Source organism: Phoxinus phoxinus (assembly GCF_949152265.1).
Source record: "Phoxinus phoxinus genome assembly, chromosome: 23".
In the NCBI taxonomy this organism is placed as follows: Eukaryota; Metazoa; Chordata; class Actinopteri; order Cypriniformes; family Leuciscidae; genus Phoxinus; species Phoxinus phoxinus.
Window position 1 is genome coordinate 19,213,902 of NC_136898.1, and position 560,099 is coordinate 19,774,000.

At 39.0% G+C, this 560,099-nt stretch overlaps 29 protein-coding genes and 2 long non-coding RNA genes across 54 annotated transcripts; 17 read left to right on the forward strand and 14 right to left on the reverse strand.

Moving 5' to 3' along the window:
• Positions 1 to 1,055: 1,055 nt before the first annotated feature.
• sftpba (surfactant protein Ba) lies at positions 1,056 to 9,401 on the forward strand. 5 transcript variants are annotated; one of them, XM_079600690.1, is made up of 11 exons: positions 1,056 to 1,209; positions 1,563 to 1,627; positions 2,138 to 2,212; positions 4,943 to 5,065; positions 5,226 to 5,339; positions 5,418 to 5,498; positions 6,812 to 6,995; positions 7,331 to 7,473; positions 7,566 to 7,646; positions 8,959 to 9,069; positions 9,192 to 9,401. In XM_079600690.1, exons 1-11 carry the CDS (start codon positions 1,158 to 1,160, stop codon positions 9,225 to 9,227), a joined length of 1,065 nt encoding a protein of 354 aa, XP_079456816.1. In that variant the 5' UTR covers positions 1,056 to 1,157; the 3' UTR covers positions 9,228 to 9,401. The 5 variants fall into 5 exon arrangements, with proteins under 5 accessions (XP_079456816.1, XP_079456818.1, XP_079456815.1 ...); XM_079600692.1 differs by having other exon boundaries at positions 5,226 to 5,327; XM_079600689.1 differs by lacking the exon at positions 1,056 to 1,209 and having other exon boundaries at positions 1,420 to 1,627.
• Positions 9,402 to 15,932: 6,531 nt separating this feature from the next.
• mat2aa (methionine adenosyltransferase 2Aa) lies at positions 15,933 to 26,676 on the reverse strand (the record flags this gene model as incomplete). Of its 2 annotated transcripts, XM_079600687.1 has the most annotated exons (9): positions 26,329 to 26,676; positions 20,744 to 20,821; positions 20,525 to 20,647; positions 20,236 to 20,348; positions 20,010 to 20,153; positions 18,913 to 19,131; positions 18,394 to 18,576; positions 18,176 to 18,309; positions 15,933 to 17,981 (listed from the first exon to the last, which is right to left on the reverse strand). In XM_079600687.1, exons 1-9 carry the CDS (start codon positions 26,417 to 26,419, stop codon positions 17,879 to 17,881), a joined length of 1,188 nt encoding a protein of 395 aa, XP_079456813.1. In that variant the 5' UTR covers positions 26,420 to 26,676. The 2 variants fall into 2 exon arrangements, with proteins under 2 accessions (XP_079456813.1, XP_079456814.1); XM_079600688.1 differs by lacking the exon at positions 15,933 to 17,981 and having other exon boundaries at positions 18,172 to 18,309; positions 26,329 to 26,584.
• Positions 26,677 to 33,252: 6,576 nt separating this feature from the next.
• On the reverse strand, positions 33,253 to 54,132 carry inpp5ja (inositol polyphosphate-5-phosphatase Ja). 2 transcript variants are annotated; one of them, XM_079600680.1, is made up of 13 exons: positions 53,998 to 54,132; positions 49,111 to 49,773; positions 47,234 to 47,341; positions 46,920 to 47,028; positions 46,112 to 46,228; positions 43,684 to 43,859; positions 42,837 to 42,948; positions 40,795 to 40,904; positions 40,504 to 40,714; positions 40,074 to 40,211; positions 38,873 to 38,938; positions 38,509 to 38,613; positions 33,253 to 34,537 (listed from the first exon to the last, which is right to left on the reverse strand). In XM_079600680.1, the coding sequence occupies exons 2-13, from the start codon at positions 49,767 to 49,769 to the stop codon at positions 34,070 to 34,072; spliced, it is 2,379 nt and encodes a 792-aa protein (XP_079456806.1). In that variant the 5' UTR covers positions 49,770 to 49,773; positions 53,998 to 54,132; the 3' UTR covers positions 33,253 to 34,069. The 2 variants fall into 2 exon arrangements, with proteins under 2 accessions (XP_079456806.1, XP_079456807.1); XM_079600681.1 differs by lacking the exon at positions 33,253 to 34,537 and adding an exon at positions 37,590 to 37,794.
• Positions 54,133 to 55,786: 1,654 nt separating this feature from the next.
• On the reverse strand, positions 55,787 to 64,654 carry smtna (smoothelin a). Its single transcript, XM_079600694.1, has 8 exons — positions 64,513 to 64,654; positions 62,005 to 62,139; positions 61,823 to 61,898; positions 59,780 to 59,914; positions 59,614 to 59,677; positions 59,410 to 59,536; positions 57,434 to 57,585; positions 55,787 to 56,913 (listed from the first exon to the last, which is right to left on the reverse strand). The coding sequence occupies exons 1-8, from the start codon at positions 64,633 to 64,635 to the stop codon at positions 56,763 to 56,765; spliced, it is 963 nt and encodes a 320-aa protein (XP_079456820.1). The 5' UTR covers positions 64,636 to 64,654; the 3' UTR covers positions 55,787 to 56,762.
• A 1,779-nt stretch (positions 64,655 to 66,433) lies between these two features.
• Positions 66,434 to 78,559, reverse strand: slc35e4 (solute carrier family 35 member E4). 2 transcript variants are annotated; one of them, XM_079600685.1, is made up of 3 exons: positions 78,365 to 78,559; positions 73,500 to 74,113; positions 66,434 to 70,837 (listed from the first exon to the last, which is right to left on the reverse strand). In XM_079600685.1, exons 1-3 carry the CDS (start codon positions 78,421 to 78,423, stop codon positions 70,287 to 70,289), a joined length of 1,224 nt encoding a protein of 407 aa, XP_079456811.1. In that variant the 5' UTR covers positions 78,424 to 78,559; the 3' UTR covers positions 66,434 to 70,286. The 2 variants fall into 2 exon arrangements, with proteins under 2 accessions (XP_079456811.1, XP_079456812.1); XM_079600686.1 differs by lacking the exon at positions 78,365 to 78,559 and adding an exon at positions 74,213 to 74,387 and having other exon boundaries at positions 69,815 to 70,837.
• A 2-nt stretch (positions 78,560 to 78,561) lies between these two features.
• Positions 78,562 to 99,697, reverse strand: osbp2a (oxysterol binding protein 2a). The gene is made up of 14 exons (XM_079600682.1): positions 99,132 to 99,697; positions 97,044 to 97,249; positions 89,683 to 89,933; positions 89,439 to 89,607; positions 88,975 to 89,098; positions 88,428 to 88,494; positions 87,336 to 87,464; positions 87,000 to 87,245; positions 84,165 to 84,285; positions 83,599 to 83,702; positions 82,570 to 82,665; positions 82,303 to 82,487; positions 81,264 to 81,484; positions 78,562 to 81,178 (listed from the first exon to the last, which is right to left on the reverse strand). The coding sequence occupies exons 1-14, from the start codon at positions 99,287 to 99,289 to the stop codon at positions 81,036 to 81,038; spliced, it is 2,220 nt and encodes a 739-aa protein (XP_079456808.1). The 5' UTR covers positions 99,290 to 99,697; the 3' UTR covers positions 78,562 to 81,035.
• A 227-nt stretch (positions 99,698 to 99,924) lies between these two features.
• Positions 99,925 to 108,604, reverse strand: ewsr1a (EWS RNA-binding protein 1a). Of its 4 annotated transcripts, none has more exons than XM_079600807.1 (16): positions 108,526 to 108,604; positions 107,637 to 107,673; positions 107,037 to 107,091; positions 106,819 to 106,957; positions 106,495 to 106,717; positions 106,095 to 106,405; positions 105,827 to 106,019; positions 102,635 to 102,672; positions 101,987 to 101,998; positions 101,786 to 101,901; positions 101,551 to 101,680; positions 101,339 to 101,458; positions 101,112 to 101,250; positions 100,931 to 101,028; positions 100,587 to 100,824; positions 99,925 to 100,499 (listed from the first exon to the last, which is right to left on the reverse strand). In XM_079600807.1, the coding sequence occupies exons 1-16, from the start codon at positions 108,539 to 108,541 to the stop codon at positions 100,460 to 100,462; spliced, it is 1,905 nt and encodes a 634-aa protein (XP_079456933.1). In that variant the 5' UTR covers positions 108,542 to 108,604; the 3' UTR covers positions 99,925 to 100,459. The 4 variants fall into 4 exon arrangements, with proteins under 4 accessions (XP_079456933.1, XP_079456931.1, XP_079456934.1 ...); XM_079600805.1 differs by having other exon boundaries at positions 108,520 to 108,603; XM_079600808.1 differs by having other exon boundaries at positions 106,095 to 106,402; positions 108,526 to 108,601.
• Positions 108,605 to 108,920: 316 nt separating this feature from the next.
• On the reverse strand, positions 108,921 to 125,835 carry atp6v0a2a (ATPase H+ transporting V0 subunit a2a). 2 transcript variants are annotated; one of them, XM_079598709.1, is made up of 20 exons: positions 125,120 to 125,828; positions 123,223 to 123,301; positions 122,717 to 122,814; positions 121,332 to 121,469; positions 119,903 to 120,000; positions 119,654 to 119,780; positions 119,342 to 119,424; positions 117,760 to 117,853; positions 117,358 to 117,570; positions 117,072 to 117,222; positions 115,256 to 115,395; positions 114,970 to 115,127; positions 114,545 to 114,635; positions 114,289 to 114,407; positions 112,298 to 112,508; positions 112,082 to 112,201; positions 111,647 to 111,745; positions 110,312 to 110,429; positions 110,019 to 110,190; positions 108,921 to 109,810 (listed from the first exon to the last, which is right to left on the reverse strand). In XM_079598709.1, exons 1-20 carry the CDS (start codon positions 125,234 to 125,236, stop codon positions 109,708 to 109,710), a joined length of 2,529 nt encoding a protein of 842 aa, XP_079454835.1. In that variant the 5' UTR covers positions 125,237 to 125,828; the 3' UTR covers positions 108,921 to 109,707. The 2 variants fall into 2 exon arrangements, with proteins under 2 accessions (XP_079454835.1, XP_079454834.1); XM_079598708.1 differs by having other exon boundaries at positions 108,922 to 109,810; positions 112,064 to 112,201; positions 125,120 to 125,835.
• A 1,780-nt stretch (positions 125,836 to 127,615) lies between these two features.
• Positions 127,616 to 130,331, reverse strand: nfkbil1 (nuclear factor of kappa light polypeptide gene enhancer in B-cells inhibitor-like 1). Its single transcript, XM_079600065.1, has 4 exons — positions 129,828 to 130,331; positions 129,625 to 129,737; positions 129,380 to 129,488; positions 127,616 to 128,316 (listed from the first exon to the last, which is right to left on the reverse strand). The coding sequence occupies exons 1-4, from the start codon at positions 130,099 to 130,101 to the stop codon at positions 127,727 to 127,729; spliced, it is 1,086 nt and encodes a 361-aa protein (XP_079456191.1). The 5' UTR covers positions 130,102 to 130,331; the 3' UTR covers positions 127,616 to 127,726.
• A 12,540-nt stretch (positions 130,332 to 142,871) lies between these two features.
• Positions 142,872 to 153,509, forward strand: LOC306991199 (fish-egg lectin-like). Of its 2 annotated transcripts, none has more exons than XM_079598835.1 (8): positions 142,872 to 143,120; positions 150,317 to 150,396; positions 151,789 to 151,915; positions 152,013 to 152,072; positions 152,239 to 152,469; positions 152,592 to 152,803; positions 152,981 to 153,105; positions 153,211 to 153,509. In XM_079598835.1, exons 4-8 carry the CDS (start codon positions 152,015 to 152,017, stop codon positions 153,353 to 153,355), a joined length of 771 nt encoding a protein of 256 aa, XP_079454961.1. In that variant the 5' UTR covers positions 142,872 to 143,120; positions 150,317 to 150,396; positions 151,789 to 151,915; positions 152,013 to 152,014; the 3' UTR covers positions 153,356 to 153,509. The 2 variants fall into 2 exon arrangements, with proteins under 2 accessions (XP_079454961.1, XP_079454962.1); XM_079598836.1 differs by lacking the exon at positions 142,872 to 143,120 and adding an exon at positions 150,059 to 150,121.
• A 22,870-nt stretch (positions 153,510 to 176,379) lies between these two features.
• Positions 176,380 to 178,035, forward strand: LOC306991679 (fish-egg lectin-like). The gene is made up of 6 exons (XM_079599766.1): positions 176,380 to 176,512; positions 176,612 to 176,671; positions 176,793 to 177,020; positions 177,139 to 177,350; positions 177,537 to 177,661; positions 177,761 to 178,035. The coding sequence occupies exons 2-6, from the start codon at positions 176,614 to 176,616 to the stop codon at positions 177,903 to 177,905; spliced, it is 768 nt and encodes a 255-aa protein (XP_079455892.1). The 5' UTR covers positions 176,380 to 176,512; positions 176,612 to 176,613; the 3' UTR covers positions 177,906 to 178,035.
• A 9,062-nt stretch (positions 178,036 to 187,097) lies between these two features.
• sub1a (SUB1 regulator of transcription a) lies at positions 187,098 to 189,735 on the forward strand. The gene is made up of 5 exons (XM_079598710.1): positions 187,098 to 187,316; positions 187,794 to 187,863; positions 188,633 to 188,752; positions 188,849 to 188,957; positions 189,248 to 189,735. The coding sequence occupies exons 2-5, from the start codon at positions 187,795 to 187,797 to the stop codon at positions 189,325 to 189,327; spliced, it is 378 nt and encodes a 125-aa protein (XP_079454836.1). The 5' UTR covers positions 187,098 to 187,316; position 187,794; the 3' UTR covers positions 189,328 to 189,735.
• Positions 189,736 to 190,732: 997 nt separating this feature from the next.
• pstpip2 (proline-serine-threonine phosphatase interacting protein 2) lies at positions 190,733 to 206,683 on the forward strand. The gene is made up of 15 exons (XM_079598832.1): positions 190,733 to 191,014; positions 191,680 to 191,780; positions 192,755 to 192,829; positions 193,502 to 193,536; positions 193,618 to 193,724; positions 196,641 to 196,703; positions 197,689 to 197,787; positions 200,352 to 200,397; positions 202,424 to 202,503; positions 202,819 to 202,917; positions 202,995 to 203,091; positions 205,422 to 205,494; positions 205,618 to 205,652; positions 205,747 to 205,817; positions 205,975 to 206,683. Exons 1-14 carry the CDS (start codon positions 190,982 to 190,984, stop codon positions 205,800 to 205,802), a joined length of 999 nt encoding a protein of 332 aa, XP_079454958.1. The 5' UTR covers positions 190,733 to 190,981; the 3' UTR covers positions 205,803 to 205,817; positions 205,975 to 206,683.
• mcidas (multiciliate differentiation and DNA synthesis associated cell cycle protein) lies at positions 206,567 to 212,123 on the reverse strand. 2 transcript variants are annotated; one of them, XM_079598833.1, is made up of 5 exons: positions 211,878 to 212,123; positions 211,735 to 211,801; positions 211,491 to 211,561; positions 209,238 to 209,348; positions 206,567 to 208,130 (listed from the first exon to the last, which is right to left on the reverse strand). In XM_079598833.1, the coding sequence occupies exons 1-5, from the start codon at positions 211,914 to 211,916 to the stop codon at positions 207,474 to 207,476; spliced, it is 945 nt and encodes a 314-aa protein (XP_079454959.1). In that variant the 5' UTR covers positions 211,917 to 212,123; the 3' UTR covers positions 206,567 to 207,473. The 2 variants fall into 2 exon arrangements, with proteins under 2 accessions (XP_079454959.1, XP_079454960.1); XM_079598834.1 differs by having other exon boundaries at positions 206,771 to 208,130; positions 211,735 to 211,798; positions 211,878 to 211,995.
• A 3,086-nt stretch (positions 212,124 to 215,209) lies between these two features.
• dhx29 (DEAH (Asp-Glu-Ala-His) box polypeptide 29) lies at positions 215,210 to 292,376 on the reverse strand. The gene is made up of 27 exons (XM_079598908.1): positions 292,035 to 292,376; positions 291,676 to 291,743; positions 290,909 to 291,022; positions 290,678 to 290,807; positions 290,444 to 290,583; positions 286,902 to 287,042; positions 286,693 to 286,819; positions 286,429 to 286,584; positions 285,589 to 285,760; positions 285,383 to 285,503; positions 284,700 to 285,302; positions 283,327 to 283,470; positions 283,069 to 283,245; positions 282,846 to 282,986; positions 279,713 to 279,857; positions 279,404 to 279,524; positions 223,096 to 223,180; positions 222,881 to 222,969; positions 222,670 to 222,798; positions 221,871 to 221,946; positions 220,886 to 221,110; positions 220,548 to 220,684; positions 220,374 to 220,464; positions 217,145 to 217,462; positions 215,753 to 215,884; positions 215,503 to 215,599; positions 215,210 to 215,376 (listed from the first exon to the last, which is right to left on the reverse strand). The coding sequence occupies exons 1-27, from the start codon at positions 292,192 to 292,194 to the stop codon at positions 215,321 to 215,323; spliced, it is 4,095 nt and encodes a 1,364-aa protein (XP_079455034.1). The 5' UTR covers positions 292,195 to 292,376; the 3' UTR covers positions 215,210 to 215,320.
• On the forward strand, positions 220,386 to 223,311 carry LOC306991243. Its single transcript, XR_013796060.1, has 4 exons — positions 220,386 to 220,552; positions 220,856 to 221,252; positions 222,917 to 222,989; positions 223,110 to 223,311. It is a non-coding gene; the product is annotated as an uncharacterized lncRNA (long non-coding RNA).
• LOC306991244 lies at positions 279,381 to 279,995 on the forward strand. Its single transcript, XR_013796061.1, has 2 exons — positions 279,381 to 279,515; positions 279,777 to 279,995. It is a non-coding gene; the product is annotated as an uncharacterized lncRNA (long non-coding RNA).
• A 56-nt stretch (positions 292,377 to 292,432) lies between the features above and the next one.
• On the forward strand, positions 292,433 to 363,701 carry mtrex (Mtr4 exosome RNA helicase). Of its 2 annotated transcripts, XM_079598910.1 has the most exons (28): positions 292,671 to 292,886; positions 293,234 to 293,371; positions 294,573 to 294,639; positions 294,716 to 294,778; positions 294,861 to 294,973; positions 296,667 to 296,841; positions 296,918 to 297,008; positions 297,137 to 297,261; positions 302,046 to 302,144; positions 302,486 to 302,603; positions 304,220 to 304,351; positions 306,764 to 306,843; positions 310,014 to 310,124; positions 311,398 to 311,499; positions 312,521 to 312,646; positions 315,735 to 315,885; positions 316,152 to 316,324; positions 316,492 to 316,560; positions 317,243 to 317,371; positions 319,072 to 319,182; positions 320,182 to 320,370; positions 327,018 to 327,181; positions 327,351 to 327,456; positions 328,892 to 328,948; positions 329,476 to 329,638; positions 330,800 to 330,904; positions 333,592 to 333,650; positions 363,684 to 363,701. In XM_079598910.1, exons 1-27 carry the CDS (start codon positions 292,789 to 292,791, stop codon positions 333,642 to 333,644), a joined length of 3,108 nt encoding a protein of 1,035 aa, XP_079455036.1. In that variant the 5' UTR covers positions 292,671 to 292,788; the 3' UTR covers positions 333,645 to 333,650; positions 363,684 to 363,701. The 2 variants fall into 2 exon arrangements, with proteins under 2 accessions (XP_079455035.1, XP_079455036.1); XM_079598909.1 differs by lacking the exon at positions 363,684 to 363,701 and having other exon boundaries at positions 292,433 to 292,886; positions 333,592 to 333,873.
• plpp1a (phospholipid phosphatase 1a) lies at positions 333,754 to 350,243 on the reverse strand. 2 transcript variants are annotated; one of them, XM_079598914.1, is made up of 6 exons: positions 349,828 to 350,243; positions 347,272 to 347,426; positions 341,411 to 341,691; positions 338,987 to 339,044; positions 337,330 to 337,506; positions 333,754 to 334,254 (listed from the first exon to the last, which is right to left on the reverse strand). In XM_079598914.1, the coding sequence occupies exons 1-6, from the start codon at positions 349,883 to 349,885 to the stop codon at positions 334,135 to 334,137; spliced, it is 849 nt and encodes a 282-aa protein (XP_079455040.1). In that variant the 5' UTR covers positions 349,886 to 350,243; the 3' UTR covers positions 333,754 to 334,134. The 2 variants fall into 2 exon arrangements, with proteins under 2 accessions (XP_079455040.1, XP_079455041.1); XM_079598915.1 differs by lacking the exon at positions 347,272 to 347,426 and adding an exon at positions 343,942 to 344,093 and having other exon boundaries at positions 349,828 to 350,224.
• Positions 351,966 to 393,401, reverse strand: csgalnact1a (chondroitin sulfate N-acetylgalactosaminyltransferase 1a). 3 transcript variants are annotated; one of them, XM_079598913.1, is made up of 8 exons: positions 393,102 to 393,401; positions 380,525 to 381,984; positions 376,257 to 376,473; positions 371,692 to 371,793; positions 361,828 to 362,006; positions 361,472 to 361,566; positions 358,439 to 358,520; positions 351,966 to 355,226 (listed from the first exon to the last, which is right to left on the reverse strand). In XM_079598913.1, exons 2-8 carry the CDS (start codon positions 381,300 to 381,302, stop codon positions 354,937 to 354,939), a joined length of 1,743 nt encoding a protein of 580 aa, XP_079455039.1. In that variant the 5' UTR covers positions 381,303 to 381,984; positions 393,102 to 393,401; the 3' UTR covers positions 351,966 to 354,936. The 3 variants fall into 3 exon arrangements, with proteins under 3 accessions (XP_079455039.1, XP_079455038.1, XP_079455037.1); XM_079598912.1 differs by having other exon boundaries at positions 393,078 to 393,396; XM_079598911.1 differs by having other exon boundaries at positions 393,070 to 393,296.
• hvcn1 (hydrogen voltage-gated channel 1) lies at positions 393,307 to 400,536 on the forward strand. Of its 7 annotated transcripts, none has more exons than XM_079598921.1 (6): positions 393,307 to 393,591; positions 398,363 to 398,570; positions 398,674 to 398,778; positions 398,912 to 399,143; positions 399,689 to 399,801; positions 399,878 to 400,536. In XM_079598921.1, the coding sequence occupies exons 2-6, from the start codon at positions 398,391 to 398,393 to the stop codon at positions 399,932 to 399,934; spliced, it is 687 nt and encodes a 228-aa protein (XP_079455047.1). In that variant the 5' UTR covers positions 393,307 to 393,591; positions 398,363 to 398,390; the 3' UTR covers positions 399,935 to 400,536. The 7 variants fall into 7 exon arrangements, with proteins under 7 accessions (XP_079455047.1, XP_079455048.1, XP_079455049.1 ...); XM_079598922.1 differs by having other exon boundaries at positions 393,334 to 393,591; positions 398,343 to 398,570; XM_079598923.1 differs by lacking the exon at positions 393,307 to 393,591 and adding an exon at positions 395,324 to 395,353.
• A 113-nt stretch (positions 400,537 to 400,649) lies between these two features.
• tctn1 (tectonic family member 1) lies at positions 400,650 to 406,801 on the reverse strand. The gene is made up of 14 exons (XM_079600014.1): positions 406,352 to 406,801; positions 406,161 to 406,278; positions 405,370 to 405,503; positions 405,035 to 405,186; positions 404,546 to 404,648; positions 403,127 to 403,239; positions 403,022 to 403,042; positions 402,799 to 402,936; positions 402,588 to 402,713; positions 402,405 to 402,493; positions 401,688 to 401,825; positions 401,392 to 401,545; positions 401,055 to 401,186; positions 400,650 to 400,957 (listed from the first exon to the last, which is right to left on the reverse strand). The coding sequence occupies exons 1-14, from the start codon at positions 406,692 to 406,694 to the stop codon at positions 400,811 to 400,813; spliced, it is 1,908 nt and encodes a 635-aa protein (XP_079456140.1). The 5' UTR covers positions 406,695 to 406,801; the 3' UTR covers positions 400,650 to 400,810.
• Positions 406,802 to 407,218: 417 nt separating this feature from the next.
• On the forward strand, positions 407,219 to 424,887 carry pptc7b (protein phosphatase targeting COQ7 b). Its single transcript, XM_079600015.1, has 6 exons — positions 407,219 to 407,817; positions 412,438 to 412,617; positions 416,221 to 416,419; positions 419,318 to 419,441; positions 421,479 to 421,608; positions 421,721 to 424,887. The coding sequence occupies exons 1-6, from the start codon at positions 407,616 to 407,618 to the stop codon at positions 421,777 to 421,779; spliced, it is 894 nt and encodes a 297-aa protein (XP_079456141.1). The 5' UTR covers positions 407,219 to 407,615; the 3' UTR covers positions 421,780 to 424,887.
• Positions 424,888 to 428,586: 3,699 nt separating this feature from the next.
• On the forward strand, positions 428,587 to 457,783 carry tbc1d10ab (TBC1 domain family, member 10Ab). The gene is made up of 10 exons (XM_079600016.1): positions 428,587 to 428,748; positions 429,136 to 429,496; positions 439,171 to 439,267; positions 440,008 to 440,115; positions 441,037 to 441,143; positions 441,224 to 441,338; positions 441,963 to 442,028; positions 452,954 to 453,143; positions 454,284 to 454,438; positions 455,222 to 457,783. The coding sequence occupies exons 2-10, from the start codon at positions 429,303 to 429,305 to the stop codon at positions 455,636 to 455,638; spliced, it is 1,449 nt and encodes a 482-aa protein (XP_079456142.1). The 5' UTR covers positions 428,587 to 428,748; positions 429,136 to 429,302; the 3' UTR covers positions 455,639 to 457,783.
• Positions 457,784 to 478,417: 20,634 nt separating this feature from the next.
• On the forward strand, positions 478,418 to 480,518 carry aplnrb (apelin receptor b). Its single transcript, XM_079600809.1, has one exon. The coding sequence runs from the start codon at positions 478,482 to 478,484 to the stop codon at positions 479,559 to 479,561; it is 1,080 nt and encodes a 359-aa protein (XP_079456935.1). The 5' UTR covers positions 478,418 to 478,481; the 3' UTR covers positions 479,562 to 480,518.
• Positions 480,519 to 486,369: 5,851 nt separating this feature from the next.
• LOC306991839 (uncharacterized protein) lies at positions 486,370 to 488,751 on the forward strand. Its single transcript, XM_079600053.1, has 5 exons — positions 486,370 to 486,696; positions 487,307 to 487,579; positions 487,747 to 487,892; positions 488,039 to 488,139; positions 488,239 to 488,751. The coding sequence occupies exons 1-5, from the start codon at positions 486,510 to 486,512 to the stop codon at positions 488,375 to 488,377; spliced, it is 846 nt and encodes a 281-aa protein (XP_079456179.1). The 5' UTR covers positions 486,370 to 486,509; the 3' UTR covers positions 488,378 to 488,751.
• A 6,286-nt stretch (positions 488,752 to 495,037) lies between these two features.
• LOC306991958 (CD209 antigen-like protein A) lies at positions 495,038 to 497,680 on the forward strand. Its single transcript, XM_079600298.1, has 5 exons — positions 495,038 to 495,348; positions 495,968 to 496,177; positions 496,357 to 496,502; positions 496,649 to 496,749; positions 496,849 to 497,680. Exons 1-5 carry the CDS (start codon positions 495,159 to 495,161, stop codon positions 496,976 to 496,978), a joined length of 777 nt encoding a protein of 258 aa, XP_079456424.1. The 5' UTR covers positions 495,038 to 495,158; the 3' UTR covers positions 496,979 to 497,680.
• Positions 497,681 to 504,026: 6,346 nt separating this feature from the next.
• On the forward strand, positions 504,027 to 506,861 carry LOC306991966 (uncharacterized protein). The gene is made up of 5 exons (XM_079600306.1): positions 504,027 to 504,302; positions 504,921 to 505,277; positions 505,447 to 505,592; positions 505,743 to 505,843; positions 505,961 to 506,861. The coding sequence occupies exons 1-5, from the start codon at positions 504,113 to 504,115 to the stop codon at positions 506,097 to 506,099; spliced, it is 933 nt and encodes a 310-aa protein (XP_079456432.1). The 5' UTR covers positions 504,027 to 504,112; the 3' UTR covers positions 506,100 to 506,861.
• Positions 506,862 to 528,823: 21,962 nt separating this feature from the next.
• pmaip1 (phorbol-12-myristate-13-acetate-induced protein 1) lies at positions 528,824 to 530,183 on the forward strand. Its single transcript, XM_079600464.1, has 2 exons — positions 528,824 to 528,965; positions 529,047 to 530,183. Exons 1-2 carry the CDS (start codon positions 528,953 to 528,955, stop codon positions 529,178 to 529,180), a joined length of 147 nt encoding a protein of 48 aa, XP_079456590.1. The 5' UTR covers positions 528,824 to 528,952; the 3' UTR covers positions 529,181 to 530,183.
• A 1,005-nt stretch (positions 530,184 to 531,188) lies between these two features.
• golph3b (golgi phosphoprotein 3b) lies at positions 531,189 to 536,361 on the reverse strand. Its single transcript, XM_079599860.1, has 4 exons — positions 535,883 to 536,361; positions 535,365 to 535,496; positions 535,165 to 535,279; positions 531,189 to 533,336 (listed from the first exon to the last, which is right to left on the reverse strand). The coding sequence occupies exons 1-4, from the start codon at positions 536,093 to 536,095 to the stop codon at positions 532,912 to 532,914; spliced, it is 885 nt and encodes a 294-aa protein (XP_079455986.1). The 5' UTR covers positions 536,096 to 536,361; the 3' UTR covers positions 531,189 to 532,911.
• Positions 536,362 to 538,020: 1,659 nt separating this feature from the next.
• isl1b (ISL LIM homeobox 1b) lies at positions 538,021 to 542,699 on the forward strand. The gene is made up of 6 exons (XM_079600845.1): positions 538,021 to 538,141; positions 538,274 to 538,457; positions 539,273 to 539,517; positions 540,237 to 540,514; positions 542,260 to 542,400; positions 542,497 to 542,699. Exons 1-6 carry the CDS (start codon positions 538,120 to 538,122, stop codon positions 542,614 to 542,616), a joined length of 990 nt encoding a protein of 329 aa, XP_079456971.1. The 5' UTR covers positions 538,021 to 538,119; the 3' UTR covers positions 542,617 to 542,699.
• Positions 542,700 to 560,099: the final 17,400 nt, after the last annotated feature.

Sequence of the window (560,099 nt, forward strand, 5' to 3'; positions counted from 1 at the left end):
GGGGATATAAGGAGCGAAGGCCTCAGCAGGAAGACTCTAAAAGAAGAGGAGGCCTGCCACACTCACATGTGGTCTTTTTTCTACGAATCCACACGAAAAAACAGCTAAGTTTAGATATATATCCCGTTTAGAGCTCAGAGAGCGAAGAGCCTAGAACAGCTTTCTTTTTTCAAGAAAAGAGGCCTCTTCTCAACTCTAAAGGACGGAAGCCTCAGCATGATGACTCAAATGAGAGGAGGCCTGCAACACCACTATGGGACTGCTAAACGTATGGTCACTCTGTCAAAGCTCTAGAGAGCGGAGGCCTCAGAAGACAACTCTCTGGGATGCGAGGAAGCCTCGCCACGTCTCTAAACCCACAGGGAAGCTCAGCCTACTGCTACTTTAATATCCCTTAAACAAATATTAAAAATATAAAGTAGATAAAGTAGTTTATAAAGGATAAAGAAGTGACTGAGTCCCTATAGCAACTTCGCAAAAAAGGTTTTGAGTCCTTTAAACAAAATCTATAAAGATAACTAAACAATGACAAAATAATAAATGAATGACGGACCCCAAATGATAGAATATATGCATATAAAAGACAAAATGACTATCTTTCTTGGTCAACTTATTTACTGAATAGACTTATGCCTGCATTTCTAAACGTTCTGTAGAAATTAATAGAATTAAACAAAAAATGTAAACTGTAGAAAATGTACAAATATTAATAAGAACAATAAATCCATCCTTCAGTTCTGTAGGTCTTCCTAGTCTTAAACTATGTGGCTTCTCTGTCTTCCTCATACTGTAGATCTGAAACAAGTCAGGTCCCTCCATCAGTGTAAGTCTACTTGATTTTTTCACCCATCTTTTAGAATTAATCTCTAACCTCACTATGAGCCATTGTGCTGCTTGACTTAGCAAGAATCACTAATAACTAATGGTCTAGAAACATGACAAATATTGACTTTCCTGGCTGTCAAATAGTGTGATTAAGAAACATTATTTGTCGACGCACAGCTTTCTCGTTTGCACATGTTATCACGTCTGGGTTGTGCTTTTGGGGCGTCACGTATAAAAGGTAGTTCCTCTTTGAGCTGAACCTTCCCATCGCTATATACAGGGCCAAATTTGAGAATTATTCATTAGTTCTTCTAGCCGAGGTGACTGAAGACATGACTGCCTTCAAACTGGAGCTCCTCTTTTTCACTGCCCTTCTGGGTTCAGGTAAATGAACTGCTATGATGACGGTAATGTTCTGTGTGAATGTCTATATACATTTGTAGTGCTTTTTTACTGTTTGATACTGAATTAAAATTATGGAATAATATAGTGTGACAAGAAAGATAATCATTATTGTTATATTAAAAAGTTTGCCTGATTTCAATCAAATAGGGGAAAAAAAATAATAATAATCTCCAAATATCTCCCCAAACCTTGTGTAAATTTATTTGAATTTTAAATCCATGCACATTTCTTAGTGATATTCTTATACTGTTATTTATTTTCCAAATGCATGCAATTCGTTTTCATCTTCAGTTCAGTGAAGGTTCATAAAAAAGTGATTGTGTTTTTAACAGTCAGAACCAGATCTGTTAATACAACAGACATGAATAAAGTCCCGATGGGTGCGGATGACACTGTGGTGAGTTTTAGGAATCTTAAAGGCTTCGCTTTTTTTCTCTTGCTTTTTTTGTTACATAGGTACTGACTTCTTAAACAAAAGGTGACGACCCTATCAGTCTGCATTTCAAACACTGGTTGGACTATTATTTCCTCAGGAAGTAATTATTTTTTTTAAGAAACAAAACCAATAGCCCTACAACTACAAGGCAGAGTGAAATTATAAAATGCTAAAATGTCATTAACACATAAATTTCATAAATCAAATTTTTTTTCATATTAAATCCTTAGTTCCTTATAGTTTGCTTTTAAAGAAGTAATTGACTGATTAGAGAAAATAGAAGTTGTAATTTTCATATCCTCAAACTCTTTCACACAGCACCTGAAATACACAAACCACAAACTTTTAAGAGTACTAGAGCTCTCACTTCTCTTTATTTCTCCACCCTTAAGATTAAACATTTGATAAGATAAAAAAAAATACACATAAAGCTAGGCCTATGAATACTCTCTAATATCTTATATTCTGTAGATGGGCGACATGTGTAAGGACTGCACTCAGATTTTTGAGCTCCTGAAGGACCTCGTTTCCAATCAAGACTTTCAGGTATGAACATACACACACACACACACACACACACACACACACACACACACACACACACACACACACACACACACACACACACACACACACACACACACACACACACACACACACACACACACACACACACACACACTGGGTTTTCATGTTTAATGGGGACATTCAATTAAACATAATGATATTTACATACAAACTGTATATTCTACTCCCTAACCCTACCAATCACAGAAAACTTTCAGCATTTTTTACATTTTCAAAAAACATTATTATTATGATTTAGAAGTTGTTTTCCCCACTTGGACCAAAAATGTCCGCACAAAAGTACTGGTATTACTGTCCTTGTGGGGACATTTTGGCCTCACAATGTAGGGTTTACCAGGTGAACACACAGACACGCACGCTCACACATACACACGCACACACACACACACACACGCGCGCACACATGCACATCCAGACAGATATAATAGTGAATAAAAAATATTCATGGTCTTGACTGATGTCTGAGATACAGTGTTTTACTTTTATCTAGGAGAAACAGATTGAGGTGAGAGTGCTGCTGTTTAAAACTGAAAATCATGAATTTACAATCAATGTCAAAGCTTTTGAGAAAGTCTTAACATGACTGCAGCTTAATTTATCTCAAATTTGCATGACTTTCAGCATGTTTTTAGTATTTCAAATAAGGAAGTTGGATTGAAAAGCAGAAGTGAATTGCTTCGGTTCTTTTCATGGTGTCACTTTTTGAACTTCTCACTCACAAATCTGGTGAATTTGGTGTTTCTCACCTATCCACTTATCGGTCAGATGGTCCTTCAAAGACCCTGTATTATATCTGTACTAACACATCCAATGAGCCTTACATACAATTTACAATGACATGCCATTTTGTTATAATTCACTTACAGGAATATTCTGTTTTAGGCTCTGGAGCACACTTGTTGAATATTGTAGATTATCACAAAACATTTTTATTTATCCCTTTTCTTTTGTAAAAAAAATGGAGGTTCACAGAGAGGCACTTCTAATTAAAGTAATGGGGCAATATTTTGGAGTGTTTTACAGCAGAAAAGTGACACTTAGAATTTTATAAAAGCCTTCCATTAATTAATCTGTTAATTTGTGTTTCTTAAACTGTAAAGTTGTTCTCATAATTTTTATGGTTGTTGTGTTATGACTTGAAGTTGTAAAATTATATATAACTTTACACAGAAAAAAATTTCTAAGCTATTTTGTGTTCTTTTATCTTTTTTTACTTGATCTCATGAAAAGTAAATGTTGACAAGTTTTTTTATTTTATTTTTTACCCTAAACCCGTCAGTGGGCCAAAAATAGAAATTCGCTGCCATTTCGCCAAATTGTAAAAATAGTTATCAATAGAGTGTGCTGGATTTTTCTTCACACTAAAATCATTTACATCGTGTGGTTGTACTGTTAAAAAGGTATGTAATTTTCAAAGTTTATGAATTTGCCTCATTCACTTCCATTGTACGTACCCCACTTGTAACCAATATATTTGCTTTTTTCAAGAAAAGGAGGGACAATTTGAAGGAAAAAATTGTTGTAAACAACATCATATAGGCTATCGCAAATAAAAAAAAGTTTGACTTGTCCTGAACCTGGAATATTCCTTTAAGACACCACAGGCTTTACATTAGACTGAAAAGTGTCAAACCAATCTGTAAACAAATGCTGCAAAAGCTTTTCTGACGTCTAACCAATGTCGCAATGACTTTCAAATGACTTTCAGTACATCACTTTAACTGTGAACATGATCCGCTAATGTTCAACTATACTAGAATGTGTCCAAATATTTTTGTTTTATGGGTTTGGTGAAAGGTTTTATTTGAAAATTGTTCTTGTACTGTCTTTATTTAAAATAAATGCCACTTGGTTTGATATATGTATATCTAATGCAATGGCATTCGTACAGTTTTTACCCTACTCCTCTCCTTGGGTCATTTTGACCCGAAATTAGTTTTTTTTTTTTTTTAAGCATCTGAGTGGTCTAAGAGCTTGCTTCAAACTTTTACACTTGAAATGGGAAAAAACACGCAAAAAAACATTTGTCTGGATTCAAGGTGTTTTTCTAGTTGTAATAAAAAGGTAACAAATCCTTCACTTGCAGGTCAATTTTATCCTCATAAGGAATGAATGGGAAATGGGAAATGGGGAAAATGGGAGGGTATTTGTAAAAAAAAAAAAAAAAAAAAAAAAAAAAATATGACACAATCCAGAACATACACACTTATATTAAGTTTTGTTCCCATATTCCAGTTTATTTGCTTTATATAGAATATCAATATAGAAATTATAGGCCTCTCTAGTGGCAATAATCACAAAATGCAGATTAATGTCTCTCTTTTTTTTTACACTAGAGGTCAGCAGAGCTCAGTTAAATTGGACTGGAACGAGGTCTTTTTTCTGGTCTCTTCTTTTGTGTGAAATAATGTAAAAAGATGCTTATTTTCAATTAAAATAATACAATTTAAGAATTTAAAGGTAAATAAAATAAAAATCATAAAAAAAACCTGCATTTATTTAAAGATTATTATTTTATCATAATATAAAGACATTTCTAGACAAAAAAAGAGAGGTAGTTTATAGGAGAGGTAAGGAGAGGTAAATAATATCCTTTGTCCAAGCAATTTTTAATTTTTAAATCAGATGTGTATGTGGGATTCTCTTTTCTTACGTAACTTCAATGCAATAATTTATCTTAATTTTTAGGCAAAATTAACTGCCACTCTTGAGCAAGTGTGTGATAAGTTGCCTCCCAAGGTCACTCAAATCTGCCACACTGAGGTGGAAAAGATGCTTCCTCTGGCCATCACATTCATAAGCAGCATAATGGTGAGTAGCTCACAGCTTTATAGTTAGATTAGACTATGCGTTTGACCGATAGCATATTGTATTGTGCATATTCAGTGGTAAAATGAATGCACATGGGTTTGAAAACATACCAAAAAGATGCAACAGTCAAAATCATAAGTCTTTCAATCTCTCTCTACAGAATCCAAATGACATCTGTACTTTGCTTGGACTGTGTGGAGGCCGTGACAGTGGGAAGATGAAAGATATGTGGCTTAATCACATGGCAAAAACTGTGCCAATGGTAACTATGAAGGTAACATTAAGAGGACTTTTTTTTGTGTGTGTGTATGTTCTGCAAAGCTGACTTAAGTTCCTCTGCTCTCTAACACAGATGGAGGGATCCATTCAGTGCTCTGTTTGCACATACGTTGTGAGCACACTTGGGTTTCTGTTTCCCAGAGAGAGGACTCAGGTGAAATTCACAATCACATTACACATGGAGTTCAGATCCGGCCCACATCTGGTACTGAGGAATCCATGTGTGCCAGATGTGGGCCGGATCTGGGCCGACACCATGTCACTGTCTGGGATGTTTCAATAGAAATGACTTTAAAAGTATATTTTAGTTCACCATAAATGCCTGTGAGTACATTCAGCAGTACTTTAAACATATTTTAAAGACGACAGGTGTAATTCTGAAATTACAGATAAAGATGTACCTGAGTGGGTCAAAAAAAAATTTAAAGTTCAGATAACTGCATTTAATAGAAGTTTAAACTATAATACATTTCCTTTCATTGCCATACATGCATTTAAGTGTTCGAAAACATTACATTCCGTTTGCTTTTAAGTATATTCTTATATAGCATATTATCTCAGCAATAAGTACTCAAAGTACTTAAAAGTATGCGTGTACTTCTTTTTCACCAGGGATTTATTCTATCTAGTAAGCGAACGTTTTAATAAATGTTCTAATATGTATGCTACATTGTAGATCTAATCGTCTTCAAAATCGTACGTTTTGTCTGATCAAATAATGAGTCAAAATACACTGTGTTCCAAATTATTATGCAAGTGACATATCAGTGGGATTTTTCAGTACAATAAACATTCGGATTTTAGTTTTTGGTTTATTTCTCCATATCTTTTTAGATAACTGTTATCAATCTCAGTATCAAACGATTCTCTTTGTGAGCTTGAAATGCACCACAATGAAATGCAACTTTACGCACACTGCCAGCCAGCCTGGAGAAGTCCTTGAGCAAGTTTCTTTTTTGACAGAAACTTTCCTTAGACCTTTATCTGACGAGGTCTCTTGTGCAAATCTTACGATAGTTCGATAATCTCTATTCAGTTTTAACACAATATTAGTTGTTTTCATGACTTTAGTATAATATTGCGCCATTTTATGCTTTTGGATTCCAGATGTGGACCGGATCTGGGCCGACACAATGTTGCTGTCTGGGAAAGATCTTTCTTCCTTCCCATATTGTATGAAAACTGTGACTTGCTTAATAATGTGGGTCAACCTCTTTAAGTTGGGATACCAGTTATCTAAAAAGATATTGAGAAATAAAACAAACAAACACTTTCTTTGAAAAACTAAATTCTGAAAGTTTAAGGACTGAAATTCTACTTATTTGTCACTTCTTGCATAGTAATTTGGAACACTGTGTAGATGCGTAAAAAATGCAGCTGTAATTTATTTTTTTCACAATGGAAAAGAAAGGTCACATCAAGCGAAAGCCCTGAACCCCAGTGTTTTGTGTTGTTCGTCCCCTACAGAGCATCATAACTATCCTGCTTGAGAGTTTGTGCAGCGAGTTTCCTCCACTGATTCAGCCACAGTGCAATAAGTTGGTTGAAAAATACGTCCAACTCCTGGTTGACATGCTCCTGAACAACACCTCTCCAAACTTCATATGCACTCTCCTTCGTCTTTGTGAAATACGGGAGCGTCCCATCAACGGTTAGAGTTCAGACTTTGGCTTGTACTGATTTTTGTCTTTAACACTTCTGAACATCAATAAAGGAATAATTCACAAAAATGCTAATTATAGACCAGGGAAGTCCAATCCTGTTCCGGGAGGGCCAACGTCCTGCACAGTTTTGCTCCAACCAGCTCAAACAAGACGTTTCTAGTGAGTCTGAAGACCTTGGTTAGCTGGTTGAGGTGTTTAATTGGGGTTAGAGCTAAACTCTGTAGGACAGTGGCCCTCCAGGAGCCGGTTTGGACAACCCTGGTTTAGATACATTTCTCTGCCTCCCATTCTGTTTCTTCATCCCTCTCTCTTTTTTGAACAGCGCCTCCGGCACTTTCTGATTGTGATTCTTGTCTGACGTTGGCGGTTCTGACTCGAATGCGTCTAGGCTCCAATGCCACCGAGCGCCAGGCTGCGTCATTCCTGGACACCGTCTGCCAGCTGCATCCCGGGGCCATGCCGAAGGTTAGACATAAAGCTGCTCTGAATTACTGACTTTTGAGTGCCCTGAATTTGTAATATTTAAAAATGTATAATAATTTCTATATCCCGTCTAGTGTGATGCGTACATGCAGCATCATGGGAGGCAGCTACGTGCGCTTCTGAGCAAACCACAGGGGCCGCTGGATATGTGTAAGGTAACTACCTGATTTTTTTTTACTTTCTGAAAAAAAGAAATGGTGCAATTTTAAGGGAGCAAAAAGGTCTATTGTCAATAGTGTAGTAATGTATGAAGCACAGCTCACACAGAAGTCACTGTCAAGGTTTTCAGGCTTCCTGTTGGTCAATGGATTCTTTCTGTGGGTGAACTTGCTTGACCAACTTGAATCCGATGTGAAATCTGTGTGGGGAAATCTTTCGCCCTTACATGAAATTCCCGATCGCAAGGATTCCTATTAAATTGATAGGATTTCGCCGGTAAAACCACAAAACCGCGGTAATTGTGACTGCAAATTTTAACGTTGCCATGAAACTGAAGTTCTGACATATATCCAAGTAAAACGGCTTATCCAACAAGAAAAAATGTGGGGCGGGACTTGATTGGATGGTTGTTTGCTATTGGTGGATCTCATGTGAGTGACAGGTTGCCCCGCCCTAGAGCCAGTAAACACATCACCAGAGAATAGAAGTTGTTGCAGAAGGAGGGGAGCGGGGATATTTTTTATATAACAGATTAAGAGGGCATTCATTTAGAAATAAATAATTTATAATAAACGCTGCAATATTCCGTGAAAAAAAAAAATGTATTGTACATTTTTACTTCATGGTGACTTTAATGTTTATCTGAACATGAAGCCAGGGTGTTGCTATGCAGTTGCTAATGTTTTCAAAGTGGTGTTTGGCATGGTGCTATGAGATTGCTAGGTGGTTGAGGTATCATTTATGCCCAGAGAAAACATTGTGGCAAAAACCAAAACTGAACACTTAAGGTTTGTGCAAGTTGTTTTGTTTACAAAATTGTGACCTTTTTGTCTAATTAATGTAGCTTACCATATTCTGCCTTCCAGCCGAGGGATTTCCAATTATGTTGCATTGTTAAAGGAGCATTCATTAATCGCTTAGCTAGCATTAGCATCGCTGTTCTTCGTGTAGTTTAAGTACCGAAATACTAACACGATGGTGTTAGATGCTGCATTGAGATGTACTGACGTGGATCTGCATGATCATCTCTTGAGTGTTATTTAAATTACTATTGTGTTTTAGAGAGCAGTCAACACAATGTTTAGCCTGATTATCTTACCTGTTCAACAAAATTAGGCATCACAACTCCGTAGTTTCAAATCTTGCATATATGACGTAGGCTACAGATGTCTCCGCTGGTCTCTGCACAAAAACACCATCTAATAATGCTAGCATAAATCTTTTTTAAATTGGCACCAAACTAAATGCATCTTTAATAAAACGCAACATTATCTCAGTTGATGGTCGTCTCTTTTCTGGACCCTTTAGAGGGCAAATTTGTGTGTTTCTGGTGAGGAGCAGCCTGTGATTGCTGCCGACCCCTGTACTCTGGGACTGGACTACATCTGCAGAGACCTCCAGACCGCTGTTGACTGTGGGGTAAGTGCACTGAAAAGCCTTTTAAATGAATAAATCTGCCAATGTGCATGTTCTAGCTTTCTACTATATCTCATGTTCTGCAAGTTAAATTTTTGTTTTTAACATTTATAACTCCTCTACAGGCAGTGTCCTTCTGTCAGAAGAACGTTTGGGGATAAATCTGTTTCAGCCGCCCATGCTCATGGTAAATGTTAACACATAGTTTGCCAAATGTCAATCAATGCCTAATAAACTGATACATCTTTTATGTACTGAACAAGATTCTGAACCATTGGATATCTTACTGTTCCTTTGCATTACACCCAGTTTATTAAAGTTTTACAAACCTTATCCACACAGACTGGGGCGTCTTTCATAATCATAAATCATATGTTTGGTGTTCCTTATATCAAATATAGGTGGACTTTAGAGGTCAATATTAACATTTGAACACAAAAACCCAGTATGTTTTATTGATTGATTTTTGAGTGTTGAAAGTATGTTGTTGTGTTGTATGTTTTCCAGCATGTGTGTGAGTTTTAATAGCATCTCAGCATCTGTGCATCAACAATATAGCCTGTATGAAATGCTGATGGACCGACTGGACCAATGCCTCATTCTTCATCCTTACCTTGATCTTCATGGTTCTATTTGCTTTTCAAGGGTCACAGAGTCATAGGCTTGGAAGATATCTTCAGCAAACAAGATAAAATACAACCGACTTGATTAAGGGGCAGTTGTTATTTTAACAAAAAGGGATACTGTTGCTTAGGCAACATCATTAATCTTACAATACTTTATTAATCTTTTCAGTGATTGCACAAGCCTTCAGAGAGGTCAACTCAAAGGACATTAACAGTATTATCTTAGATATGATACATTTAGGAGTGCATAAACATTTGATCAGCGATAATGTACATTTTTTGACTAAAACTGCACACTTACTAAGTTACGGAAATATTTCGGGTGGAGGTGGGGGAGGGGGGGTTCTCATTTATCCTGAATTAGCCTTATAGCTGAAACTATTACCATGGCAAATTATTGCAAGTAATATTACATGTTGAATGACAGAACAGCTACAGTAAATGGCTATATAGCTCTAGATTTAGATTTAATATTTATTTCTTGACCTTTAATGTAGAATTAGTTTGAAAGATTTACATCAGGGCATTCCATTTTTTTATAATGGCGGCACATATGAAAATTAATGTGGCATTCATGTGAAAAAGAAAAGACGCCTTCTTTGAAGTCTATGGTTTTACGTATCAGAACATAGTAAAAATCATCTGGTCCTTGGAAGGTCTTAAAATTAGGCAGTACAACCTCACGAACAACAACACATGACATATTACACCGTGTCATTATTTATTTAGCAAAATAACCAAAGTGGAGAAGCCACCTGTGAAAAACTAAGGTTGCATCTCAATCAGCTTCCTGTAGTTCAGTAGTCAGGGAACTGATCAGGGACATGGCCATTTTTAGTGTTGTCTCGAGTGCAAAATCCTGCCAGTGCACGGAAACATTTGCTCCCTAAAAAGACCCACAATACACAATGTAAACCAGGGAGCATCGATGCTCACTGTTCCCTTAATGGAAGCTCTGAAGCGCGAAACATAAGTCATGTGACTCACTACACAATTACACAATGTATTTTTAAAATACTTACTGCTTACGCTTACTGTACCCTTCGTACACGCTTACTGCTTCCATAGGAATTAAGAGGGTAAGTAGCAGTCAGGCACTGCTAATTAAATACCGTGAATAATTGATCATCAGCAAGTGTGACCAACTCTATAAAAACAGAAGTTTTAGCAGTTTGCTGGTCTAGAGCATTCAGGTGTTTGTTAACACAATGCCAATGAGGAAAAACATCAGCGATGATCTTCGAGAAGCAATTACTGGGAAGTCAATCTGGGAAGGGTTACAATGCCATTTCCGAACCATTTGAATCCATCATTAAACAGTGAGGAAGATTAGTCATTGAAGTGGAAAACATTCAAGACAGCTGCCAATCTTTCCAGAAATGGACATCCCAGCAAGTTCACCCTCTAAGATTAGACCGTGCAATGCTCAGTGAAACTGCAAAACACCCAAGAACTACACCTGACTCTACTGGCCTCAATTAACATGTTAAAGTCCATGACAGTACAATTAGAAAAAGACGGGACAAGTATGGTATGTTTGGAAGGGCTGGCAGGAGAAAGCCTCTTCATTCTCTTTAAAAAGAACATGTGAGTATAGCTTAGGTTTGCAAAGTTGCATCTGAACAAACCTCAAGACTTGACTTCTGGAACAATGTCCTTTGGACAGATGAGACCAAAGCGAAGATGTTTGGCAATAATGCACAGCGCTACGTTTGGTGAAAACCAAACACAGCACATCAACACAAACACATACCAACCGTCAAGCACAGTGGTGGAGGGCTGATGATCTGGGCTTGCTTTAGTTTGCAGCCACAGGACCCGGGCACCTTGTAGTCATTAAGTCGACCATGAACTCCTCTGTAGACCAAAGTATTTAGAGTAAAATGTGAGGCCATCTGACCGACGGCTAAAGCTTGGCTGAAATGGGTCATGCAACAGGACAATGGTCCCAAGCGCACCAGCAAATCTACACCAAAATGGCTGAAAAAGTGTTTCAATGGCCCAGTCAAAGTCCAGACCTTAACCCGATTGAAATGCTGTAGAAAACTGTGATGTCCACAAACCTCAATGAACAGAAGCACATTGTAAAGAAGAGCGGGCCAAAATTCCTCCACAACAATGCGAGACTGTTAAAATCATAAAGAAATGATCACCTTAAGTTATTGCTGCTAAAGGTGGTTCTGCAAACAATTGAATCATGGGATGCACCCACACAAGGCTTCTCCATTATGGCATTATTTTTGTTAAATAAGTAATGGCACAGTGTCATATGCCATGTGTTGTTCATCTGAGGTTGAATTTACCTAATTGTAAGACCTGCTAAGGACCAGATGATTTTTTGTTATGTTCGGATACAAAATAACCTATCGTACTAGATTACGTTTTAGTTTTGCCTTTGGTGTTTTAAAATGGCTTTTCAAATCTTGTGTAAAAGATCTGTAGATTAAATAAGTCTTATTGTGTCAGCACATACTTCCCTTTTATAAATTTCATATCTGTTACATATCTATTTTTGAATTAATAAACAAACAGCTTTAGTCGTAGGGTGCACAGGGAACCTGTTTATTGACTGAGTATTTCACCCTTAGATCAAATGATGGTTCACCTTACTGTCAAAAGCCAGTGCATAGAATGATGGGATAACTAATGGCAGCCGTTGAAAATTACAGAGGCATTTCTGAGGTAAAAAGTGATTTTTACGCCCTCAAGTGCGACTGCTTGATATTTGATGCAGAATGATTTCAGCTTTGCAGTTTTACACTGCAACTATGAATGACAGATTTGCCTACGGTTTAGGTGGCAACAAATCCACTTATTTGATATCTGTGTGAAGTTAAGAATTTTTACATTTCTTCCCCATAAAGCTGTGTTACTGCAATCACTCTATTACTTTGCTATGGTTTGAACATTTCAAGTATCCACACTCATTTGAACCTGTTTTAGGGGGGACGTTTACATCTAAAAATGGAAAACGTATGAGTTTTGGCTGTTCGTTTACTTGACAACAGCGTTTTGGCGGCCTGAAAACAGGTAAAGTGCACGTTTCTGAAAACTATTGTTATCTCTGTGTAAACTACAAAAACATGACTTTGTGAAAAAGGTGATGTCATGAGCATGCATGTTCAGTCTATAGGTGCACGATGTTTCTTTACAAAGTGACATCGCCATCTACTGGCCTGAATACAGCGTTTTTCGCCATGTTCGCAGAACCATGTGACTTCTAAAGTTCTGCATGGTAGTTTGACCGTATGGCAATATATAAGGTGTGTTCGACTTCATACAGCGCTGTGCAGACCGACCAGCGAGAGTTGCCGCTTGCAGTCAGGGGAGGTGAAAACAGCCGTCAAGTCGGACACTTAGCCGCGTTTCCATTACCCTTCAAATTGCGCAAATTGAAATTGCGAATTGAAAATACGCTCAATGGAAACACGTCAATTTCGCAAAAACTCTCGTTTATCGCAAACAAGTTTTTACGCTCGCATGAGGTTTTTCAGCCAATTCGAAAAAGGAATATTTCGCAAAACTGCAATGGAAACAGTTTTTGCGCATTTACAGTCACCTGACTTAGAAGACGCGGTGTGTTTGGGGTCCGTGTACGCAAATAATAATAATTGTCATCATTATAACATTTACTAGGCTACATATTTAGATGACGCTTTTATCCAAAAAAGGAACAAAGCAATTCGTCAAATGTCATTCATAATACGGGTTAGACAATAATAATACAGAGCTGAGATTATCACAAATAAACACAATATTTTGACGCATATGTGTGGAGTGTGGAGCGCGCACTACATGGCACGGAGGCGCGGGCGTGAACACTTGCATTTTCCTATTAACAGTGAAACAACTTAATATAGCCTACTCTACAATTTCTGGTCATACAGAAAATAATAATACATTATTTGTAACTACTTTTATTTGTGTAAACAATAACAAGAAAACGTTGTGCTTTTGTAAAATAAAATAAAACAATCAGGCGCGTTTTCATGATCTCCCTGAACTGGAGCGCGAGAACTGAAACTAAATATAGCCTATGTAGGCTAAAGCTTGAAATGTCCACTTTAAAACGAACAAATTAGAATCGAAAGCTAATACATTTTGTTCTGATTAAGTAATCCGTATGAAAGGTGCATTTCTCTCTAAAAGAGCATCTGCTTAACAGCGGAGATGGAGATGTTTTTAGCCGAGTTAGAAAACAATAGTTTAATAATATTAAATGGCTCTATTCAGCACTGCGGGAAAATGTCAATTCCAGGTTCTAATTTGGCCTTAGAAAACCAGTAAAATCGACAAGTTTTCCATATTAATTTGTGAATATTTTACATGTTTAATAAAGGGGAAAAAAGTCATTAAACAAACATCTGAAAATTCGTCGATATTTACTTTTTTGCGCAGCAGTTGGTGTAGCCAGTTTAAATTAAAATTGTGGTGTTCAACTTTGCGTTTTAAAAAGACAACCGTTTATTTTTCGTTTTTCAATTACGGGTTTAAAAAGGAAAAAACGAATGGACACAAAAGTAGCCTACATGGATCGTTTGGAATAGGAGACAGAGTTCTTTATTAAATTCATAAAAGAAACAATAATTAGCCTATAGGAATACTGGATTCTAAACTTCAAAGAAATGCCACAATCAAAACCTCAGCGCAGAAATGAGGGTGAAACACCCAGAAACTCCTTATATTTCGTTTGGAATATAAGGGTCTTTCCCTGCCATTAATGCTTGGATAACACGTCTCCCTCCATTAATAATAATAATGTCTAATGCGGTGGCTGTGAGATTATATAAACCAACGTCCGCTGCCGTGATTTTTAGAATGACTTTATCGCGAGAGAAAAAAGGACGTTTTAGTCGCATAACATCGGTTAATGGAAACGCCGTCATTTCGCAATAGTTTTGTATCGATATTTAGATAAAAGCGCAAAACATTTGCGCAAATCTGTAATGGAAACGCGGCTACTGTCAGCTTCCCATTACGCTTGCGCTGTTTGCTTATTTTCATAAAGCAACTGAAACACTTAATGTACTGCTTAACACAGCACCATCTGTACAATAATGAAGTTCAACATAAGCCTTCACTATTTAAATACCAATAAAGTGAATCTATATTGTTATTTTGATAAATATGACAATAACATTTTATGGGTTCATACGTTTTTATGGTTATAAAAACACTGATTTTGTGATTATTAGCGGAATAAACAATGCACATTATCGTCATCACCAATTCTGCCAATTATGTAACAGCCGTGTCGTCAGAGTTGAGAAGTCACTCTCGCGGTGCTTTGATGCCATTAGTTCACAGTGACGTGGCGTCTGCGCGGTCTCAAGTCGGACAGTTTCTAACTGGCACTGCTTTCGGAAATACCGAAAGACGCTGATCGGTCTGCACAGCGTTGCATGAAGTCGAACACACCTATTTTCAATTTCTTACCTTAAAGGATTAGTTCACTTTTAAAATGAAAATTCTGTCATCATATACTCACCCTTAAGTTGTTTCAAACCTGTATGAATTTCTTTCCTCTGCTGAACACAAAGGAAGATATTTAGAAGAATGTCGGTAACCAGGCAGTTTTTGGTTCCCAATGACTGCCATAGTATATTTTTTTCCTACTATGGCAGTCATTGGGAACCAAAAACTGTCTGGTTACTGACATTCTTCTTAATATCTTCCTTTGTGTTCAGCAGAGGAAAGAAATTCATACAGGTTTGAAACAACTTAAGGGTGAGTATATGATGACAGAATTTTCACTTTAAAAGTGAACTAATCCTTTAAACAAAACCAAAACTTCAGATCATTGATGGAAATTAGCAGCACTTTGTATCCAATGCTGTACTTAAGCCATGTGACATGAGTTCCCCTTCAAGACAACACTTAAAGCGGACCCTGCTGATGTGCTCCACAATGCGTTTCTTCTGCATTATATTTGTTTCAAAGTTTGAGGTCATTAATATTATATTATTCCGCTAGGATGTATTAAATTGATCAAGTGACAGTAATGTTACAAAGTAGTTATAAATTGTAATATTTTACAATGCCTTTACTACATTTTTGATCAAATAACATTAAAAACTTAAATTACCCAAAAGTTGAAAGGTATAGCACTAATGGAATCAATAAGATTTATATGGAAATTACCATGACAAATTTAATACGCAACTATATGTATCCTTTCACACAAAAATAAAAATTGTTTTATGGAGAAGTCAGAAGAGTCACCAATCCAAACAACAGTGAGAGAGTTCAGAGTTATATTCCGATGTTCTTGGGAACAATATTGTAGAACACATTCACTCAATTTTAGTTTGTAGGAGTTCCAAGAGTATAGACAATCGAGAAATTAAACACTTGATTCAAAAGATTTAAAAACATGGTACAGCCATGTGGTGGCTTTTGCATAACCTTTTTCCCCATTATTGTTGGAGACATTTTATGTGATGGTCAAGATTTTCAGGTCCTATATTGTACCCCAACCATGAAAGGTGCTGTAAGTGTTTAAAATGAGGGAAAACCCACCAAATGAATCCGTCAGAAATGTGAAATATCATAAAAACAACAGTCTTAAGGGTCAGAATTTTTATTCAGTTCACTGATATAAGGGACAGAACCATCATGGAGCATTGAAAGGATGGAAATTCAGGAGTTTGCTGTGGATTCACACTTATCACGAGAGGAAAATCGAAGGGAAAGAGAGCAGGAGAACAAAGGGGGAAAAGGGAAGGGGAGTGACAAAGGAAAAGAAACAATAGAAAAAGGCACTTCTACTCTTTCAGTAACCAGTCTGATGCACCAATCTCTGGAATTAAAAAAAAAAGATAGTGCGAAATAAAAACAGAAGATGAGCTATATATAAAAGACTGCAACCCAAGCGCACCCAACAGAGAGAGCATGTAAACGAAGCCGGTTTCTCTGTACAACACCGGCCAGACTCGCTTCTGTCTGTGGGAGCACCGGGAGTCCTGAACGTAAAGCGTGTGCGTGAGTGCGTATGGACAGTCTTCATCTATCTGCCTTTACTCTCATAAAAAAATAAATAAAAAAAAGTAACAAAAGGTCACAGCTACCAGTGCCAGCCTGTGGCAAGAGCCCAAAGCTTTCTGTAGGACACCAAGGGAAGACCACAGGGCTGGCACATGGGACATACACCATGACTACGGTGTTCAATAAATGAAAAAAATTATTCATTGTCTTTAAAAACGATTCCTTTCATGTACAAAAAGTAATAAAGGCAATTACACCTTGAGATCCTGGGCTTTTCTGTACCGACGCCAAGGCTCAAGAGGATCACCGAGCAAATATTAGGTTGTTTTTTCAAGTATGGAGCGATTAAAGAGGCGGAGGCAGCCCCTCTGGGACGGCGAGGGAGCAGGGCTTCTCTGTAGCTACGCCCGCTGTCGCCGATCACAGAGAGGGAGTGCTTTGCCTCCGCCGTGGTCTAGTAGAATATCACATAACAGCTACCAGGAAGGTTAATCTGGAATCACCATTGAGACCACGGAGAAGGGGGTTTCGGGGGAACGGTTGCGTCGCCAGTCCCGCAGACGCACAGGGGTTGGTAGCAGCTTCTGACTTCTCTGTAACACGTCAGAAATAAAACAACACGGCCTGCGGCGACCAGGACGAAACCATCGCGACAGTACACATATGTTCATGTAAAAAGTCTCTTAAAATTTCTCAATCCAATCCCTGCACTATGTAACTTAAACACATTCGTGTTGATTCTGACCAAAGATGTTTTGATCCCATTTGTGATGGTACACAAAGTGGTGGAACTGGAAAATGGTAAGCATTGGTTCTCTTAGTTGGTAAAACAAAAAAGTCGAGGGGTTAGTGCTTCAGCCAGCGATGCATAGCATCACAGAACAACCTTTGACCCCCATTTGTGCCATCACTTGATCTTTTAAGCAAGTAGGTAAGGAAGGAAGGGCCGAAGAGAGATGGGTGGAGAAGAGGGCGCATAAGTCAAACAGAACAAAAACCTAACAGCCACCACAGATCTTTCGAAAACAACACAGCAAAGAACAGGGTTGAAGGGAGAGTCGTATGGGGAAGGGAGTTACCTTTGGGAATGGGTGTGAGGCTAGCAGTGAGGGGTTTTGGTACATCTCCCCCCTCCGCTGGGTTGAGTAGGTTTCTCTGTAATGTACACCTACCGCCCAAGGAAAGGAGGGGGGGTTACAGATTTAGTATTTAAGCTTTTTGGGAACTTCCCAGGGGAAGGACTCTCGGCCAAAGTGGCCATAGGCCGCGGTGCGCTGGTAGATGGGCTTCTTCAGGTCCAGCTCTCTGGAATTGTACAGGAGACAGAGTGAGAATCGCCACGCAGACAGAAGGACGTTCAGTCAAACTCAATTAACTTCTCTAACGTTAACTGTGCAAGACCAAACTCTGGAAACACGGGAGCAAACACCACAAAGTTGACTGGGGAACCGTCAAACCGAGAGGCAGCGGTTGGGCCGCCCCTGAGGAGCACACTTTACCTGACGATCACACCCGGGCGGAGGTCGAAGTTCTTCTTCACGATCTCCAGCAGGTCCTTCTCGCTCCTCTGGGACGTTCCATAGTGGAAGATGGAGATGGACAAGGGGTGAGCCACTCCAATGGCATAAGACACCTGAGGAAACAGGTAAATGACTAAGACGGTCTTAATCCTTCACTGTTAAACGAATACATAAACGAAAACCTAGCAAATAATCACCTGGACAAGAACACGCTTGCACAGATCAGCCTTGACTAGAGACTTGGCCACCCAGCGGGCCGCATAGGCAGCTGAACGGTCAACTTTAGTGTAATCCTTCCCAGAGAAAGCACCGCCTCCATGAGCACCCCAGCCTCCGTAAGTGTCCACAATGATCTTACGGCCAGTCAAACCAGCATCTCCCTGTAAAACAGTATGAAGCATAAAATCTTACCATTTAAACTAACCACAACTGGGGAAATAAAAAGTGGTAAAAAACATACATGTATACACTTCGAAATACTCCCAGGGTTCCCACATCTATTGTCAAAGGAATGACTATGACTGGGTTATTGTTAAACTAAAGAACAACTGGACAAAACAAATGGGAAAAAAAACTGAACAAAAAATTAAATCCAAATAGTAAATGACAAAAGAACACTGCTAAATTTGCATATATGAAACATATTTCCAGCTTTTAATTTCCACGACCGTGGGAACCCCGTTTGAAAGAACTGCATGATTAGATGTAGTTTCAACCTGTGGGCCTCCGATGACAAAGCGTCCACTGGGCTGCAGGTGATAGATGGTGTCATCGTCCAGGTAGACGCTGGGCACCACCGCTTTCACCACCTTCTCCTTCAGAGCATCACGCATCTCATCCAGACACACCACATCATCGTGCTGAACAGACACTACAATGGTGTGCACACGCACTGGAAGCATGGCGCCACGGTCCTGCCTGTACTGGACGGTCACCTAGAGCAAAACGTGACATCAAAAGATGAGCTGAAAGGTTCAAATCTCTTTAAGATGCAGGAACACAGCATCAGTCCTACAGTAGTAATACACTACGGTTCAGCAGTGTGTGGTCAGTAACATAAGAATTTAATGTTGCTGAAAAAAGTCAAAGCTGCATTTATTTGATCATTTTTTTATAAATAAGTTGTGAATTTTTAAGAGTTGCGATTTGAAAAGTATTGGGATTCGATATCACAATTATTGGGATTTTTTAAAAACCCTAGACCATGGGGAAAAGCTAAATCAAGACAAACTGTACATGTAGAAGAGGAGTCATATTTACAAAAATAATTTTTTCACATCTTTGAGTTTTATTTCAGAAGCATCATACAGTACTACATTCTCTTGAATAAATGATTCAATAAATGCAATTAACAGTCACTTGTCGCCACCTAGTGGCGAAACAATGTAATCGATACATGCGTTATTTTAAGCGCCAAGTTTGTATCAAAAGTTATTTACTCTATTTTGATCACTACTGTAGACAGTTTATATTTGAACTTTAAACTTTTCAAAGATTAATCGCGCTGCTCTATTGTCTTCTCTCTCTCAGCATTTGAGTAGCGCGAGGGCTTTTCAGTGCATTTAGTTTTTGTGTAAATTGCTACATTTTCATCATGATTCCTTTATGAATGGAAAGTATAAAAAAAGTTTTATTTTTATTTTTTAACAAAATATATTTAACGATCACTTTAAATTTATTGCATTGTTGCTGAAAAGTACCAATTTTTTTTTTTCCTGAATAAAAAAATAAAAAACTTGACCACAAACTTTTGACCTGTAGTGTATTTTCACACCCAATGTATTTCTAACAACATTTTTAGGTCTCATCTCACCTGGGTCTTGGAATCAGGTCGCAGCCAAGGCAGGGTGCCATTGCGCCGCAGCTCGGCCATTTTGGCATTCAGCTTGTGGGCCAGGACAATAGTGAGAGGCATACACTCCTCAGTCTCATCAGTGGCATAACCAAACATCAGGCCCTAAGAAGCAAAGTCATTCCAGTAAAGATCTCGTTTCTCTGTTCATATGCAAAGATAAAGTTGTTCTTGAAAAAGTCCTTACCTGGTCTCCAGCTCCTACATCCTCCTCACTGCGGTCAAGGTGAACCCCTTGAGCAATATCAGGTGACTGCTGCTCAAGAGCCACAAGCACGTTGCAGGTCTTGTAGTCAAACCCTAAAAAGTACAATAAAATGCTGATTAAATTATTCTACCCCAGATCTGACAGTTAATACAAAATAGTAAACCAGCACATTATGCATTGTAGTAAGTTATGCAAATATTATGCACAGGAAACGGCACCGAGAGTAGCATGATAGCACTCTCTCCCTTGACATTTAACGCCGCAATACCTTTGGAAGAGTCATCATAGCCAATGTGCCTGATGGTGTCCCTGACAACCTTCTGATAGTCCACTACAGCACGAGAGGTGATCTCACCGGCCAACAAGATCATTCCGGTCTTGGCGACAGTCTCTGCAAAGACCGATTGATAGGGGTTAGGACTCCCAGTAAAGACTCCAGTAGCAAGCATGAGGAAAAGTGTGCAGGAAAGCAGAATTCGACACTCACCACATGCTACTTTGGCATCAGGATCTTGTTTGAGGTGGGCGTCCAACACAGCGTCACTGATCTGGTCACAAATCTTATCTGGAAAAGAGAAACAAGTGCTCCAACATTTAAATCAGCCATTTATAGTATTCAGGGTGACCTAGACTCAATTAGGGCTGTGCGATATCACGATTTTAGATCATGGACGATTAAAATGTCTCCACCATCTGCTTTTGAAGAAATGTCGTAGTATCGTGCTTCAGTGCTCCTATCAATTGCAGTTCTGGCGCCTACTATACAACATGACGTACATTCACATCACATGCTAACACAGAGGTAGAGTTACACTCACGGGACACCGCAATTCACAAAAGTTCATTATTTGCCTGCTCTTTAAAGCCTTGCTGGTTAACCATTTCACTCGCATGCTCTCTTCTAATATGCACTTTTCTGAGCGCACACACCCGAAGTGCACAGGCACTAAAAGCCTGTCAAACAGCGCCTGGTTACTGGACTAAGTTATTTCAAGTCTTATTGCGCTAATACTGTCAAATACACACATGGTTTACATAAAAACAGTTGGTTATGTCTAAAGTGAAAGTAAATATTTTAGTTTATATGAGTGTATATTAAATGCGTGTCAGTATTAAAGTAACAGTAAACATGCTGCCGCTTGTCCTTAAAGGGATCGTTACCCAAAAATTAAAATTTGGTAATTTAGTCACTCTGAAGTAATTTCAAACCTGTATTAATTCCCTTGTGCTGAACACAGAATATTATATTTTGAAGAATCCGGCTAACCAAACAGTTGCTGGTCCCCATTGACTACCATACTATATTTTTTCCTACTATGGAAGTCACTGGGGACCAGCATTACCCACATTCTTCAAAATAACTTATTTATATATACACACAACAGAAGAAAGAAACTTATTCAAGTTTAAAACAACAAGAGAGTAAATTACAATTTTCATTTTAGGGGGAACTATCCCTTCAAAATGTTAATAAAACAAAACACAGAAAAAAAAAAAAAATCAACTCAGTGCTCTTGACTGAGAACTTTAATAGTTGCTTTAATCAATGCATAATTTATACAGCAAAGTCTATGTGGGTTTTTATGTTAATATATGTTAATTTAATTACTTTCTTGAATGCGACTGTTAAAAACCTAATTTAGCTGAAAAAATAAAGCACCGTTTATTTCATTTGCATATTATGTAGTGCATCTTTGTTCTTATATTTTGACAAAGAAAATGACAAAGATTTTTATCTTTGCCCTAATTGTTTCCCATTCTTTTTTTATATACATTTTGTTTGCTTAAAAGGCTGTTTTTAAAATAGGGAAATGAGTTTGGCTGTAACGCGCAGTCACTTGCAAATATAGTAAAACCAACATAGATAAAATAAAATGCAATTAGATAAAATCGTGATATGATATTTTTCCCATACGGCCCACCCCTACCCTCAACGTAAACCACAATCGCCTCCAGTGATGGGCACAACTGGATTCCTGGATTGACTTATTGTAAAATAGCAGGAATTTGAGTGTGACAAGGACGTGACGGGAGGTAAATTAAATGTATCAGGGCTCGAATTTCGGTGCGGTATAGCGCATTTTACTAATTTCCGTAGGATTCATGCTTACAAGGCGGGAAATTCCTGCAAACATTTATTCAATTAGCTTGTTGGTTGAATGAGCAAATTAATCCACACAGTTTATCAGATCAAATCAGCAAAACTTTGAGAAAATGTCACAAACAGCGAGAGTGATTCAGTGCTAGTGTCTTCCCTCTCGCTTGCAAAATGCGCTTCACATCACCACACCGTCTGTACAGGCAAGATACACACTGCGATACAAGACTTTCGGGAGAGTGCTGCATTCAGTAGTACTCGCGCTCTGAGACAGGTTTCCGTGTGCTTTTTCTCAGGCTTATTGCCCTTAAATAGACAGAAACGCACAAAATTGTCAAAATGCGTGTATTCACATAAACAGTCATTGATATCTTAAGTTTGTTTAACGCCGTTAGCATCAAGGCTATTTACAATGCAAATAATTGGTGTCTTAAGTGAACGTAAACAGTTGAGAAAAACCTGCTGCTCTCCATGTCATCTATGTTAATCAAACAGCATTAATTAATTACTCTGCATTAAAGTTATTCAATTTCTGTAGTATTCCTGTACCTGAATACAGTTAGAACTGAAAACCTTAAAGCACTTTATTTCATTTTCATTTAATTTAATTGGTATTCAATAAATTCAATTCAAGGTTTAAATCCAGCTTCCTTGTGCTGTTAAACTCATGAGCAACACAATTACCTAGTTGTAATACATACATTTATATAGGATACATTTAGCTGAGATAAAGGGAACTTTAAAAAGCCCCTCCCCCCCTCAAAATAAGGCCATGTGTATAAATGTTTAAAACTGAAATCATTGCCAATACATGATTGGCTTACCAGTCTCCTGAAGTGATCGTTTAACAAGGATATAGACCAGGAAGCTGCTATTGCCGCAGTCATCCAACAAGTGGATCACGTTAGTTTACTGCAGTACGGCCTCTCTAGTCGAGGCACTGGCAGGAATGCCCTCGCTGCCACTACACTGCAGCCCCTGGAGTAATGATCTATATTTAGGGCAGAGGTAAGCCAAGCTAATCAGCCCTCCCCCACAGCATCAGTGCTGAACTTAGACCTGCGCTGATCTCATTAGAAAGCACTGTGACGCAGTAGCCAGGGGCAGTGGAGCGAGGGGAAAGTTCACACCACGTGTACAGGTGTCAGTCAATGACACAGTAGGCAAGACATGACCTGCCCACAAGTATACTTTACGAGAGTACACAAATGCGTGGCCAAGTACGTGATCATTGAACGAGGTAAACTCTTTCTTTACTGTGGCAGTAACTACCCTCAGTTACCCAAATATTTAGTGTCATTAAACTAGGGCTTGCTTGACAAGACTCCTTTGACAGTCACTTCAAGACGGTAGTTGTAATGATAGAGATCACCGGCCATGTGTTTTACAGACCTAAAGAAATGCTGCTTTTGGTTCATTTACATTAGCTTTGAGACCATCAATATGTTAATGTACTGCCAAATATAAATATGACAACATGCAGACTAACAGATCTGTCCAATTAAATTAGAAAACAAGAAAGCCCCTCCCCCCCTAACACCACCTGCAAACGACTCAGAAACCCACTGGCATTTACGCAAAAAACAATCAAAAATCCTTTTACAATAATTAAAATAATCATAATTACAAGCATCAGACTTGACTATGAATTAAACAAGGACACGAGAACAACTCAAGAACAGAAGCACCAAGGATTGTCATCCTGTAATTGTTTGTTTTTAACGGCATGCCAGCATCTGTGGCTATTTTCATGCAGAGAAAGAAATTACGGTAAAACTATCAGGGGTTTAAAATAAATTTTTGCTAAAAACTCAAACTATATTTGGGTTAACTGTCAAAAACTTATAGAGGTGACAGAATAAAAAAAAAGGTTTCTCACAGGGTTAAAACCAGCACAATCTAATAAATCAAACCTCAGTGATAAAACATTTTGACGGAAAGAACATTTTGGATGATCTTGTATTAAAAACTTGTCATCCTGGAATGGCCTATTCTGCAATGGGTTGTCATCCTGTAGTGCGCAAGTGTAACACTCAGATTACAGAAGTAAAAACTCATTCATTTTCTCCATAGGGGAATAGATCAACATTAACATCAACTTATAAACCATTAAATACAAAATTATAATCTACCTACACTCTCAAACTACTTAAATATTTGTGTACACCCAAGGCTTACAATAACCATTTCTTATTTATACAGATATAATATACACTGTATACATATTCAAAAAGTTGTATATTTCTCATTGATTTATTTCCATTACATCATTTGCAATGCTTCATGGGATTCAAAGTTCTTTCCCTCATTAAAGTTAATTACAGTCTTGCACCTTCGTCTTTTTGTCTGAATTTAAAATAGTTTGCAATATTGTGAAGTCACCTTGTAGTTGGTTTGGTTCATGGTTTAGAAGTCTTAAATACTTTTTAAAGATAGCTATGGGGGAAATACTTCTGTGAAAGTGGACGGGCACCGTTTCCCTCCATTATGGTAATTCTGACTGGATGTGAACGCAACATATGATGTTCAGGAGAGAGAACGGCGCTGCATCTGAAATCACACACTTGCAGAACACGTACTGGATCAGACTGAGCCGAAGTAGGTGTGCAGCTTAAACATTCATGGAAATACACATTATTGTGAGCAATAACCAGTTTGGTCTTTGAAATTATGTAATAACTATTGACTCTGGGGTTGTTAAACAAGTAGTTTAATCCCAACTTTTTAGGGGTTCTCATCGTTCTTGGTACATACAGCACTCACACATGAAAACTGCTGCCTCACAGTTCTTTATCATAACCATTCATAAACTCATTGTGTGGTCTTAAGGAAATGAAAGGCGTCAATAGGACTCACTGCATCCCGTGTGGATAATGTTCGCAGTCGCACACAGTTTTATGAATACTGCGTACTCATTTGACGTACTGCGTTAAATGCAGAGCGAAAGGCGCGAGAAGCGTCGCAGCGATGGACGACGTCCGTCAAGCACATTATGTAGTAGAATAACAAAACACAACACCAACATGCAAACCGAGAAAAAGCACGCGTGCTGCGTGAACGACAAACTTTATGAACGCAGCGAGACGCGATCGGCTTCATGCAGGTTTCGGGCCTAAAAGATGCGCTGACGCAATAGTCGCGGGCAGTTGAGCGAGAAGGAAACTTTACACCACGTGCAGGGGTGTCAAAGACCAAGGACGCCAAAAATATCATACAAAGAGGCTTATAGTAGGTGAATAAAACATCGATAATAAACATTTAACGACGATTTCACCAGCTCACGGTGACGCGCTTAACGGGTAAGTTAACGTTACTAGTCGCTGATCTCATAGGCCATTTAATAAGGATTATCAAGACATGTATTAAGCGGAAATGTTGATCAATCATTCTTGGAATGGAACAAGTTCAAGGCTCGTCTTGACCGGTGAAAAACGCAACAGGGCAAACCGGCAGAACAACAACACGCGCAGTCCGCATTGCACATGAACGCGTGTTCCGCGAGCCCGCCGATTACATGGCCACTACGCGCGCGCAGCGGTCAAACGGAAACAATTGTTACGACCCAATATATATACAGTGCATACTATGGTTTATTCATTTTCTATATAACACCGAGAATAAAACGATGAGTACGCCGTTTAAAGCGCTCGTGGCCTGTATTCGCAAGATTAGCTTTGGGCCGAAGATCTGGTGACTCCGCCGCGCGTGGCCAAGGAGACAAATACATCCCACATTAACGAAATCAGCGCACATTAACGAATTATGTCTTTTACTGATCACATAATGCGAGTATAATAAAATAGTCATGATGGCAAATGTTTTATGTATAGAGAAGCTAAATATGTTGCAGAAGCTATTAGCACGTGCTAGCTGTGTGGTAACGTTAACGTTATAGCGCTAGATCGTGTTTACCTTCTGCACGACCTTATGGGACTAGAATCCTATTAAAAACACAAGGATGTTGTGATACATACCAGGGTGTCCTTCACCGACAGATTCCGACGTGAACAAAAAGCAGTCTTCATCAATCAGGGAGTTATGAAAACCGTTCATTTGCCCGTTCATGTTGGATGTACTGTTGCGCTTTTCTAAATCGGTGTATGTTTCTCGCGCTGGCTTTAGCGTGTTAGATTCAGATTCTCTCTGCTTTCCAAACGTCGGCCTTAAAGGGATGTTTCTGGTGATGCTCTGCCGTGGACACGCTGTGTAGACTTGACCTCAAATGATCACGCGAGCCGCCGGTCTTCAAGTTTATATCCCTCCCACTTCTCTCCAAACTCAAGCGTCACTCGGGCGCGCCCCCGTCCGTCTGGCTGTCAGCCAATCAGAAACGACGTAAGGGCCTAAAACGGTGAGCAGACAAAAGAAGGCCCTGCTTTGTATACAACATTTTACAGAAATAGAAAGCATACTGAATGGGATTATTATTATTGTGTACCATATAATGATACATAATAAAACAAACAAAGAGAAAGAACATATTCCCATTCTTTGTTATCAACATTAAATGTATTAAGCATTACATTATAGTTTCTCAAAATGGGGTTAGTGAAAGAACTGCAGGGGATTGTGAGTTGATGAAAGCTAATGACTAAAAATTAAATCATAAAAATATACAATAATTTTTTTATGAAATTATTTGAGAATACAAAAAAATACAAAAACAAAAAAGATTGAACAGCACCAATGCTACAATTCTGTATAATAATTTGTTAACAGACAATATTCATTACTTCAATGAGCTCATTGTTTCTGCCTTAAATTATGACATTGTTTAAATACATTTTTAGCTAACTGTGATTTGTATATGTACATTTCTGAAATGCATAACTTAGACAGTTACCTCTGATAACAGATCACTCTAAATTGTAATGAGGACTCTGCTTTAAAACGATGTGTTTTATGAAAAGCGCTATACAAATAAATGTGAATTGAACACTAAAAATATGAATATTTTATTTATTTACCTGCATGTCAGTGTGTCATGACATCAGAGAACTGTGAACATTAACTTAAAAACTCAGGGGTAAAGTAAATATTTGTTTTTCTAACAAAAACAGTAAAGGCAACGGTAATTGGGAATCGCTGCATTACATGAACAAAAAATAATTGACATGAAAACAGCAATGACATTGCACATTCAAAGTATTCCAGGCTTGAAATATATTTGTCCGGACTTTTGTTCAGATCAATAGTGAAGGCACTGTATGATGAAGAGATATAGTGTTCAAGAGCTATATATCAGTATTTGCTAACTTGCATGATTATTCTTCTCAGACACGGTGTTACCAAAAGGTGCTTTTGTCCCCAAATTTAGAAGCAACACAAATTTATTGGACATTTGCATGGACATTTTGAATTTAGTCAAAGCTATATGGTATATGACACACAATATATATATATATATATATATATATATATATATATATATATATATATATATATATATATATATATATATATATATATTAGAAAGGAACTTTAAAACAGTAAAGAGAATCAATATATTTTAAATCATTTACTGCCATTGTGTGAATAATATGTAATGTAATCCATAAAAAGTAACTGTAATCTGATTATGAGCATTTTAAAATGTAATCTAATCTAATTACAAGTACCGCATTTTTGGAATATGATTGTGTAATCTAGATTACATGTAATCAGTCACAACCCTGGTTGCACATCAAAAACAGGCAAAGCAACAAAATATTAATATTCAACATAACCCAGCTTTTTTACAGAAAATATTCAGATAACCCCCTTTGTAATCGTTAACATTTTCATAAGTAACTAATTTAATTACTAATTATTTTCTCAGGAACAGTAACGGATTACAGTTATATTTATTTTTGTATTTAAATTGCGTAACGCCATTACATGTAACTCCCAAACTCTGATTTTGAATTCAGTCAAAGCTATAGGCCACGGTTTGACACACAATAGGGTTTTTTAGAAAGGAAAATATAAATGTAAAAAACATGTAATTTACATGTAATCTGTTACTATCAGCACTGTATATATACTGTATTTGAGCCAATGTGATAAATCACAAGTTTTTATGCACAGAATATAGACAGATAGACGAACGAACGGACGGACGGACGGATAGATGTCACACTTTTTACCCCAGTGAACTCAGGGTTGTTTTTTAAACAGATTTTATGACTAAAGTTTTAGGCTAAATTTTCACAATGCATCATGTGATTGTGTCTATTGTAAAATTGTATTGTGAATTGTAATTGTGTAAGAGGATTATGTAATATAGTTTTACAGGTGAGAATTTATGTAAAATGTCCTTTGTATAATCTACATCAGGAATGTTTGTCGGTAGGTGACCTTTGGACTTGTTGAGCAAAGCATTAATTATTGTAGTGCAACTAGGCTATTAAATGTGAGTAAATGAAAGCTTGGGCAGAGTTGCTAAGCCTGTCTTACCACTCTGCTAATTACTGTGTGTGGGGTGTTGTGAAGTTGCTAGGTACAAGTATAAAGGAATGAATAAATATATAAAAATGCTGGGTTGTTTCAACCCATGTTTGGGTCAAATATGGACAAAACCCCAACTGTTGGGTTTAAACATTTTATTTAGAAAATTTAAACATGGTTGGGTTTGTCCATATTTGACTCAAACAGTGAAACAACCCAGCATTTATATATATATATACATATATTCTGCGCATAGCCGTTCAGCGTGATTGCAAGCATGAAAGCTTCAGTTCAGTTGCACTATCACAGATTTTCACTGTGAACTCACATGGGGCCTCATTTATCCCGTCTAATCTGGCAGTAATTTCTTCGAGGGCCAGGAGGTTCAGGGGCCGTGGGCTTTAGACTGTAACTCAGAGGTCATTGAGTTTGTCAATCCATAACCTCAGATGTGCTCATGGGGTCCAAAAGTTTAAGACAACTTGCAAAATGCTCCTCTTTGCATTTTTAAATTTTTGTTTTTCATTTCGAGAACTCGAGTTGAAAGACTGAATAAAAAATAAAAAAACGTACGTTTTGGAATGTCTTTTGTCCCGGTTTGCTTTAGTAAGAGCAACACTCAAGCTGTGTGAACAAAACCTGGTGATCATATCTCAAAGGAAAATGTAACTATTTTACGAGGTGGCGTTTTCGTATGAATTCATACGACGTAAATCGAAATAGGCCTATATTTAGAGGAAGAAAAAATAGCATGAAGGTTCTGACCCCACCCCCAAATCTGCCACTGGGCCATAACCAGATTGCACAAAAAATGTATTAATGAGATTATACGAATTCATACGAATTAGTCACCAATTTGCAAAAATGTTAAATAGTTACGAAATTGCCATGGATTGCATTGGCCGAACATCTGACTCTGTGTACAAAAGATTTCACATGATAATTGTCTCAAAATATATATTTTTTAAATGTAAGCAGGTTTAAATTAACTAAATAACCAGCCAGATTTTCAGTGTGATCTCAGATTTTTTTCTTGTCTTCCTCCCAATTAATTATAATTATCAAGTGTAGCGTTAGTTCTGGCAGGTCACGTTAGTCAAGCTCGCATCAGCTGACTCTCAGCTGATCCACGTCTACCTAATGCGAGGCCTACCACCGTATACAGTACATATAGCTCCTTCAGTATTATCAGCAGCTATCGCGTTTCTCAGGAGCAAATTACCCTCCTCCTTCCCCAGCTCCTCCTCTCATCCAGTCAGGATTTAGCATTCTGATTCCCCTTGAATCAGAATAAATTCTGGAGTTATGTTGTACTTTAAAATCTTAAATCAATGATTTCTGCAATACATTGATGTTTGTTCTGTTCTGTTTACCCTAAGGGGGGTTATTGCTGCCCTCCCTGCTCTTATCCATGCTAGACTACATGGATGCAGGGAGTTCTCGCCCAGAACAGAACCATACCGCCTCCAAACTATATGCTAATTGTCAATCGACTTTGACGATAGTGGTCCTGACAGAAATATATAATTCTGTAAGGAATAATTGACGACTGACTAGTATTAGTAATGCTAACCCCCCTATGTGGTCGCGTCCTGTTGTGTATTATTTTCCAATAATTCAACAGCCCGAAGTCGACTGTTTCGCCTATAGCCTACTACGGTTACCACACCTCAAAACACTGTTCACATGATTTATTTCAAGACATTTAACAGGTTTTTGTCCTTAAAACCCCTAAAAGAGCTAGTAATGGAGATTTGAGCCACAGATAATGCCATAATGAAGTTATTAATGCAGTTATGAGAGAGAGAGAGAAAGAGAGAGATCAAGCGTGTATGAGTCATCACCGCGTCTCTCAACAGTGTGCGTCTCTACTTCTAGTGAAACTGTAAGTTTAACTGCTCCAGGAACAGCGCTGTTATTACTTCGTTTGTGAGAAATGTCTTGTAGCTTTTAAGTTGTGAAACTATTTATCTATCATATTTATCAGTGCTGACAACACGTTTCTGTGCGAGTGTATCCATGTGCTTTCCTTACATAATAATTAAACAGAATTTTGTTGCAAAAAAAACATGGAAATGATTTGTCGTTTTTATCCTATTGTTTACTATATTTATTTGCTTGTTCAGTGTCGTTGTGGATTTTGGTTCTTTTGTTGTTGTAGTCTGTGAGGACCTTTGAAATAACTGAAATAATTTGGCGAAGTGATATGGACTGTAATGCGGTCGAGACCTGGAACTACTTCAGCCGTGAGTTTCCCTGAAAATAACTGCACACCTTGAGAATGTTCATCAACTAATCAGATTCAAGCATTCAACAGCCTCATAGGGACATGCAATGTGATGTAAGAGAGTTAGACACAAGCCCATTTGGTATTTGATTCCAGGAAGTAGTGCTTACAACACCTGGTTGTTATGTGTGTTGTAATCTGGTTCGTTATGATGTAAAGAGTGAACAACGTTCCTTGATATAAGCATTCATTTGCAAGTGTATCTGAACAAAACCAGCTCTGGGATTTAAATCAGCCAGCAATGCTACTTTTCTAAACATTGGCCTCTCTTGTAAGCTGGGTATAATATCACAGTCTGTTTTATTAGCCTAATCTCATGACTAGTGTCAAGACATGCCCTGAAAGCAGTTTTATATTTGTTGGTACGTTTTTATTTTATTCGCTTTTTACTGCTGAGGTTTTAAGTTATCGTGATTTACTGCAATTCCCATTATCCTCTGTGCATTTACTGGATTGCAATACTATATAACTTTTCTGCAGGAATGTTAGAAATGCTGCCAGACAAAAAAAACAATTTTGTATTTCTTTAAGTGAATGCAGGATGTTTGAATCCATCACACTGTTTCTTTACAGGAATGTGTAACTTGCACCTAGCAAGGTTTGGGGCTGTAGGGAGACATAACTCTCATGTATGATCACGTTGCACTCAGGTGATGGTTTTTGCTTGAGGGAGAAGCTTTCGAAACAAAACTTCAATTGCGCAACGTTTGCTGTCAATTATGAATGAGTCAATCACCTTGCAAAACATTACCAAACTCTTTTGCTCTTTTTAACTTTCATAACGATCACACTGCTTTCATAATTTGTGTAATCGCCTCCAGGTCTGGAAGAGTTTCCAAAGTCTTATAAAAGCTCGGAGCTCATAAAAGACTAAAAGTCAAGACTAGGAGAGTTCAGAGAAACATTAAACCTATAAGCATGATAATAATGTTCCTGATTATTAACAACATTAAAAATTGACTGAGTCACTCCACAGGACTCAATAATTGTTGACAAAGCTGCATAGTTTTTTCTTGAATTTTTAGGGTAATATTGTGTCCTTATTGTTGACACTCTTCTGTATTTCACAGTTCACGAGGACAAACACCACAGGACAACATTTGACTTTAAATGTATTTAAAAAATAAATAAATAAATAAAATACATAGATAATATAATTAATATTATACAATTTCAGTGTTCTTTGCTTTTTAGCTAAATGGCCAAAAAATATGACACACAAAAAAAAGTTATTTGACATTTCTGCCCATTTACAACTGATCTGTACAACTGACGGCATGAGTGAATGTAGAATGAACTATGCAAAAGTGCAGTTTTTGTTTTGTTATATTTGCAATGGAGTGCTGATGAAACCTTTATACTGTCAGCCTTTATCGTCTCCTGATATATAAAGGGTAATCAATCATAAAATTCATGGTTCCACTTTTGCTACATGTCCTTGAAGTGTGTATTTCTGCGCCGTCAGTATGCGTTCACGCACACACCACGCACGTTTCACTCAGCTCAAACTGATCAAATAAAGCCACTCATGTTATAGATGAGCAGAGCTGATGTGATTGGTTGTGTTTAATCAGCCGCTCATGTCAAAGGTTTGCTCTGTTTCAAGAGAGGCTGTTGGCTTGAAAGATACCTCGGCGGAGCATGATGGGTGTTAATGAGTAACTTATTCTAAAATCAGGGAAGGTGGTAAACCTCTGACATGTGTGTACTCATACTGGACTTATTTATTATGAAATTGGACTGGTATTAATAGACTGATACATTGGAAACACTACTTGGATGACATTTGGCCTTTTTAAGATTGCCTGTTAATTGTGCAAATTGTGTCGACTGGAGACAGAAATGGCCTTTTCACTAAATGTCAGTTCTTGTCAATTTTTATACACACTATCATGAAAAAGTTTGTGGTCAGTAATATTCTTTAAATGTTTTTGAAATAAGCCTCTTATGTTCACCAAGGCTGCATTTACTTGATAAAAAATACAGTAAAAAAATTAAATATTGTGAAATATTATTACAATTTTAAACAACTGTTTTCTAGTTTCAAATGTAATTTATGTGATGTAAAGCTGAATTTTCAGGATCATTACTCCAGTCTTTAGTGTCACATGACCCTACAGAAATTATTATAATATGCTGATTTGATGCGCATTTCTTATTATTATCAATGCTACTTAATATTTTTGCGGAAACTGTGATACTTTTATTTTCAGGATTCTTAACAGAAAGTACAAAATAACAGCATTTCTTTGAAATTGAAATATATATTTTTAACATTATAATGTCTTTACTGTCACTTTTGATCACTTTAATGCACCGTTGCTGAATAAGTAGTATTTCTTTTTGAAAAAATCTCACTGACCCCAAACAAGTTATACACACACACGCACGCGCGCACGCACGCACGCACACACACACACACACGTTTTGGACCCTACATTATATTGACTCTAGATCAATGGCTTGCAAACTAGTTGAAACAATACAATAAATTGGATTATACTTAAAAAGGGGAAGACAAAACACATCCCATATTTTTCTTGTTGATGTCAATCAAACTAAAATACTTTAACAAAGGACAGTCATGTTCATTTTCAACAATCTCTAGACATTGGGGATTAAAACCCGGCCAACTACTAGAGTAAAGGCTGAGATGAATGCTGACATCACTGTTTGCTTTGATTCTACAGTAACAGCAGTAACAGTTTGGCTTGGGTCAGGTTATCCTGCACTATAAGACGGATGTGCACTGTTGCACTGTCACCATTTACAATCTATCATTAATAAATAATGCAAGACCAGTTGAATCTCTATTGGCAAAGCCACTGAGAACTGATGAAGAGTTTGTGAAACAATTAAGCACGACAAGGCATGAGATCACAAACAGCTGCAGGTCTGAAAAGCGGCAGAGGACGACCTGAAACAGGCCATTTCTCTAAAGTTGCATTACGATATCTGCTAAAGTCTAGAAATGAATCGAAAGGAAGAGGCGGGGGGATTGGTCAGAGGATCACATCCCCTGCTTTGTCTATCTGAGCGGGCCTGGGCTCTCCTAAAATGGCCGCTATCAGAGCTTCCGGAGCGCTGATTCCGTTCCTAGGAGACGCAGGACTCCGTGGACTGAGAGGACTGAGGGAGGGCGAGGTTAAAGTGTCTGGAGAAACCAGACGCTCTTTCTTGGCATTGGTGGATGGGTGCGGGGAGGAGCTCCGTGCGGGGCCGTCGCGGGGCCGTGGGCACAGGCTGAGAGACTGCAGGGAGGGAAGGGGCGATGAGGAGAGCGCAGGTACGGCGGGGCTGCGGCTGCGCTGCCGCTTCTGGTGCTGATGCCGTTTGCCGCTGTGGTTTCCAGGGCTGGGGCTACGAGAGCAGGGAGCCAACAGGACCAGCGTACTGTCGTCTTCAGAGCTGACATCTGAACTGTCAGAGCGCGAACGACACCCTGGTGGTGTCGACATGGGAAGCTGCACCTGTGAGGAAAATATACACAGAGAATGAAAAAAAATATATATACAATGATGATTTATATGTTACATAGAAGTTAAAGGAAGAGTTAAAAAAAGGAAAAAGGAAAAGAGTTTTTAAACCCACATGACCTTCCTACCACAGAACACAAAAGGAGACTTTTCGAAGTCTGTTTTCATGCTCCTTTTAATGCAATTGACCGTTCGCAAAGACCCGCCCCCTTTAGTTACTGTTGCTATGTCCGACAAGCTACGCCGCTCTCACGCCTCACCATGTTCTCACGCAGTGAAAAATACATTGCGGAGTAGAGAGTAGACTGACAACACGCCGACAGACAGGACAGACCAGGTTACTTTTGATATTAAACAAAGTCTCACCTTTCAAATTTGGTCTTTTTTTAAAGAAATGTAAACAATAAATACCGTTTGGTGGCTCTTTAATGTGTCTGACAGATTTCTGTAGAGCATCAGTTAAAGCTGCTCGTGAACCGATCATCTCTTCCTTCTAGTTAATTTATAGCATCAAATAAACATGAATGAACATAAGAAGGAATGTTGTTTTAACCGCGGAAAGGCGTCAGTACATGCCGTTTTTTCAAGTTAAAATCTGCCCGTGTTAATCTACTAACTCGCCTGACTGCTTTGTCGGACAAAATGGCGGATGGCGAAGTATGGTGGGTCAGATCGCCTGTCAATCAAACTCCCTGCGAAGGGTCAATTACAATGAAAAGACCCAAATTTATGTTGTTATTCACTAAAAGTATTGACATCTGCCCAAGCTTGATGTGTTCATGAGAGTACATGAGAGTACATGAGAGAAGTTTTTCAGTTAATCACTTGATCGATCAGTTTACAAAACTGATGTGAATGGTTCATTCACGGTTCATGGCACTGATCTGGTTTAGTTCAAGTTCAACTGGATTGTTGTTTTACTGGATGATTCAGTCGCAGTGGTTTTGCTTTACTTTTGGTCTGTTTCTCATACAAAGAGTTCATATCAGTATTGTAATTGAGACCAGCCTATTCAAGTCCAAGTCAAGACCGAGACCAGAAGAGAGTCGAGTCTGAGTCAAGACAGAGTCCACATGTTTCCGAGTCCATTACAAAACCAAGACCATATTTTCATGATCTTGGTTTTGGTCTGGATCTTGACTCGAACTCAACCTTCTTCTGGTCTCAGTCTTGACTCGTACTTAAGCCTCTTTTGGTCTCAGTTTGCTCAACCCTTTTCTGGTCTTGGTCTAGATTTGGACTCAACCGTGTTCAGGGGCCTCATTTATAAAACTTTGCGTAGGATTTGCGTCAGAAGTGGCGTACGGATGAAACATAGGACGTGCGTACGCACAGAAATATTCGGATTTATAAAACCGTGCGCACGCACATCCTACGCAGTTTTCCCTTAATAAATCACAATCAATTCTAAATGTAGCGCAGCTTTTGCGGCTTCATGTCACGCCCATAGTTGCCCCTAAATAGTCCGTGAAACGCCCACAAGTTAATATTCATCGATTGCGAAATCATGGCAAACACAGAGAGGAAATAAAAAAAAAAGTAATTTCACTCAATGTGAAGTGGAAGTTATCGTTGGCGAGGTGGAAAAGAGGAGAAAAATGTTGTTTGGAGGGCACAGTGTGGGCGTTACTAATGCCAAAAAGCACTTGAGTGGCAAAAGGTTGCAGACGCCGTAAATGCTGTAGCACAACCTTGGACCGTGGCCGAAATAAAAAAAGAAATGGTCGGACAAGATCAGCCATTGTGCGTCATTACGCATTGTGATGGGGTATTTTATTTCCATCCATTTAATTGCATCTGACAAGCTATACAGATGTCGGTTATAATCTACGTGGAAATGGGAAATAGTTCAGTGCAAATGTATATATATATATTTTTTTTTTGAATGGTTGAGACATACGTCATACGTTAGCTATTTTATCAAAAAATAAAACAAACTAAAGGCATATGCATGAATCCGTAGCTGATGAAGAAATGTTTACTATGAAAACAACTTTCCCCAGTGGACAATTACATCCATCTATCTATCTATCTATCTATCTATCTATCTATCTATCTATCTATCTATCTATCTATCTATCTATCTATCAATCTATCTATCTATCTATCTATCTATCTATCTATCTATCTATCTATCTATCTATCTATCTATCTATCTATCTATCTATCTATCTATATATATAGCCTATATATCTAATTATCTGTCTATCTAATTGCATCTATCTGCTCCGCCAGACGGACACATTGACGAGAATATCAGTTTTGAACATTATTTCGTTCTATTTACCATATTATTTATTAGGATGAATTGAATAACATGCCAATATTATTGCAGAACATATTTCACTTTTCTTTTTGCAAATATGTGTTAATTTGCATTTCTGTTGTAATTTTCGTTTGATTTTGTTTGTTTTACACTGCAGATCGATCGAACGGGTGTTCGTGTAGGCTGTTAATTGTAAGACTTGCTTTGTGAAGTCTTCATGTTATTTATGAGAGGCAGTTGCCATTTCTTTTACACAACGGTCTGTTTCACACACTTTCACGTGTTTCTTCCATCTGCCGGCGGTGTCGCCATTTCTCATTTCACCCGTTTTTGTGCGTACGCCTGGGTCAGAGCTTGCGTGAAGGACCGCACATTTTCCCGTGAAGTTTGCTTTTTATAAATACCAATTATTGCGTAGAGAGCGGTGTACGCCTTCTTTTGTGCGTACGCAACGTTTATAAATGAGGCCCCTGGTCTTGACTCAGACTTAGCCTTCTTATGGTCTGGGTCTTGATTATGACTTGACTTTCTTTTGGTCTAAGTCTTGACTCAGACTCAAGCCTCTCCTTGGTCATGGTTTTACCTCTTATTCGGCCCTTTTCTGGTCCCTAGACTCTGACTTGACTTTCTTCTGGTCTGGGTCTTCACTCTGACTTGACTTTCTTCTGGTCTGTGTCTTGACTCAAACTCAGCCCTCTTCTTGTCTCAGTCTTGACTCTGACTTGACTTTCTTCTGGTCTGGTTCTTGACTCAAACTTAACCTAATTCTTGTCTCAGTCTTGATTCGTACTCAAGGCTCTCCTGGTCTGGGTCTAGACTTGGACACGCATGTGCTGGTCTCGACTACAACACTGATTCATATGACTTCAGAAGACTTGAATAAGAACTGGTCCATGAACATTTAAAGTTTTTTTTGTCTCCTTGAAAGGTTCAGTCTGTATTCATTGAAATTAATGACGAAATCAGCACCACCTTCAAAACTTCCCTGGAGTTCCATGGAATAAAGAAATGTGTGAGGATTATGTCATCAAATCTGGGATATTCAGAGTTTAGTTTGAGGCACTTAGTAGCAAGTAAACTCTTGTCTTGAGTTTCCTGTCTGTGAAATAATGAATGCTTACTACATTTGGAAAGTCTACACATGCTTCAGTTAATTTCTATTCAGCCAGTCTATTATTGTGGTGTTTTGATTTCAGATTTAACTGCCCTTAATCAGCATGTAAAGCAAATTATGATCACTCACTTTATATGTCAGTCTAAGTGGGCATTTTTTTGACCAGAAGAAGCTTTGAAAGACATATCTTACATTGTGAATGTTTGTGAATATTTTTTTACCACAGTGGTTTTGGTTTCGTTGCTACTAATACCAATTTTACTGATAGAACCTCTTTGAAACTGTGGAACATTGTGTTTCACACTGACACTGTGGCACAATGTGTCTTATTTCTATTGTGTGTGCTTTCATTATGTGGTGTCTAACATGTAGTTGGAAATTCAAATGACACAACTGAGTCTGTGTTTGTTATTTGTGAATATCCAGCCTCAAATACAAATCAAGGCTGCAATCAATGTTGACAATGGCGATGTCAGACTGCAATGACCTTGTCATCATGCCCTTGGAATAACACACCCATTCAAACCAAACTAATATTTGCATTTGTGAGGAATCAGAATGTAGCCGTGTGAGAGAAGTGTGGACCTGAAATGGTTCTGTCACTCCCACAATGCTGTTCGTGTTGTTGCTGTAATATCCCAGAATATATTCCCCCGGGTCTCTAGGCAAATCTTCCTCAGAAAATGTCACCTGAAGGACATGAAAAAACAACAAGTTACAGATAATGCTAGTCAGCACTGGCTATACTATCAATCTACTTTGTTAGTATTAATGCTGGTCAGTGATCTTAAAGCTTTCAATCCAAGATTATCCAGGAATGATTTGATTTGGGGATTAAAGCATTGTCCTGTGAACACCGAAAGACGTAAAGGTCAGGGTCAGGTTGCTAATATCTTTCAGATCTCCAGAAAACATCTTACACACACGACTAACAATTTTCATGTCCTACCTGCGTCGAATGCTCAGATTTGGCCCAAACATAAGCAATGTAATCCTTGTGGTGCTTAAATCCCACCTAAAAAGGCAATAGACAAGTAAGTATATAAACAATTAATTTTATTTAATATAGAGGTGCAGATTTGACGGGGGATGGGCGTGTGCATCTGTTTTTTATTGTCATCAACATTTAAAATAATTAAGTAAGATTTAGTAATTTTTTTATAATTGATAAATAAATCCTTAATAGTGGACAATTAAAATATATTTAAAAAAATTAATAAATAATACAAATGAAATCAAAAAGGGTCAAATATCTGGAGTGTATCACAGCACAGCAGGTGAATAAACACTAGATTCAATATTTCTGTATAGACAACAAGTACATCATGATCAGGTTGCAAGCTGAGCAACTTATCTTATATTCTAGCAATGGTTTAAAGAAAAGTGACAGTTAAGTGAAGTAAAAGTGCATTTGTACTCATATACTGTGCAGATGAAAACTATGAAAATAAGTATCTGGTGTATTAAATAAAAGTAAAAAAGAAAAAAGCATGACAGATAACATAGTTAACAGATAAAATAGTAAAGTTTATAAATCAAACAACAACTTTATTATCTATTATCTATTATAAAATGTTCTCAAATTCTTGTGTCTGTTGCTTGATGTGGTGCTTTTGTATAAGAGTTGGGTAAAATGAGATTGAATAAGCCAATTAGGCTAGAAAACTTTTATCAAAATAATTTGTCATTTGTTTTGTTAATGTTTTTTGCTGTTAAATGTGTACATTTTTTCTATAATAAAAGTATTAAAAAATTACTAAGCAATGTAGGCTATAGGTTAATTTCCTTGAAAAGTTGAAAGACTGGAAAGCTCTGTTTGTTTGATTTTCCTGACCAGCCCAACATAGCAACACTGGCTAAACCAATGGCGTGAGTTTGGGGGAAGGTCTATCAATTTATTGACCAATAGTAGGCAGGAAGAATGCTTGGGAAAGATATCTGAGAAACAGTCATTGTTTTAGCAATTATTTTTAGTGATAGCGGATCATAAATTACACACTATGATTTAAATGAGGTTAACAGAGTTAATGACACCTATTAGAACACTATTGTGATAACAATGTGTTAATAACATAATGTGTGTAATTGTTCCAAGTAAAAAAAAAATGGATTAAACGTTGTTTTATGTGAAAATGCTATTCATGTATTACCTTGTACAGTCCCACCCAGTCCCATGAACTCCTCTGAAAGCCATGTGCCATTGTGAGTTTTGCTGTAGCATCAGAGAACTTGGTCCACTCTTTCTCCACTTCCAGTGTCACTAATGGTTGGTTCACCTTAAAGGGAAACTAATGGGACAGAAGTGTACTTGTGTAACAAATCTTATACATTTTTTTTGGTATTACTACTATAAAACAAAAAAAATCCCTTTACAGAGGCCTTCAGTAAACAAAAACAAAACAAAAAACGGTGAGAAAATCAATTTAAATTTATTAGTAGTGTGTCTGTGGCCATAAGCAACTTTTTTTAACTCGTAAATGTCGAAGTGTCAGGATAATAAATATCTCACATGACACTCTGTACGCCTAAAATACAGGCTCACAGACTATCCAGTATCTTTCCCGCCAATTTTAGACTTACATGCAAAGTAAAGAGGGAGGACACTGGCTTGTGATCGCTAATAGTGAAGCCCATGTGACTGCGATAGAAGTGCTGAGAAACTCTGGTGGCGCCGCCCAGCCATGAGGTCAGACCTCTCTGCAGGGCAGAATAATGGGACGGTACGGGGGAGCCCGTCCTGCGCAGACGCCACAGGATGCGATCTGTCCATGCAGGTTTCCTCTTTTTTGCACTAGGAAAGAAAGCCAGGTTTGAACGAGAGGCCAGGGAAACAGAAAGACTCATGAAGAAAAGCATAACTCAATCCCACACCTTGTGTCATAAGTGTGTGTTCCCACATCAAACTTGTAAGATGGCGGGAATTTCAGGGGGCCTTCTATAAATCCCTCCAGAACGGACTCGCTTTTTTTTGCCATGTTGAGCTGTGACAGACAAAACAAAAAGACAAAATGTTCTTTCACTTTATCTTTTTAACAACAACAACCCAATCTAGCAGACAACACAACACAATCCAGTATTTTTGTGTTGTATCTCAGTGCTCATGCACTTTCTGAAGAGTCAAGCCGCTTTGTTTATAGATGTAGTACACTGACCTCTAGTGGTAACAGATTGACAAGTCAGTATTGCCAAGATCTGTACAGAGACACCTGGTGTTTTGTGACTGATAAGGACAATTTCCCATGATGTGGACTTGAGGCCTCGTTCTAAATTAATTTAATTTAGATTCAAAAGGGTGTGCTTGAGTACTGATTCATTTGAGACAGGGCCTCCATTGTTAAAAAAAAGTACACTTCAGCTTACTATCCAAAAGGGTCACTGTGATTTTGCCAAGACATGTTCAACATTCCTGTCCGAATATTGAGTCCTAACCCTCTCTCAAACCTAACCCTACCCATATCCCTAAAATCAGAGGGAAACGATGAGGGTGAATAACACTGATGTAGAAGCACCTAACCCTGGGTTTGAGCCCAAGCTGATATAAGCGGTAAACTCCCTCAAATCTAATTGGTTGATTGGAATGCTGTTGACAAAGATGTTGATCTAGGAACATTATGTACTTGGTAAAATCACGTTCACCAAGAATAAAGTCAGTACTTACTATGAAAATATTGTACTTTTAAATTATATACTTGAGTGTAAACTGAATGTAAATTTTTACAAGACCTTTTGCATGTTATTTACAATGAAATGAAAATGTTTTATAGTTTACATTTAATACAATTAGCTGACCTTTAAAGTGCTTTTTGACCCAGTTAAAGGGATACTCCACTTTTTTTGGAAATAGGCTCATTTTACAACTCCCCCAGAGTTAAACAGTTGAGTTTTACCGTTTTCGAATCCATTCAGCCGAACTCCGGTTCTGACGGTACCAGTTTTAGCATAGCTTAGCATAGATCATTGATTCTGATGGGTCCAGTAGCATTTCTTTCAAAATGACCAACGAGTTTCAATATTTTTCCTATTTAAAACTTGACTCTTCTGTAGTTAAACCGTGTACTAAGATCGACGGAAAATGAAAAGTTGCGATTTTCCAAGCCTATATGGCTAGGAACTACTATCATTTCGGCGTAAGAATAAAGGAACTGTGCGGCCGTACCATGGGTGCAGCAGGCGTAATGATATGACGAAGCACTTGCCGTCAACAAATCAACGTGACAACCTGCTTGCACAGGGAGCGTGCCTTGTAGCATGGAGACATTTGTGAGAGACGATTTAGATGACATTACTATCACAGCCCTTTACTACACACAGAACCACGGCTAATCGCACAGGAAACCTAATTTGCCGCCTAAAAACTACACAAACTTAGTCCCGGTCGTGTTGGAAGTTACCGAGCTGGGGACTATTTTCAGGTGCTTCGTCATATCATTACGCCTGCTGCACCCATGGTACGGCCGCACAGTTCCTTGATACTTACGCCGAAATGATAGTAGTTCCTAGCCATATAGGCTTGAAAAATCGCAACTTTTAATTTTCCGTCGATCTTAGTACACGGTTTAACTACAGAACAGTCAAGTTTTAAATAGGAAAAATATTGAAACTTGTTGGTCATTTTGAAAGAAATGCTACTGGACCCATCAGAATCAATGATCTATGCTAAGCTATGCTAAAACTGGTACCGTCAGAACCGGAGTTCGGCTGAATGGATTCGAAAACGGTAAAACTCAACTGTTTAACTCTGGGGGAGTTGTAAAATGAGCCTATTTCCCAAAAAAGTGGAGTATCCCTTTAAATAGGACTTATCATCTTTATATGTAATTTCATAATTACTTTAATTGTCTCCTTAACTACAAGTGTGCATTCAATACAATACAATTAAACGCATTTCTTTTTGACATTTTTTTCTCTCTTACCTGATCTTTTTCCCACAGTAGAGGCAGTTTGTCATTCTCAATTGCACTTTTCACCACGTGAATATCATAACCTTCGATTCGGAAGTTCAGATCACCAAACCAGAACACCACACTGTGAAAGAATGCAATAATTTCCAGTGAACCCAACAGGTCAAAGTTCATCTGTATAAAGCCACTCAGATTAATGCTCGAATAAAGATAAAAATTCCAGTTTGTAAGTATAAACCAACAAAATGTGCAAAAGTTATGCAATGGTTTAATAAAAAGGTATCACATAATAAAATATTTTTAAATTATTATTTCATATCCAATTATTTATTTATATGGTAATTAGCTTTGTGGCAGTGTTTCAGTGATGATTTTGTGATGATAACTGGCAAACTGCACGTTATATGAAAGATTATTTAAAGCAGTACTATGTAACTTTTTTTATTTAAAAAAGCTATTAATGAGAGAGTGCAAAAAGGCATCCTCCAAACCATGTCTTTACCGAAATACACTTTTATAATACAGATTTATATTTTAGAGTTGTCGGGACATATTTAGCAGAGAAACTGTACACATGCATAATTTGCATATTTTGCATACACATGGAAAAGTAGCCCCAAACAAGAAAAATTAAACATGGAAACCTCATGAATCACTGGTTGTAAAAACAAAAACAATATTATTATTTAATTTGTCCATATCCATGTGTACACTAGTGCCTCAAACCTCACTCAGAGTTGAAGCACAACCAAAACAATATTCATCAGCAAGACAGGGCCAAAAAAGTTACATAGTGTAGCTTTAAATGTACATAAGTAAGGCTAGGCATCAAGCATCTGCTTTTTTCCCAGGTACCCACTCATGATCCAGCACGCCCACGGCGGTGCCGCCCTCAAACTGCTGCTGCTGAAGGATGCTTTCAAAGTCCTCCATCCGCTGCTCGAGGTTTCGCATGTGAGCCGGCAGGTGGCAGTTGAGAAAGCAAACAGGATGTCCGAAAACCATCATGCGTGTACTCACGCCCCCTTTATTCCCCTGAGACGAACACATAGAGGTGGAGGATAATGGGAAGACATTAATAATACAGTAGCTCTGCACTCCATAGTAAAGTGTCTGTCCTATAATTGTTAAAGAAAAAACAACATTATTACAGATATTATTCACTCACACTCATGTTGATCCAAACTATTATGCTTTTGTTATTTTTTTTCCATGGAACCCAAAAGGAAAAAAAAAGTATTTTTTATCTTCACGCAGCTCTTTTCTAAACAATAACACTTCATAGTGAACTGCTGTCAAACTGTAATATAGAACAAAGACCATCAAATTTTTGTTGGTTTATCACAAAAAGTATTCTATGGCTTCTGAAGTCTCATTTGTGAACATACAGGGAATAATCTTGATTGTTAACTTAGACTTTAAAATAATTTTTCATTTTGGTAAATTTGGTAATAATTTGCTAAAATAGATTAAAATATTGATATTAGAAGAAAAACAAACTGAATGAAAAAACTTAGAAATGAAGTAAAATTAGTTTGAGTAAAAGTACAAAAATTACTAAAGCTATCCAGAAATATATATAAAAAAAAATATACAAAATTACAAACGCACACAACGAAATTATTAAAACTCAACTGAAAACCGTTCATTCAATTTGGCATGATTCAGTCTCACATTTAATCTAAGATATGCTCTGTGGGTCTGTTGTAAGATTTTACATTGTACCTGTTTTGTTTGTATTTGCTTCGTTAATAAAAAAATAAAAATAAAAGTCTCACATTTAAAAAAATATTAACGACTTTATTTTTTTAATACTTTATGTTTTTATTTAGCTATTATTGTTGTCTTTTTTATGGCTTGATAAAAAGTTATGCCATGCAGTTTGCAAAATGGAGCAAAACGTATAGATCAGCTTTGTTGTATCTGTTGTAACTTGGAAAATGCTGATGATGCTCAAACACACTTTCTGGGGGCTTTTAGTAGATTTGTAGACATGTACATTTACTTTAGTTTATTTATGTATAAAGCACATTTTAAAACAACAGTTTGTTGAAACCAAAGTGCTGTACAACAAATATAAAACATACTTTAAAAACATACAAAATCAAGAACACCAAAAAGACACATGAAAAATGTGACATCCTCGACCAATATTAAAGCGTAAAGAATAAAAATGGGTCTCCAAAGAGGATTTAAACATAAATAGAAAGGTAAGATCTTACACGGAGGGGAAGACTGTTCATGAGCCAAGGACCAATCACAGCAAAAGCCCCGTCGCCTTTAGTTTTAAAATGTGAACGAGAGACTAAGAGGAGAAATTGACTAGAATGATCGAAGAGGTCTAGAGAGATATTATGGTTTTATAATAGGTATTACTTTGACTTCATCTTTGTCAGTCTTTCATTCGTGAAAGATTCTGTTACTTAACTGTTGAGTAAATGATTCAACGACTCACTCATAACACTCGCTTGTCGTCATCTACTGGATAACAATTGAACCTGCTGCAAGGAGTTACTGAACGAATAGCTGAGCAAATCTTTTTGGTGAACAGATTCAAAAGATTCAAGTCACTAAAATGAATCAAAATCCCCACCACTGCATTTTTATCTGCCTATTCGTCTGTTTTGGAGCTTGACAGACGTGATCACTCTGAGTCTGAACTGTTGTTGGAATAACATGAGGATGAGTAAATAAGCAAATTTTCATTTGTGAGTGAACTATCTCTTAAACACTGTGCTGTAAAGGGCAGGTGTGTTGGTCAGTCAAGGGTGAAATGGGCTGTGCAGAGACATGCAGTTTATTATCAGCGCTGGTGCTGCAGTTCCCATGGGCTGTGCTCTCTCTTTCTGGGTAACGCCCTGGGGAGAACTGAGAGCTGCTGTGTGTGTGTTCAGCCTGTATTTGATCAAGCAGAGATGAACCTGATGTGTGTGTTTGTGCGCTGCAAGACATATCAGAAAGAGAGCTGCTGCGTGTCCTACTGTGCCCTACTCAAGGGAGACTGCAGAATGAGCCTGAAGCCATGCTGACGACAACAACACACAGCAGGGTCACACGCACACACACACACACTGCCACATACACAAAAACACACTCGCAGACTAATTTCCACGGTCTCTCTTTGACTCTGCTTTTCCTGTAATCATCAAAGACATCGCACGGCTGGGGGTCGCGACATTATTCAGATGTTTGATGTTCGACATTAAAGTATTAATGCGTCACAACAATCACTGATCACATACACGTTTATAAATGATTTCCCAGAGGTCTTTGCTCACTTGACTCACCCAGTAGCCGCCCAGGCCAGTGCGTGTGCTTTGGGTTTGTACTCCCCTAAGGAAGGGAAGGTGGCAGAATTTGGAGAACACCAGTAAGAAAACCCCTTGCATCCTCTGAGACGCCACCTAGAGGAATGTAAAGACATTTCATGTCAAACCTCTCATTGTGGTGTTTACCACGGCAAACATCACTATTTCAATTTGAATAAACCTCTAAAGCCCAAAGTATACATCAGTTTTATGCATGCGCTTGGGTATGCCTACAGTCAAAGACTTTAGATATATCAAGATGGTGCACTTATATTACTATGAATGTCAGCACAAACACGCTAGAAAGTTTCATCTATGTCCAGTGTCTCCTCTATTTCTCTCCAGAAGTTATCACTGATATCTTGCTTGTTTAAACCAGAGTTGCGTATATCTTTTAACACCTCACCCGAGAGCTCGTCAATGCGGGTGCCTGTGGTTGTTATTCCATCTCGTCCATGCATCTGCTGCTGCTACTACTGTATGGACTTGCTACAGCCATTAGATACACAGACATGCTGCTGTGAGCATGAAAGATGTGCTGCTTCTGCATGATTAAGCATTCATAAATCCTGGTGCAGATCTAGGCAGGTGGAGCTGGGGGAGGTGGAGGGTTTCAGAGGAACTGCAGGACTAGACTACTGCAAACATGACTCTTTAAATGTTGAGCAAGCAATCTCATTAACTGCGGAAGCAGACCAATCAACTTGCCAGGTGGTAATGCTGAGATGCCTTGTAAATTGCATGTAAGAGTTTCATGACTGAACTAGATATTTGATTTTATACTGACCAACACATATCCAAAACGACTGAGTGTGTCCATGCAGAGGTCACTCCACTGGTCTGTGAAGAGAGCGTCTTTAAGCCGCTTGTTTATCATGGAGTTTACTTCCTGTAGTCTAAAGAGAGAGAAAAGGACAGAGACAGAGGAGAATAAGACAGGTAGAAGAATACCTTTAAAACAAGGACAAACAGGGCGAGATGACAAAATGGACAAGGAATGAGAAAACCCACAAAGAATGCAGAGGAAGGTTAATTAATTCATCAACAACAATGGAGGGTTTGTAAGAAAACGGCACTATGCAGCACTTCAGATATTCTCACCCAACAACAAACATGTCAGTGCTCCCATTTTCAACGCCGGGCCCAAACAGGGATGTGATGTCATCAGGTGGTATACTGGAGCCAACATTCCACGTGACAATATGCACTCTAAAGGGAATAAAGCACACTGTACCTTTAATGTACATTTAATTCAATTACATTAACTACTACATTGGCAGTATTCTTCTAAGGCAATGCTCTTCAAAGGCAGCACACACACACACACACACACACACACACACACACAATATGCTAATTGTAATAAATAAAGTAAATAATATTCCAGTAACCATATTGTAAAAAAAAAAAAAAAAAAAATGATAAAAAAAATATATAACACATAAATATTAGATATACTGTATATACATATACATTTATATATATGTAAATGTTTTTGTTGCTACACTAGGTTTTGGATCGGAGCTATAATTTATAATCAATGGTCTCCTTTACATTACATCATGGTATTATGAGTCATCATAATTACTCAAATCAAAAAGCCTGTGATAAATGTCACCTGCTGTATTTAATAGCTTCCAAAACATGCCGAACGCTTTTAACTAATTAGAGCACATGCACGATGAGTAAACAGCATTTCGCATTATAAGGGCTCTGTCAAAGACGACAGGCTAAAGGATCCAGGAACACATTTGTGTGTCTAGGAATGCTGCCAGCTCAACGCTCCTGTGTCCATTCTGTCACCCGGCTCTGAGAGAAATATTATGCTGATTTAAGAGATGAGGAAATCGTAGCTCTGCTAGCATGCGTTCTTTAGGTCCATTATGCTGCCATTCCATTAGCCGATTTCTCAGCATTTAAGTTAATGGTTAATCTCTCTGACCACATGACATGTAGGACGTTTTAAATCTGAGGCTGTTAATGGGATGGACTTTCATGGGATTGCCAGTGACCAATGAGCTTCTCCATGAGCTGAAGAAATGATTGTCCCATTCTGATCTAGACTTTTCCCTCAGCAAACAAAACGGTCAGATTCTCTCCCATCAGGCCAGAGGATATAAGCAAACACAGATGAAACCCAATCACAGAGACTGCAGTCAAATCATAACACCAGATCTGAGAGATATTAAAGCAATATCACACTTGCAAGAGTGAATAAATTAATGAATCAATCAACATTTTTGAACAAATTAGTTGAATGACAGATTCAATGGCTCACTCATAAAGATGGCCACTTTTGTATTCCTGAATGATCCGTGTTTTAGAGCAAATTGGTTTAATGAAGGATTCAACGACGCATGAAGACTGCCACTTTTTTCTTTCCTAAATTAATCAAAATTTTTAAATGAATAAATTTAATGAATAATTTAACGACTCACTCATAAAGACTGGAAATTGTTTAGTTCCTGAATGAATCAACATTTTTCAACGAATCAGTTGAATTCATAATTCAATGACGCACTCATAAAGACAGTCCCTTATTCGTTTCTGAATGAATTATTCAGTGACTAATAAAGATAGAAACTTGTTACATTCCTGAATGATTCAGTTACTGAATTTGGAACCATCTACTAGCGTACTAGTCATGCTTTTTGTTTTTTACCAAATCGTTATATGGCAGAAATAGTAAGAGTAGTATGCTGTTCCAAATTCAGCAAGTGTTTTTGAACAAATCTGTTGAATTAATTATTTATGTTGAATTCGAACCATGCACGACACGTACTAGCACTCATATTATTTTTGTTACATAAAGGCAGATTTCAGCGACAGTCATTTGTTTAATTACAGGCGAGTAGTGAAAATGCTCACTGCTGTTGAACTGTTGCATCGCTCATGGAATGAATGCTGCTTGACCAATCAGATTCAAGGAACAAGAACTAACTGTTGCATAAATATGGACAAGGTACGTAACGTCTCACCTGAAATCACCCTCTTCGCCGATGGTCTTGCTCAACTTCTTGTCCGTAGTGTCTCCTGCGTTGGATACATGTGTTTCTGGACTCAGGACTGGTTGAGGAATGTGGTTAGACAGGGGATTGGGGTTTGAGTTGGGGACTGGTCTGGCGATTAGATTATTGTGTGTGTTTGCACGGATGGGCTGTGATGGAGGGCTTGGAAGTGTTGGGGGAATGGATGGGGGGTTGAAACCGAGTTGAGAAGAGGGACTCAGTGGGTTTGGGGGGTTGCAATAAGGCAATGGTGATTCAGTTGGGCTGAGCGACAAGAAGTTGGGCGTTCCCGTAGCTTTAACCTGCAAAGAAGGCTCGGTGGGTTTGGAGACTTTGATTGTTGCCTTGGTCCCCAGTGCTGTAGGCCTGGGTCGACTGATGCTGATACAATTTGTGGATTGTGCGGTAGAGTCTAGTCTGACTCTCTCCTGAATGGCTGGATTTGTCCGCAGTGCTGGGGTCTGTCCCAACACTGGTGGGTTTCCAGTCATGACCATCTGGCAGTGTGAGGATGCAGGCAGTTTGCAGGGGTTTCCAAGCAGGGCTGGGACTGGTGGTTTGTGGAGTCCTAAAACTCCAGTAGGTCCTTCTGGTATTGGGCAGCTCTGAATGGGCTGCATTGGATCCATTTACCTGGAGAGACGATACAGAGAGCCATTGAGCTTTTAAATTGAGGAGGTTCAATGCGAGTCTTTAGCTGTTAATCAACATTAAACATATTATAATTTATACTATACAATTATAATATATATATATATATATTCTATTTTTTAATTCATTAAGGGGTTCTGCATTTTTTCTGTAATGTTTCCTGAGGTTCACTTATAATGTTAGTATGATTTTTTCCATAATTTTTTTCCCATAAATTAGTAATATAGGCTAAGGGCATTTTCTACCCTGATTTTAGCCCTCTGATTTGAACGCTCTGTTTTAAGGGCGTGTCTGCTGTGACTTAAGTGTAAATGCCCACTGCTGTGATTGGCTGACACCTTTGCAAATTAAATAAGTATTACATGTGGAACACTCTCGAAAACTTTTACTACATTTTTACTATTAAAGCTGTCGAGATTAACTAATCGTTGAAAAGTGTTGATTATAGTATTATATTTGGATATTTAGATCTAAATATATTTAGATATATATAGATCGCATTAAAGGTTGCAGCTATGAGCATTGTAGCCGATGACTGACATGAATGCAGTGATCTTGTCATTGCAACTCGATTTCTGCACTCTCACAAATACTTTCGTCATAACTAACAATTTCAACACATGTAAATAAACGCCTCATTCATTCATTCATTCATTCATAAATAAGAGATTCATGGTATAGATTGATTCACATTGTAGACAGCATTATTAATTATAACAGAAGTTCTAGCGAGAGTCCAGAAGTCCAGAGTTCACGCGTAACTTATAAACTCACAATTTAATCACAATTTTGTAAATGGTAAAACTGTAATTTTAAAAGTTATTTTTATGCTACTAAGAGAAACAATGTGAAGTTGACCGTTTAGTCACTGGCTTGATGTAGTCAGTGACATACAAACAGCAATAAATGGTATTGAGACAAGAACGTCTGACTGTACATGAATCATATCAGAAATCACTGATCACAGATTAGGCATTTACATTAACCAGGTAACATGTTGTGGCATTAGTGTCGGGTCCACATCTAACAGTAAAAGTATGTTTGCAAAGCCTGCGCCGAAATTGCAACTGATTTACCAAAGAATCCACAGTGAAATGTGCCGGACAAACAAATAATGCTCTGCTCTACTGAGTCATTCACATAGTTGAAAATAAATAACCACATTCCTAGCATTAGGATCCTTTGGAAGGTAATGTTATTTTTAGTCCAGTGATCCTGTATCGCTCTTCTCTCCTCATCGCCTCACTAACACGCCAGTGGGAGGGGCCAAAGACGCAATGATGTATAAGTAGGCGATGATCTGATTCTGCAGAGGCGTTATTTTTGGTTATATGTGACAAAATCCGAAACTAGTCATTTTATGAGCATGGTTTATATAAAAGCTGTTTTCGAACTAACAAGGAAGTTTTGAGCTCTGAAACTTACAGGATGTTTTAATAGTACAATGACCTCATCTAATTCACAACCCCTTTAATATCAGTGCGTTTTTGGAGAATTGCACCACATGACATTTTACCACCTAAAATACCTTATCTGATATTTTAAGTGACTTATTGACCTTGACACACAGTAACGAGGGTCTGTCCTCTCTGTGATATCATTTTTGAATCATTTACATTGTTATGTTGTTGGTCACGCCACATGACTTTGACACGTTTACACCAAACTACTAAGGTTTGCTTTTTAAGAATTTCATTCTTTTAATGAGACTTTTTTTCTTTGTTATCAAGACTGTATCACTTTGACTTTTAAATTAATATATTTGGTCCAAATAAACCACTGACTCAAACCACAAATGCTGTTCAAAGAGCTTAACTCCTACTGAACCCGGAACATGCCTTTAATAACGGGGGTGACCAAACCAGAAAATAGATGCTGTGAATGCAGAGTAAGATGAGAGTCCTGGGTTTGTGTGTCCTTCACAATCCTCTGCTTTCTCCCATGGTCAAAGACAGAGACCGTTGCTGTCTGCAGTGGCTGGATGAGTGTGTGAAGAGCTTTGGACAGTAGCCAGGGCTGAACGTCCCCACTACCTGTCCCCTCTCGCTCTCTGTTTTTCCTGGGACGTCACTGCTGACATCAATGAACTACAATCAGCTAAGATCAATCCTTTTCCTCAAATGACAACTATATACCCTCCCCGCTGTCCTGATCTACTTTCCTGTTGCTTGGCAACAACTTTCTGTCCCAACCTCTAAACATTTCCATTCTTACCTTTTAACATTCCATTATATTTCCTTTAATAAACAGGATTCTGATCGATAAGGCAATGTTTGAAGAAAGTGCTGGGGATAATGGCCATCACATAGCATTAGCAATGATGCCTCTGTCTCCATCTGTTGCAGACTAATAGCTCAGAGCTTTTACACATTGGTGTCTTGGGACAGATCTTTGTTGAAAAAGACAGAATGCTATCTCAAGTAAGATTTCAATCTTAAATGCTAATCTTAAATAGTTTAGCAAAGATGTCCCATTCTAAAAATGCAGATATACAATAAAACACAGACCAATTCATATCAAAATTACAAACTGGGCAAAGCAGGAGCTGGAATGTTTATGGCTGATTTATTCTATGGAAATCATAATTCTAATGTTTGAAATGCAACACAATGCTATGCAACACAAATGTGATGAGTGAAAGGTCACATGTAGATTAGGAAAACATATGAATGATATGGGGGGGGGGGGGTATGTATTTTCATGGTAAGTATTCAAATGCGCATTAATGTACTCTACAACAATCAAGTGTTATATAGTACTAGTACAGGTTATTAATTAATACAAAAATCCCACAGTTCAGTGCAGTAAGGTAATAATATAAAAGCTAACCTGGTCACAATATTTAGTGCACAATATAAGGCTTTAAGAAAATAGGTCATCGTTAAAAATGTATATAGTGACAATAATAGCAATGGCTCATCGGACTTCAGTGGAAAGATACATTCACAAAAATGTGAATACCATAGGAACCATAAGCAACAACAACATGACACATTTGTCCAAGTATGATACACAAGGTGTCAGCTCATTTTATAAAGGAGGCCGGGGATAGTTCGTTGTCACACTGACACATCTTCAAAAAATTTAATTGCAAATTCTGTTGGTTGGTGGTATATTTATATGTTAACTTTGACACTTTTGCTGTTGTTTTGTGGTTCCTTATTATTTGTATTTTTCAGAAAAGCCTATGTGACAACATGCTCTGCTCTTGAGGTAACAAAGGGTCATTGAAAAGCTTATAAAAATTCACATCTGGCCATTTTTCACCTTATGAGCTGAACAAGGTCATGTGCTCTGATGGGTTTTAAAGATCTATACATATACTACTGTTTATATAATTTTAGTAATTGTATTTGAACCCCAAAGCAATTTAAATAGAGTTTTAAATAGTGTCCCTCATTTTAAGTACGTCGTATACAGAACTTAAATGCAAAATGCATATATGCAAAATTAGTTCAAAATGTTTGTCTGATGGTAGTCACAATTTAGTCAGAAACCATCCAGTAGGCATACTCTCCATTCATTAATTTTGGTGAATGTCAAATATTTTTCATTATAATAGTGTGCTCATTATTTTTGTATCAGCCAGAAAAAAAGCAACAAAAAAAAAGCAGGGAATTTAACCCAAACTGGATATACCTACTGAACAGACACTAAATAATTATTATATGCTAATTATATATAAACTTTTTTTTTTTTAATTTGGTTTTGTCACAAGAACCAGTGAGTAGCCTAGGCTACTCATTGGTCGCAAGAATAGTAATATTTATAAATATCATAGCTGGACATCAAATAGGCTACAATCTTATATTGAGTAGCCTATAATATTAATAATCGTAATTTTTGCCAGCCACGCGCCTAAAGAACCGATATTATGAAGGTCATATGTCCTCTCGTGACAATTAAGAGTCAGCAGCACGCGCTGCGTTCGAGATAATTCATCGTTTGACACGCTGTTGGGATGGAGACTTTATGTTATGGAAATGACGAGAAATGAACGCGAGTCTATTTGACAGACGAGCTGGTTAGATATTATCAAAGTTGTTTTTCTGACGACACTTGTTTTTACGCTGCAGTGTCTCGAGGTGAAGGATGTCACGCGCATCTCTCGCGCTTTAAACAGATGAGCGTCACGGTAAGACACTATCTCCAATCATTTAAAATCACAATTAAGTTGTCTGTTTTTGAAATCGAAAGAAATCTTACCTGTCCTGTTTCTCTGCACCGGCGCAAATGTGTGTGTCCTGTAGAGACGCTCACATCTCTCACACTCACACACACACACACACACACTTCCACTGGTGTGATAATGAATGACGGGGAGCGGACGTCAGTACCAAGAGGACACGAGGAAAGGTAGCGAAAACTGTGAGTGAAACATCTCCAGCACACACTTGACTAGTAGGCTAGTGACTAACATTGGACCTAAAATGACGTAAGGCGACGTAAAATCAGCCGCATCGCCGTGCGCGGAATAGAAATGTCCAGCTGGCACGCGCGGGCTCTCACACGTGGGGTCAGGACTGGATCTATCAGCCACACAACTCACCAGAACTTCCCTCACACTCCAATCAATAATGATTGTGATGTTGAAGGTCGGGTAATTTCTAGGCTACTATTGGGGCCCTAATATATATCTAATATAGGCCTAATATTGGATAAAATATTAAACTCACAGATAAATGTCACCACGAAATCAAAATTCTTGTTTTTTATGGAATATTGCCGTAATTATTATATATATATATTTATCTATGTGCATGCAGAACAACCTGTCACTCACATCTATCAATATCGATCAATATCACATATCGACCAATAGCAAACCACTATCCAACCATTAAATCAATCCCCATGGACAAAATCAAATCCCGCCCTAAATTTCGCTTGTCAGAGAAGCAGAGAAGTAGGCCTAAATTGCAAATATAATTTGCAAAACTTTGCTATCTTTAAATATGTTAAAAGTATATTTTTACCTATTTTCACAATACAACTTTTAACACACTTTAAAATAATTGTACTTTAGTATGTTTTCTAAAAATATATTTTAGAAAAATGTAGCCTACTTGAAGTCAAAATTCTGTTGTTGTTGTTATATTTCTTATCTATATACTTGTGGTTGCGGCCGATAGCCTCGTGGGCAAGTGCGCCGACATGTGCTTCAGGGGGACCCGAGTCTTAGCTCGCGATCCCGTCCCCCCTCCCCTCTCTCTCTCACCTCACTTCCTGTCTACTGTCCTATCAAAAGACAAAAACGACAAACCAAAAAATATATATACATATACATATACATACACACTTATGGAATATTGCTTGGATGTTTCGAAGACACTCGTAATGGATTTTTTATGTACTTTGTTGTAACACAAATAAAGTACACTTTAATATCACTAATCAAGCATGTAATTAGGCAAGTATACTTGAAGTTGTTCCAATTTAGTACACAAAAGTACACTAAATACACTTAAAGTTATGCTTTACTACAATTTAATTACAAATAAAATATACTTAGTACAAAATTAGTTGTTTCAAAATAGCACACTTCAAGTTAACTAATCATTAACACACTTAAAGTATACTGATAATTAGTCTGGCTGCAAGTTTTTTTTTTTTTCACCAGGGATTAGTTTTCTTTTACCACAACAGTATTATTTTCTGAACATAGAAATGGATTTTGAAATAATTTCACGACTTTTATTTGAGTGGATATTGCCATTTTTATCATGTCATGGGTGCTGCACTGAATTCGCAACTCAAAAAATGGACAATTTATTAAGAAATATTTCATATTTTTTGTAAACAGAACACATTTTCCTGAGAATAGTGTTTTATTAGTAATCAGTTTATAGTTTTATTTGACTGTGTCCTCATTGTATTAGCTAGTGATTTAATGAATTTTGTGCTGTTTTGTGGTATTATTTTAATCACTAAAATCCAATAATATAATAAATTGTGTGTGTGTGTGTACGTGTTAGTAAAGAGAGAGAAAAAGACACAGGGAAGAATATCACATTTAATACTTGGCAAACATGTGGTGATGCACTGTGGGAGGAAAATAACACCCATCGTTTAATCAAACCAGAACAGTGATACAGATTGACATCAACTGTACTTGTGACAAAAAATACTAATAATAGCCTACTTAAATAATTTTTTATTATTTGAATGTCATATTTTAACGGTGAACTTAAGTCATTAAGCCATGCAGCAAATAAAGTGTCGAGGACATTTTAAAAGCACTTCTGAAACAAGACTTACATGCATGTTACAGGCCTTGAGTGCCTGTCTATCCCTGAGTGAGAGGTTTTATTGGACCTAATCTCTCTTAGTGCAGTTCTAGGGTCATTTTCTAGTACCAAGCAAGTGCTCAGTACGACGCACTTTTGATCCTGAACAAGATGAGAGAAACTGAAAACCATGCAAGCTGTCATATTTCACCCTATAAGCAAAATCAGGTGACGCTTCTATTCTGAAGGAGACGAAAGAGACATTTCTGAGGCTTCAGACTGTGTCCTTTCTGAACTCGTTTATATAATAGCAAAAGTTCCCTGTCTATATTTTTAAACAAACGATTAATCTGAGTTAAGAATAATTGTGCATTAGATCTCATGCCCTTATAAGCCTGATGTCTCTGTGCTGGAGTGCGTTCAAATCAGGGAGTAGCAGTACCATAAAAAGCCTTCTGCGTATACACACACACACACAACCTTTCACACAATCTCTAAGCATAGACTGAGATTAATGCATGTGTAATCTCACTGGAATGCGCTGTTTCAGAGCCCCAGCTGTACCCTAGTGCCAAACACGCAGGTTATAATCCTCGTCCACTGCATGTGCTTTTATGAGGCAGAGAAGAGCATGAGAACATAATAGACTATCTGTCAAAGCTGCTGGTCAGGTCACATGTGCGCTATGTTGTGTGCCTGTTGTGGCCCTTTGGTCATTTACAGTGAAAACGCTCGAAAAAGTTTCTACGGCATCTTGTTTTTAGTCTTGACGAGGCCTTTCTCTACTAGGCAGCGGTAGAACTCCTGGATATACGTGTACACACACTTCCAGTCGGGCTCTCGCATCCGCATCAAGTCGTCAACGTCCAGCAGGGGAGGACAGTCAGCTAGTCTCCTACACACACACATAAAGAAAATGAAGCCTATTTTAGGAACATTATGATTTTTTTTTTAAAAATATTATTTTCATGATTTGAGCACATTTTCCCTACAAAAAACCTTAACAAAAGCACATTTTCCTCCCACCATAGATTTTTCTTTACCATAAATACTGACATTTATTGAAATTAAATTATAAAATTGTTTTGCTGTCTTTAATTTAGTCAGATTTTTTTTAAATGCCTGGATGAGAAAATGATTAAAAGTAATTAAAAAAGTGTTTAAATGCATTAGAATTTAAGTATAATATCATTATTAAGTATAATTATAAATTAATTATATTAAATAATGAAATATATTAATATTATTAATATTAGGAAATTGTTATAAATTATGTAATATTATAATATTTATTTTGTATTATATGATTTTATATGATGATTCAAATTTAGTTCTTTTTCGGGTGATATATAACTTCTAGATATAATTTCTTCATGAGATGCAGATGAGGATGCAATATTAGTGTCGTGTCTTACTCTGCAGTCTTGAACGCCTTCTCAAAGTTGGCCCTGCGATCATAGGGGTCGAGACTGCAATATTCAAAGCCCTCAGGGAAGAACCTGTGCACCAGGGCACAAAACGCCAGACCGTCTGCCCAGCTAGAGGAGAAATTTTTGATTTTCACACCCTAAACATAGAAACAAGTATAAGAGTGTGAATAAAAAAGAAAAAAAGAAACTGTCAAGAACACTTTTTTTTTGTTAAATCATATTTTGTTTAAAGAAAATGAAGCTTATCTTTAAGACCATTAAGGCCCTGATATACTCAGAGCAAAGTTATTTTTCATTCTTCATGTTGGGGAAAAAAGACGTTTGAAATACGGGACAGGTGGTATACTGGTTTTGAACACATTGAGGGCGCACACATTTAGATGAATGATTATGTAAGTGTTGCACGCTTTTCTCTCTATAACAAAGTAAACGCACAACTAAAATGACAGTGGTGAGAAAACAACAGTTAAGAAAGCATCTGATCATAGTGATGTGGACGTTTGTCTGATCTCTGCAATTCAGTTCTCAAGTCATGTCACCACAATTTGTTTTATATACAATAGATAGCTTTAAAGTCCCCCTGTGGTGAAAATGCAGCTTTTAATGTTGTTTGAATGTCTATGTGGTGTTTTTAATATGCTTTAAGACAAACCATGTGCTAATTCATAAGCCAACACCATTGCTGAGTATTTTCTCCTTAAAACTGCAGTGAACAAAAGACAGTCTCAAAATCGTGGTTTGAAATCGCTTATTTCTAACGTCACAAACTACATTGTAACCAATCACAACAATGTGCCGGCGGGCTTTAGCATATCATTATCTATTCTCTAAAGCAGTGGAGTCTCGAGAGAAGCCAGGTTATGAACGGGAACATAGTTTGTGTAACATTAGCAACACATTTTTAGCTGTTTGATAAAGTAGTCAAGCAAAAGGCTAATCGTATTAATTACCGTTATATGTCCGACGTTGTAAAGAGCGATACCGTTGTGCAGCGTTTACTACAGTTAAGTTGGCAGAGTGAATCTGTGAGCTGGTGTGAGTGAGCGAAGGCGGGGCTAATTAGCATATTCATGGGTCTGCGTATATTTAATTAAACAAGGGTGTATATTCACATTCAAGGTATTTTAAAGGCATGAAGATTTTTTTTTAAATTAGTCATTTTGGTGATAAAAGATGAGTTTTAAGGGATTCAATTATTAACTACAGGGGGACTTTAAAGAAAGCAGCTTTAAACATAAAAACTGTGTCAGTGTCTCTTTCATTTACTTTTTTTTGTTTAGAATTACAACTTCAGTTTCTACTATAAATCAGCTCTCCTATTACATAATCACCACAGACCAATGGTGGTTCAAAGGTGTTTACCAGCCAGATCGAACTTTTCTGGAAAGTTTGCTTTGGCAAGCTGTTAACTCCTGTGATGAATTCCAAACTCACTTAGTTTTGGCCCAACTTTGTTCGAAATGACATCACCACTTTGTTCTTCGATTACGCTTGAAGTATATCAGGACCTTTCAGGTTATTTTGGGGTTTTCCCACCACCTTCCTAATTTGCAGTGTATTAAGTCAAATAAAAAAGATATAAAGTATTTATACATAAAGCGTTTATTGTAAAACAATTTATGCTGAGTTAGATTAAAAAAAAACTGAATAAAAAAAATGATACTGTAAAAAAGGGAATGATCATTAAGCATAATCGGTCTTACAAATATGGTATTTAAAAAATAGTAAGCATTACAGTAATGAGAATGAGAGGGAAAACGTGCTTAATTGTCATAAAAATATAAAAATGCAAAAGAAACCCTTCAAAATAGGTTTGATTTTCTTTGTTAAATACAATTCTTTTATATTTTGGGGTGAAATGTGATCTGGACATGTTTCCATGAGATTCACACAGGGAGGCTTGCAGAGCCAGAGACATGTGTGTAAACAGAAACGGTTTGATTTGATCTTATTTGGATCACCTCATATGGTTCAGTCTTGACACGACACCAGTCCAGCAGCATCTGTTTGACATCTTTAGTGTTTGGCCCCCCGACTGCCGAGCCGCCCGGCACTTTTTTATCCCTGGCCGCATGGGACTGAGCAGGGCTTTAGGAGAAAAAATAAAACCATCAGACGATGGGATTCATCCCTGTCATCCTGTCAGGCCTCTAGGAATGACTCACCTGCTCACAGTTTTTGAAGAGACACTAGAGGTTGGTGTTGAAAATGTTTTTGCCTGAGCCGTCTCTGTACCGAATTGAAGTAGAAAGAGGTTATTAAAGCCTTGCAGTTAGAAGAACTGTAGTTATCATACATAGTGTTCAGATCCTCAAGAGTAATGTTACTCACTGTGTGCGTTGAACTGAGCGCCGCTCGGGTTATTAGTGGCTTTCTGGTCCTTATTCAGTCCAGCAGCTGTCTTGCCTCCGCCACCCGGCTGACGCAGGTTCTCCATCCGGGCCGCCCGCTCCCTATCACGCCGCTCTGAGAGAGAGAGACGAGAGGATTTTTCACTCACAAAAAAGAATAAACAAACTATTGAGTTATTCAGTCTGAATAGACAAGTTAAACAAGTACTAGTGGTTTATTCTGTTGAGTTTACTTCCTGTGGCTGTTTGTTTAATAGTAATGACTCTTAAAGGTGGAATCTCATGAAACCTGTCAAGAACATATATTTATCACAATACTGTTCAAAGAGTTTGAGGTCAGTAAATGTTTTATTTTAAAAAAAATGAATACTTTTATTGAGCATGGATGCATTAATCAAAAGTGACATTTATGTTACAAAAGACTTCTAGTGCAAATAAATCCTGTTTTAAACTTTCTATTCATCAAAGAATCCTGAAAAAAAAAAAAGTATCACGTTTCCACAAAAATATAAAGCAGCACAACTGTTTTCAACATTAATAATAATGAATGTTTCTTAGGGACGCACAATATGATTATTTATAATGTTATAGTTATCGGCCCAATAGGAACATTTGTCCAATATCTTAAAGCCGATAAATAATGGATTATTTCCTTCAGCTGAGACACTTCAAATGCGCACTTTTCGTCATTATGGGTTTGAATTGCTTGAAATATGATTGAAATCACTTTAAAAAAGGAAAATAGAGTTAAGTGCAACATGTGCAGCACAAGTCTGTCAAAAATTATAATGAGAACATTATAATTGTGTGCTTGGGACATGGCTTTTAATGGTGAGATTTTTGTTTTTGTGGCTCTCAAAGTTTTTATACAAATTTGGATTTAGATTTATCAGCCAATATATCGATCATCAGCTTTCAAAGAATTATCGGTTATCGGTAATATCGGCCACAACTTTCATATCGGTGCATCCCTAATGTTTCTTGAGCATCAGATCAGCATATTAGAATGATTTCTGAAGGATCATGTGACACTGAAGACTGGAGGAATGATGCTGAAAATTCAGCTTTGATCACAGGAATAAATTAAATGTTTAAATATATTAAAATAGAAAACAGTTATTTACATTTTTTAACAGTTTTAAATTGTAATAATATTTCACAATATTACAGTTTTTACTGTATATTTAATCAAACAAAAGCAGCCTTGGTGAACATAAGAGACTCCTTTCAAAAATATTAAAAATAATTTACGGACTTTTGTAAGGTTATAATATGAATTTACATATAAATAGGCCTATGTAAATCTATTGTCTATTAACACAAAGACAGCCTATTTTTAGAGTAGACGTTTTGCATTGTTACATTAATTTCGTGGTATTTGACCTCTGTCCACTTTTGAAATTACTGTAATAAAAAATATAATTCTTATACTTGTACAGAATATTTTTTTATGAATCATAAAATATTATTAAAATAGTTTTTTATTTTACATATTTGTTACTCATTTTAACATGTTTCTTAATGCTGAAAATGATATTGATAATGAGACTAAGATAACGAGACTCAATTGGGAAATAACACTGAGAATGAGGAGAATTGTCCAGATTTATTACGATATGTATATTGAATATTGTATAATACAACAATATATAATCCTTAAAATCCCCCAAAATAATTATTTTTCATGACATATCACATTTCCACCCAAAACTGTCATTATTATAATGCAAAAATCGCAATGAGAATAACCCTGTCCAGATGCTTTATATCCAGATGCTGCCCACTTATAATTAGCATAAATACTACAGACAGCAGCACAAACCATGAATTATGCTTACAATAATTTTACATGAAAAATTAATAATTTTCTTTATGCAGCACATTTATTTTCCTTTTGATTGTGATCCAGATTCTTGACAGGTTTTGAGACTCACCTAAAAGCATGTCGGGAATCAAGTTAGACTTAACAAAATGTTTGAGTCATATTGAATATTTGGCATTAGGGACATGACCCGATCCTCACCCCTCTTTCTCTTGAGCAGTTCTCTCATGGCTGCCCGGATCATTTTCCTCTCCTCGAAATCCACAGCCTTGTCTAGCTATTACATGCAATAAACAAAAGGGAAACGCACTTTCCTAAATATGGTCAAGACAAACCACGAAAACAAGCCCGCTCCACTTGTAGCGCCTATTGTTGCCTCTTACCATATTATTGAGGATCTCTTCATCCTCTATAGCTGCCAGCTGTTCGACTGTCAGTGGACCCGTCATATCAGGTTCAGGTTGCTCTTTGATACCGGCCTCTAATGTTCCCTTCTCACCCTCCATCTTTAGTGACAGCTGGGACAGAAGGAGGAACAGGAGGTGTTGATGGAGCCAGGTTACGAGATGTGTAAATCTCCATGTGTGCGTGGGAATGAGGGAGTACGTTTATGGAAAGGAAAAATGAGGGAGAGATGTTCTAACTGAAAGCTTTGTGTGAGAGCTTCTAGTACAGGGATATTTTAAGACACCCCAGGATGCTAGTAAGATAGTCTGTAGCTACTAAACGCTGATGTAACTAGTCACAGCCAAAGGGTTTGAGCGGCTTCTGAACAAACCGGTTTCATTAATAAAAAATATTTAGCGTGATTGTATTCTCACAGATTAAATGTCACGCTGCTTCCAGCCACACATAATGATGACTGTGTGCATTCAAATAAACGGGAAAGGACATTTAAACGGCAAAAATCCAAACATTCATCTCAACATAAACAAAAAACATGTTGGTTGGCGCTGACATTAACCATGCAGTAGCTTAGGATATCTCCCGCACCTTCTTCCTGTAGTCCTGTAAACCAACTGACACCCAAACAGAGATTTATGAGTGGATAAACATTCTGTCATAATTTTCATGTCGTTCCAAACTTTTATGACTTTCTTTCTTCTGTGGAAAGAAGATATTTTGAAGAGTGAAAACTATTTCTTATCCATTTCCTGTGGTCCAAAAAACAACACCATTTGAATTTCACTGAAAAAAAGTTTTAAAAATATATTTGTGTGTGTGTGTGTGTGTGTGTGTGTGTGTGTGTGTGTGTGTGTGTGTGTGTGTGTGTGTATGTGTGTGTGTGTGTGTGTGTGTTTGTTCAACAGAAGAAAGTCAGTCATACAGGTTTGGAACAACCTGAGGGTGAGTGAATGATGACTGAATCTTCATTTTTGCCTGAACTGTCTCTTTAAGTAGATGCATGATATATCGGCCACCATATCGGCTGATATATGTTCAGTTTTAATGTTAACATTATCGGGCCAATAAGAAGTTACTGTACACGTGAAACGTGTGCACCGTCCGCAAGTCTGTCATATAGGCTACATAAGATTAAAATTAGAACATTATAATTGTGTGTTTTGGACATGGCTTTTAATGGTGAGACTTTTGTTTTTGTAATCAGGGTCTCAAAAATCATATAAAAATTTGGATTTTAGATTTATCAGAAAAAAATATTGGCGATCAGCTTTCAAATATAAAGAATTATCGAGTATCGGTATCGTCCAGAATTTTCATATGGGTGCATCCCTATCTTTAAGACTAAGATTAGATAGAAAATATCAAACCAAGTGTCATTTATTTTAAAGAAAGATAGTACAAGTGCACTTTTTAAGCAAAAAATATAAATTATTAGGTTTTAATGATAAAACAATACATATACTGTTTAAAATTAAGGAGAAAATATGGTTATTGAAAAAAAAATATGAGATGGGAGGAGCATAATATTTCAATGCTTTTCAAACTCTGCGTTCCCACTAGTTATTCTCTAAAATTGAGTTCCCCCAAGAAACTTTGCATTCACTCACAAAAGCATTAAACATATATTTTCCTTCAATCTCATATTATTTCCAGCAGCAGTTTTGTGTTTGGTCACAAAGGTTTTGCGTTCCCCTGAGATACTTTGCATGCCACAAAAATTATATGTTCACTAGCAAAAGCATTGAACTACAGTTTTTCATTACAGTTTTGCATTATTTTGTGAGCGATTGCAAAGTTTCTTGGGGGAACACAAATTTGGTTCAACTTTGATGGTCCACTTTCGACAAACTAATAAGTAACTTGTCAACTACGTCTTATTATAGTATTAGTAGACTGTTAGGTTAGGGTTAGGTATTCAAGGAGTTCAAGTAGAATAATTTGCCATGTAATTGCAAAGTTACGTATAGTCAGATATCTAAAGCAGACCATCAAAATAAAGTGTTACCTAAAAGTTTTACTAGCAAACACAAAGGCATTGAAATATAATCTCATATTTCCCCCCATCACCATGTCCCTTAAGGGGCTCCATAGTTGTCAAACATTAGTGGATCATCCTCACATGTCATAAACTAAATAGTTAATCTAATAGGACACCTGTGTTGACCAGGTAATTAAAAGTCAACGAGTCAGATGCCTCAAGTGTCCAGATGCTCTTTGCTGCTGCATGTGTTGGGAATAATGTGTGGGCTGAAGCAGAATGGGTATTATTGTTTCTGGATGCCATAATACAGTTTTACCCTAATAACACATAATAATGTTGGTGGAATTTATATAACCGCTCAATAACAATTTGCTCTCACGCTGGTGTAATAGCTGTTATGTAATCACACAATCATTGAACTGAAAGATAAATGGAAATTCATCAGAAAAGCAACAAAATCTGACCTAAAATCGGGCAAAATAAGAAGCATAAAGATGAAGCTCACCAATCTCGCTGCGGCTGTCCAGAGGAAAGGTCTTGCGGTCTGATTTAGAAAGGTCACACTGATGCTGGAGTGAGTGAGTGAGTTTTTCAGAGCCACCGTGAGCCACTCCCACCCGACCCTCATCACCCTCTCCTGAAGGGACCAGGGAAAACGAGGAATCAGTAGAACGGGACATTACGTGTTAGTGACATATTTTGGCACTGCTTGTTCTGATCTTTCCCTACTGTCAGCTTTGGCGTATCTAGATAACAATGCGTCGTTTTTCTAAACACTGTCACTTAAAAAGTGGAATCAGGGTTTTTATATGTTTGAAAACCAGAGGAAAGGAAAGGTTGAGATATATGCTGCTCACTCAGCATGCTTTGTGATGACAGTGACTGCAGAAGCATGTGGCCTGGCTCTACGCAGAACTAAACCGTGAATGAGTGGACGGACGGAGAACACTGCCTTATTAAGGCATAACAAGAATGATGTTGCCTTGCAGCGGCTCCATGTTTACACGGGTCGGACACATCCGTTTCTCCTCTGCAGACGTAAACATGCTTGTCGCAGTGTTGATCTGCAAAAGCTGAGACCAGAAATGTCACTGGCACATAAACATTTTCACACTCACACCATTACAGTATGACTATGATGGAGGCGTTCTGTGTGTTTAATGAAGGAGTGTTTGGCTCCACCTAGTGGTGGCCGATGGGTATCGTAATCATTTGCTGGCAGAAGTGAGCTAGCATGACATATGGAAACAGTGAAGGGTGAAGGAAACCTTGGCTTAGACTGGATGTCCAGTGAGTCATTCACTAATGTGGCATATTAAATACAAAAGTGGTCCAGTTATAGTGAGAAAGTCATACAAAGACACTTATAATGTTATGTTTCATAACATTCAACATGGAGAAAATGCTAGTTTTGCTAAACTGCAAAACGGAGAGCCATGTTGTGGGTGGTTACCTTACCGGGTCATTGTTATGCGTTTGTAATGGTGCTCTGAATGGTAGTTAGTTAGCATGTTGCTTTGTGATTTCTAAGGTATTCTGTGCTTGTTTACGGACTTAACTCTCTAAGATATTTTGGTCTTTTAGACGTCCTCCGTCAACATACATCTAAGACATTTGAACTGTTTTATCATCATCTAGGTGAAAAAAACGAGGTAGCCTACAATAGAAGTTAAACTCAATCTTCAGCATTTGTGGCATTGATCATTTTACCTCAAAAAAGAATTAAGACTCATCGCTTCTTTCTTTAAAAATACAATGGCACTTACAATGGTAAGTAAATAGAGCCAATTTAAATAGAGACGTGAAGCTTATTATTTTATAAAAGCACTTTTATTAATTCTTCTGTTAAAACGTGTGTTTTGGGGGTTAACACTGTTGTTGTCACATCAACAAAGTTGTACATTTAGAAAGAACTTTACACAAAGGGGGTTTTCCTCACTAAATCATGGTAACATGCATATTGTTGACATCTTGTGGCTATATTGAAACAGACAGTGATGATTTTAATGTTTCCAAATCGGCCCCATTCACTTCCATTGTAAGTTTCTCACAGTAACGTTGATTTTGAAAGGAACAAATGAAAGTTAGATAAAGTTTGTTTATGTTGACTTTACAAACCCTGGCCTGAAAGCATGAAATAGCTTTAAAAGTTTGAGACTTTAATGTTTTATTGTCAGATTGTCAGGAAAACAAATCTCAGAGCATGTTTTAACACGTTGCTAGCATGTATTAACAGGTTGTTAGCATGCTGCTAGCATGTTTTAAGACAATTAGCATGTATTAACTGTTGTTAGCATGCCGCTTGCATCTTTTTTATATGTTTAAAAACACTGCTAGTTTTAACAAGTATATTGATATGAACAATAATTACATACTAAAATGTAGCATGAGACATAAGAAAAAGAGACATCAGACAATGTGTTTTTGAACCGGTGTATTTGTCCAGCTTTCCATGATTGTAAAATACATAAATATAATAAAATAAGCATTTACATCTGATATTTTGCTGACATCAGAAACCATATATACACAGGAGCCACAGAGTTATGCAAACCGTCAGCGCAATTTTGCATTGCAACCAATAAAAGACACATCAAAACCGTCAGTACACACTATGTTAAGAGATCTCAGCATTGAAAACATCATCCAGTACACGAGTGACCCAGTAAAACGTCATCACAGGAACAAACAGTAACATCTGAGGTATTTATCTGACAACCTTCACCTCACGGTGAAGAGTAAAATGTATCAGAAACTTTGCTATTGTTCTGTTGATCATTTTTTTAGTCTAATTGTGGTTAGTTAACCACTGTGCTTGTGGTACAGAGAGACTGGATGAACATTATGTGAATGAATACGCTGTCGCTTTCATTAATAAGGCGCGGTCATATTAGTGAAATTTCAGCTAAATTTTGCAGACAAAGAAGGTCCATTGCCCATTATCAATAATGTAGCGATATATGAAGCATCGCTCACATAGAAGTACATTTTTCAAAACAAGCAGCTTTCTTTTGGTCAACTGAGTAAATTAGCATGAAATTCCCAGTTGCAAAATCGCAAAAATTTTCAGAACAGGAAATATGAGGGCAACTATAGACTGATGTATCATTTTGAAATGATCGACATAGGTAACCGTTAACCGTGCAAGCATAGACGAATAATAGTGTTAGCGCCCCCTTGTGCCACCCTTAGTAACATATAACATCCTAAAAAAAAGTGTACAATTTGTCAAAACGAATGCCGATAGACACTCTTTTAGTCTCTTAGTACCATGCTTATCCTATGATGCTGTTCACAAGAAATAAAGTAATGAGTGAAAACACTCAAGAATGGATGGACAGTTGAGACGTTAATAAATAAAGCTTGAAAGGCTGGTGTTTCCTTCTGAAAACAGCCCTCAGGTAGGCACACTTGAGTTAGTGTAGGTTTTGTCATGGATTTGATCATCTCCATAAGACTGCCTACACCTCAACATCCGCCAGGATACATTCACTTCCTTGTACATTTCCAGTTACCCAATTCTAAGAACCCAAAATGGGTTGAGTCAGTTTTTATGAGAATATATTAAACCCCAACTATGAATTCCCGTCATGTTGGGAAACAGGCAAACTGCCTGATATTTGCATTTAATGCACTTCAATTCAGTTATAAAAAATAAAGTAATAATAATAATAAATGCTAATCCGCTTTCTATCCAGCAGATGGCAACAAAACCTCTTCGAGGGAATGACCTTGCTATGTACCATGGTCTATTACATCAGTTAGTGTCAATTTCTTATGACAGCTTCAAAACACACAAAGGGGAAATAATACTGTCCAGCAGGTGTCACAAAAACAATAAAACAAATCAAAGAAACTAGTGAAAAAAGATGAGCACCTACTCAGAGGAGACGAGCAAGAGCAAGGAAGCCTTTTGAGGAGGACAACGAGGGTGAACGTATCATTTTGATTTCTCCTGAGAGATCATAATGTGCTAAAGATGAATGAGACTCCTTAGAGAGACATATTAATAATTATCTGCACTGGGAATTACATAAGAGGCACTACTTTATACCTGCCTGTCTATGATGGGACAGAGTCACATTTATATTATTACATAAAAAAACAGCCAATTGCCTTAACTGATACTTCGGGTGAATCTCACCCAAGCCTGTCAGGAACACGTCCATTTATGCAAAATATAATGTTATATGTTTTGATTTGTGACAACATTTTCATGACAATTAAGCACATTTCCTTAGTAAAATTCTTAGTAGCGTAATGCTGAAGTTCCTAATGAGGTTACACACGTTACTACATGTACTTATTATAGTAATAACAGTAAATGAAGCATAAATATAAGTAACTAACCCTAAACCAAACCCTAAATCTTTAGTAAGTACATGTAGTTAATATTACTCAGTACTTATTTAAGTACAATGTAACTACATCATCTTAAAATAAGGTGTAACCAACCAATTTCCTGAAAAGAGAAGCGCACCAGGCTAAATAAAAGTGACCCCAGATGAGGATCCAGTGGTCTTGCTCGTCTCCATTATGTAAACGTAACCTAGATGAACATAGGATACTCGTTCAAACATGGCATCCTACAGAAAGCTGCCTTAAATGCACCGTCCATATCACCAGAATCTAGACGGCGGAGTTACAGTATCTAAAAATACATTATTCCTGTGTATTTTTTTTTGTGCCCATCTCTAATATTTAAAAAGTGCGAACAAGTCCAAAAACAGCTGTGCTGACCAATAAAGAGGGTCAGAGCAAATTGAGTAGTTGTGTTTCACAGTGCATTAGATAGACACAGTCACAGAATGAATATGGCAGGATTTTGGAGATCTTCCTGATGCTCATGCAGAAGTTTTTACGAATGTACGAACGTGTCGGCAGAACGGAGGTAATAAAATCCAAACAAATGGTTGGCATCTGCTAAAAAATACATGTGCTAAAGTCTGTCTCCATTGGAAGAATGACTGAAATAAAAGTATTGGCACAGTGAGGAGGTACTGGGGAAAACTACACCTCCAATATCATCTTCATCATCGCCGAACAGGATACCTCGTATCTTATCAGACTCCATATTCAACCAGATAACGCTGGATGATGCTCAGTCTTCGGTTCCAAAACCTAGTGAATTGTCGATATTCAAACAAAAGTTTTATAGAAATATACTCCTAATTCCTTCAGTAGTGAAAAGTCTCATTAAAATAGACTATTTTATCCAATATTTGTGTGCTATGTATTTTTATGCTTATTAGCGATTCGCTGTTAGCTTAGCAACATGCTAACATCAAATTCTTTTTCTAAACCTAAGTATACTTGGGTTTTTTTGAGGCGAGTTTTCTGTAAGTGAGGAGCACTCTTTATGACACGCAGAGTTTTTGCCTTTGTAAAGAGATCCAAATTGGTCACTTATGAGGGCCAATTTCCGTTTAAAAGACTACTACTTTCATTATTTTCTGTATGACAATCTTTCTTCTGTAGAACACAAAGAGATTTTTAATAGAACATCCAAGCCAGTGTTATTTTAATATCAGAAAACATGTCAATAACACGAACCAAACTCTTCCAGTTCTCCGCTACAACTACAGTGTTTGAGGGTCAAGGAGACGTTGTTGACGTTGTTAGGTATGTAACAGGAAGTGAGACTGGAATTGCTGACGACTCATTTTGGCAGTTCAGAATAGGTTCTTTCTTTTAGGGGACAATAACTATATTTGTTGTGCACTTTGATATTTAAAACTTTGCAGAACTTTTACTTTCACTAACAGCTTACACACTGCATGAAAGGTAATATCCACACAAAAAGCATAATAGGGGCACTTTAATTTTATTAAAAGTTTTAGCTAAATGTTAAAGTTTAGATACATTTTTAATAGTGTCAAAAATATATATTTTAAAGTGTCTATGTAGTTTTTATTCATTTTATTTCCGTACATCAAATAAAATTAAAATGAGAAATGTGAAATAAAATAAAAAGTTTAGTTTTTTTTAATATTTTTATTTTATTCCAGGAAACGTTTTTTTTCTTCTTCTAATAACGATGACTTTTTTTTTTTAGGATTTTATTTTTAGTTTCTCCTTTAGCTACCTATTATAACTCTGGTCCAAGCTGCTCTTTTCCATCTAATGTAATGAAAGTGGTTGGGAACCAGAGAAATCTGTGGTCACCTTTCCCTTTCATTGTACTCCTTTTGTGCTCTATGCACAACAGAAGTCCAGAGTTTGACTACAGACAGCACTGCAACTCACTAGGTTTTGGAACACAGCCGTTGTTGAGTCTCTTCAGTCTGTTTTCTCATGAATCTGATCCTCTGTCCTCTCGTTAGGTTCTTGAGCTGGTTCTGGAGATGATTCTTCTTCTGAACAAGGCTGTGGAGCTGGTTCTGCAGTCGAGTCATTCTCCTCCCCACTGTCACTGGTTGGTGTCCTGGCCTTACGTGCGTCGAAGAAAGCTACAATGATCTCCGAGTTCTGGTAGATGACCATGCCCGAGAGGGTGAGGGCCGCTCCAGCACAGCTAAGAGCCGTCAGCTGGTGGCCAAACAGCACCTGGGAGAGCAGCAGGTTCCCCACCACATTCAGGTTTCCCAGGATGTGCAGCGTGACAGCGGAGGTCAGGGTGATGACACAGCAGCTGGCCAGGTTGTAGAGCACTGAACCCAGACAGCTGAGCAAGATGAAACCCCAGAGGTGACGGTCATACTGGAGAGGGGACTGCATCGCTGCCCAGTTCTCCAGAACCAGAGCGGCTATGGCCAGGATGCAGAAGCTGGGGATGGACATCAGATACAGTAGGAAGATAGAGTTGATCTTCTCCTCCTGGAGCAAGATGCCTGACAATTACAAATATACAAAAGAAAAAGTGGTGCAATTTAGCCATCAGAGAGTGCAACAGTTCAACACTTTTTCAGCAGCTTTGGTTCCGGAAGTACGGATTTTTTCCATTAATTTCTCCCAAAAAAGTTGTTATAGGCCATGAATGAGGCAGCCACCTATGAGGTGAATTACAATATAACAAACTTTGATTTGTAAAAAAAAAAAAAAAAGGTACAAGACTGTACTTATTGGCTTCAGTGATAAAAATAACTACAATCCCATGAAGCTTTGCGAACAGCATAATCAAATTAAAAATGATAGACTTATTTAAAAATATAGATTTTTAAATAAGTAAATTCACGTTGCATTTCATTTTCCTCAGGCAGTGTCGACAGTTCGCTAGAGAAATGAATTCTAGAGAAATAAAATTAACTCATTTCGTATATGCACTATATTAGCCAATTCGTTATATTTACTTAACCTGTAAGAATAATGTCTTGATTATTTAATGTATGTTTAGATACATTTGTCATGAAAACAAGTTATGACAGCCACTGTGTAAATTATTATATTTAAGAGTGGAAAATTTACTTTATAATTAGATTAAGAAGTTAATGCAAAACCTGCCTTATGTGTGATTTACAGTACGTGTTTTGTACTTGTGTTGATTATTATATCTAAAAAATAAATAGCAACTGAATTTAATAATTTGGGCTCTCTTGTTAATTGTAAACTTGAATATTATAGTATTGTGTAATTAAGGGCTCCCCATATATTGTTTACAGCATTAGCTAAGATAGTTTTTTTTATCCTTTAGAAAATTGTAAATATGATAGAATTTATTTAAACACAAACACATTTGTTAAAAAAAACGGTTAAACATTTTTTTTAAAGAAAGAAACAAACAATTTTGTGTTTAGTTTACTCAATACCGAACCGTCATGTTTGTGTACCGTTAAACCCCTAATAGTATAGGGATATTTATAAGTATAGGGTTATACTATAAGGTTTATAAGCCCATAGGCCTATAGGGAAATTGAATGGATATTTACTTCCGTAACCCAACTGTTGCACTCTATACTTACTGACACATATTTTTGGCCATCTGGATTGTCATTTACGAAAGCGCGTGTTGAGCTATGGTGTAATGCATATAGTAAACAACTTTAACCTCTGTGATGAAACTAAAATAGTGCACCGAAACATAACACCAACAGATGAGCAAGATAAGTCTACATGGAGTGTCTCCCCTGGACCAAGAAAGCACAGTCGCTGATTCAACTAATTACAACCTAAAAACATTTACTTCCCTAAAATTTCCCAGTTTTCTATTAGATATTAATCATTACAATATATTAAACCAGATTTTTCAATTAGGCAAATACTTAGCCTCTGTTAATTATTGGTTTTATATTGCCTAATATTGACATTTTTACAACAATATCATAGTTGTTCTTGTATACAAAGTTTGTTAAAAACAAGGCACTGTCCATTTAGCTTGTATGCAAACTGTAGGTTATGTTATGCAACAGTACAATATAACTAAAACTTTTTCTTTGACAGACATTGCATTGAATATCACCAGTGTGTATGGTTGCAGCTGTTTGTGAAAAGATATGAAGTCATAAAAAGACTAAACCCAAAACCGGTTCTCCCAGTAAACTAAAGCGCAGACCTCAGTCCGCTCTCTCACTTCTTGATGTTCTCAGAGCCAGACGCCTACATAGTTATTCTAGGGAGGTTACTTAGTGTAATGGAGCTCAACTGACACTCATTTTAAGAAATCAAAAACAGTCAGGTAGATAATGCCCATCTGTTGCTGTGAGTTCATTTGCTACTTGGGAGATCGGGTTAGAACAACAGCAGCATGTAGTCACTCGTGGGTCTCTGGAACAGGACGTCCTGCGCTCTGACTCAGACACTAGGAAGCTACAGCCAGTGTGGAACATACTGACCAAGAACTAGCCTTATTGAGACAAAAATAGGCTCTGCTGTCAGGAGCATTTGGTTGGGACTATTTTCATATGTCAATAAAATAGCCAGTGACCTTTTCAGTTATGATAATGAATTTAGATACAGCATCAAATACCTTTCTAAAATTTTGAACACACGTTGTATTGTCAAACTGATCAAGAAAAAGCTCTGCAGTGCAGAAGAGGGTTATGAGAAAGACCACTAGTCTTCAGACTCGCGAACGAATCGTTCGTGTGAGCCGATTCTTTTGAATGATTCGGTCGAAACGATTCGAAAGGCGTTATGAATCATTTGACTTGTCTAGGAATAACATAATCTTCTACTTGCCTTAATTTGACCTATTAATTTCTCTGACTCTACATTGACCTTTACATATCAGTATATGGATTTTTTTTTTTTTTATCATAGGCATTGCTCTTACAAAAACTTGTTTGTAATGAAGTATCAAAGCTTAAAGGGTTATTAGTTCACCAAAAAAATAAAAATGATCCCACAATTTACTCACTCTCAGGCCATCCTAGGTGTATATGACTTTCCTTTTTTTCCGCTAAACAAGATGGGAGTTATATTTTAAAATATCCTGGATCTTCCCAGCTTTATAATGGGAGCGAATGATACAGATTTGAGTGATAATCAGTTTACTAAAATTAATCGAAAGAGTCGTTCCGCTTAAAAGAATCGAATTCCCAACGCAACATTACTTACTTTGTTGAATGGATTTTACGCCTCTCAACATGGTGGCGGCGAACACGAACAGGCAGCCGATCTGGTCGAACTGGACCTCGCCCATGATGCTGAACGACGCCCCGAGACAGATGGGCATCATCGCGGTGTACTTCAGGATGTGGTGCTGCTTTCCGAGAATCAGCGTGGAGATCGCCAGAGTGAACAGCGGCGTTGTTGTGTAGATCATCTGTGCGAACGAAAGCTGCACATAATTCAGTCCCACGTTTCCAAACGCGATGCTGGCACAGAATGTCAAACTCAACAGGAACACTTTGAATTTGGCGTTGGCGGTTAAATCCTGCTCGCCGATGCCCCTGTGCTGGATAACCCTGCATTTGATCAGCCCGTAGTCCACCACTATCGCGGTCAGCATGTGGAGGGCTGACAGAAGCAGCGGGTATCTGAAATTGTACACGGTGAATATCCATTTGTTGAGGCTGGATATGGTGGTGCCCGTCACCAGCCACACGGAGACCGCGAACATGAGGTGCAGCATTTCAGGCGGTGTCCTCTCTCTCTTCCCGGTGTCCCGGGTCTCCGCGCACTTGGTGGAGGGGCCATCGGTACTGATCATGTTCGTTTCATCTTCGCACCTGCAGGGTAAACACATAATAAGTTTGCAACGTAAATTAATAATTAATCTCGTCAAATCAAAAAAGCAGGTAGTAGCAATACGAGTCAGTTGTATTTACTCTCTGTTGAAGGACTGAGTGTGTGTGTGATGTCCTCCTGTGTCTTAACCCGCTATAGCAACCGTGTGTTTTGGAAGCGGACAGAAACAACATTCCGTCTTGTCTACACACGTGTTACGTGGGTCTGGTTTATGACGTAAGGTACGGGCGTTTGTTTGTTAGGCACGAGAGTGGGGTTTCATTCGGGAACCAATCGGTTCTTTTGAATGAATCTCGACTCGTATGACTCGAAATAGCATACTATTCCTAGGGCCTGTCCCAGACTACACTTGCGGTCTTTTCACTTCATCACTTGTCTACTAAGATGAAAATCGACAATCCTTTTTTTTTTAATGGAATATTGTAGCATTTATTATAAAAGATTTAACCATGCACATAATTATCATGTGCCCTCTTAAAGGGACAGTTCACCCAGAAATGAAAATTCTGTAATTAACTAACCCTCAAGTAAGTTGTTCCAAAACTGTCAAGTCACCTTAATTTATATAGAGTTTTTAACAATATAGATTGTTTCTATAAAGCTGCAATAAAGCAGCTTTACAGTGATATTAGGAAATTACAGTAACAGAGATTGTTTTGGCTTTACACCAGGAGAAAAAAAATTATTGTCCAGCTAAAGTTAGTTTTGATTGATTTACTTCCGTCGATCATTAGTTATTAACTTTTACTGTATGAGTAGAAGTTCATGAGAAACTCAAACTCATGAGAAACTGTGTAGCCTATATTTTGGATTATTGTAAGATATTTTGGAGAATATGGGTAACCAAACAGTTTTCCAGTATGGGGGAAAAAATACTATGGAAGTCAATGCAAAATACTCTCTATAGCTCTTTTTTTCTGGCCAAAATAACGTGCTATATATCATGGTCATTAAATGAGGTAAATGTTATGTGACAATTGTTCTCCAGCTGTTATATTGACCTCTTTGCGCGGTTGAAAAACACTGATTGGTCGATATTATGTATGAGGAATATAGATTTCGGTAAGTTGCGTGAGAAAATGGATGTGTGGCGTGAGAGCGTGTGAAAAGTGACAATTGCGTGAGTCTCCCGGTCAATGCGTGAGAGTTGGCAGCCCTCTTTTACTTCAGGCAGTGACTGGCAATGAGTCTGATCTTCAAAAGAGACAAGTTTACTAATATTAGTCTCGAATTTCCCCGGCTGAAGATGAATGCTCTGCTATGATTTTGTAGATGGACCGTTTTGAGAATACACGAAGCAGAGTTGAAGGGCAAGCAGGGTTGGCAGCAGAAAGGTAAACGTTGGATGAATCATATCATTTAGGGGATCATTAAGATTTCCTAATTTTAGCACTACTTTTGACGACACAACATCCACTCGATAACCTCCTCACCCACAGGAAATTGATAAAACCCTGGCCTACACCTTCTGCTGTATATCTGGCAGCGCAACACGTTTTCATCATCGTTTCAACTTTGATCAACAACAATATTTTTAAATGAAGTTTTATAAACAAAGTTCGGGAGGAGCACGTTCAAATAATTGATCCAATTATCACATCATTCCAACCAGCTGTCAACAATCAGTAATCAACATTTCTATCCAATCAGCATGAGTGGAGACCTATACATACTCATTCGACTCACCAACGTTCCTCGACAGTTTTCAGCATCCCTCCACCACCCCGTCTCCTCACACTCGCCTGGTTACTTCCCAAACCAGCAATACGGGGGGGAGTACTCTGGGTTCGGGCCGAATACCGAGCCCGGAGCCCTCTCCTGGGACAGCACGCCAAATATGCATACCATTTATTCCATCTGACTTATTTGTAAGTGTGAACTCGTGAACTATGTAACTGTTCCAGTCGCCGGCTAGATCTCTTCAGTTAGTCAGTAGAAGCCGCTCGCGTTCTGCCACCCGAAAGTATCTTGGTGCCTATTGTTTACAAACATTCTGAAATGCCATATAGAATGCGAAAAACCGTATGCCAACAGAGAAGTATGTCCGAATACATAGGCCTATTTGAAAAACAGTATGCTAAAAGTACCCGGATGACCTATTACTTCCCGGAGAGATTCTGAAGTGTGCATACAATGAGCACTTTACTTATCCCATGAGCCCACGGGAGAGGATATATGAATGGCAGTGAAGCACGCAACCTGACACTGTAGGTCACATAATAATGACAACATGGCAAATGCAGTATGTCCGGTTAACATTCATTCATACTACACACTCTCATACTACACAGAATGTACTTTTTTAACAGTCGTGAAGTAAGTTCAGATTCAAATGAACTACTCAGACAGAATGTGATACACTGGCCAGTGTCAAATCAGGTCACCAAGCGATCCCATTGGCTCAAAGAACTTGTAATAGTTACTCTTTAGTGCCTGATTACAATTCCCACAAAATCACATTATGACATTGTTTGTTGTTATTTTATAATGGCCATGTCTGTTTTATGAATGTACTAGTCTAGCATAGCATACAAACCTGATTAGCCTGATTGCTTATCTTGCATTTGCATTTACCCCTAGGTGTATTCACAACAATCTTTAAAGTAGGCTAATTATCATGGAAAATACCCAAATATTTCAGTTACTAAAAGAATGATAATCATTTTAAATTGTGTTTATTAGTATTAGGCTATTTATTAACAGTTTATCAAGTGAAATATATTAGCCTACATTATGTCTGCTTAGTAAGTTTTCTTGTGCTCTATATAGTACGCAGTTATAAACATTAATGTTGTTAGTGTGTAGCCTACTTAGTAGAGATAGATTTTGGCCGTTTTTTCCATAGACAGTATATAAACTGGACACAGCGAACCCATAGGTTTCAACGGAGAGAAATGAAGTCAATTAGAAGCACTCACTTCCTGATCGCAAGGCGAACTGCGCAGGCTCAAACTGAGCTTGACGACGTAGATGTGACGTGAGCAACCTGTAGGTCTTCTAGTAGCGGTGCCGAGAGAAATCTGAATCATTCCCTTCCGAATCTCGCAGAGACGGAGAGCGTGAGTATTAGCTGTCCATGAGCTAGCAGCGGGAGCAACTTTATCACTCTCTATGAGCTTCTCCCTCGACTTTATGCCTCCACGTCCTCCCGATTGCTTGCGAGCTTCTCTGCCTGTCCATACGGTAATTTTTCGACTTGTGCGACAGAGTCGCGCGGGTATGACGCAATCGTTAGCCTATTTTTACAAAAACTGCTTCTACGGGGCCATAACGTAAGATACAAGGTAATGGAGCCTTTTATACATTTTCGTGTTTCTTTAGAAATAAACAATGGACAAACGGTGTCTTTAAACGCCTCAGATGTAAAGTTATTCGCTGTCAAAGTGACGCCAAAATGAATGGGAGTCAATGGAATGCTAACAGCAGGTGGGGGTCCGCTAGCCAATGGCGGCGCCCAGGTCGGCTTCAATGTTTTTCGGAACACTGCCCCCCTGGTTTTTTCACGACACCGGGGGCGCGCAGGGAAATTAATCCACTAGTAACGTTACCAATCAGAAATCGGCTCGTGTTGCGCTGCCTGTTTTGGATTGGTGGGCCCTGTTTATTCAAAATACTCTATGAAAATGGTTCAGTATAAGCAAATCCTAAACAAATTAGTGGCTATGTTAATTAAACAGCCGAGATAGTGCGTCGCTGGATGTGTTTGTCGCTGACTTCACGGCTGTCGGTGGCTTTTAGATTGACAGCGCAGCAAATGGTCGCACTGTGTGGTCCAGCAGAGGCTTATTTCATCCGGGATCCCGTGATGGGGTGCCTGATACTGCGACGACTAACGTTATACAGCCTAGCCACATATACCTACAATTACATAGTTTTGAGTTTAAACAATAACATGAGACGTTCAATGCGCTGCATAATAAAACAAGGCCGTCTATTCACCGCAGCATCGGTGTATTTAATGCCCCGTATAGTTTCCATGGAGGTTGTTCAAGCCTAAACGTGTCATATATTTCTTAGTATGTATTAATATTCTTTGGTAATGCGACTGTCGGATTATCAAGAATGTACTTGTCTTGATCGCCACATCGTACACTAGTTCACGTCCAGTGAAGCGTGGGAGCTTAAATGACACTAGAAATAAACAACTAACCAGTCCGCATCAACAGAGTGTAATACCACCACAACTCGCTCGATTGAACAGTATGATCAAATGCATTTGCGTCGTCACTTACCTTTCCCCCGCACTGCTGAAGTTAGATGTGTTAATAATACCCTGCGCGGAGAGACACATTCAGCTCTTTCTGTGAGCTCAGCTCCAGTTGTTGCCAGATCAGCTGTGCCATACGTCACTCGGCTATTGATTCCCTGCGCCTGCTGCTGAGGTGACCGACCCGACAACCCGTGTCATAAAAAAAGCCCTGAGCATCTCAAAAAATGCGTGTTTGTTTATTTATGCATTTCGTTTACAGACATTTTGATTGACAGTTTTATCTTTTTCTATTTACAGGCTATATTTTGGTTATTATGTCCCTTTTATTTTCACAGTATTTAAATTTTATAATCACACGTTATGTACGGCTATTGCTTTCAATGTTTAAACACTTCAACTCAAATTGAAAAAAGGTTAACAATACTTCCAATAAAGCCTTTAGATTTTCATGACTATGTTAAAAATGTCACTCGCATAGTTCACCTAAAAATGAAAACTCTTGTCATTATTTTCTCACCCTCAACTTGTTCCAAGTGAGTTTCTTTATTCTGTTGAACACAAAATAACTTTTGAAGAAAGTGTGTAACCAAAAAGTTGTGGGCAACATTGACTTCCATAGGATTTTTTTCTCCCATACTTTGGAAGTCAACAGTTTGGTACCAATATCCTTCAAAATATGATCTTCACTTGTGTTCAGTAGGAGAAAGAAATACAGGTTTGGTACAACATGAGGGCGAGTAAAGGATAAGTAAATGAGTATGTTCCTGTTCTGAACCAGTGGATCAGGATCTTCCATTATTAACGGGAGTGGTCAGAGATGTGCTACAAGTACTGTGAATAAAGGTGATTAACTGAGCAATGTTGCCACCCATCATATTCACTTCACAGTATCAATGTGGAATAAAACATTCAGACATTGTATCAATGTTAAATGCATCTACAGCAGAACATTCTGTCTTGCCTGTTCATGAGATACATTTACTTTTATATTCACCCTGTAGATTTCAGGATATATTATTATGCTCCAGCGCTATTACTAGTACGTTGGCGCCAACTACTGGCCGTGATGAGAACTGAAATACTACAAACCAAACCAAACCAAAGCCAACCATTGATAACCTTTGAAATATGAATACAATAATCATTGTTCTTATCATTCATTTGAATCTATTACATATATATTCAGATTATTTTGACAACCAAGACAAATTCACATAATTTTCTACAGTGAACATTTTAGAGAGACACACTTTTCCTTAGTCCTTGGAATGTCCAACATCACCATATCATATCAGCATCATATTTAATCAATTCATATTGTTATAAACATCTTAAGGTTATTTATATATCTGGAAAGTGTCGATTTTGCTGTGGTTATGGTGCTGATGATCTCATGAAATTCTTTGAAGACACTTGCTATTGGTTGAAAAACTCAAACACAGACAGTAAATATGAAGTTCAATCAGTCCTTTACATTTTTCACAATGTACTAAACACAGTTCCTGACATGATATACTCTCATTTAAAGTGTACATACAACACTCTGCTCATATTCTGACATTTTTGAATGCCTAAATATGAGTTTCCTTCATCTTCGTTTTGGTTACAGTTTACGGTCAGTATTCCAGACCCCGTTTCCTTGCAGCATGAAGGGTGTACTTAGTGTTAGTGTGCTTCAGCTGCTAATACTGAAACCTAGAAAGTATTGCCACCACAAAATGTTAGTTATTGACAATATAGTCAAGGCCAAATGTTTGCAAACACCCTAAAGTGTGATCTGATACTGTGTACTTTCCTGCGAGTGTTAGACAAATAAATATGAACAAATCTGTTGAAGTGCATGCTTAATTTTGCATAATTATTTCCAAAAATCTGCACTGCATGCAGATGAGTAATACTTCACGATGTGCAATGTATTATTAATTCATCTACTTAACTAAATAAATGCGCAGTGGAGTTGTAGCTGGCGGTTTTAGCATGTTTGCACACATCTAACCATGACTCTAAATGGAGAATCTCAATTAAGCCGTAATGCATCACCTACACAACGACATTTACATTACCCTTGTGCTAAATAACTAAACAGGCGGCGAAAAAGAAATTCTCGCATCTAATAAATTAGCTTTGATCATTGTAATTTTGTAAAAGCAACATCAATGCACTGATCTGGATTGTATCTAGATTGCTAATGGAGCATGTTTGCACTGTTGAAACTACACAGCTCTTCATCTATACTACGGCTCAATGGAGGAACACAGTCTTGAGGGCATTCGGTCTCCATACTTCACGAGTAGCATGTGCTCCGAGTGTCTTTTATCACACACCGGTGGATTATTCATCATGGCTATCATACAGTTAACCTGAAGCAATCAGCAAAAGCTCTGAGGAAGAATCTTATCCCTGGTGAAGTGTTACATTCCCCAGATCATTAATGTTATTAGTGTCTTTCACTGTGACGTTTATAAAGTGCCTCTGTCTCTTGTGCTTAAAATGTTCTTTTTTCCCCCATGCAATGTGAATTTTCCCTGCTACGATACAGGTGTCCCAATGCCCCCATGAATACACTCCAAATTAAGATATACATGTATATACATGTGGGTGCCTTCTGAATCAGTATATTCCACATCTTTGAAACTCCTTGGAACGGGAAAGATGATTCGGATTGGCAAGCTGGTCCTGGTGGAAGAGAGGCCTCAAAAGATGGCAGAGCACTGGTTCCAGTCTTGTCTGTCTTTGGCTTCCCAGTAGCCTCCTCTGTACACGTAGCTGCTCTCACCTGTCTCTGTGTCAGTCCTTTTCTCAAACCACATTGGCTGGTACCTCTCCGCTTCTTTACCTGTCAAATCCAGGACAAGACATAATGAGATAAGAGAATACTACAGCTTTACTGCACGGTATGAGTGTTTGTGGTTCTGTCTTGCCTTCCTCTAGTGCGAGGTTGGCCTGCGCCTCTCTCTTCCTCCTCTCCAGTCTCTGACGCTCCTCCAGACGCTGTTTCTCAGCGTTAGCTTCGTCCCACAAGCCCGCCTCCATCAGCCGCTGGTCGGGCCGCAGACGGCTGTCAGTGGGAGCCACTCCATCCTCAGGCTCATTCAGAGTCAAGGCCAGAGAAGAGAAGAAATGCATGTTCTCGGCATTATCGCTGGAATTACAGCAGACAAAACGAGGGTATAGACCGAGCCATATATACTAAACAACATTAAAAAGAAATATATCATTTACACATTATAAATAATAAAAAGATAGATAGATAGATAGATAGATAGATAGATAGAAAAACATGAAAAATAGATAGATAGAAAAACAGACAATAGATGGATAGATAGAAAGAAAAACATATCCAGAAAGATAGAAAGAAAAACAGCTAGATAGATAGAAAGAAAAAACAGGTAGATAGATAGGAAAACAGATATAGATAGATAGATAGATAGATAGATAGATAGATAGATAGATAGATAGATAGATAGATAGATAGATAGAAAGAAAAACAGATATACTGTAGATAGATAGAAAAACAGATAGATAGAAATAAAGAAAAACAGATAGATAGATAGAAAGAAAGAAACAGGTAGATAGATATATAGATAGATAGGAAAACAGATATAGATAGATAGAAAGAAAAACAGATAGATAGACAGACAGATAGATAGATAGATAGATAGATAGATAGATAGATAGATAGAAAGAAAGAAACAGGTAGATAGATATATAGATAGATAGGAAAACAGATATAGATAGATAGAAAGAAAAACAGATAGATAGACAGATAGATAGATAGATAGATAGATAGATAGATAGATAGATAGATAGATAGATAGATAGATAGATAGATAGAAAAACAGATAGACAGACAGACAGACAGACAGATAGAGATAGATAGATAGATAGATAGATAGATAGATAGATAGATAGATAGATAGATAGATAGATAGATAGATGGATAGATGGATAGATTCTTACGGGAGAGAGTATTTCTTCCACAGTAGTTGTGGCGGTCGAGTCTGATAGACAGTTTTCTGCTTTCCCTCAGATCCTCCACAGCCGTGGCTGCTCTCGATGATCTTCGCACTCTCCATTTTATCATCCCACGTTCCAGAGAGAATGTAGTGTGCGCTGCCTTCCCCGTCCGTCACGACGCCTGTTACCTGGAGACGGGACACACAGACACACTCAGTACCCAGCAGAGGGCAGTGGCACACAGACTGAACAGAGGATGCACACACTGACCTTGCGGGGAACATCCCTGGAAAAATAGCTGTAAGGGGAGAATTTGAGGTGGCACGTGTCCTTGCTCCTGTGGTTCACTATTATAATGTCCCCAGACTGCATCGGGACAAAGAGTGTACATTAATAATGACGGAGCTGCAGTGATGAGAGCAGTTGTTTGCATTAGAATTAAGTGATATATATATATATATATATATATATATATATATATATATTAGAGTCTATTTTTAATGCATGCCTTGATGGAAAATTAATTTTAACTGCATTCCCCACTGATACAATCTATAACTGTAATAATAGCTTCCTGTTTCCTCTGAAGTGGGAATGATGGCGTGAAGACAGATGGAGGAGAACAGTGTCTACAGTGTCAACAGATAGTGTTGAAGATGAGTAATGCCACACCACGTGGGAGGACTCAAACCATAAATATTACTCAAAAATTAAAAAAATAAATAAATCATAATTTAATCACCCTCATGTTGCTGCAAACCAATGACTTTTTTCTTCCACTAAACCTGATATAACATAAAATGGTGCCATGTTGGATTTGAGAGCAACAATAAAGATTTTTATTGAATTTAAATCTGATTCTGAAATAAATAAATTGTACAGCTTCAGAAGACTTTTGACTATTGAATATTGAATTATGACTTATGAATATGGCATTGATATTGTTAACTAAAACTATTAAAATGTCTTCTTTAATTGAAATAAAGCTAAAGTTTTATTTATATATATATTATATAAACAAACAAAAATGACAAAAGCACAATAAAATATTGAAACTTACAGTAAAAAAGAAAAGAAACGATATAATAAAAAAGAATTCTAAATATTCATAAGTACTATCAATGCATATTAATAATACTGATACATATACAGTATATGGATTACTTTAATGATACTTTCATGGTGATTTTGGATTTGGAAACACAATTAAAGTGAGCGTAATACATAGAAGAGTAACACAGAAGAGTAATACGTACACATAACAAATTCAGAAAAAATACGAGAAAACCGATCACGTACTTGGTCAATCCACAGTTTGCCCACGATGATGTTGTGCACAGTGGAGGTCACCTTGCTCCACACATAGTGATTCCCACTGGCGTGGAACTTCAGGTGAATGTTGCCTGCAGAGAGCAGACAGAGGCAGAATGAGCAAATAATAGCATGAGGAGGAGAAATGTACCTGGAGATGAAAGCCAGCGAGGTTGACCCGCTCTAGAAACAGCTCGGAGCTGCAATAAACATTAATATAAAAGGCTCTGTAAAAATAGAAACCATTCCACAAATGACATTTTCCTTTGAAGTAACGTTTACCGGGAAGCAGCACATCTATATATACATTTGCATGTGTACAAAGTGAATCTAGGTAACAAGTATTTTAATTTAAAAATGTAATGTGATCACTTTTAAAACATTTATAGAGTTAACATATTATTACTGTTTTGTTCTGCTTTATATTCCCTCAAGGTTTTAAGGTAACTCTGGATTGTGTGCATAATAAAGTAGAAAAGTTGAAACTATTCAATAGTTTTGTGTGTGTGATGATGTGAATGTCCTTGAGAGGCGACTCATAGCTCATGGATCACCTAGTGGCATGATGGAGATGTATTTGCCACGAAATTTGCTGTCGATGGTGATCTCCTGCCACAGGGTCCAGCCTCGCTGCGAGACCACATGATGGGCAGCCGCCGGTGGGTGATGATTTATCTGAGAGAGAGAGAGAGAGAGAGAGAGAGAGAGAGAGAGAGAGAGAGAGAGTCAATATTGGGAAATATTACAATTTAAAATAACTTTTCTGTGATCAAAGCTGAATTTTCAGCATCATTACTCCATTCTTCAGTGTCACATGATCCTTCATAAATCATTCTAATATGATGACTTGATGATCAAGAAACATTTACTATTATTATCAATGTTGAAAACATTTGTGCTGCTTCATATTTTTGTGGAAATTTTGATCAAATAGAAAGTTCAAAAGAACAGCGTTTATTTGAAATAGACATCTTTTGTAAAATTATAAATATCTTTACTGTCTTTACAGTTATCAATTGAATGCATCCTCGCTGAATAAAAGTATTAATTTCTTTAAAAATCTCTACTGATCTACTGAACTAAGGTGCATAATAAGGATTTATTTATAACGTATTATCAATAATAATATTATTATTATCCTCATTTCTGATTTATTAAATTATTATGTAATGGATAATGTATAGCGAGGCGGTTGTTATATATAGCGAACACAACCCCGACAGGACGGAGGGGTCTTGAATAAGCCTGAAGGGGTTGTATTCGCTATAACAACCGCCTTGCTATACATTATCCCGCTTATTACACGGCTACCTACCAAAAAATCAATAATTTGACACAAAATATTGATTTAAAAAGGAGTTAATTGATTTAAAAACGAATGTATTGCTTCCGTTAAAGAACACTGTGTCCATGGCAACGCTCTGTTTTTCATGGCAACGGTGTGTTATACTTAGCAGCGGTGTGTTATCAAGAAATAACAGCCCGCATTCTACATTAGAATTTAACCAAGCCATGTAATAATATATTATAGTATACAGTGCTTAGCATAAGTAAACACACCCATGCTAAAGTTGACTAAAAAGAGGAATAAAAAATCATCTTTTGGAAATTTATCTTAACCCTCTGACGGTCTTCGTTTCGGAGTCACCTCCTGGGCCTTGGACCTATAAATTCAATTTCCTCCATCCCAGTAAAACCAATGCAATTTATTTTTGTTCTATAATATTTTTTCTTTTTAATTTTGTATTTTGAGAGAATTTGATTGAATTTATTCATATTTATGCAATATTTATGGTCTATTTTTGCCATTGAAAAAAATACAATTTTTTTATTATTATTATTATTATTTTTAATATAGAGTCTAGGCCTCCAAAAAAAAATGGTTGAAGCAGATTAGCGCCATCTGGTGAGAGTATGGAGAGAAAGCGTAGAACCATGTTGTAACCACTAGATGGCATAAACAGCACTCTATGAAGAGGCATGTGACTTCCCCAGCTGTTTAATGGACACATTTACTTTTTTTTTTTTTTTTTTTTTTGGATTTGAATATATATTTAAACAATCTCAAAAACTATTTCTTATCAAGTTTTAGATATATATTTTTTTAGAAATAGTGATTTAAAGTGTTAGTTTTTGCATTATGATTAGTCAAACCTAAACATTGTGTTAGAAAGCCTAGAAAAATTATCCTAGAGTGGAAATCACACAATCCACATAATATGTCATCATGGCTTAGTGATATAATGATGTTTAATATAAATATAAATATCTATTTTTTTTAATATATATATATATAAAAAATAAAAAAATAAATAAAAAATTCTCTCTAGATGTTTTAGAGTGTCACACCAAAAAAAGTAAAAAAAAATGTTTGGGTGAATTTTTGTGTTTTTGTCAATTTCCCATTAATTTCCTATGGGGGTAATTTTTGACCAAAGACCACAAGTGTGACTATTTTTTTTATGACCACTTAGCATGCTCGGATCATGACCTCAATTTTTTTGTGTGTTCACATATATAATGCCATAAAAGTCACCAAGTTTCGTAACATTCAGATGAAGCTGTGATTTTTAAAAATTCAAAACATATTTTTTGTAATCTGAATTTATTGGTGTGTATGTGTATAAAAGTGTGTTTGTATGTGTGTGTGTGTGGGTGGGTGTGTCTGTTTTGCACTCTTGATGTTATAGAGTTTCCCCCCTTTCCTGCGGTGTACTTTTTTTTAGGATTGTGTCCGATTTGTAGATTGTACACACAAAAATTAGCCACTTAGCATGCTCAGATCATGACCTCAATTTTTTTTTTGTATTCACATACCTAATGCCATAAAAGTCACCAAGTTTCATAACATTCAGATGAAGCGTGATTTTTAAAAAATCAAAACAGAAAATATTTCGGTCAGAACCGACCGAGAACCGTCTGAGGGTTGCCTTCATTTAAAAAAAATTAGGAAAACTCCAACCTTTAAGAACACCAATTTTCTTTGTGAATGAATAATGTATTGTAAATAAATAAATGTTGTTCCTTAAAATACAGGGTGCATAAGTCAGGACACTGCTATGTTAAATTCCCATAGAGGCACGCAGATTTTTATTTTTAAAGGCCAGTTATTTCATGGATCCAGGATACTATGCATCCTGATAAAGTTCCCTTGGCCTTTGGAATTAAAATATCCCCACATCATCACACACCCTTCACCATACCTAGAGACTGGCATTGGGTACTTTCCATAAGATCATCTCTCAATGCAAATCAAACCAGATATTAGGCTAACTGAAATCAAGCCATGCCAATCTCTAGGTTTTAGTCAACTTTAGCATGGGTGTTCACTTATGCTAAGCACTGTATAATCAAATGAATATTTGTGTATTATGAGTGTGGTTTGGGACCTGTTCACAAATGGAGCGGTATCCGTACTCCTCCATGCGGTCCAGCTCATAGGTCTCTCCCAGCAGAGGGTTGAAGGGTTTCCCTGTGCGGTGGATGGTGGTTGAATAGGACGAGACGGAGAATGCGGACACCAGACACATCTGCTCCAGAGAGGAGTCGCAGCGTGCCGCCCGGTCCAGGAGCTCGCTGTACTCAAGATCCTCCGTCAAACGCTGCAGCATCGACAGCGGCTCGTTGAAGTTCACCTGGAAGTGAGGATTCAGACGCACGCAAATCCCTGTGAAGATTCAGATATCAACAGCTACACAACACACCAGATCTGAGACTCCTCTTACAGGCATGGGGATCTTGGAGAGCTCCTTGCCAATGCAGTTCTTCATGATGCTCCACAGGTTCAGGGAGTAGTTGGGCTTATCTGGGATGCGACAGCGTCTGCCCCTGCGCAAGTAGCTACCAGAACTGTCCTGTAAACACAGAGAAAACACTCTAGTGAACAAACACAAGGGACAGTTCACCCAAAAATTCAAATCATGTCATCATTTACATCATCATCGTTTTTGCCGTTCCAAACCCATAAGACTTTTTCATCTTAAGAACACAAATGAAGATATTTTTTAATAAAATCTGAGATATCTGTCCCTCCGTTGAAACCATATTCACCCGTTTTGACGCTTCAAAACATTCATAAAGAGATTGTGATATAAAATCCAGTGTCGCATGAAGGTAGAATAATTTTGAGACTGCAGAAGTCAATAAAAGTTGCATTTTCAGTTGAATGTGGGGAAACCACTTGAAACATTTGTTGTGTTGAGCTATTTCAATTACTTTTGTTTGATTTGTTCATTGCAAACAGTTGAGAGTCTGTACATTTTGCCAATAAACCTGATTTGCAATGGGGGTTGAATAATTTTGAATAAATATATAAAACTCTGTAAATATATTTACTGTTGCTTTTGCTTTTGATAAATGCAATAAAAGTATTAATTTCTTACAAACTAAGGAGTTAAGTATAAAGTATTATTATTAATATTATTATATTTAATATAATCTTATGAACTGTCCCTCCACTTTGACGCTTCAAACCGTTCATAAACAGATCATAAAAAAAATCCATCAATCACTTTATATGATGAGCAGATTGAATTTAGGCTCTTATTCTTTATAAAGTTTTTAGAGCATCAAAGTGGTAGTTGTGTAGACTGTCAATGGAGGGACAGAAAGATATCTGATTTCATTAATAATATCTTCTTTTGTGTTTCGATTCGAAGATGAACAAAAGGCTTATGGTTCTGGAATGACATGAGGGTAAGTAAATAACCGAATTTTAATTTTTGGGTAAACTAACCCTTTAATTAAGGTAGTTAACATTATTTGTCATGTGTGGTTTAGTTTGGATATGTTGTGATTAAACAAAAGCCCAATCCTACATTGTCGCCCTGGCTCCAATTACTGGATAAACTTCCACTGGTCACGCTCTGGTTACTGCTCAAGTGTCTGAGAGACACACAGAGAAACACAAGAGAAGGATGAAACGGGAGATCATTATTCAGGCACAGAGTAGTTCCAAATAGATAGCATTACTTTATTTTGGCAAAGAACTGCCATTTATACAGGGAAAGGCCATCTAACTGACATGAAAACCCATAATTCATTTTGTTTTACACGCCACTTAGGGGCAGGTACATCTGAAATCGATGACACCTAAACATTTTTTTTGAATAATAGTGCACCAGTTTCAGTGCACAAATGATAATTAACTGAAAAAGCTAAAACAATTGTGTAGATTATCCTGAGCTAGTAAAACCTGGGCACTCTGATTTCCAGAAATTGCGAACAGTCGGCCAATCAAATCTGATCTTGTTATGTTATCAAGCTCTTTTCCTTTTATATGCATCAGATGGTCTGTGATTTGATTGTGGGTGTGTGTCTAGTTCAGTGAGTAAAAGCCATCAACTATATGATCTATATATGAACCTGTGCTGTGAGTGATCCTCTGCAGGCACTGTGATGAAGGCTGGAGAATCTTCCATGGCATCAAAGAACTCTATGTCTTCATTCTCTTCACTGGATTCCCCCTCCGGTGTTCGCTCCGCCACTTCTGAAGGGCAACACATGCAAAATCTCACAGCGTTATTACAAATGCAGTTTAATAATAAACATAGAAATATTTACACTACCATTCAAAAGTTTGGGGTCATTAAGTTTTTGAAAAAAGTCTATTATGTTCACCGAGACTGCAGTTATTTGATCAAAAATACAGTAAAAATAGTAATATTGTGAAATAATATTCCAATTTAAAATAACTGTTTTCTATTCTATTTGTTCTTTTTGGAGCATGACGGCCAAAGTTTACTCTTCACGCTCATTGTAGAGAAAAAGTAGCTTGGACATTCTGCAAAACAATTTCTTTTGCGCTCGACGGAAGAAAAAAGTCTCACTATTGTGTGTACTGGGCGCTTCCCTCCAGGCTCTCTCCAGATTGTTGTGCTGTTTGGCTAGCTGCTCGATGGTCTCCTCCAGGTGGTGGCGCTGTTCCCTTTCATACTGCAGCACACGCTGCCACCGCCGGCTGTGAGTCTCCGCTAGATCCACAAAGTCCTGGCAGGCCTGATCCGAAAACCAATCATTTAGATTCATCATTCATTTAATTTCGTTTAGTATGCAGTCAACTGTAAGACTCACATTGATCATAGCATTGGAAGTGATGCGGAAGAGAGTGGCTCGCTCGTTCACGGTCTTCAGCTTATCGGCGCCGTCGCTGGGGGTTCGCAGGTCCTCTAGTTCGCTGAGGGAGCGCTGGAGGGCGGCACCGTGCTTCCCTATGAGCTCATTGCAGGTGCTGAGGTCTTCAAGCTTGCTGGCCAGAGTCTTGAGCGCCCCCTGGATCAGAGCACGGTCCGGCTGGGCTAGTGGACCCTCGTCACCAGAGTCATCTGCAGAAAAGACATAAATGGAGAGATAGACGGAAAATTGATGAGAAGATTTCACAGGCTAATTTTTTTGCTTCAAATTTGATGTGATGATATGGCCAAAATCTATATATCATGAGTAATTTTATTTCACGATACTGATATACAGTATATCACAATATAGTTGTTTTTGCTTTAAATAAGGTTTTTATGACATCTACATTTTTTATAACAACCATGTTATATTATTTATTTCAACCATGATTATTGTCACCATTTTCAATATCGTAAAAAAACTACTAGCCTAAGTATAAAAAATAACTTTCAAGCTTACTAAAGACAAGTAAACAGTGATAAAAAAGAACAAAGAAACAAATTAAATTAATATAGACGTTCCTGAAAAACTATAAGCTCTAGAAACATATTGTATAAAGTAATCATATTTATAATAAAAAACATACTCCTCACTGTATGAATCAAACATACATTTATTCTTAAATGTCTTATTTATTATTTAAGTTACAAAAGTGATTCAGTCAAGAGCAGTGAGACATGTTCTCTCTTTTGTTCTTTGATTAACATTAATGACAGACGCCAGCAGGGTTATTAGGCCGCTGTCACTTTAAGACTGAATCCACAGATCCAATCAGAAACCATCTCTCTGACAGCGCAAGCATAATGAAAGAAATTCTCTTTGCTTACTGTGCTTAAACACTTTAAAATCACTTGTTTTTAAACTGCAATGCTTAAAAAAAATACATGCATATAAGCAACCTCACGAGAGTGTAACCGTGATAGAGATGATAGACCGAAATCTCTACCGGTTAACCGTGTCTATCCGTATATCGCCCACCCCTACTGCCCGAAGCATGGCAACGCACTGAAGGGTCTCGTTCCCTTCTCAGGGAACTGGGGTTACATGCGCAACCCTAAGATGTTCCCTTTTGAGGGAACTCCACACTGTATCAGTTTCTGGACATGAGAGTAATGGGTCTAATAAATCTCCATTTTGTGGAGGATTGGAGTTATTTGCAAAGCAAGCTTCCAAATCCAAAAATTGTACTTGAGTGCAATGGTGCTATCAGGAGAATCCCAAAAAAGAGAATACCCTTATCAGACAGCTCCCAACCCTCCACCTACAATCCCCTCTATTGACTTGACTTGAGGGATGGGTCCCACGGCACAATTTTGAATAATACTTACAAAAATAATAAGGTTTTTATTTTATTTTATTTTTTATGTTGTCTTTATCATATGGTTTTCCTCACAGAGTTAAAATATATAGCTGCATTTAAATTTTAGAAATGGGTTTCTTGCAAGGGGATCATCATATGTTGGTGTCCTTGGCATTTAAATTATGAGAATTTCTGTATCCACTTTTTGTTTGTTTTTTGCAAATGAAGGGATGGTTCAAAATTTCTTCCTGTGGTAATCGAAAGTACGGCACATTCCTTTAAATAAATGAAGTTATTGTGTCTTATGATGTTCTGCAGCCAACAGAGATGATCAAATTTACTGCAGTCCTACAGGCTGAACTAAAATACGTTTATAAATAGCACAGACGTGGCGCTGGAGGGCTCTGACGTGACAGCTGAGAATTTACACAGTCCTTTTGTGGAGGTCTTTTCAATTACAAGCGTATTTTCCAGCTAAGCTTTAAATGGATGCTGAGAAATGACCACAGAGATGGACCGAGGAGATGGCCGTCGGAGACAGCGAGAAAGAGAGAAAGATAACAAGTTCTAGCAGAAAAAAAGGAGAAATATCCAGATTTAGATGTCATTGGAGAGTTGAAGGACATCACAATTGAATGTGGGCAGTAGGTGATGGAATGAGCGAGTGTGAAAGAGAGGCGTCATAATAACCAACAGCCCATTCAAACACCATTTCTGTGAATGAACATGGTTACCATGGAAACTAGGTCCCACGCAATTGGAAGGACGGCTATTTTTAGAAGCTATAGAGATGAAAAACCCAAAGGGGCTAATGCGTCTCGCTTTGCCTACTCTCTCACACAACATGGCCATCATCACTCACTGGCAAACAGACGAGCACAGGCTGTAAATCACCTCTTGTGTGACGCAAGACATTTTTTGAAGCACTTGCTTGTAGGAGCCTGAGGCAGATACACAGAGACGAGCAGTCGACATGCTGGCACACTGTTCACTGAAACTTAGTCTATCTGTACATCAGTTGCGTAGAAGTGTGACCTTTAAATGACCTGCTGCTCCCTGATCAGATCATCAGGTGATGTATATGTGCTTATGATTATATGCGTCTATACATAATATACTCACTACTGTTCAAAAGTTTGGGCTCAGTAATGTAAAAAAAAAGTATACTTATTCAGCCGCACATTAAAACAAATCTGACAGTAAAGACATTTATAATGTTTTTTTTTATTCAAATAAATGCTGTTCTTGAGAATTTTCAATTCATCAAAGAATCCGGAGACAAATGTATCACGGTTTCCACAAAAATATTAAGCAGCACAACTGTTTTCACATTAATAATAATGTATTATTAATAATGTATTAATAATATGAATAGTATTAGTAATAATAATGTATTATTTGTAAGTGTAACGGCTCTAAAATAAACAAAAAAATTGATTTCCAAACATTTAAATAGTAACTTTTCACATTATTGCATTATCAATTGTTCATTGTAGTATTATTATATAGTATTAGTATTAATTTGTTTTATGTAGTATTATGATTATGTATTGTGTCAAAAAGCAAAAAACATAATAAAACAATAATTACTATGGTTCTGAACACAATCTGTATCTTATTGGCCATATCTTGTGTCACATCAAAAAATGATGTCCATTCATTATAATTGTAACGGTCACCAGCTGGAGTGCCCTTGAGAGCCACCGGATCATTCCCTCTCAAACTACATTTCCCATAACTCACTGCCCGACTCTTCATCCATTGTCGCATTCACCTGTGTCTCATTATCTTGTGTAGCTCACCCCATATAAGCCTGGTTTTCTCATTCATTATCTGCAAAGTCTTAGTGTTACACTGCAATCCCTGGTTTCATGTCTCTTGGTTTCGGATTTCTTCCCTGTCCCGTGGATTACTCTTTTGCCCGTGTTCCCGGCCTTGTTGTGTTTGTCTGTATGGACTGCCTGCCTGTGTTTGACCCTGCCTGTACTTTGGATTACGTCTTTGGATTACCCTGTTCAATAAATGCTGCATTTGGATGACAATAATAAAATAATGCATGTCGTTGCAACATACAACGGAAAAACTTTACTTTATTTTTATTTCATTAAACACTTTTCACTCAGGAATTGCTAGTACATTTCACAAACAGTAACGAAGAAACGGCAAGTATTGAATTGACCGTTCGCAAAGACCCGCCCCCCTTAGTTACTGTCGCTATGTCCGACAAGATACGCCGCTCTCACGCCACACCATGTTCTCACGCAGTGAAAAATACATCGCGGAGCAGAGAGGAGACTGACAACACACTGACAAACTTTTTGGTTACTTTTGTATTAAACATATTAAACAAGTTTCAAATTTGGTAATTTTTTTAAAGAAATGTAAACAATAAATACCGTTTTGTGGCTCTTTAATGTGTCGTGACAGATCACTGTAGAGCATCAGTTAAAGCTGCTCGTGAACCGATCATCTCTTCCTTCTAGTTCATTTATAGCATCAAATAAACATGAATGAACATAAGTAGGAATGTTGTTTTAACCGCGGAAAGGCGTCAGTACACTCCGCTTTTCAAGTTCAAATTCTCCCATGTTAAACTACTAACTCTCCTGACTGCTTTGTCCGACAAAATGGCGGATGGTGAAGTATGATTGGTCAGTCAATCAAGCTCCCTGCGAAGGGTCAATTAAACATGTCATTTTTTAGTAAGGCTGAAACAGTATTTTCTTGTAAAACGTACTCCAATAAACTTTGTTTCATTTCCAATTTCGTAAACTATAGATCTACAAATAGATGAATGTCTAAGTAAGATCAAAATTATATAATTTTAAAAACCATATACTTTTTTCAAAAATATTTGTATTTATTAGTATTGTTGTTGTTCAAACTAAATAATTAGCTGACTTTCTTTGTTCATGCTACTTTTTATTACATTTGTTAGAAGAACTGCAAGTTGAATGTTTTTTTTACAGTGCCGAACCACAGCTGCAAAGATTACATGATTCAATCTTTCCATCCAAACTGCATCTAAGCCAAAGCATTTTAAACCCAATCCAAGCAAAATATCGCAATTTTATGCCTGCCAAGAAAACAATGGGGAAAAGTGGATTAGCGTGGCTCTCCAGAGAGCGAGAACTCCTCCAGTCTGTTGAGACACACATGACTCCTGCCTGCCCGCGGTGCTCATCTTCCATCAGAGCGAGTCCTGAAGGAGGGATTCGGGCGAATTAAAATCGAGCGAGTGAGAGAGGCTCGCTCAGCCTCAGTGGGCGTAAGAGGAAAAGCACCAGCGCTGGAGAATAATCAGAGATCACCTTCCCCTGACCCGCTGGAGAGAGACGAGTGACTCATCCCTGACTAACCACACCTAACAGGGAACATTCAAAGTGTGGAGACCAACATCAATGGAGGCGCAGCGAAGAAAAGCCTACAACGATCTTCGAAAAGTTCACTGGCAGTCTGACTACAGTTTGGCCCATCAGCCTGCTTACTTCATATCACAGATAATCTGAGTTGTGTTGTAAGTTTCTCACAGTACTGTACAGTAGAGTGAGGTCCTGACAAACCAGACTTAAAGAAACTTAGGAGTTTTGACACCAAGAACATGCTAGCAACGCCCTGAGAAACACAACACCGCACATTTCTTTCAGAAAATGTAGTTATAAACCCTGGCTATACCGCATATCATGCTGTTGTGAAGTCAAACATGGGCTCAATTGGTTCCCAATGCAAATCCTGAGATTTAGCTGTAAGCTCTAAATGTATTTGGTCCATTAAAGAGCAAGCGACCACATGCGAACATCAAGTTACCTGATAGGAATCGACTGATACAGTAGCCACAATGTGCTTAGAGCATCTATAAAAATAGACTCATTCCCGTAACTGATCATAAAAAGCATATTTAACTTAACTGAAATTAGGATGTAAAACAAACTATTCCACTAAACTCAAGTAGTACTCAAATAAAACACTGGCTAAAAAAACATCTATGAACTAAACACTAAACAAAAGACATGTTTTTGCATAAATGCCACTCCAGCATATATGTATTCATAATTTGTCCTACCTTTTCTCGACAGGATGGAAACACTGATAAATACGGAGCAAATGCTTATGCTGTGAAGATGATGTTCAAATCTTTTTGCATGAAAGCGTGAAGCAGCGTTCCCTCTCGGTCACCTTCCAAGCTTCCCTCCCATCGCTCGCGCTCCTGTTTTCCTTCTCTCCCTCCCTCTTTCCCTTCACATTCTCCATCCTGCACAGTGGGCGGAGCTAACGTGCTCGTCACTTCATTCAGTAGCAGATGAAATGGTCCAAGCGGGAAGGTGTTGCAGCATGCATATTAATCACATTCGGGGATAAAAGAGTCGTGTAAATGCAATAACGTAGAAGTCGTCGAAAACACAATCAAAATGATCAGTGCTTTTAAAATATCAAAGATATGTTACTTACTGTTCTTTATGTTTTCATAAGCTTTGTTAAGAAAAAAGACGGAATTCTGAGGATAGAAATAAAAAGTAAGACGTGCACTGCCTTATTTATTTAAAATGAAACCTAATTAAATGTAACACAAACATAACACATTTAAAACATAATATTTATGAGTAAATAATAATTACTTAGTATATAATTGTGGATTTATGAATACTTTAAATATGAAAGGAAAAATAAGCTTAAAAAACCATGAACAATGCTACCCCCTAGTGGCGTTTGGCTAAAAAAGAAAAGGCACAAAGTTTTGCCTTAAATGGTAAAGGGGGATAAACAAGTTGTTTATTATATAAGATATTTTTTAGGGATATACGAGAGTCAGACATAATTTAAATTATTATGTTTTCTGTAGGACATAATTGTGTTCATGTTCACAGCCTTTACATATGAGATTAATATTTTCTACATAACTTGCACTGCAAAAAAATGTAATTCTTGTTTGGTTCTATTATATACAACAATATTGCGTTTATCATAAGCAGTTTTGCCTTCTGCTCGAGCTCTTTAAAGCAGGATGGATTCTGATTGGCTGTCAATGTTTTTAAAGGAAACAATCTTTTTCTGAAGTGATTCCAAGGTCATCGTTTCTCTGTGCCTTTATGGTCATAGTTGTGGTGTGAACTCTGTTATTCTTTTACATATATAACGATTTTTAGAACTATATCGTTATCATTATAAATATCTTTCTTGGTCTGAACGGGCCTTAAAGGTTATTATGAGAAGTTAGGAATGCAGACCCGTTTAAAAATAATGTATATGGCTGAGATTGCTGTATTATTAAAGCCTGAACAACAAGAAAGATTATTGAGACAATAACAATCGAATACGTGCACACTTCTCATTCTTTATTATGACTATTTGACACATTTTTTAATATAAGAAATGTAAGAAAAAATATCCATATTTATAACTTTATAAACTGTATTCATTGGGCTTCCGGTAACCGCCGTACACGAGTCTAGTTCTGTCGGAAGAGTGACCTCTGACCCGAAACATACACCTAGGATGGCTTGAGGGTGAGTAAATTATGGGATCATTTACATTTTTGGGTGAACTATCCCTTTAAATGCTCGAGCTCTTTAAAGCAGGATGGATTCTGATTGGCTCTAAAATGTTTTTATCATCAGCTGGAAAGAAATAGTTCTGAAAGTGATTCCAGTGACTTTGTTTCTCTGTACCGTTATCTTGTGGTGTGAGTGAACTCTGCTTTCTTTTATATACAGAACGATTTTTAGAACTATATCTTTACCGTTAACGTTAGTTATCGTCCTTGGTGTGAATCCGCCTTTATAGGCTTGGAACGTCTGAGAAGTGACGTGCTGTAATCTGGTGACTGTCGGCATCGGTCAGTGTGATCAATAATATTGTTGAATATTAAATGTCTCCAACCAAGCAAGCCAAAGCCAAGGCAACGTTGCACTTATGAAGTGCATCCTGGGATGCTTTCCGTTGGCACTGTGACAGGACTCACCTGAATGGGGCATCATTTGAGTGGCGTTTGCTTTGGCCTGTTGCAGAGCAGAAACCCAGCGCTGGCACTCGCCCTCTGTATAGGCCTTCAGGTGGTAGCTCCGCCCCCCACTTGTCAACACGAAGTGATAGGTGTCGCCCATCTCTATGTGCACCGTCGCCAAGGTAATCGTGCCTCGGCAGGTGTGCGCCATTTCTGCTTGAGTCCTAAAGACAAATCCACACAACGGCATGGGTTAAAGGAGCAACTAGCTGAAAGTCATTTGACAGAGTCACACTATCACAAACACACACACATATACTAGTGCAGTGATATATCCGCCAGACTGAATACACTTATTAACATAACAGTGTCAGTTCCAACATCTACCAGCAGCCTTGTCAATCATTCATGCGTATTTTCTGTGCAAATACTTATGAATTAATTTATACTTGAGTAATTATTGTGTAAAATAATTTTCAATTGTGTTATTTTGGGTGAATTTATTATTGTAAGTAATTATTGTGTAAAAATTTGAATTTAGTTTTATTATTTTATTATTATGAGTGAATTTATTATTGTGAGTAGCATATGCTGTAAAACATAATTTACTTTTGTTATTTCATTATTATGAGTGAATTTATTATTGTGAGTAATTATTGTGTAAACATTATCATTTACTTGTATTATTATTGGTGAATTTATTATTATGATTAATTATGCTATAAAACATAATTTTGTTTTATTACTTTATTATTATGAATGAATTTATTATTTTTAGTCATTTTTTAGTAAAATAATAATTATTATTTTATTATTATTAGTGAATTTATTATTGTGAGTAATTACTGAATAACACAATTATTTATTTGTATGATTTTATTATTATGAGTGAATTTATTATTGTGAGTAATTATGTTATAAAATATTTTTTATTTTTATTATTTTATTATTATTGGTGAATTTAATATTGTGAGTAATTATTGTGTAAACATAAGCATTTACTTTTATTATAGGGGAATGTATTATTGTGGGTAATTATTATGTAAAAAAACAAGAATGTAGTTTTATTATTTTGTTATTATGAGTGAATATATTATTATTCACTGAATATTATTCAGTGTAAAATCATACTACATTTTATTTTACTTTATTTACTTATTGAATTGCAGTAATTTGCTATTACATTGTATTTTATCTTATTTATGTTCGATTATTGGTACCCTGCTCATATCAGCGTTGCCGTTAGACACTGAAAGTTCCAGACTGACAGACAAATATGACATGCTGGCTGCAATAAATAACTGCAGGATTTCTGAGTCCATAAATGCAGAATCAGAGCCTCGTTAATATCAAATCCATACTAAATCCAGATACACTGCAATAGCAAGACATCATTTACTGCAGCATTACAGTCACACTTCAGTACAAGCTGAAGGGTATACAAAAGCATAATGTAATGAGAATAATAATGTTAATAGCGTTAAAAATACAATAAAACACCAAGCATTTTTAATTCAGGAAAACAGAATGTCCCAAAGGTCTGTAATGAAATGAAGGCAAATGTACTTGAATTGAGCATTTAAACTGCTGTATAGAGATGGACAGATGTCCCACTGAAGCACAATTTGATCTTTGACACATTCAGATCATGCTGGAGAACACGATCATCAACTTGAAGAGTTCATGCCAATTTTGTAAATGAGAAAACAGAGGTAGCCTATCACTAGTGTTCTAAGACCCCAGTTCATATAAATACACTGCATAATGTATATTAAATAGTGTTTTTCTGTCAGGCCCTTGCAGAAGCGTGGAAACTTGATCTAGGCTAGTTGCTTCAGATGTCCCCATTACTAATTATAAACAGGAGAGGCATTGTTGTAGCATGGATGGACAGCTGAGAAATGACTTGTGCTGTAACCTGCGGTGCCCACAGGTGCCAACACAGGCAAGAGGCCTTTTAATGCAAACTTCTGCGCAACTCTACCTCAGTTAAAAGTCAGATAATGTACGTACCGTGGCCGGTGAAAGGGGTGACACAGCAAAGTCACGCGCGCCGAGAGTCTCGAGCGCTCCTCGTGCGCATCAACTGAAACGCAGTGCACGTACCTGTAATAAGACAGGAGGCCGTTACTCAGGACGAACCACCGGCGCTGGTAGCCCTTCAGGTAGTTTGTCCATTTAAAGAGCCATCCTTTATAAGTGTCCGGGCCGGGACCCTGCACACCTGAAGGAGACGGAAGGGTCCGCACCACCAGTTCGGTCATATTGAGGGTTGTCCGCGGGGATAAGCGCGCGCGCGCTGCTGCTGTCTCTCTCACCGCTGCGGATCGCGCGCCAGACACCTCACCTGCCTTCGCATGTATGCAACACGTTTAGGGCATGAGCGAGGAGTCAAATTTGCGGTCACTGCGAGGAGAGGCGGCGCTTCTGAGAGATATGATGGAAAACTGATGCTACTGGGGGAACCAACACAGTGGATGACGTAGATGCCTCGCGGACGCACAGACCGCTCAGAATCTGCCATATGACGTAAAGACATTAGTGAGGAGAGCGGATGCGAGGATGCACAGGCTTTTAAAAGCTCAAGGATAGGCTATACATCCCGAGATAAGCTTGACAGAATGCAGGGCTGCATCCGATATCGATTAGATTCTTGATCCTTGCATTAAGGCATTTGGTGTTGCAGTCATGCGGTGTTTTTCTGTTTAAAATCGTCTTACTGACCAGATCTTGGACGCAGTTATCTGTACTATCCGCAAGGTGGCGCTACATCGAATATGTTACAGCTTACTTGCATTCATGCTCCAAAACTTTATCCCTGGAGCATAAAACTACATTTTTTTCAACACAAGGAAAAAAATATCACATTGTTTAAGAAAAAAGACATTGACTTTTTTTTCAGAATTTTATTTTTTTGAGGTGAACTCTTAAACACTGTTTGAAATTACATAAGAGGCTGAAAAGCATCAGTTATTTACATTATTCAGTTACACAGAAGATGCCACACTGTTTAGGTGAAGTAATGACAATAAATGCAGAAAACAAGTACATGGCCTAGATTTTTTTTAGCCATGCATTAAAAAAAAAGGTTTAAATGTTTTTTATACAACATTTCCACATATGAGAGCGAAAAATGTGGGGTATTGAGAATGGAAAAAAAAAACCTCACAAAGTACCACAATTACATTTCTGACATATCCAAAATGGCACACTGAACACCTTGCATTTACAAGTGCATCTGGTTTCAATGACAGGTCTTGACCAGAAAAGCGAGCACAAAACAAAAAAGAAAGTTTAAAAAAATAAAACTTCACTGGGGACTAACAGCAATGCAGTAATAAATTCCATACTAACCATTTATAAATATGGAAATGCAACTTTAAAAACATTTGAAAACGAACAGGGTTGAAGATGTTGACCAGCGAGGTATGGTCTCAATATGGTCTCTCTCTCCGGTCCTGGCGATGGTCTCCCCTGCAAAAAACAACAACAAAATTACTGTTCTGTTTTGTGGCTACAAAACCTTCACAGCTCCACAGAGACAAGTTTCTTCATACTCACTTCATATCCATTTTGCCAGGTGGTCCCATTCCTCGCCCCCTTCTTCCCATGTCATCCATAGGGGGCCCACCACGACCTCTTCCTCCAAAACCACCTCTGTCCATACCACGCCCTCCTCTGAAGCCCCCGCGGTCCACACCTCTGCCCCCACGGAAGCCGCCGGGTCCCCCCGGCCCTCCACGGTCCATTCCACGGCCACCACGCATCCCACCTGGTCCACCACGACCCCGGTCACCACCTGAAACCCAAAAGACAGCTAGTGAATATTAACAATGCAAACATCTGAAGCCACAATGCCAGCGGTTCTGAAAGCTACACAGGACGTGAATATGAAAGTCAGTAACCTGGAGGAGGGAAGGGAGGAGGGCCAAAGCCTTCAGGTTTGGGTGCCTTGCACTGGTTACACTCCATTCTCCAGGCAAAGTTTTGGTTTCCACATCCCCTAGAAAATCAAAGGCTCAAATCAGAGGCTGAATGGAATACATGGATCATTAAGCATCACTGCACCACTACTGAAATACATACGCGTTTGGACACTGCCAGTCTCCTGCCCTCTGCTGCATGTTTCCTCCAGTAGGTCCTCCACGGCCCATTCCTCTGGGACCCCCACGTGGCATGAACCCTCCTCGATCCCCACCTCTGCCCATTCCACGACCCATCATTCCTACCGGGGAAAATAAATACAATTTCAACTTAAAAGGCATAGAAATGCAGTTTTCTATTGCTTCTAAAACAGCAATTAAACGACGTACCTCCTCGTCCCATCATGCCACCTCGGTCTCCTCTCATTGGCATGCCTCCGCGCATCATTCCCATCATGGGCTTGCGTCGGGCCATGGACACCTTCAGTTTCTTCCCCTGGAAATCTTTTCCTAATGAGGAAAAACAATCATTTCAGTTTATCTAGCAGACTCATGTTGCATGGAAAGACATTCAGGACCGATTTCACTAAAGATCAACATACCATCAAACCACTCAACAGCTGCTTTAGCAGATGGAGGCTCCTCGTAGGATAAGGTGGCATCGCCTTTAGGCTTCCCGCTGTCTTTATCAGTGTATATGTTGACAGCAGGCAGGCCCGTCCGTTTGTTTATCTTAGAAAGATGAATGAAACAATATTTAATCATAAGCTTCAAGAAATCAAATAAAATGCATGATGTAAGACATTTCATCATATTGAAAAAAAAAATCTCAAGTACCCTAATGATTCCACTGTGCTTGAAAAATTCAGCAACTTCATCCAATGTAGCGTTCTCAGTGAGCCCAGTGATATAGATAGTGCTGTTTTCAGAGTCATCTTGCTCCTCTGGCCGTCCTGCAGAACACACGGTGTTAAAAGCAGAAGAAATTGATAAAAATTGACAGAAAAGGACAAATAAAAACCTCAAATCCAAACCTACCCATGTCACCATCTGTTCCGGAGGTTCATTAAGCAGGACACCAAGAGAAAAAGACAGCGAGAAACAAGTTAGTTTACAAGCTGAGCTTCAAGCACCTGACATTATCCTACCATTTTCTGGTCAAGACTGCCCCGGCACACTTGCTCTGACCATTCAAAGACATAAAAAGACAAAATACCATGGTGCTGTTGACCTAAGAATGGTCTGATTATTGTCAAAAAAAGTGTTAAGAGGAAACTAGTCAAAAGCTACCTAGTTTTTATTCCAGTGTGCCTTAAATAAAAAAAATGTAGATTTGCAAAACCCTTGAAAAACCAAGGACCCAAATTGGACTCCATACCTGATATCATATAAAATTGAAAAAGTAGTAAACACTGAAATGGTGATACTCTACATGGCTGGGTCGGCCATTTACCATTAACTCCTAAATATGAGAGCAAAAATAACCTTTCATTGGAGTCCACACTCAGGATTTTTAACCAATAAAAATAGGACTGAACCATTCCTATATGACCAATGGCAAAAGCTGAGCTCTTAATTTTAGCCGGCAGTATAGTTTTGCAAGGCATTAATTATTTCCCTTCTGAAAAACACCCATAAAAGGTGGAGAATTCTAGTGTATGGTCTTGTGATTCTCATTAAACTTACCACCAGGCTTAATGAAGCCACCTCTGTCTCCAGCGATGCTGGGGGGAATAAGCGAAGATATGAAGGCGATATCCCTTAAAACAGCCACTTCGGTACCACAAAAGGGGTAATGGGGGTATTTGCACAGTTCTAACTGACACTAAACCCTCATAAAAACTCTTAAGCCCCCCTTATAAAAACACAGTATTTCTGAGAGGAACACTCAGTTAGGATGCTGTAGCATTACAATGTCTCTGGCCTTAGTCTGACTTGCTCGATTTACAGTTTAATGACATTAGTGGCTGAACAGTATTGGGGTTGTATTAAGCAGAAGTAAGGGTTGATCTTTATTACTATTGTAAGTGGAAAAACCCAGAAATTTGTACACTGAAATTGGGATGTAATTGTTTCAGATGCAGCCTTGCTACGAACTTTAAGTGAAAATGAATGAGGTCATGCTATATTTAAAACTACACCAAAATCAACTCTTGAAAATATTATACGACAATTGATCCTCACGAAGGAGCTAAAAGCTTGGAGCGTGCACCAAAAAAAGCGGGAGTAGCCAGTTTGTGGCTGCATCTGAAACAATCTGCTTACATAAAGCTGGTACATGCATTTTAGTCAAAGAAAAAAGAAAAAGCAGATAAACCATAACACCATTTTTCATCTTTACATAAAAGTTTCTAATATTATTACACAACAAAAAAAAGTTTTTAAAAAAAGAAAAAAAGAAAGTAAACTTGTATGTTCAGATAATTCCTTTGGTTGCAAAACATGATTTTCTCATTCCTGTTGGAAATACACATTTGGAACACCTCTCGACACCACCAACTTTAAGTCCCCATTTCAAAAGGCTGCCGGCCCAGACTCAGAACTGAGTAGTGGTACTGTAAAAGTATTGATGTGTTTACATGGCTCTCACTTTGTTACCTGTAGCATATAAATGCGACAAAGCATGTTAAAGAAAACTTTTCATAATGCACAAGACAATTGCAATCCAAATGTGTGACAGATAAAGAAAACATACCTTTTAATAAGGAAAATGAATGCAGTGTATTTTCACCTTCATAACCAAAATATAGCTTACTTTAAAAGTAGTATTGAACAAGCTCGATGTAAAATAAATTATGAATAGATCAAATATATATTTCTTAAAAACACCTAGCAGGGGACACGCTCAAGATAATGGAGAAGGGACAAAGACATTCTGAAGTAACAGTTTTGTTTTGAGCATCACTGCATTCACTTTCATATTTGTTTTGTGCTAGCTTCTTGCTTTTGGCAGCATTCTAAGAAGTCTTTGGGAACCAATATTCTTAATTATAAAACACACTGTTCATTTTATGAAAACCAGACCTATTAAAATAATTTTCAAACTCTGCAGAGTAAACTGGAATTGATCCTGGATGCTAGTAAATGTCACCCATTTTAACACCATCGTCTTTCCAAAAATACCCCTAAATTTCACTTACCGTGAAGAGTAAGTTGAGAGTAAGATTAAATAAAGTTTATTTAATTTAATAACTAATTTAATTAGTTTGAAGCGCATGTACCTGCAAGCCTGTGATTTGCAGGTAGATCTCCAGAATACCATTTAGAGTAACTAATACACCTTATTTATCCAAAAGGATCACACTCTGCATTGACGATCTTATTACAACCACTTGGAGCACAGATCTTTTGTATTGTGCTTTCTTGATGTTTAAACATCTTGTTCCCTTTTCTAACATTAAGTTCTTCTAGTAAATTAAGATCCCACAAATGCAATTATGTATTGTAAATGAGACTGAAATTATTATATTTTTTCCCAAAGCACATTCTCTATCATCTTACCTTAGGCAATAATGTAGGGTTGTAGTGTATACCGGTATGACGGAATATCACGGTATGAACGCATAGGATTATCAAATCACACACCTTTCCTTATCTACGGGGGAGGGGGATACCAATTTGCACACAAAAAAAAATTGACGCAAAGTGCCTGCAAAAATGGAGGAAAAACGGTTTTGAGAGGAGACCGAAAAACATGTTCGCCTATATTCGAGAACACCATCGTGCAGATAAAGGCATGCCCCACTTATAAATTAAGGCGTATGATTTCCGTGATGCAGAATGAATCCCGGAATCCAGACATGAAAATGGAATTTACAGTATCGCGCAGACGTCACGTAAATATATTTTTATGTATCCATATTTATATATGGATAAATCGAAAAGTAGAGCAGTACAATAAATGAAATCGTGATAAGGTTAAGTGACTGTGAATATTCAAGCGTAAAAAGTATAATTAAATAATCATCTTGATTACCTCGTCTACTACATACACAAGTACACCGGCCGTCATGCTATTTTAGGACACGAATATCAGTAGCACTGCTCTGAGAGAAAGCTTAATGAGCATTTCAGCATTTTATTTTAGAAAACCCATTGTCAAATACACAACCTCAAAGGTCTTCACTACAACCCATCAAAATAAAAGTTTGGGTTAATTAAAATGATCACAGTACCACTGTATATAATAGAATGTACTTCAATTATAATAATTTCAGCAAAAATAATAAAGTATTATCATTTAAAACATTAAATTAAAAGCTTTAAAGGTTTATGCATTCATCTGCTTACCACCCTTTTGATCATCTATATGCATTCAAATGTAAAACACAGAATCCAGAAAAATTAAACAGACAAACCAGAGTTTCTGAATAACACATTTCATAGGACTCTATTACAGCCTACTTAATAGTAATAAATTAGAAATAAGTTTTTAATCTAATCAAATGTACTTGATTTTATGTGCTTATCATTAAACAAAACTAACAAATGGTTTCACGTTTTTTATTTAAGGGTCATTGTAACTGGTGATAATTGTAATTGATTAACTGTATACCGTGACATTTTATGTGATGTTATCATACCGTGAAAATCTCATACCGTTACAACCCTACCCTAATGAGGCAGAGCTGAGAGCAGCAGCACTTAAACCAGACCAGTTTGGCATCTTGTCAAAACAAACTGTGTGACTATCAAATTAACTTTAAAAAAGCTTTAATAATTACAGCATATAATTCAAGCTTTGGCTCCAAAAAACAAATGGTTACATTTCTGCCAATTCATGAATCTAGCACGGCTCTCAGCCCTGTATTGCCTCTTTCAGCTCCTGTCTGAGGGAAAGAGAAGTAGTGAGGTGAGACTGCACAAACGCACACTTACCCCATGCCTCCACGGCCCCCTCGCATGCCACCACCTCCTCGCATCATGCCCCGGTCAAACCCACCCCGGCCACGCCCGCGGCTTTCCCCCCCTCCCATGCCACGGCCCTCTCCAGGGCCCCCATATCCTCCGGATTCAGGGCCCGAGTAGCCACCTCCGCCCATGCCGTTCTGATGGTCTTGTCTGTAACTGCCTGTGAAGGAAAACTGTTAATCAACAGGAAAAACTCCAGTGACAGTCTCTACCAAGCTACTATCAGAAGACTTACCATACTGGTTGGGTGTTTTGTAGTCGGACTGGCCATAGCTTCCTCCAGTACTGCCCTGCTGTCCGTACTGACTAGCAGGGGGCTGTCCATAGGACCCAGAAGCTGCAGTGTAGCTGGAAGGCGGAGCCTGTTGCTGCTGGGCAGGAGTTTGTTGATATCCTCCCTGCTGGCTGTAGGAGCTCTGCTGTCCATAGCCTCCTTGTTGGCCCTGGTATCCTCCCTGCTGCTGCGAATAGGAACTTTGCTGAGGCTGCTGGGAATATGAGCTCTGCTCATATCCAGAGGGCTGCTGGCTGCTAGAACTGTAACTGCTGAGGAGATTTTTAAATTTACAATCAGTGACCATCACAAACACATTGACAAACTTTGGGGACTATGCAGAACAGAATAAACCCAATACCTTGGTGGTGCAGCAGAAGCAGGCTGTTGCCCATATCCCGGATATGTAGACTGGGCACCGTAGCTGGTCTGCCCAGCATAAGAGGTCTGGTTACTGCTGGTGGTTGAAGAAGCAGCGGCGGCGGCAGCAGCAGCAGTGGAGGAATCGTAGCTGCTGCTGCTTCCATAACCCTGCACAGGCTGACTGTAGCCCTGCGGAGCAGCTGTAGCAGCATTATAACCAGCTACAAAAGGTAAAAATCAACAAATCATTGAATAAACGCACATCGCTTGCAGATGTTGGAGAAATTATTCAGTGCTGTTCGAATAAACAAAAATAACACACCGCTGGCTGGTGGTTGCTGTCCGTAGGATGATCCATACGGCTGCTGACTGTAACTGCTGGAGGAGCCACTGGTCTGAGAGTAGGTCGAGTCAGCCGGTTGGCTGTATGAACCGTAGCCTTGCTGTTGACTATAGGATTGCTAGACGAAAAGAGCACAGACAGTAAGTCACTTATCCAGAATAAAGCATACAGAAAAAAAATGTCAAGTGACGGTTTACCTGAGTGCCCTGAGCATAACCCTGTTGTGAGGGCTGGGCCGCATAGGAGCTGTACCTGAAAACAGATGATGAATTATTTCCACATTTTATTACTGATGATAAATGGCAAAACTATTATATACAGGAATGTGTATATCTGAGTAACACACTTTCATGATTATACATTTTCAGTTGTTCATGATTAGTTAAAGGGACAGTTCACCCAAAAACGCTGTCATTTACTCAGCCTCAAGTTATTCCAAACTTGTATGACTTTCTTCTGCTGAACACAAAATATGATATTTTGAAGAATATGGGAAGCCAACCAGTTGATGGACCACATCAACATGGGAGAAAAAAAAATACTATATGGAAGTCAATGGGGTCCCATCAACTGTTTGGTTACTGACATATCGAAATATCATATTTTGTGCTCAGCACAAGAAAGAAATTGAGTCAATGGTGACAGAACTTTCATTTTTGGGTTAAAGATAAAAACAAACTTTATAGAGACTGCAATCACAGTTTAACTGGAAAAATGTAGATGGTATAGAACTGATATGGAAATTCCCTAAAATACACAGCTATTTTGACCTTGGGAACCCTAAATGTTATACATACCCCTGTTGGCCTCCAGCCTGTCCGTAACTGTTGTAATCTGCGAGAAAACAACATTAACATTAATTTAGAATATAAAATAAGTTATATCAAAGCAAGAACAAAGCTGTGGAAATGGGTCACATATTCAAAGAAAAGTACGGTCATTTACACTTTGCTTATCGTGGTTAATTAATAACACAGATTATTCATGTAAGGGAAAAACGGTCAAATGGGTATTTAAAAATCGTCCAAAAAAGTTTATCCAGTAACGTTAGATATTTCATAGAATGGGACTAACGTTAGGATTTCGATGAGCGAGCAAGCACCGCCACATTCACATGAACACGAGGAAAATAGAGTGAAATGAATGATTCTCTTCATTCACATTGTGTAACAGATGTTGAAACAGATGCATTTTGTGATGAATATTTAAAGGATTAAGAATAGCAGCGGATTATTTAGATAAGACACACCTGAGCACCACTCATCACAGACATACGAGCTCGCGAGCTAATAACAATTAGCCCGCTTCTCAGCTCAAGCGTTGCCAAGCAACAGACCGGCACGTGTAAATTGGTGTTAAAAAAAATAAGCTGCATATAATAAATAAGGTAAATTTGAATGGCATCACTTAAATAAATTGTGTGGATGTGTTTAAGCAAAGCAAAATGTAAAATGCCGCAATTTTCCCATCCCCTCCCCCATTTTCAACGCAGACAGAGCAAACCGGCTCGAACCACACCGGCAAACATGATACAATGAATATTTTATGGATTCAATGCGTTTTATGAAACGCATAACATGCTTAGCGATAACTATAACCCCAGACAAAAAGACATATCCACACTGGTATTTTCTAAAATATCTAACATTCTATGAAAGAGTACAAAAGGTTTCACATTACCCTTACCTGCAGCAGACGCCATTTCGTGTGCCTTCTGTCGCGACGCGAACTGCGCATGCGTGGATGACACTCTTCAGGCGCTACCAATTAATGAAGCGGGGGTGGACATATATTACAAACTTTATAATTTCGCGATTAGTTGGTATGCAATGCTATATTGATATGTCTTAAAGTTAACTTTGATGCAGTTTGTTTGTTTAAGCACAACATGAAGGAAATAATCTAAATATAGCGAAATTAAATGTCGCTGTCAATGGATTCGTCCTAAAGGTCTACGGAATGACCTACTTAAAAGATTTAATTTAAATAAATCCTGCATAACGGAGACGTCATATATGACGTATCAATGTATGAAATGCTCTTAAACTGCATCACTATAAGTACAACTCTGAACTATTCGTATAATAAAAGTTTGTTTATAATTGACTGAAACAAATGTAAATTTACAGGAGTCCTGATGAAAAACATGGCAAATAAAACTGTATTCCCATGTACAGCTTGGTTTGTCGATTCCTAAAACAAACTCATATAAAAAAAACATTTCATTTGAAATATGAATAAAGCATTATCTTATAATTAATTGTTTATAAAGTTTTATAATTATAATGATACAACTTATAATATAATTAAAAAAACCCAAATGCTACTTTGGAAAACGCCAAATGCTGTAAATTATGCTTTAATATCACATTGGAAATTATAACTGTTATTTGGCATTGTTCATTGCACAGCATAGCATTACCTACACCATGATTTACCTGCAAAGTGTAAAGACCTAGCTATTTGCAAGCAAAAGTACCGGTACAATTTAGTGTAGCATACAAAACTGTACATTGAAAAATAGTTATGGCACTTTGAAAAGCGATATGACAGCAAATGCTTATGAGGGGTGCAATACCAAATACAAGTCATATCTCTTAAGATAAATATAACAACAGGACTTTGTTGACACTCTTTGAATGACAGTACATGACAGAACCACAGCTGATCATCCCGCACCAGAAACATCTGATATCAACTGGTGCAAATGGGGCTGTCAGGTTAGCCTGCTGATCCGACTGTGACCACGTTTTGCAAGAAAGCATGTTTTTTTTCTTTTACAACTGCTGAATCACTGTCTGGTGCCCAAAGTTCAGTATGTCATGATGATAAGCTACAGTGTCCTGTTCAAAGAGTTGTAGGTTACAGTCAGAGTAACCCATCTTGCTCAAAAGCAGAAGGTAACAGAGAGAAGTCAAAGGGGGCAAATTTGACTCCTGTTCCACTGTAGAATTTGTTCTGAAATTCCACCCTGCAAAACAAAAAAAGTAAAAAATAAAATGATAATGTCATATTTTCAAATATTTAGTTTGACTTTTAAACACAAAAAAAATATTTAATTTTAAAATATTTACAATAGTTATGGATTGAAAACAATATGTAAAACCCTAAAATATTTTTTAACCCCACAAACCATTTCTGATAATTAAACCTGCCCATATCTGAGGCCGTGCGCTCACCAGTGAAGACGCAGAGCATGGAGGAAAGCGGACAGACCCTCCATGATCAGGAGAATGGAGACCGTGAGCAGAGCGAAGACACTGAACACAGGCACAAGGAAAAGCACGCCCAGTCTGGAGCTCATCCTCAGGCCCAGACGCATCACCATCGCCCACAGTACCTCTGACAGCTCTAATATATAGACAAACGCAATATATGCACAAACAGTCTAGAAATTATAATCATGTGCCCATGATGCAATGAAACATGCAGGTTTTGCATGTGTTTTCTGAATGAACAACCAGACACTCACGGGCGTGGGCGAGACTCAGGGCCCAGAGACGCAAGTAGGAGGCTGTGTTGGAAATGCAGCCCAAACAGTACTCTATGGTGTGAATTGCTTGATGCAGGAATACATCTCCGAAATCAAACTGCCAGTGAACAAACAAGCTGTTAGCGACAATTATACAATGAATAAGCAAAATCATTGGGTCTGATTCAGAGTGTGTGTATGCACACATTTTTGTGCATGAAATCTGTGTGAACATTTTCACAAACAAGTTTCATATGAAAATGTATTCTAAATTTACAAAAAAAAAGTTAACGCTAATCCGAAATCACACATAGATACACAAAATCACACTCTGGGTGGCCTTAAATTGGTGCCAAGATCATTTTTTAAATAAATGTATATACAGTACCGGTCAAAAGTTTGGAAACATTAAGGTTTTTTTATTTTTTTGTAAGTACCGGTAATCTCTTTATCTCACCAAGGCTGCATTTATTTGATAAAAAATACAGTAAAAACAGTAATACTTTGAAATATGATTACAATTAAAATGAATTGGTTTCTGTTCTAATACATTTCAAAATGTAATTTATTCCTGTGATCAAAGCTGAATTTTCAGCATCATTAGTCCAGTCTTCAGTGTCACATGATCTTTCAGAAATCATTCTAAAATAATTTCTTATTATATACACAACTGCGTCTAACATTAATAATAAGAAGAAATGTTTCTTGAGCATCAAATCAGCATATTAGAATGATTTCTGAAGAGACTGGAGTAATGATGCTGAACAGAAACCAGTTAAATTGTGAGAATATTTCAAAGTTGTACTGTTTTTACTGTATTTTTGATCAAATAAATGCAGCCTTGGTGAGATTAAGAGACTGTATACTTTAAAAAACATAAAAAAACATCAATGATTCCAAACTTTTGACAGGTACTGTGTATTGTATACACTGTATATAAATATATATATATATATATATATATATATAAAAGCTTGAGTTGCGACGTTCCGCTGCATAAAAACACAATTATATGTAGCTAAAGCTGAGTTTGTATTAACAGTGTTTGAACTGGTTTTGAGGATGCCACACTTTTTATAACTCGATTTTTTTGCGTCATGTATTCTAAGAGTGACAAAAGCTTGTGCGGAAAGCCCTTATATGGAGATGGTTTGGGACTGTTTTATGCAAACGACTAACCTCAGCCACGTAGTCACTCAATGTTGTGAATTAAGTGACATTTTTTTGTAAGAAGCTCTACTGTGTGTACAAATACAAAATAATCCACGCAATTATTAGTCGATGAGACCCACTGCGTTTTAATTGTGATTTTATGTGAGATAGGTCAACTTTAACCTCCTGAGGCTTTCCTGAGTCACTTAGTCCATCCTCTTCATCATGGACTACAGATGGTGACAGATCTTCTTCACTCACACGCCGAACTCTCTCGTAGCCCTACACACAAAGTGATAGCCTCTTTAATCAGATCATCATTCATCAGTATATCAGGATACATATTCTATTACACACATAAGAACATACATCTGAAGACCACATTTGGGTCAAATCTTACAAAAAAATGTGGGTGACAAAATTTGAATAAAGAAAATAAAGCCTATTTCAGGATTAAGTTGAATTTTTCATTGTGACTTTCTATATTCACAATATACTAAAGTTGTGAGATTAATTAGGTTTTTTAGAGCGATCCACAGCCCTAATAATTTATGAATGTACCATGTGATATCTTGACATCAGATACGAACACATACATACACAAGAACACAGACAAACCCTGTGGACCCCCAGTCTCTTCCCGCCATGATGCAGCCAGTTGAGGTAAAGAGGTTTCCCGAGCAGCAACACTGGCACAGACAGCAGAGCAACCACGACTAGAAACACCTGCAGCCCCATCTGTTACAAGAGGATTAACACAAATGCAGATATCAAGCAGACTGACTAGTCCTCCCACACATGTGCACAGACACAAACACACACACACACACACACCTGCCCGGGGTAAAGCGGTGTAGAGGCATTCCCCTGCATTAGGAACATGTCGATAAAGTGGATGAGAATGCTTGGAGCCAGCCGCGAGTCTTGCACTGAGAATGCCAGCCATTTGTAAAAGATCATGAAGACCAAGTACCCAAAGAGACAAAGTAGAAAGAGCAGCTCAGGAAGAAAGACAAGATAGATCTTAAACTTCTGTCGGAAGTGCCTGTGAATACACAGAGAGGAAAAGAGCAAAGACAGAATTTATAGAGTATAAGAGCATAGAGAGCTTAATGCAGAAAGAATTTGATTAACAACTGATCTGTATGTGCTTCTCAGCATTTTTTATATGATGTCACACATAACCTTTTGATTAGGTCCTTTTCCGAAAATATGTAAGCAAGTATATTTTCATGTATAAATTTAAATTGTGGAAGAAAAATATAAATATGAAATCATAAAATTGTTTGCAACATGAAATACTTGGCAAAATTAATAAATTTTCATGCTGTACTGACACCAAAAAAAGCAAATAATTTAAAAACAATTACCTGAAAAATTTTTGCCGGCAAAAGGTTCATTGTCTATTGCCAATAGTGTAGCAATGTATAAAGTACAGATCACACAGAAGTCACTTTCAAAACTAGCAGATTAAATCTGCATGAAGTACGCGCACACTTTTTGAAGTGAAGTACACTTTTTAGTCAAGTACTCGCACACTTTTTAGTCAAGTACTCACACACTTTTTAGTCAAGTACTCGCACACTTTTTAGTCTTTAGTCAAGTACTCGCACACTTTTTAGTCTTTAGTCAAGTACTCGCACACTTTTTAGTTTTTAGTCAAGTACTCGCACACTTTTTAGTTTTTAGTCAAGTACTCGCACACTTTATAGTTTTTAGTCAAGTACTCGCACACTTTTTAGTTTTTAGTCAAGTACTCGCACACTTTTTAGTTTTTAGTCAAGTACTCGCACACTTTTTAGTTTTTAGTCAAGTACTCGCACACTTTTTAGTTTTTAGTCAAGTACTCGCACACTTTTTAGTTTTTAGTCAAGTACTCGCACACTTTTTAGTTTTTAGTCAAGTACTCGCACACTTTTTAGTTTTTAGTCAAGTACTCGCACACTTTTTAGTTTTTAGTCAAGTACTCGCACACTTTTTAGTCTTTAGTCAAGTACTCGCACACTTTTTAGTCAAGTACTCGCACACTTTTTAGTCAAGTACTCGCACACTTTTTAGTCAAGTACTCGCACACTTTTTAGTCAAGTACTCGCACACTTTTTAGTCAAGTACTCGCACACTTTTTAGTCAAGTACTCGCACACTTTTTAGTCAAGTACTCGCACACTTTTTAGTCAAGTACTCGCACACTTTTTAGTCAAGTACTCGCACACTTTTTAGTCAAGTACTCGCACACTTTTTAGTCAAGTATTCGCACACTTTTTAGTCAAGTACTCGCACACTTTTTTTAGTCAAGTACTCGCACACTTTTTAGTCAAGTACTCGCACACTTTTTAGTCAAGTACTCGCACACTTTTTAGTCAAGTACTCGCACACTTTTTAGTCAAGTACTCGCACACTTTTTAGTCAAGTACTCGCACACTTTTTAGTCAAGTACTCGCACACTTTTTAGTCAAGTACTCGCACACTTTTTAGTCAAGTACTCGCACACTTTTTAGTCAAGTACTCGCACACTTTTTAGTCAAGTACTCGCACACTTTTTAGTCAAGTACTCGCACACTTATTAAAGTCAAGTACTCGCACACTTATTAAAGTCAGGTACTTGCACACTTTTTGAAATGAAGTACTCGCACACTTATTAAAGTGAAATACTTGCAGTGAAGTACTTAACAAACAATAAGAGTATCTTTATGATAATAAAACACTGCCTTGGAGTCCCCAGACCCCAGTTTGTAAACCCCTGCGCTAAATGACTTATTTGTATAATAATTAGTAACAGAACCTTTACCATTACAAACACATTTATAAAATAAATTGTTCACTCACAAGTGGTTAAAGACACTGAGCACCACCCCAAAGCTCATGTGGATGACTCCAATGATCACAGACATCTTCATCTTATAAGAGTTGAGAAAGGACAGGCGATTCACGGCCATGTTCCAAATCTACAGGTCAATAGAACATGATAAATCAGAGCTCTACAAACAATATTAGCGAATTACTCGGAGCTGTAATGTACTATTTCAGGATGTGGCTGCCACCCACAGAAGAGTGCTTCATAAATAAGAGTGTGTGTACTCACTGGATCAATGCCCAGTGGATATGGCCCGGAGAAAACACCGGAAACGTTGGGATTCAAGGCGAGTAAAGTATTCATTTGTAGAGTTTCATTTCTATTCCAGAGGAAAAAGAGGAAAACAATAGCATTCAATGTTATGTATGATTATTTTGGAACCTTAAATAAAATAGAAATGCAAATTTAGCTGCAAGCAGCAATGACAGGGCTATGGTGCCACTGCACATGGAGGCTCTAGGAAACCTATGCACATGCATTTAAGCAAGTAAATAATATAAGAGGATTATTCCAAAGTCTGTTGTAATTGCCACACTTCCTGTTGACTTTCAGTGCTTGGATCCTAAAAAGTCAGCAGAATTACATTAAAGTCATGCTTTGCAAACAAACAAACAAAACGGTTTCTTATAAGATTTGTGTATTTTGTGTCTTACGACCACTCCTGTTCTGTGAACATGGCCTTGACGCTCCAGGCTGAGCCAAAGATGTTGAGGGATTTGGAGAAACAGTCATTATAAATGAGTCCAGTGTATAAGGAGAATAATCCCATCATCAGTATGATGTACCGCCCATCAAAAAAAGTCGTCCAAATCTGAATAAAGACAACATGTATTCAAAAACACATTTGTACTGTAATCACAACAGCTCAATGCATGTTGAGCTACACCAGGGCTAATTGCAATTACCGGTAGTTTAATTCAATTTAGTTACAACTCTGACCTCATTTCCTGGTCGTCTCCGTGTGTGGTCCTTCTCAGTCAACACCATCCACAAAGCACAGAGTGTCATGACTGCACCATGACCAACATCTCCGAACATCACCGCAAACAGAAAAGGAAAGGTGATAATGGTATAAGGAGCTGTGAAAAAAAGAGAAGAAATAAACTGAACTATAACACTAGACCTTTAACACCCATGGAACCTTTCCATTACAGAGAGGGTTCTTTATAATGGAAAAAGTTATTTCAGATTATTAAAATATTCTTCACACAAAGAAATAAGTGGGTATTTTAAAAACTGCTCATTGAAAGGTTTTTTGGGAAACTACATCACTGCGAAAACCCCCTTTTGGAACATTTATTTTTAAGAGTGTATGAAAAAGTTCGGTCTGTCGCGGACACAAAGACAATACACACTAGTTTTGTTTTTGTTTTTTTAAAATAAAATAAAATTAACACTTTTATTCAGCAAGGATGCATTAAAGGGGACCTATTACTGTATGTCCCTTTTCACAAGATTTAAAAGTCTGATGTCTCCGGAATTTGTCTGTGAACTTTCAGCTCAAAATACCCACAGATCATTTATTATAGTTTGTCAAATTTGCCCCTATGTGGGTGTGAGCAAAAACACGCCATTTTTGTGTGTGTCCCTTAAAATGCAAATGAGCGGCTGCTCCAAGCCCCCTTTCTAGAAGAGGACGGAGCATTTACAGCTCGTGCTTCGGATACTCCACAACAAAAACTGGAGAATGTCACGCAGCCAAAATGTCAGAAACTCATCGATTAGCATGTACCATCATGTTAATCTAAAACTCGTTCAGAAAGAACTTTTGTGCAAATCCAATGTTGAACTGACCCTCATAGGTGAAGCAGTCTGGGGTAAAATGATTTGCGCAAATATATAACACTTTAACAACTTTCTTCGGCACATTTCTTTCATAAATGAAATTCAACTAGGGTGTCCTCAGTGGCTCAGATGCTGGAAGTCTATGGAGACTCTTATGTTTGTTGGTACATCCAATAACAGAACATTAGTAATGAGTTTTGTTTTGGCGCAGACATAGTAAATCTGCTGCTGGACTGCTGTGGATCTATGCTAAAAGGACAGATCGTCACCATTCAGGGACGTAAGAGTGGGGGAAATCTGGAACCGCTCGTTTGGAGAGACTGTTTATGATTTATGGGATTATAAAAAAGGAGTGGGTGGATTTTTACCATTATAAGCTGGTTGTTTACACACACTGCGCAGACACACTAAATTGAATTTTAAAGTCCCCTTTAAATTGATTAAATAGACAGTAAAGACATTTATAATGTTACAAAAGATCTCTATCTCAAATAAATGTTCTTTTGAACTTTCTATTAATCAAATAGGCCTAATCCAGAAAAAAATAATCACAGTTTCCACAAAAATATTGCACAGCACAACTGTTTTCAACATTGATAATATTCAGAAATGTTTCTTGAGCATCAAATCAGCATATTATAATGATTTCTGAAGGATCATGTGACACTGAAGACTGGAGTAATGATGCTGAAAATTCAGCTTTGATCAAAGGAATAAATTACCGGTACATTTTAAAATATTACCGTATACAATATAACTGGTAGTACGGCTAATGACAGGCAATATGGACCCTTTTTATGGATCCTGACAGCCACTAGTCACAACATGCTTTCATGAACATTCTTAAAAAAATATCTTCAACATGAGGGTAAGTAAATACATTTTTATTTTATGGTGACGTATTTCTTTAATTCCTGGTGTAAGCCTTCTCAATCAAGCTGATGAATAACAGTTGGTGGGCTGCACTCACCCGGGCTTGCCTCCATGTAGTCGCCCACTCCATAAGCTTCCACTATACTCTGGAAGCCCGAGGTAAACTTGTTGCTCCTCAAAAGTGTCGGCGGAGTGTCGCTGCTTGGGATACGGTTCACGAAAGATGGCACAGTGGCATCACCTTTTCTCTATTAAGAAAGTCAAAAGAGGCTGCCGTTATGCCACTTATCAGTAGAATTGTCTAGAAGCCACATTAACACTTCTCGCACGTCAAAAGGTTGGATAAAATCAGACTACCGTCACATGAGAGCGATTGTACTCACTGAGCCCTCCTCCAGCGCCCGCCTCAGGTTCGCCAGGTCACTGACCGGACACCACACTTCAGCGATGAGACACTTGTTGGTGACGTCAAAGCTGCAGAGGTTGAGGATGTGATAGATTGCTTTCATCTTCTTCACTTGCAGCACCCATGAGTGCGCTGACTCGGACGCCTTATGCAAGACCTGCTTCAAGTAATCCTCGGTGCGGTGCAAAACCTAATGAGCAAAGATCGCTTCATTAATGTTTCATTTATGAAAGCCCAGGTTGATATAATTACGCTAATCCTCTGGTGGAAGAGATAACGTCAGCATTATTTTGCAGAGGACAAAACCAATAACAGCATTCAATAATCAACCCTCCCCCCAAGGAGACGCTGAAGGCACTCGGTAATGCAGAAGACGTACGTTTTGTAAGTCTTGGATGCGTGTCCTCAAGCTGTCCATCACATCGGCTCTCTCCTCGTCCGTTTCAGGGTGGGGGTAGAGATGGCAGTGGTAACTGGTGTACACAAGCAAAATCATATAGCCGAATCTAACAGGACCGAGGCAGGCTTAAGAGCAGAACATGCTCTCTTATACCATCTGCAAAAATACTTTAATTTTTTCACTAATGGTCAGACACATACTTCAAATGGATGTCTTTAACTATTGTGTAGTGTCTCACTGTTTTCAGGGTTTCGCACCACAAGCGCCACGTTTAAAGATGGTAGGTCAAGTTAAAAAGAGTTTAATTTTTAGGTCAGAGACAAATTGGGTCAGTGTTCATGACGCAGAAACGATCTTGGACAAATCTTTGAAAAATCTAACAAGTTCTTAGAAATGTACTACTTGTATTCATGATGGTTTTGTGTTTTTTCCCCATGAAAAAATAACCCTAAAAATGTCAAATAAAAAGTACATATTTCCTTACATATATATATATATTTACAGGAATGTAGAGCTGCACGATTAATCGTTAAAAGATCGCAATCTCAATTCAAACAATTATGCAATCTTATTCCTAAAAGACAACAATTCGGCTCTGTCTATTCTATTCTTCAAAAACACAGATTCATCCAGTAACGAAACAAGTGAAATCTTTATGGGCGAGTCATTGAATCATTCATTCAAACTGAATTTTCCCCAATTTATCCAGAATATTTCAAGGTAAAACTTTTTCCTTATTTTTCTTCCTTTTTTTTTTTTTTTTTTTTTTTTTTTTTACAAATACCATGATTGATTTATTTATTCCTAATAATTACAATTAAAAATTTTTGGGCGTGATAGGCTATTTTATAACCTGAACTAATCTTGCCTTGTCATAAAAATGATCTTATATTTTAAGCGACTTATTGACTTATTTTTTTCTGCATGTTAGTCGCACCACATGACGATGATTTGGCAGACAAAAAAAATGTCAAATATAAATAAACAAAGCACATTTGGTAAAATATTTTTTTACAAAGAAATAATCATAAAAGATGATGCCAAACTACTTAAGGTTTTCTTTAAGAATTTCATCCTTTTAATGAGGTATTATCATTTCAGCATGGTTGTATCACCCTGAAATGTGAGGCTTTATGCCACAAAAAAAAATATCGAAATGGGTTTTAATTCAGAAATTAAAACATGCTCACCACAGAAAATATGTATTCAAGTCACAGTATGTATGAGTTTAATTTTTAGTATAATTTAGAAGAAAAAGAGTTCAGAAGACAATGCTTTATTTATAATGCATTTTTTTGTTGTTGAAATAATTACTTGATTAACTTTAATTTATTTGAAGTAATTTGTTTAATTGACAGCCCTAACATTAATAATAAATTAAATATAAAGGTGAATAAAAAAACTACCTAAAAAGTCACATTTAAACTTACATACTGTCTGGCGTATGTGTCCAAAGACCAGCAACTAACAGATAGTGCAGATGATATGCAAGAACGTGAGTGAATGACCCCTAAAAAGGTGAACTAAGAAGAATGAAGTCTCCATCTAGGCCTTTACTTACCAGTCGCAAATTTTTTGAACCTTCTGCCCAATCTGGTCGCCCCAAAAGGAGATGAGGAACACTACATTCTTATTGATCTCCCCCTGCAACACGTAAACACAAGACAGAGCCTCCGTAAACAAACTGGTTTATCACTCTGAATACATTAGCACGCTTCGGCTGTGGCAGACGGGTATGATCTAAAACTGTGGAACAAACACAGAGGCATGTTTGCACCATGCAGCATATTCTGTTAAACCAAATCATTTGGATATAACTACAGCCATTCAGAAGCACTTTGTTGGTGGACCGCAGCGTTCTTAGTTTGCATACCGTGTCAAGATCGACCAGGCTCTCGTCCACCTCTGCGTAGCTGAGGATGGTGTAACCTTTACAGACCCGCCAGAGCATGCGCTCAAACGCCTCCACCTTCACCCGCTGAATCAGTCCTGAGATAAACCTGCAGCACACACACACACATGTAAAACACAGGCAGCTGTGTGGATCTAAACTGAGACACAATGATCTGTGAAAGATTTAAGAGTGTGTACTATGACGAGTGAGACGCTTTTTGTGACTCACCCGAGTTTGGCGCCCAGTCTCTGCATACCGGTGGAGCCTGTCACTGATTCAGTGTCCAGAGACGGGAACTCTTCATACTGCGGGCCCAGGGCTTCGTGCTGAACACACACATGCACACATTCAATTCAAATCCGACAGCTTCTGATAATAATCATCTTCCTCAAATAAAATGTTTATTGTAATATTACTTCAGTTGTGAACAATATATATTAGTTAAACCAAGTAATCTGCCAAAATTTGGCCATTTTAAAATTATTAGTATTGCTTGATAAATGTGTCCACTTGACTTATGAACATTTTTTTCATAAGTCTTTATGAAATTGTGTTTTATCTCAAAATGTAACAACAGCCACGCAAATGGTTTTAAATGTTAATATTTATTTATACTAGTGCTGTCAAATCTATTAATCAAAGTTTGTAAAAAATAATAATATAATAACCACTAATAAAATATAAAAACAAAATCAACTTTTTTGTTCAACTCAAAAACTCATGCTTTTAAGTTGTACTATCATTATATCATATTTTATTTTATTTCTGTAAAATATTACAGAAAATATTGTGTAAAAACAAGTAATTTTAATTGCTTAATCAAATGCACCAAGTAATTTCTGTTGATCTCATTTGCTTTTAATAAACTGTATCATACATTAAAATAATGAAAGATGATGAAAAAATATTTTATTTTACAACTTATTTGCTATTAATTTGTATTGTATCACATTTGAGTGAATTCTGTCAAATATAAAAGAAAATATGGTGTAAAATAATATTACAAAATAATTTTTACATTTCTTTAAATTTTTGTTCAACTTATTAGCTTTTAAATTGTATTATATTCACATTATGTAAACTATAAAATAAAATATTTTGTAAAATAATATGAAAATAATAGAAAATACAATTATTTGTACATTTCAGCAGTTTTTTTTGTTCAACTTTAGTTTTTCAAATTTTAGAGAATTCTGCTAAATATAAAAATTGTGTAAAATAATGTTATTCAAATAATATATATATATATTTTTTAGCAGCTTTTTTGCTTTTAAATTGTATTATCAATTATATATATATATATTATATATTATATATATATTAAGCACCTCATTTGCTATATATATACACCTCATATATATATATATAGAACATCTGGCACGCTACTTTATAGATAATGAAACCATCGCTGGTCAACCATAGAACGTTTACATAAAGGAAAGCTAACATTTCCAAGGCAAATATCACACAGATAGGATTTGATCCAAGCTGATCTTCTCACAGAAAATTGGGCTTGTATTATGTTTTTCCGACATAAACATCACGTGACTCTCAGGCTGTCTCTGCTCACCGTATACTCACAACAACAGGACTTTAAGTCACTGAACATGTCGAATGGGCCACATTAGTGAGTGTTAAACGAGTGAACGGGACGCACCCTGGAGCGGCTGTGCATGAACGTGTGTGTGATCCTCAGCATGTGTGTGTACTCCGTCAGCTCCAGCAGGTTCCTCTGGAGCTTCTCTTTGTTCTTGGCCACCTCGCTGAGCTCCACCTCCAGCCGCTGCAGTTGCTCCTGACAACAGCCAATGACTTTCCATCAGTCATGTTAAAACACATCATACTTACACAATCAATACTTATAAAGGTCTCCGAAACAAGACACACCAATCAATAAAACTCGGCACATAATACTACCCAAAACAATACTTAGCGCACTAAACAGGCCATTATAAAAAGTCATGCGTGTATTACTATAAATAAACACTGATGAGTCTGCCATGTATAATCAATTCCCTCCATTCACCGGAAGCTTTCTCTCACCACATCGCACACAATCAATCACTCTTGGCAACTTGACACGGTCAATTACCAGCACTGGGTCTTGATGCTCTCATATACAATCAATTACTACAAACCACTGACCTCATGGTCATTTAACCAAAATTATACGCTCTATAATTCAACAAAACTGTCCTTCCTTTTTAGGGGTCTCTAACCTTAAATGCCTTAAACATTGTGTTATATGATGCAATATATATATGATTTTTCAAGCAGCATCACAATAGCGAAATTTACACTCACGTCAGATGCTGGAATTCATTCGGCGCGACCATCAAAGTGCATTATGGGTATTCTCTAACCGTTATTGCGGTTCATTATGGGATTGAATGAGTGCACTCAATGACGTCCACTATGGTTTTGGACACCATTTTAAATGGCTGTCCCCTATAGGGGACATTTCGGGGGCCATTTCAGACACAGCCCGCTTGTTTCATCACTGGATGAATCTGTGTTTGAACGAATCTCTTGAATGAATGATTCAATGACAAATACATTTTTTAACAGTCACTTGTCGCCACCTACTGGTGTAACGATGTAATCCATACAATCATTATTAGAAGCACCAAGTTACTTTCAAAAGGTGATTTTGCACTATTTTGAACTATAAACTTTTATCCCAGTTCAGATTTAAATGTTTCGGTGTGATTATTTTCAAAGGTTTAATAGAATTGTTGTCATTTAGGAATAAGATCGTTTGAATCTTTGAAACATGATGTTTGAATCGAGATCACAATCCTTTATCGGTCTACTGTCAGTCGTGTATTGATGTATGAAGCACTGCTCACACAGAAGTCACTTTCAAACCAAGCAGCTTTCTGTTGGTGAACGTGACGAAATCTGGCCGTTGCGAAATCTGCATGGGGAAACGGTACTAACTGAACTCAGACCCAAGATAATATCTATGAAATAGAAAAGGCCTGTTTGGGACATTCACCTTGTCTACTAAAACGGTCAATATCTGTATATCTCAGCACCTACCATGATCTCTAAGACATTTTTGGGTGCAGGAGCAACAGGAGGGACTTCAGCCTCTGGCACCGCAATATTAGCCTTCCTAATCTCTCTCAGCAGATACCCTATAGGCGACGGAAACAAAGAAATGGTGTTTTATACACACATCGCATACTGTTACAACAACAACAAGCACACCAAAACATTGAGCATTTTTATAGGATCACAATTCAGATCAAAAAAGCTAAATTCAGAACAAAGTCTGTTCTAATGTACAAAAATAGTCTGTTCTGTGTCTGTGTCTTGTGTTACTCCAGCAGAACTGCCGTGTAATTATACTATTTTTAATCTTCTTCATATTAACTTTATGGGTTTGAGCAACATACTGTTAAGTCTAAAATGGAAGGAAATGTATCGCAGAATAAAAGGAAAGTAACTGTAGACTATTTGTTAGCACTCTAACAGATATATTTTGAAGTTCAAATTGAGAGCTTGATCTAAAATGTACAGAGTGCTCAATAAAGATCCCTTACCCAGAATCCTCTCCATCTCCTCACATCTCTTGATCTCACTGACGAAGCGGCGCTGGAAGGAGCTGACGCTGGGGTTGAGCTGGAACAGGTCAGATTATGACTTATGCGTTTGACATTACAAAATATTACAATCTAGAGGCAACAAGACAAGGCTGTGAGCATTACATTAATCAAATGATATTTGGTCATTTAGAGATTGCAGCATTGGGTGATAATCAGGACCCATATGCGGATTAACAGGAGTTAAATTGACTGACAGCTCAATGGAGCTTTTCAAAAAGGACAAAAATCAACATAAAATCATCATGAATGTGGTTTATGCAACTCATGAACTATATTTCAAGTCTTCACACACTTTAGATTAAAATTCATACAACTGCATACGAGAATGGTATGTCTCAGAACTAGTGATATTTTAGTATTATTTATAATATTACATTATATAGGTTTCATTTTTAGATTTTAATTTGGATTATAGTTTAAGTTTAGTAAAAGCCTGTTCATCATATAAAGCGATCGTGTCTCTTCAGAAAATTTGGACTAAGCCTCTCAATTCGTAGTGATTAGTTTTACGATCTCTTTATGAACTTTTTGAAGCGTCAAAGTGGTAGTTGTGTAGCTGTCAATGGAGGGACAGAAATCTCTCATTTGTGTTCCGAAGATGAGCGAAAGCCAATGGACTTTATGCACAGCTGCACTACTTCCTGAACTTTAGCCAGCTCCTTTGTTTCCTGTCTGCCATTATTGGACAAACTGATTAATCCAGGTGTGTCTGATTATTGTTGTTGGTCAGGCACACCTGGATTAATCACTTTGTCCAATAATGGCAGACAGGAAACAAAGGAGCTGGCTAAAGTTCAGGAAGTAGTGCAGCTGTGCATAAAGTCCATTAACTTCAATTATTGTTATGTGCCTTTAATATTCCTAATTAGATTTGGTTTAACTATATTTCAGTTTTAGTTCAGGCAATTTTAGTACTTTAACTTATCTTATTTGAGTTTTAGTTTATATTAATATTTTATTTTAGCTTTATTTAAATTATTGAAAATTATTTTTAATAGTTTTAGTTAACAGCAACAACACGCTTAATTTTAAATGTAACAAATATATAAGCTGCACGCATAATTAAAGGAAAAAAAAATCTCACAATTATTTTATGCGGACTACCCTGACAAAACAGTAGGTCACACACATACATACATACATGACCAAAACACAGCCTACATGAAGTTGTTAATGAGTGTCAAACACCCTCGGGCTGAATAGAAAACAGAGGCTTTTATAACCAGACTTGCTCTGTTTTTTAGAAAGTAATTGATCCAGCTCATCAGCTGTAACCAGGACATTAAAGGGATAGTTCACCCAAAAATGAAAATCCTGTCATACTCAGCCTCGTAATGTTCCAAACCTGTATGAGTTTCTTTCTTTTGTTGAACACAAAATAAAATATTTTGAAGAATGTTGGTAACCAGACAGATAGTAGCCATTGACTTACATAGTATGAAAACAAAACAAAACAAAAAACTCAATGGCTACCTGTTCATTCAAAATGAATGGCTACATTCTTCAAAATATATTTTGTGTTCAGCAGACGAAATTCATACAGGTTTGGAACAACATGGTGAGGGTGAGTAAATGATTACATTTTTGGGTGAACTAACCATTTAACCTGGCTGACACACATCGGCCTCTGTCTGACCAGGCCAAAAGGTGCACAAACAGGCAGCAAACAAATAAGGCTAGCCAGGTAACGCTGATCATTTAAGGTCAGTTAACTCACTCAAATGAATCTGTCTGCTCTGGGGAGGAATGAAGGTTGTAGCTCAGAGTCTACCTAGAACCCAGAAGGTAGGCAGCTCACTAGGTTTTGACACACAGGCGCTGAGTCCAAACTTACATCTCGAAATTCGACCAGTCCCATTTCTCCCAGTTCGCTGATGCAGTCGTACGCCGAGCCGGACTGCAGGAACAGCTGCGCCAAGCACATCTCCTCACTGCGAAAGCCCGAGCCCATCTTCTCTCTCCTCTCTCGGCCACCTTGAGCACCCAATCCGCCTCTGGCCTTTGCGATTCACTTTGCGACCGTCAAGTGTTCAACTCAAATCGCATTCAATCCCGATAAATTTGACTAAATTGACTTAAGCACGCATTCTGAATAACTGAAGATTTTATGTCTGACCGAGCCGGGTTGGGATTAAATTGAACCTAAAATGATTAACCTATAAATACTATTTTTAGCAACCTAGTGAATATGCCTAGCATTCTCCTGAAAGTGTGCATATACTACAAATTAAACTGCAGATGTAAATAATATTCAAAAACTGTCTTACCTAGCTGGCTGGACAATAATAATCGATAGGCGTCTGTACCTTTAATTGTCGTCTTGCCATTGAAACGACAGAAATAGCGTGAGAGATTTAAGGCTACTGAAGGAGTGTCGACATACAAACAACTAAACACTATCTAGATTTAAAATGTACGAATGCAAGGAAGCCTTGATGTTGAAATAAATCGCATTATAAAAAGATCACTCCGGTAAAGCACAAACCCTGCCGGTGTTACAGATTGCGCCCATGGGTTGCCAGATACTTCGTTAACAAATCCCCCTTCTTCGATTTACGAACACATCTTAAACTTTGAAAACGAATTATTTGTCGTTTTGAAGAATAGAAACATAGCATAAATATATAGTACTATATTACTATATGATTTAGAAAACTGTTCTCTTACAAAAAACAGTCTTTAAAATGTACGGCCTTCAATAGCTGCCTAAGAATCCTGGTGTGATTTAACGGACTGAATTAAATTAATTAATATAAATTAAATACATATATTAAAATACCTGAATGTCAAACTTTATTTATGCTTATTTGATTGTACTTTTATTTATTGCATCCATAATGCGTCTAATAATTTCATTAAATATGTATTTTTAGTAGCCTATTTTAAATCACTCCATCCATGCTTTCATCAAGTGTAACTATATTTAATAAAATGATAATGACTTAATTATTAAATACCATTGTAGGCTATTGATTATTTTAAAACGTGAACAGTTATTCAATGTATTCTCCTAGTGATCCCATGGCTTGATTTTAGCTGTTTAAAGAGGCACTCAGTTATTTTTCGTTACTTTATTTTTTAATGATTATAAATAAATAAAAAGAGTTATAAAAAAATGTATGTGACATATCTATCAATAATATATCCTAAATTGTGTACTTTACATCTTCTAATATCTTGATTGTTTGGCAAGCGGGTTTGGATCTGGGTCTGCAATCTGGCAACCACATTATCATTTAATATATTCTGTGGCGTATTCTTGACCAAAGGCACGCCATCTGCCAGTCCTTTGTTTAAATGCCTAAAAATGAGAAGATTTATAGGGCAAAACAAACCCTTGTCTAAAGTTCTCAAGTAATAAACACCAACAGACAGTGCAATATGAGTTAAAGATGCTTTGAGATTGTAAAGGTCCTGTGACAGTAACGTCCTTCAGTACACTGTACTCCACCTCTTTGTAAATACTTGCACTATGTAGTACACCACACATTTACTTACTCTTTTATGTTCCACTAATTGTGCTGATATTTATCACAGGAAAATGTTGCAATATCTGATAAATGTAGAGTTTCGTTATACTGCATGCAACTTGTACTGACATTATCAGTTTGAAATATGGTGCAACCCTCATTACTTTCCATCATACAATAACTATATACATTTTTCTTTTCAAAAGAGCATAAAGTATCAGCATCTATTTAGGTCAAAATTGTTCATATTACAAACCAGGTAAAGAACCTCTCAAGTGTAGATTAATAGATTAATGTTATCATGGACATTAAAATTGATATTAGAATTTATACTCAGATTTTTAAACTATGGATCAGTGTAAATTTAGTTATTAATATATTAATATTTAGAATTGGCTTTTTATATTTTTTGTAGCTTAATTTTTTAGTAATTTCATTATGTGTTTTTGTCATTTTATTTTTTATATATATATTTTTACATAGATTGTTGCCTAGGCAACATTTCAGTTTTTCTGCTAATATTTAGATTTATTTGGGCTTTATTTCAATTAACATAGGTTTTTAAATGGTTAAAAAAAAACTTGAATTTATACCAATCCCGAGATGAACCATGATCAGTAAATATTTTGAAAAAATTCCTTTGTATTTGCTTCTATAAAAAAAACTAAAATAATGAAAATGAATAAGTTTAATATTGAAATTTCAAGATTTTTTTGTGAGACTTTAAACCATGATGAATTTAGTTTACCGATCTTGCATGATATTCTCACAATATCTGTTTGCAATATTACTTTTCAAGTAATGAATTACAGAAGAAAACATCCCTCCTCGCTCGGCCACCCTTACTTCAATAAAGCAACTATTACAGAACTGAATTAGATTGAGATAAAATTTATTTTTCATTGGTTGAAAAGGTGTCTTAAGCACACGCAAGCTCGAAAATGAAACTGATTGGAAGCAGTGAATCGACGTCATCTGAGGCTTTGTGCGAGTCTGTTGAGCTCCTGTGAGAGGCCAGTGACTGTGTCCAGGATCTTTTTCCTATCAGAGTCCACCAGACGGCTCCCACAGCGCTGGAAGAACTTATCCGGGTGCCAGAGGGCCTGCTGCCGACGGAGCACCTTCCGGAAAGTGGATAAATCGGACCGGTCAGCACCGTGCAACATAACGCCCACCATGTCCTCCAGCGACCCGCGAGGAGCGGGCCACGGGATGTCCTCATATCCCAGCAGGCCCTCAGGTGCCTTGCTGGAGGAGCTGCTGAACGTGGCGGCACAGCGCTCCTCATAGCGCCTCTTCCTCCCCAGCCGCGTCTCCTCCTCCTTGCGAGCGGCCCGCTGCAGGTACTCCTCGTGCTCACGCTCCAGACGGGCTTGCAGATCCTTACGGCTCTTCTCATCTTCCTCCGTCTCCTTACGCCCCTTTGACCTCTTGCTCTTGTGTCCTACGGAAGACGCTTCTCTCTGTTCTCTGGCCCGCTGCTTAGTAAAATACTCTCGCCTGATCCGATCCGCCCAGCCCCCGAAGTCTTCATCATCTTTCTCATCCCATACGAAATCACCTGGAAAAAACAGGGAGATATTCATACAATGTTTTATCAGCCCAATTCGTTCACTGACTGTCTGATGCATATTGCTCACTTTATGTACATGAGACTACTTACTGTAAGGCAGAGTTGCCAGGTTTGGGTAACAAAACTAGCCCAATTACCATATCCCGTAATCCCATAATCTCGAAATATGCCATTCCCACACCTAAAATACCTATTTTAGTCACTTTTATGCAAATGGAAAACCACTATTTCATAGTGATCTTAAAGACAGCTCAAAGGCTCCATACCAGTGGCCGTCCTTCACAAAACTTTAAAGTAAAAAATATCAAAGTGAAGAGGCATAATGAAGACAAAAAAAGTCTCACTAATTAATAGAATACAAATTTTAACAAGAAAATGTAAAGTAGTTTGGCATAATTGTTAAGAACCATTTCTTAGAAAAAAAACAACTTGCTAATTAATATTTTAAAATATGTCCACAATATGAAAGTCATATGGTGCACACAAACTGTCTAAAAATAGGAAATGATGTCATAGAGAAAACACATGTAGACCTTCATGACTGTGTGTCAAGATCAATAAGTTCAGATCAGATCATTTCAGCAGGCGGTGAAGTGTCAAGCTGTGCGACTCCACAGAAATATTTATGAATTAATAATAATAATAAATTATAATATTTTATAAACACTTTTCTAAATTCTTTTATCATATCCTAAATTGAATGTATTGTATCTAACGATTACGACGTGTACACTAACGATTAGCCTATACATGTATTGAAGGTATAAGGAGAATGTGTTATTATTTTATAGATTGATGGTAATACCAAATTACATTTTTCATCATTAAACTTAAACTTCTTTTCTTCTTCAAAAATAAATAAAATAAAAACCATTTTAAACCAACATGAATTGACTCATGTTTCAAAATAAATTGTATATTATTTGTAATTTTCTTTAAGTGAAACATCAGTGTATTATTTCATAAGTAACTGTGATATTAAGGATAACCAGCCACTTAAAAAAAATATAATTTATTAATAGTGCAGAATGTACAAGAACAAACAGCTTACCATCATACTGTCCATATGTCTCAAAAAACTCTTCCTGGCATTCGCCTAACAGCTTCTCTCTCCATTGTTGCTCTGGATCAACATTTGAGGATTCATTTTTGACATTCTCCTGTTTCAATAAAAGTAATATGGAACATATTATGAACTTACATGAAGATGCATAACTCAAAATGACAGCACAGTCTGTTCTAAATATAAGTAAACCGTTCGTTCATTAGTTTAGAGAGTCTGTATTTTCACAGAACCTGCTCGGGCTTCATCCACTGGAGCAGGTCCTGAGGAGTCACTCCGGCTTTATTGGGAATATCCATGGCTTCTGGACAGTTTTTTCGTAATGGCACCACCAGGTCATCATAAGCTGCGATTGATAATGTGAACAGCATTAAACACGGATAAGAAAATTTGTTTCTTGATCTGTAATATCAGTCGAGACTTAGCAGTCTCATACCTCTTTTGCCATGTTTGAGGGCTCTTTTTGCGGCCAGATGTAGCGGTGTTTCTCCATTCCGGTCGGTTTGCAGGGGATCTGCTCCATGTTTCAGCAGCAGTCTGAGAATTGCATCATCCCCGTGAGAACAGACAATGTGTAAAGGACCTCTGTGCTTCTTCCCCTGGGTGAAGTTTAGCTCCAGATCTTTGTGTTTACGAAGGAAAGACTTTAACTTCATCAAACTCCCCTCTTCCACATAGCGCAAAACTCTTCTCTGCTTTCTTTTCAACATCGGGACTACATGCAGATATTAAAATCTGGATACAATTATCTCTATGAACTGTGGATATATGTATACATGTAATAACACATTTGATAATGAGAACTCCTGTCTTATTACGGACATCAACAAACGTTACACGACACCACTGCAGTACGTCTGCGAAATCATTCCGGAGGAACCCAACAGTTCCAATAGTTCCGTGTTTGACACGCATGTTTGCATGGTGACCAGCAGATGTCACTGTTTCACAACACATCTCAGTATTTCACTGCTAAATGATCGGGATTGGGAATATAAACTAAAATTATTTTTTTCAGTACATTAGGATAGTTCATTCATAACTTGCTTGGATATCCTACGGAGCCATGTTAGATCCAAATGCAGGCTTTAATGAAGGATGATCCAGATAACACAATGAGTACACAGGCAGAGGGTCAGAGTCCAGGTAAGCAGTCCAATATAGCAGAAGTACAATACAGGGGCAAGGCAAACGGGTAAACTAGATACAGGCGAGGCGTCCAGGAAACAGGGAAACTCAGACTAGAACTGGATATAAGACTAAAACAGGAATACAAGGAATGTAGCTCAGATTTGCAGCGTGACAGTCTAACAACACTTAGCAAAGAGACAAAGGAAAACCAAGGCTTAAATCAGGCTACGTTTACACGTGGACGGCTATTTTCATAAACGGACATTTCACCCCTCTTCGTTTTCAAAAATAACCCTGTGCACACGAACCCGTGTATATGCCGTCAAGAGCATGCCAAACCTGTAGGTGGCAGTGTAACGAGAAGCTCAAGCCCATGTTAGCCAACCAGAATCTCGAAAATAGTCACATACTGTGACGTCGCTGCCTAAAACTCCATGTTTTTCAGTTTACATGCAAACGTGCAAACTGAGTTTTCCAAAATCTCCACTCTGGCCGGAGTTTTTAGAAAGAATCGTTTTCAGAGGAGAATTCTCCGTTTGCGTGTAAACGAGGGGCACAACCGAAGGGAAATGTCTCCGTTTTTCAAAATAACCATGTACGTGTAAACGGGGCCTCAGAGAAGCTAACAAGCATAATCAAAAACAGGTGAAAGACATAAAGCATAATCAGTCCAAATAAAACCATAAGAAGGAATGAAAAATAGAGAAGGAGTGCCCCCCAGTGGCTCACGCGGGCACTCCAGCCGCTGATTGTCACATACTGCATCGTGAACTTATTAATATACTAGTAGTTTACTATTTGAATACTAGCAGTACATTTAATTTTTTTTAGTTTATTAATGTACACTTTGAACTACTCGTTTAGTGATGGTTTTATACTGCAAACTTGTAAATGTCCTTTAAGTGAACATAACATCATACTTATAGTTTACTATTTATATATTATTTTTCCACTTTCAGTAACGTTCCTATTTAGGTATGATTTTTTTTTTATACTTGAAATATACCTTTAGCTGTACTTTAACTAATTAAAACAAAATATATTCTATCTTCATGCATCCTTTTTAATCAACACTTGAATGTGGCTTTCGACACCAGGTTTCAGTGAGAATGATAATATCAGCATTTTTATATATATTTGAAAAATTCTGGGTCTGTGCTTTAAGATCCAAATGTCGAAGAATGAAGACCCTGAATATTCCAACAACATATATGAAATGAACACATTAGTGTTATTAAAGATAAACCTATTTGGTAAGACAGAGAGAAAATAACAAGCAACATATGGCAAACAATTCACAATGATCTGGTGGCCCGTTGTGCTGCATCGCTTTGCAGTGACTTTTTGATGTGGGATTTACCTGTTTATAGTTTACCTGTTATATTTGTACTACATTGTTACACTGCAGGTCCTGTTATAAGAGAGTGTGTGTGTGTGTGTGTGTGTGTGTGTGTGTGTGTGTGTGTGTGTGTGTGTGTGTGTGTGTGTGTGTGTGTGTGTGTGTGTGTGTGTGTGTGTGTGTGAGAGAGTGTGTGTGCATGCGTGTGTGTGTAAATAAATGCATGAATATATCAATTAATAAATAATTATTCCTTAATCATTAATCAGTAAACATATATCCCCACAGTGTACCTTTCAAAAACATAGTTATTAGATCTCATGGCCAGGGAAGAAAAGGTTAGAAGCCCAACCCCTTTATAATCCAGTCAGCTTTTATAAAGATAACTAATATGACTAATAGTGCATCAGGTCTCTTCTCTCGACTGCATGTCTGTCTCTTCAGTGCAAATGTAAATGGCACCAAGTCATGAGTGTTCAAACAAAAACTAAGCAAATATTAGCTGTTAAGAAACACCAAACAAATAATTACTGAAAATAGATGCTATCTTGACACTATACTGACAGCAAACAAGATAAGAGAAACACTCACGTGTTTATATTATATATTTTATATAAATTTAAAGGAGTTTAGCTCCTCTGTTGCTGCAGTGACTCATGGCAGACTATAAAGTACATCTACGGATGGAGCTGTCAACACAGATGACCCTAAATTTTTTGAAGAATGTCGGTAACCGTTGATGTACCCCATTAACTTCCATATGTAACCGTGGCGTTGGGCCACACTTAGTCCCAACTACACCACCGGGGTTGTATACCCACGGAAATAACACCAACACAAGTTCAAATAGGCAATACTTGATAGAAGAGCGAAGACGTGACTTTCAAGCGTAATACCTTTATTGACAATGAGTTATAGACCTCTGAATCAACAATCAACGTGAATTGTGAATATTATAAAAGGAGAAATAAGAATTTAATAAACATAGACAAATCACAACCCACCAGTCTTACGATAAGAGTGACCTAGCCTGTGTGAAGAAGAGAAAGAGTCACTGGGCCACGGACCCGCCGCCCTAAGAGCACACACCACACGTGCATGCTTCTCAAGATGATTAAAAAAAAAAAACACTTTTAAAGAAAAGTGTAGTGAATAATATAAACCACTCTACACTCCCAAATCAATACACATGCAGTGCAGGAAATCTCACGCCACATGCAGTTAAGGAAAGGCCCAGATGACACCGGAGGAAAATACTCCCACACAGGCTGGCTCCTAAGACACAAAAGATATGAATTAAAACTCCCCTTTACACATCACATACACCTCAGCGGTTGGTCTAAACCAAACTCAAATAATAAAATCAGTTACAAAAATAATAAACAAGAAGTCAAGTCAAAACAGAAAATCAGTACGACCATAAGCTTAAGATTTATATAACAAAAATAAATAATAAACAAAACAGCAGGGCCTAGAAGTCAGAGGTCCATATGCATAGGACTCCACAAAGAAAGATCTCTGCCGTAATCCAAGAGTGAAATATAGACTGAGTGATACAGCTCGTTGCTATAGGTTAAACACGGCATCCAGCACTCGACACTAACCCCATTAAATCACCCACACACTCACACTCATGCATCAAGGATTTCCTCACTCGCTATGGCGCTTCGGGTCACAACACCGGAAGGAAACGGAAAAGGTCAAAGCGTCAGGAAGTTATGCCGGCTACTAACTTTGCGCTATTTATAGAGCAAAATAAATACACGCCCCACCCCGTACAAAATCCTTATTCACTCGGTCACACATAGTAGGAAAAAAATACAATGGAAGTCAGTGGGGTACATCAACTGTTTGGTTACGACATTCTTCAAAATATCTTCTTTAGTAGTGTAATTACAGAGCTCTACGATAGAGAATGGGCAACTACGTCATGAGGCAGTGCATTATGGGTAGCGGCGGCCATCTTTTAGGACATGGCTGTTGTAACACCAAGAGGCAGTTGGTGGCAGTAATTATTTGTTTGCCAAACGAGGTTGTATAGAGAAGAAGAAAAAAGGTAAACAAACATACATGGACTGCAAAGATCAAGCTCAAGGTTATCTACCGAGAGAAGCTGAACAAGGAAGCAAAGGAGCGCTACTTGGAGAAAATAAAGGCAATTAACGGGCTCGATCCGTACGTACACAAAGAGTGGTCGACTGATCTGAACAAGCTACCGCAAACAACATTTCCTGACGTTTTTCCTTACCTTGTTTGTGGTGTGAGCGCATACACATTTGAGCAGTTCCAAAATTACAAATCTCCTGAGGCCCATCACCACTTTACTAATGGTTGGGTTGAGGACCTGGAGATTTACAATGACCAGAAAATTGTCGTTCGCACAAAGGTAGATAATCACCATGCGCTAGACACACCTCTCTGTCACCATGCTAAACTCAACTACAACACTGCAAGTTAAACTCTGCGTCGTATATATTTTCTTTTTTACTTAGGAAACATTTTGGTTAAGTTGTTTATTTTAATTAAATGTAATTTCCAGGCCCCTCCTTGAACTGCCACCTTAACGTGGTGGAGGGGTTTGAGTACCCGAATGACCCTAGGAGCTATGTTGTCCGGGGCTATATGCCCCTGGTAGGGTCTCCCAAGGCAAACAGGTCCTAGGTGACGGGTCAGACTAAGAGCGGTTCAAAAACCCCTTATGATGGACACCAAATCAAGGACCGTGACGTCGCCTGGCATGGCGCAGCCAGGGCCCCACCCTGGAGCCAGGCCCAGGGTTGGGGCTCGTATGCGAGCGCCTGCTGGCCAGGCCTCCCCCCACGGGGTCCGGCTGGGCTCAGCCCGAAGGAGCGACGTGGGGCCACCTTCCCGTGGGCTCACCACCTACAGGAGGGACCATAAGGGGCCGGTGCTGAGAGGATCGGGCAGCAGTCGAAGGCGGGGGCCTCGACAACCCGATCCCTGGACACGGAAACTAGCTATAGGGACGTGGAACGTCACCTCGCTGGCGGGGAAGGAGCCTGAGATTGTGCGTGAGATTGAGAGGTTCCAACTAGAGATAGTTGGAATCACCTCTACGCACGGCTTGGGCTCTGGAACCACACTCCTTGAGAGAGGATGGACTCTTCACCACTCTGGAGTTGTCCATGGTGAGAGGCGGCGGGCTGGTGTGGGTTTGTTAATAGCCCCCCAGCTCAGCCGCCATGTGTTGGAGTTTACTCCAGTGAACGAGAGGGTCGTTTCCCTGCGCCTACGGGTCGGGGATAGGTCTCTCACTGTCGTGTGTGCCTACGGGCCAAACGGCAGTGTAGAGTACCCGGCCTTCTTGGGGTCTCTGGGAGGGGTGCTGGAAAGTGCTCTGACTGGAGACTCTGTCGTTCTACTGGGGGACTTCAACGCCCACGTGGGCAACGACAGTGTTACCTGGAGGGGCGTGATTGGGAGGAACAGCCCCCTTGATCTGAACCCGAGCGGTGTTCAGTTATTGGACTTCTGTGCTAGTTACAGTTTGTCCATAACGAACACCATGTTCAAACATAAGGGTGTCCATCAGTACACGTGGCACCAGGACACCCTAGGCCGTAGGTCGATGATCGACTTTGTGGTCGTTTCATCTGACATACGGCCGTATGTCTTGGACACTCGGGTAAAGAGAGGGGCGGAGCTGTCAACTGATCACCACCTGGTGGTGAGTTGGATCCGATGGCAGAGGAGGAAGCTGGACAGACTCGGCAGACCCAAGCGTACTGTAAGGGTCTGCTGGGAACGTTTGGCCGAGTCTCCTGTCAGAGAGATCTTCAACTCCCACCTCCGGCGGAGCTTCGACCGGATCCCGAGGGAGGCTGGAGATATTGAGTCCGAGTGGACCATGTTCTCCACCTCCATTGTCGAAGCAGCCGCTCGGAGCTGTGGCCGTAAGGTCTCCGGTGCCTGTCGAGGCGGCAATCCCCGAACCCGGTGGTGGACACCGGAGGTTAAGGATGCCGTCAAGCTGAAGAAGGAGTCCTATCGAGCCTGGTTGGCTTGTGGGACTCCTAAGGCAGCTGACAGGTACCGGCAGGCCAAGCGAACTGCAGCCCGGGTGGTTGTGGAGGCAAAAACTCGGGCCTGGGAGGAGTTCGGTGAGGCCATGGAAAAGGACTATCGGCTGGCCTCGAAGAGATTCTGGCAAACCGTCCGGCGCCTCAGGAGAGGGAAGCAGTGCCCTACCACCGCTGTCTACAGTGGAGGTGGGCAGCTGTTGACCTCAACTGTGGATGTCGTCGGACGGTGGAAGGAATACTTCGAGGATCTCCTCAATCCCGCCGTCACGTCTTCCATTGAGGAAGCAGAGACTAAGGGCTCGGGGTTGGACTCGTCCATCACCCAAGCTGAAGTCACCGAGGTAGTCAAGAAACTCCTCGGTGGCAAGGCACCGGGGTGGATGAGATCCGCCCCGAGTACCTTAAGTCTCTGGATGTTGTGGGGCTGTCTTGGCTGACACGCCTCTGCAGCATTGCGTGGCAGTCGGGGACAGTGCCTCTGGGATGGCAGACCGGGGTGGTGGTCCCTCTTTTTAAGAAGGGGGACCGGAGGGTGTGTTCCAACTACAGGGGGATCACACTTCTCAGCCTCCCTGGGAAAGTCTATGCCAGGGTACTGGAGAGGAGAATACGGCCAATAGTAGAACCTCGGATTCAGGAGGAACAGTGCGGTTTTCGTCCAGGCCGTGGAACACTGGACCAGCTCTATACCCTCTACAGGGTGCTGGAGGGTTCATGGGAGTTTGCCCAACCAATCCACATGTGCTTTGTGGATTTGGAGAAGGCATTCGACTGTGTCCCTCCTGGCGGCCTGTGGAGGATGCTCTGGGAGTATGGGGTCCGGGGTCCTTTGCTAAGGGCTGTCCGGTCCCTGTACGACCGAAGCAGGAGCTTGGTTCGCATTGCCGGCAGTAAGTCAGACTTGTTCCCGGTGCATGTTGGACTCCGGCAGGGCTGCCCTTTGTTCTGTTCATAATTTTTATGGACAGAATTTTTAGGCGCAGCCAGGGGCCGGAGGGTGTCGGGTTTGGGAACAACACGATATCATCTCTGCTCTTTGCAGATGATGTTGTCGTGTTGGCCCCTTCAGACCAGGACCTTCAGCATGCACTAGGATGGTTTGCAGCCGAGTGTGAAGCGGCTGGGATGAGAATCAGCACCTCCAAATCCGAGACCTAGGACACGCTGGAGAGACTATGTCCCCCCGGAAGAGCTAGAGGAAGTGGCTAGGGAGAGGGAAGTCTGGGCATCTCTGCTTAGACTGCTGCCCCCGCGACCCGGCCCCGGATAAGCGGAAGAAGATGGATGGATGGTAATTTCCAGGCGAAACGCTGTTGTTGTTGTTGTTTCTGCACTGTTCTAGACTAGTTTCTGTACTAAATCAGAATCAGGTTTATTTCCAGGTACATTTTCACAAGCGAGGAATTTACCTTGGTATATTGGTGCTTAACCGTACACATAAACATAAATAAAGAACTAGTAAAGAGATCAAAAGTACATGTCTACAAAAAATATACTGGAGATTTGACTATGAATTTACAACTATTCACTGTTGTGTAAATGTGAAGTGAAGGCTATTTGAATATATATACATATAATTCATTTTATGCTTATCAGTGTTATTTATGTCTTAGGTTTTGCACCCTCAACGCCTCAATGAACCACCACTCAAGCCATGGGTGATCCTCAATACCAGTAAATACCAAAACCTGCTTGCTCCACTGTTTCAGTTCTGTGTGCATGAGGCACAGAGCCACGGCTCACTAGCTGAAGGGGCCTGACTGAGTCCGACAGAGCTGAGGTGGAACCACTTTATAGCACAGTTTTCCTTGTCACAAGCCACCATGTCGTCCTGGTCTTCAGGGCCTCTGCAAAAGCACCACAGTTGGGTTGTCTTCTGCAGTGTGTGTGTTCTTGGCCTTTTTGTGTGAGCTTGCTGTAACACGATTAAAGGATGCGGAGTTGTGGAGGTGTGTGTGTGTGTGTGTGTGTGTGTGTGTGTGTGTGTGTGTGTGTTTGTGTGTATAAATAAATGCATGAATATATCAATTAATAAATAATTATTCCTTAATCATTAATCAGTAAACATATATCCACATAGTGTACCTTTCAAAAACATTGTTATTAGATCTCATGGCCAGGGAAGAAAAGGTTAGAAGCCCAACCCCTTTATAATCCAGTCAGCTTTTATAGAGATAACTAATATGAGCAAGTGCATCAGGTCTCTTCTCTCGACTGCATGTCTGTCTCTTCAGTGCAAATGTAAATGGCACCAAGTGTTCAAACAAAAACTAAGCAAATATTAGCTGTTAAGAAACACCAAACAAATAATTACTGAAAATAGATGCTATCTTGACACTATACTGACAGCAAACAAGATAAGAGAAAGTACACTCACGTGTTAATAATATATTTTATTATAAATTTAAAGGAGATTAGCTCCTCTGTTGCTGCAGTGACTCATGGCAGACTATAAAGTACATCTACGGATGGAGCTGTCAACACAGATAACCCTAAATATTTTGAAGAATGTCGGTAACCGTTGATGTACCCCATTAACTTCCATATGTAACCGTGGCGTTAGGCCACACTTAGTCCCAACTACACCACCGGGGTTGTATACCCACGGAAATAACACCAACACAAGTTCAAATAGGCAATACTTGATAGAAGAACGAAGATGCGACTTTCAAGCTTAATACCTTTATTGACAATGAGTTATAGACCTCTGAATCAACAATCAACGTGAATTGTGAATATTATAAAAGGAGAAATAAGAATTTAATAAACATAGACAAATCACAACCCACCAGTCTTACGATAAGAGTGACCTAGCCTGTGTGAAGAAGAGAAAGAGTCACTGGGCCACGGACCCGCCGCCCTAAGAGCACACACCACACGTGCATGGTTCTCACCCATACGGAAATGTAATATATGACATATGTCCCTATATAACACGTGACGCCGTCATATATGCTAAATATAAGACAATATATTGCTATCACATATATACATATCTCTAGATATAGGTTGATATAAGTGTATAACATATATAAATTGTCCATATTAAATTATATTGGCATTGTATGAGCCATATTCATTTTGTATTATTTGATGTAAATTTGTCCTGTGCCACTAGGGGGCTGTATGTGCTTTGTGGCTCAGCTGATCTCGGGTCAGCCCGGGTAGATCATTTAACTTGGAGGAAACCAAGACACAGGTGTTGCTGATTAAGGAAGCAAACAGTTTTCGACTGTGCTGTGTGTCTTACCTCTGTAGTGAGCAATAGGGTTTGTTGTTTTGGTTATGTATTATGAGTTAAGATATTGCCACTGTATGATTTATGGAGGAAAATAAACTGACTAGATAATAATAACATTACTGAACTCCGTTTTGTTTTATGTGAGGCAGCACGGGCACACGTCCAAACTTAATCCGCTGTAGGCTATTAGCAACCAGTACTAGACTTCGTTTAGGACTTAGTCAGTACAGGCATATTTTTTAATTTTTTATTTAACCTTTATTTAACCAGGAAGTCCCTTGAGACAGAATCTCTTTTCCGAGGGAGACCTGGCCAAGACGGCACACCAGTTACAATTTAAATACAAATACTACATATAATCAAAACATCCAAACAAGCATCACATAAAAAGATTTTACATTTTTGAGTTATATGGCATTTTAACATGGTCTTAAATTCTCTTAATGGGACTAAATAATTTAGATGTAGCAAGTTTTGCAAATTATTCCAAGACCATGGCGCAAAGTAAAAGAAGGCTTTCTTCCCCAGCTCAGTAAAAACCCTTGGAACCTGGTAAGAGAGCCACCTGGAGGAACGGAGATGAAAACTGCTGGAATTCTTCTTAAGAAGATCACATAAATATGCCGGCAGTTTACCCGACATGGCCTTGTATAGAAAAATATACAAATGAAATTGTCTACGTAGACTTAGTGACGTCCAACCAATCAGTTCATACAACGTACAATGATGAGTACGGGAACCAGAGTTAGTGAGAAAGCGCAGAGCACTGTGATACACAGAATCTAAAAAGTGAAGAGTACTAGAGGCAGCATGCATGTAAACAATATCACCATAGTCCAAAACACTTAAAAAAGTAGTCTGCACAAGTTTTTTTCTATCTAACAAATTGAAACAAGCCTTATTCCTAAAAAAAAAAACCCAGTCTTAGTTTCAGTTTTTTTTACAAGCTTTTCCACATGAACTTGAAAGTTTGTTGTCCAGCCAAAAACCTAAATACTTGTATGATGAAACATTTTCAATTAAGTCCCCATTTAGTGTATTAATAATTATATTATCTGGGGATTGGGAACGAGCCCTTGAAAACGTCATAAATTTGGTTTTCTTAGTATTTAGCACTAACTTAAGGCCATGTAGTGAGACTTGAAGGTGTTGAAAGGCTAATTGAAGGTAATTTATGGCTTGGTTCAATGAAGGGGCAACTGAGTATATCACAGTATCATCTGCATAAAGATGCAAGATGTTATAATTTATATAAACTTATAAAGATGTTATAAGTTTATAACATATATAAATTGTCCATATTAAATTAGTATATTGGCATATATTAATACGATGTATATGATTATTGTTTATATAATATTGTATGTTATTGACCATATATGTCACCAATATCATTTCTATATGCCAATTTATTTAAACAACATAGGCTACATGCATTTTACATGCTTATGGTTTCCTTCATTCATTGTTTTTTCTATTTGAACAGCTTGAACTTTTAACAAGTCTACACAATCCACATTTCATTTCAATTTCTATCCCATTTTAGAATTAGCACAATTTTGTATACATTTTTTTAATGATTATTTTACTCAAAAAACAAAACAAATACTACACAAATTCTATTTTCAAACGTATTTTTTTTCATATCATACCATATCAATATCATCATTCTATGTAAGAAATCATAGATACACAACATGCATAGACGCAGTAGCCTATAATACACAGTTCATATGTCTCCAAACACAAAAATACCAAAAAAAATCTAGGGACCCCAAATATACTTTAACCCTCTGGGGTTCTTCGGACCAAATGGTCCGAAGCTTTTGAATAAACATTTTTCAAAAATCATAGCTTCATCGGAATGGTCCGAAATTTGGTAACTTTGTTGGTACTTGGTATATGAACACCCAAAAAAAATTGGCGACAGGATTTGAATTGTCTAAGTGGTTGTAAAAAAAATAGTCACACTCAAGACCTTCGGGTCCAAATGGTCCCCCATAGGAAATGAATGGGAAATTGGCAAAAATGTGAAAATACAGAGTTTTTTTGCGCGTAAAATCTACAAATCAGCCACGATCCAGAAAAAAAGCACACAACAGTGAAGGGGTGAATCTATAAAACATCAAGAGTGCAAAACAGACACATCCACACACACACACACACACACAAACACACTTTTATACACATACACACTAATAAATTCAGATTACATAAATCTATTTTGAATTTTAAAAATCACAGCTTCTTCGGAATGTTACGAAACTAGGTGACTTTTATGGTATTAGGTATGTGAACACACAAAAAATATTGAAGTCATGATCCAAGCATGCTAAGTGGTCATCACACTTCTGCTCTTTGGTCAAAAATGACCCCCATAGGAAATGAATGGGAAATTGTCAAAAATATGAAAACACAAGAGTTTTTTTGTGCATACAATCTACAAATCAGCCAGGATCCAGAAAAAAAGGACTCAACAGTGAAGGGACGAATCTCTAAAACATCAAGAGTGCAAAACAGACACACACACACACACACACACACACAATGAAAGCTAATTTGACTGTATTATAAAGTAAAAACTGGCACTTCAAATTACCATTTAAACCAACCAAACTAACAAAAAAAGACAAAAATAGTCTTTGAGAATCTGTTATTATATTTTAAAATCAATAACCTGAAAAAAAATTGGCAAATATGTGCAAAAATCACTAGAATTTGCAAGCCTTTCTACAGAAATCTGTAATCTATCTAGTGGTAAAAATGTGCTATTGCGTGATAAAAATGCTCAGTGTATCCACCAGATGGCACCATCTAATTAAAAAAAATTTTTTCATGAGGCCTAGGCTTGACTCTAAAATGAAATACAGCTTTAATAAAAAAAAAAAAAAAAATTACATATATATAAAAAATTTATATATATATTCAATGGGGAAAAATTGGGTCATAATTATTGCATAAATATTAAACCAACCAAACAAACAAACAAAAAAGACAAAAAATAGTCTTTGAGAAACTGTTATTATATTTTAAAATCAACAACCTGAAAAAAAATTGGCAAATATGTGCAAAAATCACTAGAATTCGCAAGCCTTTCTACAGAAAGCTGTAAATCCATCTAGTGGTAAAAATGTGCTATTGCGTGAAAAAAAAGCTCAGTGTATCCACCAGATGGCACCAATATAATTTAAAAAATTGTTTTCATGAGGCCAAGGCTTGACTCTAAAATGAAATACAGCTTAAAAAAAAAAAAAAAAAAAAATTACATATAAATAATTTTTTTATATTATATTCAATGGGAAAAAATGGGTCATAATTATTGCATAAATATTAATTACAAATCATAAAATTATCTCAAAACACCAAAAAAGAAAAGAAAAAATATTATAAAAAACAAGTAAAAAAAATTTTTTTTACATTTTTTTTAATAAATATTATTCCCACCCTCCCGGACCATTTGGTCCCGAAGGTCCTAAGTGTGACTCTGAAACGAAGGACACCAGAGGGTTAAATGCATTTCTCTAGACTGCATTGATGCAGCAAAGTCACAATATAATCACATCTGTGCTGTTCCAAAGGCATGTAGAAACACGTTCTGTCTGCATTTCAGGCCATGTATTTAGCATGCGTTCCACCCCAATACGTTACGTCATTGCCTAACGCCTATCTTTATTAGGCGCGCCAAAATTCAAACGCAATAAAAAGACCGCGCCAAATATTACGCGCATTCAGGGACACCAACCAACGGATGGAGAATGTTCGCCCTTGTCGAGTGGAAACAAAGAAGAAACGGATAATGAAAGTTGGAGCATTGTTCCAACATCACACATAAAAAACTTCAATATTAATGATTTCTTACGGACTTGATGACAGATCTGTATATTGGATTGAAGAAAAAGGTGGATGGCCTTTGTACGAGGCAACCTATTTTTTTTTACAATCAATGGAGGCAACCAACGGTGCATAAAGTAGCAGGTAAGTTCATTTCTGAACTTGTATTATAATTCAAACATTGATTTTGCACAGAAAATAAATAATTTAAATAATCGCTGAACTGCGTGAGTTTTTATCAGATCGGAACTAGTGCAGATCGGATTGAGCAGATATTCGCTGTGTTCTGTTACGTTTTTTTTTTCATTGAACTTGTTATTAATACTGCTTTATTGTATAACACTGTCCCTCATCATGACATCAATACTTATTGTGGCCCGTGCATAAGTGCTTACATGTGGTCAGCCTATGTTGTTGTTATTGTCATAGCCCTAAGCCATGTATTTTGTTAGATTCTAAATTTGGACAACTTCTGAGCAAAAGATTGCAGGCCAAACCTAAGTTGTCTAGCCCCAAAAAGGTGACAAGATTTTTTTTTTTTTTTTACTGAAACCCAAAACTAGCATCTGCATTGCAAATGTATAAAATTGGCTGTCCACTATAAAGTTGTTGCTTCAGGATAAAATACAACAAAATCATTATTACATATAACTTTGCAAATTAATTACTACATTTAGAAAGGAAATACTTTAAATACTTAAAATGAATCATCCAAAATTAGGAGTGCCTAATAATCTACAATTTCGCCTAGATCTTGACAGGATTAGTCATTTTTCATAGCCAAGTACAAGCAGTCTGTCAGAGTTGTTTATGTTCTCTTACTGCGTTGTCGTAGCAACGCATTGGGGAAAATCCTTTTCCACGAGAATACTGAAGCAAAAAATTATCCTTAATTTTGTATCTATGTAAAACGCTTTGCCACAGCATACAGACCTAGGCGAGACAGCTCGCGCGCCTATTGGCTGCTGTGCGGCAAAAGCTTAAGCCAATCGAGCGAGCCCTTGAGTGACGTCACACCCAATGAGGGCGCTTCGCGCCCTCCCGCGTCACGTCCCGCCGAAACGGGCGTGGCTTAGGGCTATATATTTCGCTCACAGGCTTATGAACTCTGATTTTTTATCCTTCAGCGAGGACAACTCATCGCTGATCCGAGTGAAGAAGCTGCGCCGTCGAGAGAGCACCTCAGCGGGAGAAGTCACGACAAGCTGCTGGCACCGCCGCCTTCGTCGCCTTCCAGCTGCGCGTTCCGGCGCCTATATATCCTTTCACGTATTGAGTGTGTGTGAGGTCGCCGGCGCGACTCACACTTGTTTTACTCTGTTGTATCTCAAGCGGCGTCTTTCTCAAGATACCTCTTTGCGGTTCGTGCAAACGGACCACGCTCAGCGACGGGGACCGCCACGTGATTTGCGCTTCCTGCCTGGGCGAGGAACACGCGGCTATCGCTCTTGCGGATGGCGGCTGCCATCACTGTGAACTTCTGCCTCTGGCGACTCTGCGGACTCGCCTGGCCTCGTTCCAGGAGCCCGTGTTCTCCGCTGTTGTGCCGCGCCGTAAAAAGCGCCGTGCACAGCGGAACCCGGAACCTCCGGCAAGCCACCCAAGTTCGCCGGCGCGCCCGCGAACTCTGTCTCCGGCTTCCTCAGCGTCGATACCCGACGGACAGCGACCGCAGATTGCCGCCGCTTCCGTCGACGACATCGATGACATCGACATCGACGCCATGCTGAGGGACGAGGACTCGTGCTCGGTTTTGGCTTCCGGCAGCGAGGATTGGGCGAGCTCTGCGGATCTCGCGCCCCCTGCCCCCACGCCAAAAGGAAAGAGAGCGAGCATCGAGGCGGAGCTCATGCGCGTTCTCACTCAAGCCACGGCGAGCCTTGGCCTTGAGTGGGTTTCGCCCGAGCAGCCCGCTAAAAACCGGCTGGATGGCTATTTTCTGCCCGGGGAGAAGTCGACGCCTGTCTCAAAGCCCGCCCCCTTCCTTCCTGAGCTTCACGAGGAGGTCGCGAGAGCTTGGACTTCCCCGTATTCTACGAGGAAGAGGTCATCTGTTTCTCTAGCGTTCTCCGAGGTCGACGACGCTAAGAACAGAGGTTACCTTTCCCTCCCGCCGGTCGAAGAGCCTATCGCGGCCCACTTATGCCCACCCTCCGCTGGACGGCGGGCTAAGATGGCGCTGCCTTCAAAGGCTTGCCGCACGACGTCATCCCTGCTCCGTCGCGCTTATGCCGCCAACGGACAGGCCGCGTCAGCGCTGCACTCCATGGCGACGCTGCAGATCTTCCAGGCCGATCTCCTCCGCAAGCTGGACGAGAACGGACCCGAGGCGATCTGCGTGGCGGACCTGAGAAGCGCTACAGACCTGGCTCTTCGCGCTTCGAAGTCTGCAGCCCAAGCCATCGGACGCAGTATGGCGGCGATCACCGTGTCTGAGAGGCACCTCTGGTTAACGCTCTCAGACATGCCAGAAGCAGAGCGGACCGCGTTCCTCGACGCCCCGCTCTCCCCTGCTGGCCTCTTCGGGACTTCGGTGAAGGACTTCACCGACAGGTATGCGGAGGTGCAGAAGGCGACCCAGGCTATGAAGCACTTCCTGCCGAAGCGCTCCAGCTCTGCAGCAGGCCGTGCGAAACCGCCCGCTCAGAGCTCACAGCCGAGACCGCCGCCCAGCTCCTCATCTCAACGCCGCCAGAACCAGAGCTCGAGACCGCGCTCTCGCTCTGCTGGTCGCCGCCCCGCGCCGTGTGGCCCGCGACAGAAGGTAGCGTTGAAGCCAGAGCCCCCGAAGACATCCTAGCACTGCTAGGGAAGCGTCGGTGTTCAAGTCCCGCTGCAGCCGGACCCTCACCGAAGCTCACCGCTCGTGCAGTCCCAAGCGAAGCGACTGTACCTGCGATCATTGCAGCCAACAGGCGTGTCTCACTGGCCGCTTGCCTGCACACAACAGCCGTTTTCACGGCTACCCAGATAAATCCATTAAAGAGTGCATTTTCTGGTGTCCCGGCCACGGCCGACGGTGTTTCTTGTGTAGTAAATCTGCCCGCTGTAATGTGCACATCCCTACACACAAACACGGCCCCACTCACAGGGCCCGCGCACATAAAATCGACTCAGTTCGATTGCGCGTTAAAAGTAGCACACGTGCCCACTACCCAGTGCCCACTAATGCTACCTCCTGCTCATCGCACGGTTTCTGTAAAAACGAAACCTGCGTGCAGGCGCTCCGCTCCGGCGAGCGATGCTATAAAGGTGGCAAACGTGCCTGCGTTCCCACACAAGCATCACGGTTCCTACGGAGCCCGTCCAGCCCTCCCTCTCCCGCCTGAAGGCTGTCGAGGGGTCGAGCGCGGACATTCTGCCCACTTTCATAAGCGCGGCCCCGGCCTCAGATGTTGCGAGCGAGACATTACAAATGTCGCAGCTCACGAAAGCCGCTGTATCGCGAGTCGATCAGAGCGCGCTTTTCACTCAGCCCCTAGCTACACGTGCAGATGCATGGGAAAAGCTTCCCGGGGTTTCAAAATGGGTGATAAACATCATAAAAGAAGGCTATTCGCTACAGTTTCGCAGACGCCCTCGCCGCCACGCGGCGCGCGTCGAGACTTCGGTAGATTCGAATGTAGCACATCTACTTCGAGCCGAAATTCAGAAACTTCTGAGGAAAAGGGCTATCGAACCTTTATCTCAGGCTCAGAGCGAAGGGGGGCTTTACAGCAGATACTTCCTGGTACCCAAGAAAGACGGGGGTCTCAGACCCATACTAGATCTGAGGCAACTGAACAGAGCGCTTGTGAAACGCCAGTTCAGAATGCTAACGACCAGAAAAATCCTCGCGCACGTTCGCCAAGGAGACTGGTTCGTGTCAGTAGATCTAAAAGACGCGTATTTTCAAATACAGATTGCGTCACGTCACAGGCGATTTTTGAGATTCGCCTTCGAGGGCCAGGCATACCAGTACAAAGTCCTGCCGTTCGGCTTGTCTCTAGCACCCCGTACATTTACGAAGTGCATGGACGCAGCACTCGCTCCCCTCAAACTGCAGGGTGTTCGAGTGCTGAACTATTTGGACGATTGGCTCGTTCTAGCCCAATCTCATTCAGAGATAGTGGCGCACAGGGCCCTGCTGCTGAGTCACCTCGAGAGTCTCGGTCTCACAGTAAACTGGGAAAAGAGTTCGCTGTCCCCCAGTCAAAATATTTCTTTTCTGGGACTGGAACTGAACTCGCTGTCGATGACAGCGCAGCTGTCACAACAGCGCGCGCTGCGCATCCAGCGCACAGTCAGCTCATTTCGCTGCGGCGCTGTTCTCCCTCTGAAGAGCTTTCAGAAAATGCTAGGTCTGATGGCCTCAGCATCTGCGGTACTGCAGCTGGGTCTGCTGCGCATGCGCCCGCTGCAGATATGGCTCAAAGGGAGGGTGCCATGCAAAGCATGGGCCTCCGGTCGGCTTCGCCTCAAGGTCAATCAAGCTTGCGTTGCAGCTTTGAAACCATGGAGGTCAGAAGACTGGTACCTGTCAGGTGTAAGCCTAGGGACTTCCTCGAGTCTGAGGGTGGTGTCTACGGACGCATCCAACGCAGGATGGGGAGCGCTGCTCGAGGGCAGACCGCTGTTTGGCCTTTGGTCAGAGCGAGAGAAGCTCTTCCACATAAACTGCCTCGAGATGTTACCAGTGTGCAATGCGCTCACTCGCTTTCGTCCCCTGATTATGGGCTGCCATGTACTGATACGTTCAGACAACATGTCAGTGGTGTCATACATAAATCGCCAGGGCGGCCTCAGGTCCCTGTCATTATACAGGCTGACCAAACGCCTCCTGATATGGGCGCGCTGCAACCTCCTTTCACTAAGGGCGGCGCACGTGCCGGGGCACCTGAACGTTGGACCAGACGTACTGTCCAGGAACCGCGTTCCGGCAGGAGAGTGGTCATTACACCCACACACAGTACAACTGTTGTGGAGGAAATTCGGCAGAGCAGAAGTGGACCTCTTTGCGTCCCCAGAGAACGCTCACTGTCTAGAATTTTTCTCGAAAAGCAAGGACGCGCTGGCTCATCAGTGGCCACGCCGCCCCCTATATGCTTTTCCCCCTGTCTCCCTCCTGACCCAGGTGGTGGAGAGGATCAGGGAGGAAGGATGCTCAGTGCTGCTAGTAGCGCCGCTCTGGTCGAATCAACCCTGGTTCCCAGCTGTGATGCAGTTAGCCAGCACCGCCCCGTGGCCAGTGCCTCTGAGGAGAGATCTACTCTCTCAAGCGAGTGGCTCGATTTGGCATCCTCGCCCGGAGCTATGGTCCCTTCATGTGTGGGCCATCAACGGGTATCCGCTGACCTCCCTCAGGGAGTGTTAAACACGATCACACAAGCTAGAGCTCCGTCTACACGACGGCTCTATGCGTCTAAATGGTCTGTTTTTTCTGGCTGGTGCACGTCTCGCGGCGTGTCACCCCCAGACTGCGGAGTGACAGAGGTTTTGTCCTTCTTACAAGAGATGTTGAATAGCGGGAGATCCCCTTCCACACTCAAGGTATATGTGGCGGCTATAGCGGCTTTTTCTGAAACCCCACACGGCCAGTCCATAGGAAGGAACGATTTAGTCATTCGGTTCCTTAAAGGAGCTAGGAGACTTAATCCACCCAGACCTCCCACAGTTCCCATTTGGGACCTTTCCACGGTGCTGGACGCCATGAAGGGTCCTCCTTTCAAGCCTCTTCAGGAGATCGATATGAAACACTTGTCGCTCAAGACGGTGTTTCTCCTGGCTCTTGCTTCAGTGAAGCGCGTTGGGGACTTAAACGCGCTCTCAGTGAGCGCGTCGTGCATGTAATTTGGGCTTAATGACTCCAGAGTCGTGCTCAAACCTAAGCATGGTTATGTTCCAAAATCCCTGAACACACCCTTTAGGGCGCAGGTTATTACCCTGTCTGCCCTTCCGGTCATCGGGGATAATATGGACGAAAACTTAATCTGCCCGGTGAGGGCATTGAGAGCTTACGTGTCGCGCTCGTCTGCTTTCAGGCAGACAGAGCAGCTTTTCGTTTCGTTTAGTGGGCGTCTCAAGGGACTGGCCACTTCGAAACAGAGCCTATCCAGATGGATAGTGGACGCTATAGCTCTAGCGTACGCATCCAAAGGCATTCAGTGCCCTTTGGGTGTTAGGGCGCACTCCACGAGAAGTATGGCTTCTTCGTGGGCTTGGTCGAGTGGGATTGCCTTACAGGATATTTGTATGGCGGCAGGCTGGGCCTCACCGTCTACATTTATCAGGTTTTATAACCTCGAGGTACCCGCCTTACAGGCCAAGATATTATCGGTTTAAATAACCGTATTTGTTAGACTGACATTTCAGTCGTCTATTATGCCATTTTTATGCTGAAACTGCTAAGCGCAGTTAATTCCGTACTGATCTGCTATGCGCAGTGTATTCTGTACTGATCTGCTAAGCGCAGTCAATTCTATACTGATCTGCTAAGGCAGTCATTTTTGTGAGAGATGGTGGTTAGAGCCCACCTCTTTCAGGATTCTCTGTGAGTCCTACAGGTGATTATGTACTATATGAACCCCAGCTCAGTGCTCTGGGTCTATGGTGTCGGATCACTGCACACACGGCGTCTTACAGGGTGTTCCCCAATGCGTTGCTACGACAACGCAGTACGAGAGTATCTCTCGTAAGAGAACGTACTCGGTTACTAACGTAACCTCGGTTCTCTCTAGAGAGAGGAACGAGTACTGCGTTTCCTGCCGTGTATGCGCTCTGGTTGTTTCGCTGTTAAAAATCAGAGTTCATAAGCCTGTGAGCGAAATATATAGCCCTAAGCCACGCCCGTTTCGGCGGGACGTGACGCGGGAGGGCGCGAAGCGCCCTCATTGGGTGTGACGTCACTCAAGGGCTCGCTCGATTGGCTTAAGCTTTTGCCGCACAGCAGCCAATAGGCGCGCGAGCTGTCTCGCCTAGGTCTGTATGCTGTGGCAAAGCGTTTTACATAGATACAAAATTAAGGATAATTTTTTGCTTCAGTATTCTCGTGGAAAAGGATTTTCCCCAATGCGTTGCTACGACAACGCAGTACTCGTTCCTCTCTCTAGAGAGAACCGAGGTTACGTTAGTAACCGAGTACGTTTCTCTGCCTGTTTTTACTTATGGTAAAGCTTATATACAAGTCTAGCTGTTTACCCGGTTTAATGCCATTAGCTATTATCCACTCTGCTATTATTTCCGAGCTTACTGTTTTGGGCAAGCTGATGTTCATTTTCTGCTAAAGAAATGGAAAATACTGATATACTGACAATACTGATACTGCTGGTAATCTAATTTTTTTTTACTCCTTTGCTTCCTAGAAATGCCAAAACTCGTAGTAAAATGGGACTAAGTCCACAGGAACGAACAACTGGCATCACCTTCCAGCATACAGGAAACTGTGAGTATGCTGTTTTCCAAACCACTACTGTAACATGATCAGTCCTTAAGGATTTAATTTAACCCTTTCCTCTCTGATGTACTGATTGCAAAAACAAGTTCAGAACATGATTCTTGGGCCGGTTTCACAAAGATAGACTTAGATAGAGATAGATATAGTAGATAGTCAGACTTCAGATAGACATCTAAATCATACCGTTTCACAAAGCACTTAAGACTTTGACTATCTTAAGTAGGACTACACTGCAATGCATGCATTCTGGGTAAACTAAGACTTTTCAAAACAAAAAACATGGCGGATCGAGTAAGCGCATTCAGCCGCTTAGTGCAGTTTATCCCAGCAGAAAATATGTGTTTGTTGGAGGAGTATAACAGTTACAAGGACATTTTACTTGGGAAATTTAGCGGAGAATGTAGGAACAAGAAGAAATGTTTGGAAAATGATTGCTATGACAGTTAACAGCGTTAATTCCGACCATTGAGCGTTAAAGACGTACAGAAAAGATACAAAAACGAAACCGACGATGGAGTCCTTATTATTATATATATACATCTAAGGGCCCCTGGGCACCGTCAAATATTATGTTAGATTAGGGCTGTGCCTGTGCGATATCACGATTTTTGATCGTGGACGATTAAAATGTCTCCACGATCTGCTTTTGAAGAAATATCGGATTGTGCATTCTATCAGTTTGCAGTTCTGGCGCCTCCGTCTCAACATACTGTACAGCGCGACGTATTTTCACATGAAATGCAGAGGAACGGGACACAAGGCTACAAGTCATTGTGCCCAGGGGCCTCTGAACTCTTAATCCGGCCCTGACTGCGGTCCCTAAAAACCCTTTCCCTTCTCAGCGCTCTCCACGTTGTCTGCAAACCACAAATTATGAGCCATTTTCCCTTTTCTTTTGGCTGTTTGTGATGTAAGTGATTGTTACTGCTGGTTGCCAAGGTAACATAGAGTCTTAGACCGAAGTTAGCCTGGGGGTAAGGTGTCTAATTTTTTTGGTCTAAATTAAGTCAGTCTTTATTTTTGTGAAACAGTCTAACTTGCATTAGACTAGTCTATGAGCAAATTTTAGACTTGTCTAACACTAGACCGGTCTAAAATAGCTTTGTGAAACCGGCCCAAGTGTTTTAGCGTTCAAATGATGCATAGTTTATGATAGTCAGTTGAATATTTGTTATAAAACAAAGGTAAATAAAAGTAATAAAAGTATAGACACGCCCCCACGGCCCGCCCAAGGGCCGATGCTAGCTAAGGAGTTTTAACTGGTTGAAATGTCTATATTGACTTTCCTTGTCTCTAAAATATCACAAACAAGTTGAGTGTTTGATGTATAGATAGAGTATTTGCCTGTATCTACAATTCAAATTCCCCCTGTCTAATCAGGAAACATATTTCGGCTATTTAAATGACCCCTCAACAACATTTGCCAACATTGGATGCCGATTTAGTACGTGTACTGCAGAAGAGGAGAATCCACACTGATTACTGAATTCTGATCTATCAAGAGAAGGTTGTCTTCATTTAATTAATGTTATTTTAATATTCATTATATTTTATCTTTACTCATATTGAACTAACTTATATAAATGACTTCTGGTTATGAACAGCAATGAAGGTTTATCAGAGCATCCTGCTACTCGTCAGCTGCCAGTTCCTTCCCACTCTGGGTAAGCTACTAATGTGATTTGGTAACATAAATATATACATTATATTAAAAATCCATTTAAAAAAAATATTTTTTGCTATATAAATATTTTTTGTTTTTTATATAACAGTATGTAATTCATTTGTGAACGTGTCTATTTGTACTCATTTTGCACCATGTTTTCACAGCTTTAAACTGTGAATCAGTGATCAGTGGCAGACTGAAGCAGATAGACGCTGGGTCTGGTTCAGTGGTTGGAGTGAACGACCAAAATGAAGCGTTTGTCCTAAATGATAATGTCTTCACAAAGATTGGCACGTCTCTAAAGCACTTCAGTGTTGGTCCTGCTGGTCAGCTCGGGGTGAATGCAGCTGACCAGATCTTCAAGTTGCTGGGTGGTAGCTTTGTGCAGATTCAAGGTGAAAAGAGAAATTACAGAAATCAATACATGCCTAATCATTCATTAAAATTAGTTTTAAGACATTATCTTATTGTTATTCTTAAATTAATCTTTCATCCAACCTGTTGATTGTACTGTTAGGCTTTCTCAAACAGGTGGATGCTGGAGGTGATGAGATCATTGCAGGTGTCAATGCGAATGATGACATATTCTGCTTAAATACGGATGCTAACAACAAAATATCATCCAGCTCTATTCCTTGGGTTTCAATTAATGGAAAGCTGAAGTATTACAGCTGTGGACCGTACAGCTGTTGGGGAGTGAACAGCGCTGACCAAATCTACATCTTGAAGGTGATGTCACAATCTTAAATGTTTAAATACAACAGGTTTTTTACAATAAAGTAGACATCACGCACACGTTTGATTTTCTGACATAACTAAAGAAATAAAAAACTGGTGTAGAAGCAGCAAGCTATTTTACGTGACTTTATTTGTTGACTGGTTTGTGTTTCTTTGGGTCTCGTGCAGGGTGTGTCTAGTAATGCCTGTTCCGGGTCCGGCTTTGTGAATATTGGTGGACTTCTCTCCATGATTGAAGTAGCAACTGATGGCAGTGTCTTTGGTGTCAACCGTCAAGGGAACTTATACCAAAGGTGAATAAAACTTAATCATATTAAACATTGTATATGAACAAAAGTGATTATTAATTTTCTGTTATTTAAAACAAATGCTACATTAAAGAAACGATAATTTTGCAGAACTGGCGTCACATCATCCAACCCCGCTGGCACAGACTGGATCTCGATGGTTGCCTGTCCCTATGGCCACAAGCATGTGAGCTTTGACCTGGGATTTCTGTGGGTCGTCTGTGTTGACGGCTCCATCCGTAAATGTACTTTATAGTCTGTCATGAGTCTGTCAGCAACAGAGGAGCTCAATAATGAACAGAAACCTAAAAGCAATCAGTCTATATTAACAGAAATCTAAAAGTTTGATTAATCTCTCTTCTCTTCTTTTCTCTTCTCTTGAATCAATAAAGCATTATGATAGCATCTTATTAGTGTTGTTTCTGTGTATCATTTTGTTCAGTGGTTCTCCAACTGGAAAAAAAACTTTTCATGTTTTATTTAAAATGTCTGATTAGAAAACATGTTTTTGTCTAATTTCTATAATAGTTGTCGTCACACTTTTTAAAGTTGTAGGAAGTTATTAGTGAAGGATCTGATGTTTCAAACTAGTGTAAGGCTGGAGAAACTGGTTGGAGAGATAGACTGGTCTATGAAACAAAGGACCTTGCTGGAAATTAACATCTGACCTCCCCCATACAGTCTCACTCCCTCTCACGCCTAAACACTCACACAAGAATATATGTGTGGTTTAATGTGAATGATTATTATGTTTAGTATAATTTTTAATGTCTCAGAGTGAGTGGTACAAATGTCTAATTTCCAATAGTTTAAACAAAAAGAAATTAGGTTTTGAGAAGTTTAGAGAAACTGGCACACAAAGGAAGGTTGTCTCTAGGCAAATGGTCTCCTACCCCTAAAAGGTGTCAACTCTGAATGTAAATTCCCATTGTTAACCATATGAAAGAGGTTTTGGCTATTTAATGGAATGCGGCAAGAGAATCGAGGCGCTTTCTGTATCTAGACTGGCCTGTGATGGCTGGGAGTGACCGAGACTTCCAGCCTCATGTATTTATTCAGGTTGGGTTCGCATCTCTTCTTTTTATTCATGTTTTATATTGATTATCTTTGAATTGATTATACAATTGACCTGATACCTGATTTAATAAATTGTTACATTTGATTATTCAAACTGATTTTGACCTTGTTCATTTAATAGTCTAAAAGTAATAATCAAACGATCGCTCACTTTTAGTGATGCATAGATATTATCAAAACCTTTCATTTATGGAGTCAGATGAAATAACGAGTAAATACATATGAGAAATGGATTGCATTTAACCCAAATTACTTTGAGATGCTGGAAAGACGGAACCCCGTGCTATTGGAAACCCCCATTGGACCAATATAGCGCGGCTTACACTAGCAACTTGTGTTTGTGCAGCTTCAAGAGAGAAAACATTCATCTGTTTAACTTCATTTATGTTGTTTCTTTATCTGTCATACTATTTTCTATATACACTAATGTAGCAATTTATATATTAATGACTGTAACTCAGTTCTTTGTTGTGGGAAGGAGGAGGTGGGAACCGGCGAACATTTAAAGACTTTTAGTAATAAAATAAACATACAAAACTAAAGGCAGCAGCACTTCACGGACGACTGCTGCCACATTATAAAACAGAAACATAGCATAAAAGTCCAGGCCTGGCCTCTCTCGTCGCTCCTCCTTTTATGCTTCTGCTCCTCCGTGAGAGAGACCGGTGCGTTGCTCATCAGTAATCCCGCCACCGGCCTCGTGTCGTTCTCTCACGGTCCTCGTCCTCGTCCTGCAGGACGCTCGTGGAAGATTACGGCTTCACAACATCATTCTGTGGTGTTAAAAACCTTTTATGTCACATAGGCTACATATCCTACAGAGTTACCAAATCAACATTTTAACAAAAATGTTAACAAATTACAACATTTTTAACAAATTTGTTTAAAATGTTTAATAAATTAACTAAATACCAAAGAATTAACATTTGCAAAATTCAGAAATTTAAAATAAGTTTAAAAAAGCTGTTTAATTACAACTTTCAAAATGACTGACCTTAACTAAACAAATGCAGCTGTTTAAAAGCTTGATAATTTGAAGATTGATTTGAAATGGTTCCCTCACAGATCCATCTGCAGACTGAATCACAGAGATGACATTGTCAGTCGGACACACCAATTTTTAAACGGTCACGGGGTGCTCTGTAGTTGATTCTGAAGACGTGTAGCATAGAATGAACGATTTACAAGAGACTTTACTGGAACAGGGAATACAGGAATAACTCTACACATATAATGTTGACAAACCCCAAATTGAGAAAACGTTCTTATTAGAAAACAAATAATTTACACAATTTAATGATGCTGACATGGAAGCAGACAAAAACAATGATGTAGGGGATCCAAGTTTATTAAATGGTAAATGGACTGCATTTATATAGCGCTTTCACAGACCCAATGGCCACCAAAGCGCTTTACAATATTGCTTCACATTCACCCATTCTCTCACTCATTCAGCTCGTCGGGAGCAGCTGGGGTTAGGTGTCTTGCTCAAGGACACCTCGACATTTGGTCAGGTGGAACCGGGGATTGAACCACCAACCTTCCGGTTTGTAGACAACCTACATGAACCACTGAACCCCTGCCGCCCATTTATTATAATGGTGATGGTGCAATAGTATTATAAATAGTAGATGGTGCAATGATGTGACAATGATTCAGTATTGTTCTCCTGATCTTGAATCATTTTCCATAAACTGTTTTTTCGCTTCATTCATACTGATCGTTGTTTGCATTTCACCGCAAGCCAACGTGCAGGAGGCACAACGTATTCGCCTTATTCACCTGGCGGCCATTTTGAAAACTCGAACGCCGTTGAGGGGTACACAAACCCGGAAGTTTGACTCCGACGCATACGATTCAGCAGCACCAGCAATGGAAACTCCAGTGTGGACCACCAATCTTTCATGTCTGCCCGAATTAACAATACAAAATGTGGAGCAGTGGGCCAGTACCGACTGCAACATCCCCCGGGCAGTGTTAATTAAGGGATGCAGTCACTGGATTGAAGGTTTTATCCTTCAGTCAAGTCCGAAGCAAGACAGTCACACGCAAGTGACGCAACCCATAGCAACGCGTTATGGCAACGACACCTCAGACTGACAAAAACTTAAAAATAAACGTTAATTTAGGCTACTTTAGTAATAAATATTTATTATAAATATATTTTCGAATAATGGGTCTGTTTCCGCCTGGTCATTCATGCGTTTTAAATGATCAGATAGGCTATCCGTTTTGTTAAAACTGTTCCATTTACACTGGGCAACGTAACTGTCTCTGCAAAACGAATATAAATCTAATCTTTAATTCCTGCACTATATGCAAATTTAACAGCGTTCACGTCAAAGAAATCAAGATCAAAATCAAAGCGAGTCGGCTTGCTGAAGAGATGTTCAGCTACTTCTCTGCTGTGCTGCGGTAGCTCTGTCATATCTGGGTACCGGGAGCCGTTATAAAACGCTCTAGCATGTTTCGTTTCTTAACATTTTAGGAGGAGTAAAATATACAATTTGTGGCTTCAACAACCAGATGCAAAAAGTGCATTGGGGAACACATTGAGGCGCCATTGCACAGAGAAATCGCGTTGTAAGAACTCCCGGAAGTGGAAAGTGTACCCCTCAGGCTCGGTGGAACGTTCGAGGTGAATAAGGCGAATAGGCCTACTTGCGGATCAGATATTGTGTGTGGAGCGCACATACTCTGACCCCTTTATAATTGTGCTTGATACAAACAATCTATTAAATGCGACAATTGCATCAGAATAACTACTGAACGCTTAGCACAGCTGATCAAACAGCGACACGGCGGTTAACGTAATGTCTCGTTCCCGCTTCTCAGGAAACCGAGGTTACCATAGTAACCGGATAAGTTCCCTTTCAAGGCGGTAACTTCAACATTACGTCAACTGAGACGTATATGGGAACTGTATAAAATCACGCCGTGAGAGCAGAGAAGATAAGCCCAGAACGGGGTCAACTACACTCACACATAAGCGACAGACAGATCCTAGCCAATAGCCGCGCCGCTAGGAATACTCGCATCTGATAGGCAGAACTAAGCCAATGAAGCGTCAGCTCCAACCTTATCAAAATTTGCATATCCCAACAAAATGAACGTGAAGGCTGCACTGATCAGGGCAGGCACAACAACAATACGCACTCAAGCATGAGAGCTAACACAGAGTCGACAGCGTTTGCGGTGACAGCTGCATCAACCTAATAGCTAAAAACACAGCGTTAGCAGCTAATGGTAACTACTGCATAGTTGGTTATCTACAATTTCATAATACATGAGTAAACTCAACTCACCGAAAGCACTTGGGACGCTACGGACGGTACATCCAGCTTGTAAAACCTGGCGAATGTGTTCTGAGAAGACCAGCCAGCAGCAAGACATAAATCCTGAATAGACATACCTTTAGACCAGGCCCATGAGGAGGCAACTCCTCTCTGATTTTGCACAAAACCATAGGCAGAATCTTCACCGGAGGAAACGCGTAAAGCCTGGCTTCCGGCCAACGCGATGTCAGAGCATCTCCCAACAGCGGGGAGTGAGATAGCGAGAAGAACGTCTGACAGTGCGTGTTCTCGCTTGTGGCAAACAGGTCCACGTCCGCCCTCCCGAATCGATCCCAAATCATTTGGGCTGATCCAGGGTGAAGCCTCCACTCCCCTTGAGGAATCCCGTTCCTCGACAGCATATCCGCTCCACGGTTCAGGAGACCGGGGATGTGTGCCGCTCTTATGGAGAGAAGGTGACGCAAGGTCGATGAGATTGTCTCTATGCGCTCTTGAGAGAGGTGGGCTCGCATCGCCACTGAGTCCAAACATACTCCTAGATAGGTTATAGTCCGATTCGGAATAAACACGCTCTTCTGCATGTTCACACGCAGTCCCAGCGTATCCAGGTGGCGAAGCAGTGTTTCCACATGACTGATTAGCACATCTCTCGAGTGGGCCAAAATCAGCCAATCGTCCAGATAATTCAGGATGCGCATCCCGCTCGATCTGAGGGGGGAAAGCGCTGCGTCCACACACTTTGAAAATGTTCGGGGAGCCAGGGCTAGTCCGAACGGTAGCACCGAATACTGATAAGCCGTGCCTTCGAAAGCAAACCTCAGGAAGCGCCTGTGGCGCGTCGCTATTTGAATATGGAAGTACGCGTCCTTTAAATCCACTGAAGCAAACCAGTCCCCGGGACGGATCTGTGCCCGGATCTGTTTCAGTGTTGTCATTCTGAACGCGCGCTTGTGAAGCGCTCGGTTGATGGGTCTTAGGTCCAGTATCGGACGGAGTCCTCCATCCTTCTTTGGCACCACGAAATAGCGGCTGTAGAATCCGCTCTCCTGTTCGCTCGGAGGGACACGCTCTATCGCGCCCTTCTCGAGCAGACCGAGAACGGGAACGTTTTGGGGCAAAGTCAGTGACGGGACCACGCCATTGAAGCGGGGTGGCCTGCGTTTGAACTGGAGAGAATATCCATGCTGAATTACTCCCAGTACCCACGGCGAAACGCCCGGAATAGCCTCCCACGCGTCCATGAAGTGATACAGCGGACGCGTTTGCTCTACGGCCGCCGTAGCCATTGACGATATGTTTTGACTGGAGCCCCGCCCCCGCGAGTCTACAAACACTGGCGGGAGGGCGGCTCGCGGCAGGCTTTGTGTAATGTTGGCACTCCCGCGCCCTCGAGAGGCCATTATAGTTATGGGCTGTGACTCTGCGCTGCTCTGGGGCAGGGCGAGTGACACAGTGTTGGGTGTAAGAGGAAGAAAGAGCTCTTTTTGTGAAGGGATACATGTTTTTATTGTGGAACTCACACAAGCAGAAACAGCATTCACACACACATTGAACTTGTCGCCCAGGGGAACATGGGGGACATGAGTTAGAACATGGCGCTTGGGGGCGGGGCCCTCAGCGCGTTCTCTCTTCCTCTTGACCGCTCCGTCAGGAAGATGGCTTGGTAGCTGAGGACGGCGCGCTGGTTCTCTCGCGGGCTCCTCTCCTGACCCTGGCGTTTCCTTCCAAGCCCCGTCCACTGCTTGTTCCGGCCGAAACGAGCGTCTGGTTCGGGGCAGCCGTGTAGGCTGTCCTTGAGCCTGGCGAGGTGCCGAAGAAAGCTCGCGTCCGCGAAGCTCATAGCGTCGTAAACCTAGCGCGAAGAAAGAGATTCTGACGCAATTGTCGCGCCCATGCATTTTATACTGCCCGCGAACCTGTCAGTATTTGCATGCTTTGTGTCAATTGGCCAGCTGTCCCACAGCTGGCGTTAGCTTATAAGATTTCAGCAAAAATGGAGAAGGGAGGAGTTCCCATATACGTCTCAGTTGACGTAATGTTGAAGTTACCGCCTTGAAAGGGAACGTGAAGGGAAGGAGACAGAGGTCACACAGGGTTAAATAAAACAATGTTTTTAATAGGCAAAAGTCAAACAGAGGACTGTTATGACTGTGGGTCCAAAGAAGATGTTGAACATGTACTACTACACTGTAAGAAATATAGGGAGGAGAGAAGGAGTCTAAAATTAAAAATGAGACAGGCAGGAAGAGAATGGAATATTGAAGGTTTGATAGGAACTGTTACGATGCAGGGTTGAATCAACGGAAGCAGAATCCACATGCAGCGGTAATTTATTTAAACAAACTCAAAACTAGGACTGGAGAACAGAACAACCAACATACAACATCGAAATCAAAATCAAACAAGAACTCACAAAGACAGGGCTGAAACACAAGGCTTAAATACAAGGGATAAACGAGCTAGACAAGATAACAAGGGGGCGTGGTAATCAGAAACACCTGTGAACAATGATCAGACAATTAACAAGACACATGGCAAACAGTGAATCACATAACAGACAAGAACAAGACACAAAACCCACACCGTGACAGGAACAATAGGAGATGGGGTTAATGATACTCAGGAAGCAGTGGTACAATATCTTAAAAATATAAGGTTATATAGTAGGATTTAGTTTTTTTTTTTTTTTTTTTTTTATATAGTCACAATATAGCTCATGTTACATACTCCTGTACAGGTGGCGGTATGCACCTTATAGTCATGGTTGCAATCTGCCATTAATCGAAAAGAAGAAGAAGAAGAAGGAGACAGAGGTGTTGAGCCAGCGCAGGAGAGACTTGTGGCTTGATTTAATATTGACTCATTTGGATAAATATTAGGTAGGCTACACAAGATAGGCATTCATTTTTCTCAAGAAAAAAACAACTAACCTAATGCTGTAAACATACAGAGAGAGATATGCGTTTTTATTATTATTAATAACTTTAATGATATAAGTAAAAATATAATATGTAATAAAGTAGCCTACACATATTTAGCTAAATACTCACTATAGCTCTTTTTTTCTAGCCAAATTATGGTCATCAAATGGCTTTCCTGAGGTAGGCTAAATGTTATGTGACATAATTGTTCTCCAGCTGTTTTATTGACCCTTTTGTTTGTTTGATTGATTGGTCGATATTATGTATGAGGAATATACATTTCGGTAAGTTGTACTGTATCTTTCAACATTGTTCATTTGTGTTTATTTACTAGCTAACGTTAGAGATGATCGGTTCACGTGCCGCTAGGGATCTGTCGCGTCACATTTACAAGCGCCAAAGCGGTATTTATTGTTTGAATTTCGTAATAAAAGTGACAGAACCTGAGAGCTGAGTTTTTTTTTTAGATAAGTAACTGCTCTGTCTAGTCTGTCCGTTTCCGTGTCCTCTTTGCGTCGCGATTTTTCTGTGCGTGAGAAAATGGATGTGTGGCGTGAGAGCGTGTGAAAAGTGTGCTTCATGGTGAATGCGTGAGAGTTGGCAGCTCTGAATAAATATCCGGATAAGTTACGGATGGCAATAAGGACAAATCTTTACTTAAGGCTATTGGGTCTATTTGATATGGGTCCATGCCAATCAAGCTGATCTTCTCTTGATACCAACGAGATGAAGCCATTAGGCTACGGCTCCCCTCAACTAAAATCTGCGTGCGGCTACGGGCAGGGCAGATGAGATGTCATGTCATATGGCCGCGGTTAGCTTGCGAATAAGGCCTATTGTGTGACTGGAGCGCACATACTCGGACTCCTTTATAATTGTGCTTGATACAAACAATCTATTAAATGCCCGACCAGAGAGGAAAACATTCTGGATCACTGTTATTCTACAGTAAGTAGAGCTTATCACGCTGTGCCACGAGCTGCATTAGGACGGTCTGATCACGTCATGGTCCATTTGATCCCTGCATACAGACAGAAATTAAAACTCTCCTAACCGCTTGTGAAGACAGCGGACATCAAAGCAGTGGACCAGAGAGCATGCTTGGACTGTACTGACTGGGATGTATTCAGAATTCCTACCAACAATCTGGATGAATAGCCACCCTTTAGAGAAGAGAAGATGAGTAGCCTATCCTTAACTGAACAGAGCTGCTCAGTGCTCACACTTACATGTTCAGTTAAACTAAAGAGAGAAAAAGACATGATTGGTAGGAACCCAGTTACAACTTTTAAAAGTTATAATTTATAGACATTTTAAGAAAAACTAATAATTTACCTGTTGATAGTATGTTGACAGTAGCCTGTGTGTAGTTGTAACTGAGCTCCAGAACATCAGTAATGAAGAACACAAAGAACCATTTCAGCATATAAGGGTTCTTCATGATGATACAGTTCTAAAATGAACTGTTAACTATGTGTAAATAACCTTTAAAGAACAGTCTTTTTTTAGAGTTCACTTAGCATCAGTGTACATTTTTCATTTTGTGTTGCAGCCGCGAAAACCTTTGGCAAAGACTCATGTTAGTTGATGGGTGCAAAGGAGCAGATAGTAAAATTGACAGCTTGAGCTTTGTGTGCATTTGCCATTGAGGCACTTTTAGTTGCAGCATGAGTGGCATAGTACCAAGTCGGCCGGGCCCATATGCAAACAAATTTATATGGGCCACCCTAACCCCGCCCTCCAAGTACATCGTAGAGACATAGACGTTCACTGTAGCATTTAAAAAAATACCATACCCGACAATACCATAAAAAACACACTACCCAACTTTCCACAACCAGAACGGAACAGCAAATCTGTTTCACACACTCCATGTGCAGTGTGTATGCGGTGTGTCTGTTGTGGTGCGAATGCGGCGCAGGAGCAGCACACGCTATTGTGCTTTCACATAGCCTATGCTGCGTTTGCAGTGCACAACTGATCTACGGCTGTAGGCTACCAACATTTATTATCTATTTTTTTTATACCTCAGATCACTTTTTATTATTGTCAAATAAGTCTCACTTACAACGACTTTGTTGCTAAGAACTTATTGATCAGATGCAGCACAGACCGAGTCTCACTCCCTAAGTATCTGGCTTCTGGATTTATAAGTCCCGCCCACTCTTACTCTCAGCTATCTATTCTCTGGATAGGTTGTCAATCAACATGAAATTACCTAATCTCTATGACAATTATTAGCGTCTTTTATAAAATAATATTAAAAAAAAGTTTCAACATTGTGATTCTATTTGTACACGGTCTACACTCTTTCACAGACGTATTCACATTTGAACTTAATAGTACACTTAAAAAATGAATTATTCAATGAATTATTCAATGCATTACTTCTATATAGATTCATAGGTAACACTTTACAATAACAGTACATGAATAAGCATGTACTAATACCTGAATTAATATTTATTTTACTAATTATGAGGAACTAACCTTAACCACGACATGAGTCATATGAATTCCTGCATGAATATACCATCTTAACTACACGTTAGTACATGCTTGTTAATTCATGTATTAATTAACATTTCGTGGTAAACTAAATCAAACAGGCTCTAAATTAGAAGAAAGATGTATTAAAAGGGCACAATGATTTTTTTTTTCATAAATTTGACACCAGCAACTGTCACAAACATCATTGAATGACACTAGATGTCTTGCAATATTTACATTTAACCTTACTCATTAAACACACAATGATGCATTCATCATTAAAAACAATTTAATCTCATTCCGTTTTAAGTGTTAGCACAGATGATGGTTATTTCTTTGGTTATTTTGTTGATTGGTTTACTGTCTTTATATCATAATGCAGTCGGATGTTAGTCTTGTGTTCTTGCTCTTCTTTTGGGCCACTATTGCCCCTTCAAAATGTGTCTACTTTCCTCCTACCGTTCAGTTCCTTCTCTATCCAAATGTGGGCACAACACCTCTGCTCTTCCACTTCTTTACAAACCTTTACAACCTGATTTAGAAGAGCTGAATATGTATAGAACATGTGTAATTGATAACTTTTTAAATATGTACTCTTGGAGGGCCAAGACAAGAAATTACATAATGATACATTAACAAGTCATGAATTCATGTTACTTTATAAGTAATTAATGTTGAGTTAGAAATAATGTGTAGAATCAAGCAGTCATAAGTTATTATCTACAATACAAATAACATCAAGGAAGGTGATTCTTAGTTTGCACCAGTATATCCAAGATAATGATAACTTTAACATGAATATGAATATGTATTCACCAGCATAAAAAAAGAAAAAAAAGAATTAACTTTAACTAAAAGCTTTAATTACTCCGGGCTTAAAAGTTAAAAAGAAAATGACTGTGAAAAATAGCAGTATAATTTAATTAAATGCATTTATAGTGACATTACTAATTTCGTGTCAACTCCGCATCCTTGTGCAGTGTGAAAACTCAGAACTCGGTACAGGAAAAAAATACGCACCGCAAACGGAGTAGCCTATAGTGTGAAACAGTATCCAAGGCTTAGCCAGTATCAATAATAAACTACTGCATGCATACAAACGATCTTGACACAGCAGCCCAAAATGTAAAAGCACAAACCTACTCACTAATTTTAGTTGGATTCCCCAGGTCTTTCTTTCACACAAAAAAAATCCATGATGTTCTTGGTGTTTAATTCACGGCTTTGTGCATTCTCAATGAAAAAGATAGTCTGTTCTGTGACATGGTGCTCTGAAATTTTTGTATTTTATTAGCTTGAGTTTTGAAAAAATGAGCGCTCCGCTGAAGCAAAAATAATCTCTCACACACGTTTTTCTTTTTTTAATTTGTCGCTACAATGCAGCATTTGCACGTAGTGCAGCATCATTAAAAAAATTACGGCATAGTTCCAGGGAAGCCGCGGGGTGCGCGATATTAAAAAATAACAGAGAAATAAGAAATTACTGCACATAACATGCATACAAAAAATATATTTACTGTGGCCACGAATTAATTAATACATTTCATCGTTCTATTGGGTGGTGGGCCGGGCCCCCAACTGGCCCGGGCCCATTTGCACATGCATACCCTGTATGCCCAGACGCTACGGCACTGCATGCAAGAAGTCCGTTACCACACACATTTCCATGGCTTATGTTGCTGGATGGCCATTTGGACAGTGTGTTTGAGAACATGGCTGAACCTCTCTACAGCACCATTAGCTGCCGGGTAGTAGAGAGATGAACAATGTTGACGAATATTCAGCCTAAAGGTTAGAGAGTCAGACTTGTAACTCGAAGGTCACAGGTTCGATTCTCAATGACGGAAACGACTGAGGTGCCCTTGAGCAAGGCATCTAACTCCCAATTGCTTCCCCGGAGCCACAGTGAATGGTTGCCCACTTCTCCTGGTGTGTGTTCACGATTTGCGGTGTGAGTTCACTACTCGCCACTCACTCTAATGTGAGTGCACTGTAATAAACCTCATAAACAGCCCTACGGTGGTCAAAGAACAGCCAGCCAGTTTTCAAAGAGAATTTCCACTTTATTTCAAATCAGGGAGACTAAAACTCATCATACGGGTACAGGTAAGATATGGAGCCAGGGAAAAGGAACACGGGAAACTCCGCACGGCACACCAATTCAAATGCCTACACACAGTGAGTTTTCACGCTCAATACGTCACACAGTGTTTAATACTCAGCACCCCAGCCTGCACAGCACACAGTGAACACACGTAAGGCGTGTTTCCTCCGTTCTCAATTTCCCCCGCCTCCCTCTCCAACCCGCTTACCGTTACGCCATACACAGTCAAACAATTCATATAGAAATAGTTAAAAACACTTCCCTCTCGCGAACCGAGAAGACCCATCCATCGGGGGTGAGCAGTGCGAGCCGCAATCCGTCTTCCCACCGAAGACGTCACTCTACTCTCCAGGGGCGGAACTTAAAGTTCATTCATAAAATCCATCCGTCGTCTGTGTCATGGCATTCATAGTATCGGTAGCACGTGGGCGTCAGCCGAGCAATATTCTGAGGTAATCGGTGAAACTAATTCCCCCCCTCTACAACTCAACTATCTCATTCCAAGGCAGCTAGCTAACTAATTATCTTCATCTCCGGAGGACCTATTGTCCCCGAGAGACAGCCAAAACGTTCTCACCCGTTCACCACCCCAGCTCCCTCGGTTGTCCCACACCTCCTTTCTTTAAAGTCCCTTTGTCCTCCCTTCCCAGGTGCATGTCATCAAAGCCATCATGTCATCGGCCAATGACGACACACTACACTACTCCCCCACTAATCCAGAAGACTCGTCCTCGAGTCAAGATGATAATCCTTAGTCCAAACCGGCAACTTCCTCTGTCGTGGAGGTCGCCCCCTCTCCGCAGAAGTTGTAATTTTCTGCGCAAACCCTCCTTCATCATGTAGAGGCTTAACTTTAGATCCCGGGCTACACTCCAACCTTGACCCCGCTAAAGGCACTGGCGAGCCGCGTTGAAGGTTTCCTTCCCTTGTTCCCACCGGGCCAGACTGTCCCTCTGCAGATGGCGGTCCATCGGCCATGACCGGGGGCACTTGTTGAAAGGTCGATGGGTCAACCGATTGCCGCGGTAATTGTGCCGACTCATCATTCCCCTCCAGCCTCTCTGAAACAGATTGAGAAACATATGGTTTTAACCGATTGTAATGAACAACCGTAGAAGCCCCTCCCTCAACTGACTGTAACTGATACAGAACATCAGACAACCGCTCGATTATCTTAAAGGGGCCCTTATAACATCTCTGCAATTTAAAGCAAACCCCTTTTTTTCGAGCCTTATTTCGAACCCAGACTAGTTCTCCCACTGCATAATACTGTACTTGAGCCCGAAAATCAAAATACTTTTTCTGCTGGGAAGAAGCCTGTAACTGATGTTGCTGTACTGCCCCAACAACAGTGGACAAGATCCCTGCCATATGTTGCACATATTCACTTGGAGACTCAAAAGCCTTTTCCAAGTTCACATTCAACATTATATCCACTGGTAATACCATTTCCCGCCCAAACACCACTTTATGAGGGGTAAAACCCGTAGTGGCATGGACGCTACTACGATACGCCATCATAACATAAGGTAATAACGAATCCCAATTCTGTTGATTCTTATCCACGAACATTGACAGCATCGAAAGCAAAGTCCTGTTAAAACGCTCAATAAGCCCATCTGACTGAGGATGATAGGGGGACGTACGTGTCTTATTGATCTCCAATAATCTGCAAAGCTCCTGAAAAAGAGTAGACTCAAAATTTCTGCCTTGATCAGAATGAAGGCTGCGAGGGACACCATAGCGACAAACCCACTCCTCAACTAACACCTTAGCAACTGATCGTGCTTCCTGATTTGGTAAAGCAAAAGCTTCCGTCCACTTAGAAAAATAGTCTCCCACCACCAAAACATACCGATTTTTTTCAATGGTTTCGGGAAGTGGGCCCAAAATATCCAAAGCCACACGTTCATAAGGGCGAGAAATGACTGAAGGACACATCGGGGCCTGTGGAGTTTGAACTGGAAGCTTCCGTGAGCCACACTCAGAACACTCCCTACACCACCTCCTCACATCGGCAAACCACCCCGGCCAATAAAACCGGTCTTTAACTTTTCCTTGAAGTTTTTGCACCCCCAGATGGCCACCTGTAACCACATTATGCAACATGGCTAACACTTTTGGAACCAAACTCTTTGGAAGCACCACCTGTACTTTATTAGCGGCATCAGAATTTTGTGGAGGGACTCGCACCAATACCTGGTCCTGTATCTGAAGCTGATCCCACACCCTTCCAAATTTCTGCAGCTCAGGATAGTTTCTTACCTCCCCACACTCCTTTAATGGCTTAGTTAGCAGCTGAAATAATTGCCCCAACTCCTTATCCTCCCTCTGCAACCTAACCATATCGTCTTCCAATCTTTCTCCAGGTGGTAGCCCTACATTCGTTTTAGCCACTTGCACTACTCTCACAGGGCAACTTTCCTCAATCGCCACACCCCCAATCTGGTCTGACACATTACCCGAAGTTACACTCAGGCCCGGCAATCTCGATAAAGCATCTGCATTAGCATGTTGTTTCCCTGGCCTATGAACGATCCTATACTGAAAACTTGCTAGCTGTTCTAGCCAACGGCCAGCTGTCCTTCAATTCCTTGAAAATTATGTAACCACCGCAAGGAATTGTGATCTGTACGCAGCACAAACTCTGCCCCCAAAAGGTAATGCTTAAAGTGTTTCATAAACGTCACCATACCCAACAATTCCTTTTTTGTGGTGGCATACTTGCGTTCTTGTTATGTCAGGGCTCGACTAGCATAGGCCACTACGCGTTCCATCCCCCCCTCTACCTGGGATAGTACAGCACCTATCCCAACATCTGAAGCATCAGTATCCAAAATAAATTGTTTCAAGGGATCGGGGTAAGCCAAAACTGGGGCTGATATCAGACATGACTTGAGTGTAAAAAACGCTCTTTGGCAATCTTCTCCCCAGTGAAATTTCCTTCCCTTTTCTGTCAATTGATGTAAGGGCCTAGCAATCTCCGCAAAACTCCTCATAAAGCGACGGTAGTAAGAGGCCAGTCCCAGAAAACTACGAACCTCTGTCTGATTTCTAGGGACCGGCCACCCCCTCACCGCCTCCACCTTAGAGGGATCAGCCTTAACGCCCTCCGCTGAAATTACGTGACCCAAATAGGATACCTGTTTTGCAAACAAATTGCATTTGGAGGGTTTCACCTTCAAGTTGGCCTTATTCAAGCTCCCAAAAACTTGTTCCAAGCGCCCCAGGTGTTCCTGAAATGTTTTACCAAAAACAATTATATCATCAAGATATACTAAGCACGTAGTCCACTGAAGATCTGCCAGAACCAAATCCATCAACCTTTGGAAAGTGGAAGGAGAGTTACACAGGCCAAAGCTAAGAACATTAAATTCAAAAAGACCTTGACGTGTAGTGAAAGCCGTTTTGGATTTATCTTTCGAGTCAACCTCAACCTGCCAGTAACCACTGGCTAGGTCGAGGGTTGAAAACCAACACGCGTTTGCCAAGCTATCCAACGCATCGTCTATCCTTGGCAGCGGATAGGCATCTTTCTGTGTCACCTCATTTAGTTTCCTATAATCGATACAGAAACGCAGAGTGCCATCTCTTTTCCTAACTGGTACCACTGGGGCTGCCCAAGGACTACATGAAGGCTGAATAATGCCATTATCTAACATTTGTTTTATGTGATCAGTCACTTCCTGTTGTAAATGAAGCGGAACCCGACGAGGGGCCATTTTAATAGGTTTAGCCACTCCTGTATCAATCTGATGACGAATAAGATGCGTCCTACCCAAATCAGTATCCCCTGTACTAAAAAGTTGGTTATAACGCTCTAATACTTGACGAATGGCCTGCATTTGCTCTACATTAAACCCTCTAGAGTCTAACCCAAAGTGGGAAATCAAAGCATCCGCCGACCACCCAATCTTACCGTCACACCCTTCATCTACTTCCTCTGCACCTTCCCCCACCTCTACATTTGTAGCCAATACCCCAATTTTCATTCCATTGCGTAAAGTATGAGCTTCCTTGGTTACATTAATAACGCGAACTGGCATAACGCCCGCGGTGACTACACACACCACACGTGCCACTAATACATCACAGTAGCGGGACAAAGAAGAGCCAGGCTCCAGCATACCTACTATTTTTCCTGATGGCGCTCCCTCCACCGACCCCAAAATTATCACTTCGCTACGTGGTGGTATCCTGGTATCCCCACAAACTACCACTGGCATGGAAGGGGCTAAAAAGTCAGTTTGCAATTGTACAGAAATTTTTTTTCCCATCAAATAGCAGCATAATTCTTTCAAATCCAGTTTTGCACCGAATTTGACTAAAAAATCACTGCCCAGTAACACTTCACCAGGGCTAATATCTGCCACTACAAAATCAACCACTACTGTCAGAGAATCAAATTGACAAGTGGTTTCCCACCGGCCTATAACTTCCATTTGGTCTCCATTAGCAACCTTCAATCTACCCCTATACTCTACTAAATCACTCCCTCCCCCGGTTGCCTCCAGCCAAAATGTTTTGGGTACGATTGATACTTGTGCCCCTGTGTCCACCAATAAGCGGGTCTCCACCCCCCCGACTTTACCAAACACATAAACTCCCCCTGTTTCTGGTTGGGACTGACCTACTCCCCAAAGCATAGACGCAACAGAAAGAGGGGCGGGCTCCTGGTCTACCGGGCCCGCCCCCTCCCGTTTCCCGACACATATGGGCAATCTTTCTTAAAATGACGAGTGCACCCACATTCCCAACAAGCTTCAGCCTTATCTCTATTTTGTGAGTCTGTTCGTGCACTATCAGTTTTAAAAGTCCGTGCCTCTCGTCTATTTGTAGCATAATCAGTCTGATGACTAGGCGGAGCAACCGAGTTCCCTGTTACTTGATCTTGTAATATTTTAACAGTACTCTGCAAAGTTTTTACTTCTTGACGAAGCCCTTCTACCATGCCCATTAAAGACTGCATTTGCACATCTCTAACTGGCCCGACATTATCATTTATCACACCACAAACTTTTGCATTTGGAAGAGCACTATTTCGTTCCAAACTCCGAATTAATTCAAGTTCGGACGCCAGATTAATAGCCCCCTCTAACGTGGCTGGTTTCACACTACGCAGATGTATACGCGTATCAGCACACCCTATGTGGGCCACAAAATGATCTCGAGCCAGTAAATCTCTCGTAGCATTATCCACAGACGGGTATGCTTTTGAAATTAAACGCCTCAAAGCATTTCCAAACTCGCGCACGGTTTCATTTGGCTGCCTCTTGCGCGAGGAAAAACTCACGCGATTCCAATCAGTACTTTCACAGGGCTCTAAACATCTACCCATTGCTACCTTCAGTTGACTGAAATTTTGCCGCGCCTCATCTGGCAAGCCACAATAAATATCCCGCGCACGACCTGACAATAGCAAAGACATAAATTTGAGTTTTAATACATCATCCCAGCCGTTAATCTCCGCAGCCATTTCGAACTGTTCTGCCCAATCAGACCACTCACGCCCTGTACACGTAAATGTTTCGGGCATAAAAATAGGACGAGGCGCAACATTTCTTTCCCCCACTAAACCACCTGCCACGGCATTACTACCGCTGGCCGCCTCTTGCGGTTCTGACATGTTGACCAACCGTAGGCTAAGAAAAGTTCAATGAAGTTTATAAGATCCGCAATCAGCGCTGATCCAACCGCTGCCACCAGTGTAATAAACCTCATAAACAGCCCTACGGTGGTCAAAGAACAGCCAGCCAGTTTTCAAAGAGAATTTCCACTTTATTTCAAATCAGGGAGACTAAAACTCATCATACGGGTACAGGTAAGATATGGAGCCAGGGAAAAGGAACACGGGAAACTCCGCACGGCACACCAATTCAAATGCCTACACACAGTGAGTTTTCACGCTCAATACGTCACACAGTGTTTAATACTCAGCACCCCAGCCTGCACAGCACACAGTGAACACACGTAAGGCGTGTTTCCTCCGTTCTCAATTTCCCCCGCCTCCCTCTCCAACCCGCTTACCGTTACGCCATACACAGTCAAACAATTCATATAGAAATAGTTAAAAACACTTCCCTCTCGCGAACCGAGAAGACCCATCCATCGGGGGTGAGCAGTGCGAGCCGCAATCCGTCTTCCCACCGAAGACGTCACTCTACTCTCCAGGGGCGGAACTTAAAGTTCATTCATAAAATCCATCCGTCGTCTGTGTCATGGCATTCATAGTATCGGTAGCACGTGGGCGTCAGCCGAGCAATATTCTGAGGTAATCGGTGAAACTAATTCCCCCCCTCTACAACTCAACTATCTCATTCCAAGGCAGCTAGCTAACTAATTATCTTCATCTCCGGAGGACCTATTGTCCCCGAGAGACAGCCAAAACGTTCTCACCCGTTCACCACCCCAGCTCCCTCGGTTGTCCCACACCTCCTTTCTTTAAAGTCCCTTTGTCCTCCCTTCCCAGGTGCATGTCATCAAAGCCATCATGTCATCGGCCAATGACGACACACTACAGCACTAACATGGATGGCTTAAATGAAGAGGACAAATTCTGAGTATGGGTTGCCATACTTGGCCTTCACTTCACTTTACATCTAAAAAAGCAGCGAAAGTAGACAAATGAACACCATTATCAGTTACTATACTCAATGGATTTCTATGGCATTATCTGCAGGGGAAGCAGGGGAAGCAGGTAAGGGCAAACATGACAGATAATCATGTCGCGAATTAGCTAAAATAAAAGGGAATATATAATTAATCATTAATCATGGTTATGACCAATATTGCATACATATTTTAAATCGCCCAAAAAGGAATAGCCCATGTATTTGTATCTCTATTAATTACAACGAATTATAATGAATTATGAATATATAGGCTATAGATAGGCCTACCGGTGCATTTTCAGAATAACCTTCAGAATTAATTTCACATCGAATAATCTGTTCGTCCACCGAACCGACCGTACGATCTTATCAACTCTCAAGAATGTATTTATTGGCGGAAAAAAGACGTTAGATTAATTAGCTGTGCAATGGTAGCCTAGCTTGTCTGCCTAAATGAATTCTAAATAAACATAAAAAACTAGTAGGCTATTTGCAGTATATTAAATCGTTAAGCGCGCGCACTTCCTGGTGTGTGACGTATGCGCGCGTTCTGGCTTAGTCTGCGCAAGCGCCGGAAAGAGAACATACGTAATTGTTTTCTTTTACGTCGGTTTAAACATCCCGGATAAGCGCAAATTAGTACCATTTCTATTAGCCGTCTTACCCAAGGGGGTAATCTATCCGCCGGAAACTGAAGCCTCCCCGGGAGCCGCCATTGTAGCAGAACTTTGACTCCCATTAATTTTGGCGTCACTTTGACAGCGAATAACGTTACATCTGAGGCGTCCAAAGACTCCATTTGACCATTATTTATTTCTAAAGAAACACGACAATGTATAAAAGGCTCCATTACCTTGTACCTTAAGTTATGGCCCCGTAGAAGCCGTTTTTGTAAAAACGTCCCGAATGGAAATAAGTAGCTGTGTTTATTGCAGCCCTGAGAGGACTACAGACACTCAATTTTTATACTCTCTTTTTCAGAGTGCTTACATTTTAATTATGTATTGGTATATAAAGACAGTTTAAACAAATTTGGGGGAAAGTTTTTTAGACAAATCCTGCCTTTATGTAGTCCTTTCAAAATAAAAGTCATATGTCACAGGCTATCTGTGACAAAGGGTTCTTGTGAAATCTTAACATTAATGCATTTTTAACACTGCAAAATATGACAGATGAGGACATGCATTCAAAATATTTCAAAAATCATATTTCTGGATACTCAAATTGGGTTAAAACCTTTGTAGATATAGCTTGCATGACAGCACTACAAAAACACCTTATAATACACAAGTGAGACCGACTAGTGCAAATATTACAATAAAATGTTATTTATTTAGTTTATTATTTAATTGCAATTTAATAAATTTAGCTGTCTGCTCCTTGCTCCCTGAAATAATTATTAAACTAATATTAGGCCTCAAATCACCTGACAAATGAAGCCACGCAATGGTGACGAAGGAGTGAAGATGAAGTTTATGAGAAAGAAAAACTTGTGGCTTTTAACTCAGGTTTTGCTAGCTATTTGAGTAAATGAAAACATACTTACATTTAAATGTGATTTTGCCGTCCACCACCTAACTCTCGGCCGTCATTTTTTAAAATAAAAATGCTGTCGTCACCAGCGCGCGATGACTTATGGGGTAGAATCAGGCCGCAAGGATTCGTTTATGCATCCTTTCTTTCACGGGGAAATGAAGGGTGCATTTGGCATCGCTTTTGAATCAGGGTAGCCTTCGTTGCGCCGTGATGACGCAACCAGCTTTCGAACACGGCCTTCAGAGGATGCAGAATTGAATTGGGACAGCCTTCATCGCGCCGCGGTGACGCAACCGGCCTTCGAACACGTCCTTTAGAGGATGCAGAATTTAATTGGGACAGCCTTAATCGCGCCGCAGTGACGCAATCGGCCTTCAAATGCGACCGCCGAAGTGTGCAGCCTTTGAATTGGGACATCCTTCGTCGCGCGGCTGTGACGCAATCGGCCTTCAAATACGGCCTTCGGAGGATGCAGCCTTCACATTGGGACACAGCTACAGGGTTGCTCTGAAAACACCCCCATCAGCAATTAGTGCTTTCCACCTGATGAAATTAACACGGTAAAAAATCGACCAATCAGAATTTTGGTCGAGCCAGACCGTATCGACCAATGAATCGACTAGTCGACTGGGAGATTACAGCCCAAGAAAGCTTAGTCCACACGTTTTTTGGGTGAACAAACCAATTACACTCCAATAACAACAGTTTCTTTGTCTCCCTCTGACAGCCTAATTGGCATATGATTGTGTCAGAATTCGTACTCCAAAGGATGGTAAACATAGTATAATACTTTTTATAGTAACCTACTAAATTATTAGCTAAGGCAAACCTAGAGGTTTAATTCGGTATCAAGAAAGATATGCCTGGAAGATACAAAAGTATAGATACATTCTTATGCTTGAATATAAGCACTTAAGAGTTCAACTAACACAAATAGAAAGTCATAACTCTAATATGAGGTGGGAAACATACATACACACAGGAATCATATACATTTGGAATGACTAATATTCTGAGTTAAATGCAAACGATGTTTGTGTACAGGTATGTGCTTTGGGGTGTCTCTGAGAGGTCCATCCATGCCACCTGGACTGCTTGCTTGCCGTGAGAGAGGAGTTGAGGTGATTACGATATTTTTGAAGCTCACGAAGGAGTCTGGAGCGGTTTCTGTATAATCTCTACCATGCCACAAACGTGTCAATGGAGCAATTTGATCCAGACTCATTGGCGCTAGGACTGTCATTTACATTAATGAGTCCAATAGGTTAAAAGCTTTCTGAAGAAGCTCAGAAAGAATAAGTCATCGTGAATTTGTCAAGAGACGCACAATCAGCTGGAGCATTTTGAAATGCCTGTACATGTGATTCATCAGGAAGAAGACCCTCCTCTGAAACGGTATGACCTAAGAACATCAGGCTGCAGCAGTTTCTAGTCTTTGTAAGACTGGTTGGAGTGCTTTGTCATGCATAGACATGTCACGTCCTTAGTGTTAGTATTAAGTCAAGTGTTGACAAAAAAGATGCATATTCAGCCGTTTCTTGAAATTGGCTAAAAACTGGTTAAGTTAGGCCGGTCATTCCACCAGCAGGAAACAGTCCAGGTAAAGGTCCATTAAAATTATTTTGTGCCTCTTTGGGGTGGTACTACAAGGCACTGTTCACTTGCAGAATGCAAACTTCTGGAGATCAGTTAGTAAACAGAGAAACACACGAGAGTAACAAACTTCATCCATCTTGTTTACCCATCACTTCCGTTCTCACACGTTTTGTTGTGCTTTACATTACTTCAAAATAGAAGTCACAATATAATTAATGCATGAACACAACAACCTGCACATAGAGATAAACACAACAGCCCTGAATGTCAGGGGAGCCATGGAGACAGATCCCCTGTGAAGACCTCGCCAACACAACAGTCATCAGCACAGATCCTCAGCAAAAAACATAAGAAAAAGACAAGTCAATACTCTGAATGACCAATCCACAATCGGACTTGTAATGCAGCCTGGAATCATAACCACACCATGTTGGTTTGTTTGGCCAGAAGAGAACTGGCCTCCAAACTGAGCCTGGTTTCTCCCAAGGTTTTTTTCTCCATTTCTGTCACAGATGGAGTCTAGGTTCCTAGCTACTGTCGCCTCTGGCTTGCTTAGTTGGGGGTTTGATTGTACTGACACTATCCGGTTAGAAATTAAGTTGGACGATGCCATTACTGTGTTCTCCATAGCTGCTTAATATAACTCATTTCATATTTAATTATCTTTACACAGTTATTGAACAGAACTGAATCAACACTGAACTGACCTTTCTTTTTAGAGCTTCTTTAAAGCAGAATTGAACTCTGTTTGCATCATTGAATCATTATTTTTGTGTTTATCCCTGTAACGCTTCTTTGAAACATCTGTATTGTATGAAGCACAATATAAATAAAGGTGACTTAGTGGAGAAGCCCGAGAACTGCAGAGCTTGGCGAGATCATTGGAGGAGGAAGGACTCTGGGCGAAACCGGATAGTCAACATAGTCGGACAGGACCGGTGAAGAAAAGGGTGAGACATGGATCTGCCAACTACAAATCAATCCGACAGTAATCCGTTCCTGGCTCTGGGATGGACTGGGCCACAAGCACGACATGACATGGTGACTGGCTCTGGCTCCATCCCAGCTAACAGGGAACGTTCCAATAACTTTCACTAACGTTATGTAAAAGTTATGTAAATGTTAGTAAAACACGTTCCTATAATAATGTTTCTGGAACAGTATTATAATGTTTATAGAGTTAAAATACATTCACGTAACGTTGAGAGAAAAACTTTCTTAGAACAAAGTTTTTAGAACAACCTCTTGATGTTATTTGTTCTTTGTCTAGAAGTGTGGAGAAGGGGTGGTGGCGGGATGCTGCTAAACTGTCAATGGATTGAGGTGAAACAGCTGAGTAAATATACACCTCTTATCATTGATTGCTGAGTGCTCTCCACTGGTGTTAATGATCTGAACAACCTCCTCCCGAACTTTGTTAATAAAAGTGTAAAACGTTCTTAGAACAATGTTCATGGAACGTCCTTGTGATGTTATTTGAAGTGAAGGATGATGTCCAAACAAGAACCTACAAGAGATTGAACTAAGCTGGGGGTATAAATACACTGGGCAAACAAATAAACTACTGTAAACTAGGTGCAGGTGACAGCAATATGTAACTATAGAAACAAACGAGGGCATAATCAGTCACCATGGAATCCCATGTGTCTAATCAGGAAGCATATTTCGGCTATTTAAATGACCCCTCAACTACATTTGCTAACATTGGATGCCAATTTAGTACGTGTACTGCAGAAGAGGAGAATCCACACTGATTACTGAATTCTGATCTATCAAGAGAAGGTTGTCTTCATTTAATTAATGTTATTTTAATATTCATTATATTTTATCCTTCCTCATATTGAACTCACTTATATAAATGATTTATGGTTATGAACAGAACAATGAAGGTTTATCAGAGCATCCTGCTACTCGTCAGCTGCCAGTTCCTTCACACTCTGGGTAAGCTACTAATGTGATTTGGTAACATAAATATATACATTATATTAAAAATCCATTTAAAAAAAATGTTTTTTTTATATAGCGTGTCTATTTGTTCTCATTTTACACCGTGTGTTCACAGCTTTAAACTGTGAAGTGAAGAGTGGCATCCTGAAGCAGATAGACGCTGGGTCTGGTTCAGTGGTTGGAGTGAACGATCAAAATGAAGCGTTTGTCCTAAAGGATGATGTCTTCGAAAAGATTTGCATGTCTCTAAAGCACTTCAGTGTTGGTCCTGCTGGTCAGCTCGGGGTGAATGCAGCGGACAATATCTTTAAGTTGCAGGGTGGCAGCTTTGTGCAGATTCAAGGTGAAAAGAGAAATTACAGAAATCAATACATGCTCAATGAGTCATTTAGAATTTAAGACATTATCTTATTGTTATTCTTAAATTAATATTTCATCCAACCTGTTGATTGTACTGTTAGGCCTTCTCAAACAGGTGGATGCTGGAGGTGATCAGATCACTGCAGGTGTCAATGTGAATGATGACATATTCTGCTTAAATATGGATGCGAACAACAAAAGGCCATCCAGCACTATTCCTTGGGTTTCAATTAATGGAAAGCTGAAGTATTACAGCTGTGGACCGTACAGCTGTTGGGGAGTGAACAGTGCTGACCAAATCTACATTTTGAAGGTGATGTCAATCTTAAATACAAGGGCATGAGTTCAAGTTTAAATACAACAGGTTTTTAACAATAAAATAGAAATCACGCACACGTTTGATTTTCTGACATAAGTAAAGAAATAAAGAAACTGGTGTTGGATGGTATTTACTAACATGTATGGTTGACTGGTTTGTGTTTCTTTGGGTCTCGTGTAGGATGTGTCTAGTAATGCATGTTCCGGGTCCGGCTTTGTCAATATTGGTGGCCTTCTCTCCATGATTGAAGTAGCAACTGATGGCAGTGTCTTTGGTGTCAACCGTCAAGGGAACTTATACCAAAGGTGAATAGAACCTTCATCATATTAAACATTGTGTGAACAAAAGTGATTAATTTTCTGATATAAATCAAATGCTACATTAAAGAAATGATAATTTTGCAGAACTGGCGTCACATCATCCAACCCCGCTGGCAAAGACTGGATCTCGATGGTTGCCTGTCCCTATGGCCACAAGCATGTGAGCTTTGACCTGGGATTTCTGTGGGTCGTCTGTGTTGACGGCTCCATCCGTAAATGTACTTTATAGTCTGTCATGAGTCACTGAAGCAACAAAGCTAAATCATTTACAGAAACCTCAAAGCAATCAGTCTATATTAACAGAAATCTAAAAGTTTGATTTAATCTCTTCTCTTGAATCAATAAAGCATTGTGATAGCATCTTATCAATGTTTCGTGTATCATTTTGTTCCGTGGTTCTCCAACTGGAAATATTTTTTTCTAATGTCTGATTAGAAAACATGTTTTTGTCTAATTTTTACACTGTTAAAAAAAAACAGTGAAAACATGTTAAACCAGCAGCTGTGATAAAAATAAATAAGGTGGCAACCTTTGTTTTATGGGACTTACATTTACAGGCAAAACCAGTGTAAAAATAAACTTGTACAATTTACGGTTAACTGGCAGCTTGGTTGCCAGTATTCTACTGTAAAAAATATATAGCAACCTTACTTGGAACAAAAAAAACAGTAGTAACCTTGGTTATAGGACAACCCTTATTTTTCATTAACTTATAAAATGTTATCCCATTCTACTTAAGCATTAAAATCTGACTTAACTTTGCAATATATTAATATCCACCATAATAGGTGGTTTAACATTTAAACCACATGATGATTCAAAATTCACCCTCATTGCGTTTTCCACAAGCTGAGGCACATAATGTAATGAAGCCAAGGTGCACCGTGTCATACACCCAAATATAAAACACCATGGTGACACCGATGACTGATAAATAATGCTATAAACATTAATTAAACTATACGATGTAACATAAACCCCAAATGTGCATAACTGATAACAAAAACTAAGAAACATAATTCTTTAAATGAAATGACATCAAATGTGAAGTATCATGCAGGAAATTCTGGCAATGCCAATTTAGAGAAACAATAAGAGAGAGCAGAAACACAAGAACTACAACTGACTTCAGCAACAGCCACAACCAAACTGAAGATAAAAAAAACATTAAATCTCTGAAGATCTCAGCAGAGGAGGATTAAACCATGCCCACAGCAAAATGATGACTATAGACCAGTGGCGCTGACTTCTATAGTGATGAAGTCATTAGAACGTATAATGGTTGGTAAATTAAGGAGTGAGGTACAGCATCTCTTGGATCCGTACCAATTTGCCTATAATAATGGCAGGGGTACTGATGATGCTTTAATTACAACTATACACTCCATTTTAAAACACTTGGAAAAACCATCAGGTTATGTTCGTTTATTATTTATGGATTTTAGTTCTGCATTTAATTGTATTCTTCCGCAGACAATGTTAAGTAAACTATATCAGATGGAAGTGAACCCCTTCATTATTAAATGGTATTGTTCTTTCCTGACAGAAAGGAAGCAGCAGGTGAGAGTTAACTCCACTTTTTCTGAAATGATTAACATAAGTACAGGTGCCCCTCAGGGCTGTGTAAGCTCGCCCTTACTTTTTATATTATACACAAATGAATGCAGAAATATCGATAGGAATAATTCTATTATTACATTTTCAGATGATACGGTCATACTCAGTTTACTCTACAACAATTTAGACATTGGTATTTACACACATGAGATAGAGGAGATGGTGAAGTGGTGCAATAAGCATAACTTGCTCCTTAATGTTAATAAAACCAAAGAAATGATTTTTGACCCTCGGTCTATAGGCGATCAAAGCCCTATTCTAATTGAAGGAGTACCAATTGAACAAGTAACAACATATAAATACTTAGGAATTCAATTAGATAAACATTTAAAGTGGTCACATCAAGTAGAGTATGTTTCCTCAAAAATATGTCAGCGTCTATATTTTTTAAGAAGACTAAGAGTTCATGGTGTTGACAAAGATATTATGCTATTGTTTTATAAGGCAGCTATTGAGTCTATTGTCCGATATAGTATTGTAGCTTGGTTTGGTAACCTGTCAGTTAAACTAAAAACACAGCTCTTAATACTGATTAAAAGGGTGGGAAAAGAGTGCCACCGACTACTCTTAATGAGCTTTTTGAGGAGGCGGTGAGGAAACAGAGTTTAAAAACGCACTTTGTTCCGTATTTTTGAGAATCAATTCAGTGCAAATTCATGACAGACACACACATAGCTTCTAATATAGCTATGTCCACTATGAACGAAGACATTTGTAGGCTATGATAAGAAAGAAAAAAAACAGACGGTGCGCGTGCGGTAGATAATCATTTCTCCCCGTTTGTCTATGATCAGCGTAGCATTTGGAACATCTTGGAACATCACCAGTTCAGATAGGCTATGCGAGCCAGCTCCCGACGTTCACCTACAAGAGCCGGCTCTTAGATCCAGCTCATTCGCGAACGACCCATCACTACATGAGATCCATCAGTGTTGAGATAATCGGAAGAATTTTTTAAACATTGCGTAAAAAAGGTTTGAACTACTGTATCTTTCAGATACTCACAGACTTTAAGAATCAGCATATGAATCTCAACAATGGTGATGATAAAAGTGTAGTGCATGATGGGAGCGATCAATCAAAACTCATCAATATCTCCCAGCATGCATTGCAGCATGAATAAATTATGCTGAATTGGCGTAATATTTTATTTTATTATTACTATCTGCTTTTATTTTTTGCTGTTTTTTTTTTTAGACTTTTTAGTAGCTTGTTTTGTGCAATGTTCAGAGTCTTATCTGATTATTTTGTTGATTGTCAAAATGGTTGAGATTCATATGCTGAATCTTGATGTCTTTGTAGGTCTAAATCATACTAAAGTTCAAAATTATTTTTGTACACTATGTGTTTTAAAGAATCTTCAGATTATCTGTTTGTCGCATACTGTAGTGTCACAGAGCTATTGTACTCATAAACATGTAATGTATTAAACATTCCTTATAGCCTACAATGAAAGATAAGACTCTTTATGAGAGTGAATCAGGTCAGTATGATGATTATGTCAACATCACATTTTCTCTCAGATTTTCGTGCTATAACGAATGTGTTTTATAAACACACAGTTAAAGCAGCCAGCGAAAATCTATGTTATAAAGTCAAGGGTCAAGAGCCCAACTACACTAATCTCCATAATGGTGACTTCAAACTTTGTTATTGTTATGTCTTTGTGATAACACTATGATACTATGAGACGAATGCTGTGTTAACTAATTTCTGTTTACTGGGAAGCCAGTCTTCTTATATGCATCAACACAACATACAATGGAGTGAACTAGAGCGCCCTCTAGTGCATAGACATATTAAGTGCTTGTATCACATATTCCACATAGTATAACATTGTTACATACACTTAACAAGAATATGAACAGTGTATTTTTTTTTTTTTTCATCTCTCTCTCTATATATCTATATAGTATGCTTGGCACATTTATACTCCTGTCTAATACAGTACTTCTAGTAATGCCAGAAATATTGAACATCTGTGATTAAACACTATAATAATTCAGTGAACTGTGTTGTTTATTCTTTTAAACTAAACTCATACAAAAGAATCAATTTATACCACCAAGGTAAACCTTAAGGGCTAAACTGTATTTGGGGGCTTAATGGTACGTTCCGGGTATCTCTTAATAACACCTCCCCTGTTTCATTTGGGAATGAATCCACAGGTTGTGCTGACCCAGTCTGGATTGGATCGAGACTAGGAAGTGATGTTTCTTATGACCTGGGATGTTCACAAAGATCTGTCAGATTCCCCTCAGGAACCTCAATAACCTCTGGTCCAATCTCAACTCCATTGTCACAGTCCGTTAGACGTGCCAACATCTGATCAACGTGATGTCTCCAGTGAACTTAAAGTCCCACATTGACAGTGTATGATACGGGCCTGTCTTTGCTGAAACAACACCAGGCATCCACTTCTTTCCCCTCCGATAATCACAAACCAATACTTTGTCACCCACAGCAAATGTTCTGTCTTTAGCACGCACTAGATATTGCTGGCAGAGTTTGATTTGTGTTTTTTCAACCACAGAGGCAACATTAGGCTTTAACATAAAGCGAGATCGCAACCTGCGGTGCAGAAACAACATGGCAGGCGATTCCTTTGTGGTGGTGTGCGGGGTGTTTCGATACGCAAGTAGAAAGGTGTCCAGCCTTTGTTGAATTGGAGTTGACCCTCTTAGAACAACGTAGTGTCCGCTTAAATGTCTGAACCAAGCGTTCAGCCAAGCCGTTTGTAGCTGGGTGAAAAGGTGCAGAGCGTGTGTGTGTGTCACTCCATTAGTCTGAAATGTAGAAATGTCTGGAAATGTCTTAGAAATGTCTGGAGAAATGTCTGGAACTCACCCGAGGTGAACTGAGGCCCGTTATCACTAACCAGCACTTCTGGGAGTCCATAACGACTAAATAATCCCCTCAGCTCCTGAATGGTAGACGCAGTTATAAATCTCAAGTGTAGATTTAGCATCCACCACTACCAAACATGTGTCCTTCAATTGGACCTGCAAAGTCCACATGTATGCGTTGCCAAGGTGATTTTGGCCATTTCCAAGGGAAAATTGTTGTCAGCGGGCGGTGGTCCATAAGCAATGTAAACTTCGGCCCGTACAGATATTGGTAGAATTTCCGTACTCCAAAGACAATTTCAAATGCCTCCCTTTCAATTTGAGCGAGTTTTGCTCTGCTTTGCTCATTGTTCTTGAGGCAAAGGCTATTGGTTTTTCCAGCCCGTCTGGTACGATGTGTGAGATGACGGCGCCCACACCGTATGGCGATGCATCACAGGCCAGCCTGATTGGTAACTACAGATTATAATGTGTCAATACGCTCTGCGACAGCAACAATTTTTTCACCTTGTCGAACGCATCCTCACACTCAAGAGACCACAGCCACTGCTTTCCCTTACACAGAAGAGCATTGAGGGGTGCTAACACTGATGCAAGATTAGGGATAAATCGACTGTAATAGTTTATAAGTCCTAGAAACGAACGAAGTTGACTGACGTCCTTCGGTGCAGGCGCATCCATGATTGCCCTGACCTTTTCTGGTGACTTATGAAGACCCTTAGCATCTATGATGTGCCGCAAATACTCAAATGCATTTCTCGCGTTAGACACATAGCCCAAACTCATCCAGACGACTGAGGACTGCGTCTACATTTTTTAGATGCTGCACGTCATCTGATGCAGTCACTAATATATCGTCTAGAATAGATAGCAATGAACATTGGGAATGCCTTGTAAGATCTGATCCATCGTCCTTGGAAAAATTTCAGGAGCTGAAGCAATACCAAATGGTAAACGATTGTAACAGAACAGCCCCTTTGATGTGGAGATAGTGAGACATTTGCATGAGCTTTCTGCCAAGGGCACTTGTACGCATTTGAGAGGTCCAGTTTGGTGAAGCATTGGCCCCTTGCCAATGATGAGAATAAGTCCTCTATTCGTGCAATCGGGTAACATTCAACACAAAGGGCCGGATTTACTGTTACCTTAAAATCTCCACAAATCCTCACATCCCCATCCCTTTTAACAACTGGCACAATAGGGGTAGCCCATTCGCTGCATGTCACAGGGGAGATGACCCCCAGCTCCAGTAGTCGATTTTCTGCCTCCACTTCAGCTTCAGTGCATAGGGGACATTGCGTGCTTGACAAAATCGTGGCTGAAACTGGTTTGAGTGACACTGTAGCCTCAATACCTTTTAGCAAGCCCAGTCCTTTCCTGAAGACATTTTTGTGCATTGCTAGCACCGTTTCAATTTACTCACACTCTTAATTTCACGCCAGTTCGGCTTAATTTTCTTGAGCCACTCTCTCCCGAATAGTGGTGGGGCGTCTCCTTCCATGACATAGAGTGGTAATTTTGCCTTCTATGTTCATTTTCACTTTGACTATGATGACCCCTACTGGAGACACCACCTTGCCTGTACAGGTTTGCAGAATCACATCTGTCGTGCACTGTGCTTTATGGGCTAGTCGTGTGTTGTAAAGTTCTCTTGAAATCAAAGAAATAGCAGCTCCAGTGTCTAATTCCTTTTCCAAGATTTCTCCCTCTACGTTTGGCTTTAGACAGATGTGTGACAATTCCTCCTGTCTAGACATAACATGCAGTGCCAGTTCCGTATCAGTAATGTCATCACTTGACGAGTCTTTCACATTCATATGATGCACTCTCTTTTTCTGTTGGGCACTTTTCATCCTCACTGACTTTAACTTTTTACATTCAGTCCTGTGTTTTGCTTTAATTTTACAAACTCTGGAAATGTGGCATTCCTTTTTTACCACAGTTGTGGCACTACTGCTCTTTAAAATAAAAATCTTTCTCATTGTGGTTCGTTCTTCCACAACGGTAGCACTTGCTGGCCCCTTTCTCCTACAAGGACAGTGTATTCACTTTCAAAGAGCCACTTAACTGTTGAGATTCCCGCGCGGCTGTTTCTATAGACATTGCAATCTCCACCGCCTTTTGGAATGAGAGCTGATTCCGTCAGTACCCGTTTCTGTATAGACTCTGTTTTCAACCCGCACACAAAGCGATCTCTTAATGCATCTTGCAAATGTGTCACAAATTTGCAGTGTTCACTCAGCTTTTTCAAATCTGCGACAAACTCTGCTACTGTTTCTGTGCTGACTGCGGTTATGAAACCTAAATCTTTCTGCAATCACGATCTGTTTCGGCGAGAAATGTTCTTTCAAAACACGCACAATATCTTCGTATGACTTCACACCTGGTTTATCCGGAGCAAATAAACTTTGCAGCAGTCCGTATGTAGATGCACCCATTACACTCAGTAAGGCATCCATATGACCGGTAAACACAGCCATTTTGTTGGGTGTTGTTCGACAAGTCCAGTACATTCATCAGATCTGCAGTATTCAGTAGCTAGCTCTCCACGTCGCACTAAACATGGGTTCAACAAAGATTATCCTCGTCGCCAATATGTTATGTCTTTCACGAGTTCACACTTACAAATAAGTCAGATGGAATAAATGGTATGCATATTTGGCGTGCTGTCCGAGGAGAGGGCTCCGGGCTCGGTGTTCGGCCTGAACCCAGAGTACACTCCACCCGTATTCCTGGCTGTAAAAGAGGAGCCAAGGGTGAGGAGTCGGGGTGGTGGAGGGATGCTGGAAACTGTCAAGGAATGTTAGGTGAGTTGACAGAATGGATATATATGCTTCTTGTCATGCTGATTAGGGTAGACGTAATTGTTTGATGACAAGTAATTTGGATTGGTTATCTGATCGTGCTCCTCCCGAACTTTGTTTATAAAACATCATTTGTCTTTTGTATAACACAATGATACGCTGAGACGATTGCTGTGTTAACTCATTTCTGTTTACTGGGAACTGCCCCAACACAATATAAAAGGGAGTGAGCTAGAGTGCCCTCTGGTGCACATACATATTAAGTGCATATATCACAATTATTTTCAATAAAAAAATCAACATCTAAACCTCTGGTAATTCTCAATAACAACTTTTGTGACATTGGTTTGTAATACAATATTTTTTTGGTAAATTCCTGGCAACCACAGCTGCCAGTGTTTTTTGTTTTTGTTTACCATAAATTGAAGTTCAATGCCATAAAACTTAAAATATTACTACCTTATTGTTACGGTAAAGTACTGGCAACCACAGCTGCTGTTTTTTAACGTAAACTTTAGCTCAGTACCGTAAAACCTAAAATATTACTACCATATTTTTTATGGTAAAGCGCTTGAAACCAGCTGCTAGTTTTTTAACGTAAACTTTAGTTCAATGCCATAAAACATAAATATTTATACCGTATTTTTTACAGTAAAGTACTGGCAACCACGGCTGCCAGGTTTTTAGCGTAAATTTAAATTCAATGACGTAAAACATAAACATTTCTACTGTATTTTTTATGGTAAGGTACGGAAAATGTAACGGTATGTTTTTTTTTTTTATCCTTACATTTAACAGTATTTTACTGTAAAATTACACTAAATGTCCCGTGAGAGCTATTAAAGTTTTTCACTGTATATAGTAAGGGTACATACTATTAACCAATTAACATGTCTTTTCCGTTGCATTTTACAAATTTGTACCATTAAACTTACAATTTTTTTTTACAGTGTACAATAGTTGTCGTCACAGTTTTAAAAGTTGCAGGAAGTTATTAGTGAGGATCTGAGGATTCAAACTAGCAACTTGTGTTTGTGCAGCTTCAAGAGAGCAAACATTCATTACCTTCTTTTATGTTGTTTCTTTATCTGTCCCATTATTTTCTATATAAATACACTAATGTAGCAATTTATATATTAATGGCTGTAACAGTTCGTTGTTGTGGGAAGGAGGAGGTGACCGTGGGAACCAGCGAACATTTAAAGACTTTTAATAATAAAATACTGTAAACAAATACAAAACAAAAGTAAAGGCAGCAGCACCTCACGGACGACTGCTGCCACATAGTAAAACAGAAACATAACATAAGTCCAGGCCTGGCCTCTCTCGTCGGCCACTGTCGTCGCTACTTTTATGCTTCCACTTCTCTGTGAGAAATATGAGACCGGTACGTTGCTCATCATCAGTAATCCCGCCACCGGACCCACGCCGTTCTCTCACGGCCCTCGGCCTGCTCGCCACAATGGCTTACAACTTACAAACAAATCAAATTAAACAAAGAACAAACTTGCAGGCAACTAATACTGAAGAAACTAGGTCAGCCGGAACCGGAACATTTGATGTACACCTGATGTACTTGTTACATCATAAGAAGAATGGTGTGATAATATGATAATATTAGTCTCTCTGTTTATCCTGAGGTTTACCACAATCCGCCGGATCCAGGCCCTATCCAGACCTGATGAAGGACCTGCGCCTAGACATGACAACAACGCAGTCCTAAGTGTCAACTAATCTCTCCCCTGTGAAGGCCTCCTTCCCTTCACCTCTGTACAGATAAAACGTTATAAAAATTATTCCAGTTCGCATGGACACGCAGAAGCGACTAAAAATTCTGTATTATGCAGACCAGACAAGTAATTTGGTGAGGTCAATTTGTAAAAAAACAAAAACAAAAAGGCTACGCGTCTACTCACATATTCAAACGTGCATACGTCGTCGCCATTTTCACAGATTCATGTTTTTGAAGTTTACACAGAGATACAGTAACATTATTTATTTATTTATTCAAAACTTGCACCTTGTTCCTTATCAAAAATAGCATATATAAAAAATAACATGCCATTTTGGCACTCTCGGCTCTCTGAAGACTTTGTCACAAGGCAGAAAAGATTTCACAAAGCCCATTTCAAGCCGTAAGTCAATTTTGACCAAATGTGTAGTTACTGCACTTTGGCTTCGGACGGCAGTATAGCGCTGGTAATGGATCCTCAAAACTACACTTCCCACAATCCAGTTCTTCAAGGGCGCTTCCTGGTACAGCTTGCAAGCGCGCGCTCAGCAGCACAGGTTTCGCAGAACGATCGCGCGCATCGAATTGAGCCTGTGTCTTTTTTTAACTCAGTTTACCCTACATTTACCTTACAACATCACGTAAGTATTTTGATACGTGCAGCTTATTATAATTTTCGGGCAAGACTATAATATTAGCCGACATGTTGCAATAACAGATTCTTTCATTGAAAGGAAACTATTGGCAAATGGCCATTTTGCTGCGCGTTCATATGTTCGGCCTTGTTTGTTCTTATAATAGTTGTAGACGACTCACGTCCTTGAATCAGGTTCTCTTCCGCTCATTTAATATCTGCAAAACACAACATGCGAAAATGCATGCATTACTTCTTCGGAAAATACATTTATTTTTTATAGACTTAGAAAACATCATTGCAAAGCACGAGGATGCAACCGTGATAAAATTGTTATTTGTCTGCACCTTATGATTATTTTTATCCCAAAATTAGTTTCAAGCAATATAGCCCTGAATGTATGTGCATTATTGTGCAATATATGCTTTTCACAATTGTGTTTTTTTATTTTTATTTATTTAAATTGTGTTGTTGTCCTTTTCAGAATGCCTAAGTCAAAGGAAGTGTTGTCTTCTTCCTCAGACAGTGACTCTGACAGTGAAGTTGACACAAAGGTATGGACACGAATATCCCCACATTACACTTTCAACACACTGAAGGAAATGTAAATTGCATCCAAAAGTATTTGCATCTGCAAAATTGAATATTTCTTGAGAATAACCACCAGTTTCATGTTATCGAGAATATTTAGAAGCATGACCGTACACATGGTTTTAGAATTATCGAGGCCAGAAACCGCTTGTGCTGGGGATCAGTTTGATTCCCTTGATCTATTCTACATATGTGCATTTTAATTCTAGAAGGCAATGATTGGATAACAATAGCTTTAATACCATGTCGCTCTTTTGTTATATTCATTTGAAAAATAATGAAAAATAGCGTTTGGTTGACAGGATGAGTATTTTTTGGTCCTGAGACTTCCACAGAAGATGTATCTACATTCTTTTTTTTAAATATTATTTAGACCACTTCTATTATTTTAGAATTAAGTGAATTACCATGACTATCAGGAAAGTTTAACTGAGTTCATTAAATTAATTCACAATATTCACACATTCATTCTCAATTATATGCCTAATATGCTGAAAAACGGATCCGGTTGAGATGTTTGCGTCCCTTGATCATTTCTATATAACTATATAACATTCTATATTGTCAAATATGAAACGTTTAGCTATACTACTTGCATCTTAATTTTTGACTGTTAAAACCGAAGCGCCACTCTGAAATTCACGCTCGGCCGTGATCAGAAGTACGTTCTTCACGTGAAATCCTAAGTTCCTGTTAATGGCTTTCAATACAATGTAAAATTCTGTATTTCAGGCCAAGAGAAAGAAGCAGGCAACACCAGAGAAGCCATCAAAGAAACACAAAAGTGGAGAAACTTCAAAAGTGTCATCTGCCTCCAAAAGCAGCAGCAGTGAAAAAGATAACATGTTCCAGGTGAATGATCTAACAGAGATGTGATGACATAAATGTTTGGCTTTACTTGATACAGCATTACCACACTGCATATATTGCATTGTTTTTGTTTTTAAGATAGGAAAGATGAGGTTTGTGAGTGTTCGGGATTTCAAGGGGAAAGTGCTGATTGATATCCGGGAATACTGGATGGACCAGGAAGGTGAAATGAAACCAGGCAGGAAAGGTAGGTGTCTATTCTTCACGGATTCAAATGTGACAGTAGAAATCCCAGTTGGTAGAGATTCAGCAATGTGTTTTGTAATCAGTGGGACATGGCCGCTTTACTGGGGTTTGGATTTGAAAGTCGCCATGAAATCAAAAGGAATTATTTTATTTTTTACAGAAGTTATCCGTGCGCACTTTTTTTAAATTCATGTGCTCAAAAAACAAAACAATATGTATTCAGATGCATTTTGTGTATAAGTGATCCGAGTTGTTTATTTCCCAGAGTTCTGTTTGATGTGTTTATTGCAGGTATTTCCCTGAACCCAGAGCAGTGGAACCAACTGAAAGAGCAGATAAGTGAGATTGACGACGCCGTGAAGAAAATATAAGACCTGCCTGCAGTTCACTGTCAACATGGATGCTTTTTTAAACACTGATTCTCACTCTACAATTCTGTATCTGCTGCCCTCCAAAGCCCAGTATCTAAACCTTCCTGAATCCGTCAAGGGACAGGTCATAGTCTAGAGACCTGATTTTAGTCATGAATTTGAAGTAACTCTTAATGTGTAATTGCTATGTTTTTGCCCTTTGTAGAGTGACATGTTTCACAAGGCAAGTGTGGGGACCAGGACACTTTGTATGTATATTTTAGATTAGGTGTTTTTGAAGTAGTTGTTCCTTGTATTTTTTTTTTTTTTTTTTTTTGAGTATCGTGGTTGGGGTTTTCAACGGGTTTTGCTAGAGAGATAGGGTGTGAATTTGTGCCCTTCATTTTCAATAAAGATGAGGAAAATTCACACACCAAGGATGTTGTTTCATTTCTCACAAAACTATAAAGGTACAGGAAAAACTGATAAAGTGATGAAAAATGATGCACTACCATTTAAAAGAAATCAATTCGGCAATTCTACAAGGATGGATTAAATACAACTTAAGTAAAAACAATGTTACAAACGATTTCTATTTCAAATAAATTGTTCTTTTGAACTTCCTATTAATCAACTAAATTATGTTCTTTTGAACTTCCTATTAATAAAATAATATTGAAAAAAAAAAGACAGATTTCACTGTATTTTTGATCAAATAAATGCAGTCTTGGTTATCATTTGGTGGGATTTCTTTCAAAAACATTAAACAATCTTACTGGCATTAAACTTGACCTGTAGTGTGAGTTGAATTGTGGGTGCTGTTAAAATGTTATAATGGATTGGCTATTTTAAATAAAAATAGTAAATTGTGTTTTAAAATAAATGCAATAAACAACTTTGGCATGTTATGACATTTAGACATTAAAATGTTTTTTTTTATTAGAGAATTTTTGTTGTTGAATTTAGTTACACCAATAAAAACTATTTATAAAGGTTAGGAGACACATTAAAACACATGATTGCAACTTGCTTAAAGGCATAGTTCACTCAAATGGTGTGATTTTTTTTTTTTTTTTTTTCAATGGAAGTCAATGGGGCCAATCAACTGTTTGTTACAAACATTCTTCAAAATATACTCTTTTTCAAATTCATACAGGTTTGGTACAATTGGTTGAGTAAATGATGACAGAATTGTCATTTTTGGGTGAACTATCCCTTTAACAAAAACATATTAATGTAAACTATCATAGGTTGTGGTATTGTTTGGGACATATGTCCGTTAGATTATTTTTATATAACTAGAATATTAGATTCATTTAGTATACATTTATTTAAATAGTCCTTTTGAGCAGGATGTGTGGATCACTGCAGCCATCTACTGGTCAGACTCATTTCGCTAAATTAGTTCTAATTAAAATGCCATAACATTGAACTGCAGCTCCACAGTTCGGCCACTAGGTGGTGAGAAGGTCCAAGTAAAGTCCGTTTGCTGCTCCACCGCAACTTTCGCTCTCCGGACAGACGAGAATGATGCGTTTAGGACCCTGAGGCGGGTGTTTCATGCTCTCCATGTGCACCAGATCGTCTTTGCGGTGTGAAATCAGTCACTTCGTTATTACAGCCTGATACGGAACTTCAGAGTCACTTTCTGTCTGAGCAAACAGCAGCCGACGTGATGAGAGAACTACATTTCAGGGATAATTTTTGGGTAAGGGTTTTGTATTTTTGGGGGGGATTATGATATGAAGTCGACGTTTAGTGAAACAGTGAAGATGCTGTTTATTTGCACAATACTAAATGATAATCACTTTATCTGATGTGGTTATTTAGCAAACGCTTTATTTTAAGCTCATCTGTCACATATCGAAACAACGTCAATTCCCTTAAGGGAAGTATGGTCAGCACATCCTGAGAAACAAAGTAGCCTAGTCTATAAAACAACCCAAATAGAAATGATCTTCTAAAACAATACTTTGAAAATAAAAATATGCCTCCATGTTCTTTAACTATTGCCCATGATTCCAGCTTGGGATCTTTGAGACCTTATTTGGCAAAGCAGGCACTAAAGTGCAATTTAATTTGGTTTTCTTAGCTTTTATTTTGGGAGATATTTCATGTTGACTGTGGCTTTGGGTATGATGCTATGTCTGCCCCTCAGACTTATAAATTACATAGACTGATGGGCTCTCATGGTTAATGATAGTCAACAGTCCAAACCACCATGTTTCTGAAGACTACAGAGAGGAATTAGTGATAAACTATGTGGCTCTGTGTGGATTCATGGCTTGCGTGTTCAAAAACTGAGTGACTTTTGTGAAGTTACTTGAATGTGTTTTGTGTATTTTTTTGTTTATTCTTCAATTGTGTGTGCAGAACACTGATATCACCAGCACAGCTGGATATGACAGCATCATCCAGCACTTGAATGACGGCAAAAGGACGTGCAAAGAAATCGAGGACTTCATGAAAGCCAGGTGAGGATTCACAGTCAACACTTTCAGTCTGACACTTTCACCTGAAGCTCTTGAAGGTCTCACGCATATAAATGTACTTTCTTAGTGCATTCACACGAATATTACGGAATTTTACTGCCTCATGACGAGTCATTGTTGCAAGATTTCCTGTTTTTCGTGTGAAAATGATTTACAGTTTTTTTTTTTTTTATCCCATGCTCTGCTAAAGGGATAGGTAGTTCACCCAAACATTTAAATTATGTCATCATTTACTTGCCCTCAAGTTGTTCCAAACCTGTATGTGTTTTTCTTCTGCTGAACACAAAAGAAGATATTCTGAAGAATGTCTGTAACCAAACAGTTTCCCATTGACTTCCATAGTAATTTTTCTCATACAATTGAAGTCAATGATTACTGTTAACTATTTGGATACCAACATTTTTTAAATATCTTCTTTTGTGTTCAGCAGCAACTCATACAGGTTTACACACAGGAACAACATGAGGGTGAGTAAATGATGACAACTTTAATATTTGGGTGAACTAACCCTTCACAAGTCACAGCAACAAAAATGAACCAAAATAATGTTTTTTAAAATGTTGATTTTAAAATGATGCCCCTAAAACAAATGTGAATGCATTTGTAAAGAAATGCAGTTTATTTGTAATCCAATTTCAATCTTATTTGCCTAGTCAGAATGATTAATGTCTTGATAGTGCTACAGAGTTATGTAAATCTCACTCAAAAATATTAATGATTTACTTACAGTATTCTGCATGTTAAACAAGGATGGAGTATATATCAAAGCGGTGTGGAAATGTTTCCTCAGTATAGACGTTATGAAACATAAAATCCTTCTTGTTGCTGTAACATTCTCAATTTTCATTTTCATACAATTAGCAGAACATTTGGTTAGATTTTAGGCAAACAGACAGACATTTCTTCTTGGCTTACACACAAAACATTTATCTAAAATATAAAGACGTACTTTTCAGAGCTGCAATAGAAGAGAAATACGCCAAGGATCTGCTTGGTTTGTCTAAGAAAGTGTGTGGACACAGCGAAATGAAGTAAGTACTAATGTCTAGTAATTAAAGGTAATATTTTGGTTATGTTTTTACAAATTGCAATAGCTTGAAAGGATTGTAAAGGTAAACCGGTAACTCTTAAGTATTAAATGGAGCATTTTTGCTACGGATATCAAATCATGAAGTTTCTAGGTGAGAAGTGTGCTATTAATATTATAAGCAATCTGACTATAAAATGAGGAACCTGAGCCATTTTAGACACAGTAAACCGTAATCTAGCAACCACATTAAAGCTTTGTAGAAAAATAATAGCAACTGCCCACAACAATTTGTGCAGGCACCACTTACACTTTTTATGTTGTTGTCTTGTTTTAGTACCTAAATTCTTTGATTTGTTTAGCAAGACATTTCTTAGATGTACTTTATGAGACAGTGATTTGAAATGTGTATTGTGTTGTTCTGGTTGGATACAACTGATGCCCTTAGATAGCATTTGAACAGTGAACGCTGTATTAGATCATTTCAAACCTAAATAGTCTCTGTGTTGGTCACATGTTTGTAGTTGGTTTGTGGTTTGTGCCTTTCCTCTTACTATGGGGTGATAAAAAAATAAGTGTAACTGTTCTTTACAAGGGACTGATGTCAGCAATTTGACAATGGTTTTATTGCACAAAATGGACGTCGGTTACTCATCGATGTTTTGTCTGATTTTAGCACGCTGAAACGGTCACTTGACGTTTTCAAATTACGTAAGTAAATACTGTCTGAAAATGTAATGATCGCTGTTTATTGTTGTGTTACCCTCCCTTATGTTTAAATTGAATGTTTAGAAACAGAAAATATGAGTTTGTCTCATCTGCATTTGGCCCAAACCATGAGGGAGGAGGCAAAAAAATTAGAAGACTTCAGAGAGAAACAGAAAGAGGCTCGGAAGAGGGTAAGATGTACAAGCAGCATTTCATACTTTGTAATTTACTTATTAAAAGTGAAGTGTGCCATATCTGCATTACCAGTGTCACCAAATGGAAAGACTTTTCATACCTGGAGAAAGTTATTCGTTAGCGTTCTCATTCATCTTGATGGTTGTTGCTCAGGACGTCTTGGAAATATGAGTGTCCAGATCTTGGCACTGTTGTTGTTTTTTTTACCCAGGTGTAAAAGCGACCATTTGCTCTGGTGTTGCAAGGAAATGACAATGCTTAACTGTCTGATGACACAACACGAACACGCACTTCTTCATGAACACTTCACTATTTCGACTATCCTGAGCTGTGACAACAAAAGCTGCATACAGGGAAGAATATTATGTAGCCTCCAACAAACAGTCTGCAATACTGTTTTATACTAAAATGAAATATTAGCAATAGTGCGCTGAGCGTGATGAGGTGTTTTTGTAGGCTAAACCGGCAGTTAGCATCACCCTAGTTCCCCCGACGAAAACCCAATAAGGCTTTTTCATTGGCTTTTGGAATATTGCATTAAAATAAGCTCTCTGACCAACAAAAGCTTATGATTCTTACACGTTTCATTAATTCCAAGAAAATAATCCATATAATTAATAAGCCATATAATTGCTAGAGTGCCTTCTTTGTGAACGCAAACACGTCTCGGGATTGATCCCGGGATGGGGACCTAGTAACATTACTGGGATGAGTCCCGGATCGCGTAAGGATCAATGCTGTTGCATGCACAGATTTCAGAAAATCACTGGCAGTGTGAATGAACCAAAATCAAACGACCCGGGACACATTATCAGTGTATTTACCGGAATCTCTGTGTGAAAGGGGCTGTAAGACTGGAAAAACCGGAAGAACTGGAAGAGAAGGCTACTCTCTGAGAAAACAAAGGAAATTAACATTTTAACTCTCTTGCTATATTATCATTCCCATTCGAGACACGATCACACTTGAGTTTATCACCTCCCAATTTACACATCATTCCCTTCACCCATCCCTGCCTGAATTCACCCAAAAATCTATATGGTTTAATATGAACAATTATCCTACAGTATTATACATGTCTGGTATCATTTGAAATGTCTCAGTGCGACTCGTACAAAGGTCTCATTCCCACGGAAGTAAACCAAAAAGATAATAAGGTGTGGAGAATTTAGAGATACAGTGCTAAGCATAAGTAAACACACCCATGCTAAAGTTGACTAAAAAGTCAAAATCATCTTTTGGAAATTGATCTTAATGCCCTAATAAAAAAATAAATAAAAAAATCCAACCTTTAAGGACACAAATTTTCTTTGTGAATGAATAATGTATTGTAAATAAATAAATGTTGTTCCTTAAAATACAGGGTGCATAAGTCAGGACACCCCTATGTTAAATTCCCATAGAGGCACGCAGATTTTTATTTTTAAGGCCAGTTATTTCATGGATCCAGGATACTATGCATCCTGATAAAGTTCCCTTGGCCTTTGGAATTAAAATATCCCCACATCATCACACACCCTTCACCATACCTAGAGACTGGCATGGGGTACTTTCCATAAGATCATCTCTCAATGCAAATCAAACCAGATATTAGGCTAACTGAAATCAAGCCATGCCAATCTCTAGGTATGGTGAAAGGTATGTGATGTGGGGCTATTTTAATTCTAAAGGCCAAGGGAACTTTATTATTATGAATAAATACTTAATTATTATACATATTATACATATATACCGGTACATATTTCTATGGTATCACCGTCGAAGAATAATTAAAGTGGTGTTTGATTATGATTTCACTTTTCTAACTTTAGTTAGTGTGTAATGTTGCTGTTTGAGCATAAACAACATCTGCAAAGTTACGGCACTCAAAGTTCAAAGCAAAGGAAGATATTTTCTTTTACAGAAATCTCTTTTTAAGGACTACAACAAACCAATGAGCTTCTTCACTAACCCTAAAATGTACATAAACCCCGGGAACGCGATTTATAGATTATCATGAGAATATGCTAAACAATTACTAGAAGATCTCCACATCAGCTACATAAATTCATCAACTAACCATTCAGAAATGTCCTGTTGTTGCTTTCTATATGTTGTCACTTCTTCTTGAGTCTCTCCATCTTTGTCCAACTCCAATTTGAACATAAAAGGCTAAGGTTTTTTTAAATTTTCAGTGTGTGTTTGTGTGAGGTAATCGAAGCTGCGAACACACAAGCTCTGGAAGCTCCGCCCCCTGTACCGGGAGCAGCAGCTCATTTGCATTTAAAGGGACACACACAAAAACGGCGTGTTTTTTGCTCACCCTCAAAAAGTGACAATTTTAACATGCTATAAAAAAAATATCTGTGCGATATTTTGAGCTAGATACATACACACTTTGGGGACTTCAGAGACTTATTTTACATCTCGTGAAAAGGGCATTATAGGACCCCTTTAACTGGTGAAGTGGATTTAGTAGAGTTAGAGTTAACTAAAGTTATCATGCATATTGTAATGTTTGAAGAGGATGCAATAACAAAATGTCAGTAGACTGGGAAAAATTTTAAATAAGCGGTTTATTCATAAATCTTCATGCTGTGAAAATACAAACCGGGGGCAGCATGTTGCAAAAAAAAAAAAAAATCCCCTCAGTCATTGGTCAAACAAACAGATAGCCCCGCCTCCAACTCACAGGATTGGCTGAGCCTGTGTTGCTATGCTGGTCAGAATGCACTAAACAAACAGCACAGTGTTTTGATAGAGTTAGAGAATGTTTACACTTTTCAGGTGAATTAACCTACAAATTACTTTGCTTATAGTATAAGAGAAAGTATTTTAACAAGGGAAAAAATGACACTTCATTTACTACAGTACATAATGATACTCATGTTAAATTGAATGAATGAAATTAAAAAGATGTTTTTTTTGTTCAGGTAGAACAGCAGATGGACGCTCTTCATAAGCAGAAGGGTGCTCAGTATAAGAAAACAGCTGAGGTAAGCATACCTCAGAGAGCAAAGCGTACTCAGGAGCTATGCACGGTCTGTACACTGCCGTCCATCTGGGCTTTGCTATAATAGGTGGTTCAGCCCCACTTTTATATGGTACCTTATGCCCTTTATGGGAAGTATATTTTCTGAAGCAGTGGCAGGAGGGAAGTGAATAAGTTCATCTGATTTTAGTCATACAAAATAGGAAGTGATCAGTGCTGAATGGCATTGTTCATTAAAATGGCAGCTTCTTATTCAAACTTAAAAGAGTTTTGAACTTGAAGTATTCAGGTTGATTTCCTTTTCTTTTATTAGCATCAAGGTTTCCTATAAAGCATCCGTATTTCTTAGCTTAGAAAACACATGACCCTTTTGTGGAAATAAACACATTTATTTGTGTACCTATCTAAGATAATTGTGCTTTTTTTTTATTACTTTTTATTCAAATTTTCCACATTTGGAATAATATCAGTCAAAATCAAAATAGTGAAATTACACAAATTGAAGGTATAGATTTGTTGCTTTTTCTTCACTATCTGATTAGTCATTGTCTACGTCATTGTTTACGTCTGCCTTAATCTCTAGATCACAATGTTTTTGAGATCATGAGGAACATGCGTTCAGAAAAATGTGTCCACTTTTAGTTGGTAGTGTAGTATTGTGTTTCTGTATACAGTATTATAAAGATGCATAGACCGTTTTGGGTAACACTATATTTTAAAGTAACATAGTTACACGTTACTTTATGTACTTACTATAGTAATAACAGTAAATTATGCATAATTCCAAGTAACTTACCCTCAACCAAACCCTAACCGTAACTCTATAGTAAGTACATGTAGTTCATTAATATTACTATCTAGTGTAAGTACAATGTAACTACGTCACCTTAAAATAAAGTGTAACACAATTTTGACCGGAATATTATAGCTCATATAGATTATAGTTAGACATAAGATGCATTGGTTAAATGTCAATGGGTCTTTTTAAGGCAAAGAAGACCTATGATCAAAAGTGCCGAGATAAAGAGGAAGCAGAGCAGAACATGAACAGAAACGCCACCACTAGCAGTTCCAAGCAGCAAGAAAAGGTATGCAAGTAGAAGAGTGAGAGTGCATCTGCTTTTTTCCCATCCTGTATGACCACTGCAAGAATCTTGCTTTCATTTACATTTTCTTTGCTGGTGTGCATATTTAGAAGCATCTTTTCTTTTCCTGGCTTCATGCATTTTGCTTTTACCTGCACTTTTTACAGTGTTAAGCAGTGATATTCCTCTGGTTACAGATTGATCCAAACCCTTAACTGTTAACTATTAAACTTCTATGAGTAATCTGAACCGATTTACAAACAGACTCCGTTTTGCAATGGAATGTCAGTCCAAGGACAAAACTACCTGACACAAAGCGGCTGCCTCCACGAAATCCATTAAAAAAGTTATAGACTAGCCATAGACAAGAACGGTCATAGAGTGCAACAGTGCCTGTCCACTTTTTCAGTGCCGTTGGTTCCGGACGTATTTTTTTTCCGTTCATTTCTTCCATAGGGAGATGATTTGAAGCTAAATTATTTGAAAAACGGATAAAAAGGTACAAGACTGTACTTAACGGCTTTAGTGAGGGAAAGAACTACAATCCCATGATGCATTGCAAACAGCATAATCGAATTAAAAACGATGGAGGAATATAAAACTAGTCATGTACAAATGTTGATTATGTATACAAAACAATGTATTTTAAGTAATTTATTGCAAAATATGCATATATGTTCGAACATTTAAGTATTTTGAGAGCGTAGGGAGACATGATTACGTCATCCGCAGTGCTTCACTTGGATTGGCCGGAGCAAAAGAGCTCTTTTGGCACATTTTGGTTGTTTCGACTCTCTGATTGGTGTAATTTTCAGTACAGCATCATGGGTAATGTAGTTTTTCACCATGAATTCCACTGTTAAACACGATTATTTTAAAACTACGTTGAAATAATGCGGGCTGACTTCTTTAAGAGAAGCAAATACCATCGATTAACAACCTTGTAGCTCACAGTAAGTTTGTCTTTAAAGGTTTATAAGTTATTGTTAAAAATCCATTTTACTTCCAGAACCAGACTGTTGCACTCTTACACTAAGACTTTTTAGAGGTTTTTATACCTCTTGTATGTAGTATAAATCTTTCTTATACATCTTGTTTACATTTACATTTATGCATTTGGCAGACGCTTTTATCCAAAGCGGCTTACATTGCATTTCATTTTTACATTCTTATCAGTTGTTGCTTTGCCTGGGAATTGAACCCATTGACCTTGGCATTGCAAGTGCCAACGCTCTACCGTTTGAGCTACAGGAAAGCATCGATTTATAAAAAGCCCTAGCGTAATTTCTATTTTGAAAAGAATTAAGCCTGCTTGTCATTTCAGAAGACTTTGTGGTAGTTATGTGTGTGAGAGATTAAATGTGTAAATTACTTGAGTTTGTGCTCAGAAGTGTTCGACAGCGTTTCTAATAGAGAAGCTGTATGTTTAAAAAAGAAAACAACACCCTCACTTCTAGTAGAGAAACTGAGAAACAGCACTGACAAGATCTGTGTGTGCGAGTGTGTGGGGGCGAAAGAGAGAACAGGAAAAAGAAATACAAAGTACTTTCTGTAGAAGGAAAGAGGACTTGTTTAGTTTAGTACATTTAGTACAGTGATTAAACCTGACTGGAACTTCCTCTGGATTAAAGGATTCGAACATATTCCAGCCAATTTGAGATGCTTCTAGAGCGACCTGGTACAATCCAAACGTAGCTGACACCAGTTATGTTTCCATCCAAAGGTGTGCATTTAACTTGGAATATTGGAATTGGAATATTGAATAAAACATATGCCAATAAAAATAAATAAAGCAGCGTTTCCATCCCATGTATTCAAGAGAACAAACTTGACACTTCCTGGGAAATTGGCTCAAAATATCGAATAAAAATGGAAGTTGTTGCAATCACCGTGACTCTTTTATCCTACATCATAAATGACTTGCGTCTCACAGCGCACAGACGAAACTGCTGTCATGTTCATTCGGTTTCCTTTCTTGCATCTGTTTTATTATTTTAAAGCTGCTTTCACACTTCACAAATACTTGTGTGCGGTTTACAGAAAACAAGCGTAAAACATACACAAAACTTAAACACTGTTCTTGTGCTGCCCTGCAAGCACTCATATGTCCTTCTGAAAATTAAAATCTAATTCTGTTTGGTGTGTAAGGCGATTTGCCAGTAAAGCAAACATAAATTCAGCGTATCTCCAGAGAAGGCAAATGAGTAAACGCAGCAATGCAAAACAAACCAGCAAGGCCACGCATGGGAACAGATGACTGCCAGAGCATGTACAGTACTGTGAATCATCGTAAAACATGGCAGCAATGTTGGAAGTATTTGTGATACCCTGAGGACAAGACTCTTGAAAGGCTATAAAACATGTGTAGCGAGTCAGCCATACGTCTTTCAGAGAGTAAAACGTTCAGAGAGTAAAAAAGACGCGATGGGAAACTACTGTTTTTAGAGCACAGCTAAAAAAGAGAGAAGTGCCGTTTAGCTGTCTGTAATATGTGCTGGTAAGATGTGAATGACCGTACAAAGACATTCTGTTGCATAAATGATGTCACTCTCTCATACTCTCTCAAGCTGTACGCCAAAACACAGCAAGCCAAGCAGACAGCAGAGGAAGCTGGTAAGATGCACTAATAATATACTAGCTAATAATAATATTCTTTAAATAGGGCTGGGCAATATATTCAGTTTTTTAATGATTCTTTTGGCAATACAAAACTAAGCAATATTGTACATTTTGTTTATATGCTCTTTTTTTATCTGGCTGTTAAGCTTCTTTAAAGACCGCCTGGGGTGAAAATCCAGCTTTTAATGTTGTTTGAATGTCTATGTGGTGTTTTTAATATGCTTTAAGACAAACCATGTGCTAATTCATAAGTCAACCCCATTGCTGAGTATTTTCTCCTTAAAACTGCAGTGAACCAAAGACAGTCTCAAAAACGCAGTTTGAAATCGCTGGTGTTTGGTGTGGTCGTCACAAACTACCTTGTAACCGATCACGTCAGCGTGCGGGGCAAATTAGCATATTCATAGATCCAAAAAATTCAAAAATGCTCATCTGAAACCTACGGGTGAAGTCACGCGGACACTACGTCCATATTTTTTACAATGCCCTTTTACAATGTGGTAAAATGCCCTTTTAACAAGATGTAAAATAAGTATTTTTTGTGTGAATGTGAAGTTTTAGCTCAAAATACTCCACAGATATTTTTATGTAGCTGGCTAAAGTTGTCACTTTTTGAGGGTGAGCAAAAACGCAACGTTTTTGTGTCTGTCCCTTTAAATGCAAATGAGCTGCTGCTCACGCACAGGGGGCGGAGCTTCAACAGATTGTGTCCTTTTACCTCACACAGACATGACATGCACTGAAAATTGTTCAAACCAGTCAGAAAGATGGAGAGACTCAAGAAAAAGTGACAACATGTAGACAACATTTCTGAATGGTTTGTTGGTGAATTTATGTAGCTTTTGTGCTGTTATCTTCTAGTCATTGATTATAATATTCTGTCTTGATAATCTATAAATCATGTTCAGGGGGCGGGGATTATGTCAATTTTAGGGTTCGTGATGTCACTTACCCGTGAGGAATATCGTGTAGTCCCTAGTACCAGCCGTTTGTTGTAGTCCTTAAAAAGCAATTTCTTTAAAATAAAATATTTCCCTTTGCTTTGAACTTTGAGCATTGTAAAGAAATCGTTTTTTAAGGACTACAACAAACGGCTGGTATGGACTACATGACATTCCTCACGGGTTAGTGACATCACGAACCCTAAAATGTACATAAGCCCCGCCCCCGCGAACACGCAGTCCATGTTGAGAAGAGGAAGAGTTGTTGTAGTCGAGCACATTTGTGAGTCAGCTCAAACTTTAGCATCCGTCTTTTCACATGCAATAGAAAGTTCCTATACGAGCGACAGTTCCTATACGAGCGATTTATAGATTACCATGACAGAATATGCTAATTGAAGATAGTTAACTCCACATCAGCAACATAAATTACCATTCAGAGACGTCCTGTTGCATTCTACATGTTGTCACTTCTCCTTGAGTCTCTCCATCTTTGTCTGACTCCGTTTAAACATAAAAGACAGAACAGTATCTGTCACTTTAGTCCTTCTGTGTGAGGTAATCGCAGCTGCTAATACACACAAGCTCTTGAAATCCCGCCCTCTGTGTCGGGAGCAGCACCTAATTTGCATTTAAAGGGACAGACACAAAACGGTGCGTCAACACTCAAAAAGTGACAACTTTAACATGCTATATACAAATATCTGTGGTGTATTTTGAGCTAAAACTTCACACACACACACACACTGGGGACATCAGAGATTTATTTTACATCTTGTGAAAAGGGTATTATACCACCCCTTTAAAACCTACGTTATGTTGTTCTTAAGGCTTCTCTAGTTAGTTACTGAGTAGTTGTTCATATGTCAATGTGTAATTAAAGATACACATAGTGAGTTTTGTTTGTATTTTACTTGTCTGTTTTGTCAAAATGAATCTGATATATAAATATTAAGATATGATTCAAATTCAAAAAGGCCTACACATATTGTCTTTATTTAATTGTATTGCCCAGCCCTACACACAACACAACTGCTCTATTTAATTTCTAATTATGCCCTTTTTTGACTGCGTATTAGACAAGATATACAGCCAGAATGTGTTGGTGCTGGGGAAGATGAGAGAGGAGTGGCTGAACGAGCATGTCAAAGCATGTGAGGTGAGCGCTACACCCCGGCCTGCATCACACACACCCCAACACAGCTGATCGGTGACAAAACAAACCTGATCATGTCAGGTCATGCGAAGCCTGATCTTGAAAATGGGTTGTAAATGGCGTTTCATGTTTCACAGCAAAACTATTAAACGTCAAACGAAAATTCACACAACTATTGAACGACACAAACTGTCTGAATTCGTTATTAGGTGGTTAGTGACTTACTGGCTGGTGTTCTAGTGTGAATAAGGAAATACATTTTTATGGGGTTGTTTTATGATCTTTCTACTTTGACATCTCATGTGCATGTTGCTGCAGTTTTTTGAGAAACAGGAAGTGGAAAGGATCAACATGCTGAGGAACGTAGTGTGGACCCATCTCAACCATCTCTCCCAGCAGTGCGTCACCAGCGACGAGGTAACCTGAGCTGTGCACCATCAGTTAAGACCAACATATGGAACTTGCCTTACCATGTCCACTTCTGTTTTATGCAGATCTATGAGGAAGTGAGGAAGTCACTGGAGCAATGTAACGTTCAAGAAGACATTGAGCATTTTGTCAACCTCAGAAGAACCGGAGACAAACCGCCAGGTAATCTCAGCTAGTTTTAAAAAAAACAGTCACAATCCACAGAAAAAAAAATGCATGAGGGACAAAGATATTCCCACACAGATAATTTGGTTCAAGTGAATTTACCACATTGACCAACAGAAAGCTGCTTGGTTTGAAAGTGACTTTCTTGTGAACTGAACTTCATACATTACAACCAGGGCTTGATATTAACTTTTTTAACTGTGGTTTTCCAGAGTTACTGGTACTAGCCACTCAGCATTTTCACTGGCCACAATTTTGACATCGATACCATAAGGGGGAAAACTCCCATATAGATATTTTTAATATTATCTTATAATTTGGCAGCAGGAATATTAAGCTGCTGTCACTTTCAGACCTGACCCACAAATCCATTACACTGTTACACATGCGTTTTCTTTCTCAACTGTTTACATTCACTGAAAACAAAACTTACTGTGTTTACATGTAAGTAAACTCGTCAAGACCGGCATTTTAAGATAAGATAAGATAAGCCTTTATTGTCTCCCACTGGAGAAATTCGTCTTGGGCATTCGAGAGAACAAAGCGTCACATTACGTGTTACACACACCAACACACAGTTAACCTACACAGAACATGCTCATAAATGATCCCACCCACTACTTCACTTCCCATCCAACAACACATCACAATAGCTTCTGTATTGCACAATACCCAATTGCATAACATAGCACAGGTGCTGGGCATAAAATTAGAATATCATCAAAAAGTTGATTTATTTCAAGAATTCAACTTAACAGGTGAAACTGATATATTATATAGACTCATTACATGCAAGTGACATATTTCAAGCCTTTATTTGTTATCATTTTGATTATGGCTTACAGCTTATGAAACCCACGAAATCAAAATCCCAGAAAATTAGAATATTACATGAACTCACACAGTAATTAAACAGTAATATCATGGTCATTGAACCAGGTTTTGGTTCTTTTGGCAGTGTGGGCAGCTGCAAATCCTGCTGGAAAATGAAGGAAGCCTGAAAATGTCCTGGTAGACGACTGCGTTGACTCTGGATTTAATAAAGCACAGTGGACCAAAGTCCTCTATTCTGATGAGAGCAAATTTTGCATCTCATTTGAAACTCCAGCCGATGACATGGCACCCCAAACCATCACTCACTGTGGAAACTTCACACTGGACTTCAAGCATCTTGGATTGTGTGCCTCTCCTCTCTTCCTCCAGACGCTGGGACCGCGATTTCCAAATGAGATGCAAAATTTGCTCTCATCAGAATAGAGGACTTTGGTCCACTGTGCTTTATTAAATCCAGAGTCAACGCAGCCGTCTACCAGGACATTTTCAGGCTTCCTTCATTTTCCAGCAGGATTTGAAAGCTTTAAAGGGATAGTTCACCCAAAAATGAAAATTCTGTCATCATTTACTCACCCTCAAGTTGTTTCAAACCTATATGTGTTTCTTTCTTCTGTTGAACACAAAAGAAGATATATTGAAGAATGTTGGTGACCAGACAGTTGCTGGACCCCATTGACTTCCATAGTAGGAAAAAAATATACTATGGAAGTTAATGGGTCCACATACATTTACATAAAGCATTTTTTCCTTCCCGAAACCTAAAAGCCAAGGGGAGAAATGCCGGGCGTGGATCAAGCAGTGTGGGAGACCCCATTTACAACTAAATGTCGACAGGATTAACAAAAACACCTATTGCTTGGAAATAATGACGGTTCTTTGTACATAATGCATATATTTGAATGTAAAATAAGACGATTAAAGGCAAGACGGAGGCTCACTGACATACTTTAAAATATATATTTAAGCATTTTGTTAATCGGCGGCCTACTTACCCCTGAGTAACGGCTGCTGCTTGCGCTTGGACCTATAGGCTTTAGCTTCAATTTCGCCAAAAATTACTAATCTCCTTGGGAATGTCTGACACCGGTGCATACACACTGTAATACACATGCCAGGCGCGTGCCAAACTTGTCAGGCGTAGCAACAGTAACTAAGGAGGGCGGGGCTTAGGGAAGGGTCAATTGAGCAAACATTTCACCAATGTAACTGTACTTTTACTTTGTATTTTGCTATGTAACCTTTTAGCTCTAATTTAAATAGAAAATAAATTGTTCATGAGATTTGAGGTGGTGGGGATTTAAATTTCCTCACATCAAGCTATCATATATCTTCTGAAAAGTTTGGTCTTCTTTTATTGTGCTTTTTTGTACTTATCAGAGCTTGATGGTCCGCAATGAAGTAAAGACCAGCCTTCCACTCATATATGAGCTTGATGACATTTTATGTTTGGTTAAACTATCCCAGTAATGTTTGTTAAACTGATGTTTCCTCAGCACCTGTTCCATACGAGAACTTCTACAATAATCAGAGATCGACTGGAGTCCGCTCACTTCCAACAGCTGTCAGGTGACCCCTCACTCCCTACAGATGGATCTCGCAAACTGATGTTCATCGACTAGTTAGTCACTTTATTTCTTATGTAAATTCTTGCTTTTATATTATCTTATGTCTTGCTGTGTTATATTTCAGGAGAGGAGCAGCTCCTCCACCGCCAACTGCAGAAAGTATGAAAATATTCTGTATATAGCGATGTGTTTATACATTCTCTTCTGTATGTTTGTACAATTCCCAATTCTTGTTGTATCTTTCATCCTTCAGATGATCCTTTATACTCGACTGTAGCGGAACCAGGGTACAGCCTAATACGATACTAATAAGAGCGTAATTCGGTAAGAATTCTTGAAGGAATGCAACCTTGACGTACTGTTTACAAACCACAATATTAATGCTAGAGCAAGTATTATACAGCTACTAATGTTGTTTATGAATCCCTTGAATGTTTCCTTGAGGAAATGGTGTTTCATTTATTGTTATGTTCTTTTCCAGTCTTCGCAAACCCTTCTGCTGCTCAATAGGAATACAGTGAAGGCATTTGAGACTTTTTTCATCAAGGGCTGAAAAGCACATTGGTTATCTTCTAATGCTGTTGCCGGCAACCTCACACTGTGTGGTGAGAATATTGTTTCCTGGCATGAAGGGGTGTTGTTATCTCTGTGTAAAAAGCCTCTTATCTTGCTAACCTAAAATCCACCCTTGCAAACAGAGTGAGTTTTGACACTATTGCGTTTGCGTAGTGGTATAAAGGCTAATCTTGAAGGTCTCACTACATTGATAACAATTGATCATCAAAACAACATTGTATAAATCTTTATATTTTAATCACTGTAAAAAAGGTTGACTAATTTAGATTAATGAATTTAAAGGTGGAGTGCACAACATTGCACCTCTAATGGTTCCAAATGGAATTGCAGTTTGTCTGAGCAGCCTGTTTAGGCTCAACCAATGGCGTGAGTTTGGGGGCGGGTCTACCAGTTTGGTTAGCCAATGGAAGACAGGAGGGGACTTTTTTTTTGTCATTATTTTTACATTTCTGTTTGGTTCAGCTAGTGGTACACACTTTACCTTTAAAGCAGATTTTAAAAGACCACAAAAAGTATAATTTATTTGTAATGTAAAATTCTAGACACTGTCAATACATAGTCCTGCACCACTGGATACATTTCTTCAATAAATATATATATTATTTGATACCATTGTCCATTGGTGAACAGTGTGGTATGTCAGCTTTATTCCTCTGTTGAGGAGTGTCCATTTGAGTCATGAATAAAAAACATTTCCAAGATGGCTGCCGAGTGAACAAACTTGAGTGTGCAACCAGTCGACATCCCATAAGGCCATGGGAGCTGAGGAGCCGTCATATTTGAAAGTTGAACAGTGAGTGCTGTACCTGTAGATAAGTCCTTGTGGTTAAATGTTTTTTTGCTAATACGGCATAGGTCAAAGAACATCCAAGTACAATTCTAAGATTACGGATATATTGTGTCCGTAAAGGTATACATACTACAGCATACACATAAACAGCATACACTCTTAAAGTCGGCATGAAACATCAGTTGCGATAGTCTTTTCTTCCCTATTAGACTTATAGCTGAGTGGAACGGCTTCTTGAACAAGAAAAAATGTAGGACGGGGCTTGATTTTGTCCATGAGGAATTAATTAGCCGCAAGAGGGAGGGGAAGTTACTTTGAATAAAGATTACAAGGACACATGAATTAAAAAAATGATGAGCACATTTCAAATTCCTTAAAAATAAGAACTCTCAATTCTGATTTCATGGTCACTTCAAAATTAAAGGATCCAAAAGTGTATAGCGATGCAAAAAAACATTTCAAAGAAATCAGGACAGAAGTGGTTGAAAGTGGACAAAAGAGACGTTTAAAACACCAGGTGTAAACGGGAGTGTGTCTCCCTCGTCTAGTAGTGATCTGATCGTTCAAAACGCATTTTAATACCAGGTGTAAACAGGACAATATACTGTATCTGTTCAATGCTCATTAGGAACCCAAAGGAACCGACAAGATCCACTTGGTGTGTGAGAGGTGAATGCCTTTCCATGTGGGAAAACCTTAGTCTTTACTGTACTGTGGTCTCTGATTGAGGTCTTGAAGCACACAAATTTCCAATCATCACTGTTCATGTTCAGATCCGATTTGATGGATGGGGTTTCCGTAACCACCTGAAGTCCATTGAAAGCACCAAATATGTTCTTCCTCTGTGCGGCCAGCCCTTCAGAGGACATCTCAAAGCTTTGATTCTTAGTCAGCACTGAATCTTCCATTAGTTGTTGAGGAGCCCGTTCATCCTGGTCCAGCTGGGCCTTCAGATGCTCCAAGTCTACCTGTACAAGTTCATTATCAAGCCTGAGCTGCTTGGATCCTGACGGACAGTTCAAGCTGGTGTCCTCACAGAGAAGTCCTTCACAGAGAAGCTCATTCCAGCTGGACCACAGCTGCCGCTTGACCCCTGATGTTGGGCTTGGTGTGTCAGTAGTGGTGGAGTCAGTTAGATCTGTGGAAGACGGATCCGATGGCTCTTCCAGTGTGAGCAGAGAGATCCAGGAGTGTTCAGAAGAACGATCCTCTGTTGAGCTCACAGGCGTACAGTGTGACGCCGAGTCTCTCTGGAACGAAGATGTCAAGATCTAGTAGACAGGAAGGGGAATTGACAAACGGTCATTTGTGGTTAACGTGATTTCACCAAGAACACCTTTCCAGTCCATCAGACAGATCTGAGGGATAGTTTTTTAGTTAATGTCAAGTTTAGGCTTACAACAAGGGTTAGGGGCTTCTACACCATTCTTATTCAACTATCGTTTTCCTCTGATTTTAAGGATAAATTATGGGTTGGGGTAGGGATATGGTTAGGACAATGTTTTTGGACAGTAATGTCCAGGATCAAACGTTTACAGTGCATTTTACTTCCAAATCTGATGTATTTCTGGGTGAAACAGGATCTTAAAGGCACACCGCAGAACTTTTGGCCACTAGGGGCGCTATACCTGTAACTTTCACGTCGAGCGCCCCTAGAGGCCACAAGCACCGCAGCACTGTCGCAAAAGTCAAGAAGACATCCACGATCCCTCTCGCGTTTTCTCTTTTTTGCCTCCTCAGAAGCAGTTGTAAACTTTTTCCTTGCCTCAGCCATGGCCAGGAGTCGAGCAGGCGGGAAAATAGTAGCAAAAGCGTTAGCTCCTTGAGTATATCAGAGCTTTTGGTCACGTGACGGTCGTAAAGTGATTCGTTCTCCAGGCATTCTCAAGGTCACATGACCTGGCCAAAGACGGTGCGTCTTCTCCAAACTTACATAGGCGGAATTTCAAGAGGCCAGCCCCGCTCGGAGCATTGATAGTGTCAAGCGCTGTATATTGGCCTGAGGAATCATTTAAAATAACTTGTATGCTTCAAATCTTTAGGTCATAAGTCTGCGGTGTGCCTTTAAATTAGAAAAATGGTTGAACGGGTCCTGGTTTTATCAATCAGGAATTGATTGGATGGTGTTGGTGGTGGATGGACAGTTTTTTCTTTGGGATAGCATGAACAGATTAAATGTTCACAATAAAACCAGGGTTGTGCAGTAAAAAGGTAAATATGTTGAATTCAAAATTGTGATTGTCATTTGCCCTTCATTGATGGAAGAGTTTTCTTATTGTGTAATCACAATCATAAGGAACTCTGATTTATACTCTTATTTATATATATATATATATATATATATATATATATATATATATATAAAAAAATGCTTTTACATCTAGTAATGTGGCGTAATGCTCAGTCTGTTTAGCCAGACTCCTCAGCTGGGCATTCGTCTCCTTCAGGGAGGATATTTCCTCTTGCTTTCTCCTGAGAGTGGCATGAAGCTGCGGAGAGAGACACATTATTACTCAGTAATACAATTAGTGAAGTATGTGAGCGCTGGTATGATTCATCTGGACAAACATGTGCTGTCAAAACATCCCGCACAGAATGAGCTCATTCAGAGGCATGCAGTTTGCATACCTGAAGAAGTGAAGAATCATTGTCACGGGCAGGAATTTTCATATAGGAAACTGAATTGGACGACATGCCACAGAATCTGAATAGATTACCCAGTTATTTGGATTACAAATATAAGGATGGACTGATAAAGTGTGGCCTGAATGTCTCTTGCAGTGACAATATTTGATAATTTATGAGTCACTAAGCAATAAAACACAAAATAGGGAAGTGATCTTCAGTTATGTCACATAGGACATTTTTTCTTGTGGAAATCAGCAACTGCAGCGTGTGAGTATTTTCTCATGACTCTGCCGTTCGCTGGTTCTCTAAAACGGTTTGATCCCACGGGTTACATTTGTGACTGACATTTATTGAAGGGGTCAAAAAGGTGTTTTTTACACGACATAAAGCTATTTCATTCCAGTTTGCTCCTCCTTGAGACAAAGTAAAATTGCAAAAAAATATACTTTTATTTTTGGTTTATCATTTCTGTTTTCCGAACAATTGCCTGGTGGTGGTAGTAAAAAAAAAAACCTGTTACTTTAGTGTTTGCAACTTTGAGAAATTGAGGATACTTTTGCAACTGTGACAGAATAAACCACAAAAGCTTGTTTAGAAAAGGCATGCAGTTTCAGTTTCAATTGTTTCATTGGTCGATCCAAGGAGTAAAAGTTAAACACAGTACATGTACAGTAGTCACTTTCCTGCCAATGATTTGGGAATAAATGAGCTTCTTCAGTTAAGGGCATTTTGACTACTTAAAAAGAGAAAGTCCTAAATCTATTTTAATTTACATTTATCACATATCTCGGAATAAAGATCTGATCATGGCCTTGAACAACATTCGAGTGGACTCATTTTTATTTAATTAAATTTTTTTGGTTAAAAGGTTGAATAAACCTTGGAAACTTGGCACAAAAAGTCATCTAGCAGTCAATTTACTTTGAATTTGTGAAAATAAAAATATTAATGAACTGCTTCTGTATCACACTTAATATGGTTTGGTAATGCCAGTTATGTTGCGTTCGGGTCATTTCGACCCGGAGAGAGTTTTCTTTCCCCCGAAAATGTTAGTTAATGTTATCACATTGGACTAAAATTTACTGACTTTGCTCACACAAGGTATAACTACTTCTGGATAATTTAGGATTTTTCCCCTTCTTGTTACACTTAAAAACGACCGGCCTACAAATAATAGCTTATAATCTCGTGTTACAAATTATCACCAAATATTGGATTCAATCTTTTTGTCAACCTGTTTTCTTTCAGTTAGGACAGGTTTTGCTTTTGTATTTATTTTTTAAATTGACTGATTAGGCCTCATTGATCTGAGCGTATATTGGAACATCCGGAGCCTGTTCATCATGTTTACATATTTACATGTGCGTGGATAGTGATTGATTGATAAACTTTATTAATCCCCCAGGGGGAAATTTACATGTCACAGCAGCACAAAAATACAATGAATAAATAGAAAACATAAACAGCATTCACAACAGCAACAAGTCTTGTTCAGTATCAATTTTTTCAAGCATTATTATATACAACCAAGTATATATAAAAAAGTCTTGCACATACATGCACGCACACACGCAATTTTGATTGTTACGGGCTTTTTTTTACAGAAATTAACTTTATTCTCAGATCAAGGGCAGTTTCAAAAAGAAATACAAAACCTGCCCTATAAAGAAACTTCTCCATAAAACATAAGCGGAAAAAAAAAAAAAAAATTGTTCTCTATAATGTTTGATAGGGTTCTTGACATAACTGAATGGAAAATATGAAAAACTGCAAATTAGTGCAAAAAGTGAATCTCCCTGATTTTAACCATTTGCACCATTTTAACACTATATATTTATGAGACAGGGGAAATTACAAAGTTTGGGTGGGGGACAAGCCCAAAACTGAGCAATTCTGCCTAATTTAATTAGAGACGAAAATAAGGCAAGTAATAAAGAAACACAATAAAAAGTTTAAAGCAGTTATGAGATGTTATTGTTAAAGCTGCACTGTCTCACACCCACCTGTCTATTGAGCTCTAGAGAGAGATCTGTGTGTTCTGACACTTCATGTGTGGCAGGTGACTGACACTCGCCTGTGGACAAGAGAAAGAGAAAAAACAAACAAACACTGTATTCAGTTTTTTATTTTTTACAAAAATTTAAAATAACAACAGCTACTATAATATCTACTATAGTATCTGTATCTAACTTCTTAATTGTTTGTAAGTGCTTTGTCATTTTCTCAGGTCTAGTAGCTACTTCTCACCTGTGGCAAAGTCCAACAACAGATCTTCATTGGATGACTGGATGTCTGGGCTTGCTCCATTATCCTGCTGATGAAATTTCATAAAATGACTCTCATGCAAATTCTTATGTTTTTTCTCATTCGTCGTACTGTAATAATCCTACCATAAAATAAGACGGCTGAGTGTAGAAGCAGGTCTGCATGGCGGAGTGATGCGAGTGAGCATGTATGATGCGCAGTGCTTCTGACAGACCTGGAGTGACATCACAGCGCGACCGTTGTCGTCAGGTGCGCGTGTTTGTAGCGACGCGTCGCGTGCCTCGAGTCCGCGCGCTTCACGGCGGTGATCCACTTGTCCGTGCAACACTTCTGTCGCGCTGCACTCCACTATATTCCTATGGGTGACGTCAAGCGACTTTGACGCGCTCGCAAAGCATTCCGGGAAGGCGGCACTTCATTTGAAAAAATGCCGCGCGTCAAAAAGCTGGCCGATGCCCATCTTTATGCAAATGAATTCCGTTGAACGCGAGGCGTCTATCCAATAGAAGCACGCACATGGAGACGGAGGGAAGTCTCTCGCGGTTCCTTTGTTTTTGACTGGCCGCTGGCTCAAAACCACGCCCATAGCGGTAAACTAGAAGAACGCCCATCAACGTTCACATGTGGGGAGGCGTTGCGACACCACACGACATTCGTGTCGGACAAGTGGATCAGTACCGTCAGAGCGCCCTCCTTCATTTCAGCGGCAACCGAAGCTCCTCCGCCTCGCACGCTGCTCTTCTGTACGTTGGAATCCTTCACATCAATTTGAATAGGCCTACTTCATGAGTAGTCCATAGCTGTTTTTGTTTAGAAAACTATGCGTACAATTTTAAGAGAATAAAGTTTTAGGGTGCATATCTCTTTCTGAAATATGTTCTAGTCCAACATTTTACATTGCAACAGTTTCCACCTGTCCTTTCCAGTCATGTGGTCTATTCTTTTCTATTAGCCTATGTAAACATGGTGATAAGAATAGTTTTACATTACCTTCTAGGTCACCTTTACTATCACATAGAAGTTTTTCATCTATTTTGTTTTATTTTAAGCTTTATTTCAATTACCAAAAACTTTAGTAGTTTTAGTTAAAAATAACAACACTGAGAGGGGCTTAATTTTATTCCATTATATTGTAGCGGGAAACACTGAGCACGGAGTAACACATGGTGCAAGATCTATTCCATTATCTGGAAATAATGCTGTTTATTACTAACCTAACAGATCACTCAGATCATTAGGATCACATCAGCTAGAAATACCAAGCATGGCGAGTCCGCTTTTAGCTATTATGCTGGAACCTTATTCCAGAAAAGATCAGATGTGCTCCTTCAGTAGGCTAGTCACATTGAAATCCCGACTCAAAACACATCTGTTTAGCATTTACTGAATGAGTAGTACTATATGTCCGACTGATTCTGTCACAGAAAATCTGTTCTGCGGGGTGCGGACTGGAGTCAGTCCTACAGCCTCCGAACAAATCTTTGGGGTGCGGATTGGATCGATCTCTTTTCAGGAGCTCTTCCTGTCCGATTTTAGGTGAAAAATCAGGTTGGAGACGTCCAATAGATTACTTAAGCGCACTGAAAGAACAACATAGGAAAATCTCACAGTAAAACAAGTAGCTGTGAAAACTATGATACAGTGGTTTGCCAGATGAGAAGTTTATCATCTTTTTACTCTTTTAATTCCTTTTATAACTGTATCATATTTATATCTCTTAATTCCTGTTAATAAACTGTTTTCATTTTCCTTGTTTTTATTTTGTGATTATTTTAAATTCATGTGTGTGTAAAGCACTTTGAATTAGCATAGTGTATGAAATGTGCTATATAAATAATCTTGCCTGGCCTTGATGGGTTTGTCAGGAAGTACACTAATGTAATTATTATTAATATTTAATAGGCTTTTAAAGCAGACGAATGTTAATGTGGAGCCTGAAAGCATGTAACTCAATTTCAACTTTAAAAGAGTCTGAATAACAGACTTTAATTCATAAGAGCTAATGCTTTTTTGTACAGAGCCCCTAAAGGGACACGGTGAAGGAAAATATGAGATGGAGGAAAAACATATTTGTCAATGCTTTTGCTTTTAAAAGTTTAGCTTCCCTCGTAAAAATGTTTGCGTTCCACCAAGAAACTTTGCGTTCACTCTCAAAGAGCTCAAAGGTTTGACTAGTGAATGCAAAGTTTCTTGGGGAAACGCAAAGTTTTTTTTCTCGGAGGAACGTAAAGGTTTTGCTAGGGTTTGCTAGCGAAAGCAAAGTTTCTCAGGGGAACACAAAACATTTTGTGAGAGAATGCAAAGTTTTTCAGAGGAACGCAAAATGTTTAGCAAACGAACGCAAAGTATCTCAGGGGAACGTAAACGTTTTGCTAGCGAACGCAAAGTTTCTCGGGGGAACGTAAAGGTTTTGCTAGCGAACGCAAAATTTCTCGGGGGAGCGTAAAGGTTTTGCTAGCGAACGCAAAGTTTCTCGGGGGAACGTAAAGGTTTTGCTAGCGAACGCAGTTTCTCAGAGGAACGCAAAATGTTTTGTTAGCGAACGCAAAGTTTCTCAGGGGAACACAAAACGTTTTGTGAGAGAATGCAAAGTTTCTCAGAGGAACGCAAAATGTTTAGCAAACGAACGCAAAGTATCTCAGGGGAACGTAAAGGTTTTGCTAGCGAACGCAAAGTTTCTCGGGGGAACGTAAAGGTTTTGCTAGCGAACGTAAAGGTTTTGCTAGCGAACGCAAAGTTTCTAGGGGAATACAAAACGTTTTGTGAGTGAACGCAGTTTCTCAGAGGAACGCAAAATGTTTTGCTAGCGAACGCAAAGTTTCTCAGGGGAACACAAAACGTTTTGTGAGAGAATGCAAAGTTTCTCAGAGGAACGCAAAATGTTTAGCAAACGAACGCACAGCATCTCAGGGGAACGTAAAGGTTTTGCTAGCGAACGCAAAGTTTCTCAGGGGAACACAAACCGTTTTGTGAGTGAACGCAGTTTCTCAGAGGAACACAAAATGTTTTGCATACGAACGCAAAGTTTCTAGGGGGAACGCAAAAGTTTAGCTAGGGAACGCAAAGTTTTGCGAGAGAATGCAAAAGCATTATTTTTCCTCCCATCTCCTTATTTTTTCCCACCACCATGTCCCTTTAGGGGCACCACCCTTTTTTCTACTGAATGATATTATTTGATTTTTTAATTATCCATCCTCAAAGTCGACTGTGTCAGTGACATTACCCAAGTTAACCTTTAATGTCTATTATTTATAATAACTATGGTCAGACTTGAGACATGAATCTTAACCACTTCACATAACTAGATATTGCATTCAAGTCTATCAATAACAAAACAATAACATTATCACCACAAAATTGTTCGTCTGCAGTCCTACAGGCTTACGTATAGTAAAAACACAACCCTGTCAGTCTGTTATGGTAATGGATTTGAAGAATACCACAAACATTTTATACGCTTAAAATATTTTTATAGTTTGGCAATATAATTTACAGTCTCACCCCTCGGTGAGGTTTGTCAACATTTAATTCATAGTCAATTCATGGTTGAATACAAACAGGCACTTCCTCAGGGCATGTTTTCTGACTTGATCAGTTCTGTGATGATCTGTATGGTCTTCTCATCTGAAGAGGATACAAATGAAAGACGGCATCACGTGTGCGTTCACAATGCGTATAAATATACTGACTGACTATAAATATAAATGATTCATTCATTTAATAACCAGTTACTTGTACGGTTAAAGTTACCTTCCAAATTCATTTTAGGGTTGGCCAATTTCCTCTCCAGGAGGGAGTCCATCAGCTTACGAAGGTGTTTGAAGATCACGCCAATTCTGACTGGAGCCTGATGGGAATTTAAACAGTTATCTCACAGTTTGACAAACCATTTTGTGATGCCTCAGTTCTCCTGCCAATGACATGATCAGTGCAAAGCAAGTAACCAGCCAAGCATAGATAACCAATGAAACAGGACATGCATGCAAAACCTTTCCCTGACCTGGAAGTAGATCCATCCATCCAGAGAGATGAGCCTCTCCCTGTGTTGCACATCAATATCACCTCCAAACAGCAGCAATGATAAAGGACAGATCAGCGTAGTGTCTCTTAGAAACACCTTAGAGTATTTCACCTGTGGGCAAAATCAGAAAATAGAGGTTCAAATATACAAATGTTCAAATGATTAGAGTCAACGAGTTTCCATAAGGAAAAGTCATTTAAAAAGAAAAAGAAAAAAAAAGGTGAAAAGTTATTTGAAATGTACTATTTGTATTTATGTTGGTTTCATATGGTTTTAAAAAACTTTTAAGAAATGTTTCAGAAAACATCTTAATTTTATTTCCAAAATGTTTTAAAATAAAAATGTCAAGGTAAAAGTATTTATTACACCTTTATTAAATCCATAAATATAATTGTTTTTGAGGCGCCGCACCATCTTGTTATAAAATAAGTATGTTTGTCACACCACATAATTTTAGTAAAATATAATATAACAATCTAATTATATAATTTTAATAAAATATGTTTCTAAGAAATAATAGAACATAATGCCAAAAAACTTAAGGTTTTCTTTTCAAACATTTCCTCTCTTTGGTCATCTTTTTTGTTTGTTTACCTTATGCCCCCAAAACAAATGTCAAAATGATTCAAATTAATTTTAATACAGAAATTAAAAACATGTCCATCATAGAAGAGGTTAATTCATGTCTACTTGTGACTTTTGTACAAAAGTTTAGGGAAATTTATGTTTTTATTAATTTATAATGTTACAAAATACTTTTTTTTTTTTTAAATAAATGCTTTTCTTTTGAACTTTCTATTCATCAAAGAATCCTGATTTTTTTTTATCTCGGTTTCCACAAAAATATGAAGCACCACAGCTGTTTTCAACATTGATAATAATAATAAAGGTTTCAAATCATTATATTAGAATGATTTATGAAGGATCATGTGATGCTGAAGACTGGAGTAATGATGCTGAAAATTAAACTTTTCATCACAGGAATAAATTACAATTTAAAATATATTACATAAGAAAACTTATTTTAAATTGTAATAATATTAAGCAATAATACTATTTTTACTGTATTTTTGATTAAATAAATGCAGGTTTGGTGAGCATAAGAGACTTCTTTCAAAAACTGACCCCAAACCTTTAAAAAGTAGTGTAAGGAGTAGCATTTTTTATGTATTTTCATATAAATTAATATAGACAAAAAAAGAGCACATGATCGACCCATCTTACTCATCTCTGTAGCACAAATTGTGCGGGACGAATCAGAAGTGTAGCATTGTGGGTTAGTTGTTCACATTAGTTAAAAAAGCAATACTAATAGTAATGCTTGCTTCACCCATAAATGAACAGTCAAATATTAAAGCTAGCCCAACACACCTTTTCCTGGAAGAGCAGCCAACCGTGGGTCTGCAGGAAGCGGTTGACGGAGGAGGGGTGAACATGGGCCTTCCCCTGAGCCGTCTCGACCACACACACCACCCGATCCTGAACGTCCACAGAGGGGGTGTAGAGGATACGGCCCACGCTGTCGTACAGACCGGCCGTCAGCACGGCATTGAGAACAGAGACGTCCTGCTTGGAGAGCGAGCCGAGGGCTTTGGGTTCGGCGCTGGGTCGAGAGCGAGGAGTCCGGCTGGGTTTGGAGGCTGTGAAACCGGCCTGCTCCACCATCCTAATGAGCTCCTTCTTCACATCCTGAGGAAGTTCAACACGAAATATTTACAAGTCAGTTTAATGTATTGCCTCTAGTTATTCAAAAACGCACTCAAAATTCATACATTTAGTTGAATACACCTCAATTTCTGAATTTATAAATTCATTCCATACATTTATATATTTTTGTGACTTCAATTTTTGTGATGGAGGCCCTGTTTACACCTGGTATTAAGATGCGTTTCGGTCGTTCTGATCACTAGTAGATGAGGGAGACCCGTTTACACCTAGTATTTTAATTTGTCTATTTTGTCCACTTTCAACCACTTCTGTCCTGATTTATTCGAGGGGAGGGTAAATGTATGTTTTTTTTCAGATCTTTCGATCTAATGAAAGAAATAAGCTCACGCAATTTACATATGAACGCGCCCGAAAATGATGGGAAAAACATACGGAGAGCAGCAGCTTTTGTGGCCGTTCGAACACATTCGACCACATGAGAGTTTACACTACGAAAGCAATCCGGACTAATGTATTTTCGACTACCGTATTCCGGACTATAAGTCGCTCCGTAGTATAAAAATGCATCATGAAGAGGAAAAAAACCATATATGTCGTATTTATTTAGAAATTTATTTCACAAAATCCAAGACCAAGAACAGACATTTAATCTGGAAAGGCAAGTTATTCAACTACACAATAGCACACAGAACAACAGGCTGAATAGAATAGGTGTCCGGCATGTTAACGTAACACATTAAGAGTTATTCAGTTACACAATAGCATAAAGAACATATACCTGGGAGGCTGAATAGGCTAAATTAACATAAGCCAGCGAGTCCAACAAGTTCACCAAGCTCCCGCGATCTCATTCCACATCACTGTACTCTTCATCCTCGGTGTCGCTTCGGAACAACTACGCTAACTAGAGCGCCCTCTCGCGGCTGTAGACGGTAATGTTTTCTCTTGGTTCATCTCAGTCGGTATGAATTAATTTTGATATATAAGTCGCTAGGGATGGGCAACGATTAATCGCGATTAATCGCATCCAAAATACAAGTTTGTGTTTAAATAATATATGTATGTGTACTGTGTATAATTATTTTGTACATGTAAATACACACATATGCATATATATATATTTAAGAACTGTTTGCATGTACCGGTATATATTTATACATAATTTATATTATATATAAATATACATATTTTATATATAAATAACACATTTTTCTTAAATATATACATGCATGTGTGTGTGTATTTATATATACAAAATAATTATACACAGTACACATACATACCGGTATATATTTAAACACAAACTTTTATTTTGGATGTGATTAATCTTTGCCCATCCCTATCTGACTATAAGTCGCAGGACCAGCCAAACTAAAAAAAAAAGTGCGACTTATAGTCCGGAAAATACGTCAATTTTGGAAGTGGTCAAAAGTGGCACCTGTATGCCAGTTGTGATCCGATCGACCAAAACACATCTTAATGCCAACAGGGCCTCAAAGTAAAAAAAACCTATGGTGGAACTTTCTAGAGATTAAATTTAAAAAAATATATATTATTAGTATTTGAAAAACGTTTTGCAACAAATGAAAAACAATAAAAGTGTGGTGTACCCAACATGCAGGAAGCCATTTTGTTATCATGTGACTGAAAACCACAAAACAGGAAATAATAATCACAGACAGGGACTGTAAACCCTTATGGCCCCTGTAGACCAGAAAAGTGTCAACTGGACTAACTTCAGTAAACTTCATTATATTTGTGATTCAAAAATGTTGAGATTCATGATATTGTTTAAAAATAGCTTGTTCACAACAAGAACGATAACTATAACTAACTACTTTATAAAGAAATCTATATCAAAGACTATATTAGCATCCGCACCAACAGACAGTATCATTCGGTTTATTCCAAGCGTGTGCTGCATTTTTTGTGAATGGGGATCGTTTTGACAATGTTGTCCTCTGTACGCGAAAGAAAAACTTTTTCGGTTTTTAGTACATCGTTGTCGTGTAAACGTTACTTAAAACTAAAGTTTTTTTAAATAACGTACTAAACGTAAATAACGTATTAAAATTAAAATACACCTGAAATAAAATATAAATATTAGAAATGTAAAAAGTTCAAGTACTAAATTATTAAAACTGAAATCAAAACAAATTAAAGCCATATAGAGATTTTGGTAACACTAAGGTTACAATAAGGTCCCATAAAAGCAAAACTATTCATTAGTAATTCATAAAATTACATTTACAGATACAAATTTAATAGTGGTAAATTCAAATTTGGTGGTGGTTGAGGAGATTCCCCCCTTCCATATGTGAAGCGCTTTGAGGTCCCAGAAAAAGTGCTATAAAAAAATGTAACAGATTATTATTACATTTAGATTTTAATAATGTATTAGTAAATGCTGAAATTAACCTTAACTAAGATTAATAAAAGCTCGTTGTTAGTCCATGTTAAATAATGCAGTTAACTAATATTAACAAATGGAAAGTGTTATTGTAAAGTGTTCCCGAAATATAAACAATAACTAATAAAAATGACAAAAGCAGTTAAATTAAATATAAAAATAAAAGCTAGTTCAAAATATGAATTCATACTTTAATAATATATTAATAATACTAAAATATCACTGGATGGTTACACCACAGAGACATTAATCTAAAATAGATTAAGTATTATGGGTAAAATGATGTATTAACAAAATGTACGAAACCAGCAAGAATGCAAAGAATACATTTTTAAAAGCATAACACTTGTGTTTTAAACAAGATTTTTAAATACTTCTCCTCTTCATCTTGGACACTTTTTATACCTCAAAAGAAACATTTCAAATTCTATTTAGCACACACAGATCAACCATCGCGAGTTCTAGCAGATCAGAGGTGCATTTGTTAGATTATGACTCAGCAAGTGTGTAAGAGGACGTCACCTCAATCGTCATGAGGGCGGTGCGATTCAGGAAGTGTCTCCTGCAGTAGACCATCTCAGCACGCGTTCCCTCGCCCCGTGAACTCTTCCACCTGTCAATAAAACACTAACTTCATTACAGCGGTTTCACTTCCTTTGTCCATGAAGTACTGTTTTGTTGAGCACGAGTGATTACCCAAGGTAAGCGTTGTAGATGGTCATGTGATCGGAGTTTACGACTGCTAGAGCAGCTTTAGCCAGGTTGGCCTCCTCCTTCCTGCTCATAGGAGTAGCAAACGGGGACTTCTCAGACATGGCCGCTGCAATGGTGGCCTGAAAAATAAACGAATGTAACATTATGAATTTCTCAGTGTTGTTTTGGACCCCATTGACTTTCATTGTATGGATAAAAACAGATAGAGCACACTAAAGTTCCACAAAAGAATGAAAGTCATACAGGTTTGGAGCAAATATGACAGAATTTTCTTTTTGTTTGTTTGTTAGGAGTTAATAACATGCTGAAAAAACGCTCACAATGGGTTCCAGGCAGCCAAAGATGGCACCGAAGATGAGCATTTTGCCTATCTTGACATTGACAGGAAGTGCAGCCAAGTGATGGCCGAGCGGCGTTAGGGTGTGGCTATCTTGCTGACAGGCGCTGATCTTCCTCAGAAGGCTGATGGCGTTACACACGGCCTGCGGCTGAGGTGCATCGAGAGCTCGACACAGGAAATCCTCTGGAGAGCCATAATCACACTTCTGTTAACACGCACAGAAATAGGTTTCAGAATGCAGTGTTACTCATGGAAAAAGATGCTTTATGCTTTCTAAAGTTTGGGGTCAGTAAGTCTTGAAAACTTTTGAAAAAGTTGAACTGTCGTCAACACTGGTGATAAGAAAGGTTGGTAACTTTATTTCCATGATCCACTTTAGTAACTTTGCAACTACATGTCAACTACCAGTCATTAGAGTATTAATAGACTGTCTGCTTAATATCGGCTAACACTTTATTTTGAGGGTCCGCTAAAGATATTCTATTTACTATAAATACTGTTACTTTGCAACTACATGTCAACTTCTACTAACCCTAACCGTCTATTAATACTCAACTAACACTCAAATGAGAGTTAGTAGACATGTAGGTGCAACATTAGATATAGTCAACAGAATGTCTAAAGGGGAGCATCAAAACAAAGTGTAACCGAAATGTGTCGAGCATCAAATCAGCACGTTCGACTGATTTCTGAAGGATCGTGTGACACTGAAGACTGGAGTAATAATGCTGAATATTCAGCTTTGATCACAGGAATACATTACATTTCAAAATATATCATGGAAAACAGTCATTTTTGATGGTAGTAATATTTCACAATAATGTAGCTTTACTGTATTCTTGAGTAAATAAAAGCAGCCTTGGCAAGCATAAAATATGTTTTATTTCAAAAAACATTAAAATATCTTACCCGAAAACAAACTTTTGAATGGTAGAGTAGATTAAAGAGAAAAACATGGTACTTAACATAATATGAAGGCAAAGCTCCTCCAAAGGCACTCTGAGAATCTCAGGGATGGAGTAGGCAATGAAGCTCTCAAATCTGTTGTGGGGAAAACAAAGAACATGAGAATGACGTGTGTATATATATGACGTGAGTTGGGCTAGCATATTATATATATATATATATATATATATATATATATATATTGACAGTATATAAAATGAGATCTATTCCTTTTATAATATGAGTTTTACTGTTTTGAGTCTTCTGTTTCAAGTATTGAATAATGTGAAGCTGTTTTTGCACTCTTCCAGGTTTCTGTCCACCAAATTGCAATACATTTTTTTCAGCAATAACTAAATGGCCATGTAAATTTACTTCTCGTGTGATGCAAAAATGGCCCCCCTAAAATATAATATAAAATATATGATATTGCCAACCAAAACAGGTCCCTGATTCTCTGATGGAAGGTTAACACTGTATGTGCCACAATCTTTATACTCACCAAAAAATCTAAATAGACAATTCTTGTTTTTTATGTAAAATTCCTGCATTTATTATAAAAGGTTTTATCCGTGCACATCATTAAATTCATGTGCTCTCGTGATTTTGAATCAAAGTAACTTCCCCTCCCTCTCGCAGCTTATCTCTTTTCTTCTCTAATGATGTGCTTACTGGCAGGAGGGCGGGGCAATAACCTGTCACTCAAATGAGATCCACCAATAGCAAACCACATCCAATCAATTCCCTACAGACAAAATCAAGTCCCACCCCACATTTGTTCTGGTTCCAGAACCCGTTTCACTCGGATATACGTTGTACCTGAATTTGGGATAAAGGCGGAAACAGTAGCCCTCTCGAACACGTCCTGCCCTCCCCTGCCTCTGGAGGGCGCTGGCTTTACTCACAAACGTCTCCACCAGAGAGCTCATCTGGCTGCTTTCATGATACCTGGAAACAGAAGACAGCCGCTAACATTCAAAACCATTCCATCATAGACAGTTAATATCAGATATTTTCTGCCCTGTCTCACCGATTTTCTTTCGTTTTTCCTGTGTCAATGACAAAGACCACATCAGGAATGGTGACGCCAGTCTCAGCGATGTTTGTGGACAGAACGATCTTAAAGAGAAATGAAGATGGTGAATACATACTATGTACTGCAGAAATAGTCATTCATTGTGTTTACCACTGTCTTACTACTTTAGTGAAAGCTAGGTATATATAATATGCTCTTCTGAACGGTACCTTTCTCACTCCAGGAGGGGGCACTGTGAATGCAGAAGACTGGTCCTGGGACGACAGTGAGGAGTGGAGGGTGACCAGCTTGTATCTATATGTTAACAAACACAACATGAACATCTTACAAAATAAATAAATTAACATTTGATAATAAATGCCATCTACAGACATTTGCATTTAATCATTCTATATTTCATTGTATTAAATAAATTAATTTACTTGATATGGAGCATGGCACGAATGCTTTATTTCCCAGAAAATGTAATGCAAGGTCTTTATATTAGCATATTACAATTATTTCTGAAGGATCATGTGACACTGAAAATAATAAGTAAATATATATATATAAATAAATATAGCTGCAAGCAGCGATTACGGGCCCAAGCCGGTGGCACCGCCACCCTGGTGCCTTTAGTTACACTAAAGGCACCGGGCTGGCGCTGCCACCGGCTTGGGCCCTCCATCGCTGCTTGCAGCTATATTTATTTATATATATATATATATATATATATATATATATATATATATAAAGCCGCCACCCCGTTGCCTTTCGGGTTCCTGTGCACGACGGGCAATAACGTAACCCCGCTTTGACTGTCGAGAAGAAGTCTGCTTTAGAGCTTGCATCAGTGTGAGTCTTTCTGCTCCCCTCCAAACACACACAGAAAGGGGGGGGGGGCTGTCTGTGTGTGTGCCCCCCCTCCCTCCTCCCCCCCCTCCCCCCCCCCCCCCCCCCCACACACACACACACACAGAGACAATGGCAGGGGGAACTCTGTCAGAGAGAGACAAAACCACATTCAAACCAAAATATCTGACTTCCTGTTGGTCGGAGCTTATGACTGTAAAAGAGAAAGTTGTCCGGATCGATAAGCATAATATACAGACCGAGTTTTGTGACTGTAGGTAAAAATAACCCCCCCACTTTAGTCAAAAGTATCTTGAAAGTAACACACTTCCTGCTGCCAGTTGGTGGCGCTATAACTTTGACTCACAATAGTCACATCCATGTGATCGCCCTCTTACAACAAACACACTGCTGAAGTTTCATCAAGATCAATAAATGTATGAAGACGTTATAACACATTGTGTTTTTCTTTTCTCGCCATAACTTCGTTTCCTCGCCACGGCCAAACCGTTCGAGATATCAAAAATCCGTCCGCAATTTAGCGTCCTCAATGTCTTGACTTCATGCTGACCGAGTTTGGTGAAGATCAAATTAAATTTCTTGGAGGAGTATATAAAATTCCAGGGGCGTGCGTTTTCATACAACCCATAATAGCCGACTTCCTGTTGGGCTGGCGTAAAACTTAGAGCACGAAAGTTGTTCGGCCCGATGAGATCTATATGTGTACCGAGTTTCATACTAATTCATGCAATATTCAGTTTGATATATGGACCAAGTTTTCGGACCCCGTTAAAGGGGGCGCTGTTGAGCCCCCCTGCCACGCCCGGGTACTAGCTTCAGCCCGGCCCTGATGGCTGCAGGTTCTGACCTGTGTGCAAAGTTTCAAGAGTTTTCGAGCACGTTAAGGCCCCAAAAGTGCCCGAGAAGTCCCACACAGCAGAGAAAGGGTTAAAATAAAGCCCCCCTCCTCTCTCACACACACAGACACTGAGAGAGACTGGCAAAATTCCCATCAAATCACATTCAAACCAAAATATCTGACTTCCTGTTGGTCGGAGCTAATGACTGTAAATTAGAAAGTTGTCCGGCTCGGGGAGATAAATATAAATACCGATTTTTGTTACTGTAGGTAAAACTAATACCCCATTTTTGACTAAAGGTGGCGCTACTGAGCCCCTTACCACGCCCGTTTCTGAAACTTTGCACAAGTGTACTAGGCAATAAATGTAAAGTGTCTGTCGAGTTTCATGCAATTTCAAGCATGCTAAGAGTCTCAAAAACTTTAAAAAAGAATATTAAAGTTTGCTGCGTTGCCATGGCAACAGTATTTAAGATATCAATAATCCTTTCACAGGTCTACATCTGCCGTGTGTTTACATTAGACACATAAAGTTTGAAGCAAATCGGGTAAAAATAAGAGGGTGATTTTAAAGCATTTTGAAAGTGACACACTTCCTGCTGCCAGTTGGTGGCGCTAAAACTTTGACTCACAATAGTCACATCCATGTGATCGGCCTCTTACAGCGAACACACTGCTGAAGTTTCATCCAGATCAATTAATGTATGAGGATGTTATAACACACTTCCTGTTTCCAATATTCGCCATAAATTCGTTTCCTCGCCACGGCCAAACCGTTCGAGATATCAAAAATCCCCTGGCAATTTTTCATCCTCAATGTCTTGACTTCATGCACACCGAGTTTCGTGGTGATTGGTTGAATTTTCTAGGAGGAGTATTTTAAATTCCATTGCATGTGTTTTTTAAACTACGCCAAATAGCCGACTTCCTGTTGGGCTGGGGTAAAAAGTCAGAGCACGAAGGATATATGAACCGATGAGATCTATAAGTGTACCGAGTTTCATATTATTACACGCAAGCGTGTTTGATTTATGGACCAAGTTTTCGGACCGTGTTCCAGGGGGCGCTGTCGAGCCCCCCTGCCACGCCCGGGTACCAGCTTCAGTCCGGCTCTAATGGCCGCGGTTTCTGACATTTGTGCAAAGTTTCAAGAGTTTTTGAGCACGTTAAGAGACCCAAAAGTGCCCGAATAGTCGTAAGAAAAATAATAATAATAATAATAATAATAATAATAATAAATATAAATATAAATAAATATAGCTGCAAGCATATAGTTACACTAAAGGCACCGGGCTGGCGCTGCCACCGGCTTGGGCCCTCCATCGCTGCTTGCAGCTATATTTATTTATATTTATATATATATATATATATATATATATATATATATATATATATATATATATATATATATATATATATATATATATATATATATATAAAAAGCCGCCACCCCGTTGCCTTTCGGGTTCCTGTGCACGACGGGCAATAACGTAACCCCGCTTTGACTGTCGAGAAGAAGTCTGCTTTAGAGCTTGCATCAGTGTGAGTCTTTCTGCTCCCCTCCAAACACACACAGAAAAGGGGGGGGGGGGCTGTCTGTGTGTGTGCCCTCCCCCCCTCCCCCCCCCACACACACACACACACACACACAGAGAATGGCAGGGGGAACTCTGTCAGAGAGAGACAAAACCACATTCAAACCAAAATATCTGACTTCCTGTTGGTCGGAGCTTATGACTGTAAATGAGAAAGTTGTCCGGATCGATAAGCACAATATAGAGACCGAGTTTTGTGACTGTAGGTAAAAATAACCCACCCACTTTAGTCAAAAGTATCTTGAAAGTAACACACTTCCTGCTGCCAGTTGGTGGCGCTATAACTTTGACTCACAATAGTCACATCCATGTGATCGCCCTCTTACAACAAACACACTGCTGAAGTTTCATCAAGATCAATAAATGTATGAAGACGTTATAACACATTGTGTTTTTCTTTTCTCGCCATAACTTCGTTTCCTCGCCACAGCCAAACCGTTCGAGATATCAAAAATCCGTCCGCAATTTAGCGTCCTCAATGTCTTGACTTCATGCTGACCGAGTTTGGTGGCGATAGGATAATTTTTCTTGGAGGAGTATATCAAATTCCAGGGGCATGCATTTTCATACAGCCCATGATAGCCGACTTCCTGTTGGACTGGCGTAAAACTTAGAGCACGAAAGTTGTTCGGCCCGATTAAATCTATATGTGTACCGAGTTTCATATTATTACATGCAAACGTGTTTGATATATGGACCAAGTTTTTCGGACCACGTTCAAGGGGGCGCTGTTGAGCTCCCCTGCCACGCCCGGGTACCAGCTTCAGCCCAGTCCTGATGGTCGCAGGTTCTGACCTGTGTGCAAAGTTTCAAGAGTTTTCGAGCACGTTAAGGGCCCCAAAAGTGCCCGAGAAGTCCCACACAGCAGAGAAAGGGTTAAAATAAAGCCCCCCTCCTCTCTCACACACACAGACACTGAGAGAGACTGGCAAAATTCCCATCAAATCACATTCAAACCAAAATATCTGACTTCCTGTTGGTCGGAGCTAATGACTGTAAATTAGAAAGTTGTCCGGCTCGGGGAGATAAATATAAATACCGATTTTTGTTACTGTAGGTAAAACTAATACCCCATTTTTGACTAAAGGTGGCGCTACTGAGCCCCTTACCACGCCCGTTTCTGAAACTTCACACATGCCTAGTACCTAATAAATCTGATATGCATGTTGAGTTTCATGCAATTTGAAGCATGTTAAGAGCCTCAAATGCACCCAAAAAGAATATAAAAGTTTAAAGCGTTGCCATGGCAACAGTATTTAAGATATCAATAATTCTTTCACAGGTCTACATCTGCCGTGTGTTTACATTATACACATAAAGTTTGAAGCAAATCGGGTAAAAATAAGAGGGTGAATTCAAAGCATTTTGAAAGTGACACACTTCCTGCTGCCAGTTGGTGGCGCTATAACTTTGACTCACAATAGTCACATCCATGTGATCGGCCTCTTACAGCGAACACACTGCTGAAGTTTCATCAAGATCAATTAATGTATGAGGATGTTATAACACACTTCCTGTTTCCAATATTCGCCATAAATTCGTTTCCTCGCCACGGCCAAACCGTTCGAGATATCAAAAATCCCCTCGCAATTTATCATCCTCCATGTCTTGACTTCATGCACACCGAGTTTCGTGGTGATTGGTTGAATCGTCTAGGAGGAGTATTTTAAATTCCATTGCATGTGTTTTTTAAACTACGCCAAATAGCCGACTTCCTGTTGGGCTGGGGTAAAAAGTCAGAGCACGAAGGATATATGAACCGATGAGATCTATAAGTGTACCGAGTTTCATATTATTCCACGCAAGCGTGTTTGATTTATGGACCAAGTTTTCGGACCGCGTTCCAGGGGGCGCTGTCGAGCCCCCCTGCCACGCCCGGGTACCAGCTTCAGTCCGGCTCTAATGGCCACGGGTTCTGACATTTGTGCAAAGTTTCAAGAGTTTTTGAGCATGTTAAGGCCCCCAAAAGTGCCCAAAAGGTAGTAATATAATAAATATATATATATATATATATAAATAAATATAGCTGCAAGCAGCGATTACGGGCCCAAGCCGGTGGCACCGCCACCCTGGTGCCTTTAGTTACACTAAAGGCACCGGGCTGGCGCTGCCACCGGCTTGGGCCCTCCATCGCTGCTTGCAGCTATATTTATTTATATATATATATATATATATATATATATATATAAAAAGCCGCCACCCCGTTGCCTTTCGGGTTCCCGTGCACGACGGGCAATAACGTAACCCCGCTTTGACTGTCGAGAAGAAGTCTGCTTTAGAGCTTGCATCAGTGTGAGTTAGAGGATGGATACCCGACCCGAGCCCGACGGGACCCGCCGGTACCCGACGGGCCGGGCCGGGTTCGGACAGATATTTAGAAATGATGTTCGGGTTCGGGTCGGGCTCGGTCACATCAGCGCGATAAGGCATTGAACATTTTAAATTTAAAACAGCTTATTATGTAGGTAGCCGATGTGCCTGATGCTTTCACTTGATGCAAACGTTCGTTTTTGTGATTAAAATACATGTAAAATATTACCATAACATCCGTCTTCCTGTGTGCGGACATTTGTTTATGTAGCCGTGACAACGAAACGCGTGCATAATGTGCGCGCGCCAGGTGTTAAGAGCGCTTGTTGCTCCGCGCGCTGATGCGCTTGTCCTGTTGACATTTCCGATTGCCTTCCTACAGTTGCTTAATAAAAGCGGGCTTTCCACACAAAAAAACGTACAATTGTCATTAGTATGAGAAAAAAATGGGATTTTAACTGTCGGGCTCGGGTCGGGCTCGAACATAAATATCTTTATGCCTGTCGGGCTCGGGTCGGGTTCGGTTACTGCTCTGTCGGACGCGGGCCGGGCTCGGATTGAAAAATTTGGCCCGATCCGCACTCTAGTGTGAGTCTTTCTGCTCCCCTCCAAACACACACAGAAAAGGGGGGGGCTGTCTGTGTGTGTGCCCTCCCTCCCTCCCTCCCTCCCTCCCTCCCTCCCTCCCTCCCTCCCTCCCTCCCTCCCCCCACACACACACACACACACACACACACACACACAGAGAATGGCAGGGGGAACTCTGTCAGAGAGAGACAACCACATTCAAACCAAAATATCTGACTTCCTGTTGGTCGGAGCTAATGACTGTAAATGAGAAAGTTGTCTGGATCGATAAGCACAATATACAGACCGAGTTTTGTGACTGTAGGTAAAAATAACCCACCCACTTTAGTCAAAAGTATCTTGAAAGTAACACACTTCCTGCTGCCAGTTGGTGGCGCTATAACTTTGACTCACAATAGTCACATCCATGTGATCGCCCTCTTACAACAAACACACTGCTGAAGTTTCATCAAGATCAATAAATGTATGAAGACGTTATAACACATTGTGTTTTTCTTTTCTCGCCATAACTTCGTTTCCTCGCCACGGCCAAACCGTTCGAGATATCAAAAATCCGTCCGCAATTTAGCGTCCTCAATGTCTTGACTTCATGCTGACCGAGTTTGGTGGCGATAGGATAATTTTTCTTGGAGGAGTATATCAAATTCCAGGGGCTTGCATTTTCATACAGCCCATAATAGCCGACTTCCTGTTGGACTGGCGTAAAACTTAGAGCACGAAAGTTGTTCGGCCCGATTAAATCTATATGTGTACCGAGTTTCATATTATTACATGCAAACGTGTTTGATATATGGACCAAGTTTTTCGGACCACGTTCAAGGGGGCGCTGTTGAGCTCCCCTGCCACGCCCGGGTACCAGCTTCAGCCCCGCCCTGATGGCCGCAGGTTCTGACCTGTGTGCAAAGTTTCAAGAGTTTTCGAGCACGTTAAGGGCCCCAAAAGTGCCCGAGAAGTCCCACACAGCAGAGAAAGGGTTAAAATAAAGCCCCCCTCCTCTCTCACACACACAGACACTGAGAGAGACTGGCAAAATTCCCATCAAATCACATTCAAACCAAAATATCTGACTTCCTGTTGGTCGGAGCTAATGACTGTAAATTAGAAAGTTGTCCGGCTCGGGGAGATAAATATAAATACCGATTTTTGTTACTGTAGGTAAAACTAATACCCCATTTTTGACTAAAGGTGGCGCTACTGAGCCCCTTACCACGCCCGTTTCTGAAACTTCACACATGCCTAGTACCTAATAAATCTGATATGCATGTTGAGTTTCATGCAATTTGAAGCATGTTAAGAGCCTCAAATGCACCCAAAAAGAATATTAAAGTTTGATGCGTTGCCATGGCAACAGTATTTAAGATATCAATAATCCTTTCACAGGTCTACATCTGCCGTGTGTTTACATTATACAGATGAAGTTTGAAGCAAATCGGGTAAAAATAAGAGGGTGATTTCAAAGCATTTTGAAAGTGACACACTTCCTGCTGCCAGTTGGTGGCGCTATAACTTTGACTCACAATAGTCACATCCATGTGATCGGCCTCTTACAACAAACACACTGCTGAAGTTTCATCAAGATCAATTAATGTATGAGGATGTTATAACACACTTCCTGTTTCCAATATTCGCCATAAACTCGTTTCCTCGCCACGGCCAAACCGTTCGAGATATCAAAAATCCCCTGGCAATTTTTCATCCTCCATGTCTTGACTTCATGCTGACCGAGTTTCGTGGTGTTTGGTTGAATCGTCTAGGAGGAGTATTTTAAATTCCATTGAAAGCGTTTTTCTAACTACCCCAAATAGCCGACTTCCTGTTGGGCTGGGGTAAAAAGTCAGAGCACGAAGGATATATGAACCGATGAGATCTATAAGTGTACCGAGTTTCATATTATTCCACGCAAGTGTGTTTGATTTATGGACCAAGTTTTCGGACCGCGTTCCAGGGGGCGCTGTCGAGCCCTCCTGCCACGCCCGGGTACCAGCTTCAGTCCAGCTCTAATGGCCGCGGGTTCTGACATTTGTGCAAAGTTTCAAGAGTTTTTGAGCACGTTAAGGCCCCCAAAATTGCCCAAAAGGTAGTAATATAATAATAAATATAGCTGCAAGCAGCGATTACGGGCCCAAGCCGGTGGCACCGGCACCCTGGTGCCTTTAGTTACACTAAAGGCACCGGGCTGGCGCTGCCACCGGCTTGGGCCCTACATCGCTGCTTGCAGCTATATTTATTTATATATATATATATATATATATATATATATATATATATATATATATAAAAAGCCGCCACCCCGGTGCCTTTCGGGTTCCTGTGCACGACGGGCAATAACGTAACTCCGCTTTGACTGTCGAGAAGAAGTCTGCTTTAGAGCTTGCATCAGTGTGGGTTCTGCAAAAGTGCGCATCGAGGGCACATATAAGAAATTTTTTTTTATATATACATATATATATATACCGGTATGTGTTTTGTTAAACTATAAACTCTTGTCAAACTGTAACCTACAACTGTCACCCAACCAAAATCTCTCTCTCTCACACACACACACACACACACACACACACACACACACACACACACACACACACACACACACACACACACACACACACACACACACAGTTTAAAAGCAAAAAAAAATTATCCAACCTCATTTAAAAACAGTCTGTCGGTGCCATCTTTTGGACATTCATCATATTGCATTGGTTTTAATTTCTTGTCCTCAAACAGAGCAGTAATCTGTTTATTTTAAGCAGCAAAGATCAGCAGCAGGAGTCCGATTTCATTTACTGTAAGAACAATAGGCTATTGAACTCACAATTCAAGCAATCCACCCCGAACTATAGAGCCAAATCATGAAACTAAAAAGCGCATGGTTGAGACAAAGATAATTTTACTTGCCCAACCTGATTAGAACATGGGGAAAAAAGAAACAAAATCCTGATTATAACATTTATTGTAAGCTGCTATCGATAGTGCATTATAAATACATTACTCACGGTAACAATGTTGCGAAGCACTCACAAAATAATCCCAGTGAACAATTAAAAAATGGGGCGTTTTCATATTTTCTAACATGATACAGTTAAGCAACCTCACACGACGAGTCCTCTTTTCATGAATACCACCATCACAATTGAAAAATTGACATTGATTTCATACAACAGTTCAATAAATGCATAAAATGAGTCAATTACACTTTAGATGCAATGTTCCTGTTTTTGTTCTGTTTCAGCAGCGAAAATAGTTCAACAAAGATCACAGCAGAACCATCGCGCATCTCAAAGTGTTTTTTCATTAGTGAATGATTCCGCTTTTTGAAAGAATCGCTTGACTCAAAGATTCAATTATCAATCAATAGACAACTGTCTCATTCATTAATGACTCAGTCGTTCAAACGACTCGTTTGAACGAATGAATCAATGACTCGCTCATTAAGACGGTCGCCTTGCGACACTTAAAGGAGGTTTAGTGTTATGTTCAAAAGTATAGCCTATCATTCTTTCCAACGATCGTTAATTAACTTATATTTAAAACAATCTCATAACATTATTTAATGCATTGTTATTTTTCAGTTTAAAATATTTAATTTGATCAGCCACAGGGTGTCCCTATAGTGTCTTATTATTCTAAATAATTTAATTTATTGATCAAATTTAGAAATTAAAAATGAAATATGAAGCATACATTTAATAAGAGTAGGGGTGTGACTAGGTACAGATATTAGGCTACAATATACAGATTTAAATATATAATCGCGCTCCACCGTCGATTTGAGATTGCAATGCACGTGTGTGTGTGTGTGTGTGTGTGTGTGTGTGTGTGTGTGTGTGTGTGTGTGTGTGTGTGTTAAAATAATTTAGTTTAGTTAGAGAACGGGCACTAACCTATTAAAACCTGAACGTGTCCGCTTAATAAAACGTGAGTTGAACGAGAGTCGCAGCAAAGATCAGTCCAATTTCATTAATCATCATGGGTGAAGAGCAGACTGAAAAGATGATGACGGAATATTTTGTGTAAAAACGACTATTTAAGCGAATCTGTCATTGTACTGTTTTATTGTTTTCCATTAAGAATAATAGGCTATTGAACTCGCAATTCAAGCAATAACGCGTTCACGGCGAGGAACGAGCAGAACAGAGTGTGTTTTAGTTCATTCCTACTGGACGTCCAGTACTTACTTTCGCTTTTAAGTTAGCGATTTAAAAGCTCCCGCCGGTGTCACACGTCGATTAACCGGTGGGAAAATATCCTCACACAGTCACCCTAATAAATATATATTTATGTCTGAACTATTTTGATCTCATTTAGACCTTACATGCTGGCATTGACTGTCATACATCACTAGAGGGCAGTATAGCCCTATGTATGACTTGATTTTTATTAAATAGCCCTATTCTGTTGGTCTGAGCTAATGACTGTAAATTAGAAAGTTGTCCGGCTCAAAGAGAAGAATACATATATAGATTTTTGTGACTGTAGGTAAAACTAACCCCCCCTCTTGGGTCAAAAGTATCTTGAAAGTGACACACTTCCTGCTGCCAGTTGGTGGCGCTATAACTTTGACTCACAATAGTCACATCCATGTGATCGGCCTCTTACAGCGAACACACTGCTGAAGTTTCATCAAGATCAATTAATGTATGAGGATGTTATAACACACTTCCTGTTTCCAATATTCGCCATAAATTTGTTTCCTCGCCACAGCCAAACCGTTCGAGATATCAAAAATCCCCTCGCAATTTATCATCCTCCATGTCTTGGCTTCATGCACACCGAGTTTCGTGGTCATCCGATGAATTCTCTAGGAGAAGTGTTTCAAATGCCAGAACATGCGTTTCCATACAACCCATAATAGCCGACTTCCTGTTGGACTGGCGTAAAACTTAGAGCACGAAAGTTGTTCGGCCCGATGAGATCTATATGTGTACCGAGTTTCATATTATTTCATGCAAGCGTGTTTGATATATGGACATGTTTTTGAATCCCATTCCAGGGGGCGCTGGCGAGCCCCCCTGCCACGCCCGGGTCCCAGCTTCAGTCGGGCCCTGATGGCCGCAGGTTCTGACATTTGTGCAAAGTTTCAAGAGTTTTTGAGCACGTTAAGGCCCCCAAAAGTGCCCAAAAGGTAGTAAAATAATAATAAATATAGCTGCAAGCAGCGATTACGGGCCCAAGCCGGTGGCACCGCCACCCTGGTGCCTTTAGTTACACTAAAGGCACCGGGGTGGCGGTGCCCCCGGCTTGGGCCCTCCATCGCTGCTTGCAGCTATATTTATTTATTTATATATATATATATATATATATATATATATATATATATATATATATATATATATATATATATATAAAGCCGCCACCCCCGTTGCCTTTCGGGTTCCTGTGCACGACGGGCAATAACGTAACCCGCTTTGACTGTCGAGAGGGCAATATAGCCCTATGTATCACTCGATTTTATTTAACCAAATGTTTTTTTAACAAAATATGTTATTTATCTGATTCATCCAACCCTATACTGCACTCTTTTACTAATACTATATTATATTTCATCGTTTTCATGTCTTGCCCTCAAACATATCTGTTTAATCTGCTTATTTTTAAGTTACACATAATACATTGATTGAAAAAGAAACTCAAACTTTTTGTTTATGGAAATATTATTTGATACAGAAAGAAATAAGTGAGACTGTGGGAGTGAGGGGAGGGTAATGACAGCCAAAGGGAGACAGAGACAGATAAGTTTTGAAACTAAAAAAATAACATCCTAACTTTGATAATGTTTAAATATACATAAAAATGCAGCATATCATTAATTGAAATTAGTGTACTTTAAAACACTTGTTTAAAATAAAAAACACATTTATACATAGTATAAAACACTAGATGGCACAATTGTTCATAGTCTTTCTGCTCCCCTCTCCACACACACAGATTTTCTAGAAAGAGTGTTTCAAATTCCAGGGGCATGCGTTTTCATACCACCCACAATAGCCGACTTCCTGTTGGGCTGGCGTAAAACTTAGAGCACGAAAGTTGTTCGGCCCGATGAGATCTATATGTGTACCGAGTTTCATATTATTACATGCAAGCGTGTTTGATATATACGGACAAGTGTTTGAATCCCATTCCAGGGGGCGCTGTTGAGCTCCCCTGCCACGCCCGGGTACCAGCTTCAGCCCGGCCCTGATGGGTTCTGACCTGTGTGCAAAATTTCAAGAGTTTTCGAGCACGTTAAGGGCCCCAAAAGTGCCCGAGATTTTGCACACAGCAGAGAAAGGGTTAAACTAAACTAGCCCCCCTCCTCACACACACACACACATACACAGATCCCCCCCTCCCCTCCCCACCCCACACAGACAGACAGACACACACACACAGAATGGCAGAAAGACAGAGAGAGACACAATTCACATACAAACCACAATATCTGACTTTCTGTTGGTCGGAGCTAATGACTGTAAATTAGAAAGTTGTTCGGCTTGATAAGATCAATATACACGCTGAGTTTTGTAACTGTAGGTAAAACTATAACTAAGTTATAACACACTTTATGCATCCTTTTTTAATCATAAATTCGTTTCCTCGCCACGGCCAAACCGTTCGAGATATCAAAAATCCGTCCGCAATTTAGCATCCTCCATGTCTTGACTTCATGCACACCGAGTTTCGTGGTCATCGGATGAATTCTCTGGGAGAAGTGTTTCAAATGCCAGAACATGCGTTTCCATACAGCCCATAATAGCCGACTTCCTGTTGGGCTGGCGTAAAACTTAGAGCACGAAAGTTGTTCGGCCCGATGAGATCTATATGTGTACTGAGTTTCATATTATTACATGCAAGCGTGTTTGATATATGGACATGTTTTTGAATCCCATTCCAGGGGGCGCTGCCGAGCCCCCCTGCCACGCCCGGGTCCCAGCTTCAGCGCGGCCCTAATGGCCGCAGGTTCTGACATTTGTGCAAAGTTTCAAGAGTTTTTGAGCACGTTAAGGCCCCCAAAAGTGCCCAAAAGGTAGTAAAATAATAATAATAAAGAAGAAGAAGAATAATAATAATAATAATAAATAATAATCCGAAGGAAAACAATAGGGCCTTCGCCTTTTCAAGGCTTGGGCCCTAATAATAATAAATATATATATATATATATATATATATATATATATATATATATATATATATATATATATATATATATATATATATATATATAAAGCCGCCACCCCCGTTGCCTTTCGGGTTCCTGTGGACGACGGGCAATAACGTAACCCCGCTTTGACTGTCGAGAAGAAGTCTGCTTTAGAGCTTGCATCAGTGTGGGTTCTGCAAAAGTGCGCATCGAGGGCACATATCAACCACAAAGTATGCGTGAGCACCCTTCTGAAACCTAAAATGAAAAATTAGACACCCTACAGTCTCATGGACTTAACGGACACATGAAATCAGCAGCTATTGTAAGTACACAACACCGAAAATTCATATGAGGTGTTATATATATATATATATATAAAGTATATTTATATTACCTTTTTTAAGGGACAATTAAATAAAAAAGTAATCACTAAAACGAGAGAATTGTTCTGATTTTATGATACTCAAAATATTCCACAACAAATCTTTTAAATGTATTGATATTCAGAACAGAACAAGAATTTAAAAAATAACTATAAAATATAATTTATTTATTTCGATTTTGTATTTTTATTTAATTACTATTATTTATTTAGAGCAGGTACAGCTAGTGTGCGATGCTTTTGCTATTTCAGAGGAAAAAAACTCATTTTATTTAAAAAATGCTTTTCAATTAAATCAAATGTTCAAGCTTTGTTTTCGTTTTATTATTTTGTTTGTTTTATACTTTGTTCAATTTATATTGTTAATCATTTGACACTAAACAAATGCATAAAGTATCATTTTAACTTTTAAAAAACAATTAACATTTGTTAGTACATTGCCTGTCTTTTGTTAATAGGACAAAACATTGTTATTATATTATATATATATATATATATATATATATATATATATATATATATATATATATATATATATATATATATATATATATCGTTTAAAACAGTCTGTCGGTGCCATCTTTTGGACATTCATCATATTGCATTGGTTTTAATTTCTAGTCATCAAACAGTGCACTAATCTGATTATTTAAGTTATTGATTAAAAAAGAAACATCAAATGCGTTTTTAGTCATAGTATTATTTTATACAGAAATAAATTATTTGTAATTCAGATGAGAATAATTTTAAGGAAAACAAATATATTCATCTGAAAAACAAATATATTCATCTGAAATATAGCACATGTTTTTGTAAAATAAATTCAAGCAATACCCCCCGCCCGAAATGGTGCTAATTGTAAAATTAAACTAAAAAAGCTCACGGCTGCACAGACATTCATAACGGTGCGCGTCCAACGCGAGGAGTGAGCAGAACAGAGCGAACGTTTTTTAGTTAATTTCTACTTTCATAGGAATTAATTCGAGCGCACTGCGAGCGCCACCATAATCATACTTACTTTCACTTTTATATTAGCGATTTAAAAGCCCTCGCTGGTGTCACGCGTTGGTTAACCGGTGGGAAAAATATACAGATATTCAAATATACAGATAGGCCTATATTAAATATATCATCGCGCTCCACCGTCGATTTGATGTGTGTGTGTGTTAAAATAATTTAGTTCAGTTAGAGAGTGGGGCGGGCACTAACCTACAATTAAAACCTGAACGTGTCCACTTAATAAATCGTGAGCTGAACGAGAGTCGCAGCAAAGATCAGCACAAGGAGTCCAATTTCATTAATCATGGGTGAAGAGCTGACTGAAAAGATGATGACGGAATATTGAACACGCAATTCAAGCAATCCCATCCCCGAAATGGCGCTATGTTTAAAATGAAACTAAACGCTCACGGCTGCACGGGCAATAACGCGTTCACGGCGAGGAACTAGCAGAACAGAGTGAATGTGTTTTAGTTCATTCCTACTGGACGTCCAGTAAAGGCCTACTTACTTTGGCTTTTAAGTTAGCGATTTAAAAGCCCCCGCTTTAATCACACATCTATTAACCGGTAGGAAAATATTCTCACAGTCACTAATATATTTATAGAGACAATATACAATGGGCCTACCTGATTTTGACCACAAGAGGGCAGTATTGCCCTATGTATGACTTATTTTTTTACTAAATAGCGCATTCTTGCTGTTTTTTAACTTATACATAATTCTTAAATTGAAAAAAAAGAACAAAAAGAACAAAATGGGTTTAGTTCTGATATTTGTGTACTTTTATATAGAAATAAATGGTGTGTAATTACATTTTTAGAAGATATAAGGCTTTTAGTGTTTCTTTTTGGACATTACTTTAATCCCTCGCCATAGCAAAACCGTTTGAGATATTTAATATCCGTTCACAATTTAGCATCTTTAATGTATTTTCATCATGTTGAAAAAGTTTGGTGTGAATAAAATAAACCACCGCTAAAAACTCGGAGTCTAAAATATACCATAAATCACATTCAAACCAAAATATCTGACTTCCTGTTGGTCGGAGCTAATAACTGTAAATTAGAAAGTTGTCCGGATCGAAGAGAAAAATATACGTACCGAGTTTGGTTACTGTAGGTAAAACTAATAGCCCATTTTTGACTAAAGGTGGCGCTACTGAGCCCCTTACCACGCCCGTTTCTAAAAACTTGGCAAAAGTGTACTAGGCAATAAATGTCAAATGCATGTTGAGTTTCATGCAATTTGAAGCATGTTAAGAGCCTCAAATGCATCCAAAAAGAATATAAAAGTTGAAAGCGTTGCCATGGCGACAGTATTAAAGATTTCAATAATCCTTTCACAGGTCTACATCTGTCGTGTGTTTACATTATACAGATGAAGTTTGAAGCAAATCGGGTAAAAATAAGAGGGTGAATTCAAAGCATTTTGAAAGTGACACACTTCCTGCTGCCAGTTGGTGGCGCTATAACTTTGACTCACAATAGTCACATCCATGTGATCGCCCTCTTACAGCGAACACACTGCTGAAGTTTCATCAAGATCAATTAATGTATGAGGATGTTATAACACACTTCCTGTTTCCAATATTCGCCATAAATTCGTTTCCTCGCCACGGCCAAAGCGTTCGAGATATCAAAAATCCCCTGGCAATTTTTCATCCTCCATGTCTTGGCTTCATGCACACCGAGTTTCGTGGTGATTGGTTGAATCGTCTAGGAGGAGTATTTTAAATTCCATTGAATGCGTTTTTCTAACTACCCCAAATAGCCGACTTCCTGTTGGGCTGGGGTAAAAAGTCAGAGCACGAAGGATATATGAACCGATGAGATCTATAAGTGTACCGAGTTTCATATTATTCCACGCAAGCGTGTTTGATTTATGGACCAAGTTTTCGGACCGCGTTCCAGGGGGCGCTGTCGAGCCCTCCTGCCACGCCCGGGTACCAGCTTCAGTCCAGCTCTAATGGCCGCGGGTTCTGACATTTGTGCAAAGTTTCAAGAGTTTTTGAGCACGTTAAGGCCCCCAAAAGTGCCCAAAAGGTAGTAATATAATAATAATAATAATAAATAATAAATAATAATAATAAAGAAGAATAATCCGAAGGAAAACAATAGGGCCTTCGCCTTTTCAAGGCTTGGGCCCTAAATATAGCTGCAAGCAGCGATTACGGGCCCAAGCCGGTGGCACCGCCACCCTGGTGCCTTTAGTTACACTAAAGGCACCGGGCTGGCGCTGCCACCGGCTTGGGCCCTCCATCGCTGCTTGCAGCTATATTTATTTATTTATATATATATATATATATATATATATATATATATATATATATATATATATATATAAAAGCCGCCACCCCCGTTGCCTTTCGGGTTCCTGTGCACGACGGGCAATAACGTAACCCCGCTTTGACTGTCGAGAAGAAGTCTGCTTTAGAGCTTGTATCAGTGTGAGTCTTTCTGCTCCCCTCCAAACACACACAGAAAAGGGGGGGCTGTCTGTGTGTGTGCCCTGACCTGTGTGCAAAGTTTCAAGAGTTTTCGAGCACGTTAAGGGCCCCAAAAGTGCCCGAGAAGTCCCACACAGCAGAGAAAGGGTTAAACTAAACTAGCCCCCCTCCTCACACACACACACACACACACATACACAGATCCCCCCCTCCCCTCCCCACCCCACACAGACAGACACACACACACAGAATGGCAGAGAGACAGAGAGAGACACAATTCACATTCAAACCACAATATCTGACTTTCTGTTGGTCGGAGCTAATGACTGTAAATTAGAAAGTTGTTCGGCTTCATAAGATCAATATACACGCTGAGTTTTGTAACTGTAGGTAAAACTATAACTAAGTTATAACACACTTTATGCATCCTTTTTTAATCATAAATTCGTTTCCTCGCCACGGCCAAACCGTTCGAGATATCAAAAATCCGTCCGCAATTTAGCATCCTCCATGTCTTGACTTCATGCACACCGAGTTTCGTGGTCATCGGATGAATTCTCTGGGAGAAGTGTTTCAAATGCCAGAACATGCGTTTCCATACAGCCCATAATAGCCGACTTCCTGTTGGACTGGCGTAAAACTTAGAGCACGAAAGTTGTTCGGCCCGATGAGATCTATATGTGTACCGAGTTTCATATTATTACATGCAAGCGTGTTTGATATATGGACATGTTTTTGAATCCCATTCCAGGGGGCGCTGCCGAGCCCCCCTGCCACGCCCGGGTACCAGCTTCAGTCGGGCCCTGATGGCCGTGGGTTCTGACATTTGTGCAAAGTTTCAAGAGTTTTTGAGCACGTTAAGGGCCCCAAAAGTGCCCGAGAAGTCCCACACAGCAGAGAAAGGGTTAAAATAAAGCCCCCCTTCTCTCTCACACAGACAGACACTGAGAGAGACTGGCAAAATTCCCATCAAATCACATTCAAACCAAAATATCTGACTTCCTGTTGGTCGGAGCTAATGACTGTAAATTAGAAAGTTGTCCGGCTCGTGGAGATAAATATAGATACCGATTTTTGTTACTGTAGGTAAAACTAATACCCCATTTTTGACTAAAGGTGGCGCTACTGAGCCCCTTACCACGCCCGTTTCTGAAACTGTGCAAAAGTGTACTAGGCAATAAATGTAAAGTGTCTGTCGAGTTTCATGCAATTTCAAGTATGCTAAGAGTCTCAAAAACTTAAAAAAAGAATATTAAAGTTTGATGCGTTGCCATGGCAACAGTATTTAAGATATCAATAATCCTTTCACAGGTCTACATCTGCCGTGTGTTTACATTATACAGATGAAGTTTGAAGCAAATCGGGTAAAAATAAGAGGGTGATTTCAAAGCATTTTGAAAGTGACACACTTCCTGCTGCCAGTTGGTGGCGCTATAACTTTGACTCACAATAGTCACATCTATGTGATCGGCCTCTTACAGCGAACACACTGCTGAAGTTTCATCAAGATCAGTTAATGTATGAGGATGTTATAACACACTTCCTGTTTCCAATATTCGCCATAAATTCGTTTCCTCGCCACGGCCAAACCGTTCGAGATATCAAAAATCCCCTCGCAATTTATCATCCTCCATGTCTTGACTTCATGCACACCGAGTTTTGTGGTGATTGGTTGAATTTTCTAGGAGGAGTATTTTAAATTCCATTGCATGTGTTTTTTAAACTACGCCAAATAGCCGACTTCCTGTTGGGCTGGGGTAAAAAGTCAGAGCATGAAGGATATATGAACCGATGAGATCTATAAGTGTACCGAGTTTCATATTATTTCATGCAAGCGTGTTTGATTTATGGACCAAGTTTCCGGACCGCGTTCCAGGGGGCGCTGTCGAGCCCCCCTGCCACGCCCGGGTACCAGCTTCAGTCCGGCTCTAATGGCCGCGGGTTCTGACATTTGTGCAAAGTTTCAAGAGTTTTTGAGCACGTTAAGGCCCCCAAAAGTGCCCAAAAGGTAGTAATATAATAATAATAATAAATAATAATAATAAAGAAGAATAATCCGAAGGAAAACAATAGGGCCTTCGCCTTTTCAAGGCTTGGGCCCTAATAATGAAGAAATATAGCTGCAAGCAGCGATTACGGGCCCAAGCCGGTGGCACCGCCACCCTGGTGCCTTTAGTTACACTAAAGGCACCGGGGTGGCGGTGCCCCCGGCTTGGGCCCTCCATCGCTGCTTGCAGCTATATTTATTTATATATATATATATATATATATATATATATATATATATATATATATATATATATATATATATATATATATATGCCGCCACCCCCGTTGCCTTTCGGGTTCCTGTGCACGACGGGCAATAACGTAACCCGCCTTGACTGTCGAGAGGGCAATATAGCCCTATGTATCACTCGATTTTATTTAACCAAATGTTTTTTTAACAAAATATGTTATTTATCTTATTCATCCAACCCTATACTGCACTCTTTTACTAATACTATATTATATTTCATCGTTTTCATGTCTTGCCCTCAAACATATCAGTTTAATCTGCTTATTTTTAAGTTACACATAATACATTGATTGAAAAAGAAACTCAAACTTTTTGTTTATGGTAATATTATTTGAAACAGAAAGAAATAAGTGAGACTGTGGGAGTGAGGGGAGGGTAATGACAGCCAAAGGGAGACAGAGACAGATAACTTTTGAAACTAAAAAATGACATCCTAACTTTGATAATGTTTAAATATACATAAAAATGCAGCATATCATTAATTGAAATTAGTGTACTTTAAAACACTTGTTTAAAATAAAAAACACATTTATACATAGTATAAAACACTAGATGGCACAATTGTTCATAGTCTTTCTGCTCCCCTCCCCACACACACACACACACACACACACACACACACACACACACACACACACACACACACACACACACACACACACACACACACACACACACACACACAGGCAGAGAGAGACAAAACCACATTCAAACCAAAATATCTGACTTCCTGTTGGTCGGAGCTAATGACTGTAAATCAGAAAGTTGTCCGGCTCGATGTGCACAATATACATACCAAGTTTTGTGACTGTAGGTAAAACTAACCCCCCCACTTTTGTCAAAAGTAACACACTTCCTGCTGCCAGTTGGTGGCGCTATAACTTTGACTCACATTAGTTACATCCATGTGATCGCTCTCTTACAACAAACACGCTACTGAAGTTTCATCAAGATCAATTAATGTATGAAGACGTTATAACACATCGTGTTTCTCTTTTCTCGCCATAATTTCGTTTCCTCGCCACAGCCAAACTGTTCGAGATATCAAAAATCCTCTCAGCAATTTAGCGTCCTCAATGTCTTGACATCATGCTGACCGAGTTTGGTTGCGATTGGAGGAATTTTCTAGAAATTGTTTCAAATTCCAGGGGCATGCGTTTTCATACCACCCACAATAGCCGACTTCCTGTTGGGCTGGCGTAAAACTTAGAGCACGAAAGTTGTTCGGCCCGATGAGATCTAAATGTGTACCGAGTTTCATATTATTACATGCAAGCGTGTTTGATATAAGGACAAGTGTTTGAATCCCATTCCAGGGGGCGCTGTCCAGCCCCCATGCCACGCCCGGGTACCAGCTTCAGCCCGGCCCTGATGGGTTCTGACCTGTGTGCAAAGTTTCAAGAGTTCTCGAGCACGTTAAGGGCCCCAAAAGTGCCCGAGATTTTGCACACAGCAGAGAAAGGGTTAAACTAAACTAGCCCCCCTCCTCACACACACACACACACATACACAGATCCCCCCCTCCCCTCCCCACCCCACACAGACAGACACACACACAGAGAATGGCAGAGAGACAGAGAGAGTACAATTCACATTCAAACCACAATATCTGACTTTCTGTTGGTCGGAGCTAATGACTGTAAATTAGAAAGTTGTTCGGCTTGATAATATCAATATACACGCTGAGTTTTGTAACTGTAGGTAAAACTATAACTAAGTTATAACACACTTTATGCATCCTTTTTTAATCATAAATTTGTTCCCTCGCCACGGCCAAACCGTTCGAGATATCAAAAATCCGTCCGCAATTTAGCATCCTCCATGTCTTGACTTCATGCACACCGAGTTTCGTGGTCATCGGATGAATTCTCTGGGAGAAGTGTTTCAAATGCCAGAACATGCGTTTCCATACAGCCCATAATAGCCGACTTCCTGTTGGACTGGCGTAAAACTTAGAGCACGAAAGTTGTTCGGCCCGATGAGATCTATATGTGTACCGAGTTTCATATTATTACATGCAAGCGTGTTTGATATATGGACATGTTTTTGAATCCCATTCCAGGGGGCGCTGCTGAGCCCCCCTGCCACGCCCGGGTACCAGCTTCAGTCCGGCTCTAATGGCCGCGGGTTCTGACATTTGTGCAAAGTTTCAAGAGTTTTTGAGCACGTTAAGGCCCCCAAAAGTGCCCAAAAGGTAGTAAAATAATAATAATAAATATAGCTGCAAGCAGCGATTACGGGCCCAAGCCGGTGGCACCGCCACCCTGGTGCCTTTAGTTACACTAAAGGCACCGGGCTGGCTGGCGCTGCCACCGGCTTGGGCCCTCCATCGCTGCTTGCAGCTATATTTATTTATATATATATATATATATATATATATATATATATATATATATATATATATATATATATATATATATATATATATAAAAAGCCGCCACCCCGTTGCCTTTCGGGTTCCTGTGCACGACGGGCAATAACGTAACCCCGCTTTGACTGTCGAGAAGAAGTCTGCTTTAGAGCTTGCATCAGTGTGAGTCTTTCTGCTCCCCTCCAAACACACACAGAAAAGGGGGGGGCTGTCTGTGTGTGTGTGCCCTCCACCCCCCCACCCCCCCCCCCCCCCACCCCACACACCCCACACACACACACACACAGAGAATGGCAGGGGGAACTCTGTCAGAGAGAGACAAAACCACATTCAAACCAAAATATCTGACTTCCTGTTGGTTGGAGCTAATGACTGTAAATTAGAAAGTTGTCCGGATCGATAAGCACAATATACAGACCGAGTTTTGTGACTGTAGGTAAAAATAACCCACCCACTTTAGTCAAAAGTATCTTGAAAGTAACACACTTCCTGCTGCCAGTTGATGGCGCTATAACTTTGACTCACAATAGTCACATCCATGTGATCGCCCTCTTACAACAAACACACTGCTGAAGTTTCATCAAGATCAATAAATGTATGAAGACGTTATAACACATTGTGTTTTTCTTTTCTCGCCATAACTTCGTTTCCTTGCCACGGCCAAACCGTTCGAGATATCAAAAATCCGTCCGCAATTTAGCGTCCTCAATGTCTTGACTTCATGCTGACCGAGTTTGGTGGCGATAGGATAATTTTTCTTGGACGAGTATATCAAATTCCAGGGGCATGCATTTTCATACAGCCCATAATAGCCGACTTCCTGTTGGACTGGCGTAAAACTTAGAGCACGAAAGTTGTTCGGCCCGATTAAATCTATATGTGTACCGAGTTTCATATTATTACATGCAAACGTGTTTGATATATGGACCAAGTTTTTCGGACCACGTTCAAGGGGGCGCTGTTGAGCTCCCCTGCCACGCCCGGATACCAGCTTCAGCCCAGCCCTGATGGCCGCAGGTTCTGACCTGTGTGCAAAGTTTCAAGAGTTTTCGAGCACGTTAAGGGCCCCAAAAGTGCCCGAGAAGTCCCACACAGCAGAGAAAGGGTTAAAATAAAGCCCCCCTCCTCTCTCACACACACAGACACTGAGAGAGACTGGCAAAATTCCCATCAAATCACATTCAAACCAAAATATCTGACTTCCTGTTGGTCAGAGCTAATGACTGTAAATTAGAAAGTTGTCCGGCTCGGGGAGATAAATATAATTACCGATTTTTGTTACTGTAGGTAAAACTAATACCCCATTTTTGACTAAAGGTGGCGCTACTGAGCCCCTCCACCGCGCCCGTTTCTGAAACTTCACACATGCCTAGTACCTAATAAATCTGATATGCATGTTGAGTTTCATGCAATTTGAAGCATGTTAAGAGCCTCAAATGCACCCAAAAAGAATATAAAAGTTTAAAGCGTTGCCATGGCAACAGTATTTAAGATATCAATAATTCTTTCACATGTCTACATCTGCCGTGTGTTTACATTATACACATAAAGTTTGAAGCAAATCGGGTAAAAATAAGAGGGTGAATTCAAAGCATTTTGAAAGTGACACACTTCCTGCTGCCAGTTGGTGGCGCTATAACTTTGACTCACAATAGTCACATCCATGTGATCGGCCTCTTACAACGAACACACTGCTGAAGTTTCATCAAGATCAATTAATGTATGAGGATGTTATAACACACTTCCTGTTTCCAATATTCGCCATAAATTTGTTTCCTCGCCACGGCCAAAGCGTTCGAGATATCAAAAATCCCCTGGCAATTTTTCATCCTCCATGTCTTGACTTCATGCACACCGAGTTTCGTGGTGATTGGTTGAATCGTCTAGGAGGAGTATTTTAAATTCCATTGCATGTGTTTTTTAAACTACGCCAAATAGCCGACTTCCTGTTGGGCTGGGGTAAAAAGTCAGAGCACGAAGGATATATGAACCGATGAGATCTATAAGTGTACCGAGTTTCATATTATTCCACGCAAGCGTGTTTGATTTATGGACCAAGTTTTCGGACCGCGTTCCAGGGGGCGCTGTCGAGCCCTCCTGCCACGCCCGGGTACCAGCTTCAGTCCAGCTCTAATGGCCGCGGGTTCTGACATTTGTGCAAAGTTTCAAGAGTTTTTGAGCACGTTAAGGCCCCCAAAAGTGCCCAAAAGGGTATATATATAAATATAGCTGCAAGCAGCGATTACGGGCCCAAGCCGGTGGCACCGCCACCCTGGTGCCTTTAGTTACACTAAAGGCACCGGGCTGGCGCTGCCACCGGCTTGGGCCCTCCATCGCTGCTTGCAGCTATATTTATATATATATATATATATATATATATATATATATATATATATATATATATATATATATATATATATATATATAAAGCCGCCACCCCCGTTGCCTTTCGGGTTCCTGTGCATGACGGGCAATAACGTAACCCCGCTTTGACTGTCGAGAAGAAGTCTGCTTTAGAGCTTGTATCAGTGTGAGTCTTTCTGCTACCCTCCAAACACACACAGAAAAGGGGGGGGGGGCTGTCTGTGTGTGTGCCACCCCCCCCCCCCCCATACCCCCCCCCCCCCACACACACACACACACACACAGAGAGAGAATGGCAGGGGGAACTCTGTCAGAGAGAGACAAAACCACATTCAAACCAAAATATCTGACTTCCTGTTGGTCGGAGCTTATGACTGTAAATGAGAAAGTTGTCCGGATCGATAAGCATAATATACAGACCGAGTTTTGTGACTGTAGGTAAAAATAACCCCCCCACTTTAGTCAAAAGTATCTTGAAAGTAACACACTTCCTGCTGCCAGTTGGTGGCGCTATAACTTTGACTCACAATAGTCACATCCATGTGATAGCCCTCTTACAACAAACACACTGCTGAAGTTTCATCAAGATCAATTAATGTATGAAGACGTTATAACACATTGCGTTTTTCTTTTCTCGCCATAACTTCGTTTCCTCGCCACGGCCAAACCATTCGAGATATCAAAAATCCGTCCGCAATTTAGCGTCCTCAATGTCTTGACTTCATGCTGACCGAGTTTGGTGAAGATCAAATTAAATTTCTTGGAGGAGTATATAAAATTCCAGGGGCGTGCGTTTTCATACAACCCATAATAGCCGACTTCCTGTTGGGCTGGCGTAAAACTTAGAGCACGAAAGTTGTTCGGCCCGATGAGATCTATATGTGTACCGAGTTTCATACTAATTCATGCAATATTCAGTTTGATATATGGACCAAGTTTTCGGACCCCGTTAAAGGGGGCGCTGTTGAGCTCCCCTGCCACGCCCGGGTACCAGCTTCAGCCCGGCCCTGATGGCCACAGGTTCTGACCTGTGTGCAAAGTTTCAAGAGTTTTCAAACACGTTAAGGGCCCCAAAAGTGCCCGAGAAGTCCCACACAGCAAAGAAAGGGTTAAAATAAAGCCCCCCCTCCTCTCTCACACACACAGACACTGAGAGAGACTGGCAAAATTCCCATCAAATCACATTCAAACCAAAATATCTGACTTCCTGTTGGTCGGAGCTAATGACTGTAAATTAGAAAGTTGTCTGGATCGAAGAGAAGAATATACGTACCGAGTTTGGTTACTGTAGATAAAACTAATACCCCATTTTTGACTAAAGGTGGCGCTACTGAGCCCCTTACCACGCCCGTTTCTGAAACTTCGCACAAGTGTACTAGGCAATAAATGTGATATGCATGTTGAGTTTCATGCAATTTGAAGCATGTTAAGAGCCTCAAATGCATCCAAAAAGAATATAAAAGTTTAAAGCGTTGCCATGGCGACAGTATTAAAGATATCAATAATCCTTTCACAGGTCTACATCTGTCGTGTGTTTACATTATACAGATGAAGTTTGAAGCAAATCGGGTAAAAATAAGAGGGTGAATTCAAAGCATTTTGAAAGTGACACACTTCCTGCTGCCAGTTGGTGGCGCTATAACTTTGACTCACAATAGTCACATCCATGTGATCGGCCTCTTACAACAAACACACTGCTGAAGTTTCATCAAGATCAGTTAATGTATGAGGATGTTATAACACACTTCCTGTTTCCAATATTCGCCATAAATTTGTTTCCTCGCCACGGCCAAACCGTTCGAGATATCAAAAATCCCCTCGCAAGTTTTCATCCTCAATGTCTTGAGTTCATGCACACCGAGTTTCGTGGCGATTGGTTGAATCGTCTAGGAGGAGTATTTTAAATTCCATTGAATGCGTTTTTCTAACTACCCCAAATAGCCGACTTCCTGTTGGGCTGGGGTAAAAAGTCAGAGCATGAAGGATATATGAACCGATGAGATCTATAAGTGTACCGAGTTTCATATTATTTCATGCAAGCGTGTTTGATTTATGGACCAAGTTTTCGGACCCCGTTCCAGGGGGCGCTGTCGAGCCCCCCTGCCACGCCCGGGTACCAGCTTCAGTCCGGCTCTAATGGCCGCGGGTTCTGACCCGTGAGCAAAGTTTCAAGAGTTTTTGAGTATGTTAAGGGCCCCAAAAGCCCCCAAACCCTTGAAGAACAATAATAATAATAATAAATAATAATCCTTTGGAAAACAATAGGGCCTTCGCCTTTTCAAGGCTTGGGCCCTAATAATAATAAAATATAGATACCGATTTTTGTTACTGTAGGTAAAACTAATACCCCATTTTTGACTAAAGGTGGCGCTACTGAGCCCCTTACCACGCCCGTTTCTGAAACTTCGCACATGTCTATTAGACAATAAATGTCAAATGCATGTTGAGTTTCATGCAATTTGAAGCATGTTAAGAGCCTCAAATGCATCCAAAAAGAATATAAAAGTTTAAAGCGTTGCCATGGCGACAGTATTAAAGATATCAATAATCCTTTCACAGGTCTACATCTGTCGTGTGTTTACATTATACAGATGAAGTTTGAAGCAAATCGGGTAAAAATAAGAGGGTGATTTCAAAGCATTTTGAAAGTGACACACTTCCTTCTGCCAGTTGGTGGCGCTATAACGTTGACTCACAATAGTCACATCCATGTGATCGGCCTCTTACAGCGAACACACTGCTGAAGTTTCATCAAGATCAGTTAATGTATGAGGATGTTATAACACACTTCCTGTTTCCAATATTCGCCATAAATTAGTTTCCTCACCACGGCCAAACCGTTCGAGATATCAAAAATCCCCTCGCAACTTTTCATCCTCAATGTCTTGACTTCATGCACACCGAGTTTCGTGGTGATTGTTTGAATCGTCTAGGAGGAGTATTTTAAATTCCATTGCATGTGTTTTTTAAACTACGCCAAATAGCCGACTTCCTGTTGGGCTGGGGTAAAAAGTCAGAGCATGAAGGATATATGAACCGATGAGATCTATAAGTGTACCGAGTTTCATATTATTTCATGCAAGCGTGTTTGATTTATGGACCAAGTTTTCGGACCCCGTTCCAGGGGGCGCTGTCGAGCCCCCCTGCCACGCCCGGGTACCAGCTTCAGTCTGGCTCTAATGGCCGCGGGTTCTGACCAGTGTGCAAAGTTTCAAGAGTTTTTGAGCACGTTAAGGCCCCCAAAAGTGGCAAAAACCTTGAAAAAAAATTTATTATAAAGAAGAAGAAGAATAACAAAAAACCCTTAGAAGAACAATAGGGCTCTGCGCCCTTTCAGGGCTTGGGCCCTAATAAATATATATATATATATATATATAAAAAGCCGCCACCCCCGTTGACTTTCGGGTTCCTGTGCACGACGGGCAATAACGTAACCCCGCTTTGACTGTCGAGAAGAAGTCTGCTTTAGAGCTTGCATCAGTGTGAGTTAGAGGATGGATACCCGACCCGAGCCCGACGGGACCCGCCGGTACCCGACGGGCCGGGCCGGGTTCGGACAGATATTTAGAAATGATGTTCGGGTTCGGGTCGGGCTCGGTCACATCAGCGCGATAAGGCATTGAACATTTTAAATTTAAAACAGCTTATGTAGGTAGCCGATGTGCCTGATGCTTTCACTTGATGCAAACGTTCGTTTTTGTGATTAAAATACATGTAAAATATTACCATAACATCCGTCTTCCTGTGTGCGGACATTTGTTTATGTAGCCGTGACAACGAAACGCGGGCATAATGTGCGCGCGCCAGGTGTTAAGAGCGCTTGTTGCTCCGCGCGCTGATGCGCTTGTCCTGTTGACATTTCCGATTGCCTTCCTACAGTTGCTTAATAAAAGCGGGCTTTCCACACAAACAAACGTACAATTGTCATTAGTATGAGAAAAAAATGGGATTTTAACTGTCGGGCTCGGGTCGGGCTCGAACATAAATATCTTTATGCCTGTCGGGCTCGGGTCGGGTTCGGTTACTGCTCTGTCGGACGCGGGCCGGGCTCGGACTGAAAAATTCGGCCCGATCCGCACTCTAGTGTGAGTCTTTCTGCTCCCCTCCAAAGACACACAGAAAAGGGGGGGGCTGTCTGTGTGTGTGCCCTCCCTCCCTCCCTCCCTCCCTCCCCCCACACACACACACACAGAGAATGGCAGGGGGAACTCTGTCAGAGAGAGACAAAACCACATTCAAACCAAAATATCTGACTTCCTGTTGGTCGGAGCTAATGACTGTAAATGAGAAAGTTGTCCGGATCGATAAGCACAATATACAGACCGAGTTTTGTGACTGTAGGTAAAAATAACCCACCCACTTTAGTCAAAAGTATCTTGAAAGTAACACACTTCCTGCTGCCAGTTGGTGGCGCTATAACTTTGACTCACAATAGTCACATCCATGTGATCGCCCTCTTACAACAAACACACTGCTGAAGTTTCATCAAGATCAATAAATGTATGAAGACGTTATAACACATTGTGTTTTTCTTTTCTCGCCATAATTTCGTTTCCTCGCCACGGCCAAACCGTTCGAGATATCAAAAATCCGTCCGCAATTTAGCGTCCTCAATGTCTTGACTTCATGCTAACCGAGTTTGGTGGCGATAGGATAATTTTTCTTGGAGGAGTATATCAAATTCCAGGGGCATGCATTTTCATACAGCCCATAATAGCCGACTTCCTGTTGGACTGGCGTAAAACTTAGAGCACGAAAGTTGTTCGGCCCGATTAAATCTATATGTGTACCGAGTTTCATATTATTACATGCAAACGTGTTTGATATATGGACCAAGTTTTTCGGACCACGTTCAAGGGGGCGCTGTTGAGCTCCCCTGCCACGCCCGGGTACCAGCTTCAGCCCAGCCCTGATGGCCGCAGGTTCTGACCTGTGTGCAAAGTTTCAAGAGTTTTCGAGCACGTTAAGGGCCCCAAAAGTGCCCGAGAAGTCCCACACAGCAGAGAAAGGGTTAAAATAAAGCCCCCCTCCTCTCTCACACACACAGACACTGAGAGAGACTGGCAAAATTCCCATCAAATCACATTCAAACCAAAATATCTGACTTCCTGTTGGTCGGAGCTAATGACTGTAAATTAGAAAGTTGTCCGGCTCGGGGAGATAAATATAAATACCGATTTTTGTTACTGTAGGTAAAACTAATACCCCATCTTTGACTAAAGGTGGCGCTACTGAGCCCCTCCACCGCGCCCGTTTCTGAAACTTCACACATGCCTAGTACCTAATAAATGTGATATGCATGTTGAGTTTCATGCAATTTGAAGCATGTTAAGAGCCTCAAATGCACCCAAAAAGAATATAAAAGTTTAAAGCGTTGCCATGGCAACAGTATTTAAGATATCAATAATTCTTTCACAGGTCTACATCTGCCGTGTGTTTACATTATACACATAAAGTTTGAAGCAAATCGGGTAAAAATAAGAGGGTGAATTCAAAGCATTTTGAAAGTGACACACTTCCTGCTGCCAGTTGGTGGCGCTATAACTTTGACTCACAATAGTCACATCCATATGATCGGCCTCTTACAACGAACACACTGCTGAAGTTTCATCAAGATCAATTAATGTATGAGGATGTTATAACACACTTCCTGTTTCCAATATTTCGCCATAAATTCGTTTCCTCGCCACAGCCAAACCGTTCGAGATATCAAAAATCCCCTGGCAATTTTTCATCCTCCATGTCTTGACTTCATGCACACCGAGTTTCGTGGTGATTGGTTGAATCGTCTAGGAGGAGTATTTTAAATTCCATTGCATGTGTTTTTTAAACTACGCCAAATAGCCGACTTCCTGTTGGGCTGGGGTAAAAAGTCAGAGCACGAAGGATATATGAACCGATGATATCTATAAGTGTACCGAGTTTCATATTATTCCACGCAAGCGTGTTTGATTTATGGACCAAGTTTTCGGACCCCGTTCCAGGGGGCGCTGTCGAGCCCCCCTGCCACGCCCGGGTACCAGCTTCAGTCCGGCTCTAATGGCCGCGGGTTCTGACATTTGTCTTTTGGACATTCATCATATTGCATTGGTTTTAATTTCTCGTCCTCAAACAGAGCAGTAATCTGTTTATTTTAAGCAGCAAAGATCAGCAGCAGGAGTCCGATTTCATTTACTGTAAGAACAATAGGCTATTGAACTCACAATTCAAGCAATCCACCCCGAACTATAGAGCCAAATCATGAAACTAAAAAGCGCATGGTTGAGACAAAGATAATTTTACTTGCCCAACCTGATTAGAACATGGGGAAAAAAGAAACAAAATCCTGATTATAACATTTATTGTAAGCTGCTATCGATAGTGCATTATAAATACATTAGTCACGGTAACAATGTTGCGAAGCACTCACAAAATAATCACAGTGAACAATTAAAAAATGGGGCGTTTTCATATTTTCTAACATGATACAGTTAAGCAACCTCACACGACGAGTCCTCTTTTCATGAATACCACCATCACAATTGAAAAATTGACATTGATTTCATACAACAGTTCAATAAATGCATAAAATGAGTCACACTTTAGATGCAATGTTCCTGTTTTTGTTCTGTTTCAGCAGCGAAAATAGTTCAACAAAGATCACAGCAGAACCATCGCGCATCTCACAGTGTTTATTCATTAGTGAATGATTCCGCTTTTTGAAAGAATCGCTTGACTCAAAGATTCAATTATCAATCAATAGACTACTGTCTCATTCATTAATGACTCAGTCGTTCAAACGACTCGTTTGAACGAATGAATCAATGACTCGCTCATTAAGACGGTCGCCTTGCGACACTTAAAGGAGGTTTAGTGTTATGTTCAAAAGTATAGCCTATCATTCTTTCCAACGATCGTTAATTAACTTATATTTAAAACAATCTCATAACATTATTTAATGCATTGTTATTTTTCAGTTTAAAATATTTAATTTGATCAGCCACAGGGTGTCCCTATAGTGTCTTATTATTCTAAAAAATTTAATTTATTGATCAAATTTAGAAATTAAAAATGAAATATGAAGCATACATTTAATAAGAGTAGGGGTGTGACTAGGTACAGATATTAGGCTACAATATACAGATTTAAATATATCATCGCGCTCCACCGTCGATTTGAGATTGCAATGCACGTGTGTGTGTGTGTGTGTGTGTGTGTGTGTGTGTGTGTGTGTGTGTGTGTGTTAAAATAATTTAGTTTAGTTAGAGAACGGGCACTAACCTATTAAAACCTGAACGTGTCCGCTTAATAAATCGTGAGTTGAACGAGAGTCGCAGCAAAGATCAGTCCAATTTCATTAATCATCATGGGTGAAGAGCAGACTGAAAAGATGATGACGGAATATTTTGTGTAAAAACGACTATTTAAGCGAATCTGTCATTGTACTGTTTTATTGTTTTCCATTAAGAATAATAGGCTATTGAACTCGCAATTCAAGCAATAACGCGTTCACGGCGAGGAACGAGCAGAACAGAGTGAATGTGTTTTAGTTCATTCCTACTGGACGTCCAGTACTTACTTTCGCTTTTAAGTTAGCGATTTAAAAGCTCCCGCCGGTGTCACACGTCGATTAACCGGTGGGAAAATATCCTCACACAGTCACCCTAATAAATATATATTTATGTCTGAACTATTTTGATCTCATTTAGACCTTACATGCTGGCATTGACTGTCATACATCACTAGAGGGCAGTATAGCCCTATGTATGACTTGATTTTTATTAAATAGCCCTATTCTGTTGGTCTGAGCTAATGACTGTAAATTAGAAAGTTGTCCGGCTCAAGGAGAAGAATACATATATAGATTTTTGTGACTGTAGGTAAAACTAACCCCCCCTCTTGGGTCAAAAGTATCTTGAAAGTGACACACTTCCTGCTGCCAGTTGGTGGCGCTATAACTTTGACTCACAATAGTCACATCCATGTGATCGGCCTCTTACAGCGAACACACTGCTGAAGTTTCATCCAGATCAATTAATGTATGAGGATGTTATAACACACTTCCTGTTTCCAATATTCGCCATAAATTTGTTTCCTCGCCACGGCCAAACCGTTCGAGATATCAAAAATCCCCTCGCAATTTATCATCCTCCATGTCTTGGCTTCATGCACACCGAGTTTCGTGGTCATCCGATGAATTCTCTAGGAGAAGTGTTTCAAATGCCAGAACATGCGTTTCCATACAACCCATAATAACCGACTTCCTGTTGGACTGGCGTAAAACTTAGAGCACGAAAGTTGTTCGCCCCGATGAGATCTATATGTGTACCGAGTTTCATATTATTACATGCAAGCGTGTTTGATATATGGACATGTTTTTGAATCCCATTCCAGGGGGCGCTGGCGAGCCCCCCTGCCACGCCCAGGTACCAGCTTCAGTCGGGCCCTGATGGCCGCAGGTTCTGACATTTGTGCAAAGTTTCAAGAGTTTTTGAGCACGTTAAGGCCCCCAAAAGTGACCAAAAGGTAGTAATATAATAATAATAAAGAAGAAGAAGAATAAATAAATATATATATATATATATATATATATATATATATATATATATATATATATATAAATAAATATAGCTGCAAGCAGCGATTACGGGCCCAAGCCGGTGGCACCGCCACCCTGGTGCCTTTAGTTACACTAAAGGCACCGGGCTGGCGCTGCCACCGGCTTGGGCCCTCCATCGCTGCTTGCAGCTATATTTATTTATATATATATATATATATATATATATATATATATATATATATATATATATATAAAGCCGCCACCCCGTTGCCTTTCGGGTTCCTGTGCACGACGGGCAATAACGTAACCCCGCTTTGACTGTCGAGAAGAAGTCTGCTTTAGAGCTTGTATCAGTGTGAGTCTTTCTGCTCCCCTACAAACACACACAGAAAAGGGGGGGGGGCTGTCTGTGTGTGTGCCCTCCCTCCCCCCCCCCCTCCTCCTCCAGTATCTCACTGGACTAACACACACACACACACACACACAGAGAGAATGGCAGGGGGAACTCTGTCAGAGAGAGACAAAACCACATTCAAACCAAAATATCTGACTTCCTGTTGGTCGGAGCTAATGACTGTAAATGAGAAAGATGTCCGGATCGATAAGCACAATATACAGACCGAGTTTTGTGACTGTAGGTAAAAATAACCCCCCCACTTTAGTCAAAAGTATCTTGAAAGTAACACACTTCCTGCTGCCAGTTGGTGGCGCTATAACTTTGACTCACAATAGCCACATCCATGTGATCGCCCTCTTACAACAAACACACTGCTGAAGTTTCATCAAGATCAATAAATGTATGAAGACGTTATAACACATTGTGTTTTTCTTTTCTCGCCATAACTTTGTTTCCTCGCCACGGCCAAACCGTTCGAGATATCAAAAATCCGTCCGCAATTTAGCGTCCTCAATGTCTTTACTTCATGCTGACTGAGTTTGGTGGCGATAGGATAATTTTTCTTGGAGGAGTATATCAAATTCCAGGGGCATGCGTTTTCATACAACCCATAATAGCCGACTTCCTGTTGGACTGGCGTAAAACTTAGAGCACGAAAGTTGTTCGGCCCGATGATATCTAAATGTGTACAGAGTTTCATATTATTACATGCAAACGTGTTTGATATATGGACCAAGTTTTTCGGACCACGTTCAAGGGGGCGCTGTTGAGCTCCCCTGCCACGCCCGGGTACCAGCTTCAGTCTGGCTCTAATGGCCGCAGGTTCTGACCTGTGTGCAAAGTTTCAAGAGTTTTCGAGCACGTTAAGGGCCCCAAAAGTGCCCGAGAAGTCCCACACAGCAGAGAAAGGGTTAAAATAAAGCCCCCCTCCTCTCTCACACACACAGACACTGAGAGAGACTGGCAAAATTCCCATCAAATCACATTCAAACCAAAATATCTGACTTCCTGTTGGTCGGAGCTAATGACTGTAAATTAGAAAGTTGTCCGGCTCGGGGAGATAAATATAAATACCGATATTTGTTACTGTAGGTAAAACTAATACCCCATTTTTGACTAAAGGTGGCGCTACTGAGCCCCTCCACCGCGCCCGTTTCTGAAACTTCACACATGCCTAGTACCTAATAAATCTGATATGCATGTTGAGTTTCATGCAATTTGAAGCATGTTAAGAGCCTCAAATGCACCCAAAAAGAATATTAAAGTTTGATGCGTTGCCATGGCAACAGTATTTAAGATATCAATAATCCTTTCACAGGTCTACATCTGCCGTGTGTTTACATTATACAGATGAAGTTTGAAGCAAATCGGGTAAAAATAAGAGGGTGATTTCAAAGCATTTTGAAAGTGACACACTTCCTGCTGCCAGTTGGTGGCGCTATAACTTTGACTCACAATAGTCACATCCATGTGATCGGCCTCTTACAGCGAACACACTGCTGAAGTTTCATCAAGATCAGTTAATGTATGAGGATGTTATAACACACTTCCTGTTTCCAATATTCGCCATAAATTCGTTTCCTCGCCACGGCCAAACCGTTCGAGATATCAAAAATCCCCTGGCAATTTAGCATCCTCCATGTCTTGACTTCATGCACACCGAGTTTCGTGGTCATCCGATGAATTCTCTAGGACAAGTGTTTCAAATGCCAGAACATGCGTTTCCATCCAGCCCATAATAACCGACTTCCTGTTGGACTGGCGTAAAACTTAGAGCACGAAAGTTGTTCGGCCCGATGAGATCTATATGTGTACCGAGTTTCATATTATTACATGCAAGCGTGTTTGAGATATGGACATGTTTTTGAATCCCATTCCAGGGGGCGCTGGCGAGCCCCCCTGCCACGCCCGGGTCCCAGCTTCAGTCGGGCCCTGATGGCCGCGGGTTCTGACATTTGTGCAAAGTTTCAAGAGTTTTTGAGCACGTTAAGGCCCCCAAAAGTGCCCAAAAGGTAGTAAAATAATAATAATAATAATAATAATAAATAATAATCCGAAGAAAAACAATAGGGCCTTCGCCTTTTCAAGGCTTGGGCCCTAATAATAAAGAAGAAGAATAATAAATAATAATCCTAAGAAAAACAATAGGGCCTTCGCCTTTTCAAGGCTTGGGCCCTAAATATAGCTGCAAGCAGCGATTACGGGCCCAAGCCGGTGGCACCGCCACCCTGGTGCCTTTAGTTACACTAAAGGCACCGGGCTGGCGCTGCCACCGGCTTGGGCCCTCCATCGCTGCTTGCAGCTATATTTATTTATATATATATATATATATATATATATATATAAAAAGCCGCCACCCCGTTGCCTTTCGGGTTCCTGTGCACGACGGGCAATAACGTAACCCCGCTTTGACTGTCGAGAAGAAGTCTGCTTTAGAGCTTGCATCAGTGTGAGTCTTTCTGCTCCCCTCCAAACACACACAGAAAAGGGGGGGGCTGTCTGTGTGTGTGCCCTCCCTCCCTCCCCCCCCCCCACACACACACACACACACAGAGAATGGCAGGGGGAACTCTGTCAGAGAGAGACAAAACCACATTCAAACCAAAATATCTGACTTCCTGTTGGTCGGAGCTAATGACTGTAAATTAGAAAGTTGTCCGGATCGATAAGCACAATATACAGACCGAGTTTTGTGACTGTAGGTAAAAATAACCCACCCACTTTAGTCAAAAGTATCTTGAAAGTAACACACTTCCTGCTGCCAGTTGGTGGCGCTATAACTTTGACTCACAATAGTCACATCCATGTGATCGCCCTCTTACAACAAACACACTGCTGAAGTTTCATCAAGATCAATAAATGTATGAAGACGTTATAACACATTGTGTTTTTCTTTTCTCGCCATAACTTCGTTTCCTCGCCACGGCCAAACCGTTCGAGATATCAAAAATCCGTCCGCAATTTAGCGTCCTCAATGTCTTGACTTCATGCTGACCGAGTTTGGTGGCGATAGGATAATTTTTCTTGGACGAGTATATCAAATTCCAGGGGCATGCATTTTCATACAGCCCATAATAGCCGACTTCCTGTTGGACTGGCGTAAAACTTAGAGCACGAAAGTTGTTCGGCCCGATTAAATCTATATGTGTACCGAGTTTCATATTATTACATGCAAACATGTTTGATATATGGACCAAGTTTTTCGGACCACGTTCAAGGGGGCGCTGTTGAGCTCCCCTGCCACGCCCGGGTACCAGCTTCAGCCCAGCCCTGATGGCCGCAGGTTCTGACCTGTGTGCAAAGTTTCAAGAGTTTTCGAGCACGTTAAGGGCCCCAAAAGTGCCCGAGAAGTCCCACACAGCAGAGAAAGGGTTAAAATAAAGCCCCCCTCCTCTCTCACACACACAGACACTGAGAGAGACTGGCAAAATTCCCATCAAATCACATTCAAACCAAAATATCTGACTTCCTGTTGGTCGGAGCTAATGACTGTAAATTAGAAAGTTGTCCGGCTCGGGGAGATAAATATAAATACCGATTTTTGTTACTGTAGGTAAAACTAATACCCCATTTTTGACTAAAGGTGGCGCTACTGAGCCCCTCCACCGCGCCCGTTTCTGAAACTTCACACATGCCTAGTACCTAATAAATCTGATATGCATGTTGAGTTTCATGCAATTTGAAGCATGTTAAGAGCCTCAAATGCACCCAAAAAGAATATAAAAGTTTAAAGCGTTGCCATGGCAACAGTATTTAAGATATCAATAATTCTTTCACATGTCTACATCTGCCGTGTGTTTACATTATACACATAAAGTTTGAAGCAAATCGGGTAAAAATAAGAGGGTGAATTCAAAGCATTTTGAAAGTGACACACTTCCTGCTGCCAGTTGGTGGCGCTAAAACTTTGACTCACAATAGTCACACCCATGTGATCGGCCTCTTACAACAAACACACTGCTGAAGTTTCATCAAGATCAGTTAATGTATGAGGATGTTATAACACACTTCCTGTTTCCAATATTCGCCATAAATTCGTTTCCTCGCCACGGCCAAACCGTTCGAGATATCAAAAATCCCCTCGCAATTTTTCATCCTCCATGTCTTGACTTCATGCACACCGAGTTTCGTGGTGATTGGTTGAATCGTCTAGGAGGAGTATTTTAAATTCCATTGCATGTGTTTTTTAAACTACGCCAAATAGCCGACTTCCTGTTGGGCTGGGGTAAAAAGTCAGAGCACGAAGGATATATGAACCGATGAGATCTATAAGTGTACCGAGTTTCATATTATTCCACGCAAGCGTGTTTGATTTATGGACCAAGTTTTCGGACCGCGTTCCAGGGGGCGCTGTCGAGCCCTCCTGCCACGCCCGGGTACCAGCTTCAGTCCGGCTCTAATGGCCGCGGGTTCTGACATTTGTGCAAAGTTTCAAGAGTTTTTGAGCACGTTAAGGCCCCCAAAAGTGCCCAAAAGGTAGTAATATAATAATAATAGAGAAGAATTAAAGCTGCAAGCAGCGATGAAAGGGCCCTCGCACCCGTGCCAACCGCCACCCGGTGGATTTAGGAAGACAGAGCACGGTGGGCATTGTGCATTTAAGTAGGTAAATATAGGAGTATGTCAAAGTCAGTTACAAAAATGTCCTTTATTATGGGGATAATAGCATGCGTTATCACTCAGATAAGTGTTGCTAGCATGTTTTAGCATGTTTCTAGCATGTTTAGAACTCAATGGCATATTAAATATGTCGCTAGCAATGCATCACAGTTTAAAACGTGTCACCTCCTGTCGACAGTAGGTGGCGCTATTACTTTAACTTAAAATTGTCATGTAGATGTGTTCAGGGCAGGACTCTTATCAAACGTGTGAAGTTTGGGGCAGATTGGACATTGCCTTCTTCAGTAACAACAACTTCCCGTTTCATTGCATTAGCATGCTTTAGCACTTAGCTAAGAATTGCTAGCATGTTTTAACATGTTTCTAACATGTATATAACTCAATGGCATATTTAATATGTTGCTAGTAATGCATCGCAGTGTTAAATATGTCACTTCCTGTTGCCAGTAGGTGGCGCTATTACTATAACTGAAAAGTGTCATGTAGATGTGTTCAGGGCAGGACTCTTATCAAACGTGTGAAGTTTGGGGCAGATTGGACATTGCCTTCTTGAGTAACAACAACTTCCTCTTTCATTGCATTAGCATGCTTTAGCACTTAGCTAAGAATTGCTAGCATGTTTTAACATGTTTCTAACATGTTTATTACTCAATGGCATATTTAATATGTTGCTAGTACTGCATCACAGTGTTAACCATGTCACTTCCTGTTGCCAGTAGGTGGCGCTATTACTATAACTGAAAAGTGTCATGTAAATGTGTTCAGGGCAGGACTCTTATCAAACGTGTGAAATTGGGGCAAATTGAACATTCAATGCCTGAGTTACAGCAAATTCCTATTTAATTGCAGTAATAGCAAATAGCATGCTTTAGCACTTAGCTAATGTTTGTTAGCATGTTTTAGCATGTTTCTCGTATGTTATTAACATGTTTAGCACTTGCTGGCAATTTTTTATATGTTATTAGGAGTCTAAAATGGTGTTAAACATGTCACTTCCTGTTGCCAGCAGGTGGCGCTATTACTCTAACTGATTATTCTCATGTAAATGTGTTCAGGACAGAACTCTTATCAAACCTGTGAAGTTTGGGGCAGATTGTACATTGCCTACTTGAGTAACAACAACTTCCTGTTTCATTGCATTAGCATGCTTTAACACTTAGCTAAGAATTGCTAGCATGTTTTAACAGGTTTCTAACATGTTTATAACTCAATGGTTTATTTAATATGTTGCTAGTACAGCATCACAGTGTTAAACATGTCACTTCCTGTTGCCAATAGGTGGCGCTATTACTATAACTGAATATTCTCATGTAAATGTGTTCAGGACAGAACTCTTATCAAACGTGTGAAGTTTGGGGCAGATTGGGCATTCAATGCCTGAGTTACAGCAAATTCCTATTTAATTGCAGTAATAGCATGCTTTAGCACTTAGCTAATGTTTGCTAGCATGTTGTAGCATGTTTCTAGTATGTTGTTAACATGTTAAGCACTTGCTGGCAATTTTGTATATGTTATTAGGAGTCCAAAACAGTGTTAAACATGTCACTTCCTGTTGCCAGCAGGTGGCGCTATGACTGTAACTGAATTTGAGCATGGTCATGTGTTCAGGGCAGAACTCTTATCAAACGTGTGAAGTTTGGGGCAGATTGGACATTGTTTGCCTGAGTTACAGCAACTTCCTGTTTCATGGCGAAACATCAAAATTTGTCAGGCCGCCGAGGACACGCCCTTTGACGAAAACTCTAGATCTTCGCAATTTAACGTCGCAAAGGCCTTAAGATTACACTCACCAAATTTGAAGATGATCAGATTAAAACTGTAGGAGGAGTTCGTTAAAGTACGAGGCCTGAAAATGGCAAAAACTGCACAAAAATCAGAGAGGAAGTTCAAAATGGCTGACTTCCTGTTGTGTTTAAGGCTATGCTCCAAGAGACTTTTTTGTAGGTATTGGGTCATTACATGTATGTTCCGAATTTCGTACACGTACGTGAAACGTAGCGGGAGGCGCACTCCGTTGAACCTTTATAGGTGGCGCTATCGAGCCATTTTACCCCGCCCAATTCTGAAACGCATATCAGATGTCAATTTTCGCCAGTTCTGACGCGTGTGCAAATTTTCGTGAGTTTTCGTGCATGTTTAGGCCCTCAAAAATGCGTTTAAATGCGGAAAATAATAATAATTAAAGCTGCAAGCAGCGATGAAAGGGCCCTCGCACCCGTGCCACCGCCACCCGGTGGCTTTAGGAAGACAGAGCACGGTGGGCAATGTGCATTTAAGTAGGTAAAAATAGAAGTATGTCAAAGTCAGTTACAAAAATGTCCTTTATTATGGGGATAATAGCATGCGTTATCACTCAGATAAGTGTTGCTAGCATGTTTTAGCATGTTTCTAGCATGTTTAGAACTCAATGGCATATTAAATATGTCGCTAGTAATGCATCACAGTGTAAAACGTGTCACTTCCTGTCGACAGTAGGTGGCGCTATTACTTTAACTTAAAATTGTCATGTAGATGTGTTCAGGGCAGGACTCTTATCAAGCGTGTGAAGTTTGGGGCAGATTGGACATTAACTTCTTCAGTAACACCAACTTCCTGTTTCATTGCATTAGCGTGCTTTAGCACTTAGCTAAGATTTGCTAGCATGTTTTAACAGGTTTCTGACATGTATATAACTCAATGGCATATTTAATATGTTGCTAGTACTGTATCACACTGTTAAACATGTCACTTCCTGTTGCCAGTAGGTGGCGCTATTACTATAACTGAAAAGTGTCATGTAGATGTGTTCAGGGCAGGACTCTTATCAAACGTGTGAAGTTTGGGGCAGATTGGACATTTCCTACTTGAGTAACAACAACTTCCTGTTGCATTGCATTAGCGTGCTTTAGCACTTAGCTAAGATTTGCTAGCATGTTTTAACATGTTTCTAACATGTTTATAACTCAATGGCATATTTAATATGTTGCTAGTACAGCATCACAGTGTTAAACATGTCACTTCCTGTTACCAGTAGGTGGCGCTATTACTATAACTGAATATTCTCATGTAGATGTGTTCAGGCCATGAGTCTTATCAAACGTGTGAAGTTTGGGGCAGATTGGACATTCCATGCCTGTGTTACAGCAAATTCCTATTTAATTGCAGTAATAGCATGCTTTAGTACTTAGCTAAGTGTTTGCTAGCATGTTTTAGCATGTTTCTAGTATGTTGTTAGCATGTTTAGCACTTGCTGGCACTTTTTTATATGTTATCAGGAGTTCACAACAGTGTTAAACATGTCACTTCCTGTTGCCAGCAGGTGGCGCTATGACTGTAACTGAATATAAGCATGGTCATGTGTTCAGGACAGAACTCTTATCAAAAATGTGAAGTTTGGCGCAGATTGGACATTGCCTTCTTGAGTAACAACAACATCCTGTTTCATTGAATTAGCATGCTTTAGCACTTAGCTAATTATTGCTAGCATGTTTTACCATGTTTCTAGCATGTTTAGAACTCAATGGCATTTTTAACATGTTGCTAGAACGGCATTAACGTGTTAAACATGACACTTCCTGTTATCAGTAGGTGGCGCTATTACTATAACTGAATATTCTCATGTAGATGTGTTCAGGCCATGACTCTTATCAAACGTGTGAAGTTTAGGGCAGATTGGACATTCCGTGCCTGAGTTACAGCAAATTCCTATTTAATTGCAGTAATAGCATGCTTTAGCACTTAGCTAAGTGTTTGCTAGCATGTTTCTAGTATGTTGTTAGCATGTTTAGCACTTGTTGGCACTTTTTTATATATTATCAGGAGTTCACAACAGTGTTAAACATGTCAATTCCTGTTGCCAGCAGGTGGCGCTATGACTGTAACTGAATTTGAGCATGGTCATGTGTTCAGGACAGAACTCTTATCAAGCGTGTGAAGTTTGGGGCAGATTGGACATTGACTTCTTCAGTAACACCAACTTCCTGTTTCATTGCATTAGCGTGCTTTAGCACTTAGCTAAGAATTGCTAGCATGTTTTAACATGTTTCTAACATGTATATAACTCAATGTCATATTTAATATGTTGCTAGTACTGCATCACAGTGTTAAACATGTCACTTCCTGTTGCCAGTAGGTGGCGCTATTACTATAACTGAAAAGTGTCATGTAGATGTGTTCAGGGCAGGACTCTTATCAAACGTGTGAAGTTTGGGGCAGATTGGAAATTGCCTACTTGAGTAACAACAACTTCCTGTTGCATTGCATTAGCGTGCTTTATCACTTAGCTAAGAATTGCTAGCATGTTTTAACATGTTTCTAACATGTATATAACTCAATGTCATATTTAATATGTTGCTAGTACTGCATCACAGTGTTAAACATGTCACTTCCTGTTGCCAGTAGGTGGCGCTATTACTATAACTGAAAAGTGTCATGTAGATGTGTTCAGGGCAGGACTCTTATCAAACGTGTGAAGTTTGGGGCAGATTGGAAATTGCCTACTTGAGTAACAACAACTTCCTGTTGCATTGCATTAGCGTGCTTTATCACTTAGCTAAGAATTGCTAGCATGTTTTAACATGTTTCTAACATGTATATAACTCAATGGCATATTTAATATGTTGCTAGTACTGCATCACAGTGTTAAACATGTCACTTCCTGTTGCCAGTAGGTGGCGCTATTACTATAACTGAAAAGTGTCATGTAGATGTGTTCAGGGCAGGACTCTTATCAAACGTGTGAAGTTTGGGGCAGATTGGAAATTGCCTACTTGAGTAACAACAACTTCCTGTTGCATTGCATTAGCGTGCTTTATCACTTAGCTAAGAATTGCTAGCATGTTTTAACATGTTTCTAACATGTTTATAACTCAATGGCATATTTAATATGTTGCTAGTACAGCATCACAGTGTTAAACATGTCACTTCCTGTTGCCAGTAAATGGCGCTATTACTATAACTGAATATTCTCATGTAGATGTGTTCAGGGCAGAACTCTTATCAAACGTGTGAAGTTTGGGGCAGATTGAACATCCAATGCCTGAGTTACAGCAAATTCCTATTTAATTACAGTAATAGCATGCTTTAGCACTTAGCTAATGTTTGCTAGCATGTTTCTAGTATGTTGTTAACATGTTTAGCACTTGCTGGCAATTTTTTATATGTTATAATGAGTCCAAAACAGTGTCAAACATGTCACTTCCTGTTGCCAGCAGGTGGCGCTATGACTGTAACTGAATTTGAGCATGGTCATGTGTTCAGGCCATGACTCTTATCAAACGTGTGAAGTTTGGGGCAGATTTAACATTCAATGCCTGAGTTACAGCAAATTCCTATTTAATTGCAGTAATAGAATGCTTTAGCACTTAGCTAATGTTTGCTAGCATGTTTTAGCATGTTTGTAGTATGTTGTTAACACGTTTAGCACTTGCTGGCACTTTTTTATATGTTAATAGGAGTCCAAAACAGTGTTAAACATGTCACTTCCTATTGCCAGCAGGTGGCGCTATGACTGTAACTGAATTTGAGCATGGTCATGTGTTCAGGACAGAACTCTTATCAAACGTGTGAAGTTTGGGGCAGATTGGACATTGTTTGCCTGAGTTACAGCAACTTCCTGTTTCATGGCGAAACATCAAAATTTGTCATGCCGCCGAGGACACGCCCTTCAACGAAAACTCAAGATCTTCGCAATTTAACGTCGCAAAGGCCTTAAGATTACACTCACCAAATTTGAAGATGGTCAGATTAAAACTGTAGGAGGAGTTCGTTAAAGTACGAGGCCTGAAAATGGCAAAAACTGCACACAAATCAGAGAGGAAGTTCAAAATGGCTGACTTCCTGTTGTGTTTAGGGCTATGCTCCAAGAGACTTTTTTGTAGGTATTGTGTCCTTACATGTATGTACCGAATTTCGTACACGTACGTGAAACGTAGCGGGAGGCGCACTCCGTTGAACCTTTATAGGTGGCGCTATCGAGCCATTTTACCCCGCCCAATTGTGAAACGCATATCAGATGTCAATTTTCGCCAGTTCTGACGCGTGTGCAAATTTTCGTGAGTTTTCGTGCATGTTTAGGCCCTCAAAAATGCAATTAAATGCGGAGAAGAAGAAGAAGAATAATAATAATTAAAGCTGCAAGCAGCGATGAAAGGGCCCTCGCACCCGTGCCACCGCCACCCGGTGGCTTTAGTAAGACAGAGCACGGTGGGCAATGTGCATTTAAGTAGGTAAAAATAGGAGTATGTCAAAGTCAGTTACAAAAATGTCCTTTATTATGGGGATAATAGCATGCGTTATAACTCAGATAAGTGTTGCTAGCATGTTTTAGCATGTTTAGAATTCAATGGCATATTAAATATTTCGCTAGTAATGCATCACAGTGTAAAACGTGTCACTTCCTGTCGACAGTAGGTGGCGCTATTACTTTAACTTAAAATTGTCATGTAGATGTGTTCAGGGCAGGACTCTTATCAAACGTGTGAAGTTTGGGGCAGATTTGACATTGCCTTCTTCAGTAACAACAACTTCCCGTTTCATTGCATTAGCGTGCTTTAGCACTTAGCTAAGAATTGCTAGCATGTTTTAACATGTTTCTAACATGTATATAACTCAATGGCATATTTAATATGTTGCTAGTAATGCATCGCAGTGTTAAACATGTCACTTCCTGTTGCCAGTAGGTGGCGCTATTACTATAACTGAAAAGTGTCATGTAGATGTGTTCAGGACAGGACTCTTATCAAACGTGTGAAGTTTGGGGCAGATTGGACATTGCCTTCTTTAGTAACAACAACTTCCTCTTTCATTGCATTAGCATGCATTAGCACTTAGCTAAGAATTGCTAGCATGTTTTAACATGTTTCTAACATGTATATAACTCAATGGCATATTTAATATGTTGCTAGTACAGCATCACAGTGTTAACCATGTCACTTCCTGTTGCCAGTAGGTGGCGCTATTACTATAACTGAAAAGTGTCATGTAGATGTGTTCAGGGCAGGACTCTTATCAAACGTGTGAAGTTTGGGGCAGATTGGACATTGCCTTCTTTAGTAACAACAACTTCCTCTTTCATTGCATTAGCGTGCTTTAGCACTTAGCTAAGAATTGCTAGCATGTTTTAACATGTTTCTAACATGTATATAACTCAATGGCATATTTAATATGTTGCTAGTAATGCATTGCAGTGTTAAACATGTCACTTCCTGTTGCCAGTAGGTGGCGCTATTCTATAACTGAAAAGTGTCATGTAGATGTGTTCAGGGCAGGACTCTTATCAAACGTGTGAAGTTTGGGGCAGATTGGACATTGCCTTCTTGAGTAACAACAACTTCCCGTTTCATTGCATTAGCGTGCTTTAGCACTTAGCTAAGAATTGCTAGCATGTTTTAACATGTTTCTAACATGTATATAACTCAATGGCATATTTAATATGTTGCTAGTAATGCATTGCAGTGTTAAACATGTCACTTCCTGTTGCCAATAGGTGGCGCTATTACTATAACTAAATATTCTCATGTAAATGTGTTCAGACCAGAACTCTTATCAAACGTGTGAAGTTTGGGGCAGATTGGGCATTCAATGCCTGAGTTACAGCAAATTCCTATTTAATTGCAATAATAGCATGCTTTAGCACTTAGCTAATGTTTGCTAGCATGTTTTAGCATGTTTCTAGTATGTTGTTAACATGTTTAGCACTTGCTGGCAATTTTGTATATGTTATTAGGAGTCCAAAACAGTGTTAAACATGTCACTTCCTGTTGCCAGCAGGTGGCGCTATGACTGTAACTGAATTTGAGCATGGTTATGTGTTCAGGACAGAACGCTTATCAAACGTGTGAAGTTTGGGGCAGATTGGGCATTCAATGCCTGAGTTACAGCAAATTCCTATTTAATTGCAATAATAGCATGCTTTAGCACTTAGCTAATGTTTGCTAGCATGTTTTAGCATGTTTCTAGTATGGTGTTAACATGTTTAGCACTTGCTGGCAATTTTTTATATGTTATTAGGAGTCCAAAACAGTGTTAAACATGTCACTTCCTGTTGCCAGCAGGTGGCGCTATGACTGTAACTGAATATTCTCATGTAAATGTGTTCAGGGCAGAACTCTTATCAAACGTGTGAAGTTTGGGGCAGATTGGACATTGTTTGCCTGAGTTACAGCAACTTCCTGTTTAATTGCAGTAATAGCATGCTTTAGCACTTAGCTAATGTTTGCTAGCATGTTTTAGCATGTTTCTAGTATGTTGTTAACAAGTTTAGCACTTGCTGGCAATTGTTTATAAATTATTAGGAGTCCAAAACAGTGTTAAACATGTCACTTCCTGTTGCCAGCAGGTGGCGCTATGACTGTAACTGAATTTGAGCATGGTCATGTGTTCAGGGCAGAACTCTTATCAAACGTGTGAAGTTTGGGGCAGATTGGACATTGTTTGCCTGAGTTACAGCAACTTCCTGTTTCATGGCGAAACATCAAAATTTGTCAGGCCGCCGAGGACACGCCCTTCGACGAAAACTCAAGATCTTCGCAATTTAACGTCGCAAAGGCCTTAAGATTACACTCACCAAATTTGAAGATGATCAGATTAAAACTGTAGGAGGAGTTCGTTAAAGTACGAGGCCTGAAAATGGCAAAAACTGCACAAAAATCAGAGAGGAAGTTCAAAATGGCTGACTTCCTGTTGTGTTTAAGGCTATGCTCCAAGAGACTTTTTTGTAGGTATTAGGTCCTTACATCTATGTACCGAATTTCGTACACGTACGTGAAACGTAGCGGGAGGCGCACTCCGTTGAACCTTTATAGGTGGCGCTATCGAGCCATTTTACCCCGCCCAATTCTGAAACGCATATCAGATGTCAATTTTCGCCGGTTCTGACGCGTGTGCAAATTTTCGTGAGTTTTCGTGCATGTTTAGGCCCTCAAAAATGCGAATAAATGCGGAGAAGAATAATAATAATAATAATAATAATAATAATAATAAACAGAGCAATTCCAAGAGGGTCCTCACACCATCGGTGCTCGGGCCCTAATAATTAAAGCTGCAAGCAGCGATGAAAGGGCCCTCGCACCCGTGCCAACCGCCACCCGGTGGATTTAGGAAGACAGAGCATGGTGGGCATTGTGCATTTAAGTAGGTAAATATAGGAGTATGTCAAAGTCAGTTACAAAAATGTCCTTTATTATGGGGATAATAGAATGCGTTATCACTCAGATAAGTGTTGCTAGCATGTTTTAACATGTTTCTAGCATGTTTAGAACTCAATGGTATATTAAATATGTCGCTAGCAATGCATCACAGTTTAAAACGTGTCACTTCCTGTCGACAGTAGGTGGCGCTATTACTCTAACTGATTATTCTCATGTAAATGTGTTCAGGGCAGGACTCTTATCAAACGCGTGAAGTTTGGGGCAGATTGGACATTGCCTTCTTCAGTAACAACAACTTCCCGTTTCATTGCATTAGCGTGCTTTAGCACTTAGCTAAGAATTGCTAGCATGTTTTAACATGTTTCTAACATGTATATAACTCAATGGCATATTTAATATGTTGCTAGTAATGCATCGCAGTGTTAAACATGTCACTTCCTGTTGCCAGTAGGTGGCGCTATTACTATAACTGAAAAGTGTCATGTACATGTGTTCAGGGCAGGACTCTTATCAAACGTGTGAAGTTTGGGGCAGATTGGACATTGCCTTCTTGATTAACAACAACATTGCATTAGCATGCTTTAGCACTTAGCTAAGAATTGCTAGCATGTTTTAACAGGTTTCTAACATGTTTATTACTCAATGGCATATTTAATATGTCGCTAGTAATGCATCACAGTGTAAAACGTGTCACTTCCTGTCGACAGTAGATGGCGCTATTACTTTAACTTAAAATTGACATGTAGATGTGTTCAGGGCAGGACTCTTATCAAACGTGTGAAGTTTGGGGCAGATTGGACATTGCCTTCTTCAGTAACACCAACTTCCTGTTTCATTGCATTAGCGTGCTTTAGCACTTAGCTAAGAATTGCTAGCATGTTTTAACATGTTTCTAACATGTATATAACTCAATGGCATATTTAATATGTTGCTAGTACTGCATCACAGTGTTAAACATGTCACTTCCTGTTGCCAGTAGGTGGCACTATTACTATAACTGAAAAGTGTCATGTAGATGTGTTCAGGGCAGGACTCTTATCAAACGTGTAAAGTTTGGGAAAGATTGGACATTGCCTTCTTTAGTAACAACAACTTCCTCTTTCATTGCATTAGCATGCTTTAGCACTTAGCTAAGATTTGCTAGCATGTTTTAACAGGTTTCTAACATGTTTATAACTCAATGGCATATTTAATATGTTGCTAGTACAGCATCACAGTGTTAAACATGTCATTTCCTGTTGCCAGTAGGTGGCGCTATTACTATAACTGAATATTCTCATGTAAATGTGTTAAACATGAGAATATTCAACCGTGTGAAGTTTGGGGCAGATTAAACATCCAATGCCTGAGTTACAGCAAATTCCTATTTAATTGCATTAAAAGCATGATTTAGCACCTAGCTAATGTTTGCTAGCATGTTTTAGCATGTTTCTAGTATGTTGTTAACATGTTTAACACTTGCTGGCACTTTTTTGTATGTTATTAGGAGTCCAAAACAGTGTTAAACATGTCACTTCCTGTTGCCAGCAGGTGGCGCTATGACTGTAACTGAATTTGAGCATGGTCATGTGTTCAGGACAGAACGCTTATCAAACGTGTGAAGTTTGGGGCAGATTGGACATTCAATGCCTGAGTTACAGCAAATTCCTATTTAATTGCAGTAATAGCATGCTTTAGCACTTAGCTAATGTTTGCTAGCATGTTTTAGCATGTTTCTAGTATGTTGTTAACATGTTAAGCACTTGCTGGCAATTTTTTATATGTTATTAGGAGTCCAAAACAGTGTTAAACATGTCACTTCCTGTTGCCAGCAGGTGGCGCTATGACTGTAACTGAATTTGAGCATGGTCATGTGATCAGGACAGGACTCTTATAAAACGTGTGAAGTTTGGGGCAGATTGGACATTGTTTGCCTGAGTTACAGCAACTTCCTGTTTCATGGCGAAACATCAAAATTTGTCAGGCCGCCGAGGACACGCCCTTTGACGAAAACTCTAGATCTTCGCAATTTAACGTCGCAAAGGCCTTAAGATTACACTCACCAAATTTGAAGATGATCAGATTAAAACTGTAGGAGGAGTTCGTTAAAGTACGAGGCCTGAAAATGGCAAAAACTGCACAAAAATCAGAGAGGAAGTTCAAAATGGCTGACTTCCTGTTGTGTTTAAGGCTATGCTCTAAGAGACTTTTTTGTAGGTATTGGGTCATTACATGTATGTACCGAATTTCGTACACGTACGTGAAACGTAGCGGGAGGCGCACTCCGTTGAACCTTTATAGGTGGCGCTATCGAGCCATTTTACCCCGCCCAATTCTGAAACGCATATCAGATGTCAATTTTCGCCAGTTCTGACGCGTGTGCAAATTTTCGTGAGTTTTCGTGCATGTTTAGGCCCTCAAAAATGCGATTAAATGCGGAAAATAATAATAATAATAATAATTAAAGCTGCAAGCAGCGATGAAAGGGCCCTCGCACCCGTGCCAACCGCCACCCGGTGGATTTAGGAAGACAGAGCACGGTGGGCATTGTGCATTTAAGTAGGTAAATATAGGAGTATGTCAAAGTCAGTTACAAAAATGTCCTTTATTATGGGGATAATAGCATGCGTTATCACTCAGATAAGTGTTGCTAGCATGTTTTAGCATGTTTCTAGCATGTTTAGAACTCAATGGCATATTAAATATGTCGCTAGCAATGCATCACAGTTTAAAACGTGTCACTTCCTGTTGACAGTAGGTGGCGCTATTACTTTAACTTAAAATTGTCATGTAGATGTGTTCAGGGCAGGACTCTTATCAAACGTGTGAAGTTTGGGGCAGATTGGACATTGCCTTCTTCAGTAACAACAACTTCCCGTTTCATTGCATTAGCGTGCTTTAGCACTTAGCTAAGAATTGCTAGCATGTTTTAACATGTTTCTAACATGTATATAACTCAATGGCATATTTAATATGTTGCTAGTAATGCATTGCAGTGTTAAACATGTCACTTCCTGTTGCCAGTAGGTGGCGCTATTCTATAACTGAAAAGTGTCATGTAGATGTGTTCAGGGCAGGACTCTTATCAAACGTGTGAAGTTTGGGGCAGATTGGACATTGCCTACTTGAGTAACAACAACTTCCTGTTTCATTGCATTAGCATGCTTTAGCACTTAGCTAAGAATTGCTAGCATGTTTTAACAGGTTTCTAACATGTTTATAACTCAATGGTTTATTTAATATGTTGCTAGTACAGCATCACAGTGTTAAACATGTCACTTCCTGTTGCCAATAGGTGGCGCTATTACTATAACTAAATATTCTCATGTAAATGTGTTCAGACCAGAACTCTTATCAAACGTGTGAAGTTTGGGGCAGATTGGGCATTCAATGCCTGAGTTACAGCAAATTCCTATTTAATTGCAATAATAGCATGCTTTAGCACTTAGCTAATGTTTGCTAGCATGTTTTAGCATGTTTCTAGTATGTTGTTAACATGTTTAGCACTTGCTGGCAATTTTGTATATGTTATTAGGAGTCGAAAACAGTGTTAAACATGTCACTTCCTGTTGCCAGCAGGTGGCGCTATGACTGTAACTGAATATTCTCATGTAAATGTGTTCAGGGCAGAACTCTTATCAAACGTGTGAAGTTTGGGGCAGATTGGACATTGTTTGCCTGAGTTACAGCAACTTCCTGTTTAATTTCAGTAATAGCATGCTTAAGCACTTAGCTAATGTTTGCTAGCATGTTTTAGCATGTTTCTAGTATGTTGTTAACATGTTAAGCACTTGCTGGCAATTTTTTATATGTTGTTAGGAGTCCAAAACAGTGTTAAACATGTCACTTCCTGTTGCCAGCAGGTGGCGCTATGACTGTAACTGAATTTGAGCATGGTCATGTGTTCAGGACAGAACTCTTATCAAACGTGTGAAGTTTGGGGCAGATTGGACATTCAATGCCTGAGTTACAGCAACTTCCTGTTTCATGGCGAAACATCAAAATTTGTCAGGCCGCCGAGGACACGCCCTTCGACGAAAACTCAAGATCTTCGCAATTTAACGTCGCAAAGGCCTTAAGATTACACTCACCAAATTTGAAGATGATCAGATTAAAACTGTAGGAGGAGTTCGTTAAAGTACGAGGCCTGAAAATGGCAAAAACTGCACAAAAATCAGAGAGGAAGTTCAAAATGGCTGACTTCCTGTTGTGTTTAAGGCTATGCTCCAAGAGACTTTTTTGTAGGTATTGGGTCATTACATGTATGTACCGAATTTCGTACACGTACGTGAAACGTAGCGGGAGGCGCACTCCGTTGAACATTTATAGGTGGCGCTATCGAGCCATTTTGCCCCGCCCAATTCTGAAACGCATATCAGATGTCAATTTTCGCCGGTTCTGACGCGTGTGCAAATTTTCGTGAGTTTTCGTGCATGTTTAGGCCCTCAAAAATGCGATTAAATGCGGAGAAGAATAATAATAATAATAATAATAATAATAATAATAAACAGAGCAATTCCAAGAGGGTCCTCACACCATCGGTGCTCGGGCCCTAATAATAATAATAAACAGAGCAATTCCAATAGTGTCCTCGCACCATCGGTGCTCGGGCCCTAATAATAATAATAAACAGAGCAATTCCAAGAGGGTCCTCACACCATCGGTGCTCGGGCCCTAATAATAATAATTAAAGCTGCAAGCAGCGATGAAAGGGCCCTCGCACCCGTGCCACCGCCACCCGGTGGCTTTAGTAAGACAGAGCACGGTGGGCAATGTGCATTTAAGTAGGTAAAAATAGGAGTATGTCAAAGTCAGTTACAAAAATGTCCTTTATTATGGGGATAATAGCATGCGTTATCACTCAGATAAGTGTTGCTAGCATGTTTTAGCATGTTTCTAGCATGTTTAGAATTCAATGGCATATTAAATATGTCGCTAGTAATGCATCACAGTATAAAACGTGTCACTTCCTGTCGAAAGTAGGTGGCGCTATTACTTTAACTTAAAATTGTCATGTAGATGTGTTCAGGGCAGGACTCTTATCAAGTGTGTGAAGTTTGGGGCAGATTGGACATTGACTTCTTCAGTGACACCAACTTCCTGTTTCATTGCATTAGCGTGCTTTAGCACTTAGCTAAGAATTGCTAGCATGTTTTAACATGTTTCTAACATGTATATAACTCATGGCATATTTAATATGTTGCTAGTACTGCATCACAGTGATAAACATGTCACTTCCTGTTGCCAGTAGGTGGCGCTATTACTATAACTGAATATTCTCATGTACATGTGTTAAATATGAGAATATTCAAACGTGTGAGGTTTGGGGCAGATTGGACATTCCGTGCCTGAGTTACAGCAAATTCCTATTTAATTGCAGTAATAGCATGCTTTAGCACTTAGCTAATGTTTGCTAGCATGTTTTAGCATGTTTCTAGTATGTTGTTAATGCGTTTAACACTTGCTGGCACTTTTTTATATGTTATTAGGAGTCCAAAACAGTGTTAAACATGTCACTTCCTGTTGCCAGCAGGTGGTGCTATGACTGTAACTGAATTTGATCATGGTCATGTGTTCAGGACAGAACTCTTATCAAATGTGTGAAGTTTGGGGCAGATTGGACATTGTTTGCCTGAGTTACAGCAAATTCCTATTTAATTGCAGTAATAGCATGCTTTAGCACTTAGCTAATGTTTGCTAGCATGTTTTAGCATGTTTCTAGTATGTTGTTAACATGTTTAGCACTTGCTGGCAATTTTTTATGTTATTAGGAGTCCAAAACAGTGTTAAACATGTCACTTCCTGTTGCCAGTAGGTGGCGCTATTACTATAACTGAATATTCTCATGTAAATGTGTTCAGGGCAGGACTCTTATCAAACGTGTGAAGTTTGGGGCAGATTGAACATTCAATGCCTGAGTTACAGCAAATTCCTATTTAATTGCAGTAATAGCATGCTTTAGCACTTAGCTAATGTTTGCTAGCATGTTTCTAGTATGTTGTTAACATGTTTAGCACTTGCTGGCAATTTTTTATATGTTATTAGGAGTCCAAAACAGTGTTAAACATGTCACTTCCTGTTGCCAGCAGGTGGCGCTATGACTGTAACTGAATTTGAGCATGGTCATGTGTTCAGGACAGAACTCTTATCAAACGTGTGAAGTTTGGGGCAGATTGGACATTGTTTGCCTGAGTTACAGCAACTTCCTGTTTTATGGCGAAACATACAAATTTGTCAGGCCGCCGAGGACACGCCCTTCGACGAAAACTCAAGATCTTCGCAATTTAACGTTGCAAAGGCCTTAAGATTACACTCACCAAATTTGAAGATGATCAGATTAAAACTGTAGGAGGAGTTCGTTAAAGTACGAGGCCTGAAAATGGCAAAAACTGCACAAAAATCAGAGAGGAAGTTCAAAATGGCTGACTTCCTGTTGTGTTTAAGGCTATGGTCCAAGAGACTTTTTTGTAGGTATTGGGTCATTACATGTATGTACCGAATTTCGTACACGTACGTGAAACGTAGCGGGAGGCGCACTCCGTTGAACCTTTATAGGTGGCGCTATCGAGCCATTTTACCTCGCCCAATTCTGAAACGCATATCAGATGTCAATTTTCGCCACTTCTGACGCGTGTGCAAATTTTCGTGAGTTTTCGTGCATGTTTAGGCCCTCAAAAATGCGATTAAATGCGGAAAATAATAATAATAATAATAATAATAATAATAAACAGAGCAATTCCAATAGTGTCCTCGCACCATCGGTGCTCGGGCCCTAATAATAATAATAATAATAAACAGAGCAATTCCAATAGTGTCCTCGCACCATCGGTGCTCGGGCCCTAAATATAGCTGCAAGCAGCGATTACGGGCCCAAGCCGGTGGCACCGCCACCCTGGTGCCTTTAGTTACACTAAAGGCACCGGGCTGGCGCTGCCACCGGCTTGGGCCCTCCATCGCTGCTTGCAGCTATATTTATATATATAAAGCCGCCACCCCGTTGCCTTTCGGGTTCCTGTGCACGACGGGCAATAACGTAACCCGCTTTGACTGTCGAGAGGGCAATATAGCCCTATGTATCACTCGATTTTATTTAACCAAATGTTTTTTTAACAAAATATGTTATTTATCTGATTCATCCAACCCTATACTGCACTCTTTTACTAATACTATATTATATTTCATCGTTTTCATGTCTTGCCCTCAAACATATCTGTTTAATCTGCTTATTTTTAAGTTACACATAATACATTGATTGAAAAAGAAACTCAAACTTTTTGTTTATGGTAATATTATTTGATACAGAAAGAAATAAGTGAGACTGTGGGAGTGAGGGGAGGGTAATGACAGCCAAAGGGAGACTGAGACAGATAACTTTTGAAACTAAAAAAATGACATCCTAACTTTGATAATGTTTAAATATACATAAAAATGCAGCATATCATTAATTGAAATTAGTGTACTTTAAAACACTTGTTTAAAATAAAAAACACATTTATACATAGTATTAAACACTAGATGGCACAATTGTTCATAGTCTTTCTGCTCCCCTCCCCACACACACACAGACAGGGGGGCTGTCTGTGTGTGTGCCCTCCCTCCCCTCCCCACACAGACACACACACACACACACACACACACACACACACACACACACACACACACACACACACACACACACACACACACACACACACACACACACACACACACAGAGAATGGCTGGGGGAACTCTGTCAGAGAGAGACAAAACCACATTCAAACCAAAATATCTGACTTCCTGTTGGTCGGAGCTAATGACTGTAAATCAGAAAGTTGTCCGGCTCGATGTGCACAATATACATACCGAGTTTTGTGACTGTAGGTAAAAATAACCCCCCCACTTTTGTCAAAAGTAACACACTTCCTGCTGCCAGTTGGTGGCGCTATAACTTTGACTCACATTAGTTACATCCATGTGATCGCTCTCTTACAACAAATACGCTACTGAAGTTTCATCAAGATCAATTAATGTATGAAGACGTTATAACACATCGTGTTTCTCTTTTCTCGCCATAATTTCGTTTCCTCGCCACAGCCAAACTGTTCGAGATATCAAAAATCCGTCAGCAATTTAGTATCCTCAATGTCTTGACGTCATGCTGACCGAGTTTGGTTGCGATTGGATGAATTTTCTAGAAAGAGTGTTTCAAATTCCAGGGGCATGCGTTTTCATACCACCCACAATAGCCGACTTCCTGTTGGGCTGGCATAAAACTTAGAGCACGAAAGTTGTTCGGCCCGATGAGATCTAAATGTGTACCGAGTTTCATATTATTACATGCAAGCGTGTTTGATATACGGACAAGTGTTTGAATCCCATTCCAGGAGGCGCTGTCGAGCCCCCCTGCCACGCCCGGGTACCAGCTTCAGCCCGGCTGCGGGTTCTAACCTGTGTGCAAAATTTTAAGAGTTTTGAGCACGTTAAGGGCCCCAAAAGTGCCCGAGATTTTGCACACAGCAGAGAAAGGGTTAAACTAAACTAGCCCCCCTCCTCACACACATACACAGATCCCCCCTCCCCTCCCCACCCCACACAGACAGACACACACACACAGAATAGCAGAGAGACAGAGAGAGACACAATTCACATTCAAACCACAATATCTGACTTTCTGTTGGTCGGAGCTAATGACTGTAAATTAGAAAGTTGTTCGGCTGGATAATATCAATATACACGCTGAGTTTTGTAACTGTAGGTAAAACTATAACTAAGTTATAACACACTTTATGCATCCTTTTTTAATCATAAATTCGTTTCCTCGCCACGGCCAAACCGTTCGAGATATCAAAAATCCGTCCGCAATTTAGCATCCTCCATGTCTTGACTTCATGCACACAGAGTTTCGTGGTCATCGGATGAATTCTCTGGGAGAAGTGTTTCAAATGCCAGAACATGCGTTTCCATACAGCCCATAATAGCCGACTTCCTGTTGGACTGGCGTAAAACTTAGAGCACGAAAGTTGTTCGGCCCGATGAGATCTATATGTGTACCGAGTTTCATATTATTACATGCAAGCGTGTTTGATATATGGACATGTTTTTGAATCCCATTCCAGGGGGCGCTGCCGAGCCCCCCTGCCACGCCCGGGTCCCAGCTTCAGCGCGGCCCTAATGGCCGCAGGTTCTGACATTTGTGCAAAATTTCAAGAGTTTTTGAGCACGTTAAGGCCCCCAAAAGTGCCCAAAAGGTAGTAAAATAATAATAATAAAGAATAATAAATAATAATAATAAATAATAATCCGAAGGAAAACAATAGGGCCTTCGCCTTTTCAAGGCTTGGGCCCTAATAATCCGGAGGAAAACAATAGGGCCTTCGCCTTTTCAAGGCTTGGGCCCTAATAATCCGAAGGAAAACAATAGGGCCTTCGCCTTTTCAAGGCTTGGGCCCTAATAATCCGGAGGAAAACAATAGGGCCTTCGCCTTTTCAAGGCTTGGGCCCTAATGATGCTGAAAATTCAGCTTTGATCACAGGAAGTCTTGATTTTGTTTTTGGGCTCTACTAGAACTGGTTTTCATGCTTGAATGTTCAAAAAACATACTTTTTCCCATATTTGACATTGTTGCAGCACCTCTCTTCTCAGTCTGTCAGTAACGCTCGGTTTAGTTCCTGTCTCTATGAAGCCCTTAGGCTGGATTTACCTGTTCTTTGAACAGAACCTCTTGTCGGTGGTCAGTAGATCATGCAGCTGTTGAATATGAGCCAGGCCTGGGAGGAAGACCAGAACCGCACCATCCACATCACGAAACTGAGGTGATTTATCTTAGGAAAAGAACCAGAGGTACTCCATTTATTCATAAAAACTTTAACGAGAAGATTTTTACAGTCTTTGAGGAAACTGCGAGTAATAATAAAGCTGCTACTAATAATAAAGTATGCATTCTAATAAGGTGCATGTTCAGTCACTATAACTACTCACTGTGTATACAGTATATGTGTTGTTATCTTACCAAGGTACGCCAGCAGGTCTAATATCAGGTCCATATTTATCTTATTGGGATTCATGTACTGCAGGACGTGTCGTGTCCGGCTGCTGAAGTGATCCAGCTCAGGGCCCAGATCCCAGCCTGAACCAGAGTCCCTCACAATCAGCTCCTGGACAGAACATAAGAACAAACATTTGCAAAATAATACATGCCTGCAATGACACGCCACAGAATAGCCTTACGCATGCTAACTAACCTAAGGAAATAATGGACCAGGTCATGCACCATTCAGTTCAAGCCAATTAGGTTCATTCCCATGTTACGCGGCACGTTTGAGCTTCCACAAGAAACCAATGAGCTTCATTCTTGTGCGTCAAGCAGGTTCGGCTGAGCTTCAGTTTACGTTCGCTGATCAATGTTTATATGTCAATGGAAAACTAAATTCAATCTGTTCATCATATAAAGTAATCGAGTCTCTTCAGAAAATTTGGACCAAAGCACTCAATTCATAAGGATTAGTTTGTTCATAAAGAGATCGGTATGAAGGTAATATGGTGCGATAAAGAATCGCATGCGCAGGGTAAGATTTGTGAAAGTGTACATAAGATTGCAAGCGTAAATAAAATGTGCATGTGCAAGAGAAGATTTGTAAAGTTGAATCGCCTTTCGAGTGTAAGAAAAAAATATTTGCAGCATTTTACTGTTATTTGAAGTGTAATGCATGTATTGTGAAACTGCAGCTTCATGCTAACACAGAATAAATATGATCTGTATTGTTCTGACTTCCATTGTTCAGCGCTTACACTTTTGGCACGTTTCTTTCGCACTAATACATCCAAAAGCACCGCAGGCCTGTGAACAGCAATTTGCGAGTGAAAACGGCAGAGTCAGGAACTGCCAAACAGATTGATCGCGTAAAACCAACCTTTGTGTAAAATATAAACATTGCAAATGTCTAAATTACTTGTTGTGTACATGAGGCAAAAGTTCCCGAAATAACCCGATTTGTACAGTTGCGTTTTTCTTTTAGCTGCGCTCACAGTTTTGTCACGATTCTCTCACTCTTGCAAGCACGAAGAGGAGGGCGGGTCCACCTTCATCATGTAGCCAATCAAATGAGCTTCTCGATTTACTCTTATCTGATTGGTTCAGTAAACACGCCAGTCGCCAGAACACATCTTTATCTTCATTTGGCTCAGCATCGTTCTCGTTGCCAAAATGGTACTTTTAATGCACACATATGTGTTACATAAATAAATCATGATTGCTTAATAAGCTGTGCACCATTAGGCGGACTATATGAGTTAATACTGAATTTCGAGCTGGTGTTATCATCATTATTGGATTTAAATGTTATATATTATATCAGTTACACCACTGAGCTGATGTTAAACTTTACAATCAAAACTTAATACCCATTTTTTAATACCCATGTAATAATACCCTTCTGATGCAGTGTTTTTCACATCGTGTCTCTGTTCATGTCAAATATTGTCTAGGTCACAGCGTCAATGTTGATTCTGATTACTTTCGTGTGACTGATCAAGCTATTATTTGTTGCTAGTATGAATAACAAAATGCTTTCTCTGTGTCCAGATTTGACTGTAGCTAATGAAAAACTTATTCTTCAAATCAACAAACTCAATTTTGATAAAAAGTAGTCTTTAATAATGTCTGAATAAATATACACATCCAAATGCAAAATCAAATGCAAAGTAACTAATTATATCTGAATAAAAGCCCAGCAACCAGAGAATACACAGCATCTGATATTTGTATATATAGCGCTATACAGCCACCTAGTGTTTATACGATTGCATTGCATGTGATACATGGTCCATCATTTAGAGATTAAAATACATGTTAAAGGGAAAAATATATTATAACTAATTTTAGTAAAAATAATAATAATAATTCTGGATCCTGATCAGTAGACGGGTGAAATTATGCATGCAGTGCAGATTAGGCGTACATGGATGATGATGAGCAGGATACATGAACTGAATACAGAAATTTTCTTTTAATACACCAGTTTGAAATTCAGTATTAAAATATAGTCCGCCTAATGGTGCACAGCTTATTAAGCAATCATGATTTATTTATGTAACACGTATGTGTGCATTAAAAGTACCATTTCAGCAACGAGAACGATGCTGAGCCAAATGAAGATAAAGATGTGTTCTGGCGACTGGCGTGTTTACTGAACCAATCAGATAAGAGTAAATCGAGAAGCTCATTTGATTGGCTACATGATGAAGGTGGACCCGCCCTCCTCTTCGTGCTTGCAAGAGTGAGAGAATCGTGACAAAACTGTGAGCGCAGCTAAAAGAAAAACGCAACTGTACAAATCGGGTTATTTCGGGAACTTTTGCCTCATGTACACAACAAGTAATTTAGACATTTGCAATGTTTATATTTTACACAAAGGTTGGTTTTACGCGATCAATCTGTTTGGCAGTTCCTGACTCTGCCGTTTTCACTCGCAAATTGCTGTTCACAGGCCTGCAGTGCTTTTAGACGTATTAGTGCGAAAGAAACGTGCCAAAAGTGTAAGCGCTGAACAATGCAAGTCAGAACAATACAGATCATATTTATTCTGCGTTAGCATGAAGCTGCAGTTTCACAATACATACATTACACTTCAAATAACAGTAAAATGCTGCAAATATTTTTTTCTTACACTCGAAAGGCGATTCAACTTTACAAATCTTCTCTTGCGCATGCACATTTTATTTACGCTTGCAATCTTATGTACACTTTCACAAATCTTACCCTGTCTTACAAGAAAGTAAGAAAGTCTTACGTGTTTGGAAAGACATGAGAGTGAGTAATTAATGACAGAATTTTCCTTTTTGGGTAAACTAAACCCTTTAATTAATAAAAATAATAAAATCTGTACGCATTACCTATTATATGTTTCAATATATGTTATTTCTAGAAACATTTCATGATATTAATCATCTTCAAAATGTCACCTACAGAAATGTGCATTTAATTAATTAATATATATATTTAATTGTATGTAATAAATTAAGTTACTTGTTATGGAGCAAGGCAGAAGAACTAATTTCAAATACTATTTAGGACAAATGGGACGCAGCATTAATCTGGGACTAATGAAATTCTTCTGTTGAAAAAAGAAGTGGATTTCTCTCACCTGGTGCTGAACAGTCTTTCCTCCTTTCTGTGCGATACTGATGCTGACCTCGTCTTCCTCCTCCACAAACTTCTGACTGTACTCCGAGTCCTGCTCCAGGACATATCCCGTCTCCTCCACGATATCCTCCAGGTGAAACACCTACCAACACGGTTTTTTCTTATTTGGAATTTATTTTACAAACAGTATTTGTTGATATTTATTTAGATGTATATAATCTTGCCTCCACAGGGAAAGTTCTGCCAGGTATGGTGACCACAGGACAGCGGTTGAAGTAGTTGGCAAACTTCTGACAGTCGACCGTAGCGCTCATCAGGATCAAGCGCAGATCTGCCCGCTTATGAACCACATCTTTTAGTATCGTGAGGAGGAAATCTGACTGTACGCTGCGCTCATGCACCTAAAATATGGAGACATCATTTTGGGGTTAGATGGTCTAGCCCTAAGTGTGGGTATATCCCCAGATGTATGCGAGCAGGACCTCGTCCACGATGATGTGAGTGAGGGAGCCGAGGAGCCGGTCCTGCTGTAGTTTGCGCAGCAGAACTCCAGTGGTGCAGTACAGCAGTCGTGTGGCGTCGCCAGAGCGGTTCTCCATACGGATCTGGTATCCACACAGTGAATTCTGTAATGCAAATATTCCACGATATTGTTACTCTGCCGTCAACTACCCATACGACACCTTTACTGGAGTTCTCTGGACTTATTTTGCAAGTGTCAAGTTCTTAGATTTTATTATTTTAACTTAACTGATTATTAATTTAACTCATGTGGTGTTTCCTTACACTTTGAATACATGTAAGTGCATCTTAATCATGTTTTCAGTATATATATACCGGTATATAGATATATATATATATATATTCATGGTCAAATGTATTTTTGTTTCCAAATATCATAAACTAAATTAATTCATGAATATCAAGTTTTTTGGGGGGCGCACCACATGACATCTTACAACATAAAAAAAAGTCAAATTAACTGATATTTTTAGAGACAAACTGACATTGAAAATGCAGGGGGACCTTGAAAACTGACCTTGATCATGCAGGGGGTCCTTCTCTATGGTATTTCCGGTTTTTTGTTGGTTGAACCACATGACTCAATTTGGCGGACAAACGTTTTATAAGTTTTACATTTTTATAAAGTTTTTTTTTTTTTTTTTTACAAATGTAATGATTTGTTAATTTAAAAATACGTTTTCAAATGACATTTTCTGTTTTTTCCTGTTAGTTGCACTACAAGACATTTATATTTGGTGGACAAATGTTTTTTTCACACATTAATTTTATAAATTTTAAGCGGTTTTGTAAAATATTTTATATAAAAATAATAATAAGAAACAATAAAAAAGAAATAATAAATTTAAAAATTAAATACTAAAAGTTTTACTTTCAAGAATTTCATTCTGACCACACCCTAAAAAAAAAATCTAAATTACTTAAAAAAAACATGCAAATCATAAAAGAGGTGTATTCAGTTTTTTTTTAAATGAGTATTGCCATTGACCCATTTAATAAAAGTTACCGGTACTTATTAATTTGTGTTAATATTTATATTATTTAAACTTATCTAAATATTTATATAACAGTTATTATATATAGGAGGTATATACACATACTTAATATATATTATTTTCACCTGAGGGACAATAAATAAATCTACTTATTGAGCCTTAAAAAGGCAGTAGCTCAAGGACTGTCTCTTGTGGGGTTTGAACCTACAACTTTTAAGTTTACTGGCCCAAATATTTGATTCCCATCACATACCACCTAACTTAATAGAGATGAACAACATTAAAAGCAAGGTTTTTCCACATCCACAGTTTTATAAAGCATCTTCCAGAGATCTAACCTTGCCTCCCGGTCCATCCTCGCTCCCCAGCTCCTGCGACACCCTGCTGGCCAGACTCGTGGCTGAAATCCTCCTGGGTTGCGTCACCACCACATTGCACGGCTGCGCGGCCTCCCCAGCGGCCAGGAGCTCCTCCAGGATGAACTGAGGAATCTGTGTGCTCTTCCCGCTTCCCGTTTCCCCAGCGATCACCAGCACGCGGTGGCGCCGCAGAGCCTCTAGCACCTTCTCACGGTGCTGGAAAACAGGCAGCTGCTCCCTCTCAGCCAGCAGCCTGCGCGCCACAGGAGAGCCTCGCAGTTTGAGGAACAGCCTGCGGGACGCCTCCTCCGCCATCAGGCCTCCTCCGTGCTGGGGCTCGTGGTCCTCCTGCACGTCCAGGTTCTCCCAGGAGTCTTCCGGTTCAGTGTCCTGGAGACTTTCCTGCGGCTCGGACTGCAGTTGGAGGGCCTGCTGCTGTTTGAGGCGAGTGAGCAGGCGTGCGATGAACTGGTCACGTGGTTTGTTGATGGCGGAGAGGGTTTGCTCCTCCTCTTTTTGTTCGTCATCTCGCCACTCAAGCCACACGTCGCGGTAGGTGGGCGGCAGAAGCTGATGCACAGACTAATGCAGATCAAAGAAATGAATGAAACACATAAAGCAAGCATCTATCTGCATAATATGTGAACTGTTTTGAATCTCACCTGTCCTTTGACTAGTTTATAAAGGGCAAGCGTGGCTCCTAAGTGATGGGCTTGCATGCCGTCTTCAGTCAGGATAGTGGGACACACCTCCAAAACGTCATTAGGCCTATGAATGCGCACTCTGACATCAAAGACAAATAACCAGACAGTCAAATCTGCATTCAGTACACAGTCAGAATCAAAGATGCAATTTTAACACAACATACTTGCATTTCCAATATCTCCCGACTGCAACTTTGTCAAAGGACGGTTGAGGGCTCTTCGGGAGGTTTTTCCTGCACCAATCAATCAAAAACTGTTTAGGAGACTTGCCAGTCCAGCTCCTGGAGGTGTAGTCAAAGTTTCGGATGTCTTTGGGCTCCTTCTGCTTTTTCTCCGCTAGGGCGTCAACAATGACAAATCAGACAAAATAAAAAATCAGAGATGCAAAAAAGACATTAATATCTGGCAATGAACCTAGGCATTACGGAATCATAGGTATAATAAATAAAAATTATGACAGCATAAAACAAAACACATACTTGCATGAATTTAAAATAAAATATAAAAATAATAGCATAACAAACATAAAATAACAAAATAATAAAAAATAACAAAGTGAAGAAAACAATTAAACTACATCAAATAAAGTAAACCGCATACGATAACAAACAGAAATAGCAACAGTATAAAGCAACAAAATAAAATAAATTACAATTTAAATAAAAATAAATTTAAAATAAACTGAATAAAGCAAAAGCATAAACATTTAAAAATAGAAAGATGAAAATGTATAATATAAAAATAACATGACAAATACAATAAAATAACTAAATAAAATAATGCAAAACAACAAAACAAAATCATGTAAAATAACAATAGACAATAAAAAAAACATAAAATAAAAACATTGCATAAAATAAAACAATATAGACTAAACAGAATACAGTAACATACAATTAAATAACAACAATAAAAAGTACAAAAAACACCACAAAATAAAATATACTTAATAATAAAATATATGTATAAATATACATTAAACCAAATTGAATAAATGCTCGTACTTTTTTCTGCTGGCGGTGCGTCTGCTTGCTCAAAGAGGCTGAAGTTGAGTTCCTCCTTTCCATCAGTGAGTGTAACTGGCTTCTTTTCCTCTTTAGGAGTGTCTTTAACCTTGATAGCTGAATTAAACATTGGATGACACTCCAAAGACTTCATTTCTGTAATGTAAACAAACACAATTAAGAAACAAATTCATAGTAACCCTTCCTCACAGTCTATACACTTAACAAATACTCTAAAGTAGCGAACACTGCCGGCACAGAGACCTTGCTGGATGACTCTGATGCGATCTTGTGCCGCCCTCTGCCCTGCTTTGTCCTTTTTGGCCTTCGATCCTGTGGCCATGTCCTTGGCGTCATACAGTTGAGCGCTCAGCAGAAGGTATCTGTCATTCTGCAGGAAGATCATGGGATTTTATGGGAAGCTGCAGGCGTAATACCGGCATATTATGGAAACTAGACTCAGTAAAACTCACAGGATCAAACTTCTCCTCCAACTCTGGGTTATAAACAGTTGTGTCCGTGTTTTCATCTTCTTCGCTGCTCTGATCTTCAGATTGTTCAGCATAGCGCAGTATCCACTCCTTCATACTGCCACCGCCGTCTTTTACAGGACTCTGACATCAAATAAAATGTTTTTGAACTTTTACTCTCAGAAGATAAAAGTGCCCCTATTATGCTTTTTCAGATATTACGTTTCATGTATTGTGTAATATAGCTGTTTGTGAATGTAAAATGTCTGCAGTTTCAACAATCAAAGTGAAGGATAAATGGAGTAATTGAAAAATTGTAAAAGCAGCGATTCTGAACTGTCTGAACCAAGGCATCAGTGATTCCAGTCTTACTTCCTGCACGAAGCTACGTAGGTTTCTAATAAATTTGCATAATACCATCCGCCTGTAGTCTTCATTGGCTGACAGTGAACGACGTCTACTTTGACCCTCAAACACTGTAGTTGTAGGTGAGGCCTGGAACGGTTTGGTTTGTTTGGCGGCATCTGGACATCGGCATCCACTTTGCATGCGCTTACAAACAATGATGACTCGGGCTAGGATTGATCCGGTAAAACCAACGCCATCGTTATTGTTCGTATCACTGCGTGTAAAGTGCTGAGGAAGACGCAGAGCTGAAATTCAAATATAGTAATGGCCGTTTTGTTTCTGACAAGCACTGTAAGCGGTAGACCAATCACAACAGACTGGGCCATCAGACCAACCAGAGCAGAGTAGACCAATTACAACAGACTGGGCCATCAGACCAATCAGAGCAGAGTAGACCAATCACAACAGACTGGGTCATCTGACCAACCAGAGCAGAGTAGACCAATCACAACAGACTGGGTCATCTGACCAATCAGGCAGAGTAGACCAATCACAACTGACTGGGCCATCAGACCAATCAGAGCACAGCAGACCAATCACAACAGACTGGGCCATCGGACCAACTAGAGCAGAGTAGACCAATCACAACAGACTGGGTCATCTGACCAATCAGAGTACAGCAGACCAATCACAACAGACTGGGCCATCAGACCAATCAGAGCACAGCAGACCAATATCAACAGACTGGGCCATCAGACCAATCAGAGCAGAGTAGACCAATCACAACAGACTGGGTCATCTGACCAATCAGAGCAGAGTAGACCAATCACAACAGACTGGGTCATCTGACCAATCAGAGCACAGCAGACCAATATCAACAGACTGCGCCATCAGACCAATCAGAGCAGAGTAGACCAATATCAACAGACTGGGCCATCTGACCAATCAGAGCACAGCAGACCAATCACAACAGACTGGGCCATCAGACCAATCAGAGCAGAGTAGACCAATATCAACAGACTGGGCCATCTGACCAATCAGAGCACAGCAGACCAATCACAACAGACTGGGTCATCTGACCAATCAGAGCAGAGTAGACCAATCACAACAGACTGGGTCATCTGACCAATCAGAGCACAGCAGACCAATATCAACAGACTGGGCCATCAGACCAATCAGAGCAGAGTAGACCAATATCAACAGACTGGGCCATCTGACCAATCAGAGCACAGCAGACCAATATCAACAGACTGGGCCATCAGACCAATCAGAGCAGAGTAGACCAATCACAACAGACTGGGCCATCAGACCAATGAGAGCAAAGTAGACCAGTCACAACAGACTGGGTCATCTGACCAATCAGAGCAGAGTAGACCAATCACAACAGACTGGGCCATCTAACCAATCAGAGCAGAGTAGACCAATCACAACAGACTGGGCCATCTAACCAATCAGAGCAGAGTAGACCAATCACAACAGACTGGGCCATCTAACCAATCAGAGCAGAGTAGACCAATCACAACAGACTGGGTCATCTGACCAATGAGAGCAGAGTAGACCAATCACAACAGACTGGGCCATCTAACCAATCAGAGCAGAGTAGACCAATCACAACAGACTGGGCCATCCAACCAATCAGAGCAGAGTAGACCAATCACAACAGACTGGGTCATCTGACCAATGAGAGCAGAGTAGACCAATCACAACAGACTGGGCCATCTAACCAATCAGAGCAGAGTAGACCAATCACAACAGACTGGGTCATCTGACAATCAGAGCAGAGTAGACCAATCATAACAAACTGGGCCATCAGACCAATGAGAGCAAAGTAGACCAGTCACAACAGACTGGGTCATCTGACCAATCAGAGCAAAGTAGACCAGTCACAACAGACTGGGTCATCTGACCAATCAGAGCAGAGTAGACCAATCACAACAGACTGGGCCATCTAACCAATCAGAGCAGAGTAGACCAATCACAACAGACTGGGCCATCTAACCAATCAGAGCAGAGTAGACCAATCACAACAGACTGGGCCATCTAACCAATCAGAGCAGAGTAGACCAATCACAACAGACTGGGTCATCTGACCAATGAGAGCAGAGTAGACCAATCACAACAGACTGGGCCATCTAACCAATCAGAGCAGAGTAGACCAATCACAACAGACTGGGTCATCTGACCAATCAGAGCAGAGTAGACCAATCACAACAGACTGGGCCATCAGACCAATGAGAGCAGAGTAGACCAATCACATCAGACTGGGCCATCAGACCAATGAGAGCAGAGTAGACCAGTCACAACAGACTGGGTCATCTGACCAATCAGAGCAGAGTAGACCAATCATAACAGACTGTGCCATCAGACCAATGAGAGCAAAGTAGACCAGTCACAACAGACTGGGTCATCTGACCAATCAGAGCAGAGTAGACCAGTCACAACAGACTGGGCTATATGACCAATCAGAGCAGAGTAGACCAATCACAACAGACTGGGCCATCTAACCAATCAGAGCAGAGTAGACCAATCACAACAGACTGGGCCATCTAACCAATCAGAGCAGAGTAGACCAATCACAACAGACTGGGCCATCAGACCAATGAGAGCAGAGTAGACCAATCACATCAGACTGGGCCATCAGACCAATGAGAGCAGAGTAGACCAGTCACAACAGACTGGGTCATCTGACCAATCAGAGCAGAGTAGACCAATCATAACAGACTGTGCCATCAGACCAATCAGAGCAGAGTAGACCAATCATAACAGACTGTGCCATCAGACTAATGAGAGCAAAGTAGACCAGTCACAACAGACTGGGCTATATGACCAATCAGAGCAGAGTAGACATATCACAACAGACTGGGCCATCAGACCAATCAGAGCAGAGTAGACCAATCACATCAGACTGGGCCATCAGACCAATCAGAGCACAGTAGACCAATCACAACAATGAGAGCAGAGTAGAAAAGAGGGTTTTAGAGAGACCGAATACTTTATTGAGGAGTTTCAGACACTGTGAGAAAAGAGCTGATGCTGCAATGTATATTATAAGAAATCTAACGTGATTTTTTGACCATGGATGCGTGTAAACCTATAGTAGGAGACCTAAAACAATTAGCAACCTTTAAAATACCATAAAAGGGGAACTTTTCAAAAAGAAAAACAGTAATTCATCATAAAATGACACTTTAACACACCTTTGCCTTAGGTTTCTCCTCCTCTTTGGGGGCTTCTTTCGTCACCAGTGGCTTCTTGTCCTCTTTAGGAGGCTGGTACTTAGGACGAGTCTTCTGTGTCTCATCTTGCATCTTTTGGCTGAATCCCTCCGGTAGCTCATCTTTATTCATGAGAAAGCAAAACAAGGGTTTAGGTTTGAGGAGCAGCAAATGCTTGGGTTTATGAAGTCTACGACTGCAATCTGAAGCTTTTACCGTCTCTGAGATTCAGACAGAGCCAGTCGAGCGCCGAGTGCAGATCTCCTCCATACAGCACGCTGCTCTTCATGGCCTCCTCGATGTGCTCCGTCTTAAACTGGAACTTCTGCAAGGCTGTGTACAAATCCTGACACACAATATATGATAGATGATGTTCTTTTTTTAAATTCTTAGATAATAAATAATATTAATTTTTTGCAATTAAAGAAAAAAAAGGGAAAGAATTACCAGCAACTTTTTGGAGGTGATTCTTCCAGATATTGGTCCTTTATCAGCATTTTCTTGCCTGTAATCATTGATCAACTTGATCACCTTCCTTTCCAGTTCTGGATGGATAACAACCTTCGAGACATGCAAAAACCAGATATTGATAATACTAATAACAGACACTGATGTGTACAAAAGTTTTGGGTTTTGATTGAAGTTTAGATTTGTTTATGCATATGCTCAGCTCACCCAAAGCTGCAATTGATCATTAATACAGCAAAAAACAGTATTATTATGAAATATTAAACAACTGTTCTCTATAACGCAGTTCAAAATGTAATTTATTCCTGTGATCAAAGCTGAATTTTCAGCATCATTACGCCAGTCTTCAGTGTCACATGATCCTCCAGAAATCATTCTAATATGCTGATTTGATGATCAAGACACATTTATGATTATTATCAATGTTGAAAACAGTTGTGGTGCTTCATTTTTTTTTTTCAGGATTCTTTGATAAATAGAAAGGTCAAAAGAGCAGCATTTATTTTGAAATAGAAAATAAAACATTACACATGTCTTTCTATAATTGTATGATCAATTTAAAGCACCCTTGCTGAAATATATAACTGACCCAAACTTTTGAAAGTGAATTTATGTGTTCAAAAAATTATTAATCTTTCTGCAGAAGTCATTTATTCAGGTCAGTTGTGTAACAACTGTTATTTTTAGACTGGGTAGGTTTTCAGTTATGAATGTATAAACATGAACTATATGAATGCGAGACATACCTTCAGGATAGATTTATCAGCCACACTGCTTGAGTCCGTCTGTGCATTAAGACCATATGTTTTGGGAGCTACAAGAAAATAAATAACAAATATTAAACACATTTGCAGACAAACTGTCAAGATTGTACTGGCTCTGAACATCACGTGAATCAGTGAAACAATGCAACACTTACTTTATAATAACTCTCATTGATTATTACATTACACTACACTCTGCATCTGCATTCAAATAGGTAGAAATGTCATAAAAATGTTGATTCATCATATTGTCATATCTAATTACATAATGCTTGTGAATGTCTTATGCATCAAACTCCTCACACATTAGAAGCAATGCAGCTTTTAAGAGGACGTCTGACCTCTGGGTTTGTTTTCCTTCGAGGCTGATTTCTCATGGTTTGGTCTCTGTTGGTGTTTTTTGCCCGTGGCTTCAGATGCTGCTGCTGCATTGGTCGCGTTCACAGCAACCGGCTGCACACTCGTGGGAACCGCTGCCGACTTCTTCTTCTTCCCTCCCATCGCGAAAATAACCAGTTCAAGTGTCTGTTACTGATCAGTACACAAAACGGTCAACATTTCTATAAACACAAATCTTTTGGCTGGAAAATGCTAAAGAAGACTGTGCTGACAGCCAGCTAAGCCAACTCTACGAGAGTCTGTGAAGACTGAAACTAAAGAAGCTCCTTTCAAAATAAAAGTTCAGCCGAAACCTTAGACAACTTTATTTTATAAATATGTATTTATTTAGGGCCTCCATACCTCCTAAGAGAGAGAAAAAACAGGACAAAATACTTTAATTTAAAAGGACAGTAGAATGCACATGTTCAAAGTTGCAGAGGCATTTGTTGTAGTCTATAAAAAAAAACGATTAAAGACCCTTTAAAAGTTTTAATCACTAAACAAAAGTGATTAAATACCAAAACTCAAATTACGGAAAATTCCTTGATTAAATTACAATATATTCTGGAATTTGTTATTGCGATTATTTTAGAGAGAAGCATTTTGTTTGACTGTCTATTTTCGTTGCTCATTTCACACGTTCGACGCGGCGGCGGCGCATGTCATTTCCGGCACGAGGTCTGTGTGGGATTTGTGTCTGTCGGGTTTGAAGTCATGGCGGACGCCTTTGGAGACGATTTGTTCAGCGTGTTTGATGAAGATCAGGCCGGTTCCAGCAAAAAAGCAACTCCAAAGTCCGCAGTTCAGTCAGGGTAGGTGAACGTGCTGGATATATGTTTGTTTTGCAGAACTAATCAATAGATATTGTAGTATTTGTCTGGTCTTGCTGAACACATGTGACGCGCCATTGATAGAAACTTAAAATCCTTATTCTGACTGACTGACTGTCTGTCTCCTTGTAACTTGCACACAAATACACTCCCTATCATATGCTATGCTACACAATAGCAACCACCCAGATTATACTTGAAAATGCTTTAGCAGTACTCTGTAGACCAGCGAGAATATCCTACCAGCCTTTATATCTGAGTTAAGGAGTCTGTACAGATAAGCACTAGATGACTGTTGAGTGATTCTTTGTTGTCTTTACATCTGATAGGAAGACTCCCAATAAAGCCGATAAACCGCAGGGCGATTCAGCAGCGGTCCGCAAAAGAGATGAAGAAAATGACGCTCCAGACGAGGTGGTGCTTGGGAAAAGACAAAAGCTGGAAACAGTATCAGCTGAGGAGATCAAGTAAGATTGGTGTACTACTTCTGAAATACTTCATAGTGGCTTTCCACACTAGAACTTGACCTGGGTCATTGCAAACCCCGGGTTATCTTGCTTCACATTGCTCATAATTTACCCGATTTTAACAATTACTCCTGGATTTTTGAAGGGATAGTTCATCCAACAATGAAAAAAACAATTAGCCCATGATTTACTCACCCTCAAGCAGTGTTGGGTGTAACTAATTACTAAGTAATTAGTTACTGTAATTTAATTACTTTTTCCTCTAAAAAGTAAAGTAAGGGATTACTCTTAATTTTCCTGTAATTTAATTACAGTTACTTCTAATGTAATTGAGCTAAATACTGTGTATAGATCAATCCGATCTCACGGCAATTTGTATGCATTTTATGAGGTGGCTAAGTCCTACGACCTCACTCGTACGAATTAGCCACCTTGTAAAATAAGTATAAAATGTCATGAGATCAGACTGGTATTAACTAGAACAATTCTATATAAAACAATAGTGGGTTTAACATCAATTTATTGTCTGATGTTAAAAAGTATATGTTTATTATTTAACCTTGGTCAGTTTAAGGATAATTCATGCAATTTTATAGAATTTATTTGGAAGAATTAAAACCGTTTAATGTCTATCCTTGTATTATTCAGATGGTTGAGGTTGATATGGGATTTAGAAAGTAATTAGTAATTAAAAGTAATTAAATACTTTTTAGAGTGAGTAATTAGTACAGTAATCTAATTACACTGTTGAAGAGGTAATTAGTAACTAGTAATTAATTACTTTTTTAGAGTAACTTACCCAACACTGCCCTCAAGTCATCCAAGGTGTATATGACATTAATCTTTAATGTTCATTTCAACATGTACTAATACATTATTAAAATCAAAAGTTGTATTTGTTAACATTAGTTAATGCACTGTGAACTAACATGAACAAACAATGAACGGCTGTATTTTTATTAATGTTAACAAATTAAGGAATACTGTAACAAATGTATTGCTCATTGTTAGTTAATACATTACCTTATGGTAACAAATGAGACCTTATTGCAACATGTTACCATTAAATTAAATGGTAATTCTTATAGCATTTAAACTATTATTGGGCTGATTATTCGTTTTGCAACCTTAGTTATACCTATGAGTGAAATCCACTCTTGGTTGACCTCTAGTAATTCTCTCCATCTGTGTCATCCTTCAGTCTGTCAGAGCTCATGCCTAAAGTGAAAGCGGAGCAGGTGGAGACCGTGGAGGGCTGCACTCATGAGGTAAACACACAAACGCACAGTAGAAAACATCTCTCTGTGGAGTGATCATGTGGTGACCCCCATCTCCCTTCCTCAGGTGGTTCTTCCCGCCAGTGAGGATTACACTCCACTGAAACCACGCGTTGGAAAAGCTGCTAAGGTGATTTGAGCCTCATTGAACCTCCCATGACAACATCAATGCTTTGCCTTTGTTTAAACATGGTTTGCTTTCCCTCCTGCAGGAGTACCCCTTCTTACTTGACCCTTTCCAGCGTGAGGCCATCCTGTGCATCGATAACAACCAGTCTGTGCTTGTGTCGGCCCACACGTCGGCAGGAAAGACCGTGTGTGCGGAGTGAGTGTCCGTTACACTGAAATATATTCTCTGTCTGTGTGCACTTTTACTTTAGATCAGTTCTTTAAACTCCGGTTTGACTTGGGTAGTGCTAGAGCCTATATAGGCTAACTGTCTGCAAAGTCTATTACATAGTAAACTAAAAGAAAGTTTATATCATATTTTCTGGCTCATTAACTGTAGTTTTTTTTAATAATACTACATACTTTCAGCCAAACTGAATAATCAAAAGCAAGGTAAATCTTGTACTTTTTTTGTGAAATATTTTTTTTGTCCATCAAAAGTGTGCTTTCACTTTAAGTGTGAGCAGCGCAGCAAAAATAGACTCTGCGCCGAAACCCCTGCTTCACGTGACGCTTCTGCTCCTGGTGTGAATGCACTCACTGTTTAACATTAAATAACATTAAAAAACATTAAAAATATGTGCCGCTTGCGGTGGGAAATGGCCGTTAAGAAAACAATGCGCACTCCGATTTGTGTCGTAGCCGGCTAGCCGCATTACCACGTGATGTGTGAATTATTTTCAAATAATTAAACGGACCAGAGTTAATTATACCGATTATACAACGGTTGCCACACCTCAAGACATGTTGTATTTTAAGACATTTTTCAGGTTTTTGTCCTTGAAACACCCTTGTGTGTAGGACTAATTTCTTACACGTGTAATCCCAAAACATAATTTTAGAGCTAGTAAAAGGAGGCTTGATCCACAGATAAGACTAATGCAGTTATTAGAGGGAGAGAGAGAGTTATCAAGTGTATGAATTACCCGAGTGACCGCGTCTCAACAGTGTGTGTCTCAACTAATAGTGAAACTAAGTTTATCTGCTCCATGAACAGCGCTGTTATTACTTCGCTAGTGAGAAATGTCTTGTAGCTTTTAAATTGTTAAACTATTTTACTGACAAAATCGTGAGAGCAGCGCTAACAACACATGAGTGTGTGTTTGAAATCATTTGGCGAAGTGATATGGAATTGTATTGCGGTCATGCGTTTCCCTGAAAATAATTGCACAGCTCAGAATGTACGTTAACCAAACGGATTTAAGCATTTAACAGTCATACAGTATAATTGTTAATAAAACACTGTTCCTGATGAATAGAATAAACATACCTGCATGCAAATCCTTCTCAGCTAACACGTGCCAGTTACGTACTTTATTTTTACTTTTTGGTAATTGACAGTGTAACAACATTGCATCCTTAGAATTTTTACCGCAAAAAATGCATTGTGTGAACTGGGTCTGATAAGTTATGAAATTAATGTTAGAATGACACTGACATTTAGCCTGACAGCAGGACTGAATCAGGACAATGTGAGACGCAGGTCAGTAGAACAAAAAACAGACGTCTAGAGATGTTTTATACGTTTAACTTGGTTTTTAGAACACCGTGGCACGCGTAAAAGACGTGAGATGCAAGCACTCAAACGCGTCTGTCTAGCGCATTTACTTAGAAAAACTATGGAATATAGCGCAGTAGAATGGAAAAACCCATTTTGTCTGACAGAAGAGAATTATTTGCAGAAGAGTCAACATCTTTCACGTACATCTTTCCAAATAAAAGTCTTGCATCAGAAAACCATGTAGAATTAAGTTGTCTTTGACTACACACTGCTACCCACTCAAAACGGTCTTGTGATGCAGTGGTTGAGAAACACTGCTTTAGATCTGTGTGTTTCCTTCTGCACGCAGGTATGCCATTGCTCTGGCGCTCCGGGAAAAGCAGCGAGTCATCTTCACCAGTCCCATCAAAGCGTTGAGCAATCAGAAGTACAGAGAGATGTACGAAGAGTTCCAGGACGTGGGTCTGATGACCGGTGACGTCACTATTAACCCCACAGCTTCCTGTCTGGTCATGACCACCGAGGTGAGACAGCGGCCCGCTATCCTCTGCAACATCAACGACTGGCTCTTTATTGATTTATTGGGGTGTTTTCTTTCAGATTTTGAGGAGCATGCTCTACAGAGGGTCAGAGGTTATGAGGGAGGTGGCATGGGTCATCTTTGATGAAATCCATTACATGAGAGACTCGGGTAGGTTGTATATAATGTTTAATCGGCAGAAAATACAAAAGTTACCTGAAATATTGTGAAGTGCATAATAGTTTATTGCTTGTTTGCTGTCATTGAGTTTTTGTCTTTCTGGGTCATGTGACCTGCAGAGCGTGGAGTTGTCTGGGAGGAAACCATCATCCTACTGCCGGACAATGTGCATCATGTCTTCCTGTCAGCCACCATTCCCAACGCTCGTCAGTTTGCAGAGTGGATTTGTCACCTCCACAAACAGGTGGGTCATTGTGTTCATTGTTTTTTTGTTTTTCTGACACATCTGGTGGTTTTCATTTAGTGAAAGGTCTAATATCTCAGAGACTTGCATTGAACATTCTTAACTGTAGTTCCTATTATTAAATACTAAGGGTGTATTCACACCTGCCTTGTTTGGTTCGATTGAATCGAACTCAAGTTAGTTTCCCCCCTTGCTGTGGATCTTTTGGGCAGGTGTGAATACAGCAATCGCACTCGGGTGCGGACCAAACAACCGAACCGAGACCCTGTTGGTTTACAGTGTGAACATGAAGCGACCTAATTGCAGAAAGCTCTGCACCTTTTTTGCCTGGGTCAGATTTTTACTATGTAATTTGGGATGATGTAATGCCTATACATTAGTGGTGCAACGGATCGCAGTTGATGTGTGATCCGTACGGACCAGCTGCCCCACTGTTCGGCACGCGTGTGATTCGCGGATTAACTACAAAATTTAACCGTCATCATAGACTGAACGTTTATCATTTGGACGTGTTTTATCTTGCCAATTTACACATTCAAACTATTTTAAACGCAGAAAAAGGGGCGAAAATCAGGACTCGCACGTTAACTGTGACCACAGCCGCATGCAGAGAGAGAGAGAGAGGTGCGTTATAGCACTCGAACACCGAATTGATTCCTCTTTTGCTTTTCCTTAAGACGGCCTCGTCTTAAATTCTCTGGAAGTATTCTCTCGGTTATGTCATAGTTGAAAAAGAAAACCAGATGTTTGTCATTTTTTTGCTCGGTCCGAGCAGAAACCCAATATTCCTACTGTTGTCTGTGTCATTAGTGTTAATAAAACAACAAAATACAGCTTTAACAAAGATGAAACTATATATTTAATTTCTACATTTTACATTTAGTCTTAAAGATCCCATGACATGAAATTTTCACTTTTTGAGGTTTTTTAACATCAATATGAGTTCCCCTAGCCTGTATATGGTCCCCAAGTTTCTAGAAATTTCAATCTGTGTAAATCGAGCTTTTGCTATCTTTCTCTGCCTTTGAAAAAGTGAAAGCTCAATCGGGCTGATCTTGAATCTCCTCCGTATGACGTCATACAGAGGAAATGTTACCTCCCCTTTCTCTGCTTTGCCCGCCCAGAGAATATTTCCAGTCCATGAGAAAATGAGCTAAGAAGTAGGAACGCGTGCGCGCGATTTTAGTTTGTCCACGGGAGATATCATGGCTTTTGAGCGAGCGAAGCATAATAATTGCTCAATAATTGGATGTACAAATGAACACCGAAGACTTTTTTTAGTTCCTTCATCCAAGCCCCAGAAGAACCAGTGGATTCATTTCATTTTCTCTGGAAATGCGCTGACACAACTCCCCAAAGTTTTGCATGTCTGCGGCAAACATTTCACCGACGACTGTTTCCTCAACTTGGGTCAATACAGAGCTGGCCTCGACGAACGTCTGAAAATAAATCGATCGAGCTAACGTTACCAAGCAACACTTTCTGATGTGTAATTGTTCAAGTTCAGACAGGTAATCTTTCTCTCAAATCGTTCAATACTGTTGTTTATGCCTCAGTAAGTCAAGCCAGTGACTAAAATATAAACTTCACATAGTTTATTTTAGTAGGATGAAAGTATTTAAATTGTGAATGATACAGAAAGCGATCAAAGAACAATCTTTGTAGGAATCGCGTGCGCGTTCCTACTTTCTAGCTCATTTTCTCATGGACACAGCGCGATCGAGTTTATCTGGACACTTGCCAAACTCGTTATGAAATCAATGACGCACGTTACACTGCACATGATCGCTCTCCGTATTTACATCATCGTGTTTGCATTGGTGAAAGCAGAGAGAGTGCAGAAACTGCGTTGCAATGATAAGATCTTCATTCTCGCGATCAACAACAGACTCATCTGCTTGCACAATGCTCATCATGGCAGCATTTTATGTGATAGGAATAGATCTAAATACTTTTTACGATTTGTTAATCTCGATAGCTGTAATAGTAAAAACGTATAATAACTATAGTAAAAGTATTCGAGAGAGTTTCAGATGTGATGCGTAGCTATTTCATATGCAAGCATGTCAGCCAATCACAGCAGTGGCCGGTTACACTGAAGTCTCACACAGACACGCCCCTTCAAACAGAGCGTTCTAATCAGAGGCTAAAACTGGGCTAGGAAAAATGCATTTTGTTTCTAAATTATGACTATTTTTTTATCTAAAAAATATACTAACATTATAAGGGCAACCCAGGAAACATCATAAAATAATATAACCCCATGTCATGGGACCTTTAATTATTAATTTCTGCACCGGAATTAGACTTTGGAACTTGGATATTTAAAAGTTTTGAAATTTGTTCTTATTTTTTTTACTGACTGTTCACTTGTTTTGAATAATGTTAGATCTTTATCAGTGAAGAGCATGCTTTCTTCGCCAGAACCGTCTTGCAGCACATCTTCGTCTTCGCAAAATTCTTATTACAACATCGTATTTATGACATATATGACGTATCATATGATGCTCATAAGTTTCTTCATATTGCGTTAGTAGCTGATAACGCCAATTCAGTAAAAGAATAAAAATTGCACTTCGGAAGATCTCCATAAATTGCCTGTTTTTGCACTTCCTGCTTTTCCCTGCTTGAGAATGTCTGTCCAATGAATGCACAATGACTTTAGCACACATGTGGTTTTGTTTACAAATTTTGGTTCCCTTGCAAAAATGGCAATGTGAAAGCAAACCACACCAAACAAAAAACAACAACATTGTATTTGGTCCGGACCAAAGCAAGTGAGCTAGCGGACTTTCCTGGTGTAAATACACCCTAAGATTGATAGAATGTTCAGAGTCTGATTCAATGTTCATGAATTTAAAATCCAAATGTCAACACACAAGCCCTTTGATCTGCTTTAAATTGCTCTAAATTTCTGTCTCAATTAATAATCTAGAACACCTTAGCAACCTGCTGTCAACCACTCTTAAAGGTGCTCTAAGCGATTTTTGTGAAATACAGCAAATTTCTCCTCACTATCCGCTAGCTGTCTGTCTCCTGAACGCACTAAAAAAAAAACGCAGTCTCTGTAGACACCCCAGGCTCCACAAACAGCAACAAAAACAAACTGGGCTAACCCGCACCACGGAACATAACAAACAGTGTTCCAGCCAATAACCGACAAGAAGGATTTGGGGGTGGGGTTTGGGGGGTTAGTGCGCGGATGAGGAGGAGGGAGGGTCTAGCCTCCGTTTTGTTTGACAATACTTTGAACGTCAACAAGAAGTGACGTCATTCAGGATCGCTTAGAGAACCTTTAAGCCTGGAACACACCAAGCCGACGGTCGGCCGCCGGGCAGTTTTTGTGCGTCGGCCGACTAAGTTTTCTCAGTGTGTTCCGCACCGTCGGCTGAAATTGGTCCTCGTCGGCTTTGTTTCGGCCGATTTGACATGTTGAATCACCATCGGGGAAAGAGGGAACTCTGATTGGCTGTTCAGCTTACTGAACGAGTCAGTGCACGAGAATAATAGCAAAACAGCGAGCAAAGAAGTCAAAACGGTACAGATAGAAGGCTGTTCTAATGTTACGTCATCTTACATGAGTGTTCCTTGGTGAATATTTCAATATCAACATCAGCAGAGTGGAATAAAGAAAGTGTGTAGCTGGATTGATATTCAAAACGGTAAGAACGCATTGCTTTGTTTACGGTTTGTGTATCTGCAGCGTCGGTTTCCCTTTTTGCATGCCGAATATAGACTAATATATCTGCAGAAATAGACAGTTGTCACATTTACACGCAGGCGCAGAACGCGCATTCTAGCTGACAGTCGCTTGTAGTTCTCTCGGTGTGTTCAAGTGCAGCTTTTTACCCCGACGTGAGGCGACAACACAGTCGGCTTTCATCAGCGCTAGTTCGTCGGCGTCGGCTTGGTGTGTTCCAGGATTTGTTAAAACAACCAGTCTGAACATGTTAGCCACCACCCAGAATGCCTTTCAACGTTAACGCCTATCAACCACTCAGGATGCCCTATAAATCTCCTATCCAGTGTTATGAACTAAAACATTTGAAAATTGTTTTCGGCAATTGAGATCAAATACAAAATTGGATTCCATTTTCAAATTCCATAAAAAAAATTTTTGGAAACTGAAATAAGTTTAAGTACTAAAATTTCTACGGCTAAAGCTGAAATAAAAACAAATTAAAGCTAAAATGCACAACAAAATTATAACATTATACTACAATTAAAATGATCTGAAAATATAAAAAAGCTAATCCAAAATATTAATAAATACTATAAGTATATAAAAAGTATTTATAAGATGTACACAGAAATGTAGAGGCTATTAAAGATCAATTCCATTCCGGGAAATCTGGATTTGCATGAAACCAATTATATATAACCTTGGAGTGTATTCCTGGTAGCAACTAAAAAGGCTCTTACTCGTAAATGGCTTCAACCTACCTCACCCACTATAGAAGACTGGAAAGCAATTATAAGTGAAAATATATAGGATAGAAATCCTTACCTTTTCTTTAAGATTAAAAATGCAAAAAGGGGCTTTGTTGTGGAAGAGATGGAAGAAATTTGTAGGAAATTGAATTATATAACAGATAATCATAGACTATTACTGAAAATAAAACACTAATGATGCAAAGTTGCCACTAGAGTGTTGTGAATAACCCAGAAGGTCTGGTCTACTTTAATCAGCAATATTTTCTAAAGCAAATGGATTCAGTTTAATGGAAGTGGATCTGAGTTATTAATGCCTCCAGGATGAGTGTAATTTCCTTGTTTACTTGCAGCCCTGTCACGTGGTGTACACAGACTACCGCCCCACTCCACTGCAGCACTACGTCTTTCCAGCAGGGGGCGATGGACTCCATCTGGTTGTGGACGAGAACGTAAGTAGCCAAATACTTTGAATAGTTGCATTAAAGCTTTTATTCCGTCATCAGAGATGAAGGTTAAATATACCTGTGATCTTGGGTGTGTGCCGCCCTCTTTTTACAATGTAGGGAATTTGTGTACCGTTATCTGTCATGGGTGTAGACTGGAGCTTTCATTCAAGAATGGCACATCTACATATAATTCAACACAGACCCTGAATGCTGAAATATCAGAGTGCGTGTGTGTATTGTGTAACTGCCAAGCCACAGCTACGCAACAAGCTGATCAAGTTAAAAAAATGTTCCTAGTATAACTGCTGTTGTGTAATAATTTTTTTGGGGGCATTTCTTGTCAGGGAGACTTCAGAGAAGACAATTTTAACACCGCTATGCAGGTCCTGAGGGATGTGGGGGACAGTGGAGGCAACACTGGGGGCAAATGGGACCCCAAAGGCAGAAGGGGTGGAACCAAAGGTTAGTATTTAAAAGCCCATATAAAATCAAAATGGCACTATCAATGTTATAGCAAGGACAAAAAAAGTTGCTTTACTCTGGTATCCAACAGCCACTTTTAAGATCCAATCAATTTGTTCAATAAAATTAAGTCCAACCCCACATTTTATTCCTTTTATTTGTTTAATGTGCCTTTTTGCATTGAAATAACATCCGGTTATGGACGAGCTGTTCCATGTCGATTTTAAGGTAAAATTGTGTAAGAATGTGCCGTTAGGGGCCATAATTCAGTTACTAGTTCAGATAAATGTGATGTGATCTGGGAAAACCCGCTGGATGTCGCGCTGGTACGTTTTCAGTAAGGTCTAAAAATAGATCGAATGTCAGTTTTTTGTCAAAATTGAGTTTTCATTAAATGATTATTCTAGATCTTGTCTATCATCTCTGAAAATATATCTTGGGAAAATTCACTAGTTTAGTGCAGAAAAATAGCGATGTATAGTGGCAAGCTGAAAAGACTGTCTTTCTCTTTAAGAACACGCACGGCAGAGGTGCAAAAAAATAAAAAACGGCCATAGCTCTCTTTCTCTTAACACTACAAAGACAGTTCACCTATCAAAATAAACCACATAACAGAATAAAGGTTCGCCAGTCCTGTGTAAACTACAATGGCACGCAATTTTTTATTTTTTTATTCAACGTTATCGTGTGATGCAGAGCAGAGCAAAGATCTTGCTCGCCTCAATAGTCCAATTTCAAAACGGATTTCACAGAATAAATTTTGAGTTTGTAAGCTTTAGAATGATACCTAATCTATGATGATTACTAAAATATGTGATATGAAAAAAAGGTAATGATAAAACAAGCGCCAGTCGTCCCGCTATAGCAGGATGTGACAGTTAATTAAACCTGTTTTTCTCAAAAATCCGTCCTGAAAATCATAGCGATCAGCCGACTTAAAATGACCATAACTTTTGGTACAGACAAACGATGAAAGAAAAAAAAACGATTTGGAAAGGGCTTGAAACCAGTTTTAATGTTATCAAAACCTGTAATATGTCATGTTTCCCTGATCGCATCACAAATGGTTAACCTCAGATGGACTCCCATTGATTTACTGTGAATCATTCATATTGAATTTTCTGAAGCAACAATATGGCTCTGTTTACACCTAATATTAACATCCATCTCAGATGAGCCCATTTATAACTAGTCAGCTGAGATGGATAAATAAAGCGCAAAGTAGTCTTCAGACTCCCCAAACGCACTTCATTTAAATTCTCCACAAATGTGACCTTTCGACCAGAATTCTTATCAAGCTTAACTTACTGTGATAGCTTGCTTAAAATCTATTATCTTCCCATCACTGAATTTTGCTGCCAGGCATACCAACAATTCACAGACAACCAATAAATTGTTAATAAACACTGGATTACAAAATTAAATGTTTTACAGGATGAAAAATGAATATTCTAATATGTTCAGTATCTCACATTTACGCTTGTTTTAGCAATATCCACATGTGATCAAATCGCCTTGGATGGATATATTAAGCATTAACAAGGCATTAGATGTTTGGAACATGCTGATTGTTGTATTGAATCATTGCTGCTTTTTTTTATGGTATTTTTGGTCAGGTCCATCTAACGTCTTCAAGATCGTAAAGATGATCATGGAAAGGAACTTCCAGCCGGTGATCATCTTCAGCTTCAGTAAGAAAGAATGTGAGGCCTATGCACTGCAAGTGGCTAAACTGGATTTCAACACAGGTATTAATGTTATAATGATTAATAATGCTTCATGCTAAGACTATTACTGTTGCTTATGCACCTGCAAGGGCTAAACTAAGCCTTGGAAGAGCATAACATTTTTCTTTGGAGAAATATTTGCTAGTTTTCCATTCTAGGATGTAAGGTTCATCTTACTCTTATTGCTGAAATATTGGCGCAATGATTTAATCTTTAAAGAAAAAAAAAAGAAAAAAATCATGGCCAAATAAAGTGTCAGAAAAATAAATGAGCTAAGTTTTGTGGTGTTTTAGGGAATTTTCCCATTTCTGAAACGGTTCCAGGGAGTTATTTATCAAGTATTCATCTATTTGAAGCAGAATGTGTTACAGAGCCAAATGCACGAACGTGGCCCTTCCTCCTCTGTCTATTGACGTGTCAAACCTTCTGTTCTCTTTTAAGGGAAATGGACACCATGTGTGACTCTTAACAATCTTCAAAAGTCTTGCCACTTCCGTTACCGCTTTGCTTTACATGGCCTAATTGAATTTATTTTAAAAGTGACTGATGTGGTGGCGCACACAGAAGCGTTGCATTATTGCGGACTTTTAAACTTGTTTTGGTTGTGAATAGTGTGTGCACTAACTTGAAGTCCTGTGCCTTTGATGGTATATGCGTGAGCATTCGGGACCGCACTAGCAGTCATCCACACAGCTGTTACTGTTTTGCGAGTCTTGCTTTAGGTGGGGAGACTGTTTGCATTGGCTCTATCTGAGCAGATGTCATCATAAGAGCTTTCCAGCTCAAGTGTGATTTTATAGAGGGTTTCCAGGACATTTTCATCATTTCCAGCATGCACAAGTAGATTGGTCTCTTGGTTTTCTAATCTTTTGAGGCGTTGCTTTAAAAGCAGTGACCGCTGCAGAGATATTGTGGTCTCAAGTAATGCTGTGGCCTTATTACCATAGTCAGATGCACAGTAATGTGCACCTAATCATATGGTCATGCATATTAGAATAACCGAATAAACTGTGTAAAAGTGAAAGTCTTTAGTACATGATGTAACTACAGAAGAGTCAAATTTTAAAAGGGAAAAATATCGAAACTATTTGGTAATTTTTTTTGAGAGAGATGCTAACGGTCTAATCAGATTCAATAATCTATGCTAAGCTATGCTAAAAGTGCTACCGTCAGAGCCGGAGATCGGCTGAATGGATTCGAAAACGGTAAAACAACTGTTTAACTCTAGGGGAGTTGGAAAATGAGCCTATTTACAAAAAAAGTGGCGTGTTCCCTTAAGTTCTTTTGTTTTATTATTTATTCTTCTAAAAAAATAAGCATCAAAGCAGTTGTTGAAATATTATAAATATTTGAAACATTTATTTGCCGAATCAAAGTCATGTGGTGCAACCAAAATGCTAAATCATAAGGAAAAAAGAGGACCCCTTTAGACCCTCGTGAGTGTGTCAAGGTCATTTAGTCTCTTCAAATATCAGACAATTTGATCTTGTGACTTGGAAAGATAAATTGGGTTTGTTAAATGTAATTGGGTACAACCTGGTGATTTTTTTTTTTTTAATTACATTTGAGAGAATTCAGAAAAATGATTATATTATGAATATAATGAGAGATTAAATAATACTTTTTACTTAAAACATTACACCATGACCATTAAAGACTGCTAAATTTCACAGTTTAAAGCGTGCATGTTAATTAGAAATTATTATATTGTGAAATTGAATATTTACGTTAATGTTAAAAATAGCTTAATACGGTACATTTAATTGCATGACTGAGCGCTTTTATTGCTGTTGTTTTCAAAAACGTCAGTATTTTATTTTAAAGACTTGTTTGTGACAACTTTTCCATTGTGTTGGAAATGCAGCTAAACTAGTTGAACTGCTGGTCTATATTTAGTTTTTAATTTGTAATGCTGTAAATTTGAATGTGGTAAGCCTTGTGAGACCTGACAACACCACCACATGCTGCAGGCAGAAATAGAGATGTTCTTATCCCTCATGACACATTGTTTCGAGGCTCTGCTGGGAGCAGAAAAACATGTCAACTCTCCCTTTCCTCAATACCCTTCTTGGATATTTTCGTTCTCTACACTGACCCTACGATGTCTATATCTCTCTGGTTTGTAGTGCTTTTCATACAATCATGGAAAGTCCTCTGAGTAGCTGTGTAAAACACACGCACACACACACACACACACACACACACACACACACACACACACACACACACACACACACACACACACACACACACACACACACACACACACACACACACACACACACACACACACACAGTGATGCTGGCTGTTTCAGAGGCCTTTGAGCTGACCCACATGCACACTGAACTACCAAAAACCAGTTGCTCTTTCTAGCCACGGTCCTCAAATTCCCAGTTTGATGTCTGATTTCTAATTTCTCTATCCAATCCCAGACGACGAGAAAAAACTGGTGGAAGAAGTGTTCAGCAACGCCACAGACTGCCTCTCTGATGAAGACAAAAAGCTGCCACAGGTAAATTATTTGCATATACTCATCCACGGCTCGTCTGTAAGGGCACCAGAGCCCCAGCCAAATATTCATGGAAACGTAGACCTCTATATACACTGAATTTATAATCAATTAAACGTGCTCCACATTCTTAAACAAAATGTTCGGCTTTTCTTGACTATTTTAAGTCGTACAATATAGCAGGATATATTCATTTAGCGCATGGCTTCGACAGGCATGTATCGTGATACTAAAGCCCCGTTCACACAGAGATTCCGGAAAATACACGGATAGTGTGACCCGGGATTTGTCCCGGGATCGTTTGATTTTGGTTCATTCACACTGCCAGTGATTTTCCGGGATCTGTGAGTGCGTTCACACACATCCCGGTAAGATCCCGTAAAGACACGTGACGTCAGGATCATGAGACCTGTAACCTATGCGTTCCACAAAGCTGGTAAGGAGCTCCTAGTCTCTGCTTCGTTCCAGTTTGCAGACATTTTTTTCATTCTTTCTTTGTTGATGACGAACACAAACTTTCTTCTTGAGCAACAGAGTCGTGCGATGGCACGTGCGCATCACTACGACACACCCCCTTACGGCATTGATCCTGGCTTTTGTTCACACAGGGTGCGTTCCGGGACTGATCCCGGCAATGTTATTAGGTCCCCATCCCGGCATTAATACCGTGAGGTGTTTGCATTCACACTGAAGGCACTCTGGCAATTTCCTGGGATCAACGCGCTGTGTGAAAGGGGCTTAAGCGGGGCAGTGGATGTAAATCTATGGTGAAAAATGCAAAATACTGCAGCATGCTCTAATTGAGAGCCATTGGGGCAGATTTCTGGCTGTCCCTCTTATTTTCACGTGACCTTGCGTAAACCTTGCTCCAGAGCAAGCCGCTGTCAGTCCGCTTCAGCTGTGTGTCTGCAAGTCAGTAACTATTTGGCATGTCTGCTCTTCCTATGTGGAGTAGCGTATCAAATTACTGAAAGTATAAACCCTTTCGTTTAAACTTGCTCATGTGAATAGCTTTTATATACCGTAGTTCTGTTGTGTCCGTTTTATGTTTGAGAATAGACATGTAGACACTTTTGATATTTTTAATGATAATAAGTGGCACATACACCAAATTGCTAATAAATCTATTTTTATTTTTTTTGACTACACTAACATTTTACTCACATTGACCACATTTAAAGATGTTCTTTCTTGTACTATAATTAAAATCCCGATTTGTAAAGTTTTTTTCTGTTTTACCGAAATATTCACTTAAACTCAAGTTCTTGCTTTGTTAATTGAAGACCTGCCACACAAACCACAGCAAAGTCATGAGTTACATGTGAAACTTGTTTGAGGTTAATCTGTGTTAGCAATTCCCATGGTGGTTTTAAGAGGCTCGTAAAACTTTCCACTCTTCAGCCCTCCTGTTCACTGTTACTCCTACATCATTTTTGCTGTCATCCATTTGCATGTTGTAGGAGAGCAGAGTTAGGCTTGTACTCATGCAGTCGAGGTGCTGATCTCAGATCAGATGGTCTTCAAGGACGCTGAAGATAAAATGATCCTCCATCAGAACGCCTGCTGTTGGAGGATGAGTGATTAAAGGACTAGTTCAAATATGCAGTTTGTGTAAATGTTGCCTTTATGAGGAACGGACCATCCTTCAACTTGACCCCTGCCTGTTTGTTCTCAATGATACATTTCTGCAAGCTCATCCTGAGCTCTTCACGCTGTTGACACAGATTTGCGTTTGCGGATATTTTCTCTACTCACAAAAATTATAGATTTTAATTTATTCCTCATAGTTGGAATTTTTATATGTATTAAATCTTTAATAGCTTTACATTTTTAAATGAGACCAATCTCATTGTATGGAAGAGATCAGCTCTGCCTTGAAAAAACACTTTGGAAAATTAGGCCTTGGTGTAGGGCCCTATGAAATCCGTTTTATTTTTTCCCAAATTCCGTTTTATTTTTTCCCAAATTCCGTTTTTTCCGTTAATTTTTTTGCCAATTCCATTCTTTCCGTTTTCATTTTTGGGAATTCATTTTTTTTTACCCTTTACTGTTATTTTAGTCATAAAAAGAGTGTGCTTTTCATTTTAATGATTAAAATGTACACAAATAAAATAGGAATGACCTTAAATTTATTTAGGTAATTAGGGATGTCACAATACCAAAATTACAGTAGTTGGTAGCGATACCTTTTACGGTTCTCGGTACCAATTTCGGTACCACAGCAAAATCTGTTGGAACTATTTTTTCTATTTAAAAAAATATATATTCAATTCAATGACTTTATTATTTTTGACGTATCATAAATTATAATCATAAGTAAATAATAGATATAAGCATTGAAGGCTACATGCTGTTTAAACGTATATTGCTTATAAAAAGATTGAGTGAAAAATAAGCAACCTTCTATGCACACATTACTACTGTACTGCAGTAGCCTAATATAATTATTTCTGTCAAACTTTTATTTTGACGGGTTGCCGAGAATACCTTTTGAGTTTCTGTTTCTGTGTCTGTGTGTCTATGATATGACACTAGTTTTTCTCAAATTAAACCGTAAAGTTTTCATGGAGTGACTCTCAGAGCGGCTCTGGAGATTAATTCCATCATGTCCTCATTATATCGTGAGGCAGCAGAGACTGAAAACAGCGCGAGCATCACGCGTGCTTCAGTGTGTGTGTGTGTGTGTGTGTGAGGTAAATGAAACCGCGCGTTTGCGCCATTCAGAGACAAGCATAACATCCAGGATTAATTTTTAAATAGTCTTTTTGCAGTTTAATATAAACAGACACTATATATATATATTAGTGGAATCGGCTACAGTGCTCCTAGTAAAAAAGTTAGTCTGAAGCCCTGGGCTTAAACACGGAAGCGACTGAAAGCAGCGGAGCCTATTAGTGCGTAAGGTGGGTACAGGTAACGTTACTACAGAATTTCTTTCAAAATATGTAAATTCTGTGAAATTCCGCGTTAACACTAGATTCCGCGTTAATTGGCCAATTCCGCGATTCCGTCCGCGTTTCCGCGATCGCGGAAATCATAGGGCCCTACCTTGGTGTCTTTAAGCTGGTCTTTATTAGCTTCACAATGCTGATCTGACTGAGCTGAGATTAAACGCAGTAATGGCGTGTCATAGTCCTGAAGCTGTGTGTTTAATTGAGATCATTTCTCAACAGGTGGAGCATGTTCTGCCGTTGCTGAAGAGAGGAATTGGAATTCATCACGGCGGCCTCCTCCCGATCCTGAAAGAGACCATCGAGATCCTGTTCTCGGAGGGTCTGATAAAGGTGACTGGATGAACCTTTGTGTAATGTTGGATAAACACTTTCACCTTGGCTGAACATGGAGTCAATTTTTTAAAATTTTGTTTTCAATTCACTCACCATCTTGTTTTTCCTGTATGAAAATTCTCTCATGGTAAACAAAGTAAATGGGGGCTGAAGCTATCAAGCTCTAAAATGACACTGAAGACTGATTCAAAGTAGTCCATACAACCCATGCCCAAGCCTTCTAAAGCTTTGTGTTAGGAAGTCATTATTGACTCAAAATCTTGTTTTCTGCAGAAGCTCTAAGCAAAATGGCTTTTCAAATGGGGAAACATCAAATTATTCCAAGCTGTTCACCACGCTTACGATTATATTTCATATTTGACATCACAAATGAAATGACAACAGCTGTCTCAAGAATTTTGTTTCTAAATGCTCAATTCACAACAAATCTTCATTTTCAGGCTGGACCAGCCAGTGTGCATGTGACGTCCTAGCTGTGCATCTCAGAACACAGTTTCTCTCTGGCATCCAGAGCTTCTAGCAGCAGGGAGACGATGGCTTTACCAATCAGCGATTGCCTCTTTTATTTAGAAGGCGGGACTTATTCCGCCAAATTGCGCATTGCACTTTCTCCCATTCATAGTAATGAGTGCACCATCTTTGACACTTTACCAAAGTCTTTAAACTTAATGAATCTAATGCCACCATGAGGCTCTACAGCGATCTGTCAGACACATTAAAGAGCCTTAAAACGGTATTTATTGTTTAAATTCCTTTTAAAAAATGACCAAATTTGAAAGTTAAGACTGTTTAATATCAATAGTAACCTGCTCTGTCCTGTCTGTCAGCGTGTTGTCAGTCTCCTCTCTGCTCCGCAATGTATTTTTCACTGCGTGAGAACATGGTTGCGTGAGAGCAGCGTAGTTTGTCGGACATAGCAACAGTAACTAAAGGGGGCGGGTCTTTGCGAATGGTCAATTGTTGCATGCATGCATGTGTATTTCAATTTAGGTTTAGCATTCAGGGAAAATAACATTATACACAGGTGCTGTGATTAAAGATTTGGGTCATATCGTCCACCCAGGAGAAGCCAGGATATTCTTCAAAAAGTTTTGTTCCATGGAAGAAATTCATACAGGTTTGACTGAGGGAATGAGATTTGTGTTAGGGTGAACTGTCCCTTTAAGACACCTCACTAGTTTCTCAGCCAAAATTTTCATAATTGCTTGTGTGTGTCTGTGGTAATGGTTTGGTGTAACATCTTTCTCTCTCTCTCTCTCTCTCTCTCTAGGCCTTGTTTGCTACAGAAACATTTGCCATGGGAATCAACATGCCTGCGCGAACAGTGCTCTTCACCAGTGCACGCAAATTTGACGGCAAAGACTTCCGCTGGGTAAATCACAAACTATCCTCCATCCTGCTCCTCACCAAAATCACTAATCAAATTTCCCAGTGCATTTCTTTGCCTCTTCGTCCACCGTTGCACAGAGAGGACACTGGGTCGAGCAACGGTGCTGTCCAAGCTGCCACGTATTGTTTGCATGAGTGTGAGGCAATGACTCAAGCTGTTGTGAATAAAAGAGGCCCTTGGCTTTATACTCCAGCACAGAGCGAGTGAGCGATGGAAGCTGCCATCCAAAACGTTTTGTGAGGAACATCTGGTATCCATGAGTCTGCCAGAAAACGAACTTTCAAAGTTTTGACTAACCGTTCGCAGGCACTGAGCTCCTCTCTGGGTCTTTTAGCAGTTAGTAGAAGATAAGACTGATCTGGGGTCAGCTATGGGTTGCTGTAATATAGCAGAAGAACGTTAGGAGGGGTTATCAGGCAAAAACAATATTTGCAAAACGAATGGGCTGATATGTTACATTGTTTGAGTTTGGTGCCAGATTGTGATTTATCTGAGCCGTACCAGTAAGGAACTTTCAGATGGAAACCTTATCGTTTGGGCAACTGCAGATGTTTCCCTACAGCAAAATCTATTAACCACATCTTGTGGTGATTTTACCACCATTATGCATGTTAACCGAATGCCCATTTTCCTGATCTATTCCAATCAATGGAGAGAAATGCAATATAAAGTATAACCCACTGTTCAATAGTTTAAGATTTATCAACAAAAATGTATTTGAGTTTTTTTTATGAGTTTGTTTTTTGGTTCATCAGAGAATCCTAGAAAAAAAATTATCACACTATCCACGAAAATATTTATCAGCACAACTGTTTTCAACATTGATAATAAGACATCTTTCTTGAGCAACAAATCATATTAGAATGATTTCTGAAGGATTATGTGACACTCAAGACTGGTAAACAGTTAATAGTTGTAAATATAAGTACACGTACTGTATATGGTTAATTTAACCAACTTCTGCAATAGTAATGAATTCATATTTTTCCACCCCCCACATTAGATCACCTCTGGAGAGTATATCCAGATGTCAGGACGTGCCGGCAGAAGAGGAATGGATGAGAGGGGAATAGTCATTTTCATGGTGGATGAGAAGATGAGCCCTGCGATTGGCAAACAGTTACTGAAGGTAATGCACTAACATGCCATGACAATAACTCTTTATTTTTGTTTTCGTAGTTGGGTGAACTGTTTAAGCAGTTCTCCTCATGTTTTGTTCAGGTGATGGCCAACACACTCTGACGCACAAACTTTCTGATCCTAAACCCCTTATCCTCCTCTAAGCCTTGGCACCCTCTGTAGAGTAAATTCATTAATGCACTCTTTAACATGAAGTCCATAAGCTCTCTCGGTCTCACATGCCTGCCTGCCAGGATTCGTCCCTCTGAAGCTTGGATTGCCACATCCCATCTCTGCTTGGGGTCCTTTAAAAAGTCTTGCTCAATGCCCTTTCGACTGAATTAAAATTGTACTTTATTATGGTTCTTTTGTAAGTTTCAAAGCGAATACTGAGAAAGCCATGTCACTAAAATGAATTGTCTGGCACACATCAGTAGTGCCTTCTCAGTTTTCTTCTCTGGGCCTGCATAGAATCAGACTCTGTGTTGCAAACCCTGTTGATTTATAGACAGAGCTCTGTGGTTTTCTTACTCTTAGCGTGGTCAGTTGATGTTTACTCATGAATAAACGCTTCATTGGTTGAACGTTTTATTTTATTTGCTTTGTGGAATTTAAGAGATGTTTGCCTTGGTAGCACAAGCTTTTTTTATCCATTAGTTTTCTTCTGCTCTGGAGTCTATGGCAGCCCATAAAACTATGGTAAAAATGAAATTGTGTAATTTGGCACACAGATACAGGACAGTCCCAACATTAACCATAGCAAATTTGAAGTCTCTAACTCAGTCCCTCTAGTGCCACCAACTGTCCAAGTTTTCTTTTCTTTTTTTCTTTTCTTTTAGACATGTGTAGTCCAAATATGGTAACTCATACTCAGAATTTGTCCTCTGCATTTAATCCATCCAAGTTAGTGCACCACACATTAGGAGTAGTGAACACACACACCTGGAGCACTGGGTAGCCATTTTTGCTGTGGCGCCCGGGGAGCGATTGGGGGGGTTAGGTGCCTTGCTCAAGGGCACCTCAATCATTTCCTGCCAGTATTGAGAATCGAACCCACAATCGTCAGGTTACCAGCCTGACTCTCTAAACATTAGTGTTTATGCTAATAACTTTTGAAACCTAAAGGCTAGAAACAAAACAAAATTCCCTCTGATTCCTTTGCTCAAGACGATTAGAATCCTTAAAGGGCACCTATTATGACATTTAAAATGCTCCTAATGTTGTTGTGGGAGTCCCCAACAACAGTTTTACGTGCATGCAATGACAAAAAACACTTTTGTTGTCTTATAATATGCATTTATTTTTACCTGATTTTCTCACCGACTCCCAAATGAATCATTCAACGACTCATTTTTCCAAACCCGTCCTTTGCGCGAAGCTAATCTGCGTTGATTGGTCAGATGACCCAGCAGTGTTTACAGAGATAATACTTATTGTTTAACACGGAGTACAATGATGCTTTTATCAATTAAATTGTGTTATAATAATGATTTTAGTCCACTGCTTTGTAGTTTGTTGTAAAAAACTAAAAATAAGATAAAGAATTTAATGTTACGTTAGCGAGCATAGCCCAGAGTTCATATTGTAAAAGCACAATCAGTCTTTGTTTGCATTAGCCCGATGCATAAACGCAACGTTTTTACACAGACACACAAAAAAAATGCAGTTACGTTACTACGAGATATTACTCTATTCTTTAAGACAACTCCGAAAACAACGACAAACACTTCACATATCTCAATACAATTGCCATTGAAGACCTAGAAGCTAAACGGTGCTTACACAACAAACAAAATAATTATTAAGCATGCTACATAAAACATAAAAGCAACAATTATTAATAACACTTACAGGTTGTGATACGGAGGAGGAAGCTGATGCAAATACACTTGGAACTGAACCTTCCTTCAATATCAGCGGCTCGCGAATCCAAGTTTGATTGCATTTAAGTTGGTAAAGCAATCGTCTTCAAAATGGCGCGAACAAAGCACAAGGCTCGGACTATACTTCTGTGGTAGCCTATAGTTGTATATATGAATTGTAGCCACTTCAAATGCTCCTCCTTGGGCAGATGAAAAAAGTTGGCTTTTGAGTCGCACTTCAGAACACAGCGTCTCGTCGCCCTGATGTTTTCCCTGGCCTTGGAGCGCAATAAGTGGGCGTATCGTATTCAAATAACTTGACAAGTTGACGTCATCTAGTCAAAGAAAAAGCTTCAGTCTTCTAACGATTCATAAAAATGACTCAGTCGACTCTTACTTTTGAAAGACAACTTTATATACGGTGCACTTTCATATTTCAAACTTTGCAGGATGTTTTTGTTCACTTAGATCTATGTTACACACTACATGAAAGGTAAATTTCAAAATTCCATAATAGGTGCCCTTTAATGTGTTTCTATGAATCTGTTAAAAAAATAATTCAGTAATTAAATTCAAAACTCTGATTAGACTATTCATTTGTCTGTAGTTGTAATGTTTTTGCATGGGATTTTTCAGGCATTTAAGGTGTTAAGTAAAAAATTGTGGGTAAATGTGCTTTTTATTATATCAGTGTTTCCAATTTATTACCTAGACTCTGGCGGCCCACCATAGTTTAATCTGAATTGCCACAGTTTCATAATGAACCAAATATAACAAGGTCTTTTTTTGTGCCATTGCTTTGGCAATGTATCAAAAAAGCAAAAATGTGATGTGGTTTAGTCCAAATCACAAAAGTCTGGATAAGTGTATACCGGTAGTCTTTTGCACTGCATATTTCAAGGCGAAGCACTTTCTGCGTATTCCACGTCTCAGTTCACAGTGAATTAATGTAGCGAACTCCCTCATTCTTCTGTGTGGACTATGTACCTTGAGTATTTTTAGTGTTTTACTTCTTGAATTAAATCGGTTTTAAAAAAGAAGGGGAAAAACGCCAATATAAGACATTTTTATAGCAAATACATACGTATTTACATATGTGTTTAAAAACGCATCAAATATTGTCAAAGGTTAAATAGATCGCCCGGACCTAGTGTTAGAGAACTGATTTCACCACTCGTCTGGGTGTCAATGGATTGTATTGGATTCATGATTTATTAACGCCTTTTATTCTCGTAGGGGACGGCAGATCCTCTGAACAGTGCATTCCACCTGACCTACAACATGGTGCTCAATCTACTGCGTGTGGAGGAGATCAACCCAGAGTACATGCTGGAGAAATCCTTCTACCAGTTCCAGCACTATAGAGCCGTGCCTGGCGTTGTGGAGAGTAAGAGTGATTATGATTTAAAGGAATATTTTCCACAGATAAGTTCTGTAATCATTTATTCATCGTTGTTCTCACAGAACAGCTGGAACATTTTTCAAAATGTGTTTGATAAAGCCTGTTAGTCATACGGGTTTAGAACAACACAACAGTTAAAATTTGGTTTTCTTGTTCATTAGAATTTGCATCGAATCAGTAATTGGGTTGTCATATAGTTGTTACACAACTTATTTGATATTATTAATCTTTATTTTCTGTGATTCTCACAGAGATGAAAAAGCTGGAGGAGGAGTATAATGCAATACGAATCCCTAATGAAGAGAGCGTGGTGACCTACTACAAGATCCGTCAGCAGCTGGCCAAACTGGGCAAGGAAATCGAGGAGTTTGTTCACAAACCTAGATATTGCCTGCCCTTCCTGCAGCCGGGCAGACTGGTCAGGGTAAATGGCCAGTGGCTCTTTCTGTACAAATACAGTGCAAATACAGTTAATGCTTCATCTAAATCTAGCAACTGTTTTGTCGGAAAATATAGCCCTCAGACCTGCTTGGTTTTGTTGGTTTAGAGAAACTGAAAATGCTAAACACTTTTTGGGTTTTTAATTTCCAGGTGAAAAAGGACGATCTGGATTTTGGTTGGGGTGTAATCGTCAATTTCCAAAAGAAGGCAAATGTCAAGGTATTATCTTTTTTTTTTTTTCTTGTTTAAAGTGCCCAACTATAAGTGGTCATGTATCGTGAGGAATCAAATTTTCCTTGATCTTTCTGAGACTTGTACTAGTTCTTGTACTTTCAGAACTCGATGTCCTTCCAAGTGGAAAAAAGTAAACTAAAGGCTTTAATACACTACATGTCTAGACAACAAATCGAGGAACACATCTGTGCAAAAGTCAAGTCAGTGCTAGTTGCTGAAAGTCAGAGCCAGCTTGCAGATTTTGTGCAGTTGAAGTTGACCGAGATCACAAAACATATTTCCATTCAGATGATATCAAACATGTTTGATATTTTATCCAATTTTAGAATAGTTTTTGTTTCTCCTAGCAATGAGACACATTTTGTCAGGGTCTGAATCGGGCTCGAATTGGTTTGAAATTGAAGCCATTGACGCCACGTTCAAAAACGCTGATTCATTAAAAGATAGATGTAATGAAACAAGGTGTTAAGCTGACCAGCATGCGTTGCATGGTTAACTCTGATGCTTCACTTGGTATTAGTTTCACTAATGGCATTGATTCAATGCGTGACTCGCTGATTTTCTTTTTTTCCCGCGGCTTCCTCTTGCTGTCAAGACTTCGTAAAAGGGAATAATAGGACATGGAGTCAGTGTAAAATGGTCCTGAAATTGTGGATGTTCTTTGTAGGCCGGAGGTGGTGATGTTGACCCATTGTTTGTGGTGGAGGTTCTGGTCCACTGCAGCAAAGACAGCGTAAAGAACGCGGCCACAGAGGCAGCCAAACCAGCAGGCCCAGGGGAAAAGGGCGAGATGCAGGTGAGAGTATTTGATGGTTAAAACCCCAGAATTTTATATTGAAACTAGGACTGCTGAAATTAACGCATTTAGTTTTTTCTTTCTCCAGTTTAACGTTTAAAAATATTATTAATATTATATTAAAATATGAATAAATATTGAACGCAATTACTGGAGCATTTGTTTTTTTATATTAATATATTATTTTTTTTATATTATATGATCATGCTATCGTTAATTCAAGTGCTATTAAACCACAAAAAAATGACTTGAATCTCTACTGACGTGCTGTCTGTGGATTTCCTGTGTGTGTGCACAGAAAGCCGCTTCGCATAGAGTCCTCTTTTGCGCTTAAACTGCAAAATACACAAACTTATCCAAAAATACCGCTTTCTCGAGTATCCTCAAACACAGTCTTAAATGAGTTAGTCTTAAATGACCTTAAAAAGTTGTGAGGACATCGGGTGAGTCAGATCCGTGACGTACTTTCAGATCTTAGTGACGGCAGCCTAATAAACCTGATGCTGTCTGTCATTAATGTTAACGAAAGAACAAGACAGAGAAAATCACTCACTGCTCTTGACCTGAATACCTTTTGTAGCTTTAATAAAGATTAATCTATTTATAATTTATGAGTTGGAGACTGTGAAGTGTTTGATTAACTTTATTAAATGTCTGTATATTTCCTCCCTGTAAGATCAAATATTTAAAATACAACTGTCTTTATGTTGTATAACATTAAAGTTTTTAATTAATTTTTATCTTGTAGTAATTTCACAATTTATCTCCAAATGAATGTTAGGTGCGATTAATTCATCTTTTTTTAATCGATGGGCGGCACTAATCGAAACGCATCCATACCTCAGCCGTGCAGAGGAAACCACCAAAGTATCCAGAAATCAGAGGCCAGGGCTTTAAAAAATGCTATCCAAACTTTGTTTAAATTTGAGTAATTTTGTGCTCATTCAGGATTTTTTTATTTATTTCTATAGGCTATAGCTATAATTTGTTTTATTTCATTTTTAGTAATTTCAGTACTTAAGCTGAAACTTATTTCAGTTAGTTGCCAAGGTAACTTGTAAAGTTTAAAAAATATATATAATATTTATTTAATTTCAGGTTTATTTAAATTCCTGAAAATAGTTTTTAATTGTTTGTTAACGGTCCATAAATATTGATGATCAGTGTTGAGTTTTTAATTGAGTGGCAGCCCTAATTTAATCCTAATTCAGCAGACTGACCCTGTTCTTGTGAAACGTGGGACCTCGGCTTCCACCAGCTGGATTTTGAACAGGTTTCATTTGGCTGGAGTTCAAAATACTAGCACTTTATTTATTTTTAATTTTTTAAGATTATGCTTCAAAAACATAACAAATTGTCATCCATGTCGCAGCATAAAAATCACAAAGTGCCATGATACAGCTGTGATTTTTGTCATTGTTTTCCTCTCTTGACCTCTTCCCCCAAACGTTAAGCAATTTAGCCGGCGCTCCAGAGGTTTGAGGCTCAATGGCTTTAGCTGATGGCTCTTGTTTTTCTTCCCCATCTCCGTGGGCTCATAAACTCTGCTTTATGTCTGCGCCGGTCCTGCTAAATGTGTTTAGATTGACCCTCCTGCTTCTCGCTGTGGTTTTGGTCATATATGGCCACGATGTGAAGTTCTTCATGCAGAGGCAACCGGAGGAGGTTCGTCCAATCAGAACTGTCTGTTTATCGTTCAGGTTGTTCCTGTGATTCTTCATCTCATCACCTCCATTAGCTCTGTTCGGCTCTACATCCCCAAAGACCTGCGGCCCTACGACAACCGACAGAGCATGCTTAAATCCATACAGGTCAGCACACACACACACGCACGCACACAGTGGGTATATGTTTAATGACATACTACTCAGACTATTTTTTTTTATATATATAAATATTAATTCTCATTTAAAAATTAAGATGTTTTTACACAATTAAATAAAAAATTATCAGTATTTAGGTATTAACTTAACAGATATCACTGCATTAAAGGGAGCATATTATATGCCCTTATATAAAGTCTTGATTTAGTTTTTGGGCTAAATTATGATTATATTTTGCGCATTTAGTGAATGTTCAGAAAACATCTTATTTTTCACATATTTGACATTGTTGCAGCTCCTCTCTTCTCAGTCTGTCAGAAACTGTTTAGTTCCTGTCTCTATGAAGCCCCTCCTGAAAAGCACACTGTGCTCTGATTGGTCGGCTGGACCAGTGTGTTGTGATTGGTCAAATAATTCCAGCTCCCCTTACCATAACTGCTAGTAAAAACACAACTCAACCAGGCCTTGCCTCATTTTTTGCATATGCCTTGGGTGGGAATTATTAAAATGAGGGATCCTGTGACATGTTTGTTCTTGGAAGAAAACTTTCATGGATTTCAGAAACCGTGCGCACTGATATAGACTCTCTTTTTCATGCTCAAACAGCAACATTACACACTAAAGAAAGTGGAAAATGTATAAAAGCATAATAGTATTTAAGCATAGTAGTAATGTCATGGGACAACACTGTAGCATTTTACAACTTTTGCATACTACCGCACATGCACTACACTACAAAAAGTTAGGGCACAACTGTGTTATTATATGCCGAGCGTAGCAAATTGCTTAATCTTGTTAATCCTGAACTTTTTCCTACACAATCACACATCCTTTACACTTAACCGAATTGACCTTAATTAGTTGCAGACACTAATCTCTAGGAGCGGCCATGCGACTGTTCTCCTAATGGAAGGTGTTGAGTGATGATCATTATAATAATATGAGAGATTTTAAAGATTAAAGCACGTGACTGCTTCTCGTTCCCAGGAGGTGCAGAAACGTTTCCCAGATGGTGTTCCGCTGCTTGATCCCATAGATGACATGGGTATCAAGGATCCAGCGCTGAAGAAGGTCATTCAGAAGGTGGAGGCATTCGAGCACAGGATGTACACGCACCCCCTGCACAGCGACCCCAACCTGGAGGCAGTTTACACACTGTGCGAGAAGAAAGCGCTGGTGAGTCCACTAGGATGTGCGTCAATCTGCAGAAGTCAAATATATATAGATTGATATAAATGTCATTTCTTTTCATAGACGCAGCCTTTTTCTGGTCAGTGCAGGAGTCACAAATGTCATTTGAAATATGGCCCCATTGTTTAGTGCGCTAGAAGGGGTGGATGTCATTTCCTGTTGGTGAAATCTTGAAGGTCCACCAGAACCAAACAAAAGCGGGAAACTGGCTTTAGTGCAGGGTGAATAGGTGCTCAGATTGGATCACAACAATCCTACGGCCACATAGTTGTTCACATTGTGCAACAGTATTAAGAGGATAAGTGTTTTTGTTTTAATACGGTCTCTGTAGACTTTGCTCATGGGTTGTATTTGTTGTTGGGAGTATGCGTTATGGGATCAAATGGTCAGATGCATGATGGAGACTTGGAAAATCCCTCCAAACCAGATTAGACTTAGTTAGATCAACCCTGTTCTATAAAGATCTACAGGAACTAACCCAGAACTAAACCTTCACTATGGCCTAGAGAACCTAATACTTTCTGTATTAAATGCAGGGTAGGGGATTTGTTCCAGATTCTTTTTTTTGTTACGCTGATTGAATCTCTCTTCACATCCAGATAGCAATCAGTAAGTTAAGTGGTCTAAATGTATTTATATATATATATATATATATATATATATATATTAGGGGTGGAGCCGAACCCGAATACGGTATTCGGAAAGGCACAAATAACGTGTTTTTTACAAATACTTATTTCGAACAAATACTTTAAAAAATATTTGTATTCGGGAACAAGAAAAACTTTATTTCAAAAAGCTGCGTTTCCTCATGAGACCGCAGTGCACGACGCCCGGATGAGTGAGAGAGTGACGCCGGACACAGGCTGCTCCACAGTCCACACAGCAACAGAGAGCGCTCGGCTGATCGAAAAAACACTTAACTCCATCACTATTTTTGTTGAATAGATGTTTGTACCTTAACTGGGTTCCTGTGGCAGTTTATAACTTTCGAGAAGCGATCGGGAGATTATTCCATTACGCGGCATTATTGACGTCTGCAGTCGGGTGCTCTCTCATGCTCGCTCTCTTTACGTAACGTCAGCTGTTTAGCGCGGTAATTTAGACAATAGGCTGTTGACAGAGTAACGTTAACGTTTAGTTAAAAAGTTTAAAAATGCTTGTGTAGTTTTGTCGAATTGTACGCACGTGTCGGAGTTATATGGTACGTAAGTTACTCTGTCTTTTGCAGACAGCAAGATGTAGGCTGTAGGCTTCATAATGTTCACAATGGTATTTTATTAGTTGTTGTTTAACCATGGATGAGGTAATGGCTGTTATGTTATTTTCTTTTTAATGACATTCCTTGTTTCATTGCTGGATTTATGGAAACATCAACCAATATTGCATATCCATAATTATTATAATGGATATAATTAAAGAATACTTACACATAACGTAAATTAGAAGTGTAACGCAATTTTTTTTTTATGATTACGATTTTTACGCCTATTTTGAATTTTACTCGAATACAAATACAAATACTTTTCCCCCCTCAACAAATACAAATACAGATACAAATAGCGGCTGCTTTGCACACCCCTAATATATATATATATATATATATATATTAGTCGGTAGAAGGTGTATGACCATAAAATGTTTATCCAATCATTGCCCTCGTTCCGAGGATACAATGTCCTACCTGCCAGTCAATGTATGTATTTCCATACCTCCGTGCACCTGCTCACGCAGACGTCACACATCATCAGCACTGCAGAGTTAGACAGACGTCAGTCACTGAGCACCGCAAACGAAACGGCAGCCGTCTTTTACAGTTCCTCCTTAACCAAAACCACCAGCTTATGCTGCATTCACGCCATAACTACTGTAATTTGTAAGAGATGGAAACCCGTGACGTTATACTCTGAGCGGTTTGTGACTTGAATTTGTGCATTTCAGGGGCAACCCCATCAACGGCGAACTTAGCTTGTTATTGCTAGACTCTCCGAAAATTGCTTTTAATGCCAGATTCTATTATACGTTATTCGCTTGTAAAGTCTATTATAAAAATACTATAAAACTTAAAGCTGCAGTCCATAACTTTTTTGGGTTAAAAATTATCCAAAATAAATTTAAGCAAGTACATAATGGAGGAGGAGATGTATAGCCTTTTCTCACAGCACTTGATATAAACTTAACAATTTGACCCGTTGTAAAATGCAAAAAACTTTGGAGTGGCTACAGAAAAAATTTGACTGCAACCGGGCCTATGCGATAAGGATAAACATCGGAAGGGCATTGAATGTAGTCACACAATGCTGATGTTGTTAACATTAACAATTTGAGAACAAAGTATAATTTGCACGGTTTGACGAGATATAAGCAATCGTTGGATTTAATCAGCGCGATTGCTTTTGCTTTTTTCCCCTTAGTTGGTCAGAACAAAAGTGGGTGTTTGTTACTTGCTCAGATGACATTTTCCAGTGAAAATTCGTATGTTGGTCATGCTTCCAAAAACTAGAATCTGGGATTCGGAATGCCAGTATCCACACCGGCGCGGTGACTGACAGCCGCACATTCTCCTCAAAACATTGGATTCATCCGCGCTGTGCCGTGCCGAGGCACAACTCATAGCAATCAGTAAGTTAAGTGGTCTAAATGTATTTATATATATATATATATATATATATATATATATTAGGGGTGGAGCCGAACCCGAATACGGTATTCGGAAAGGCACAAATAACGTGTTTTTTACAAATACTTATTTCGAACAAATACTTTAAAAAATATTTGTATTCGGGAACAAGAAAAACTTTATTTCAAAAAGCTGCGTTTCCTCATGAGACCGCAGTGCACGACGCCCGGATGAGTGAGAGAGTGACGCCGGACACAGGCTGCTCCACAGTCCACACAGCAACAGAGAGCGCTCGGCTGATCGAAAAAACACTTAACTCCATCACTATTTTTGTTGAATAGATGTTTGTACCTTAACTGGGTTCCTGTGGCAGTTTATAACTTTCGAGAAGCGATCGGGAGATTATTCCATTACGCGGCATTATTGACGTCTGCAGTCGGGTGCTCTCTCATGCTCGCTCTCTTTACGTAACGTCAGCTGTTTAGCGCGGTAATTTAGACAATAGGCTGTTGACAGAGTAACGTTAACGTTTAGTTAAAAAGTTTAAAAATGCTTGTGTAGTTTTGTCGAATTGTACGCACGTGTCGGAGTTATATGGTACGTAAGTTACTCTGTCTTTTGCAGACAGCAAGATGTAGGCTGTAGGCTTCATAATGTTCACAATGGTATTTTATTAGTTGTTGTTTAACCATGGATGAGGTAATGGCTGTTATGTTATTTTCTTTTTAATGACATTCCTTGTTTCATTGCTGGATTTATGGAAACATCAACCAATATTGCATATCCATAATTATTATAATGGATATAATTAAAGAATACTTACACATAACGTAAATTAGAAGTGTAACGCAATTTTTTTTTTATGATTACGATTTTTACGCCTATTTTGAATTTTACTCGAATACAAATACAAATACTTTTCCCCCCTCAACAAATACAAATACAGATACAAATAGCGGCTGCTTTGCACACCCCTAATATATATATATATATATATATATATTAGTCGGTAGAAGGTGTATGACCATAAAATGTTTATCCAATCATTGCCCTCGTTCCGAGGATACAATGTCCTACCTGCCAGTCAATGTATGTATTTCCATACCTCCGTGCACCTGCTCACGCAGACGTCACACATCATCAGCACTGCAGAGTTAGACAGACGTCAGTCACTGAGCACCGCAAACGAAACGGCAGCCGTCTTTTACAGTTCCTCCTTAACCAAAACCACCAGCTTATGCTGCATTCACGCCATAACTACTGTAATTTGTAAGAGATGGAAACCCGTGACGTTATACTCTGAGCGGTTTGTGACTTGAATTTGTGCATTTCAGGGGCAACCCCATCAACGGCGAACTTAGCTTGTTATTGCTAGACTCTCCGAAAATTGCTTTTAATGCCAGATTCTATTATACGTTATTCGCTTGTAAAGTCTATTATAAAAATACTATAAAACTTAAAGCTGCAGTCCATAACTTTTTTGGGTTAAAAATTATCCAAAATAAATTTAAGCAAGTACATAATGGAGGAGGAGATGTATAGCCTTTTCTCACAGCACTTGATATAAACTTAACAATTTGACCCGTTGTAAAATGCAAAAAACTTTGGAGTGGCTACAGAAAAAATTTGACTGCAACCGGGCCTATGCGATAAGGATAAACATCGGAAGGGCATTGAATGTAGTCACACAATGCTGATGTTGTTAACATTAACAATTTGAGAACAAAGTATAATTTGCACGGTTTGACGAGATATAAGCAATCGTTGGATTTAATCAGCGCGATTGCTTTTGCTTTTTTCCCCTTAGTTGGTCAGAACAAAAGTGGGTGTTTGTTACTTGCTCAGATGACATTTTCCAGTGAAAATTCGTATGTTGGTCATGCTTCCAAAAACTAGAATCTGGGATTCGGAATGCCAGTATCCACACCGGCGCGGTGACTGACAGCCGCACATTCTCCTCAAAACATTGGATTCATCCGCGCTGTGCCGTGCCGAGGCACAACTCACGTAAAGTTGATAATTCCGCGAATAACTGCAATTGCAGATTTCGAACAGAGATGGCAGCAAAGAGGAAAAAACTACGGACTGCAGCTTTAAAATATATACTGTATGAATTACTTATAATATAATATTTATTATTGACATTTTTATTTCTCATATTATTTCTATACTTAAAATATTGTAAAAATATTAAAAACTTTTGTTATATATTTACATAACGATATATTAACTATAATATATACAGTATATAATATATACATTATATATTTTATTTTTCTTAGAATTTTATTAATTATTGGATTTATTCTCAAAATATCATATTCAATGTATTATCCTGAAATATACCTTTGCACATCATTTTTTTTTAAACTTTATAATTTAAGTTATATTTTGTTTAATTAATTTTATCATTTTGTATTTTAATATATTACAGTTTAGTTGTTTCTTTTTTATATTACGTTGAAATATTAAGTATTTTATTTATTTGAATTAAAGTATACTGCTCATGACTTTCCAAGACTTGCTTAAAATATTTCTGGCCAGACTTAGTCATATATTTGCTTTTAAAGTCTATTAAAATATTCAATGTAACTTATTTTTTTCAGGTTATTGACATATTTTCTGGTTTATCTTGAGGTGCAGTTGTTCATTGAGCTCATGTCCTAGTTGTAGGCATGAATGTAGGTCATGCCACTCAGACCACACATTAGCATCTGCAATGCACCATACAGCGAGTTTGGATATGAAATGCTGAAGAAGAATGTGTGTTGATTGTTGGATGTGGTTTCTGGGGGATTGAGAGATTCTTGCCCTTTTTGCTTGAGAACAGTTAGGCTCTTCTCATGTCCTGTTTTCAGTCTGAGCCTGAATCACTTTAGAAAGATCTCAGATAAGCTGTAAAGTGGGTAATGGCATTACGGCAGAGTCTTGTAAGGGGTGAATCAAATGTGCCTTAGCAGGCCAACACCATTTAACCTTTCTGTCTCAACTGATATCAGCTATCTGGACTGATTTGGGTTTCTTCTTTTAGTGAATGGTAGCTAATTGTTTAATATAGTCCTCTCGCTACAGGTCAGTGCTGAAATGTATAGCACTCTGATGTTGATAGGATTTTAAGTTCAAAGACTAGGAGTACATGAACCATAATTTATAACTTGTGATCCGTAGGGAATTCTGCAATCAAGTGTTTGCCAAATTGACAAAAATAATGTTTTAAGTACTAAACCTGAAATAAAAACAAAGCTAAATAATCAACCAGTGATGAAAATAAAGCTAAATAGAAATATTAAAGAGCTTAGCTAGACTAATAAATATGATAAAAGCACATAACAAAATTACTTCAACTTGAAAATAATAATAATGTAAATGAAAACTGAAAATATAAAGATAAACGTGACCCACTTCCTGTTTGCTGCCCTCTTCTCCATGACCAGCAGTTCCTTTTGGGGATTTGTCGTACAGCAAAAATAAAGTTTTATAGTAGTAACTTCACATGCATTGGCTGATCTTGAAGAAAAATGCTCTGCATTATGCATAAACAAGTGGAACAAAGAACCATGACTTAAGTTAGACAAATGTTTGCCCATGTTTTATGCACTTGGGCAGATGGTGGCGCTGTCTCCACTAGTTTTGTGTATTCAGTGTGTTGTGACAGTGTGAAGTCTAAGCGTTAAATCATTACACTTCAGACACCGCCTTGTTTTCTATGTGGCGCCTTTCCCGTCCAGTTTGTTGATGCGTTACATGAAAACGGTTTAACTGAGTGCGAGAAATATTCAAGTGCGTGTTTACAGATGCCATTTGTTTGTGGAAGGCTCCTAATGGTGTGTTTTGTGCGCAAGAGCGTGTGACAGGTGTGTTATGAGTGGCTCTACCATTTTGTTGTTTCTTCCTGGAACATGCGTCTTTGAAATGCACGTTTATGTTTCAGGAACATGTAGTTGATGTGTAAACTGATGCGTTAAACTACACATTTAAAGCAATGTTTTCTCACTGTGCTTGTGTGTATCAGATTGCGGGGGACATTAAAGCGGCGAAGCGCGAGCTGAAGAGAGCTCGTACTGTGCTCCAGATGGACGAGCTGAAGTGCAGGAAGCGTGTGCTGCGGCGCCTGGGATTCGCCACTTCCTCTGATGTCATCGAGGTGAAAGGCCGTGTGGCCTGTGAGATCAGCAGGTAAGCCAAAAAAACAAAAAAATCCTTATTTTATTCACAATTCTAGTCCTTATTCTAAACAGTTATAGCTAACAGACATGTCTAATTATATTTTGCACCCTAAAAGCCCTTATGTTTAATACTCAGGCTTGTTTGTGAAGCGTCTTGTGGGTTTCCTGTGTGTTTACAGTGCAGATGAGCTGCTGCTGACAGAGATGGTGTTTAACGGGCTGTTCAACGACCTGACGGCGGAGCAGGCCACCGCGCTCCTCAGCTGCTTCGTCTTCCAGGAAAACGTAAGGCCAACATGTCGTCATGCACACGCTGAGGTGTGGTGAGGATGTAATATGAGAAGTCAATGGGTTATGACAGTTATGGGCTTAAATAACCTATTGTGTTTGTATTGAAATGCTCATGAATGCAGGGAATGAGGTTATTGTTTGAGACTTGTGAAAGAGCATGCCATGTTCATTGAATAATTGCACTATATGGAAATTAGCTCATAAAATGTTTATCATAAATTTGATTTATGATAAACTTAGAACTTCATGTAGCCAGGATAAAAATAAAAAACAAAAACAGGATACATCCTAATGCTGAAAATGATGCCGTGTGCACTGCAGCAGGTTGTTTTACAGTCAAAAAAATAATTTACAGGAGAGATTAAACTACAAACTACTGAAAGAGTGTTCGGCTGTGTTTGCTTTGGGCTTTAAAGGTGCAGTAGCAAAAACAGAAAATCGCACACAGATATTCCCACCCCAAACACGCCATTTGTTCACCCTGTGTTATGTCTGATCCTGTTGTGCCGTTTGTCGTGCATGTTGGTTCATGAAGCATGTTGGTCATGGGACAGCTGCTTATTCTTGTTAGTCATCTGTTAATTTGAGCCTCGTCACTTGTCATACGCTGGTGGGAAAGACTGGCATAGAAAGAAACTGGGTGAAAGTGTCGCCCAGGGCCATGAACCCTGGTGACGAGATTTATGACATTTCAATGGTATGACAAATGTTGATATCCTAAAACTTTATGTAAAGCAAAAACTAACTATATTGTGATATATCGTTATATAAAATGACTCGCGGCGTGATACAAGATTTTGGTCATATCGCCCACCCTAGTCCAGATCTATTAATTGATTCAAATGTTTAAGAAATGCAATTCATACATTAGTGACTTGAATAAAATTTTGTTTTTACGTCCAAAATGCGGTAGAGCTGTCCTGAAATCCTAATGAGAAAAGAAATCCTTAAAAGGAGGAAATAGTAGATGTATAATATAGCATAATCAATTATTATTGTTTCTTAGGAAAAATATTACATTACTGATTAATTTGGCAGGAAAATTCAACTGAAAAGTCTTTTGGTGTAACACAAACATGCTGGATAAATACAAAATAAATTATTTTTTTGGGGAAAGCTGTGTATATTCTCATGTTTGAAAGTATAAGGAAAATGTATATATAATTTTTTTTTTAGCCTTTACATTGTTATGGGGTTTGTCACCGATGCAGAGTTTACCTGTTGCTTTTAAGAAGTCAATCCATTTTAAACATTATATTTGACGTCATCCATGCTGCCTCATTGTTCAAAACTAAAATTAAAGCCTCTCCCATGAAGCCTGGCGGATCACATTCCTTTTATGCATCATTTAGAAAGTTAAAGTGCTCCATGTCAAAATGTGTGGTATATTTGTTCTGACGCTGTTCCTTATGCCTCTCTCCGCCCACAGGCGAATGAGATGCCCAAACTGACGGAGCAGCTGGCGGGACCCCTGCGACAGATGCAGGTAGTGTGCTCGAGGAGGAGGACTTGTTCAACCACCCTGAAATTCTTCACATTACAAGCTCACTATCACACACACTATTTACCAAATAACCCTTAAACTCCCCCCTCTGTTTGCATTCACGGATTATGCAGATAGGTCAGTCTGATCTTCCATAGACACTGTTTTGAACAGTTTGACTGTTTTTACAGTGTGTGAAGAGTTTCTGTGTGGAACATGGTCAGTTTGATGGCCTCATTTCACTACTACATATGCTGAGTTGATAAACTCTTCAGTTACAAACTGCTACTAAATTAGTATAAAATTAAGAGATTGCACTCTTAAAAATAGGGATTCACAGATATGAACATTTTGGCCGATAACCGATATTTAATTAGATTTAAAAGCCGATTACTGTTATATTGGCCAATAAATCTAACTCCACATTTTTGTTTCATATTTTATATTCCAAGCATCTGAAGCCAAAATGGCTGCGGTGTGAATTGTCCTATACTGTCGTGAATGAGTGTGTTCTGCTGCTGTGGTTGTAGGAATGTGCCAAGCGCATTGCTAAGGTGTCCGCGGAGGCCAAGCTGGATGTGAACGAGGACACTTACCTGAACCAGTTCCGCCCGCACCTGATGGATGTGGTCTACACCTGGGCTAACGGTTCCTCATTCGCTCAGATATGCAAAATGACTGATGTGTTTGAAGGTACTAGTTCCCTCAGAACAACAGTCAGCTGTCCCAAAAATACTGCACTTCTGCTCGTCAAGCTTTCACATATTTGCGATTTAATTGAAGTAAAGCACGTCAGTTAAATATTGCTGTGATTGTAAGGCTCTTTTCTTTTGGCAGTTTTGTTTCTTAGGCCATCAGTTTCAGTGAATCATTTTTCGTGAATGTTCACTTAAGTCCATATAAGGTTTTGTGTAAAATATTTATAGAAAATGTAGATATATTTCAAATATACACAGTGGAGTTTTATTTATTAAATTAGTTATTTTGGTACATAGGATGACGTTAAATTTAAATTTTTAAAATGTATTTTTTATTTTATTTATCAGTATTATAGTGGCTGTTTGCTCTATATTATGGCTCTCCATATTTGGGGGAGAAATTATGCTTTTAATGCACTAGCTAACACAATTATTGACATTTGGGGAAACTTTTTGTTTTTGTTTTTACCCTTGTTGGCCAGCTCTAGTTCCCGACAATGGCTTGTTTTGAGTTCTACTATAAAAAGACTATTTTCATATGATCTGTTTCCCAGAAATGAACAAATGTAATTAGTTTGTGAGAAAAGTGGGAATCAGCGATGTTGTAGTTGGTCCAGACTTAAGTACAGCATGAGACATGTTGGGAAATGAATGGGTTTAAGACGTTTTTTTCAGCATGTCTTCTCCCAGAGGCCTCTGCTCTGAGATTTGGCCGTGTCCGCAGCATGACGCGAGCCTTGAAACGTGGATCTCAAGTCTTGCTGTCAAAAAAAAATTCCTCATCTGTCCGTGCTCCAGCGCCTGAGTGAGATTTTGGCTGTGTTCATGTGCATTAGCAAACAGCAAAGCACTTGTAGTGATTCATTGTAGTCAGTCAGAGATGTTATATGAAAAATTGAGAAGTTCCCCTATTCTCTTTCTCTCATCCCCCTTTCACCTCGTGCTGGATTGGTCTCGTTGGAGATCTTCAAACATCATGCCAGTAAAGCCCCTTGTGCCAAGAAAGGTTTCTTAGAGATAAACATTACTAATGCAACTGGACATTGGAACTATGGGTTACAAGCACTGAAAATGACCATATGTGATTGGTATGTAGTGAGCACAGAGAGGACTGACTCTTCCCCCCTCTCTCTCTCTCGCTCTCTCGCTCTCTCAGGCAGTATTATCCGCTGTATGCGCAGATTGGAGGAGCTCATGAGGCAGATGTGCCAGGCGGCCAAGGCCATTGGAAACACGGAGCTGGAGAACAAGTTTGCAACGGGTAGGACATGCCGTAGACTCGTGGTGTGACTCATTCTGCTAAATAGAGCCATGTGCAAAGAGTATCCAGTTTATTGTGGGCAGCTTTAAGCACTTGACTGGTAAAGCATCCTGGAAAGATTTAATTATTGATCACATTCTGAGAAACTGTCGGCTTGAGATATAAGATAACGGTAATTATTTAGGTAACTAGCTATGAACATGTCCTCTTCAACTAAATTGGTCCTACCGTAAAACTTCAAATAATAGCCGAGTCCCTAATAGACGCCGGTCTCTTTTACACGCCTGGTGTGGCTACAGGTTTGGATATATAAAGGCCGGTCTCAAATAGAGGCCGGGTCTGTTTTTTAGTTTCGGGTTGTATTTAATCTTCTAAAACCCGTCAGATGGTCTGTTTAAGCCAATTATATGGTGTAGATTAGGCCCTGCGCATTTGGGCGTGAGCTGTTAGCGCAAGGCAGGCAGAGAGAGTTAGCGTCGCGTCTATGACAACTCGAGGTATCGCACACCGCACGAGAAGCGCTGCGTCTGACAACTCGAGGTATCGCACACCGCACGAGAAGCGCTGCGTCTATGACAACTCGAGGTATCGCACACCGCACGAGAAGCGCTGCGTCTATGACAACTCGAGGTATCGCACACCGCACGAGAAGCGCTGCGTCTATGACAACTCGAGGTATCGCACACCGCACGAGAAGCGCTGCGTCTGACAACTCGAGGTATCGCACACCGCACGAGAAGCGCTGCGTCTGACAACTCGAGGTATCGCACATCGCACGAGAAGCGCCGCGTCTCTGACAACTCGAGGTATCGCACACCGCACGAGAAGTGCCGCGTCTGACAACTCGAGGTATCGCACACCGCACGAGAAGCGCCGCGTCTGACAACTCGAGGTATCGCACATCGCACGAGAAGCGCCGCGTCTCTGACAACTCGAGGTATCGCACACCGCACGAGAAGCGCCGCGTCTCTGACAACTCGAGGTATCGCACACCGCACGAGAAGTGCCGCGTCTGACAACTCGAGGTATCGCACACCGCACGAGAAGTGCCGCGTCTGACAACTCGAGGTATCGCACACCGCACGAGAAGCGCTGCGTCTGACAACTCGAGGTATCGCACACCGCACGAGAAGCGCTGCGTCTATGACAACTCGAGGTATCGCACACCGCACGAGAAGCGCTGCGTCTATGACAACTCGAGGTATCGCACACCGCACGAGAAGCGCTGCGTCTATGACAACTCGAGGTATCGCACACCGCACGAGAAGCGCTGCGTCTGACAACTCGAGGTATCGCACACCGCACGAGAAGCGCCGCGTCTGACAACTCGAGGTATCGCACATCGCACGAGAAGCGCCGCGTCTCTGACAACTCGAGGTATCGCACACCGCACGAGAAGTGCCGCGTCTGACAACTCGAGGTATCGCACACCGCACGAGAAGTGCCGCGTCTGACAACTCGAGGTATCGCACACCGCACGAGAAGCGCTGCGTCTGACAACTCGAGGTATCGCACACCGCACGAGAAGCGCTGCGTCTGACAACTCGAGGTATCGCACACCGCACGAGAAGCGCTGCGTCTATGACAACTCGAGGTATCGCACACCGCACGAGAAGCGCTGCGTCTATGACAACTCGAGGTATCGCACACCGCACGAGAAGCGCTGCGTCTATGACAACTCGAGGTATCGCACACCGCACGAGAAGCGCTGCGTCTATGACAACTCGAGGTATCGCACACCGCACGAGAAGCGCCGCGTCTATGACAACTCGAGGTATCGCACACCGCACGAGAAGCGCCGCGTCTATGACAACTCGAGGTATCGCACACCGCACGAGAAGCGCTGCGTCTATGACAACTCGAGGTATCGCACACCGCACGAGAAGCGCTGCGTCTATGACAACTCAAGGTATCGCACACCGCACGAGAAGTGCCGCGTCTATGACAACTCGAGGTATCGCACACCGCACGAGAAGCGCTGCGTCTATGACAACTCGAGGTATCGCACACCGCACGAGAAGCGCTGCGTCTATGACAACTCGAGGTATCGCACACCGCACGAGAAGCGCCGCGTCTATGACAACTCGAGGTATCGCACACCGCACGAGAAGCGCCGCGTCTATGACAACTCGAGGTATCGCACACCGCACGAGAAGCGCTGCGTCTATGACAACTCGAGGTATCGCACACCGCACGAGAAGCGCCGCGTCTATGACAACTCGAGGTATCGCACACCGCACGAGAAGCGCCGCGTCTATGACAACTCGAGGTATCTGACTGAGTACAAAAAAAAGTAATAAAAGCAAGAGAAGAGTTGCTTTTGGCATTAAATGATATACAGATGTACGTAAATGACAGTTAAAATGCAACATAACCGCTACTCTCAAGTATAACGTCAGGAAGGAACCGTTAAAGTCGCGTGTGTGCAACCGAACGCCGCCGACATTCCATCCGCTGTTGCTCAAAGTTCCCAGTGTAGGGAAGAGTAGGGGAACACTGGCCAAGATGAGGTATAACTAATGGAGCAGCCTGAAGTGTCGTGTAGCATGTCTATGACCCTCAACATTCGGTCGAGATTTTGGAACAAAGCTTTCTTCTAAACCACAAGTTTCCACTTATATCAGTGTTTTGAGGGTGGCTGTGGGTTTCATTTTAAAACAAGATTTTTTTTGTCTCGTTTCTCACAGGAATAACGAAGATTAAGAGGGACATCGTGTTTGCTGCCAGTCTTTACCTGTGAATCCTGTTGTTGTTTTTTTGGAGCGCTCTCTTTTGCAATTTTTTTTTTCTTTTTCTTTTTTTTTTTAAGTCATTGTTCATTTTGCATCAAAACACCGAAGGACAGAATGTACACGGAACATAATTGTTTTATTTGTGTTCACCAACGAGCATAATGGGTTCTTGTTTTCAGCATAATATATTGTACATACAGTTTTAACAATTTTAATAAAAAAAAGTCTGTATAGTGATTCTTTTTTTCATACAGATAAAAAAGTGTTTTCTTTTATGGCATAATAGAGGTACACTTCTATTAGTTTTTGGAGATACACAGGAAGCTGTGGTAGCAGCAGAAGCAGTCCAGCCAAGGCAACGTGGGACAGCGTCCATAAACACCCCCAGAAAGGGGTATCTGGAGAACATTGAAAAGCAAGGTTACATTCACAGGTTTCCACACTAGTGGTCTGCCCTCGTAGTGGGTGCACGCTGAAACCCCCTCCGTTCGGCAGAGCTTAGCTTGGGTTCTCGTAATGATTTCCATTCGTCGGCGTCTCTTGTAAGGTGGTGTGTGGGATCTCGGCCTCTTTCTGGGGTTCGACTTTCTTTTTGAAGAAATCCGACACACAGAAAACCTGTAGGGTGTGAGAGGAGGTGATGTCATTTAGTCACAGTGGCAGAGCCTGAAATATCAATGTTCTGTATTTAGCACGAAAATAACACTTCACTCAAACCCCTATTTATCTATTTCCTGTGCAACACAAACAAAGTTGAATGTACTGAAAGCTCAAATGTACTAAACACAGGTGGAGCATAAATAGGTTACAGGCCAGAATGTGCTGTTGTTTCAAGAGGAGCTCTATGCATTGCAAACATACTAGATTTATATCATTTGAAAAATAACAGCAGGGGAGACAAATGTGCATTAATTTGCGTAGTTTTTAGAACCCAAAACATGCTCGCCCCTTTACAGTAGATTTAGTTCAGAAACGACTGACAGTCATAATCTAAATATGATTTTATTAACAAAAATAAATTCTGAAATGCTGCAACTTTTCGTGCTGTCAGTCAAGTGGACTCAAGCTCCAAGGATCTCCGCTCGGACTACATCATTTGATTCAGTGAGTTGACTCGAGAACCAATGTGAACTCGTGAAAAGAATCCGCTCGTTCACGTCTCGGAGTGGGTGACGATTTATTCACTTCAAACTGAGGAGGAACATGTTTTTATCAAATCTAGTGGAGTAAAAAGTATGATATAATGCTTTGTGAATTCAAATCTTTCCAAAATAAAAAGACTAAAATACAGATACTTGAAAAATTAACTGAAGTACAGTAAAAAAATTAATACTTTTTTACTGTCCACTATTGGTTTTGAGTATATTTAGAGGGTTTAGCTGAACAATTGGAGACTGAAGATATTCAGCAAATGTATTTAGACGTTCAAAATATGTTTTTGTTAAATAAGTGGGCTGTTTACATGTACAAGTATGTACATGTACAAGTATTTCAAATCTTCCATTTATGTCTAAAATACTAGAAAAAGTTGTGTCCGCTCAATTGTGCTCTTTCTTGCAAGAAAACGATATCTATGAAAAGTTTCAGTCAGGATTCAGGCCACATCATAGCACAGAAACTGCGCTGGTTAAAATTACAAATGATTTACTTTTAGCTTCTGACCAAGGCTGTATCTCAATACTAGTTTTACTCGATCTTAGTGCTGCGTTTGACACTATAGATCATAAAATACTCTTAGATCGACTTCAAAATTACACTGGTGTTCAGGGACAGGCATTAAGCTGGTTTAGATCGTACCTATCAGACCGTTACCATTTTGTCCATTTAAATGGGGAAAAATCAAAGATAACGTCAGTAAATTATGGAGTGCCGCAAGGATCTGTATTAGGCCCCCTGCTATTCTCAATTTATATGCTGCCACTTGGTAATATTATAAGAAAACATGGAATAAGTTTCCACTGTTATGCTGATGACACTCAATTATATATTTCATCTAGACCAGATGATAACACTAAATTATCTAAAATGACAGAGTGTGTTAAAGATATAAAATATTGGATGACGTGTAATTTTCTTCTATTAAATTCAGATAAAACGGAGGTATTACTGATTGGTCCAAAAAACTGCCCACAAAACCTCTTACAATACAACCTTAATCTAGATGGACGTCCTGTTACTTTATCCTCTACAGTAAAAGACCTGGGTGTTATACTAGACCGCAACTTGTCTTTTGAAAATCATATTTCAAATGTCATAAGAACAGCCTTTTTCCACCTTAGAAACATTGCTAAGCTACGTAATATGCTATCAGTTTCTGATGCAGAAAAGTTAGTTCATGCATTCATGACCTCGAGACTAGATTACTGTAATGCTCTATTAGCTGGTTGTCCTGCATCCTCCGTAAACAAGCTACAGTTAGTCCAAAATGCAGCCGCTAGAGTTCTTACTAGGTCAAGAAAATATGATCATATAACACCAATTTTATCATCTCTACACTGGTTACCTATTAAGTTCCGTATCAATTACAAAGTATTGTTACTGACCTATAAAGCCCTAAATGGTTTAGCTCCTGTGTATTTAAGAGATCTTCTATCGCCATATATTCCATCGCGCTCTTTAAGATCGCTAAATTCAAGGCTTCTGGTCGTACCTAGGATATCTAAGTCCACTAAAGGAGGGAGGGCGTTTTCACATCTAGCTCCTAAACTCTGGAATAGCCTTCCTGATACTGTCCGAGGCTCAGACTCGCTCTCCCAGTTTAAAACTAGATTAAAGACGCATCTCTTTAGCCAAGCATTCACATGATGCATCTCATACCTTTTATACTACAGTTAAATCAGATCAAATGCATTCATATTAAGAACAGCAGCTACGCTAATTATTTCCCATCTGCCTTTTTTGTTGTTATCTCGGGACGCCTGTCCCGAGATAACTCAAATAGAGTTTGTCAGCTCCAGTTAGTATCCAGCCTCTCATGGAGACTTCAGATGCCCCAACGCCTGTGATGAGACGACTCGACGCCTGTGAAGAGACGACCCAACGCCGGCGATATGTTATGCCCTAAATTTCATGATTAACTAACTGTATTTTTGTATGTATATTTTTGAAATGCATTTTCTGTAAAGCTGCTTTGAAACAATGTGTATTGTGAAAAGCGCTATACAAATAAACTTGAATTGAATTGAATTGAACAAGTGTTTTGGCTGTTCATTTGCACGACAACAGCGTTTTGGGGGCCTAAAAATGCAAACTTTTGAAAACATGTTTCCAAAGCGCAAGTTTATGAAAACGATATTGTTGTTCTCTCTGTAAACTACAACTTGAATTTGATTTTGTGAAAACGGTGATGTCATGCACATGCGTATTATGTGTCCAGGCTATAGGTGCGTAGTGTTTCTTTACAAAGTTACATCGCCACCTACTGGCCTGGCATGAATAAGTGTTTTTAATCGTTTTCGCGGAACTGTGAATGGAAATCGTTTTGACAACGTTGTATGTACATAAAAAAATAATAATTAATTAAAGCTAATGCACAATATTAATAAGTACTTTAGTATAAAATGAATAAAAAAAATCTATAATATTGATTGTAATGTTACACGTTGATTACACAGTCATATAGGTTGGGAAAATGTGAGGACAAGTGACTTCATTTTTGGGTGAACTTTGGTCAATTTGCGGTTACTCACTCACCACTAGTAAAGCCACGATGGCTCCTTGTATGAGGCCTGTGAGTACATCACTCCAGTGGTGTTTGTAGTCTGACACACGGGACAGTCCTGTATAGACGGAGGCGGCGATCAGGAAGAACTGGAGCGTGGGTCGAAGGAGCCTTGCCCATTCAGCTTGCATTCTTCCTTGAAGATAAAGCTTTGAGAAAGAGAGGCTGTTCAAGCTCATTGAATATGAGGGCGGTTTCATATATGCTGCCTGCCAAACAGCACATGTGACTTGACCTCATTAACATGTCATGTTTATTTCAGCAAGTGTTGTGTGTGTGTATTGTTTTCATGTTATTGCAGATCCCATGCAACCAATTGTTTCCTGTTCATGAAGTGGCTTATTTTTCTTATCTCATGCCCAAGGGAAGCGTATCTAAAATTCTGGCATGACGCATCAAAGCTGCCACATTCATCCGCTCCACCAACAAAGTTAGACTTCCTTTAACAGGAACTAAGTCAAGTTATTTTAGTAGACTATGCTAAGAAATGTAGATTATCCTTAAATATTAATCATCATGTGATCACATTACAGGTCTTGTTGTCAAATTCATTACTCATTTAGAGGTTCGATGGAGTGATCCGAGTAGAACGATCGTTTGCAACAAGGAGTCAATGTGGGCAAAACACGGTCTGTTTAACTACCAGGACATGTAGACGTGCTTGTGCAACTGTTTTGAAAACCTAAAATCAAAGCTGACATTTGTTTAGCAACTCTTAACACAAACTAAGGATTACTTTGACAAAATCCCCCACGCTGGGCAAAGATTCCCAGAAATCTTTGGAGTTCTCTAAAAACACCCCCTTTAAAAAGTGCACACACGCTCAAGAATCGTTTCTAGTTTAGATATATGTGCTTAATGCTTGTTATCTCACTTTGAACATGTGGTTAGGCAGTTCATTTCAGTATCGAGGGGTCATTTTAGAGCAAAAAATAGTACAATGTTATCTTTCTGAGTTGATGAACATTGACCCCGGGTCAAATGTGCTATGAACTTTGGCTGCATGTCTTTAAAGCTTGTACTCTCGTGATAAGATTATGGTAGGTTGCGTTTGCTAACTAGGCTGTAATTGAGAAGTTAAACAGAATGACATAAGAATCCTTAAGGTTGCTCTACTGAATCAATACACTGTGACATAATGGGGATTTTCCAATGGGAAAATCTATGTGGTAAAACAAATCTACATACATTTATCCCATTTCCTGGGCAATCTATTCACTGGACCAGTTTGGTTCTGGTTTGTTATTCGGTTAAATAACATTGTGGTTTAAATGTTAACTGATTAATCAAGGACATCAGTACTGTATACAGAACAAGAATACTCTATATATAGAATTGAGAACAAATTTTAATTTAAATGGATAGTCACACAAAATTAATATTCCTTCATTTACTCATCCTCCTGTTATGCTAAAGATAAAAACAAGTGCAGGTTTGGAACAACAAATGTTTTGAAGAATAATTCAACTGTGTTCATGAAATGAAATAAATATGTATTATGTTCTACAGGAGAAAGTCAGTCATACAGGTTTGGAACGACATGAGGGTGAGTAAATGACAGAATATTAACGTTTGGGTGAACTGCACCCCTGACAAAGGACATGCAAAGAATAATGAAAATACACTTACTGCCAGGAACAACATGCAGTACATGGAGAAAGAGGAGTGACCCGAGTAGAACGAGAGTCTGCAAAACAACAAAGAATCAATGTGAGCAACGCAGAAGGGCTGTTAACTACTTGATACATGTAGACATGTGCTTGTGCAACAGCATGAAGCCTTTAAGTCGAAGCTGACATTTGTTGTCAACTCTGTAAAAACAAAATGAAAATTACTTTGACAAATTGGCAGGATGGAATCTTAACACTAAACCCCAGGCTGGGTAAAGATTTACATTGTCCCATTTGGTCCCATAAAACAGTCCCTTTAGAAAAAGCACACTCACACCCTTTTCCGGGTGATAAAGGCATGCTTGGGGGAGACGTGCGTTGACCGGTGGGGTCGGGGCAGGGGAAGCACGGGAAGCGTCAGAGAGGGAGGGTGGTCTGGCTATCCGGCAGGCTTTTGTGTGTTCCTGTTTACTTAAGGTTAGACCACTTGTCGATTAGGAGTATACGCCTAGTGAATGACGGCAAATAAATCTGGAAAAATACAAGCTGCACAGAACCAACTGCCATAGTCAACCACTGCAAACACGATGAGGCCAGATCTTCAATAGTCCTGCTGATTGAATTACAGACCCAGTCATGAGACAAAGTAGAGCTAAAGTGACTTATCTGTGAGGCGGAGAAGCTAAAATAAAGCATTTCAGACTGAATGTGACTGATCTGCATGAGGACAAAACTGCACTCGTATAAAGACTCGTATAAATGAAGACATGCTTCAGATTTTTTGAACTGTTTTGATTTGAGCTGGAGGATTCTCTCACTCCTTTTACAAGGAAATATACTTGCTTGCCTAGAGAGAAGATCCCTTTTTCCAGAGGAGAACACTCCCGTGTGAAAGGTGATCCGGGTTATTCTGGGCTCAGACCCACACTGCCTGTTATTTGTTCTATAAATGGCATCGTCTCCTAGGCAAACACTAGACAACCACTAAAGAGGTGAGAGAGATGGGAACCACACCTATGTTAAATGAGAGCATTCTGAGAGGTCCTGGGATTCTGCTGGCCTTGAGTCTGTCCCAAGAACCCAAACAGAAACCCTGCGTGCTCTGTAGTGGTCTCTAATCCTGTGGTAAACCATTTCAGTGTGTGAACCACAGATTTCCACCAAGAGCCTGGGTGGCCAACTGACCCAAAAGGGTTCACAATAAACATTTCAGAAGAAGCCCTTCATTTCAATGTTAGAAAGGGAGTTTCTTCTCAATGCCAGATACAAAAAACTCATGGCACACTTGAGGTCACAACTGAGCTGGTTCTGCTAATAAGACACCTTCTTGTAAATCTTTACAACTATGCCTAATTCCATCTAGGATCCATCTGTCCGGAAATGTTCTGACGCCAAGTCATTTTAAGGGACAAGCCTGTCTAATAATGAATGCTAGACTGGTTAGGAAGTTTCCAGGATGGAACCACATTAAAGAACTCATTTGAGGGATTCCTACTTCCACCTCAAGGAAAAACTTCCCTTTCTTACAACAACTCTTACATCCAGAGCAGAAAATGCAATAGTCCAGGGGTGTCTAATTCTGCTCCTGAAGGGCCTGCAGAGTTTAGCGCGGTCACACCAGCCTAGATATTTCTAGTGATCCTCAAGAGTTTAGCTGGTTCAGATGTGGTTAATTAGAGATAGTGCTAAACTCTGTTCTGATGATGCATTGAACCAAGTTCCTGACTCTTTGTGGTCATTAAAGATCTGTTCATTAAAGATCCCAGGATGTCCTTTGGAAAAAAGTAGGGGTGTAACCCCAGCATCCAGGCCAAATTTGCCCATTGGCCTCTGTCCATCATCATGGTCTCCTAATCATCCCCATACACTGTATACTGATTGGCTTCATCACTCCACTGATAAGCTGGTGTGTGGTGAGCGTTCTGGCGCAATATGGCTGCCGTCGCATTATTCAGGTGGATGCTGCACATTGCCACCCAGGCTCTTGGTTGAGGAGATTCCCCCTTCCATATGTAAAGCACTTTGAGTGCTGAGAAAAGCGCTATATAAATGTAACAAACTCATTCATTCAATAAGGTGGGGTGTCCAATCGCACTTCTGGAGTGTCTTCTCCCAGCAAAGTTTATCTCCAGCCCCAAATGTACCTGGCCCAACGAATCATTGAACAACTAATCAAGGTCTTTGATCAAGGTCTAGGTTAATTGGAAACTTCCAGGGCTGCGTTTCCCAAAAGCATCGTAAACTTAAGTTGATCGCAGAACAATTACCACAAATGGTCTCTACGATCAACTTAGGCTTACGATGCTTTTGGAAAACTCAGCCCAGGGAGAAATGTTAGAGCAGGTCAGAGCTAAACTCTGCAGGAAAGTGGCCCTCCAGGAGCAAGATTGGCCACCCCCGTGTTAAGGTGAAGAATAGTGAACCTAAAGAAAGTGTTACCTACCTTCCCTCATTGACCTTGGTTATGTCCCCAGTACAGATGAAGTCCTCGATGTAAGCCCCTCCTGTGCAGTTGATCTTTGTCCAGTCCGGTTTGCACACATCCAGGAAGTGTGGCCGCAGTCGACCAATTGAATACTTGGCAATGTCAGTGAGTGATTGGCTCATGGCGGCACCAAACACAAAGGTGCCAATGGCCTTATATATACAGGCCACATAACTGTTGCAGAAAGACTTTGATTTGATGCGGTTTAGATAGACTGAAAGGGACTCCCCTATGATCATCTGTGATGGGAGAGGAAGCAATGATGCATTACTTTTCTTTGTTCTGGTGAGAAAGTCAACAATTTTGTTACAACCAGTTACGTATTTGTAATATGAGGATATTTGAGGATTGTCTCACAAGGATGTCCACACGTACAAGAATAGAAGACAAGATCGAACAGTAGAAGCACTTGACAATGCAGCTATCACAGTAATTTCCCTAAAATGTCCCTAACATCACAGTTACCCATGTTTGCATTGCCTCCTTTAGAGGTTATCCCTGTTGGCCTCGATCAGAGTAGACACCATATTTAATTTGACGTTAAGAGGGTTGTGAGGGATGGGACAACAGTACAACCAGACAACCATAGCTCAAATCTAATCAACCGAACAATCAATAATGAAGTACACACCAGTACAACTTATTGAATGGACTGTACTTCCATCTCTCTCGTTATATGGTGTCTACACTGACTAAGGTCTAGTGACGGTAATACAGGTAATGTATATTAAGATGATACAATTTATTGTACTTTCGTTTTACATTTGCTTCACTGAAATATGCAGGTTAAAATACATAGACCTCTGCATTTTCAAAATATACATTAGCAGTAACCTAAATCAAATGTATTTAAAAACATTAAGGCAGAGGGACATGTGCTTTGAGCTCACATGGGTGACTGTGAGGTTATACAGATGTGAATGTGTGTATATGTATGTATATAATGTTAACCATAATAGGTAAGCTCAGTTTAAACATATTTTTTATAATACCCTTAAAAGGACAATGTTGAAATTGTAGATGGTATCACACAAGATAAAAAGCCTGCATTAAAGAAACAGTTATGAGATGTAACCACAGAGAGTGTCTCCAACTCTAGTCTAAACGTCTCACCACAAGACTTTCTGTGGTATATGAGAGAATATATGTGGGTGGAAGACCAGAAAACATTGTTTCCACTTAAGTATTGTAAGATCAAATATGGCTTAAATCGCAAATGTTAGTTCACCCAAAAATAATTTACAACTTTAATGTCCTTTCAACCCATTTGACTTCCTTTCTTTCAAGGGACAATTGGATAAATTGACAAGAATGCTCATCTTTTCCAAACACGGAAAGAACACAGAAACTGTCAGGATTCAAAAAGAACCATAAAAGCAGTCCATGTGACTCCAAGGCCCTGTTATTAAGACACCTGGTATTAAGATGCGTTTTGGTCGATCTGATCACAAGTAGACGACGCTAAATACAAGTGTAATCTTGGTCAAAAACGTTTTGAGCTTGTCCACTTTTGACCACTTCCAGAGCTAGTCGAAAACATCAGACCGGATTGCTTTCGTAGTGTAAACGCTCATGTGGTCGAATGCGTTCGAACAGCCACAAAAGACCCTCTTCTCTCCGCCTAATGTAACGTAATGTATAAACATTATGGGAAGCGCGCTAGCCAGACGGGATTAAAACATTGTCGGCTGACGACCCAACTTTGGTTTAAAGACAAAAGACGTACCAAGCACGATGTTCTCTCACCATTACTGATTTCTAAGCAGAAAGGAAAGCTGCTGCTCTCCGTATGTTTTTCCGTCATCTCCGGACGTGTTCATATGTAAATTTTCGCAAACTTATTTTGACCATTAGGTTGAGATATATGGGGGAAAAAAACATACATTTACCCGCCCATAAACCCTCGAAGAAAACTGGACAGATGTAGTTGAAAGTGGACAAAATAGACAGATGTAAACAGCTATGTGTCTCCCTCGTCTACTAATGATCAGATCAACCGCATCTTAATACCAGGAGTAAACAGATATTCCAAGATTTCAATGTGCGCAGTTATTAATGTCACACGTGTGTTGCAAGTTTGAAGTCACAACGCCTCGTAACAAACACATCCAGGCAGTGAATAAAGAATTAAATTTGGGTTCTGTTCCTCACACTTTGGACCTTGACAGCTTCTGGTCACTGTATGCTTTGATTGGACAGAATGAAATTGCCTCAAAGCATCTCATTTTGTGTTCAACAGAAGAAAGTACCTTATACAGGTTTTGAACAGGGTGACTAAACGATGACAGAATGTTCATGTGTGATTGAACGATCCCTTTAAGCATCTATCTACAGGACTGTGTGTCCTTTGTGCTGTGGTTAGATCTTAAAGTTCTGTTTCTTAAGCTGGCACGAGAACAGTCGTACTGACCAGAGAAGCACACAAACATTAGAGGCACAATGAGAGGAGAGAGGGGTGAGCTGTAAGTAACAAACAGACGGGCACTTACAGAAATCACAGTGATAGGAATCATTACTCCTCCTACTAACTGATAGGAAATGGTGTCTTCTTTATATGGGTACTTGATAGAGTCATCGTTACAGAAAAATCCTCGTTTGAATGTTTTATGTTGTATTGTGAGTATTGCGAATGGGAGTCCAACTAGCAAAAAAAGAAGCAGTGAGAGAAAACAAAAACAAAGGTTAAAAGAGTGCTTCGTACCCTATTCTCCCCAATTCAAGCAAATGGCGTTCTCCTCAGGGAGGTGCTCGTACAGAAAGGAAAGCTGTGGGTTAGACAGACATTAGGTTTCCTTGAACACAGAATGAACAAAGGGTTAGGAAATGGCGTGGTGTGGCAGCTCGGGCTGAATTTAGCTCAAATTTGCACTTTGTCTTTGCGTAATGCAGGATACTCTTGTTAAAATGCGTTTTATTGCTTTGTTTTCATTCTCCATTGGTTTTGAGGTCAACAGGGGAAGTGGAATGTGCCAAAAATAGCTCAAATTATTCAACGGCACGCTATGGTGATGGGTAGATCTTGTCAAAACATTGAGTATTTGTATGTCAGAACATTCTGGTAAACAGATGGTGTGAAATCTCTCTCTCACACACTCTCTCTCAAGCCCTGTTCACAACTGACAGCGATTTTATTGCTTGAGGTTGCTGACATGGCTTTCCATGCATCATTTTATTATATCACTGTATGTATGCAGAGTCAATCATATTGAACATCATAAACTCTTACAGTAACATTAAGTTCTCAGTCTTACCAAGTCAGTATATCACAGGAGACAGATCATGTGAGCTCCACTGTCTACCATTGGTAGTCGCCGCATTCGCTAAACACTGACGAGGAATGACATTGGGTCGCTTTATCATTTTCCAAGTGTGAACAAGGCTTTATAGTCCCTAAAAATGCCTTTCCCGTGGTTTTTCACACCATCACGTTATACAAGAGCTTTTAAATGCTGCTCCACCACAGTTAAAAAACATAAAAGTGGCAACATAAACATCAGAAAAGCGCAGAAAGGGTGACCGTGGTGAGACCGGCGGAGACTTTACAAGCCTGTTGGGGACATGAAGGTTACTCAAGCGTGGCAGCAAAGCATGTGGTAGAGATTAAGACGTTTACCCAACATGCAGTGAATATGGTCTGCTGAGACATTTGCGTGTGAACGTCCATGAACCGCTCAATCTGCCATGTGGATCAGAGCAGGTTACCTGAAGTCTCCTAACATTACACCGTATCTTCTTGCTATCTTCGGTGAAAGCTGCATTGTCATGGTCTGTGATGCGCTGTCTGAACATATAGGATTTCAGAGTCACTGGGAGCATCGGTGTAACATTCACGGCGGTCGGATCGCTCGTTTAGATCATCATTTGACTTGGCAGGCGAGTGGAAGCTGAGGGCTGCTTACATAGAGGTCAAACCCAAATCTTGCACTATGGGAAGTTTGAGGTTTTCTCAATCTTGAGGGTGATGTCATATGGGGTTAATCAAGGATTGCTGAAACTTTCGGAGAAATGTTTTAGAGGCAAAACTACGGCATCTGTGCTCCAGAAGATATTAACTATCCGCTGTTATCACATTCCAGACGGATCACAATATCCCAGATACGCCTTCAATCGGGTCGAGTTTGGACAGTGTTAAAACTGTTTTGATGCAAATATTTACACAATAAACTTGAGATAAAAGCATGAACATGAGTACTTGACTTATGACTAAATGGTGACCCTTCCTAAACATATTCAGGAAGTTTCTGTGGTTTGGTGGGTAAACCCAAGAAACCAATGACTAATTTGAAAAAACTTGAAGGAGGGTGCGTTTAAATTCAAACCCAAAAATACCTCAAGCCTGAGCTAATCTGAAACAGCTAAAGGCAATTTCTTGTACTTGGTGGACATCCTTGGCTAAGAAGTTGATGAGAAGCGACATGCCCAGAGTATCCCCAGCCGAGCTGCTGAAATGTCTTCAATCCCAACACGGTGTCTACACCGGACACAAGTAGTCCATCACAATACACAGTCTACACTGGAAGTGTCTTTTATGTCACACCTTTAGTTTATGGTTTCTATCTTTGACGTACACCACTATTTTATTTTCCCCAGTTGTCTGAAATGGAGTGATTTTATTTACAAAAGATGAATATTATTTGTTATATGTAAATAACTTCTGAATGAGCCAGCTTGTTAAGTCTCTGACGTGTCAGCTTTTGTTTTTTAACTACCGGTATATGCATGCATCATAATGTTTTTTTTTCCACATTCACAAAGAAATTAGTTTTGCTCATGTTTAATAAGCCATGGTGTTATGATCGGTGAGTAACATTTGTCCTAATTTTTTTAACACAAGTAGAAAGGGTTTCTTTGTAAATACGTCAAAAACACTCTTAAATTAATTGTAGCTTTCGATGTAAATTAGGGCTGATAATTATTTTTACATTATGGCCGATAATCAATAAATGGCCTGATATTAAAATTATAAAATATTTTCTAAATAAAATAAACAAATAACTAAAATCAATTGTCGTAAACGCTACAGTACATGTGAATCTAGTCATCACAATATTATAACGTGCAGTATAAAAATGGGAACATTAAAATTATTAACATTTAAATCAGCATTTTAAAAAAGATAAACTATTAACTTTGTAAATAAAAAATAGTGGAAATGTGCATGCACTAATAAATGTCAAATATCAAACAATGTGTATAATTAAAAAGAAATCTAAAATTGCCCAATAACGGAAACTACACTGATATACACACAGTATATCAGTGTAGTATCCGTTATTGGGCAGTTTTAGATGTCTGGGCATGTTGCTTGCCCTAAAAATAATTCACACAGAAATTTGTTCTCCTCATGTATCATTAAGTGTCACATTATTTTGCTATTATAAAATAACCCATGCAAAGTTAAGGAATTTGAATGTTCAGTGTACGCTTGAGCTCACAGCTGACTCCTCCGTTGATACTTCCAGTGTAGACAACCTCAGTGGACAGTGGTCTCTCTCTTCCAGTGTAGACACAATGTTAGATAGACTAATGCGATCACAGATAAAGTGACTTGAACAGCTGCTTTCAATCCACCTAACAAAGCTCTACTGAAATTGCAGTTTGCACCTGTTCAGTGGTCAGGAGTCATGTTGAAACAGCTGCTCTTCGGTGTCTATATGACTGTTTGTTCGTTTACAATGAAGGGCCACTTCCTGTGACTGCAATAGTCAATTAAACTCTCAAGATGAGTCCCTTGAAACAAGCTCGAGTGCACTACAGACTTTAGAGGGAGGACGCTGGGCATGTAGTGTGTATATGCTACTGTCTCTGGGATTACTTACACTACATATGGGAAGTGTGAAGCCCACTGTGTAGAGCACAGTGGAGGTGACGGTGCTGCTGTGGAAGGGATAGCTGATGCTCTCGTCATTACAGAAAAAGCCCCGCTGATACGGTTTGATTTTACCCAGGTTAAACGCTGCAAGCGGGAGGCCGGCTGTAGGTAAAGAAGGGTTAACAATGGGTTAACAACGCCATAAAGGGTCTACCAACCAATCAAACGCAAGGGCTGATTTCCAGTGTTGATGATTGGCTGCTGCTGCCACCTAAAGAGATAAAAATTACATAACGGATGTGGGTTTATAATGAGAAAGATTGTTCAGAAAAGCCCTTGTGCAAGGCCGTTTACACGACACGGTTTTCAAATAAAACGGAAAACTTTTGAAGCGTTTTGGCCGTTCATTTACACGACAACAGCGTTTTGTTGGCCTGAGAATGCTAACTTTTGAGAACGGGCTTCAATTTGCCAGTTATTGAAAACGATACCTTTATCATCTCCGTGTAAACTAATATTTTTTTTTAAATTTGTGAATATGGGGAGATCATGCATATTACGTACATATGTTTCTTTATGTGACATCGCCATCTACTGGCCTGAGATGAATAATACAGCGTTTTTAGCCGTTCTCACAGAACCGTGTGAACGGGATCATTTTGAAAAACGTTTCCGTTTTTAGTACCTACATCATTGTCGTGTAAACCGACTCTTGGACTTTGAATATCTGTTATTATGAAGTGAAATATGTAAATCCAACAGTGACTGATGACAGATGACAAGGGGTCAATGACATGTATTGTTTTTAAGTATTATATTTTAAATGTATTTTTGAATTTCTTCATCCATCTTCCAAATCCAAGGGCTAAATTGATCACAACCACACTTCAAACACTTATTTTCCAATGTTAATGCTTTCCGTCATCCTTTCTTAGTGCTCATACCAGACACATTGCGGTTGACACTTACAGCCTCTTAAATTTTAGCTGACGCTGATGTCTTTATCTATCCCGTATTGAACTAATGCGGCCTGACGGTTTAAAGTCTAACAGAGCTCAAATGTAAACTTTGAGTCCTCTATAGCCTCAGCCTATTGTTGCAAAGCATCATGGGAAAACAACACAAACCCTCATTCATAGAGCCTGAGGCTCCTCTTCCAGTAAAAGACTATGGGTCTGTTACTGACGCTGAGTGCATGTGACATACGCACACGTATAGATAAAGCTGGCTGCTCAAGCCTGAAAGAAGGAAGAGCTGAATTGAGGTAAAACTTAATTGTTCTGAGCTCCACTGAAGCCCCATTGTAAATGCCAAAAGGGCGAAACCAACACAAGTGGGGAAGTCTTCTGTTTAAACTCATCAGTTTTGATCTGCTCTTTTGTGTGTAGTCTCATAGTTTGAGTTTAGGTGATACCAGTGGTATGTAAATGTCCATTTGTGGATGCAAAAACCAATAACGCTTGCTCTGTAAGAAGAATGTCACGTGACACACGAGTGTCTGCTCGACTGCCATGACCGTGAGCTACTTTTAAATGAGAAAAATAACCAGCATATGTGTTGGGATATTATACTTTATCACACTTAATAATAATGCTTATAAAATGCTGACTAAAATCATTCCTATATTGGTACATCTAGCAAAGGACAAGAACGAACAGTCCTCATATGAAAGTGACTCAGATGGCCACTTAGTGGAAAGTGCAATCTGTTTGTTCTCTGTGTAAAAACATTTTTTTTTTTTTTTTATCTACAAGTGCATGGGAAAAAAATACAGATCAAAACTTCCATCATAAATTCTCTAAGACTCAGTAGCCTTGTTGGGGACCAACTTAGATTTAGCATATAATAATTAAGAATTATATTACACGGTTCCCACATATTTTGACCAATGAATTTCCATGAAGTGTTCAGTCAGTTGTTACTATTTGAGTAAGGATTTTAAAATAACTTTATAGGAATAAATCACATTATTGTGTGACAAAAGAGAGATCAGGGCTAGTTGCCAAATTGAACTGTTCTCAGGAAAATTGAAAATGATCTGAGAGAATGCAGGGTAGTATATATTACACAACCATGCAATAAAAGCCAATGCATTATTAGAGTATATGGGTTGCTGTTTTAAAAAGCTGTCGGGTTTCTCAATGGATTTTCAGTTGAGTTTCACGTGTCATTGTTATGCATAAGATAATCTCTGCATAAAGGTAACGCCCTGTTATTAGGGAAAAGTTGATAACCCGAGATGAGTGTATTGCGAGGGCTCCAGTAGGCTATGCATTATGACGCACATAACGAGTGTCGTCGTAAGAGCTTATTGTGTGAGTACTACTGTTGCAATGTTGAACCTCATGCAATTAAATAACGTGCATGGCAACATCTAAACCAACGGACACGTCCAGATACGCCTTTAGTCGAATATGTATGCCTTTAAAATCTTTCTGTACAGCACTTCTGAACGCATAAACAGGTTATAATTGTCACTTAGGCTACTGCAGTCAAAAAACAATATCGATTCAAATTCATTAAATAAAAAGTAGGCTACAGTTCTTAACAAAATGATGCTTACCGAGTATTAGGCACGCGATGTCAAGCAACATAAAGGGGATTCCTCTGGTTTCGAACATCGTGTCGGTGTCCTTCTGTGTGTTAGTTATGAAGATAAAGGCTTTATTTCAGGCGTCCTCCTCAGTGTTCCCACAGTAAACAGACTAACGGAGAGTCCACCTCTAGAGCTCTGCTGAAAGAGACGCGCACTAACGCGAGCTCACACACTCTTAACATTGACTGCGTAATGACGACAAGTAATCAGCCGGAGAGGAAGTAGAGCGAGCTACTTGCTTGTAGTTCCTTGGGTAAGATGACCATTTCACCGCATGAGGTTAGGAATACGCGATGGCGAGCCGGTATATTGATGTCTCGGGTGTCTTCGGACTCACTGCCAGTGCCGAGAGCTTCTGCTAGCTGTCATGACGGACAACAGCTGAGGATTAGTGCAGCCAATCGCGTGTCTCTCAGCACTGGCCACGCCCCTATGAACACGCCCACCAGCGTATATAATTAGATCTAGGCTATATCATGAGTAGTCAAATACGACGATCTAAGAAAAAATATACATCAACCTACAGTTTTGGTTGTAATTAATAACTAAGTATGCTAATTCATTACTGTAATTTAATTACTTTTCCCTTGAAAAAGTAAAGTAAGAGATTACTCTTATTTCTGATGCAATTGTATTAAATAGCTGTAGACTAGAACAATAGCCTAGCCTTTATTAAACAATAGTGGATTTAACATCAAAATGTAACGTCTAATGATCAAATGTATGTTTTTTTTTATGTAACCTTCATTTAAATACTCTGGACGGTTCAATAATAATTTAAGCAATTTTATTTTATTTATTTTAAAGAATTAAAAGTGAAGTTTCATGTCTATTCTTGTATTGTTCAACTGGTCGAGGAATATAGGTCGAGGAATATATACTTTCTAAATATAGGATTTAAAAAGTAATAATTAATACGTTAATTAGTTAATTAATTAATTAGTTTTTAGAGAGAATTACAACAGTAATCTAATTACACTGTTGAAGATGTAGGCTACATACCAAACATCGAGTATACTGAGACCACCAAAGGTAGCCTACACAAAAGGCTACTCGAAAGTGGTTAATAAAATAGCCTGCTTCCAACATTTACTTTAAAAACACAATATGTTTTTATGAGGTAGCCTAATTTGTTGCAATAGTCAGTAATAAAACAAGAATGAATAAACACATTATAAGCAATAGCATAAATAAATAGGCTTTAGAATAAAGATACAATTAAACAATGCTGTATATTTTTTTTTCAGGTAAACAACAGGCCAGTAGGCTATTCAAGTAAAAATACCACAGAAATTAAATAATCGAAAATAAAATAAGTCTACATAGTCATAACAGTAAGTATATAGATTAATCCTTATTAAAGCTTTTCTTTTGTTGTTTGATTCTCATTAATAATAGGCCTACAGACAGCCAATAGACTGTAGGATTTAAAGATTACTGTAACTAAGACCTAATGGACAGAGTAGACAATATTACACATGCTGTCACATTCACATAACCGACGGGAATATTCTGTCTGACATGGTAAAGAGTGTATGGTTTAAAATAGCTAGAATTTATAACCGTGCAGCTCGCTTGCATAGCAAAATCAGTGTGGAGGACCAAGTAACATTTGAAAATCCTTACGGTTTCTAGTACCGATGGCACGAATATTTATCCATAACATGCTGAACTCAAACAGATTATCAGAGCAAATCAGTCATTTTAAAACTTATAAATAATAATAATGTTAATAATAATAATGTGTATCGTTGGCAAATTATTACAAAAATAAGAAGGTTCTGAGAAATATAGTGAGCATGCAAAATCGAATGTACACAATGTTTAAAGTAGGCCTGCAAAAATAAATAATGTAGGCTAGTAGGCCTAATAATTGAATGACAGAATACAATGTGACTTTAAGTCAATAATAAACATTTAAAATAAATAGTGCATTGTTACAAATGTTCAAAAATCATAATATATTATGCATAATAATCAGAAAACAGTAGGCCTACAGAATGTCCATCCGTCTGAAGTGATGCAATGCCGCCATCTAGCGGTGAAGGCCACACAACGCATTCTCATTCGTAGTCGATGATATTAGTAAATACATGAAGACGAATGAAAATTAATCACATTATTTTGCTTTATTTTCTGCTTTGTCCTCACAAAATCTAAATGATTTTTCATTTACAACAAATGAGAGCGAGTTTGTCCCCAAAACAACATATTTAAAGAATACAGACAGATATACAAGCTTTGAGTTTTGGGGTGGAAAAGGTCCCCCAATAAATAATTATTTTAAGCCATTGTACACCGCTCTTGAGGTGCTTTGACCCTGATGTCTTTTTATATCCGAGAGACTTGTATTCTGCCTGAACTTCAAACAAATTCTGCTAAATCTGAAGATATTAAATTTTGAACAAATACAAGCATTTGGAAGAATCATTAAATAATCTCTAACCAATACTGTTAATATTAATAATACTCATCGAATCCTTCAATACAACGTATCAAGTAGGCCTAGCCTATGATTCTGGGTCACTCTAAAAATCAATATTAGAATTTGATTTCCAATTTCAAAAACAATTAGGCTATACATTTGTATAACGTTATCATTTGAGGATAAAATAAAGTCCCCCTTTAAAACCATCAGGTCACTGATGTCGATGTTGACCAGTTGGCACCACTAGGCGGCGCCACAACATCAATAAACCAAGGCTAACATAAAATAAATTGCAGTTCTTTGAACCGCTCGTCATGTAAACTGTCAGGAGGACAGTTGTCTAGATACATGCATTAAGACCCTTAATAGTCTTACTCAACGATTCACAATTATACATTAACAGCAATAAGACATTTTATTGCATTCCAAAAAAAAATAACAAATCGAAATGTCATTTGTAGTACGTACTTAGTATAGTACAGAACTCTTTCCAAAAGACAGCAGTTTCTCGCACGTGAAGTGCATCAGACACATGAGCTGCATCTCGATCATTTTGTAGCGATCCAAGGAGACTGAAGGTCCTCTCTGCACACCCACGCTTCACTATCTTGTCTTCAGGGGACGTCTGTCTGCTCTGTTCCTGTGGCGTCTCTCGGTTATCTCGTTGTTTGGGTGTGTGCGTCAGTCTTGCTAAAACCGGCTCTTCACTGAAGGCAGTACTGTATAATTCCCCCACTTCTCCTCTCATGCATAACATCAATTAATTCTGTCACAATTTACTCGCGCTCGTGTCGTGCCAACCGAATCACTGTGGAACACAAAAGGCGAAATGCTGAAGAATGCACAGGTTGTTCTTGTCCATGTGACATACAGTGTGCTTTAAAACGTAAAAAAAATGCAGCAAAAGTAGGCTACTTATTTTAAATAGGACTAGGTTGAACATGTAAATTTGTCAATGTTAATTAATTCTCATTTGATGAACCAATCTCGAGTATTTTTTTACAGTCTATGGTATTAACACATAAGTTGATGCATTAACAAAACTTCAATATTTGTAGCACGCCTCCCATTCAATAAATCGTAATAAACTTTGTGCATTGCTACCTTTGATATGAAACAAAGTCTCAGCGTCAATTGCAATATAAACAATATTATTGGCGTTTTGTCCCTCTCACCAGCACGTGAACACTGATCGTGAACACGTGTCATTAAGTCGACCAATCAGTGTTTCAACTGCGGAAAGACGTCAATAAAACAGCTTGTAAACATCATCACTTAATAAATGGCATAAACTCGATTGTCAGCTAGAAAAATGAACTCTAGAGAGGAGCGTTTTGCTAAATGTAGGCTGCTATATTATACTTTTCCTTAACTTGTTCTTCAATAGGCTATTTAATGTTTGAATAAATCCGTCATGAAAACATTGTTTATGACCGGCACGTCCCTACTGACAAAAAAACTAATAGAAACCCTCACTGAATTTGTAATGGTTTTAATGGCTATAATGGGGTTTGTATTGGTTGTGACGGAAACTGTAATGGTCCCTGTGGGTCTCTACTGGTAATTTGTTGCCTTCTATCGGTGGCGTGTTAAAATCACTAAATCCTAATGGAATATGGCTCAAAACAGGGTTGCCAGGTCTGTGTAACAAAACCAGCCCAAAGGCCAATCAAAAATAGCCCAAAACAAGCCCAAATGACCCTATCCAAGTATCAAAACTCAACATATGCCACACACCAATACCTAAAATACACATTTCCATCACTGTTAGGTGTTATTCACAATTTCCCCCTCATAATCTAGCAGTTTTAGCATTGGTATGTAAAATATTTTAATACACTAATTTCATTCAATTACAATTTATGCAATATGTCAAACCCTCAAACCGCAGGGGGAAAAAATCAACCTGTGGCAGGTTTACAAAATAGCCCATCTGTGCTGGAAAACTTGCAAACTATGCTACTGGAAACCATTTGGTAATGGTTTAAATAGTTAACAGTTGATGGTTTGTAATGGTATTTGTAGTGGGAAACATTAGAACTTCTCTGATGGTTTCTTGTTGTTGTTATCAGCAGGGACTTTAAATATCTATATCAAAAAAATTATATAATTAACTGTTATTATGATAATTGTATTAAAATAATACAAAATTTCAATTAAAATGTTTGTATACACATTGAATCAAATTGAATCGGGATCAAACTGAAATAAAAAGCTTGTGAATCGAGATTGGAATTGAATCAGCCAGCAAACCGGAATCGAATCATGACATTTCTATCATTGCCCATACATCCCTAATGTTTGTGCTATATTCCAAGATTTCCAAGACGGTAGAAACAGAACAAGATTTTCAGAGTCGAAATCACAGATTTGTGAATAAATCATTCAAACTGTTTTTGTGAACGGATTCGATAAAAAAAATTGAACTAAAAATAATGATTTTTTCCCCCTGAAAACGGACATCGCTGCTTCTTTCAACATAATGTTGGGCTTCATGTGGACCCCTTTTATGACTTTATTGTGCAGTGAAAAGAACAACCAGAACATTTTGCTTCCACAGAACAAAGAACGGCAAATGTCACGAGTGCGAGTGAACGAGAACAGAATGTCCTCATGTGAACTATCCCTTTGAGAAGAGGTAACATCCATCAAGCTTTTTTGGCTGGGCTTCTCTGTTTCTGTTTGCGGAGGTGAGCCTCGATCTCGTGTCGGAAGAGCAGCATCCCCAGCTGGCCGTGCGAGGCTTCGTTCATGGCCTTGGACTGCATGCACATCTTGTACTGGTCCGGGGGCAACTCGTCCGCGCAGCGCTTCTCGTGCCACAGGTGGAAGAGCCCTCGGGACGGGGCGCGCACTACTAGTAGATTACTGTGGAGGTACTTCCTGTACAGGTGCACGTCCTCGCCGCCCCAGCCTTTAATGTCCACGTCGAACCCCCCTGGAAGAGTAGGAGACAGTCACAATAGGGCCATGGACATTATCACATTTCTTGAATAGCAAAAAATGGAACCCAGTGGAGCCCAACATGTAATGCCAGTCTTCTCAAGATCAAAGAACTCCAAATTCTAGCAAATTCTTCTGGCCAAATGGTTCCCGTTATATTTCCACTTCAATTCAATTCAATTCAATTGCCGGAAGTGGGCGGAGCAAGGCGTTATTTTCAAACAACGTTATTTTAAAGATTTTTTTTAACGATTTATTGGAAATATATATATATATCAAATATCAAATATTATAAAAGATAAGAACCATGTTTTGTCCTATTAACAAAAGACAATATACTACTATTAAGAAATGTGAATAGTTTTTTAAAAGTTAATCCTTTTTTAAAAACTTTATCCATTTGTTTTGTTGTGTCAAATGATTAAAAATATACATTTAACAAAGCTTGAAACAGAAAATATATATAAAATGAAAACAAAGCTTGAGTGTTTGAACATTTGATTTAATTGAAAAGCATTTTTAGTCCATACACAACATAATTCTATGATGGACTGAAAAAACTAAAATGATTGATTTAAATAAAATTAGTGTTTTCCTCTGAAAGTGCAAAAGCATCACACACTAGCTGTGTAATTAAATAAAAATACAAAATTTAACTAAAATTATTATATTATATTATATTAGGCCTATATTAAAATTATATACAACAAAATCAAACCAAAGAAAATAAATCTAATAAAAGTTATGCAGGCACACATTTAACAATAATTGTCAAGTGACAAATAAATAAAATAAATCAAAACTCCACGCACATGGATTTAATCCTGAGGTGCCGTTTTTGTTAGTAGTTAGCAGTATTTTTAAACTGTCAAGATGGAACAAATTGAATAAAAGAGCCTTTCATGTTTCGTTTCTAGTTCAAAGAAGACATGGAAGTGTTTCTTTACGAGTGTCATGGCGAAAGGCGCCTCAGGATTAACTCAGGTGCGTGGAGTTTTGATTTATTTTATTTATTTGTCACTTGACAATTATTGTTAAATGTGTGCCTGCATAACTTTTATAAGATTTATTTTCTTTGGTTTGATTTTGTTTTATATAATATATTTAGTTCGATTTTGTATTTTTATTTCATTACTATTAGGCTATTTATTTGGAGCAGGTATAGCTCAGTGTGCGATGCTTTTGCTATTTCAGAGGAAAAAACACATTTTACATCATTTTTTTTTCCCAGTCCATCATAGAATTATGTTGTGTATGGTCTAAACATGCTTTTCAAATGTTCAAAAACTCAAGCTTTGTTTAAATTTTTTTAAGCTTCGTTAAATTCATATTTGTAATCATTTGATACAACAAAACAAATGGATAAAGTATAATTTTAACTTTTAAAAAACTATTAATATTTCTTAATAGTAGCTATAGGCCTAGCTAGTATATTGTATTTTGTTAATAAGACAAAACATAATTCGTATATTTGATAATATTTGATATACATATATATATATATTTTTTTTTCCATTAAATCGTTAAACAAAATTATTTAAAATAACGTTGTTTGAAAATAACACCTTGCTCCGCCCACTTCCGGCATCAGACTGTTAGGCTGGCGCTGGGGTCCTCACACTGCTGTGACGTATGGTTCTGCGGTTCTGCAGTTGGTTAGATATCAGCCATACAGTGGAAAATTAAACCATATCCATTAAACCATATCCACCGGCAAGGAATGCAAGTGAAGAGAACGGTTCACCCTGATGGTGGGAAAGTGCAACAGTCTCAACATGTTCAGTTGTTTTGTCTGATAACTTAAACATCTCAATGACTTCTTAAAGGGACAGTTCATCAAAAAAATGACTCTCTCCTCCTGTCCTTACAAACCTTTACGACTATATTTCTTCTGTGTAAAAGATGATATTCTGAAATATTAAACGTCTTTCTATACAGATCTGTACTTTTGTTGGTTTATACATATTTAGTTTACCTTTTTACAACCATTTAGCATTCAACATTCTTTAATATTTGTTTCAATGTTGAAACAATTTACAACAAACATCATTAGTCCAAAACATCTTTGTATGGACAAAAAAACAATTTAGTATTTTTTTTACTAAATTCTGTTTAGTTCCACAGAAGAATGTCATTTAGGTAAACGATTAGATAATTGTCATTTTTGTGTAAACTATCCCTTTAAGAGAAGAAAATGGGAGTTAAGAAGAATTGTATTGTTAATGCGGCCAGCTGCAATAATAATGCATCCGCAAAAAAAGAAAATGTTGTTTACATCATCTGTTGTTGTTAAAAGGAAGTTTGAACTTCCCTCAGGATAAACAGCTCTGTTGTCTGTTCCTGTTATTCTGTAGGAAAGCATGTAAATGTGTATTTGTTCAGTCTGAATCTCCATTTGAACAGTAGTGTAATATGATGTAGCTTATGTATTTCCTTTATTGTGCTTATGAAACAAAGTTTTGACTTCCCTTAATGGAGCATAGGATTTTTGCCACCTGTCTGCTGAGATGTCCTTGTCATGTGACTAAACACTGCAGTATCAGCCCTTGTTGTGTCAGGTAATGGTGTTACGTCCGTAGGGACGTTTAGTGTTTTGGGGTGTGTTTTGTGTTTCTCTTTTCGTTCCTTTTTGCCTCTCTCTTACGGTCACTCTAACAGGCCGTTGCTGATTTGCTGTTTTTCCTGTCAATCATCCGTGACGAGTTGATTGGCTGCGCCCTGTGAGCGCTACTTAAGGGAGATGCTACTGCCAGCGCAGGAGAGAGACTTTTTGCTTTGTTTTGTTTGATTTAGTTTTGTTAATTGTTTTGTCATGTGAATATTGCCTATTGTGACTGCCCTAAGAACTCCTTATGTGTGAGCTTTGAAAGTTTTAAACAGCTCTTCTAAGCTGGAAGGAGGAGAGGGGTTTAGGTAAGCATGTCACGTGACATACATTTGCACATTTAGGTTGATTTGTCTATGCACACAGTGATATTGGTGACAGGTGCCCGAACTGGGTTAATGTTCCCCTTCTTAGTCCCTAGATTGTTAAAAGCCAAAGTAGGGTCGTAACACATGCCCACGATTATGTCATGAGAACTGCTTGATTCTCACAGGTCGGACCTGTTGTGTTCACTGTCATTATTATATGACGGTTTATGTATTTTTCTTCTACATAAGTGCTTTTGACACATTTTTCAAAATGATCTTAAAAAGGACATTTACCTATATTGATGAAGTCGGATCTGTATTGGCAGGTCATTCCAAACCCAAAGTCCCTCCAAAAGCCAGTGTCCTTTTTAATGATCTGTAAAAGAATGAATACTGATGAGTATAAACACTAATATACTTTATAGGTGTCTCCTGCTGTCTTGTGTCTCATTCACGGTCCAATTTTATCACTTGCCAAGTCGCAAATGTGTGTAAAAATTGATTTGGTGAGTAAATAAAACTGCCAGTTGCCAGCCAGTAACTATATAACAAACTCAAAGAATGATGGTGATTTGACAAACATTTCAACAAGTGTTATTATTGTTAAAGGTGCAGTATGTAATATTGACAGCCAGTGGTTGAAATGGGTACTGCAGTCCAAATGTAAAATATTGGAGGGAATCGTTTCCCCCGCCCTCTTTAGACTGGATGCTCACGCGAGGTGCCAGAGAACCATCTCCCAAACGCATCTCCAATATTTATGCCTCTGGTCATGGAGCTTTTTAGATGAATGCCGAGGCTTTTTAGGTCGGGCAGAATCTGCGACCTCTGACCCAGTTTGCTGGCTTTCATGGCTGCAGTACGCTATGTTTTCCACCAATTGACAACCCATAGTGTTGAAATACTACTGAGTAAACTGGCAGTGGGCGGGAAGTTGCTGTTTGACCATGGAAAAGGTTTGCAAAGTTACAAGGCACAATGTCACTCCAAAGGGAGTTATTCTCTATTTAAGCATGGTTTCCTAAACTCCCTGAAACGCCTCCATTGTAGTCTTAAAGTTTCAGTCAGTTTGTTTGCTGGCTTCCATGGCTGCAATACGCTGTGTTTTCCACCAACTGGCAACCCGGGTATTGAAATACTAGTAATGGTTAAATTGTTAGTGGGCAAGATCACACAAACCAAAACAAAACCCATTTCGACCTAGCCTGGGTGCCAGCCCGAACCCCACCCACAACATTTTTTGGTCGGGAAGTTCAGCCTGGACTCGATCCATTGAGGAGTAATTATGCTCGGCCCCCAGAAGGCCGAGCCAATCAAATTGCCAGGGCGGGCTTTAATCGATGATGGACAGATGATCTGCGGTTACGTAATCACCACGTCATCAAAGAGCGGTTGGGTTAAATTGATTTTCAACAAAGATGACTGCAGCTGGAGAATTAAGATGTTTAGATTCCGCTATCGTGTCTGTTATAAAATAAATAATTTGTCGTAAAGATGTGTTTGCCGTCCTTCCTACGGGATTCGGCCAAAGTTTAATTCATCAGCTGGCTCCGATGGGACGCAATGAAAACCAATGGAAGGGATGGGCTCACGATCTCTTTTCTCTGAAGACTCAGATGAACACGCTTCTTCAGCCTGGTCTCTTTCGTCGTCTTTCCATTTTTTAAAATCAGTCAAGTAGCGTTGCAACCGTGTTATAAAGTTGAGACAGGGCCGACAAATGCGACAAAAGATTTATTTGCTTTATTGTTGAGATCTAATCCTAAACGGAGAACTTGTTATACATACACCTTTTGAATTTCTCTAAAAAATGCTATTCATGCTTGTAAGTACTCTTAAATTCTTAAATTCTTTTTACAACAACGGCAAAGATCGTTTACACATTAATTTACTACTTCTTCCAGCGTGCGTGCAGTTGAGCTCTGTTGGCAACTATGCGTCGCTCAACATTCTTCACTTGCTCTGATTGGTTGTAGGTCTATCCAATTGAGTGCAGAGTTTTCTTTTTGCCTGGTTCGGTTGAAGGCAAGTGCACACTACAGGATTTTAAAACGTTGGGCTGAACTGTGCAGTTCACACTACATGACTTGCTCTTTGTGAAATCAGGAGTGTTCACGTCAGAAAGAAATTAGTGCTGCAAACTGTTTGCGCGATGATTTGCTCTGAAAAAAAAAAAAATTCCCATAGACAGTATAAACGGTATTTTCCCAGTGACCTCAACCCATGCCTTGCTCTGATTGGGTGTAGCTCATGGCATCACATGTGGTTGAGTCGTGCGACAGCTCCAGATATCTAGCATGCTAGATATTTTTCTGGGCTCGGCGACGCGTCTGCGAGCGTCTTTGATGCGTTGTTGGCTCTTTCATACTAACAGATTGGCGAGCGTTCATCGGCCGCTAATCCCCCGCGATTTGCACGAGTTAACAACCCGACCTGTCGGCGAGCTCAACGATTTGCAAATCGGGCTTAAATCGGGCTTAAAATCCTGTAGTGTGAACTAGGCATAAGACACGTCTCATAATCAAAGCCCTATGGAGCAGTATCAGACTCACATTCTGCCTAGAATATGAGTATGAGGAAGTCAGGCTAATTTCGACCTGGAACGCACACTCAAAGTAGAATAACTGGCGGTTGCATTGTTTTTTCAGAGAAACAAGTATTTTAATTTAGCATGTTTCCTAAAGCTCTACAAACATATTATGGTACTTTTATGCTTAGTACGGTCCAAAATTTTTTACATACAGCACTTTTAATGAAAAAAAAAAAAAGTATTTTCACGGACATAAAAATAAAAACGTAACTAGAAAATCAAAACTAAAATATATTAACAGCCACTGAATAATACAAAACCACTTTTTCCTCAGTGGAACATTTCCTCCAGATGTGGCAACACAAATGTGTGATTTTTCTTGCATTAACCCATCAAAATGGATTTATATGGAACAAAATCATGAAGCGTCTTTTTTTGCAAAATGCAGATCAGAGACCGAGACTAACTTGTATGTGCTTTTTCCCAACAAACTATTTTTTTAAAATATATAAATATTGCAAAACATAATCCATTAATTCATATAGTCCAATATATAGGCCAATATATTTTCTCAATTCAATCAGCATTTGCAGTTGTAGCAAAATGTAATGTTGCCCCGTAGCCTCATGTCAGCTTTCCGCATTATCAGCACATTTAATCAAGCTCTTTATTATCTACACGTCCAGAATATCAATGCCACGCGACCGTGATGATTGTGTGTTCCATCACAATGCGGCAATTAATCACATCAAACTTGATGAAGCATTTTAATCTCCTGATGAAATGAGTTGCATTACCAGCTGCTGTTCCACGGGGGGGATGTGATCGTGGCTGCCGTAGATTACAGCTGGATTGTACTGGCTGAAGAGAACTGGGTAAAACACTTTCTTTCCTAAGACAGAGTAAGACAATGCCATCACACAGCTGGCTATGACACCAACACGACAATAAAGCACTTTATTAAATGGCCATCCTCTCTATAATATATAGTCAAAAGTTTTATACAATAAGAATTATCACATGTCACATGATCCTTCGGAAATCATTCTTATATGATGATTTGCTGCTCAAGAAACATCTCTGATTATTATCAATGTTGGCCATTTTTTTAAGTGTCCAAATACTATATATAGTGTTTCCTCTTTTCTCTCACCGGGCTGGGCATTAAGACGACATGTGTTCAGGAAGTCGGCTGTGAAGAAGATGTCCACGTCACAGAAGAAGAGCAGGACATTGCTTCCCTTCCAGGCACGAGCGCCCACATCCAGCCCTCGCCCCCGAGAAAACTCCTCGTTCAGCTGGATCAGAGTGAAGTTACGGAAGTTCAGCTCCCTGCGAGAAGATCACGGACACAAGAAAGATCACACACTGTCTCATAACGGTCACTGGGACGCATTCTTTAACAACGCATTCTTTGTTCTTTAACAACATCTGTTGATATGGCATTGTTTCCAGAAAAACAGGAGACAAATCAGGAAACAAATCATAAGCATCTGCAGACCTTCATGACTATGTGTCAAGATCAGTTAAAATATCAATAATTTAACCTTGTTTTGTTTTTTTACTTTAAAGAGGACCTATTATCAGGGGAGCACATCATTTTTTTGGTCTGGTTCTTGGAGATGATGCTCGGTACTCACACTTTATGCGGCACACTTATCATACAAGCTGCTAAAATGTACAAAATAAACACGTTCATCTTTTTTAAAGCTGTATTTTTATTTTATTTTATTAACATTAATGACTGCAGGAATATTAGGCTGGTGTCACTTTAAGACCGAATATACTGACACACATCCGGTTTCTTTCTCAACTGTTCACTTATAACATAACCGAGAGAATATTTGCCGAGACGGGTATTTTGACATCATTTCGTGTGTATAGCCGCGTTTCCACTGAAATTACCCGGAACAATTTGTCCCAGGAACTTTTTCCCCCCCAGATCATTTACTGTTTGCGTTTCCATCGTGGTCCAAAGTACCTTGAAGATTAGGCAATTTCGTCCTCCGCATAGAAGCTTAAAAAAGCCCGAACCTCGTCGTCAGTCCATCGGTCGTATTTTTTAAACTCCATTGTTGATTCGAATAGCAAACCACCCTTACTACACGCACTGCAACAGACTTTTAACAGTGGTGGTCGAATTAAAATGCTGCGTGAACTCAACCAATCAGCATGTTTAGTACCCAAGTCCCACCCCCAAAACGAATATCCCTCATTTAAATAATTCCCACCCAAGGCATAGTCAAAATAAAGAGTTAATACTGTGTTAATCACCAATCACCAATCACAACACACTGATCCAGCCGACCAATCAGAGCACATTTTACTTTTCAGAAGGAGGGGCTTCATAGAGACGAGGAACGAAACAGAGCGTTTCTGACAGACTGAGAAGAGAGGAGCTGCAACAATGTCAAATATGGGAAAAATTATGTTTTTTGAACATTCAAGCATGAAAACCTGTTCTAGTAGAGCCCAAAAACAAAATCAAGACTTTGAAAAAGGGCATAATATAGCCTCTCTAAAACTTTTCATCTTAAAGAATTACCACGAAAACTAAGTGCACTAAATATACACGTTTCACTGTCTGTTGGGGGGGAAATTAAGTCGATTGTGACGGTAGTGAAAGATGTGCTGTGATTGATGGCGGGTGCAGACTTTACAGCGTGACCTGCATCACTTCTCATGGATAGAGGGAACAACAGGCATCCTCAGCCAGTCTGTGTGACTATGAATACATTCAGCCGCACAGACACACACACACACACACACACACAAGATGATTAAAGTGTAATGTGCTGGGCTTGAGCCAAGCTGTATAAAAGCTCAATGCCACCACACACACAGTGCAGAGATAATACCTGCTATTAAAGCCTTACAGCTGTTTTAGCAGGAACAGGAAGAGACACTTCCTTTATATTACTGAATCACTCACAGCAGCGCCACGGTCTCAAACACTCCACGCTAATGGAGAGATGACCAGTCTTTGGCCCGAGAAATGAACGTACATTTTGTTGTTGTTGTTTTTTTTACAACGGTTTTGAGTTTGTGAAAATACTTAAAGACTTAAAAATAATAAGCTAATAATAATAATAATACTTTTAAATCAGGAAGTACCCATTAAATTACTCAAGAGTAAAGACATTTATAATCTTACAAAATATTTATTTTTCAAATAAATGCTGTTCTTTTGAATTTCTTTTACATCAAAGAATCCTTAAAAAATGTATCATGGTTTCCACAAAAATATTAAGCAGCACAACTGTTTTCAACATTGATAATAATAATGTTTATTGAGCGTCAAATTGGGATATTAGAATTATTTGGTAACACTTTACTCAAAGCCTTCATACATAATGCTTTATAAAGGTATTTGAATACATTAATTATGCCTTGTAATGCATTGCTTGGTCTCATGACTGTGTGACCACAGTTATAATGCATTATAATACTAGATTACACCTTTAGAAAGTATAATGCATTAAAACACATGACAATAATATTGCATTTTAACTTTGATTACAATTATTTATGAAAATAGTTGATGCATTATAATGTACATTATGAATACCTTTATAATGCATTATACATAAAGGCTTTAAGTAAAGAATACCAATGATTTCTGAAGGATCATGTGACACTGAAGACTGGAGTAATGATGCTGAAAATGCAGCTTTACCAATAAATTACAGTTTTATGTAATTTGTCAATACTAATATATAAATATAGCTGCAAGCAGCCATTACGGGGCCAAGCGCAAAAGCAGACGACGAGATATGCCTACATGGCTGAAAGAGTGAGACAAACTGCAGCAAGGAGCAATTAAAGACATTTGAAGATGAATTTTGGCAAAATGGTTGAAAAATCACATACAATAACTAAAAATATGATTATCACTTTCGACCAATAGGTGGCGCAGTTACGAAACTGATGTGGTCAGAGTGAAGTGACAATGACACATACAAAGTTTGGTGTCAATATGTCAAGGCATTGCAGATATAAATCCTGAATAGTCATTTTGGCATCATGCCTCAACTTTGCATCTGCGGTATACGAAAACGGTTTCGTCTATCGACACGAAATCCATAACTTTTACTCGGCACGGTCTGGAGATGACACGATCCGATTTTGGTGAAAATCGGACCTTCGGTCTAGGAGGAGTTCGAAAAAGTAGGTTTTAAAAGAAAATAAAGATGGCGGACAGGAAGTTTGGCTGACTATGGCAAAATTGGTATCTATGTTTTCAGCATAACCCAAGGAATCTATTGAGATCAGTGTCATTACTATAGGCAAATTTATTCAAAAGTTATTAGCATTTTTGGAAATTTCATTATAACTTTTGACCAAAAGGTGGCGCTGTCTCATAAATTTTTGAGTACCTTTAGGGCGTTGTACTGATGACCCATACGGAGTTTCGTAACGATACGTTCATGCGTTCATAAAATACAGCATTTTAGCACATAATTAAAAATGGCCGACAGCCAAAATGGCCGATATGGGAAAATTGTATATCAGTCAACTCAGCACGACGCCCTGAATCTAACGAGACCACTTTTGTGATTTTTGGACAAACCGTTCAGAAGTTTTAAGCAAAAACATAAATTCTTCATATCTCCGGACCAGTAGGTGGCGCTGCGCCGAAACGCAGCATGTAGCCTCAGGTCATGCTTGTGATGACATGTACCAAATTTGGTCTGAATCCGATAAAGCGTTGTGGAGATACGGCCTTACGTCTGTTTTTGCAAGCGCTACGTAAAATTTATTTGCGCGGTATTCGAGAACGGTAATTCGAATCAACTTGAATTCCATAACTTTTGGTCGTCAAGGTCTGGAGATGATCTGGTTCAATTTTCGTGAAATTCAGAGCAACGGCCTAGGAGGAGTTCGAAAAAGTAGGTTTTTCGGAAAATTCAAAATGGCGGGAAAACTATTATGACGGAAAATGACGATGTGCAGTCGAATCGTCATGAGCTCAGGAATCAGAGGAAAAAAGAATTTTGTTTCTAGCCCTTGTGGTTCAAAAGTTATTAGCATAAACATGAGTGAAACTTTGGACAGCTGGTGGCGCTAGAGGGAATGAGTTGGAGACTCCAAATTTGCTTTGGTGATAGTTCAGGCTGTCCTCTATCACTGTGCCAATTTGTATAAGTTTCCCGCAAACGGTTCTATAGGCTGCCATAGACGCCCAGTCGGAAAAAGAAAAAAAAGAAGAAGAATAAGAACCGGAACAGATACAATAGGTGCCCGCACCTTCAGTGCTTGGCCCCTAATAATAAGTATTATTAATTAATTAATATAAATATATTCATTTTAAATAGAAACTGTTATTTTAATTTGTAATAACATTTCACAATATTATTGTCTTACTGTATTTTCTTCTTTCAAAAACAAAAAATCTTACCAACTCTAAACTTTGGTTTGGTGGCAGCATATGTCTATCATGCAAACATGAGCAGGACACAAAAAGACAGAAAAAGATGGTATTCATAAACAAGCAATAAAACCCTGGAGCCACAAACATTCAGACACTAGAAAGATGCATGTAAAGCACCTGTCACGTCCTGCCCGCTGCTCTCATTGGCCCAATACAAAAAATAGGCCAGAATGTCTGCCTGAAAAAAGAAAAGAAAAAAAAAGTGCCTGCTTTCCCTGACCGAGATTCATAACCCACGAAACTCAACAACCCATGGGAGTTACACTGAATAAAAACAGTCATCGTTAACATACAGTACCCGGCATAAAAGTGTTCAAGAGCCACTAGTCGTGAAGATTTAGAGCAGTTACAAATAGCCGTTTGTAACAAACAAGATTTGATTTACGGTAAGTCACATTAGCGGAACAGATTTGGAAAAGAGCCCGGGGCGTTTCAGCATGTGATATTCAGTTCACCATCAGCCACAAAACAAAACAAAAAAACACTCCAAACATTTCTTTGTATGATACTGACTTGTTTTCAAAGGCTCTCTATGATATTTTTCTTCCGTCATTCATTGCATTTTTTTCCATTTCACTTCAGCTTTGGGACCTCTACTATTTTATATAGAACTAATTATAATCACTATATACTACACTAAACCCATATACAGTATACTCATTTCTGGAGACAAATTTGTCCCCAAACTATATCTAAATGAATCCACACACAGTTACTAGCATGTCTGATCATGTCAAGGTGATGCTTAATTGTGGTAATTTCATAATGAGCACTTGGATTATAAATGTCATCATCAATATTAACATGAACTAGGTTTGTATAATGCAGTGTTACTTACACTCTCCTCTGTTCCCTTTCTCAAATGAACACAAATTATTCATGCGTATGGATTGACTTTGCCCGGCAGATCCGGATATCACATCTACCTACTTCTGTGAGGACTGACACTGAGGGTCTTATAGCAGTGTGTGTGTGTGTGTGTGTGTGTGTGTGTGTGTGTGTGTGTGTGTGTGTGTGTGTGTGTGCGTGTGTGTGTGTGTGTGTGCGTGTGTGTGTGTGTGTGTGTGTGTGTGTGTGTGTGTGTCTCCACCTCAAGGGTTTTAACGTCAAAGGACGATGTTGTAAAGCTGCAATTTATGGAACATGGTTTCTGCCAATAATAAATAAAAATAATAAAAATTGTCAAAAGTCACAATTCCCTTTTTATTTTATATTAATAAAATAATATAATTTATATTAATTCATTTCCATGGTGGAAACAAGCTTCCATTGTAATTTTCCTTTTTTTGTTGTGCACTGTAAAAAAATTATCGTGATTTTAACGGTAAAAATGTGACCGTAAAAACCTGTTAACCGTTTAACAGGCAAATTTCCTGTAACAGTAAAACTGTTATCTTACCTTTAAAATACTGTTTAATTTACAGTTTTTGGAAATGAAAAAGAACAAGTCGTTGTATAATTTACAGTATAAAAAACATAAATTGACATTCCCAGAATTCCCTATACGTGACACTTAACATTTGATGCATTTCAATTGAAATAACCATTTTTCTTAGTTTTTTTCTAATCAGTTAAGTAGATTAGGGTTGTATGTTACATCTAATGTTGTTAAATTAATGTTTGTTGCATTTATTCATGTCATGTGTGTTCCCATGATGGTGTTCAGTGTTTGTGTGAATGACACTGCGCACCTTATACGAGTATTGACCTTCTCAGCTTGAGGAAAAGCTTCTTGTGATGAGCTTTGATTCATCATGTGACTTCCTAATTTTTGGTGGTTGTCATTGTATTACAAAGGTACAAAACAGATATTAGTATAAGGTTGGTATATTAACATTTCAGTTAATGAAATTTTATGTAAATTTTAAGTTACATCTGTAAAACCTAAAAATGCTTCTACTGTATTTTTACGGTATATTACTGGCAACCACAGATGTCCTGCCCGTTGTACAGTGTGTGGTATAATAACACTTGCTGGATTTGTGCTGGTCAGACAAAGTACAGGATGAAGTCTGAGCATTGAAAAATGTAATTAAGATGATAAAAAAAATGACCCTGCTAATTTTACATCATCATCATTTCGTCTCCTGCTTTCTGCTATTTCAAGGCTCTCTCAGTCAACCTCTCAGGCTAATAGAAGACATTTAGTTAAAGTGAGAAGTTGTTGGTGTTGGTCATTCAAGGCGACAAAAGTGAAAATGACTCTTGCGATGTGGGATTCAAGCACAACTTTATGCAAATGATCAGTCAGCCAATGCAGCAACTGTCAGATACTGTGTGAAGTGTGTGCAAAATGAAGGTAATAGCAACTGTGAGCAATTTTCCTCTTCTCAAATGATTTTTCTCTACCCACATAGGGACATAAATCACAAAAATGATGTGTGGAAACTTGTGGCCATTCCAAGTGGGTTTGATTCATGGATTTATAGTCATTCATCTTGTTTATGATATGATGCATTATCTACTGCAACAATACATTTACGAATGCTTTCTCCCCTACAATGCTAATTCTCAGCTAGAAACAGAGTATTAGGCTAAATAAAATTACATTTAATTTTCATTTAATTGGCTAGTTCTGCAGCTCACCAAAATCCTTATGGCAAGTAACAGTGGAAATACTCAGAATGGGCAAATTCAGGACACACAAGGTGAACCGGGTGACACAGAATGTGTGGAATAATGTTCACTACCACAGAAAGGCTTCAATACGGTACTTACAAATGGAGGGCTACACTGTAAAACATTTTGTAAATATGATAATAGGACATAATTATTTATTTAAATGATTTTCTGTGGTAATTATGGAATACTGATAATAATGAAAACTGATTAATGAAATCTGAGAGCTTTCTGTCCCTCCATCGACAGTCTACACAACTACCACTTTCAAGCCTCAGAAACATGTGACTCCAGTGATTTAACCTCAATTGTATTAAGCTACGCAACTGCTTTGTTCGCTTTAATGATGTCTTTACTACCTTTCTGGGGCTTGAAAGTGGTAGTTGTGTAGGCCGTCAATGGAGGGACAGAAATCTGTCAAGATTCATCAAAAAGATCTTCTTTTGTGTTTCGAAGATGAACGAAAGTCTTGCGGTTTTGGAACGACATGAGGGTGAGTATACGATGACAGAAATGTCATTTTTGGGTCAATCTTATAACTTGTATTTAAGGAAAATGACTAAGAAATGAAGATATAAGCATTCAGGGCTGCTGGGAAGTTACAACCAATTAGCTCTAGATGTCTGGAAGAGAGCTGGAATGAACAATAAGGAAATTGTGGAGAATCCAGTTAGTCCGAAGTACAGAAAGAATTAAGATCCCTTGATTTCTGGATCAGAGAGAAGCCAATGAATTCCCACAGAACGAACAAGAGCTGTGCCGATTCCCAATCTTGAAAGGTACAAGGCCATGATTGCTTTCCCATTTCTCCAACAAATCCACTCCAAAAAGTGTCCTTGTATGTGGGAACAACCTGGTCAAAGAAGATAGATCTGAAAACCAATGTGTCCAGTCGCATTTCAATGGTTCTCCATAAAGAGAAAAGCCATTTTCTTCCTGTGAATCGAGAGATATCTTATCCGCTGCAATGCAGGGAGGTTTCCAGCATGACCCTGGCTGGTTTCCAGGCAATCAACTGCTCTGTTGATTTCATCTGCCTCCGAGCAGCATCTGAAGTGACCTGTTATTTTCACACTGGCTGGAGGTCAGAGTCACTGCAGTCTAACAGAGCAGATTCACTGACCTCCAATCTGTAATCACGACAGTGCCCATAACCCCAGCTGTGCTCTCATGATTACAGATTTGAGGCGTGTGTGCGTCAGTGCGATTGATGATGACAAATAGTCAAAGAATATTAGAAAGCATTTCGGGTTATGACGATGATCCCTGAGAAAGGGAACTTCAACACTGCTTTTGGATTGACGCTATAGGGGTACGGCATCTGAAGCATGTGACACACACGCCAATTTCATTGGCTGACGAGGTCACATGCTTTGATTTCTGATGGGCAGCATGCTCTGCTGCGATGCGACTGTGTTCCTCTCTTACTGTCCCACACATATACATCTCTATATGCATATAACATGCTGTATATACAGTATAACTGCCCGGGAAGAAGAAAAAAAATAAAAAAAATCGCTGTTTGGATTTAAATAGGCAAATGCTTAAGAGTTTAAAACTGGTTCATTATTGCATTGTTTCTTACATGTTATATATTTGGTTTTTCAGTTCTTCTAACCCTTATTGATGTAGTGTGTAGATTTTAATTTCTTTAACAACCATGTAGGAAGACGCATCATGGCCATATTCCAGGATGACAATGTCAAGATTTATCAGGATCAGATTGTGAAAGAATGGTTGTGAGGATCATGAATCATTTTCACACATGAATCGGCGGACTCTGAGTCCAGACGTTAACTTCATTGAAAGTCTTTGGGATGTGCTGGAGGAGACTTTACAGAGTGCTGGACTCTTGCATTGTCAATACAAGATCTTGACCAAAACTTGATGCACCTCTTGATGGATATAATTGTTGTGATGATATTTCTATTAAGAGATGTATAAATTTGTCAAGATCTTGTATTGACATTAAAGTCGACACCAGCACATCACAAAGACTTTCAATGAATTTAAGGTCTGGTGAAAGGCAATTATGTTTTCCTGTATTATTATTATTTTTTTTAAATCACATCGCTGAATGTCATATGGTGATTGTGAAACATGGAACACCTCATTTGTTATGTTTCGTGTTAACATGAACAATGCACTGCAGCTTTAATTCACTGGCGCAGCAAAAATAGACTCGGCATCAAAAGGATCCCGGCGCCGCCTCAGTGTGAATGCTCTAATCTGTTAACATGGCCACCCGAAAAATACATGCTGCTTACACATCCAGTGTGAAACAGGCCTGTTATACATGTCATCAGCATAATATAACATAATAATAATATATATAAAATATAATTATGTTTGACCAAGAAAATTATGAATCGCTTGTTTATGAAATTATTGTACTGTATAAAAGATTTTTGTACTGTTAAAGATATAAATACATATTAATGTTATATATGTACAGTATTCTATATCTTTATTTATATATTGATTGCAAGATATATTATAAGTATAATGTTATAATCCAATATTTATTATATATATTAAAAAATATTACATATATTTAACACCACCCAAAATGTGATGCATATCTTGTTAAAAATTCAAGCTGACTGTGCATTTGATTATTACTCAGTATATCATCAACATCTTTTATTAATACACCTCGTTCAGCATTTTAATATATTCATGAAGATGGGTATTTTAAGTCTTGCTAGATCTATAAATTTAAAGGAATTATTTATGTTGATTAGCACTGTCTATGTAGACTTTCTGATAGCAGAAGCTGAGTGTGTTCATCTGATCAGTTTAAAGACCTACAGTTCGGGCGATACCCATGATGCATTCGGGATTACTGGAAGGAACTTATGAAACCCCTCTGGTTCCTTTTTGTATTAACTGCATTTCTCAGCCTTAACCTCGGCCTTATCTGCTCCACTGTGTGGATACACACACACATATATTAACATGCCATACCTCGATGTGTTCTCCAAGGTTCCTTTGACCTCGTTCATCTGGTCCCTTCCAAAGTAAACCACGGTGAGGTGCACCCGCCCGTCCTGCTTCACACACACCTCTCTGTGGACATGCACAGAAACAAACACACACTGAGGTCAGCGGGACAATCTACAGCTGCACCAGCTCAAAAGGAACATTGACGGAAAACCGAGAAAGAGAAAACAGAGGAGGACAAATATAATAAGAGCTAAACACTTTACCAATGTATTATTCATAACTGATATACTGTTACTGTGATGCCAAATCAAAATATTTTGCATTACTGCAACAAACTATACAAAGCGTTGTGGGTAGAGTAGGCATCATAAAAATAGGTAGCATAATTATATACATTATAAATCCCAGAATGCACTGCAATGAGCTCAGTGGGAAGAAATTATGCAAGATGAAAGAGCTATTGAGTTGGCCTCGAGAGAAGCATGTATGAAGATACTGTACAAGACAAGCTCACCCTACAGGGCCACTGCAGTCGCAACACACAAGGACTGCAGTGCTAGAGGAAATTCCTGATAGAAGTGTGGCGAGTGTTTTGAGAAGGTCCTGAACATGATCTTGTTATGCCCAACGCACAATAAAGGCATGGTTAGACTTCAGAGATGCTAAAAGCATGTTCTAAAAAGCATGACATGATGAAATGTGATGGTTAGTGGTATGTTTAGCGGTTAAGATTTGGTTTAATCTTCCAACTTGAATTGGAAAGAGACATTTTTTTTGTTTTTACCATTTTTAGGACTTCTAACCATTTTATTGAAAAGAGTATGGGGAGAAGCATGGAAACTGGAATGGGCATATTGCCCGTGCCACATTCAAACCTAATTTTCCTTATTTCTTAAACATTTATCAACGTCTCTGGAGCTCATAGTTCTCCGATATAATGTGCCATACCTCTGTATAATTCTGAGGAAAGAAAATACATAAATTAGCATATAAATACACTACCATTCAAAAGTTATGGGTCAGTAAGATTTATTGCAAGGGTGCATTAAATATGACAGTAAAAGCATTCATAATGTTACAAAAATGTTCTATTTCAATTAAATGTTGTTATTTTGAACTTTGTATTAATCAAAGAATCCTGAAAAATATGTATTACGTTTTCCACAAAAATATTGAGCAGCACAACTGTTTTCAACATTGACAATAATCATAAATGTTTCTTGAACATCAAATCAGCATATTATAATGATTTCTGAAGGATCATGTGACTGAGTAATGATGCTGAAAATTCAGCTTTGAAAATATAATGGCCCTCATTTATGAAAAGTGCGTACACCAAATTTCCAGCGTACACCTGGCGTACACCCAAAACCACGGTGACTTTGCGATTTATCAATATGGACGTTGGCGTACGGCACGCTCAAATCCTACGCCAGCTCAGGAGGTGGTGTACATGTACGCACGTTTTGAGTTAGTGCTGAAATGCGCAGAAAAACAATTCCTAACACCACAAAACGCACTGACAAACTAAAGATATGATATATTATGACCCACTGTAAAAAAACAACAACATAGAAATTATAAACTTCAGTGTTTATTTTTGTGAGTTAAGCCCGGCAGGTGCGCACGGACTGGGTTCAGTAATGAAAGGCTTTCAATGACCAAAAAATAATTCAGACTGACAAAATAATAAAAATCTTCTTTTAAATTCTTTTAAATAATAAAATAATAATAATAATACAAATAATAATAATAACAAAGACATTCTTCTTCTAAATAACAATAAGCGTCATTAATAATCAAAAATCATAATACTAATAAGAAGAATATTACAAATTGTCATGCAATTATTCACATCATCATCACTATTGTACACCCCATTACATGTGACGTCATGCGAAATTCAACGCTAATAGTTTCAAAACAAGTGCTGTAAAATAATGCATTGTTGTGATCGGTAATTTGCTCAACCAACCAGGAATTTGAATTTCAAAGGTACGCACAGCTTTATAAATCAGGCGGTGAGAGGAGTGTAAGCATAATCTTACGCCAACATATACGCCCGTTTCGACGCAAGATTGATAAATGAGGGCCAATGAAACCAAAAACAGTTACATTAAATTGCAATAACATTTCACTGTAATACTGATTTTATTGTATTTTTGATCCGCTTTTGAAACTTTTGAACAGTAGTTATTGGGTTTTCTTAATGCCTTTTTGAAATGGCACATCCAGTATTCGTATTGTCATATCATATTCCACAACTTGGCACACAAACACGAAAACGATATAAACTGAAATAACTTCTATCATGACTGAGCGGCAAAAGTGCATGCACACAGAAAAACTAGAAGCTGTTTTTGTGTTGAGTATACAAACACCATCTATATGCTGTGCTACCATGTACATGCCACAACAAATTAGTGTGATGGTCTGCTGGCATTGAGCTCATTCTGATCGAAACCCACAATCCCCTTGTTTGTCCTCTCTTGCCTCTAATACGAGAATGAGGTCAAAGTGTTTGCTCAACGCCTAATATAAGACTCTATATAAGAGGCACTAATAAAAATAAACAGAAATTAGATGTAGAGGGGAAAAAGGACTGAAGAAACTTTTCACAAATAGGGTAAAAAATAGGAACCAAAACCATTTAAAACATGACAACTCTCAAAGTAGTTTTGGCATGTTAAACAATATGGCAATGTTAATATATTTAGACTTGGCGGACTAGATCTGCTATGCTCCTTCTGCGACTGTATGAACTTGCCACTGCCATTAGATACACAGACACGCTGCTGTGAGCATGTAAGATATGCTGCTGCTGCATTATTAGACATGCATAAACCACTTAGCAGATTAAGATTTGGGCAGGTGGAGCTGGGGGAGGTGGAGGGTTTCAGGGGAACTCCAGGACTAGACTACTGCAAACACTGAACCAGACGTTATTACGCCATAGTGCGATGAAAGACCGCCTCTGCAGAAGAAGATCAACTCCCACTTCTACATCCTTTCCTCTTTAGCCCCGCCCACCATTTAGCGTATATGTCACGTAGTAGTAAATACGAAAGAGTCGCGAACACAGGAATACTCCATGCGTCTGAGGATTACAAGATGTTTTGAAGTGCCAATTTCTGGAAAAACCATCCTAAGAAAGCGTGGATAAACTTTATTTTTAACGAAGTTCAGATCATGTCAGTAAGACACTGTTCACTTGATCGCTTCATTTTACTGCAAATTCGTTTTTAAACTAGAATAAAAGAAGGCTTTTCAGTTACTGAAAATAAAAGATGATGCATGCAGTGCCAACTACCGCAGTTTTATTTATAACACAACACTGCAAATGACTATGTATACGTTTTTCACTTTATTGAAAATAATGAACTATGAATAGCAACACACAACAGTGTGACAAACAATGGAAAAATTATTCAGAATTTGTTTACATGAAACACGATAAGATATCAGTTGTCAATTATAACTGTAGTAACTCCAAGTACTTAAACTTTATTTGACACAACCAAGACTTATAAAGCATATTTAATATGCATAAATGTTTCACATTGTTGGCAAGTGTTTGTAACTAACTACGTAACGAGATATTTTTCAACATCGGAAGTTTTCGAAACAATTCCACACGTGTAATGGCGGGGACATTGAAAATGATTGTAAAATGCAAAACGGTTACCCATTCTTAGCAATGGAAAAAACAAGAGAGTGTTCTAAAGAGAGGGTGAAAATCAGGATAGAAAATAACTTATTTCTTCAAAATTAGGATTTTTGGTCTAAAAATCTTGATAACATTTTAAGTGGACCCGAGAGAACATTATAAATTAAAAACCAAAAATGTAGTTCATGACCCCCTTAAAGAACACTTTATGCCAAAAAGATTCTATACAAGGAGAAATATGTTAATACTTTCATGTTTAACGCTTATTTCGATTTTCTTTCTAGAGATAAAGCGGTTTAATTCATACAATTTAATCAAAATAAAAAATGAATTAAAACAAAATGAATTAATTAAAACTAAATCCATAAAAAATTTATTAAAACAAAATGAATTAATTAAAACTAAATCCATAACATTATCCCATGATGGGAACCCCTTAAAGCTTTTATATATGAAGCGCCTGACAGAACCCTTTAAAGTTCTATATAGAGCCTGTTCTTCTAAGAGTTTAAAAACCATTAAATACACATCAAAATTAAATAGACAAAATATATATTAGCATACTACAAACTCAGTATGGGCAGGCTAGTCTAGGAAAAAATTATAAAATTATAACGTACAGAAACATTTATCTGGTCATTTCGAACTCCATTGTTTGTGTAAAAATTGAGAAAATGTTGAGAAAAGGGTTTTATGTTTTGTGTGATTGAGAAAATCTTGCGATATTAGGTTTGCATGCTAAAATTAACTGAATATAAATTCAATAAATAATGCTTTCAAAATATTGGACACCAAAGCATACCTTATGGAAAGTGCCAGGAAGATATGTATGAATGTAAGAAAGAAAGAACGAAAGATGGGGGCAGAGGATGATAAACAACAGATAATAACAGAGAATGAAAAGAATGAGAGGTGTCACCTGAAGTTGTGCATAAACTGTTTGAATTTGTCGGCTCTCTGGGACAGAGGCAGCACAATGTTAATGGGCATGTTGGCGGTCTCCACAAGCTCACTTTTCACTTTCACGAGGGGGCCGAAGGGGCGGAAGAGGACCAGCCTGCGGAACTCCAGTTTCTGCTTGCCGCGGAAGGTCAGCTCGTACAGCGTGCCCTTGTCCTTTTCAGTGCGCGCTATGCCTGCAGAGATCAGAAGACATTGAGAACAGTGAAGAAAAGGAACGATTTTCCCAAACACCCACACACACAAGCAAAACAAAATTCAAAAGAAAACTAAAGCTCAAGGACAAATACTACAAAGATAAACACACAAACGTGAAACATTCAAACATTCAAAACGCAGACATTGAAAAGATCGTCACAAATCTCTTAACTGAAAAACCCAAAGGAAAGTACGGTAACATTGTATTTGCAACTTTGTCTCTCGATGTTTTTGTCTTGGCAAATTTAGAATTCCTCTTCTAAAACTCTAAAACTCTAGTGAGTCTCATTCACTAACATTTGCATGGATTATTTCATATTTGTATGCAAAGGAAAAATTATCACGAAAAATATGTTTGCCTAATTCATGCAACATGTGTACATGCATGAATTTGTTAACCTTGTTCTAATGTTAATGAATATGGAGTATTCTGAGCTAATGTAGCTTTTTATGCAGAGGAAACTCGCAGCTCAAGCTATAATGCAGCTTTTTTTCTGTTTCACTGTATGTGATGAAATATAATTAAGATGAAATGCATAACATTTGATCTTAACATGATTATAAGGACATTCAGGCTGCGTTAGAAAACTTGGGAAGCTGATGTGTTGCATCGCTGGCTTATCAGGCAAGGACTTGATAGGCAGCGTTTGTGCTGATTTCAGACAGACTTTTAAAGCAGCATAACGGTTTAATGATTTACAGCAAAATATATAGTGAGATTTGGTGATAACTAAGTGAATATTTAATTACTACAATAATAATTTCTCGCTAGAAATTACATCAAAAGAGGAAAACGTTGATCAAAAACCTACATTAACACACAAACTGACCAGCAACCACAACTTGCCATCTTTATTTTTATTATATTTAACCGTCACAGAATGGAAAACACAGGATTGTGGGATATCAAAGCCAGCGAAGGATACGTCTGTGCTGTCTCCAAAAATCGACCAGATGAGGTTATCTCAGGAGACGGGAAGTGAAACTAACATTGAATTTAGACGTGCCTTGAAATGCTTTCTCGGAAAGCAGCATTTTGAAGCTTTTGGACGCAGCCAAACAGAGTGATTTTTGAGTATGTGTGGTTTAAGTTGTTGCAACATTTATGTATTGTTTTTTGTGAATTTATAATACATTTTAGCATTAAAAGGTATTTGTGAATCATGATTTGTTTGTGAAAATGTCAGTCTTTCGCAGATTTCACAAACATATTTCAGCTCACAAATGCTTATGAGAAAGTAATTGAGATAATAAATATCTCATTTGTTGTTGTTTTTTAATTTCCTATCAGAAGAATATGAAAATTCACAATTGATAAACAACATACAAAATCAAATATTGACATTAAGTGTGACATAGAACTAACTAGACTTATAGGATAAAAATGAGACGGCAATGAGACTTCTCTCCGAGATTTCTCTCAAAAGTCTGCAATGAAAAGTCACACATTGCAATTTGAACTAACATTTCTCATCAAATTCTTTAAAGATCAAATTATCTGAGCTATGCTAAGGAACTTCAGAAGAAACATCTGGGCAGATGTTGAGAGAGTACCAGGCCATCTGAGGCTTGGGTAACATACTTTAATCGTTTCTGAAAATGATCCAATTAAACTCTTTAGAGAGGTCTGCACTGTACAGCATCAAATGTGTATTGTTCATGTTCCATATCAGTGGTGCTGATAGTGCTATAAAAGGCATATTGACTCTTATTATATATGTGTAAGCATTTTCGCAGATCGTTCACCAATTGTCTTTGATTATGGTATGGGCCAAAAGGGAAGGGACTAGGTTTGTGTGAGCATTGTTAGAGTGTGTGCATGTGTATGAATGTGACTGTCAATGTATCTAAATGTTTGTTATAGTCCCCTGTTGTATTTACTTTAAATATGATTTTCTATTATGATGTTGGTTTCTTTGTACTGTAAGGACCCCCTCGAAAATGAGATGGTTCATCTCAAGGGCTATCCTTGAAATAAATTCACAAATTCTTATTGTAAAGAAACAGTCACTTGGTTAAGAGTTGTATGAAGTATGTATACTTCACAGCTTCATACTTCATTAGCTTTGGTAGCACAGTGTGGTAATGGTATTATGATCTACACTGGGAAGTATGTGTATCTAATTTGTGATACATTTGTATGAAAGTTGCTATGGTGTTCTGTGCGGTGCTTAGGTCATTTCTATGCAATTGTTTGAGTTTTATGAATGGTCTCTACTCTCTACAGTGTGCGCTTGCCAACTGGACAAAGTCAACAGACTCAGTTTTCATAATATTCTGGTCCATTGATATGTCTCGAGATCTTCTATCAATATAAGTCTGTGGGAGTTTTTCACCTGTTTTATTGTCTGCCTGGTGAAATGTGCAAGTTTGATCATTGATATAAATTAAAGCACAATTCAACAAGCCACACACGTTAGCCAAATCCCTAACCCAAAGCAGCAACAGTGATGTTGTCTGCCTTAGCAAACTGGAATAATGATCATGTCCAGCCCCTTTCCATTCCACACATAAAATGCTTTTATGGGAAAAGCAGGGCCATTAGGGAAGCCATCTGAATCAATACAAGCTACTAACAGCAAACACATCAAAGCATAACCCACAGGCTGAACTCCACCTCACTGAAAAACTAGCTACAGTAAATAAGACAACACATTTCTTCGCTCAACATAATCACGTGAGTTACCGAACATTGGTAACATTATCTCAGGGAAAAATTGCACTTTTAGCATGACCTGTGATTTCTTTCCCTCTCTAAATTGGATCGTGTCACCACAAAACGGGTCTGGGTAAAGGAGCACTATATACAGTTAGCCAACAGAGATAACGGACTCTGGATAATGAGAGCGAAACATTTATCCCTTGAGGGACGGGTGGGAGAGTTATTTTGTGGGTAGAAAAGATACGTTTTCTGTAAACATTCCTGTTTGCTGAAGCACCGTTTCAGGGGTAATGGTCAAGCTTCCTGTGTTTTTTCAGGGCCAAATATTTTTAGAATGTCCAACAATATTATTCAGTCTCGTTCAGTGTTAGCAAGACGTCTGGGTAAATTGACATTGTGTCTGGACACTGCGTTGTAAGTTATAACAGACAGGGCCTCTGGCTAAGACTTGGCCTTGGCTCTCTTTGAATTCTTCACAAGCTCTCCATTGTTGATGTGAAGTAGAGTAGGTCTATTCAATTGTACAGTCAAAAGGACTCAGAAGAGGCTCAAATTGACAATAAATAGCCTAGTCTACTTTATAAAGATTCACACTTTTTATTTTTAAACACCAGCAACAAACCAGCATAAACTAGCATGGAACTTCTATGCTGGTCTTTTCAGCAAGAATGTTGAAGTAAATCTCACTTCTGCTTTCAGCTTATGAAAGCAACTGATCTTGAAAGTTTGGCAGTTTAACCATAGCTCAATTCTAGCATTGCAGTTTATGTTATTTGTGACTAAACAAGGTGCATAGCAACATGAATAATGTATTTCCTGTAAAGTTTATAACCAGTGAGATGCGTCACTTTCTCTCTAGAGGAAATGGCACAGATGACACAGCTCGGAATATAAAACAGCTGTGTTCATTTCCTAGAGTCATCACAGGATATCCTGACTAGCATGTTACCATGGTCTTATGGGATGCTCTATTGTTTTACTGATTTGGTTCTAAGGATGCAAGAAACACAGCATACAACTTCTGCAACATGCTTCAGGTATCATTTTGAGAGATTTTTTTTCCAAATGAGGTAAACAAGCTCTAAAGACCTAAATCAATGCTCCAGAGACATGAGATGTCCTATGGTACATTATTTAAGGTAAAGTTTGTCATATCTGCACCAACAGCACTAAATTAAATAGCATAAATAATGTTTTCAAACAGGCTTCTCCAAAACTCCTACCATCCTTTCCAAACCACTCTAAACTTACACCATGTAACACTTAAATCTTGTGGCTATACTATTGAAACAGTCAGTATATTAACATTTACAGATTGAGACTTAACTTGAACTGAGCCTGGAATATTCCTATAAGAAGCTTCTTACCTTCTATAAAGTCTGATGGTGTGTAGACTTTACTGGCTTTCATTCGGTCTCCACCTTGATTCGGTGCATTGAGGGACTGCAGCGCACTCTCCACCACCTCCCCCAGCTCGTCCCTGCGGTCCTTCCTCACCGGCTTCTCCTCGGGGTGACGGGTCAACCCCATTTCCAGCTGGTAGACGCGTTGTAAGGTGAAGCTCTCAAAGGGCACCACCGCGTACTCGCTTGGCAGTCGCACGCCACTGTGTACCTCAGCCCGGCTCAGCTGGCTGCGTAGGAACTCCTGCAGGTCGCTGTGACTGCGCTCGTCGGCCACGTCACCCCCCGTGCCCCTCCCAGCCGGCTTCTCCAAAGAGTTCTGGATGCCCTTAAGTTGTTCGCTCCTTTCCTGGAGAGCCTCTTTAAGTTGAGCAATTTGTTTTTTCAAGCTGGCAATATGCTGCCGGTGCTGCTCTTCCCGCTCTTGAAGCAGGGCCTGAAACCCTTCCCGTCCAGCAGGGCCAATAGGTGCACCTCCAATACCACCTGGCCTGCTTGGACCCCCAGCAATAGCCATCCCTCCAGGCCTGGGAAGGGGTTGCCCAGCCATGGGATCATCAGCGTGAGGGCTGCAAGAGATGACATAAAGGAGGGAAAGGCAACAGCACACCACCACTAACAGAACACCCACACGTGAGAGCCAGAACAGCAGACCCCTGCGCAGCATCACAACTGACAACCTCAACAACAAGGCGGGTAAGAAGATGTAGTTCAATAAAGTTGGGGCATCTGTGTGTACCATCAAAAACAAGACGTAAAGATCAGCCAAAGGCTGCCCGCGCCTGAACTGCTTGTTGAAGTCACCAGCGTATACGTCTTTGATTAAAAAGAAGAAGAACTGTTTGTGTTTTGTCTGTTGACTAAAGTCTCATATTTCCCAGGTCCAGACAACAAAGCAAGTTTTGTTCAAATTGTTACTGTCGATTCCCATTTCACCCGCTCTTTAGACTTCAGCCTGGCTCTTCAGCCACATACTTTGTCATGGGTCAAGTTACGGCCACTTCCTCCTCTTCAGCGTACTCTTAGTTCTCCGTCCAGACAAATAAACCATTGGACCAGTTCAGTAGCGACATGCGCATATCTCCATCTGGTGAAAATTGCTTTCTTCTTGGAGGTAGCGTGACAGACCCTTGAGAGAATGTCTGGAATGGATCCTCCATTATACAGCACTCCCAATGACCCAAAAGAGAAAACCATTCATTGCAGGTTTAGCCATTAAACGTCAATGGCTTTGGTCCATTAAAATTAGTTGGCTGCTCATATGCCATCATTTTCTTTAAACTGCATATAACAGTCCAATGTTGTTGAAAAGACAAAGACGTTGTTTTCCAAAGAGTTTTCAGGCAGTCTGTATGACTTCCTCAGTCTCTTCAGAGTCTTCTGCATGTTTCATCATGTGTAGCTTCTGATCTTCACAGATTTATCTAGAAAAAGGTAGATAAAAAGAAGATTAAATTCATTATGTTATGTAGAAGCAGATCCGTAGGTGGATGAAGGTCTTCTGTATGTTAATCAGTCAGGCTTCAAAGTACATCAATACTGATAGCTTGGCATTATCATACCATTAAACAGACAAAATAGAGATGAGGGAGACAGGGTTCAAGTTAGTCTATCTTATTTGCAAACACGCTGTGTTTATTTTAAAGTGACCTAAAGGTCTAAATTCAGGACCTACGCAGCCAACAAAGCATTCTGGGACGGCTCCAGTTCTGGAGAACAGTGCTGTCACTGATGTGTGAAAATAAGATATGTGTGTTAAAAGCAGTCTTATGGGAACACACCTGACAACACACACGGGGGAAGAACAGCCGCACTGTAAGTTGAGCAAACATACTCGAAAGGCAGAGCATTCATAGACATACACACGTGCATATGCACACAGTCACAAACACATGTGTATCTGTGATCACAGGAACACACAGGAACACTGTGTTAGCAAGTTGGAAAGCTGTGGTGGTAAAAGATACAACGTGAAAAAAAGAGCGTAAAGAGATGTAGGAATCTCTGAATATGTGTGAGTGCTTGTGTGTTCTGACTCACCACACAATTAGCTCTTTATAGGTTAGTGGGAGGCTTGATTTAATGAAAGGATTAGTTATGTTAGTGGTGAATACTGGACTGTATCAAGGGGAGTTGGACACAGACCAGCACTGAGGAGGGGGATGCCTATTTATCTGAGACTAGCACTCAAATATGAACCCACTCAATTATTAAAACACTACATCCATCCATCAATTCACTCATTCACCGATGTATATAATAAGTCATTCATTCATTCACTTACACCTTCATTCACTTACTGATTCACCAAATTCACTCATTATTTTACCGAGTTATTTTTTTCTCTTTTCTTTATTTTACTCACACACACTCTCAATCACTCATTCTCTCACTCACACTCTCAATCTCAATCAGTCACACACACACACACACACACACACACACACACACACACACACACACACACACACACACACACACACACACACACACACACACACACACACACACACACACACACACACACACACACACACACACACACACACACACACACACACACACACACACACACACACACACACACACACACACACACACACACACACACACACACACACACACACACACACACACACACACACACACACACACACACACACACACACACACACACACACACACACACACACGCAGTGAAAAAGGACTCATTATTATTGAGTTTAATTAGTCCCAGGTAAAGTTTGTATATGTACACAACAAATGTGTGTGGCTATTAAGTGCACAAGATGCAACAGTTACAAGGCTGACAGATTCATTCATTCAATCAATTATTCGTTCATTCTTACACTCACTAACTGATTAATCCATTCACGTATTCGTTCATTCTTACACTCACTCACTGACTGATTAATCCATTCACGTATTCGTTCATTCTTACACTCACTCACTGACTGATTAATTCATTCACGTATTCGTTCATTCTTACACTCACTGACTGATTCATTCATTCACTTATTATTCGTTCATGCTTACACTCACTGACTGATTCATTCAATCACTTATTGATTCACCCTAACAATGTTTAACCTGTGCACGACCGCTGTCAGTATTATATATGATTATAATGGGTTGTATTGGCCTTTGACACGTCCAGCCACTCGTATCTGGTGTAGGGTGTCATTCATAAACCCTTTAATTTATTCACTCACTCACTCACTCACTCACTCACTCACTCACTCACTCACTCACTCACTCACTCACTCACTCACTCACTCACTCACTCACTCACTCACTCACTCACTCACTCACTCACTCACTCACTCACTCACTCACTAGTATAATTGACAGATTTATTTATTCTTTCACCCACTCTCTCTTTAAATTGTTTACTAATTTACACTTAATTATTCAATCAATCCCTTATTCATTTACTCATCACTCTTACATCAGGATTTCCTCTTTTGGAACCTATTAGATATTATATAATAGCAAATAGAAGTCTGTTGCTGTGTAATTCAACAACTGAATCTCTCCCAAGGTGGTGATATAAGATGACAAATCTTTTCTTTCTCTTCGTCTCATTTAGGAGCTCACACGTGAGTGGTGCAAAAGACACCTCACACCATGTTGTGCTGTTCCAGCTCACTCGTACGGCAGCCAGGACGAGCACAGCACGAGTCTGCCAGCAATTCATTCTCCCCGCTGTGCCCATGCCATACAACACCAGAGCCAAGACCGCGGACCAAACACACGGCTGAACAGCTCTGAGGAAAGTTAGGAGGGGCTTGACAACCTCAAACAAATGAGAAAGGGACACTTCAATTTTCCCTTCTGAAACAGAGTGTTGTTGTTTTAATAGTGATTTGCCATCTTGCTAACAACAGCTTGTTCTTTAAATGTTGGCCTACTCTGTGGTCAAACTTGATCATCCCTGTTGGAAAATCCAGCTGTGTTTTGGAACATGCTAAAAGGTATAAGCTGGTCATTTACTGGTTGCCCAGTCAACATGTTCTAATACACCAGCCTGAACTCCTTGAGCTAGTATGACCAACATGTTGTTTGTTTGGTTGCTGGTCTAAGATGATCTTAGACCAACTAAACGCCAACTACCCTGTTCCAAAACACAGCAACCAGCTTATAAACTAGATTTCCTAGCAGAAATAGACGCAAGTTCCCCCTGTGGTGAAAATCCAGCTTTTAATGTTGTTATCTTAATATACGTATTATGAGCATTTTCTCCTTAAAACTGCAGTGAATCAAAGACAGTGTCAAAAAACGCGGTTTGAAATCGCTGGTGTTTCTGACGTCACAAACTACCTCGTAACCAATCAGATCAACGTGTGATCGTCAACGAGTGGATCTCTGAGCTGGTGTGAGTGAGTGAGTGGAGGCGGGGTCATTTGCATATTCATAGAACAGCGTATACTAAATGAGGCAAGGGTGTAGAGTTACATTCAAGCTATTTTAAGGCATGAAAAAAAAATTAAGGAAACATTTAAGTATGTAATTTCAGTGATTGAAGATTAGTTTTAATGGATAAAATGACTGACTACAGGTGGCACTTTTAGTTTTTCAAACATCACATGCATAGCATTTTGTGATAATGCCTTGTGATAATGGCATTTTGTGATAATGCCTTCCGTTTCAGGTCACTATTTTCTTACAACTTCCTCAAAGATCTTAATCAGTGTAAAAGCTCTAGCGTGTCTACAAGTATCGTCTGGTTTGAGAACCAAGCGCATTTACATTAGTTCAATTACTTTCACAAGCCTTCAACTGCAGAGTCAGCTACAGTTATACTATCTGGCTGTGGTGTGCAGTCAGGAAATGGTGTGTTTTTTTTTCTCCTTTTGCAATTTTCACTTTCACAGGCTTCTGCTGACCCTTGCGCCTGACTGCAGTAAGAGCCTTACACTGAGTATCGGGACTTAAACACAGAGACATTTTGCATGCCTTGCCTGTGTATTAAAACATACAATGAATACACCACTTATATTATGTTCCTGAATTATAATTAATTGTAATATTTTTGGGATACTTAAACTGTGCAAATATCAAAATTTAGAAAAAAAAGAAGCTTAGTTAAAACAATTCAATTCTTGATTCTTTGATAAACCACTTAGCAAAGTCATGTGGTGCAACCAATGTGTCAAAACATGCAGGAAATTACATCATAGAGAGAGAACTTCATGATTGTGGGTGCATCTGAAATCGCATACTTCCCCAGTTGGCAAAAAACTGTATGTGACAAAATTGTTATGTCCAAATTCACAGTACTTTTTTTTTTTGCATTCACAGACTATGCAAAAAGTACCCGGATGAACTAATTCTTCCAGCGAGATTCTGAAGTGTGCATAAGATGGACACTTTACTCTCCCATGAGGCCACGGGAGAGGATTTTATGCCATTTTTATGGCAGTGAAACGACACAACTGACGCTGGTAGGTCACATGATGATGACAACTTGGCAAATGTATAATGTCTGGATTAAATTCATACTACAAATGTTCATACTATATTTAGAACTTTTTTTAGCGGTCGTGAAGTATCCTAATTCAAGTGAGTTAGCGATTTCTGACGCAGCCTTTTAAATATCAGATTTGTCCTTTTATGACAAGGAAAAGTTAGTTCAAAGGTAAACGTGTCATGTGGTTTGACCAAAAAAGAATGATATAGTATATAAATTAATAATTCACAATATCTGTAAATATACTTTTTTACCTTGAAAAAATATATTTAAAATCTCCTTTGACTCTTTTTATGAGTCACTAAATTGAAACTTTTTTGAAAATGGTATAAAAACAGTTTTCCAATACCGTATGAAACCAACATCAATAGAAATAGTACATTTCTAAGAACTTGACATGTGTGACATGTCCTTTTAAAAGATTTTTTCTGAGCATCAACTACACCATCTGCACTACTTTTCTGGCATGACAGCCTAAAAATGGATTTTACTGCCAGACAAAAAAGATGTAAAGAGATAGACAGAGAAAGAAATAAAGAGAACCCCTCAACATCACTCTGTATGCAGCGCCTTTGCTCTTAATTAAACTACTTCCTGTCCACAGGGCACGGGTGCCTGACACGGGCTTCCTGTTGGTCCCTCGTTAAATTAGACAGCACCAGCTGCACGTCCATATCCCTGTGTAAGTACAGCTCCCATCATCAAAGACAAGCCTGACGCACACACAATAAAGCCAAGGAGGAACATAAAAGAGCTTCGCATTTTTCTTCATAAATGAATGATCTAAACTCCTGATCCACGACTTTCCTTTAAACTGTCAATGCTTATATAAATAATAGATGCTTCGGATTGTGTAACCGAGCAATGCTGCAGAATAACAATATTTTATTGGAAGTCTATTCTACACCCAGCACCGGTTGTTTTTGAAAGAAGACATGAGCATTCCCTTGAGGGTTGCAGAGATGTCTTTGAAGAGGAACTGTCTGAACCGGATAATTTAACAAGGTGGGATATCCAGATTGAGAAAAAGAGAGTCCACGGACGCACAAGCCAAGTCAAGTCCTGGTGTTTCACTGCTGCATTAGAGGGAGGACACCAGAGAAAGCAATTCCAGGTGTTGCTCATGTTCCTTTCATGGAAAACAAGGGGGAAGAGAGGCCCCTGCTGAAAAACACAGCACTGCTGGTCACCAGCGCAAGGTATGTTTCGCATGCTGGGACCAGCATGGGATGCTGGTTGCTGGTGGACCAGCTCTAAACAGCGTGGACCAACATGTATATGCAATGGTTTATACTGGATTTTAAGCAGGGGTTAAGGGGACGGAAAGAAGTTAATCGTGGAAAACCAGGGAATGTGTGAGCTTTAGAGAGAAAGGGCTCTTTGATGTCCTTCTGGGCCTCAGGTGATTCTCATTCCCCTTAATTAAGTTGGATCTCTTCGTGTGCGACCCAGATCATACCTATCACATGGCCTGCCTTTAAAATCAACATAAAACAGTGTTCACAAGCTATTTTATGTCTGTTTGTGACACATTTCTCAGGAACAAAGGTATAACGACCATACCTTTGAGGATGTTGGATTGTGGGGTTGACTTGATTTTATCAGGAATTGATTCGATCGCATTTAGATTGGCTTGTGCCAATATTTAAACAGTGAAATACACTTCATGTAGTATTTAAAGTTATATATTTATATGTGACCCTGGACAACAAAACCAGTCACATGGGTCAATTTTTTGAAATTGAGATTTACACATCATATGAAAGCTGAATAAATAAGCTTTCCATTGATATATGGTTTGTTAAGATAAGACAATATTTTGGCTGAGATACAACCATTTAAAAATCTAGAATCTGAGGGGGCAAAAAAATCTAAACATTGAGAAAATCGCCTTTAAAGTCGTCCATTTATGTTCACGATTGTGCTGCATTCACTCACAAAAATACATGTTTTATATATTTACGGTAGGAAATTTACAAAATATCTTCATGGATCATGATCTTTACTTAATATTCTAATGATTTTTGGTATAAAAGAAAAATTTATAATTTTGACCTATACAATGTATTGTTGGCTATTGCCACAAATATACCCGTGTGACTTGTGACTGATTTTGTGATCTAGGGTCAGGTGGTTCCTCCTAAATTCCAGTGCAACACTTATTAGTCATTTAAAAACCAACAAAAATATAAGTTAAAAGATTAAAATAGTTTTAATCAAGGATCTAATTTATACTGTTTTATCCAATATGTGTGTTATGTATTTTTATACTTAGAGTAAAGCTAGCTTTAGCAACATGCTAATGCAAAACTCTATTGAAATGAACTGTGAGTCAAATCTGTCCTGTGTGATACTAGGAAGTTGGGAATTTGTAAATATGATGACACATGATGTGTGTTCAAGTCACTTTCATCGGAGCAAGATGGCAATGTACCTTCTCTACAAAAAATACAGAAATATTTTTTGGTTCTACTTCTACAAAATGGGAAATACAGAATGCGCACTAGGTGTGAGTTTTTGCTTTATGTAATTTAAAATACTACTGTAATTGTACAATACTGTCGGATTTTGTTTATGCAACTTAAGTAAATGTAATTTACAGACACTAAATCCATTGCATCTTTCATATTTTTTTTCTCTGACATGCTACCAAGTCCCAACTCGAGGTTCAAAGAAAATCCAGAGTTTCCCACTCATAATTACCACTTTATGGCGGCATTCATGTTCATTTAGCTCGAAAATACAATCCTTCAGACATGATCGCACCGGTAGTTGGAGGAAAGCGGTTGGCGACGTCAGCGGAAAAGTCATTTTAAAGGAGTAGCAAGTTATCTAAATAATCAAATTTGAAGATTATGAAGACAAACTTTTATTCTTTGGAATAACATGCACTATTTAACCATTCACAATAACACTTGGACATCAACTAGAAATGCAAATAGACTGAATTTTGATTTAATGTTAGCTTAAACACAAACACGCCCCTTCATACACAACCACCATTCATACTCCTTCTAAAACCAACAAACAACAAAATACATCTCAAATTATGTCAGCACTTTAAAAACACACCAGTCTCTCATTACGACAAAATACCTGCACCTCCTTCAACTTGAGGTTTCCGACATCCAGCAGACTCTTAATTCAAGCCACTTCATATTTACGGTCAACCTCAGCCAAAAAAGAAAAAAGAAGAACAATACGCCTCACAGAAAAGGAAAATTAGAGGACACTTGTCTTCATGCAGTCTTAGAAGGACAACATTTATGGCTCTGTCATTCAAACCTCCCTTCCAAACAAGCCACAAGCGTTTTAATACAGCATAGATCGCAATATACAAAACCAATTTGTTCGAACAGCAGATTTGATTGGGTGTATAAAGAGTGAATCATAAAAGAGAAAAAAACATATTTTAATGTCTAGAATGAGTGCTGGCAGATCATGGTTTACCATGAAGCCACTAGCCACATGTTTCCCACATTTCAACCACAATTGAAGGACACTTGTTCATAAAAATGTTCTCAACCCTGAAATCTTTATCAAACACAAATATGCTCTTGAACAGAGCAGCGGGAACAGAAAATCCTGCCTATTTGTCCAACAAGTGGCTCTTGATTGAGCCAGAGGAGAGATCCAGCAATGCATCAATACAGCACTATAACAATCTGATCTGGAATTTACAATATAAACACTGGCTGTGCTCACAGATATACTATCCTGTATGTATACTGTGCACTTTATGCAAATGTTCAATGTATTGAATACTCGTATGGCCAAAATGTCCTGTATATGACAGAGATCACTGTAAAAATACTGTATCCCATAATGCACTGCTCTTGACTTGATATTCCATTGCCAGCATGGTGAATGAATGCAACTACAATAATTGTACCTGCTTTCTTGAGTCACTATTTGATAGGATTGCAAAAAGTTAAGACCAACTTGGATTAATATGCAAATTAACCTTTCAGTACGCAAATACATTTCTACACAAATTTGATCTACACTTGCAGAATTAAAGGGATAGTTCGCTCAAAAATTAAAATTCTCTGTATTTTTTGTTGATACAATTGTCAATGGGGTCCAACGTTGGTTCCAAACATTCTTCAAAATATCTTTATGTTCCGCGGAAGAAAGTCAGTTTCAAAACAACATGAAGGTCAGTAAATTCAGTACATTTTTGGGAGAACTATCACTTTAAATGTCACAAACTACCATCTGAACTATTGCATATTGTTGAAAATAGTTAATGCAATGTGCAATTTCAAACACAGCCTAATTAATCACATGATATTGAATATATAAATGCTGATCAAAAACTGCACAAAGGCTTTCACGTTAATAGCCTATGAATGCAAGCTAAAAAATAATATTTAGTAGCAATGCAGTGCAACGCGTCAGCTTGATTTTGAATTTTCCTTCTCTTTAATAAAGCTTTGTGGCAAGCCTCAATTGGCCAAATGCTTCTTTCAGCCCAAAACAGCAGGACCGCTCATTGCTATAGAGATCACATAGTTGAGGACACCTAGTCACCATAGCAATCTCCTCAACAGGTTGGCAGGGCTATAGTGACAGCTTTTTAAGCATGAGACGGACACCAGATTCGTCTTCTGGAGGCAAGAGAGAAACCTACCAACATACTTGCTTTTGGGGCTCAAAGAATTGAGCATGAAGAGCAAAACGATTCCCAGTAATTGCAGATAAATATGATGGAGCATTCCATGAAATCATTTAACTCAAAGGGAACATTTTGTCATTCGCTCAACTCATGTCGTTCCACATCTGGAAATCAAAATCTTTTTTTCTGAGGAACAACACAGAAGATATGTGGAAGAATGTTTTTGTGCATTAAATGATTGGGGTCCAAAAACATCATTGAATGGATCCCATTGCTATTGTATGAACAAAAAGTTGGGTGAACTGTCCCTTAAAAGGGGACCGCAAAACTCGACCTGTTGTCCATTGATTTTGACAAACAGCCAGTTCTGCTTCAAACTCGCGCTAATGGTCCAGTCAGTCTTGTTTTGGTGGTGCCAGCGGTGCAGAAATCACACACTTTCACCTTCAGTCTCCATTTAGATTAGAAGATTTAGATAAGCCTTTGAATTTGCATGCCGGTATTGTCAGGGAATTAGCAGTGATTTGTTTCAGTGCCGCATAATAAACACCTACAGACTGCTGCAAACACTCCAGATATTCCAAACCCAGGATAGCGCACGCGTGTGTGTGTGACTGTGTGTGTGTGTGACTGTGTGTGTGTGTGTGTGTGTGTGTGTGTGTGTGTGTGTGTGTGTGTGTGTGTGTGTGTGTGTGTGTGTGTGTGTGTGTGTGTGTGTGTGTGTGTGTGTGTGTGTGTGTGTGTGTGAGTGTGTGTGTGTGTGTGTGAGAGTGAGAGGGAGAGAAAGCAGGCATAAGGGGGAAAAAAATTAAATAATCAGAGAGCCAAAGTTTAATAAGACATTACTATTAAAAAAACTCATCAGTAGGGCAAAATGAGCAGGGACTGAAATTAAAATGGAGTTTTGATTTAAAGCTGCCATTGAATGTTCAAATGACTCGAGTTTGATGTCTAGACGTGCAGCAGCTCTCTATTAAGAATGAAATGACTATTTAACTAATGCTACATCCTATGCTTTGAGCAATACCCATCACTCTGTTAGTGCAGAGGAAGCAGATTCGGCTTGGCAGACGGCCCAACGGTTAAAAAGTAAAACGGTGTTTATCTGAAGGAATTCATGGTAAGGTTTGTAGACGTTTTAAGTTGCATTTCCTTTTTCAGATCAAATGACTGTTTGTTCCTGATATAACCTGCAACTAGAATGAGGACAACCTGCGTACTTCTTATTGGTATATTCAAAATCATTGTTATTTTATCAAGGTTGCACTTAGTAACATCACTTTCCTTGTACATGAATTACAGTTCAAAAGTTTGAGGTCAGTGAGATTGTTTTTGTATTGAAATTAATAGCAAGAATGCATTAAATTGATCAAAAGTGATTCGAACAAATGCTGTTCTTGAACTTTCTATTCACCAATGACCCTTGAAAAAAATGTTTCACCTTTTCCGCAAAAATGTTAAGCATGCACAATGCAAAAACTATCTGAAGAATAGTGTGACAATGAAGACTGGATTAATGTTGCTGAAAATTCAGCTTTAATCACAGGAATAAATTATGTTTTTAAAATATTTTATATTGTAATAATATTTCACAATATTACTGAAATTCTAATGTGCTTTTATTACATAAATGCAGCCTTGGTGAGCATATAAGAGACTTCTTTCAAAAACAAAATCCAAACGTCTGAACAGTAGGCTAATGTATAATTCACTTAGACGTTTCTGAAGTGACTGTTCAAATCTTCCTTCTTACAGGACTCAAATAACTCACCTGAACTATCTGACTCCCCTACAAGTGCACATTTAGAAGTCAGTTTCTGTACATACACTTGACTACAGCATACACTTTTGAAGATTTCCACTAGTATTGCCCCACAAGATAGATAGGCTACAGTTAATTTAACACACTATTGATCCTATAGTGGAACATGTTGACGCACTATAGGGTTAGTTGTCTCAATGGAGCCTGCCATTAAAAAGCCTACAAAAGGCTTTACTGCAAAATTTAAACAGTAGGCATTTATAAAACCGCAAACAAGTAAAATATAACATATCAAAATATCAAATGACAAGCAAATACTGTAATTGATAAACTGAAGTTTTAAGAAAAGGACAGAGTTCAAGCTTTCTTGGATGCTTTAAGGATGCTTTAATAAACCAACTAGCAGCTAGGTGTTTGAAGACAACATACAAAACCACTGCTAAAAAAACAATCATTTGTTTAATTGGACTTTATAGACTCGACTCACCTATACAGATCTTGTGACAACTTCCCCGTGTGATAACTAGCCCTAGCGTTTTCATAAACCGTTCAATAGCTGTTCCAAACAGTAGTTAAGAATGACAGAAATTGTTATTATAAGGACCACCAGCAATGCTTCTAGTCTGCATCTGTTGCTGAGTGTGATGAATATGGCTTACCAACACACCAGAGAAGATGAGCAGTCACTCACAGCGTGCATCATTGGCCAGAGTCCTCCAGAACAGCGCGCTGTGTGCTGGAACAGCATGCGGTGGAGAGTGAGTGGAGAAGCGGCGAACCAGCGTGTGCGTGTGTGTGTGTGTCTCTCTCTCTTTCTCTCTCTTTCTCTCTCTCTCTGCCGGAGAAACCGGATCCTCCGGTCCAGTCACACCCCACCCCAGCAGCCCAGAGCTGCTCCCGCCTCCAGCGCGCGCATAAAGGGTGCGTTGTGCTACCTGCAGCCGAGTCCGACACACTCCTGACGCCCCGCACGCTTCTTCTCGCTCAGGGAGGAGAAACTTATTTATCTGCAGCATTTATTCCGTCGAGCGGCAGTTTCTACTCTTGAGGTCCATCAGTATATTCATGTCTGCCCTGAACTCTTTTAATGTCCCTGTTTGTAAAGTATAACAAAATAGCCCACGCGCAATTTAAGCTAAATCACGCGCGCGAGAGCACTTGTAGCCTACTGAATATCACAGGTAAGTTAATCACAACCTTGCCGATATTAACTATGCCTATATTTTATGTTTTTATATGTTCTATAAAAAATAAGTAGCCTAGCCTGATTAAATAATAAAATGGACGAGTTAGTTGGTAGGCTATGTCTAATGGTGTAGATTTGATTTTGAGATTGGTGGGGACAAGAAAAGGAGAAATCATGAAATTAATAGGATAATCTATTATGGTTTTTAATCTATATTGACCTTAACAATACGTTAATTCATTAATTCTGTAATGTTAGGTAGGCCTAACTAATAAAGACAAGGAGGAGGCAGTTTAACAGAGACTTAACTTTACTCCGTTCATATGCAAGTGTGTTCAGCAGACAAAATAAACTGGTTTGAAACAACTTGAGAGTGAGTAATTGATGACAGAATTAAAAATTTTAACTAAGTGAACTATCCTTTAACAGAAATGATCTATTGGCATATTTGTTTCACATCAATACTGCCCAGTTTGTGTTGGACATGGCACGCAGCAATACTGTCAAGTGTCACTTGTGACCATTGCTCTGAGCCATGTTTTCAGTGAGCACTGAAACTTCTTTGTCCAGCCGAAGAGACTGGGATGATTTGATCGAACAGGCCTCTAATTTCAACAAGACCAAGCCTTCAACAGACCAAGCAATGTTATCTTTTTCATGTTTTATGGGGACTTTCCATAGACATAATGATTTTTATACTGTACAAACTGACCCCCCACTAACCTACCTATCACAAAACACTTGCATTTTTACATTTTCAAAAAACATCACTTTGTCTGATTTATAAGCTGTTTTCCCCAACAACAACAACAAAAAATCCCCACAAGGACAGGGATTTCAGATATTGCCATCTTTGTGGGGACATTTTGTCCCTATAATGTAGGGTTGCACACAATCTCTTTCTCTCTCTTGAGCAACTGTTGATTTCTCCCTCGCTTACCCCATCTGGGTTTCCTTCGGATGAGTTTTGCCAACCAAATGTAGCTTCAGCCTCTCACAAGTTAGAAAGAAAATACATCATCGAACAGCTCAAAAGCGTCAATATTTGCATGTCTCCAAGCAAGAAAGCCGGATTTATATTAATATTTTACCGTCATGTTCTTTTTTTTCAGCTATTTGTTAACTCTTCTTTTCTCATTTGTAGGCTATTCTGATGACATTGAACATATTGTTAATGTCATAAACATGTTATCTCTGAATGTTTTGCAAGACATTTTTTTTTTTTTTGCCGGACTGGAGCAGCGTATATGAGTGGAGCGGATTTACTCCCTTTACTAAAGGTGCTGAATTTACATGGTGGAAATCCAGTCATTTCAATAGAAATCCATCCAATGTGGAATTTTGTGTGAGGGTGAACTGTGCTTCACTATAGGCCTACAACTACAGAATATTTTTTTGTTTTTTTGTTACTGACATTTCGCAAATCTGACCATACCTTAAAGGGATACTTCACCCAATAATGGAAAATGTATTTATTCCACCCTGACAACATCAGCTTCACGCTTCACAGGAAAGTGACGTTTAAAATATTAGTATTTTTCTCTCACAGGCCTTTTATTTAGAATACACTACTCATCTGCTGGGGTCGAATGGGTTAACCTTATGTTCACTTAGTGTGGTTTTTGAAGAGTCAGCTTCGAGGGACCCATCCACTTGCATTATATCAACTCGCAGAGATGGAATAGGTCTATTTTTCTACAAGTCTCAATTTGTGTTCCACAGGAGAAAGAAAGTCATACATCTGGGACTGCATAAGGGTGAGTAAATGTAAGAGAATTTTCCATTTTTGGGTGGAGTATATCCCTTTAAGAAAGTTCAGCAATAATGAACAGGATGCCCCCAAAATTATTCCGTTATTATTTATTAAATTATTCAAGCGTCCTTGATTTATAACTTACTAAAAAAAACAGTTCTACACAGTTACAGATTCACTGAGTTCGGGTCTCTGGACTGGTCTGTATGCACCCCATTCATACTGGGTAACAGTTGAAGCTATTCATCTCATACTGTTCAGGTCTATTTTAGGGTTTTACCCTGTTTGGATCAAGTTCGATGGTAGTGCTTTCTAGGCCTAAACTTTATTCTATGTTTTCTCAAGCAAATTGTTGGCAGTTAAACTTGTATAACCTTTGTTTTTGTAAATGCACTGGTTAAACTGGAAACAATGTAGAACAGCAATAAAAACAAAAATTCATTACATTTTTCTCTAGCTAAACAGCGCCTCCTACTGACCAGCAAAAGTGACACATAGGAGTATTGTCTACAGTACAACAGTGGGGTTAAATGCTATCCGTGACCATAATCCTATCTTTTTATGTCCACAAAGTGCTTGACAATAAAAAAAAAAAAAAAATTATATTGATGGAACAACACGACTTGTGTTAAAAGAAATGACAAAAGAAGCTTTCTTTGATCAAAAAACAAAGGCAAAATTTGCCATAATCCTTAAACACTTTCATCCATAAACTTCTACATGCATCCATAAACTTTTAAGTTAGATACACTGAGGTATAGCTTCAGCCCTTTCAGTTTGAACATTAGGCCTACTTTATTGACATTTTTGTCACGCACCCTATACCACTAACAAACAATATAAATGCTAGGGTGTACAAATTAACGGCACAAAGCATTTCACATTCTTGAGAAAGGGAACTCTGACTGAAGCTGAATAAAATGTTGACAGGCTGTAAAGGGTTTCAAAGGTCAACCACAGAATTGGCTAATGTGTGTTACTGATCTCCAGCCAGTGTGTTTGCTACAAAATGTGAGATATGGGAGCTGTGGCATTTTCAGAGGGGGACACTGGTTACTTCATTCATTCAAGTGCTGTAACCTGGTAACAAGCCAAACACAGAGATGCACAGGGCAGGTCAGTCTGAATGAAACTTACAGTTTTGGACCCCGTTGACTTATATTGTATGGACAAAAAACACTGAGACTATTTTAAAACATTTTCTTTGTTTTCAATGGCGAAAAAAAATATCTGTTTGTTTGTCTGTCTGTCTACGTCTGTCTGTCTATCTATCTATCTATCTATCTATCTATCTATCTATCTATCTATCTATCTATCTATCTATCTATCCGTCTGTCTGTCTGTCTACATCTATCTATCTATCTATCTATCTATCTATCTATCTATCTATCTATCTATCTATCTATCTATCTATCTATCTATCTATCTATCTATCTATCTATCTATCTATCTATCTATCTATCTATCTATCTATCTTAGCTGTTCAAGCTACCTTAAAAACATCCAAATTCGTGTTAAATTTAATGTCATTTTCAGTACTTCACAAAGCTAGTGCCTCTAGTTCTTGGGTCCCGTGCATATCCCTATTATGTTCAAGGATTTGGGAAATGTCCCTTCCTTTAGACTGCATCCTGTGCAGAGGATCACGTTCGCAGAGGCGGAGTTTAGGGTCAAAGTTTTTCACAGAATTCGGATTGTTGCCCCTGAAAAAATGCTGCGTTATAGCCGTTAGCAACATCGTTCCAGCAACAAAACTGGTAAATATTATTAAACTATTTGCACCGAAACTGTTCTCTCTTTAAATATTCCCGATCGAATTAAACAGTCTGACTGATCTAAATAATCTGAAAATTTTAAATGACTGTCGTATTCAAGTGAAATCAAAAATTAAAATGACCAGATGTAAGTCTTGTGATTGTCCTACATTTAATGGTCGTCACTCGTAAACATTGCTCGTGTAAAATTCGTTGACTTTAAATGTTCAAATGTCACAGGAAATCACGAGTTAAGCTCAAGTCACGGATGAAGAGTGAGTGTTTCATCATGCACGACTCTGTGCTTAATAGAGAGAAAAATACTGTCATTTTATTTAGTCAGAAATGCAGCACTTTTGTTATAAATTGTTTTGAATTGTCTCTTAAAATAAGACATATGTTGAAGATTTCTGTAGATGTGGCATGCAAAACTTTTCTTCAAACCTAAGATTTGAATACTGAAACGCCATTTAAAGTGGCGATAACATTGAACTGTTGTTATTTATTTGTTTAACTCTATTGGCTATTTTACATCTGATTAACCTACGTAGGCTACGTGTTTGCCTCTTATTTTTTTGATTTATTCAGTCATCCAAACTCATTTCAGTATCATCAAAATTGTAATTGCTATAACACAATGACACCAATATCTAAAATGTATGATACATTATATTCTGCATGTTACCGTTCACAATATGCTATTACATTCATTGCTTTTAATACTGTTTTAATGTTGCTTAAAATTGTGCCTGGAATGGCAGCCCTGCTAGTAGTCTGTTTTTTTTTTTTTTTTTTTTTTTTGTATAGTGTATTGTATAGACTTACAGTGTTATGTTATTAGTTTACACGTTATAAAAGTGATCAGTTGACTTAACTTAAAAAAAGTGAGGAAAGTAATGAACTTAATTTTTTTAAATCTACTTGACAATTCCACGCAACCTAATTTTTTACACATGAAGTGTATTTACTTAATAATTTTAAGGCAGCTTTCCTAATTTTTTTTTAGTTAAGTCGTCCGATCACATTTACTGTGTATTTAATTTGTTTATTTTTGAACAAGATTGTGGCTACAACTGACTTGAAAATAATAACTACTTGAGTAAAAGTGTGACAACTCGCCTTGGTCTCACCTACATTTGGTTCAAACCATTTTCACGATGAAATTTCTTTACAATTTGAAACAGTCGCAAATCTGCATACTGAATATATAAATCCGATTCATTCATTCTGATGTGCAAGGTGCTGCTCCGTTTGTTTAGCATTCAACTCATGTGACCCCTGAGGAAAATGTCCCGTTATTTGAAGCATTTCACAGCGGTGGGCGACGACAAAAGCACCGCCGGACAGTGGCATGACGAGGAACCACACGATGCCAGTGAAGACATCGAGCTCGCCACAGAGCAACACTTGGAGCAGGTCGGCTTTAGGAACTCCCTACGCCGCCTCTACGGAACAGAGAGGTTTCAGGTAAATGATCACACTCTTGATACACATATGAATATTTATATGGATATATAACATTTTGTTTACATCAATGAACGTAACTTTGGACTGTTATTTTGTTGATTAGATTGTTGTTGTGTGCTTGGTCGTCTTGGATGCCATCTTCGTTCTGTGCGAGCTGCTTATTGACTTGTCTATCATTCAAGCGGATCATCACAGAATCGCCCCGCAGGTGAGTGCACTTCAGAAGCCCAGTCAGCACAAAATGTGGATGGTTATGTGTCATGTGTGTAAACAGAAATATGAGATGTCAGCAATTATTCTGTGATTATCCACTATCCAATTTGTTGGTATCATCATTCCAGGTATTCCACTATCTCAGCCTCGCCCTTCTCACATTCTTCATGGTGGAGCTGTGTGGAAAAATCTTTGCCTATCGCCTAGAATTCCTCCACCATAAGTTTGAGGTGTTTGATGGGATTGTGGTGGTGGTATCCTTTATCCTGGATATTGTATATATCACGAAGGAAGATGCATTTGATGCCATGGGGCTTCTGATCTTGCTCAGGCTGTGGAGAGTGGCCAGGATCATTAATGGTACGGGAATGATTTTTACCCAGCAATAGAGTGCAACAATAAACACTCTATATATATATATATAAACAATAATCCACTACCCTGGATCTGGATGTGTTTTTCCCAATAATTTTCTTTTTAGGGATTAAGACTGTGTACTTAAATTGATTTCCTTATTAAATAATTGTTCATCCTAATAATTGTTGCAAATGTGTAATCAAGTCAAAAACATCAGTAAAATATAAAATTATTAGCATTTAATTAATTAATAATAAAAAATAACTTTTGAAAGTCATAAAAAATGTTTCGTTATGATTAACTTACCAAACGGCTGGTATCAGTGATTATTGTTTCCATGATGCTCACATTTTGAGCTCTGGGGTTCACCAAGGTTCTGTACTTGGGCCATTTTATTTAAGTAATTGATTATATGTTTATGTACATCATCACAAAAAAAAAAATCTCTACAGACAAAATGTATAGGTTGTTACACTTCTGGAATCCACTGTTGCATTCTAGTATTTTAATTTTTTTGTGTCTTTTCTTACTTGTTTGCTCTCTTATAGGTATCTTGCTGTCGGTGAAAAATCGTGCTGATCACAGAGTTCAGAAACTAAAGGAGGTCAATGGAAACCTTGTTCATCAAGTCAATGAACTTAAAGAGCAGAACACAAAAATGGTGAGTAGCTCTTCTTTAACATTAGTAATGATTAATTGTATTCATTATTAAATTAATAAATTTAATCTTTCAACAGGATGAAGAAAACGCCAGGCTTCGTGTGCTCTTAAAACAGCACAGCATTGAGTTTTGAAGCACCAGGGTTGTCATTAAACGCTTCACAACATGAGAATGAGCTTAAGACTAATCATGTCTATTCATTCCACATGAAATGTGAAGAAGGTCATGTTACAGTGATGTTTATTGTCACTCGATCTCCGTTCCCCTGGCAGATCTTTAGTGGCACAAATAAGGGCAGATGGTTAATAAAGCCAGTGACCCATGTAGGTCAAATAAAAACAAATAAAAAAAACAAAGAAAATCTATAAACTGCACAGGGTATATACTGGAAATTTTAACTCAATAGATTGATTTATTTTTTTCTCTGAATCACTATTTTCCAAAATATCATTACTAATATTGATGTTTTACCTATGAACTGCACTTTTCACTTAACGTTTTTCTCTAAATGTTAATGTGTTTGAGGAACTGACAGCTATGAAATAAATACTGTTTTGTAAAAAAAAAATATATATACAGTATATATATATTGATTGACCAACATATCTACCTGGTTGATGAAATGGCTTATTAACAGTAGTGGTACAGTATTTCACTAATGTAACAGTTCAAACATCAAACAACATTTTACAATGAATACTGCACATTTTCCAGTGAATTTTGAGTAAATATTGTAAAAATTAAATGTTCATTTCACTGTGTGCATATCTTTAAATATATATTATATTAATATATAATATGTGTTTGTGTACTGATATCTATGTATTATATATACAGTAGTCTTAGATCAGTACACTGGTATGAAAGTATTCTTTATTTTTTTAAAAAATCTGAATCAGCACATTTATATACAACATATACAACCTTTTTCTGGAAAAAAGAGAAAAAAAAGACCCGAGAAATAAGTGGTCTTCCTTGCTGTTGCCAAAAGAGATTCAGAAGTATTCCATTATACAAATGGAAAGAAAAAGTCAAAGGGCAGTTTAGCGTCAATTGTAGGAGGAACTTTGAATCCTGGACTGGCAGATGCAGACACATCAATAAAACGCACTGAGCTTGTGACAGACAGAAGACCACTGGCACTGGTAAGGAGGGCCTAAACAAAAAAGGTTACAATGTTAACTTTATATCTGTGGCCAGTTAGATAAACTGCTTAGACTAGTCTTACAATTTAGTCTGGGATGTTAACTTACCAAACTGCTGGTGTTAGTAATGATTGTTTCCATAACGCTCACAATCTGAGCCTGGGGGTTCACCAAGGTTCCGTACTTGGTCCATTTTACTTCAAGATGGTAAGACAGTGGTATGCTGCAAGCTTGTGTGCCCTTAGTAAACCATAAAGTGACGCAAGACATTCGTTAAAAGAATAAACAGTGCTTACAAATCAGCTTTGCATCATCATGGTGACTGCCAGCCAAGTTTACATGTCAACATTTCCCCTAACTTAGACACTTCTCTTTAAAGAAATGACAAACTATAGCATGAGTTCTCCTTTCTACACACAGAGAAAATGACAAGTATGCTGTTTACCGATGTTATTGTTTGGTTTTGTATTGGCACCCAGTCCAAGGGGTTCTGAGGCAAGGAATTCCCAAACGAGGCCACATGATCAGGGAAGCTCTGTCCTTTTAGCGCCCATAAAATGACTTCAGATACCAGAGAACAATTAACTCCATCAGACAGCCTAAGGAAGGGAGGACATGAATGCACATTTAATAGTAATGGTGATTAATATTACATAATTGGTTGTTGGAAATTTTTTGTCTAATTCATCAAAACACAAATCATTATTCAATAATCATTATTATTATCACATAGCCTCTTACTTCAGAGTGCAGCCTGATACCATGTCAATCCCAAACATGACAGGGGAGCGCTGAGACGAGCCAAGCAAGCAATACTGATTTCCAGAGTTTTGGAGGATAGTGAGTGATCCTTTTGGGTCAGTGGACTGAACTATCCCAGTAAAACAGGGGTCAAGGACTGTGCCACAACGGTTTGGATACATGACAGGCTTTGCATTTATTTATTAAAATCTATTATGGAAAATAAACACTAGCACACTTTTGAAATAATTCTAAATGAATAATAATAATTTTAAATTGACTGAATTAACATGATGTCATAGACACAACATATTTTCAGAAACATTAATACACAATATTAATAATGACTGAAATTCCACCAATATACAAATTATTAATGTAAATAATAAATTAACTTGTGGACTACGGTGAAAGAACACTTCATTTTCTAAAATGATCTAACTTACTGAATATATTAAAATTAATATTCAACTGTGATGTCAGTGTTTAGTTTTTAAAATATCCAAAACGTTGTGGTGGACATTTTGTGGTGCTGTATTGCAAAATTAAAATTTGCTATGATGTTTGTGTTAGTTATTTTAGTTTTCTAAAAACTCTGAGAAATATGTTTAAACAGTTGAATTTTGTGTGTGTGTACAGTACACTTTAAGGACTAAATTAGTGGTGTTCAATAAATGATGCAAGACATCTGCCCAAACAGGTTCTAATAAAGGATATTCGGCTGTTCTTGTTCCGGCCACCAGGGGCCGTCCCATCACATAGCCAGGATTGCCACTGAAACGTAACCCTGCTGTGCTAGAGATCTCCTATCAAAGGATGTACACAAAACTATTACTTCCCTCTTGATAAGATAAGATCCAAGAAGTTTCAAGAAAATATTGAAAGGGTAGAAATAAGTACCCGCATGAATGTAATATGAAACTCTTGTTGAATGGGCACCGTGACACTTTTAATGGCTCCCAGCAAAAACGATGCCAACACATTCAGGATTTCCCCAGCTTCACTGTACCTGAAAGTGTATTTCACCTGACAGAATAGTCATGGCCTTATTAAACAGTGACACATTTCAGATTTCTGATATGCTAGTAATAGGTGCATTATGTGTGCACACCTGCTGAACAACATTGTTGCAGATGTCACCAGACTCCAGGAGCACAGGAAAATAGCCGGCACTGTCAGCTGGGTCCACTGGCGTCCGCGTGCCCTCCAAAGACTGCAGGGTAATGGCTGCCACTTCCACACCAATGACCTCAGGGAACAAACAAAATGTATGTAAAGACATGAAGATGTCTTTAAATGCAAATAATACATCCTGTGAAATTCAAAACACTTACTTGAGCTTCCTGTTTTTTACCCTAGAGAAAACAAACAGAGGTTGTTATATGACATAGTAACATCAAAATGGTCAATAAAGCCCCCTTAAAGAGCAAGGAACTCACAGAGCGGATGTTGAAGTTAATATAAGTCTTCAAGCCCAGAGCTTTGAGTGTTGCACAATCACGCGCCAAATCAAAACTCCTCATACATCTGCTTGTCTGATCCTTCAGGAAACCTGGAAAATAACAGACAAATCTATGTTCAGCAAAAGATAAGATCTAGTCTGGTGCAAGTGGTTCAACCCCAACATATGAACAAATATATGTACAAACCTCTAACCCTATATATTACACTTTGACATGTGAATTGTACCAGACTGTTGCTGCTACAGATATGAATAGCTATGTTTTCATCTACCTGTTTTATGCAAATTTTGGGATATTGTATAAAAACATTGGATGGAAACGTCAAGATGTGCATAAATTCTGAAAATGTGCATTAAAACACTCAATTGAGGCACATAATTTTTTTATCCAATAAGAATACATGCGCATAAACTACAATGGAAACACATTTACCAAATAAATCCATCGATGCACAACAAAAAAAGTAATGTGGCTTTGCCACAAAAGGTCATGTGAGATAGAATAACAGCACTAGAAAGCATCTCAAATGTTGGTATGGTCGTTGTGAAATTCCTGTGCCAAAGTCTACCATTAAAGGGGTGGTATAATGCCCTCTTCACAAGATGTAAAATAAATCTCTGATGTCCCCAGAGTGTGTATGTGAAGTTTTAGCTCAAAATACCCCACAGATATTTTTATATAGCATGTTAAAGTTGTCACTTTTTGGGGGTGAGCAAAAACACACTGTTCTTGTCTGTCTCTTTAAATGCAAATGAGCGGCTGCTCCCGGCACAGGGGGCGGAGCGTAAGCTTCGATTACCTCACACCAACATGCACTGAAAATTTCAAAAACTTTTAGCCTTTTATGTTCAAACCGGAGTCACAAAGATGGAGAGACTCAAGAAGAAGTGACAACATGTAGACAACATTTCTGAATGGTTAGTTGGTGAATTTATGTAGCTTATGTGTAGTTATCTTCTAGTCATTGATTAGCATATTCTGTCTCGATAATCTATAAATCGTGTTCAGGGGCTGGGTTTATGTAAATATTAGGCTTGGTGTCGTGATGTATGTTAGTCCCTATCAGCCGTTTGTTGTAGTCCTTAAAAAGCAATTTCTTTAAAAGCAAATATCTCCCTTTGCTTTGAACTTTGAGCGTTGTAACTTTGCAGATGTTGTTTATGCTCAAACAGCAACATTACACAGTATATAAATGCAGTCCATTTATTTGCAAATGTTTTATGCAAAATTCCAATTTCATGCATAAGTTAAATTCGCAACTTTGGATGGAAACATTGCTAATATTACCTCAAACCATGCAGCTTGCTGTTGCTATTAAAATGGATGAAAAAATCCCTTAGCTAAACTTTATGGACATGCGGCACTAACGTCTTCTACAATATTCGATCTGTATACCTGCAGGGTTTGCGTCTGAGCAGTGAGCTGTGCCCGCGGCGGCAGGAAAGGTGAAAAACTCCTGCCCCCCCTCCGCATTCACTGTGTGGATGACATCACCATACTGAGGGCAGAGACACAAGGAGATCAAGTCAAGAGAACATTAATACAAGCTGTCATGTTAAATGGGGAACGGATATGGTAATCCGATTCTTTTAAAGTTACGCATTCCACTTCTGCAGAAAAACAACCATCCTGACATTTAAAAAATCAATATGTTTTTTAATAAAAGTAAAAACATTGGCAGAGAGGGTGAAACTGTATATCGGTGCAGACACTGATCGGTTATAATCACGTTAAATCTATTCCAGCGCTGTGTCCTACATGTAACCTGATGCTAATGTAAGTGTCGTCCACATTACAACTGGAGATGACACACTGTCACAGGAGAAAGAAAGCCACACAGGACTAACGACAAATATCACATTAATAAATACGCAAAAAGTTTACCTGGTATCCTGATGAATTTCGCACATCAGGACTTTGAGGCGCACTGGTCAAGCTCAGGCGGCCAAAGAAGAATCCCAAAAATCGGCCAAAAAGGGAGTCAAAATTCTCCTCAGTGGGAACTTCTGGCGTCGCAAACGTCAAGCCTTGCTCATCTTAAAGGGAACCGAGGGAGAAATTTACACGGGTTGAAAACATTTGCTTGTTAAAACTATTCACAGCTTAGTTGTCTACTGTAAATCCACTTTAAATCCATTATCGCTTAATAGACTATAGGTGTATTAGAGCTTAAGAATTAAATGAAGAATTAATTGTAAAGATTTCCCGGATGGCCGTACAGTTAGCAGTCTGAATGCAGAAGACATCAGGGTTGAGCTGACGCTGGACAGTGGTCTGAACTCGAGATAGACCCTCTGGTGTAGAGCTCAGGGAATAGACCGCTGACTCCCGGTTGCACAGTCTGGGATCATTACTGTACGGGCCATAGAAGGTAGTCACTCATGAGCAGGATTTATTTTTTCCATTAAATAATTATTAGAAACAAAATACCCAAACACAAAATACAAAATCAAGTCAGAAAGGGTAATAAATGCCCCATGATAAATATTTGATTACAATAACACAAAAATGTCAGTCCTAATTAATCCCAAATTGTCATATAATGCAATGAACATTGAATTTTAATGACGAGTTAGATTATAAATTACTACTCAGAATATGTTTACATAAAAAGTATTTTTTAAATATGGTACTTGGCATTTAGATAGATAGATAGATAGATAGATAGATAGATAGATAGATAGATAGAACTAGTTGCTTATTAGCATGCATATTACTAGGATATTGTCTGTTTATTAGTACTTATAAAGCACATATTAATGCCTTATTCTGCATTCCCTTATTCTACATCTCTTAATCCTACCCAATACCTAAACTTAACAACTACCTTACTAACTATGAATTTAAAAAAAAAATCATAGTAATTCATAGGAAAGCAGTATTAGCCGTTTATTGAGGCAAAAGTCGTAGTTAATAGTTAGTTAGTGAGAATTGGATCCTAATCTAAATAGTGAGCGGATATTTCTATGAAAAGGGCTAATGTCATGATCTACTGTTCCAGTGTGCTGACCTGACAGTGTCCGGTGAGCAGTGAGTGAAGAGAGACAGCTCCTCTACACAGTCCGGGTCACAGCAGCAGTTGATGTCGCACTGCTCGCGCTGCACGTTACACGGGCACAGCTGCACGACTGGAGGAACACACACTGAGTTAGGAAACAAGCACACTGTATCAGTCAGATTAGGCGGACCTCACACCCCTACCGTCGGTGAGCGGGGCAGGGAGCACACCGGACACGAGCAGAGGCGGTGCTGACGCGGCGGCTCGCGGGGACTCGGGCGTCGCGTCGGGGATGACGCTCTCCGAGGTCTCGGTCTGGTCCGGTAATGCGGTCACGGATTCGGGGGTCCAGGCTGTTGGAGGAGGGACACCAGACGGAGAAGAACTGACTCCCAGATTCGTGAAATTAAGCGATTCATCTCGATCGGAAGACGTGTCGTTTGTGTCTCTGAGTGCAACATTAATGTTTCCTGTAGTGTTCGTGTCTTCAATACAGAGCGCGGTTTCTAAATATGTCAGAATAATAAGACAGCACAACGCCGCCATGCTTGGTTACAAGCGCGTTGTGTCACTGGTATCTAGGAAGTGAAATGCATTGTGGGATTGCAAAGCGGCAAATCCCATTAAAATCCAAACCAAGCTATTTCTGTGGCTCATAACAGTAAAATATAATTGAATAAATTAACGGGTTAAACTGTCAACCTGGTTATAACAATTCAGAAATGCCATACTCTTTTGATTATTAGTTATGAAAAGCGTGATCCAAGATATGGTCAAATCTAGTTTTGTTTAGCGATGTAATATTTGGCTAACGTTACAAGAAAAATAAATCTCCAGTGATTTATTTTTGTTTTCGCAACCACTACAGTTTTAACTTTTTTATTTCATGCCATACGAGATCAACAGAACTGAGATACACATATATTATAATTTTGTATTATTACATTTTATATTATATAGTTTACTGATTTAATTTAAACATATATATTTTTTCATCACACACACACACAAACAAACTCTCTCTCTTTCTCTCAAGAGTAATCAATACTCTCAGCACCACATGTTCTTCCACTACGTCCTTGGGTTTCCACTACGCTCTGACGTCACCGCAGCGGGTCACGTGACGCCCCCCGGGTCCCGTATGTGCTCGTCTCCGGAACACGGGCGCTGCTGCTGGTGACCGAGAATGCGAGCGAGTACACGGGAGGATGTGCGATAGGATGGAGTGTACTAGAGGAACTTTATCTGTTAAATCCGCTAAGACATAAAACAGACATACATTTAACGTGTCCGGCTTTCAGTAAAGAAGAGCCTGTATCCCTTTTAAACGGGCTCGGTTTGGCTTTTGTGGTTGATCTGCGAATGCTGGAGCACAGAGGCGCAGGTAGTGCACGCGCGCGCGGATCCTAGACACACGGGACACGGGCTCGGCATCTACACGATTTACACGTTTACCGGAGGAGGGGAATGTTATCGGTACTTTCCTATGGCAGGATCGTTGCCAGGGCTGTCCTGGGCGGACTCTCGCAAACGGACGGCAGAGACTACAGCCTGATCACGGCCAGCTGCGGCTTCGGGAAGGACTTTCGGAAGGGGATCCTGAAGAAAGGCATGTGCTACGGCGATGATGCCTGCTTCATTGCCCGGCACAAGTCCGCGGACGTCTTGGGTGAGTGATCATAAACTTGACAGCAGAAGTCAGGGCGATTCATATCACATATGCCATTTGTGTACGTTAAAATATATGCATGTGCACTTGTTAGGGGCTTTAAACTACGATAATGACCTTCACGGGTTAATGTCAGCACTCACTTCATGATGGAGAGGGTGTGAGGGACGATCAGTCCAGCCCTCACCTTAAATAACCTCCCTCTTTTTCAGTCTTCGCTAATTTCCTGATCGCGCTGGTAGATTTAACATACTTTAACAAATAAGGAGTAGCCGGAAAACCGATTAAACATATTATATATCACATAAAATCAAAATTTAATGCTAAATGAGCTTGGGTAATCCGGGTTGACCTTTCACCCAGAAAGGCTGCTGAACCCCTAAGCGCGACTAGTGGCAGAAACTAGAATCATTTCCATGTAAAACCTTTCCATCACGGAAACATGGATATAGATGACATGTTGTGAGGTCAGGTGTGCTGAACATAGATAGATTTTTCCGACCGTGTGTACTTTCTTTGCCTCTATTGATTCGATGACTGTACACTATGAATATTAATGTTTTAAGTAGTTTGGTCAATTGAAAGAACGACATGAGCTATAATTGCACTCTATTATAATATGCAGGAGGCTTGAGGGCTCACTTGTACATTGTACAGGAGCTCTTTGTAAAGGTCAGAATGGTTGAGCATGGAGGCCGCCATGTTGTTTATTCGCATCCACGTGACAGCGACACACACAGGCGGCTTCATTGTCCTTACTTTGACCCAAAGAAATATACTCTTTCTGTTTCTATAATATCATTTAGTTATCCTAAAATAATAAAAATACCGGAGGGGTTTCATGGGGAAAATATGCAATGATTCAAAATACAAGAAAACAATTATATATCATGTGCTACAATGAAGGTTCTCCAGCTTTTGTTACAGAGACTAATAAGCACGTGAGCAGCAGGCCAGCTGTTCAGCCCTAAAATTACTGTAGTTGCACGTAAATTAGGTCAAAATACAAGTTGCTGCATTTATTGGGTACTAAATGTAAGGGCAAAAACCATAGGGCAAAAACGTGCTGGTACAAAACTGTCACCATTCCAGATCGTTGTTAAGGCGCGGTCACACTACACTTTTCATTCCATTCATATGCAAATGTATCAGGCCAGAATAGCAAGCTCTTTCAAATACGTTTTTCCTAAGTTTAAGATTGGTGAACTATGACCTCCTAATTCGCATCATGTGAAGACGTGGTGTGACCAATAGAAGATCGATACCTCACTGCGTGACCTCTTGACTGAATGAAAAGAATGCATATTTTTGTAGTAAATTTAAGTCGATTGTATTTTGTTATATGTTGAATTCATGTTTGATAAGAGAAAAAAAAAGACGCTGTGACGCTCATTAGATATTTGAGTAAGTTGAAACCCAATACTTAAATTTAAAAGTGTAATTTGGAAAATTATCTCAAAAAAGTCCTGTCTTCACTGGTGCGCAATAAAATCTGGGGTAGGAAATGCCATGAAGGATCCATCTGTTGAATCCTTCATTTCACGGGAAACGATGGATGCATTCGGAGCCCGCATTTGAGGAAGCCTTTGAATTGGGATAGCCTTCATCGCACTGCTGACACTCAGTCGGCCTTTGAAGGATGCAGCCTCTGAATTGGGACGTGGCATTCGTGTGCTCTGTCTAGTGTCACCGCGGCAAGTAGAATTGACATGCGTTTTTTCCATAGGGGAATTGATTTTAACGATAGGCTAACTTATAAAACGTTAACAGGCAGAGCTACCAGGTTGTTAATTAATAGTAGCCTATATGCTTTTGCTGAAGCACACTTATTTTAACTTGTTTTTTTTTAAATAATTATTATTCTTATTCTCGGCAAACACCAGAATCCCTATTAAATTACCCATGATTCTGCAAAAATTCTACACCAATCAGAGAATTGAGGCAAAATGAAGCGCTGTCAGTATCCCTATGCTTACAAACTACTTAAATAATAATATTTTTCAATAAACATAAAATGTACTGTTTCTATATGCACAATAAACATTTAAATCAATAGTTTTGTATTTATTTAGTCTACCTTTTTTTTTATTTGATTGACAATGCTTCATGGGATTGTAGTTCATTCACTCTTAATACAGTTTTGTACTTTTTTGTGGTCTGATTTTCAAATAACTTTGCTGCAAATCTAAGTTTGTGATATTTTGATTCACCTTGTAGCTTGTTGGTTTGGTTCATGGCTTATAATGGTTGAAAAAAATCCCTGAATTAGAAAAATTAATGGAAAAATGTATTTCGTAACCAAGGCTTCTGAAAGAGCGAATGATCACTGTTGCACACGGTTTCCTGGTCCAATCATGTATATAATAGTCCTGATCACTTTAGCCAGAGAATATCATCTGACCATTTTATTTTATATATATATATATCTCACTTAATTAAATTTAAATGTGTGTCTGTGTCTCTGCCCACTTAGTCTCTCCTACATTTACTATCACAAGTCTTTAAAGGTCAGTAGTAGGTGATCTTCACTTTCCAGTTAACTTAATGAGCTGCCCTTAAGAAACAGCTCGAGGGTTTATTTGGATCCCTTATTTATTGTTGCAATGAGCCTTATTTTCTCAGCGGTTCATGTCGAAGTTTCAGGGGTGTAAACCTTTGAAATCACACTAGCAGTTGGATGAAACACTTTTCAGTGTTGGTGTTGGCATGAATTAAAACAATATGAATTAATTTTCATTTCATAGGATTTATTTGTACTATTTTCAAGAAAACTTTAACTTTGATTAATGACTCTAAAAATGTCATGTGCAACGATGAAGTAAAACAGGTTTTTTTTCAATACGTTCAAGTGATCGCTGGTGTAAACAGATGGACGTTTCCTCTGCGAGCCGTTCCCTTTAGCCGTTTGCTATAGTAAATATGGCCGTCTCAGGTTAATGTTTCTGAAACTAAATCGAACGTTTGTTGAATAAAGATTTGAGTCATTGAATCACTCATCTGACTTCGCTATTTGTCTTGGCTGTTAGATCATATGACAGTAAGAATAAACATTTCTTCCTGCAAAGTCTTACGATACAGTTATAATGTCACATTCTTTCTGCACTTCGAAGATTTTTTCGTACTCTAACGCCAGTATGTTTGCAGCGTTGTGATGAACAGTTGGTGTTGTTTGCAAAGCTCCATTGAGATGTTAATGGTGGCTCGACTTGTGCTGCTCTAAATCATGTTTAACTCTGATAAGTCGCCGGTCATTCCTTTTGAGCCTGGATCTCCTTTTGTGCCTATGCAATCTCTTAATTCTCCATCTGTGTGGTTACAATATGAAGTGAGAGTAAGATGTCACAGTATCAGAGTTGGGTAGACCACATTTTTCAGCAGTTTGACAGTCTCTCAGTTTTCAAAACAGTGGATCTTTCCAGTAACAAGGAAAGTAGCAGTGTAGCGCATCATAACACAGCAACACCGTGTTTTATGCTATGCTATATCGGACACACACAGCCTTTAAGGGATACTTCACCGCTTAGCTTTGGGCTTTGAATCAGTAGAAACCCGGTAGTAGTTCCGGATGACCGTGCTTCCGAAAGCAGTGCTTGAGTTTAGATTTTCTAAGGAATAACCAGCAATTACTAGAAGTTTTCGAAGTTGTAAATAAAACAAAGATTATTGGAGTACATTTTACAAGAAAATATTAAATTTTTCTGCTTGATTTCACATTTAATTCAACGTTTTGCTTGCCGTTTCTTTGTCATCATTCGCGAAATCTAAGTGACAATTTTTTCAAAGTAAATCCTACACCAAAGTTCAAAGGCTTCCCAAGATATGCGTCTAATAGGAGTGTAACGATACCCTCTTGTCACTATTCAATACTTATCTTGATACTGAACTCATGATACGATATTATTGTGATACTCCAAGACATGATAAAAGGATACATTTTTTTACTGTTGATTAAAATGCTAAATTTGGTGTAACATTGTGGATGTAAATGAATAGGCTTGGACTTGGTGCTGGTAACCCAATGCACAGTACAATGGTGACGCCAGAATAAAAATATTCATGATTCTGAAGCTGAAAATACTGAATTATTTTAGACGAATACGGTTGTCACTGACTAGATATATTTAAAATAGTGTAGGCCACTTTTTACTGGTAACATAAGACATTTGCATTATCAGGACCCACAAATATTCCCCCATTGCATTATTTTACACTATATTCAACATTATATAGTTTAATGTAGTAATAATGACACACATTTTTCTCACACCGTAATTTTCATTTTCGTTGAACACAATACAGATTGTCTCTATCCACAATACATATTGCTGCAGTTTTGTATTGCAATATTTTGTGACATCATATATTGTTACACCCCTAACGTCTAACAGCCTCTTTGTTGAATGAAGGCGTCAGTCACGCTGTAGCAGACAGCCGTTTTGCATTACCATCACAATGCGCAGTCAGACGGTAGGCCAGGAAGGAGGTTCGTGGCAGCTGCCACCTGTCTCTGCCGCATCAAGAACTGCCGTCTCTTCCTTTCTTTTCATCTTTAGGTGTTGAAGCCTTCAGGTTAGCATTCACACGGGTCTGACTGTTTACACCCCGCTCTTTCTGTCTCAGGTGTTGCGGATGGCGTCGGCGGCTGGAGGGATTACGGCGTTGACCCATCTCAGTTCTCCGCCACACTGATGAGGACGTGCGAACGGCTCGTGAAGGAGGGCCGATTCACTCCCAGCAGCCCCGTGGGCATCCTGACCTCCGGCTACTATGAACTCCTGCAGAACAAAGTACCACTGCTGGGTAAGATCATATCCACACACAGTCACACACTCACTGCCACTGTTATAGGATAAATGAATGAAACCACTGCAGGATGACTCACTGGCCTTGCGTCGTGATGTAGGGTATTGATTCTTGTCTAGATTTTTTTATTGTGGAGCTGAAAACCGGCAGATGTTGCTGTCAGGTGGCTTATATAGAGTGTTATTTTAGCATTATTTAATATCATTTATTAATATTTTAATTAAATAAGCTTTTATTTTTTACATTGAGTTTTCATTTAAATTTTTTAAGCTTGGTCTTTGTCACTTTTATTCATTTTAGTTTTTTTTAATTTAGCTTTTATTTTTGTTTTAATTTTAGTACTTCAACTTATTTTATTTCAGTTAGTTTCCGAGTAGGGATGCTATTGATTGATTAATTGTTGATTATAATTGAATCGATAACTTAATGATGGTTGATTAAGCAAGGTCATCATTAGAGTGCGTAGTTTTGAGGCGCTCATGTGCAGAACACGTGCAGCAGACACACGAGGAAAACTAGAACTGCCTACTTGTGTAAACACCACAATAGAAGTACATAAGATCAAGTAATAAGATCCTGGTGGATGAGTGATGATCTTCCAGAGCTGTTTCAAACTTTCAACTTGATTTTTTACTTGATTCAATGATTTTTTTTAGTTCTTTTTTTACGTTATGAAAATAGAGCACTACTTGTATGTCAGCAAATTTAAAGCACTTGTTAAGTGATGGTCATATTCCCTACATTCACTGTAAAGCCAGGCTTCTAAGTTTTAAAACGACACCTATAAGCAAGTAACTTAGTGCCCCCCCCCCAACAACTCATCGTGCTAAACTCCCAGTTGTTTCTAATGTGCATAAAAAAAGACCCAAATGTTTTAAATATATATTTCTGCATTGAATTAAGTGCATTTATAATCAATTTCTCTTGATTCGTCTTCCATCTTGGAAAGGATTTCTGTAAGACTTTTTAATCTGAAAGTTCCTTAATGGATGCTTTTACAAAGGTCTCATCAGGAAACGTTTTAAAAGAATTTGATGCATCAATTTAAAATATCTTAAAATACTGCAATAGTGTTGACATGGAACAGTTTTCACCGAGCAGAAATGGTTTAAGTTAACAAATGTTCAGGATGCGGTTTTAACCTCGCATGTTTCTGATGTGACACGAAGAGCAAAGCCTAAGTTAGATTCTTGAGGAGGGCGTTGGATTACCAAGCACGCAACCGCTGGTCTTTTTGCTGAAACCTGACATCAAGGGATGTCACTCTATGTTCTTCGTCTTGCTGAGTTGTTTGCCTCTTTTAAAGTGTCCTGCTTTTTTATTTTGGGAAGTCACGTGGAGCGATAAAGGTCTGTAGGTGACCGTTCTAGGACAAGGTTGCTGGGCTGCAAGGCTTAAAGGGGTGGTTGAGTAGGATTTCACTTTTCTAACTTTAGTTAGTGTGTAATGTTGCTGTTTGAGCATAAACAACATCTGCAAAGTTACAACGCTCAAAGTTCAAAGCAAAGGAAGATATTTGCTTTTAAAGAAAAGGACTACAACAAACAGCTGGTGGGACTACACGACATTCCTCCCGGGTTAGTGACATCAGCAACCCTAAAATTTACATAAACCCCGCCCCCGGGAACACGCAGTCCATGTTGAGAAGAGGGAGAGTTGTTGTAAAAGAGTACATTTGTGAGTCAGCTCAAACTTTAGCATCTATCTTTTCACATGCAATAGAAAGTCACTCTGTGTGCATCTCACAACAGTTCCTATATGAACGATTTATAGATTACCATGACAGAATATGCTAATTGAAGATAGTTAACTCCACATCAGCAGCATAAATTCATCAAATAACCATTCAGAGACGTCCTGTTGCATTCTACGTTGTCACTTCTTCTTGAGTCTCTCCATCTTTGTCTGACTCCGTTTTAACATTAAAGGCAGAACAGTTTCTGTTATTTTAGTGTGTCTGTGTGAGGTAATCGCAACTGCTAATACACACACACACACACACACACACACACACACACACACACACACACACACACACACACACGAGCTCTTGAAACCCCGCCCTCTGCAGCAGCTTATTTGCATTTAAAGGGCCAGGCACAAAACGTTTTTTGCAAAACCTCAAAAAGTGACAACTTTTACATGCTATATAAAAATATCTGTGGGGTATTTTGTGATAACTTCACACACACACACTCTGGGGACATCAGAGATTTATTTTACATCTTGTGAAAAGGGCATTTTACCACCCCTTTAAGCAAGGGATCGAGAGAAGGAAAGGTTGTGTTTAGTGATAAACTGAGAGACCCTCACCTATTTAGAAATGCCTGTATTTTTAGTGTTAAACCTATAAGCTGATCAATGCTATTTTAAAAGAATAGGGGAACACTTTACAAAATGGTTAAAAAATGGTTAACGTCAATTAAAATGTTATGTGTCATGACATGAACTAACAATGATGAGCAATACTTTTGCAGCATTTATGAATCAGTAATTTTTACATGCACAAGCGTACAGAGGTTTGGGGACGGTTAGATTTAGTCTCTAAGATAGTCTCTTCTGCTCAGTGTTCACCAAGGCTGCATTTATTTGATCAAGAATATAGTTAAAATATAAAAAATGTATTCAGCATTATTTTCAGCATCATTATTCCAGTCTTCAGTGTCACATGATTCTTCAGAAATAATTCTTATATGCTGAACAGTTGTGCTGCTTCATATTTTTGATGGAAAACAAATTTACAACAATTTTTTTCAGGATTCTTTGATGAATAGAAAGTTCAAAGGAACAACATTTATTTGACAGAAAATCTTTTTTAGCAATGTTTTTACTATCACCTTTGTTCATGAATACATTTATTCATGCAAATGCATATCTTTAAAAAAAATCTAATTTTTAAAAAATATTTAAAATGTTATTCATTAATTAAAATATAATGAACAGATGTTATTGAAAATGAACAATAGTATCTATAATTTCAATATTAACCTATAGATAAAATTGCTGTAAAAAGTTTAATGCATCGGTTTAATGCTAACAAACTGAACCTTGCTGTAAAGCATTACTGATTGTGGTTTATAAAAGTGCATGTTGCATAAATTACTTTTACTTTGGTATTACTTTCGTTCACGTGATTCTTTGCTTGTTGTTGTTTAACATATGGTGTTTTTTTTGTTTTGTTTTTTTGCCTTGGACATGTTTGTCCCCGACATACTTTACATGCAACAGTTTGACCCGGCATAGGCGTCACGCTGCTGGCAGTGTACACAGCTTCTTATATAATAGGAGCCACAATGCATTATGTCACCTGTTTGCAGTGAGGACATGGTGTCATGCACAGTACGTAGCTAGGTTACATGACATGACTATATTATGGGCACAAAGGTTTTCAATTGTTGTATGTAAACAATTGTTTTAATTTAAAAAAAAATAATTTCATGTTTAAATAAATAGTGTAAAAAAAAAAAGTTTTCCTTTTATTCGTTACTTTAACATAAGTTATCTTATTTTACATAACGTATGCAACTCTGAGGCTAATAGGTGATATTTGTTCTGTAATCTCTAATTTTCTCAATTTCATTCTCTTTGTGTCTCCTCTAGGGAGTAGCACAGCTTGTATAGTCGTTCTGGACCGTCGGAGTCACAGGATACACACCTGTAACCTGGGAGACTCGGGCTTCTTGGTGGTTCGAGGTGGAGAAGTGGTCCATCGGTCAGATGAGCAGCAGCACTACTTCAACACACCCTTCCAGCTGTCCATAGCGCCGCCCGGGGCGGAGGGAGTGGTGCTGAGTGACAGGTGATAGCCGATACACTCACTGCAGTATCACAGATGGTGGCCTGTCACAGATCAGTGTCACAGATGTCTGTCTGTGGGGGCCGTGTGGCTTTTACTTCAATTAATAGTGTAAAATGCACCTAGTGTAGGAGCCAACACATAAATTTAGTGCTTATGCAGGCCACGTGAGTTTGATTCTTCACATTCCCTCTTCTTACCATTGCCATTTCCTGTCTTTTCTTTCTCTACTGGATCTATTATTCAAAAATACATTTAAAAAATGCAATTCTTACATGTAATGACTTGAATACACCTCTATACCAAGCATGTTTTTCATTTCTGAATTATACGATTTTTATATTTTGGGGGGAGGGGTCGTGCTGATATTATAATAGAGAAAAAGTCTCGCAAGTATTACCTTGTGTAGTTTAGCGTAATATTTTATTACTGTGTAAGTAGTAGTTTTGTTAAAACATTATGAAAAATTGTAAAACATTTGCCAATGCAATGTGCATAAAACATGCTGAAAGAATAACACAAATAAAACAGGAAATGATATCATAGTGTGGACCCATGCAGACCTTCATGACTGTGTGTCAAGTTCAATAAATCATTTTAACTTGAGTGGAGATTTTACAATGCCATACAACCTCCAACAAACTTTATGCGTTAGATTCGTGATTATTTGTTAAACAAATGCTTTTTATCTTGACGGGGATAATAATAAAAAATGTTAAGATGTGTAAAATCTTTAAGGTGTAAGAAAATATGTTAACTTAATACTTGATCGTGGTCATTAAGTGTAAACTTTTCTGAAATATTTTTGAAGATTCTGAAATTTTGAATCCAACATGAATATAAAATATATATTTTCTTTATCTTGGATGCCTATTAAATGGTCTTCCACTTGATTAGATTGAGCAGTGTCAGCAGATATTAGCTGGGATTCTCCTGAATCCTGTAGTAGTGAAAACAGCCAAATCGTTCCGCCAAAAGCACTGTGTGTGTGTGTGTGTGTGTGTGTGTGTGTGTGTGTGTGTGTGTGTGTGTGTGTGTGTGTTGCCCAAATCCTCGATGTCAAGGCCATGTGATTCTAGTTCCTCACTGCTGCAGTCTTGCCAGGGCACACATCCAAACAAACGCACGCAAACACCCAAAACCTCCAATCAAAGAGGGAGGGTGGTGAAGCAAATCAGCCAATCAGGGATGTGCTGAAACATTTTTCCACCCCAAGTCCCAGTAGAGGGTGTGATTATTTTAAGCTCCTTGTGTCCTGCTAAATTTACATGGGACCTGAAGATTTTTGTGTCGTCCGGAGTCCGTTAGGGCAGACCTCCACAGAAAACAGTCATTTAACCTTCTCATGTGCAGCAGGGAATCTGGCCTGAGTGTTGGGCTCTAAGTGTGACTCGCTCATTTACATGCATTTACTTTACGGCCTCTGAGTTCCATGTTAACATTATTTTCATTGCGAAATGCCCAATCAGTGTTCTAATCTTTTGTAAAAGATGTTTTGCCATTAACAGTTTATGCGCTGCTGATATTGTAAGATAAAAATGCACTGATCATTTAGCAGACATATTTATCCAAAGCAATTTACATACAGTAAAAGGAGCACCACAAGCAATTGATCATATCAGGAGTCAACAATGGTCTCAGTACCACAGAGTTATCAGAGTGCCTTTGTGGTTGAGGTTTGAGTTAATGGAAGAGGTGTCTTCTTGAAAGTTGCAATATTCTCAGCAGATCAGGTGGAAGCTCGTTCTACCACAGAGAATCAGAGATGGTAAAGGTTCTGGAAAGCGACTTTGTACTTTGTCAGTTGATTGAAAATCAGATTAAGGATTCAAACAATCTCCTATCCTGAAGTACGTAACTTATCCAGTGCTGTTTGGGCTAAAGACATACTTCAAATTGTGCAACTTGTTTGGGAGAGCTGTGTTTTCTTTGCATTCAGACTTACAATTTTTGGGCAATAGATTAGAATAGTCTAGCATAGTAGCAGCAAGTTTTAAACAGATTGTCCATGGTGGCCAACATTGTGGCAGTTCAAGTATTTACGTCAAATCAATTTCCGAGCAGTCACATTGGCAAAACATTGGTAAAATTTGGATAGCAAAGTAGATCCTTACCCATTGTCAAAAGTGTACTACAAAAATGGGAAATTTTCGACTTGCTTTCCTCACGCAAAATTCCCAATCGATTCCTATTGAGATGACTGCATTTTGTCTGTAGAATTTTGCCATACAAAGGTAAATGTGACCAAAGATTTTAGTAAAATATCTCTTTCTAATGTCTTGATATTTTGTTTCCTCATTTTACCTTAAATGTGACCTATAATCGGAGCTCCAATACTTACCCAATGCACTAAGATGGATTAAACTAAAATTCTGTCTCAAGGGATTTGGAGCTTGAAGAGGCCAGTCTAGTTTCCAAGAAAACAACCTGACTGCTTGAAATTGGTCCAGAGGTCATGTTGGGTCTGAACGAGTTCTCTTAAACCCAAGTGTCCATTACCCGCCGACGTTTAGGTCAGACTGATCTGTGCCCTGTTACCCTCTTGCCCCACTACTTGAGTTTCAACCCTCATCAAGTGTCTCATTCTAATTTGGTGGATTAGATCATTGTTTCCCCATGAACTTTTCTACAAAATGACTGGACCAGTGCCCATAAAAATTAAAACTGTAGATCCTTTACACTTGACATATTTGATTTTTTTGTTTTGTTTATCAGTGCAATTCAGAAGGTTACATTATATTTTTCATAACAATGTTCAAGACTTGGCATCAGTTTGTTCGTATGTGGGCGGCATAGTCATTCAAATACACTGGTATTGTAGAATGGCTGGCATGTGCCCATGTACTAATATTGGGTTTAACTGTGCAGAACTCTAACTGCATGTCTTTCTGTCTCTTTCAGTCCTGAGGCGGCAGATAGCTCCTCCTTTGATGTCCAGTTAGGGGACATTATTTTGACCGCTTCTGATGGGCTCTTTGACAACATGCCTGACTACATGATCTTGCAAGAACTCAAGAAGCTGAAGGTACAGACAATAGTTGCAATACATGTGAACCCTACTTGGGTGACAGTCAACTGATTTGTATTTTGGCCCATACCAATATTATAGAGAATGGAGTGGCCAATATATTGCATTTAGGCCTATATATGTATATAACACAATGTTATGATGGCAAATAAGACAACTGGACCCAAGCAGACCAGTGTCCACGATTATCAGCCGATACCAATAATCTCAAAATAAAACTGTCTGGCCAATAGGGCTGTTGGAACGAATTCCGAAATTCAAATATAATTCGAATATTTAAAAAATCAATACCATTCGAATGCTGAAGTTACTATTCGAATATTGCTTTTTTTTTTTATATAATATGCAATCTTGCCTTTCTCGCCAACTTGGCTTACACACGCATGTGAAAATGAAATGCTTTTGTTTCGTCTGATAAACAATACATTTTTTAATCGTAACACAATTGTGCGCGTTATCCACGCTGCATCGTCATAACAATACTGTCAATAATGGCGGCGAGGAATGTCTCCACGGAAACGGAGATCACCACTCCTGACAATTTGAGAAGCGATGTGTGGAAGGTGTTTGGATTTCAAATCATAAATGGGAAAATCACAATTAAAGAAATGGCAATTTGCAGAATATGCTAAATCTGAATGAAATATCACTCCTCAACTTGCAACCTTACTGTGCGTTCACACCGGACGCGAATAGCGCGTCAAATTCTAGCCTGCCGCGTCTAGTTATACGCTTGACCACTGTCCATTCGCGCGTCAAGAGCGTAACGCGTCTTTGCATTGACTTAACATTGAAATCACTCGCGCCTGACGCGCTATTCGCGTCCGGTGTGAACGCACCATTAGGGCACATCTGACAGCGCTACACCCTGACAAGCTATAGGCGATCTGTCCAAGGAACCGCTGCTAAAACAGGCAAGATTGACTTCTTTTCTGCCTCTCTCTTCATCACGGGGCTTACCAGCTGTCTGCCAAAAGGCGATTACAGACAAACTGACACTGTTTATCTGTAAAGATATGAGACCGATCAACATCACGCAGGGGTCTGGATTTAAAGATTTTATTCACGAGCTTGAGCCAATGGGTTGTGAAGTTGTGAAACTCTGACACAACATCAGACAACTGATCAGTGGAAAAATGTCCATTAAAGTTGCCAAATTAAAGTCATTCATTTTTTTCCGCTGTTTTATTGTTAATTAAAAAAAACGCGATCACCCGTTTCTAAATGTTTATTGTAATGTTAGCTGTCCCTCTAGTGGACAGAACGTGTAACAACAACCAAATGCTATAGTGGCATTGACGATTCATAAGCCTGTAATGTCGCAAATATTAATAATAGGATGAATTTGAGCATTTAATATTCGAATATTATTCGAATATTAAATAAAATAAGGAATGAAATTCGAATAGTATTATAGAGGAAGATTGACAGCCCTACTGGCCAATATATATATTAGTCGAACACCATACTTGATTATATGTAAACTTTCCACCTTTTTCATTTTTCTTCAGGTTATCGGCCCTTTCCAATAATCTCAATCTAGGCAGATAACAGCCAATTAATCCCCCCGGTCGATATGTCGCTCTAACAATATACCTGGTTAATTGTACACATTCCACCTTTTTCATTTGATTTATTTTCAGGTTATCGGCCCGTTACACTAATCTCAAAATGGCTGTATAATTCATTAATAATCCCCCTGGCCGGTATATCGGTCTAACAATATACTTTTGAGTACTTGCACTTTCTATATATATATATATAATTTTTTTTCTTTTTTTCTTTTTCTTCAGGTTATCGGCCTGTTCTGGTCATTTCAAAATGGCTGTATAATTGACGATAAATCCCTCAGTCTGATATATCTGTCTAACACTATACTTTTGCACTTTCTACATTTTTTTTCTTTTTTTTCCCCTTCAGGTTATCGGCCCGTTCCGATAATCTCAAAATGTCTGTATAACTGCCAAATAATCCCCTGGTGTAAGACTGTATTCTTACGTTTTCCAGTAATTTTTCATATTTATTGTGCCTCAGAACACCAACTATGATAGTATCCAGCAGACTGCCCGCAGCATCGCTGAACAGGCTCATCAGTTGGCCTACGACCCCAACTACATGTCCCCTTTCGCCCAGTTTGCCTGTGACAACGGGCTGAATGTAAGAGGTGAGTCTACAAAAAGAGGTTCTTGATTTCCATTACCGTTGTGATCCCAAAACTTCCTTGAATGTCAATAATCGGAGAGACTGACCGTGCCATTGTTTTGTTGTCATTTCAGGGGGGAAGCCTGATGACATCACAGTGCTGCTGTCCATTGTGGCAGAATACGCAGACTGAGCGCGCTCAGTGGAGCTCGCTCCTCTCGTACACCGGTGTCTTCCACCCCGTCCTATTGCACTGCTCCCCATCTCGCATCTCCCTTTCCATTCTTCCATTTCTCGAGTCGATCTCCAGTCAGCGCAGAGAGGAGAGCGTGAACCTGTGGTTGGGTGGTGATACTACATCGCCAACAAACAGTCCAAAATTGATGACCTCACTCCCAAAAGGATTTTGAGAATCTTTCACCTGTGTTGTAAATCTGTGTCATTTCTAGTAGGGGCAAGGCGGGCCATGCATTACAACAGAAAAGGGTTACTAATGGAAGGAGTGGTCATATTTCAAATGAAAAGTAGTTTTTGTTGTTAAATGGTTGATTGTCTTTGCCTTGAGAGAAGAATTTGAGCGTCTCTGAAGTTTATATGAAGTGCTTCTATGTGCGTGTATGTGTATAATAAGTGTCCTGTTTGGTTGTTGGTCGACTTTGGCTAAGCTGTAAAGGAAAGGTCGGTTAGTGTTCAGAAGCTAGATTTAAACCTGTTGGGAAATGCAAGTGCTCAAGTATGTGCTGACTAGTTCATGTCTGCCTCTAGAGTTATACAGCCTTCACTGTCACTTTTTGAGGTCTCAGATTATGGATTGCAAGTTCAAAGGCGGGAAGGAGTTGGGTTATAATGGACATCGTGTTTGATTTATAAGAGATCGAAACTAAACTGCACAGACGTCACACCAGAGAATGTCACAATCCGCAAATATACAGGTCCACTCGCTCACGGGGACGGTGGATGTTGACGTTTGACTGTGAATGCGTGTTGGATGTATATTTACATGACTTCACCTCTTGAGTTTGAAAGTCTACACGCACACATGGCTAGCATCTGGCAATGCTTTTCATGAATTGAAAGGTCAGGTATATAAATAAATGTTTATTTTTATAAATATTTAGCTTTTAGTGGACAAGATTCAACAGAATGCATAAGCTAGGGAACTTTGGTCTTTATGGATCGACTGTAAGGCCTGTTGGCGTTTTCTGCGCTCCCTAGTGAGGCTTGGGTTATTTTTTTAATTGATTGAAGGGTATCTAACGCATTTTTTGTGTCGCTCTAGATTGGTTCTAGAGACCGTTTTCACATTTGCTGCTTTAATTCTTTGTAAGTTAAAAATGTGTGAGTGACTACATTTATTTATGAATGTTTTTACCTGTACACTATAAAATGGGTGAGCCGATGACTTTTATTTCACAAAAAAGCGACAATTCAAGCTGATTGGGTGATGAGAGTGATTACCTTGCAGTCTTTCAATAAAATGGAACACCAATTCTGTTTATAAAAAGCAAAAACTATACACAATGGTTATATTTTTGTCCAGTTTATTGAGATTGGGTAACCAGAAGGCAATACAGTTATTTAAAAATGCGTTAGATTTAGTTTTTAGTTTCTCCAGTTGCCCATGCATGCATGCCCAGGATGACAAACTATAGCCAGTGAATAAATATGATTTGAGCTCTCATATTCAAAATCCTGTACAGCTAAACGTGGAACTCAATGTTTTGTGAGGTTTGCCATCCTCATATGTTCCACAAAGGCATGGCTCTAGTTCTTCACCTACAGATCTATAATCATGTCCTCAGTTGTGCCTGCAACAAAATTAGACCAGAAGTGTGGGTCGTGGTCATGTTGAAGTCAGTGTCTCAAATCCACATTGTGTAATCCGTAAAGAAAACTAAGCAGGAAAGCCATAAGACCAGCATGACCAAGGTCTCACCCTATCACCGCCACCTTTGAAGACTGCAAACTAACTGTTAAATGTTGAGAGTATGTGCCGGATTCACCATTGTGTCCCATGTCTGCTTTTCTTTCTAGATAAATGAAATGGAAATCAACTAAACGGCCAGTAATGTGCAATCGTTAAGATCAGTTGTGTACTTGACAATTATAAAATGAGTGATCAAGTCATTTTATTTTAGTCAAAGGTGATGTGTGTAATTGCAGCGCCTCTAGAGGCAGCGAACGGAACTGCAGCCTGTGTCTGACCAGCTCTACCAATGGCGTGGCTAACTGTGATGTCAGTGTTTGGCTTTGTTCATACAGGCAATAAGAATTACTTTTGTGTGTCAGGAACGGGGAAATAAATCATTGAATTTAATTATAAATAAAACTAAATAAATCTGGTCTAAACATCCATGCTTTGAAATCCAATTACATTTTTGGATTTTTAGCATATGTCTCTGTGTGAACGCACCATATCATACAAATGACAAAATGCGCAATATTGTCTGGATCTGTGTCCAAATATACTAAGAGTTTTCCGTCCTCTCCATCCACACAGACAGCTACTCTCATTTACTTTACTCAACCGATTTATTGACTGTTTGAACAATCTGATTTGATTTCTTCACTTCATTTTCTGCCAAAAATGAAAAAATAACTCTGACTGCAGTGTGAACAAAGCCAATTAAACTGGTTTGAAAACATGCAGTTCTGTTTGGCGTCACTGGTGGTGCATGAAGTACATTTTTGCCTTTAGTGAGTGTCATTGCATGAGATGATGTCGTGACTGAAACATTTTAGTGTCTGGGGTTTTGCCACTTTGTCTGTCTCACACACACACACAATTTTTTTCCAAAGGCTTTTGTTATGGCCCATCCCAATCAAATCAGATGCACTTTTAATATAGAGCAATGTTCTTTCATCTTAATTTAAGGAAACTTGCCTCCCTGACTTGGGCTGATAATGACTGAATGCTAATCAAATCTGTGTCCGTGTTTCACTACGAGTGAACCCGGATGCCAGTGGCTCCATTATACAAATCAACATACCATAGACGCCTTAAAATCTCATACTGTCCCATCCAGAGGCCTTTGTGTGGCAAAGCTTGCGTGTCTCGTCTGGGTGTCGCTTACAGCAGTGTCGTCACTTTTGGTTGTATCATCTGTCCTTCTCTTATTTGATCGTTTCTATGGTGCTTCTGCAGTCAAGATGAGTCTCTCAGTCTCTGAAGCAGACAACGTGCGAATGAGAACTACACTTTCTGTGTGTACAGTGTAACAATGCAAGATAGGTTCCTGTAAATATGTTTTCCAAGTTGTAAAATATTTAAATAAAAATATAGTATTTATACTAAAATATGACTCGCTGTTATTATTGTGTTTTTGTGCAATGAGTATTATTTGAACTTACACATTAATATTCATGATTTTTTTGCTTATATATTTTGCATTTAAAGGGACAGTTGACATAAAAATGAAACTACGCACCCGTATGTCATTATGATCCATTAAAATGCATGAATCACACATGCGGTGATACTGTCTTCTCATTTGGCTTGTGGTAAGAAGGTGTCAACCAAAGGAAACGCAATAACAACAGAGCAGCAAAGTGATTCATGGTAATGTGGCTCAGCTTGCCTAGAGTTATTGGGGAAAGCCCATCACTGGCTAAGGGTGATTCTTCAACTTTCCTGCACGGATGTTATTATTATACCTGAAACGAAAACTAAATCCATAAAAACAATCTAGGGCATTTCGTTTAGTTTATCTTGGTGTGCTAAAAAAAAAGAGAGCAAGAACTGAAATAATTCTTTTTGAAAAAACAAAACAAATGCACAAACAAAATTGCTAAAACTGAAACTTAAATTAAAGTACATAAGCGTATAAAAATAAAAGCTAATTCAAAGTTTTAATAGTATAAAAATATTAAAATAACACTGCTTTTATGTCTCTACAATTATTTTAAGTCATTTTTTTATGTCAACAATGATTCATGTATTAAAGATTCGGCAACTTTATTTCAATAGTCCGCTATAGATAAGTAACTTTGCAACTGTATGTCGAGAGTATTGGTAAACTGTCTGATTAATATCTACTTGCACATTATTGTCCCCAAGAGACATTCTACTGACTGTACGTAACTTTGCAAATACATGTCAAATACTAACCCGAACCGTATAACTTCTAACAGTCACTGTAAAAAAGTTGCTGCCCTCATTTTTTAAGTACAATCAACTTGGATGTTTAAGCCATTCCAACTTAAATTGCATTAAACTAACTTATAAAAAAGGTTGAAAATTGCTTAACGATCATATACTTTTTTTACAGTGTCTATACTACCAAGACTGTTAATTTATTTTTTACTGTTTATATCTTATATTTTACTGTTATTTTAGAAATATTTATAGCCTACAATTCTAGTTTTTATTCATATTTTAAATTAGCTTTTATTTTTATATTTTCCGGTTTCATGTTAATTGTACTTTTATTTTGCTGTGTGCTTTTTTCAATGTAGCTTCAATTTTTCTTCTTTAGTTTTAGTCATTTTAGCACTTCGAAATCGAATTATATACTTCAGTTATTTCTAATTCAATTTCTAATTTTACATTGAAGTTTTTCATCTAATACTATCTTAGCTTTATTTCAATGACCGACAACTATTTTTTATTATTTTATTACCTAGTTTTAGTTAACAGTAACAACACTGGACCAAGGCTATATATCAGATTTGTATTACAGGACATGTGATAAATGTCTCAACATTTCTAGTCACATTAAACATCATTTGCACAAGTTTTATTTTTCATGTTTTCAGAAACCTTGAAGAATCAGCCACAGAGGGGAATGTGGTCCCTGTATGTAGAAGTATCTGTGAGGAAACCCTCAGTTGTCTGTTGCACATAGTCTCTAATCCTTTATTCTCAGTCAGAGAGAGAGAGAGAGAGAGAGAGAGAGAGAGAGAGAGAGAGAGAGAGTGAACACTGCTCATCTCATCTCAGCCCGCTGGAAATCTCTCTCTCCTGTCACACTCACAGACACGTGTGCAAGACAGAGAGACGAGTGGACAGATGACCCAGATGTGATGCTCAGAGCTGGGGCTTTTTATATAGGCCTATATAATATATATATATTTTACTTACAAAACCGATAACAAACAAATAATCAAGAAATTCAACTAAAATGGTCAGAATTCTTTCATCAAAAAGGTTTTTTATTTAGCCTCTCCTTTAATTAAATGTGTGTTTATTTTATAATTCTTATATATACCTATCCGGGAAACTCTTATAAACTCAATTTGAGTTAATTTTTATCCAAGCTCCCCTTACTTTGAGAGTCAACTTTTCTCATTGGCTTTTCTGCAGAATAAAACTGTTTATTTCTGTAAACACGTGGGGAACCCCCCCACCCCTCCCATAATTGTTATGCATTTATACATTATAAATAAATAAATCACTGAGAATTGAAATCAAACTTCCAACTTAAGTAGCCTACAAAGAATGTCACTATTATAAAATTGCATTGCTGCCCTGTAAAAAAATGTATGGTCAATAAGTTATGACAACATATGTTTTCACATTGCAAAATAATACATATAATAAGTTTTCTCTCATAAAAATAAGTTAAGCTCATTTAACTTTTTTATATAAATGATACAAATCTACTGACTCATTCACTCTGATATTTTTAAATGACTTAAACATCCAAGTTGATTGTCCTTTAAAAATGTAAGGCAGCGACTTTTGTTTTACAGTGCGCAGTTCCAGGCCAGGGTTGCTATGTTAACTTAATCTTTGAACAAAAATCAAAAGATGCAGAAAAATGACAGATTTGAGGTGTCGTGTGGTTTAAACAGAGCTCGCAAGAGCGCAGTGTTTGTAAATAGCAAAAAATGTAAAGGAAATACTACATAAATACTACAATTCTGACATACTCATCCATGCAAGTTGTTTTGAACCTGTAGCGTTTCTTTCTTTTGCTGAACACAAAAGAAGATATTTAGAAGAATGTTGGTAAGCTGGTTACCAACATTCTTCAAAATATCTTCTTTTGTGTTCAACAGAAGAAAGAAACTCATTCAGGGTTGGAACAACATGATTTAAATTTTTAGGTGAACAATCCCTTAAATATTCTGCAATATCATAGACTATTGTCTTTTTAGAGCTTCTTTACAGCAGAATTTAATTATGTTTGCACTCGACTTGATTATGATTCAGATTTGACCATAGATTTTGATTGTGCTGCTATCCCATCATTTGCATTCATAGCGACTGCACGTGAATCCCGCAAAATGCTCTACAAGCTTCACGTGCCGCTGTCACATGGTGATATTTGAGTCACCCACATGAGGGCAGCCATTAGCTTCATTTAGACTGAATAATGACCTTCCAACACTGAAATATGAAAATATATGTTTATATAGCTACATAGCCTACATTCAAACTGTTTTTTTTTGTTTTGTTTCTAGAAACACACAGTAGCCTACATCCGAATGTGTGTGTGTATGCGTGCTCATGTGAACTGAATGTGTAAGCACGTCCATCACGACTTCCTTAGGGCACTTTAATGACAATCATAAGAGCAGCATGTGATGCTACACCGTATAATTGCTTTGCCATAACGAGAGGCAATAATCAGTGCAGATGACATGGTTAACCATTGAGCTCGAAGTAACTGGAAAGCCTTTGAGGATGATCCCCGGCTCTCCAAAATAAGCCGTTAAATAAATAATAAATAAACATTGTTAAATTATTTTAATACGACAGTTATTATTACTATTATTTAATAATCTAATTATTTAATGTGTAATAGCTGCACCATAAAACATATATACATAAACATAAATGACAAGAAATTGCTGTTTGTCATAAAACATATATAAATAAACATAAATTACAAGAAATTGCTGTTTGTTATACCCCCCAAACAAATAATAATATATGTATCAAAATCTGTGTATATTAGTCAAATCAATGTAGTTAATTATTATGTTGATTATGTCAATGTTTGCACTTGCAATTACAAGGTGATGTAAATAATACTGCATTGTGCACGCGCGCGCTGTACTGCGCATAATCAGCCACGCCTCCTTAAAGCTCGCGTCTGCGACTTTAGCTCAAGCCACTCAGTTAGTCACATATAAACGCTCATAAACACAGATTATATGAAATAAGATTAAAACCACCGCGTCAGAAACATTATACAAACGCTGACTTTACAACACAGTGAGTCTGAGTTTCATTCGTCTTCTATACGGAGAGTTGTCAAGCTGTGTTTTGTTTTTTACGTCAGGTTAGCTTGTTAGCTTATAACTTACAATTGTGGTTTGTTTGACATAATCTGACAGAAGACAAACATTAACTTACATTCAGTCGAGTTCCAGTTTTGTTTCAGCCATGATCAACTAGCGCTAGAGATTTCTTCAGACGAAGATATTATTACTTTGCTAAGCTAATTTAATACATTCGTTAATAATATGTCTTTATGTACGTGTCTTCTGTGAAACTCGTTTATAGATATAACGTTAAGTTAGCTGGCGGTAAATATCCACAATGGCCTGTCAGGGTCATATAAACCTCAGTTTTGCTTCACTTTAATGTCTTTACCATCAGATATGGCGTATCGTTAGTGTCACTGGAGGCTGTGAGTCTCAAATCTCAGTGTTGATAGTTTGAGGCGGTTGTCAGGAGGAAATCCACTATCTGTGTGTCAAAACACATTTTATTCTTGCTTGGACCAAAAGCAAGTTCATTTGTCGCGTTTGGAGCGCATATTCATCATGGCTAAGCTTCAGTCGGGGAACGGAGTGCAGTGGAGGGACAGCAAGAGTCCGCGGGGCACGCCGGATAATCTGGCCGAGCACGAGAGCTCTTCTCTGGGCTCAGACTCCGAGCTCAACGGGTTCGCCAACACGGAGACCCAGGCCGACAGATATGGCTTCATAGGAGGAGCTCAACAGAGCGCAGGAGAAAAGTAAGTGGCAGTCACATTTATGGAGGTAAAAGAAAGACATTAACCATAAATACCTGTCAGTTTATTCCAGAGTATCAGTAACATATACCAACTTTCATTAATAACATGAACAAATAATATTATTCGTCATAATACCTAACAGGCACAATAGTTATAACTGTCATGTGATTTTGACACTTTCACATATTTGCATATATATATGTATATCCTTACTAAATGTTTGTTAATAATCTATCATGAAAGTTACTGTGAAGCATACTGATGTTTTTTGTTTTGGTGTGTGAGTTTGTGGCACATTTTCACACCTGCATTAAGTGGACTCTGTGGACAAAGTCCTCGTCCATGTGAGCGCAGATGAGTTGACCGGTCTTTAACACCATTAAAGTCCCCAGTGATCGTTCTTGCTGAGTTCTTCTAAGCCGACTAGCTTTGAGAAGTGCTTGGTCAGCTCACGTTCCTCTAGCCATGTAATACCGGACGGATATTGTTATGTAATGTATCATAAGCTGTGTCTGTATGTTATCATTTGCTTTCTATTTTCTTAGATTTGTTTGTGAATTAACTACTTATTTGGAGGCCCAAAGAAGCTGAAAAGTGTAAATATTGCTATAATTTACACATTGATTACCATTCAAAAGTTTGAGGTTGGTATAATGTGTAAAACAAATTTGAAAGTTTCTTATTTTCACCAAGACTGCATTTATTTGAAAAACAAATAACAAATATTTTTGAATGAAAAATACTGTAAAAACAGCAATATTGCGAAATATTATTACAATTTTAAAATAAATGTTTTCTATTTGAATATATTGTAAACTGTAATATATTCCTGAGATCAAAGCTGAATTTTCAGCATAATTCCTCCAGTCCTCAGTGTCACATGATCCTTCAGAAATCATTCTTGTATGACGATTTGATGCTCAAGAAACATTTATTATTAACAATGTTGAAAACATTTGTCCAGGTTAATATTTTTGTGGAAACTCGGATACGATTTTTTTTTTTCAGGATTCTTTGAAAAATAGAAAGTTCAAATGAACAGCATTTATTTGAAATATAATTTTTTGTAACATCATTAATGTCTTAGTTTAGTGTCAATAAAACTATTAATATCTTTCAAAATAAAAAGCCATACTCACCCCATACAACTAGTGTATTAGTCTCAAGACTGGATATAGTGTACAAACTAATGTTCACAACAAATAATTATTTTTCTATAGATGATCTAGTAAATCGCCTGCATCCTCTTCTTATGCTTCTATTACAAACACTTGTCTGTTTTGCATTGACTTACATGAGTGTCTCTAATGGCTCGGGACAATATAGTTCTGTTCGGCCAAGGAAACATGCACTGATCAAATGAATCTGCTGTTGAATTAATCACAGAAAGGCGCTTCAGTCCTCTACAGTTCACACGAAGAATCTCCCTTTTTCCCTTAACAGAATGTTTCTCTCCAGTCTCTCATATAGGCTCTCACGCAGGACGTTTTCCTTCTTGCTGTGAACTCCCTTTAGCGCTCAGAATGGCTCATTGATTTGTTTTGGCAGAACCTCCCTGCAAGTGTTTTCAGTTGTGAAATAAAACTGCTCCGTGACTCATTCAGTTCATTCTACAGGCAACAGTGTGGCGGTCAGGCGTCTAAATAGTTTAACTTGCTGATAAAATAGCTCAAGACATCGGGTCTGTTTTAAACTCTGATGAGTGCTAGCGGATCCTCACAAAATCTGTCAATTCTTTACATTCACTGATCCCCGCATGTTCACTTATGTAATACTTTGGCCGATAACACATCTTGTGTAACATAATGAAATGCTTGCGATTTACATTTTGCTTGGCAGAAAATGTATTTAATCTGAAAGGCCCTCAATCATGTTTTTTCCCCATCATAGTGGTGTAGTTATGACTGCAGTACCAGATGAGGTTAGCAGGATGACACTCACTAGCCAGTGTGTGACTTCTGGTGTTTCTACACTAGTTAAAAACTTTGTGTTCAGTAAGATTTGCCACTCTTTTCACTCTGAGGCATCTTACCGACATTACAGTTTATTGCTCTATTCACCTCTGTATGCCTATGCCTAGGTCTATGGCAGGTTCACACAGGTGATCAAGACCCTGGCCATCTTTCATCTGGAGTCAAGCTTGGAACATCCAGGATATTTTTTTTAAAGAGGTGGTATAATGCCATTTTCGCAAGATGTAAAATAAATGTCCCGAGAGCGTGTACGTGAAGTTTTAGCTCAAAATACCTCACAGACATTTTTATATAACTGGCTAAAGTTGTCAGTTTGTGTCTGTCCCTTTAAATGCAAATGAGCTGCTGCTCCCAGCACAGAGGGCGGAGCTTCGACAGCTTGTGTCCTGAAAATGTCAAAAACTTTTAGCCTTTTATGTTCAAACCGGAGTCAGAAAGATCTCAGGAAGAAGTGACAACATGTAGACAACATTTCTGAATGGTTAGTTGGTGAATTTATGTAGCTTATGTGCTGTTATCTTCTAGTCATTGATAATCTATAAATCGTGGTCAGGGGGCGGGGTTTATGTACATTTTAGGGTTGGTGATGATGTCACTAACCCGTGAGGAATGTCGTGTAGTCTCTACCAGCCGTTTGTTGTAGTCCTTAAAAAACAAGTTATTTAAAAGAAAATATCTCCCTTTGCTTTGAACTTTGAGCGTTGTAACTTTGCAGATGTTGTTTATGCTCAAACAGCAACATTACACACTAACTAAAGTTAGAAAAGTGAAATCATAATCAACCACCCCTTTAATATAACCTTTAATATAATGTGTTTGGCTGAAAGAATAAAGTCATATACATCTAGGATGGCTTGAGGGCGAGTGAATTTTCATTTTTGGTTGAACTAACCCTTTAAGGACTGTTCCAAAATTGTTTAGCACTTTCCAATAAAACTCTGTAAAGCTTATTTGGATTTTACAAAATTATCTTAAAAATACAATATCAGAAAAAGGGACGTTTCTTTCTGTGTGTATATATGTGTGTATATATATATATACATATATACACACACACACACACACACACATAGTACACACAATATGAACAGCACAACTTTATTCATCATTGATGATAGTCAGAAATGTTTCTTGAGCACCAAATCATCATATTAGAATGATTTCTGAAGGATCATGTGTCAGCTTTGAGCACAGGAATAAATTACAGTTTAAAAAATACATTAAAATAGAAAAAAGTTCTTTTAAATTGTAATAATATTTCACAATATTGCTGTTTTTACTGTTTTTGATCAAATAAATGCAGCCTTGGTGAGAGAGACTTCTTTCAAATCATCAGAGACCTCACGACCCAAACTTTTGAAAGATAGTATAGATTTTTTTAATTTGTGTAAATACTCTCTGCTCCATTTTTTTTTTACCATACCAATATCCATTCCTCAGAAATATGCTGATTCTCTGTCTTATAAGAAATGCATTACATTGGTTTTGACTTCGACTGTAGGAAAAAGCAGCTTTAGCCCTTTATGTGCATTTTTATTGGAAAATAGCATTTTTCTCCAATTTTCCTTCTCTCTCACACACATCGCTCTTTCTTTCCCATCGAATATCATATAAAAGAGGTCTTAGAGGATTCTGTGTTTGCTCTGGACCATCATGACAGAAAAATCATTCATGCTTAATGACATTAAAGTCTGTTAAAGAAAGACGACTGTGCTTATGCTACGAGGACAGTTTGTCTGCACAATGGACAATGACAACTGCACTTCTCCATGGAGAAGACTCATTTATGACATTTCACCTCTTGGCTTTTGTTTCCCTCCGTTTGTTTATTACTGCCATGGAGATGAAACTGAGCGCCAAGCCTCTGGGGAGTTTTAGTGAACCTGTTCACGTTCGGCAAGCACACAACAGAGCTTCATCTGTATTTGTGTCTTATGATGTTCTCTGATTTTGGGATGCTTTACAAATAAGAACTTTTTCATTCAAACTGACTGGAACTTATGACCAGAAATATATTTTTTGGATGGTTTCTCACTTTGAATATGGCACATCCAATCTGAATTTAGTCTATAAAGTCACTATATGATTAGGGCTGCCCTCTAGTAGTTGACCAAACATTAGTTGTTTAGAAGAGGCTAATGCTGCTTTCATGTGCTTTTGTTTTGTGCACAAACATTTTGGTAGCAAAAAAAAAAAAACACTTTACAGGAAGTGGCTAAGTCACACGTCAGTTAACACAGCTGGCCCATATGCTAATTATGTCGGGCAGGAAATTAAAATGTTCGCCTATCATTCATCAAACTCAAACATGGCTTATAATTTGAAACATGTAAGAAAACATTGCTCTAACATTAACCTAAATATGCGCTATTATTAGTGAAGTGGTGAAGTGCAAGTATGGTGTCCCATACTCAGAATTTGTGCTCTGCATTTCACCCATCCAAGTGCACACACACAGCAGTGAGTATTGAATACACACTCGGAGCGGTGGGCAGCCATTTTTGCTGCGGCGCCCGGGGAGCGATTGTGGGTTAGGTGCGTTGTTCAAGGGTACGTTAGTTGTGGGTAATGAGAGTGGGAGAGAGCGCATGTTCATTCACTCCCCCCACCTACATTTCCTGCTGGTACTGAGACTCGAACCCGCGATTTTTGGGTTACAACTGCCCCTATTATTATGTGCATTTACACGTTTTTGCGGTGTGGAAGCTAAACTAGCATGTGCTGCGTGTTATGTTTAAGTGAATGTGCATTGATACTGTAGGCTCATACACTATACTGTGTGGAGACTTCATCTTTGCAGCCGACACTGACTCAGAAAACACTAACACTAGGGGAAAACACTAGGGGAAGACACTGTGGCTCTTTTATCCTACATCATAAATGAACGAAACACAACAAACACTGTCATGTTATCTTGTGTTCGGATGCCTGGTGTTTGGGAACGCAATCGTGTGAGACGCTTCTGGGAGTTCATTATACCAAAACATTATTGTAATGATAGACTTTGGCTCAGGCATTTCAGAATAACTAAAACATACGGTGGCCGAGAGATTTCTGTATCTGGTAGTGTTGAGAACTTTTGCAGCGCGTTTCTGTATCTGGTGGTGTTGTGAAACTGATGAAGATGTGCTTTTCTATTCGCATGTGTTTTCTTCAGTTGCAGCGCGTTGCTCTCTCAGCCAACAGCAAAAACAGCGTCTGAGATGCTGTGCAATGAAATTGGTCCACTGGTTAGTCCAGACTTTATCCAATCACATCCTCTGTAGAGGCAAAGTCAAGAGAATTTTTTTGTTGCGCATCAAGGTATCTATTTGGTGAATGTGTTTCCATCATAGTTTATGCGCATGTCTTCTTATCAAATAAACAAATGATCCGACTCAGTTGAGCGCATACGTTTTTATGCACATCTTGGTGTTTTCATCAAGGTTTTTTTTGCCGATATCCCAAAATTCGCTTAAAAATAGGTTGATTGTAAATGGCTATTCAGCCCTACATATATTAACATTGACACTTTCAGTTCTTTAGTCAGCCAGTTTGTCTGTCTGCCTGTTCTTGTGGCCATATATAGTGAGTACCAGGAAGGGATTTTTCCCGCGGCTTCAGTCATGTGCTTCCTGTTTTCCTCTACTAACTGCAGGCTTTCTGCTTTGACCTGAAGAACATGTCTATAGGGTGAAAGGAAACACTTTTAGAGTACAACAACGAAACTTGTTGTGTGAAAGTGAACATGCCGTACCCTTTCCACGAGGCCGCTCCTCTTGTACTTCAATCCTCCAGCTTACATTCATCTCTGTCTTTGTGTTTTCAGCATAACACAATTAGCTCGACCTGCGTACACAAGTAAACAGGAGAACGGCGGGCCCTGTTTCTGTTCCATAGTTCTAAACAACCGCAGTCCTCTGTAATCTGATCGCTGACGATAATCCAATCTAGACTGCGTAATCTGTGTACACACAGTGTGCGCGCGAGTCTATTTGCTTTCCATTTCAAGACCGTGCGTGTGCCTTCAGGGTTTACGCAGCCTGTCCTGTCTCTAACCTTTTGCCAAAGGATTATTGGATGCAGACTTCCCCAATATACTTTTCATCCATCTGTAAAAAACAAGATTATCCAAAATAAAGAAAAGAAAAAGAGCGGGAGCTTTGAGTAATAATCGTGTAATCTTTTTTCATTCATTGTATGCTAATCTTTTCCCATTTGATAAATAAAAACACCGTCAAAATATATCTTCAGTGCTCAATATGTCAGATCTCCTCTGGCCTGAGTCAGTCCACCGATCAGAGCTTCGATCACTGCCGTTATGACACAGAAGAAGGACCAGAGCCATTATAAGTGCTGTTTCTAATGCTTTTACCCCTAACCCAATTGTAGTGGCAGACTTGCACTCAAGTTTTCTGAAGGACAAATACTGTAAACCTCTGTATTGTAATATTTTCTGTGTTTTATCTGATATAAAGCCTCTAAATCTCATATGTAAGGGTGTGTCTGTCAGCTGGATGTAATAAAAAGGCTTTTTGGCCGAGGTGCTGGGGTCACATGAACCCAATTGGACAGAAAGATTCCCAAACACAGGGCTTTTCCCTGTGATCTCCATCTCCCCCGTCCTGACTGCCCAGAACATTCTTATAAACAGTCATCCCACATTAACATCACATAGAGGTTGTGCAACCAAGTCATTTACTTGAAGACATGCAAGTTGCTAAACACGGCGGTAGTGGTTCAAAATGGGTGTTTTTCCTTTAGCAGTGGAAAGCAGCTTGTGTTTTGAGTTTCCGTCAGAAGAACTTCCTGTGAACATATGAAGACGCCTACAGTACTCTGGTTCAATTGAGCTAATTTGACACCCACGTTATGCTTTTCAAACAGTTGGAGTGGACATCTCAGGTCAAGAGTTAACAAGCTTCTATATATATATAGGGATGGGTTTGTAAATGAATAGCAATGATTTTGTCAATCATTTAACAATGAGTTTCTAGACATAGGGATGCATTTGTAATATACAGGTGCTGTATATTCATATCATGAAAAAGTTGATTTAATACAGTAAATTCGATGATTATAACTGACAACTAATGAAAATCTGATAGTGGCCTTCAGCTCTTCTGCATTGTTGGGTCTGGTGTATCGCATCTTCCTCTTCACAATACCCCATAGATTTTCTATAGGGTTAAAGTCAGGCGAGATTGCTGGCCAATTAAGAACAGGGATACCGTGGTCCTTAAACCAGGTACTGGTAGCTTTGGCACTGTGTGCAGGTGCCAAGTCCTGTTGGAAAATGAAATCTGCATCTCCATAAAGTTGGTCATCAGCAGGAAGCATGAAGTGCTCTAATACTTCCTGGTAGACGGCTGCGTTGAACACAGTGGACCAACACCAGCAGATGACATGGCACCCCAAACCATCACTGACTGTGGAAACTTCACACTGGACTTCAAGCATCTTGGATTGTCAAAACTGCCAAAAGAACCAAAACCTGGTTCAATGACCATGGTATTACTGTGTAATTACTGTGTGATTTCTGTGTGATTTCATGCAATATTCAAATTTTTTGGGATTTTGATTTCGTGGGTTTCATAAGCTGTAAGCCATAATCAAAATTATAAATCAAAATTATAACAAATAAAGGCTTGAAATATCTCACTTTGCATGTAATGAGTCTATATAATATATTAGTTTCACCTGTTAAGTTGAATTCTTGAAATAAATCAACTTTTTGATGATTATATGACCAGCACCTGTGTATGTTTAGAAATTCATCCATATACGAGTTTGTAAATATAAAGGGATGAATGTCTAAACGTATATAGATGAGTTTGTAAATAAATGGAAGTGAGTTTGTAAATATATAGTGATGATTTTGTGTAAAAAAAAAGTAAATAAATAGGGATATGTTTGTAAATATAGAGATGAATTTATAAATAAGAAAGGATTAGCTTCTAAATGTACAATATAGGGATTAGAAGCAAAACCTTTTTTAATTCTTTAAATCTGCTTTTCAGATTTTTTTTTTTTTTGTACAACTTTAAGAAATGTATATTTAACACATAACACAGTAAAAGGTTTCTGGTTTCCTGTTGATCTGGACATGAAGAAAGCGTGGTTATGATTAGTCAAGAAGCACTCTGACCGGTTCAGTGAGGAAGTGAGTTGATTAAAACTGCCATTGTAGATTCAGTAGCAGTGATGCTCTGCTGGTGAACAGCGTTGCAGAAAACACAGTCGGGGTATTTTTTTTTTATAAACCATTACCATTAAAGGGTTAGTTCGCCCATTTAAGACATGAAGTTGTATGCAATCCTTACCAGACCTATAGTGCATACACACTGACCCACTCTGTGGTCACCTCCCTGGTCAGAGTTCTGGCCGCTGGAAGTTTTTCAAGAAAGTAGTCCTGGTTAGTTTCCGGGGCCACAAAACTGTGCATTTTCCCGTGAAAAAATAATTTGCGTTTCAAAGCTTGATTAATTTACATCACAAAAAACACCCCAGACAAAATTCATACCTCAGTTTTAATCGGCACTTTTTTCTTTCCATTTCTATCAATCCGCGCTGCTGTCGACGTCAACAGTGCGCACGTTCAGATCAGCTGTTGATAGCGCGACTCGCTGACAACATGTCTGACTACGAAACTTCTGATGATGAAACCAATTTTAGCACAATGTCAGACGGAACAGATGATGATGAAAGTAATTTTAGCACAACGCCAAAGGGATACCTTTATGAACTCAATTGTGTGTGTTCAAATAGTTTTCTCAGCAAATTGTACCTAAATCCCTATATACTGTTTTTATATTAGACTTCTTTTCACGTGATTTCCACTGGAGTCTAAACATCAGCTTGTTTACCGTACAGTTTAGACATGGGATCATAAAGTTAGTAAATAGAGCTTACCCTTACGTGCTACTGTACAGCAAAACTCTTTAAATTTTTTTTTTTGACTTTTCCTCCTTGGTTGGGGATGTAATCGTCTTCGCTGAAGTGAGCACTGCACACACGAAAATCCTTGATTCTGGATATTTTAGCTCCCGCAGAGTAGCCGATGGCAACCAGCCAAAGCTGTCTCGTAGCTATATCCGAAACAGGAAAACGATGGAATCTGAACGGGGATCCCGGCACATATGTGGTCACAACCTGGGAATTTACAAGTTCGCACCATTGTTAATTTTCTACTTTTTACGTCGTTGTCATTCGATTGTGTAAACACTATTGAACAGCTGATCGGAACGTGCGCACTGTTGACGTCGACAGCAGCGCGGATTGATAGAAATGGAAAGAAAATAGTGCAGATTAAAACTGAGGTATGAATTTTGTCTGGAGTGTTTTTTGTGATGTAAATTAATCAAGCTTTGAAACGCAAATCATTTTTTCACGTAAAAACGCACAGTTTTGTGGCCCCGGAAACTAACCAGGACTACTTTCTTGAAAAACTTCCAGCGGCCAGAACTCTGACCAGGGAGGTGACCACAGAGTGGGTCAGTGCGTATGCACTATAGTGCTGGTAAGGATTGCATACAACTTCATGTCTTAAATGGGCGAACTAACCCTTTAATAGAACAGATTGTCATAAACGTCTGTTCTGAACAAGAACCGGTTCTCTGTTCCTAACCTCATATTTGCTAACATGCGTGATTTTGTATGTGTGGGTGTGCTTTATTACATCAGATAAATGATCTAATCTCTCTTTGTTCTCTCTCGATACAGTGATGATATTCCTCCAGACGTGCTCCGGCAGAGAGAAGCCAAATGGCTGGATATGCTGAACAGTTGGGACAAGTGGATGGCCAAAAAACACAAGAAGGTTGGACTCTGACTAACAGGCCTGTGTTTGTCCACAGGTTTTATTTTTGTTCTCGAATAGCTCAAATTCTTTAGAGAATGCCGTAACGTTCATAAAACGTTCAACAACAGCAATCATGTCCACATGATGTTATCTTAAGAATTTGATTGCACATCTCACACCGTGTGCTTCACAAACTGTTTAATATAATCAGATAAAGCAATGACCAGGCCTGCAACAAAAACTGTGACAACCACTAGTCTCTACAATAATGTTAGATAGCTTTTTACCATTTGCTTTTGTAATTCTCATTGATGATTCTCTCTGTGCTGAATCTCTCTTCAGTGACTAAACTTACAGACAAAACACTGAGTTAGTCATTTCACAAGGTAACGGCAGCTAGACGCCACATCCGCAGCTCATGCATAATTACTGTAATTCAGCTCGACAAGGCCTGTCGCGAATATTTGCCATATCCATAATTATTCCAGTTACATTTTTCCATCAAAATAATGTAATTTTAAGCAAATATAGAAATGAAATGCTCTTTTTTTTATGTGTATTACTGCTGTGGTAGTGAGTTTTGCAAGCACACTAAATGAGCACTCACTCACACAGAAGTATAAATGAGGCTTATGAGCGCAAGTGCTCAGTTTCATTAATATTTGTGTAATGGGAAATGTCATTGGCCATTAAGGGTCGTAGGTCATCCTAAAATACAAGTGTACAATCCCACTGTCTTTCTCTCCGCCTGTCTGAAGGTGAAGTTGCGTTGTCAGAAGGGCATCCCTCCGTCACTCAGAGGTCGTGCGTGGCTTTATCTTTCTGGAGGCAAAGTGAAGAAAGAACAGAATCTGGGCAAATTTCAGGTGAGACTGTGAGCATCTCTGAGGTTTGTCCACTCGAAACGCCACTGTTCCAAAACAACTTGATTATGCCACCTTCTGAGACACCTTATTTCAGCCAAATTTCCATATTTTCAGCCAAATAATTTAATTATTTTATTAAGCAAGGATGCAAATTCGTCAAAAGTTACAGTATAGACATTTATAATGTTGCAAAACATTTCTATTTTTAAATAAACACGTTCCTTTTGAACTTTCTGTTCATCAAAGAATCCTGAAAAAACAATGTTATCATGGTTTTCACCAAAAGAAAGTTAAGCAGCACAACACTGATAATAATTAGATATATAATCTGAATATACTCACAGAAATATTTATTGAGCATCATATTAGTATGATTTCTGAAGGATCATGTGACACTGAAGACTGGAGTAATGCTGAAAATACAGCTTTGATCACAGGAATAAATTACTTTTTAACATATTACAATAGAAAACAGTTATTTTAAATTGTAATAATATTTCACATATTATGTGTATAAGATCTGTGCGTGTTATGCATTGTAATTCTATCTTAAATCTATTTATGTTTGAAGTTTTGTGCTGTCAGTTATCATTGTATTTTGGGGTTTAAAAGGAGATTCATATGCTGTAATATTATCGATTTAACTGCACTGGCACTGAAAACAAAAGTGGATGAGCACTACCTTGGCAACATCTACACTGTTATTGAATCAATATTGAATGACTTGAGCTGAATAATTTGAACTACTTTCGTAATTGATGAACATTGACAGTTATTGAATTTAATTGAAACAACATTGAGCTTTAAAATGATTTCTAGAGCTACATTAACACTTATTTTCCTGTTATAATAGTGAAGCTGCTCTGAAACAATCTGTACAGTATAAAGCGCTATATAAACAAGTGTGACTTGACTTGGCAGGAGTTGGACAGTCAGCCAGGAGATCCTAAATGGCTGGACGTGATAGAAAAAGACCTCCACAGACAGTTCCCGTTCCACGAGATGTTTGTAGCTCGAGGAGGCCACGGGTACGTCACTTCACCTACAAGCCTCAGCCTTTGAACCTCGTCCCTTCTGTTACATAACGCATTGATCTGTGTGTGCGCAGGCAGCAGGATCTGTTCCGGGTGTTGAAGGCGTACACACTGCACAGACCGGAGGAGGGTTACTGTCAGGCTCAGGCGCCGATAGCCGCGGTGCTGCTCATGCACATGCCTGCTGAGGTTCGTGTTTGTGCTCCTCTCTGATCGCTCGCTCGCCCCTGGATGCACCTCATCAATTATTTATTGATTTATATAGTTATCTATTGTACTGTTTTATGTGTTATAATAAAACACTAGAATTATCAGTAACACTTTATCTGAAGCCTTTATGTATAATACATTATAAAGATATTCAAAGTGTACGTTGTAATGCATTATTTATTTTCATAAATAATTCTAACCCGAGTTAAAATGCATTATAATATTTGCAGATTCCTTGTTACATCAATTGGTTGTTTGTCATGTGTTTTAATGCATTATATGCTCTCAAGGTGTAACAAGGAATATATTACCGCTATATTATAAATAGTGCATAATAACTGTGGTTGTAATTATTAATGAGATCATACAATGCATTATAAGGTGCTTTATATGCAAAATTACATTAATTAATGCATTAAAATACTTTTATAATGCATCATATATAAAGGCTGCAAGTGTTATCGTATCATTATATATATATATACTCGCACGCACGCACACGTGCATATGTTTGCTTGAATGGTTTAAATGTTTGAGTACAGAAGCAAGTTAAGCTTATACCCTGTTCTGGTCTCTTATTCTTTTATGGTCACGCTCTGGTAGGATGCATTCTGGGGTCTGGTCCAGATCTGTGAGAAGTATCTGCCCGGATACTACAGCGCAGGCCTGGTAAGAGCAGACAACACACAGTCCTCCTCCACTCTGAACTTCTCTGCATGCTGTCAACCCTCAGATCCACACGAGAGCAATCAATCATCCTGACAAAACACTCGATCGATCGCTGACAAGATGCTGATGCTCTCCCGTTGCGTTCGCACTGTTCTGCCAGGGGGAATATGCTGATGCAGAGAGCTGTTGTTCAGTGTGGTCAGAGTTCAAGGGTTGCTTCTCTTGTACGCTTCACAGCCTGTCTAACCCAGCAGAACTGATTAACCAGGCTCTCCTACTTAAACTGCACTGTCTCAACAACACTTATGCAGAACAATAGCTACTTCACTTGGGATTTTATGACTTCTGGTTGTTAGCAGCGTGAATGCAGTTGAACAGAGGTTTGAGTTTACTCCCAAAAAATAATGGCTGGCCCACACTTAAAATTTGTAAAATCTTTTTAGATTTTCAAAATGTGAGAGACCACAAACATGACGATAAAAAAAAATCATAGATTTAAGAGTTTTGTTCCTATAGTATGTGGAGTCAGGAAAAGCACTAAGAAAAAAGCACTAACACTAAAGTCCCGACTGTGTGTGAAAAAAATGGCAAAATCTCAGTCAATTGTGACTTTGCCTTCATCTAACGCTCACTTAAAGTTCATCATTAAAAACACTAATAATTTAATAGCATTAAACATTAAATGCAATCTATAATGTATATAGAAAATCTCAAATTGAACATCCTTTTTTCATATAGTAAGTACACTATAATGTTTTGATGCCTAAATTCACTTGTAGCATTTAAAAAAGTTAAACGTAAAATAAATGTAAAATGTCTGATTTCAGTTTTTTTGTTTTTTTAGACAAAATATTCAGAAATTTTCATATCAGCCATTTATCAGTATTTACTAGAATTGTATGCCTAAATGTAGTTTTGATTTCTGGAAATTCAATAAAAAAAGTTTGTGGTAATGCCTTTTTTCATACATTTACAGATGAATTTCATTTAATTAATGCCTTTTTGAATTTAGAACATGGACACAAACCAAAATATAAGATTATTAATAACGAATGATAAATCTGTCTGCTTAAGTTAAAACAGTTGAACTAATATTACAAATCAGAAGTTTGTACTAAATTTGGAAAGCTGGGATGTTACTTTACCAACTGCAAACTACTGAACTCCATCTAACAAACGCATCTAACAAGTTCTACTTGGTCTCGAATTGTTGGGTACGTCCCGCTCTGAGAGTGCATCGTCTAAAAACAATTAGATGGTTTACAAACCGTCCTGTTCTGGTCAACACTTCCTGACTCAAAACAGGTAAACTGTAGTTATTATATTTAGGGCCCGAGCACCGATGGTGCGAGGACACTATTGGAATTGCTCTGTTTATTATTATTATTATTATTATTATTATTAGGGCCCGAGCACCGATGGTGTGAGGACCCTCTTGGAATTGCTCTGTTTATTATTATTATTATTATTATTATTATTATTATTCTTCTCCGCATTTAATCGCATTTTTGAGGGCCTAAACATGCACGAAAACTCACGAAAATTTGCACACGCGTCAGAACCGGCGAAAATTGACATCTGATATGCGTTTCAGAATTGGGCGGGGCAAAATGGCTCGATAGCGCCACCTATAAATGTTCAACGGAGTGCGCCTCCTGCTACGTTTCACGTACGTGTACGAAATTCGGTACATACATGTAATGACCCAATACCTACAAAAAAGTCTCTTGGAGCATAGCCTTAAACACAACAGGAAGTCAGCCATTTTGAACTTCCTCTCTGATTTTTGTGCAGTTTTTGCCATTTTCAGGCCTCGTACTTTAACGAACTCCTCCTACAGTTTTAATCTGATCATCTTCAAATTTGGTGAGTGTAATCTTAAGGCCTTTGCGACGTTAAATTGCGAAGATCTTGAGTTTTCGTCGAAGGGTGTGTCCTCGGCGGCCTGACAAATTTTGATGTTTCGCCATGAAACAGGAAGTTGCTGTAACTCAGGCATTGAATGTCCAATCTGCCCCAAACTTCACACGTTTGATAAGCGTTCTGTCCTGAACACATGACCATGCTCAAATTCAGTTACAGTCATAGCGCCACCTGCTGGCAACAGGAAGTGACATGTTTAACACTGTTTTGGACTCCTAATAATTTATAAAAGATTGCCAGCAAGTGCTAAACTTGTTAACAACATACTAGAAACATGCTAAAACATGCTAGCAAACATTAGCTAAGTGCTAAAGCATGCTATTACTGCAATTAAACAGGAAGTTGCTGTAACTCAGGCAAACAATGTCCAATCTGCCCCAAACTTCACACGTTTGATAAGAGTTCTGCCCTGAACACATTTACATGAGAATATTCAGTTACAGTCATAGCGCCACCTGCTGGCAACAGGAAGTGACATGTTTAACACTGTTTTGGACTCCTAATAACATATAAAAAATTGCCAGCAAGTGCTAAACATGTTAACAACATACTAGAAACATGCTAAAACATGCTAGCAAACATTAGCTAAGTGCTAAAGCATGCTATTACTGCAATTAAAAAGGAATTTGCTGTAACTCAGCCATTGATTGTCCAATCTGCCCCAAACTTCACACGTTTGATAAGCGTTCTGTCCTGAACACATGACCATGCTCAAATTCAGTTACAGTCATAGCGCCACCTGCTGGCAACAGGAAGTGACATGTTTAACACTGTTTTGGACTCCTAATAACATATACAAAATTGCCAGCAAGTGCTAAACATGTTAACAACATACTAGAAACATGCTAAAACATGCTAGCAAACATTAGCTAAGTGCTAAAGCATGCTATTATTGCAATTAAATAGGAATTTGCTGTAACTCAGGCATTGAATGCCCAATCTGCCCCAAACTTCACACGTTTGATAAGAGTTCTGGTCTGAACACATTTACATGAGAATATTCAGTTATAGTAATAGCGCCACCTATTGGCAACAGGAAGTGACATGTTTAACACTGTGATGCTGTACTAGCAACATATTAAATAAACCATTGAGTTATAAACATGTTAGAAACCTGTTAAAACATGCTAGCAATTCTTAGCTAAGTGCTAAAGCATGCTAATGCAATGAAAGAGGAAGTTGTTGTTACTCAAGAAGGCAATGTCCAATCTGCCCCAAACTTCACACGTTTGATAAGAGTCCTGCCCTGAACACATCTACATGACACTTTTCAGTTATAGAATAGCGCCACCTACTGGCAACAGGAAGTGACATGTTTAACACTGCAATGCATTACTAGCAACATATTAAATATGCCATTGAGTTATATACATGTTAGAAACATGTTAAAACATGCTAGCAATTCTTAGCTAAGTGCTAAAGCACGCTAATGCAATGAAACGGGAAGTTGTTGTTACTGAAGAAGGCAATGTCCAATCTGCCCCAAACTTCACACGTTTGATAAGAGTCCTGCCCTGAACACATCTACATGACAATTTTAAGTTAAAGTAATAGCGCCACTTACTGTCAACAGGAAGTGACACGTTTTAAACTGTGATGCATTGCTAGCGACATATTTAATATGCCATTGAGTTCTAAACATGCTAGAAACATGCTAAAACATGCTAGCAACACTTATCTGAGTGATAACGCATGCTATTATCCCCATAATAAAGGACATTTTTGTAACTGACTTTGACATACTCCTATATTTACCTACTTAAATGCACAATGCCCACCGTGCTCTGTCTTCCTAAATCCACCGGGTGGCGGTTGGCACGGGTGCGAGGGCCCTTTCATCGCTGCTTGTTATTATTATTATTATTATTTTCCGCATTTGATCGCATTTTTGAGGGCCTAAACATGCACGAAAACTCACGAAAATTTGCACACGCGTCAGAACTGGCGAAAATTGACATCTGATATGCGTTTCAGAATTGGGCGGGGTAAAATGGCTCGATAGCGCCACCTATAAAGGTTCAACGGAGTGCGCCTCCCGCTACGTTTCACGTACGTGTACGAAATTCGGTACATACATGTAATGACCCAATACCTACAAAAAAGTCTCTTGGAGCATAGCCTTAAACACAACAGGAAGTCAGCCATTTTGAACTTCCTCTCTGATTTTTGTGCAGTTTTTGGCATTTTCAGGCCTCGTACTTTAACGAACTCCTCCTACAGTTTTAATCTGATCATCTTCAAATTTGGTGAGTGTAATCTTAAGGCCTTTGCGACGTTAAATTGCGAAGATCTAGAGTTTTCGTCGAAGGGCGTGTCCTCGGCGGCCTGACAAATTTTGATGTTTCGCCATGAAACAGGAAGTTGCTGTAACTCAGGCAAACAATGTCCAATCTGCCCCAAACTTCACACGTTTGATAAGCGTTCTGTCCTGAACACATGACCATGCTCAAATTCAGTTACAGTCATAGCGCCACCTGCTGGCAACAGGAAGTGACATGTTTAACACTGTTTTGGACTCCTAATAACATATAAAAAATTGCCAGCAAGTGCTTAACATGTTAACAACATACTAGAAACATGCTAAAAAATGCTAGCAAACATTAGCTAAGTGCTAAAGCATGCTATTACTGCAATTAAATAGGAATTTGCTGTAACTCAGGCATTGAATGTCCAATCTGCCCCAAACTTCACACGTTTGATAAGAGTTCTGCCCTGAACACATTTACATGAGAATATTCAGTTATAGTAATAGCGCCACCTACTGGCAACAGGAAGTGACATGTTTAACACTGTGATGCTGTACTAGCAACATATTAAATATTCCATTGAGTTACATGTTAGAAACATGTTAAAACATGCTAGCAATTCTTAGCTAAGTGCTAAAGCATGCTAATGCAATGAAACAGGAAGTTGTTGTTACTCAAGTCGGCAATGTTCATCTGCCCCAAACTTCACACGTTTGATAAGAGTCCTGCCCTGAACACATTTACATGAGAATATTCAGTTATAGTAATAGCGCCACCTACTGGCAACAGGAAGTGACATGTTTAACACTGTGATGCTGTACTAGCAACATATTAAATATGCCATTGAGTTATAAACATGTTAGAAACCTGTTAAAACATGCTAGCAATTCTTAGCTAAGTGCTAAAGCACACTAATGCAATGAAACAGGAAGTTGTTGTTACTAAAGTAGGCAATGTCCAATCTTTACCAAACTTCACACGCTTGATAAGAGTCCTGTCCTGAACACATCTACATGACAATTTTAAGTTAAAGTAATAGCGCCACCTACTGGCAACAGGAAGTGACATGTTTAACACTGCGATGCATTACTAGCAACATATTAAATATGCCATTGAGTTATATACATGTTAGAAACATGTTAAAACATGCTAGCAATTCTTAGCTAAGTGCTAAAGCACGCTAATGCAATGAAACGGGAAGTTGTTGTTACTGAAGAAGGCAATGTCAAATCTGCCCCAAACTTCACACGTTTGATAAGAGTCCTGCCCTGAACACATCTACATGACAATTTTAAGTTAAAGTAATTGCGCCACCTACCGTCGACAGGAAGTGACACGTTTTAAACTGTGATGCATTGCTAGCGACATATTTAATATGCCATTGAGTTCTAAACATGCTAGAAACATGCTAAAACATGCTAGCAACACTTATCTGAGTTATAACGCATGCTATTATCGCCATAATAAAGGACATTTTTGTAACTGACTTTGACATACTCCTATATTTACCTACTTAAATGCACAATGCCCACCGTGCTCTGTCTTCCTAAATCCACCGGGTGGCGGTTGGCACGGGTGCGAGGGCCCTTTCATCGCTGCTTGCAGCTTTAATTATTATTATTATTATTATTTTCCGCATTTAATCGCATTTTTGAGGGCCTAAACATGCACGAAAACTCACGAAAATTTGCACACGCGTCAGAACTGGCGAAAATTGACATCTGATATGCGTTTCAGAATTGGGCGGGGTAAAATGGCTCGATAGCGGCACCTATAAAGGTTCAACGGAGTGCGCCTCCCGCTACGTTTCACGTATGTGTACGAAATTCGGTACATACATGTAATGACCCAATACCTACAAAAAAGTATCTTGAGGCATAGCCTTAAACACAACAGGAAGTCAGCCATTTTGAACTTCCTCTCTGATTTTTGTGCAGTTTTTGCCATTTTCAGGCCTCGTACTTTAACGAACTCCTCCTACAGTTTTAATCTGATCATCTTCAAATTTGGTGAGTGTAATCTTAAGGCCTTTGCGACGTTAAATTGCGAAGATCTAGAGTTTTCGTCGAAGGGCGTGTCCTCGGCGGCCTGACAAATTTTGATGTTTCGCCATGAAACAGGAAGTTGTTGTAACTCAGGCAAACAATGTCCAATCTGTCCCAAACTTCACACGTTTGATAAGAGTTCTGTCCTGAACACATGACCATGCTCAAATTCAGTTACAGTCATAGCGCCACCTGCTGGCAACAGGAAGTGACATGTTTAACACTGTTTTGGACTCCTAATAACATATAAAAAATTGCCAGCAAGTGCTTAACATGTTAACAACATACTAGAAACATGCTAAAACATGCTAGCAAACATTAGCTAAGTGCTAAAGCATGCTATTACTGCAATTAAATAGGAATTTGCTGTAACTCAGGCATTGAATGTCCAATCTGCCCCAAACTTCACACGTTTGATAAGCGTTCTGTCCTGAACACATGACCATGCTCAAATTCAGTTACAGTCATAGCGCCACCTGCTGGCAACAGGAAGTGACATGTTTAACACTGTTTTGGACTCCTAATAACATACAAAAAAGTGCCAGCAAGTGTTAAACATGTTAACAACATACTAGAAACATGCTAAAACATGCTAGCAAACATTAGCTAGGTGCTAAATCATGCTATTAATGCAATTAAATAGGAATTTGCTGTAACTCAGGCATTGGATGTTTAATCTGCCCCAAACTTCACACGGTTGAATATTCTCATGTTTAACACATTTACATGAGAATATTCAGTTATAGTAATAGCGCCACCTACTGGCAACAGGAAATGACATGTTTAACACTGTGATGCTGTACTAGCAACATATTAAATATGCCATTGAGTTATAAACATGTTAGAAACCTGTTAAAACATGCTAGCAATTCTTAGCTAAGTGCTAAAGCATGCTAATGCAATGAAAGAGGAAGTTGTTGTTACTAAAGAAGGCAATGTCCAATCTTTCCCAAACGTTACACGTTTGATAAGAGTCCTGTCCTGAACACATCTACATGACACTTTTCAGTTATAGTAATAGCGCCACCTACTGGCAACAGGAAGTGACATGTTTAACACTGTGATGCAGTACTAGCAACATATTAAATATGCCATTGAGTTATATACATGTTAGAAACATGTTAAAACATGCTAGCAATTCTTAGCTAAGAGCTAAGTCCACGCTAATGCAATGAAACGGGAAGTTGTTGTTACTGAAGAAGGCAATGTCAAATCTGCCCCAAACTTCACACGTTTGATAAGAGTCCTGCCCTGAACACATCTACATGACAATTTTAAGTTAAAGTAATAGCGCCACCTACTGTCGACAGGAAGTGACACGTTTTAAACTGTGATGCATTGCTAGCGACATATTTAATATGCCATTGAGTTCTAAACATGCTAGAAACATGCTAAAACATGCTAGCAACACTTATCTGAGTGATAACGCATGCTATTATCCCCATAATAAAGGACATTTTTGTAACTGACTTTGACATACTCCTATATTTACCTACTTAAATGCACAATGCCCACCGTGCTCTGTCTTCCTAAATCCACCGGGTGGCGGTGGCACGGGTGCGAGGGCCCTTTCATCGCTGCTTACAGCTTTAATTAGGGCCCGAGCACCGATGGTGCGAGGACACTATTGGAATTGCTCTGTTTATTATTATTAGGGCCCGAGCACCGATGGTGCGAGGACACTATTGGAATTGCTCTGTTTATTATTATTATTATTATTATTAGGGCCCGAGCACCGATGGTGCGAGGACACTATTGGAATTGCTCTGTTTATTATTATTATTATTATTATTATTAGGGCCCGAGCACCGATGGTGCGAGGACACTATTGGAATTGCTCTGTTTATTATTATTATTATTATTATTATTATTATTATTATTATTTTCCGCATTTGATCGCATTTTTGAGGGCCTAAACATGCACGAAAACTCACGAAAATTTGCACACGCGTCAGAACTGGCGAAAATTGACATCTGATATGCGTTTCAGAATTGGGCGGGGTAAAATGGCTCGATAGCGCCACCTATAAAGGTTCAACGGAGTGCGCCTCCCGCTACGTTTCACGTATGTGTACGAAATTCGGTACATACATGTAATGACCCAATACCTACAAAAAAGTCTCTTGGAGCATAGCCTTAAACACAACAGGAAGTCAGCCATTTTGAACTTCCTCTCTGATTTTTGTGCAGTTTTTGCCATTTTCAGGCCTCGTACTTTAACGAACTCCTCCTACAGTTTTAATCTGATCATCTTCAAATTTGGTGAGTGTAATCTTAAGGCCTTTGCGACGTTAAATTGCGAAGATCTAGATTTTTCGTCGAAGGGCGTGTCCTCGGCGGCCTGACAAATTTTGATGTTTCGCCATGAAACAGGAAGTTGCTGTAACTCAGGCAAACAATGTCCAATCTGCCCCAAACTTCACACGTTTGATAAGAGTCCTGTCCTGAACACATGACATGCTCAAATTCAGTTACAGTCATAGCGCCACCTGCTGGCAACAGGAAGTGACATGTTTAACACTGTTTTGGACTCCTAATAACATATAAAAAATTGCCACCAAGTGCTTAACATGCTAACAACATACTAGAAACATGCTAAAACATGCTAGCAAACATTAGCTAAGTGCTAAAGCATGCTATTACTGCAATTAAATAGGAATTTGCTGTAACTCAGGCATTGAATGTCCAATCTGCCCCAAACTTCACACGTTTGATAAGCGTTCTGTCCTGAACACATGACCATTCTCAAATTCAGTTACAGTCATAGCGCCACATGCTGGCAACAGGAAGTGACATGTTTAACACTGTTTTGGACTCCTAATAACATATAAAAAATTGCCAGCAAGTGCTTAACATGTTAACAACATACTAGAAACATGCTAAAACATGCTAGCAAACATTAGCTAAGTGCTAAAGCATGCTATTACTGCAATTAAATAGGAATTTGCTGTAACTCAGGCATTGAATGTCCAATCTGCCCCAAACTTCACACGTTTGATAAGCGTTCTGTCCTGAACACATGACCATGCTCAAATTCAGTTACAGTCATAGCGCCACCTGCTGGCAACAGGAAGTGACATGTTTAACACTGTTTTGGACTCCTAATAACATACAAAAAAGTGCCAGCAAGTGTTAAACATGTTAACAACATACTAGAAACATGCTAAAACATGCTAGCAAACATTAGCTAGGTGCTAAATCATGCTATTAATGCAATTAAATAGGAATTTGCTGTAACTGGCATTGGATGTTTAATCGGCCCCAAACTTCACACGGTTGAATATTCTCATGTTTAACACATTTACATGAGAATATTCAGTTATAGTAATAGCGCCACCTACTGGCAACAGCAAATGACATGTTTAACACTGTGATGCTGTACTAGCAACATATTAAATATGCCATTGAGTTATAAACATGTTAGAAACCTGTTAAAACATGCTAGCAATTCTTAGCTAAGTGTTAAAGCACGCTAATGCAATGAAACGGGAAGTTGTTGTTACTGAAGAAGGCAATGTCCAATCGGCCCCAAACTTCACACGTTTGATAAGAGTCCTGCCCTGAACACATCTACATGACAATTTTAAGTTAAAGTAATAGCGCCACCTACTGTCGACAGGAAGTGACACGTTTTACACTGTGATGCATTACTAGCGACATATTTAATATGCCATTGAGTTCTAAACATGCTAGAAACATGCTAAAACATGCTAGCAACACTTATCTGAGTTATAACGCATGCTATTATCCCCATAATCAAGGACATTTTTGTAACTGACTTTGACATACTCCTCCTATTTTTACCTACTTAAATGCACATTGCCCACCGTGCTCTGTCTTCCTAAAGCCACCGGGTGGCGGTGGCACGGGTGCGAGGGCCCTTTCATCGCTGCTTGCAGCTTTAATGTATAATGTAATTGCTTTATTTATCGATATGGCAACCGTCATGAGTTTAGGTGTCAGGATTCAAATAGAACTAAAACAGAGAATGCAATAGTCACAGCCAATCATGACACATTTTTTTTTTTTTTTTTTGATCTCAGGTTTGTGGACCAATAGGATTTCATTGTGGGTGGGGGATACCTGTCGCTCTTGGACGGGTATTAGGGTTTTAGTTAATTGGGCTCTCAAATGGACCGGTACAATCTTTAGTATTAACAAAACTGCTGTCCTCAACTGTCTTGTTCAGCTTACTTGCCGTTTTAAGGAATACATTTTTTTTTTTTTTTTTGCGTATTTTTTTTCTTTTTTCTTTGGGGGGCTGTTCCACTACCAGGAATCCAGTGCAATTCAGCATTATGTGAGGTATTTTGTGCCTGACCTTCAGGAGTCAACAGGCAAATGCTCCAGAGTGGGCGGCAGGGCCCTGCCTGTCAGATAAGGAGTGAACTAAATTAAACCAACATCAGGATCTTCCTCTCTCTCTCTCTCTATCGCTCTTTCTCACTCGCTTCTGCCTGCGGGGTTTCCTCTTACCGTTACTGTTGTTAGCGTGTGAATTGTTGCCGTCAAAATTTGTTTAACACATCCATGGTCTTGTGTTCTCAGTGTCAGATTGTAGAAACTTATCAGCGAAACTGTTCATTCACCACTGATCATTTGCATGCTGGGAATCTGTTTAACATGAAAAGCGGTTATAGGGAAATGGATCCACTGCAATACATCCCAGACTTCATCTTTCTTTGTTTCTTCCCCATCCTTGTCTGCACAGGAGGCCATCCAGTTAGACGGCGAGATCCTGTTCGCTCTGCTCAAGCGCGTGTCCCCGGTGGCCCACCGGCATCTGAAGAAACACAAGATCGACCCCATCCTCTACATGACAGAGTGGTTCATGTGTGCCTTCTCCAGAACGCTGCCCTGGGCCTCTGTGCTGCGTGTGTGGGACATGTTCTTCTGTGAGGGTGAGACTTTAACACCGTGTGCACTTTGTCCATTGTTGACCGCTCACACCTCCACAGAGGGGATTTGCACCTTGCTACTTGTGACATTTACTAGTGCAGTAACTTTATGCCAAAGCAGATGTGTAAATGTTTAACATGCTCACTTCAGAGGGGTTTCCAGAAAGGAAGGTTAACTTACCGTCACACACCCTGAACTCGATAAACCCAAAGCTTGCTTACTCGAGCTTCCAAAGCGCATATACTGCCAGTCAAACCTACTCATTTTTATTATTACTTGTCACATTTAAAATAATGGTAATGCTATTCAGTGTTAATAATATTAACTATATTAACAGCCCTCGACTGATATACTAGTGCAAACGTTTCTATGGCTACGTTTAGACCGCCTTAGTGCTCAGCTCCGATTTATTGCTCAGATTCGGGGTTTTTTTTATAGCTGCGTTCACATTGTTGTTTTAAATGTGGCCAATATCAGATTCCAGTGTGAACAGATCATCGTCCCAGACTGACCCGCATGCACAAAAGAACGATAAAAAGATGTCACGCAGCAAGGTGTCAAATGGAAGTAAACACGGAGTACATTAAAGTAAGTGATTACGTGTTTATTTAAAGTGTGATTTGCCGTCGAAGCCAGCGAATTTAAGCGCAGGCAATATAAAAAAACAAAGACGAGGATGAAGAAAAAAAAAGAGTTTTTAAACATGTATGATATGAGCCCACATGTTTTGCTTGTATATAGAGCTGTCACTGTAATACTTGTGAGTTCTGACTCATGGCTGTCCTTCACGAGCGTCGGGTGTGTAAAATCTTTGATCCAGAGTGACGTAAAGGTTGCATGAATTCCGATTTGACTGTTCAGACTGAGGTCGCATTGCAAAACATCTGACCTGTATTGGATTTAGCACCACATATGGAAATGTCACGATGGGTATTGAAAAAGTCATATTCCGTGTGGTTTGTGCCGTTCACACTGTCATGACAAAAAACAGATCTGAGTCACATGAGCATAATTTTTTTTTTTTTTTTTGGCTGTGTTCAGACTGCAGGCAAATGTGGCCCACATTTGCCTTCAGTCTGAACATAGCCAAGGTTACATATACACTGTTGCCTAATGGAAATACACGTCTGTGTGTGATGCAGGAGTGAAGATCATCTTCCGCGTGGGTCTGGTGCTGCTGAAGTGCATGCTGGGATCTCAAGAGAAACTGAAGGCGTGTCAGGGCCAGTATGAGACCATGGAGCTGCTCAGATCTATTGAGCCACGATACATGCACGAGGTTTTCTTAGTGCAAGAGGTATCGCACACACACACACCCTCACGTGTTACACTTGAATTCCAATTTAAAACACATTTTAAACATGGATTAAGCTTGCAAAATAACATTTTTTTTGTGATGTTTTTCACTGAATAACGATGTAGAATTCTACAGCATAGCATAGTTTTTCTTTTAATTATGAATGAATGAATGATAATTCTGAATAGAAATTGAAGGCAGTATACATTATATTCTGTGCAGTGTGTAGACGGCAACAGCCAAACATGACCTGTGTCTCCCTCTGCTGGTTGTAACATGTCTTTTTGGCACATGCCTGCCTTGAGTACCATTTGATTTGCCTTGTCATAATCCTCAATAAGGAACTTTATTGATGCTGTTGGATGGAAGGAGGAGCAGAGAAGAGCGTCTTAGTTTAGCATTTGTCGTCGATTCATCGATTCATAGCCAAAATAGCATTTGTGAAGCACTTCATCTTTTATAAACATGAGATTTTGGCCAAATGACAGAAAAACTGAGCGCCCACATAGCTACAAACACTTTATAACCTGTAAGTTGATGAAAACGTAATACGATGCACTTGCTGGCGTTCTGATGACGGACAAAACAAATTCGCTGGTTGAAAACCTAATAACTCCTTTGAGTTCAATTTTGGTGAAATGTTAACAATATAATGACACATGCAAGCGTCTGACCAAATATAGAGCCACAATATCAACTTTGACAACACAGTGTTTTTCCTTTTCTATATTGTTATTGACCATTAAATGCGTATATCTCCCTCTCGTTTGCCCACCCCGTCAGGTCATTGAATTGCCCGTGTCTGAGCGAGACATAGAGAAGGAGCACCTCTCTCAGCTCCGGCGCTGGAAGGAGACCCACGGAGAGCTGCACTGTAAATCCCCACCCAGAATGCACGGCGCCAAAGCCATCATGGCCGCCGAGCCGCCCAGTCGCCAGGAGCTCAAACAAAACCCCACAATCATCGTCGAGGCACCGCAGACCACCGAGAGCCAGGCGGACAAAGGGAAAAAAGTCAAGAAGGGCAAAACGGAGAAGAATAAAGACGCCATCAACACCTCGCCTCCCCTCAATCCGTACCCGTTACCCAGAGACCCGGCGTTGCAGAGCGACAACCTCTCGCAGCTCCCGCAGAAAGACACGCTCCTGCAGAGCTCCAGTCAGAGTCTCAGCAGCGCAGAGCACGACACATACCTGTAAACCGCTGAGTGCGCTCCAACATCTGGCTGCAGTCCTGCCTCCCCACTCTCAGGATTTCACATCAGAGGGGAGGTCACGTGACACAGGGGATGAAACTTTACATCATGAGCTTTAAAGTGTGTTTACAGGATTATATATGTATATGTGCATGTTTGGAAATGAAATGAAGGACAAATAGCCAAAAGCAACTCTTGGATCTCTAAATGAAGCGTTTATGAGCTGCGCTGGATGCAGATGTTCTCAAGTACAGAAGACATTTCCTCCATCTTCCTCAGGAGATTACATTTGTCTGCTTTTGTTCTTTAATATTTATGCCTAAATTAAAGATTTTTGTATATTTTCATCCAAATTAATAAGTTTAATATGATGTAGATGTGTCGGTCATACAGAAACGGGTAATATTTCTGGTAGTAGTACTGATAAACTGAACGTTATAAATGCACATTAATCAGGTTTATATATTTATCATCATCAATCCAGTTTGTTACATTCATTTGAACTGATTGAATATTACTTACTAACCATGTTCATACTTTTTAACTGAATACATTTAATAATTTTCTCAATGAACAGATTTATGCTCATTCTAAGCCATTTAGATGAATGTATTTTGAAAATGTTGAAATAAAAGCAAATCATTAATATTAAAATATGCCATGATTTTTTTGAATGCAGAAATATTACCCTTTTCTTACCTGCTCTATTATGTATGACTGACAAATGTTCATCACATTATGTTTATTAGGGGTTTGAAACTGCGTAATTCAAATGGATGGAAATTTCACATGCAGTTCAAATACATGAATCTTAAATTTAGGCCTACATTTTTTTTATGTGAATGGTTCTTCCAAAAAATAAGTCATCCTCGTCCTATTTCAAAATCTGCATGTTGTTATTTTTGTCATTGATACCAAATGGCATACATTTTAAAGAGGCATTAAAATACCTCACAAGTAGTTAATATCATATGCTCATGGTCATGGCGTTTCCTTAACTTTTAGGTCAGAGCTGTGTAAATATTCTTCAGAAAAAATGAAAGTGAGTAAATAATAACGTAATTAACTCTTTAAGTACTTGTCATTAGCATCAGGATGAGTGGAAGATGTTGCATCTGCTGGCAGAAAATATTTTTCTGAATTCAGTTGTAGTTCATCGTCTTGACCACTAAGGGACTCTATTGAGCTTCTTTTCTTTTTTTCAATCCCAAACTCAGTTGCAGTTCCCCTTCTTGAACACTAGAGCAGAATTGGGAGAGATTGCATCACATGACCAAAAATGTTACAGATGAATGTTCTCTGACATTGCTGAAAACATTAACTTTATACAACTGTTTAACTTAGTGCCAAAATGAAAACAAAATGTACTATTTTGCTAAATAGATATTAATTCCCTTCAAAAGGCGATTGTAATCGATCCATTGAATGAACTTTTGGGAGAATCATTATACAAGGCAAGCAGGTTTGCACACATTCAGTGCGTATGTTCATCTTGTACTTCTGTTGCGGTCCAATGTTATGTTATGTGTAAGTTAGCTGTGTATTTACATGACTTTTGACTGTCGAATTCTTGATGACCATGAGATTGTTTTTGCACATTGCTATCTTGATTTACTAAAAAATGAAGGCATGCTGTAGGGCACAATACTCTGACCTTTTGTAGGGTGAAGAAAAATTATATTTTTTTGAAATATCAATCATTTATTTTCTCTGATGTAAATAGAATAGCCAAGACAATTGTAACACTATTTCTCTTCTTGCTATGGCTTCTTGTAAGATATGTATATTCATGAGCGTTTATGGCAAGATTTCTTTATGCAGTCGCGTATTGGTCGAGGTGTAGACATTATTGCGGCATTATTTCTTTGAGAAGAAGTGGTCTAGCTCATATCAGATGTTATTTCATTTGACTGACATCATTCACACGATATTTCACTATGGGAAACCACAAACTGACACTTAGTATGCATGCTTGATCTCTATCGACTGCTGAATTGTATGCGCTGATGGTGGTGGCATATTTATTACGCTTTTTAGAATTAGGTTCAATACTCTGGTGGGGAATCACATGCATTGAGGTTGAGAAGGCATTCTCATATAGATTTAGTGCCAAAAACAATGCTGTAATAAAGCTATATTATATTTTTAATCAGAGAAGCGAGCATATTCTTGATTTTGTAACGCTTTATTTTCAGAGTCCTTAGTAATAACAGTAAAATATGCATAATTACGTGCAACGAAACCAAACCGTGACCCTATAGTATGTACATAATTATTATTACTCAGTAATTACATGTATAAGTACACTGTAACACGGACACTGACATAAATTGTCATTCTTAATGTTTGATCATGTTGGTAACTTTACAATTAGGATCCATTTCAACATGTGCATAACGATGAGCAATACATTTACAGGATTTATTAATCTTTGTTAAGATTAATGGTTAACACTTTAATTTACAGTGTCTAGTTACATGCAACTAACCCTAAACCACACACTAATCCTAACCCTATTATATAGTAAGTATGATATTACTTAATGTATAATCACACTCACTGTAACAATGACACCTTAAAATATATTAAATGCTTTAGAGGTATTTCATGTTAACAGTTAACAAATGAAACCTTATTGTAAAGTGTTTAGCATATTTACGTGTTTGGTTGATGCAGTGGTTCAGTGATTTACATTTCAGAGCCCTTGAAAGGAGCCAGCTGATTTCCAGCACTATTTGGGAGAATCCACGCGTCACTTTGATAAGAAATTAGTCATTTTAGATTTAATTTCCCTGTTTTCTTACAAATGTTTACATCGTACTGTATGCAAATTCAAGTTTGAGCAGTTTTTCATGAAATAAATGTGACCCTCTCAGCTTGTGTGCGTCAGTAATGAGCGGGGTCCGGAGGGGATGAGGGATGAGGAGAGGTGAAAGAGGGTACTGTGGCTGTGTGCACTGGACACCTGTTGTCTGCGCTCTCCGAGATTTGCATGTGAAAGGTGCTGGCGTGCTCCCCTCTCCGCATCTCCTCATCGCAGCGTTTCCCAGAACCCCCTCCTGCCAGCGGATGTGCCAAAGTCACCCAAGCCCGTTCTGACAAATGCATTAGTCAAACCTCAAATAAAGCAGTAACTGGGGATTCAACAATAACTTACCTATACATCTATATTTTAACGTAAGATCGTGTTGATATTGCAAATTGGTATTTGTTATATTAGGCTATTTGAATTTATTCGTTTTGTAAAAATAACAAATTCAAAACACAGATGTGGGGCTTAAGCCTACCCGAAATTAATTTGCAGTTATTTATATGGTTACATTTCATAATTCAAAATCAGCAGCAAAGAAATTAACTTTCACGGGTTAATTGTTTAAAGACTAATGTGCACTATCAAAGTAAACAGGGTCAATTTGGACCCACAATGTAATGAACACATAATGTTTTAAGTACAGTAAAACAAAACTTTAATTCATCAGTTCTGGCCAATCACAGGTTATGCCTGTAGTTCAAAATGTTCATGAACTTCAAAAATGTGTAATTTTTGTGACTGAACAAATTTATCGTACAAGTCACCATGAAATAAAAAATGACAATATTTCTTTCATGGTATATTGCAGTATTTATTAAAAACTATTTATTTGTGCACGTCATTTTTTTAAAATTCATGTGTCCTCTTGATCTTTAATCAAGATAACTTCCCCTCCCTCTTGCAGCGCCATCTCTTCTCTTCTCTGATGTTTACTGGCGTGAGGGCGGGGCAACCTGTCACTCACATGAGATTGACCAATGGCAAACCACAAACAGAAGTTGCGATAGTCTTTTCTTCCAATAGGGATGTTCGCCGTGACGTCACGACGCGCTCTGGTTGGCAGAAGAACAGTAATGACCGCTTAAAGCGCAGCGCAAACACAGAAGAAAAATGGTTGTATCGTGCTTTGTGATCGGCTGTGTTAACAGGTTCGATAAGAGTAATAACCCCAAGAGCTTCTACCGCGTACCTAAACAGCCTGAATCAAGAAAGAAAGCTTTGAATTTCTACAATTAGGCGTCTATACCCAGCGGGAGCCAGCGGACCACGATCGCGTCTGCTACCTACATTTTGCGTTAAAAATTAAAACTAATTTTGTAAATAAATGTTACTAGTAGGTTCTATCGCATTGATGGGTTAATTAAGGAATGAATAACTGTACAGAATACCGCGGAAGACGTGTCAAAGTGTTTGTTTACATAACTTTTTGTGCATGCTGTGACTGAGCAATGGAAGTATAATAACACTGACATACCCTTATAAATTAAGGGCAAATTATTGTATTTTCATTCATACATTTTACGTATATGTTAACCAATGTTATATATCAGAGGTAAGATAATTTTGATTCAAAATATAGCCCATGGATAAATTACACCTGTATTTTTACTCTAGTTGTAACATATTTACCAGTTATCCTTAGTTACAACAAGTAATATTCGTAATTATTACTTAATTTATAGGCATCTAAAGATTTGTACGCCTTCATCGACTCTCTGGTAAACATAAGCCCCTTTCACACAGAGATTCCGGAAAATACACGGATAAAGTGACCCGGGATTTGACCCGGGTTCGTTTGAAAATGGTTCATTCACACTGCCAGTGATTTGCCGGAATCAGAGAGCGCGTTCACACACAACCCGGGTATGTCCCGGATAGACGCGTGACGTTATGATGTGACGTATAAGGTGGCGAACGAACGATCTCAGCTTCGGCGCGGATTGCAAGGAGCTCTCGGGTCTCTGCTTCAGTCCAGTTTGCAGACATCTTTTCGTTCTTTCTTGTATCGATGACGAACACAAACTTTCTTCTAACAGAGTAACAGAGTCGCACGATAACTACCACATTGCGAAGGCTCGTGCATCATCACTACGACACACCCCTTACGGCATTTGTCCTGGCTTTTGTTCACACAGCGCGCGTTCCGGGTCTGAACACGGCAATGTTACTAGGTCCCCAACCCGGCATCGATCCCGGCATTAAACCCGGGTCGTGTTTGCGTTCACACAGAAGGCGTTCCGGCAATTTGCCGGGTTCAAAGTGCTGTGTGAATGGGGCTATAGATGGCGTGTCGATGAGATACAGATAGATGTCGCCGAATGTCAAATCTGGCCATGTGTCCGGGCTTTTGCTCCAATTCTCACTCAGGTGATATTGATCAGGCAGAGAACATGAACCCTGGTTATATAAAAGCTTAACCTTATATCTCTTTTTTGGTTCTTCAGATAAATAATTAGCATATGCTGACAAAACACAGGTAGACTGCTGCGAGTCTGCGACATGTTTTGGTTCTTTCTGCCAACCAGTTCGCGACCACGCCCATATCGTGACGTCACATTTGACTCCGGCGAACATCCCTATTGTGACGTATATCTGAGGGAAACGGCTTTTCAAACAAGAACAAATGTAGGGCGGGACTTAATTTGTCCATGGGGAATTGATTGGATAATTGTGGTTTGCTATTGGACGATCTTGTATGAGTGACAGGTTATTGCCCCGCCCCCGCGCCAGTAAACACATCATCAGAGAAGAGATGACGCTGCAAGAGGAAGTCATTTTGATTCAAGATTGTGAAGGAACATGAATTATAAAAAATAATGATTGTGTACAGATAAATCATTTATAATAAACAATGTGTAATATTCTATAAAAAATAAGAATGATCCATTTTGATTTCATGGTGTCTTTACTGTAAGATGGCAAAATGAGCGATGGGTTCAATAAACTACAGACATGAAATACTCAGTGCACTGGCACATTCCTTTGTAAATCAATCTGGGGATTTGAGCACGGTGGGGAAAGCTCATAAACCAACCTGCAGGAAATGCTGTTATTATTTATGACCGCTTAAGACAGAAATCCCCTCTCCTGCATGAGGTGTAGCGGATGCCCGATCGTACGGAGCAACTGTGTTTCTTCCACTCATTTCTTCCTCCTTTTGTACTCGTTTCATTTCCATTTTGTCGGCCACATGGCACACTGTCATCATGCTTTCTGTCATTTTACAAAAAATTGTCTTGTCCAAAGATGACTTCAATAAAAATGAAAAATTCTGTCAAGGCATCAAATCTGAGACCGGTGACCCAGACATCGCCCTCTCAAACCTGCAACACCCCGACATGAGGCGGCCGCACAGTTCAGGGTGACAAAACACGACAAATGTGCAGAGGAGGATGACCAGATGGATATCCTCAGTTATTTTAAAGTCACCATGAAATCCAAATCTTTTTTTTTAATTAAATTTTTTATGGAATATTGCAATATATATTGTATATATATTCTAAATTTAAATTAACGTGTCCTAATAATCTCCCTCTTAGCTCATCTCTTCTCTTTTCTGATGTTTGCTGGCGCGAGGGCGGGGCAACCTGTCACTCACATGAGATCGTCCAATAGCAAACCACAACCATCCAATCAGTTCCTGATGGACAAAATCAAGCCCCGCCCCACATTTGTTCTTGTTTGAGAAGCCGTTTCACTCGGTTATACACCACAGTAGGGAAGAAAAGACGATCCCAACTTCCGTTTCATGGCGACTTTAAGCTGTTTTGTGTGTATTTGCAGATGATGTCATAGAAGATAGGCGTCTAAAGGATTAAAGGGGTAGTTCACCCAAAAATTATTTACTCATCCTCAAGTCATCCTAGGTGTATATGACATTCTTCTTTCAGACAATACAATCGGAGTTATATTAAAAAATGTCCTGGCTCTTCCAAGCTTTATAATGGAGTGAATGGCTGGAGATAATTTGAAGCCCAAAAAAGTGCATCCATCCATGATACAAAAATACTCCACACGGCTCCGGGGGGTTAATAAAGTCCTTCTGAAGCAAAACAATGGGGTTTGTAAGAAAAATATCCATATTTATAACTTTATAATCTAAAATAACTAGCTTCCGCCAGACGGCCGTACGCATACGACGCAAATCGACTTGCGCCACAAGAGTAACCGTGACACATGTATGACGTAGGATGTAGGAGTATCGTAAGCTTAGACGCCTCTCGGGGTTTACACAAATAGGGCTGTGCAACAAACTGAAGCTCCCTTTTTTTCTCCTCCTAAGCTCCTCAGATATTTCTCTTCAAAATGGCTAATTCGCGAGCGGTGTTTTGTTTAGCTGTTTCCTCTGAGCTTCCGCGTTCGTCATTACGTCGTGCGTCGGGTCAGGGGTCACTCTTCCACCATAAAGCGATGCGTACGGCCGTCAGCCGGAAGCTGATTATTTATAAAGTTTTAAAATGGATATTTTCCTTACACAAACGCATGGCTTCACGTTAGAAGGCCTTTATTACCTTATTAAGTATATTATTAAGTAATATTAAGTAAAGATCATGTTCCATGAAGATATTTTGTAAATTTCCTACCGTAAATATATAAAACATGTATATTTGTGAGTGAATGCAGCACAATCGTGAACATAAATGGACGACTTTAAAGGCGATTTTCTCAATGTTTAGATTTTTTTGCCCCCTCAGATTCCAGATTTTCAAATAGTTGTATCTCAGCCAAATAATGTCCTATCCTAACCTAACAACCCATACATCAATGGAAAGCTTATTTATTCAGCTTTCATATGACTTATAAATCTCAATTTCAACAAATGTACCCATGTGACTGGTTTTGTGGTGCAGGGTCACATTTATGAAGATGAACAGCTCTAAACTCCTGTTATTGTGTGACAAACTCCATATGGGTGTTTGACATGATATGGCAGTGCAGTGACAGCAACGTCCTGCAATGTGTCATGCTAGACTTCTTCTAAAACAGGGGTCCTCGAGGTTCACTGTCCCGCAGAGTTCAGCTCAATTCCTGCATAAGAGACTTCAGTCAAAAACATTAAAAACAACAACATTTGAAAGGTAGTGTATAGTGTTATAATGATTTGTTTTTCATTATTCTTTTACTGTTTAAATTTGGCTGAAAAGCAGTTTTCAGTATAGACTCATATTGGGGCATGTTTTCACAAAGTCTTTAAGGTATATAACTATGCAGAAATACTTCAAAAATAAACCCTGATGTATATTCAGTGGAGAAAAAGTGCTAATATTCGTATAATACCATAAATATGATAACATTTCAATCCATTTAACATTTCAGGCATTGCTTCTATTTTTCCACACTGTAGCTGAGTTTGTGTGTAAAGGTGTGAGTTTGTTAGTTCAGATGATAGTCATTGGCATGGAAACATCCAGTAGTCCGTGTGGGTCAGGAAGTTGGCTGTGTCAGGTCAGGGTCAGAGGTCAAACAGATGCTTTTACGGTGGACAGAGGGCAGGAAGAGGAATCGGGCTGTTTACTCCTGGTACAGGATGACTCGGAGATCAACAGTCCTGCACTGTCCACCTCAACGCTCACTGTTTATTGTTTACAGCTTTACACGCACGTCTTTGGATGTGTGCCTGCAGACTTTATCATTTTGTTTGTCAAAATAATGCATTGGTTTAGTCTCAGCAGGAGGTTCTGCCCAATTGTATCTGTGTCAGTGGAGAAAACGTCTATTTTTGGCTGAGTTTGAGCTGAGTGGTCTTCAGCCGCAGCTTGTTTAACTGAATTTGTCGGGGTCAGAATAAGAGGATAACCATGAGAGAACATTGTAAACTAATTGAAGTACATTTAATTTAGTGACATTTAGTGTGCTGTCTGCTCTTGATAAGTGTGTTTTGGCATTGGCATGTGGTTGCAGCTGTATAGGGCCCCATGAAATCCTTTTTATATACATTTTTCCAAATTCAGTTTTTGTCCTCTTGAATTTCTCTGGACTCCGTTTTAATGGTTAAATTAAATGTTAATAATAAAAAAACATTCATAATTAGTTGAAATCATGAAACTTATACAATTTAAAACCAATAAATTAAAGTTTAGTAAAAACTTTTTATGGCTCTATATGAAATGTATGGATCCACGATATATCGGCCATATCGGTATCGGCCGATATATATTTATTTTTAATGCTATAGTTAATGGCCCAATGAGAAAATTTAGCAGATATTTTAAAGCCAATAAATAATCGATTATATCCTTCAGCTTGACACACTTTGTAGAAGCGTGTATCACCACAGCAGATACACACTGTTCAACGTGATGGGTTGAATTGCTCTAAATATGATTGAAATCACTTCAAAAAAGGAAAATACAGTTAAGTGCAACATGTGCAGCGCAAGTCTGTCATATAAGCTACATAAAATTATAACGAGAACATTATAATTGGTGCTTGGGACATTGCTTTTAATGGAGAGATTTTAGTTTTTGATTTATCGGCCTATATATCGGTTATCGGCTTTCAAATTAAAATAATTATCGGTTATCAGTATCAACCAAAATTTTCATCTTAGTGCATCTCTAATGTAATGTGTTTTATTTTATTCCACCGTTTCCGTTAAAACGTGTATTATTTGAGCTGTAAAGTTATTGTTCTTGTCATTTTTACATTCATTTTAGGATTTATGAATAAAACTAGAAAGAAAGGTATACAGAAAAGTTTTTTTTTCACCTCTAAAATCATGTTAACACACATACTGTTCACATCTTGTGGCTAAACTATTTACATAATGAGTATTTTAACATTTACACTGTCACCAGGATTTTTGCTCTTTCTGAAGAAGAGGAGGGACGAGTCAAAATAAATGTTCGTGGTAATCAACTGTCACGAATTGCGTGGAAGCAAAGGCGGTAGTCGGATCTAAATGTAGCAGTAGACTTTAATAATACAGACTTGGGTAAACTCAGAACAGACAAGACACTCGTGGTACGTAAATACATTAAATAACTGACAAGGAACAAAAGAGCACACAGGATTTAAATACACAGAGGGAATCAGGGAACGAGACACAGCTGGGGCAAATAAGAACAACGAGCGGAACCATACAAACTAGTAACAGGACAACACACCTGAAACAAGGGACCTAATAATTAACATGACTAGGGATACAATTAACAAGGCAGAGAAACAAGATACAAACTGAAAGCAAAAACCAAAGACAGTGAAACCAGAAACATGACACAATAAACAACACCGTTACATCAACATTATGCCACAAAAGCTGTCGGTTGAGCTTAACTTATTTCAAGAGAATCGTTCAAATTGGTAAACAAGCATGAAATTTGGCACAGATACTCTCTAAGCGTCAATTTTTGGGAAAAAGGCGTTGGCCACCCAAAAATTCAACATGGCGGCAATTTTTTCAAGATGGCCGCTATTTCTGTCAAATGCTCATTATGTCAATCGTTCAAACAGTGATGTAGGCATAACATTTTGTGAAAATACTCACTTAAGAATATTTTTGGGGAAAACGGTGCTTGTCCCTCCAAAATTCAAGATGGTAACCATTTTTCAAGATGGCCGCCATTTCTCTTGAATCCTTACATCTTTTTTTTTTTCAAAAAAAAAATGCTATCATAAAATTTGGTACAAATATTCTTCAAGGAACATTCTCATAGAAAAAGGTGTGTTAAAGTAGGGCGGTCATTTTTGACCACCCTACTTTAATTTATTCATCCAAAATTGGTTAATATGTTAAATGAACAGCCCTGCTATTTATTCCCCCCTAATTTACCATTCTTAGCATAAAGAACTTTCGGTCTCTGTCTAAATGAAAGGGCATGTGGCCTTGTGCATGTGGCCCAGCCGTTTCAAGAGCGTGTTAAAGGAGTGTGTTTAGTGTTTATTTGAGGAATGTTTTTTGCCTTAATCTCTATTTGATCTGGACAGTCTTCCTGCCATTGTTGCTTCATGTCCCTACCGTCTCCTATCTTCCCGTCCCTGAAACCCTTCTTAGTGAGGAAGCCATGTATGCAGATACAGGATACACACACTCATTAGTGGGGGTGATTGTGGCAAAACATGGTGTTTAACCATGGGTAAAACCAGTGGGTAAAAGCTTAGAAATACACATACACACTGAAGATGATATGAGAAAAGATGTTGTGGGAGCAACTCGTCTGGATGTCTCACAATCCGATTTGAAGCTTGTGACAAACGCGCACATCAACCCAATCCCTTTATTTAGCGTTCATGTTAGGATTCATAAATCGGAATTATTTCAAAAAGTGCTTTGATTATATTACATTAAATGGGTAATGTAATGGATTACGTAACTAAATGTTTATGTCATGAAATGTAGAATCTGTAACTGATTCAAATTTGTACCCAGCACTGAAACATATTAGGCCTATATTTATTTTTTTTTGACCTCATAATTTTTTATAAAAACTGGATCATCTGGTGAAACGACAGACTTCTGTCTGGTGATATGCGGGATTCTCCAATCATTTATTCTGCTTAAACCCCGCCCCTTTCTTACAATCCACTGCAAGTGCGTATTCATCTCAAAATCCAATCAACAACCGACGAATTCCCTGCCCTACGTTTTTACTTACACTTGGATGTACGTCACAATACGGTAAGATCTGTCGCTACTTCAATTTCATTGAAAATTTGAATTCTTCACGTTCACATCACAGAAAAGATCCTTCATATTTGTACTTTTATGTTTCATAAAACAACATGAGGGTGAGTAAATAATGACAGAACCTTTCTTTTCCCCTTTAAATAATTTCTTAGGGACTTTGAAAAGCAAAGACCTTGCATACTCCATGTGCAAGTTTGAGAGTGAACAATGGGTCCTAATGAGGCAATGATGTCATACATCTGTGTGTCAGAGACCGTGTGTGTGTGTGTGTGTGTGTCCTGACAGTGAGTAGGATGGATGAGAAGACACTGATGTTGTGCACAATGGGTAGCCACTTAAGAGCACATTTTGGTGTAGATTGATTACAAAACCATATGGCAAGTGAGAAACTGATTTTTTTGGACAATGGTTTATTGTGTTCCAGCTGCCGTGAACCCAGCCTTCATTATGTGAAATGTTTGAATGGTATATTGCATGATATGCGTGTAACTAAGGATATGTCATAATATGATTTGTATTTAGTTCAGCAAAACTCAGTTAAGCTGAGATGAACATCTAAGTCACACACTGTTGAATTATGTGGCTCGTGAACTATTGCTATTAACTCACTGTTTGCAGTATACTGGGTTTGATCATGTTTTTATATGTTAGGATTAAATATCCACTATCAATATTCCCATGGACTGTTGCTGACCTAATCCATTACATATAAACCTGCATAGATGATTTCTAATCAGTGTAAACAGAGACAAACTGTTAAATCTGTCTGCAAAGATAAGGTGATTAGAGGAATAATCCAGGTTCAGTATAAGTGAAGCTCAACCGACAGCTTTTGTGGCATAATGTTGATTACCACAAACATTTATTTTGACTCGTCCCTCCTTTTCTTCAGAAAAAGCAAAAATCCGGCTGACAGTGTAAATGTTAAAATACTCATTATGTAAATAGTTTAGCCACAAGATGCGAACAGTATGTGTGTAAACATGATTTTAGAGGCGGAAAAAAAATGTTTTCTAACCATTTCTGTATACATTTTTTCTAGTTTTATCCATAAATCCTAAAATGAATGTTAAAATGACAAGAACAATAACTTTACAGCTCAAATAATACACGTTTTAACGGAAAAATCAGTGTGCTTGTACGAAATTGAAAGATTTCTCATTGTCATTTCTGGTTTAAATCCTCTAAAAATTGACACCAATCACTCACATTGCAGTAAACACAAATTTTTTAAAAAGCGAGGTTCAAATCGAAATTTCTTTTTGTGGTAATTAACTTTATGCCACAGATGCTGTCGACTGAGATGAAGTTGTACTGAACTTGGAATATTCTTCGGCTCTGTTCCTTTAAGGCGGCTTTCTCAGACATTTAAGGTGTTACAAAAGGAAGGCGGCCTTTTAAAGGGATTGTTCACCCTAAAATGATCATTAAGTCATCATTTACTCACCCTGGTGTTGTTCTAATGTCGTGTGCTCTTCTTTCTTTTATTGACCAAAAAAGGAGAATTTTTTTAAATGTCACACTCCATATAATGGCGGTTTATAGCGACCAGCATCAAACTTTTTTAAAAAGACACAAAAGTATCACAGAATGATCCCATGTGACACATGTCTTATTTACCTATAGTGTGCTGGGGGTGTAAGATAGGGTTTAGTAAAAAATAAAACCGAAATCAAATGAGTTATTTAATGAAATTCTTGTCCTTCTGTGTATGACTGCACCTTGTGATACTCGTCCAGAAAAAGCACACAAGTTGTGAGAAATCAAGATTCTCAAAAACACTACATGAAAGACAACGCCTAGAAATCCCACAGTAGTATCCATGTACTTTCTATAGTGAGTTAAATATCTCCGGACAGGATCTCTGTTTGTCTGATGACTGTCAGAACGACAGCTGACAGATGTGAACGCCATAACTTCTTGAAGAACACAATGGATATATTCACCTCAGAGAAGAAGGTATGAGATGAATTTGATGTTGTGTTTCTGTTAATCTTGATTTCTCACACAACTTGTGTGTTTTTCTGGCGAGTCGGAGTGAACTGCACTAATCGAGTCTCACAAACGTGCAGTCGTGCACATAAGACCAACAGCTAAGGATTTTTATTAAATAATACATTTAAATTTGCATCCACCCAGAACATTTGGAATATACGGCACATGATCATTCTTTGATACATTCGTATCTTTTTTAAAAAGCTTGATACTGGTCACTATTCACGCGTGCGAGCGGGACACTTTTTAAAAACGTATCCTTTTGTGGTCCATAAAAAAAGAAGGCCATATGACATTAAAACAACACCAGGGTGAGTAAATGATGACTTAATTTCAATTTTAAGGTAAACAATCCCTTTAAGAAATCTTCTTTTGGCCAAAATCTAATGTATCCTTTGCAGAGAAGCCAATCCCATAATGCATTGCAATGAGATGAGTGAAAATATCAGATTGCGACACAAATCTAAATTATAAATATAAGGGGACTCAATACAAAAAAAAATATAACAAAAAATGTATAGTTAACCTGATTTTACTTTATCATTTGAATATGCCAAGCATTTTCATGCTTAATCACACTGTTAGCTTAGCAACATGCTAAAATCAAACTCTACTGAAGTAAAAGATGAGTTGAATCTTCTTGATTCATCTCTTTCCCCAATAGCTCAGTCCAACCTATTTTCTCCTTCCACATTTACTGGTTCAGGAAGAGGTTTATCAATAATCTGAAGACTTGCAGCTCACAAAACAAGACTGTCCTTCAGTCTCTGAGGGCCAACACAAACGCAGGCCACATCCTGGCAGGCCCTTTCCTGTCTCAACATCAGTCTCGTAACCCGCGCTGCTCAGACTTATTCTCCCAGTGTCTTGGGAGCCATTGTGATGTGCAGTGTCTAAATGAAGATCACTGTGGAAACTTGTGCCCCTGTTGTTGTGTGTGCCAAGCACTATTTCAGGGCTCGTTCTCAGGAAACAGTGGCATTAGTGCGCTAAGTGTGTCCTGATATGAAATATCCTGATAAGAAACAGGATGATCTTAATCAGATTCTAATTTTGAATGTTTGTTTTTCATTGGACCGTCAGAAAATCATAATTCATCACCATTACAGGGTTATCTGTGAAAACAAAAAGAAAATTATTAATTTAACATAATTAATTAAATTTAGACTAATGAATACATTTTGGTTTTATTGAAATCAAAACAGCATGTTATCTTTGTCCATGTTTCTTCTGAAAAAGTATTTGTCTGTTCCACATTATGTTGTGAGTTTTATGTTTTAAGTTTTATGTTTCAGAAGACATCATAAACATATTTGGCCATTACACGTTTGCTCTTGCAGTCTTTATGAGTATTTAATTAAGCTTAAACTTACGGTTAAACACTGATATAGGAAACATAGTTGTAAAAACATTTTTTTTTATAAAATTTTGATAAAACGTGGTGCAATTAGCTAGTTCAGGCTATTATTAGACCCTCAATCATATTCCAGATTTAGCAGAGTTGAGACAAAACATGTTTTAAAAGTGAAATGTCACAGGTTATTCATATTTCTTTTTATTTAGTATAATGTGATGAATTCCCAAACTGAAGGTAAGATTTTTAAAAATGTTTTTAAAAGAAGTATCACCAAGGCTTATTTGATCAAAAATACAGTAACAACAGTAAAATTGTGAAATATTATTACAATTTAAAACTGTTTTTTTTATTGTAATATATTTCAAACTGTAATTTTTGCCTGTGATCAAAGCTATATTTACAGCATAATTTCTCCAGTCTTCCGTGTCACATGATCCTTCAGAAATCATGATTTGATGCTCAAGACACATTTATTATCAATGTTGAAAACAGTTGTGCTGCTTATTTTTCCCCCACAAGAATCTTTAATGAATAGAAAGTTCAACAGAACATTTATTTTAAATAGAAATCTAATGCATCTTCCAAAAAAACTCTTACTGACCCCAAACTTTTGAATTATAATGTAAAAATACATGAAAAGCAAACATGTTGTGATGGGTTTGAAATAATAAATTGTTTTAGCGTTTAGGGGTTAGTATTCAGGATTAATGGTAATTCACTGCTGGTGCTTTGCAGGGCTGTTTTCTGGAATTACCCTCAAATTTAGTGTAGCAACAATAGATGAGAACATCCCTTCTGATATGTGCCAGATATTTACATCAGAAGCAACTTTTCCTCTCCCAAACAATGGCCATCACAAAAGAGCAATTAAAGAGGGATTTCTCGGGTCAAATGTCCAAACGAGGAGTCGCCCACAAACACAGTCCAGACACGTTCAGTCATAACATGTTGTAGCCCTACTCAAGATGGCTTTTCCTGTTAAAGCCTGTGTTCGGCCATCAAGCATTTCACTTGAGCCATTAAGAGGGAAAAAATCGAGACGCCACACGTTTGGACGCACTTCAATGCATATTTCTAATTTTAAAACAGGCTGTGATTAAATCAAAGCTCAAGCCTGAGTGCTAACTTCCTACACTTTCATGCGGCATGTCGCGTTTGCTCATGGAAAGCTACGACAAGAGAGGAAACCAAGCCGTGCCGATACACCGCAAGGACAAAAGACACTCGGCTTTCTTGAGAGATCCGTCACACCGCTGCTCTCTGGGGGCAGGAGATAAGACAGAGTTAAGTAAACACAGCTAGCCGCTAACCGCTAACAACACCATGCGGATCTCATCTTTCAGCTCTTTTAATTGGGCCAGACAATAGCCTGTACTGGCGGGTCTGTAAATCAGCACTACTGGGGAACATGTGGAAAGAAGGCCAGCCGCCTCGAAGCGTCTAGTGCAGAAGCTGAAACGTGTTGGTGTTACGTCTGCCTGATTAGCATCCGATGTTTTCAACAGGTCGTTAAACTGAGACGCACAGAGCAGCGGGGCAAATGCTTATCTAGATATTCAACCCCGAGCATGGCGAGGAAACTCTCACCAGCCGCAGATAATGCCGACAAATGGAGCTCCTTAGGAAAGAAAACACTGAACCGCATCAACTCCCTAAGGAAGACTGACTCCATGAACTCATGACTTCTGATATCAGGGAACTCAAGGACGCAGGGGAGAGCGGGGCACAAACTGACGTGGGGGTAGTTGTAACAGACTTGTTTTAAATACTTCCACACATGACGAAACTATTTACTAAGTGTATTTACTATTTGCCATATCGACACTATAGAAAAAATTGTGGCAAAATTCTGAATTTTTTGAAAGATATAACTGAACATTTATTATGAATTCTATTGAGAAACCACGAGAAAAATGTGAATAAAGACTAAGAGTCGGAAAATTATTAATTATTATTAAGTTTTGAACTAATAGATTTTTTGCGGTGTATTGTATATATTTTTTTATTAGATCAGATAACATTTTAATCTGTCATATGGTCATGTTACAATGTACCCCACATTCTATGGGACATTGAAATGAATGCGGGGAAAAAAAATACTCTGAACCCAAGTAGGTTTACAACTGAGAAAGTCAAAAGGCGTTAGGTTGTATCCCGCTCTCCCCTAGTTGTCACACTACTATGTTTCCCAGTAGCATGCAATAACTTTTCTACAGTCTAAAAAAATGCTGGGTTGTTTCGACCCATGTTTGGGTCAGATATGGACAAAACACAATCATTGGTTTACATTTTTTAATTCATTTCTTAAACTCAACAGTTGAGTTTGTCCATTTGACCCAGACATGGGCTGAAACAACCCAGCATGTTTAAGAATGTTAGTAGCAAACTACTTTTCCCAACAAGTTCTGTAACATGACAAAATTCTACATTGCAATATTTCCACATGCTACGGCACATTGGATGTCCTTTTCTCTCTCTCTATGATTAATTTAGTAAATTGGTTTGTTCAAATGATTCACTGATTCTTTGAGTCCTTAAACACAAAACCTCATGTCTCAGTTCGTCACTGGTTTTGGCTCAGTTACATAAATTAGCATGCTGTTAAATTCTAGTTGTGTCAGCTATATTTTGTGTAAATGTGTCTATTCACAATGTTGTTATAGTGTGCAACAATAGCCATCCACTTAATTTTCCCAATAAAAAAAGACCTTCATTAGTTATAAGCCATGAACTAAACCAACCAGCTACGAGGTGAATCACTACAAGACAAACATAAATATAGCATTAGTGTAGTTAGCTTCTTAGCTTGTTTTTTTTTTTACCTAACTGCGTTTTCAAATGGTAGATTGACTTTAATGTTAATAGCATCTTGTAGCGTGGCAAAATAGTTTCAAAGTAGCTTCCCAAACACTTTTGAACACTTTAGAGGAGCTTAATGTGTGACAGACGGTCTTCTCTGGATGATCTGTGTTCTGGGTCATGGCAGGACAAGAGAGACAGGAAGGGGCTTTGAGTAACCTAGGATGTTTGGCACATATAATTAGCTTCCTTGTTGTCTCCAGGAAGACCATGCGGATGTTGTCCACACTCTTCATCCCGCCATTTTTTTAATCGTCCCTAATCGCATTTCAGGTTCTGACTAGAAACTGTGGCTGAAACTTCTTTAAAACAAACACCCACACCTTCAATACGCTGCCCGGCTCGAGGAGCGTGTGTTCAGGGGGTGAAAGGAGGAGGCCGAGCGACAGCTCAAAGGTGTGAACTCGTTCATTGTCCCGTCACTGGTGCTCAGCGACTTGGTGTCAATGAGTCGGAAACTCTTGTTAGAATCAGTCAATGAGGCGCGGGTGTGGTGCCGTAAAAGACCGCCACACCTTTCCATGTGAAGAGGAATGTATTACACATTTACAAATGCCTCTCTCTATCATTCAACTTTAAGATTCAGAATCAACAGGCAAATCAATTAAGCTCTTTTCTAAGCTCCTCATTGTTCTTCCACTGCAGCTTGTGTGTGATGCCGGAGATGCTGGTCAGAGCATATCTACACCTGAGAGACGCAGCTGTCATGTGACACACACAGGGGGTCACACACGCACTCACACACACACACATCAAACAGACTGAGAACCTCCTCACACTCCGCTTATCATGCCAGTTAGATGAGGAGTGAGAGTGGGAAAAATACACAAACTACACTAAAGATTTTTTATTGACAAATTATTCATTTCATTCCACAATAGTAGAAAAAGGTTCTTTCAATTATTAAAATATTCTTTTAATGATAAAATATGTACTAATAATTACATTTTAAATGTTAAATAATTAAAAATTAATTCCTTACACAATTGGTAACTGCGTGCCTTGTGCATTGTGCAAAATATGCATATCAGGGCCACAAATTATCAATTATTTCCCACGACACACAAACACATATCATTGTTATTTATTTATTTATTTATTTATTTATTTATCTATCAACCAATCAAATTCAAACGATCAATTCAAATCCAACTTTTGAATCTTTACAATACATAATGAACTTTAAACATAGTTGAAGACTTGTTTTTTTTTATTCATTACAATAATTATATCATCAAATAATTGCAAGGTACCACTTTGAAGTATTGTTTATATATAGTATATATATTCTGGAAGCTTAATTATGAAAAAAAATAAGTATCATATAAACATGCTAATAGTCATTAAAGCAATAACTCTTTATTGTGCTAGTGTGAGACAGTGACTCTTTTACTGTAAGTGTTACAAGAGTTAAATGAGGACTTCTTGTACAAAATTCAATATTATGATCAAGTTGTCCTCATTATAATATATTAATGTTGTCATATTTGTGTTTCTTTAACCAAAGGATGGCAGGTAGATGTATAGTGCTGTGAGTAGTTCAGTTTAACTAAACTTAAAAAACATTCAAATAACTTGTTTGCATTGGGACTCAAATAAAAGCAACTGAGATAATGAGACCATGTTAACATGCACTTATTTATCATGCAGTCGTTCATTTAAAGAAATACATTTATTTCCAGGGAAAACTATTCTACGATTGCTGACGGTCGACAACTGCTGTTTCGTCAAAGTTTAATTTGGTTGAAAAGTAAATAAGCACAATTGTTCTCCTCTGTCAGGAGGTCTACGTGTTTTCTCAGTTGTCTAAAACATGTACTTACACTCCTGAATCCCTTGCGGCCCTCACACACAGATGCCCTGTACACATTTGTCCTTATTAAGCAGTTCATTTGCGCTGCACATTGAGTCGGTTAACATCTGAAAAACAGAGTCAGTTATTATCCATGGCCAAGGTCGGACACAACGGATCAAAGAGGCTGCGCTGAATCCAGCTGCTCAGAGAGCTCTGTCACTGTGTGTGTGTGTGTGTGTGTGTGTGTGTGTGGTCTACTGCGCTTGCCATCCATTCCATGTATGGTGTGTTTGCATGCAAATACCACATCAAACTCTGACATGTGTGAAGCCCACAGATCTTAATAGTTTCGTTCCCATCATTTAACATTTAAACAGCACTACGCCATTTAGAAACGGATACAAGATACTTTATTTTGGATAGGGGACACTTGAGACCTACGGAAATAAATTTAATTGCCGAGGAATAAACAGTTTGGCAGTTGTTGGACCCCCGATTGCTCTTGTCAAGCATTTGCATATCTATCTGTACCATTTGTCCCATTATCATATCTCTCCTGTTAAAATCAATGGGAGATAAGTCCAATGCCTCCTGTGAAGTGTGTATTTTGACGGGGGGGGAGCGCATGATCTGTGACTTAGCTTCAGATAACAAAATAGTTTTTAGTCGTGCTCATTTCAATAAAGAATAAATAAAAATAACTTGTAGGAAGATTCTGTCACGAAAACACAAACTCCAGCACATGTTGAGCCTTTTTAATGATGTCACAACACTTGATCTTACAAACGCTGCAGCCTCCCGTCCTGGGCCTGTGTGTGTGTGTGTGTAGGATGGGGTCAGGGAGGGATAGTTGTGTCTGAGCGGGTCAGGTCCTCGGCGCCACTGACGCCTCATCGCTGAGAGACGAGGAAGGGTGCCGAGTGAAAGCTCCCGTCTGCTCCTTCACTCAGGACTGTTAAACGGCTGAGCCAAATGCTCTGCTGATATCGGCCATTTACAGTGTTCCTCTGGCAAAGAAACCTCACCTCTCTGCTGCTTTCTTTTCTAATTGATCATATAAACATGCTAATAGTCATTAAAGCAATAATTCTTTATTGTGCTAGTGTGAGACAGTGACTCTTTTACTGTAAGTGCTACAAGAGTTAAATTAGGACTTCTTGTACAAAATCCAATATTATGATCAAGTTGTCCTCATTTTAATATATTACTGTTGTCATATTTATGTTTCTTTAACCAAAGGATGGCAGGTAGATGTATAGTGCTGTGAGTAGTTAAGTTTGTTGTGTTTACTAAACTTAAAAAAAAAAACATTCAAATAACTTGTTTGCATTGGGACTCAAAAAAAGGCAACTGAGAAAATGAGACGATGTTAAACGGCTGAGCCAAATGCTCTGCTGATATCTGCCATTTAAAGTGTTCCTCTGGCAAAGATACCTCACCTCTCTGCTGCTTTCTTTTCTAATTGATTTAGTTCGCCCATTTCCATTCTAGATTGTAGATCTGAATCATTCTTGTTTCCTTGCTGTATTTATTTTAAACCTTGTTTATATTTCATCCGGCCTACTTATGCAGTTTTAGACCTGATGCAGTCTGAAGGCATGTTACTTGCATTCAGACACAAAGTGGTTGGGATTCTATTTGAAGTTCTGTGGTAAATATCTGACTTATTTTCTGGAACTGGGCTCTTTTATAGTTGCTTGTGGAAGTTGCGTAATCTTCAAACAAAAGCTGACAAGGGTGTGATGTTGTTTGTGTTTACTAAACCAAATAAAGCCTATAATGAAAGAATCAAATTATCATTCAACTTCTTAATCATTTATAAATAAGTATACATTGTGACTAAAATAAAACAATTGGATAAGAAATACAATAAAATTATATGTTACAGTAGCACATGCAGTTAAATAATACTTCCCCAAACTTTCTTTCTTTCTTTCTTTTTCTTTCTTTCTTTCTTTCTTTCTTTCTTTCTTTCTTTCTTTCTTTCTTTCTTTCTTTCTTTCTTTCTTTCTTTCTTTCTTTCTCTTTTCATTGAATCATTCATTCATTTCCAGCATAACAGACTGCAATATATAGGCTATAGATAGATAGATAGATAGATAGATAGATAGATAGATAGATAGATAGATAGACAGACTTTTTAATATTTTTAGCCTAAAAAAACTTTTTTTACACAGTTGGAGACTGAGTACCATTTCTTTGTTTGTGAATTTATTTGTAAATTTATTTATTTTTAAGACAGATTATATAAATTAAATTAAATATATATATATATAATACTTAAAATATTGTTTATGAGTATAGTTAAAATACGACTTTATTTTTTATAAGGTATCAAATAATTAAGAGGTATTATTTAGCCTATTACATATTTATTTATTGCCAGTGTTTTATATCATCATACATAGTCCAGCACAAAAATATAAATATGTTACATTCATTATTGTGTGTGTCACGTTTACATATAATTTGATACTCTCTTAGCCTATTTATTTCATGTTTCTTTATATTTACACTTTTTTTGGCACCGTGGCGTGGCTTATTGCTGCTAGTTCAACACATAATGTTGTTTTAATTATTGCATTTATTACTTTTACATTAGGCTGTTATTTGCTTACGGCGTTTAGAACTGAAGATTAGTCTTATGCACAATGTTTATACGCATTGATGCACTATATTTTCTCGGATAAACTCGGACATATATGATCTTGCTCGGGCAAGTCTGTGAGCGCAGAGTCAAACGCATTGGAATGGAAATTAGAGCCATCGAATCGTCCAACTAATAGACAGTTGTTCACACATTCACATCCGTCCATTACAATATCAATTAATCCGTACAGGGGAAAAACACAGGTCCTGACATGTCGCGACAGAGAAGTTTCGTGTTTAACTTTTAAAATAGTAAAACTCCTGAAAATATTACAAACGCTAAAAAAGCCTACATCATCGTGTATACAGCAGTTAGTGTATACAAACAGCCTATATAAAAGCAAGTTTATATAAAAAACCCGTAAAGCAGACCTCTATAAATTTAAACCTTCTATTCCTGCGGCATTATTTACGGCTATGATGTGCGACTATTTTTAATGTCCGCTTTCAATGTAGGCTACGCGCTGTTTCTCAGTAGTTCCGCTTGCAAATATTTTTGTTTACTTGTTATTTTTATATTTCGTTGACTAATCCTGTGTGTTTTCCTGTGGAAGCTGCAGTGCAGTGCGGGTAAGAGGAGGGGTCACTGGGGTAGAGGGGAGGGGTCAGGGGTGAGGGGAGGGGAGTGTGAGATCCTGAGGGTTTAAAAGCCACCGTTTGTCCAGCTGAAAGTGTATTCTGACCTGAACACATCACAAGCAACTTCTCTGTGTTCATTCAGATCTCTTGTCAACGCTTAAAGATTTTTGGAGGAATGAATGCCATGGACAACATGACTGCTGACTACAGCCAAGATTACTACGACGAGACAGCAAACAGCTCAATGTGTGACTTTGATGAGTGGGAACCATCATATTCGCTGATTCCTGTGCTCTACATGCTCATCTTCATCCTGGGCCTCACTGGGAATGGTGTGGTCATCTTCACGGTGTGGCGGGCCCAGTCCAAGCGCAGAGCTGCAGATGTCTACATCGGAAACCTGGCTCTTGCTGACCTGACCTTCGTGGTGACTCTGCCTCTGTGGGCCGTCTACACTGCGCTGGGATACCACTGGCCCTTTGGTGTGGCCCTCTGCAAGATCAGCAGCTACGTGGTGTTGCTCAACATGTACGCCAGTGTCTTCTGCCTGACCTGCCTGAGCCTGGACCGCTACATGGCCATCGTGCACTCGCTCACCAGCACACAGCTGCGGACCAGAGGACACATGCGGGCCTCGCTGGCCACCATCTGGCTTCTCTCAGGTGTGCTGGCTGCACCCACCCTGCTTTTACGCACCACGGTGTACGACGCCGAAACCAACCGCACCTCCTGCGCCATGGACTTCAGCCTGGTGGTGAGCAAACCGGGCCAGGAGACCTTTTGGATTGCGGGCCTCAGCATCTCCTCCACGGCTCTTGGCTTTCTGATCCCCCTTCTGGCCATGATGGTGTGCTACGGGTTCATCGGCTGCACCGTCACACGTCACTTCAACAGCCTTCGTAAGGAGGACCAGCGCAAGCGTCGCCTGCTCAAGATCATCACCACATTGGTGGTGGTGTTTGCTGCGTGCTGGATGCCCTTCCACGTCGTGAAGACCATGGACGCCCTCTCGTACCTGAACCTAGCGTCGGACTCCTGCGCCTTCCTGAACCTCCTGCTGATGGCCCATCCCTACGCAACCTGCCTGGCGTACGTCAACAGCTGCCTCAACCCGCTCCTCTACGCTTTCTTTGACCTCCGCTTCCGCTCTCAGTGCCTCTGCCTCCTCAACCTGAAGAAAGCCCTTCACGCCAGCCCCGCCAGCTCCCTCTCTTCACAGAAGACCGAGGCCCAGTCGCTGGCTACTAAGGTGTGAGGAGGTGGGTGGAAGGGTGACACAGAATTGGGGTAGCAAGTCAACAACTTCCCTCAAACTCTTACATCATTCACAAGAACTCAAAGGTAACTCTGTTTGTTGGGGACAAGTAGACTTTCCTTTTGTATCTGACTATGGGAACTTGAGGAACCAGCTTCTCCTGTCCCGGGACTATGCGTTGGTACTCTGTGTAATATAAAGGAGAGCGTTCTGGTTCTGAAGAACTTGATGCAGTCTGTTTGTCCTGGTGTCTCTGAGACCACAAGCAGCTTCTGGAAAGCAGACCCCCCTCCGACAGCTGCGCTCCAGACGTGCGGGACACAGTTGAATGTACTTTGAGGAGGACGAGCGAGGGCTTTTCTGCTTGCCTCTGCATCTCTCGCGGCCCCAGAGATTGAGCTTCACAGACTCTGCTGTTACTTTGGAGTTTCAGGGTGGTGGGTGGCCCACGGAAGGCTTTAAGAACAATTTTTGAACTCTTTGCTTATGAAACTTTATTAGTGCATTTAACCATGCTCCTTACCCTTTGGTTGCTTGTTTATTTTTTTTGTCCATTAAGCACTTGTTCGTAAGGGGCAGTGATAAGAACCCCGGTGGCCAGTCTTATCTAAACCGTCAAGATAGGGGAGGGAGGGATGGGAGCCGTACATGAGAAGAAGTGTTGCAGCTTGATTAAAGACTTTCAAGGGGGGAGGTGGGTGTTTTGGGGAGACGAAAACATGGAGGAGGGGGGGGGGGGGGGGTAAACTCAGACAGACAGATGGCAGTTGACAAATGCTGTCGGGGAAAAGGGACAGCCAATTAATAGGTGGCAGCTTCGACAGATGAAATACTGTGCGTGCGAGTGTGAGCTAATGAAATGTGTCAACCGAAGTCAACTTTTATTTTGATATTGTGGAAAACACTGCTGTATGATTCTTTTATGCAGTACTTTATGAATAAAATGTGTATTATGAATTTCTCGTGTATGCCTCTTGTTTTGTCATCCGTTTAAAGCTCATGGATTCGGCTGGAATGTCTGCAACATTCCCTCATGTGCGCTGTTTTTCCTGTTAGCGCTGGGCTGAGGCTAGTTGCTTTGTCTTTTATTGTCCTCGGCCAGTTCAAAATCAAAGCAAGTGACTGACAGGAAATGCATGTTTAAAGCTGATTTCCTTGTGTTTCTTGTTTTGTACTTGGCTGCCTCAAACTATGTTGTCTACAGATGCAACAACACTAAAGAGCTCTTTAAAAAAAGACACAAGAAGTCATCACCTAAAATATGAACTCCCTGAAATATCAAGTAGGCTACTACAATTTTTTCAAAATAAATAATTTAACAACATCTTTACTTGTCTATCTATTTATAAACTATATTACTTTGTTATATGATATATACAATTATTCACATTAGAAAAATTCACAGTATCTTTTTGCATGTGTATAATTAATTTGGTATTTAGCAAAAAAACTGTAAAAGCATATGGAGGGTCATCAGCCCCTAAACAGCCCACTAATGATTAAGCTCTCTAATAAGCTTTGGTCAGGACATAGTCATTATCATAGAGACTATGCTAATCTGTGGTAATTAGTGGACTAATATTTGTCCTTCATAATAAAGGGCATGGTTATTATCAATAACATTGATAACTATGTGCATCATGATACAGATAAAAAACATTTAAAGTTGATGAAACCACAAATGAGCTTAATTTGCTTGTAGAATTTACCACAACATGCGAGTGTGTAACTGCTAGAAATGGGGGAAAAAAGCTACATGTTAACACATTTTACCATTTGTGTAGCATTTCTTACTTGGTTAAAAGCATCTGAATTAATTCATGTAAATGTACAATCTAAAAATGCTGGGTTGTTTTAACCCATGTTTTGGTTAAATATGGACAAACCCAGCCTTTGTGTTTCTTTTTTTTATTTTATCAAAATTTTCAACCCAACCTGTGTTTATTTGACTCAAACATTGGTTGAAACAAACCAGCATTTTTTAGAGTGTAAGTAAACACTAACAGGCAGTTGATAAATGAGTGAATTATATCTAATCTGAAGATTACTGCATAATGTGGACAGACTGAGCATACAACAAGGATTATGAGGCGGGCAAAACACATGTCTGTTAAGCGGGAAACAAAAAAGCAGAAGCAAGAGGGTGGGGCATTAAGATAACGGAGGAAAAGTGAAAGAATAGAGGGTGTTTCTTTTATATAAATGGCCCTTAGAGACAGAACAAGTGTGTTTTGTATGTGTGTGTGGGCTAGTGACTAGTGGGCTAGGGTTTGTTTATTATTGTCAGGGATGTAAAGTGAAATATGAAGACAGGAAACTGAATTTTAGATGCCCAGTAAATTAAATATTTCCTATATTTAAATACAGGAGACTGTGAGCTTGTATTTATAAAGAAATGAATTGAAGAACGACACTAGAACAGGGTAAAGTTAATCCATGTTTATGGCGTCTGCTGCTAACATGTTCCATGTTTCTTCGCTAACAGCTGCAGTGTGTGGGCACAGATCAAATGTTGGGCTCAGTATTGCCCACAGGTGTCAAATTATACCTTAGGTTCTCAAAGAAAATCTGGACGATTTTTCTAGGGACATTTTCAAAGATGTTGTAAAGATTTAGAACAGTAATTTAATCTCCCTGCATAAATGTGAATTTCATGGTGTTGAGTTGCATATGTGAAATGAGCTGCTTCCTGTGCTTTAAAGTGAAACATGGATATGGTGGAAGTGGGAAACCTGACGGTGTAAAGTCAGAGCATGAAATAAAACATTAAAAATCTTTTGTTGTAACTCCCTCCATATAAAAAAAGTGAACCTCTACACTTCCTGTACACATTTTTGTTGTCTAAACATTTTGTTGTCTTTGTTTTATCTTGACATTCTGCTTTTGTTCAGTGTCTTATGCTGACAGAATTAAAGCTGATGTAGGTAATTTTATAGATATGAACATATTTTTTTCAGCTATCTCAGCTTAATACTCTTAACAGAGAATAAGGAAGCCATTTGTGGAGTTCCAAAATCTGTAAATAGTGGAGAAGCTGCTCACTCCAGAACAAATGGGTGGAGCTGCTTACCTCTAGATCCCCCTCGACATGAAGTGAAGAGGAGCGCATGTAATTTGGGCCTAATGGGGGGAGCTAGAATATCCAACCACACCCTAACCCTACCCAAACCCACAACTCTATCCCTCCACCCCTTCAGACGTCCAGAGAGGAGGAGCACCACTTGAAATACTGTGGAACAAAAAAAAATCTGTTTATTTGAGCATCCTAACAGGTGTTCTGAAATATTCGGTGTCTGAGATTTTCTGTGACACTGGGCAGAGCTTACTTGAATATTCATGAGTTTCCTGTTTCTTGTTAAAGAGCCACTTAAAATATTAGCGCACACTCCTTGGATCACAGAAACTGGTTTCGGCAACATAATTGCGTTTCAGCATTGAATGAAGTTAAGCTTCTTGTTTCTGAATGGTCAATAGCTTCTACATTGTGTCATGTGATATAATCAAATGATTGCAGCCTCTGATTTGCCAGTGGCTTATACGCTTCGAGTAAATGAGCAAACAGCCATCGAATTTGTTTGTTTGTTTGTTTGAATTATATAGGCTACTTCTGTTTTGCTTTGATGGTCTTTTAAAATAGTTTTGTTTGATAACTTGTATACATGTATTCGTGCTGGCATAATACATTTTCAGTTTTGATTATTTTGTCATTCTCTATTGCTTTCTCAGTTGGTTGCTGGATAACTTAAACAGATATTAAAACACAATGAGAAATGTTTGTGTTTTTGACATTCATGAATTAATGCACTTATTCTTTTTCCGTAAAACACAGTGCTCTTTATGATTAGAAACATGGTGAGATGGTGAAATTAGCAACCCTGCATCACTTTAAGGTAGGGATGCACAGATATGAACATTTTGGCCGATGCCGATAATAACCGATAATTAATTTTGAAAGCCGATAACTGTTATATTGGCCGATAAATTTAAATCCAAATTTTTTTATCATTTTGAGTGCCTGATTACAAAAACAAGTCTCATGTTTCAATCACACAATTATAATGATGTTTTAATTTTAATTTTATGTAGCCTATGACAGACTTGCATATTGCACTTAACTGTATTTTCTTTTTCAAAGTGATTTCAATCATATTTCAATCATATTTTGTCCTAGCAGCATTTGTCCATGGTTCTGCACTCTTAATCCAAAGCCGCCTAGTGGCTTTCTCTGCGGCTTCGGTTGCGGATCCTGATTGCCTTCCGGATGCCTAGTGATCCGTGATGCCTAGTAGTGCGAACACTTTGCAGAGTGATCTCCCTGCAAATCCTCTGCAGCCCATCTCCAGAGGCTCAACACGTTTGCCAACCCTGCCTCCTACACTCTTCGACTAGCTCCTGGTTCTTGCGCTCATTGGCCTCGTCCATGCGCTCTTCCCAAGAGACAGTGAGCTACAGCAAGACCAATTGATTGGTCAAATCTGAGACTATGATCATGTTTGGACAAAGCTGCGTGGATATTATTCTGGTTAGGATCTTCAGCTGTTTGCCCAGATCCACTTCCAGATGCCAGTCAGTGGCCGCAGTGAGGAGGCCATGCAGTTATTGTTCTCGATTGTGGATGGACCTTCTCTCCGACTCTGAGAAACTTGATGGTCATTGGTTTTTGGTGGCCTTTGATGGAATTGATGGCTGTGGCTATTCTCTCAGCATCTGCCTTAAGGACTTGGTCATGGCGTCAGCGATAGCACCCATCTTCCAAGGGTATTTGGGCAGTTGCTAAAGAGGTGTTCTAGGGATCCTCTTCCTGAACAAGCAGTACAATATGGTGTCTCGCTTTTGCACCAGACGTGGAGGTTTGCTGGACCAATTTAGTCCAAGCTCCTTGTTGTCCCATTCCCACCATCCTGCTGGCTCTTAAGTCCTCCATGCGTGCCCACACTTACTCTTGAACCAGATATTGACTCTCTTTACCTTGAGCATTGTCAACTCTAGTTACCGGGAAATAGCCCGAGCCTGCCCGCCCTGTTGCCATGTTGCCATGGGCCAGCACCTTTGTGACTCAGCCATGGCTCAGCCACCTCCAGTGATTTTTCTGCACTCCATTCCCTGCCTGTTCGCACCTGTATGCCAGCTGCTGCCACCTTTGGATACCTGGACTCTCTTTACTGCCAGTCTTCCATGTGCTTGACACCATGAACTCTTCAGCAAGGCTGCTGATTGGGAGTTGCAGGATGTTGCTGGTGCCGTACAAAGCAGCACTGCTCAGACTGCGTGGTAAACCAAGCCATGTTCGCATGTAGCTGCTGATCTTTCTCTCCAGAGCCTTGGCAGTTGTTATAGGCACTTTGTACACCAGCAGGGGCCACAAGATCGGCTCTTTGCCGTTTTTTTGATAAAGGCAGAATCTTTGAGACTGCAGTCAAAGAGCTTACAGAGGCTCTTGACTGGCTGCTCTGTAATGGCCGGAATGGTGACTCCGTCGAGTGAAAATCTGAACCTGTCCACTACCTTCCCTCTCTAGAGCACTAGTGATCTCGATTTTGCTGGTTTAAAGCTCATCCTTGCCCAGATGATAAGCTTTTCTAGCCCTTGGAGAAACCACCTGCTGCCTGGGACAGATGTGGTGGTGACAGTCAGGCCATCCATGAAGGCTCATATTGGGAGATTTCGCAGTCCAGATCTCATCACTCTACGTCTGCCGACTTCACAATCATGTTCATGGCAAGAGCAAAGAGAATGACTGAGATTGTGCAATCTGTAATTATGCTTTTCTCAAGCCGATGCCAGTCTAATGTATCTGACCCAATGGTGGCTCTTAGCCTGAACTTGTAATAATCCAGGATAAGGTCTGTGATTCTACTGGGAACATGATGTCTCTGGAGGGTAAGCACAATGAGATTATGAGGTATGGATCCACAACCATTAGCGAGGTCCAACCACACCAGAGAGATCTCCTTTTCCTTCTCGAGCCTCCCTGATGAGTTGTGTGATGACTCCTGTGTGGTCCAAAGAGCCTCGTACTCCCGGGACTCCACCCTTCTGAAAAGAGGTGTCAATGTAGTTGTTCTTCAGGAGAAACTCATGTAATCGTCGCGAAAGGATACTGAAGAATATCTTTGGCGGTTTATGCAATTGTTTCCTGCAGCGCTAATGAAAGTGCATGTCAGGGAAAAAGCAATAAGAAAATTCTGCATATGATATTTAATGTTGTGTCTGCTGGCTTTATTTCTTCAACAGTATCAAGTTTAACGCACTTTTGAGTTCTATACAGGCTGTTTCGCGTTTCACGAGTTCCTTTGCCCATACAATCTTAGCTAGTAAGGTTAAGCGTATTTGGCTTGCTGTTCGCTTATATTTTCACGCACCCTTTGCTGCGCCTATTGAGACTTTTCTCTGCGATTCGCAGTCTTTAAATCCATATAATTTGTGCTGTCATTTATGGAAAAATCTGTTTGCTTATAGCAGCATTTGTAAATAGTACAAGTACACCATCTGTGTGGTGGCACAACTGGTATATGCGGCAAAGGTTTTTTTGGTGCGGCAAAGGTGTATTTGTCTTCCTCATCAAAGCCTCAGACTTTAAACCACTGAAACTCAATTACAAGGGGGGATTGTTTGAGAAAACAGTTTGAAAACAAATGCTTTGAGCAAATCCATCTAGTGATGATTTAATGGTGCAGAAATTACACTCTTCAGTTTTAGAGAAAAGACACAAAAAATTATGAGATAATTGCATGACCTTTTTATGATCATAAATGTTCTGGTTTTAGACTCTTGGTGTGAATAGGCACATCTCAGTCCTTCCTGTCTTGGCAACTCAAATGTCACATGACTCACACCTTGACCACTAACAGTTTCCATTTTGAGTTTATTTCCGACTATGCAATGCAAAGCAGTGCAGCCTAAACAATTTGAAACTAGAACAACCTACAGTATTAACACAGTGTTATAATGAATAACGTTAAGAGATCAGAGATAACTGAAGTTATATATGATGATGTGATGTTGATGACTGAGACTGTAGAAATGGACAGAGGAGAAAGAGTGGAGATGATGGTGGATATCTATGACAGTGCAGATACTGTGAGACATCATGATCTGAGGACAAACGAGAGACATCAGCCACTTCAACACACTGGTAACGTAATTCATCTGATACATTATAACAGACATACAGAAGTATTGTAGTATCTCCTGCGTTTTTCTTAATAGCTTTGGTTTATTTTTTGAAATAGTCTTAACATTTTCTAAACTCAATGGTCACAACTGTTTTATGGGACAGCATGTCTGAGAAATGTAGTTACTCGCCCAAAACATTTAGGTCAAAAGGTTTTTTTTTACCATCACAAACATGCGTTGTCATAAATATTTTTTTAGAAATGACACGTATGTCTGACAGATTTTGATGACTGAATGGCTCACACGATGAAAGACTGTTTAGATGTGTTGAATAGTGTGACAATCTTACAGAGAATCAACTCGTCAGTTTTGATCAGCAGGCCATGTGTATTAAGATATTGTGTAGGATTCATTTACACCAAAACACTTGTGCAAAACACGTGCAATTTGCTTAGATAAAAAAATTAGTCCAAATGAACAAGAAATGAATTGTTCAGAGATCTGAACTTATTTGCGAGATCTCATTTGAGAATTGAGCCAAAGTGATTGAGCAAAACTGTAAGAGTAAAGTTCATTATAATGAAGTATAGAAGTGTGACGACTAATTTAATCTTGTCTGTCGTCTTCAGGAAGTGTCTCAGTGAAGAACAGAAAGCACAGAGCAGTTGAAGTGTGTTTGTGTCTGGTGTGTGTTCTTCTGCTGACTGCTGTAATGATGCTCTGTGTGTATTTCACCACCGAGAGAAACCAGTTACTAAACCACATCAATAATCTGACTGAGGAAAGACAGAAGATACTTACCAAATATGAGCAGATACTGATCCACAATAATAATCTGACTGAGGAAAGAAAACAGATAAAAAACAAGATTGATAAACTCCAACGTGTCCTTTGTGAACAAGGTAATTTTGTGATTTCCTCATTAAATCATTAAAAAATTACCTTTTTTCTACCATTCCACTTCAATATAAAAATAAGCATTGACTAAAACATCAAGTGTCTGTTCATTAAATAAATTTCAACACAAAGTTAAACCGTGTAAACTAATATCTAAACTGGTTTATAATAGATCAGCGTGCTGACAACTTCAAATGGATTTACTACAACTTCAGTTTTTATTATATTTCATCTGAGAAGAAGATCTGGGGTGACAGCAGACAAGACTGTCGACAGAGAGGAGCAGATCTAGTGATCATATACAGCAAAGAGGAACAAGTGAGTGAGAAAGAAAAAGATTTTGTGTTTGTTTGTGAACATTGGGTTGTTCTGTTTTAACTGATGAGAGAAAGGTGTATTACCGTTATTGTAAATATTACTACTACATATATATTATACAATATATTACTGTTCTATCATAACAGGAGTTTTTGCAGAAGGTTGCAGGTAATGATGTTTTTTGGATCGGTCTGAGTAAAACAGAGAAAGTGTGGAAATGGATCGATGGCACCACAATAACAAAAGGGTGAGAGATCCCTGAATTTAACTGATTATTAGCCAGAATGTCTCTACTGTAAATATGATACCATACTCATAACTGATGTCTTCTTCATTGTTGTTTCAGGTACTGGAGATATCAGTATGGGTCTTCATATAGTGATTATTGTGCTCTAATGACTTCATCAGGTTGGGTAGATAAGGCATGTTATTTTTCAATAAAATGGATCTGCAAGAGAACAATTTTAAAACCACTCATTACATAAAATAGATAAGAACAGAAATAAACCCATCGTGTTTTTGGAAATCAGTGGTTCTGCTTTGTAATTTTAATTATATAATTGAACAGTACAAGTTATTTTGAAATGAAATATCTTTATGTGATTCATCAGATGTTTAAATATGCAGCTTAATTGGAAATACGAGATCTATGTAATATATCCAAATCATAATAGAGATGAAGATAAATGGATTCACTCCATTAAAGTCTGTGTATATTGCTCATGAGAAAGGGTCATTGGTCTGGTGTCTCGTCCAGAAGAGGGTGTAGCAGATAAATAGTCCACTTTGGTGGCTGCAAGAAAAAGGCTTGACACTCACTGTCCAGGATAGATTTCCAAACTGAAATAATATTTATATATAAAAAAAAAGTATAAAAAAAAGTAAAATATAATCACAATCTCAAGTCAATAAAGGATTGAGAAGATATAAAGTGGATTGAATCAATCTGTTTCGCATGGAGTCAGGCCAGGAGGTCATAGACTGTCACTTCCGGTTTTGGCCACGCCCTCAGGTGACGTCACATGTCCTTTATCCCCAGAGGCCTTACACCTCCCGCTTCAACCCCTAGGTGGTGTCAACTCAAATGACATTGGATGAAATAGTTAATTATTTAACACATAAAATAATCCTTATTTTAGCTACTACAGAGGGAGCTAAAACTAGATCTAATGTGTTGTTTATCTATTAGATTTCATATATGTTTAAATCAGATGCTACAGTTCAGCTAAAATGATGCATCTAGTGGATCTGCACAATAAAATACAGATTTTATGTAAAGCTTTTTCTGTCCTGTGATTTTATCTGTGTGAATCACGTGTTGTGCTGCAGGAATAGTGTGAGCAACACTATCAACTGATCTCTTGAGTAAACTAATGTTGCATTAACACAAAGCACTGAGCTAACGGCCGCTTGAAAAGCAAAACAACAGACTAAAGGAGATGAGCCATTTATTTCACAATAGATTCTCTGACAAATAAACATCATAATATCACATTCAGCGATGGGCAGGTCCTGCCTCAGAAGCAAAAGCCAACAGAACACATTTGATGCAACACAATTAATCTGTAAATAACACTATATGCATGTGCCGTCTGTCCACATTTAACACCATAGTTGAAATACATCTTTTGAATTCAGTCCTTGCCAGTGTTGTTGTACTCGAGACCGGTCTAAAGACCATTTTTAGAAGTTCTCGGTCTTCTCCCAGTCTCGACAGCATTTGTGCTCGGTCTTGTCTCGGTCTCAGACTAATCACAAAATGTCAACGGACGTGGAAACACAACGAGCGCCAATGGCGCCAAGTAGGCGAAAATGGACCGTGGATAAAGAGGAGCGCCTTGTCGAGCACGCAAATGCGTCTCTATAGCACGCAGTGTGTTTATCGTGCAATTTATACGCGAAAATGAGTTTTTACGTGGATATGATACGCAGTTTTGCGCGTGCATATGATACGCACTTTATTGCGTGATATACACACGCACCCCACACCACTAATCCTACCCAAGCGTATAATACACACACGCACCCCACCCTAAACCTACCTATGTGCTATCCATGCGTATATGCACGTAAAAACTCATTTTCGCGTATATATTACACGATAAACACACTGCGTGCTATACTATATAGACGCATTTGGTGTGATCGGGTTGGGGCAGAGCAGCCGTGTCTTTTTGATGTAAACTGCCATTTATACCACGACAGAGTGGAAAAAGAAAAGAAGTGGACAGATATTGCCAAAGCCATCGACATGCCTGCATTTAAAATTATACCCTTTCAAGACATTTAGTTCAAACTATTGTTCTCATCATATAATGATATAGATTCATAACCCCCATATACAGTCATGTGAAAAAGTTAGGTCATCCCATTAAATAGTCAACTCTTTATTAAGATATGTTCACATAACAATGTCTAATTTGATTTTTTTCATTCCAGGAAAAGAAAGTGATTTATTGTAATTAAACAATATAAATTAACATATTTTTACTCATCAAACAAAAAATATGCATAAAAATGCCTATTTTAATGGAGGAAAAAATTTGTTGTAGTCTTGTAAATAGTGTCACTACAAGATTCAGTGTTTGTAAAATCTTTAGTCTGAGACTGTGAGTCTGTGAAACCAAGTCTTTAGATGTGAGCTGATAATCTTATAAAGTCTTTTCTAAAATTTTTCAAAGTCTTTAGGTGTACAGAAGGCATAAGAGGACTCAGGATTTTATCCCAAGATCAGTCAAGGCCAGGAAGGATATCACTAAATGGCTGGTGCATTGTCTGATTTATTTGTTAAAGGTGGGGTATGTGATTCTCTTTTTTGTCCATTTTTTCAAAATCACTTGAAATCCTATTCCTAACCCACTTACAGCCACTGAGTTAGAAGCACTGAAATGAAAATTAAGCAATTTAATTATCTGTGGAACGGGCAGGACTCGAAAAACTTCAGCCAATCATTTCCAAGACCACCTAGAATCATTGGACAGTAAGTTCGTCAATCAAACGGTCGTACCAAATCTGCAGCCGTTTTGCAAATCCCGTACCCTACCTTTAACATCATTAATGTAATTTCATGTAAAACGTACTGCTTAAAATGCAATCAATATATGGGGGGTACTCTGGGTTCGGGCTGAACTCCCGGACAGCACGCCAAATACGCATTAAACTATACCCCCTCTAATTGTAAGTGTGAACTCGTGAAACAAGAATAATAATGAGTGACTTGAATTTTAGACAATTTTAGACGTGTATACTTGAAATATTATTAAATATTATTAAAATATATACAATATAAATAAATATATATTCATATATAATATATATATAAATATATTAAAAATATACTATTAAATATTTGCTATTTCGGCAACTCATGAAGTGTTTTGATGTCAGTTTCACATTTAAAAGTAAACCTATCATTTTATTTTCCATCATATTTCTATTTTTAAAATGTTAATTTTAAAACATTAATCTCAACAATATGTATGCAGGTGTATTCATTTTATTGTTAGTGATTTGATTGGTAACAGCTCTATAGTCTCTTATTATTCTAATTATCATTATTGATTAAATATAAGATATTTCTCAGACAGTATATACATTTGAGGAGTGCTGGTATGGTCTTGGTCTCGTCTCGGTCTCAACACACTCTGTTGAGGGTATATAAAATATTATAGAAGATAATATATGTCAAAAGTGAATCTTAAGAATTGGTTACACAGAACCACGTGCAGGCACGAAACCGAAATCTGACTGAACATTAAAGGCTAAGAGTTTTTTAAATGTTCAGTGCATGTCTGTGTGAGGTAAAAGGACACGAGCTCTTGAAGCTCCGCCCTCTGCGCCGGGAGCAGCAGTTCATTCGCCTTTTAAAGGGACAGACACAAAAATGGTGCGTTTTTGCTCAAAAAGTGACCATTTTAACATGCTATGCTATATAAAAATATCTGTGGGGTATTTTGAGCTAAAACTTCACATGCACACTTTGATGGGGACATCAAAGACTTATTCTACATCTTGTGAAAAGGGCATTATACCACCCCTTTAAGAGACAAAACAAGTCAGAAAGACATGATGGAAAAGGGAAACAAAAATCAGCACAAAATGTCTGGTAGATGCTGAACGGGAGAGACTTGGAAGGATTGTCCTGCGAAAGATGCAGAGTCTCGAAAATGTAAGAAAAAAGCCAATTTTTTAGCTTTCGGACGTACAAATTGGACTGTGTTTCACAACAGGACAGAGAATTCTCTGAGGGCGAGGATTGTGCTTTTCTCGGTGAGGCATCGACTGGGACCGTTAACGGAGTGGACAGAGACTGTTACTGTAAATTGAACTCCAATCAAATTTAAACTTGACACAGGAGCAGCTGTGACTGCCGTTCCAGAGAACATTTTCAAAGCAAACAAGTTCGGTGAGTTAAAAACACCCCCAAAAGTACTGTACGACACAGGGCATTATATTCTGGATGTAAAATTATGTTTTTCAGTGTGTACTGAGTGCAAAAGGACACAGTAGCATTCAAGATGTGTATGTTGTAAACAAACTCACAAAATCTCTTCTGGGTCTTCCTGCTGTAGAGGCCCTGAATCTCATTCATCAAACTGATACAGTCACACAACATAACATCAACTACATTGCAGAGTTTCAATCAGTGTTCAGTAGTCTAGAATTGCTGAATGACCCATATCACATTGAGTTGAAGACTAAACTCAAGTGACACCGTATAGAATTTGTATGTGTGTGGACTTGCCAAACCTAAACAACTGGGTCAAGAGAGAGGACCACATTCTTCCGGCTGTCGATCAATCTTTAGCCATGCTGTCAGACGCCACAACATTCACAAAACCTGATCAGCATTTTGCCAGATTCCCCTGACCCACGAGTCGAGAACACTCACCACATTCATTAATCCATTCAGGAGATACTTTTCCAATAGACTTTCATTTGGAATTGGCGAATGTCTAAACTACTGGAGGATTTCAGTGGTGTTAAACATCATGCAGATGCCATTCTTGTCTTTGGCCGAAACAAACTTGATGTAACGCAGTTCAGATGTTATGGGAAGAAGGAGGCGGGAACCGGCGATCATTTCACACAATTTTTAATACATAAATAAACAAATACAAAAATGAAAGTATAAGCCAGCAGCCCCTCGCTGACGACTGCTAGCCACACAAAACAGAAACAAAACACAACAAAAAATCAGGCCTGTTCCTCTCTCGCTTTCCACTGTCGTCGCTCCCCCTTTTGTGCTTCCACTCCTCTGTGAGAGATACAAGACCGGTGCGTCGCACAGGTGTCGCTCATCAGTAATCACGCCACCGGCCCCGTGCCATTCTCGTTCACACTTGAACACTACCAGCATCTGATAAATGTCAGAAACTCACTTTGAACGAAACATTTTAGTTTGCTAAGACTGAAATGCTTTTCGTTGGTCACAAGATCACAGAAAGAGGCCTGGAGGCAGACCCAAGCACGGTCAGGGCTACACTTGCCAGAACCAAAGGCAGATGTAAGCAAAGTACCAGGAATGGCAAACTACCTCGCTAAATTTCTACCACAACTTGCTTCATTCACCACCCACTGAAGGAACTGCTCAGACAAAAAAACGAATAGGTGTGGGATGAGCCACAGAGACAAACATTTTGCAGATTGAAAGAGACATTGAGTTCACCAAAAGAGCTGGAAGGGATGTGAACGTGTGAGAGACTGGTGTCATATCTACAAGGTCTGCATTTTACGATTCTTACTGACCATAAACCTCTCAAACCACTGCTGGAAAGCAGAGGACTGGACAAACTCCCACCCAGGATTCTCAGATTTCACCTTTCGATTTAGTTTTGACAATCCAAAATGTTCCAGGAAAAAATTTAATCACAGCAGACACACTTTCACTTTCACTCTGGATGTGGGTCCAAGCAGAGGATGTAACCTGCAAAAAGGTAAAAGTCTTGAAAACAGTGGCCATAAAAACACACAGTGAGCAAAGAGCTGATGCCATATGTGAGAGCAGAACTGACTCCCTGATGACATCCTGTTGAATGGTGACCGACTTTATCATTTGGGTGACATTGCAGAAAGAGATTCTGACAAAAATACAAGACGAGCACCAGGGGATGATAAAGTGCCATGCTAGAGCACAACACTCAGTCTGGTGGCCGGGTATTTCATCACATATTCGTCAGATGGTTGAACACTGTCACACATGTAATCACCACAAAATAGTTAACTGTGAACCACTCTTACCTACTTCTCTTCCGGCACGTCCTTGGCAAAAAGTTGGGATGGATCTTTTTGAAAGGGCGAAAGAAAACGTACCCGCTCATTGTGGACTATTTTTCCAGAGGTTGCAGATCTGAACGTCACATCTTCTGAGGTCACAGTCAGAGCAGTCAAAGATGTTTTTGCTCATCATGGCATTCTGGAGGAGGTCATTTCCCACAACGGTCCACAGTTTGTATCACATAAATTACAACAGTTTGCACATGAATGCAATCTCAAACACACTACAAGCAACCCTCATTATCCCCAAGCTAACGGAGAGGCTGAAAGAGTTGTACGCACGATTAAAGGATTGAGGACTAAAGAAACAAAGCCTTACTGACTTACAGAGCAACACCTTTGGAGCTTTCCCCTTCTCAACTGCTTATGGGCAGATGTATCCGGACCACTTTACATTAACTACCGAGAAAAAAGAGCGCGGGTAAATCACGTTGGGGAAATTCCACATGTTGGATATTTACGACTTTAGATCGGTGCAGCCCAGAGTGATTATTCAATCACTATTAACACACCTCACACCACAGGAAAATCTGATGAGACAATCTGTAGAACCATCAAGATCATCGGGGATTGTCGGAAGGGCAGAATTGGGCCCAGTCTGTTTGCCAACCAATGGAAGACGGGGGGATTGTTTGAAACATGTTTGAAAACAACTATTTTTGCAAATCCATCTGGTGATGCTTTAATGGTGCCCGAAATCACAAAATTCAGCTTTAGAGAAAAGACAGAAAATTATGAGATGATTGCCTGACCTCTTATGATCATAAATGTTCTGTTTTTAGACTCTTGGTGTGAATAGGTGCATCTCAGTCCTTCCTGTCTTGGCAACTTGAATGTCACATGATTCACACCTTGATCACTAACAGTTTGATTGTGAGTTCATTTCCGACTTATTTATTTCCGTTTATTTTCCGACGGGCTGATGAAATGCAATGCATTGCAGCCTAAACAATCTGAAGCTAGAACAAGCTCAGTATTAACAGTGTTATAATGAATAACGTTAAGAGATCAGAGATAGCTGAAGTTATATATGATGACGTGATGTTGATGACTGAGACTGTAGAAATGGACAGAGGAGAAAGAGTGGAGATGATGGTGGATATCTATGACAGTGCAGATACTGTGAGATATCATGATCTGAGGACAAACACTGAGAGACATCAGCCACTTCAACACACTGGTAACGTAATTCATCTGATACATTATAACAGAGAGAAGTATTGTAGTATCTCCTGCGTTTTTCTCAATAGCTTTGGATTATTTTTTAAACAATCTTAACATTCTCTAAACTCAATTGTCACAACTGTTTTATGGGACAGCATGTCTGAGAAATGTAGTTACTCGCCCAAAACATTTCATAATTTTTTTTTATCATCAAGTGAGATGCGAAACATGCCACGTTGTAAATATTTTTAGAAATAGAAATGACACGTATTTCTGACAGATTTTGATGACTGAATGGCTCACACGATGAAAGACTGTTTAGATGTGTTGAATAGTGTGACAATCTTACAGAGAATCAACTCGTCAGTTTTGATCAGCAGGCCATGAGTATTAAGATATTGTGTAGGATTCATTTACACCAAAACACTTGTGCAAAACACGTGCAATTTGCTTAAATAAAAAAGTTTAAATTTGGTTGAACAAGAAATGAATTGTTCAGAGATCTGAACTTATTGTTTTGAGAGATCTTGTTTGAGAATTGAGCCGAAGCGATTGAGCAAAACTGTAAGAGTAAAGTTCATTATAATGAAGTATAGAAGTGTGACGACTAATTTCATCTTGTCTGTCGTCTACAGGAAGTGTCTCAGTGAAGAACAGAAAGCACAGAGCAGTTGAAGTGTGTTTGTGTCTGGTGTGTGTTCTTCTGCTGACTGCTGTAATGATGCTCTGTGTGTATTTCACCACCGAGAGAAACCAGTTACTGAACCACATCAATAATCTGACTGAGGAAAGAGAACAGATAAAAAAAAAGAATGATGAACTCCAACGTGGCATTTGCAAACAAGGTATTTTCTGCTTTTCCTCATTAAATCATCAAAATGTATATTTTTTTCTATCATTCCACTCCAATAAAAATAAGCATTGACTTAAACATCAAGTGTTTTTTCATCAATTTTGCTTAAATAAATTTCAACACGGACAAAGCTAAACTGTGTAAACTAATATCTAAACTGGTTTATAATAGATCAGCGTGCTGACAACTTCAAATGGACTTATTACAACTTCAGTTGTTATTATATTTCATCTGAGAAGAAGAGCTGGAGTGACAGCAGACGAGACTGTCAACAGAGAAGAGCAGATCTAGTGATCATAAACAGCAAAGAGGAACAAGTGAGTGAGAAAGAAAAAGATTTTGTGTTTGTTTGTGAACATTGACACATGGGTTGGTCTGTTTTAACTAATGAGAGAAAGGTGTATTACCGTTATTGTAAATATTACTACTACTTATACTATATTTTACTGTTCTATCATAACAGGAGTTTTTGCAGAAGGTTGTAGGTAATGATCATTTTTGGATTGGTCTGAAAAAAACAGAGAAAGTGTGGAAATGGATCGATGGCACCACAATAACAAAAGGGTGAGAGATAACTGATCATTAACCAGAATTTCTCTATACCAAGTATGTTATCATACTCATAACTGACTAGAAATCAAACAGTCTTCTTCATTGTTTCAGGTACTGGAAAGATCAGTCCCAGTCTTCAGGTTGTGCTCTAATGACTTCATCAGGTTGGGAAGCTTTGCCATGTTGGCCTAGTTATGGAAGAAAATATATATGCAAGAGAATAATTTTAAAATCAGCATAAAATAATCTCATTGCATAAAATAAGTACATACTGTCGCAGGCAAATAATGAGGATTAAGTCACATATGTTAAATAGTAACAGTTTATTAGGCAAGTTCAGAATAGCCGTAGTAGATAGATACAGTGGCTAGTGCAGATGATCGCCGCTCTTAGCAACGCAATGAGCAAATGATCCTGGTGAAGAATCCAGCTGGGATGAGTCCACAGACACAAGAAGATCCGGGATCTTCGGTTTCTTCCCGGATCCACGGATCTGGGAAGACACTGCTGTCTGGGACGCAATTATTCAAACATAATGTGACATTTATTTGAACATCTTCTGGTCAGATATATGACAAATATTTAACTTCATGCCAAAGTATGAAGTCAAAATGACTTTAATGATGAGTAATTGATCTCAGCTCTCCTTGAACAGGCAGCGACTTAAGTGCAGCCTACTTGTTGCACGGTAATGTTTTTTCCTTTTTTGGGGGGGAAACGCACATAGGATTTTTTTTTTTTTTTGTAACTGCTCGCACACCTGTTTATTTTTTCCTTTGATTTGTCGTCTCATTCGTTTCTTTGCCAGATTTGATCATGTCTGCTCATGCTAGTTAATGTTAGTCCATTCCCTGTATAATTTGCTTGTTTTTCTCTCACAAATGTATGACTTTTGGAAGTGCAATTTGATTACCATATGCAGTTTTAATAAAGTCGAATTAGCTAACCTTCTTTGTCATTTTAACTCTTCAAAGTGTACACTTGCAAGTGTTGATTATATTGCTGAGTAATTTACAACGGCTTCGAAAACGGCTCAGAATCAAGGACTAGTATGAGCAACACTTTCAACTGATCTCTTGAGTAAACTAATGTTTCATTAACACAAAGCACTGAGCTAACGGCTTCTTGAAAAGCAAAACAACAGACTTAATAAAATGAGCCATTTATTTCACAACAGATTCTCTGACTAATAAAAATCATATCACATTCACTGATGGGCAGGTCCTTTTTTAGAAAAGGTACAGACCATTTTTAGAAGTTCTTGTCCCGGTCTCAACCGCATTTGTACTCAGTCTTGTCTCGGACTCTGGATTAGACCAGTCAAGGCCAGGATATCACTAAATTGCTGGTGAATTGTCTGATTTATTTGTTAACATCATTAATGTGATTTAATGTCAAACTTACTGCTTAAAATGCAATCAATAACTTATTTTTAATGTGATTTCTTTTGGTACTGTGGTACCGGGTTCAAAATCAATGCAGGATTGTCTCAAAACAGTAAAATGCCCAAAATTAATACGAACACCCTCGTGGCAAGTGGTATGTTGATGACGAAGAGAAATTAGCAAAGAGAGAGAGAGAAGAGAGAGCAAAGAGAAAGAGAGTCGATTATGCAACCCTTGCCACTAAGCCAGGGAAGTGTCATAGTAGGGACACACAGATTCGATTTTCCCTTACACAGAGACTCTGAGACGTGGATATGACCAATTACAAAGATTCTTTATTAAACAAAGATAAAATGCTGGAGTGCAAAAAATACATTATGTTTTGAGCCGACAAAGGCTCAATCACAGCTAACATAATCACACAACAGAAATGACAATGACATTAATAAACAAACTCACAGGGCTCGTGGTTATCAGGACGAGTTAGAGCCAGACTTCGCAAACTTCAGTGATGGTCAAGGAGCACCCGCACGTGCACTACACTTCAAACACACACACACTCACGCACACTCACTTCAACCAAAGATCAATCACAATGGGTTGTAGACCACACTGCCTCATCAGGACCCACCTCCAAATAGAGCAACTAGCCCTCCTGCTCCGGACTCACGGCACCTGAAACGCAAGAAATACAAATTACAAAATAATAAATGTTCTTAAATGTGGGTACCCAGTTTATAAGACCCAATATACAAAAGCACGAAATAACCAAACGTATCTAACAGAAAAAGACCACAAACCACTCAAACCTGCAATCATTGGTTCCAGTGATTGTGAATTGAACACTGCCATGAACATGTACAGGCCGGTTACAATTCACGACCCCTCTTCCCTGTGCAGTAACACAGTTCATCTTACAAATGAAAAGACTAAAAAAACACTCAAACCTGAGAATTATCAGAAGTTATTGATGAAATGGTGCCACAAACCTCAGACAAACCGAGTATCACTCACGGTGACATAATTTCCAGGGCTGTAAAGTGATAGCCAGGTACCATGGTTGGATGAAGAAAAATAAAATATATTATTCATAACACAACAAGCATCCAACAGATTAAAGAGTTCACAAAGACGAGCTGGAATACAAAAATAACCCCCATAACACACACCATAATAAAATAAATACAGCCGCAAGAGCTAGAAAGAGACCTACCAGGGAGCCAAGCAGCAATCCACCGGATACACACAACATGCGCTTGTATCCGGCAAACAGAGCGCATTGCCAACGAGCGCAAACCCTCAGCACAACGTGCGCTTATCAGCAAACAGCACCGCACCTGACAAGGGTAACACGTTTAACATCCTGTAGGTTCGAGCACAATCACAAACGGCCGCAGGATTCACCTCCAACTAGGGCACTAGAAAGACGGTCACACAATGACACCACACCCGCTGGCAAAACCGCCTCCTTAATATTCCCCTTGGAATGAGACGCTCATTACCTGCGTGTATCTAGGGCAGAGTCAACACACCCAGAGAGGATGCCACTCAACAGTGGTACGTCACTACACAGAGGCATCGACAGGGACCGTTAACGGAGTGGACAGAGACTGTTACTGTAAATTGAACTCCTATCAAATTTAAACTTGACACAGGAGCAGCTGTGACTGCCGTTCCAGAGAACATTTTCAAAGCAAACAAGTTCGGTGAGTAAACACCGCCAAAAGTACTGTACGGCACAGGGCATTACATTCTGGATGTAAAAGGATGTTTTTCAGTGTGTACTGAGTGCAAAAGGACACAGTAGCATTCAAGATGTGTATGTTGTAAACAAACTCACAAAATCTCTTCTGGGTCTTCCTGCTGTAGAGGCCCTGAATCTCATTCATCAAACTGATACAGTCACACAACATAACATCAACTACATTGCAGAGTTTCAATCAGTGTTCAGTAGTCTAGAATTGCTGAATGACCCATATCACATTGAGTTGAAGACTAAACTCAAGTGACACTGTATAGAATTTGTATGTGTGTGGACTTGCCAAACCTAAACAACTAGATCAAGAGAGAGGACCACATTCTTCCAGCTGTCAATCAATCTTTAGCCATGCTGTCAGACGCCACAACATTCACAAAACCTGATCAGCATTTTGCCAGATTCCCCTGACCCACGAGTCGAGAACACTCACCACATTCATTAATCCATTCAGGAGATACTTTTCCAATAGACTTTCATTTGGAATTGGCGAATGTCTAAACTACTGGAGGATTTCAGTGGTGTTAAACATCATACAGATGCCATTCTTGTCTTTGGCCGAAAAAAACTTAAATACTACCAGCATCTGATAAATGTCAGAAACTCACTTTGAACGAAACATTTTAGTTTGCTAAGACTGAAATGCTTTTCGTTGGTCACAAGATCACAGAAAGAGGCCTGGAGGCAGACCCAAGCACGGTCAGGGCTACACTTGCCAGAACCAAAGGCAGATGTAAGCAAAGTACCAGGAATGGCAAACTACCTCGCTAAATTTCTACCACAACTTGCTTCATTCACCACCCACTGAAGGAACTGCTCAGACAAAAAAACGGATAGGTGTGGGATGAGCCACAGAGACAAACTTTTTGCAGATTGAAAGAGACATTGAGTTCACCAATAGAGCTGGAAGTGATGTGAACGTGTGAGAGACTGGTGTCATATCTACAAGGTCTGCATTTTACGATTCTTACTGACCATAAACCTCTCAAACCACTGCTGGAAAGCAGAGGACTGGACAAACTCCCACCCAGGATTCTCAGATTTCACCTTTCGATTTAGTTTTGACTATCCAACATGTTCCAGGAAAAAATTTAATCACAGCAGACACACTTTCACTTTCACTCTGGATGTGGGTCCAAGCAGAGGATGTAACCTGCAAAAAGGTGAGAGACACTGTCTTGAAAAGAGTGGCCATAAAAACACACAGTGAGCAAAGAGCTGATGCCATATGTGAGAGCAGAACTGACTCCCTGATGACATCCTGTTGAAAGGTGACCGACTTATCATTTCAGTGACATTGCAGAAAGAGATTCTGACAAAAATACAAGACGAGCACCAGGGCATGATAAAGTGCCATGCTAGAGCACAACACTCAGTCTGGTGGCCGGGTATTTCATCACATATTCGTCAGATGGTTGAACACTGTCACACATGTAATCACCACAAAATAGTTAACTGTGAACCACTCTTACCTACTTCTCTTCCGGCACGTCCTTGGCAAAAAGTTGGGATGGATCTTTTTGAAGGGCAAAAGAAAACGTACCCGCTCATTGTGGACTATTTTTCCAGAGGTTGCAGATCTGAACGTCACATCTTCTGAGGTCACAGTCAGAGCAGTCAAAGATGTTTTTGCTCATCATGGCATTCTGGAGGAGGTCATTTCCCACAACGGTCCACAGTTCGTATCACATAAATTACAACAGTTTGCACATGAATGCAATCTCAAACACACTACAAGCAACCCTCATTATCCCCAAGCTAACGGAGAGGCTGAAAGAGTTGTACGCACGATTAAAGGATTGGGGACTAAAGAAACAAAGCCTTACTGACTTACAGAGCAACACCTTTGGAGCTTTCCCCTTCCCAACTGCTTATGGGCTTGATTATCCTGTAGTGTGTGGTTGCTTTAAAGGGGTCATGACATGAGAAACCAAATTTGCCTTGATCTTTTGGTATATAAGAGGTCTTTGTACCATTAAAACGTCCTGCAAGTTTCATAGCTTAAGACTTCCTCCCCATTATAAACGAATCATTTATTTAATCAAGCTCGAAATACAGCTCGTTCTGGATCCATGGTAAGAAGTGACGTCACGGTACGAAGTGACGTGCCAGCGTTTGCATATAGACCGCCTCCAGAACAAGACAACTACGCTTAAAGCGCAAGGCAACTACGCTCATTTCGTATCGTTGTCGCGCCCGCGCGCTGCGCGCCTCACAAGTGTTCAGTCGACGGACAGCGAGTGGGTCAGTGTACAGGGAAATTACGACGCCGCAGATGTGCTGCTCCTGGCTGTGGACAAACAACATCTTTGAATACGCTGCGAAAGATCCAGTCGTCAGGGAAAAATGGATGCACTTTATTTTTTGCGGACGTCTCAGTCACGGCAGTGTTAGTTTAAGCGTTTGTTCTACATTTGAAGGATGACTGTTTTGAGACTGTTTTGAGCTTTGCCAGAAAACTGTTGCTCAAAGATAAGTCCGTGCCGACTATTCTGGGCTCAACATCGACGACGCAAACTGTAAGTAATGTATTTAAAACTTTAAACTACTTTTTAAATACGCTGAAAGATCCAGTCGTCAGGGAAAAATGGATGCACTTTATTTTTTGCGGACGTCTCAGTCACGGCAGTGTTCTATACATTTGAAGGATGACTGTTTTGAGGAAAAAATCCCAATATGATGCTTGGCTTTGCCAGAAAACTGTTGCTCAAAGAAGTCCGTGCCGACTATTCTAGGCTCAATAACGACGACGCAAACTTACTTTTTACCATGGCTAATATAAACACATTTGTATAAGAGAATCTTGAAAATCTGTCGCCTTTCTAGTAGGCCTACATGTGATAGAAAATTAAAAATGTTGCCTTTATCAATGCTGCATCTTCTAAGATGGCCTGTCTGTGCATGCATTTTTGTCCGTGGTACACCCTATCATTTCATTGGAATTAGTTAAATAATGTTAAACTGTTAGCAAATTAAGCTATAGGATAATTATGCAACAATAATTCGTTTTCAAGTGTCTCGGGTTAATTTTTTTTTATTAATTCAAAATAGTTTCACTTTCCATGTGGACACGGGCTGATCCAGTCTTCGTTGTTGTGGTGATGGTTCATTTTCCTCTGATTCCGGCTCAAACATAATAAGGTTTTATCATTGCAAGAGCCATCGCTTCGCATGCATCACCCGCTATTAAACAGTTGCGCCGAATCCGCAAATGTTCTGGCTGGGGGCGTTAATAATTGATGCATAGGCACTGACGTTAGCCAATCATAACAGTGGGCGTTAACACTGAACTCTTAAAGGGGAAACACCCCCAAAACAGACTGTTTGAATCAGAGGATGAGAAACAGGGTGGGAAAAGGTCATAAATCACTACATTTTAAAAGTTTTTTGTAAAAAAAAATATAGTAATACTATAATTGCACCTAAGGGAACATAATAGTAAAATAAAAAAAACCATGTCATGACCCCTTTAAGTCAAATCATTTAACCGCTGGTGTACCTCAGGGCTCAGTGCTCGGCCCTTTTCTCACTGATCGTACTGCCACTCTTGGCAGTGACACACAGCTCTGATGTCCCCACAGTACCTGGAAAATTTTCAATTTGCCTTTTGAACAGATTGAACTGAATGAAATAACACCATTTCCAGCCCAGTTTAGTGAAGGTTGAACCATTTATCATCATCATAATAGCTAAGCTCAAGAACAATAACACCATTGAGGTCAAAAGTTTGTGGTCTGCAATCAAATAAAACATTTTAAATATTTTAAAACTCACTCCATTTTAAAAAGTGAATCTCTACACTTCCTGTACACATTTTTATTGTCTAAAGACGGGACCAGTCTGTTTGCCAACCAATGGAAGACAAGATTGTTTGAGGAAACATGTTTGAAAACAATAATTTTTGCAAATCCATCTGGTGATGCTTTAATGGTGCCCGAAATCACAAAATTCAGCTTTAGAGAAAAGACAGAAAATTATGAGATGATTGCCTGACCTCTTATGATCATACATGTTCTGTTTTTAGACTCTTGGTGTGAATAGGTGCATCTCAGTCCTTCCTGTCTTGGCAACTTGAATGTCACATGATTCACACATTGACCACCAACAGTTTGATTGTGAGTTCATTTCCGACGTATTTATTTCCGTTTACTTTCCGACAGGCTGATGAAATGCAATGCATTGCAGCCTAAACAATCTGAAGCTAGAACAAGCTCAGCATTAACACAGTGTTATAATGAATAACGTTAAGAGATCAGAGATAGCTGAAGTTATATATGATGACGTGATGTTGATGACTGAGACTGTAGAAATGGACAGAGGAGAAAGAGTGGAGATGATGGTGGATATCTATGACAGTGCAGATACTGTGAGATATCATGATCTGAGGACAAACACAGAGAGACATCAGCCACTTCAACACACTGGTAACGTAATTCATCTGATACATTATAACAGAGAGACAGAAGTATTGTAGTATCTCCTGCGTTTTTCTCAATAGCTTTGGATTATTTTTTAAACAATCTAAACATTCTCTAAACTCAATTGTCACATTTGTTTTATCATGTCTGAAAAATGTAGTTACTCGCCCAAAACATTTCATTTTTTTTTTTTTTGTTATCAAGTGAGATGCGAAACATGCCACGTTGTAAATATTCTTAGAAATAGAAATTACACGTATGTCTGACAGATTTTGATGACTGAATGGCTCACACGATGAAAGACTGTTTAGATGTGTTGAATAGTGTGACAAACTTACAGAGAATCAACTCGTCAGTTTTGATCAGCAGGCCATGAGTATTAAGATATTGTGTAGGATTCATTTACACCAAAACACTTGTGCAAAACACGTGCAATTTGCTTAAATAAAAAAGTTTAAATTTGGTTGAACAAGAAATGAATTGTTCAGAGATCTGAACTTATTGTTTTGAGAGATCTTGTTTGAGAATTGAGCCGAAGCGATTGAGCAAAACTGTAAGAGTAAAGTTCATTATAATGAAGTATAGAAGTGTGACGACTAATTTCATCTTGTCTGTCGTCTACAGGAAGTGTCTCAGTGAAGAACAGAAAGCACAGAGCAGTTGAAGTGTGTTTGTGTCTGGTGTGTGTTCTTCTGCTGACTGCTGTAATGATGCTCTGTGTGTATTTCACCACCGAGAGAAACCAGTTACTGAACCACAATAATTATCTGACTGCAGAAAGACAGAAGATACTTACCAAATATGAGCAGATACTGATCCACAATAATAATCTGACTGAGGAAAGAGAACAGATTTTTACAAAGAATAAAAAATTAATAGAAGATAAAGAACATTTCCTGATCATGAATAATAATCTGACTGCAGAAAGAGAGCAGATTAAAAACAAGATTGATGAACTCCAATGTGTCCTTTATGAACAAGGTAATTTTGTGATTTCCTCATTAAATCATTAAAAAATTACCCTTTTCCTACCATTCCACTTCAATAAAAATAAGCATTGACTTAAACATCAAGTGTCTGTTCATTAAATAAATTTAAACACGGACAAAGCTAAACTGTGTAAACTAATATCTAAACTGGTTTATAATAGATCAGCGTTCTGACAACTTTAAATGGATTTACTACAACTTCAGTTTTTATTATATTTCATCTGAGATGAAGAGCTGGAGTGACAGCAGACAAGACTGTCGACAGAGAAGAGCAGATCTAGTGATCATAAACAGCAAAGAGGAACAAGTGAGTGAGAAAGAAAAAGATTTTGTGTTTGTTTGTGAACATTGACACGGTTGTTCTGTTTTAACTGATGAGAGAGAGGTGTATTATTACTGTTATTGTAAATATTACTACATATATATTATACTATATTTTACTGTTGTATCATAACAGGAGTTTTTGCAGAAGGTTGCAGGTAATGATCATTTTTGGATCGGTCTGAGTAAAACAGCGGGAGTGTGGAAATGGATCGATGGCACCACAATAACAAAAGGGTGAGAGATCACTGAATTTAACTGATTATTAGCCAGAATTTCTCTACTGTAAATATGATATCATACTCATAACTGACTATACTGAAAATCAAACAGTCTTCTTCATTGTTGTTTCAGGTACTGGAGATATCAGTATTCGTCTTCATATAGTGATTATTGTGCTCTAATGACTTCATCAGGTTGGGAAGTTTATCCATGTTGGAATTATTATGTAAAAAAATATATATGCAAGAGAACAATTTTAAAATCAGCATAAAATAATCTCATTGCATAAAATTAAACATCTACTGTAACAGGCTGAGGATTCAGTCGCAGATGTTAAATATTAACAATTTATTAACAAGTTCAGAATGTTCACCCATGAACCGTGACACATGCAGTGAAATAATGTTTCACATGTTTTTGAAAAGCAGTCGTTCTGGTTTGTAATTTTAACTATATTATTGTACAAGTAATTTAAAGTGAAATATGCAGCTTACATGGAAATTTGAGTTCTATATTATATATCTAAATGATAATAGAGATGAAGATAAATGGATCCACTCTATTAAAGTCTGTGGATATTGCTCCTGAGAAAGGGTCAGTGGTCTGGTGTCTCGTCCAGAAGAGGGTCTTCAGCAGTTTTTCCTCCTGCTGGTGATATCAAGAGCAATCAAAGCCAGCAGAAAAACTGATGGACCCTCATTCTCCTCTGTGACTGATAGATGGATCACCGCAGATGTGTGTTTAACTTTCCTCATCAAACCCTCAGACTCTTCACCACTGAAACTCAATTACAGAAGCTTTCCTCTACTTCCTTTTCCACAAACAGTGAAATCAACAATATCATGTAGCCCAAAACCTGATGCAGGGATGCATAACGTAACAAACTTGGTAAACAAATAAAGCTATCAATATATAAAACTAGATATAATGTGTTGTTTATCTATTCGATTTCATGTATGTGTAAAGCATGATACAGTTCAGATAAAATGATACATCTATAGTGGATCTGCACAATAAAATACAGATTTTATGTAAAGCTGTTTATGTCCTGTAATTTTATGTGAATCACGTGTTGTGCTGCAGAAATAGTGTGAGCAACACTATCAACTGATCTCTTGAGTAAACTAATGTTTCATTAACACAAAGCACTGAGCTAACGGCCTCTTGAAAAGCAAAACAACAGACTAAAGGAGAGGAGCCATTTATTTCACAATAGATTCTCTGACTAATAAACATCATATCACATTCACAGACAGAAAGGTCCTGCCTCAGAAGAAAAAGCCAACAGAACACATTTGATGCAACACAATTAAGCTGTAAATAAGTAACACTAGAACATTTGCATGTGCCGTCTGTCCACATTTAACACCATAGTTGAAATACATCTTTTGAATTCAGTCGTTGCGTTCTTTATCTTAAGTCTGGCCCACACTAAAAGATTTTTAAGATCTTAACAGATTTTCTACATTTGAGAGACCACAAACATGACAATAAAAAAATCATAGATTTAAGAGTTTTGTTCCTATGTGGGGAGTGCTGCGATGACCAAGACAGCATAACACACTAACATATTTATTCACGGCATCACTTTATTTGGACGGTCCCTTTAACACATTCTGTTGTCTATAAATAACATTCCCCCTTCATGTCTACTAACTATCATTAGAGTGTTAGTAGAGCATTAGTAGACTGGTAGGGTTAGTGTTAGGGTGTACCGCTCGGTGAAGGTGTAAAATCAATGACGATGGGGAATAATTCACAGTCCAGGGTGTTTATTTTGGTGCAAAAATCGTGATTCCCAAGCAAAAATATATACAGGACAAAAACTAAGGCAAACGAATAAAATAAAAAGATATACAAATGTATAGAGGTTCACATGTATTCTGGCTATGCCACTCTTCAGGCCCAGAAATACAAGGAGTAATCCCACACTCCAAACAACTCTCCTAAAATGGCTACCAGGAGCTTTTTTATAGAGTTAGGCTCCTCCCACTTCTGGAACATACCATAAACTAAATGATTATTTTAAAGTAAGATAAAATTACACAAATACTTTAAACAAATGGTATTAATATGCAACCCATGCATCACACGATAACTTACAAAGCGATACCTGAACATTGCAAAGAATAATACCTGAGAAATGATAATTTCCCTGATTTCCCCCTGTGATGTCACGGACAATGAAAGAGTCCTTCCTAATGGGCAAATAGAAGGTTTAAAATGGCAGCCGTCGCTGCACATGGGTTTGCCAGTTGAAAAGTGACCCACAATGTGAGTACAACAGTATTTTACGTGTGTATATGCTAGTTTGTTACAGGGGAAATAAACTGTTAACATTTGTAACGAGTTTGGTGTGGTTTCTTTGAATGTTAAATCATATAACAAAACAAACAACCAACAAAAGAAAGTTATACAAACAAAACCATGGAACTAAGCAGAGGGCCTATTACACCACCTAAACAGAAAAATAACCACACATCTAGTATATATGATGTTATTTTGCCGGCATCTAGATTGTGTGTGTGTATTATTGTAATCAGTTTGTGGGTGTACATGCACTTCAGCAGTCCTTTCAAAATAAAAGTCATAGGTCACAGGCTACTTGTGACATTTCCCCCTCCCTCTCTTGACACCGCTTGAGGTGTCCTTGAGAGAAAATCAGCGGTACAATTCTGTGCTCCTTTCCTGTACAGCACCTCAAAATCAAAGGGCTGAATGGCTAGAAACCACCTAGTTATTCGGGCATTAGTGTCCCTCATTTTGCCCAACCAGGCCAGTGCCCGATGGTCAGTCTCTAGCCGAAACGTGCGTCCCAGCAAATAGTATCGCAGAGAGTCTAATGCCCATTTAATTGCAAGGCATTCCTTCTCCACCGTTGAGTACTTTGTCTCCCGGGGAAGGAGCTTCCTGCTAATATAAGCAATGGGTTTTAGATGTCCTTGTTCACCCTGCAACAGCACAGCTCCTAGGCCATGCTCTGAAGCATCAGTCTGCACAGTAAACAGTTGCTCAAAGTCAGGACTCTGAAGCAGTGGTTCCTTACATAACGAGTCCTTCAAATCCTGGAAGGCCTTTTCACAGTCCATAGTCCAATTCACCTTGTTTGGGTGGCACTTTTTGGTGAGGTTAGTCAGGGCAACTGCCCGGGCTGAGAAGTTTGGTACAAACCTTCGGTACCAACCAACCAGTCCCAAAAAGGACCGTACCTGCTTTTTAGTCACAGGCCTCTCAGCATTCTTAATGGCTTCAATTTTACCAACTTGTGGTCGGACCACCCCATGTCCCAGTACATACCCCAGGTATTGGGTCTCAGCCTTGGCCAGGCCACACTTGTCTGGGCGGATGGTCAATCCAGCAGTCTTTATCCTCTTTAGTACCTCTTGGAGATGCCCTAAATGTTCCTCCCAGCTTTGGCTAAAGATGACAATATCGTCTAAGTAGGCTGCAGCAAACATTTCCGTCCCTTGGAGAATCTGGTCCATCATTCTCTGAAATGTTGCTGGAGCACCATGAAGCCCAAATGGAAGAACCTGGAACTGAAAGTGTCCAAATGGGGTCTTAAATGCTGTAAGCTCCTTGCATTCTGGCTTCAATGGAACTTGCCAGTACCCCTTGCAGAGATCTAGAGTACTGAGGTATTTTGCTCTTCCAAGTCTTTCAACCAGTTCATCCACTCTTGGCATGGGATAAGGGTCAAACTTACTGACACTATTCAGTTTACGGAAGTCCAGGCAGAACCGTAGAGTGCCATCCTTCTTAGGTACCAGCACAATAGGGCTGCTCCACTCACTGGTGGATGGTTCGATTACCCCCAGACTCTGCATGGTCTTTAGCTCCTCTTTCATCACTGGCAGCAGTCTTTCAGGTACACGATAGACAGGCTGTCGGATGGGTTTGGGGCAGTTCAAAATGATGGAGTGACTGATCAGGTCTGTCCTACCGGGTACCTCCATGAAAAGTTGGTCAGGTAAGCATCCCATCAGCTGCTGTTTCTGTTTCTCAGTCAAGTGATTGAGATTTAACTCGCTCTTGCCTGGATGTCCAGGGATGTATTGCTCTTCAACCTCCTCCTCCTCTGCTACTGCTCTCACAAACATAGCGTTGTCCATCACTGGGGCTGCTGTGCTTTCGGCCATATCTGATGGTGATATACGGGAATGCCATTTCTTTAGCATGTTGATGTGGAATACCTGCAAAGGCTGGCTTCTGGAAGGAATCTCGATTTCGTAGGTCACTGGACCCACTTTTCGCTTCACTTCATAGGGACCTTGCCACTTCGCCAACAGCTTGTTTTCCAATGTTGGCAACAGCAAGAGGACCTTATCACCAGGATTGAAACTGCGTGTTCGGGCAGCTTTGTCATACCACTCTTTCTGCTGGGCTTGGGACTGGAGCAAGTTCCTTCGGGCTTGAGCTGTGGTCTTTTGGAGTTGCTCTCTCATCTTGAGGACATAAGTCAGAATGTTTTGCTTACTGGACTTATGTGTATCTTCCCAGCTCTCTTTCAGCACATCCAAGGGTCCTCTAACAGGATGTGCATAAAGGAGTTCAAAAGGGGAGAATCCTGTTGAGGCCTGGGGTACTTCCCGATAGGCAAAAAGAAGGAAAGGCAACCACTTGTCCCAGTCTTTGCCGGTTTCGGAGACAAACTTTTTGAGCATGGCTTTTAGGGTCTGGTTAAACCGTTCGACCAGCCCATCTGTCTGAGGGTGATACGGGGTGGTTCGCACTCTCTTAATCCCTAGCAGTTGATATACCTGGTGTAGAGTATGGCTCATGAAGTTGGGTCCTTGGTCTGTGAGAACCTCTCGTGGTATGCCCACTTGTGAAAAGAATCTTAAAAGTGTTGTGGATATCTGTTTGGCAGTGACCTCTCTAAGGGGATAAGCCTCAGGGTACCTTGTAGCATAGTCACAAATTACTAAAATGAATCTGTTCCCTGCCTGACTTCTTTCCAGTGGGCCAACTATATCCACTCCTATTCTTTCAAAGGGAGAGTCAACAACAGGTAATGGAATAAGTGGGGCATAAGCAGGGGTGCGACCAACAACGAGCTGACACTCAGGGCATGTCTTACAGAACTCCTTCACATCGCTGTACATTCTTGGCCAATAAAACCTCTTCGCAATCCGCATTAAGGTTTTCATAAATCCCAAGTGACCTGCCCAGGGAATGGAGTGTCCTAGATCTAATACCTCCCTTCTCTGTGTCTGGGGTACAACCAACTGCATGCCTTCCTCCTTACTTTCTCTGTACAAGAGTCCATTATTGAGCACAAACCTCTCACTCAAACAAACATTCACTTCTTTGTCCTGTACCTGCTTAAAACAGTCAGCTAAGGTGGAATCTTCACTCTGGAGCTTAGCTAGATTATTTGGAATGACAATGTCTGTATCACTTAAGTCAGGTTCCTCTGTCTCTACCTCAGCTTCCTCTGTGGTCTCCATCAAGCTTTCCACACACTCTCTACGTAGCTGCAGCCGATCCTCTACTGTAGGTTTTGGCTCTGCAGCAATAACCTCAGAAAAAAAAGGCATGGACTGCAGTGCCTCCTCATTCTCTTGGAATGGTGTGTTTTGTGCTTGCTTCTTAGCCCGAGCCCTTGTTACTATTCCACACCATGCAGTCTCCTGTACCAAATCCACCAACACTGGCAAATCTGTGCCTAGCAAAATGGGGTATGGCAGACTCTGAGCTACTCCAACCTTCATAAGATATGGCTGATTATGCACCTCAATGTAGACTTCCGCTTGTGGCAAATTAGTACTGTCCCCATGAACACAGCAAACAGTCACAGTCTCCTCTTCACTCCAGCTATCTCGGGGGACATATTTGGCCTCTACCAATGTGTGGGCACAACCTGTGTCCACCAAAGCTGCAAGTGGCTTCCCATTCAGCAGAACAGTGACAACTGGCTCTAAGTCATGTTCAGGGGTTGCATACTGTACTAATCGGGGAACATAACAGAGACTAGCTGTCTTAGGCTTTTTCAAGGGGCAATGAGGTCTAGTATGTCCTGGCTCACCACAATTAAAACACACAACTTCATTTTTGACAATGGTTTGAGGTAGGGGTACAGATGTTGTGGGTTCAATGCATGTAGATTTCAGAATCTTAGTTTGGCTTTTAGAGCTTGACCACACCCCCAAACCCTCAGACCTACCCTTGGTGGCCTGCAGGATGCCCGCATAGTGGAAGTTTCCTGGACCCCTCCTTGCAGCTATATAGGCCTCCACCAGGTTAGCAGCCTCCCCAGCAGTGGTTGGATTCCGTTCCTTGACCCAGGTCCTCACCTCTGGATGTAACACCCGCAGAAACTGTTCAAGCACAATAGCCTCCATAATGCAGCCTTTACTGCTTTTGTTGAACTGGATCCACTTGCAAAACAGATCTTTAAGACGAGTGTAGAGTTCTTGGGGTGACTCATGCATTGGGGTATTTAAAGAACGGAACCTTAGCCGATAGGTCTCAGTGCTGATCTCATACTTTTTCAGTATGGCTTCCTTCAGCTGGTCATAATCCTGTGTCTGGGAAGAGTTCATGGCCACAAAAGCACTCCTGGCCTTGCCTGTGAGCAGGGGTATTAGGCGTATGGCCCAGTCTCCTCTCGGCCACTGGTAAACTTCCGCCAGTCTCTCAAAAGTGGTCAAAAAGTGTTCTATATCATCATTGTCCTCAAGCCTGGCCAATTTTGGCTCCTGGCTTTTAACCCTGGCAGCTGATCCATCATGGTCTGTACCTGAAACTCGGGAACGCTCCATATCAAGCTGCATTTGGGTGACTTGATGACTGAGAACTTTGTAGTGTTGCTCTCGTCTAGCGGTTTCTCGTTCCTGCCGTTCATCTCGCTCTCGCTGATACCGCATGAAGGACTCAAACATCCGTGAAAGAGCCGTTACTGCAGCATCCCCTCCAGCAGACGGAAACTCAGCCGGTTGCTCACTCGCCTCTGGGTCACCTCCTATGGCACCCTGGTCCACATCCTGAACTGTACCTTCCTCAGGCTGACTCCTTAGTTTGGGAGGCATGTCAGAAAAGGCAATCTCCCCACACGTCACTTGACTGGTACTTATCCCACTTCTGACACCACTTGTTAGGGTGTACCGCTCGGTGAAGGTGTAAAATCAATGACGATGGGGAATAATTCACAGTCCAGGGTGTTTATTTTGGTGCAAAAATCGTGATTCCCAAGCAAAAATATATACAGGACAAAAACTAAGGCAAACGAATAAAATAAAAAGATATACAAATGTATAGAGGTTCACATGTATTCTGGCTATGCCACTCTTCAGGCCCAGAAATACAAGGAGTAATCCCACACTCCAAACAACTCTCCTAAAATGGCTACCAGGAGCTCTTTTATAGAGTTAGGCTCCTCCCACTTCTGGAACATACCATAAACTAAATGATCATTTTAAAGTAAGATAAAATTACACAAATACTTTAAACAAATGGTATTAATATGCAACCCATGCATCACACGATAACTTACAAAGCGATACCTGAACATTGCAAAGAATAATACCTGAGAAATGATAATTTCCCTGATTTCCCCCTGTGATGTCACGGACAATGAAAGAGTCCTTCCTAATGGGCAAATAGAAGGTTTAAAATGGCAGCCGTCGCTGCACATGGGTTTGCCAGTTGAAAAGTGACCCACAATGTGAGTACAACAGTATTTTACGTGTGTATATGCTAGTTTGTTACAGGGGAAATAAACTGTTAACATTTGTAAACGAGTTTGGTGTGGTTTCTTTGAATGTTAAATCATATAACAAAACAAACAACCAACAAAAGAAAGTTATACAAACAAAACCATGGAACTAAGCAGAGGGCCTATCACACCACCTAAACAGAAAAATAACCACACATCTAGTATATATGATGTTATTTTGCCGGCATCTAGATTGTGTGTGTGTATTATTGTAATCAGTTTGTGGGTGTACATGCACTTCAGCAGTCCTTTCAAAATAAAAGTCATAGGTCACAGGCTACTTGTGACAGTTAGGGTTAGAATAAGTTGGCATAGTTGCAAAGTTATTTATAGTCAGTAGAGTGTCTGTTGGAGGAGCATCACAATAAAGAGTTTGCAGATATTAAGCAGACAGTCTACTAATACTCTAATGAGAGTTAGTTGACAACAGAATGTTCAAAAGGGACCATCAAAATAAAGGGTTCACAAACAACCAGAGTCTCGATTGTGAACATGTGTCACGTATAGTGTTTGTTAGTTCATGTTTGCCTTCTTCTTCTTCTTCTTCTTCTTCTTCTTTAAATTGATTGGCGGTTGGCATACCAATTTGGTGCATTACCACCACCAACTGTTTGGGGTGTGGAGCTTCAATGCGGATTTAGACGCTTATATTAAAAAATAAAAAATAAAATAAAAATGATTCTTGGTTGTTCTTAATTTCTATCAAATAAACCTTTCTTTTAAGTACCTTGAGAACTGGCCATGCTGATGGTTTTGATGTAGAAAAAGAAAGTAAACCCTCTACTGATAAATGTGTATATCCTAATTATTTCACTTTTTCTATCAGTAGGCCTATGGTTCTCTCTGTGCTGTATGCTTCACACTCTAGAAATACATGTTCTACAGTCTCTCTTTTGTCACACTTTATGCTTAATCCTGTTGCGTGTTTCCGTAAGCGACTGAGATTGTGATTGAGACCTGTATGTCCAATTCTTAGTCTTGTGATCACCGTTTCTCCCCTTCGCTTCCAACCACCCTGCCTCCTTGTTGTCACTTGGGCTTTTCACATTGTCCTTGCCATAACTTATTGACTTCTGTTTTAATGACACTTTCCATTTCCGTTTTAATCAATGGAACTGTCCATTGCAGGTCTGACTTAAGGCTGTGCGTCCACCAAAGCGTTTTTTCACGCAGCTGGCATGTTTTTTAAAATTGTTTTCAATGGGATCGCCGCATATTTTTCACGCTGCAGTGCTGAGCGCTCAGCGTTTTTTACAGGTCGCGGAGAGTTGAAGAATGTTCAACTTTGGGTAAAACGCAGCGCTCATGACTGTCACTTTTTAGCCAACCGTCCAATCACAGTGGAGGAGGGGCGGGACTAACACCACACGGACCAACGGATATTCTGTATCATAGCAACGAAGCGTCTCAACTGAAAAAAAACTGTGCTGCCAAAACGCTCTCAAGCGCACATAGCTCTGCATTTTCAGCTGACTAAAAACGCTAGGCGCTCTGCTGAAAACGCCGAGCTGTGGGCGCTTGAGAGCGGTTTGGCAGCGCAGTTTTTCCTTCAGTTGAGACGCTTCGTTGCTATGATACAGAATATCCGTTTGTCTGTGTGGTATTAGTCCTGCCCCTCCTCCACTGTGATTGGACGGTTGGCTAAAAAGTGACAGTCATGAGTTTTACCCAAAGTTGAACATTCTTCAACTCTCCGCGACCTGTAAAAAATGCAGAGCGCTCAGCGCTTGAGCGTTAAATACTCGCTCAGCGCCTCGTTACGCTCCTGGCGTTCTAAAAACGCGGCGTTTCCATTGAAAACAATTGAAAAAACACACCAGCCGTGTGAAAAAAAACACTTTGGACACACGGCCTAAGAGTCTTTTTAGCCATACGATCAACTACTTCATTACACTCTATTTCAACATGAGATGGGACCCACATAAAACACACTGTAATATTAAGATTTTGTAATCTATACAGACTAGGACCAACCTCCTCTATCCGCGTGAGTGCTAGTAAAATAGCTAAATGTTCCACAGTGTAAACTGCTAAATGGTCTGATGTTCTTTTTAATATTGATTTCTGAAAATGTTGTATATATACTGCTGCTCCCGTCTTCCCTGTATTCGGATCTTTTGAGCCGTCGTTAAATATTTGAATACTATTATTATACTTGAGACCTAAATATTGTTTTACCAAATCATTCATTCCACCATATTCCTTGCATTGTTTTGATATCTTTGCGATTTCAAGATCCACAGCTGGCAATGGAAACATCCAAGGAGGAATAGCAGGTAACGCCACTGTACAGCTGGGGGTTAATTTAACTAGTCCCAGTTTCTCGGCTTGACTCTTTCCCACCCATCCAAAACTGTTGAATTGTTTCATTCCATGTTCCCAACATGAGTTCAACACAGGTTTGTTTGGATGACCCTGCTTATGCCCCTTTACTCAATATACCATGGCAAGCTGAAGACGCCTCAGAGATAAAGGCATCTCCCCAACCTCCACCTGGAGAGCTGGGATTGAAGAAGTCTTGAATGCACCACTATAGACGGAGGGCTTGTGTTTGGACCAGATCAAGCTTTTGCAAGTGAGATTTTGCAGCTGAACTAAATACAATGCATGCATAATCCAATGTTGATCTATTTATGGCAATATACATATGTTTAAGAGAGTTTACTAGCACCCCAACCACTTCCTACCAGGCATCTCATAACATTGACTGCCTTCTTGCATTTGGTAACATTTTTCTGTATATGATCTCCAAATGTCAGCTTATGGTCCATCCACACACCTAAAAACCTAATATTTTGAACCTGCTTAACTGATTGCCCATAAAGAGTAACTTGTATTGCAGGATTATTGCGCTTCTTAGAGAAACAAATAACCTGTGTCTTGTCCACAGAAAACCAAAACCCCACTTATTTCTACTACATTTGCATTAAAATCATCTATACTATCATACCTGTTTTGACTCATTCCTTCTAACCTCATACTACATGTCCATGTTTGCCTGTTAATGTGATCCAGTTTTCCCAGTGTCTCTCTTTGATTCAGTATCCTGTTCACCTGTGCCTTGTTAGTCATGTAAGCTGTGTCTTGTTTCCTTGATTTAGGCCCTGTTTACACGGGAACGCTCGCGGGTGAAAAGGTAAAAATATTTTATCGGATGTGCCTTTCGTTTACATGGGGACGGCGTTTTTGGGGCTTAAAACCGCAAAAAAGTGAAACCATCCTCCAAAGTGGAAATCTTAAACTCTCCACCATCGCGTTCCCGTCTAAAGGGTAAAAACGGTAAAAACGCAAAAGTCTGCTAGACAGTGAAGGCGTCGCGTACGCGTTTACGTCACAGGCATGCGCCAGGGGTCCGTTCTTCGTACGTTGCTTAAAACATCCGAGATCAAACGAGACATCCAAGATGATATAATCGGCCTAATCATGATCTGGCTAATTGGGTTTTTCGAACACACCAGCCGGTTATGATTAGTATAGCTGGATTGAGTTATCTGAGATAATTGCGCGTGCATGCGCTGGTTTAAAAAGGGATATGTATCGATAGTAGAAACATTGATCAGCAACACTGCTATTGGCTCACCGTGGCCAAAGAGCACGCACAGTTTTTCTCCGCAGCAGAGCAAAAATAGTAGCCTAGTCGAAGTTTATGCGGAATTTTAATGTTTAATGAAAACGCCAGGGAAGACATCAAAGTCTGTAAAAGCCAGGAGATGGGGCTGGCAAATAGTAGCAAACAAATTAAATTCAATAGTGGGGACCATGTTAAATGTTTCTATCACTTGTTACAGTAGCCTATATACATTTTTGTATTATAATTATATTTCATAATTACTTTGTTCATTGTAATGTCAGAGCCACCACCCACTAGAACATTGGAACAAGTAAAAGTGAAAATGGTAATCTTTACTAAGCTACTTATACTGTTCTTGGTCTCTTTTAAAAATACACCGTTAAATGATGTGCATGTGTTGTTCATGTGCAGCAACCAAGAAAAAGGCTATACAAATTTTAATAAAAAACAGGTGGTGGTCCTGCTTACTGTCCACTTGTCCACTTACTCCCCGACAGAAGGGCTGGCCCTTGGGTTGAATATGAATTGACCCTATTGTGGGGGGCATCTCTTCCTTAGACCCACGGCAGGGACCAGTAGCAGCAACAGCTTCATTACTGGTAAATGAGCTTTTAATTATCTTAGTACACTGTAAAATAATTTGTTGCTGCATTAAATTAAGTAGGCCGATTATCCAAATGGCTGGTCTAAAGCCTGAATTGCTTTACTTTATGAAAGTAAAGCATAAAGTAAAGCACCCCCCCCCCCCCCCCACCACCCACCCACACAAAATAACGACAGGGTGCTATCCGTTCCTATGTAATAAAACTGGCACTATAGAGTTGCTTCAAAGGAACTTCAGAGTAATTTCTAATATATTATTTCACACTACTATTGCTGACCTTGCATAATATATCTTATTGCAGGCAAAAGATTGTTTGATCACTGGCTTTTCTTTACAAAGAATAATTGAAATAAAAAAGGAACTAAGCTTATTTGTCTTGACTTTTATTAAACATTTAGTGAATTTTAAAAATGGTGTCCCACAAATGGTGCCGCTCTGCTACTAGGTCCGCCCGAGGTCATCATCAGGCTGCACCTCCACCACAGGGATCCTCTCCTTTCTGATGTGTAATGATGTGTAATACGGCACATGTAACAATAATGTCACAGTCCTTGTCAGGTGCAACCCTCAGACTTTTCAGACACTGAAATTTTCCCTTTAGTTGCCCATGGTCAATTTAAAACTGTGCCCTTGTCCTGGCTAGAGCTCCATTGTCCGGGTTGTGGGTCAGGGAATGGGGTCATAAAATACTGCCTGCAGGTATAGCCCCTGTGTCTCCAAGCATGTTGTAATCACTACATAATGAAAAAAAATAGTTATGTTAGGCTCAGAATACGTGTAGCCTATATACAGTGTGCTTGATATTTATATTTTCCGTTTCCATGTTCAAATAATGTGCTACATGTGACTATGTGACTGATATGGTATAGTGCCACCAAGACATTTTAGTCAGTCAACTGCATACTTTTTGATTCCATTCCTTTTTTTTTTTTTCATATAATATTACAAATATGATACATTTAGAATTGTAATAGTAACTTACCTGCACATTTACACTGTTCACAAAATCCTCTTCATTGAGGCCTTGATGGGAACGTGTGTACAGTCTCGTTAGTGAATCACGCTAGTGAAGCCTGACACAAAGGCTACTGTAAATCATACTTATTGGCCAAGTCATGATTGCATGATCTTCATTAAAAAAATATAATGTAAATGCATTGGCAAAATAAAAAAAAATAATCTGCTTTACAACCTTGGGTCTGAAAAAAAAACATTAAAAAACATAAAAAAAAAAAAAAGCTTGAGCGCGAGGTAAACTTTGTGAATGGCACGACAGGCAGCACTTTTCACCAAGTTCACCGTATCACTCGCAAAGAATCTCAGGGAAATGCACACAGTTTGTGCTGTTGTTAAAGCCCGACTCCGAGATTAAATGTGTTGTTCCAACAAATTAATGATACAAATGACACTCACGAGTCACGAGAAAAACGATATCTCTCTAAAAAGTACGCTATCGCGCTGCGCTAAAGGACTTCCCGGATCACCTCCGCTTATAAAGCCGGGATCTAATCCTGTTAACATGAAATAAGCCTGCTCGCGAGCAGGTTTAAGATTGCGCACCTGTTGCTATGACAGCAAGTCCAGGATGAGCGTCGAAGAACCAAACAATCCAAGATCATGCCAAATCGCCAACAATCAAATCCAGCTAAGTGAGTTAGCGACGTACGAAGAACGGACCCCAGTACAGGAAAATATCAAAACATTATCAAACTATAATATAGCATTAATTTCATTGACAAAAAAAAATTGCGCTCATCTTTGAGCGACACACAAAGAGCACAGAGGGTTAAAGCAGCAGCTTTACCGTATTAAACATGAAAAACAGCGTCTCTTTCACTTTCAGTGCTTCACATTGCCACCTAGCCGCCTGGAGTGCACACTACATCGAATTTAACACACTTTTGCGTCATCATATGCACGCAGATTTCCCCCCCCCATAACGCTCGTCTAAACGCAGAATAAAAAGTGATAACGCAACGCCACTTTTGCGTTTTCTCTTCAGATCGTTTCCATGTAAACATAGCCTAAGTCCCTGTGTATTTAAGCCCTGGGGGCTGTTCCATAAAAGACGTTAAGAAAAGCGGGGATTAAACTCCAAAACCCGACTTGAATAAACCTAACAAATAAATTGGGGCTAAAGCGGTTTCATAAAAGGTAATTCAAGTTCAGGCAATCCTACTAATTTGATCCAGGTTTATCTACTCTAGATAACTGCGTGTGCACGCGTTTCTTAAGCAGTCCTGGAGGTCGATCATAGATCAAATCGATCCACCATCAAACTGCATATATTTTGTGCGGTTTTAGGCATGGTGTTTGCAAAACTTACATTTCACAGGAATATTCTCCATCTGAAAATCTTAGAAAGTCGTGCAAATAATTCAATTTTGCTGTAAACTTCACATTGAACGAGCGCTGCTGCGCGCATGCGCGCCAAATAGGAGCGCAATAATTCTGACTAATATACATTTTGCTTTGAAAATGAATAGGCTATATGCGATATTTTATAACACCAGAAATATCTTCTGATTATAATAATTTATCTTTAGGATGTTGGATCAGTTGCAGTGAACTTATATCTCATTACAATAATTTTATACTTATAATAAAACAATTGAACAGAAGTAGGCCTAATTCAGGGAATTTTTTTTTTTTTAAGAAACCAAATATAATAAAGATACAAAATATAGTTTTGGGTTTAGGACCTAAGCTACTTAAAAAAGATGACTTATACTTATTTAATTAGAATGCTGAGAATTACAGCTTTTAAAGCAATCTTTTTTTTTTGGGAGAAAGCTAGAAGGTTTGGTTAGATTTAGTTTATACAGTGCATTATGGAGAGGATAACATGAAATTAAGAGCAAAAGTATACATTTTGAAAAGATATGTGCAACTCTAAAATCAAAGAATTTTCCATAAAATAAAGGAATACATATTAGCCTATAACTAAATAACCTTCCCTCCCTTAATTCTAGTTATTTGTTATTTTATTTATTTACTTATTTAATATTTGATTTTAAATCATATTAATTTAATAACTTATTATGAATTATGTGTCATTGTAAGAGTTTGATATAAATATGTGAATGTTTGATTTTTTCCATTTTTTTCATATGTAAATGTGTCTAACTATGTACTTAATGGTTGTTGTTCTAATTGTTTTTATGTGTTGGTGGGTATTATCACAAAAGAAAAAAGTAGAAGGAAAAATAAGATTTATTGAGTAAGATTTACTTTGACTTGTGGAAAAACTATCTAATTAAATCACAAAACATTCAGCCAGTGAGAAAAGAAAACCTGTAGGATATATATGTATATAAACCCCGACATAGCCTATATATGTTTGTAGGTCTATATTGTCTAATTTATCATTGCCTTATTTAAGTTGATTTTCTTTACTGTATATTTATTTTTGGACTGATAGTGGTTAATAAAGTCAAATAATGATGTGAGAGCGTGTCAGTAATTGTGTTCCTATTGGTCAGTGTTAGAGGATCTGTAACAACTGAGGCTTAGCCTGACAGTTAGCCTGCCCTGGACCAGGCTAGTTTCCCAGCATAAGTTGCCAGGGTAACTGAGTTTGAACTATTTTAAGTTTGCTTTATGAAACAGAATCAACTGACAATAAGTCTGACTAACCAAAATAAGTCTAGCTTGTATTCTAATCTTGTTTTATGGAACAGCCCCCTGGTTTAGCTAGTCCTGTCTAGTTGTCTGTCCTCATCTGTATTCTATATTGGTTCTGTTTTTGTTTTGTTTGTTTTTTTGTTTGTTCAATAAAGGCGTGCTGCATATAGATCCTGCATCCATAGAATCAAGATAATCGGGACTTTAGGATTGTCGGAAGGCCTGATTATCCTGTAGTGTGTGGGTTCTTTAAAGGAACCGTGTGTAAGATTGTGGCCAAAACTGGTACTGCAATCGCTTTCAAATTACTGTAGAGCGGTGTATCCCCTCCCCCTCCCCCTGACTCGAGGTTGCCAGATAGGCTGCAGGATCCAGCAGGAACGTCGGCTGCTACAAGGAGCTTCCAATGGCAAGACTAGAGCAGAGCTGGCAACCCGGATGCCGAAACACTACTGACTTCGTGATTGGTAGATAGGTGGAGGGTGGCGCATCAGGCCAAAACACAACATGACAACATCAACATCAGTTGAGGGCTGCAACTTCACTTTTAAATGACCGGACCGGACTACTGTTGTCAGTGATATAAGTATTAGAAATGAACATGACTTCTTAATGTTCAGCTCTGATGTCCCCACAGTACCTGGAAAATTTTCAATTTGCCTTTTGGACAGATTGACCTGAATTAAATAACACCATTTTCAGCACAGTTTAGTAAAGGTTGAACCATGTGTCATCATCATAACAGCTAAGCTCAAGAACAATAACACCATTGAGGTCAAAAGTTTGGGGTCTGTAAGATTTAATTTTTCTTTTTGAAAAAAATGTATACTTTTATTCAGCAAGAATACATTAAATTAATTAAAAGTGACAGAAAAGACATTTATAATGTTACAAAATATTTCTATTTCAAATAAATGCTGTTCTTTTGAACTTTCTTTTCATCAAAGAATCATGAAAAAAAATTATGTTTCCAAAAAAAAAATTAAGCAGCATTGATAATACGGATTCAACATTGATAATAATAAGAAATGTTTCTTGAGCATCAAATCATTTTAATGATTTCTGAAGGATCATGTGACACTGAAGACTGACGTAATGATGCTGTAAATTCAGCTGTCCACTAAATAGAAAACAGTTATTTTAAATTAGTGAATTTATGATTATATAAACACAGCTTTTGGTGACCATAAGAGACTTTAAAAATCGTATCGGCCCAGATCTTCAAATGGTGGAGTACACTAAAAATAACCTATAGGACAAGATGGATAAAAAATAATAACTTATTGGATACTCGGTTTTGTTGTGTTGTATGTAATGCAATGACATTAATACACTTTTAAGTGTCCATCTGTACATCTTTGTACTAGCTTGTACAACTTTAGAAATTTGTATTGCAGCACTTCGAATGTGGCACTTCCTGTTTGCGCTGTAGAATAACTAATTAGAAGTCCCTTTGATTAAAAGCCTCTGCCAATAAATGTGTAAATGTAAATGTTCCTAATGGCCACAGACTGTAACCACACCTAGGCAAACTGCCACACCTATGAGTGATTGCAATGAATACGCATTACAACACCGTTTGACTTTGGACCATGCTTAAGTATTCATACGTGCTGTTGATATTGTAGCACAGCTTAAGCTATTGCAGTAGATGCTTGCTCAATGAGTAGATGCTGTTTTGCATTGCGGCCATTGTGCCGCTCCACCCTAAAGGTGCGATCATCACATTAGCGAATTTCAGCTAAATTTGGCGTGCAAAAATAGAACCATTGTCTATTGTCAGACAGTGTAGCGATGTATAAAGCACAGCTCACACAGAAGTCACTTTCAAGCCAAGCAGCTTTCTGGTGGACACTGGACAGTGCAGTAAATTCATGTGACCAACCTGCACAAGTGACATTTGTGTGGGGTACTTTTTTGCCCTCACGTGAAACTCCAGCAAATAAATTATCCTTAAAGATGTGGCCAAATTCAGTGAAACTCCATAGCAAAAAGGTCAACCGTCTATTGTCAATAATGTAGCAATGTATGAAACAAAACTCACAAAAAAAGTCACGTTCAAATCAGTCACTTTTCTGTTGGTGAGTTCACGTGACCAACAAGAACATGAGCGAAATCTGAACTTTTTTTGTCTCCGAGCAACAGTAAAAGTGACCTCACCTTTAGAGAAAAAGGGAAAGACCCATTCAAGACAGAAACCATTATAAATCAAGGCAACGTAGCAGGTCAGGCAAAAATAACTCTTGAGGAAACGTGTGTGGCTTTACTGGGCCAGAACAATGAGGCGAGAGGGCGGCTCAAGTGTGGCTACAGTGGAGGGAAACTAGCGATGACCCCCAAGGAGCTTGTGGAAGACTCGTGGCTTCCTGTCCTGGCTCATGCCTCCCGCACTCCCTCCAGTGGGACGGGGGGCTCTAGTGCACAGGACGGGGTCACAGGGCCAGAGAAGAGGGAAAGGTTCCTGTCCAGGGAAATCCTGTCTTTCAACAGCATCACATCGAGGTTCAGGACCCTCGCTGTGTCTTCGGGCCCCTCAGGGACTGTTAGCTCGAATCTGCAGCTCTGCCGATTGTCTGACAAAGCAGGCCACACTTCCTCAGCGCTCATGATTGAACCCGAGGTCGCGGAGAACGTACGCCAGGAGTTTCCAAATTGCAGAAGCAGGCCAGAGATCATCAACACCTTCAGCATTAGCGGCGTCTTCAGACACCTGAGGTTCTTCCTGCATGAGAAGCGATACTAAAGACTGAATATAGTGGGCTGTACAGGCACGTCGGCGGTATGCATGATGCGATCGCACCGGATCTACGGCTGTGAGACCAGGAGGGCTCATCCTCCCTGATGCACAAAGCGTCCCTTCATGAGCAGATCTATTCTCTCCTTTGTGAGCGCTGGTTTTCGAGCAGTCTCAAGCGCTCGCTCTCTCAGGCCTGTCACTGGAGCTAAATGACTTCCCTGTCATCAGCTGAGCCCACAGCCGGATCAGCTGCAGGCATTCAGGCGAGCCGAGCGGACAGCTCTCTCCTGATCACAGAGGCCCACAGAGCCACATCTTAAATGGTATGCAGTAAATTAAATGAGGCTGAGCGACATTATGTGGCCTAAATGCGAAACATTACCTGTCTGGCAAAACTAGAATGCAACCTTGTCTACAAACAATGACAAGCTGAATGTGCACAAAGTGTGTGTGTGTGTGTGTGTGTGTGTGTGTGTGTGTGTGTGTGTGTGTAGTGTTCCCTATGTTTTGGGTACCAAATGTCCCCACAAGGATAGTACCAGTACATTTTGCAAGAGGATATAGACTATACAATTTAAAAAAATTATTGCGCCTATGTATGGGAAGTCCTCATGAAACATTAAAACCAGTGTGTGTGTGTGTGTGTGTGTGTGTGTGTGTGTGTGTGTGTGTGTGTGTGTGTGTGTGTGTGTGTGTGAGAGAGAGAGAGAGAGAGAGAGAGAGAGAGAGAGAGAGAGAGAGAGAGAGAGAGAGAGAGTTTATTTTCAAATAAATGCTGTTCTTTTGAACTATTAATCAAATTAATTAATTAATTAATTCATCCTCCATTCATGCTACTGAGTATCCTGATAAGTATCCTGATTTTTTTATTTTTTATTATCATAGTTTCCACAAAAAATATTAAGGGGCACAACTGTTTTTGTTTTAATGATAAATGTTTATTGAGCAGCAAATCATCATATTAGACTGATTTCTGAAAGATCATGTGACACTGAAGACTGGAGTAATGATGCTGAAAGTTCAGCTTTGATCACAGGAATAAATTACAATTTAGAAAATGTTCAAACAGAAAACAGTTATTTTAAATTGAAAATACTATTTCACAATATTACAGTTTTTTTTACTGTATTTGTATCAAATTAATTCAGTCTTGATGAGCATAAGTGAATTCTTAAAAATGTAATGCAAATGTTAACCAAATATAGGTACTTTTTATTATATTTTTATACTTATTATAGTAATAATTTATGGTTAAAAAAAAGAAGGGTTGGCTTAGAGTCAGAAAAGGTTGACAAACCCGGTATTAAAGTACCAAAAGAGGCAAACAGTCTATACTTCAATACAAATGGCATCAGACATGTTCTTTGAAACAAGAACTTAATAGTTCACAACTAATGACACACTTTGAAAAGCAATAGTGATCAATAATTAGTTGATGGTAAAAGAAACCACCCAGATGCAGCGTGAGAAAAGACCTGCTATAAAAGGTCCTTTTGCTGCTTTTCAACAGTTGGATACTGTTGGTGTAAAGCAGCTCTCAACTGCAAAAACAACTATGCCACACACAGACAAACACACAACTTCTTCCAGACAGGTGTTCATCTGGTGTCAGATCCAACAGTAACATGCATCATTATATCAGTGCATTGACAAGAGCTAATCCATTAGGCCACCTGTTGAAAAAAAAAAAATCAGTTCATGAACTGGTAAATTTGCTTTTGGATCATGTTAGCGGCATTTATTGGTGGAAGATTTGTCATTACCCAGCTACCAAGTTACAAAACCCATCTTGACCTTTAGATTGTATGACCAGATTGTAGCTAGTTTGCTGCTGGTTCAGGATTAGCTACAAAATTGTCTCATAAATTACTCCCCCTTAGGCTACACGAAAGAAGGTATTTAAAAAAATAAGTTTTTTTTTCCATTCAATGAAATGTCAATGGGGTCCAGTGTTGTTCGGACCCCACCTGCATTCAGAATGATTCAGGTTTGGAAAGACATGAGGGTGAGTAAATGACAGATTTGTCAGTGTGTGTGTGTGTGTGTGTGTGTGTGTGTGTGTGTGTGTGTGTGTGTGTGTGTGTGTGTGTGTGTGTGTGTGTGAACTATCCCTTTAAACTTGATTTCCCTGCAGGATTGTTGTTAACGCGTGTATAGAGCTGGTATCGAGATGTAAATGTAATCCTGGGTCTAAAATGCAAATCAAGTATCAATTTACCGTCTTGTCCAGATTCTCAGTTATTCAATATTATAGCTTGTGAAAACTTCCCGCCACCTTTGTCCTCCAGCTCTGACAAGGATTGATGACTGGGAAAATATGTTATGAAACAGCGCCACCTGCTGGTCCGCCTGTAACTGCGCATGGCGTGTATGACAGTAAATGGTTGAAATGAAGGAAGTTTGTAAGCTTTCTCTGTCCGTTTTCTAGACATTTTTTATAATTTTAGTATTATTTCTGATTATTATGGACGACAGGTGCTGGTCTTCGCGCATTCATTATTAGGCTTCTCAGATTCGTGTCAGTTCTTTTAGCCTGTGTTTTACTTTTACTTTTATTTGCCCATATCTGCTCTTTCTGGGCCCTCTTCTGTTTTAAAGAAAACGTTTAGTCCTCACTGTCCCATGTTTATAAAAGCTTTCTTTTACAGTTATAATGGCTCACTTGTAAACAAGCAATGATACTATGGAATTATGCATTATGTGCAGAAGACATTATGTAAATAAGTAAATAAATAAACATGTATTTTATTGGTTTTAATCGATGTTGCTGACTGGTGTGACGTCATCTCACCTGCCCTGCTCCCCCCAGTGGACGGATGTGGAACTACTTAATTTTACAGCAATCTTGTGCTCAGGGGAATCATTTTGTAGTATTTTAGTAGGGTATAATAAGAGCATAAACAAAATAATGGCGTGTTAATAATTATACAGGCACTATTTTATTTTTATGTAATAAAATTAGAGATAATAAACCCAATAAACCTGATGGCCTAATTTTTTTCCACCACTGTTAATTGGGGTGGTTTGCATCAAGTGACAGTAAGCATAGGCTACAGGTTTTTATGATTCTCTCATTCCTCAAAACGTAGGCTAAATGTTATCACACGTCACGTGATAATGACGCAAGAGATCCTAGAAAAACAAATACTGCCACCTTCCTGAAATGAACACAATGAACTATTTGTTAGCTCTTTTTTTCAGAATAACAATAAGATAAGATAGTGTAAATGCAAGGGCGTAGATTTGGTTTGAACATTGGGGGGGGGGGGGGGGGGTTCATGTGATCATGGTATAAATATTGGGGGGGGGGGGGGTTGTAATGCATAGATTAAAATATTGGGGGGTTATCTCCCCCCCCCCCCAACCCCCCACAAATTACGCTCCTGTGTAAATGACAGCCCACCTCTACCAATCAGCGTCCAGAAGAGAGACTTCCTGCGGAGAGAGGCAAGACTGAACAAGTGAAACTAAAACAAGATGGAATGTTTCGTCATGGAATTTCTTTCTGCTCATGAGGGAAACTACATTTAAATCACATGATGTTCGAAATTTAGGAAATTTTGAGAGTTGTATATGTGTTTATAGGCTATAAAGCCCTATAGGCTAAATGTAATTTTCATCTGTAGCCTATATCTACATTAGCCTATAGATTTTGACAGCAAAACCATTTTTGAGGTTAAATTATCTAATTTTGTGTCTAAAAATTAACGATCCATGACATTGTATTTGGTAAATGTCAAAGTTTGGGTATCTATTTGTTAATGATGGATGTTTTTAGATTTTTGGAGTAAAAATATTGTTTTCATTTTGAAGTAAAAAAGTTAAAAAAAAATGTATTATAAAGCGTTATTATTTTTCAGGGGTTTCTTCAATAATTCCATGAGTTTGATGTAGGCCTACATTTCAGATATATTTGCTATTAATTCAAACCTAATTGAGTTAAATCATTCAGTTTGAATTCATAATCTTGCAATATGACATATCTTCAATTAAAAATGTGCAATATATATAAGTCAATAAATACGTTTTAGAAGAATATCTGCATGCTTTGCCATTGGCTATTCAATTATTCAACTAAACTGTCGGAACACATTTTAAAATAGAACAGTTTATTTAGTATTTTACACAAATTACACTTTAAAAATATATTAATTATAATATTAAAAGTCATATTCTGTAAAAGTTCAGCTGTCTCGATAATTAGGCCTCTTTATTGCGTTTTGAGCTATAACATCTAAATTAGCAAAATGTTTATTTTTATTTCACTTACTAATAGCCTACATTAAGTGATGCATTAACACATGATAAACTTATATGCTATCTAAACATGTTACCATTTAAAATAGGCTAGTAAATAGCCTAAACATTGTTCTTAAACTTCCCCATTTATAGTCTTTATAAGGTCATGTTATCGTGTTATTGCGGTTCAGTGGTGATTTCTACAACTAAAACAAAACAAAAAACTAGTAGGCCTAGGCTAGAGGCTATACATATTCAGTAGAAATTACTTTCTCTGTTATCATTCTCTCAATGTACACAATGTACAGTAGGCTACTGCTTATGTAAGTGCTGTGCATAAGGTGGTCATTTTATCAGTTCAATGGGACATCCTTCATCTGATGAAGAACAGGTAGATTAGATGCAATGTGAAAACACGGAAACGAGACATAGGCTATATGCAAATACCACGTCAACTGGAATTATTGGTCACGTTGTTGTTTACGCGTCACTCGCCTATTTAAGCGCAGCTCCTAACAATAATTCAGAGAAGTGACATCACTGCAGCCCAGCCGCTTCTTGAGGACCGAGCGCTTGATCATTCATCCAGTCGGAGTCTGAACACACTGCTGAAAACAAACTCACGGTCAGAAATGGCAAAGAAAGGTAAATCAATATGTTTCAAACAAGTATTATTTTAAAAATACCAATGATTACAACTTGAAACGTAACGAGTTTCACTTCTAGCCCATACAGAGCAAGCCGCGGTTGTCGAGTGCGCGCAGCAGTTGCGCAAAATTGGAGATCTCTTAGATTGGAAATACAAGTTACTGGAGCTCATAATCGCACTCCAGAGAATGCAGAACGACAGAAAAACCTGAAAAAAGAAGGAATCCGAACCAACGTACACCTGACATCTGAAGAGGATTCAATTCTGAAGACGAGGCACGTCGTTTTCCCAAAAACCACAACACCAAAAAGTTGAACAGGAATGGACTTCCGGGACGAAGACATGGAGAGGATGCCCCGAGGACATCGAAACACCGTGGACCATTTCTGTGCTTTTCTGAGACCATATCTGTCTCCTGACTGTTTCTCTGAGAGGGTTTGACTTTGAACTGGAGGAGTTTTTATTCATCGGGTCGAATCGCAGAGCTCGTTTACAACTGGACTTCTTTTCCTAACAATTCTGAATTTGGTAAACAATACTCGATGTGTAAAGATAGTGCGAAATGAATGTCCTGATTTATAGCCTTGCTTTTAAGACTAGTAATGATTTAAAAAAAAAAGTGTAGCCTTTTTCATACTGGGGGGAACTGACTTCGAGACCATAAAAAATAAATAAAAAACAATTAAAACCAGTGGCTCAGAAAAGGTATTTCTGTGTAAAAGGTTGAGTAATGCCACTTGCTTGATATTTTATATCTAATGCAGTAATCGTTTTAAGTGTCCAAATATTTCTTATAAGCACTGTATATTTTATTCTGAGGACCTGCAATTGTATATGGCTTATTCTTTGGTGAATAATTCCCAGTGTGTGATAAAACGTTCAGGAGATAACGAAATGCACAGATTTTATAAAGCACTTGTAAACGTACAATTTCGGGTTGTCTTGTGAAACATTGATATTTAGCTAATAGGCTATTCAACTTTTTTGACAAAACTATTTTTTTATTGATATAGGCTATTTGTAACATGTAAATCTATAATTGACAGGTAACATGACGTTACTTTTCACGTGATAGCAGTGAACATCTACCTACAGTAGGCTAAGCAACTTCCTGTATAAGCAAATGAAATGTTTACTTTCTGTTTCTGACTAATGTTTTATGGTGTTCTCTGAAACGGATCAAATATAACAAAGACTACAAAATAAACTGCTTGCATGTGTGTGATTGGTTCCTCCAATTTTTTTATACGATTTTTTTTTTTTAAATCACAGAAAATGTAGCTATGCCTATTTAATGAGGTGGTGATTTTGAATGAAGTTTTAGTGCTGCCAAATCGATTAATCGCACCTAACATAAAAATTGTGTTTACATAATATATGTGTATATATTATGTTTATATATTGTATAGCCTATATATGTCTGTGTGTGTACATGTCTACATAAACATACTGTAGCCTATGTATAAATGTGTGTATATACAGTACACACACGGAAACATATATAATATATACATAAATACATACACACATACTATGTAAACAATCTGTTAGATGCGATGAATCGATTTGACAGCACTACGACGTAAACTGCAAGCTCCACCCCTTAACATAACAGTCACTGGAGCATAGACTATAGCAAATCTTACAAAAACATACAAATGGGATCGTACAGATTCATATGAATAGCCACCAATTCGCCAAAATGTAAATCTTACCAATTGAGATTGTTTTGGCGACTTGTATGAGCCATTTTAAAAGTGAATCAAAAATATACAGAGCAACCAGTGATTAAAGTCTGCTCACGAACAAATGACTCTTATGAGCCGGTCATTTATAATGAATCAAGAACATACAGCATGACCAGGAGTGCGTTTCCCGAAGACAACTATGGTCACAGGTTTCCTTCAACAGAACTCAAGACGATAGTTGGCTAACGATGCTTTAGGGAAACTCACCCCAGAGTAGTGACTTTTATGAAACAGGTCTTTACAGTGAATCAAAACATTGCGCACAACCAGTGTTCGAGTTCATTTGATTCCTGAAAGAATGTCTAAATGACTTAATTTAAAAAATGACTAAACCAGTTCTTTGATTTTTTTTTACTGGTTTAAATAAAGTAAAGGTAATACTGAACCAAAACCATCAGATCAGTTTCTGAATCAACATTCACATTTACTGAACTGGTTAAACTTGTCTGAACTGCGTGATGCGTTTGGAGGGAAAAAACACTGCTGTGCTTTACCTTCTAGACTAGAGTAAGCATTCATGAGGTTATGATCTTACGTGTGTGCTCTGGTATGTATCTTCATGACATGGTAATCCCCTGTACAAGTTCAGGGCATTCAATAAACCAGTTTTGACAGCATCATTACACCAGAACCATACAGTCGCAGCACTAAAACTAAGCGCGACGTACACAACTTAAAGAACGAGGACAGCTAATATTCATATCCCTTTCAGGCACTTAAAGATATTCCTTTATTATATGATAAAAAGCAGATGTACAAATCAGGGCATCCATTTCACACCATCTCTATTTTTTACAGCTCATTACGTATTTTTTTTACTAACAGAAAATAAACATGTCAAACACCGGCCTCTTTAACTGGAAGGGCACATCCCCACCCCGCTCATTACCAGTCCTCTTTCAGGACAGAAGACCACCAAAAACAGGACAATTGACTCCGGCAAATATTGTGCTAACGGCTAAAGGAAGGAACAAAATAAAAATGATTAAAAACATAGTATAAAAATTGGAAACATAGCGAGAGGAGATGTTATGACATGAATGAAACCATACATATGAGACGAGACGGCTACATCAATGCAGTGATCACTATGGACAGGCCTCGGGAATGAAAGCCTTCCTTGATGTCGGTGTTTCAAAACTAGTGTTTGACTTGCATTTGCATGAAATGGATGAAAGTTACGAGGCAACTTAAACCCAGATGTTTGACTTGGGATCTACGTGAGTTCAATGCTTCCTTTGACCTGTCTGTGGTGTATTACAATACAGAACCCATCGTGAGATTGAATTAATATAGCGGTGAATGTTGGGCTGAATAGATGAACTGGATCTCCTGATCAGCTAAACAAAAAGGCCGTGAGTAAAAGAACAATCACTATCAGGTTTTAGTCACTTTATACACAGGCTGATGAGAATCGCCAGCAATCGTCTTTGAATTAAAACCAGTAATATTAGCACACATTTGAACATTTTATTCTTCGAGCATTCAGAAAGAGTGGATTTCTGGAAAGAAGACTTGCAAGGAAGAAGGGTCATATTACCTTTAAAGCACCGGAGAAAAACTGATGCTTGCGTTTCAGTCTTTTTAAATGTGAAAAGGTTTATTTTCTGTTAATTCAATCAAGACCCAATTGAGGTGTCAGAAGCTCACGGAACATTTCCTGCTGAATATGGAAAAGCAACTGAAGCAGGACCTTTTCATGAAGCCACGACAAGGACCATCAAGCCCGTGTATTCGGAAGTAGTGGCTCCTTACTCAAAGATACATGGAGATTGAAATTACTGTAGAATTATACCAGGATCTGGATTAGGATTAGAGTCACGGCCTAGTTTAGTACAGGGAAACAGACCCTTTACAAAACACCTCCTTCAACGCGCTCATTTTCGTCCTCACATGAACTTTATGATCTAAGTGCATGAACTACAAGAAGCCTCACAGTGAATTGCAATCATGTAGCAACTATTGGCCATTAGACGTAGACAGGGCAACACCTTTGTGAAGGTAAGAGTCAGATCTGTGACAATGAGAAAAAAGCCGTCCCTTTCCAAGTGTCGTCATCATCATCTCCTTCAAAAATTGTATTTCCATCATCACCATCACCAATATCAGTCCGAATCAACCAAGCTTGGGGCCAGTGGTCCGAGTCCAATGCCATGAGCACAAAGTCGAGTCCCTTTCTCTCTACTCTGGAAGGTCATTTGGTGAAAGCGGCCACCACCGCCCACAGCAGCTCGTTGGCGCCCGACTTGGCGGCCTCGGCCTCCGGCTCGAGATCCAGGAGCAGGCGCACCCTCTTCATGGCCAGGTCGTACTGGTCGTCCAGCAGAGGAGCGAAGGCGTTCTCTAGGACGTCAGAGGAATGTGCCAGGAACAGCAGAGCCAGCAGACGCTTATCCATCCGCTGGGGCTCGTTGACCCATTTCTCCAGGACGGCCTCCTGGACTTTGCGCACCAGCCGCTGTTTGATGTTGTTGTTGGTGAGCGGGTGGGTGGTCATGTCGAAAAGGAGGAAGTTCTGCTTCTCCGTGGTGAGGACGCCCTTCTCCACCAAGTTCTTAGCCAAACGCTCTCGGACATTTCGCAACTGGTAGTGCAGCTTCAACGGGTTCCAAGTTTCACCTGAAGAATGCAAAAAGGGCCTTTGAAATTGACTAGAACTGGAATGATCCATTTCTAGTACTTTTTGATGTTTGTAGCATATTTGAATCAAGCACACAATCTTATTTGCAATAAAGCTTAAAGTCAACATGGCATCTAAAATAGCCCACTAAATCAAAATAATTCTAAAGTAATCTTTCGTTTTGGATGGTGCCACAAATTCCTCTTATTTTTACAACACCTCCAATCATTGGGCTTCAGTCTATTATGTACCACCCACTTTTGACAATCCAATTAATTCCCAGCAGATAAAATCAAGTAAAAGTAATTTTTCAAGATATTTTCAAAACGCTTGCTGTATGGTTGTTAAAAAAAACCTTTACACATAAAATTGTAGCTTAAAAAAAAGAAAAAGAAAAAAAAAAGTGTAAAATAATTTGCATTTAATCATTAAATTAATGCAAAATACCAGTACTGTATTTTGTACTGTTTACAAACATTATAAACACTATAAACATAGATATAGGTATATAGCTAGTTTCCCTCACTCCACATTAAATCCTTTAAACTTAACGGTATTTAGAAAAGAACAAGAATGAACAATAAAAGTAGCTATAAACAAAGCCAAACCATATTAATTTAAAGCGAAACTGAACCGGTGTTGGTCTCTTTGAGACTGCCTCTTATTTGGCACAAAACCAGATGTTTCTATATTTGCAACGTTTGCTAAACTATTAATTATGTAAACTAGGCTTTGTAATTCCAATATCCACATACAACATCCTTCACATGTGCAGAAATGTGCTTGGCAAACAAACTGAGCAGTGTAACTTTTAGGTTATTATGACTGACTATTATGTCAAGTTTGTAAGAGCTGACGTGTTGTGTGTGCGTGTGGGGAGCCGGCGAATGGTTGAATGGTTTCAACAATTCAAGCGGAAACAACTTAAACTCCCTTTATGATAATGCAGATAAGAGTAAGACATCATTAGAAACTGTTTACATTTATTTCTGTACACTCAAAAAACAAAAAACATTGTGCTTTTGTAAATTAAACAAAACAAACAGGATGTGTTTTGTGCCGTCTCGCTTTCCTTGTTTTTGGAGCGTGTCACAAGAAATGAACCGAGACTCATCATATAGGCTACTACTTGTCTCAGTTTTTTTTTTTATCTGTTAATATTTAAGTGAAATCTATTTTGCGTATTTATTCCTTTTATAAATATGCTTTTATCCTGTTTCTCTGTTCACAGAAGCGCTGCAGGTGCATGATGTGACGATGAATCCTCATGTTCTGCTGTTTATTCTGCTATTTGCACATGTAAAACTAAACCCTGGAAAACAAATTTTGTTATTTTTAATGGGCCACACACACTTAACCGGTCTAATTTAATAAACGCATCGATTAACGGTTAGTGATCGGTCAACGAGTTCCGGTTGTCGGTTAGGGGAGTTTTTTTTTTTTTACATCCCTAACCACACTACATTTTTTTCGTTTAAATATTCTTTTTCATGAAATTTAATCAGATCACAGAAGTAAAATTGGTTGAAATGTTTCACACCGGCTTAAATGCAATTTTCTTTTAATGTCGTCATCATTTACATGTCATTCCAAAAGTTTATGAAGTATGTTTCAACTTTCTTTGATTAACAACAAAAGTCAGAGGGGATTGAAACACTGAATCCCATTGACTTTTATTGTATGGCAAAACCCCAATGAAACATTTAAAAATATATCTTTGTGTTTCACAGAAGCAAGCACGTCATACGGGTTCGGAGTGGTGAACTTTCCCCTAAAAATAAGTAACTAGAGTAACATACTTGTACATCAAATATATGCACAACTCACCACTTAACAACTCAACCCAGCTCTGGACTGTCTCTGGAGGTTGAGTCTCTTTAATATGTTTCAATGCCTCATCCAGCAACATGTCTCCAGTGGGGGCATCAGATTTACACAAAACCTGATGAACAACCAAGCATAAAGAGTCAAGATAAAGCGTAAATAGCATTATTATTTTTTACAAAATAAAAAATAAAACCACACACCTTCCTGGACAGAAGGCTTTTCCTCCTCATTCCAGACGCCTCCAGCTGCAGGCGTCCTCTGATGGCCAGCTCAATAAGCATACACCCTCTCAGACCAGACGATATGCAGTCATTCCAGAATGACGTGTAACCCTGAGCAAGACTTATTCAATTATTATTCTACGAATAACATCAGCAGATATCACACATGAAAATACATAAATGGTCCAGACTGAATTTTATATGACATCAACAAGAATTGCCTATAATGTTGCCACTGTCATGTGCAGTGTAGTTATAAAGAGTTACATAATTCACATTTACAACAGAACACGTAGAGACCTATGCTTTTCAGCTATATTCTACTCGAAAAGCACGACTAGGACCCTCCTAGCAGGCTAAATGGTGAAGGTCTCCAAGAACAGCTGTTCTTAAGACACTTAATCTGTGTCGTTTAACAGGATTTATCTAGTGCTCGTGTTAACTATCCGCTTCCTGGCGACCATTTGACTAACAAAGACACGTAAGTCACATCGAACCTCTCGATCCTTCAGTCCGAGCAGCAACACCTCCTCCATCAAAGTCAGCCGTGTTTCTTTAGAGTCTCCCTGGTCTTCTTCCTCCTCCTCTCCGCGGCGGGACTCGTCCTCATCCTCTCCGGGGATTTTCTCCTTATCCGCGGCGGCGGCGTTACGCGAGGCCTCGGTCCGTCTCTGCACCAGGCCCGAGCTTCTCTGCGATAGCGAAGTCATTGTTTTGCAGAAGCCTAAAAACACCAGTGTGTTTAACAGTCTTTTAACTATACATCCGACAGGTAATGTCTATATTCACGCTGCTCCGTGCCTCTATAACTGTTTCATTAATATACTTTCTGTTGACGTGGATGTTTACATGCATCCGGGACGTTCCTCCTCCTCCACTCTTATTTCCTTATTCAATATGGCGGACGTTGATGACGCAATGACGCATGTAATGTGACGTCTGCGTGAACGTTTGCGCGAAGACGCCCGCTTATCCTATTTCTGTGGGTGACAAATTAATATTTATAGATGACACTTTTTTATAAAGGGATCATTATAAAATTGTTTTCTCTCTGTTATGACAAAATAAATTAAACAGTGTTCCGACTATCATAGAACCCATTTTTGTATTGCCACCCCTAGGCTATAAAAATAGGCTTATAGAAATCATTAAAATCTTAATTTTAAGTCCCAAATTCAGATAAACACAGAATTTTCCCTTAATGTTTGTATAATATGGTTATTTTTGGGAAACAAATAACGTTCTAGGAACGTTAGTTGGGCCTACTTAAATAACCAACATTCTCTAATTTCATTTTTAGGCTTAATATTCATAACCATAATTTAACGTTGAAAGTTGCATGTGTTTCTTTCTTTTTGTGTGACACCTAATACACATGTATAAGTAAATAAGTAAATCAAACTTTATTTTATTTTATTCATATATCTATTCCAGAATGGAACCGGGATACAATTGAGCAAACAAATAAATATGTATCTATTGGTAACCAGGAAAGGTAATTCAAAACGTCTGGGAATCCTTATGAAATGTTTAAAGGCCCACTTAAGTGCCTTGACACCAGCAGCATTATTCAATGTGTTGACCTATTCCACTGAAACAGGAAGACAAGGCAGGACAGCTCCTCCCCTTTTTTAAAATAACCAATAGTGTTTTGTTTATATCACAGCTCGACCAAAGCCGTTGAGCTCGGTAAAGCCGCAGTTTCTCTAAACGTTTACCAATGTCCTCCATATCGCTTAAAGCATTCTGCGAAGAATTCAAGGGTCAGGATATTTTTTCTGGTCTGCGCCGACTCGCTCATATGATCCGCTCTGTGCTATTGTGTCTCTTGACCGGAGCTGTGTGTCTGCAGCGCTTCACATGACACTAATGTGAAACCAGACTTCATTCACCCCAATGGAAAGCATATTTACACTGTCTGAATCGTTTCCTATCCTGTATAGTGCATGTGCGTGCCATTCACCAGAAAACAATAAATGTGTGATGCACCTTCAGGTCTATTTATAATGTAGGGGGCGGGGCACTTTAGATTCTAGAGAGCATTTGATTTGACTGAAAATCTGATGAGAAGCTGCAGTGCAGAGTGATGTCATCGAAATCATTGATCCATATTGGCGGAAGTGAGAGACTGTAAGGTTTGAACACTTAAATCTTCTAAATGCGAATTTTGTCATTGTTTTGGATCACCCATAGCTTATAGATAGCAGTAAGGCTAACATATTCATACTAAACGCCTAAAAAACTTCAATTTTGATTTCATGCAAGGGGACTTTAAGAAGTGACATTTGGAAATACAAGTATAATGCTTACAACACTGCTAATATCATTACAAAAACATATTTGTAAGATATGAATAGAACTTCAATAGTCAAATCATTCTATTCATATCATCAGTTTTCTTTAGTATGTCAATATTTTAGTTAGATATCCTTTTAAAACCCATTAAATATAATTACGATGTGAGAAATTATTCTCTATACTTATTTCTTAGTTAATATAGCCTAGAACATCATCAGGCACCTAATGTGTTGTACCTGTTGTGGGCGTGTCTAAGTGTTCGAGGGCGGGGATTCCGGTGGCGGGCGCGCACCTGATTGGTGCTTCTGCAACTACGTCACATCAAATAAATAAAAAGGAGCGAGCCAGACTTACATTAGTGGCCCCTTCTCTTTAGTGTTAAATAGGCTAGGCTATCATTTAGAAGATAACGGAGCTGTCACATTTGCTTCCTGGCATGATGGGAGATCCACAGAACAGTAAGTTGTCACTCAAAAGTTTAACTTAATTATAGGCCAGCGTAGGATGAGATGCGTATTTCTATTTTGAAATGTCACCACAATTTAAAGATTAGAAATATAAATGGTTTTGGCTAATATTTGTTGTTAAAGGAAATGCGGTGATCTCGTACTGCGTGGGTTGTGGGCATCAGATCCTGGATCGCTTCATCCTGCGGGTTTCTCCTGATCTGGAGTGGCACGCGCAGTGTCTGAGGTGCGCGGAGTGCCATCAGTATCTGGACGAGTCCTGCACCTGCTTCATCAGAGACGGGAAAACCTTCTGTAAAGACCACAGGTACAGCAAAGATAGTTTGCTCACACAACTACTTATTACAGCTTCTGTCCCACTTTATATTAAGTGTCTTTACAACTATCATTTAAATTAATCATTTGATACAAATCGTTTTTACACGTATATGTAAAATAAATAAATAATAATAATTAAAAAAATGATATGACCAATAAGTTATGACAACATATACTTTACATTGCTTTAACTCATCAAAATAGGTTAAGCAATTTTCAATTTTTTTATAAAGTATAAAAGATTCAACTCATAGGCTATTTAAAGTCAGTTTAACGTTATTAAGTTGAAATGACTTAAACATCCAAGTTGATTGTACTTAAAATTTTAAAGCAACAACTTTTTTTTTTTTTACAGAAAACACTGTTGACCCTTCCCACCTTATCTCACTCTTAAACCCATATACCACCTCTATAGCAGCAAAAGTGTTTTGTAATACATCAACACAATACATGCTATAAGTAGGCTACATTGTCGAACCAAAAAAAAAAAAAAAAAGTAAGTATAAAGACATGCACCTAAAGTGTGACCCGGTTTTCTAACTAAATAAGGTACAATGAATTGAAAGGATTAAACAAAAACAAAAAAACTTTTTACACTTTTAAGGTTTGGAAGAAAAATTCCAAAACATTTTTATATTTCATTCAGCAATTTTGATATTACACATTTACATACATTTGTGAAATATATACAGTGTATAGTAAAGTGCTATTTTATATGATAAATCCTGTTTCAAACCAAATTTATGTTTGAGCTCTAACATTCTAACAACAGTCTCTTGACATTCCTTCCTCTATATTCTCTAGATTATGCAGCAGTAAATGTGCAAGATGCCGAAAAGCCTTCGTCAGAGAGGAGTATGTCATGCGAACGCGAGTGAATATTTATCACATCCAGTGTTTTCGATGCGAGAGCTGCAATCGTCCGTTACTCCCGGGAGATGAGTATGTTCTGCGGGACGGTCAACTGCTCTGTGCAGACCATCACGAGTGTTTTAACCAATTAAAGTGTGCGTCAAATAACCAACAGAAGGAGACCGCTGATCCATCCGGTAAGTCTAGGGTTTCTGGACAAGCTTCCCAATCAGCCAGCATTTACATGTTTATTCGTGGATATAAATAACACCTCAAGGTTGAACTGCTGTTAAATTTCATTTTGAAAATTGAATCAATGTTGATCCCAGCTGACATTCCAATTTAAGCAATAGTTCACATATGAAAATTCTGTCATCATTTACTCCCATATTCCAAATCTGTATGAGTTTCCTTATTCTGCTGAACACAAAAGAAGATATTTTGAAGAATGTCTGTAACCAAACAGTTTGCGGTAGCCATTGACTTCCATACTATTTCTTTTCATACTATAGAAGTCAACGGCTACAGTCAACCAATGACATTCTTCAAAATATCTTCCTTTGTGTTCATCAGAAGAAAGAAACTCATACAGGTTTGAAACAACTCGAGGGTGAGTAAATGACAGAATTTTCATTTTTAAGTGAACTATCCCTTTAAGGAATCATTAAATTTGACAATTTTTATGGGAATGCTACTTTTGAAAGTTCTAAAAACTTTCTGAAACAACATTTAAAAAATGCTAGAAAAAAAACGTTCACGATTGATGTATACATATTTTTTGAGCTAACGTTTTGAGAACATCATTAAAGACCAGATAACTTTGAACGATGTTCAGTTAATGTTACTGGAAGAACGTCTGCTCATAACTTTGTGAGAACCTGGCCAGAACGTCTCATTATATATGTGTCTATCACAGAGGACATGAAATCCTCCGCGTCCTGGTCCTCGAGGTCAGAGAGAGCCACTCGCGTGAGGACGGTTCTCAGCGAGTCCCAGCTCCGGATGCTCCAGACCTGCTACAGCGCCAATCCCAGACCCGACGCCCTCATGAAAGAGCAGCTTGTGGAAATGACGGGCCTCAGTCCTCGCGTCATTCGCGTCTGGTTCCAGAACAAGAGATGCAAAGATAAGAAAAGAAGTGTGATGATGAGACACACACAGACGCAGCTCGAGGGCCGTCTGGCGAGTGAGCAGGTACAGTACTTGCACATAGCAGGCCCGGTTCTAGATTGCGTGAAAACTTGGTGGGGCAGAATTATCTTGCAATGCTCGCTCAGACTTGGTTCATATCATGATTCATAGGTTTTTGATTGAATTCAAAAGCATGATTCAATAAAATATAATGCCCTTTTCACAAGATGTAAAATAAGTCTCTGATGTCCCCAGAGTGTGTGTGTGAAGTTTTAGCTCTAAATACCCCACAGATATTTTTATATAGCATGTTAAAGTTGTCACTTTTTGAGGGTGAGCAAAAACGCACCGTTTTGTGTGTGTCCCTTTAAATGCAATTTGATGATGAATTTATGTAGCTTATGTGTAGTTATCTTCTAGTCATTGATTAGCATATTCTGTCAAGACAATCTATAAATCGTGTTCCCGGGGGCGGGGTTTATGTAAATTTTAGGGTTGGTGATGCCTGTGAGGAATGTCGTGTAGTCCAACGCTATCTCACGACCAATTCGTACGAATTTGTACGAGTGATTAAAAGGTGGCTAATTCGTACGAATTTGTACGACCTCACTCATACGAATTTGTACGATTTGTCTAAACCCACGTGATGGGTAGGTTTAGGGGCGGGGTCAGGGTTGGGTCATTCGTATGAATTCATACGATTTTGGCAAATCGTAAAATATGTACGATTTAGCGAAAAACGTACAAATTCGTACGAGTGAGTTCGTATGAATTGGTACGAATTAGCCACCTTGTAAAATTCGTACGAATTGCCGTGAGATCGGGTCGTGTAGTCTCTACCAGCCGTTTGTTGTAGTCCTTAAAAAAACATTTCTTTAAAAGCAAATATCTCCCTTTGCTTTGAACTTTGAGCGTTGTAACTTTGCAGATGTTGTTTATGCTCAAACAGCAACATTACACACTAACTAAATTAAAAAAGTGAAATCATAATCAACCAAAATTCTTTCTCAAATCAATGTGTCTTGAGCAAGAAAAATAAACTGTTTAGGATTGTTTATTGCACCAAAGGTACATTTTTAAAGGCAATATTAAATATATATATATACAGCCGAAGTCACGAGTTTACCTTTGCAGAACGGGGGATTTCACAATAGATTACTGTGTGTTGTTACCTGGATGATCAAAAGCTGATGTTCAAGGCAACACACTACATTAACTTTTGGATGATTGGTGGAAATTGTTGTTATTTTGATTAAAGATCGTAATTTTTTAATACTGGGGACTCATGAGCAACCATCAAGTAAAAAAAAAAAAAAAAAATGTGGATCATCCAGGTAACGACACACAGTATTAAGAATCAAGTGTAAACTTTAGAACAGGGTCACTTTAAATCAGCATTAGAAAGATTTCTGAAGGATCATGTGACACTGAAGACTGGAGTAATGATGCTGAAAATTCAGCTTTGATCAATACATTACATTTTGAAATATTTCAAAATGGAAAACGACTATTTTAAATTGTAATAAAGTTTCACAATATTACTGTTTTTACTGTATTTTTCATCAAATAAATGCAGCCTTGGTGAGCAGAAGAGACTTCTTTCAAAAACATTAAAAATCGTAATTATTCCAAACGGTAGTGTATATAAGTACAAATGTGAATATATTTTATTGTATTTTCTTACTGGAGTCGAGAGCGATGAGAGATCCTGTGACAGAGAACTCCCCTAAGGTCTACCAATGCCTAAGGCTTATTTAGTTTGCAGTAAAAAACTGAAGATGTGTTTGTTGTTTGGTCTTGATTGAAAGGTTTCAGAGGATCTGATGCTGGCCAGTCCCGAGAGCCAGGACAGTGACATGATGATGATGATGATGATGAGCCCGCCATGGAAACTACTGACCGACTTTATTCTGCAAAAGAATGCTGAACACAGATCATACCAGCAACTGGTAAATATCAGGATACACAAAAGATTACTTACTAACATTGCGTAATGGATGCATCATTTTTGCACAATTGTTCAATTGTTTGGATTTGGTTTCCAGCTTTCTTTATCAAAGGAAGGTCCTTGTTCAGCCGGGAGTGAAGAAGTTGTGTCAATATCGGGTCACTATCCAGACACACCCAACAGCCTGACAGCAAGTGCCACAGACATCAGCGAGTGAACAGAGTATTCCTGCCATACCGGACGCCGCAGTCTCAGGACCACAGTCCTATGAGATCTTTGTATGTATAGTACTAGCAGTTTATACTATTTTAGAGCATTTACTGTTCAATTCTGTATTAGTATTAAAGGGTAACTCTAACAAAAAGAGCCTAGGTAAAATTTTGCCTAATCTACCCGAGTCAAACATTCGTGTAAAAGCATAATTATAATGGAAACGCCACTTTTAAGATTGACCGTATTTTCATTTTTGGTCAAAATGCCTTTTGAATGGGACTGCTTGGGGCATTACAATGATAGCATCAAAATCGCTATTTTCGTTATATCGTTATAATATAACGAATCGTTATAACACTAAGAAGGCTCGACACATGAACTCGAAGTATCACCAGCGGCTCTACACATGAACTCGAGCATTGACTACATTGTTTGTGTACACAAAGTTTACAAAAAAGAAAGGTTTTGTACGACTCACTTTATCAGTGAGTGTTTCCGGGGGCTGGAATTTTGTCAGTCAAAAGTAGTCGATCTCCGAATGCAACGTAACATGAGGAGAGAAAAGATGGAAAGCTCCTAAAGCTTGTTTCCATATAAATTGCCATGCGCTGTGTGTCTAAGTTATCATGCTTTTCATTGGAATTACAAGTTCATGAAATTTCCTCATATGGAGTCAGTTCATTACGTTGCATTCGGAGATCGACTACTTTTGACTGACAAAATTCCAGCCCCCGGAAACACTCACTGATAAAGTCTTTTTTATTATTATTTGTGTACACAAACAATGTAGACAATGCTTCGAGCACAGTTTTATGTTGTGTCGAGCCTTCTTAGTGTTTTAAAAATAGCGATTTTGATGCTATCATATACTTGCCCCTAGCGCTCCCATTCAAAAGGCATTTTGAGTTAAAACGAAAATACGGTCAATCTTAAAAGTGGCGTTTCCATTCTAATTATGCTTTTACACGAAAGTTTGACTCGGGTAGATCAACAAAAATAGCCTAGGTTGCAATTTGGCGAGAGTTATCCTTTAATACATGTCAGGAATGGTTTTGTTTTTTAATTATTCATAAAATTTTGTTATACTGGTTGAAACTCTTCACATCCTGATAGCAATCAATAATAGAAGTGGTCTGAATATTAAAACATACGTCTTCTGTGGAAGTCTCAGGACCAAATAATGTTCGTCCAATCATTGCCTTCGACACTATCAACAGTGAAATGAATCTGCAGCAGTCAGGTGGTACAAGAGCTCTGTAAGTCGTTTACGTTCACTATTATTGTAATGTTATGTGCTTTGAGACACGAGGAAATTTAACGCTGTCTCTCGTCAGTTTTGATAGAAAGAATGACCTTATTTTTCAACACGGAAGAAAGATATTTTTTGTGAATGTATGAAAAAAGATTTCCTTTTTATTAGCCGCAGATCGTCGTGGTGCTTCTCGTTTGGTGTGCGTGTTTATTAGTACGTTAATAAATTAAAACAATATGAAAACAAATGCCAGTTTACAACATCAAGCTAAAATAACTGGAGGTGCCTGACACCTAAAGGCTTGCACATTCAAATTTAAAATGCCCACGCCCGCTCTTACATTAAAAATAAGACAAATAATACAAATGTTATAGGTTCTGTGGGTCTATAGTCTTTGCGTTTGTTTGTTTGTTTGAGGTTTAATTCAGGTCTCTGTTGTTGGAGTACAATAGGTGGCGCAGTCACACACACACAAAAAAAAAGCCTTCGGTATTGCAGGAATATAGTATTGACTAAACAGCCAATGATTAACAGTTAACTGTGAAAACGATGAAGGACTTCTTTATATACAGCACCATTTACAAGTTTGGGGTTGGTAAGACTTTTTATGCTTTTGAAAAGTCACCAAGCTACATTTATTTCACCAAAAATACAGTATATATAATTTGTATTACTGTATTATATTTTCCATTGTAATATAAAAAATAAAATAAAATATTCCTGTGATTAAATCATTACTTCAGTCTTCAGTGTCACATGATCCTTCAGTAATCATTCTAAGATTTGATGGCTCAAGAAACAACATTATTATTATCAATGCTGAAAACAGTTGTGCTGTTTCATATTTTCATGCAAACCATGATCATTTTTCACGACTTTTTTTAAAATCAATAGACAGGTCAAAGCATTTATATAAATATGGAAATGTATTTGAACAATTAATGTTTTAATTGAATATTAAACATTATGAATGTGTATATAACGTTTGACCAATGGAATGCATCCTCGCTGAATAAAATAATAAAAGTATTCCATTTCTTTCAAATAAAAATATTATTGATCCAAAACTTGTGAACATTAGAAGCACACGAGTCTTGTATTTTATTAAAATAATATTCAATTATTATTGTGTTTAAAGCTCATAATCTCAGGATTTTCATGCCAGGACAGAATTTGACAAAGAATTAGTGATCTGGTTATTATTATTTTGGTTTTATATGTGGTTTTATGAACCTGTGTGTCTCTTTTTGTGTTTCTAAATTAAACTATGAATTGTCCAAATTCATGTATTTTATTATGTAGAATTATTGTTTTTATTTCTTGAAATCTAATGTAATAATATTGTAAACCCACCTGCTGTGCAGCTGTCATTATGTGGCCTAGACATATTCCAATATATATATATATATATATTTAAAATTATTAAAATTTTGTTTCTCTGACTAAAATTTAATAAATGATGTCGGAATATGATGGTCAGTCCATTGTCAGAGAGAGAGAGACACATTTATTTCTGAAACAATCAGCCATTAAGAAACCGTCTTAAACAGCAACATTTGAATCTTTTAATCTTTTGAATCTAAAAGTCTTAGTTTTAGTTGGTCTAAAAGTCCTAGGTGTTTTGTTCTTGAGTGAGGGATGTCTCCATATTTAGGACTGTTCCTCTTTGCAGTGTGGGTTCATTTGAAGGACCTCTTTCTTATGTAGGAGCGGTGTTTTGAACTGAATATAATCAAATGCATCTACTATCGCGCCATTTCTCCGCTGTTGAGCATGTGAGTGAATTGAAAAGATCTTGTCTGGAGATGCTGCTTTATACCATTGGTCTGGGCTCTCAACCTTTTGTGTTCTAGATCAAATAATGAAAGAGGTCCTGCACTTCAACGGGGCAATTCATCCTCACAGAAAGAGATGAATTAATGGATCAAATCTCTGCTTTTTGCTCTCACAGCTTTCATCTTTGCCCCCCACCTATTTATTTGTTAACTTACAAAACTGAGTGAGAAATATCAAGCCTCAACCGTAATTATCCCCGTCTTTGAGAAGCTTTTATTAAAATGCTAATTTAGCAAATGTGCGGAAACAAGGGAAGTAAAAAGTGGTATTAGCATGACATGTTGAAACATTGATCATCCATTTACTTTTATTTCTAATATTTTATATTATTTTAATAATTATTAAATAATTGTAATTTGTTGGGTTGTGTTTTGTTTGTAAACTACTTTGTTTGCATTATGTCTCTTTTGTTTATTATTAATAAAAGGAACGAGTTTTCATTTGATTGTCATTTGTAGATTTTTATTGTTTATTCAAAATTTTCCCCTTTAGTACTTTTTCTTTTTAGTCTAAAGTTTGGTAATAGCACTGGCTATTATTTCATTGTGAATTTCAAAATGGTTTTTGTTGGATAAAAAGACAAATTTGAGCAGTCGTTCATTAATATTTGCTCATTGAACCTGCCAAACAGAAAGCAGTGAGACAAATATTTAATAAAAAGCAATTCAAAAATGAGTTGATGTTAAAATGCAACTTCAATTACAGACACAGAAATTATGAACATTAATGTGCATTGGCCATTGTAAAAATGATTAAATAGAAATGTAAGAGATCAGACAAGATATCTTTCTTTGAGCAAGTGATTTCTATGATAAATGATTTATTTTTACATTTATTTTAGTTAGTCTACATGTCATGATTTCCACTCTGGGCAAAGAAAATTGCACGTTTATAACACAAAATGAGACATGGGTAATATAATCAGATCAGTGCATTCACTATTTCGCCACATTACTCGGATGTTAGACTCGATAATGTGAATTGAAAAGATCTTGTATGCTTTATACTGTTGCTGGGCTCTCAACCATGAAGACACCTTTGTGCACTAGATCAAATAATGAAAGAAGTGCTGCACTTCAACGGGGCAATTCATCCTCACAGAAAGAGATGAATTAATGGATCTGTTTTTTGCTCCTCAAAGCTTTCATCTTTGCCCTGATCTTTTTCTTCTCATCAAGTTGCAAAAAAGAGTGAGAAATATGAGACCTCTAACATAATTACTAAATTTGACCGAAATGAATATTCTTTGTATATTGTTTATAGTTCAACTAAACATGAAATTTCTTTCATCATTTACTCCCTCATATTGTTCCAAATCTGTATGGCTTTCTTTCTTCTGTGGAACATAAAAGAAGATATTTGAAAGATATTCTGAAGCATCTCTCAGTGTATTTTTGTGTCCATCATCTAGTTATTATTACAGTGAAATGAAATAGATAGTGATTATTTTTATGTTTGGATGTTTTAAAATGACCACTTGTTTTGTTTTCTTGTTTTTTTTAAAATGTTCCTGACTTATAGTATCGATAGGATACTTCAGTGTTAAAGGTATACACAATGTAACGTTACGTTACATTGACTGGCGTATTGGGGTCTCGTCTGGGAGCCCAATCACCTTCAAGTGGTAACTTAACATCATCAGATGGTTACATCATAAGAAGGATGGCGCTAATATTAGTCTCTCTGTTTATCCCGAGGTTTACCGCAGTCCGCCGGATCCAGGCCGTATCCGGATCTGATGAAGGACCTGCGCCTGGACACGGCGACAACGCAGTCCTGAAGTGTCAACTAGTCTCTCCCCTGTGAAGCCCTCCTTCCCTTCCCTTTACCTCTGTACAGATAAAACGTTGTCGGGATAATTCCGGTTTGCGTGGCTACGCGGAAGCGACAAAAAATTATTTATTATACATTTTTAAGGCCAGACAAGTAGTTGGTTTGTAAAGTAGGACTACATGCCTGCGCATATATTCAAACATACATAGACTAAACACGTGATGCGTCTAGTCTCTGTTACTGTAATTTCCTATTATCACTGTAAAGCTGCTTTGAAACAATCTATATTATTAAAAGCGCTATATAAATTAAGGTGACTTGACTAAACGAGCCAATGGACATTGGCCAACGATATTTGCATGCCGAGCCATTCAGCAGCGGTTCAGGGCTGTGCCAGGAAGGACATAACATCTGTTACATTAGAAACCTAGACGTTCCCATTCAGTCAGTCACGTTCAACATTACGTAGACTGACATAATGGGGTCCCTATGGAAAGCACCACAGCTGTGAAGGCTGTGCTCTTGAAGGAAGCGAGCGTGGTCAGGAGGGGATCGCAGTAGACACCGGATCTGGAGCTCGACTGACTCAAGCGGCTAGATGAGCTCTCTGTAGCCCAGGACCACAGAGAGGTCCTAGGGGGCTCTAGCTTGAGTTATAGTCTCTACCACCACCAGTGGTAGGCCACTTAGGTCCTCCACGTCCCATCCAGAGACCACACGTGGAGGTACCAGAGGTCTGGACGCGGGTGCCACATGGTGCCTCGTCCCTGAGAATGCAGTGAGAATGCACAGGTAATAGTGCAGTCAAGGTCCCGTCCCATCTCGGGACTCAGCCGTGTAGCCTCATATGCATCAATCAGAGCAGTGTTACCGCGACTGCGGATGCCATATGCCCCAGGAGCCTCTGAAATTGGAAAAGTGGAACTGCTGTCTTCCACCTGAATGTATTCAGGCTGTTCAGCACTGACTGTGCGTGACCGTTGGTGAGACGTGCTGTCATATTAACCAAGTCCAACCCCATACCGAAAAAGATATGCTCTGAGTGGGGGAGGGCTTGCTCTTTTCCCAGTTGACCTGATGCCCAAGATGGCTGAGCACCAGGTCACTGTGTTTGCGTAACTGATCCCGAGAGTGAGCAAGAATGGGCCAGTCGTTGAGATAGTTTAAGAAGTGAATGCCCACCAGCATGAGCGGGGAGAGAGGGACAGCCCAAAGGGGAGGACCTCGTATTGATATGCTTGACCCTTGAAAGCAAAACACAGGAACTGTACATTACCCAACGCGTCAAGGTAGCCGGAGCAACTTTTCTGGATATGACTAGAGACGCATGGGCGAGTGACACACAATTTCCTGCGAAAAGCATGCTCGGATAGAATCGTGTATAATTTGCTTAACATAGTGAATCAGGGTAAGACAAGGAGGAAGAAGGATTTATGATGTAGTGACTTTTTTTTTTGTTTATATTTTTGTAACACAATTTTGTTCATTTGTTACATAAAAGTTGCGTAGTACCTTTTCAAGAAGAGACTCAGGGTTGTGCAAAATTCAAAATTTCGGGATTGGCCTCATGAATTGGAATTTGAATTGACGCCGCCCCACAGGAAGTTGAATTTGAATTGACCGTTCGCAAAGACCCGCCCCCTTCAGTTACTGTCGCTATGTCCGACAAGCAACGCCGCTCACGCCACACCATGTTCTCACGCGAAAAATACATTGCGGAGCAGAGAGGAGACTGACACGTGCTGACAGACAGGACAGAACAGGTTACTTTTGATATTAAACGAAGTCTCACCTTTCAAATTTGGTCATTTTTTGGTGGCTCTTTAATGTGTCTGACAGATCGCTGTAGAGCCTCAGTTAAAGCTGCTGGTGAACCAATCATCTCTTCCTTCTAGTTCATTAATAGCATCAAAAACACGAATGAACATAAGAATCATGATGAATGTTGTTTTAACCGTGGAAAGGTGTAAGTACACTCCGTTTCTCAAGTTCAAATCCTCCCATGTTAATCTACTAACTCTCCTGACTGCTTTGTCGGACAAAATGGCGTATGGCGAAATATGATTGGGCAGATCGCCTGTCAATCAAACTCCCTACGAAGGGTCAATTGGAATGACAGGAAGAGGAATTCAATTCATGGCAATTCAAAGAAATTCCCCACAGTCACACAACAGATGTGTTGAATCTCACATACATTCAGTGTTACGAACGTTACTTTGGAAATGTAATTGCTTACTGTTATAAATTACCCATAATAAATGGGGTTTGGATTACTTTATCAATGCAAAGCAATTTCCTTTTAATTTGATTATTAACTAATTGAATAACACATTTTACCTCAGTAATACAACTAAATGCAATCATTTTGTAATTTAATAACATAGGCTAATTTCATTACACGTAACTAGTCACTCCTCAACCCTGCATACATTTTGTTCTAAAATATAGATATTTTTTAATAAATTAAAAATTTTAATAAATTTGAATGAATTTTTTAAATAAATTACCCCCTCAATGTTGTTTAATTAGTTTTGTTCCAATGTTATTTTCATTTCAAAGTCATCAAATAACACAAAGTGCATAATCATATCTGACATTGATTCATTGTTAAACACTTCACTTAAAATATGTAGCCTATGAATGTCTTAGAATTTTTATTGAATTGCAATTCTGCTTCCTTTAATTCAAATTCGAATTGTAATTCTAGATTCTGTTTTTGACATCAATTCAAATAGAAGAATTGAATTGGAATTCAGGAGTCATTCTCAATTCAATCCTGAATTGTGCACAAGCCGTGGTAGGCCATATGTTTTTGAGCTATTAAAACAACCTCTGAGACCCCAGCCAGAACACAAGGTTCAGGACAGTTTATCTTATGTTATAAAATAAACAAAGAAAACATACGGTGCCAGCAAATGTACACTGTTAACATTAGTGTAAGCTGCTTGTCCTGTGGTGGAGCAGCTGGATTCGCACGGAATAAAGCAGGCACTCAACGGCCTTCTGTGTAAAAACCTTATCGGCCACTAGATGGCAGACTAAACACTTGCTAATTTAAAACTGCACAGTGCACTCCACAGATGGAACACGCCTGTTGCATCACATAGGCCTACAACTTTGCTGCTGAATAAAAAAATTAAATAAAACAAATGTTACCCTAATATAATGAGCTGTTCTCCCAGCACAGCTGGTCCATTTAGTTATTTTAGGGCTCAAGCTTGGTGGGACAACAGCACATTCAACTAGACAAGCAGAATCAAGGTCCTTGCACACTGAGTCCGAAATTTTTGCGCGTTAAAAAATAAATACAACCTCACGCCATGTCAATCACGCTTACACACTGCCTCCGAAACTTTCATCTGTCATAAAATTCGATTATCTGCATTTTTCGCGTCCGTAACAAGCATTTGAATGGTGTTTTGACAATTCAGAGCCACCGAATACGAAAATGAAAAACGCAAAAATTTGACGGATACGAAAAAACGCATGCGAAAATGACTGAAAATGAGTGTAAAGGACTGAGTCTGTTTTTTCTTTTTCTTCTTCTTTTTCTCAGAATTGAAGAAAAAAGAGACAGGAAGAGGAAGGACAAATTAGAAGCAATGCACATCTCACACATGTGTTCCCACAGTGGGCAGAAAGCTCGGCCTTTGCCCCTCGTGGCTGACAATGTAACTGATATCTACAGCAGTTGTGTGAGAACTAGATATTTATACTATTAAACTATTCCACTTCCAGCTGCACTCATTATTGATGATGATAGTTTTGATGATTGCCGACTGTTCAGAGGAAGGACGGGCCTTTCAGGGAAGTTTTGTTTAGCTTGTTCTGCAGTAATGGGACAGCATGATTCCTGTTGCATGATGACTGCTCTGATGAGGGGTTTTACTGCCTAATCTGATTTGGCCAAAGTCTGTGTGTGAGACAAACAGACAGAAACTGAGAGGAAAGGAGAGGTTGGATGATCCAGAGGTCGCATCTCCACAGTCCCCTTGAGGAACTATCCCCAAAAGGTATTGAAATATGTCCTGTGTAAACACGGTCTTGAATAAACAGTCACATCCAAATGCCTTGCCTCCCTGACCATTTTGGTAACATATTTGTGTGTTATCCAAGAAGAGGAAGCACGAAGACCTTTTACAAGATGATAATGCTTCATGTTTCCTATATGCTGACTCTGAGCTATCACACTTTAGACAGATTAACATTAAAAACCTAACATTAGTAGCATTAAAACGTCATTTACATTTTGTTTAATTAATTTTAAAATCATGTATTTAATGTACATTTTATTAGTGTCTTATGATGAATTTTTCAATATAACAATAGTAATTTCCACCACAAAATACTGTTAATACTGTAAAATATGTTATTTCGCATGTGATGGAAATTACACTGTGGTGGAAATGACTTCCAGGAAAAAAAAAAAGACAGATGCATGTATACACTGTTGGACAGATTAAATAAACTAGTAGAGTGTAAAATGTATTTTAAGGGAGATTAGTCTATATATAAACGTGCACAAGACCATGCCAAACAGCTGAAGAAACACCCATATTGACTAGAACATGAACGGCTCATCTAAAACATCAGTGTTTCATTCACTACGCTCATTACAGAGTAATGAGAGTGTCATAACTGGTGATGAGCCTATGCGGATACTTGAAACGCAAAAGCAGACAAGTAAATCAATGATAATTGCTGTAATAACTCTCAATGAAAAGTTTACGTTTTTCTTTATTTAGTTTCTAGCTCCTGCTGCACACATCAAAGAAAACACAGATAGTTTCAATAATGGAAGTAGAGAAACCAATTAACAGGCCTTAAAAAGAGAAATAAACATTCGCTTGCTGGATTTTCACACATCGAACTGCTTGAGCTGCGCTGACAGGAGCTTTAAATCATTCCAGAAAGGTCAGCTGTGAAGACCTCCACTCCAGCCCATATTGGAGCCATTTCCTGGCTCATGCGTTAGCCATAAAGATCCTCATGTGAGCCTTCAGCCAGCGCCACTCTTTAAGACAACACACCCACATGCTGAGAGATTCCCTTACCCCAAACACTGCTGGCCACTGCTATGGCAAGCCGCCTTAGCTTAAAGGTACAATATGTAAGCATTTTGTAATAAAATATCCAAAAATCACTTGCACAGTGTGATATATTCCCTGCAGTTGTGTACTTACAATATCCCAAAAGTCCCAAAAGATTTTTAATTTCAGAGAAATTAACTTTCTCTGAGTTTCCACTCAAGTACTGCCATAGTAACCATGGCGACATATACGTGGACAACTGCGTAATGTTTAGCGGCACGCTCACGCTGTTGTTGTTTCGTTCATTATAGACCATGTCAAGCAGACTTTGGGACAAAAAGAGAACTAAAACGAGGATCAATATCAGCGTGGCGTTTTCAAGACGCCGATCGCGTGTGGCGCTGATATCTGTCTCTCATTAGCAATCGCGACCTGCTTCATACCACAGTCATGTGAAAAACATCAATGTATTCACTCATCCATAAACATTGATCCATCGGCTTGATCCATCCAAGTTCCATAATCATGCATCATCAACGTACGCCTTTGTTATTGTAAGAGGTTAGCGTCTTATACTTTCATTTGTATATGTTTATGTTATTATTAAAATCTGTGAATGTAAAAAAAAAAAGAAAAGAAAAAGAAAGTATAAGAAACACAAAACAGAAACAAAACACAACAAAAAATCAGGCTTGTTCCTCTCTCGCTCTTCACTGTCGTTTCTCCCCCTTTTATGCTTCCGCTCCTCCAGGAGAGATACGAGACCGGTGCGTCCCGCAGGTGTCGCTCATCAGTAATCACGCCACCGGCCTCACGCCGTCCTCTCACGTCCCTCGACCTCGTCCTGCTTGCCACAGTCATGATTCAATTTTTACTAGTAAGAATTAAATTAAGAGCTCTACAATTCAGTTCTCACTAGTAACCATTACAAGAGAGCTCTCTTATTCAATTCTTAGTAAAAATGCAATTGCACATCTCCCTAATTCAATTAGAGAGGTCTCTAATTCAATTCTTATTAGTAACAATTGAATTTGAGAGCTCTTTAATAATAATAATTGTTAATAGTAAGAATTTAATTAGAATTAGACAGCTCTCTAATTTAATTCTTACTTGTAAAAATGCAATTGACGAGTAATGCTGGGAACATTTTAAGCTGAAACGGCTTGCCATACCCGCGGCTCATTCCCTGACTGCACCTCAGCAGCTCAGGTAAGTGTGCAGTGGCCCATGCTGTCACTCCATGCCATACACACTCTTGTGGATTAGTTATGAGCGGAGGGGACAGCAAATGCAGATGATGGGCAGCTTCTTAAAAAGCTTTTTCCTTGCTCTACATCATAAGTGAGTTGCATGTATGCTAATCTCATTTAGAAGATCTATAAAGAGGCTGAAAGACAACATTACCATCGGTGCAAAGATCCTATAACATGTTTAGCAATGGGACCTTTTTTTTTTGGTCCGGATCAAATAATTTATTCAGAAATACATTACAAATTTTATTCAGTCTTACAATGACATATGATCCTCTTATGTGATTAGCATGTTTTTTATTTCTGACTTTAAATAATTTTGACAGTTTTTGAGGGGCATAAAGTCAAAAGGCCAGAGTGATACAAATGTCCTGATATAATGAAGAAAAAAGTTATGAAAATAATTACATTCTTGGGAAAAAAAGCTTTCATTATTAAATTGCTTCACTGCTTAAAAAAATGTAATAAAAAAATCAAAGTTATAGACCTACTGTATATGGTGCAAACAACATGCAAAATCATGCAGGACCGTAAATAACAATCATTTTTTATTATAGAAAGCCAAGGACACATTCCTCGTAGTTCATAAACAAAACCAAGGCTAAATATCTAGCCAATGCCATGTGCTCCCAGAAGCTCACTATATGTGTAAAATGAGACCAAGCCTAACAGGCTTGCAATTTTTTTGAAAGCATTTCATATGTCATCTGTTCAAGTCGAGACAATTAGAGGAAGCTCTGTCTTATTGCTTTAGTTGTCGAAAACCTACAAGAACAATCATCGAGGCTTGATGGAACAACAATAACACTGATGCAATCTGAAGAGCTTGAATCAGTGTCAGTGTTTGTGAGGAAGATGGAATCAGACAGTGAGTGATATAGCTATTTGCAGTGTGAGTGAGGCATTAAAACTTGCGACCTCACTCTCATGCGTTGACCTCTGCAGTCGCGGTGTCATAATCAATAACACAAAAGTCAAAATAAATGCTGGAGTAACAATTCTTCCTTACACAAGGAGACGATAGAGTTATTCTGATCAGTCACAGAAGTCTCTGACATTAAAGTCACCATGAAATCAAAATTGACCATTCATATTTTTATGGAATATTGCAGTATTATAAATGATTTATTATTCCCCTTTAGTGACATCTCTTGATGACGTATTTACTGAACCGAGGGCGGAACAACCTGTCACTCACATGTGATCGACCAATAGCAAACCACAAACATCCAATCAATTCCCGACGGAAAAGTCCCTTCCTAGATTTTATCACAACTTCCGTTTCATGACAACTTTAAACAGGATGTGTTGTTATTCAAGTAACTTGCTATCAGCATATCGGTTGTATACTGACCTTCATTCACTATTCCTTACATTACTCCACTATCATAGTCCGCTGAATAAGTGAATGAAAACCAGTGAACAAATTCAATAACTGAGGCCCCGTTTACACGTACATGGTTATTTTGAAAAATGGAGACATTTCCCTTCGTTTGTGCCCTTCGTTTACACACAAACGGAGAATTCGCCACTGAAATGATTCTTTCTAAAAACTCCGGCCAGAGTGGAGATTTTGGAAAACTTTGAGTGCATGTAAACTGAGAGAAATGGGAGTTTTAGGCAGCCGTCACAGTATGTGACTATTTTTGGGATTCTGATTGGCTAACGTGGGCTTGAGCTTCTCGTTACACTGCCACCTACAGGTTTCGTATGCTCTTGACGGCATATACACGGGTTCGTGTAAACGAAAACTTTTCTGAAAACTGACAGGTGTGCACGGAGAAAACGGAGAGGGGTTTCACGAGTTTACATGTTAATGAAATCTGATGTAATATTATAATGCGTATTTGGCTTGCTGTCCGGGGGGAGGGCTCCGAGCTCAGAATTCGGCCCGACCCCAGAGTACTCCCCCCATAACTTTAGAGATCATAGGTATCTATGAACGGACCCAGCCGAATGTGGGGTGAAGGGGTGGAGGTGGGATGCTGAGAAATTAGTCATGAGACAGGAGGTAAGGAAAGTCTTTATTTATACTGGCTCCTTCTTGTGCTGATTGGATGATTACCTGAACATGCTCCTCCCGAACTTTGTTACATAAAACTTCATGAAATGTCCGTTTATGAAAATAGCCGTCCACGTGTAAACGTAGCCTGAGTGATGCGGACGTCATCTTCTGCTGAGATCTGAGATCAGTTGTACACTCATCAGTTGTACACTCATTACTGAGGTGCACTATGGGATTGAGTGAGTACACTTGATAATGTCCACTTGGTTTCAGACACCACTAAAATGGCTGTTACTTCGAAAAGTGCAGTAAGTATATAAGGGTATGGTCACTGTGATTTTGCCAAGTGAGGCATGTTCTTGGGTCAACTGTTAAACATACAGTATTTTGATGGAACAACATTTCTGTACAAAAATGATCCAAATCCCTACCCCTAAACCTAACTCTACTCATAACTTATCCCTAAAATCAGATGGAAATGATGGTGAACAACACTGATGTAGAAGCACCTAACCCTGGTTGTAAGATTAAAGTTGACATAAACTGTAATCTCCCTCAAATCTGATTGGTTGATTGGAATGATCTAAGGATTAACAAAGATGTTGATCCAGGAACATGTTGTTGGTGAAATCAGGTTCACCATAAGGGTATATGGGGCGATATTAGACAGCCTGACTCTAACTAACTTTTTCATAAACCCTGCATCCGAATATGCCAACTTCCATATAGTAGGCAAAATACAGTTTATGAAAACAGTAGTATACAAGAATTTAACGTATTCATAAAAACGGTAGCGAAAAGTACCTGAATGATCTACTTCTTCCGGTGAAGTTCTGAAGTGTGCCTAATGGACACTTTACCATCCCACGAGGCCTCAGGAGAGACATATTTGATATATGTGAGAGATGAGGCTGGTACATCGTGTGACAATGCCAACATGATAGATATAGTGAGTCAGAATATCGTTCACACTTCACACCCTCTTACTATACATAAGTGGTATAACTTATTTTAACTATAGTACCTACTAAACAGAAGGCCTTTGCGTTTTCGGAGCTCAAGATACACTGCAAACTGATGCTCAGAGAAAACTGACTGTACAAGAAGACTTTTATTCCAATCCCCATTATACTGGGAGAATGCAGGGCATATACAGTCTGCTTAAGGCCTGTCCACACACCAAGACGAATATTAAATATTAAAAAAATACAAATAGGGCATATCAGCATCGTGATGAACAAATACACTTTCTGCTTTTCCATAAGTGCCACCTACTTCTAGAAAGTTAAACTGCACTTTCATTCTGTCCTTCAGCTGAACGATTTTACATGCTGAACATTTCAGTTCATGTGAACAGATCTTCACCCAAAAATAGTTTTATTGTATTTCTTTTTTTTTTTTTTTACATCGGGACAGCTTTATCACCCTGACATTACTGACTGCATGTCCTAAATTACAATACCAAACTATACAAATAAAAAACATGTTCATCATAGAAGACATGTGAGTTGCATTTTTAATGTACTTTTGAATAAATAAATGGGAAAATAAATGTCATGTATTGGCCCGGCCCCTACATTGTATGTGTTTAACCAATGCAGTTCCTTTAGCATGGAAATGACACAACTTGCTGGAGAAATTTCAATGTGCTGATGAAATACGCCCAGATTAATTCCATTGATATGTTCTTGCGAGTGGTTGCCAAATCACGCAGTAACCTCCCTTTCCTCTTCCCTCCACAGAAGACGTGCAGGAAGTCAATAACAATAGGACCCCCTCTGCTCAAGACTTTGACTTTGAGCTTTGAGAAAAGACCCGCAGCGGAGAGACTAACTAACCCAGGTCTCTGTTTACCATTAATCTAGACCAGGTGATGTGCAACCAAGGTCAAGAGAGAGCAGAAGTCATTGCCTGGTGGTCTGGCTCCAACCTGACCCAGTGATAGGTTCTGTCAAGTGAGTAAGTGGGGCCACATGGTCTCCCAGATGTGATGTAACAACATGTTGAATGGTGTGTCAAAAGTGGGGGTGAAAGAACATGAGACGCCCCACTTTTTATCGCAGTTCAGGGCATTGATCCGACGCACTGGGTTCACACATAGACCCTCCACAAAGACGCTGTGGTCACGGATGAAGACCAAAGTGAGCATTAGATTACAGCAATAAGGGTGACCTGAGTGTTAGAATCTCAATGAGAGTATCGCCATATCATCCCAGTTTCTCTCTGATGGCTAGACATTCAACATTTGAACTCAAGTGTCCTGGTGGACTAGGTAGCTGGTTTCTTCTCTTGTTACATTACCCCCTCGCCCTCTTTCCTAAATCATACCAGACACATGTAGCTCTCAAACTCCTAAACATGATCATTGAGGGGCCTGAACTCTTACGATTGGTGTTGATAGCTTGGGCACCTGCTGAGACCTGTCAAACAAGCCCATCAGAAAAGGGATATTCTGTTTCTGCCAATCAGTAAACATGACAATATAAATTAAAGTGCAGAATAAAATGTATTAAAACTGCCATGTGTTTGTATTTGGGCTCATCTCACACTAACAGATTACGTTTGACTATATAATATAATAGCCTATATAATATTTTATTGAATACAGAAAATTAAGCTTATTTTTACATTGCAATAAGAAAAATAATAATAATAATAATTAATGATAATAATTTTGTCATGTCTTAGATTCTTATTTTGATGTTCTTTTGTGTTTCCCTTAGTTCCTGTTTCCCTGCACTGTTTAATTTCGTTTTCCTGGTTTCTGATTATGTCCCTGTTTGTTTCTATGCCCCTGTTTGGTCCTGAAAATAAACTAACTTTGCAAATAAATAAAAGTTTGACATATTTTAAACAAATTGAATGTGTTCATGTGATCAGCTATATCAATACTTTACAGATAATATTTCTATTTTTGTCACTGGTCACTGCATTATACAACTTCACATTGATTTATCACAGTCTGTGTTGTCTCTTCAGTTTAGGACCTTCGTAAAGAATCTGACATGCTCCAAATCACTCTAAATGCTGGAAATCTGCAGGATTTGTGGCCACAAATTGCAAACAGTGTGACGGCGGGAGGAAGGAAAAAAATATTGGCATACATGGAATTCCATTAAGAAAGTTCACACAGATCCATGCCAAGCCAACAGTTGCACAAAAACAAGCAGGCGTGACACTGGGGTGAAGGGCACTTTTGGATCTTCATTCATGATCCATATCACTTTGTCCAACAACTACAGCATTATTACTTTGTCAAACAACAAGTGGTAGAATATTCAAGTGTAATGCAGTGATTCAGTCATTTCCAAATGAACTGTCATAAAATTAAATGGAAAGCCACTGCTCAGTTTTAAAAGCACATATGACTGTGTTTAAGTATTAATCATACTGTTTACCAAAATGTTGCAAAATGTAGCTGATTTTTTAAAGTGCTGCTGATGTTGCTAAATGACTGAGTGGGTATGGGGTAAACCACAGAGACACACAACACCAGTTCCCACATAATCATTAGTGATCCAAATGGGCAGAAGGTGAAATTACGTTGATTTGAACTATGTGTGCCGTGAGGCCACATATCAGGAGGAAAGGTGGCCGCGTGTTCGTTCGTTTCCTAGCATTTGTCATGTTCCTTTTGTGAGCTGTCATGGATGTTGACTTTCACAAATATGCTACTGTTGATGAAATACGATGAGTCACGATGAGCGATCTGGAATTGGTTATTTTTGAGTTCTACATTCTAAAATTACAACTATTTATCCAGAAAAGAATACAGAAAATGGGAGTAAAAAAAAAAAAGAACGGAACAGGCTTAAAAACAGACATCTGACTGTCCTGGACACGACAAATCAGATTATGGTGTTGTAAGAGGACTCATTGTGCTCCATCAAACATCTTTTCCCCCACATTAAAACGACTTTATTATTTTAAACCAATCTGACAGGCATCTTCTGTAATAATGGCTCTTGTGCGGCTGTCTGCTGAAAAGCAAATGACATCTTGAAAGCTTTCCTGTTGTACCGAGATAACTAATCAAGATCATGCTGTGTCCAGAATGTCACAAAATAAATAATGAAAGTTGTTTGTGTGTGGAAGGGAATTAATCATGTGGTTGCAAAGAAATTAACCCTTTTGTCAATAATGCATGCAAAATGACAGCGGGTGTCACGCTCAGTTGCAGGAAGGAACAAGAAGATGATGATAAGGTAAAATGGGTTTAATAATCCACACTCGAAAAACTCACTCGAAATAACAACAGGCAGACAAACTCAACGCAACATTAAAGAGACTGAACAACTGAGGAGTGAACAGACAGCAAATTAAAGGGGTCATGACATGAGA

Bases quoted from the DNA above. Each gene is read 5' to 3' on its own strand.
- sftpba (XM_079600689.1), top strand. From the start codon at position 1,499: ATGCAATTCGTTTTCATCTTCAGTTCAGTGAAGGTTCATAAAAAAGTG. The intron at 2,213-4,942 runs GTATGAACATAC...CTTAATTTTTAG, and splicing joins TTTCCAATCAAGACTTTCAG to GCAAAATTAACTGCCACTCT. The intron at 5,340-5,417 runs GTAACATTAAGA...TCTCTAACACAG, and splicing joins TGCCAATGGTAACTATGAAG to ATGGAGGGATCCATTCAGTG.
- inpp5ja (XM_079600680.1), bottom strand. From the start codon at position 49,769: ATGGATCCAATGCAGCCCATTCAGAGCTGCCCAATACCAGAAGGACCT. The intron at 47,342-49,110 runs GTGAGACGTTAC...TATTCCCTTTAG, and splicing joins GGCGAAGAGGGTGATTTCAG to AGTGCATATTGTCACGTGGA. The intron at 40,715-40,794 runs GTGTGGGATTGA...TTTCTTTCCTAG, and splicing joins ACACACACTTATGACACAAG to TGCAAAAAAGAGGAAACCTG.
- smtna (XM_079600694.1), bottom strand. From the start codon at position 64,635: ATGAGGGTCGGGTGGGAGTGGCTCACGGTGGCTCTGAAAAACTCACTC. The intron at 62,140-64,512 runs GTGAGCTTCATC...CTTCTGTCCCAG, and splicing joins GGACAGCCGCAGCGAGATTG to CTGTCACTAAAGATGGAGGG. The intron at 59,678-59,779 runs GTGAGTAACATT...AATTCGGTACAG, and splicing joins CGCTCAGTTCAACGCACACA to AGACGGCTCAGGCAAAAACA.
- slc35e4 (XM_079600685.1), bottom strand. From the start codon at position 78,423: ATGTGTCTCTCCGCGCAGGGTATTATTAACACATCTAACTTCAGCAGT. The intron at 74,114-78,364 runs GTAAGTGACGAC...TTTACCCTGCAG, and splicing joins TTCAGCAGTGCGGGGGAAAG to GTGCGAAGATGAAACGAACA. The intron at 70,838-73,499 runs GTAAGTAATGTT...TGTAATTGTCAG, and splicing joins CGTAAAATCCATTCAACAAA to GCATCTTGCTCCAGGAGGAG.
- osbp2a (XM_079600682.1), bottom strand. From the start codon at position 99,289: ATGACCGAACTGGTGGTGCGGACCCTTCCGTCTCCTTCAGGTGTGCAG. The intron at 97,250-99,131 runs GTACGTGCACTG...ATTTGTCTTTAG, and splicing joins GGCCTCCTGTCTTATTACAG to GACTCAAGCAGAAATGGCGC. The intron at 89,608-89,682 runs GTGAGTCTTACA...TTTTCGGATCAG, and splicing joins CTTCCAATGCTATGATCAAT to GCCTGCCAGGACTTTGTGGA.
- ewsr1a (XM_079600805.1), bottom strand. From the start codon at position 108,541: ATGGCGTCTGCTGCAGGTAAGG. The intron at 106,958-107,036 runs GTAAACCGTCAC...CTTTTCGTCTAG, and splicing joins GTTATGCTCAGGGCACTCAG to CAATCCTATAGTCAACAGCA. The intron at 101,459-101,550 runs GTATGTTGATCT...TTTCCTCATTAG, and splicing joins AGCTGTTGAGTGGTTTGATG to GAAAAGATTTCCAGGGGAAG.
- atp6v0a2a (XM_079598708.1), bottom strand. From the start codon at position 125,236: ATGGGCTCGGGCTTTCGCAGTGAGGAGATGTGCTTGGCGCAGCTGTTC. The intron at 115,128-115,255 runs GTCAGAGTTGTA...GTCTTTATTCAG, and splicing joins GGAGACGACCAGGAAATGAG to ATTTGGACGACTTTTTTTGA. The intron at 114,408-114,544 runs GTGAGTACACAC...ATTGACCTGTAG, and splicing joins ATCCACTGGGCATTGATCCA to ATTTGGAACATGGCCGTGAA.
- nfkbil1 (XM_079600065.1), bottom strand. From the start codon at position 130,101: ATGTTGAAAAGAAAGCAGAGAAGAGTTTTGCGCTATGTGGAAGAGGGG. The intron at 129,489-129,624 runs GTTCTGTGAAAA...TTATTGAAACAG, and splicing joins AGTGGATGAAGCCCGAGCAG to GAGAATGTCAAAAATGAATC. The intron at 128,317-129,379 runs GTAAGCTGTTTG...TGTTTTTTCCAG, and splicing joins GACATATGGACAGTATGATG to GTGATTTCGTATGGGATGAG.
- LOC306991199 (XM_079598835.1), top strand. From the start codon at position 152,015: ATGAAGGTTTATCAGAGCATCCTGCTACTCGTCAGCTGCCAGTTCCTT. The intron at 152,073-152,238 runs GTAAGCTACTAA...ATGTTTTCACAG, and splicing joins CCAGTTCCTTCCCACTCTGG to CTTTAAACTGTGAATCAGTG. The intron at 153,106-153,210 runs GTGAATAAAACT...ATAATTTTGCAG, and splicing joins CAAGGGAACTTATACCAAAG to AACTGGCGTCACATCATCCA.
- LOC306991679 (XM_079599766.1), top strand. From the start codon at position 176,614: ATGAAGGTTTATCAGAGCATCCTGCTACTCGTCAGCTGCCAGTTCCTT. The intron at 177,021-177,138 runs GTGAAAAGAGAA...TTGTACTGTTAG, and splicing joins CAGCTTTGTGCAGATTCAAG to GCCTTCTCAAACAGGTGGAT. The intron at 177,351-177,536 runs GTGATGTCAATC...GGTCTCGTGTAG, and splicing joins ACCAAATCTACATTTTGAAG to GATGTGTCTAGTAATGCATG.
- sub1a (XM_079598710.1), top strand. From the start codon at position 187,795: ATGCCTAAGTCAAAGGAAGTGTTGTCTTCTTCCTCAGACAGTGACTCT. The intron at 187,864-188,632 runs GTATGGACACGA...TCTGTATTTCAG, and splicing joins ACAGTGAAGTTGACACAAAG to GCCAAGAGAAAGAAGCAGGC. The intron at 188,753-188,848 runs GTGAATGATCTA...TTTGTTTTTAAG, and splicing joins AAAAAGATAACATGTTCCAG to ATAGGAAAGATGAGGTTTGT.
- pstpip2 (XM_079598832.1), top strand. From the start codon at position 190,982: ATGAGAGAACTACATTTCAGGGATAATTTTTGG. The intron at 202,504-202,818 runs GTGAGCGCTACA...ATGTTGCTGCAG, and splicing joins AGCATGTCAAAGCATGTGAG to TTTTTTGAGAAACAGGAAGT. The intron at 205,653-205,746 runs GTATGAAAATAT...TTCATCCTTCAG, and splicing joins TCCACCGCCAACTGCAGAAA to ATGATCCTTTATACTCGACT.
- mcidas (XM_079598833.1), bottom strand. From the start codon at position 211,916: ATGCAGACCTGCTTCTACACTCAGCCGTCTTATTTTATG. The intron at 211,802-211,877 runs GTAGGATTATTA...AAATTTCATCAG, and splicing joins CTCAGCCGTCTTATTTTATG to CAGGATAATGGAGCAAGCCC. The intron at 208,131-209,237 runs GTAAAAGCATTT...CCTGTCTACTAG, and splicing joins ATTACGCCACATTACTAGAT to ATCTTGACATCTTCGTTCCA.
- dhx29 (XM_079598908.1), bottom strand. From the start codon at position 292,194: ATGGGAGGGAAGAAGAAGAAGTCGGCAGCGGTTCCCACGAGTGTGCAG. The intron at 285,761-286,428 runs GTACGAGCATTT...TTGACGCCCTAG, and splicing joins CGCACCGCCAGCAGAAAAAA to CGGAGAAAAAGCAGAAGGAG. The intron at 285,504-285,588 runs GTATGTTGTGTT...CTTTGATGTCAG, and splicing joins GGGAGATATTGGAAATGCAA to AGTGCGCATTCATAGGCCTA.
- mtrex (XM_079598909.1), top strand. From the start codon at position 292,789: ATGGCGGACGCCTTTGGAGACGATTTGTTCAGCGTGTTTGATGAAGAT. The intron at 304,352-306,763 runs GTATTAATGTTA...ATCCAATCCCAG, and splicing joins TAAACTGGATTTCAACACAG to ACGACGAGAAAAAACTGGTG. The intron at 317,372-319,071 runs GTGAGAGTATTT...TTTATCGTTCAG, and splicing joins GGGAAAAGGGCGAGATGCAG to GTTGTTCCTGTGATTCTTCA.
- plpp1a (XM_079598914.1), bottom strand. From the start codon at position 349,885: ATGTTCGAAACCAGAGGAATCCCCTTTATGTTGCTTGACATCGCGTGC. The intron at 339,045-341,410 runs GTAGGTAACACT...GTTGTTTTGCAG, and splicing joins ACCAAGGTCAATGAGGGAAG to ACTCTCGTTCTACTCGGGTC. The intron at 337,507-338,986 runs GTAAGTGTATTT...TCTTTCTCAAAG, and splicing joins ACTGCATGTTGTTCCTGGCA to CTTTATCTTCAAGGAAGAAT.
- csgalnact1a (XM_079598913.1), bottom strand. From the start codon at position 381,302: ATGGTACACACAGATGCCCCAACTTTATTGAACTACATCTTCTTACCC. The intron at 376,474-380,524 runs GTAAGAAGCTTC...TGATCTCTGCAG, and splicing joins ACCATCAGACTTTATAGAAG to GCATAGCGCGCACTGAAAAG. The intron at 361,567-361,827 runs GTGAGAGAAAAG...ACTCTGTCTTAG, and splicing joins TCGTCTTAATGCCCAGCCCG to GAAAGAAAGTGTTTTACCCA.
- hvcn1 (XM_079598918.1), top strand. From the start codon at position 396,873: ATGTCATTTTCAGTACTTCACAAAGCTAGTGCCTCTAGTTCTTGGGTC. The intron at 398,571-398,673 runs GTAAATGATCAC...TTTGTTGATTAG, and splicing joins ACGGAACAGAGAGGTTTCAG to ATTGTTGTTGTGTGCTTGGT. The intron at 398,779-398,911 runs GTGAGTGCACTT...TCATCATTCCAG, and splicing joins ATCACAGAATCGCCCCGCAG to GTATTCCACTATCTCAGCCT.
- tctn1 (XM_079600014.1), bottom strand. From the start codon at position 406,694: ATGGCGGCGTTGTGCTGTCTTATTATTCTGACATATTTAGAAACCGCG. The intron at 406,279-406,351 runs GTAGGGGTGTGA...GTGTTCCTCCAG, and splicing joins CCCTGCCCCGCTCACCGACG to TCGTGCAGCTGTGCCCGTGT. The intron at 402,937-403,021 runs GTAAGTGTTTTG...TTGTTCCCTGAG, and splicing joins GTAAAAAACAGGAAGCTCAA to GTCATTGGTGTGGAAGTGGC.
- pptc7b (XM_079600015.1), top strand. From the start codon at position 407,616: ATGTTATCGGTACTTTCCTATGGCAGGATCGTTGCCAGGGCTGTCCTG. The intron at 416,420-419,317 runs GTGATAGCCGAT...TGTCTCTTTCAG, and splicing joins GGAGTGGTGCTGAGTGACAG to TCCTGAGGCGGCAGATAGCT. The intron at 419,442-421,478 runs GTACAGACAATA...ATTGTGCCTCAG, and splicing joins AAGAACTCAAGAAGCTGAAG to AACACCAACTATGATAGTAT.
- tbc1d10ab (XM_079600016.1), top strand. From the start codon at position 429,303: ATGGCTAAGCTTCAGTCGGGGAACGGAGTGCAGTGGAGGGACAGCAAG. The intron at 439,268-440,007 runs GTTGGACTCTGA...GCCTGTCTGAAG, and splicing joins TGGCCAAAAAACACAAGAAG to GTGAAGTTGCGTTGTCAGAA. The intron at 454,439-455,221 runs GTATCGCACACA...CCACCCCGTCAG, and splicing joins AGGTTTTCTTAGTGCAAGAG to GTCATTGAATTGCCCGTGTC.
- aplnrb (XM_079600809.1), top strand. From the start codon at position 478,482: ATGAATGCCATGGACAACATGACTGCTGACTACAGCCAAGATTACTAC.
- LOC306991839 (XM_079600053.1), top strand. From the start codon at position 486,510: ATGAATAACGTTAAGAGATCAGAGATAACTGAAGTTATATATGATGAT. The intron at 487,580-487,746 runs GTAATTTTGTGA...GGTTTATAATAG, and splicing joins ACGTGTCCTTTGTGAACAAG to ATCAGCGTGCTGACAACTTC. The intron at 487,893-488,038 runs GTGAGTGAGAAA...CTATCATAACAG, and splicing joins TATACAGCAAAGAGGAACAA to GAGTTTTTGCAGAAGGTTGC.
- LOC306991958 (XM_079600298.1), top strand. From the start codon at position 495,159: ATGAATAACGTTAAGAGATCAGAGATAGCTGAAGTTATATATGATGAC. The intron at 495,349-495,967 runs GTAACGTAATTC...TGTCGTCTACAG, and splicing joins TCAGCCACTTCAACACACTG to GAAGTGTCTCAGTGAAGAAC. The intron at 496,178-496,356 runs GTATTTTCTGCT...GGTTTATAATAG, and splicing joins ACGTGGCATTTGCAAACAAG to ATCAGCGTGCTGACAACTTC.
- LOC306991966 (XM_079600306.1), top strand. From the start codon at position 504,113: ATGAATAACGTTAAGAGATCAGAGATAGCTGAAGTTATATATGATGAC. The intron at 504,303-504,920 runs GTAACGTAATTC...TGTCGTCTACAG, and splicing joins TCAGCCACTTCAACACACTG to GAAGTGTCTCAGTGAAGAAC. The intron at 505,593-505,742 runs GTGAGTGAGAAA...GTATCATAACAG, and splicing joins TAAACAGCAAAGAGGAACAA to GAGTTTTTGCAGAAGGTTGC.
- golph3b (XM_079599860.1), bottom strand. From the start codon at position 536,095: ATGACTTCGCTATCGCAGAGAAGCTCGGGCCTGGTGCAGAGACGGACC. The intron at 535,280-535,364 runs GTGTGTGGTTTT...GTTGTTCATCAG, and splicing joins AAAGCCTTCTGTCCAGGAAG to GTTTTGTGTAAATCTGATGC. The intron at 533,337-535,164 runs GTGAGTTGTGCA...TGCATTCTTCAG, and splicing joins CTGGGTTGAGTTGTTAAGTG to GTGAAACTTGGAACCCGTTG.
- isl1b (XM_079600845.1), top strand. From the start codon at position 538,120: ATGATGGGAGATCCACAGAACA. The intron at 538,142-538,273 runs GTAAGTTGTCAC...TTGTTGTTAAAG, and splicing joins GATGGGAGATCCACAGAACA to GAAATGCGGTGATCTCGTAC. The intron at 540,515-542,259 runs GTACAGTACTTG...CTTGATTGAAAG, and splicing joins GCCGTCTGGCGAGTGAGCAG to GTTTCAGAGGATCTGATGCT.